The sequence below is a fragment of the Lissotriton vulgaris genome, chromosome 8 (assembly GCF_964263255.1).
Source record: "Lissotriton vulgaris chromosome 8, aLisVul1.2, whole genome shotgun sequence".
Taxonomy (NCBI): Eukaryota; Metazoa; Chordata; class Amphibia; order Caudata; family Salamandridae; genus Lissotriton; species Lissotriton vulgaris.
The window spans coordinates 100,401,613-100,978,328 of NC_141696.1; the positions used below are offsets into that span (position 1 = coordinate 100,401,613).

At 48.1% G+C, this 576,716-nt stretch overlaps 1 protein-coding gene and 1 non-coding gene across 2 annotated transcripts; one reads left to right on the forward strand and one right to left on the reverse strand.

Annotated features, from left to right (window-relative positions):
* The first annotated feature begins 45,697 nt into the window (after nt 1-45,697).
* On the forward strand, nt 45,698-481,290 carry LOC147693530 (extracellular calcium-sensing receptor-like). The gene is made up of 4 exons (XM_086936048.1): nt 45,698-45,833; nt 69,216-69,330; nt 105,148-105,436; nt 480,442-481,290. Exons 1-4 carry the CDS (start codon nt 45,698-45,700, stop codon nt 481,288-481,290), a joined length of 1,389 nt encoding a protein of 462 aa, XP_086792174.1.
* Nucleotides 481,291-493,301: 12,011 nt separating this feature from the next.
* TRNAT-AGU (transfer RNA threonine (anticodon AGU)) lies at nt 493,302-493,375 on the reverse strand. The gene has a single exon. It is a non-coding gene; the product is annotated as a tRNA-Thr (tRNA).
* Nucleotides 493,376-576,716: the final 83,341 nt, after the last annotated feature.

A 576,716-nucleotide genomic window follows, 5' to 3' on the forward strand; every position in this document is an offset into this window, starting at 1 on the left:
ACCAAGAGGTCTTACTGAATCTTCCAATCATGACTAGACATGTTTTGCAGGCAACAAAAGGCAATGAGCTTTATTTACGTTCAGCTTTTAAGAGGGATAGGTTAAAATTACATTTAAGGGATCGCCAAGGTTGCGTTTCTGCCAGGCATGGCTCACTATCATACAACGTGGGCTGTGGAGGGAAATGGGATAAAGTGGCAATGTCTCTTTTGGTATATTTTGCAGCTTTGAGAATGGGTCAACTTTTTTGAAATCAACAAAGTTAGTGAGATGTATAGAAACACCCAAAGTGAACTAACATTCACCTGAATCTACTTTTCCCTAAAACCACATCCTTTTGAATATGTTGTGGGCGTGTCCTCTTCATTGTATTTTATATAGCTTCAATCATAATGTTCATTATGCAATAAAACATGCGCGGACATAATCAAGACTTCATAAATCATAAAACAAACGTTCTAGAGATTCACATATAAATTCAAATGCAACTGCCCTTTGCATTATTTCCAGCATATAAACATTTTAGAAGCAGCTAATTAGTAGAGATATTAATAACTACAGCACGAATCATCAAAAATCCACTGAAGAGAAGTCGGAGAAGGAACTTGTTATCATTTACTGGAGCTGTGAACAGACAAAATTATGAATTATTTATGGTTAATATTCATGATACAGAAATAAGTTTTGTGAAAGTGCTTCAACAATAGGCTCTCAATGTACAAGTCTATAATGTGAGATAACAGAGTCTCCTCATTTTTTACCATGTAAGAGCATCATAACACTGTTCCAGCTATTAACTAGAGGTTGCTTCTGAGATCAGTCGTCCGCTGATTGGAAAACTGTACATGATTGTTTCTTCAGTAGCATCTTCAACTATCCATTCTGTACGAATGCAGAAATGGTGGTCCTCAGAGACTCAGCCCACTAACCTCTTTACAAAGGTCATTATGCTAATCATGGCATGTTTATTTCTAATGTTTTGGTATGTTGGAGTTCTTTTCTTTTTTTTTTTCCAAAGCATTGTTACAGAGATGAGACAATATCAATCCCCCCGACCCCCACCCCTTGTGCAACAATATGAATCAAGGACATAAAAGTAGATGACAAAACGAATTATACAATAGATAGTCAAAAGAAAAAAGAAGGAAAAGAAAAGAAGGGAATGAAAATAAAAGGACAAGAATGTTACATACAATCGAGGAAGAAAGGGAGAGAATATGAAACACTCCTAAGCTATCAAGCTACCAAGATTGTAGTGTACGTCAATTAGGGAGAGGGACCCTTAAGTGAGCAAATATACAAATTAGCCCTGTGGACCAGTCTGATCCAGCCAGAAAGTTAGGGGCTCCCAGATTTCTAATCCCTTCCTTTGCCCTTTACGGCCTTTTTATGGCGTAAATAGCCTTCTCAAGGAGGTAGGTCGCAACTAATTTAGCCAGCCTATAGGAGAAAGGAGGAGGGTCTGTATCTACCCAAACTGAGGCTATACAAATCCTCCACACCGTCATCACTACATATATGAGTGCCCCACCCTTCTTTCTACTGACCTCCTCTTGGGTTCCTGATAGGATAGTCGTAGGAGTCAGTTCTATGGCCTGGGAAATAACCCTCCCAAGGAAGTCCTGTATTTTGACAAGGAGCGGAGTAATTTATGGGCAGGTGGCAAACGTGTGTACTACATCTACACCAAAGTCTGAGCACCTAAGGCATTGTGTCCCCTTGCCTGTTCCCCATTTGGCGACTCTACCAGGAGTAATGTATAAGAAGAAGATGGTTTCAAAATATTGTGCCTGTAATTTGGCCGATAGCAAGTCGCTCTGAGCACATTTCAGCACATTATAAAATACGCTGTGTGGGATCTCCAACTTTGCTTGCCATTTGTCTGCTATTCTAGGTAGATCATCAGGAGTTTGACTGTTTAATGCAGAATATATAGAGCCAATCCTGGGGGTTACCAGGGCCCTTAAGTTTTCAATAAGTTCTATTTTCACAAACCCAGCAGGTCCTCCAGCATTTTGAGTCAGAAAATCACGTATGGCGATATACTTGAAAGTGTCTTGGTCTTTTAGTCCATGTTTGCTTTGAAGCTCTGCGAAGGATTTAATACCTTCAATAGAAATTAGGTCTCCCAATTTTAAGATACCGACTTTATACCAGTCTTGCAAATAAGACCCACTAGAAATAGCAGGCAAATTACAGTTCTTACAGATAGGGGAAAAGTAGTTTAATCTCCCTAGCCCGAAAATCCTACGGACGTTGCAAAGACCTCAAAGGGGTTCAGCAGTGTCTTGAATCTGACTCGCTTGTAATATCCAAAGGCCATTTGCCTGATGAGGCAACCACGGGCCTCTTCTCCTAATAGTAGTTGAAATGGCGAAGGAAGCCCAATAGGAGGAGAGAAGGACTGTTCCTTCACTAATTCCACGCTGTATTGCAAAACTGAATTCCAGGAGTATGAATGAATGAATGAATACACTCTTCTATAGCGCATGGCTACCCTGAGGCATCCCAGCGCTGTGTGACCTGAGAACGTAGAAAAAGACACTCAATGAAACAAGAATGTCTTCAATAGCTTACTGAAGGCCAGATGGTTGGTTTCCAGCCTGATGTTGTCGGGGAGGAGGTTCCAGAATGTGGCCGCAAGGAGGGATAGTTGGCGGCCGCCCATGCGTGCCCGCTTCACCCTCGGTACTACCAGCAGATTACGCTGGTTCGATCTCAAAGATCTGAGAGGTTTATGTCGACGAAACAGGGGGCAAAGAATGATAGGGCCGGAATTTGAAATGGACTTATGAGCCCTGCACATGGTTTTAAACAGGATCCTTTCCTGTATCGGTAGCCAGTGGATAGCCCGCATTGCGGGCTTCGCCGAGCTACGTCTGGGTACATTCATAAGTAACCAGGCTGCACAATTCTGTACAGGCTGCAGTGTTTGGATGGAACCTGCAGGGGCCCCAAGATAGACAGCATTTGCATAGTCCAGCCGCGAAAGAATCAAGGTTTGGCCTCGAATGGAAGAAGAGTCAAGACCTTCCTGAGGACCAGGAGCAGACCATAACAGGTTGCAACAACTTTTTTGGCCTGCACTTGAAATCCCAAAGTGGAGTCAAGCCAAACCCCCAGGCTCTTAATTTGGTTCTTGGGGATGGGGTGGGGCCCAGACAGGTTGGCCACCAGGGATCAAGATTGATGGGGGCTTTATATCCCACCATCATGATGTCAGTTTTGGACCCATTTAACTTGAGGGATGAGGCAGTCATCCAATCTAAGACCTTGGTAAGACAAGGTGTGAGGTTGTTGATCCCCTGGTCTGTGGTGCCCTCCCTTGACAGGGAAACGACCAACTGCGTGTCGTCGGCGTAGGTGACCAGCTGAATTCCCCAGGGAAGAACCACCTCAGCAAGTGGTCTCATGTAGATGTTAAACATGGTAGGACTAAGAGAGGACTAGTAGTGCACTATGTTAGGGAAAGCCCATCCACCCCTCTCCCTAGGAAGAGACAGTTGCTTTAGCCCCCGCCTGGGTTGTGAGTAAGCCTATATAAATTGAGTGAAGAGTTGCTGGAATTTTTGCAACATGGTTTCATTAAATTCTAATTGGATTTATCGAAAAACATAAAGTAATTTTGGGAAGTAGGTCATTTTAATTACATTACATCTACCCTCTAAGTTCAGGTGTAGGTTGGTAATTCGAATAAGCACTCTCTTTGGTTCAGTTCCCAAAGGGATTACATTTTCTGCCACAATTTCATCAACGTTTGCTATTACAGTCACCCCCAAGTATTTGGCCTTTTTGAAAACCCGGCTATATATCCAGTTGATTTCTTTATTAACTATTATTCGGGTTATATTTTTATTCAGTGCATACCCCGAGATTTTCCCAAAGTCTTGGGCCTCCAGTTCCAATGGTAAAATAGCGCTGTCTGGCTCTGGGGTAATTATGTCCAGATCGTCGGCATAAGCCATGATTTTAGTGTCCCATCCAAATCTGCTTACTGCCTGGACAGCTGGGTTATTCTACTTTTTCCTGATCAGGGGGTCTATATAAGGGGCAAAAAGCAAGGGGGAGCACGGACACCCTTGCCTGGTACCCCAAGAGATTTTAAATTGCTTAGTTAGTCTCCCATTTTTTGATACACTGGCTGTCGGGTTCAGATATAGAGCTTGTACAGCCTGAGTTCCCTTTGGGCCAAAGCCCATCCTTTGCATAACGCCCCAGAGTAACTGCCAGGAGACCCGGTCGAATGCTTTTTCAGCATCTAATAAAATTAATGACATTGGGTCTCCTGTTACTTGTGCCGCGTCAAACAAAGTAATTGCTCGGTGGTACCTTTCTTGAGGATGAATCCATGCTGCCATTCTGAGACCAAGGGTTCAATTACTGAAGATATTTTCATTGCGAGAATTTTAGAAAAAACTTTTGAGTCGCAGTTTATCAGGGTGATTGGCCTATACGATCCCATCTCTAACGGTGATTTATCTTTCTTAGGAAATATGGAGATTTTAGCATTGGACCAGGAAGCGGGCCCCGGAGGTTACTAAAGTGAAGAAAATGGACTTTATTTGAGGAGCAAAGATTTTATAAAATTCCACAGAGATACAGTCAACTACTGTGGCTTTCCCATCCGGCAAACTAGCTAGAGCTTCGGCAATATCTTCCCAAGTCGAAGTAGCATCAAGCTTTTCGCGATTTTCCTGACTAAGTTGGGTTAGGGTCACTTCTATATATTTAGCGATCTCATCCTCTCTTATATCTGCTGAGCTACTGTTCTTTTCTGCATATAATTGGAATAGAATTCTTGGAAGCCTTCTTGTATTTTACTGGGGTCATTAGTCTCTTCTCCAATTGCAAGTTTAATCAAATGTATTTCACTGCCTGTGACCTGCTGCCTGGTTTTAATAGCCAAATGATGACCAATAAGGTCGCTACATTCATAGTTGTTTCCCCGCGTTGTTGCCCACTTAGCTGCGGTCTTTTCTGCAAATACTGACCCAATTTCGTCTTTAATAAGTGTCACTTTATTTTGGATAGTTTCAGTTTGCCCTCGCTTGAACAATTTGGATTAGTTTCACCTCTGCCTTTTTTAGCTTTTCCTGAAGTTCGCAGATCAGTAATTTTTCTTTCTTATTTTTCCTGATTCAGAACCTACGTGTCTCCCCCTGAATACCTGCCTTTAATGTGTCCCACGCAATCATACTTGGGGACGTTCCCATGTTTATCTCAAGAAATTCTTGGACCAATGCTTGAATGTGTGACCGATATCCAGCATCTTGTAGAAGTGCTTTCTCAAAGCTCCATTTCGGAGTTTCCCTCCAGTTCCCCAGTCCCCCAATGTTTAAAAAAAAGGGCAATGCGGTCTGACATGAAATGCTGAGCAATATCTATGAAGCATTAGGGTAGTAAAGAGAATGAGATCAAAAAATAATCTCATCTAGCAAATGACCAATGTGGGGCAGAAAAGTAAGTATAGCCTGGCCGGGTAGAGTTTAGGTTAGCCCAGGCATCACCAAACCCATGAGTTTGAGCTAAGTTAATTATTGTTTGATATACTCTGGGCTTCCTTCCTGTATAAGTCCATTTATCATCCACTTTCCAATTACAGGGCAGGTTGATATTAAGGTCGCCATAGGCAAATATTGGAAAAGGCCAGTTGGCGAGCTTCCCAGTAATCCAGTTAATAATCCCTGGATCGTCTGCATTGCTTCCATAGATTGAGCATTAGGTAAAAGGAGGATTAGGTGGCAGGTGGCACTCTACGATTACCCATCTGCCCAATGAGTCAGGCTTCACGCGAGGGAATTTTAAAGGTAGACTACTTTCAGCCATGACCCCTACCCCTTTTATTTTCGCACCCTGTATGGTAGCCCCTATAATTTTAAACCCCATTGAATTCGATAGGGGCATTTTGTGAGCCCTCTATATAAGGTTCCTGAAGACTAACAATATCAGCCCCCAGCGAGCTACTTTTTGTCGCTTTGTAGCTTCATTCAGCCCACATATGTTCACTGAAACAAATCTAAGAGTATTTATCTTAGTCATTTAAACGTTTTAAGAGGATTAATCCAAAAATTCTTATTCTCTTATATATGCTTAACTTCGTGACTTTATTAACCTTAACCAGTGTTCTAACAGCGTCAGGAGACTCCGTTAGGAGTGGCAGTTGCACTATAGAAAAACTACACTTCATTTCATTTCATTGTATGTAGAAAAAAAGTGTCCTCAATTCAATCATTTTGTTGCAATTTCTTCCCCCCACCCTACCCCAGCCCTCCCCCCCACCCTACCCCAGCCCTCCCCCTTCTTGTTGAGCAATCAGGAATAACCTGAATGATGGTAGTCAGGAGTAAGTATCCGCCACTGGACCACGCCTTAGAGATTTTAAGTAAGCCTTTCGGCTATGTTCAATCAAACCTTAAAAAAAACATTTAGATAGGCAGGCCCTAGATTCTTAATAGAGCTTAATCAATGATAAGGGAGCACGTAATAATTAAGAGAAAGAAAGAAGAGATCATTTACCCTCCCCTACCAAAAAGTATTGAAATAGTCTCCTTAACTTGGAACACTCCTTAGGCTTGATCGCTCCCAAGTATTCTCCCACCTTAATCTCGGACAGAAAGATTTTAGAAGCCCCAATAAAGATTTCTTTAAGTCTGGCAGGGTTCATTAAGTACACTTGAGCTTCCATCTGTTGGAACGGGGAGATTAACTGACGCAGGCACCATCTTCGTTCTACCGTCTGGTGGCAGAAGTCGGGTTTCGCAAAGAAGTTAACACATTGGACCCCTTCTGGAAGTTTGGGCGGGCCTGGTCATATACAAGTTGCCTAAGAAGAAAGTTTCCAAAGTACACCCTTGGTTGTCCACCGGATAAGCTGCTGCCGTCACGCTGTCGTCTCAGGTTAAAAGGAAATCGATGTGCCCTCTGCACCTCATGGTCCCAGTCCCAACTTGATTGATCAGGACAGGATTCTTGTAAAAGTTTCACTATGTAACACCTAGGATCTTCTCCCTCCTTTCCTTCTGGTACTCCAAGCAGGCAAAGGTTGTGTCTGCGTTGCCAATTTTCCTGTTCCTACATTTTGGACTTTAGATCGAGTAGACAAGCGGTATTGGAGTCGCTCTGTTTTTTAATGGCAGAGACCTCTGTTTCCAGACACTCGGTGCGCCCTTCCACCATGGTGACACGGTCACTTATGTCAGTGCAGATTTTATTCAGTCTTCTCATGCCTCCTTCTAATTTGTTAGCATCCCCTTTTTCTGCGCGATTATCCACCCGAGCTTCCTCTTGGAATCCTTAGATAGAGGCCAGGATTGAAGCTAGTGAGGTTTCAGTAGTGTCTTCTGATGCGCTCTTTGTATTTTCCCACAGCGTCATGTGAGAGTCATCTTCTTCAAGAGGGTAGGACATTTGTGAGTCTGAATAGTCCCACTTGAGCTGGCTGCGTCTTTTAGCCTTGCTTCTTGTCTTTCTGGGATGTTGTACTGTTCCTGTGTCCTTGGGTGACTCTTCACTTTTGTCTTTGCTAGTGTTAAACCCTCCCTCGTCTGAGGAGGTCCCAGTGCCATCCGATACAGAGTAAAGATGTTCAGCACCCGTCTCCGGTGTACATGTAATGTTAATTACTTTTTATATAGTGCATAAATCACCCGATGGTCTCAGAGCGCTCACCATAACACAGACAACAGACAGAGGGTGCTGGGCAGAGATTCTAAGTTAAAATAAGAATGACTAAAACAGCCAGGTTTTGAGAGTTTTACGGAATCTAAGATAGTTAGATTGGGCCCTGATTGATAAGGGCAGAGAGTTCCAGGTATCAGGAGCTGCTTTGCTAAAGGACCTATCGCAGTTTCTCACCATACGCACTCTAGGGACAATTAGGAGCAGCTTGCTGGAGGATCTAAGGGCTTGCGTTAATAAGTAAGGTTTGAGCTTTCTTTCAAGGTAGGCTGGCCCTTGTCCATGAATGGTCTGGTGCACTAAGCAGCACACTTTAAATTGAATCCGTTTTCTAATAGGAAGCCAGTGCAAGGTCTTGAGAGAAAGAACAGATGGGGTACGGGGGGGAGGTCTAATACCAGTCTGGCTGCGGTATTCTGCAGCACCTGTAGCTTTGTAAGGAGGTTTTCGTTTATGGAGGTGAGAAGGGCGTTCCCGTAATCAATGCAACTTATAATGAGGCCTTGGACTAAGGGCATGCGGGACGAGTGGGGAAATCACTTACAAATTTTCCTCAGAGTCCGCATCAAGCCAAAGCTAGTCTGCACTATTTTGTTGACATGTTCAGTCATAGATAACATGTTGTCGACTATCACCCCCAGGTTCCTGACCGATGGGCTGGGGGGGGCATGGACCGAGAGTGGTTGGCCACCAGTCGTCCGTCCAGAGTTTATTAGCTGCTCCAAAAAGCACAATCTCCGTTTTACTGGCATTAAGTTTTAAAAAATTGTTGGTCATCCAGCTGTCTACATCGACCATACACTTTTGAAATCTTAATTTAGTTTCCGAGGGATCTGGACCAATGGTAATCAACAGCTGGGTGCCATCCGCGTAAGATACCGTATCAAAGCCATAAGCCGCGATAACTTTTGCCAGGGGGAGACATACAAGTTAAACAGCGTTGGGCTTAATATCGAGCCCTGAGGAACACCTTTATCGTTTTCCTGGTAGCTGGAAGAGTACTATCCGACTTGCACTTTACAACGCCTATTGGACAAATAACTTTTTATCCAAAGTAGAGCTGGGCCTTCGACACTAATCTCTACAAGCCTCTCCAGGAGAATACGATGCGAGATGGTGTCGAAGGCAGCGGATAAGTCAAGCAGGACCAGTGTGGCAGATTGTCCTATATCCAAAGTCGTTCTAACATTATCTATGATTTCAAGAAGCGCAGTCTCGGTACTATGGTGTGCCCTGAAACCGGATTGGGAAGGGTCTGAGAGTTTTTTACCCTCTAAGAAAACGACTTGTTGCTCATTAATCAGGGATTCAATAACTTTGCCAAACAGAGGGAGGAGAGAGATGGGCCGGTAATTAAGGAGTTTAGGATCGGCCGAGTGTTTTTTAAGAATAGGTCTAATGGTGGCCTCCTTCCAGTGCGTAGGGACCGAGGCGAGAGCTAGAGACAGATTGAGAGTTTTTGCAAGATCAGAAATCAGAGCGGGTGCAATTTTGGATATGATCTGCGCAGAAATCCGGGAAACCTGATTTAATGTTTCTAACGGTGGTTTCTACCTCTGCTTCCGAGAAAGGAATAAATTCATATAGGGCTACACTAGAAGGAATCCGATTAGAAATGACATCGATAGCCAAAGGAGCCGACTGATTCGAAGGCGTTGGTTGAGGAAAATGTTTGTGTATAGCCTCTATTTTGTCATGAATATACACAGAGACCGAGTTAATCCAGTCTTGAGATAGGGTGGGAGATGGCTGACAGGCGGCTGGATTAGAAAATTCTTTCACAATTCTGTATAGATCTTTCTGAGAATTCGCTGCCTGAGTTATTCTGGCTTCCAGATGAGCTTTTTTGGCCATAGCAATTTCTTTCATATATTCTCTATGCATCATTATATAGTGTTGTCTGCGGAAAGAGCTTTAGTTTGCCGCCATTTCCTTTCAACTACCCTAACATCTTGTTTCGTTTTTTGCAAATGAGGAGTAAACCACAGAGAGGTTTTGGGACGGGATTTTGAGGTCTTTAACGGGCGCGATAGTATCCAATGATGTCACAATAGCACGATTCAGATCAATAGCTGCAGTAGTTGGATCAGTAAAGTCAGTGATCTGGGGTGCGGAAAAATGGGACATAATCGAATCTAAGTTAATCTTATTCCATGCCCTACGTAATTTTTTTGGTTTACTAATCCGAGGTTTTACAACAAGATCGGAGATAGAAAATTTGAAAACATAATGATCTGACCATAACACAGGAAGAATTTCAACGATTTCTACCGACGGGGAATTAGAGCATAGCAGGTCTAGCGTGTGTCCCGCAATGTGGGTGGGATCTGTGCTTAACACTACATGGAACTTGAGGGCCGGGAGCAGCTTCTAGACCCTGGATATAGTTATCGGTACCGGCCTCAGGAGTTTTAGAAGTACTCTCCAGGCTACTAGTCATGGGGGCGGATTCAGCTCCTATATTTTCGGCTTCAGGGGCTGAAGATAGCAAACTCCTCTGGGCAGTCGGTCCCCATCTTCTCCTTCTATATGAAGACAGGGAGGGGCGGTCGAGCTGCCAGTCGAATCTTGCAGACCACTAGTTGTTCCTATGTCAGGTTTTCCCTTAGCTGAGGTCATTCCTTGCTGAGGGATTAGCATAGCTGGCTCATTATCTGGCGAGTCCAAGGGGGCACTCTCGGGGGGAGATGTGTGAGGAGGAGGGTTAGTCTTAGAGTCTGTGACAGGAAGTGGCCCCTTAGCCTCGAGAAATAGCTTAGCAATTGAAGGCTGGGTACCCACTAAATCCTTGTGTACACCACCTCCCCCGTGCCTCCCTACCAATTTTTTGTTACCACTGACCTCGCGCTTGGATTTGGTCATGTTCTCTCCTAGACCAGCGTCTCCGGTGTCAGCACCGACAGTGGCTGCTTTTGTCTTGCCGGTTCTCCCCGTCTTGGCTCCGCTGGTAGTCATGATCATATCCCAGCGCTGTTTCCGCTGATGCCACTGACCTCTCTCCTGACATCTCTCCTGCACACGGATTTCAAAGTTAGGGAGGGTTGGGGCGAGTATCAGTAGAGCAGCACACCGCACAATCCAGAGAAAAAGCAGTGTTCGAAGCCTCCAACACACTCGTGTAGGCGCAGTCACCACCCGGGAACCTTCGTAATCTTTAAGGTTAGCCGCATCCGCATCTGCGATAATTACTCTGATAACGGCAGGCTGAGGGCATGAACTGATTGTCTGCGGTCTCCTTGCTGTCAGCCTCTGCATCGCATCGCAGGGCGCCAAGCCGATAATCGATGTGGCTGGCGTGTGCGGCCGTCAATAGGCATGGGCGGAAAATCCGTTCCGCTCGCGGATTTTGCGGATTTTCGGGAAATCCGCAATCCGCGAGATTCGCGAATCTCCCGCAAAATCCGCAAATCCGCGAGCAGCGGATTTTGCTCGCACTGCTCGCACTGTTCGCGTGAGTTCGCGTGAGTTCGCGCCCCGCGAATAAGTGCAAAATTGCAGAAATACGATTTTAGCAAAACTGAAAGTAACTACTTACCAGGTTCAAAAGTTCAGGCTCATCATTAGTAGCCATTTCCTGTAGTGCTTCCTGAGGGGCCCCTCCAGAGTTCAGTTGCCAGTTGAAACTATTATGTGACCCTGCTCTGAACCTCAGAATAGTTACACATATGCCACAAAGGTCCTGAATTACAGCTAAGGGAGACAAGCAGGAGCCAGGCTGGAAGTTAAAATCCATTAATCAGCCCCTAATTCATTATTGTCAGTTGGGGCAGGGCAGGTGTTGTAACTAATTTTGCAACAATGAAAGCACTTAGCAAGTGCAAAAGATCACTAATCAGGGCGCACTAAGGAAGCAGGTGCCAGCTAAAAAAATATTCTGTGACACATTAATCAGCCCCAAATTAATTCAGGTCACTTGAGGCAGGGAAGGTGTGCTTTGCTTTGCCGAAAATAATGTACACTGGACAACCAGAGGGTGTGGTGATGAAACAGAGGGTGGCATGGGTGGGCCAGAGGGTGGCATGAGTAGTCAGAGAGTGGCAGTGGTGACAGAGAGTGGCAGTGATGAAGAAGAGTGTCCCAAACAGGCTGGACACGTAGAAACAACAAGTTCGCGAAACTTGCGACCCGACAGGTAAGTTCGCAATTTGCGAAAGTGTACAAAACCCTCGCGAACTGGCAGAAACACGGGCGAACACAAAAAAAAAAAAAAAACGCAAATTCGCGGGAATTCGCGGATTTTGCGGATTGCTAATCCGCAAATCCGCAAAATTCGCGAACGCGAGATCCGCAAAATTCGCTCATGCTTAGCGCCGGCCGAGCACCGTGAGTTCTCACTCTGACTCCATCTTGCTCCTCTCAGTTTCTTTAGCTTAGACAGGAAGGTATATTGGAGTTCTATTGGGTTAGCAGAGTCTTGGAATGCAATTTCTACCTTATTCTTTCTACCCTGGTCTCAGGAGTACTAGAGACTTTTATAAGTACAATGTGTCTCTGGAGAATGGTGATTTTACAAGAACATTTACAGAATGCAATGTTAAGCTGCTTTCCCAGAGATGTGCCCACCTGCGCCATATCAAATTACGCATCAAGGGGCACTCTGGAATACACTTACTTATGGAAAGTTTTTCTTCACTTTAGGAACAGGGACTAAATGAGAAAGTGACTAGATCTGCTATTCACGGAAACCAGGGATTGAAATCCCTTGCAAAGAATATATTATGTGTGCCTCAGCACCTCCGCTACTCGCTTGGCTAACAGAGATTCCAACAAATATAAAAAGTAAACTAAGACCAGAGAATACACTAACAATATATTGTTGCTCACACAAAGACTTAACACAGCAAAGACTTAACATATTTGAAAGAGACACAGTCCCGAAAACGCGAATTGGTTTATGGCTCTAATGGTCACAGAGAGGTGATTGTTTTGTCACCTTTACTTCTACATCCAAGGTCATACATTTCACTGCTGAGCTACTTTTATTGGTATGCCAATTCCCAGCCATCTGTTGCACATATATACCTTCAAATAAAGAATTTATACACACACACACAACCACTGCTGGCACACACAACAGCACTGTGAGTCTAGAGTCTGGTAAACTGCGCAGCCAGCATGATTTTGTTGAAAGAGGACTAAAGTGACCCTGAAACCTACTCCAGTGCACTAAACATGTCTTAATTAGGAAAACCCACCTCTCAACTGTAACTGTATGCAATATGTGACAAGGGTCGGCAGGCTCTCAGGATGCTGCATGGCACAGAAACAGTGTAAATCATCTAAGTGTGCCCATTGGCATTCCTGTTCCACATGCTCTACACAGGTGAGTCCCACTAAGACGGAGACATGACTGTGTGAGAATCTGGCTTTGAAAGTTTAGCAAGAGTTGTATGCTGAGTCGCTTCACCATCTTGGCTCAAGATGTCGCACTCACTGAGGCACGTGTGTGCAAAACAGCCTAGCCCAGAAGAAGCTTAACACAAACAGGCCTGACTTGCAGCATTTGCATCAGACTGTGGCTTTACTGAAAACGAACGCCAGGTGTTGGTCCTATTCTTCACATGAAGGAAACCTATCTTCTTTCCAACTACCATATCTAATATTAAAATGTGCACAGAATGACTAAACCTCACAAACAGCCTGAGTAAGATAAATGTTTTAATGGACACATGAGACAAACACAGTTTCTGGGTTAAGGGAAAAAAGCTAATTTAAGGTTGTGTGATCGCAATAATATGGACCAGTAACACATAAACAGACTCTCTGAGATAGTAAACCACATTAAGAGCTACAGGTGTACAAAGTACACGAGCTACACAAACCAGGCAAACTGCATGAAAGGAGTTCAAACTTAATAATCTACGATAACTATGGTGTTTAGGACAGGTCTATAGAGCGGATTTAGAGAAACTACCACCACCTATAACCAACTGGACTGGCACTAGTATCAACATCAAACTATCAAGCCCCCAAAATCAAAGCAGAATAGAAAGCAAAGGTGAGCTATGACAATAAGGAAATCGAAATTGGCCAAATAAGAACAAAGCCAGGCCCACTTGTAAAGGACTTTAATACCTAAAACAGAGATGAACACTAATATGACACTAACTCTACAAAAGCTTGCAGCATAACATGATCTGGTACGAGCTACAAAGTCTAACACAGACAAAATGTAAAGTGAACCCAAGGCATAAGGAAGGACTTCAAAGAACTCACAAACAGAATCTCAGAAATGCAGACTTTGATGGTGCACCTGGAGGATTAAAAGAATCAGAAACATGCAGAAACAAACAGCATTATCAATAAAAGTTATATCACTAAGACAAGATATCACAGAGTTGGTAAAGCCAGAACTGCAGGGCGAACTTCCGCATGTTTGGCATGTTTGGCATGCTTGAGGTCTCAGAATCCAAGACTAACTCCTGTATAGAGTTCTTGGGAACTTGGAACCAAAGCTGCTGGAAATACCATTTGAAAGAGCATTCAAAATCAAAAGAGCCCACAGAAACCCTTCTGGGAAGATCCCAGTAGAAAAACTCAATAAAGAAACACCCCAGACCACTGATTTTCAGTCACTTACTTTGTAGACACACACAGGAAATCTTAAACCATATGAAAAAGATTCAAAATACATTCTGGAATGGCGCTCTAAATTGGCATTACACATGATTACGCCAAATATAGAATTATACAATGGAAAGGATTCTTATTTTGAAGTAAATCCTGAAAGACCTTAATATCCCATTTAACTTTGTGGGGCCATCAAAACTGTTGCCAAAAGGAAATCCATGATTTTCAATTATCTGGGTGATCTCCAGTCATTCATCTCAGATACCATTCAAACAGATACAGACTCTAAAGTGGTGAATTATCACCGCAGTTATCGAAAGATTCTTCATATTTACCATGAAAACATAAAACAGAAAGGGAGCGCTCGAGTGTATGCCATTCTGGGATGTCTGTAAGATTTGTTGAGAGAGGTCATGATGGTAAATCAGAAGAGTAAAGTGGTTATAATGAAAGGGACATACTCAGCCCTGTGCATGTTGGGCTTTTAACATTGATGTTAAAAAATAATAGTAACTTGAATTTGAGATGATATCCCCAATCCAGATGACATTCTTAAGGTTATCTGTAATTTAATTTATACTTCTATATCAGAGGCATTCTATGCTCTTAACCAACTCACAGTAACCTGTCGAGTTGCGGCTTTGGTTATACTATCAGGGTAACACACGCAGACCACCAACTGCAAGTCTCCTTCCACAATCAACCTCATCTCACTCCTACACAGAGAGATTCCTGAAAATATTTGGGATTTGAATCCTTATCAAACTTAAACAATTGGCCTATTATTCAAAATGCAAGACTTTAGAACAGGGAGATACTTGCTCTCATACGCTAGTTGTGTAACACAGAAGCAAAGATATTACAGTTATCAATATTATCATGTTTAAAATGTTTGTTTTAAACACTAAAAAATGGTAATGTCAAATACAAAATGGTATCATTCAAGAAGTAATGTTTCAGGAGGCTGCTTGTGTCCTTCTATGCACTGGTCAAAATGAATGATTGAGACAAGAGAGAATATTTACTTCCAGTGAGGGAAACAGAATATTGTGCATGCTCATTGTTTAAACTTTCACTCTCCCTTCATATCTTACCCCTACTCAACTCTATTCCACCTCTCTACTCACTAGTGGGATGCTGACATCGGGACATTGGGTGAACAATGTAATATTTCCTACTTACCTCAACATACCTGCCAAGCTTGGGAAGGCTTTTAACACTATCTCGCCTTTACACTCTACCAATACGCATTACTCACACAAACATTTTACATCAGCACTATGCAACATAATAATAATACTCCCTAATATTGATAGTTTTGTTTTAGGAATTATATTAGTAATCCGGGTACATGAAAGATTCCAGAATCATGCAGCACAGCAGAGAAACAACACAATCCACTATAAATGATTAATCTGAATCTTTGTTATGGGGATTACATTTAGTTTTCCCATTCTAACTTAGCATGTTTTAAGATGGTGGTTGCAACATGTTTACCACTAACATGAGAAAATGTCATGCACGCATTTATTTTTGATAGACATTTTTGTTCTGAAGTCTGCACTGTTAGTTGTATGGACACACATAGTAGAACGCAATGTATTTGCTTTATTTTATGCTCGTAGGGGACAAATCTTTTTGCCCAGACTAAGTAAAAGATGTTTTCCTCCGTCTCTGGCAGAATAATATAAACCCATATTTTTTTTTACCTAAATAGCACCATCTTTGAATTCATTGAGAGCCACTTCACACCGAAGTTATCAGGAAAGCTGCTGAACTGTGACAGGGATGCAGCTTTGCAGGCTCCAACATTCATTCTAAGTAGGAGGAGAACTGGGCAGGCAAATGCTTGCAGGCTTGTGCGCTGAGACTAAGTGCATTTGTTAATGAACTAATGCCAGCTTCCTAAGAAATTACACCAAGGTATGTGTTTAAATCATTCCACCAGGAGTTGGCCGATGGGTACTCCCACCATGCTCTTGCTAGTGTAGGTGAATTCGTGATAGATAGGAGTAATGGTAACATGTTTAAATTGTTTGTTCTATTCGCCACTCTAATAATGCTTATAAGAATGATGCGTCACATGGATGTATGACGTTACAACGCATACTTTTACAGTGCATACCGTTACAACACATTTTTTTTACAACACAATACCCATTACAACGCATTCCATTACAATGCATGCCATTACAACGAATTTTTAAAAACTACCTTTACAACGCATTCCATTACAACGCATACTACCTTTACAACACATTCCATTACAACGCATACCATTACATTGCATGTATGATAAGTATTGGATAGCGTAGGGGTTGAAATTATTATTCTAACTCCAGGGGGGCGCAACAATAGGGTAAGTGTTGGATAGTGTAGGGGTAAAAATTACTATTCTAACTCCAGGGGGTGCAACAGTAGGGTAAGTGTTGAATAGTGTAGGGGAAAATATTACTATTCTAACTCCAGGAGGTGCAACAGTAGGGTAAGTTTTGGATAGTGTAAGGGTAATATGCGTTGTGATGGTATGCGTTGTAATGGTATGCGTTGTAATGACTGCGTTGTAATGATATGCGCTGTAATGGTATGTGTTGTAGTGTCATGCGTTGTAATGGTTGCATTGTAATGGCATGCGTTGTAATGGATCTTGCGTAGTAAAAGTTTCATTGTAATGGTAGTGCGTTGTACAAGTTGCGTTGTAAAGGTTGTTTCCTGTCTCTTCTCTCTAATAATCACATTTCATGTTACATTTACAATGGTTACATCTTTTCAAGAAACTTTTGAAAATGTATTAATGTCTCTTCTCTTTGTAAAACTTTGGGCATGCATAATTGACAAAAAACAGGGTTAGATCTGTTTCCGTTTAATTCCTTGGGAATAAGAAAAGTCATGTTTTAGATTATCGTCCAGAAAAGGGGGTGGTGATGAACAGAGTGTCTGAATTAAGCAGACCACTCTTACCCAGTCAGAAGATGAGGGCTTGATCCATCACCGTTATTTAGCTCACTGCACCATCCCAGCTCAGAACCTGGCTATATGCAAATTAGTCTGTCCCTGGCCCAGTGCATCATGGGAACAGGGCAGACCAAACTACCAAGCCAATTCTTCACCAGAAAGGAGACAAGCTACCGGGGACCGGTTTCTGGCATTTCAGCCGTCGTCGGCCTGGCTTGCTTGAATCCTGATGGTGCAGTGAGCAAGGGACTCATGTCTGAGTATACCCTGCCACACCTATAGTGGCCAAAAACGATTCAGAAAAGGGGGTGGTGATGAACAGAGTGTCTGAATTAAGCAGACCACTCTTACCCAGTCAGAAGATCAGGGCTTGATCCATCACCGTTATTTAGCTCACTGCACCATCCCAGCTCAGAACCTGGCTATATGCAAATTAGTCTGTCCCTGGCCCAGTGCATCATGGGAACAGGGCAGACCAAACTACCAAGCCAATTCTTCACCAGAAAGGAGACAAGCTACCGGGGACCAGTTTCTGGCATTTCAGCCGTCGTCGGCCCGGCTTGCTTGAATCCTGATGGTGCAGTGAGCAAGGGACTCATGTCTGAGTATACCCTGCCACACCTATAGTGGCCAAAAACGATTCAGAAAAGGGGGTGGTGATGAACAGAGTGTCTGAATTAAGCAGACCACTTTTACCCAGTCAGAAGATCAGGGCTTGATCCATCACCGTTATTTAGCTCACTGCACCATCCCAGCTCAGAACCTGGCTATATGCAAATTAGTCTGTCCCTGGCCCAGTGCATCATGGGAACAGGGCAGACCAAACTACCAAGCCAATTCTTTACCAGAAAGGAGACAAGCTACCGGGGACCGGTTTCTGGCATTTCAGCCGTCATCGGCCCGGCTTGCTTGAATCCTGATGGTGCAGTGAGCAAGGGACTCATGTCTGAGTATACCCTGAAACACCTATAGTGGCCAAAAACGATTCAGAAAAGGGGGTGGTGATGAACAGAGTGTCTGAATTAAGCAGACCACTCTTACCCAGTCAGAAGATCAGGGCTTGATCCATCACCGTTATTTAGCTCACTGCACCATCCTAGCTCAGAACCTGGCTATATGCAAATTAGTCTGTCCCTGGCCCAGTGCATCATGGGAACAGGGCAGACCAAACTACCAAGCCAATTCTTCACCAGAAAGGAGACAAGCTACCGGGGACCGGTTTCTGGCATTTCAGCCGTCGTCGGCCTGGCTTGCTTGAATCCTGATGGTGCAGTGAGCAAGGGAATCATGTCTGAGTATACCCTGCCACACCTATAGTGGCCAAAAACGATTCAGAAAAGGGGGTGGTGATGAACAGAGTGTCTGAATTAAGCAGACCACTCTTACCCAGTCAGAAGATCAGGGCTTGATCCATCACCGTTATTTAGCTCACTGCACCATCCCAGCTCAGAACCTGGCTATATGCAAATTAGTCTGTCCCTGGCCCAGTGCATCAAGGGAACAGGGCAGACCAAACTACCAAGCCAATTCTTCACCAGAAAGGAGACAAGCTACCGGGGACCGGTTTCTGGCATTTCAGCCGTCGTCGGCCCGGCTTGCTTGAATCCTGATGGTGCAGTGAGCAAAGGACTCATGTCTGAGTATACCCTGCCACCCCTATAGTGGCCAAAAACGATTCAGAAAAGGGGGTGGTGATGAACAGAGTGTCTGAATTAAGCAGACCACTCTTACCCAGTCAGAAGATCAGGGCTTGATCCATCACTGTTATTTAGCTCACTGCACCATCCCAGCTCAGAACCTGGCTATATGCAAATTAGTCTGTCCCTGGCCCAGTGCATCATGGGAACAGGGCAGACCAAACTACCAAGCCAATTCTTCACCAAAATGCCAGAAATCGGTCCCCGGAAGCTTGTTTCCTTCCCAGTGTAAGAATTGGCTTGGTAGTTTGGTTTGCCCTGTTCCCATGATGCACTGGGCCAGGGACAGACTAATTTGCATACAGCCAGGTTCTGAACTGGGATGGTGCAGTGATCTAAAAAACGGTGTTGGATCTAGCCCTGATCTCTTGACTGGGTGAGAGTATTCTGCTTTATTCAGAAACTCTGTCCATCACCACCCCTTGTTGTTAAATATTTTGTCCACCCTAAGCGTGGAAGGGTATACTCAGATGTGAGTCCCTTGCTCATTGCACCATCAGGATTCAAGCAAGCCGGGCCGACGACGGCTGAAATGCCAGAAACCGGTCCCCGGAAGCTTGTTTCCTTCCCAGTGTAAGAATTGGCTTGGTAGTTTGGTTTGCCCTGTTCCCATGATGCACTGGGCCAGGGACAGACTAATTTGCATATAGCCAGGTTCTGAACTGGGATGGTGCAGTGAGCTAAAAAACGGTGTTGGATCTAGCCCTGATCTCTTGACTGGGTGAGAGTATTCTGCTTTATTCAGAAACTCTGTCCATCACCACCCCTTGTTGTTAAATATTTTGTCCACCCTAAGCGTGGAAGGGTATACTCAGATGTGAGTCCCTTGCTCATTGCACCATCAGGATTCAAGCAAGCCGGGCCGACGACGGCTGAAATGCCAGAAACCGGTCCCCGGAAGCTTGTTTCCTTCCCAATGTAAGAATTGGCTTGGTAGTTTGGTTTGCCCTGTTCCCATGATGCACTGGGGCAGGGACAGACTAATTTGCATATAGCCAGGTTCTGAACTGGGATGGTGCAGTGAGCTAAAAAACTGTGTTGGATCTAGCCCTGATCTCTTGACTGGGTGAGAGTATTCTGCTTTATTCAGAAACTCTGTCCATCACCACCCCTTGTTGTTAAATATTTTGTCCACCGTAAGCGTGGAAGGGTATACTCAGATGTGAGTCCCTTGCTAATTGCACCATCATGATTCAAGCAAGCCGGGCCGACGATGACTGAAATGCCAGAAACCGGTCCCCGGAAGCTTGTTTCCTTCCCAGTGTAAGAATTGGCTTGGTAGTTTGGTTTGCCCTGTTCCCATGATGCACTGGGCCAGGGACAGACTAATTTGCATATAGCAAGGTTCTGAACTGGGATGGTGCAGTGAGCTAAAAAACGGTGTTGAATCTAGCCCTGATCTCTTGACGGGGTGAGAGTATTCTGCTTTATTCAGAAACTCTGTCCATCACCACCCCTTGTTGTTAAATATTTTGTCCACCCTAAGCGTGGGAGGGTATACTCAGATGTGAGTCCCTTGCTCATTGCACCATCAGGATTCAAGCAAGCCGGGCCGATGACGGCTGAAATGCCAGAAACCGGTCCCCGGGAGTTTGTTTCCTTCCCAGTGTAAGAATTGGCTTGGTAGTTTGGTTTGCCCTGTTCCCATGATGCACTGGGCCAGGGACAGACTAATTTGCATATAGCCAGGTTCTGAACTGGGATGGTGCAGTGAGCTAAAAAACGGTGTTGGATCTAGCCCTGATCTCTTGACTGGGTGAGAGTATTCTGCTTTATTCAGAAACCCTGTCCATCACCACCCCTTGTTGTTAAATATTTTGTCCACCCTAAGCGTGGAAGAGTATACTCAGATGTGAGTCCCTTGCTCATTGCACCATCAGGATTCAAGCAAGCAGGGCCGACGACGGCTGAAATGCCAGAAACCGGTCCCCAGAAGCTTGTTTCCTTCCCAGTGTAAGAATTGGCTTGGTAGTTTGGTTTGCCCTGTTCCCATGATGCACTGGGCCAGGGACAGACTAATTTGCATATAGCCAGGTTCTGAACTGGGATGGTGCAGTGAGCTAAAAAATGGTGTTGGATCTAGCCCTGATCTCTTGACTGGGTGAGAGTATTCTGCTTTATTCAGAAAATCTGTCCATCACCACTAAGTATGGGCGAATTTTGCGAATCTCGCGTTCGCGAATTTTGCGGATTTGCGAACTCGCAATCTGCAAAATCCACGAATTCTCGCGAATTTGCGGATTTTTTTTTTGTGTTCGCAAGGATTTCTGCCAGTTCGCAAGGATTTCTGACAGTTCGCGAGGGTTTTGTAACAGTTCGCAATCGCGAACTTACATGTCGGCTCGCAACGGTCACGATTATGTTGTTTCTACGTCTGGTTCATCATCATAGGTTCCCAGCACCCTCTGTTTCACCCCTGCCACCCTCTGTTTTACCCAAGCCACCCTCTGGTACATCAATGCCTTATGCCACCCTCTGGTTCATCATCACTGTAGATTATGGGGGGAAAAAGCAAGCACACCTGCCTGCTTCAACTGACATGAATTAATTTGGGGTTGATTTATTAATGTGTCACTGTTTTAAAATTCCAGTCTGGCACCTGCATCCTTATCTGTAATTTGCTTTCTGTTGCAGTGCAATTTTTTTTTCCAGGACCTTTGTGGCCTACTTGTAGCTTCTATGAGCCTGCTGTGAGGGTCAGAGCAGGGCCATAGAATAGTTGCAAGTAGGCAACTGAACTCTGGAGGGGCCCCTCAGGAAGCACTACAGGGAATGGTTACTAATGATGAGTTTGAACTTTTGAACCTGCTTTCACTTTTGCAAAACTCGTTTTTCTGCAGAGCAGCATTACAGCAACTTTAATGCCCCACCAAGCTTATATGAGAAAGTTGATTTCTAATCCAAAAGTTATCCAAAGAAAATCAAAAGGCCTCAAATCTAAAAAAGTGCAGGCAAATGTCAACCTGAGGACTTATTCTGATAAAAATAATCATTTTCAGAAGGTCTATGCTGCTTGCTAGTAGATTTCTTGTGCGGAATTGCAATTTTTGTAATTTCGCGAGTGCGAGATTGTTGCTACCCGCCGCACCTACATGTTCGCAATTGCGAACTTACACCGCAAAGAAAAAAATCTGCTGCGTGCGAATTTGCGGATTTTGCGGGAAATTCGCGAATCTCGCGGATTGCGAATTTACAAAAAATCTGCAAAATCCGCGAGCGTAACGGATTTTCCGCCCATGCTTAATCACCACCCCTTGTTGTTAAATATTTTGTCCACCCTAAGCGTGGAAGGGTATACTCAGATGTGAGTCCCTTGCTCATTGCACCATCAGGATTCAAGCAAGCCGGGCCGACGGCGGCTGAAATGCCAGAAACCGGTCCCCGGAAGCTTGTTTCCTTCCCAGTGTAAGAATTGGCTTGGTAGTTTGGTTTGCCCTGTTCCCATGATGCACTGGGCCAGGGACAGACTAATTTGCATATAGCCAGGTTCTGAACTGGGATGGTGCAGTGAGCTAAAAAACGGTGTTGGATCTAGCCCTGATCTCTTGACTGGGTGAAAGTATTCTGCTTTATTCAGAAACTCTGTCCATCACCACCCCTTGTTGTTAAATATTTTGTCCACCCTAAGCGTGGTAGGGTATACTCAGATGTGAGTCCCTTGCTCATTGCACCATCAGGATTCAAGCAAGCCGGGCCGACGACGGCTGAAATGCCAGAAACCGGTCCCCGGAAGCTTGTTTCCTTCCCAGTGTAAGAATTGGCTTGGTAGTTTGGTTTGCCCAGTTCCCATGATGCACTGGGCCAGGGACAGACTAATTTGCATATAGCCAGGTTCTGAACTGGGATGGTGCAGTGAGCTAAAAAACGGTGTTGAATCTAGCCCTGATCTCTTGACTGGGTGAGAGTATTCTGCTTTATTCAGAAACTCTGTCCATCACCACCCCTTGTTGTTAAATATTTTGTCCACCCTAAGCGTGGAAGGGTATACTCAGATGTGAGTCCCTTGCTCATTGCACCATCAGGATTCCAGCAAGCCGGGCCGATGACGGCTGAAATGCCAGAAACCGCTCCCCGGAAGTTTGTTTCCTTCCCAGTGTAAGAATTGGCTGGGTAGTTTGGTTTTCCCTGTTCCCATGATGCACTGGGCCAGGGACAGACTAATTTGCATATAGCCAGGTTCTGAACTGGGATGGTGCAGTGAGCTAAAAAACAGTGTTGGATCTAGCCCGATCTCTTGACTGGGTGAGAGTATTCTGCTTTATTCAGAAACCCTGTCCATCACCACCCCTTGTTGTTAAATATTTTGTCCACCCTAAGCGTGGAAGGGTATACTCAGATGTGAGTCCCTTGCTCATTGCACCATCAGAATTCAAGCAAGCCGGGCCGACGACGGCTGAAATGCCAGAAACCGGTCCCCGGAAGCTTGTTTCCTTCCCAGTGTAAGAATTGGCTCGGTAGTTTGGTTTGCCCTGATCCCATGATGCACTGGGCCAGGGACAGACTAATTTGCATATAGCCAGGTTCTGAACTGGGATGGTGCAGTGAGCTAAAAAACGGTGTTGGATCTAGCCCTGATCTCTTGACTGGGTGAGTGTATTCTGCTTTATTCAGAAACTCTGTCCATCACCACCCCTTGTTGTTAAACATTTTGTCCACCCTAAGCGTGGAAGGGTATACTCAGATGTGAGTCCCTTGCTCATTGCACCATCAGGATTCAAGCAAGCCGGGCCGACGATGGCTGAAATGCCAGAAACTGGTCCCCGGAAGCTTGTTTCCTTCCCAGTGTAAGAATTGGCTTGGTAGTTTGATTTGCCCTGTTCCCATGATGCACTGGGCCAGGGACAGACTAATTTGCAATAGCCAGGTTCTGAACTGGGATGGTGCAGTGAGCTAAAAAATGGTGTTGGATCTAGCCCTGATCTCTTGACTGGGTGAGAGTATTCTGCTTTATTCAGAAACTCTGTCCATCACCACCCCTTGTTGTTAAATATTTTGTCCACCCTAAGCGTGGAAGGGTATTCTCAGATGTGAGTCCCTTGCTCATTGCACTATCAGGATTCAAGCAAACCGGGCCGACGACGGCTGAAATGCCAGAAACCGGTCCCCGGAAGCTTGTTTCCTTCCCAGTGTAAGAATAGGCTTGGTAGTTTGGTTTGCCCTGTTCCCATGATGCACTGGGCCAGGGACAGACTAATTTGCATATAGCCAGGTTCTGAACTGGGATGGTGCAGTGAGCTAAAAAACTGTGTTGGATCTAGCCCTGATCTCTTGACTGGGTGAGAGTATTCTGCTTTATTCAGAAACTCTGTCCATCACCACCCCTTGTTGTTAGATTATCGTCAGCAACGTAAATTGTTCAATTCAGAGAAAACTAGACTGTGAATTGGATAACTCTGGGCCTGTGAAAAGGGTTGTGGTCTTTAGAGTGTCGCAATCACTCATGACACACTCTTCACATCACTCTGTATTTTCTCGCTCTGTTAGCCACTTATGCCATTTTTCACCTCACATCTATCCGGAATGCTCCATCTGCACATCTCACGTGTAATCTCCTTCCATTGTCTTTTTACTCTGTCTTTCTGCATATACTTGTGTCACCCTTTTCACTATGTTCACCCACGCACATATAAACTTTCTCCTCCCTCATTTATAAATGCAGCATTTTCTTTTCCTTGATTTGGTGCCAACAGTATTTTGACAGCTGTGTACCACCTTCACACTCCTTCACTTAAAAAGGTAATTACAATTGACACGTGTGTGACAATGTGGCATCCACAGAGAAGCTACAATTTAAGCTAGCTTGTAGTCCAAACAACTTCGGCACATCAACAGACATTATGAAATACACTCACTGACACTGGCCTAAACTTCAGAGCTATCAATCATCCCCTGCCATCCACACCCCACATAACTTGTACGTACCCAGACACCTAGAGGCAAACCTGTTCGCAGCTGGTGCGGTCCGTCATTAAGGGATTAGAAGCCCCACCTCCCCACATTTTCTAAAAGCATGAAGAGTGTCTGTCAGGTTGAGCAAAGGTCAACCTCATAGACACTCTTCATGTTTGGGTCGGCTAGCCAAGCAGTGTACATGCACTCAGGGGCGGCTCTAGGCTCATGGCGGCCCTGGGCAGGGAGCGTAGGTAGGTGGCCCTTGAAGAGGGGGTCCGGGCGGGGCAGAGCACGGAGCAAAGTGAAGAGGGAGGGGGGGTCAGGGTGTTTGGAAGTGGAACAGAGCCGGAGGCCGCCAAATCCCTGCCAGGGGCCGCCACGCAAATATGTATCCATCCTCAGAGGATTATTATATTAAGGATATATATTGGCGTGGTAGCCCCTGGGGTTTGGTGGCCCTGTGCAGGTGCACAGCTTGCACATGCCTAGGGCTGCTCCTGATGCACTACATGAACAGTCACCTGACTGCCTTAGTTGAGCTTTGCCGGGCTGAGGATTTCACATCCCTGAGGGTGTGACCGCCTCAGCCTGAGAAAGCACTGCAAAGTCCTCTTCTCATGAGAAGGGGGCACGTCACCAATAGAATTGGATCTGGGCACTTCAGTTTTAGGCTCTGAGGTGCCAGGGATGATTGAAAAAAATCAATGGAGAATGGATCACTTGTGAACTACAGCACTGGGGTATTTTTTTAGGACGCCCTTCTTAAAAAACCCTCATACGCGCACGTTCTTCGATAAGGTGGTATATCTGGGTTCTCCACCAAGTAATGTAGCACGGGTGCATCATCATAGGGTTCTTTTTTGTGTATATGCAACCTCCATCTGGAGGTACCCACTGGTATTGTAGCAGTGTTCCAGAAATAGTGCAGCCGGGGGCAGAGACAGCACCAGCGAGGAAATCCCGCAGAGCCGGTGATGAATAAAGCGTCTCTCTAATCTCCGATGCAAATCCGCTTCATGAAAATTAAGGTACTACTGACCTTGTACAGCGAACACGTGGGGAATCACTCCACAGTGATACTACACAAATCGTGCAAGTATTATTAATCTGTTAATATATTTCATCTCGGTCCTGACGAAGGCCCCATAGACCAGGCTGGGCATAGTGGGGCTGAAACATGTTGACCATTTTTTATGTACAGAGGGTCCAGTAACTCGATCTTTCGTTACAGTAAACATTTTTTTAGTATCCTTGAACTACATCTTTAATAAATTTATTTTTTAGATTAATGGATTTTTAAATTCTATCACTTTTTTGGAGCACTATTACTGGAACACTGCTACAATACCAGTGGGTACCTCCAGGTGGACGTTGCATATACACAAGAAAGAAACCTATGATGATGCACCCACGCTACCTTACTTGGTGAAGAATTAAGATATACCACCTTATCGAAGAACGTGCGTGTATGAGGGTTTTTTGAGAAGGGCGTCCTAAAAAAAACCCAGTGCTGTAGTTCACCAGTGATCCATTTTCCATTGATTTTTTTTTATATATAGAGTGGAAGTTGAATGGATCAACACTTCTACCTCCCTCACCCTTGATTAAAGAGCCAGGGATGATTGTCCATCAGTGATGCACCATAACAGAGTAGGGTTGGGTCTGCAAATCATGTGATGAGTACGGGAAGGCCCTCCCATTTGCGGACCGATGAGAAGGTTAGCAATGAGAGGAGGCAGTGGGATATTCTGCCAGTCACTTCCCTGGACCCTCCACGAACCACTGATACTTCCATCCCAACGACCCATGTCACCACTGCGGCCCAGTAAGTTACTTTTTTCTCTATATGGAGAATGAGTAAGGGTGAGTATGCATGTGCATTTGTGCATGCGTGCTGTGAATTTGTGTGTGCATGTGTATGTCCTTGTGAATGGTAGGTGCCTGATTGTGCATATGGATGGGAGAGTATGAATATGTGAATATGTGTTTGTGTGTGAATGACCCACCCCACTGATCAGGCACTTAACTGACAGCAGACGTGACAACTTTAAACATTTGTCACTGTGTGAGGAGGGGGGGGGGCGGAGCCTCGAGGGGCTGTGGCTTAGTGCCGATTATAGCCAGAGGCACTTTTTAGTTCACCGCCTCCCCCATCCAACACGAAAAAAAAAAATAGTGGCTGCACTGGATGTCCTGGGGAGGTTTCATACGCCATAATATAAATCGGCTGCTCAGAGCATCCACACAATTTGCTGGAAATCTCTCTGCAGGAGTTTCCAGCTAATTGTTTACACACCGTGTGATATTGGCTCCTCACCGGGTGACCATGTAATGTTAGCCATGATTGTGTGACACACGGTGGGACTGTGTGAGTTGGAAGGTCTGTGACATTCATGCATTTTACAAGAATCATATGGTGCATGAAAAAAGCACAGAAATGCACCATCCAAAAAATGCATAGACTGTTAGGCAATGCAAATAAAATAAAACATAAAATGAGAAAATGGACAGCATCACTAACATGGATGACCTAAAGGGAAGAGCTTGCCATCAGGCTGTGCACTCTGTAGAAAGGCCAATAGTTCGATAAACATGTTATCTGAACCACTTTATGAGCCACCAATCAGAACTGTGAGAAGCTCTCACTGCTTTCATTTCAACTCCACAGCTCTCAAAGGTGCTCTTTCCTGCACTCCTATCATTAACCTGAATTTACCCAAAAACATAGAGCAGATTCAGTTCACAGATAAGCACACACAAGTTGCGTATGAATAAGGTAAAGACACACATCCAGTAAATGCATATACACTTAGGGACTACAAGAAGTAAAACGTGGAACGTAAAGTGGACTAAATCATTAACATAAAATACCTGGCTTAAGGGTTGAGAAGGTGATCTGGCTAACAATCCCAGCTTCAGTCTGCATGCACCAGCCAGGCTGTCGCAATGCGCCTGCTCTGTCAGACCCAGAGCCTCAGACTGTGGGTCTGAGCAGAGCACTGGCAGGCACATGCATCAACGTAGGCTTTTACGATTTCTTAATTGCGATTTTTAAGGACTCGCAAAACCTATGCCTGTAGAAATCGCTTAAAAAATAGCAATTTCTAAACATTCTTTAATTGCGACTCACAAATTGCGAGTCACAATTAGGGAATACCTCCCTATTCATTGCTATAGGCCTAGAGGCCCATTGGAATGAATGGGAAGACATTCTCAATTTGCGATTCTCAATTAAAGAATCGCAAATTAAGAATGCAATTTCAAGGGTGCCAGGGTGTCAAAAGGACACCCTGTTGTTCCCCTAAATCTGCATATGAGTACATCTTGCACACACACATGACCCAAGGCCATGTGTAAAATGGAACTTTGAAAAATGCAATTTAGTGCATTTTTCAAAGTTTTTGCAAATTACCATGAAGTTTAACTTCATGGTAATTTGCGCCCCCAATAGCAAAATTGCTACTTCAAAGTGGTTCTTGCATTGCGTTTAAGGAATCGCAAAATGCGCTTCCTTTAATGTAATCACTATTTGAGAACTCGCAATTAATTGCGAATCCTCAAATTGCGAGGGCCTTGACCCTTAATGGATTTGCAAAAGCTAATTTTTACGATCGCAAACGGCCTATTTTTGCGAATATCACCGTTTGCGATTGCAAAAGGCTTTGATGCACGTGCCTGTGAGCGTCTTAAACTTTCATGGCCTTGTGGAGGAGAGGAATTAGATGGCTGCTGGTACCAGAGCACAACCTCAAATACTTTACAAACTTGCTCTTAAGAGCTGCTGCTCAGTCTGAGTACCGCAAGAGAAATGTTGCACCTGCTCAGAATCCGGGCCTGTCCATACATTGTAACTTGCTGGGCCCAGTGCAGGTTTCTAGGGAAACCAGTCGCTTCCTCTCTGGGCCCTTCGCTCACTGCCTAGGACACTGTGGAGACATTAAAGCCATTGAACCAGGTTGAAATAAAAGCACCTCAAGCAATGTTAGGAGGAGCAAAAAATGTGTGATTACGCATATTAGTGTGGAAATGAGGGAACCTCCTTTAAAATGCGTGATATTAACCCCCAATGGTTGAAACTTGGCCAGGCTGGTTGCACAGCGGCACGGGCTGCAGTACAACATGGCTTAAAGCAAATAAAACAATGGTGCTATAACTAGCACTGACTGTGTCATAGTGCTAATATTTTACTTTACTGTCCGCCATGTTGCACAGCAGCAAAGCCCCGGCTGTGCAACATGTCTAAAAACACAGAAAAAGCCAAAAGATCTTGCATAGGCGAAACATATTGGCGTCGCTAATATTTGTTACAATTGTGTTACCAGTATGCACAAAGGTTGTTTAGCAGATGGGTTTGTTACAATCTTACAGCACCAAAAACATGACAGCGTGGCTCTTGGCTGGAGTTTCCAAGCGACCAACATTCAGAATGTGCAGAATCGCCTGTCGACAAGAGGAAACTGTAACATCTCTGGGTGCCACTCCCAGTGCCTCCTTCTCTCCAAAACACAAGAGCACACTCAATTTTGAAGTCTTGCAGTTGAGTTTGTCCAATGCTATAAGCTTGGTGGGTGACTCTAGAAGCCTGCTCTGACTGATGCAATGCTCCCTCTGTCAGAATACCAGGCTGCTGAGGCCTCATTTACCAGTCTGAAATCATCTGCAGATTGGAAATCGAGTTACTGTGTATTATCACTGGGACAAAATAGAGAGTATACCATTTAGGTTGGGCACCAGGCTGGTATTTTACCAACAAGACCAGTAAGGTTTATGTAGTAGTTTCTCATAAGCATAAGCATGTTGTTTTCACATACTCATAGTCCTATGATGTCACTGCCATGGCAACAGAGTGTTACTGTTTGAATCCAGGAGGTTACTACTACTAAGAAGGGGGACCACTGAGAGGATAGAGGCAGGTAGGCAGTGAAAATGAAAAACAACAAAGGCACAAAACTACCTGCCCCGTATTTTCAAACCAGGCCCAGGCAACAGGTTCTAAAATATATCCACTATCTCTGGAGCCGATCAAGGGCACAGATAAATGATCGAATCAACTTTGACAAAACATATGATGATTTTATTTGTTTTTGAATAGAAAACATTTTTTTTTTACAGTTTATAAATACACAACATGATTATCCAACCAAGTCATAATATGATAAGACAATAAATCAAGTACCACACACCTACTTCAAACATAACATTCATACCATCATACATACCCAATATTCATCGTACTAACTCACACATCTTTCACACATCCCAAACTGCAAACAGTATTAAAAATTCTGCATAACAGCCACAAGATGGTTAGATGATGGAATGGAAACAAGTCATCAAGGGGGTAAGGATAGATACAATCCTGCTGCCCCCACACGAATAACTCCAACGCGTGTTTCAGTGTGTTGCCCCAGCCGGTGCTACACCTTCATCAGGGCGGAAGTGTACAATTTGCATATAGCCATGTCTGAACTGGGGTGGCAGAGTGGACTAAAGAACGGTGATGGATTAAACCCAGATCTTTTGACTGGGTGTGAGTGTTTGATTGATTCAGATGCTCCGTCCATCACCGCCCCCTTTTGTACCGCTTTTGGCCACCATAAGTGTGGCAGGGTATGCTCAGACGCGAGTCCCTTGCTCACTTTGCCACTGGATTCAAGCAAGCCGGGCTGAAGATGGCTGGAATGCCAGAAACCGGTCCTCGGAAGATAATTTCCGGTCCAGGGAAGACATGGCTTGGCAGTTCAGGCTGGACTGTTCCTATGAGGCACAGGGTCAGACTGATTTGCATATAGCCATGTCTGAACTGGGGTGGCAGAGTGGGCTAAAGAACGGTGATGGATTAAACCCAGATCTTTTGACTGGGTGTGAGTGTTTGATTGATTCAGATGCTCCGTCCATCACCACCCCCTTTTGTACCGCTTTTGGCTGCCATAAGTGTGGCAGGGTATGCTCAGACGTGAGTCCCTTGCTCACTTTGCCACTGGATTCAAGCAAGCCGGGCTGAAGATGGCTCGGATGCCAGAAACCGGTCCTCGGAAGCTTGTTTCCGGTCCAGGGAAGACATGGCTTGGCAGTTCGGACTGGACTGTTCCCATGAGGCACATGGTCAGACTGATTTGCATATACCCATGTCTGAACTGGGGTGGCAGAGTGGGCTAAAGAACGGTGATGGATTAAACCCAGATCTTTTGACTGGGTGTGAGTGTTTGATTGATTCAGATGCTCCGTCCATCACCACCCCCTTTTGTACCGCTTTTGGCCGCCATAAGTGTGGCAGGGTATGCTCAGAGGTGAGTCCCTTGCTCACTTTGCCACTGGATTCAAGCAAGCCGGGCTGAAGATGGCTGGAATGCCAGAAACCGGTCCTCGGAAGCTTGTTTCCGGTCCAGGGAAGACATGGCTTGGCAGTTCGGGCTGGACTGTTCCCATGAGACACAGGGTCAGACTGATTTGCATATAGCCATGTCTGAACTGGGGTGGCAGAGTGGGCTAAAGAACGGTGATGGATTAAACCCAGATCTTTTGACTGGGTGTGAGTGTTTGATTGATTCAGATGCTCCGTCCATCACCACCCCCTTTTGTACTACAATAGGAGGTGGGACATAACACCCATTATAAGGGGCGTGAATAACGCCATAAAATACTTTTTTAAGAGAAGGAGGCGTAAAGAGGCCCAGCTGTTAAAAACTTCTCCTTTAGGTTCAGGGGAAATCAACGGGGGTCCTAATCCGTGAAATCATCAGAGTTTCTCTTCTGACTGCCGAACAGATATAACAGATCTCAGGGACGGACCAGTTCCGGCAGATTCACATAATCTGGCAAAAATTAGACTGGAGATAGAGCAGAGAGTCGTTAAATTACATAGCTTCTGCGGAACCCGCGGCTCAACAGCAAGCTTCCTCAGTCGCCCGACGTTCCATCGGATGAAAATACGGGGCAGGTAGTTTTTTGCCTGTGTTGTTTTGAATGTAAATGTGTGTATACTTGTAAAGCGCACTATCACCTGAAAGGTATCTTGGCGCTGTATACTGCTATGGAACCCTTCCTGGCTTTCCCTGTGAGATGCCCCCTTACTGGGCACCTCTAAGGTGAGGCCAGGCATCCTAGCGCTTTCAGGGCTGTTGTGGGGGTTAAGCAAGCTATTGCCCAGAGTTGTAGAGTGAGACCCATGATTAGAGTAGGCACCTAGACGAGAATTATCAAGTCCGTGGACATTGAGCACAAGACCCTGCCGCGTCGGGAATTGAACCCTGGTCTCAGGCCAGACCTCTGTCTCAGGGTCTGCTGCTCTAATCGGTGAGCCACACTTCTCCACATCCAGGAGGTTGTCAGTTCCTGGAAACTGTGGAGATGAACAGACAATAAAAGTAGTTGTTTTCACACTTACCTGGCCCTGTGTGATCACTACAAAATTGGCAACGAGTTGGACTGTTCCTCTCTCCACCCACATGTGCAGCACAGTTTCCTGTACTTCCAGTCCTTTTTGCGGTGTTTCCAGCCTTCAAGGATTCACACTTGATTCATTGGTCTACTACAGATCGGTGGTGAACCACCATCCCTGAATGTTGGCAGTAAGACTTCTCATCATATCGTTCACAGGTATTTTCCTGGCTGATTTACATTTTTGGCACTTCTGGTGAGCCACGTCTGCGTTCTCCTCTAGACTGCTGTGTGCTAATATTGGAAAATATATTTTCTGTGACTGTCACAAGTGTGCAGGTATGCTCGTGCTGCAATTTTGAAACTCTGTTGTCAAGTCAGTGTGCTGCAAGAGAGAGAGGCGATTGTGTGTTTTCTCTTGTACTCTTGGCATTCAACCGTTGGAATTCACTTGAGGAGAGATCCTGTGACTACCATGGATTTCTCCAAGTGATGACATGTTGGAACCTGCTTCTGGAGATAGTGGCCACAATTGATGAATCAGAGTTGGCTTCCCTGTCTCATCAACGCTTCGAATTGTTTCCTTGGTAACTGGCTTCTGTCCGTCTTTCCAGCGCGTCATATGAGGTCTCCTTGGTGACGGCTGGTGACGCTTCTGCATTGTGTTCCTCTCTTTATGCACCAGGAAGCTGGAAAGCCGTGCGTGGTGTCAGCGCGTCACCAGAGGTTTCCATGGTGACAAAAGGAAGTGCGTCAGCAGAGGTATCCTGTTACATCAAATCTGCCCAGCCACGTAGTGTTTCAGCGGCATGCCTCTATTGTTGAGGAGGTTGCTGACATCAACGCGCCATCTGCGTGCAGCAGAGCAGCGTTTTAATGCCACATTGTTCTCCTGTTTACCATCCTGGTTGCCACTTTAAGGAGTCTACGTAGTGCGGTGAGGGTCTTTATTTATACTTCACGCTCAGCCAGCAATACTTCACGCTCAGCCAGCAGAGTAGCGTTTCGGGGATAGCGTTTCCAGTTCTTCTATTTTTTTTTGTTGCGATTACCAAAGCATTTCCTTGTGGAGTAGCACGTGATATGTGTATTTTGACTATGGATATTTGATATTTTGATATTTGATATTTATGGGTATTTATTGAGCGCAAACATTCGCTCCGGAAGGAGCATCTTGGCGCTGAGCTTACATGCAGTTGATAGGAGAAAGGTGATACGTAGTGAAAAGCTGGGTCTAGATGGCTGCCAGTACAGAGGTGTCTGGTTGTTGGTACACCCATGTCTTAAGGAGTTTCCTAAAAAGGCTCTCCTTTTCAATTAATCTGAGGTTGACGGGTAAATTGTTCCATGCCATAGCGGCCAGAACGGTAAAGGTTTTCCCACCCCTAGTTTTGTATTTGAATCTTGGAATCGTAATGAGATTTGTACCAGAGGATCTCAGACATCGCGAGGCGTTATAACGTGTGAAGCGATTAGCAAGGTAATGGGGCCCTGTATTTTTCATGGATTTGAAAACAGTAAGAAGAAGTTTAAAAAGAATTCTTTTGTGTAATGGTAACCAGTGCAGGGAATTTAGTGCTGCTGAAGCGGATGACCTTCTGGGAAGTTTTAGGACCAATCTAGCAGCTGCATGTTGTCTGCTCTGCAACTTTCTAAGGGTGGACTTTTTCACTCCAGCCATTAATCCATTGCAGTAATCAAGTCGGGAGAGTATTAAAGCTACCGCGACTGATTTTCTAGCTGCAATGGGGAGGAAATCGATTTTTTTTTTAAAGATTTAATAAGTCCAAAGCAGCGTCCAGCAGTGATCCTGACGTGGTCATCGAAAGAAAGGGATGAATCAAATTGCACGCCCAGATTCCGTGCGGAAGATACTGCACTGGGTGGGGCCTCTGATCCTGTGGGCCACCAGTCTTTCGGGCAGAAAGATAGATCTTTACCCAGCGGTATGATTTCAGTCTTGGCACTATTGCATCTCAAATGGTTTTTGTTCAACCACTGAAATACATCAGAGAGGCAGTTTCGGAAATGTAAGTTTGCATCCGTACACTTTTTGTCAATTGTGACGACAAGTTGTGTGTCGTCAGCGTATGACGTGATGAGGATCCCATGGGATTCTATCACAGCGAGAAGGGGAGCCATATAGATGTTAAAAAAAAGAGGACTTAATATGGACCCCTGGGGTACTCCTGATGTAATGGGTTTTTCGCTGGATAGATAGGGACCCAGAGACACGGTCTGGGACCTGTTAGACAGGAAAGATTTTACCCATGCCAAGACTGTGTCTGTCACGCCGATCTCTCGTATTCTATTAATCAGGATGGCATGAGAGCTAGTGTCGAACGCTGCTGTTAGATCAAGCAGGATGAGGACGGCTTGCCTGCCCTCATCCTGCATGAACTTGATGGAATCAGCTAGTTCGATCAAGGCTGTTTCGGTAGAATGACCGGAGCGAAATCCCGACTGTTGAGGGTGCAGGATGTTATGGGTCTCTACAAATGTTTTTAGCTCTCCATGCACTAACTGTTCCGTGATCTTACTAAGGACAGGTAGTAGTGAAATGGGGCGCATGTTGGTGAGATCAGTAGGAGATTTGTTCTGCTTTTTCATCAGGGGCTTCACGATAGCCTTCTTCACGTCGTTGGGCACTATCCCATGCTCGAGAGATTCATTGATGATGGTATTGATGCACGGATTTACGACCTCGATTAAATGATGGAGGATGCCGGGGGGGCAGGAATCAGTGGGGGCTCCTGATTTACAGGCCAGAATAGCCTTGGCTGTTTGCTGAAGGGAGACAGGTTTAAAACTGCAAAAAGGGGGATAATTATCCGTTACCTCATGTAAACTAACCGGGGGAGGGGGAAAGTCTTTCTGAATATTTCTGAGTCAAATTAACTGTTTATATTGTTTGGAATGTACTTAATACGTCAAAGATTGAGCTGCGAAAAGGTGGAAGTCAAAGCAGTGACAATTTTTCAACAAGAAACCGAGACTGATACTATATATTTATTTTTGTGTTTCAATCAAACTAGCTTAAACTTTTTGTTTAATTAGTTAAACCAAACAGCAACGTATCTATTGTCAATGCAATATTTATAGTCTGTTTCATAATTTATATCTTCTTTTCCTTGGCTATTAGTAAGCATTGTTCACAGGTAGACAACTTACTGTCTAATTGTACATTGTCAAAACTTACATACAAGCAGTACTTAAACAGTGTATATTTTATTGCCATGCAGAACGTACAACCTCCCCCCCTTTTTTACAGCTTCCAGGTGATCCACCTGTTAGGTGGAAAGTGTGGTATAGAGCCTTTGAGAAATATTTGGGCGCTATGGGGGGGTTGAAGGTTCAGTGCAGAAAGAAAGCGCTTCATTTTAGAACACAATTTGGGGTTTGAAGGTCAAGCTGTTTTAGAACATCTTCCGCCTTTAATTGTAGTTCCGGGCGAAGAGGAATTAAGTGTTTTATGATCAGGCTGTTGCTATGCTAGAGAAACAGTTTGACGTTGAGAGCAGCATAGTTGTAGCTAGGCACACATTTTTTACTAAAAAACAAGAATATGAGGAGAGCATTGTGTCATGTAGCTGCTTTGCGCATTCCCCCTTCTGAATGCAAATTTGAACATTTTACATCCCAGCTGATACGTGACCAAATTATTGTACACTGTTGGGGGAAAAAAATTCAAGAAAAGTTACTTACATTTCAAAAAATCAGTCTCTGGATGAGATAATTGCCATTGTCAAGAGTATTGAACTCTCTCAAAAAGCATCCAAAGAACTCAAAGCTGAGAAGAATACTGTAGCTGTAATCAAAGAACATAAGGAAGTAAGTGAAAAAAATCAGATAGACAAAACTAAGCAGCAATTCGAACAAAGAAATAACAAATTTCTGTCGAATAAGGTTGAGAAGAAATCTTACTCAACGAATGTATGTAACAAGTGTGGATTTCTTACGCATTTTCCCAAATCCAAGGTGTGTCCGGCCAAGAATGTTTCTAGTCGCAAATGTGGGAAGCAAGGTCATTTTGCAAAAATGTGTGGGTTTCCTGGGGAGTATAAATGTTGTATATTCTGGGGAACCTAAGAGTGATTCTATTTGCGAAGTTGTTAGTTTCCTTACTGATATTGTAGTGGTGGTTAAGGATGATTCAGAGAATTGTGTTGATCCCATTGTAGATGTATTGGTTGATGGGAAGTGTCTGCACCTTCTGGTGGATTCTGGGGCGCAGATGACTATGATTACGGATGCGTTATTTGAAAGTACGTGGGGGAACAGACCTCTGAAACCGCTTGACAGAAGTCCTGTCTCTTATGAAGGGAGGAAGATTGATTTGACTGGTTTCTTTGAGACTTCTTTGGTTTTTAAAGACAGACGCATCCAAGGGAAGGTTTATGTAGCCAAAAAGGGTCTCAACATTCTGGGTTGGTACAACCAGGGTTTGTTTGGTATGACTCTCAGACCCGGTACTTCTGAACAGGTTTCTGTGGTGGGTGAACAACCTGAAGGAGGGAGTCTCAGTTCTTGGTCCTTGAAGTTTCCCAAAGTCTTTGGGGATAAACTTGGCTGTATTCAAGGATTCAAACATTTCATTAAGGTCAAGGAGGGAGCACTTCCCATTAAACACAAACTGCGTAATGTACCCTTCAGTATCAGGGATCACCTCTCTTTGTAAATTCAAATTCAAATTCAAAAAGCTTTATTCGATATTCAAAAATGAATTCATAAAAGCATACAAGATAAAAAAAGAAACATACAATCGCAACATGTCACAGAAATACAAGAGGATAAAATCATTGTTGATTTAAAAAGCGGGCAAGTCCGATTAGATGAACACAAGTGCTTTAAAAAACTGTATGAGTGTGCGAGAATAAAACTTTTACATAGATTTTCTGAACCAAATCAATAATTTTAAAAGCTAGATATAGCCTGAGCCACAGAAACATTTTCCAACTGTTGCAGTCTAATATAGGCGGTTCTGCAAGAGCGGTGGCCCCATGCTTTAAGGATTGGTTTCAAAATAATCCTCCGTGGAACAACATAAAATTTACAAAATAAAATACAATGTAGGTTTGATTGAGGGGATAAATCATCACAGGGGCAGGGGGGGAAATCCCTCGACCAAGTGTTACAGGATGGGAAAGTAATAATACGAAAGAAAGTTCCAAGCATGAACCGTGTTAATAACATTCTTGAGTAGCAGGTTAGATCACTTAAGAGATGCAATTGGGGCCCTGGACTAATAGTCATTTCCTGAAAGGCCAAAACTGTGTTTTTAAGTTTCTCTGTGGACCATCTTTTGTTGGCTAGATGATTCATGGCCAGTTGTTTCAATGATTTTCTAGTCATCATTTCCATACTAGATGGTCTAGAGAAAAACTCGGGATGGCCAAGCTCGGACATCAGAGCTTGCACGTGGGACAGCCATTTAATATTTCTGGCACCATCCAGGGTAAGACAGTCAGAGATCAATTTACGATTAAAAGCTGTCTCCGGGGTAACCCGCACCTTATGCCATAAGAGGATGGGTGCAATTTTTATGGTGTCAGAAATGAAAGGCAGACCGAATTCAATATGGGTACGGTAATTTGCTGAGGATTTAGGGGCCCCCAGCAGATATCTGAGATATTGATTTTCAATAAGTTGAATGGATGTTATGTTTTCAATACCCCAGATTTATTTATTTATTTATTTATTTATTTAAGTGTATCTTGATATAGCGTACAGCTACCCCAACGGGGTGTCCCGACGCTTCTGAGTAACTTCATGCTGCATGAGATGGTTGAAAAAAGAAGAGAATCAGCAAAACAGGTAGGTTTTTAAGGCTCTCCGGAAGGGTTGTTCATCCTTGATCAGCCGAATGGCATTGGGTAATTTATTCCAGATGGCCGCTGTCAGTACTGGGAAGGATTTCCCACCAGAGCGGGTTTTCCTGAATCTGGGTACGGAAAGTAAGTTTTTACCAGAAGAACGAAGGGTCCTGGAGTTGTTATAGGGAATAAGGCACGTAGAGAGATAAGCAGAGCCCTTGCCTCGCAAGGCTCGATGAGCCAAGACCAGAGCTTTAAATTCTGTCCTCTTATGAACTGGAAGCCAGTGAAGGTCGCGACGATGAGGGGTTATGTGCTCACGCAGAGGGATGCTGCGGACCAGTCGCACCGCGGCATTCTGGACCGTCTGAAGGCGGTGGCAAAGTCCTACAGACAGACCAGTGTATAGGCCATTGGCGTAATCAAGGTGTGAAGTGATTAACGCCTGTACCACTGTCTTCCTGGTGTTACTGGGCAGAAAATGAATAAACTTCTTTATCATTCGAATTTTTGCTAAACAGGCCATGGAAACTGTGTGAACTTGATGGTTAAAAGAGAGGTTGGAATCCCATCTGACTCCTAGATTTTTCACTGAGTCCTTGGGGATGGGAGGTACGCTTAGATCCAGAGGCCACCAGATGTTAGAGTCCAATGGGGTTGGCTGATGGAAGAAAAGGACCTCCTTCTTTCCAGCATTCAACCTCAAGAAGTTATTATCCATCCACTGGGCGATGGTTCGTAAACAGTTTTTTAAGGGGTCAAAAGTGGTGGGAGTGATGCTGTTAAACGAAAACAAAAGCTGAATATCATCAGCATAAGAAGTGACTTTTATACCCATTTGAGCAATGATATCAAAAAGTGGGGAAAAATATATATTGAATAAAAGCGCTCTCAGGGAGGATCCCTGAGGGACTCCCCACCGGAGCGGACGGCTTTCAGAGGTAAAAGGGGGAGTGAACACCGCCTGGGTACGGTTGGACAGGAAGAAAGATATCCACCCTAACGCTGTACCCTGAATGCCCTTAGAGTGCAGGCGCTCAAGGAGAAGGGGGAGGGAAACGGTGTCGAATGCTGCTGACAAGTCAAGCAGCACCAACACCGCTCTAGACCCCCCATCCAAGCTCCATTTTACAGCATCAGACATCTCAATGAGGGCAGATTCAGTACTGTAACCAGACCTAAAACCATGCTGAGAGTCATGGAACGCGCCTGAAGTTTCAAGAAAGGTCGCTAGCTGTTGTTGAGCGAGTCTTTCTAGTACTTTAGCAGGGGCAGGTAATAGGGAAATCGGTCTGTAATTGGCGGGGTCACTGGGGTCAGCGGTAGACTTCTTTATTATGGGAACCAATCGAGCTTGTTTCCAGGTATCTGGAAAGAGTCCCAGCTTAAACGAGTCATTCCAAATCCCATTCAGAAGAGGGTTAAGAACGGGGGCTAATGATCTGTACTGTTTAGCGGGCCAAGGGTCTAGTGGGGAGCCAGATTTAGTCTTAGAGAGTTCCCCAAGAGATTGTTCCAATGAGATCTCTGCGAACTCAGAAAACAGGGACTCTGAAGCCGCAAAAGAGGAGGGGGAGGAACATTTTGTTACTTGAATGTTACTGGGGAAGGAATCATAAATTGTGGCTATTTTATTCTCGAAGAAAGTAGAGAGGTTGTCACAGAGAGTCTGTGAAACCACTGGAGGACGTTTAAGGGCTAGGGGATCCGTGAAGGACCTTACTGTCTCAAAGATTTCCCTAGATGACCCTTGAGAACGGTTTATTTTGTCTTCTAGAAATTTCCTTTTATGTTCAATGATCTTCCTTCTATAATTTTTCAAAGCGGCTTTATAGTGGCTTTTGCGGTCAGGGGAAAAGGTGGTTCTCCAGCGTCTCTCTAGACGTTTACATTCTGATTTGAGCACTCTGAGGTCATTCGAATACCATGGGGCGGAAGGAGCCGAGCGGTAGATTTTAATAGGTCTAACTGGGGCAATGAGGTCAATTACCGAAGTAATCTGGTCATTGAGATTAATCAAGCGAGTATCAAGATCTAAGTTTGTGTCTGGAACAACGACCAGTGAAAGCCCAGAAGTTAGACTTTCCGGGGAGATCTTGCTCCAATTCCTACCTAATTGTTTAGCCGGACGAATATGTCGATTAGTGGGGTGGCAGGGGACTGTGAAAGGAATAAGCAAGTGGTATGACCATACTATAGGGACTAGGTCAAGGACCTCCAAGCCCGTCAAGTTGGTACAGATCAGGTCAAGAGTGTGACCCGCTTTATGGGTGGAACTGCTGATAAGTTGTTTCAAACCCCCATCAGTCAGTGTGGATACAAAGTTGATAGAGGCGGTATCCTCAAAATTATCAACATGGAGATTAAAATCTCCAAGAAGAGTAAAATTGGCGTAACGTAGTGAAGCTTGTAAAATGAGGTCTAGAAAAGCTGGAAGAAAGGCTGGTTTGGAGTTAGGTGGTCGATAAGCCAAAAGACCAGAAAAGGTAGAATTGGGTGTGATGTTAATACAAAAAGGAAGAGCTTCAATGCGCTCTGTTTGAACAAATGGAAAGGATGAGACGGTCCAGTGGGATCTGTATATGATACCTGAACCATAGGTGGCTGTGGATATACCTTTAGCTTGATATATTGTAATTAGTTCCTTAACAGGTCTCCTCCCAAGTTTTGCCGCAAAATTATGGAGTGCCCTCAAAAAGGCTAATTTTCTCGCTTTAACTGCTGTATGCCAAATGCATTTCCTATCAAAGGATATTCCAAGGTAAGAAAAGTGATCAACAGTCTCTATCCTCCTGCCCTCAAGATTAAGCATGAGCGTAAAATCCGTTCTGCTCGCGGATTTTGCGGATTTTCAGTAAATTTGCAATCTGCGAACTCTCGCGAATTTACCGACAATCCGCAAATTCACACGCAGCAGATTTTTTTGCTTGGTGATACAATATTGCGGCGTGTGGCGTTCACTTACCGTCATTCAGCGTTTGCCGAGTTGAGTTGTTTTTCTCGATATTTTGCGAGTGCTGCGCCATTTTGGATCTTGCTGCGGGATCCCGCGGGAGTTTGGCGACACATCGCGAGAGTTCGCAATTGCGAACATGTAGATGCGGCGGGCAGCAACAATCTCGCACTCGCGAAATTACAAAATTTGCAGTTCTGCACAAGAAACCCACCAGCAAGCAGCATAAACCTTCTGAAAATGATGATTTTTATCAGAATAACTCCTCAGGTTGACATTTGCCTGCACTTTTTTGGATTTGAGGCCTTTTTGACTTTCTTTGGATCACTTTTGGATTAGAAATCAACTGTCACAATTAAGTTTGTTTGGGGCATTACAGTTGCTGTTCTGCAGAAAAACGAGTTTTGCAAAACGGAAAGCACTCAGCAGGTGCAAAAGTTCAAACTCATCATTAGTAACCATTCCCTGTAGTGCTTCCTGAGGGGCCCCTGCAGAGTTCAGTTGCCTACTTTCAACTATTCTATGACCCTGCTCTGACCCTCACAGCAGGCTCAGAGAATAGTTACAAGTATACAACAAAGGTCCTGGTAAAAAAAATTACACTGCAACAGAAAGCAATTACAGATAAGGAAGCAGGTGCCAGGGATCTTGACCTGGAAGGATTACTTTTTGTGGATGCTGCTGGATATTTGGATTTTTGCAAAATTGAAAGCACTCAGCAGGTGCAAAAGTTCAATCTTATCATTAGTAATCATTCCCTGTAGTGCTTCCTTAGGGGCCCCTACAGAGTTCAGTTGCCTACTTGCAACTATTCTATGACCCTGCTCTGACTCTCACAGCAGGCTCATAGAATAGCTACAAGTAGGCCACAAAGGTCCTGTGAAAAAAAATTGCACTGCAACAGAAAGCAAATTACAGATAAGGAAGCAGGTTCCAGCCAGACTGGAAGTTTAAATTCAGTGACACATTAATCAACCCCAAATGAATTCATGTCAGTTGAAGCAGGGCAGGTGTGCTTGCTTTTTTTCACCCGCATAATCTACAGTGATAAACCAACCAGAGGGTGGCAGTGATGTACCAGAGGGTGGCATGGGTGTACCAGAGGGTGGCAGTGGTGAAACAGAGGGTGCTGTGAACCTGTGATGATGAACCAGACGTAGAAACAACATAGTCGCGGCCGTTGCGAGCCGACAAGTAAGTTCGCAATTGCGAACTGGTACACAACCCTCGCGAACTGGCAGAAACCCTTGCGAACACACAAAAAAAAAATCCGCAAATTCACGAGAGTTCCCGGATTTTGCGGATTGCGAATCCGTAAATACGCAAGTTCGCGGATTGCCAATTCGCAAAATCCGCCCATGCTTACTCAAGATATATGGGACAGGGTACTTTCTTAGTACCATGCCCACAAGCCATGGTATATGTTTTAAAAGTGTTGACGTTTAGGCCCTTATCTTTCATATAGATGTTAAATTTTGTGACCGCCCTCTGAAGACCCAACCTGGTTTGCGACATAATAGCCGCATCGCCTGCGTACAGGAGTATGGGGACAGGGTGGCCCTGAGATGAAGGGTAGTCATAGGGGAGACCCTTCAGGTGGTCGCCAATAGAGTTTATGTATAACGTGAATAACAGGGGTGCAAGAATGCACCCCTGTCTCACTCCCCTCTTGATGGAAAATTTGGACGAAGCCAAAGCACACCCTGGCCCCAGCACCCCTGTACAGTTCCTTGATGAAATTTAAAATTGTTTCGTCAATCCCCAGGTCGGATAGTGTGGACCAGAGTTGGTTATGGTCCACACAATCAAAAGCAGAGCTTAGGTCGATAAAAGTAATAAGAAGATTCCCTTTTCTGGCCTGGGTGTACTTAGAAATAAAAAAATACAAGTTCAAGCTCTGCTCTACGGTTCCCATGCCGGTGCGAAAACCGTACTGGAAGTTAGATATGATGTTTCCTTCATCAGCCCACAATTGGATTCGCTTTAAAATAATGCGACCGGCGACCTTCATTAGGGCGTCTAGAAGAGAGATAGGCCGATAACAGGTTGGATCTTGTCTGTCGCCCTTTTTGAAAATAGGGACCACTATGGCCTCAGTCCAAGTTGATATTAGCCCAACCATATTTGCACTGTTCATGACGTTAGTAAGTAATGGGGCCCAGAGGTCGATTTCATATTTGAAGACATCAGTAGGTATACCATCCGGGCCACGCGCTTTACCCGAGGGGCTCTCCCTTATTGCCATTTTAACCTCGTCACTTTCAAGTTTGAAGACATCAGTAGGTATACCATCCGGGCCAGGCGCTTTTCCCGAGGGGCTCTCCCTTATTGCCATTTTAACCTCTTTGTAACTTAAGAAAAGGTGTGAGGGTGGGGTTATTGAACCCATAGAGTCTTCCATTTGATTAAGTCCATTGGTCATCGCAAGAAAGAAAAATGGTAATCTCAGGGTGTGTATTGATTTACGCAGTGTTAATAGAGAGATTTGGATAGACTCGCACCCTCTTCCCCGTATTGACGATAAACTGTCTAAATTTGCAGGTGCCAAGTGGTTTTCTAAAATTGATTTAGCATCAGCCTACCACCAGGTAGAGCTTGACCCTTCTTCCAAGCATCTAACCGCTTTTGTATCACCGGTTGGTACTTTCCAATTTAGGAGGATGCCTTTTGGGTTAGCTTCAGCAGCTTCAGTTTTCCAGCTTGTGATGGAAAAGGTGGAGGGTGTCTCAGATACGGTTGATTTCCAAGATGATATTTTGGTGGCTGGAAAGAACAAAGAGTTGCATGACAGAAATCTTGCTAATGTTTTGGGGAGATTGGAAGGTAATGGCATTTTTGCCAACAGGTTCAAGTGTGTATTTGGTGCTGATTCCATTGAATACCTGGGACATCGTATTTCTGGAGATGGTATTGTGCCAAGGGAAGGTCTCATTGATGCTATTTATGATGCCCCTTGCTCTACTTCAAAAGAACAGGTATCTTCTTTCCTAGGTTTGTGTGACTTTTACACAAAATACATTTCTAATTTCGCTGCAAAGACTGTCTATATGAGGGAGATGCTCAAGAAAAAAGTTGCATTCATTTGGGATGATATGTGTCAGGGAGAGTTTGTACAGATCAAAAAAGAGCTAGCTTCATGCACCATTCTCACCCCATTTGATTCTCAGTTTTTATGCACGATGTCTGTTAATGCGAGCCTTGATGGTCTTGGTGGTATGATATCTCAGGTTAAGCATGAAAAGGAGTTCACTTTGGGTTTCGCTTCACGAGCTTTACGCCAGAGCGAAAAAAAGTATTCCGTCACTGAACGAGAATTGCTTGCATGTTGCTGGGCTGTTGAACGCTTCAAGTGTTTTTTGTGGGGGAAAGCGTTTACTCTTCTCACTGACCACAAGCCTCTTATTCCTATTTTAGAAGGTAAGATTGTCAAGGACCATACGCCCAGAATTGCTAGGTTGAGCTTGAAATTATTGCAATACAATTTTGGGGTAGCACACATTCCTGGTGGTCGTAACACAAGAGCTGATTATCTATCTAGGTCTCCTTTACCAATAGGTACATTTGAACATGACAATGATGCTGATGAAGAATGTTTGATTGCTGATGTCGATATTTGTGGAGTGAGTTGCTTTACTGAAAGTGATTGGTTTCGTGCTATGGAGTTAGATCCTCTGCTTAAGAGGGTAAAAGAATTCATTGTTTCAGGATGGCCCAAAGAAAAGCATCTGGACAATAGTTTACATGCCTTTGCTAAAGTATCTGATGAACTTACATTGGAAGGTGGAAAAATAATCATGAGTGGAGATACATTTGTTCCTCCTGAATCTCTTAGAGGTTGCATCGTTGATTATGGTCATGAGGGACACCTGGGACAGACAAACACTAAGAAAAGAATTTGCAGTGCTTACTGGCGGCCTTCCATGGACCGTCAAATCAATGATGTTGTGGAGATGTACATTACATGTTCCACGAGTGATAAGGTTGTAAAAATTGTTTCACTTCCAGTACAACAAATTGAGGCACCTGAGGGTCCTTGGATGAAGTTGGCTATCGACTTTGTGGGACCTTTCAATATTCTGGGAAAAAAATATAAATTTGCTCTGGTTGTCGCAGATCCCAACTCACCAGAGGCTATCAGGTTTCTCCAAAGTTTGTTTGCCCGAGAGGATTTCCCCAAAGAGATCATATCTGATAATGACGTACAATTTACTTCTAAATATATGTCTCTTTTTCTGTCTCAGTCTGGCATCACCCATCGGCATGTGGCCTTATATCACCCACAGCCCAATGGTTTTATTGAGCGCAACAACGGTATTCTTGTGGAGTGTGTTCAGTGGGCTGTTTCCTCTTGCATTGACTTCAAAGAAGCTGTCTAGAGTATTTTATGGGCACACCGCACTACTCCCAGTTCCACCACAGGTTCTAGTCCTTTTTCTTTACTAAGAGCTAGAGAAGCTTCATTTCACATGTGTCCTGCTTGGATGAAAAAGTGGGGTTTGGTGTCAAAGTGCCAGGGGACACACAGAGGCGGAGACTTACAATTCTTTCCCACAGTCGCAACACAGCATGCTGTTCCTGAGGTGTCTAACTTAAAATCTTCGATCTCAGTGGGGGATTGGGTCAGGATCAAGTCTCCTCTAAATGTTCCCAAGGGGCTTTCCAAATTTAGTCCACCTGTCAGAGTGGATGCTATTTCCCGTTTTGCTGTTAGAGTCAATGGGAAGATTTGGTGGAATCTTTCTAGGATATATAAGATTCCAATGAAGGTGGTTCTTCAATTGGGTCTGGAGGCAAACACTACCGTCCAGTCGGACCCTGACATTGTGCATGAGAGAATGCCTCAGTCTTCTCAGGTTGGGAAGTCCTCTTTGAGATATGTTCCTCCTCGGAGGAATGGTAGGACTAGTGTTCCGCCAAAACGTTTAAACCTATAAATTCTGTATGTTTTTACCTTATTACTATTATTCGGTTTATGCATTGCAATAACATCTTGGGATCTCCTCTTTGAAATATGTTCTTCCTCGGAGGAGTTGTATATTGTTCTGAATGTACATTTAAATATTTTTATCTCTTATGTTTTTGCATTTGTATTATTATATGTATCTGTTTATTTAGTTTTTTTTTTGCTTTGTGCTTATATTGTTCTTATTCCTCTTTTTCTGCTCGTTTCCATGGCCTTGTTTTTGTTCATTTATGGAAAGAGAGGAGATGTTGTAGTAGTTTCTCATAAGCATAAGCATGTTGTTCTTACATACTCATAGTCCTATGATGTCACAGTCATGGCAACAGAGTGTTACTGTTTGAATCCAGGATGTTGTCAGTTCCTGGAAGCTGTGGAGATGACCAGACAATAAAAGTAGTTGCTTTCACACTTACCTGGCCCTGTGTGATCACTACAGTTTATTTAGTTATTTATTTAACAGAGTTTTATATAGCACAACATTGACCCGAATCGGGTATCAAAGCGCTTTACATCGCACCAGTTTCCTTACATGAGGACAGATTTTTTTTTTTGCTAGGCAGGGGGAGATTAAGCGATTTGCCCAGAATGACAGGATGCTCTTTGCCCAAGCCTACAAGGTCTGATTCCCTCCGCTCCTGCCATCCCCCTCGCAATCCTAAAGCGCCAAGAAACCGCTTGGTAGTAGTGCGCTATATAAATGTTTTTAAATTCAAATTCAAATGTTCAGCGTCATTGCAGAGACTCAAACCCAGTTCCCAAGATTCAAGGTCGACCGCTCTAGACGTTAGGCCAACTCCTCTCCCCAGGTTATGTAAAGGACACTAAAAAATTTGAGAAAAATTGAGTTAGTATATTTCCTCCTTAAAATAAATACTGAGGGGTAGCATAACTAACATTTTACACTGGTGCAAAATGTTTATTTGGATGTAACTTTCCAGTGCAAAACATGCTTGGCACTGAAAAGTTGTTTGAAAGAAAGAGAAACACAAAACAGCTATTTGCACTGATTTACATTGCTTAGCATCAAGGGGTCATTCAATGAGTGGTACATTGACATTCTCATGCACCCATCCTTGTTTTTTAACACAAATCCTATCTACTAAGAATATATTCTTTAAGGCATACATTTATTATCCAAAACTTTCCCGACTTTGCATGTGTGGTGCATTGCACAGCACACAAACAAAATGGGAAAACGTTCACAGTTGTCTAGGCATAGTATTTTTGTACTGGAAGAGTACCATTCCAGTAAAACAAAAGCTACACTAATCATAAATCAGACACCTCGCCTCTATGGTGCAACGACGTGTAGGTTGAGCTAGGCAGCCTGATTTGGCACCAAACCTAGGGAGAGAGCTGGACAGCTGCCCTACTCTATCAGGTAACACAGCTTAGCAACTTTGAGTGCCTCGCTGGCTACATGACAGCTTTGCAAATCTCAGCCTTAATTCTGCAATTTCAAGTAGGGCACACCTATGAGTAATTTAGAGATGTCTAAACTACTAACACATCATCCAGAAACAGGAATAAAGGCATATATAGTTTGACAAATTCTCATTAGCAACCTCCATGGAATGCTGAGATTGGCTCCGCCTAGATTCAGACTGTAGTTGTGGGGTAATTTTCTCATTATGCATGAATTGCAGCCACCTTTTCTCACACTGCAAGGCATAGCGAATAATGACAATTTTATTTTAGGCAGCCTTTATAGAACATTTTAGACTCTCCCACAATCATGGCAGGTCAAACGATGTTCATAAGGAAGAACATTATTGCCTGTAAATTGCAGCTGCTTCCTTTAATTTAATCAGAACACTAAAAAGGGACCAAGTAAATTGTGATGTCTTTAATGTATTAACATACAAAAACAGGGATTGTGCACTCAGGGCCCATATCAAGTAATGGGTGCACTGCGCCGGTTATGTGACACACCCCACCTTTAAGCAGGTGCGCCAGAAAGAAACAGGTACAGTGCAGCCGATTAGAATAAATGCGTTGACCCAGGACAGCTGCAGACTCAGCTGCCCGGGATGGCCGCGCATGCAGTGCAACACAGAGCAGCTGCTAACAAACCGCAGGTGGTTGCAGTTAGTGACAGCACCTACCTGCAAGTGGATGTCTAGGGAATCCATTGGACCTCTTTTACTCTCTCAAGAGGGCGGCAATCAAGGGGCGCTCTGACAGTGCACCACCTTTTTGTAGCTATCATTGCACCTCTTAAGGGCTTGTTTGGTTTTACACCCACGCCCGTAATATGGCGCTGTAGCAGAGGCAAAGCGATTCCCTCATTTGCACAGAGCCACACCACAATGAAAACGAGGGAACACCCTCTCAAGTGAGCGCTGATGCTACATGTTGCCCAGCACTATCAGTATCACCGCACAAGTTTCTGAAGTCCCTTCTGTAATACCATAGTGTCCCAGGGGTTCACAACGTGGGTGCACATGCCTTTTGACTTTGCCAATGCATGTTCATATTTGGATGAATGAATGAGTGTATAAATGGAAGGTTCTGACTGACAGATAATTTAGATATGTAAATATGTAATATTTGTATAGTGCAAACCTAGCTGAAAGGCAGAAGGACCCTATACAAAATCAAAGAGGGGCAGTCAACATGTAATTGAAAGGGTATGTGGTTACTAAGAGGGAATGTAGACGGTTTCTGCATCTTCTAGCATTATTTAAAGACTTGCGTCTTTAGCTCTTTTCTAAATTGGAGCAGGGTTGGGGCAGTCCTGATGGTTAGTGGGATGTTGCTTCGGAACCAATGGGAATAGATGGAGATGGCCTGTTGCTTTTCTCTAAAGTCTGATTGTGTCCTGGATGCATATGTGTCAAGAGCCACCAGAAATGGTATGCATTTCAGCCTCAGGTGCCAACCTTGATGGCTTCGTAGAGGATGTCGCTGGTTTTGAAGTTGAGAATGAAAAGCCAGTTGTGGTGACATGATCATATTTCTTGCGGCCCTGGTTGAGACATGGTGCATTGTGTAGGAAGCTCTAACAAGGTGTCACTATGGAGTCTGGCAGTCCATAGAGCAGGGTGTTACCACGATCCAGATTTCGCTTTCTTTAAGATCGAGAGTTGGTACCAGTACATCTTGACTTTCTTAATGATGTGTTCCATCAGGATGAGAATGGTGTTCGGGTGACTCCTGAGTGATGTATCATTGGGAGAGAGTAGGGTTTTGACTCCACCCAAGGTCCAAGTCATTTGGCCATGTTTGATCCAATTATTGCTTGTTGTTCTTTGTGATTAGCAGAAAGAAGTCTGGTTGTGGGGTGGGGGTTAATCTTCAGGTAGGTGCTGGACTTCCGGGATTGCACGAGATGCAAGCAACATACAGGTGTTGGATGTTTAGAATAGAGGAGACCTTCAAATATAGTTGTGTGTCTTCAGCATTCTGGTGAATTTGAATGCTATCAGTGAATAGAGTCTCAACAGGCTCAATCTAACAGCTAACTATCACAGAGAACAGAATGGACTTCTGGAGAACTCTGCAGGAGATCAGGGTCTTCTGGGGCCAGCAGGGGCCCATGGGGTGAACTTCTGTTGGTTGGATAGGTGAGGGAGAACCATTGAATTATGGTGCCAGTGAATCCTAATTGATGCTTCAAGAAACGATGAGGGTATAGTCGTCAACATGCAAATATGATTAAATTAGTGAGTAAGGGTTAGGAAGATAAATGGATGAGTGAGTGGTACAATACTTGGTGCATAGTTGAATTAATGCATAGGTTGAAGAGTGAATGCATGGATCGACAGATGATCAGGTCATTATCCATCCACTCATACAAGTACATTCATCTCCCAGTATAACCATCAGCTAACTCACACATTCTCCCTCCAACAACCCACACACTTATATTTCTATTATGACCCCACTATGTCTCTTTAAGGATGCATTTATCTATTCACATTTTTATACTTTGGCATTTATGTATTTTACTCATGTACCCTTTCATACTCCATTGATCATCCATCCAGACAGTCATGCATTACTTATCCACCTGTCTGCATGCAGCCTGTCACTGTGTCTTGTCTGTTTTCTAAGTGTCCTTGTAATAAAAGGGTGTATGCATGTGTGATAGTCTGTGTGAGCCTAAGCACAAGTATGTGCAATTTAGGTACTTAAGGGTGTCTGTGTGCACATATGTGTCTTTATGCCTGTTGGTCTGTGTGCATTAGTGCCTTTAGGTATGCCATTCTGTGTGTTGCATGCATGCCTGTAGGTGCTTTGCTCTACTTCTAAGTATGAAAGATATGTGCTCAATATGTATGTGAGGGGGGCGTGGCTTGCGTGTCGGACGGAGAAGATGCTCTTCCTGTGAGCTCCGTGAAGGACTTTCTTCAGTGATGCCGTGAGAGCGTTGTATCTTGCTCTTTTGACATCGGAAGCGGCTCCATTGACGGCGGAAGGCAACGCGACCTAGATGCAGCCGTCGGAGGTGATTTTCGTGCATGGAGGACTTTGAATGCACAGCGGTAATCTTTCCTTCAGACGCGACGCGGGCGGCCGCCATTTTGTGCGCTGAGCCCGTGTCACCGTTTTTGCTACCTGCTACATCTCCCTTCCTTATACTGGGCATTATTCTTCAGCTTTGCCCATATTCTGCACTACCATGACGTCTTTTTTGCTGTTCCTGGCCTTTTTGGTTGCCTCCTGTTTATGCTCTTGAATAACTCTGTGCTCTCTGTCAGGAAAAGGTGCCGCCATTTTTCACATGCCGTATTTGACGTGACTCTCTTTCTCCTTTCTACTATGTCACGTATACTGGCTTTTTGACCATATTGAATTACTCTTCTCATGTTCTGCACATTCTTAATGCTGCTTATGAGGCTGGGTATCTGTTTTTTCGTACTTTAGCGCTGTACTTGGCTCTCATATTTCCTTTTACCTCGGTGCCACCACGTTTTCAACGTCCTGCGATTTTCCTTTAACTGACTTCGTGTATTTGCTCCTCCTCTTTGGCAATACCTACAGTGCAGTGTCTTTCTTGCTATTCATTTTTGGCTGCATCTTTTGTCTCCTGCGCACATTGTTACCATGGCCAATGACTCTAAGTTGTCTCAGTCTGGTACCAAACCAAAAAGGCTTAAAAATGATCTGCCCTCTCCCATTAAGTCTTCTTCTAATCCTGTTCTGGACTCAATCCTCGAGGAGGTTTGAGGCCTACAACCTTTTATGAGTGCTACTAATGATAGGCTCAAGCAGATTGAAGATCGTTGGGTACTTATGGAGGGCAAAGTATTAAATTTGGAGCAAAGGGTTAGTGATATTCAAGATGTTTCCACTAAAATCCCTCTCCTAGAGCAAGAAATCCACAAACTTAAGCTGCACACGGAGGATTTGGAAAATCGCAATCGAAGAAACAAACTACGCGTTTATGGTGTTCCGGAAAATTTGGAAGGCTCTGATAGGGTGTCTTTTTTACAAAAATTTCTACAAGAACTTTTGGATCTCCAACCTGCGTCTCACCCTCTGAACATTCAAAGAGCTCATCGTCTTGGCCGTCTGAACTCTGCCTCAAACAAACCTCGTGGCATTATCATGCTTTTTCTAGAATTCACAGAGCTGATGACTGTTTTAAAAGCTGCCAGACTTGTAGTGTAGTTCCTAGTTTCCCACTAGGCCCTGCGCATTGGAATAACATAAACAGTAGTATGGACGTAGAACTGCTTATATTCCAGGCCTCCACTGACTATGCTAAACTTAATTGGGTTGTGTTACCAACTAGCTCAGAGGTCACTGGAAACTTTCTTCTCTGCATAGGAAGTGATCAGCTTCCTTGGCACAGACAAGAAGGGATTCAGTTTTCCAACAACCGTGCAACATGACAACTTTGCTCCTCAGATCAAGAGTCGATCTCTAGGGTCGTGTGAAACAATAGACATAGATTTCACTCAGTCAGTCTAGTGCAGTTTACTTTCACAGTATGTAGAGAATAGAGAGACGGGCGTTTGTCAATAAGGGGTTAACATTTATTGAACAGTCTTTCTTCTCGTACAAGAGAAATGTATTGCCACAATTGCAATAACTGTTATTATAAAAAGTACGTACAGTAAGATAAGTATTGCGAAATAGAACTGTAAAAGCATTGATATGGTTTCTTAGCCATACAATGGTTTAAAAGTAATAAAACATATATACAGTCATATAAACATTAGGCTAACATATTCAACTGGTGCTTCTAACTAAGCCTACCCCAGTGTGCCTGACCTAAGCCTAACACGTGAAAGGGGGAGCAAGTAAGTAGCTTTAAGTTAAGTTGGTTTTGCCAAGGTTTGTTTCAAGAATTCTCGTCTAAGGGTTTAGTCAACACCATACCTCTGAATAGAATGATGGAGGATTGGTATCTCCTTCAGGGGTCTCTCTCGATATCCCAGTCACCTGCGAGGGTAAACCGGAAGCGCCGGGACTGGATTTCTCTGCACGAGAAATGCAGCGGCTTCTCTCAGCGCGTCGAGGAAGGAGGGGTGACAGCGTCCGCGGGCAGCTGGAATCGGCTGGATGTCTTTGCAGAGGACGGCTGCTCGGCTCCTCAAGCGTACTGCACCATAGGTCGCGCTGTAGCGGCGATAATGGTAATCAGCAGCTTCACCACCACAGGATAGCAGGCTGCAGCGACAGAGTGCTAGTTTTTACCAACACAGGGTCATGCAGGCAGCTGGCATCAGCAACAGGCAACGAACTCACAGCTCGTATCTCTCACATTGCTTAAGGCAACGTTGGTAATATTTATACCTGACAGGTGCCGGGTTTGACGCAAGTTTGCTGGGCAAAAGACGTCAATTAAAGATGTCACTAGGAAGTGACAGTTATCAGTTGCTCATTAGAGTTCCATTACTAATCAAAACATAGCAAGCGGGGATTTCCAGGTTTGCTAAGTTTTTATCTTGTTGAAGAACTCGGAGTGTTATCTAGGAATATCAGATAGTTACTGCTGCTCTGTCATTGCACTAATTGGTCGCAAAGGAAGTAGCAGAGAGTCATGCTGGAATGTGGCTCTGTTCGTGTGAGGCCAGAGATGACTTTTCAGAAAATCGCACTTGAACGGTTATGCCAATATAGGGAATAAATGGATTTATAGCCGAATAGGGGCATAAGGTCACAGTATCGATCAGGAACCTAGATATGCACGCAACACCCACTCCACGTTTTCATGTCCATCAAAATTACTAAAACTAAGCAATAAGATGCATGTGTAACATTGCCCACCCCAAAATACATAAATGCATTCGAAATAGGCGTACTTGTAATACATGGAATTTAGGTACTGTTCGTTTTTTAAAGCATAGTAATCATTCAAAAAAAAAATTATTGCATATGAAATCAATGAACGATTATGCAAAAGGAATTACACATGAAGTATCTCTGACAGAAGAAATGCGAGATAAATCATCACATAAAAATGCATTGTAATAACATGTGTGCTAGAGGCTGGTGTAATGTTGTTATGTCTCTAGATGTGTTTAGAAATAGAAGTGCAAAGCTTCTGTTCTCTAAGAATAGTTTTTACGTTAAGCAAAGAATTGTTCGTGCCAAAAAGGGTCAATATTAAAAAAATTGTCCAATTCAAAGAAAAATAGATTTCCAAAGCACTTGGCAGTTTTTGTTGATCAAAACTGAAGGCCGAATTCAGAGTTCATGGGAACACTGTGTGTCGGAAAGCTTCTAAAAGTTATTGTTTCTCTGTGGGTGAGAACATCGTATCAGACAGGCTCTCAAAGAATTGGTCTACAAATTCAGGTGATAGTTCAACCAAATTAGATAGCGCTGTAACTTGGCAGGTGTGAGAATGATTGCTGTCATCGAAGGCAGGACCAGCAATGCTCACAGAACGTTGTACCTGGATGATGTTGCTTTTGTCACTCGCTCCACTGTTACCACTTGGCTGTAGTACAGGAGTCTCCACAAATGCCGTCATCAGGATTGGTAGCCGCTGGGGACAACACAATGCGTGAGCCGTTATTGGACTGAGCAAAGTATCGACGTCCATTGGTACTGCTGATGGAAGTGAAAGACAGATGTCCAACACGCATTCATCGCCGCAAAGCATACACCGTAGCACAGGTAAAATGCAATTTTGCCATATCGGTCTGAATGAAAGGAACCAGGTCATGTTTAGATCTCTCAGCCTGGCCAATCCGAGGACGTTAGTTATCCTGTCCCTGTAGCGCATTGCTAGGATTGTCTCTTCCATTCCCATGGGAGCTATGTCTGAGCCGAGGCTTGCCATAACGTAGCAGGAGGATCACAAATAGAATCCCTGCGATGAGTCCCAAAAATAGTGGTATGCCGCCAAAGATGGAGTGCACAAAATTAGGAAAGATTCCCAAAATTGCCTGGAAGGGTGTTAGCAGTCCCGTAAAGACTGTCTTAAATATGCCTGGGATGCTTGTTGCACTAGACATGTTAAGGAGTTGGCTGAACATTTCTACGAAATGCACGGGGCAATTTGTTGATAAAAGGTCATGGACTTCAGTATCCGTCCTTGCGACTAGAAGATCATACGTCTCTTTAGATGACGTTATAGGCACTGTTGTCTGTAAAAGCACAGATTTCATTTTGCTTAATGTATCAATTCGTATAGAATAGAGATTCAGACGAGGCCAGAGGGGAGTCACTATGTCTGGAGGCCCGCTCGGAAACAATGCTTGCATACAACATTTGACCATGGACGTAACTTGTACTAGATAACTTTTCCCTGGCGCGAGGCCACAACACCTGTGATCCGTTCTAAGAATGTAACTCCCGTTTGCGAGTTGCATAAAGAAGGGCTCTATCTGAGTTGCAGGTGTGACTAGCTGGTGGCATGAGAGGTTATTTGAATTTCCATCACATGCTCCGTGTAAATTAATACCCTGACACAAAAGTATACCGCTTAGTGAGTGTTTACAGTTGTCACCACTAAGAAATACATTTTTGTCGCTGTCACTATAGCAAGAATGAGTGTATGGTAATTTCCATTCGGATTTTACATATCCCTTACCCAATTGTTCATATTGGCCAGCAGGTATGTACTCAAGGCATTTATGAAATCGGAAAGTTGTTATCGGAATTGTGATAATTCCGTGTATTATCCATTCAATGACAGGACTCTCTGACATTGTCAATGATAATCTCTCGAGTTTTTCGATGCTCAGGATTGTATATTCTGCTCCTTTCTGTGCCAAACTGATCTGTTTATCAGTAAGGTTAAAACTGGAAAATAATGACGTTGTGTTGATTAAACGCCAAGGCACATAGCCTGAACGAAGATTTTGCAGCGTCCAGCCTAGTTCTATAATAGAGCGTAATTGAGACTGGCCATGTTGTAACATTAGCAAATCTCTGTCTATCACATCAAAGGCAGAGGATACAATATTGTCCAAAGAATATATTCTGGAAGACAGAGTCATTAACCCATTGTCTACCACAGAAAGTGATTTCTCCAAATTAATACGATCAATTTCTCGTATTTTTTCAGCAGTTTCAATTTGCTTTACTTTCCAAGCCTCGTTGTAAGCAGCATAGATGCTGGTCGCTATGAAACGCTTTTGACGCTGTTTGCGTGGTCCAAGAATGAAATCGCGCAAATCAGCACCATCTTTTAGCAAAGACAAGTGTTGCTTAATTTCAGCCAGTGTGGACGTAGTTAGCCATTCTAGGCAGAGTTTCCCTACACTGTATGTTGTTATAATCCCTGGATGTTGTCTCTGGGAGTATCTAGGGTCTAATCTGGTCATTTTTAACCCCTGTGTTTTATTCAGGAACCTATCTTGACAGCTATTTGTGTCTGTAGGCCAGATTAACCACTTTTTCCAATCAGGATGTGTTCTGTTGAAATGTAAAATTTGTGACACGTCTAATTCAATATCTGTGGTTGCATTTTCAGGTATTGGCTTTGGTATAGACGGTGTTTTAAGTTCTTTGATCTTAGCTAGGCCAAGACAAGATGTTTGGTGTATTGTGTCATTTAAAAACAACATTTGTTCAGGTATCATGCAGGTTCTAAATAGTGCTTCTATGCCTTGCACCTGCCAATCTTTTGTACCCCAAATTGTTTTCGTTTCAATATTATTTTTCCAATAATCAAAACCAAATGTCATCATTTTGTCATAAAATGCTTCTGAATATATCAATTTAGAATTTGTCAGCATTGTTTTCATTCCTGTTTTATCTAACAGTTTGTAATAAAACGTTTCTGCATCACTGGTGTTAAACCCTGAGAAGTATTTGAATTTCTCAAAAAATGCTTTAGAACTGCTTTTAGGTGGTGTAGCACAATGTTCCCATTGATTATACATAAAAACATTTCTAGGCTGTGCAGATTTATGCAAGTAATGATCCCCATAGTGGGTGTAACAGAATAACTGCTCATAACTAGATGAACCTTGTAAATAATCATGATCTGTGAATCTAGCTGACATTACTAAATCAGACATCATGTCATTAATACTGTTAAAGTCCCAATCATCAGAGAATGTACTAGGTGTCACAAAGTCACTTAAGGAAACCTTTAGTTGATGAGGATGCTTCAGGATTTCGACCGGACCATAGATCTCATAGTCTGTTTTCTCCCATACTACCCCACCAGGTATTGGAATTGCTGTGACATTTACTGTTGACAGTTCTCTTTTCTTCACGTGAGATGATCTGTGTGGTTTCAGGACTAGGTTGATGTTCTGACTTGCTGTGTCCATTGTAATATATTTTCCTTCAATGAATTTTCCCAAACACAGTACCATGATGAGCCAAAGCAGGAGGAAAAATACACCTAGACCGAACCAGAACTCTAGCCAAGGGGAAATTAGGTAGATTTCCTTCAGTTGATGAAAGAGTTCTGTTGCTTTTTCTTTAAAAGACTTTTTTGTTTCTGGCATCACTTCGGGGTCATTTAAATCTTCAGAGAAGTTGTCGAAGTTGATGAAATAACCAGAGGCAGTTCTGTCAATTGATGGGATTGTTCTTTCAATCTGTCTCTCGGTAGCACTTTCTGATGCCACATCATTGTAGACTGGTGTTGTTTCTTGACGAACTGTTTCAATCTGTGTTTCAAGAGGCACGAGTTCCATGGCTGTATTGCATAGTCCTTCATTGTGCACTGCAGGCTGATCGAATGTGATGAGTCTTTCAGTTTGAACCTCTTGGATTGTTGCAAGTTTGGGTATTCTGTTGTTTCTTGGGAGTCCACTGGGCCTACTGTTGATTATAGGCCACATGCTTGTGGTTTTACCAGATCGATGGACACGATTCTGTTCTCCTTTTTACCAGCAAGGGGCGGTAGCACAACTGATCTTGTTCCGGTGACTGCTAAGACAGGTACTGCTTTTCTGTAAGAAGGCCCAAATTCCTTCTTCACCGCGATCTTTTCTCTGACTAGATCCCCAATCTTTGGAATCCAGACAGGCCTTGCTGGGGCTGTTGCGGGTGGTGCCTCGTCAGTGGTACTTGGCTGTTGCTTTAACTTTATGTTGCTTAATGATTTTCTTGTTTCATTCAGTTCCTGTAAAACAGCCAAACGGTCTTTTACATCAAAGTGCGTTGGTTCTTCTTGTACCACTGACATCTGACTATCGAGGTCCTGAACGTTCATTCTAATTCCGAACAATAGTTCGTATGGGCTGAAACCTTTTAGAGAATTTCTTGGCATGTTGTTAAGACTAGTCTGGACACTTATTAAATGTTTGACCCACCCAGCGCCTGAACCTAATACCTTCGCTGTTATAGATTGCTTTATGTCACGGTTTTTTCTTTCTACCACACTATTCCCTTCGGGGTGCGACGGACAAGAATACTGCAACCCAATTCCCATGCTAGCCATGGCCTCCTTATAGGCTCGAGAGCTGAAAGCAGGACCCTGGTCAGAATGGAACGTGGTAATTGCGTATGTGCCGATATTGACTCGCAAATCTTTTATAACCGTTCTAGCGTCAGCCGAGCGCTGGAGGCCTCATTTTTTAAGTGCTTTTCGTCTTAATGGTGTACACTGGGACGCGCTTCTCTTCTTTGATTGCGCAGATAGACCGCCTTATGCTGTCTAGAAGGGATCCTGAAACTACACTGGCCTGTTCATTACTGCGATCTCTGTTGCAGTCTTCACAATTTTGAGCAAAACATTGAATATCTATACTCATTCCTGGCCACCAGTACTCTGATTGCAATTCTTTCAGAGAGGCTTTGATTGTTCGGTGTTTCAGACCCAACCCCATGTGTGCTTCCAGTAAGAGGAAGCCCCTCCTGCTCCTGTTTGGAATTACTCTGTCCCCCACACCAGGGATTCGAGCAAAAGGAACGGAGTTTGCATCGATTATGTATGCATAATTGAGTGGATAGTTTACGGGTAGTGCTGCACAGTCGCCTTTTACGGTCGTTTTTACTGCCAGCATGGTTTCCCCGTCTATATACTTATCTGTACGCTTTTTTGTGGCTACGGAAGCCGGTTTAGTTGCTTCCACTATGGCTGTATTAGCCAATGAATTCCCTGCAACGTGAACGCCATCACGTTGAAGACTCTGTGCGTGAATCACATGAGTCTTTTGTAGTTCTTTACTTAAAAGAGCTACCTCGTTCCAGAGCAATTTATGCTTTATTGTGGCACCTGTGTCATCTTTGTAGTCGTTTTCGATCCAACTCTGCAGTTTGTTATTGTAAGAGTTGACGCAAAAATGAGAATCGCACACTATAAGTGTGGGGAATTCGCGTTCTGCATTTTCGAGCGCCATCTTTAAAGATCTGATTTCAGTTCTTTGAACCGAACAGTACTTTACTGATTCAGTTTTTGTTATTTTCGGTCTGAATTTACCGCACAGCCAACGACCTTTAATGATCGCACATGCTGCATTGTAGGATTTGCTCTCTACGTTGAAATGCTGTACAAAGCTATCTGTATAGATTATACAGGCGTATTGTGGGAGAGGCAGGATTTCGATTGGCAGAGGATATTCTTCTTCATATTCTAAATCATTCAGTTCTTTAAATTGCGGAGCAAAATAGTATTTCACGTCTTCCGCTCCTAGAGAATCTATGCACTGTATCCATTTGGGATCCAGTGACACTGTAGGCAGGTTTACTGGGCTGAATAGCGCCTCGAAGGCGGATTCTGCTGTAAGGATATTAATCCGTTTGCCGTGTGCTAGTTCTCGTTCATTTGCTAATGCGATTTGCACTGCGTTCACAGTTCTTTCTGTGTGACTGAATGCTTTTTCTGCTTGTGTGTACAAGTGAGATTTAATTGAAATTGGTACCTTTTCTCCCTCATTAGAGGTTAGGTACGTGAATCGGCATCTTCCTGGGATGACTCGGATTACAAGATCGATCGTGTTGTCACGTGTATCTGTTTTTGTTTTTGCTAACATGTCTGTTTGCAGTGATCTCAAAATTTCTGTGTGTTTTTGAGTCCAATTGATTTGTTTTAAATCAGGTTTTATTAGTTCGTAGAGAGGTTTAACCCTCTCTGCGTAATTTAGTATGTAAGTTCTTCCGAAATTCAGAAAACCTAGTATGTATTGTAAATTCTTCAGCGTTTTTGGAGCTTGGAGTACAGCGCACTTCTCTAAGAAGTTGTCCGCTAGGCTTTTCCCTTCACTTGATAATTCGTACCCTAAAAACAGTACTGTCAGATGGGCAATTCGGGACTTTTTAAAGTTGAATTTGTAACCCTCTGCTGCGAACCCAAGTATAATGGTGTTCACTCTTTTCAAGTGAGTATCCAAGTCGTCGTCTGTGAGATAAATATCATCTACGTAAGATAATGCTTCATCATCATAGATTTGTAGTAACTCTGTTACCCTAGCTGAGAATAGTCCTGGGCTGTTCTTGAACCCCTGTGGGAGTCGACAGAATTTTTTCTGTGACCCAAATGCGGAGAAAGCGGTCAAATATCTGCTTTCTGGTGCAATGTTTTGACAAAAGAAACCATTAGAAATGTCTAATGTTGTTTTGTATTTTTTCCTAACTATGTTATTCATTAGGGCTGCACTATGCGAGTTCTGTACTGCAAAAGTTTTGCAACATGTATTAAGGTGTCTGTAGTCCAAAACTAGACGATATGAATTGTCTGGCTTGGAGACAGGAAACAAAGGATTGTTCATTTGAGAGGTGCATGTTTCAATCACCCCCTGGTACTCAAGTTGATCTAAGATCTCCCTGACTTGTTTTTTAGCTTCTTGCTTTATTGGATACTGCCGTTGGGCAGTTGGTTCACTTTTTAGTTGGATTTTGTGAGGCGGTGAATCCTCATCCCATCCTACATGATTTTTATACAATGCAGGTGCCTGGGCTACTGCCCATTTCCTTGCATATGTGTATTTTTTGTGAATCGGTATGTGATTCGAGAAGGCAGGCATAATCACTTCTTCGCCACGAGGGCACTCCCTGACAAACTCCGGGGGCCAATCTTTTTTAGCTAACAGAATATCATAGCCTTTTGAGAGCTTATCCCAAAATAGACCCTTAATTTTCCTAGTCTTATCACCCTCTATACGCAATGTTATTTCGTATATTTTATGGGGCTCGCTAAGTCTGGCGTCGGCAGTTTCAACCTGAATGTATTCATTCGTGTCCATTGTCTCCAGATGACTCATCAAGATCTTGCGCGCTATACTGATTTCTGCTGCACTGTCCAACATTGTCAATGCCCACTCCCCGTTTTTCAACTGTGTCCTCAGTATTCTCGGCATGGTTGATTACTCTAATACTGGCTACCTTCTTTTTCTGAAATTGAGATTTCTTATTTTGAGCAGGTTCCTTGTCTTTGGACTTGGTGTGCTCTCCTGGGTCTGACCGTCCTCTTCTTTCCGAATTCTGTGGAGAAGATCGAGAGGGACGTGTATCAATACTTTGATATCTATCAGGTTTTTTTATATTATCCCTATTTCTAAGGTTATATCTTTTCTCAGAGGGCTCCCTCTGCGGAGACTGGCGTTCTCGAGTCGGAGTTCTTTCCCTCCGTCGAGGAGACCTTCCTCTGGACTGGAAAACTTTTTCCTTGGGAGTGGATTGTTTATTTCCATCCCAGCTCTTTTTAGGAGTATTTAAATTATTTTTAATAAATAATTTTTCAGGATTTTCGAGCAGTTGGGGCTTAACTGGTTTTCCACCCAAGCTGTCTCTACCTAATTCTTCATAGCACTTTTCTATGATTTTTGCAAGCTCAACAGGATCTTTTATATCTGTTTCCCTCAACTTCTGGCGAATCGCCACAGATGCTGCTTCTCCCTTTATGTTGGCTAATAATATAGCCGTGACCTGCTTGAAATCTTTCAGTAATTTCATACCTAGATTTAAAGCGGGCTCTGGACCGAATTCATTTTGAATCTGTTTTAGCACTTCTGGTATTACCGCCATAGACGGAACACCGTGTGTTTTTGTGTAAATGGAAGCAAAGACTGTACCCCAAGTGTCACAGTCCTCCACGTGTGGTGCGATTCCCATAGGAAGGCAGATGGACAAGATTCTGTGTTTCTCAATAGGGGTAGTATCAGGAAATACTGCCTCTATTTGAGTGATTTTCTGTGCTAACCAGAAAGGAATTTGTTCCCGTTTTACGGGTGTTTTACCAAGACATGACTGTATGTTCTGTGGTGTAATTTTATTTGTGTTCCCCTGATGAGGGGTCAGCTGTGGTGTATTAACAGCTGGCTGGACTGTTGCAGTCCGTATTACATATTGGACTAATTGCCTATGTATTTTTATTAATGTGTTTAGCTGTGCTAACAGCTCTTCTCTAGACATTCTTGCAATGTCAGGATGTGGTGTGTAGCTGGCTAGAACCGGCCACGTGGCTCCTGGTCTACCTAGTGGACCGAGCCTAGTTATGTGATCATTATGTTTTAGGGCGCCATTAAACCAGAGCAGGTGCTCTTGAAATTTAAGTGGGATTTCAATCTCCTCGAAAGGAGCGTACTCTCCCGGAGGTTCCTCTATTTTGTAATAGTGAAACTCTTGTGTTATAGCGTTTACCGCTGGAAAGTTTATCCATGAATAGAATACCTCTGTCTGCCGATACTCGTGAGCCTCTATCACGAAAATTACTGTACCACCTTGAGGTGTCAGTCCGTTTTCTATAAGTTTTAAAGTTATAGATCTTCATAACTGGACCGGGATGATAATAGCACCCGGGTCTGTGTATTCGGGACCTTGCTGAGTCGCATCTGCTGCGGCCCCAGTGGTGCCGTTGTTTTCTACTGACATTGTATAAATGCAGTTTTTGCAGAGTAGGTCTCCAAGGAGACAAAGATTAGATGCACAATATTTTGGAACACTGTATCCTTCAACGTTGAATAAACCAGAGCTTTACATAGGAATCTCTTCCTACTAAGGTCGGGCGGATTTTAACCTTTCACCCACTCCAGACAGCTATTGGAGTATTTACGGGAGAAAGGGGTGTGAAATATGCACGACTGAGTTACTCTACAAGTCTTGCGTTAGTTTATCGCCTTACCAAACGTTAGGGCGCCATGTAGTGTAGTTCCTAGTTTCCCACTAGGCCCTGCGCATTGGAATAACATAAACAGTAGTATCGACGTGGAACTGCTTATATTCCAGGCCTCCACTGACTATGCTAAACTTAATTGGGTTGTGTTACCAACTAGCTCAGAGGTCACTGGAAACTTTCTTCTCTGCATAGGAAGTGATCAGCTTCCTTGGCACAGACAAGAAGGGATTCAGTTTTCCAACAACCGTGCAACATGACAACTTTGCTCCTCAGATCAAGAGTCGATCTCTAGGGTCGTGTGAAACAATAGACATAGATTTCACTCAGTCAGTCTAGTGCAGTTTACTTTCACAGTATGTAGAGAATAGAGAGACGGGCGTTTGTCAATAAGGGGTTAACATTTATTGAACAGTCTTTCTTCTCGTACAAGAGAAATGTATTGCCACAATTGCAATAACTGTTATTATAAAAAGTACGTACAGTAAGATAAGTATTGCGAAATAGAACTGTAAAAGCATTGATATGGTATCTTAGCCATACAATGGTTTAAAAGTAATAAAACATATATACAGTCATATATACATTAGGCTAACATATTCAACTGGTGCTTCTAACTAAGCCTACCCCAGTGTGCCTGACCTAAGCCTAACACGTGAAAGGGGGAGCAAGTAAGTAGCTTTAAGTTAAGTTGGTTTTGCCAAGGTTTGTTTCAAGAATTCTCGTCTAAGGGTTTAGTCAACACCATACCTCTGAATAGAATGATGGAGGATTGGTATCTCCTTCAGGGGTCTCTCTCGATATCCCAGTCACCTGCGAGGGTAAACCGGAAGCGCCGGGACTGGATTTCTCTGCACGAGAAATGCAGCGGCTTCTCTCAGCGCGTCGAGGAAGGAGGGGTGACAGCGTCCGCGGGCAGCTGGAATCGGCTGGATGTCTTCGCAGAGGACGGCTGCTCGGCTCCTCAAGCGTACTGCACCATAGGTCGCGCTGTAGCGGCGATAATGGTAATCAGCAGCTTCACCACCACAGGATAGCAGGCTGCAGCGACAGAGTGCTAGTTTTTACCAACACAGGGTCATGCAGGCAGCTGGCATCAGCAACAGGCAACGAACTCACAGCTCGTATCTCTCACATTGCTTAAGGCAACGTTGGTAATATTTATACCTGACAGGTGCCGGGTTTGACGCAAGTTTGCTGGACATAAGACGTCAATTAAAGATGTCACTAGGAAGTGACAGTTATCAGTTGCTCATTAGAGTTCCATTACTAATCAAAACATAGCAAGCGGGGATTTCCAGGTTTGCTAAGTTTTTATCTTGTTGAAGAACTCAGAGTGTTATCTAGGAATATCAGATAGTGACTGCTGCTCTGCCATTGCACTAATTGGTCGCAAAGGAAGTAGCAGAGAGTCATGCTGGAATGTGGCTCTGTTCGTGTGAGGCCAGAGATGACTTTTCAGAAAATCGCACTTGAACGGTTATGCCAATATAGGGAATAAATGGATTTATAGCCGAATAGGGGCATAAGGTCACAGTATCGATCAGGAACCTAGATAAGCACGCAACAGACTGAAACGTCGTCTCCAGTGGTCCAGCCATAATATTTTCATTTCCCAAGACCTCTCGACTGCGACTAATGCCAGACGTAAAGAATTCTTGAATCTACGGCCTCTGATGCGACAACTTCACATTCAATATGGCATTCTTCACCCGTGTTTCTGCAAGATCACACACAATGGCCGAACCCGTTCCTTTGATGATCCTCAAAAGCTCCATGCTTATCTCCAAAGTGCTTCTTCGTCGACAATGGATACTGTGGCTTAAACATCTTTGCTTGTTTCTTTTCTTGTTGCTCTAACTTGTCATTTCATGTTTCTCTCTTTCTATTAATGTATACTTCTCTCCTATGTTTTTGTATGTCTCCTTTTTTATTTCATTTTTTCTCTCGATCTTTAATTTCTATTATTCTACCTTTTGCTCTTACAATCTTCTCCTCACCATTTTCTTGTGTCCGTTTCCTCGGTTGCTCATGGGGTTGTCTCCTCTACCGGTGTATCCTCGCCCCTGATGCTTTTCTTCTTTGCTTTCTCTCCGATCAGGCATACGTGCCTTGATCTGTTTACTTTTTACTTTCTTTTACCTTTTCTCTGCTCTCTTTTCTACCTTTCCCCTTATTTCTTTTTTCTCTTCTCCACCTTCTTCCTTCCCTTTCCTCTTCTTTCCTGATACATATCTTTCGTCTCCCTTGCAATCTCTTTTTCGATTATTATACTTCGTGATGTATTTTATCCTTCTGACCAGATTTACGTCTATGTTCTAAGTTTATTGAGAGCCTCCCCTATACGATTTTTATGTCATTGTTATTTCCTTTTTTGTAGTGCCTCCCTTGCCATGTGTTCTCTCCACGTGTCGTCCATCACCCCCCTCCTCAATGGTGTGTAATTTTGTCTCATGGAATGTGCGAGGTCTTGGTCATCCTGTCAAGCGTCAAAAGGTATTGTCTCATTTATCCAAAATTGGTTCTCAAGTTGTTTTTCTTCAAGAGACGCACTGTTCTGATGTTGAATCTATCAAATTGAAAAGACAATGGGTGGGTCAGATTGTATTCTCTCCAGCTTGTCTCAAAAAAGGAGGGGTTGCTATTTTATTTCACAAGGCTTTGAATGTACAGATTCTATCCTCTCAAAATGATGACGAAGGACATTGGGCAATGGCTAAGGTTGTTATCCATAATAAGACAATGGTTTTGCTTAATATTTATGGCCCGGTACGTCCTGACCCTAAGTTTTGGACTGCTATTAAAACTCTGATTTTGTCTATAGATTGTCCTGATTTTATCATTGCAGGTGATTTGAACCAATGGTTAGATCCGTTTTCTGATAGATTATCCTCCAGTAAGTTTCAACCTGATAAAACCCATAAAAGTTTTCAATCTGCCATTGCCTCACGTCCTTTATATGACTCTTGGAAGTTATGTAATCCAGATGTGTTGGAATATACCTTTTTCTCCCCTGAGCATCACAGCCGCTCTAGAATTAATTACATTTTGATTAGTAAATCCTTACTCCCCTCTATTCAAAAATCTACTATAGGCTCCATTTTTATTTCTGATCATGCCCCTGTTTCTACCTCACTTGATCTGTCCATTATATCCCCTAAAATTAGTAGCTGGAAATTTAATGCCTTTCTTTTATCTGATGCAGTTTTTTTGAAGGAAAGTGCGGAATTTTTCACTTAATTTTTTACCTTTAACGATCCATCTGATACCTCCATTCCTAATAATTGGGATGCTTTTAAAGCTGCGTTCCGAGCATTTACCATATCCTTTGTTGCTAAGAAAAAGAAACTGAATAGGGAAAAGTACGATGCTCAACTTCGTAAGATTAAACACCTTGAGCATTTATATTTCTCCTCTAAATCCCCCTCCTCCCTTCATGATTTGATTTCTGCTAAAACAGACCTCAATAAGATTGTTACCAATGAGGCTTGTAACACCCTCCTTAAAATTAAATCCAAATTTCATGGTGGCCAAAATAAAGCGGGGAAAATGCTGGCAAACTATTTGAAAATTAAGTCTGAACGTAAGAACATTGGCCCCATATTCAATGACTCTCTAAACAAATTGGTTACAGCCGATGAGGACATCGCTGATGTATTTCATTCCTATTATCATTCCCTATATACTGATGACACTCGTCCCTCTGATGTAAACGTCTCTTCCTTTTTTGAGGGCCTTCCCCCTCCCCCTTCCCTCCCTGATGAGTTTGCGCTCCTGGAAGAGGACATTTCACTGCAGGAAGTAACTCGAGCCATTCACTCCCTCAAACGCTCAAAAGCTCCTGGTCCAGATGGCCTTCCTGTAGAATTTTATTCTTCCTTTCATACCTTTTTTGCCCCTAAACTCCTCCAACTCTTCAACTCATTTATTAGTAGTGCGAAGGCTTCTGGGTCATTTTTGGATGCACTAATTATCATCATTCCAAAACCTGATAAAGATCACACCCAGTGCAAAAACTATCGCCCTATCTCCCTAATAAATTATGATTGCAAAATCTTTGCTAAAATACTTGCCTCTCGCCTTGATTCTCTTATTCCCCGCCTTATCAAGACGGATCAGGTGGGTTTTGTGAAGGGGAGGCTTGCTGCGGACAATGCTCGCTTATTCTCTAATGTCATTGCGCACAGCAAACATCTTAAAGTTCCTTTAGCAGCACTGTCCTTAGATGCTGAGAAGGCTTTTGACTGTATCAACTGGCACTAACTCATACGTACACTACACTGGTTTGGTTTCGGTCCTTTTTTTATCTCTATGGTTAAACTCCTTTATTCCTCCCCTCGTGCCAGTATATTTGTCAACAACCACATTTTTCCAAGTCATTCTCCTTATCTAGAGGTACTCGTCGGGGATGTCCCCTTTCTCCCCTGTTATTTATTCTCTGTCTTGAGCCCTTCTTAGAGAGAATTTGTTCTAATCCTGACATCACTGGTTTTAAATTGGCATCTACAGAAACTAAATTGTCCGCTTATGCAGATGATGTGCTGGTGTACATGTCCAATCCTGAAACCTCCCTTCTGCCTTTCATGGATGAGGTCCGTTTATATTCCTCTATTTCGGGATATCAATTGAATCTCTCCAAAACTGAAGTCCTCCCACTTAATTCACTTTGCTACCAATACATGTTTAATAATACTGATTTTGCTTGGTGTCCCTCTAAAATTAAATACCTTGGTATTTGGTTTGCTCCCTCCTTGAAGGATACCCTTAAATTTACGTTTGATTCTCTTATAAAGAAACTCTCCTCCCTTCTTCAACTCTGGTCCCCATTATTTCTTTCCTGGTGGGGTAGACTGGACTCAATTAAAATGATGATTACTCCACATGTTCTCTATAAGGTGTCTATGCTTCCTTTCAAGATTCCCATGTCCTATTTTTCCTGCATAAACTCTATTTGTACTAAATTTTTGTGGAATGATAAGCATCCCCGAATAGCACTACAGAAACTCATTCGTCCTAAACCTGAAGGTGGATTTCGATTTCCCAACTTTAAAATGTACCATTCTGCATTCCTGATCAAACAATCCTTTTCTTTAGCCTATGATTTTGATGGAACTCCTGTACCTACCTGGGTTCTTCTAGAACGCTCCCTGTTGAAGGATCATTCCTTTCAACATGTTGTTTTTATGTCAAATTGTTCTTTTTTGAATAAATACCCTATCTTAAAATTTTCCCAAACTGTATTACACAATGTTTTATCCTCTAATCTTTCTCCATTACAATGTTTTTTATTATCTGTTGTATGGTATAACAAATTTCTTCGTTACAAAGGTAAATCATTTTATTTTAAGCATTGGAAAGAGAAGAATGTTGTATTTGTTCATCAGTTTTTTGATACTATTAACTCTCTCATTCCTTTTCCGAAATTACAAAGTTTGTTTAATTTGCCTTCATCATATCTCTCTGAGTATACTATTATTACGTCTGCCATTCAGTCACACTTAGCCTCTCTTACAATTCCTGATGTCTTCCCATCTTTTGTTCCTACCTCTTCCCTGTATCCATTATTTTCCTCTCAACAACCTAAGGCTGCCCTCGTTTATACTCTATTACTGTCACCTAGTTCAGAACATTCTAAATCAGCTGTTGAGATTGCATGGGAAACTGACCTTAATATGTCCCTGTCTATTTTGATGTGGGATCGTGTATGGTCCAAGTTGTTTAAAGTTTCTCCTGCTGCGCGTATTACCCAATCGTTATTGTTCATTTATCATAGAGTCCTTATCACTCCTGTAACTGTTCATAAATTCTCCCCAACATCCTCTTTACTGTGTTGGTCCTGTGCTAAAGAAACTGGGTCACTTAAACATTTACTGTTTGAATGTTTTCAAGTTTTATCATTTTGGAAGGAAGTTTGGAAGACATGTATGCTAGTATTTAATTGTCCTACCCAGTTATCCTTACAGGCTATTTTCCTAGGATCATTGTCATCTGATGTAGATATTATCTCTTCTTCTGCAAGATTGTTGGACTTGTTTATTTCTCTTGCTTTTAAAGTTATCTTGTTATGTTGGAAAGATAATTCTAAAATTTCTACTCACACCTGGTGGAACTTTGTTTGTGATGAACATAGGATTGCTATCGCCTCGTCCTATCCTGTTCCCTTGAAAATTAAATCTGATCTCCTTTGGCTCCCCTTTACCACTTATCTTTCCTTCAACTCTCTTTCTTGAATGGTTCCCAGTTTTCCCACTTATCTTTCTCTTCTCCTCTTTCTCCCTTCCCTTCTTTTTCCCTTTCTTTCCTTTTTGTTCTTTCTTCTTTCCTCTTTTATTTTCTCCTGGTTTCTACCTTTTCCACTTTCTGCCTTCCTTCTCTGATCATTTCATTCTTTGTTCTTATTATTCATTGCATATGTTTTAGTACTTATCTTTGATATTCTCTTGTTTCCAATTTTTTATGACATATGTATTGTATTTAATTCAAAATGCTAAAAAAAATATCTTAAACAAAAAAATATATATGTATGTGAATGCATACATTGTTTTTCATAGAGAACAGATGCTTGTGTGTGTGTGGGTGTCTGCATGTCTATTGATTTGTGTACATCTGTGCAGTATATGATGATCTGCGTGTATTTATTGACACCTGTTGTTGACCCATGATCATTGTAGTTTTCTAAGTTACCACTCCATTCTACTTTCTCTGAGAAGAAATGACTATGGGGATATGCATAAAGTGAAAGGAGAGAGGCCTGCAGTGGGCATGATTCTCCTGAATCTGGTTTCATTAGTAAGATACGTATACTCAGAAAAATGTACTTTGTTTTTTTTATTGAAAACATGTAAAAAGATTGAAGTGCACTAAGTTAATGTTATTGTTAATGATATTTATACAGCGCAGCTGTTACTCAGAGGTGTCCTGGTGCTAGTTACATCTCCAGTGGCAAAAAAAATGGAAGAAGTTTTTTGGGCAAAGAGCCAGATCTTGAGGATTTTCCTGAAAGCTAAAAGGTTAGTGATGTTTCTTAATTGGAACGGCAGGTTGTTCTAGGCTTCGGCCACACTGTAAGTAAAACTTCTGCCGCCCCATCGAACTTTTTTTATGCGTGGCAATGAGAGCAGCCTAGCCCCTAATGAACAAAGTGGTCTTTTTGGTGTGTACCAGTGAAAATGCTCTTTTAAATAGTAAGGTCCTGAACCCTGCAGCACCTTTAAAGCTAGACAAAGGGCTTTGAAGCAAACTCGGTTCCTGAACAGTAGTCAGTGCAATTTGTTTATTTCTTTGGCAATTGGCGCAAACCAAGGAGTGCCCGAGAGCAGTCTGGCTGCTGCATTCTGCAGTGTTTGAAGTTTATTCGGGAGCCTTTGTTGGGCATTGAGGTACAAACAATTACAGTAGTCCAATCTCGACATTGCGAGAGTCACGACCACTGTTTGCCGGCTGCTCAGGGGGAGGAACGGCAGTATGTTCCTGATTGTTTTGATCACATAAAAAGGTTTTAGATGCCACTGAATTAACCTGTTGACTAAAGGTAAGACCCTCATCCATTATCACACCCAGGTTCTTCACCTAATGGGTTTAAATATTCTCTGCCTAAGTCGGACGCAACTGTGAGAGGGTAGTTTTAGGATATTTTCTGTTTTCAATACTAAGGAAATAGAAATATTTGCATTACAGATTCAGTTGCATCTATGTTGGGTCACCCTTACTATGTGCGAAATACCTGGCTTTTCATCCTATGCCATTCTCTATTCTGGAACTCATAATTTTGCCTTAGTGTTACAAGTATGTGTTTAAAATCCTCTGTGTGCAGTGCGCTGTCGGCTAAAAAACGAAGTTGCCTGAAAGTGCACATAGCACACAATACATGCTTGGCAGATGTGCATGTATCTGCCCATCAAATGCCCTTCCAAGGGTCAAATGTTGGTACACTTCTTGCTCTCTGTTATAAAGCAGCGTTATCCAACATAGGTTCTAGAGGATCAAACACATACCACACTTTTAGAATAACCTCTGATCATAAAAGAAATAATTTCAGTTTGCTGCACAGCATGTAAATGTATCTTGTCTATAGATTCTAAAAATATAACATGAATACTTCTCTTCTGGACTTGTGTTACACATGCCCTGCCCTTAAAACCAAATAATGTCAATAAAATACTGTCTTTGTCTTTAGTTGCCGAACCTCAACCATAAGTAGCTCATCAAGTCTGGGTGTTCACTTTGCATTCTTGTACTAGTTGTCTTGCATTTATAATGTGAAAACATACCTAGAAGTACCAGACTGCACAATAAAAACTAGGACTACATGAGTGTTGGGACACTAGTGTTGTTTAATTGGTATGCAGGCGTTTTCCCCACGCACTTAGTGTCTGATTAAACGTGTCACTGGTATCCTGACTTTTCTCTTTGGCCTTGCAACCGCGCTAATCTAACCGTAGACTTTTGTGTGTGAATTCATAGTGGCACAAAGCATTGCACTGATACATCCATTAGCCAGTGGGGGTCATCCAGAATGAACCACACCTGTGCCTAATCAATGCCTATGTCCATTCTTTTTTTTTAAACATCTTTTTATTGAACATAAGCCTATGTCCGTTTTAATACAAAGGATCATAAACAGTGGAACACCTGGCGTGGGAAGAGGGCATCGGAAGGGGTGTAGCTCTTCACTGAGATTTGTAGTTGAGATTACAACCCTGTAGTGTAGTTCCTAGTTTCCCACTAGGCCCTGCGCATTGGAATAACATAAACAGTAGTATCGACGTGGAACTGCTTATATTCCAGGCCTCCACTGACTATGCTAAACTTAATTGGGTTGTGTTACCAACTAGCTCAGAGGTCACTGGAAACTTTCTTCTCTGCATAGGAAGTGATCAGCTTCCTTGGCAAGGACAAGAAGGGATTCAGCTTTCCAATAACCGTGCAACATGACAACTTTGCTCCTCAGATCAAGAGTCGATCTCTAGGGTCGTGTGAAACAATAGACATGTATTTCACTCAGTCAGTCTAGTGCAGTTTACTTTCACAAGATGTAGAGAATAGAGAGACGGGCGTTTGTCAATAAAGGGTTAACATTTATTGAACAGTCTTTCTTCTCGTACAAGAGAAATGTATTGCCACAATTGCAAGAATTGTTATTATAAAAAGTACGTACAGTAAGATAAGTATTGCGAAATAGAACTGTAAAAGCATTGATATGGTTTCTTAGCCATACAATGGTTTAAAAGTAATTAAACATATATAAAGTCATATATACATTAGGCTAACATACTCAACTGGTGCTTCTAACTAAGCCTACCCCAGTGTGCCTGACCTAAGCCTAACACGTGGAAGGGGAGTAAGTAAGTAGCTTTAAGTTAAGTTGGTTTTGCCAAGGTTTGTTTCAAGAATTCTCGTCTAAGGGTTTAGTCAACACCATACCTCTGAATAGAATGATGGAGGATTGGTATCTCCTTCAGGGGTCACTCTCGATATCCCAGTCACCCGCGAGGGTAGACCGGAAACGCCGGAGCTGGATTTCTCTGCAGGAGAAAGGCAGCGGCTCTTCTTCAGCGTGTCGAGGAAGGAGGGGGGACAGCGTCCACGGGCAGCTGGAATCTGCTGGATGTCTTTGCAGAGGGACGGCTGTTCAGCTCCTAAGCGTACTGCACCATCGTTCGCGCTTTAGCAGCGATAATGGTATCAGCAGCTTCACCACCACAGGGACAGCAGGCTGCAGCGATAGGGTGCTAGCTTCACCAACACGGGGTCTTGCAGGCAGCTGGCAACAGCAACAGTAGCTCGTACAACAGGCATTGCTTAAGGCAACGTTGGTAGTATTTATACCTGACAGGTGCCGGGTTTGACGCAAGTTTGCTGGACATAAGATGTCAATTAAAGATGTCACTAGGAAGTGATAGTTATCAGTTGCTCATTAGAGTTCCATTACTAATCAAAACACAGCAAGCGGGGATTTCCAGGTTTGCTGAGTTTTTATCTTGTTGAAGAACTCGGAGTGTTAATCTAGGAATATCAGATAGTGACTTCTGCTCTGTCATTGCACTAATTGGTCGCAAAGGAAGTGGCAGAGAGAACTATGCTGGAATGTGGCTCTGTTCGTGTGAGGCCAGAGATGACTTTTCTGAAAATCGCACTTGAACGGTTATGCCAATATAGGGAATAAATGGATTTATAGCCGAATAGGGGCATAAGATCACAGAATTGATCAGGAACCTAGATAAACACGCAACATCCACTCCACGGGTTCATGTCCATCAAAATTACTAAAACTAAAGCAATTAGATGCATGTGTAACATTGCCCACCCCAAAATACATAAATGCATTTGAAATAGGCGTACTTGTAATACATGGAATTTAGGTACTGTACGTTTTTTTAAGCATAGAAATCATTCAACAAATTATTGCATATGAAATCATTGAACGATTATGCAAAAGAATTACACATGAAGTATCTCTGACAGAAGAAGGGCGAGATAAATCATCACATATAAATGCATTGTAATAACTGTGCTAGAGGCTGATGTAATGCTGTTATGTCTCTAGATGTGTTTAGAAATAGAAGTGTGAAGCTTCTGTTCTCTAAGAATAGTTTTTACGTTAAGCAAACGATTGTTCGTGCCAAAAAATGGTCAATATTAAAAATGTCCAATTCAAAAGAATTAATGCTTGAACGGGGAAATAGAGTTCCAAAGCTTTTTTGCAGTTTTTGTTGATCAAAACTGAAGGCCGAATTCAGAGTTCATGGGAACGCTGTGTGTCGGAAAGCTTCTCAAAAGTTATTGTTTCTCTACGGGTGAGAACATCGTATCAGACAGGCTCTCAAAGAATTGGTCTACAAAATCAGGTGACAGTTCAACCAAATTAGATAGCGTTGTAACTTGGCAGGTATGAGAATGATTGCTGTCATCGTATTCAGGAGCAGCAATGCTCACAGATGGCCGTACCTGGGTGATGCTGCTTTTGTCGCTTGCTCCACTGTTACCACCTAGTCGTAGCACAGGAGTCTCCACAAATGCCGTCATCAGGATTGGTAGCCGCTGGGGACAACACAATGCGTGAGCCGTTATTGGACTGAGCAAAGTATCGACGTCCATTGGTACTGCTGAAGGAAGTGAAAGACAGATGTCCAACACGCATTCATCTCCGCAAAGCATACATCTTAGTACCGGTAAGATACAGTTCTGCCATATAGGTCTGAATGAAAGGAACCAGGTCATGTTTAGATCTCTCAGCCTGGCCAATCCAAGGACGTTAGTTATCCTGTCCCGGTAGCGCATTGCTAGGATTGTCTCTTCCATTCCCATGGGAGCTATGTCTGAGTTTCGGCTTGCCATAACGAAGTAGGAGGGTCAAAAATAAAATCCCTGCTACAAGTCCCAAAAATAATGGTATTCCGCCAAAAACAGAGTGTATAAAATTAGGAACGATTCCCAAAATTGCCTGGAAGGGTGTTAGCAGTCCCGTAAAGACTGTCTTAAATATGCCTGGGATGCTTGTTGCACTAGACATGTTAAGGAGTTGGCTCAACATTTCTACGAAATGCACGGGGCAATTTGTTGATAAAAGGTCATGAACTTCAGTAGCTGTCCTTGCAACTAGAAGATCATACGTCTCTTTTGATGACGTTATAGGCACTGTTGTCTGTAAAAGTACAGATTTCATTTTGCTTAATGTATCAATTTGTATAGAATAGAGATTCAGACGAGGCCAGATGGGAGTCACTGTGTCTGCAGGCCCACTCGGAAACAATGCTTGCATACAGCATTTGACCATGGATGTTACTCTTACTAGATAACTTTTCCCTGGCACAAGGCCACAACATCTGTGATCCATTCTAAGAATGTAACTCCCGTTTGAAAGTTGCATAAAGAAGGGCTCTATCTGAGTTGCAGGTGTGACTAGCTGGTGGCATGAAAGGTTGTTAGAATTTCCATCACATGCTCCGTGTAAATTAATACCCTGACACAAAAGTATACCGCTTAGTGAATGTTTACAGTTGTCACCACTAAGAAATACATTTTTGTCGCTGTCACTATAGCAAGAATGAGTGTATGGTAATTTCCATATAGATTTTACATATCCTTTACCCAATTGTTCATATTGGCCAGCAGGTATGTATTCAAGGCACTTTTTAAATCAGAAAGTTGTTATCGGAATTGTGATAATTCCATGTATTATCCATTCAATGACAGGACTCTCTCACATTGTCAATGGTAATCTCTCGAGTTTTTCGATGCTCAGGATTGTATAGTCTGCTCCTTTCTGTGCCAAACTGATCTGTTTATCAGTAAGGTTAAAACTGGAAAATAATGACGTTGTGTTGATTAAACGCCAAGGCACATAGCCTGAACGAAGATTTTGCAGCGTCCAGCCTAATTCTATAATAGAACGTAATTGAGATTGGCCATGTTGTAACATTAGCAAGTCTCTGTCTATCACATCAAAGGCAGATGATACAATATTGTCCAACGAATATATTCTGGAAGACAGAGTCATTAACCCATTGTCTACCACAGAAAGTGATTTCTCCAAATTAATACGATCAATTTCTCGTATTTTTTCAGCAGTTTCAATTTGTTTGACTTTCCAAGCCTCGTTGTAAGCAGCATAGATGCTGGTCGCTATGAAACGCTTTTGATGCTGTTTGCGTGGTCCAAGAATGAAATCGCGCAAATCAGCACCATCTTTTAGTAAAGACAAGTGTTGCTTAATTTCAGCCAGTGTGGATGTAGTTAGCCATTCAAGGCAGAGTTTCCCTACACTGTATGTTGTTATAATCCCTGGATGTTGTCTCTGGGAATATCTTGAGTCTAATCTGGTCATTTTTAACCCCTGTGTTTTATTCAGGAATCTATCTTGACAGCTGTTCGTGTCAGTAGGCCAGATTAACCACTTTTTCCAATCAGGATGTGTTCTGTTGAAATGTAAAATTTTTGAAACGTCTAACTCAATCTCTGCAGTTATATTTTCAGGTATTGGCTTTGGTATAGACGGTGTTTTAAGGTCTTTGATCTTAGCTAGGCCAAGACAAGATGTTTGGTGTATTCTGTCATTTAAAAACAACATTTGTTCTGGTATCATGCAGGTTCTAAATAGTGCTTCAATGCCTTGCACCTGCCAATCTTTTGTACCCCAAATTGTTTTCGTTTCAATATTATTTTTCCAATAATCAAAACCAAATGTCATCATTTTGTCATAAAATGCTTCTGAATATATCAATTTAGAATTTGTCAGCATTGTTTTCATTCCTGTTTTATCTAACAGTTTGTAATAAAACGTTTCTGCATTACTGGTATTAAACCCTGAGAAGTATTTGAATTTCTCAAAAAATGCTTTAGAACTGCTTTTAGGTGGTGTAGAACAATGTTCCCATTGATTATACATAAAAACATTTCTAGGCTGTGCAGATTTATGCAAGTAATGATCCCCATAGTGGGTGTAACAGAATAACTGCTCATAACTAGATGAACCTTGTAAATAATCATGATCTGTGAATCTAGCTGACATTACTAAATCAGACATCATGTCATTAATACTGTTAAAGTCCCAATCATCAGAGAATGTACTAGGTGTCACAAAGTCACTTAAGGAAACCTTTAGTTGATGAGGATACTTCAGGATTTCGACCGGACCATATATTTCATAGTCTGTTTTCTCCCATACTACCCCACCAGGTATTGGAATTGCTGTGACATTTACTGTTGACAGTTCTCTTTTCTTCACGTGGGATGATCTGTGTGGTTTCAGGACTAGGTTGATGTTCTGACTTGCTGTGTCCATTGTAATATATTTTCCCTCAATGAATTTTCCCAAACACAGTACCATGATGAGCCAAAGCAGGAGGAAAAATACACCTAGACCGAACCAGAACTCTAGCCAAGGGGAAATAAGGTAGATTTCCTTCAGTTGATGAAAGAGTTCCGTTGCTTTTTCTTTAAAAGTCTTTTTTGTTTCTGGCATCACTTCGGGGTCCTTTTGATCTTCAGAGAAGTGTTTGAAGTTGATGAAATAACCAGAGGCAGTTCTGTCAATTGATGGGATTGTTCTTTCAATCTGTCTCTCGGTAGCACTTTCTGATGCCACATCATTGTAGACTGGTGATGTTTCTTGACGAACTGTTTCAATCTGTGTTTCAAGAGGCACGAGTTCCATGGCATTATTGCATAGTCCTTCATTGTGCACTGCAGGCTGATCGAATGTGATTAGTCTTTCAGTTTGAACCTCTTGGATTGTTGCAAGTTTGGGTATTCTGCTGTTTCTTGGGAGTCCACTGGGCCTACTGTTGATTATAGGCCACATGCTTGTGGTTTTACCAGATCGATAGACACAACTCTGTTCTCCTTTTTACCAGCAAGGGGCGGTAGCACAACTGATCTTGTTCCGGTGACTGCCAAGACAGGTACTGCTTTTCTGTAAGAAGGCCCAAATTCCTTCTTAACCGCGATCTTTTCTCTGACTAGATCCCCAATCTTTGGAATCCAGACAGGCCTTGCTGGGGCTGTTGCTGGTGGTGCCTCGTCAGTGGTACTTGGCTGTTGCTTTAACTTTATGTTGCTTAAGGATTTTCTTGTTTCATTCAGTTCCTGTAAAACAGCCAAACGATCTTTGATGTCAAAGTTTGTTGCTTTTTCTTGTACCACTGACATCTGACTATCGAGGTCCTGAATACGCATTCTAATTCCGAACAATAGTTCGTATGGGCTGAAACCTTTTCGAGAATTTCTTGGCATGTTGTTAAGACTAGTCTGGACACTTATTAAATGTTTGACCCACCCAGCGCCTGAACCTAATTTCTTCGCTGTTATAGATTGCTTTATGTCCCGGTTTTTTCTTTCTACCACACTGTTCCCTTCCGGGGTATGACGGACAAGAATACCGCAACCCAATTCCCATGCTAGCCATGGCCTTCTTATAAGCTCGAGAGCTAAAAGCAAGACACTGGTCAGAATGGAACGTGGTAATTGCGTATATGCTGATATGGACTCGCAAATCTTTTATAACCGTTCTAGCGTCAGCCGAGCGCTGGAGGCCTCATTCTTTAAGTGTTATTAGCCTTAACTGTTAATAGGACGCAGGATGGGGTGTAGGCAGCGTTACGCTCTTTCTGATTGGTAGCCGGTAGCAATGTTCGCTACTGCGATCCCTATTGCAGTTTTCACAATTGTTTGCATATATTTGGTGTTCTACACTCATTCCCGGCCACCAGAATACTGATTGTAATTCAGTCAGTGATTCCTTGATCTCTCTGTGCCTAGGACCCAAACCCATATGTGCGTCTGCTATTAAAAATATTCTCCTGTTCGTGTTTGGAATTACTCTGTCCCCCACTCCAGGGATTCGAGCAAAAGGAACGGAGTTTGCATCGATTATGTATGCATAATTGAGTGGATAGTTCACGGGTAGTGCCGCACAGTCGCCTTTTACGGTCGTTTTTACTGCCAGCATGGTTTCCCCGTCTATGTATTTATCTGTACGCTTTTTTGTGGCTACGGAAGCCGGTTTAGTTGCTTCCGCTGTGGCTGTATTAGCCAATGAATTCCCTGCAACGTGAACGCCATCACGTTGAGGACTTTGTGCGTGAATCACGTGAGTCTTTTGTAGTTCTTTACTTAAAAGAGCTACCTCGTTCCAGAGCAATTTATGCTTTATTGTGGCACCTGTGTCATCTTTGTAGTCATTTTCAATCCAACTCTGCAGTTTATTGTTGTAAGAGTTGACGCAAAAATGAGAATCGCACACGATAAGTGTCGGGAATTCACGTTCTGCATTTTCGAGCGCCATCTTTAAAGATCTGATTTCAGTTCTCTGAACAGAACAGTTTCTTACAGATTCAGTTTTTGTTACTTTCGGTTTGAATTTACCGCACAGCCAACGACCTTTAATAATCGCACATGCTGCATTGTAGGATTTGCTCTCTACATTAAAATGCTGTATAAAACTATCTGTATAGATTATACAGGCGTATTGTGGGAGAGGCAGAATTTCGATTGGCAGAGGATATTCTTCTTCATATTCTAAATCATTCAGTTCTTCAAATTGCGGGGCGAAATAGTATTTCACGTCTTCCGCTCCTAGAGAATCTATACACTGTATCCATTTCGGATCCAGTGACACTGTAGGCAGGTTTACTGGGCTGAATAGCACTTCGAAGGCGGATTCCGCTGTAAGGATATTAATCCGTTTGCCGTGTGCTAGTTCTCGTTCATTTGCTAATGCGATTTGCACTGCGTTCACAGTTCTTTCTGTGTGACTGAATGTTTTTTCTGCTTGTGTGTATGTTAGAAACGGGACCCTGGCCGGCCAAGACTCGCGTCGAGGTCAGCCAGGGATCGCCATTTGTAAGTGTCAGGGCAAGGGAGTCACACACCAAGGCAACCCCCACTCGCCCTCTAGGTAACGTGGCGCGAGCAGTCAAGGCTAAACTTGGAGGCGATGTAAGTTAAGTATTTGCGCACGCACCCCAGCAACAACACCCAAGGCCCACCACAAAGGAAACTCCACACAAGGGTATATATAAAAATAGCCTTTGTATTCCAATAAACATACATTAGATAAAACACACACTTTACATTGTGCCAGAGGCACGGGCGGAATTTACAAGGGATATTTGTACAGGACAGGGCCACTTGGACCACTGTCAAGGGTATCAACACTTTTAGCAGCAATACTTTCAGTAATAAAGCAAGACCTTCAGTAATAAAGCAATACCTTCAGTAATAAAGCAATACCTTCAGTAATAAAGCAATACCTTCAGTAACAGCAATACCTTCAGTAATAGCACTTTAGCAATACCTTCAGTAATAAAGCAATACCTTCAGTAATAGCACTTTAGCAATACCTTCAGTAATAAAGCAATACCTTCAGTAATAAAGCAATACCTTCAGTAATAGCACTTTAGCAATACCTTCAGTAATAAAGCAATATAAAAGTAGAGCATACAACCAGTAATCACTGGTAACAGGGCCTCACTAGCACCACCTGTACTAGGGAGAAAACAACCACCTACACGTCACACTACCTGTAGGGGTGTAAAAGCAAAACACATGATGCCGTAACATTCAGAGGTGTAAAGGCACATGACGCATAAACAATACATTCAGAGGTGCAGAATCAATAACAATTGCGCCAAACTCACAAGTCACCACCTGTCAGGGCCTAAACGTGGCAGTTGCCCACAAAGTGCTGGGCAACTGGAGCAGGGAAAGTTAGGGCAACGTTGGAGCCTCTCTGGGCTCAAAGAACCACCACTGTGGCACTGGTGAGCCTCTCTCAGGCTCTCTTACACCAGTAAGGGGGGGGGGGGGCTGCTGAGCCTCTCAGGGCTCCAGCAACAAAAAGGTGCAGCCTCGCTGGGCTGTGGGGTCCCCCTCTCTGGGGACCCAAAGCAATGATGCTGGCCAAGAGCCTCACTGGGCTCTAACTCGACGGGTGCCCCCGGGGCACCTCATGGCTCCACAACGCAGAGATGCTCCCTGAGCCCTCAGGCTCAAAACACACGCACTGTAGCGCTATCTCGCGCTACCAGAAAGGGGGGGGGGGGGCGGACACCGACAAAGTGTCCCGGCGCCCCTCCCTCCAGCACCGCCACACTCACCGGCTTCGCGCTGGGCTCTCCAGCGAAGGCGGGTCTCTCCCGCTGGTCCCGGGGCTCTCCTCTCCTCGGCAGGCTGCTTCTCGGCTCTGCAGCGGGGGCGGGACTTCCGGGTTGACTCTCCCGGGCCGCGCGGTGATTGGACGGCCGCCTCTCCACTTCCGGGTCGCCGCGGGCAGCGCGGCGGCTCGCTTCTAGGCAGGCAGGCGGGCTCCTATGATCCGAGGAGTGGGCTCCCTCGGGGATCAACACAAAACGGACCTGGGCACAATAAACGCGGCAATGAGCGGGGTGGCACCCGCGCCGCCAACTCGCCACACGGGGCAGTCAGATGCCGGGTGGGCACCGGCTGTGCACACCCAGCGCTAGCAGCGCTAGTAACGAAGGGCAGGCGCTCCCAAGCGCCTCCAGGACCAAATACAGCGCTCACAGTGCTAGGGGCAAAATCCAGCGCTCTCCAAGCGCTAGGCAGGCGATTTCAGCGCTCCCAGCGCTGAAGGGCAGAGAGCAGCGCTCTCAGGCTGCAGGCAAGAAGTTCTCAGTGCTCCCCAGCACTGGAGGACAGGACAGGGCTCCAGCAGGGCTGGAGGCAGGCAGGGGGGCAAGGCTGGGCCAGAGCCAGCACACTGGGTCTCCAGGCAGGGAGACTCCCCAAGTGGCGGTCCTCCTGGCCCCAGCAGCAGCAAAAGCCCCCTCTGGCAGGATCCAAAAGTAGAACATTTTCAGTGGGGACACAGCCCCTTCTTATACTGACAAATCCTTTGTTTCAGGGTGCAGGGTGGGGGGAAAACCAGTCACAGCTGGTTCTGGAGCACTCTTGATGGCCCAACCACCCATTTCATTCACTGGGGAGGCTAGGGTCGTTAGACACACCACAGGGGAGCGGAGCCAGCATTGTGTGGGGAAAACCCAGCCCATCCAGGACACAGGTACACTCCTCCCACACATCACTCATGCTAATCTCCCACTCACCACCGGGCAGACCCATTCAGACTTCCTGGAGCCTGGCATGCCAGCCAGCTCCAGCCAATCACGCTCCAGCACCCTCACTGCACACATATCTCAATGTCCAGAAGTAGCACTTCCCAACTAGACACATACATGCCGCAGACACCATCTTGCAGCTTTCACTCTCACGAGTTTAAGCATACCAAACTCGAGCCTGCACTCCCCACGCAACAGGAACTACCAGGGACACACACATTCCCCATGCATTCCTATGGGAGGGCAGGCCAGCCATACTACACGCACGCACTTTCACTCTGGGACTCAGGGGAAAGTGCGCAGAGACCCAAAAATCACTGACACAGGGTCACAAATAAGGCAAAAAGTCTAGGAGTGAACCTGCCCTGCGGGCCAAGTCCAACAGTGTACAAGTGAGATTTAATTGAAATAGGTACCTTTTCTCCCTCATTAGAGGTTAGGTACGTGAATCCGCATCTTCCTGGGATGACTCGGATTACAAGATCGATCGTGTTGTCACGTGTATCTAATTTTGTTTTTGCTAACATGTCTGTTTGCAGTGATCTCAAAATTTCTGTGTGTTTTTGAGTCCAATTGATTTGTTTAAAATCAGGTTTAATTAGTTCGTAGAGAGGTTTAACCCTCTCTGTGTAATTTAGAATGTAAGTTCTTCCGAAATTCAGAAAACCTAGAATGGATTGTAAATTCTTCAGCGTTTTTGGAGCTTGGAGTACAGCGCACTTCTCTAAGAAGTTGTCCGCTAGGCTTTTCCCTTCACCTGATAATTCGTACCCTAAGAATAGTACTGTCAGATGGGCAATTCGAGACTTTTTAAAGTTGAATTTGTAACCCTCTGCTGCGAAGCCAAGTATGATGGTGTTCACTCTTTTCAAGTGAGTATCCAAGTCGTCGTCTGTGAGATAGATATCATATACGTAAGATAATGCCTCATCATCATAGATTTGTAGTAATTCTGTTACTCTAGCTGAGAATAGTCCTGGGCTGTTCTTGAACCCCTGTGGGAGTCGACAGAATTTTTTCTGCGACCCAAATGCAGAAAAAGCGGTCAAATATCTGCTTTCTGGTGCAATGTTTTGACAAAAGAAACCATTAGATATGTCTAATGTCGTTTTATATTTTTTCCTAACTATATTATTCATTAGGGCTACACTATGCGAGTTTTGTACTGCAAAAGTTTTGCAACATGTATTAAGGTGTCTGTAGTCCAAAACTAGACGATATGAATTGTCTGGCTTGGAGACAGGAAACAAAGGATTGTTCATTTGAGAGGTGCATGTTTCAATCACCCCCTGGTATTCAAGTTGATCTAAGATCTCCCTGACCTGTTTTTTAGCTTCTTGCTTTATGGGATACTGCCGTTGGGCAGTTGGTTCACTTTTTTATTGGATTTTGTGAGGAGGTGAATCCTCATCCCATCCAACATGATTTTTATATAATGCAGGTGCCTGGGCTACTGCCCATTTCCTTGCATAGGTATATTTTCTGTGAATCGGAATGTGATTCGAGAAGGCAGGCATAATCACTTCTTCGCCACGAGGGCACTCCCTGACAAACTCTGGGGGCCAATCTTTTTCAGCTAACAGAATATCATAGCCTTTTGAGAGTTTATCCCAAAATAGACCCTTAATTTTCCTAGTCTTATCACCCTCCATACGCAATGTTATTGCGTATATTTTATGGGGCTCGCCAAGTCTGGTGTCGGCAGTTTCAACCTGAATGAATTCATTCGTGTCCACTGTCTACAGATGACTCATCAAGATCTTGCACGCTATACTGATTTCTGCTGCACTGCCCAACATTGTCAATGCCCACTCCCCGTTTTTCAACTGTGTCCTCAGTATTCTCGGCATGGTTGATTACTCTAATACTGGCTACTTTCTTTTTCTGAAATTGAGATTTTTTACTCTGAGCAGGTTCCTTGTCTTTGGACTTGGTGTGCTCTCCTGGGTCTGACCGTCCTCTTCTTTCCGAATTCTGTGGAAGAGATCGAGAGGGACGTGTATCAATACTTTGATATCTATCAGGTTTTTTCAGATTATCCCTATTTCTAAGGTTATATCTTTTCTCAGAGGGCTCCCTCTGGGGAGACTGGCGTTCTCGAGTCGGAGTTCTTTCCCTCCGTCGAGGAGACCTTCCTCTGGACTGGAAAACTTTTTCCTTGGGAGTGGATTGTTTATTTCCATCCCAGCTCTTTTTAGGAGTGTTTAAATTATTTTTAATAAATAATTTTTCAGGATTTTCGAGCAGTTGGGGCTGTACTGGTTTTCCACCCAAACTGTCTCTACCTAATTCTTCATAGCATTTTTCTATGATTTTTGCAAGCTCAACAGGATTTTTTATATCTGTTTCCTTCAACTTCTGGCGGATCGCCACAGATGCTGCTTCTCCTTTAATGTTGGCTAATAATATAGCCGAGACCTGCTTGAAGTCTTTCAGTAATTTCATACCTAGAGTTAAAGCGGGCTCTGGACCGAATTCATTTTGAATCTGTTTTAGCACTTCTGGTATTACCGCCATAGACGGAACACTGTGTGTTTTTGTGTAAATGGAAGCAAAGACTGTACCCCAAGTGTCGCAGTCCTCCACGTGTGGTGCGATTCCCATAGGAAGGCAGATGGTCAAGATTCTGTGTTTCTCAATAGGGGTAGTATCAGGAAATACTGCCTCTATTTGAGTGATTTTCTGTGCTAGCCAGAAAGGAATTTGTTCCCGTTTTACGGGTGTTTTACCAAGACATGACTGTATGTTCTGTGGTGTAATTTTATTTGTGTTCCCCTGATGAGGGGTCAGCTGTGGTATATTAACAGCTGGCTGGACTGTTGCAGTCCGCATTACATATTGGACTAATTGCCTATGTATTTTAATTAGTGTTTTGAGCTGTGCTAACAGCTCTTCCTTAGACATTTTTACAATGTCAGGATGTGGTGTGTAGCTGGCTAGAACCGGGCACGTGGCTCCTGGTCTACCTAGTGGACCGAGCCTAATTATGTGATCATTGTGTTTTAGGGCGCCATTAAACCAGAGCAGGTGCTCTTGAAATTTAAGTGGAATTTCAATCTCCTCGAAAGGAACGTACTCTTCTGGAGGTTTCTCTATTTTGTAATAGTGAAACTCTTTTGTTATAGCGTTTACCGCTGGAAAGTTTATCCATGAATAGAATACTTCTGTCTGCCGATACTCGTGAGCCTCTATCACGAAAATTACTGTACCACCTTGAGGTGTCAGTCCGTTTTCTATAAGTTTTAAGGTTATATATCTTCTTAAGTGGACCGGGATGATTATAGCATCCGGGTCTGTTTCCAGGAGACTCGTGTCTTCCTCTATTAGTAGGGATGCCAGTCTAACTGCTTCCCTTTCTTCTTCACTGTCTGACATTTTTTATAAATGCAGGCTTTGCAGAGTAGGTCTCCAAGGAGACAAAGATTAGGTGCACAATATTTTGGAACACTGTATCCTTCAACGTTGAATAAACCAGAGCTTTACATAGGAATCTCTTCCTACTAAGGTCGGGCAGATTTTAACCTTTCACCCACTCCAGACGTCTATTGGAGTATTTACGGGAGAAAGGGGTGTGAAATATGCACGACTGAGTTACTCTAAAAGTCTTGCGTTAGTTTATCGCCTTACCAAACGTTAGGGCGCCATGTAGTGTAGTTCCTAGTTTCCCACTAGGCCCTGAGCATTGGAATAACATAAACAGTAGTATCGACGTGGAACTGCTTATATTCCAGGCCTCCACTGACTATGCTAAACTTAATTGGGTTGTGTTACCAACTAGCTCAGAGGTCACTGGAAACTTTCTTCTCTGCATAGGAAGTGATCAGCTTCCTTGGCACAGACAAGAAGGGATTCAGCTTTTCAACAACCGTGCAACATGACAACTTTGCTCCTCAGATCAAGAGTCGATCTCTAGGGTCGTGTGAAACAATAGACATGTATTTCACTCAGTCAGTCTAGTGCAGTTTACTTTCACAAGATGTAGAGAATAGAGAGACGGGCGTTTGTCAATAAAGGGTTAACATTTATTGAACAGTCTTTCTTCTCGTACAAGAGAAATGTATTGCCACAATTGCAAGAATTGTTATTATAAAAAGTACGTACAGTAAGATAAGTATTGCGAAATAGAACTGTAAAAGCATTGATATGGTTTCTTAGCCATACAATGGTTTAAAAGTAATAAAACATATATACAGTCATATATACATTAGGCTAACATACTCAACTGGTGCTTCTAACTAAGCCTACCCCAGTGTGCCTGACCTAAGCCTAACACGTGGAAGGGGAGTAAGTAAGTAGCTTTAAGTTAAGTTGGTTTTGCCAAGGTTTGTTTCAAGAATTCTCGTCTAAGGGTTTAGTCAACACCATACCTCTGAATAGAATGATGGAGGATTGGTATCTCCTTCAGGGATCACTCTCGATATCCCAGTCACCCGCGAGGGTAGACCGGAAATGCCGGAGCTGGATTTCTCTGCAGGAGAAAGGCAGCGGCTCTTCTTCAGCGCGTCAAGGAAGGAGGGGGGACAGCGTCCGCGGGCAGCTGGAATCTGCTGGATGTCTTTGCAGAGGGACGGCTGTTCAGCTCCTAAGCGTACTGCACCATCGTTCGCGCTTTAGCAGCGATAATGGTATCAGCAACTTCACCACCACAGGGACAGCAGGCTGCAGCGACAGGGTGCTAGCTTCACCAACACGGGGTCTTGCAGGCAGCTGGCAACAGCAACAGTAGCTCGTACAATAGGCATTTCTTAAGGCAACGTTGGTAGTATTTATACCTGACAGGTGCCGGGTTTGACTAAAGTTTGCTGGACATAAGACGTCAATTAAAGATGTCACTAGGAAGTGATAGTTATCAGTTGCTCATTAGAGTTCCATTACTAATCAAAACACAGCAAGCGGGGATTTCCAGGTTTGCTGAGTTTTTATCTTGTTGAAGAACTCGGAGTGCTAATCTAGGAATATCAGATAGTGACTTCTGCTCTGTCATTGCACTAATTGGTCGCAAAGGAAGTGACAGAGAGAACTATGCTGGAATGTGGCTCTGTTCGTGTGAGGCCAGAGATGACTTTTCTGAAAATCGCACTTGAACGGTTATGCCAATATAGGGAATAAATGGATTTATAGCCGAATAGGGGCATAAGGTCACAGTATTGATCAGGAACCTAGATAAACACGCAACAACCCTGTAACTATATTCCAGTCTATACTGTGCAGTAGCTCATCTCTCTGCGAGTTGAAAACTTTCTCTTTACTAAGATAAGCACTGGGATTGACAATACTCCATTGCGTCTGCTGGTTGATTGTTGAGTACCGAGCTCTGAGCACACTACCTCCATGAGAAGTCATTGACTGTTCACCCTTGCAACCCAGGGCGTCAAGTGCAGAAAGGGGTGTATTTAACCGAGTTTGCAAAGCAATACTAAGATGCACAACAGGGCACCAGTGGCAAACAATGGTAACCACCACTGCTATTACCAAGTAGCCCATGTCTGTCCTGTGGCCTCCCTGAACGGGGTCTGACATTGAGTTACTAATGCCTGACATGTGGCAACGTGAAAGCTCTATGGTAATAAAAACAATTAAATGATGTACATAACCACTAAAACATCTGCAACTGTTGTATCTAGCTTATCTTCCATGTCTGTGCGAAGTACCGTTGTCCTACGCTGCTTGGGGCTGCTATTGCACTTCCTGTGTGTCCACAGAAGCTGCCCCTGTTTGCTACTATCTCTATGTGTGTGACCAGCTGCACCATTGTTTGGTTTTGAAAATCTAATAATCCTCCATCTCTTTCTCCTAAAGGTGGATAGTGCCTTGGATAGTGGCCAATACCCAACTTGCTGAAGAAGTGCTGTAGCTTGCTGTGGTCTACATCTGCAGAGGTCTCAAGGCGTCATGCATTTGTGCGGCATTGCCAGCTATGGCTAATTAGCTTTGGGATCGGTAGGATATCTGTTGCTACACTGCCACCTCCTAGTCCTACCAGCTCGACTTCAACTCTGTTAGACCCTGGGATCAGGCAGTAACATATAGGACCACAGCACTTATGTAGCACCAGAGATTTCAAAGCTGCCATTTCACAGAACCATTTTTTCAATGAATTCATTGTTTGCCAGTGAAGATGAAAAACTCTTCTCATGATTGACAAGTACAATTAACCAATGGCTCACTGTAAGGCTGCAGAATGAGTATCCTGCACTTCGGGGATACTAGTGAAGTTTCTACTATTAAAACCAGGTCACCACACTTGGGAGCTAGAAAGCGGGAGTGTTAGAAATGAGGGTCTCTAATTGGCAGAGGTAGGTACCATTGTCCAAATAGAGACCCTTGCTTCTAGTGTTACTGGAACTTCTATGTTCATTGTTGGCCCTCTTGAGGTATTGCTAGACAAAGTAGGTAAGGACTTGGAGATCCGCAGCAGATTTGCTTCTTTTCTCCAGAAGCAAAGCTGCTGACATAGGCAGAGGTTAGTTTATTCATTTTTGGATGTTCGGTGGGTCAGAATTGTTTTATCAAATGAGGATTGTTTCTTTGATGAAGAGTGTTAGAAATGGGGGTCTATAGTTGGCAATGGTTTGCACCTATGTCCAAATAGGGACCCTTGCTTCTAGTCAGGGTAAGGGGCTACACTTCTAAAATAACCCCTGCTCACCCCCTTGGTAGCTTGGCAAGAGCAGACAGGCTTATCTGAGGCAGTGTGTAAAGCATTTGTGAACACATCTAGTAATAGTGAAAGCACTACAAATGGACACCAAACCAGTTTAGAAAAATAAGTATTCTTTACTAGACTTAACACAAGCCCAAACCACAAAAATCCACAATACTGTAATCAAAAATAAGTCTTTAAAATGGTAGAAAATAGCTTAATTCAATGTAGATGGTAAATCGCAGGGTAGTGAAGAGCAAAGCAAATCTCAAAAATATAAGTAAAAATCATATTACTTAATTGCCCAGAGTAAGAATAGATGTCAGCAGTGTGGGCTGTAGTACCATTAAACGATGCACCACATGTGCCTCTCCTTGGTTACCTTTCTCCACGAGGCTAGATTTGTGCTATTTTACAGAGATATAAACGTCAATTAACTCCCACCCAAGATGATGGTTGTTACTATCTGGGCGCTTCTTTTACCACATATTCATTAGATAAATCATCACCATCTCTTGTTATAATTTCAGGTTTTCAAGCACGAGAGCATGTGCTGTTCTTTTAATCATGGGGTACAGTATTATGGCGTGTTTCCCCGCAGGGACTCTCGCCACACCTCTGCGAGCCAGAGCGGTTATTCCTTTTCCCTACCAAGGAATCACTGGACTCAAATCCTTGTGACAGCGAAGAATCTTGCTATAAAACGTGGCAAGTGACAGAGTCGTCGCATTATCAGAGTGGAGCCTCAAACTGTTGTCTGAATTGAAAATTGCAAGATGGCGCCGGCGTTGTGCCGTTCCGCTGCAAGGGCGGTCTGCTTGATCCTTGCTCTTCTAGTGATGCTCACAGAGTTGGCCCAGCCTTTGAAGGGCAGCTGCAGACTTCCAAGGAAGGTAGTGAATGCCTACGTCCAGGAGGGGGATATTGTGCTGGGAGCTGTGCTACTTGTACACTGGACGCATTCATTCCCTGTCAATAGCTTCAATGAGGAGCCTGAAGCAATCTCATGTGAAGGGTGAGTTCCCTTTGTCAGTCCAGTGTGTTTGTACATGCAAGCTAACCTATGCAAGCACAGATGTAAGCACACATGCGAGCCACACACTGGACACACCACTGTTATGTGGGAACTGGCCCAGAATTATTGTTTGCTCCCATATAGAGTTTAATGAACTGAGAGTGGCCATAGTTCCATCTGAGACTCTGTGAATGCAGAATAAACATACAATCTGTGAGCAGCTCCCATAGGACTTATGGAGATACTTTCAGAAACGAATTATCTTTCCTTTATGAAGGGTGTTTAAACAAATAAGCTTTTGTCCAAATGTACACATTGTTCCTGTAGGATAATGTTTGCTTCTAATTCTCATTGAAATTTGGAATGATATGAGACTTTGGTTCAATAGCTAGGAAAAACCATCCATGATCTAGTGTTTACTGCTTACTTAAAGGTGTGGCAGCATCATTTCATTTAGCAGTAAGGAAAAAGCTAAGGTCTTTAGACCCTGGCGGGTGGTCACAAGACCACCAGGACGGCAGGGGCCCTAGCCTCAACTCACCTACCCGAGGAATACTGGCGACATTTAGAGATCTCTGTTTACCGGGCACGGTTCTGCCTCTTTGGCAAATCCACTTCCATCACAGCTAAATGCTGAGTGGGCCACAATTTCTTTGGCTGCCTGCTCACAGGTTTGTTTCAGAAAATCGAATTAATAATCGCCCTGATATGAAGGTATTTTTCTCCCTGCAGGTCCGGCCATTGTTTGGTTTTACCTGTCTGAGTCTGATGGACAGTGTTGGTGGTAGGCAGGGCTTCCTTCAATACGAACCTGCCATCATCTAGATCATGGACCACAAACGCAAGGATTCCCTTTAAAGGAGAGCTGGCATCAGAAACATGGCGGTTCTCAATCAATCAAACATATTTGTATAGCGCGCTACTCACCCGTTAGGGTCTCAAGGCGCTGGGAGGGGGGGGGGGGGCGCTACTGCTCGAACAGTCAGGTCTTGAGTTGTTTCCTGAAGGAGAGATGGTCCTGGGTAAGTCCTAGGTGGGTGGGGAGGGAGTTCCATGTCTTGGCCGCCAGGTAGGAGAAGGATCTTCCTCCGGCGGTGGCTCTGCGGATACGTGGGACAGTGGCTGGGCGAGGCTGGTGGGGCTGAGCTGGCGGGTGGGTGTGTAGAATGTGAGGCGGTTGTTGAGGTATTGGGGGCCCATGTTGTGGAGGGCCTTGTGTGCATGGGTGAGGAGTCTGAACGTGATCCTCTTGCTGACGGGAGCCAGTGCAGGTCTCTCAGATGGTTCTCCACCTAAGAATGAGGCGGGGAACTACCAATTTAATTGGGCGAGAGTTCATGCTCCCCCCAACTTTAATGACCCCCCTTAATCTTTTCTGCAGCATTTAGAATACAATTCTCACTACTGGTAAAAACATAGTAAAAGCTCAAAAATTACCATTAAACCCACAATAATTTAAAATTTTAAAACCTGATTAAATTGTGTCTTTGATATCCCTTATTACCAAATGGCATTATAGATTACAGATCTATTGTGTGTCCAGAGGATAACAGCATGTGTTCGGATGCAGAATGTTTTCTTTTACTGAAGAACACAAACTCATCACAAGATTGCACTTTAGAGGTTTATCTTAATAAAGTTATATTTACCTAACAATGCACACAACATTTCCTATTGTTATTCAGCTGTAGTGGTTCTTTCAAAAATGGTAATCCTTCCCTAAAGAGTTGAATAGCAAATTTACTTCAGTTTGAAACAAATATCTTCAGCTGTACTCTGGAATGCAACACTGATAAAAAATACTATACTGCCCTATGTACCTTTCACCATGTAACCCCGTTTGTCTCATAGCACATAAAGTTACGCACAATGCTGTTTATGAATTAAAATTGTTAAGCATTACTTTCACCAAGAGGTCTCATGGCACAAGAGCCCAAAACAAGAAGAGAAGAAAGAGGATTAAGACAAGAAAGGTTCAATTTTAGGTTTTTCTTGTAATGTGAAGTGGGAGGATATCAATTTAAGCTAATTAGGAAATTCATTCAGTTGCTGGAGGCCGAAAGTCTGAAATATTTTATACCAGAAATGTTTTTTCGAGAAGATTTGCTTGTGAGGATTGAAGATTGTGTATTTATTAAGTCTGGTTCTGAGAAAATTGGGAGAAGAATCAAACAGTCATTAATGTATTAAACAGGGAGTTTTGAAACAAATCATTTTTTGAACAGGCAGCAAAGGAACCTTGGACAAAATAGGTTTTCCTGACGTGTAGCGCTAGTTTAAGGCAGTTGTTCCAGCAGCCTGATTTTTAATCATTTGAAGTCTGAGGAAGTGCTGTTTGGAGAGGCCAAGATAAAGAGAATTACAGCACTTACGCTGAGAAGCTATAGTTGCTGCATCTACTGATTTTCCTGCATCAAGGTGTAACCACCTTCGAAGATACACCGACAGCAGGGAGATCTGAATGTCTTCATTTACAATCTAACTTCAATCCAAGACTCTTTGTACAAGGTTAAGGCACTGGCCGGTGGTCTTGAGTGGGAGGATAGGGGATGGAGAACCAGAAAAATGGATCTTTGCCTACCAGTAAGATCTTGGCTTTGTCCGTATTTATTTTGGACCATTTGTGTCCATCCAGTGTTTCATGTAGTTCAGACAATCTGGAAGATTTACAAGGACGAAATTAAACTGGGGGCCATCAGCATAAGAGTATAAGGAACATCCATAATTCCTCAAAATTCAGAAATGAGGTCCGACGTTGATGTTGAATGGGTAATGTGAAAGCGCCCTTGGGTACCCCAACATGTAGTGAGGAAGAACGGGACAGAAAGTTATTTAGCATTACTCTTTGGGCCCGGTTTGAACGAAAGGATTCAAACCATGCTAAGGCATGGACATTACGTAGTCATTCAGAGTAAGATTAGAGGCGTGTTGTTTAATGGTAGCAAATCTCACCCAGCTGACATCTAATCTTACTCTGTGTGAATAAGCAACGTGAATGCCTTCGAATGATAAAGGGTTTATCGTTATCGCGCATTGAGACAGTCCAGCACGTAGGAGGTTATGATGATGCGTGTTGAAGTCTGTTGATATCTAAAAGAATCAGAATACTGGTGGAATAGTGTTATAGCAACCATTAAAAGGTCATCCAGAACAGCAATGGTTTACATCCTTTACAACGCAACTTTTACCACGGTGCAGTGCTGTTACAACGCTGGTTTTACTACGCATACCATTACAACACATTACACTGGGGGGCGCTCTAGGATAGGGAATAAGTTTAATTTACTATCCAACACCTTCCCTAGTGTCCACGGGGACTGGAGTTGGAATAGTAAATTAAACTATTCACTATCCAGCACCCCAAGTGTAATGCGTTGTAATGGTATGCGTAGTAAAACCTGCGTTGTAACAGCATACGTGGTAAAAGCATGCGTTGTAACGTCATACATTCACAGCAATTAATGTTGGGGGCTGTACTTCTATGAACCCAGAAGTGAATTAATTTCTTGGTGCATGCACAGCTGTTTGGCCACAAAATTTTCTAGAATTTTACCAACATCAGAAAGCAAAATCATAGGATGATATATAATTTAGGATCAAGATTTGAGTTTTTTAAGGAAAGGCTCAAGAACACCTTGCTTCAGTCAGAGGGAACAACTGTAGATGTAATGAAAGGTCAATGACATTGTGGAACACTCCAGTGAGCTCAGGGATGTCAGTGTGGATTATGTTACTATGAATCAGACACCGAGGACAGCCAAATTTGCAGGCTTTCATGTACTGCAAAAGAGCGTCCAAAGAGGGACAAATAAGTTACTCAAGGTAAGAAGGGGAGGTGATGGGAGGATCAAAGATGGTGGCTCCTTGGAATTGAAGGAAGAGGATTCTACCCTTATGCCTTGTAGAAGGAGCTGGGGACCTATTGTGTAGATTACAACTATGATTTCAATTTATCTTTAGTACATAGATGCAAGATAATTGATTACAGAAGGACTATCAGATGATCTGGGCAATAGGATTGGGTATGACAGACAACTTATTACTAATTTTAAACATTCCCTTGTCTTTGCCTACTTCATTTAGGAGTCGAGTACAATAGTGTTGTGTGCAGACTTCACGAGTGTCCTTTTTATGAATTGAGAGTTTGGATTAATAAAGAGGGTTTTAGCACAGGGTAGTGAATATGTCACTTACATTTCGCCTGTCTGGTTTCCAGTTTTCCAGTACACAGTCGTCCAGTGAACCAAGAGGCACCAATTACTAGTTACAGAAAGTCATTGAGTAGCAATGGTTTCTGCAACTGTAGTGACCCAGTTATGATATTTGATGTAACTAAAAATGGAGATTATGATTTCCGGAGATAATGAGGATTTATTTATTAGCAATTCTGAGTTCATTTCGGTCCATGATCTGATTAACGTAGGAGGGTCATACGTAGGTTTCTCGCTCATATTGTGACATAACCTAAAAGTTGTCACAAAATGATCAGTTCAAACTTTGAGGGGAAATTTAAAGTGAAAGGGTAATATTATGGGATGCCCTGACAGCCCCTAAAAGGCGCCTGCCTACGCGAGTTGGGTGAGAATGAAGTCTGCAAGCTTTAATGTTCTCAAAGTGGAAGTTAAAAACGGCAGGGGTAAAACATATTTTTAAGAAGTAGTGAAGGTGGTAACTACCAGTTCTAAATATTCTGGATGAAAACTAACAGAGGGAGGATGATAAACTAGCATTACCGCAGTGGTTTGTTTACAATCTGTTGCCCTAACACATGCGGAGAGAATGTCAGAATCAACAGTACTGACATCATAAATGTGATGTCACTTAAAAGAGCCTCTATCTATCAGGGCAACTCTTCCACCTGTTTTTGGTGCCAAGGCAGTCATGTCTAATAAAGGTGCACTCAGAGGGGGGGAAGCCAATTAATATATGTTTTGAGTAAATCTGTAAACCAGGTTTCGGGGACACCAAGAAGGTTGAATTCATAAATTAAACTGAATTGAGTAGTTATTTTCTGAATAATTTTAAACTCATGAATGAGAGCATATATAACTATTTTTAAGTCAGTTGTGCTTAAGGAGACTGGCTTTGGTTCGCTGAAGGCGACATCCTGCAGTTGCTGCAATCTAGACAGTAGTAGGCCTCATTTATGAGCCCTTGCTTCACTTTTACGCCGCCGGTGCATCACTTTTTGTGACGCACCAGTGGCGTAAAAAATGTGCCTTGTTGCGCCATATTTACAAAGTGCTTTGTAAACCCCTGCGCCACATTATACCTACGCCAGGTATAATGTATGCAAGGGGGGCGTATTGACTCAAAAAAGGGTCGTAGAAGTGACGCAGTGAAATCTATGAGATTTCACTGCGTCACTTCTAGGAGGCCGTTGCATCAAAATCTTGCGCCTGCCTCACAGCAGGCGTAAGACTGACGTAGGCCCTTTCACATGGGGCTTTCCCCATGTGAAAGGACGCATTGCTGGAGTTGCGTCACTTTTGTGACACACTCCAGCAATGCGGCACTTTTGCGCTTACAGATATGTCAGAAATACTGACGTATCTGTAACTCCTTGCGCAATGATGCATCATAATGTAAATATGACGCATCATTGGTGTCGCAAGGAGGGCGCAATGAAAAGTGACGCATTGCTGTTTCACGCAGCGATGCGTCACTTTTCATAAATGAGGCCACTGGTTCTTGCAGCCTCTCTTGCTCAGGGATAAACAGTTTAAAAATCTGTGCATGTTCAATACAAGGAACCAGTACAAACATGTTTCATGTATATTGCAGCCACATCACCAAACAGGTTAGACTAGAGGGGTAAATAATTGAACTTCACACTTGACGTGGATGGCGGCTTACCTTTTTCATGGAGCTTTAAATCATCATTTACGATTTCTGCAATTTCTTTCTTTAAATTAAGCCACACCTTACTAGATTTTACAAAATAATTACATCGTGGTATTAGCTTATTTCATCTACTTTGAGTACTGTTTCGCGTTTCTTCATAGGTAGCTGGCATACTTGACACTTGAGGTACTGGTTCCAACATTTTCAAGACTGGAAGCCAGAAGTGAAGGATGTGGAACCCCAGAATTAAATATCTACATTCCATATTCCATTTTTGCACATCAGCAGTTCAGCAAATAACCCATATCTTATTTGTGGATCTAAAATTCTTCAAGGATCGACATTAAAGTTTGAACAACATTGACAAGACAAGTTGCTTTGTATGTCTGTCTGATTATCCTTCTGAATTCCAAAACGACCTTTTGTTTCTGGAACACATTAAAAATGTGTCTAAAGAGCTGAAAGAGCCTCAGCTCCACACTGTCTGGGGCTCTGGCTGCCTCACCTTATTAAGTGTATCAGTATTACTGTTTCACTTTCTTACACATGTGCGCACACACACATGTACATAGATGCACATCAAGACAATGCATATTACATTTCATAAACATATCGCACCCCGGTAGGACAGTTCCCCACACAAACTCTTATCACAAGCTTTGAATGTTCAATTCCTCTTTTTTTTGTAGATACATACATTTCTCACCCAGGCACTTTCGCAGACCTGCACACACTTTCCTTGCGACTACACACACATGCATCATTCATAACCAGGAAAGTGAAAACTGACACAGGTCATACTCGCACAAGCACAATATGAAAAATACACATCCCTCCCAAACGTACATGCCTCTCACACACGCTCTCTTCTATCACGCCTCCAGAGTAATGACACACCTTAACTCTTAAAAACCAATCACTGCGTCCAATCACAGGTTGATCGTACCTTTGACTTTGAGCCTGTACAGAGCTCTGTAGCCTTTCGGGTAGATTTGGGCTCTATAAATGCCTATTCGTACACCCCTTTACATTCCTCATACCACTGCACACACTCACCCATCACCCAAACCAATAAATATATTGCACGTGCAAACACTCGCATAAACACACACTATCATACAGAGCATATGCAAACCAACACTCTAACAATATTAATCTTTCTGGAAGATTTTAAAACTATAAACTCTGAAAGAGGTTTGCTTTAAACTGAGAAGAAAATAAGGTTTATTTCCCAATGAAACATAGCAACCCAAGTGATACACATACTTAGATCCTTTTGCACAACTCCAGCCACACTTCTCCATTCACAGGCCCACCCATGGAGCCTCCAGTCTAAATGCTTGTCCACGTCGCCTCCGCATTGACGATGGCATTTGGGGGCTCACTACCAGCGGATGCGGGACAGTGATATTTCTTTATGCATGAGGCAGGGGGCCCAGGGCATGCTCTCGTGCTTCTCTGCAAACAGCTGATGGCCCTCGAATGCAGCCCCCAAAACTCCGCCTGGGAACTCATACCAGACACTGTCTTAAACAAAGTTATGTTATGTCTTCTTTTATAGCGCTCGAATCACCGTGAGGCATCTCGGCGCTTGCTTTGGGAACCCGTCCTGGCTTTTTCCCTGTGAGATAACCCTTACTGGGCATCCCCAAGGTGAAAGCCAGGCATTGGGGCGTAGTGGAGATTAAGCAAGCTATTGCCCAGAGTTGCAGAGTGTGAACCCGTGATTCGAGTAGGCACCGGAGCGAGAATTATCAGGTCCGTGGACATTTGAGCTCAGGACCCTGCCACGTTGGGAATTGAACCCTGGTCCCGGGTCTGACCTCTGCTTCAGGGTCTGCCTCCTCTAACCAGTGAGCCATCCTTCTCCCCATCACAGGATGAAAGCAAGTGGTAGATTTGTTGATGTACACAAATAGTCAAATTGCTATTACTCTTTTGGGGGGTGTTACTGAAATATGGAGATATTAAAATTGCACTGTGCACTGCATCTTGTGAAAATGTTTTATATATATAGTTATTTCTGTTTCTAGAAATGTATCGAAACTTTGGCAGATCTCTTAGCATGCATGCCTCCAGGTGTTAGTGGATAATACATCCACTTTTATAAGGTGCTTTCAACGACCTGTGGTCAACAGCTTCGCATCCCAGTGGGGCAAACATTATCTTTCACCCTCCTGAGCTCGATACAGGAGCACCTCTGAGCAGGGAAAAGGTTTATTTACGTTTTTACAAAGCGCTTCAAAGTTTTCTAGTGCCAACCCCAGTGCACTTGCTCGCCAGGAAGATGATGAACAGGGTTGAGTTCTGGTGAGTGGCAGAAACCATCCCCTCTATGGGGAAGGGTCTGTTCCTGTCTGATCGCCTGGAGAGCGCGAGCTGTGCGTCAGTGACTCTCTGTAGCTAGCATCACAGCGCTTCGAGACCCTCACTGGTGCCCTGCAGCGCCAAAATAGAAGGATTTTTAATGAATACGCGACACTGACAGAGGAACTTAAACAGATGAGCTGGGAGTTAAAACAGTTTCAAAGTGCTCTGCCTGTTGTGCAAACTCTGTCATTCTTACTTTATGGGGGACGGGGTGTCCCTTTGAGCCCAATGGCCGTTGTACGCCGGCTCAGCATACATTGGTAAAAAAAAAAAATGGATACTTGTATAGCGCACTACTCACCCGCATGGCTCTTGTATGAATACCGCTGTGGAACCCATCCTGGCTTTCCCTAGGAGGCGTCCACTCCTGGGCACCCCCAAGGTGGAGGCCAGGCATCCTCAGCGTTGTGGGGGCCGTTGTGGAGACTAAGCAAGCTATTGCCCAGAGTTGCAGAGTGGGACTCCATGATTGGAATAGGCACCGAGGCGAGAATTATCAGGTCCGGGGAATTTTGAGCCCAAGACCCGCCGAGGCAGGGAATTGAACCCTGGTCCCGGGCTAGACCTCTGCATCAGGGTCTGCCGCTCTAACCATTGAGCCACACTTCTCCACTCACTCCAGACTCACGCTATGGATGGGCTGCTGTAGGCAGCTATATTACACGCGCCACCGCAAGTAGGAACATTAAAGGGGCCGTCTGCAACAATTGACTTAAGTAGGACTGTGTTGCCCTGCCATGGGGAAGGCATCGGCTTAAACCATCTCTTTGCCCTGGAGCTGGTATTTGTAGGTCAAAGACACCAGGCAGCGCAAGACCTATGGCTAGTAGCGTCAATCAACAGACTAGCTTATCAAGTACTGCCCACACGGAAAACGTTCCTTATGACTATGAGGGCTTGGTATCTCACATCAAATATTGTACCCTTCGGATAGATCAGTGCAAGCTTCTCTGATTTAGAGGATAGGTACAGCCAGCTCAGCAACAGCTAATACAGTCCCCATCATACAACATGTAAACATTGGGCAGCCCCATTGCACGTTTTTCTTCCTCACTGAACAGGTATAGCATGACAGTTGCAAAGCAAGATTCCTTCTTTGACAGAAGGCAGCCATTGCAGTCTTCCTTTTCCCACAGAACATATTCACAGTTCAGATTAATACAGGCTTTCATTAGTTACAGGACATGTACTGTTGAAGCACGAGTGACATGTAGATTACAGACAGATCTTTGGAGGTGAACTCTCACTAAGATGAATGAAGGCAGATGAATGAGGGACTATATCAGTTTTGACAAAGTTCTCAATTAGGTGATGTTCCATATCAGCTTTTGAAAGTCTTGCTACTGTACCTCAGAGGCCTGTCAGTGCAGTTCCTTGCCATGTCCTAGAGTCCCCTTCTATCCCAATGTAATCTATTACAGGCACCTTCTGTCACACTCTTTTAATTTTTCACTCACTCTCACCCCCTATATTTGTCACTTATCCACCCTCTTACTTCTCTAGAACTCCTGTCTCCCATTATACCACCTTCTGCTACCACAATGATTTAGACCGTTCTAGTTGAAGCTACATGTTTTTATATCCCCCACTCTATCAATGAAGACACATTTTCTGCTTTCCTGGAAATATAATATTATCTGCTGGTGGTAGCCAGGTAACCTCTCCGTATTCTCTTCTCCAAACTTTCCCTCTGCTCTCGCCTGTCTCTCGCACTGTCATCTCTTCTCACTGCGACTCTCTTAATCTCTTTTAATCTCCCTCCATTTTCTTACAAGCATAATCCTCACATGTTTCCCGTCTCACCCCTCCACCTCCCTTCCTTTATGTAACATAACATCCTTTCTCATACTTTTATTTAGACACCGCTTTTGTCCATCCTCCAATACTTTGCTATCTCTATCCTTTTCATGTTACTCAAGCTAACCACACACCCACACCACTCTTCCAGACAGCCCTCATTCTTGTACCTCATGCATTCCTTCATCACATCGTCCTTTCGCATGCCTCCTACTCTGACCTTCTTCTCACACTCCTCTCTCAAAAAAGCTTATTTTCTTTCCCACATATTCCTCCTGCCATCCCTTTTTCTATCACACACACACTCTTCTTACCCTCACATCCACAGGAAATGCTCCTCACACACACATGTACACAATACTTCTGCACTTTCAAATCCTCTTTCCCTGGCAAATTCCATTTATTTGCTCTTCGCACACATGTAATCTCCTATTCTTCTCTTGTTCTTATCCCTCTCTTTCTCTTCTTCTGTTTCTTACAAGCACTTTTACTTTTTCGATCTCTCCCTTCTACGGATACACACTCACATAATTTCACTACACAAATACACTACACAGCACACAATTCCAACCCACACAAATACACTACACAGCACACAATTCCAACCCACACAAATACACTACACAGCACACAATTCCAACGCACACAAATACACTACACAGCACACAATTCCAACCCACACAAATACACTACACAGCACACAATTCCAACCCACACAAATACACTACACAGCACACAATTCCAACCCACACAAATACACTACACACCACACAACTCCAACCCACACAATTCCACAACTAACAATTCCGGTTCAACCCACAAAAATCCCCTCCAAACTACATGCATCCACTCTACTCCAAAGCAAAACACATTGGTAAAAGGCACTATCATTTTAAACGCCAATAGCTCTAGCTCTAACATATGCGAGACTGATGCATTGCAAATGCTTGTTAATGACTGCAGCCTTCTTGTGCCAGTTCTTCGAATATGAACCATGAACTGCTGTTAGTGCGGTTTAAATTGCTGAAATATGCACCCCGATTATCCAGTGACTGCTGTCTGTGCTGAATTTAATCCATGCCCAGAAGCAGCACAGTTGTTGATGATTGCGAGAGCCCAAGTGCTTTTACCGTGACACATACAACTATTCTCCGAACTTGAGCAAAAGGAAGAAAATGCTTGCACGCAATACATGTAAATGATTATGGATGGAAATGTGAAAACCTCTCTTTTATAGCATCAGTTATAAAAAAATGTATTCGAAAGTATTTGTTGCCAAATCTTACTTGGTGCATATCATTTACAGAATTAATGTTTTTTCTTAAAATAATCCTATTATTCGTCTTTGCAAGTATCAATAATAGAAGAAAAATGGCCAATTTTTACATTTGACTAAACAAATGGAGGAGTACCCCCTGAAGCGTGACAGAGAAAGTCTCTGTGCCTAAGGCTTAAGGCTTAATCAAGCACTTGTGTCCAACCTTAATATAGGACATAGCATGTCCTTTTTGAAGACCCCTCACTCACCAACCTAGTTGGTGACATGCTTCATCATCGGGGTCCCACTCCGAAGGCCGAGTGCCAACAGGCTGTGCTACGACACCTGCTTACAGTGGAGCGGGGTTTTTTCTTTTTATATGTGCAGTGATAAAAAAGAAGGGTAAGTGATTTAAAAAGGGGCCAGATCTACTCACTTCAAGACTTTATTCCTGAGTGACTGGACACCCTGATAAAAGAACTGTAACACCTATGTCTAGTTAGGTAGACTTTGGTGTTAGAGACGTGTAGTGTTGATAAAATAGCGACGTGTGCTATGTGATTTAAAATATAGGTCATAGGTCTACATGTTTCAACCACTTGCGATTGTGGGTTTTCGTCAGGACCAGTGAAAAAGGGGGACCTGGGTGGTACGCACACGCTAAGGTGCGCCCTACCCTAGATCCGTGATAGATGGGACTACAAAATTGTGTCCCTTTTCAAAATGTAGTCTTCACCCCACTCTTGAGGAAATACTCATAGAGCGGTAAAATCCGCTTTATGGGCGTTCGTGTTCCAAAGGCGATGCTCGCATAATTTGCGGCTTTTTTTCCTCGAACTGGCAACCTACTTGGTTCCGTAAACGATACGCCCCATCTATCACGGATCTAGGGTAGGGCGCACCTTAGCGTGTGCGTACCACCCAGGTCCCCTTTTTTCACTGGTCCTGACGAAAACCCACAATCGCAAGTGGTTGAAACATGTAGACCTATGACCTATATTTTAAATCACATAGCACACGTCGCTATTTTATCAACACTACACGTCTCTAACACCGAAGTCTACCTAACTAGACATAGGTGTTACAGTTCTTTTATCAGGGTGTCCAGTCACTCAGGAATAAAGTCTTGAAGTGAGTAGATCTGGCCCCTTTTTAAATCACTTACCCTTCTTTTTTATCACTGCACATATAAAAAGAAAAAACCCCGCTCCACTGTAAGCAGGTGTCGTAGCACAACCTGTTGGCACTCGGCCTTTGGGGTGGGACCCCGATGATGAAGCATGTCACCAACTAGGTTAGTGAGTGAGGGGTCTTCAAAAATGACATGCTATGTCCTATATTAAGGTTGGACACAAGTGCTTGATTAAGCCTTAAGCCTTAGGCACAGAGACTTTCTCTGTCACGCCTTCAGGGGGTACTCCTCCATTTGTTTAGTCATTATCTCTAACAGGGGACCAGGAGTTCCTACCTCACATAGAAGTGTAATACCCTTACTCTCTCATTGTTTTTGCTACAATTTTTACATTTTACACAAATTATATTATCTGAAAATTAATCTTACCCCAGACATTTCTCAATAAATTAAGATAAGCTTGGACACTTCCTCATCTTTGACTTTTTTTAAAGGGAGAATGCTCAGTGCCTGTTTCTGATATTGCTGTTGTCTTAACACTTATATTGAAAAATAGACTCTCTGCTATCTGAATTTCAAAAGAAAGGTTTGTATGATACAATAACTTTTCAAAGAGTAAACAGTTTCTAATTATTTTACCATGTTTGTGAAAAAAAAACTGTACATGACCATCTTGGCATACGTGGCAATAATTTATGGAACTTATTTACCAGCATGCATGTGCCAACATTACTTTAAATCTATTTGCTGTTAGCGCTGTCTTTTGAAACACTGAAAAAGAGATAATATTGAGGTAGCACCAGACTAGGCAGATGAGCAGCCGCCCTTCTTTCTCAAGGAGATGGAACAAGAGGCTGGAATCTTGTCAATCAAATGAAGGGGGCACTAAATAACTGAACAACTGATATAAAAGTAAGCACCAGACCAGGCTTCTCCAACGAGTAGCTCATTGGCTACCAGCAGCTCTCCAGCTACCTGTAAGTAGCTCTCCTTTTGGCAGCCCAGCCTAATAAATTTGACGCTATTGCTTGGTTGGATTAAAATATGTACACCAAACTTGAAAATGTGTATGTGAGACAATATGTGTACTTTAGAACTCATAACCTAATGTTTGGAGAAAATGGTTGAATTTCTGAAATGTATTTAGAGCTGATATTTGAGGGATACATCAATTGGTGATGGAGAGAATTATTACTAACATTATTACTGTGATGCCCGGGGCATTGCAGCTATGGCTGATTTACATTACCAATGTAAAGGCATTCCAAATTGACAACGTATTTTTTACATTATTGCTGGCACGCCTCCTGATGCACGGAGGTGATCACTGCTGGTAATGTGGCATAGGGTAGCCATTGTCTGATGCTGTCACTACTACAACACCAATACTGGTTGCTCTGGATGATTTTCATTGAACAAAATTAGCTCTTATTACAGAAAAGGTTGGAGACTCTTGCACCAGACAGTCCCTTAACCCCTTTGGTGCTCAGGACGGCTCCCGGCTGTCATATTTCACGGTGGGCGTGTGCGGAGGACGGCCAGGGGCTGTCCAAATCTCTCCCACTATTCAAATCGCCAGCACAGCGCAAAAATGTGGGACACATGTAAGGGGTTAAAATGTTCACCAATTAGATGAAGGCACAAATCATAAAGTGTTTAGGTCTCACCTGAGCCAGCGCATGCGCTGCTCGGCGAGACATTTTGTAAGTGGAGTTCTCAAAGTGCTACCCCATGCTTTTGGTGGCCTAGTGCTTGCGTTCACACGCGCCGCCGCCAGCTTTCACTGATCTCTTTAACTTTTGCAGTCGCTTTCACTTTCGCGCGCGCACGCACACAACTCCCGTTAGTAGCAGAAGCGTTGGGAGCTCCTCGTTTTCAGCCTGACATCATGCCCCTGCTTGTTTTCTTAATAATTGTACACACTGGGTCGGCAGTGACATCCCTGCTGATTTTATCTTTATAGTTTCACAACTTTCCCTCTACATTTCCATCTTTTCTTCTGCCTCACCCTTAGACTCAACACTGCCTGTTTAGCCCGCCCTTTTGCCTTTTATATCAGCTTCCTTCCAAGGCCCGTGACTGCCTCGATCTACTATGTAGTTCACCCTCCCCAAGATGTCTTTCTTCCCTGTCTCTTCTCACCCACCAAACCCGCTGTCGGTCATCCTCCACCAGCAGGATCTGAGCTCTTTGCTCCGCTTTTTTTTCTGTACGACCCATTTTCACCAACAAGTATTTCAACACCAGCAGCAGTTCCAATTCCGGCTTTAAGTTAGAGCTATAAAGAGGCTAAAAAAAATGCACAAATTCTATACTACTCCGAGAAGACGATACATTTATCTTTACCCGTACCCAGGCGCGCAACGCCCATAGAGCTAGGGCTTTAGTCGCCCCCGTGTTTCGGACGGCTTAGGCAGCTTTATGACACACACAGAGCTTGAGCTGCTGTATGGGCAGTGGCTGCCACCTATTACGGCCTCATCTGTGCATTTCACAGGACATTAAACCATTTATATTCAACACGGATTTCTGTTTTTTCCAGTACCCCCTGCGTTTACACTCTGTCTATTCGTTGAGTGACCACACAACAAGGCTTCTGAAAGCCCTCCATTGACTCCAGATTGAATTTTAAATCGTGTGCATTTTGCCAATCAGAGTTCACGGAAAAAACTACCAGTCAAACCCAGTGGTGTGGGATTTTACCAAATATCTACTTGGCTTAGGCCAGGATGTTAAAAAATGTACTTACCCTCTAAAAAAAAAGTGCAATGCTGTGATGCATCCTCCTACATCACAGCTGAGTTGGGGGTTTTAGCTGAAGCCAACAGTGGGCTCTTTTTGGAGTCGGAATGTTTGTTTTATTTATGTTTCATGAACAAATTATCGAAAATTAAAACAGGAGTGACCACCAAAGGACAAATGCTATTCTCAAGCTGCGCAGTTTACTGCATATTTGTGGATTTGTGGACATCATTTACCACACAGTTTGCAGATTCCAAAAAAAAATGTGGTACCAGTTCAAATGGTAGGAAACAATGCTGTTGGAGAATGTGCCACATATTTCTTTCCACATAACTTGAATAATCTTACTGTGATATTGTTTGATACAAGCTGTGTAGACCATACCTTTCTGTGACATAATTGTCACGATTCGCTCCCTGTGCTCCTGTCCTTACCCAATTCCTGACTGTGTTCTCCACATAGTCCCGGACAATCCCTGACAATAATAGTGGATGGCTAATGTTAATGTAACTGTTGTTGCTACCTTTTGACAAAATCATTGAAAAAATCAATAAAAAAATCTATTTTTAAAAAAAAAACCTTGAATAATCTTGCCAAATAACACTAATATTTCTGAGAATAGTAAGACTCTGCCGAGTGGCTTGATGGCGAAGATGGTGAAATTCTTATTTCACAGGGAACCATGAAATATTTCACATATTTCACGATGCCTTGTGAAATATCGGTTTTGATACCACTCCATTTGTGCACTAAAAGCACTCAAACCGGTAAAAAATCCATAGGGTCAGTCTGCTCTGTAGCACTGTGAAATAACAGCAAAGCTGATGGTCCAATACTTTACATTGCAGATGCTTTTTTCTTTCAATGTTTTGCCCTTTGTTTACTTTTTTGATCATCCTTGTGTTTTTAGACGTCTTAAGGTTGCATTAATTCACAGGCAATAGTACTTTTGTTTGCACCAATAAAAAATCTATTTTATTGTGATGTGCTTAAAAACAAAATTTCTGCACCTATTCTGAGTGTACCTGATTAGGTAACACCCGTTATAAGATTAGAGGTGGTCTTTTCTTTAAATGTGCTTATTGGAAGAATGTGACTTACACTTTCAAACAGCGACGTATATTCATTTTATTCTTTTGGTAAATATGCTTGTAATAAAGGAAACAAGCATTGGCATAGTCAATAGATCTCGCCTTTGGGACCTTATAAGTGTTTAGCCATGCAACGGTTGGTGTTGTTGCACCAATGATATTGTGTTGCATAACTAAATACTTTCAAGGTCCCAAAAGCGAGATCCATTGGCTATGCCAAAGCTTGTTTATGTGGTTTGCCGTTTTGCCATTTTTGCGTGTGTAGGGGTGCATTAAACTGTAAATAAATGGTCAAAAGGTATGCGTTCCTTGGAAAAGTACTGATGCTATTTGTGTCCTCTTGTCTGTGTGCTTTAGATTTCAGTGGTCGTACAGGGCGGTGCTGATGGTGGTGTTTGCTGTGGAGGAGATCAACCACAATCCCGCATTATTACCCAACATTACCCTGGGTTTTCGAATACACGACTCTTGCCAATCAGAAGCCATGGCAGTCGCCAGCACTTTGTCTCTTTTATCTGGAATGAAAGAGCTGCTGCCAAACTTCCATTGCAACTCCACGCCCAGAATAACAGGGGCGGTGGGTGAAGTCTCTGAACTGACCATACGACTCATTGCCGACATATTGGGAGTGTACAGCGTCCCACAGGTAAATCCAGTGCTGCGGATTATGACGTCAGTGAAAGTGAGTTTTGCATTCATGCACTTTGATGTGTGAGCCTGGCCTCAAATGGGGAAAAATCATCCCAAGTCCCCTAAACTGTGGGTAATGTGGCAGGGGAAAGGGGGCGGAGACATATGGAACAACGTCAGGATGAGGCTCGAAGACTGAGAGTCAATTTATATTTTTTTTTAAGTGCCCTCAAAGAAATTGCAACAAGGACAAATGGGATAGTAAATCATTGTGGATTACTTAATAGGTCCCACAAAACTGCATTTTAACAGATCTTATGGGGGCTAATGCACCTGCTACAGTTTGGTGTAAAGAGCTAGTTCCTGGGTATAATAGCAGTAGGATAACTATGGTGGTTAATGCACTTGCTGAGGAGATCGGTGTGTGGTCTAGTCATAGGGCTGACTCATCACAAAGGTTTATTGAACCTGCTGCACAGCACAGTGCATAGCACACAGGTCACAGATGGGCATCATATGTAGATAGCTCAGTGGGTTTCTACTTGTGCCGCAGAGATCTTTGGGTTATCCTCAGGTTACAATTTATAATTATTTGTAATGTAGCTTAGTGAGCTTGGCGAGTTATGAACCGGTAACAAAGAGCTGCATGCAAACTGCAGAGCAGACATTTAGTTTACAGCCATACTCTTTCTTACCCAACTCTCTATTATTGAAAGGTTGCAAAAAAGCTTTCATTTGCGTAAAAAGAAGCACTTATAAGTAAGTGGTACTTAAGGTGTTATTAGTATTAATTACTCACCTGGACAGATACATCTGACACTCTCACAGTGCATGCATATCACTTTTATATCAAGTTGGTAATGTAAAAAACAATAAAAACCTGGTTAAAAATCCTAGTTTATCTTATGAGCACTTGTGACCTGATAAGGTGAGTGTCATTTTTCCGCTATGGCATTGGCATCAAGGTGTTAAGCTCCAGCTAGCTCCCAGCCAGGATGAGACTTGAATGAAGGTGTTGCTGATGGCCCTTTAATTGGGGCATTTATGCTGGACCCAGGTGGAATTGAAAATAAGATCTCTCCCTCAAAACCAGCAGGCTCCAAACACAGACCTTCAGGTGCCACTGAATCTCCTAGGTGTCTCCAAATTGCAGAAAGACACATTCAGAACATTTAAGTAGGGCCTGTCAGATCCACCACAAAGAATATTGTCTCTTATCCCACACTGCGTGTGCAAAACTGGAGAACAAGCATTGGTAAAGCCAATAGGTCTCACCTATGGGCGAGCTATTGGCTTTGGCAATCGGTACGATGGTGAACGGACAATTGGGTGGTAGTGGTGAACGGGAGTGTAGGTAGATAACAGGACTGGTAAAAAAAGAGTTATGAAGCAACCAGCACTGGCCGCTTCTCGGCACTTTTTCCCCCATTTTGACTGTTGGGGTGGGGGCTAGAGGAAACAGAGACAGAGGTACGAGGGGAAGAGAAGAAAGGAACAAGCATTTGCAATGCAATAGGTCTCGCATTTACGTGCGTTTGAGCTATTGACATTGCAAATTACAATGTCTTTTATTTTTGTTTCTGTTTTTAAAACATAAATAAAAGGCATTGTTATTTACAATGCCAATAACTTAAACTCGAGTAAATGCGTGACCTATTGCATTGCAAATGCTTGTTTAAGAAAGCAATTTAATGAATATTCAGGAGATTGGGTTCAAAAGTTTCACTTAATTTAGGCCCTCCCTACCTCGTTGTCTGTGCTTCCATGCCGCTAAGTGCTGACATTTAAGTTATTCTGTTACCCTCAGCTGATATAAAATAGTAGTCTTTCTTTTAAGTATGCTAAGTATCGCGGTTTTTAGTTTTCAAAATCTGGTCACTGTAGTGTGTCGCTCAAGAGCCCTCTGAGTAAGATGCCCAAGGTAGGAGGGGGGGATTTGAATTGGGTCTTTTCTTGGATCACTTTTGCGCCACCAGCTCCCTAGTCACCCCACATATGAAGAAATTATTATTGTTGCAAGATGTAACTGTTCTTTTATAATAAGGGAGGGGCCCGAAATCGGAACCGGAGACTGACTCAACTGTCAGTCTTCACTCGGACACGACTATGTAAACAAAGTTGTGCTGAACCTTTCTCTCTATTCCGGTCGGGACATGCGAATGAGGGGAGGGGATCTGCCTGGCTAATTGAGGGCATTCATGACAGCCGAAATTAACAGAAGGAAGTGGTAAGCTGCCAGGATGAAGCTCCTCTGGCGGGTGGGTGCTGCCACTCCGTGGCCTCTTGAAAAACGGCAGTTGCCGGTCTCCTCCATGGCAAACAAAAGTTTGATATAGAAATAGGACTTTACACATTCAATTTCACAGTTTCAGCTTCAAGTGGTTTTGGTTCATGTGGGAAAATCGCAGAAACATTGTGTAAATCAGCATCACAGTATTATGCTTTCAGTTGTGGGCAACGCGGCTGGACAGAGTGCAAAGTGTATTTTTTGGGAAGAAGGCACATAAAGTGCACTTTAGCAGCAAGACTCAACAAGCACAGAATCGAAACCTGTGGTGCGCGCGCACCCCAGAGGAGCTGAAGCGGGAATCGAAACCAGTGGTGTGCACGTGCCACAGAGGAGCGGTGGCGAGGGAGCCTATTGTCTGTGCCACGCTGATGCGTGTCCTAGACACTGATGGGAATGGGCGGAGCAAAGGCGGGACATGCGTCCGCCTTTGCCCAATTGCGTGTCTTTTTTTTTTTTTTTAACGCTAAAGCCAATGGAAGCCCGCAAAAGCAAAACCACACGCACAAGTGTGTGGTCAGCTTTCAGAACCCCTTACAAGAGGTCTCGTGCTGCGCAAGCACTGTTGCGCACTGCAACGCTAGGCACGAGACCTAAACAGATGCACTTTGTAGAGTGGCTCAGTCTCTGCGCTGGCCCAACATCCTCTTGATTCCAGGAAAATTATTTGATCTTCCCTTGCCTACATAAAATGAATGTGTAATTGTATTTGTTTGTATGTAGCGCTTACTACCCCTGATGAGGCGTTGAAGTACTTTACAACCAAATGAACAATATAAAGCCTTTAGCCAGCGTAAAATGTCAATGCACACTTGTTTAAATCTAAAAACAAAGTTAATTTCTTATTACGTAAATAGCATACTTATTGCCCCATCCCAATCATATTGTGTCCCGCCATTTGAAGAATTACAGCTCTAATAGGCACTCTTACTTCAAGACCCCACCTTCTGTGTTATTAGCTCTTCATAACACCCTGTAATATGAAAAAACATTTGGAATGTGAATTTCAAACTATTGTATATCTGGCCAAAAGTCCCAATATCATTATACTAACGCTACGGTTTCTTATAACACGTGATTACAGTGAGTCCAGTAACAAAGGTAATAAGTAAGTAAAAAACTTTATTTGATTTCATTCGAAAGTCAAAAAAGTATACAGATAAAATACATAGCATAGAAAATCATTAACCTGGTGCCACTACAGATTATAAACAAATATATTAAAAATACTTCTATAACAAACTGATAAAGTCACAGCATTAAAAATAGCTAAAAGGGACAAAGCCCACATTTTAAAATAGAAATCAAATACTAACATTCACCGTCCATTAGTAACACCGGGTAAAAAATGAGACAAATAAAAACAGATACGTGATTTTAGAATTTGGAGAAAAAGAAAGGCCTGTCGAACTTGATTATTGACAAAAGAAGTGGACATATGAATTTATGACAGAGATTATTAAATTTAGGGCATATCATAACAATATGAAGGGAGTCAGGGAGAGAAACATCATCACAAGAAAACAACGGATAGTCTGAAACTTTTCACCAAGACCCCTTGGGTAAAAGAAGTGCCGCTCGTAGCTGCAATACTGTTCGTGCCGCTTTCTGTGGATTTCCTGCCAATTTCAACGCCGCTTTGGAAAGGAATGAGGACAAGGCGATACAGACCCTTAACCTAACACTGGGTAGCCTGCTGCTACAGGGGACGGGACTGCGAGACCCAGGGTTCCGCGCAGGAGCATCAGAGCGCACCTGGAGTCTCTTCCCGCCCCCTGCTCCTCCCTGTTTGCCTGCTTGAGTTAAAACAGCTCGCGGCCCCCGCTTCGCGGGAGCCGCTCGTAGCTGCAATACTGTTCGTGCCGCTTTCTGTGGATTTCCTGCCAATTTCAACGCCGCTTTGGAAAGGAGTGAGGACAAGGCGATACAGACCCTTAACCTAACACCGGGTAGCCTGCTGCTACAGGGGACGGGACTGCGAGACCCAGGGTTCCGCGCAGGAGCATCAGAGCGCACCTGGAGTCTCTTCCCGCCCCCTGCTCCTCCCTGTTTGCCTGCTTGAGTTAAAACAGCTCGCGGCCCCCGCTTCGCGGGAGCCGCTCGTAGCTGCAATACTGTTTGTGCCGCTTTCTGTGGATTTCCTGCCAATTTCAACGCCGCTTTGGAAAGGAGTGAGGACAAGCCGATACAGACCCTTAACCTAACACCGGGTAGCCTGCTGCTGCAGGGGACGGGACTGCGAGACCCAGGGCTCCGCCCAGGAGCATCAGAACGCACCTGGAGTCTCTTCCCGCCCCCTACTCCTCCTATATAAACGTGCTACAGACGCACAGCGGGACGCGTGTGCGGGACGCCGGACGAAGCCCGGATAAAGGGCGGACAGTCTTAGACAGTCCGAGACAGGCTGAGACTGGACTGGACACGTTACTCTGCCCTTGTTGAACTTGACCAATTCTGAACAGTAAGACTAATAACCCTTGAAAATATCGTTTAATTTTCGATTTTCAGTACCTTATTATTGTGTGCCCTCTTGTCTTGGCAGCCTGCTAAAGCTTAGGATTTAATACCAACCTCAATCACAATGCCAAAAAAGAATGTAGTGGTGGGGGGTAACTCCATTGAAAACTATATGGTACAAGTAGTGTCAAAGATCAACAACGATAGGAGACAATCCTTAGGTCTTAGTCATTCCCCTAATTTATCTCCCCTAAGTCCATCACCAGAATCACCATGGATAGATATCCCATCTCAGGCTGAGGGAAGCGTAATCTTAGAGCCCGATACACTTGAAAATGGTCCCTCAAATATGAGTATAAGTATAGCTCAGGGTCAAGATACAGCTACGACTAACGTTTCGGACTCGCAGATAGTTGATCTTGAAGAAGACCACAATGCACAAGAGAGCGAACAGACAAACACAGAAGCTGATCCTCCACTTCAAGCCCCACCTCCCCGAGCGATTAGAAAGTGTAGAAAAACTCAATTTTTCCACGGTGGAGTTTGTTCAGGGAGAAAGAGGGCCGCGTCACCACTGAGAAGTAGGGAAAAAGGTAGGAGAAAAGTAGAAGATGATGAGAAGTCAAATGTGGATGAAGATCTTATATCTAGGATAGCAGACTTAATTGACACCAAACTAAAAGCTTTAATTAAACCAGTAGTGGCTAAACTGGATAAGTTATCTGCTGATGTAAAAAAGCTGGGTGTAGATCATAAGAAGATAATGGAAGAGGTGTCTAACATATCTGGAACAGTTAAAAACTTGGTCTTACCTGTAAAAGAGGTATCTGGTCTTCGATTAGACGAAGGTACAACTCCTAACATCACACAGGTAAATCATTTAGAACAGACCCCAATTATTGCGTCCAATCACTCCCCGTCAAGGGAGATCCACCCTCCACATCCTCCTGAAATAACCCTACCAAGTGTAGAAGATGATACACTACACTTCATTGAAGACGCAGCCCCATTAGTGCTGGTTTTAGCAAATGCTCCCCCACTAGCTCCGGATCAACCTGAATCTCCCATGGCGCTAACAAGTAAAGCCCTGCATTGGCTATCAGGTAATATGCGGTTAGCCCCATGGGGGAAGCAACAGCTAGCTAGAGATATTAAATCAGCTAGAAGGACCACATGGATAGGACAGATTCCTAAAAAATTTAAAGGCGACTGCATAATTATAAATTTTGCAAACTCTGCAGTCTTACCAAATATCCTTCCTAACATTCTACCGCCACAACGAAGGAGAGGTACCATCATCCCTCTTACTCTGGAATTCTTCGGTAAAAAACAACGGAGTATGACATATCCTAAACCTAATCATACCTACACTAGGCCAATATGGCCAGAAAAAACAAACGGCTGGGGCTTTGATGTACCAACTAATAACTGGGGCTATAGTAGGGACAGATATGATCAACCATCACGTCCATACCATACAGATCTCCAATACTTTAATATCCCCACATCTAATAGGTATGATGTTTTCTCTGCTGAGGGTGGGCTGGATGGGGTAGAATGACTACCAGAAGTTATAGGTTTAGAGAATGCTAACCAAGTTTTAAAACCAGAGGATGGTAATGTTGCGGTACTGGGTGTAGACATCGCTCATAAAGATATTCCTGGTCCACATATTGCTTCAAATTTAGCTCTGTTTCCAGATTACATCGTGGAGAATTCTGGGCCAGCTCAAGAATGGTACAGTATTGTTATCCCTACTACCCCACCTGTATGCAAAAAAATGAATATAACACAAGGTGGACATCAAAAATGTAAGGAGGGACTATCATTGTTATCATGGAATATAGCTGGACTCTCTGATAAACTGAAAGACAAAGATTGGTTGCACTTTGTTAAAAAATATCCCATAATATGTCTCCAAGAAACTTGGGTAGTAGGGAAAAACTTATACATTGAAGGATACCAGAGCTTTATAATTCCGGCAATTCCATCTGCTAGTGGAAGAGCTAAAGGGGGCTTAGCTATCTTTGTTAACTTGTCGCTCATATGTCACAAAACTGAACACCACTCTGGTAATAATAATATCCAGATCCTGGAATTTAAAAGGGGTAAAACTAATTTTGTACTGATTAATTTTTATAATTCTGTGAACCAGTTTGGAGACTGCAATATAGAATCCTTACGTGATTTGCTAGGGGCAAATGACAGCTCTCTGCCACGTCCTAAAATCCTAGTGGGTGACTTCAACACACATTTATGTGGGAACCCCAGCGTGAGACCTGCTGGACAATTGGGTTGTAATAGTATGGAAGGAATACACTTTGAACACTCACGGAGGGGCACAGGTCTAAACGATCTAATGAATGAAAACAATCTATTCACGGCAATGTCGACAGTACCTGATCAAACTGTATTCCTAACCCCTACCTTTAAAGGTCATGCTGCTGGATCATATATAGACCATATCCTTCTTTCAGTTGACTTTGTCAATATCATCGAGGATTTTTCGATCCTTATGAGTATTTTCAGCGACCACAACCCTTTATGCATTACAATGGGCATGAGTTTACTTGAAAAACGCAACTCTCGTGAGGACCGTGGCCTTTTAAAATGCATTAATGGTAAGCGTCGCCTAAAATGGTCAATGGTGGATTGCGATCAATTTTATACTTCTATTAATGTAGTATGTAACCAAGAATTGACGATATGCACATCCCCTGCATCAGCACCGTTGCAAATCTTAACATCCTTCAAGGAGATAGCCAAGAAGGTGGAGTCATTCTTAACGATACCTATCAAGGGGAAAATTAATTCAAACAGCAACCCGAAATGGTTTGACAGTGACTGTTCGAAGGCCAGTCGTGAGCTTAAGAAAGCCCTAAAAACAAAACCAAGAGATCCATTGACTATCAGGGGCTTGCGGGCTGAATATAAGAAGTCACTGGCCGCCCGCAAGCGAGCAGTTAAAAAAAGTGTTTGGGAGTCATTATTAGAACCCGAGACACTAAAAAACAGCTCGCAGTTCTGGGAGATAATAAATAAACCAATATTTGATTGTCCCAGCATCTCATCTGTGGGCACAAACATATCAGAGGAAGAATGGATAAACCACTTCAGCTCTATTTTCAAAAACAATGAGTCACAGGCAGAACATAACTTAATTAAAGGCAGAGAAATCTCACTATGTTTCTCAAATGAAGAAATAACGAAAGGAATTAAAGGTCTATCAAATAATAAGGCCCCAGGTCCCAATGGACTTCCGCCTGACCTTTTTAAATCATGTGAAGCACTATGGGCGCCGGTACTTACAGCAGTACTTAATGCTGCCGTGTTATGTGGATGCCCTAAATCATGGGGGGTATCTACAATTGTGCCTATATTTAAGAAAGGAGACCGTAGCAGCCCGGTCTGCTACAGACCAATATCACTAATAAACTCCGTGGCAAAAGTGGTAGGAGGAGTCATTTTAAATAGATTGATCAGTTGGTCAGAGGAAAATAATATAATATCTCCAATCCAGTATGGTTTCAGGCCTGGTCATTCTACCATCTCCCAATGTCTAAATTTGTATCTCATCATTGGGAAGTATACCAAGGCTCGAAGAGGAACGATTTACATGGCGTTCATGGACCTTTCCTCGGCTTTCGATTGCGTGAACCGTGAGAAGCTCTGGGGCGCCATGGAAAAAATGGGCGTGGATAAAAACCTAGTAAATTTTCTAGAAGATATGCACTCAGATACTAAAGCGAATGTCAGATACACCCAGGACCTAAAAGTGACCAAAGACTTTGGAGTGTTTCGGGGCGTCCGGCAAGGGTGCATTTTGGCCCCGTTCCTCTTTAATCTATACATTAATGACTTGGAAGAGCACCTTTTAAGCACCAACACAGATTATCCGTACATTGGTCGAAAAGGACTGCCGGTTCTATTATATGCGGACGATGCAGTCCTTTTATCTAGAACGGCCAATGGACTCCAAATTTTATTAGATTCTTTTTACACATTTATGAAGACAAGAGATTTAAGTATTAACAACACCAAATCCTACATAATGAAGGTTGGTCAAGGCTTTAAAAAACCAAATCGCCTAAATGTAGCTGGAGTAGAAATCCCTATAACTCACACATTCTCCTACCTCGGGGTCCTCTTTGACAGTCAACTAAATTGGGGACCCGTGATTCAAAAAAAGAAGGGAGATGTTACTAGGGTAAATGCGGCTATATTGGATTTCTCAAAAAAGATGGGAAATAGCCCAGTTGCCGCTCTACTCCAGCTTTATAAGGCCAAAAGTGTAACCACAGCTTGTTATGGCAGTGAAATATGGGGTTATGTTCCCCTGGATGCACTACAGATAGTCGAAAATAATTTTCTAAAACAGATTTTAAGGGTCCCCAGGGGTACAGCAAATTTTTCCGTGCATGAAGAACTGGGGGTTCCGTATGTATGCGACAAAATTGCAGTGAATCCTCTGTTATGATGGATGAACTGCTGGCTAAATGACAATATCCCACTGACCAAGCTTATTCTAAGGGAAGCACTCACGTGGGACAATAGGAAGGAGGTCCCTTGGCTTAAGTACTTATCTAAGTGCTTTACTGATCTAGGCCGCTCCGAACTCTTTCTATTTCCGGAATCCATCACCAAAATGGATCTTATTACGGTCAAAAATGCTTTTATTGACTCTAGACAACAGGAAAGGGAATCTTGTGAACTAAAAAAAGAAAGTGTACGTAACCATATACTAATTAAAAGCACTTTGTTTACGGAACCCTACCTGACATGGCAAATGTCGAGTTACGACCGTTTCCTGCTGACAAGGTTCAGGTTTAACCTGTTTCACTTTTTGCTGGCGGTTCCTAGGGGTTCTCATCGAGGTCAAGTGTTGCCGGCTTGCGGCTGCAACGATAAGTCTCCGCAAGACTTGGCACACTTTTTGTTTTTTTGTCCTTTTTATGCTATACCAAGGAAGCTATACTTGAAACCCTGTTTGAAAAAATTAAACTTTGTACAATTTCGCCCTGCACAACACTTTCTACAGCTGTTAAACTGTGAATACACTCTGTTTATATGTAGTTTTTTAAAGCTGGCAGTTAAATTTAGAAGTAGTATGGAAGGATAGTAATACTGATATTGTTATTTATATTTGTTGTTAAAGGATCTCTATTTTTTAAACGGTCTTCAATGTTTGATATAGTCCAGTAATCTTAACTCTGTGATTTTTAACTGTAATTGAATTCTCTTTCTTAGATGATCATGTGTTTTATTAATTGTAATGTAAATACTTTTATGGTTGTCAAAACGAACAACCGAATAAAGTTATTTGACTGACTGACTGGGTAAAAGAAGTTGCTAAAAAATGCTAAACCAAAAATATGTTAACAACCTGCGGTGATAGTTGGACAACTCCAAGAACAAATAGGGATCCTTCCCTGGAACAGTTTTCACCATGATGGAGTGACGCATAGAGCGTTTGTGAAGCATGGCCTCGCGTCCGGCTGCTACCCTTTCATAAAATGTCTGTTTTAGCCGTGTTGTATCCTGCCTAATTATACCTTCTGGATTAGAAAACACCACGGGACGGCCCAAAGAATTAAAGGTGAGCCTAATATAAGCAAGCAATAGTCAACATGCCGTCCAAGGTCACACAGTTGCGAATGATGAGCCTATTAAGAGACAAATCCTCTTTCAACCAGACAGACAACAAATATAACAGTGGTCGCAAGGCAATCAAGTCGGTTATGTACCCTAGTCTCACTTCCTTGTGAAGCATCTCAGAGGGTGTGCTCGCTGGTACTTTGAGAAGGCTTTTCAGGAATGCACTATCTGCCACCTCGAACTGTGGACACATTGCCCCAAATGTTATGTTTCACACTTAGCCTTAAAGACTTTAAGCATCGCCTCAATGTTGGTATGACCCATACGCCTTGCCAAAAGACCAACCACGTTAATGGTAAATTTAAACCTCAAAGTATTTTTCTTCGCCAAGGGTTTCCAAGAGAGTCTGGAATCCAGAAGGATTTCTAAATACGAAAAAAGGTCATCTCTGGAAATTGGATGGCCCTTGAGTGTCTAACTTTTAGATCTAGTGTTCCTAGGGCCCACCGCCATGACATGGGATTTGAGGTAATTAGTGGTGAGATAAAGTCCATCTATTTTTTTTTTCAAAACATAGTTTATTGGTTTTATATAAACATACACGAATCTTTACAATATACGCAAAGAGTCAGGCAAAGGAAACCCCCCCAGCGATAAAATAATACATCATATAGTACAACTTCAGAATAATTCCTCGCTGTCCACACCCCAGTTGTAACACCATCCTTCGCAGCAGAACTCTGCCCCTTATGTCATCAAAGCAAGATACAGCTTCCCTCCCCCCTCCCCGACTTCCCATCCCCGACGCGGTCCTTCGTACATCTTCCCTACTAACAAACGTGCATTGGAATTGCTAAGGGTTTAAATACGCTGTACGCCTGTCAAAGTGTGAGGCTCTCTCTCTATCAGTGATCAGCCCCCCTCAGTCAGTGTGCGGGTCATAGTCTCGTAGTGCCTGCACTAGTGCTTCCAATGCTGCTGCAGCCTCCAGTGCCCTGTCATCAGTACGCCTGTGGGCCAACTGATATTTCAGCATGCTCTCACCAGTAGCCCACTTTAGGAACTCCCCCTTCCATCTAGCGCTGGCGGGACCCACTGCCGCCTTCCAGTGCTGCATGATTTCTCGCTTTGCCAGTATGAGCCCCATATCAACAAATTTACTTGTGGTTTTATTCTTGGGCGTGTGGGGGAACCAATGTAGCATGCAAACAGCCCTGTCAAACTCCAATCTCCTCTCTGTGATCGCATTCAGAGTATCGCCCACCTCTGTCCAATAGAGCCCCATCGCTGGGCAAGACCATAGCATATGTTCTAATTCTACTCCCGCCCGAGCACATCTGGGGCACGCCGCCTCTTCCGCCCCGAAGTATCTCCGGATTTTTCCCGGTGTTAGGTATGCCCTGTGGAGAATATAGAAGTGCACGAGCTGGAACCTAGCATTCCTTGTGCTCTTCCAGGCTCGTCTCACTATCTGTTTCCAAGTCGTCTCTGGAATGTCCCTGCCTATGACTGTTTCCCATTTCTCTTTCAATGTATTTAGTGGCGGCAAGCCCTCAGTGAGCATTCTAGAGTACAAGCACGTGACCCTTTTAAAGGTCCCCGCTGCCATCTTGGTGTACTGGCAGGCCATTGACGTCTTAGGTTCTACTAGGCCTTCCTTCCAGTGCGCCTGCATCGCTCTAGTCACCGCTGCATGGAGCAAAAAATCTCCACTCGGCAAGTCAAATCTCTCCTGGAGAGTCTGGAAGGGCAGCATGGCTCCGTCCTCATAAAGGTCCCCCAACATTTGCACCCCAGCTTCCTCCCAATTCTGCAGTCGCGACCAGTCCCTGCCATGAGGTAATGCCGTAATCATCCCAAGCGGCATCTCAGGAGCATATGGATGAAGCTCTTCTCTGTGTTGAGAGCGATTCCAGCAGAGTCTGATCGTTTTCTCCTCATTGAGTAGGTCTCTGAGGACTAATTTCTGTTGCAAAGCTATGTAGGAAAGGATGTGACGTGGTGTCCCCCTGTCTCTCAGGTGTTCCGGACCCCTAAATTCACGCACTAATTCTTGAGTGAAGACCTGTAGCTGAGCCGCTATATAGTATAGCTCAAAGTCTGGGACCGCCAGTCCACCCTCAGCCTTGGGTCATATGAGTGTCGCCTGTGCCACTCTGCACCGTCCCGTGCCCCAGAGAAAGGACACTATTAAGGACTTTAGCAGCCTGAAAGTGGAATTAGGTATCCGCACCGGCAATGTACGAAAATAGTACAAGAAACGGGGGAGTGCCACCATTTTTAGGAGGGATATGCGGCCCGTGACCGATAACGGGAGCGTGGTCCAGAAGGCAATGCTACCCTTCAGTGCCCGCACGCCCCGGCCTACATTCCTCTCCAGCATATCCGCCGCCGTGTGATAGACGTGCACGCCCAAGTATTTTAGGCAGGTGGGCTCCCAGTGTACCACGCGGGCTAAGCGCGGTCTGGTCTCCCCATGTCTCACCGGGAACAGGCATGTTTTGGTCCAATTGACTCTCAGGCCCGAGATGTCTCCAAACCTCAAGAGTGGGCCCCCCGCCCCCCCCCCCCCATCGCACCATCCTCATCTTCCAGGAACAGCAGAAGTTCGTCAGCATAAAGGGATACGTATTGTTGTCCATCTCTGCTCCTCAGGCCTCCATAGTGGTTCCCAGTCCTAAGGTCAGCCGCCAGTGGTTCCACTGCTAGGGCGAACAGTAGTGGGGATAACAAGCATCCCTGCCTTGTTCCCCGCTCTACCGGGTACTGTGACGATATTAACGAACCTATCCTCACTCTGGCCACCGCAGAGGTGTACAGTACCTTAGTCCATTGCAGGTAGCCCTCACCTAGCCCGAATTGATCCAAGACTTTATATAGGTACTCCCACTCGAGACTATCGAAAGCTTTCTCTGCCTAGAGAAGTTTAGATTCCGCTTTATCCAGATCTTTCAGGAGCACCTTCCGGACTCCTGCATATTTCCCTATGCAGAGTCCCCTGATGACCACAGTGCCGACAGATACGCGTGATCACCTCTCACCAGCTAGGTCAGTGCACCGTTCACCCCCTATGGGGCCACGATCGTGCGAGGAGCCAGCGAGCCTTCCCGACTTATCTCGCCAGCATCACAGTTGCCGGAGTAGTGTTGGCAGTATTCGCCCCCTCTGCGTGGTCTGTTCTCAATCCCTGATTTCACTTCTCATGGAGCTCTCAGCCAATTCTTCACCAGAAAGGAGACAAGCTACCGGGGACCGGTTTCTGGCATTTCAGCCTTCTTCGGCCTGGCTTGCTTGAATCCTGATGGTGCGGTGAGAAAGGGACTCATGTCTTAGTATACCCTGCCACACCTATAGTGGCCAAAACCGATTCAGAAAATCTGAGTATACCCTGCCACACCTATGCACCATCAGGATTCAAGCAAGCCGGGCCGAAGACGGCTGAAATGCCAGAAACCGGTCCCCGGTAGCTTGTTTCCTTCCCAGTATAAGAATTGGCTTGGTAGTTTGGTCTGCCCTGTTCCCATGATGCACTGGGGCAGGGTCAGACTAATTTGCATATAGCCAAGTTCTGAGCTGGGATGGTGCAGTGAGCTAAAAAACGGTGATGGATCAAGCCCTGATCCTTGGACTGGGTAAGAGTGGTCTGCTTAATTCAGACACTCTGTTCATCACCACCCCCTTTTCTGAATCATGCTTGTTTCAATCGAGCGCCGCTGGACAGGCGCTCTCAGTCACTGCAGGCCTCATTCCCCTCCGTCCGACCGCCATCTTGCGTATCGGTCGCTGGCCGAATAATTGCCGAATCTTGGGTCGTCGGGCAGGAAACGACTCCAATAACACCAACGAGTGGTCCGGGCCCCCTCATACACCCCATGAGTGGGTCAGGGAGGACCGAGGAGATTTGTATCAGGATAACCCCGGGCTCGGCGGCGGAGCTTGCTCTCTAGGCAGCCTCCATCCGCGGCTCCCAGCCACGCCCCCTGAGATCCAGTCCATCTATGTAAATAACAAAAAAATTCTAGCGGTCACTGCAAACTCATAGCTGTTCGAGACATGAGGATGGTGTCATCTGCGTATAAAAGAACAGGCAGATGGCAACCGCCTGCCGACAGAAAATCCACTTCTGATTCCAGCAGGGCCACATCCAGGCCATTAATGCAAAGAGTGAACAGAAAGGGGGTCAGGATGCACCCCTGGCGCACTGCTGGCCCTGCTCTCTTCAACTCCAGGGGCATTGCCTATTTCCCATCCGGCCTGTATCTGACTCAAGAAGAGGGCCCTTCATGCAAAAATGTAAAAAGGACAGCAGGGCTGGATCTACCCCCATGGACCCAAGCACAGCCCAAAGCTTAGCTCTGTTGACACCGTCAACAGAGCTAAGCTTAGGTCCAAGAAGGCCAAGCAACTGCACCCTCCCTCGCACTAATACATTAGCAGTCACTGGTTGTGTGTGTGGTTGCGTGAGTGGTTGTATTTGTGGTTGTGTTTGTTGTTGTGGAAGTGTGTGCGGTTCTGGGTGTGGTTGTGTATGTGTGGTTGTTTGTGTGGTTTTGAGTATGGTGGTGTGTGTGTGTGCGTGGTTGTGTATGTGGGAGTGGTTGTGTGTGTGATTGTGTGTGTTGTTGTGGTTGTGTGTGGTTGTGTGTTTGTGTGGTTGTGTGTGGTTGCATGTGTGGTTGTGTGTGTGTGATTGTGTGTGGTTGTGCATTTGTGTGTGGTTGTGTGGTTGTGGTTGTGTGTGTGGTTGTGTTTGTGTTTGTGGTTGTGTGTGGTTGTGTGTGTGTGTGTGGTTGTGTGTGGGGTTGTGTGTGTGGTTGTGTGTGTTGGGTTGTGTGTGTGGCTGTGTGTGTGGTTATGGTTGTGTGTGTGGTTGTTGTTGTTTGAGTGGTTGTGTGTGTGGTTGTGGTTGTGTGTGTAGTTGTGTGTGGGTGGGTGGTTGTGTGTATGTGTGTCGTTGTGTGGGTGGTTGTGTGGGTGACTGTCTGTGTGGTTGTGTGTGGTTGTGTCTGTGTGTGTGTGGCTTTGTGTGGTTGTGTGTGTGGGTGGTTTTGTGAGTGGCTGTGTGTGTGTGTGGTTGTATGTGTGTTTATAGTTGTGTGTGTGGTTTGGGGCTGTGGTTGTTGTTGTGTGTGTGTAGTTGTGTGTATGTGGTTGTGTGTGTGTGATTGTGTGTGTGTGTGGTTGTGTGTGTGGGTGGTTGTGTGTGTGCGGTGGTGTATGTGTGTGGGTGTGTGTGGGTGTGGTTGTGTGTGTGTGGTTGTGTGTGTGTGGCGTGTGTGTGGTTGTGTGTGTGTGGTGGTGTATGTGTGTGGTTGTGTGTGTGGTTGTGGGTGTGGATGTGTGGTTGTGTGTAGTTGTGTGTATGTGTGGTTGTTTATATGTGGTTGTGTGTGTGGTTGTGCATGTGGTTGTGTGTGTGTGGTTGTGTGTGTGGTTGTTTGTGTGTGGTTGCATGTCTGTGTGTGGTTGTATGTGTGGTTGTGTGTGTGGTTATGTTTGTGGTTGTGTGTAGTTGTAAGTGTGGCTGTGTGTGTGGTTGTGTGTGGTTGTGGTTGTGTGTGTGTGGTTGTGTGTGCATGGTTGTGTGTGTGTGTGTGTGTGTGGTTGTGTGTGGTTTTTGTGTGGTTGTGCGTTTGGTTGTGGTTGTGTTTGTGGTTGTGTGTGGTTGTGTGGGGTTTGTGGTTGTGTGTGTGTTTGTAGTTGTGTGTGTGGTTGTGTGGTTGTGTATGTGGTTGTATGGTTGGGTGTTGTGTGTTTGTGTGGTTGTGTGGCTGTGTGGGTGTGGTTGTGTGTGTGGTTGTGGTTGTTTGTGTGTGTGGTTGTGTGTGTGTGGTTGTGTGTGTGGTTGTGTGTGTGGTTGTGTGTGTGTGGTTGTCTGTGTGCGTGGTTGCCTGTGTGTGTGTGGTTGTGTGTGTGTGTGATTGTGTGTGTGGTTAGGTTTGTGTTACTATCCTTGTGGGGACTTGGGTGTGATAACACACTCATGCTGTGGGGACTTATTGCACTGTGGGAACCCAGGTCCCCACAAGGCAATGTCTTTTAAATCATACAAAATGGCTTCAGGAACATTTGTGTACATTTTTACAACTTTTTAAAAAATTGATTTGTGTGGACCTGTGTTTCATCAAGTGTGTTTATATTTCTGCTCAGCTCTGCCCCCGGAGACAGGAGGTGGTACTGCAGGCTTAAACACACTTTTCATTTTAAACACATTTTGTTCACCAGAATCTCATCATAGCAGCAGGAAGGACAGACATTTCAAAGGGAAAGGTGCATAATCATGTATTCATACAAATATTTTCATGAAAATTTACATTTTTACTATTTATTAAAATAAAGTTACTTTGGAGAAGCGAGGGTGCTCCAGGACCGAATGGAATCCCGCCAATCCTTTACAAACAAGATGCGAAGGGTTGGGCAGCAGCTTTCGAAACCCTTTTTCGGGAAATAAGACATTTCAACATCTTACCAAGCTCCTGGAAGGGCTCCATCATCTCTGCAATTCACAAGGCAGGAGACAAGGCCTCCCCTCAAAACTATCGATTGGTGGCCTTAATTGATAATGAGGCAAAGTATTTCTCAGGCATTCTCCTAGATGAGCTGTTGGCATGGGCTACAGCGAGATCCCTAATCCCGGTTAACCAGACAGGCTTTGCCAAATAAGTAGGCACAATGACCAACATTTTGACCATGGACATGCTTATAGACAAGGCAGAATCGAACAAAATGCCCATCCATTTCTGCTTTATAGACTACAAGGCTGCCTTTGATCACATAAATCGGAACATTTTATAGTCTAAACTGAACGGTTGGGGAATATCAAGACCTCTGCAGGACCTGCTTATCAACCTTCACACAGAGACCTGGGTCCAGATAAAGGTGGGTGATGGATCAGTGCTGTCCAGGCATATACAGACCAACAAAGGCCTGAAACAAGGCTGTGTCCTGGCCCCCACCCTATTTAACCTGTTCCTAGGCGACCTAGTACCGACTTTAAACAGCTGTAACTCCCACGCTCCAAAGCCAGGACGGCTCCAACTACCCTGCCTACTATATGCAGATGATATAGTCTTAATAAGCCACACAAAGGTAGGGCTTCAACATCTTCTGAACGCAACATCTAGATATTCAAATGCGAATGAGTTGACAATAAATCTGGAGAAAACTCAGACGATGACCATCAGCAAGAACAAAAGAAAACCAATATCATGGTTTTGGAACAAGACAAGAATCGGAAACACGTCATCATACAAATATTTAGGAGTAAAGTTTGATAACAACGGGCAGTTCTCCACTCAGAGAATGAGCATACGAGGAATAGGGCTATCTTTGGCAATTTCACTGAAAGCACTTAACAGCAAACTTTCTGGTCCCTCTCTTTTGCCACTTGTACAAGTAATCTGTGCTAAACTCCTCCCAACAATCACCTATGGGAGCGAGGTACTTAGAGGTAGGGACGCCAAGACCCTCGATAATACAATTACAGCTCCCTACAGAATTATTTTCACCCTGCCTAAGCGCACATCACCAGCCCAAATCAGGTTAGAATTTGGCATCCAAGAACAGTCCCTGGCAAGACAGGGGGCCTATATCTCAGCCTGGGACAAAGTGAGGAAATCCAAAGAAGGAACATTAAACGAGCATCTATGGACAGAGTTGGAGCAACACCCATCCTCACCAGCAGCCAAGTTCCTCATGGGCAGTCTGGCAAATACGGGTTTAAAGCAGCTTTGGGATACCCCAGTAAGCCACACAACACTCAAAAATCTGGTCAAGAAATCGATCAAACAATTATCTTGGGTTCAGGATAAGGCTGCCCTCTCTAAGAGAATACACGGCTGGATGACCCTGAACTCTTACACAATGAAAGCGCCACAGAGTTACTTCGGAGTGGGTTGTGCCAAATCCGTTAAAATGTGCTTCTAGTATAGGCTGGGCTTGCTACCTTGTATTGAAAACTTTCCAAGCTGGCTCAAAACCAAAACTGGCTCCCTCTGTCGGCTATGCGGCTTAGCGCAAGAGGACATGCTGCACTTGTTATGCTCCTGTGAGAAACTGCTGGACAAACGGAAACATCTGCTGAAACACCACTTCAATCGACGAGAGATACTGTCATATGGTTACTACGTTTCTATATATTGTGTTAAGTTAGCATGAGCTTATTAAATGTTTAAACGCAATATTTTCTTTCAGCGTGAGTTTGCACACGACACCTAATTGTTATTGTAGCTTTCAACCTAGACGAAAGATGTGATTTATTGGAGAATGATATGTTATTGCTCTGGTATCAGTCGTGCTTGGTACACTTGGTACAACTGTCTGTACACCGAGAACTGCACACTCTAAGAATAACCTAACACAAGGTTGCTGAAGGCCTGATCCTCGCACCACGTTAGACATAACACAAATAATGTTGCTGCCAACATTGGGCTCTACGCGGGTTTAAGATACAGTTACAGGGAATGAATCAACACACTTGATGCTTTGCATGCAGAGAGCTGGTAGCTGTTGATGTGATCTCCTCCTACTGAGAATTAGAGGTATGGGTCCGCCCTGCTAGAACCCAGATGAGACCTTCTTAGATATAATATAATATGCTAATTAGGGTGCGCGAAATATAGGTGATACAGAATTCTATAGATTTTTGCATCATAACATGCTATCACCTTTTGCTTATTATGGATTAGTGACTATGCTGCTAACTCTGATTTTTATAATATGTATGTTGATATTGTACAAGATACTGCGTTTGAGAATGTTGCATTGAAAAATAAACACTTCAAACTTGCATGTGTGTTCTTTGCCTCCCAGTTTTGGTTTGGAATGATTATATAACGAAAGAGTGTTCATGTGTTCCACGATACCTGAGGTATTCTAAGTTCATGTTCTGGATTGTCTAAGCCATTGGTAAGTTATTACTACCGATGAGACACTGTAGCTAGCTTGGTAAGGGGATTTCTGAAACAAAGGTGAGTTTTGGGTCACCCTAACTCACCCAGGTTCTAGATCTCTGTGCACAGTTCTGTGGGAGAACGGAAACCCTGCTACATGGCGCCCATACGTTGGTTGGCCTTATATCATGACACTCGAGTAATATATCATTCAAACCTTAACGCCTTCATTCCCGTTTCCGGAAAACGGCAGTGTCGGAAAAATCTGCCTATTTTTGAAATAGGTCTTTTTCAAGCTTGAATCTATCTGTAAACGGTTTCTTTGAATTACTACCCAGTTGTGCTACAAAGTAATCTTTGTGTTTTCACTTTCCTGTGCTGACATGGCACAAGCCGTGGACATCCCGCAGCATAGTCGCATTGCGGTGCGTGACCATTTGCGGATGTATGATGTTCCTATGGAAGACTTGGCTGTTGTTCTGGTAGTGAGTGCGGAACATGCGTACCCGTACGAACTGTTTTATTCGTGGGTGACATTTCCGCCAGTGAACGCTAATTCTGGAGTGTTCCATTCATACACTGCTTCAGATGTTCCGGCTGCGTATGCTCCGTACAGAGCACTGGAGGTTCCTATTGATGCTTTGCAGCATGGAGTTTGGTTTGGTGGCGCCCTACCACACGCTTTATCCGCTTCGAGGTTAGGTCCTTTGTCCATTCCGGGCACACCTTGGCCCGCTTTGGCTGGATTCACTCCTCACCCTCAACGCGCCACTTGTAACGTGGCTGATCTGCGGCGGCTTCATGAAGTCGCGGTGGAAGTGATTAGAGCGCTTGTTCATTACACTAGCCGTAATGTTCAGAACGCGGCCCCTAGGGGCGCACAGCTTTGTGCAGAACATGCTGGTCTGAAAATCAATCCGGTCATGGTAAATTCCGTGATGGGTAAAACGCCCCAGGAAAAGGATGATTTTCTGTTCTGGCTTGCTGAGAAATTCGGCCAGCTGGAAGCTGTGTTTCCCAACACGAGTCCGGGTGATAAACACCGGATTCTTACACTAAGTTTGCCGAAAGATTTGGCTCCTGAACTTGTTGACTGTGAGACCTGGGGCAAGACTTTTGCAGCGGTCTATTCGAGGTGCTATGGCTCCCCGTCTGTGACCAATCTAGGTGGGGTCCTTAAACGTGTTCAAGATGAACACGGTCCGGAGTCGGCTGTTGAATTGGGTATATGCCAGTGTGGCTCCTTTGATGTGATTTGCGATCTGATCCTTGCAAATGTCAAGGGGGATGCAGTGAACTTTCAGGTTGCTAACGCATTGGCGTTGGTTCCCGAGGCCGAACGACCCCGACGGTTGACAAGGATAATTGTAGCTGCTTACAAAATGGTTGGCCGCAATGCAATGGGGGTTAAAGCTTTTCCTGATAAGGAGAAGAAGCAGCCCCAGGGTCAGACATCGGAAACTAGTGGTCAACAAAAGTCCAAGAAACAAAATTGGCCTAAAAAGCAGAATCAGGGTAAGCAACAACAACAACAAACACAGGTTTCTGCTCCTGCGTCTCCGTTGCCTGCGCAGTCGGATCGTGTTTATGATTTGCGCGACCGCGCGATGATTAAATCGCCTGAGAGGTTTCAGGCTTCTGACCAACGCTCTCCTCGTTCCTTTCAGGACTCATCGGCTCCATCAACCAGTGGTGGAGGGGGCGCAAGGACGTGGTCAGCCCCGCCCGCGAAACAGTGGAGAGCAGCAGGAAGGCTCTACGCCCAAGAGACCACAGTTTGCCACGAAGAAAGTCGCCGCCCTGACAGCGCATCGTTATGCCCCAGATAGTGAGAACGCGGCTTCGGAATCTGACGTGGGCTCTGACCTTGCTGGACAGCGCAGCAGAGATTACCATAGTGAGAGAGGCCCTCCGTCCACTGTTGAAGGTGACAGCGACTGATACTTATGTTGTGATTGAAACTGCTGATACGCATGTTGCTCCCCCTGAACGTCTTTTTGAAATTGTCCTGTTAATTGAAGGTGACATGCAGCGAACTGTAAAAGGGGTATTTTGGGAAAATCTCTCGTCTACGTATGACATTTTGCTTTCGGAGGCTGACTGGCCCCCACCTTTTGTTCTCGCAGCTCCGCGAGGGGAGGAGGTAATCCTACCCAGTTTCGCGCACACTGTGCCGAGAGTGGAAGCGCTACATTTTGCAGAAGAGTGGGCTCTGGCGCTTGCGCCGGCTGTGTACCGCAATCAGTGTAGCTGGGATAAATTGTCACCGAGCCACGAGATTCCTTTACGGTCTCAGCCACAGCCTCAACCTCAATATCCCATACGGCGTGAAGCCAAAGCTTCAGTCGCGGCTATCCTTGAACAATTGGAATATCAAGGTGTAATTGAAACGTGTGTGTCACCGATGAATAACCCCCTTTTTACTGTGAACAAGCCGGACGGCTCATATCATTTGGTTTTGGATTATAGGCATTTGAACTCGCATTGCCGTAACTGCGTAGTACAGAATACTCATGGCTCTGAGTTAGTGAATAGTCTTGAGCGTAAACGGTTCAAAACCACGCTTGACATTTCCAATGGTTTTTATGCCCATAGACTAGATGGTCTAAGTTCCCAGTGGACCAGTTTTACATGCGGCGGTGTGCAAAAAATGTTTCGGCGACTCCCAATGGGCTACAAGAACAGTCCTGGAGTATTCTCCGCACGCATTGTCTCTCTTCTGGAGAGCTTCGACCCAGTTGCTTGTTCGTATGTGGATGACATTTATCTCACAGACGACGATCTTTGGGAGCATCTGGGTCGAGTAAATAGCATAATTTGTAACTTTGCTGACATAGGTTACAAGTTTAACTTTGCAAAGTCGCACATTGCAGAGTACACAGTGTTGTTTCTAGGTTACGAGCTTAACAACGAAGGGAAGGGTTTAGCACCCCACTTCCTGGAGAAATGCGCACAGTTGCGTTCTCCGACTACACTGAAAAAATTACAATCTCTGCTGGGCTTTTTGAATTTCGGGAGGACTTACATTCCGGAATATGCCCAGCGTATCAAGCCTTTGTATGCTTTGATACAACCATCTTTTTCCAAATCATGCTGGCTGCCTGAGCATTCAGCCATTCTACAATCTTTGCAGGCTGATTTGCTCGCTTCTGAATACTTACAGACTCGTGATAACCAAACCAACCTAGTGATAAGAATTATCCCTGGGGCGGTGGGTTTCACATACCTGACTTTTAATGAGGGAGATACAGTACCTATTGCTTACAAGTCACACTTGTACACTTCGGCTGAATTGCATTTTTCCACTGTGGAGAAAGTTTTAACGGCTGTGCAGATGGCGATTCTTAAGGAACGTGCCCTGTCACAAGGGAAGCGCATGTTGGTTGTTGCCCCGTGTCCTGCCTTAGAGGCAGTTACGAAGGCCAGTGTACCTAATTCCAAAGCTTTGCACCCTCGGTGGATTCAATGGGCTGCATCCTTGACGTCACAAGATGTCACGTTTATTTTTGACGCCACTTTACGGTCGCAGGAGTATTTACAGTATGAATTTGTTCATCCTGCTCCTTTAGCAATGCGGCCGTTGGAGGATTTCCATTGCATCATTTACACTGATGGTTCGGCGCAGGTTGCGCATGGCTCTAAATATGCCTACGTTTCCGCTTGCGCCATTGTGGTCGTGCCATGGTGAACGATGAGTTCAAGTCCAGTGTCGTGCACACGCAGACACTTGGGGACTGCACCGCACAATTAGCAGAGCTCCATGCTCTGATGCTTGCATTGGAGTATGCAGATGCTACTGTGACGACTTTGATCGTAAGTGACTCTTACTACTGTGTCCAGTCTTACAATGAAAACTTGTTCTTTTGGATTCAAAATGAATTTCGTGATTCCAGAGGTAGCACAATAAAACATAAAATGATCTGGGTCCGAGTGGCGGAACTTAAAGAGAAGTTGCCACTCGTGTTTGTGATTCATACTCTCGGTCATCAGCTCGTGGGGGTCCACGCTGTTGGTAATTTGCTTGCTGATGAAGCAGCGAAGTCAGCGGTATCAAAATACTTAGTTGCAGCAGTCACGAGGTCCAAAAGCAAAATAGATGATTTAATTTAATTTAAATTTAATTTAAAATCTTATATAGCGCGCAGCTACCCTTGGGCATCCCGGCGCTTCCAGACAACATCAGATGGTAAAGGGGACAGCATAGAGGCGTTATGCCGGAAACAGAAAGGTTTTAAGACCTTTGCGGAAACGCAGTGTGCAGGGCTCAGCTCGAAGTTTTAGGGGGAGCGAGTTCCAGAGCTTAGCCGTGTTAAATGAGAATCTTCTCCCACCAGTGCGGGCCTTTTTGACTCTAGGCACCATCAAGAGATGTTTCGTGTCTGATCGCAGCGTTCTGCCAGCTTTGTAGGGAGTCACTAGATTTTTTAAAATAAGGGGACCTTTACCTGCGAGAATTTTATGAGCGGTACAAAGTGCCTTAAAGGTCACTCTCTCCCGCACGGGGAGCCAATGCAATGCCTTTAATGTCGGTTTTGCAGATTGCGTCCTCGGAATGTCCATGAGCAGCCTTGCCGCTGCATTTTGGACCTGTTGAAGAGTCTTAAAGGTTGATTCAGGGGCGCCCAAAAAGATGGCGTTACTATAATCGAGTCTAGATGTTATAAGACCCTGAATCAGCAGCTTCCTTGATGTTACCGGTAGTAGAGGGAAGATTTTCCGAGCCGACCTGAGCAGGGCATAACATACTCCTGCTGTTTTCTTGGCTTGGGTGCGGAAAGACAAGTCTGGTTCTAGCCAGACTCCAAGGCTTTTGATCGCATCTTTGGGGGCCGGGGGATCGCCCATACATCCCGGCCAACTGAGCGGCGGGAGAAGGGTAGTTTTACTCCCCAGCAGCAGTATTTCCGTCTTTGAGCCGTTTAACTTAAGGGAGGAATCTCCCATCCAAGTGTGAACATCTGCCAGGCAGGAGTTCAAGATGTCAGGATTGTCGGCCAGATGTGATAAGGAAACCACTAGCTGCGTATCGTCAGCATAGCTGACGATTTTGATGTCATATGGGGATACTACGTCCTCCAGGGGGGCCATGTATACATTAAATAATGTGGGGCTCAATGACGAGCCCTGTGGCACTCCACACTGGAGGGGAATGGATTTGGATCTCTCAGGGCCATCCCACACCTGGTAGGAACGATTCGAGAGAAAAGATCTCAGCCACTGCAGGGCCGCCCCGGAGACCCCTACCTCAGCCAGCCGTCGGATCAACACCTGATGGTTCACGGTGTCAAACGCCGCGCTGAGGTCCAGGAGGATCACCACCACTGACCCTCCTGAGTCCAGGATGCATCTTGCCTCCTCGACAACTGCCAAGAGGGCCGTGTCTGTGCCCTGACCTGGGCGGAATCCAGTTTGTGATGGTCGAAGGAGTCCATTCGACTCCAAAAAGGCTGACAACTGCCTGTTGACCAACCGTTCAGCAACTTTGCCAAGGCCTGGCAGGAGCGAGATAGGTCTAAAGTTCGCCAGATCATTAGGGTCCAAATTGGTCTTTTTTAAAAGAGCCCTAACAACAGCCATTTTCCAAGTGGGTGGCACCACACCCTGAACAAAAGAGGCGTTCATAAGGTCTGTTACGGGAGCTGCAATGGACGCTATTACCTGCTTGAGAAACTTCATGGGGACCGGGTCCATGGGAGAACCACTTTTAATCGACGATAGAGTTTTGGCGACGTCGCTCACTGATACTGGGCCAAAGGTGTCAATGTGGAAAACGTTCTCTCTGGCCCGAAGACCCACGACCTGCTTGCCAATGTCCTGAGATAGGTTTGGCTGGGGCAGAGAGATTAAGATCTTCTCAATTTTTGTGTGGAAGAACTCAGCCAGTTGTGTGCTTTTTTGTTTGTCATGCACCACATCCGGCTCTGGAACTTTGAGCAGTTCTTTGACCACTTTGAAACTCTCCCTAGAAGAGCTCGAAGCAGATTTGATGCGATCAGCAAAGAATAGGGCTTTCGCGCGTCGCAGAGTGGACTTATAGCCCCTAATTGCAGCCCGATATTCTTCTCTCCTAGAGACTTCCCAGTTCGTCCTCCATAACCTTTCCAACCTTTTACATCCCTTCCTGAGAGTGCGAAGTTCTACGGAGTACCACGGAGCCGAGCCAACTCGTTTGTCCCTCTTAGGAACTCTCTTTTTAGGGATCAGAGCGTCCAAAGAGGCGGAAAACCAGCTGTTGATGTTGGCATCGGCCTTAACGGGATCCGACTCAGGAGGGGGAGGCGAATTTTTCAGTATAGAGGTCCAGTTATCGACCGATAGGCTGGCCCAGGCTCTGTCCACTAGGAAGGCCTGTTTGGTCCTTGTAGGTGGTGGATCGATTTGCCACAAAGCTGATACCAGAAAATGGTCTGACCATGGAAGGGGAAGGGCCGGCCTAGCTGTGAAGCGGGGAATGTTCGAAAACATCGGGTCGAGTAGGTGTCCCTTTTCGTGGGTGGGGCCGGAGTTAATTAAGACCAACTCGCGCTCCTGTAAGTCGCTCTGGAGATCCAGCGCCGTTTGGTCAGTGGGCTCGTTGAAGTGAAGATTGAGATCACCTAACACCATGAAGTTGGCCGTCGCTGCGGCCAGGGCCGTCACTGATTCTGCCAGGGAGCTCACAAAATTACCCAGTGCGCCCGGAGGCCGGTAAATCAGCAGACCCGATATTGACGCTGTCGGGGATATCCTGAGGGCGAAGTGACAGCTCTCACAATCCGAGAGATGGCCACTATGCGTCCTGCACACAAACAGGCTCCTATATACAATAGCGAGGCCACCCCCTCGTCCCTCTGGTCTGTCCACCTGACAGATAAGGTAGCCCGGTGGAAGAGCTTCCACGATATCCGCATCGGAACTGGGAGTTAGCCATGTTTCCGTTAGAAACAAGATATCTAATGCCAGATCCTGGATGAGTAGGTTGACTTCTATAGCATGACGTGGGAGGGATCTACAATTCAGTAGCCCTACAACCAGGTCATTCTTCCCTTTGATAGCGGAGTGATTCCTCTCTGCTCCCTCAGCTGGGAGGGGGGAAGGGCATTGCATAGGCGAAACAGCTCTCTGAGGCAATGCATGCTTAGCAGCATCTTAGCAGCAGTTGCTGCGACAGAGAAGGGAATTAAATATCCTGCGGGGTTCCCTTCTAAATACACATACCACTTAAGTCCCGATAAGGTTCCTTATGTGAAAATCCCTGATGTTGGCGAACGTCTAGTTCCCAACTCGGATCGCAGGGCTGTTTTGATTGCAGCGGCTCATGAAGGTGTGGCGTCTGCGCATGCGGGCGTCTCAGCCACTGTAACTCAGCTACAACAAAGATTCTGGTGGCGGGGACTGTACAAACAGACGCGCGAATATGTTCTTCAATGTGACATTTGCCAGCAGATTAAGCCTTCAACTGCTGTGCGTCCGCCTCAGACACGGTTGTATATCTCGAATAAACCGCTTGGATGCGTTTATTTGGATCACTGCGGTCCATTTTTTTCTGATACTGCATACAAGTACATCTTAGTAGCAGTAGATTCATGCACACGCTTTGTGTGGGTATGACAACATCGGAGCGCTGATTCACGTACTGTCATTAAGGATTTGCGAGTCTTTGTGGGAATTTTTGCCTGTGGTACCTTCCATTCGGATCAGGGTCCGGCTTTTGCCTCTAAGGCGTATAAGGATGCTATGGTTTCGATGGGGGTCCAAGTCAAGTTTTCGAGTCCCTACAGACCTGAGGGTAACAGTGTAGTTGAACGAATGAACCGCGACTTAAAGCAATCTTTGACAGCTCGAGTTATAGGCACTGGCAGAAACTGGTTAGCCCACCTTAAAGGCGTGCAGCGTGCGCTTAATAATCTCCCTAGAAGGTCTCTGGGTGGGCGGACCCCATACGGAATGCTCTTTGGTATCAAGATGTATGTCCCTCGATGGGCTGGACTGCAAGGCCCAGGCCACGGCCTTTGACGTAGATGAACATTGCAATGTTTTACAGAATCTACAAAAGACCAGAGACAGTCTTGCAAAGGAACATTTGCCCTCCACATCGGATGATGCGCTGCAGATCCAGGTAGTTGGCTGGCTACCTCAAGTTGGAGAACTGGTTCGAGAGAAGATCGATAACAAGAAAGAGTTTGGTCCCTCATATCGAGCACCGGTTCGAGTTCTTGGAGTGAAGGGCACAAGAACCGTCATTTTACCACCACTTCCAGGTCGTAAGGAAAACAGATTTATTTCTATTGACAATGTCAAGACACACAGGGTGGCCGATTCTTCATAGCATGACACCGGCTGTATCCTGTCCTTCCATGGTGAGGCACTCTGTGCTAGCAATAAGATCTGGTGCAGAACAGGAGGTGTCCCTCGAGATGCCTGCCATATCCAGTCCTTTATTAAATACTATTCCTGTTACTAACATTGATGAGCTGAACTACACTTATCCTGCTGATTTATCGATGCCTGATTTACAGACCCGTTTGGCAGACCAATCCAGATTCTCTTTTGACTCTGTTTCGGAACTTTCAAAGAAACCCTCAAACATTTCAAAATATACCAAGTTATTTAAAAAACATTTTTTGATTCCTCCATGGACATACATTTGGTTGATCCTATTTTCATTTTACCTTTTTATGTCAATTGGTTTTGTGTTTTATTTTTTCCGCCTGATCGATGGTCACTACGTTAAAGAAAGAACAGGAATTCGGTACCTGAATGGAACATTGGCCCCTCTTTCCTCTTCACATTCAGCGCACAGACTGAAACGAAACTTAAATACAGTCAACATTACTGCTTGGCCTGTCCTTGATGGGATTGAGTGGGATGCGGTTAGATTTCAGATACATGGGCCCACTGAAGTGATTAATGTTCCAAATGTGCTTAGAGTAAACATGGGAGATGTGATTAAACAAAATATACGTTCTGATGATTGGGATATTCAGGCCGTAGAGGCATTATTTTCTGATTTGAAGTATTATGCTGCATTCGATGCTGAGGATCTGTATTCAGATTCTACTAATTATGGTGATTTGTTTTGTTTTCAACACTATGGTAATCATTTTTTACATAAGACAAATTCCAGGCGGGTTGCTGTAAATTATACACAATGGGAACATTGCCCTGCTCCATTAGGTGGCAGCTCCAATACGTTTCTGAAAAAATACACTTATTTTACAGACTTTAATCAATCTAATCCCGAGTCATTTTATTTTAAAATGACACAAACGTCCAAGTCCAAAGTTAGACTTACCGATACAAAATTGCTGTATTCGAAGTCCTTTCTGGACAGGTTGGCTGTAGATGGCTACGAGTTTTGGAAAGGAACAATTGACCTTAAATCGGTTTGGGGTACCAAAGATTGGCAGGTACAAGGCACTGAGGCTTTGCACTGTGCATGTCTCGTCCCGAATCACATGTTGTTTTTAAATTCTTCCATTTTCCAAACAACATGCTTTGGATTGGCTACTTCTAAAAAATTAAATACAGCGACCATCCCAGATTTAGAGGAATATTCAGGTTGGGGTAATTTTACTGATTTGTCCATTCATGAGTTGCAAGCTCTTTTGCACAATTCATCCTTTAACATTTCCATTTTGGATTCCAAGGGCTGGCTGATATGGCAGAAGAGTGCTGATTCTTGCCAACGCCGTTTTCTGGGTTTGGCTAAAGGGTTCACAGAAGTCAGACCCGATTCCCGTTTTGAAGAAGACTATACTGTCACAACATATTCTGTGGGGAAGCTGTGTCAAAATTGGTTACAACATTCCACATTAGCTGCAGTTAAACTACATCTGTCTCAATTGAATGATAATGTGGATTTGAATGATTTTATAAAAGGCCCAGCTAAAGGTAGATCTAAACGATGGCTGTATGCGATTTACAATGAAATTTGGAAAGTTTCCCAAATTGAGGCTGCTAAACGCCTGAGAGCTATTGATCAAGCAAATTTAGAAAAAGTGCTTGCAGTTGTCGATAACAGTATTAACACGCTTTCTTCCCGAATTTACACGTTGAACAATATTGTGTCTTCTGTTGTTGACATTGTACATGATGAAGTGTCCGTGTTATATCATGGTCAAAATCAATTGCGTTTTGTGATGCAGTTTTCTTTGACACTACAGACTTTGAAGTCTGATCGAGTGCCTTGGAATTTTTTGAACGTCTCATCACTATTTGCCCCATTTAATTTGACTGAAAAACAGCGTATGCTATCAATGAGAGATGCATCTTTTTCTATGTTACACATTGAAAAACTAGAATCCTTGCCCTTTTCTGTGGCTGAGGTGACTACTGCTACATGGCTTATCCATGGTGTTATTACCTTACCTTTTGCTCTTTATAAATTTACAAATTGTATGAAATATATGGCTATAGGGCGATATGAACCATTAGGCAGTGCTTTCCTGCATGAGACATGGTCTTTACCATACACTTACAGATGCCTAAAAGAGGGAAATGAAGTGAATCTGAATGGTGAAGAATGTACACAGTCGCCTGACCGCTCACTAATATGCAGACACATCCAGTTGCATGGTTCTTGTAATCAGGACAAACCTAATTTGGCCTGTGTTTTGAAAGGGGCACCGGTTCCTGCAATAGTTCCCACGTTCACTTTATTGTCCAACGGTAGTTATTTACTTTTGAATAACGAACTGTGTTGTGGGTTACAGGCCGGTATCGCTTATGTGGTAACCGTGTCAGAGAGGGTGGTTTGTTGCAAGAATGTGTTATATCCACCCACGCATGGGAATTCAGAAGTTTCAATTTGGCCACGAATAACAACCTTGAAAGCTGAGTTCAATGGTTTAAGCCGTATAAGAGCCCTATTGTCTCAAAAGCAGGTGGCCCTGAGCTCTGCCCGCGAAACCTATGTCCTTCACATAGCAAACACACGCACAGAGGTGCAGGCACTTTTAAGTACTGATTTGCCGTTTCATTTCTCCGAGCTGGTTCATCAAATCTTCAATGCCTCCTCCACGACCGGCCTGGCTCATTTTTTTAAGATGGTTAGCAGTGGTCTCGTGACTACATTTGAAAAAGTATTTGGTATTATCCCTGCGTTCTTTCATTCTATATTCGCTAGCCTGTTTGGCGGACTTCCTGTTTTGCTGGCTTTGGCTGCAGGCGTTCTGGTGATATTTTACTTTATAAAACATGGATGCCCATCCTGCGCAAGGAAACGCTCAGCCCCTACTGATGCAGTTTCGCAACCGGATGCTTGATTACTATGGCTCCTTGCCGCTTGCGACTTTAAGCACGGCTTTTGGATTATCGTTCAGATTTTCCTATTTCACATGTGTCCAGCCCGTGTTTCATTGCCTGAGCTGTGATTTCGACTGGGCCATTGATTTGTGTCTCTGTTTACCGACTTCTCCTGACGTCGATTTTGATCAGCTGATGAACCCCGTAGTGGCTCACGAGTTGGTCTGTTCTGGCGAAAGGGTTATGGCTGTGGCAGCGATGCATGGACTAATGGGTCAGTGGGACATATTCGCAGCGGCGCATGACTTTCTGGCACATAGTGTTCTCGAGAACCCACTGAGTTGTCCTCTGATGTTGCTAGAGGAATCGGTGTTGGAGGAGCACGTATGTTCTTTCCCATTGCTTAATTGGATGGCTGAACTGTTTTCGGATGATGACAGTGCTTTCATGTTGGAAGCTGTAGCTACCTATTTTGCATATTCATTCAACCCATGAGTGACTTTGAAGACTTTCATTATTATGGCACGTGACTTTTTAGTAATTCTGAATGGTGCCTTTTTCAATACGAACATTCGATTTTCATATGTTCTAGGCCTATGAACTGAGAGTAGGCCTTAAGTTCGACTTTTATATTTTGTGTGGCCACTATAGGCATTCATACATATTTTTGTTTTTAAATTTTACATACATTTGCATACATTTAGCTTGGCTCAATATCATTGAACTCTGCTTTCATGTTTTACCTTTCATATGGTATTAGCTTGTGTTTTCTCCTTTTTTTAAACCGTCCTCGGATCATTGGGGGGGGTGTCATATGGTTACTACGTTTCTATATATTGTGTTAAGTTAGCATGAGCTTATTAAATGTTTAAACGCAATATTTTCTTTCAGCGTGAGTTTGCACACGACACCTAATTGTTATTGTAGCTTTCAACCTAGACGAAAGATGTGATTTATTGGAGAATGATATGTTATTGCTCTGGTATCAGTCGTGCTTGGTACACTTGGTACAACTGTCTGTACACCGAGAACTGCACACTCTAAGAATAACCTAACACAAGGTTGCTGAAGGCCTGATCCTCGCACCACGTTAGACATAACACAAATAATGTTGCTGCCAACATTGGGCTCTACGCGGGTTTAAGATACAGTTACAGGGAATGAATCAACACACTTGATGCTTCGCATGTAGAGAGCTGGTAGCTGTTGATGTGATCTACTCCTACTGAGAATTAGAGGTATGGGTCCGCCCTGTTAGAACCCAGATGAGACCTTCTTAGATATAATATAATATGCTAATTAGGGTGCGCGAAATATAGGTGATACAGAATTCTATAGATTTTTGCATCATAACATGCTATCACCTTTTGCTTATTATGGATTAGTGACTATGCTGCTAACTCTGATTTTTATAATATGTATGTTGATATTGTACAAGATACTGCGTTTGAGAATGTTGCATTGAAAAATAAACATTTCAAACTTGCACGTGTGTTCTTTGCCTCCCAGTTTTGGTTTGGAATGATTATATAACGAAAGAGTGTTCATGTGTTCCACGATACCTGAGGTATTCTAAGTTCATGTTCTGGATTGTCTAAGTCATTGTAAGTTATTACTACCGATGAGACACTGTAGCTAGCTTGGTAAGGGGATTTCTGAAACAAAGGTGAGTTTTGGGTCACCCTAACTCACCCAGGTTCTAGATCTCTGTGCACAGTTCTGTGGTAGAAAGGAAACCCTGCTACAATACGTTCACGAAGGAATGCAGTCCTTGCCTGTTTTTCATCTCAGGATCCTCAGTTGAACTGCAGTTTTGTAAAATTCATGAAGGCAGTGGAATAGAAGATGCCAAAAAACGAATCTCCAAGGGTTTCGATACAGCTGACTAAGCATTGTACCTCCCACTGTCACTGCTGACTTGATGAAGACACCGGGAAATCAAAAACATTTTATAAACACAAAGTCTGAATCAAAATTTTTAAAAATTATCAGACATTCAGTGTCTTTTCAAATCGAGGAACTGTGACTGTGTCACACCAGTTTTTATGGTTCATGTAGTTTTAAAAACAAGAATACAACATTTTTCTCTTTTAATCTGTTTTATATTGAAATGGTTTTAAGTAACTATGCTAAATAAAATTACTACTATTACTACTACTACTTTGGGTTTGGACAAACCTTTTTCAGTGCCAATTACAATTGTCATGTTTTCCCAAATTAAACCTTAAATGTGCTATTCTCACTGGAATTCTAAGATAAGAGGTTGGTTCATTTAATAAAGATAAAGTTATCCAGTACCAAGGTGTGGTTGTGGGTGTGTGTGTGGTTGTGTGTGGTTGTGGTTGTATGTGTGTTGTTGTCTGTGTGTGTGTGGTTGTGTGGGTGGCTGTCTGTGTGGTTGTATGGGTGGTTGTGTGGTAGTGTGTGGGTGGGTGTGTTTTGTTGTGTGTGTTTGTAGTTGTGTGGGTGATTGTGTGTGTGGTTGTGTGTGTATGTGGTTGTGTGTGTGTGGTTGTATGTGTGGTTGAGTGTGTGGTTGTGGGTGTGGTTGTGTGTGGTTGTGTGTGTGTGATTGTTGTTGTGTGTATGGTTGAGTGAGTGTGTGTGTGGTTGTGTATGTGTATGGTTGTGTGTGTGGTTTTGGGGATGTGTGTGATTGTGTGTATGTGTGTGGTTGTTTGTGTGTGTAGTTGGGTGTGGTTGGGTGTGGTTGTGGGTGTGGTTGTGTGTGTGTGGTTGTGTGTGTGATTGTGTGTGTGGTTGTGTGTGTGGTTGTATGTTTGGTTGTGTGTGTGGTTGTGGTTGTGTGTGTGTAGTTGTACGTGTGTTTGTGTGTGTGGTTGTGTGTGGTTGTGTGTGTGTGGTTGTGTGTGTGTGTGGTTGTGTGTGTGTGTATGGTTGTGTGCATGTGGTTGTGTGTGTGTGTGTGGTTGTGTGTGTGGTTGCGGTTGTGTGTGTTTGTGTTTGGTTGTGTGTGTTTGTGGTTGTGTGAGTGTGTGGTTGTGTGTTTGTGTGATTGTATGTGTGGTTGTGTATGTGTGTATGGTTGTGCGTGTGTGGCTGCGGTTGTGTGTGTGGTTGTGTGTTCGTGGTTGTGTATGTGGATGTGTGTGTGGTTGTGTGTGTTGGGTTGTGTGTGTGGTTGTGGTTGTGTGGTTGTGTGTGTGGTTGTATGGTTGGGTTTGGCTGTGTGTGTGGTTGTGTGGTTGTGTGTGCGGTTGTGTGTGTGTGGTTGTGGTTGTGTGTATGGTTGTGGCTGTGTGTGTGGGTGTGTATGTGTGTGTGGTTGTGTGTGTGGTCATGTGTGTGTTTGTGATTGTGTGTGTGTGGTTGTGTGTGTGTGGTTGTGTGTGTGTGGTTGTGTGTGTGATTGTGTGTGTGTGTGGTTGTGTGTGTGTGATTGTGTTTGGTTGTGGTTGTGTGTGCAGTTGTTTGTGTGTGGTTGTGTGTGTGGTTGTGTGTGGTTGTGTGTGTGATTGTGTGTGGTGGTATGTGTGGCTGTGTGTGTGGTTGAGTGTGTGGTTGGGGGTGTGGTTGTGGATGTAGTTGTGTGGTTGTGTGTGTATGTGGTTGTTTGTGTGTGATTGTTTGTGTGCGTGGTTGTGTGTGTGGTTGTGTATGTGTGTGGTTGTGTGTGTGTGGGTGTGTGTGGTTGTGCGAATGGTTGTATTTGTGGTTGTGTGTGTGGTTGTGTGTGTGGTTGTGGTTGTGTGTGTGGTTGAGTGTGTTGGGTTGTGTGTGTGGTTGTGTGTGTGTGGTTGTGTGGTTGTGTGTGTGGTTGTATGGTTGGGTGTTGTGTGTTCATGTGGTTGTGTTGTTGTGGTTGTGTGTGATTGTGTGTGTGTGGTTGTGTGTGTATGTGTGGTTGTGTATGTGTGTTTGTATGTGTGGTTGTGTATGTGTGTGGTTGTGTGTGTGTGGTTGTGTGGTTGTGTGTGTGGTTGTGATTGTGTGTGTGATTGTGTTTGTGGTTGTGTGTGTTGTTGTGTGTGTGGTTGTGGTTGTGTGTGGGCTTGTGTGTGGTTGTGTGTGTTTGGTTGTGTGTGTGTGGTTGTGTGGTTGTGTGTGTGGTTGTATGGCTGGGATGGCTGTGTGTGTGTGTGTGTGTGTGTGTATGGTTGTGTGTGTGGTTGTGGTTGTGTGTGTGGTTGTGTGTGTGTGTGTGTGGTTGTGGTTGTATGTGTGGTTGTGTGTGTGGTTGTGTGTGGTTGCGTGTGTGTGGTTGTGTGTGTGTGATTGTGTGTGTGTGTGTGGTTGTGTGTGGTTGTGGCTGTGTCTGGTTGTATGTGTGGTTGTGGTTGTGTGTGGTTGTGTGTGTGGTTGTATGTGGTTGTGTTTGTGGTTGTGTGCGTGTGTGGTGGTATGCGTGGTTGTGTGTGTGGTTGTAGTTGTGTGTGTGGTTGAGTGTTTGGTTGTGTCTGTGGTTGTGTGGTTGGGTGAGGTTGTGTGTATTTGTGTGTGTGGTTGTTTGTGTGTGTGTGTGTGGTTGTTTGTGTGTGATTGTTTGTGTGCGTGGTTGTGTGTGGTTGTGTGTGTGAGGTTGTGTCTGTGGTTGTGTGCGTGGTTGTATGTGTGGTTGTGTGTGTGTGATTGTGTGTGTATGGTGTGTGTGTGGTTGTGTGACTGGTTGTGTGTGTATTTGTGTGTTGCTCTATGAACTGTTGTGTGTGTGTTTATGGTTGTGTGTGTGGTTGTGTGTATGTGGTTGTGTGTGTGCTTGTGTATGTGGTTGTGTGGTTTTGTGTATATGTGGTTGTGGTTGTGTGTGTGTGGTTGTATGTGTGGTTGTGTGTGTGGTTGTGGTTGTGGGTGAGGTTGTGTGTGTGGTTGTGGGTGTACGTGTGGTTGGATGTGGTTGTGTGTATGTGTGTGTGTGTGGTCATTTGTGTCTGATTGTGTGGTTGTGGGTGTGGTTGTGTGTGGTGTTGGGTGTGGTTGTGTGTGGTTGTGTGTGTGGTTGTATTTGTGTTTGTGTGTGTTGTTGTGGATGTGTGTGCGGGTGTTGGTGTGGTTGTGTATGTGTGGTTGTTTGTGTGGTTTTGTGTGTGGTTGTGTGTGTGCATGGTTGTGTGTGTGGCTGTGTATGTGTGTGTGGTTGTGTGATTGTGTTTGTGGTTGTGTGTGGTTGTCTGTGGTTGCGTGTGTGGCTGTGTGTGTGTGTGTGATTGTGTGTGGTTGTGTATGTGAGTGTGGTTGTGTGGTTGTGGTTGTGTGTGTGGTTGTGCGTGTGGTTGCGTTTGTGTGTGTGTGTGTGTGGTTGTATGTGTGGTTGTGTTTGTGGTTGTGTGTGTTGGGTTGGGTGTGTGGCTGTGTGTGTGGTTGTGGTTGTGTTTGTGTGGTTGTGGTTGTGTGAGTTGTTGTGTGTGTGGTTGTGTGTGTAGTTGTGTGTGGTTGTGTGTGTGTTTGGTTGTGTGTATGTGTGTCATTGTGTGGGTGACTGTCTGTGTGGTTGTGTGTGGTTGTGTGGTTGTGTCTGTGTGTGTGTGGTTGTGTGTGTGTGGTTGTATGTGTGTTTGTGTGTGTAGTTGTGGGTGTGGTTTTGGCTGTGGTTGTGGTTGTGTGTGTGTGTAGTTGTGTGTGTGGTTGTGTGTGTGGTTGTTGTGTGTGCGTGGTTGTGTCTGTGTGGTTGTGTGTGTGTGGTTGTATATGTGTGTGGGTGTGTGTGTGCATGGTCGTATGTGAGGTTGTGTGTGGTTGTGTGTGTGGTTTTGTGTGTGGTTGTGTGTGTGGGTGTGGATGTGTGGTTGTGTGTATGTGTGTATGTGTGTGTGGTTGTTTGTATGTGGTTGTGGGTGTGGTTGGATGTGGTTGTGGGTGTGGTTGTGTGTGTGGTTGTTTGTGTGTAGTTGCATGTCTGTGTGTGTGTTTGTATGTGTGTAGTTGTACGTGTGTTTGTGTGTGTGGTTATGTGTGTTTGTGTGTGTGGTTGTGGTTGTGTGTGTGTGGTTGTGTGTGTCATGGTTGTGTGTGTGTGTGGTTGTGTCTGGTTGTGTGCATGTGTTTGTGTGTGTGGTTGTGTGTGTGTGTGGTTGTGTGTGGGTGGGTGTGGTTGTGCCTGTGGTTGTGGTTGTGTTTGTGGTTTTGTGTGTGGTTGTGTGTGGTTGTGTGTGTGGTTGTGGTTGTGTGTATGGTTGTGTGTGTTGGGTTGTGTGTGTGTGGTTGTAGTTGTGTGGTTGTGTGTGTGGTTTTACGGTTGGATGTGTGGTTGTGGTTGTGTGTGTGGTTGTGTGTTTTGGTTGTGTGTGTGGTTGTGTGTGGTTGTCATTGTGTTTGGTTGTGTGTGTGGTTGTGTGTGTTGGGTTGTGTGTGTGGTTGTGGTTGTGTGGTTGTGTGTGTGGTTGTATGGTTGGGTGTGGCTGTGTGTGGTTCTGTGTGTGTGGTTGTGGTTGTGTGTGTGGTTGTGGTTGTGTGTGTGGGTGTGTATGTTTGTGTGCGTGTGGTTGTGTGTGTAGCTGTGTGTGTGGTTGTGATTGTGTATGTGTGGTTGTGTGTGTGTGGTTGTGTGTGTGGTTGTGTGTGTGTTGTCTGTATGTGGTTGTGTGTGTGTGTGGTTGTGTGTGTGATTGTGGTTGTGTGTGCAGTTGTGTGTGTGTGGTTGTGTGTGGTTGTGTGTGTTTGGTTGTGTGAGTGTGTGGTGGTATGTGTGGCTGTGTGTGTGGTTGTGGTTGTGTGTGTGGTTGAGTGTGTGGTTGGGGGTATGGTTGTCTGTGTGGTGTGTGGTTGTGTGTGGTTGTGTGTGTATGTGTGTGTGTGGTTGTTTGTGTGTGAATTTTTGTGTGCGTGGTTGTGTGTGTGCTTGTGTATGTGTGTGGTTGTGTGTGTGGGTGTGGTTGTGCTTGTGGTTGTGTGTGTGGTTGTGTGTGTGGTTGTGTGTTATTGTGTGTGTGGTTGTGGTTGTGTGTGTGGTTCTGGGTGTGGTTCTGGGTGTATGTGTGGCTGTGTGTGGTTGTGTGAATGTGTGTGTGTGGTCATTTGTGTCTGGTTGTGTGGTTGTGGGTGTGGTTGTGTGTGGTTGTGGTTGTGTGTGTTGTATTTGTGGTTGTGTGTGTTGTTGTGGATGTATGTGCAGTTGTGGGTGTGTTTGTGTATGTGTGGTTGTTTGTGTGGTTTTGTGTGTCGTTGTGTGTGTTTCTGGTTGTATGTGTGGTTGTGTATGTGTGTGTGGTTGTGTGTGTGTGATTGTGTTTGTGGTTGTGTGTGGTTGTGTGTGTGGTTGTGTGTGTGTGTGTGATTGTGTGTGGTTGTTTATGTGTGTGGTTGTGTGAGGGTGGGTGGTTGTAGTTGTGTGTGTGGTTGTGCGTGTGGTTGTGTTTGTGTTTGTGGTTGTGTGTGAGTGGTTGTGTGTGTGGTTGTGTTTGTGGTTCTGTGTGTTGGGTTGGGTGTGTGGATGTGTGTGTGGTTGTTGTTGTGTGTTTGGTTGTGGTGGTGTGAGTTGTTGTGTGTGTGGTTGTGGTTGTGTGTGTAGTTGTGTGTGGTTGTGTGTGTGTGGTTGTGTGTATGTGTGTCATTGTGTGGGTGGTTGTGTGGGTGACTGCCTGTGTGGTTGTGTGGGGTTGTGTCTGTGTGTGTGTGGTTGTGTGTATGTGGTTGTATGTGTGTTTGTGTGTGTAGTTGTGGGGGTGGGTGTGGCTGTGGTTGTGGTTGTGTGTGTGTGTGTGTGTGTGTAGTAGTGTGTATAGTTGTGTTTGTGGTTGTTGTGTGTGTGTGTGATTGTGTGTTTGTGGTTGTGTGTTTGTGTGGTTGTGTATGTGTGTGGTTCTGTGTGTGGTTGTTTGTGTGGGTGTGGATGTGTGGTTGTGTGTATGTGTGTGTATGGTTGTTTGTATGTGGTTGTGTGTATGGTTGTGTGTGGGTGTGGTTGTGGGTGTGGTTGTGGGTGTGGTTGTGTGTGTGGTTATGTGTGTTTGTGTGTGGTTGTGGTTGTGTGTGGTTGTGGTTGTGTGTGTGTGTGGTTGTGTGTGTGCATGGCTGTGTGTGGTTGTGTGTGGTTGTGTGCATGTGGTTGTGGTGGTGTGTGTGTGTGTGTGGTTGTGTTTGGTTGCGTGTGTATGTGGTTGTGTGTGTGTTTGTGATTGTATGTGTGGCTGTGTATGTGTGTGGTTGTGTGTGTGTGTTTGTGGTTGTGCATGTGGTTGTGGCTGTGTTTGTGGTTTTGTGTGTGGTCGTGTGTAGATGTGTGTGTGGCTGTGTGTGTTGGGTTGTGTGTGTGTGGTTGTAGTTGTGTGGTTGTGTGGTTTTGTGTTTGGTTGTATGGTTGGGTATGTGGTTGTGTGTGTGGTTGTGGTTGGGTGTTAGTGGTTGTGTATGTGGTTGTGTGTGGTTGTGTGTGTGGTTGTGTGTGTTGGGTTGTGTGTGTGGTTGTGTTTGTGTGGTTGTGTGTGTGGGTGTGTATGTGTGTGTGGTTGTGGTTGTGTGTGTGGCTGTGTGTGTGGTTGTGATTGTGTGTGTGTGTGGTTGTGTGTGTGTGGTTGTGTGTGTGGTTGTGTGTGTGGTTGTGTGTATGTGGTTGTGTGTGTGTGGTTGTGTGTGTGTGTGGTTGTGTGTGTTATTGTGTGTGGTTGTGTATGCAGTTATTTGTGTGTGGTTGTGGTTGTGTGTGGTTGTGTGTGTTGTTGTGTGTGTGGTTGTGTGTGTGTTTGGTTGTGTGAGTGTGTTGTGGTATGTGTGGCTGTGTGTGTGGTTGTGGTTGTGTGTGTGGTTGTGGTTGTGTGTGTTGTATTTGTGGTTGTGTGTGTTGTTGTGGATGTATGTGCAGTTGTGGGTGTGTTTGTGTATGTGTGGTTGTTTGTGTGGTTTTGTGTGTCGTTGTGTGTGTTTCTGGTTGTATGTGTGGTTGTGTATGTGTGTGTGGTTGTGTGTGTGTGATTGTGTTTGTGGTTGTGTGTGGTTGTGTGTGTGGTTGTGTGTGTGTGTGTGATTGTGTGTGGTTGTTTATGTGTGTGGTTGTGTGAGGGTGGGTGGTTGTAGTTGTGTGTGTGGTTGTGCGTGTGGTTGTGTTTGTGTTTGTGGTTGTGTGTGAGTGGTTGTGTGTGTGGTTGTGTTTGTGGTTCTGTGTGTTGGGTTGGGTGTGTGGATGTGTGTGTGGTTGTTGTTGTGTGTGTGGTTGTGGTGGTGTGAGTTGTTGTGTGTGTGGTTGTGGTTGTGTGTGTGGTTGTGTGTGTTGGGTTGTGTGTGTGGTTGTGGTTGTGTGGTTGTGTGTGTGGTTGTATGGTTGGGTGTGGCTGTGTGTGGTTCTGTGTGTGTGGTTGTGGTTGTGTGTGTGGTTGTGGTTGTGTGTGTGGGTGTGTATGTTTGTGTGCGTGTGGTTGTGTGTGTAGCTGTGTGTGTGGTTGTGATTGTGTATGTGTGGTTGTGTGTGTGTGGTTGTGTGTGTGGTTGTGTGTGTGTTGTCTGTATGTGGTTGTGTGTGTGTGTGGTTGTGTGTGTGATTGTGGTTGTGTGTGCAGTTGTGTGTGTGTGGTTGTGTGTGGTTGTGTGTGTTTGGTTGTGTGAGTGTGTGGTGGTATGTGTGGCTGTGTGTGTGGTTGTGGTTGTGTGTGTGGTTGAGTGTGTGGTTGGGGGTATGGTTGTCTGTGTGGTGTGTGGTTGTGTGTGGTTGTGTGTGTATGTGTGTGTGTGGTTGTTTGTGTGTGAATTTTTGTGTGCGTGGTTGTGTGTGTGCTTGTGTATGTGTGTGGTTGTGTGTGGTTGTGTGTGTGGGTGTGGTTGTGCTTGTGGTTGTGTGTGTGGTTGTGTGTTATTGTGTGTGTGGTTGTGGTTGTGTGTGTGGTTCTGGGTGTGGTTCTGGGTGTATGTGTGGTTGTGTGTGGTTGTGTGAATGTGTGTGTGTGGTCATTTGTGTCTGGTTGTGTGGTTGTGGGTGTGGTTGTGTGTGGTTGTGGTTGTGTGTGTTGTATTTGTGGTTGTGTGTGTTGTTGTGGATGTATGTGCAGTTGTGGGTGTGTTTGTGTATGTGTGGTTGTTTGTGTGGTTTTGTGTGTCGTTGTGTGTGTTTCTGGTTGTATGTGTGGTTGTGTATGTGTGTGTGGTTGTGTGTGTGTGATTGTGTTTGTGGTTGTGTGTGGTTGTGTGTGTGGTTGTGTGTGTGTGTGTGATTGTGTGTGGTTGTTTATGTGTGTGGTTGTGTGAGGGTGGGTGGTTGTAGTTGTGTGTGTGGTTGTGCGTGTGGTTGTGTTTGTGTTTGTGGTTGTGTGTGAGTGGTTGTGTGTGTGGTTGTGTTTGTGGTTCTGTGTGTTGGGTTGGGTGTGTGGATGTGTGTGTGGTTGTTGTTGTGTGTGTGGTTGTGGTGGTGTGAGTTGTTGTGTGTGTGGTTGTGGTTGTGTGTGTAGTTGTGTGTGGTTGTGTGTGTGTGGTTGTGTGTATGTGTGTCATTGTGTGGGTGGTTGTGTGGGTGACTGCCTGTGTGGTTGTGTGGGGTTGTGTCTGTGTGTGTGTGGTTGTGTGTATGTGGTTGTATGTGTGTTTGTGTGTGTAGTTGTGGGGGTGGGTGTGGCTGTGGTTGTGGTTGTGTGTGTGTGTGTGTGTGTGTAGTAGTGTGTATAGTTGTGTTTGTGGTTGTTGTGTGTGTGTGTGATTGTGTGTTTGTGGTTGTGTGTTTGTGTGGTTGTGTATGTGTGTGGTTCTGTGTGTGGTTGTTTGTGTGGGTGTGGATGTGTGGTTGTGTGTATGTGTGTGTATGGTTGTTTGTATGTGGTTGTGTGTATGGTTGTGTGTGGGTGTGGTTGTGGGTGTGGTTGTGGGTGTGGTTGTGTGTGTGGTTATGTGTGTTTGTGTGTGGTTGTGGTTGTGTGTGGTTGTGGTTGTGTGTGTGTGTGGTTGTGTGTGTGCATGGCTGTGTGTGGTTGTGTGTGGTTGTGTGCATGTGGTTGTGGTGGTGTGTGTGTGTGTGTGGTTGTGTTTGGTTGCGTGTGTATGTGGTTGTGTGTGTGTTTGTGATTGTATGTGTGGCTGTGTATGTGTGTGGTTGTGTGTGTGTGTTTGTGGTTGTGCATGTGGTTGTGGCTGTGTTTGTGGTTTTGTGTGTGGTCGTGTGTAGATGTGTGTGTGGCTGTGTGTGTTGGGTTGTGTGTGTGTGGTTGTAGTTGTGTGGTTGTGTGGTTTTGTGTTTGGTTGTATGGTTGGGTATGTGGTTGTGTGTGTGGTTGTGGTTGGGTGTTAGTGGTTGTGTATGTGGTTGTGTGTGGTTGTGTGTGTGGTTGTGTGTGTTGGGTTGTGTGTGTGGTTGTGTTTGTGTGGTTGTGTGTGTGGGTGTGTATGTGTGTGTGGTTGTGGTTGTGTGTGTGGCTGTGTGTGTGGTTGTGATTGTGTGTGTGTGTGGTTGTGTGTGTGTGGTTGTGTGTGTGGTTGTGTGTGTGGTTGTGTGTATGTGGTTGTGTGTGTGTGGTTGTGTGTGTGTGTGGTTGTGTGTGTTATTGTGTGTGGTTGTGGTTGTGTATGCAGTTATTTGTGTGTGGTTGTGGTTGTGTGTGGTTGTGTGTGTTGTTGTGTGTGTGGTTGTGTGTGTGTTTGGTTGTGTGAGTGTGTTGTGGTATGTGTGGCTGTGTGTGTGGTTGTGGTTGTGTGTGTGGTTGTGGTTGTGTGTGTTGTATTTGTGGTTGTGTGTGTTGTTGTGGATGTATGTGCAGTTGTGGGTGTGTTTGTGTATGTGTGGTTGTGTGTGTGGTTTTGTGTGTCGTTGTGTGTGTTTCTGGTTGTATGTGTGGTTGTGTATGTGTGTGTGGTTGTGTGTGTGTGATTGTGTTTGTGGTTGTGTGTGGTTGTGTGTGTGGTTGTGTGTGTGTGTGTGATTGTGTGTGGTTGTTTATGTGTGTGGTTGTGTGAGGGTGGGTGGTTGTAGTTGTGTGTGTGGTTGTGCGTGTGGTTGTGTTTGTGTTTGTGGTTGTGTGTGAGTGGTTGTGTGTGTGGTTGTGTTTGTGGTTCTGTGTGTTGGGTTGGGTGTGTGGATGTGTGTGTGGTTGTTGTTGTGTGTGTGGTTGTGGTGGTGTGAGTTGTTGTGTGTGTGGTTGTGGTTGTGTGTGTAGTTGTGTGTGGTTGTGTGTGTGTGGTTGTGTGTATGTGTGTCATTGTGTGGGTGGTTGTGTGGGTGACTGCCTGTGTGGTTGTGTGGGGTTGTGTCTGTGTGTGTGTGGTTGTGTGTATGTGGTTGTATGTGTGTTTGTGTGTGTAGTTGTGGGGGTGGGTGTGGCTGTGGTTGTGGTTGTGTGTGTGTGTGTGTGTGTGTAGTAGTGTGTATAGTTGTGTTTGTGGTTGTTGTGTGTGTGTGTGATTGTGTGTTTGTGGTTGTGTGTTTGTGTGGTTGTGTATGTGTGTGGTTCTGTGTGTGGTTGTTTGTGTGGGTGTGGATGTGTGGTTGTGTGTATGTGTGTGTATGGTTGTTTGTATGTGGTTGTGTGTATGGTTGTGTGTGGGTGTGGTTGTGGGTGTGGTTGTGGGTGTGGTTGTGTGTGTGGTTATGTGTGTTTGTGTGTGGTTGTGGTTGTGTGTGGTTGTGGTTGTGTGTGTGTGTGGTTGTGTGTGTGCATGGCTGTGTGTGTGTGTGTGTGGTTGTGTGCATGTGGTTGTGGTGGTGTGTGTGTGTGTGTGTGGTTGTGTTTGGTTGCGTGTGTATGTGGTTGTGTGTGTGTTTGTGATTGTATGTGTGGCTGTGGTTGTGTGTGGTTGTGTGTGTGTGTTTGTGGTTGTGCATGTGGTTGTGGCTGTGTTTGTGGTTTTGTGTGTGGTCGTGTGTAGATGTGTGTGTGGCTGTGTGTGTTGGGTTGTGTGTGTGTGGTTGTAGTTGTGTGGTTGTGTGGTTTTGTGTTTGGTTGTATGGTTGGGTATGTGGTTGTGTGTGTGGTTGTGGTTGGGTGTTAGTGGTTGTGTGTGTGGTTGTGTGTGGTTGTGTGTGTGGTTGTGTGTGTTGGGTTGTGTGTGTGGTTGTGTTTGTGTGGTTGTGTGTGTGGGTGTGTATGTGTGTGTGGTTGTGGTTGTGTGTGTGGCTGTGTGTGTGGTTGTGATTGTGTGTGTGTGTGGTTGTGTGTGTGTGGTTGTGTGTGTGGTTGTGTGTGTGGTTGTGTGTATGTGGTTGTGTGTGTGTGGTTGTGTGTGTGTGTGGTTGTGTGTGTTATTGTGTGTGGTTGTGGTTGTGTATGCAGTTATTTGTGTGTGGTTGTGGTTGTGTGTGGTTGTGTGTGTTGTTGTGTGTGTGGTTGTGTGTGTGTTTGGTTGTGTGAGTGTGTTGTGGTATGTGTGGGTGTGTGTGTGGTTGTGGTTGTGTGTGTGGTTGAGTGTGTGGTTGGGGGTATGGTTGTGGATGTGGTTGTGTGGTTGGGTGTGGTTGAGTGTGTATGTGTTTGTGTGTGTGTTGGACCTGGCTTTGTGGCGTGGTTCCCCCCGTTCCTCAGCTCCCCGTTAGCCCAGCTCCGTACTTAGAAACCCCTGGCTGCCCTGCCCATGTCCGACCAAACGCCCGCGGCCCGCATGGGCCTGTCCCCGGCCACCTTTCCAGCCCACGCGCCCCAAACCTGCAAGGCCCCATAGGCCTTGCAGGTGGCCCACGCAACCGGGCTTTCTGGAACTTTTTGGTTCAGTGGAGACAGTAACCGGGGTTTTTTTTTCCCCCCGGTCCAATGATTATGCCTTAGAACTCCAAGAACTAGGCCCCCCTCATTTGGTTCCAAGGCTAGTTCAACTGGTTAAACATCAAGTTTGGAGTCATTACCCGCTTTCTCTTCGGGCCATCTCCTGCCGATTCGCGTTTTCAGGAGCAGTGGAAAATTTGCACCTTAATTTAACACGCGCATGGCAGTTGGAGGCTGAATAAGAGGAGGGTCCAGGCAAATGAGGATATAAAAAAACAAAACAAACAAAAAAAAACAAAGACGACTTCCAGAAAGCCCTGACGGCCTGGGTAGAAGCCGGGGCCCCCCTCCCCACGACAGAAAGAAATGGTGGGGAGGAGGAGCCGCCGACCGAAACTGACGACCTGAGAGAAGAGGGATCCGACTCCCTACCACGGAATGCCAGCACGGAGAGAGGTCTGTCGATAGAAGAAATGACAGACCGAGAGCGCAACTGAAGCCACGAGCTAGAACTGCCACGGCTTAAAATCGAAGGAGAAATAAAGCTGGCGGAAAAGAAACTAGCCGTAGAGCAATTACGGCTGCAAGGAGAATTGGAAGAAAAGAAGCTCCAGCGGGAGCACGAAGGAAAGAAACTCCAACTCGAACACGAGCGCAGCTTGAAAGAACTCAAAATTAAAGCCAGAAACGAAGAAACCCGACCCCTGTGGAACAGAGACCCTGGTCCCCCGGTCGAACCAAAAGTACACATCCCCAAGGATGTGGTGAGGGAATATTATAAAAATGATGACATCCAGCAGTGGTTCAAAGCGTACGAGGTCACCATGACCGCCCACCGAGTACCTGAGAAGGATTGGGTGGCCGGATTATGGGGCCGCTTCCTCAGCGAGGGAAGAGATACCATGCTGGACCTGCCCTTTTCCATCATGTCCTCCTACCCCCATATGAAGGACGCCCTCATGGCTCGATATGGGCTCACCCCGGAAATGTACCGGCAACGATTTAGAGACTGCAAGAAGATCCCTGGCTCCACATGGGTAGAATATGTGAATTTCTACAGCCGGGCCTTGGAAGGGTGGATCAAGGGCAGCAAGGTGACCACCTTTGAAGGACTTGTGGACCTCAACGCATATGAGCACCTATCCAACAATTGCTTTGTAGAACTAAGACAGCACCTTCTGGATAGCAAGTTGGCCGACCCCCGGAAGCTGGCTGTCGAGGCTGATCGATGGGTGAACACAAGAGTCCCACGAGGTCCCGTGGGAGACTATGGCCGAAACGAGCAAGGATCTCCACGTCAGAGGGGCGCAGGGAGTCAGAGTAGACAGAGGGGTCCCCAGGCAGGGCCTCCCCGCAGCCCCCCTAGAACACAGCCAGGGACCCCCCGCCAGACGCAAGGTCCGGATTCCCTCCCGTTAGACAAGGACCCAGAATAAGCACAGCCTGCTACCGATGTCAACAGACAGGGCACTATGCCAATGACCCCAACTTCCCCCTGCTCAAGAAAACCCCTGCTGCAAGTCCCCCTGCGCGCCACCTCGCCAACGTAGCCCTAGAAGAGGAAGAGATAGAGGAAGCGGAGGGGTGGGAACCAGCAGCCATGACCTTAGTCTCCCTGGGGGATAGAGAAATGGTCCCCGGAACCTTCCTGCCAGATAACACCAAGAAATACCGACAGCAAGTGACTGTCAACGGGCACCGCGTAGGGGCTCTCCGGGATACAGGGGCCAGTATCACTGCTGTAAAGGAGCATCTAGTCACTCCGGACCAGATAGTACCCCACGCCTCCTGCAGAGTGATCTCCGCTGACAACTCCATCCGCACCTGCAGAATAGCTCAGGTCCCATTCGAGTGGGAGGGCGTCTCCGGAGAGTTACGAGTAGCAGTCCGCACCGACAAGCCCGTGGACTGTCTCCTTGGTAACGATCTAGAGAGCTCCACGTGGAAGCAAGTAGAGTGAAAGACCCAACTCGAGATGGTGGGCCTACCCGAGTGGGCCTGAGTGACCACCCGATCCATGACAGCCCGGGTGTCCGCCCCGAGGAGGTGGTACCCGAAAACCCTCGCCCCGTCTCCGCCGAGCCGGAGGGCAGCGGGCAGACAGAAGGCCTCAACCTCTTTCCCGGCAAAAGCAGCCACCCCGACCCAGGTCTCCTGGACCAAGCTGGTAAGCCAGCCCCGAGCACGGACGATCTCCCCGAGTTAGCCCAGTGGCGCCAAGATGGGGGGCCCTCCTGAGAGGAGTTCTGCCTGGAACAGACTTCCTGTCCCTCTCTAGTGGGGCCGCGGCAGCAGGCCGCCGCCCAGGCCGCTGGTGACCAGTCCGGCTCCCACCACGTCTATTGGGAAAATGGCCTGTTATATAGCGAGCAGAAGTCCGCCGAACTAGGGTCAGCCCGAGTGCTGGTGGTACCCCTACGTTTCTGCGGCTTTCTACTGAACCTGGCCCATGATGTGTCCTTGGCGGGACACTTGGGTCAACACAAAACGTACCACCGGTTGGTCACCCATTTCTACTCGCCCCACATGCGCGCTGATGTGGAGGCCCACTGCAGATCCTGCCCCAGGTGTCAGGCCAGCGGAAAGAGCGGAGGGAGGCGCAAGGCTCCCCTCCAACCCTTTCCCGTGGTCGGTACCCCCTTTGAATGGGTGGGAATCGATATCGTGGGGCCTCTTGACCCCCGAACGTCCTTAGGACACCAGTTCATCCTTGTCCTGGTCGACCACGCCACCCGATACCCCGAGGCCATTCCCCTCCGAACGGTGACGGCCCCCATATTGGGGCGGGCCCTCATGGGGATCTTCTCCCGGGTGGGATTCCCGCGAGAAGTAGTGAGCGACAGAGGACCGAACTTCATCTCAAGGTACAAGAATTCTCTCTGGCAACAGTGCGGGGTGACGTACAAGTTCACCACCCCATACCACCCTCAAGGTAACGGCCTGGTCGAGCGGTTCAACCGCACCCTCAAGGGGATGATCATGGGTCTCGAGGAGTCCCTGCGGCGCAAGTGGGACGTCCTCCTCCCCTGCCTCCTGTTCGCGTACCGCGAAGTTCCCCAGAAGTCCCTGGGGTTTAGCCCATTCGATCTGCTTTATGGGCACCCCGTCCGAGGACCTCTCAGCCTGCTTAAGGAAGGGTGGGAGACGGCATCCCTGGACCCCCCCACCAGATGTGTTTCGATACATTCTGGCTCTTCGAAACCAGACTTTGAAGTTCCGAGAGCTGGCCGAGGCAAACCTCGAGGCCAGTCAAGAAGAAATGAAAAGGTGGTATGACCAGAATGCTACTCTGTTCGAGTTTCAGCCCGGACAACAGGTCTGGGTGATGGCCCCTGTGGAACCTTGTGCCCTGCAGGACAAGTGGACAGGTCCCTTCAAAGTGGTGGAACGAAAGAGCCAGGTTACCTACCTCATCGATGTGCAGTCCCCGAGGAACCCCTTGCGGGTTCTTCATGTGAACCGCCTTAAACCCCACTTTGTGCGGTCCGAGTTCAGTTTATGGAGCAGAAGAGGAGACGGATCCTCTCCCCGATATCTTGTGTACGAAGGAAAAAGATGGCTCCGTAGAGGAAGTGAGTCTCGCCCCTCCCTTACCCCCGAGCAGCGCGAGGACTGTCGCCAGTTGTTGGGACAGTTCTCTGACCTTTTCTCCCTCGTCCCTGGAGTCACCAGTTGGTGCGTCCACGATGTGGACACCAGGGACAGCCCTCCGGTACGGCACAGAGCCTACCGCATCCCCGACCGAGTGCGAGCCTGCATCAAGGCCGAGGTCTCCAAGATGATAGCCCTGGGGGTGGTTGAAGCATCCGACAGCCCATGGGCCAGCCCCGTGGTGCTGGTTTCGAAGGCCGCTGCCCCTGGCGCTGTTCCTGAGCTGAGGTTCTGTGTGGACTACCGAGGGCTCAACGCAGTCACCAGAACGGACGCTCACCCCATTCCCTGAGCATACAAGCTCATTGACCGCCTAGGGTCTGCTCGATACCTCAGCACTTTCGACCTGACAAGTGGATACTGGCAGATCGCCCTGACAGAGGGGGCCAGAGAGAGATCCACCATTCCACCCCGGATGGTCACTACCATTTCCGGGTGATGCCTTTCGGAATGAAAAACGCCCCGCCACATTCCAGAGGCTGGTAAACCAGGTACTGGCCGGGTTGGAAGAATTCAGTGCCGCATAACTGGAAGATATTGCGGTATTTAGCTCCCACTGGACCGAACATCTCCTGCACCTCAGGGAGGTCTTGTTAGCCCTACAGAGGGCGGGTCTCACCATCAAAGCCAGCAAATGTCAAATCGGCCAGGGGTCTGTGGTCTACCTGGGGCACCAGGTCAGCAGCGGCCTCATGGCACCCCTCCAACCTAAGATCGATGCGATCGTGGCCTGGGAGGCCCCCACCATCCAAACAGAGGTGCGGGCGTTCCAAGGGCTCACAGGGTACTACCGAAGATTCATAAAGGGGTATGGCAGCATCCTAGTGCCCCTCACGGAATTGACCTCCAAACACCAGCCGAAGAAAGTTAGCTGGACCCCCGCCTGCCAAGAGGCGTTCGAAGCATTGAAACATGCTGTGTACTGCTCCTGTGTTACAGGCCCCCTGACTACTCCAAAGAGTTCGTGGTCCAAACGGACGCGTCGGAACATGGCATCGGAGCCGTCCTGTCCCAGATGAACGAGAAAGGCCTGGATCAGCCAGTGGCCTTCATTAGCCGGAGGTTACTCCCTCGAGAGCAAAGGTGTAGCACCATCGAGCGGGAGGCCTTCGCGGTGGTTTGGGCCCTGAAGAAGCTGAGGCCCTACCTGTTCGGTACTCACTTCCGGGTCCAAACCGACCACCGACCCCTCCGGTGGCTAATGCAAATGAGAGGGGAGAATCCCAAATTGTTGCGATGGTCCATCTCCCTCCAGGGGATGAATTTCCCTGTTGAACACCGGCCTGGTGTTGACCACGCCAACGCAGACGGCCTGTCCCGATTCTTCCGCCTCAGTGAAGAAAACCCCCAAGGGGATGGGTAGTTCTCTCCGCCTTTCAGCTGGGGGGGACGAGTGTTGGACCTGGCCTTGTGGTGTGGTTCCCCCCGTTCCTCAGCTCCCCGCTAGCCCAGCTCCGTACTTAGAAACCCCTGGCTGCCCTGCCCATGTCCGACCAAACGCCCGCGGCCCGCATCGGCTTGTCCCCGGCCACCTTCCCAGCCCGCGCGCCCCAAACCCGCAAGGCCCCATAGGCCCACCGGCAGCCATTTTCCCTTCCTGAGATCCCTGACTCCATGGGCTTAGTGTTGGAAGGCAGTGCTGGTTGACCAGTCTCTGGAAGGTGGCGGGGCGTTTTTCATGCCGAAGGGCATTACTCGGAAGTGGAAGTGGCCATCTGGAGAGGAGAAAGCCGACCTTTCTCGGACCCTCTCCGTGAGGCCGATCTGCCAGTAGCCACTGGTGAGATCGAAGGTACTGAGGTACTGAGCCGACCCTAGGCGGTCAATAGGTTTGTCGGCTCGGGGGATGGGGTGTGCGTCGGTTCGGGTGACTGCGTTGAGTCCGCGGTAGTCTACGCAGAACCTCAGCTCAGGAACGGTGCCGGGGGCGGCCGCCTTCGGAACCAGGACCACGGAGCTAGCCCACGGGCTGTCGGAGGCTTCTACTACTCCCAGGGCCAACATTTTGTCAACTTCGGCCTTGATGCAGGCTCGAACTCGGTTAGGGACTCGGTAGGCTCTATGCCGTACCGGAGGGCTGTCCCCGGTGTCCACGTCGTGGACGCACCAACTGTTGACGCCGGGGGTGAGGGAGAAGAGGTCTGAGAACTGTCCCAACAACCGGTGACATTCTTCACGCTGTACGGGGGTGAGGGAGGAGGAGAGACTCACTCCCTCTACGGAGCCATCTTGGTCCTTCGCACACAGGAGATCTGGTAAAGGGTCCGTTTCCTCTTCCTCTCCGTAGTCAGTGGCAAGGAGTAATCCTAACTCAGAACCCACAAAGTGGGGTTTGAGCCGGTTCACGTGGAAAACCTTCAGGGCATTCCTGGCCGATTCCGTATCGACGAGGTATGTGACCTGGCTCTTGCGCTCTATCACCTTAAAGGGTCCAGTCCACTTGTCCTGAAGGGCACAAGGTTCCACTGGGGACATGACCCAAACCTGTTGGCCGGGCTGAAACTCTACCAGAGTGGCATTCTGGTCGTACCAGCATTTCATCTCCTCTTGGCTGGCCTCCAGGTTGGCCTTGGCCAGTTCGCGAAATCTCCGCGTCTGGTTCCGGAGGGCCAGGACGTAGGAGAACACATCAGGGGGTGTGCTCGGGGGGGCTGTCTCCCAGCCTTCCTTGACCAGGCTGAGGGGACCCCAGACGGGGTGTCCATAGAGTAGCTCGAAAGGGCTAAACCCCAAGGATTTCTGGGGAACTTCTCGGTATGCGAACAGGAGGCACGGCAGGAGGACGTCCCACTTGCGTCGCAAGGGCTCCTCGAGACCCATGATCATTCCTTTCAGGGTGCGGTTGAACCGCTCAACCAGGCTGTTACCCTGGGGATGGTAGGGGGTGGTGAACCTGTACGACACCCCACACTGTTGCCAAAGGGACTTCATGTACCGGGAAATAATGTTCGTGCCTCGGTCGCTCACCACTTCCCGCGGGAATCCCACCCGGGAGAAAAGTCCCATGAGGGCCCGGCCCACGACCGGGGCCGTCACTGTCCAGAGGGGGATGGCTTCGGGGTATCGGGTGGCGTGATCGACCAAGACAAGAATGAACCTGTGACCCAGGGAGGTCCGGTGGTCCAGGGGTCCGACAATGTCGATTCCCACCCTCTCAAAGGGGGTACTGACAACTGGGAAGGGCTGGAGGGGAGCCTTGCGCTTACCTCCGCTTTTGTCGCTAGCCTGACACGTGGGGCAGGACTTACAGTGGTGTTCTACATCGGCCCGCATGCGGGGCCAGTAGAAATGGGTCACTAGACGTTGGTAGGTTTTATCATGGCCCAAGTGTCCCGCCAGGGGCACATCGTGGGCCAGGTTGAGGAGGATGCCGCGGAAACGTAGTGGTACCACCAGCACTCGGGCTAACCCTAGTTCGGCGGTCTTCTGTTCACTGTAAAGGTGGCCGTCTTACCAGTAAAGGTAGTGTGAGCCGGACTGGTCTCCGGCGGCCTGGGCCGCGGCCTGTTGCCGTTGCCCCTCAAGGGCAGGACAGGAGGTCTGCTCCTGGCAGAACTCTTCTCTGGATGGTCCTCCTTCTTGGTGCCACTGGGCCAATTCGGGGATATCTGCTTGGGGGGGGACCGGATCGACGGCGGGTCCGAGGGGACCTTCGTCGGATTTGCTTTCTTCGTTGGAGGGCTGGTCAAGGATCGTGGGGTGCTCGCCTCCCTCCGTAGCATCAGGGGCTGCACTGGGGAACTCGGACTCTACGTTCCCGGGGTTGGTCATTCTGGCGGTCATGGCTCGGGTGCTCACACAGGCCCAGTGGGGCAGACCCAACATCTCTAGTTGGGTCCTCCTTTCTACATCTTTCCACTTCGAGCTCTCTAGGTCATTTCCCAGGAGGCAGTCCACAGGCATGTCCGTGCGGACCGCTACCCGTAGATCGCCAGAGACTCCCTCCCACTCAAACGGAACCTGTGCTATCCTGCAGGTGCGGACGGAATTGTCAGCTGCTATCGCTCTGCAAGAGGCGTGGGGGATGATCAGGGACTCAGGGACTAGCGTGTATCTGACGGCCGTGATGCTGGCTCCTGTGTCTCTAAGGGCCCCTATGCTGCGCCTGTTAACCTTAACTGTCTGACGATACTTTTCTGTGTTGTCGGGCAGGTAATCTCCCTGGACCATCTCGCTATTCCCCAGGGAGGCTAAGACCATGGCTGTGGGCTCCCACTCCCCCTGCTCTTCTATCAATTCCTATTCTAGGGCTACTGAGGATATCTGTCTGGTGGAGGAGCCAGTGGGAGTGGATTTCTGGGACATGGGGCATCGGGGATCACCGGCATAGTGCCCGGGTTGCTGACACTTAAAGCACTCTGTGCGGGGGCGGAGCCCTGGGGGACCTACGCTCGGGGCTGCCCTCGTCGAGGGAGGAGAATGGGGGGTCTGGTTTCTGGGGCGGCTACGCTGGGGCCCTGACTGAGATCCTTGCTGTCTACCTCGACCTCCCCCACCCCTCTGGCGGGAAGATCCTTGGTCGTTCCGTGGTGGGTCTCCCCCGGGTCCCTTCTGGACTTGGGTGGCCACCCAGCGATCGGCTTCAACAGCCAGTTTTCGTGGGTTGGCGAGCTTGCTGTCCAAGAGATGCTGCCTCAGTTCTACAAAGTAATTCGTGGACAGGTGCTCGTAAGCGACTAGGTCGACCAGGCCTTCGAAGGTGGTCACATTGCTGCCCTTGATCCACCCTTCTAATGCCCGGGTGTAGTAGTTCACGTAGTCCACCCATGTGGTGCCAGGAATCTTCTTGCACTCCCTAAACCGCTGGCGATACATTTCTGGCGTTAGGCCGTAGCGGAATAGGAGAGCGTCTTTCATGTGGGGGTAGGCGTTCATGTGTGCGGCGGTAGGCCCAGCAGGGTGTCTCTTCCCTCGCTGAGGAAGCGGCTCCACAGGCCGGCCCCCCAGTCCTTCTCGGGGACCCGGTGGGCAGACATGGCGACCTCGTAGGCCTTGAACCACTGCTGTATGTCGTCTCCTTTGTAAAACTCCTTCACGACGTCTTTGGGGATGTGTACCTTCGTTTCTCGGGAGATCACTGGCTCTCCGAGTCCCGGTGGTCCGGGGGCCTCTGCTCTGGCTTTCAACTCTAGTTCTTTGAGGCTGCGCTCATGCTCGTGCTCGAGCTGGAGTTTCCGGCCTTCATGCTCCCTCTGGAGCTTCTTCTCTTCCAGCTCCCCCTGGAGCCGCAATTGCTCGACTGCCAGCTTTTTCTCTGCCAGTTTGAGTTCTCCCTCCAATTTGAGGCGCGCCAGTTCTAGTTCATGGCTTCGGTCACATTCTCGGTCGGCCCTCTCTTCCGACGACCGATCCCTCCCGGTTGCTGGGCTCCGGGCTGGTTGCTGGTTTCTTTCACCGGTCGATGTACCGGGCTCAGTCTGTGGTCTCCCTTCCCCATTGTCTTCAGGCGGGGGAAGGGATGCTCCAGACTCTACCCACGCCGTTAGCGCTTTTGGAAATCCTCCTTAGTACTTAGTCCGGTACTCGCGATACTTAGTTCCTTGCAGAACTGCTTTAGCTCTCTATGGGTGTAGTCTTCCAATAGGTCTTTATCGAATGTCGTTTTCTCACCGGATTCTGTGGACGACATGATTGCTCTTTCTTCTTAGTGCGCTTGCTGCGTGTGGGTTCAGGTAGTGTGTCAGTGGTACGATCTCTAGACGTAGGTTCGTATCGCATCGCTGCCACCAATGTTGGAAGGCGGTGACCCCAGGGGTCAAGACTGCACTCTTAACCACCGAGACCCTCCTCTCCCACAATTTCTGCCGAGTCTTATCGAGGGAAGGTCCTCGCCGGGGAGGACTGATAGTACACACTGTCTACACACCACACTTACGGACGGACACCACACCGTGAATCTTTATCAAGTATGAACTTTATCAAAAATAAAATAGGTAGCAATACACAGCGATCGAGGGATCGCGAAAGGTTCGTGAACAAGGTGACGGGGGAGCGGGACAGTTTTTGAGGGCCAGTCGGTCTGCCGCGTACCCTGCGCACAGTTCTCAATCCTCGAACAGGGGGGTACGGGGACTGGCGCTGGTACTTGCTGTCCTACTCACTTCGGTTCAAGATGGTCGTGAGGGTAGCGCTGATGGTCCAGCCGGACCAGAAGGTTCTTTAAGCTGCGACGAGGTCAGCAGGGCTTGGTCGGGAGTACTCCGCAGTACTCGTAGGCACGTGGAGCCGCGACAGCGTCCGCAGGGCTCAGGATTGTAGCAAGAGTCTCTCCTTCTCAAGAGTGGGCCGCGAGGAGGTCAGCAGGGCTCCGATGGTTCAGGTCTTACTCTTCGAGAGGGAGCCGCGATAGCGTCAGCAGGGCTCGGTCGTTCAGTTCCGTAGCTTCGAAGATGAGCCGCGACAACGTCAGCAGGGCTCGATGGGTCAGAGTCTGTTCTCTTCAAGGTCAGCCACGATCAGATCAGCAGGGCTTTCTTGTCCAGGATACAACTGCCGGCTAGATGGAAGGCAGGCTGTCTTATAATCCAGGAGACCTTTGACGTCCGGTGTTGGAAGGCGGTGACCCCAGGGGTCAAATAGACCCTCCTAACCCCCTGGAACCTCCTCTCCCACAATTACTGCCGAGTCTTATCGAAGGGGGAGTCCCCACCGAGGAGGACTGATCGTACACACTGTCGACAAACCACACTTAGGAGCGGACACCACACCGTAATTCTTTATCAAGAAAGACTTTATCAAGATTAGTTAAAGGGCATTACACAGCGATCAAAGGATCGTGAAAGTCTCGTAACGAGGGGTCGGGGAAGCGGGACAGTCTTAGGCGGCCAGTTGGCACGCCACGTACTCGGCGCACAGTTCTCAATCCTCGAACTGGGGGTACGGGTGCTGGCGATGGGACTTGCTGTCCTACTCACTTCTGGTTCAAGATGTTCGTGAGGGTAGCGTCGATGGTCCAGCCGGACCAGAGAGTTCGTCAAGCCGCGACGAGGTCAGCAGGGCTTGGGCAGGAGTACTCCGTTGTACTCGTAAGTAGGTGGGGCCGCGACAGTGTCAGCAGGGCTCCGAGGTTCAGGTCTTGTGCTTCAAGAGGGAGCCATGACAGTGTCAGCAGGGCCCCGATGGTTCAGTTCCGTAGGTTCTAGGATGAGCCGCGACGTCGTCAGCAGGGCTCGGCGGGTCAGAGTCTGTTCTCCTCGAAGTCAGCCGCGATCAGATCAGCAGGGCTTTCTTGTTCAGGATACAACTGCCGATTAGGTGGAAGGCAGGCTGTCTTATAGTCGTCAAGCTCTTTGATGTCCGGACCCTCATAGGCAGGAGGCCGGAGGTCCGAGGGCCAGGCGCCTGATCGTCTGGGCGGTTGGTTCTTTGATGCTTTGGACCATGCGCCCATGGAATCCCAGGCGCCCATCAGGACCTGGAGCCAGCTCCCTAGGAGGCCCAAGGTGCAATCGAAACCAGCCCCCAGGGATAGTTCAGAGGTGTGAGGGAAACCAGTTCCTCGGAAGGGGGCCAAAGGTGTGATGGAAGTCTTGGCTTCGGGTACTTGACGAGTCGTTCACCCCCCCGGGTGGATCTGGGCGCGCCGGACGTGCAGGCTTAGCGGCCGTCAGGAGCGCCCAGGGCTGCCGAAAGGAAAGAAGGCGGCCAGCCGGCCGGGGTGGCCAAACATGGAGTCTGATGGCCACGTGCACGGGTGCAGGCACGCGGTCTGGGGATCGTCTCAGTTCCAGTGTAGGAGGATCATGTACAGTTCTGGGTGGACGGGAATCAGTTCCACCCGTAGATCTGGGGCTGCGGAGATCAGCGAGGACCACGCCACGAGGCCGGGTCCAACATCCGTACTCTCCGAGGCAGGAGGCCGGTGGTCCGAGGGCCAGGCGGCCGATTGTCTGGGCGGCTGGTTCTTTGATGCTTTGGACCGTGCGTCCAGGGGATCCCAGACGCCCATCAAGGTCTGGAGCCAGCTCGCTAGGAGGCCACAAGGTGTGATCGAAACCAGCCCCCAGGGATAGTTCAGAGGTGTGAGGGGGACCAGTTCCTCAGAAGGGGGCCGGAGGTGTGATGGAAGTCTTGGTTTCGGGTACTTGGTGAGTCGTTCACACCCCGGGCGGGTCTGGGCGCGCCGGACGCGCACGCCTAGCTGTAGCCAGGAGTGGCCAGAGGCTGCCGAAAGGGAAGAAGGCGGCCGGCCGGTCGGGTGGCCAAACATGGAGTCTGATGGTCACGTGCATGGGTGCAGGCAGGTGGTCTGGAGATCGTCTCAGGTCCGGTGTAGGGGTGTCATGTACAGTCCTGGGTGGCCGGGAATCAGTTCCACCCGTAGGTCTCGGGCTGTGGGGATCAGAGAGGACCACGCCACGAGGCCGGGTCCAACACTTAGCATGACCCCAGCCCCAGCGAAGCTTAGGCTCCAGACGCGCCAGCCCCCGTTGGGAGGGTGAGGGCTACCATAGTGAGAGAAGACAGGGAGTTTCGATGGTACCTCCGGCTTCCCCTGAGAGACTGGTTTCTGTCACACCTCTGGCCTCCCTGAGTGCTGGCTCCAGACCTGCTGGGTGTCTGGAATTCCCGGACGCATCCTCAAAGGGATCAAAGGACCAACCGCCGGACCTCACCAATGGGCCGCCCCCAAAACCTCAGACCTCCGCCTGCAAGGGTCCGTACATCAAAGAGCCGCTGGACTATATCAAGGCTCGCCCCTGAACTAGCAGGCAGTTGTATCCTGGACAAGAAAGCCCTGCTGATCTGATTGCGGCTGAACTGAAGTTCGTAACTCTTCGAGCCCTGCTGACGCTGTCGCGGCTCATTCTCGGAACTGGAACATCAAAGCCCTGCTGACCTCGTCGCGGCTCAAGCTTGAACCCGGAAGATCTGCAACGAACTTTCTGAGCCCTGCTGACGTGGTCGCGGCTCCTCACGAACTATCCTCCGGATTGAGCCCTGCTGACTCCGTCGTGGCTCGAGGAGTACTCTAGTCCGGCTGGACTATCGACGCTACCAACACGAATTGAGTCATCCTTAAGTGAGTAGGACCACCAGTGTGACTACGACCTTCCGTAACCCCCCGGCTCGAGGATAAGAGCTGTGCGCAGGGTACGCTACGTACTGGCCTAAAAGACTGAGACTGTCCCGCTACCCCTTCCCCGAGCCTTGAGACTTTGGCGATCCCTCAATCGTGTGTACATAAGAGTGCTAATTCTTTTACCGGATTATATGTAAATGTAAATGTATAGGCATTTATATAGCGCACTACTTACCCGTAGGGTCCCAAGGCGCTTCGACCGCTGCGAAACCCTTCCTGGCTTCCCTGAGAGATGGTCCCTTAATAGGTATCTCCAGGGTGAGACCAGGCATCCCCGGCGGTCTGGTGGGGCCGTTAGTGAAGATGAGGCAAGCTAATGCCCAGAGTTGCCGAGTGTGATCGCTGATCAGAGTGGGCACCGAGGCGAGAGAATTATCGAGTCCGCTGACCCTGGTCCAGAAACCTGCCGCGCCGGGAATCGAACCCTGGTCCCGGGCCGTCCTCTGCTCTCGGGTCTGCCGCCTCTAACCAGTGAGCCACACTACTTCACACTATAAAGAAATTGATATCGGAAACCCATGGTGTGGTGTCTGTTCATAAGTGTGGTGTGGTCCTCGTGTGTACGATTCAATACTTGAGTTCTTCCCCGGTGGGGATCTCTCATTTAGACTCGGCATTATTGGTGGGAGAGGCGGGTCACGGAGGAGTCGGGTAGACATAACCTGGCCTCTGGGACAGCCCCTTCTAACAGTTTGTGGTTGTTTGTGTGTGATTGTTTGTTTGTGTGGTTGTGTGTGTGGTTGTGTTTGTGTGAGGCTGTGTGTGTGTGGTTGTGTGTGTTTGTGCGTATGGTTGTGGTTGTGGTTGTGTGTGTGGGTGGGTGTTGTTGTGTATGTGGTTGTGGTTGTGTGTGTGGTTGTGTGTGTGTGGGTGTGTGTGGTTATGGTTGTGCGTGTGGTTGTGGTTGTGTTTGTGGTTGTGTGTGGTTGTGTGTGTGGTTGTGGTTGTGTGTGTGGTTGTGTGTGTTGGGTTGTGTGTGTGTGGTTGTAGTTGTGTGTATGTGTGTGTGTGGTTGTATAGTTGGGTATGTGGTTGTGGTTGTGTGTGTGGTTGTGTGTTTGTGGTTGTGTGTGGTTGTGTGTGGTTGTGTGTGGTTGTCGTTGTGTGTGGTTGTGTGTGTGGTTGTGTGTGTGGTTTTGTGTGTTGGGTTGTGTGTGTGGTTGTGGTTGTGTGGTTGTGTGTGTGGTTGTATGGTTGGGTGTGGATGAGTGTTGTTGTGTGGTTGTGTGTGGTTGTGTGTGTGTGTGTGGTTGTGTGTGTGGTTGTGGTTGTATTTGTGGGTGTGTATGTGTGTGTGTGCTTGTGGTTGTGTGTGTGGCTGTGTGTGTGGTTGTGATTGTGTATGTGTGGTTGTGTGTGGTTGTGTATGTGGTTGTGTGTGTGGTTGTGTGTATGTGGTTGTGTGTGTGTGGTTGTGGTTGTGTGTGCAGTTGTGTGTGTGTGGTTGTGTGTGGTTGCGTGTGTGATTGTGTGTGGTTATGGTTGTGTGTGCAGTTATTTGTGTGTGGTTGTGCGTGGTTGTGTGTATGGTTGTGTGTGTGTTTGGTTGTGTGAGTGTGTTGTGGTATGTGTGGCTGTGTGTGTGGTTGTGGTTGTGTGTGTGGTTGAGTGTGTGGTTGGGGGTATGGTTGTGGGTGTGGTTGTGTGGTTAGGTGTGGTTGTGTGTGTATGTGTGCGTGGTTGTTTGTGTGTGATTGTGTGCATGGTTGTGTGCGTGTGTTGTATGTGTGGTTGTGTGTGGCTGTGTGTGTGTGGTTGTGTGTGTGGTTGTGTGTGTGTGGTTGTGTGTATGGTTGTTTGTCTGGTTGTGTGTGTGGTTGTGTGTGACTGTATGAATAGTTATGTGTGTGTTTATGATTGTGTATGTGGTTGTGTGTGTGTGTGGTTGTGTGTAGTTGTGTGGTTGTGGTTGTGTGTGTGTCGTTGTGCGTGTGGTTATGTGTGTGTGGTTGTGGTTGTGTGTGGTTGTGTGTGTGTGGTTGTGGTTGTGTGTCTTTGTGTGTGTGGTTGTGGTTCTGTGAGTGGTTGTGCGTGTGGTTGTGGTTGTGTGTGTGGTTTTGTGTGTGGCTGTGTGTGTGGTTGTGTGTGTGGTTGTGGTTGTGTGTGTGGTTGTGTGTGTGTGTGGTTGTGTGTATGTGGTTGTGCGTGTGTGGTTGGCTGTGTGGATAGTTGTCTGTGTGGTTGTGTGTGTAGTTGTGTGTGTGTGTGTGTGTTGTTGTGAATGTGTGGTTGTGTGTGGTTGTGTGGGTGGTTGTGTGTGTGTGGTTGTATGTGTGGTTGTGAGTGTGGTTGTGTGTGTGGTCGTGTGTGTGGTTTTATGTGTAGTGTGTGGTTGTGTGTGTGTGTGGTTGTATATGTGTGTGGTTGTGTATGTGTGGTTGTGTGTGTGGTTGTGTGTGTGGTTGTGTGTGTGGTTGTGGTTGTGTGGTTGTGTGTATGTGTGTGTGTGGTTGTTTGGATGTGGTTGTGGGTGTGGTTGTGTGTGTGTGGTTGTGTGTGTGGTTGTTTGTGTGTAGTTGCATGTCTGTGTTTGCGTTTGTATGTGTTGTTGTCTGTTTGGTTGTGTTTGTGTGTAGTTGTATGTGTGTTTGTGAGTGTGGTTATGTGTGTTTGTGTGTGGTTGTGGTTGTGTGTGGTTGTGGTTGTATGTGTGTGGTTGTGTGTGTGCATGGTTGTGTGTGTGCGTGGTTGTGTGCATGTGGTTGTGTGTGAGGTTGTGTGTGTGTGGTTGTGTGTGGTTGTGTGTGTGTGTGTGGTTGTGTGTAGTTGTGTGGTTGTGGTTGTGTGTGTGTGGTTGTGTGTGCTGTTGTGGTTGTGGTTGTGGTTGTGTGAGTGGTTGTGTGTGTGCGGTGGTGTGTGGTTGTGGTTGTTTGTCGTTGTGTGTGTGTTGGGTTGTGTGTGTGATTGTGTGTGGTTGTTTGTGTGGCTGTGTGTTTGGTTGTGTGTGTGGTTGTGGTTGTTTGTGTGGTTGTGTGTGTGGTTGTGTGTGTGTGGTTGTGCATGTGTGGTTGGCTGTGTGGGTAGTTGTCTCTGTGGTTGTGTGTGTAGTTGTGTGTGTGTGTGTGGTTGTGCATGTGTGGTTGTATGTGTGGTTGTGTGGGTGGTTGTGTGTGTGTGGTTGTATGTGTGGTTGTGAGTGTGGTTGTGTGTGTGGTTGTGTGTGTGTGGTTTTATGTGTAGTTGTGTGTGGTTGTGTGTGTGTGGTTGTGTATGTGTGTGGTTGTGTGTGTGTGGTTGTGTGTGTGTGGTTTTTTGTGTGGTTGTGTGTGTGGTTGTCTGGTTGTGTGTATGTGTGTATGTGTGGTTGTTTGGATGTGGTTGTGGGTGTGCTTGTGTGTGTGTGTGTGTGTGTGTGGTTGTTTGTGTGTAGTTGCATGTCTGTGTGTATTTGTATGTGTTGTTGTCTGTGTGGTTGTGTTTGTGTGTGTGGTTATGTGTGTTTGTGTGTGTGGTTGTGGTTGTATGTGTGTGGTTGTGCGTGTGCATGGTTGTGCATGTGGTTGCGGTTGTGTTTGTGGTTGTGTGTGGTTGTGTGGTTGTCTGTGGTTGAGTGTGTGGTTGTGTGTGTGTGATTGTGTGTGGTTCTGTATGTGTGTGTGGTTGTGTGTGGTTGTGTAGTTGTGTCTGTGTGTGTGTGGTTGTGTGCGTGGTTGTATGTGTGTTTGTGTGTGTAGTTATGTGTGTGGTTGTGTGGGTGTGGTTGTTGTGTGTGTGTGATTGTGTGTGCGTGGTTGTGTGTGTGTGGTTGTGTGTGTGTGGTTGTGTATGTGTGTGGGTGTGTGTGTGCATGTGCGTGGTTGTATGTGAGCTTGTGTGTGGTTGTGTGTGTGGGTGTGTGTGTGGGTGTGGATGTGTGGTTGTGTGTGGTTGTGTGTATGTGTGTGTGTGGTTGTTTTTATGTGGTTGTGTGTTTGGTTGTGTGTGTGGTTGGGTGTGGTTGTGTGTGTGTTTGTGGATGTGTGGTTGTTGGACCCGGCCTCGTGGCGTTGGCCTCGCTGATCTCCGTAGCTCCAGATCTACGGGTGGAACTGATTCCCGTCCACCCAGAACTGTACATGACACTCCTACCCCGGACCTGAGACGATCCAAAGACCGCGTGCCTGCACCCGTGCATGTGACCATCAGACTCCATGTTTGGCCGCCCCGGCCGGCCGGCCGGCCGCCTTCTTTCCTTTCGGCAGCCCCTGGCCACTCCTGGCTACAGTCAAGCATGCGCGTCCGACGCGCCCAGATCCGCCCGGGGGGTGAACGACTCCCCAAGTACCCGAAACCAAGACCTCCATCACACCTCCGGCCCCCTTCCGAGGAACTGGTTGCCCTCACACCTCTGAACTATCCCTGGGGGCTAGTTTCGATTGCACCTTGGACCTCCTAGCGAGCTAGCTCCAGGCCTTGATGGACGTCTGGGATTCCCTGGACGCATGGTCCAAAGCATTAACAAACCAACCGCCCAGACAGTCGGGCGCCTGGCCCTCGGACCTCCGGCCTCCTGCCTCTGAGGGTCCGGACATCAAAGAACTCCAGTACTATAAGACAGCCTGCCTTCCATCTAGTCGGCAGTTGTATCTTGGACAAGAAAGCCCTGCTGATCTGATCGCGGCTGACTTCGAGGAGAACAGACTCTGACCCACTGAGCCCTGCTGACGTCGTCGCGGCTCATCCTCGAACCTACGGAACGGAACAATCGGGGCCCTGCTGACGCTGTTGCGGCTCCTTCTCGAAGAGTAAGACTTGAACCATCGGAGCCCTGCTGACTCTGTTGAGGCCCCCTCTCGGAACACAAGACCTGAACCATCGGAGCCCTGCTGACGCTGTCGCAGCTCCATCTGCTTACGAGTACGACGGAGTACTCCTGACCAAGCCCTGCTGACCTCGTCACAGCTTGTCGAACACTCTGGTCCGGCTGGACCATCGACGCTACCCTCATTACCATCTGAAACCAGAAGTGAGTAGGACAGCAAGTCCCATCGCCAGCCCCCGTACCCCTCAGTTCGAGGATTGAGAACTGTGCGCAGGGTGCGTTGCGTGCCCGCTGGCCTCCTAAGACTGTCCCGCTTCCCAATCCCTCGTTACGAGACTTTCGCGATCCCTCGATCGCTGTGTATTGCTCCTTACTTTTAATCTTGATAAAGTCTTTCTTGATAAAGAATCACGGTGTAGTGTCGTTCATAAGTGTGGTGTGTCGACAGTGTGTACGATCAGTCCTCCCCAGCGGGGACTCCCCCCTCGATAAGACTCGGCAGTAATTGTGGGAGAGGAGGTTCCAGGTGGTTAGGAGAGTCCTCTTGACCCCTGGGGTTACCGCCTTCGAACAGTGGTTGTGTGTGTAGTTGTTTGTGTGTAGTTGCATGTCTGTGTGTGTGGTTGTATGTGTTGTTGACTGTGTGGTTGTGTTTGTGTGTAGTTGTATGTGTGGTTGTGTGTGATGTTGTGTGTGGTTGCGGTTGTGTGTGTGTGTGGTTGTATGTGTGCATGGTTGTGTGTGTGTGGTTGTGTGTATGTGGTTGTGTGTGTGGTTGTGGTGGTGTGTGTGTGTGGTTGTGTTTGGTTGCGTGTGTGTGTGGTTGTGTGTTAGAATTGAGGGTCTCTGGTTGGCGCAAGTATGCACTTGTGACAAGCAGGGACCCTCTCCTCTAAGTCAGGGCGAAGGATGACCCCTTAGAATTACCCTTGCTCACCCTCTAGGTGTGTGGCGTGAGCAGCCAATGCTATTCTTCAGGCGTTTAGTTAGTTAAGCATTTGTAATAACACTCACAGTAACATATGCCAATCCCCCCACAAATGGACACCAGGCATGTATTGTAAAAAAATACGTTCCTTTATGTAAAATATATATAGATTTGAGCAGTCAGACTTATCACAAGACTAATAACGTTTTCGGTTGGGCCACAGATTAAAAATAGGCAAGCGTTTCTTCTTAGTTTACAGTTCAAATGTGGATTTCTTTGTTAAATTACTTATTTCCAGTTCTCTTAGTTTCAGTCGCTTTCCAAAGGGTTCCCTTCACAAGTTCGGGGGATCTAGACCAGCCCTTGCCCTTCGGTGTGCTTCGCAGCGCTTCCCTCGCTCTCCTGGAGGAAATCTACCCGGACCCTACCGCGGCTCACACATCGGGCGTGAGCACACCTACGCCGCGTACAGCTCTTCCCAGCGGCTCGGGGACAGAGCTAGACGCGAGCTGGGCTTGGCAGTGCGGTACGGCTCCGAGGGCAGGGGCTAGGGGTCCCAGACGGGGAGTGCCGAGGTGTGTGCTGCTTGGCACTCACTCACCCGTGAGGAGTCCGGGGGCACGCAGACTTCCTCCTTTGGCTCCACGACACCCTCAGCTGGACGGGGAAATAACAAGTTGCGGGCCCCGAGCCTGATGGTGACTTTGGAAATGCTTTTGTTGGATCTTTGGCCGGGTCGTGCACGAGCAGCGCGACTCGGTCCGGTCAGTGCCTTGGGGTCTCGTTGAGGAGAGGAGGATCTCAGGGTGGCAAGGCGCAGCACGGGAGCCCTCGGTACAGACGGTACCGAGCGGGGGCTCCCTTCACAGTGCGGCGCAGCCTCTCAGGGGGGGACAGCTCAAGGCGGGGCGGCCGGGTGCAATCAGATGCACGGGCGGTCGTCCAGGCGGCAGGCTGCTCGCGTCCCCGGAATTCCGGCGGGAGGGGCTGAAGTCACGTTCAAGCGCTCTTTCAAGCAGGCGGGGGTGGAGGAGCGGCCGGCCTTAGCCCTGGGGCAGAGAGCGACTCCAAACGGAGCAAGGCTCTCAAGGGCAAGAGGGCAGGCTGGCTCCCGGGTACCACGGCCCTCGGAGGTGGTGTTGGACTTGGCCCTTCTGGCAGGTTCACCCCTAAACTTTTTTCTTTTAATGGTGACCTGGTGATGGTGATTTTTGGGTTCGGCGCACTTTCACTGTGTCCCAGTGGAAAGTGCGTGCACACTCTAAGTGTGTGGAGTGAGGTTGGCCTGACCTCCCATAGGAATGCATGGGGAATGTCTGTGTCACTGGTAGTTCCTGATGCGTGAGGCGTGCATGCTCAAGTTTGGTATGTGCGAACTCGTGAGAGTGAATGCTGCGCAATAGTATGTGCGGCGTGTATGTGTCTAGTGGGTAAGTGCCACTTCTAGACATGGCTGTACGTGTGCTGTGAGGGTGCTGGAGTGTGATTGGCTGGAGCTGGCTGGTGAGCCTGGCTCCAGGAAGGCTGGATGGGTCTGCCCGGCGGTGAGTGTGAGATTAGCATGTTGATGGCTGGGGAGGAGTGCACCTGGTTCCCGATGGGGCTGGGCTTTCCCCACACAATGCTGGCTCCGCCCCCTGTGGTGCGTCTTACGACCCTAGCCTCCCCAGTGAATGAAATGGGTGGTTGAGCCATCAAGGGTGCTCCAAAACCAGCTGCGACTGGTTTCTCCCCCACCCTGCACCTACAGACAAAGGTTTTCATAGTATAAAAAGGGGGCTGTGTCCCCACACAAACTGTTCTCTTCCAGGATCTTGCCTGAGGGGGCTGCTGCTGTTGCTGGGCCAGAGGACCGCCACTTGGACTGCCTCCCTGCCTGGAGGCCCAGTGAGCTGGCTCTGGGCCCAGCCTTGCCCCCTGCCTACCTGAAAGACTTCATTGCTGGACTTTTTGGTTCTCTGTAGCCCTGGGGAGCTCTCTCCCTTTTCCCCAGCGCTGGGAGCGCTTTATTTGTGCCTTTCAGCGCTGTGAGCGCTTTTTCCTGCCTGCCTAGCGCTGAGAGCGCTTTTCTTTAAGTATAGCGCTTGGGAGCGCTTTGCCTGCTGTTGGAAGGCGGTGACCCCAGGGGTCAAGACTACTCTCTTAACCACCCGAGACCCTCCTCTCCCACAATTCCTGCCGAGTCTTATCGAGGGAAGGTCCTCGCCGGGGAGGACTGATCGTACACACTGTCGACACACCACACTGACGGACGGACACCACACCGTGAATCTTTATCAAGTATGAACTTTATCAAAGTAAAATAGGTAGCAATACACAGCGATCGAGGGATCGCCAAAGTCTCGGGAACAAGGGGACGGGGGAGCGGGACAGTTTTAGAGGGCCAGTCGGTATGCCGCGGACCCTGCGCACAGTTCTCAATCCTCGAACTGGGGGGTACGGGGACTGGCGCTGGTACTTGCTGTCCTACTCACTTCGGTTCAAGATTGTCGTGAGGGTAGCGCCGATGGTCTAGCCGGACCAGAAGGTTCTTTAAGCCGCGACAAGGTCAGCAGGGCTTGGTCGGGAGTACTCCGCAGTACTCGTAGGCAGGTGGAGCCGCGACAGCGTCCGCAGGGCTCAGGATGGTAGCAAGAGTCTCTCGTTCTCAAGAGTGGGCCGTGACGAGATCAGCAGGGCTCCGAAGGTTCAGGTCTTACTCTTCGAGAGGGAGCCGCGACAGCGTCAGCAGGGCTCGGTGGTTCAGTTCCGTAGCTTCGAAGATGAGCCGCGACGACGTCAGCAGGGCTCGGTGGGTCAGGGTCTGTTCTCCTCAACTAACCTTCTTCGGGTTTGCCTTGGCTGTCAATTCTGTGAGGGGGCCAACAATACTCCCGTAGCCCTTGATGAATCTACGGTAGTACTCTGTGAGTCCTAGGAAGGCCCGCACCTCGGTCTGGGTCGTGGAGGTCTCCCAGGCATTGATAGCGTCTATCTTGGGTTGAAGGGGGGCTACGAGGCCGCTTCCGACCTGCTGCCCGAGGTATACCACGGAGCTTTGTCCTATCTGGCACTTGCTAGCTTCAATGGTGAGCCCTGCGCGGCGCAGGGCGTCCAACACCTCCCAGAGGTGTTGTAAGTGCTCGGACCAGTGGGCACTGAACACGGCAATATCGTCGAGATAGGCTGCGCGGAAACTCTCCAACCCTGCCAGGACCTGGTTGACCAGTTTTTGGAAGGTGGCGGGGGCGCTTTTCATGCCGAAGGGCATTACTCGGAAGTGAAAGTGGCCATCTGGAGTGGAGAAAGCAGACCTTTCTCGGGCCCTCTCCGTGAGGCGGATCTGCCAGTAGCCACTGGTGAGATCGAAGGTACTGAGGTACTGAGCCGGCTCGGGGGATGGGGTGTGCGTCGGTTCGGGTGACTGCGTTGAGTCCGCGGTAGTCTACGCAGAACCTCAGCTCAGGAACGGTGCCGGGGGCGGCCGCCTTCGGAACCAGGACCACGGGGCTAGCCCATGGGCTGTCGGAGGCTTCTACTACTCCCAGGGCCAACATCTTGTCAACTTCGGCCTTGATGCAGGCTCGAACTCGGTCAGGGACTCAGTAGGCTCTGTGCCGTACCGGAGGGCTGTCCCCGGTGTCCACGTCGTGGACGCACCACCTGGTGACGCCGGGGGTGAGGGAGAAGAGGTCTGAGAACTGTCCCAACAACCGGTGACATTCTTCACGCTGCACGGGGGTGAGGGAGGAGGAGAGACTCACTCCCTCTACGGAGCCATCTTGGTCCTTCGCACACAGGAGATCCGGTAGAGGGTCCGTTTTCTCTTCCTCTCCGTCGTCAGTGGCAAGGAGTAATCCTAACTCAGAACGCACAAAGTGGGGTTTGAGCCGGTTCACGTGGAGAACCTTCATGGCATTCCTGGCCGATTTCGTATCGACGAGGTATGTGACCTGGCTCTTGCGCTCTATCACCTTAAAGGGCCCAGTCCACTTGTCCTGAAGGGCACAAGGTTCCACTGGGGACATGACCGAAACCTGTTGGCCGGGCTGAAACTCGACCAGAGTGGCATTCTGGTCGTACCAGCGTTTCATCTCCTCTTGGCTGGCCTCCAGGTTGGCCTCGGCCAGTGCGCGAAATCTCCGCGTCTGGTTCCGGAGGGCCAGGACGTAGGAGAACACATCGGGGGGTATGCTCGGGGGGGCTGTCTTCCAGCCTTCCTTGACCAGGCTGAGGGGACCCCGGACGGGGTGCCCATAGAGCAGCTCGAAAGGGCTGAACCCCAAGGATTTCCGGGGAACTTCTCGGTATGCGAACAGGAGGCAGAGCAGGAGGACGTCCCACTTGCGTCGCAAGGGCTCCTCGAGACCCATGATCATTCCTTTCAGGGTGCGGTTGAACCGCTCAACCAGGCCGTTACCCTGGGGATGGTATTGGGTGGTGAACCTGTACGACACCCCACACTGTTGCCAAAGGGACTTCATGTACCGGGAAATAAAGTTTGTGCCTCGGTCGCTCACCACTTCCTGCGGGAATCCCACCCGGGCGAAAATCCCCATGAGGGCCCGGCCCACGACCGGGCCGTCACTGTCCGGAGGGGGATGGCTTCGGGGCATCGGGTGGCGTGATCGACCAAGACAAGAATGAACCTGTGACCCAGGGAGGTCCGGGGGTCCAGGGGTCCGACAATGTCGATTCCCACCCTCTCAAAGGGGTACTGATAACTGGGAAGGGCTGGAGGGGAGCCTTGCGCTTACCTCCGCTTTTGCCGCTAGCCTGACACGTGGGGCAGGACTTACAGTGGTGTTCCACATCGGCCCGCATGCAGGGCCAGTAGAAATGGGTCACTAGTCGTTGGTAGGTTTTATCTTGGCTCAAGTGTCCCGCCAGGGGCACATCGTGGGCCAGGATGAGGAGGATGCCGCGGAAACGTAGGGGTACCACCAGCACTCGGGCTGCCCCTAGTTCGGCGGTCTTCTGTTCGCTGTAGAGTAGGCCGTTTTCCCAATAAAGGTAGTGGGAGCCGGACTGGTCTCCGGCGGCCTGGGCCGCGGCCTGTTGCCGGAGCCCCTCAAGGGCAGGGCAGGAGGTCTGCTCCTGGCAGAACTCTTCTCTGGATGGTCCTCCTTCTTGGTGCCACTGGGCCAACTCAGGGATATCTGCTAGGGTGGGGACCGGATCGACGGCGGGTCCGAGGGGACCTTCGTCGGATTCGCATTCTTCGTTGGAGGGCTGGTCGAGGACTGTGGGGCGCTCGCCTCCCTCCGGGGCATCAGGGGCCGCACTGGGAAACTCGGACTCTTCGTGCCCGCGGTTGGTCATTCTGGCGGTCATGGCTCGGGTGCTCACACAGGCCCAGTGGGGCAGACCCAACATCTCTAGATGGGTCCTCCTTTCTACATCTTTCCACTTCGAGCTCTCTAGGTCATTTCCCAGGAGGCAGTCCACAGGCATGTCCGTGCGGACCGCTACCCGTAGATCGCCTGAGACTCCCTCCCACTCAAACGGAACCTGTGCTATCCTGCAGGTGCGGACGGAATTGTCAGCTGCTATCACTCTGCAAGTGGCGTGGGGGATGATCAGGGACTCAGGGACTAGCGTGTATCTGACGGCTGTGATGCTGGCTCCTGTGTCTCTAAGGGTTTCTATGCTGCGCCTGTTAACCTTAACTGTCTGACGATACTTTTCTGTGTTGTCGGGCAGGTAATCTCCCGGGACCATCTCGCTATTCCCCAGGGAGGCTAAGACCATGGCTGCGGGCTCCCACTCCTTGGTCGTTCCGTGGAGGGTCTCCCCCGGGCCCCTTCTGGACTCGGGTGGCCAGTGGCCACCCAGCGATTGGCTTCAACAGCCAGTTTTGGTGGATTGTCGAGCTTGCTGTCCAGGAGATGCTGCCTCAGTTCTACAAAGCAATTCGCAGACAGGTGCTCGTAAGCGACTAGGTGGACCAGGCCTTCGAAAGTGGTCACATTGCTGCCCTTGATCCACCCATCTAAGGCCCGGGTGTAGTAGTTCACATAGTCCACCCATGTGGTGCCAGGAATCTTCTTGCACTCCCTAAACCGCTGGCGATACATTTCTGGTGTTAGGCCGTAGCAGAATAGGAGAGCGTCTTTCATGTGGGGGTAGGCGTTCATGTGTGCGGTCGGTAGGCCCAGCAGGGTGTCTCTTCCCTCGCTGAGGAAGCGGCTCCACAGGCCGGCCCCCCAGTCCTTCTCGGGGACCCGGTGGGCAGACATGGCGACCTCGTAGGCCTTGAACCACTGCTGTATGTCGTCTCCTTTGTAAAACTCCTTCACGACGTCTTTGGGGATGTGTACCTTCGTTTCTCTCGGGATCACCGGCTCTCCGAGTCCCAGTGGTCCGTGGGCCTCTGCTCTGGCTTTCAACTCTCGTTCTTTGAGGCTGCGCTCGTGCTCTGCTCGAGCTGGAGTTTCAGGCCTTCATGCTCCCTCTGGAGCTTCTTCGCTTCCAGCTCCCCCTGGAGCCGCAATTGCTCGACTGCCAGCTTTTTCTCTGCCAGTTTGAGTTCTCCCTCCAATTTGAGGTGTGCCAGTTCTAGTTCATTGCTTCGGTCACGTTCTCGGTCGGCCATCTCTTCCGACGACCGATCCCTCCCGGTTGCTGGGCTCCGGGCTGGTTGCTGGTGTGAGAAGTTGGCCTGATATATTATGCTCACTGTTAGACGGACCGGGAGGGTCGGCCGAGGACAAGGGGAGAGGTCTCCGGGGAGAGCCGTCTCCAGCGATCGTACAGACAAGTAACTTCCCCCCCACAGACGGACACCACACCAGGATAAGGTTCAACGATACTTTATCAGCAATTCTTTAGGTACGGTAGAAGTATACAAGGAGGTCTGGACTCAGGGGTCCCCTCGATTCTGGTCTCTGGATTGGGAAAAGGGGTAGCGGGACAGTCTTGTTACCAATAGATGAAAATAGCTCTCAATCCTCGAGCTCGGCGTTCTAGATGATCGGGCCGCGGCGGAGCCAGCAGGTCCCGAGATGGATGAAGGAAGCGACGGTCCGCGGCGGAGCCAGCAGGTCCCGATGAAGATGGTGGTTACAAACGGTCCGCGGCCACGCCAGCAGGTCCCGACGACGATGAAGGTTACGAAGGTTACGGCAGCGCCAGCAGGCAGGACGAAGGTTCGCAAGGCAGGGCTACGGCAGCGCCAGTAGTCCGTCAAGGATGAGTTCTTCACTGCGTCTCTCGACTCCAGGATACAACTGCCTTCCTGCTCTGGAGCTGCCCCAGTTATAGGGCTGGTGCCCTTTGATGTCCGGACCCTCGCACTTGGAGGTTGGGGGGTCCGGGATGAAGGGGTCCAGACACCCAGCAGGGGGGTGGAGCCAGCGCCCGGGGAGGTTGTGGCGAGCGGCACCTGGCGAGGGAGAACCATCGACACCTCTTTCTCCCATTGACCTGCCAAGTAGTCCGCTCACCTCCTGGGTGGATGGTGGTGCCGGGATGTCTGAGGCCTAGCCAGGCCCAGGGTTGGGGTCGATCGGGGGCCACGCGGCCTCGTGGCGAAGTGTCCAAGATGGCGCCCGGGCTGGGCACGCGGGCCAGTAATGGATCGGGCCCACGAGGTCGATATGTTCAGAGGCAAGGGTCCCGGAGGGGACGGAAAACGTGAAGTGGTGGTGTGTGACACTTGAGGGACCGGGCTCGGGCCTGGTCGGGCAGAGGGGGAGCGGCCCTTCATGTGGCCTGTCCAACATGCGTCCCCCCCAGCTGAAGGCGGGGAGAGTCACCCATCCTCTTGGGGACTCTCCTCGTCGAGGCGGAAAAACCGGGACAGGCCATCTGCGTTGGCGTGATCTGGCCCAGGCCGGTTTTCAACAGTGAAGTCCATCCCTTGTAGGGAGATGGACCAACGTAGTAGTTTTGGGTTTTCCCCCCGCATTTGCATCAGCCACTGCAGGGGTCGATGGTCGGTCTGCACCCGGAAGTGTGTGCCAAAGAGGTAGGGCCGGAGCTTTTTGAGGGCCCATACCATGGCGAAGGCCTCCCTCTCGATGGTGCTCCAGCGTTGTTCTCGAGGTAGGAGTCGCCTGCTGATGAAGGCCACTGGCTGATCAAGGCCTTCGGTGTTCAATTGAGACAGGACCGCCCCAATGCCGTGGTCGGAGGCATCCGTCTGGACGACGAATTCCCGGCTGTAGTCGGGGGCCTGGAGCACAGGGGCGGAGCACATGGCGGCCTTCAGTTGTTCGAAGGCTGTTTGACAATCTGGGGTCCAGTTGACCTTCTTGGGTTGATTTTTGGACGTGAGCTCTGTGAGGGGCCCCACTATGGTACCATAGTCTTTCACGAACCGTCTGTAATAGCCCGTGAGTCCCAAAAAGGCGCGGACCTCGGTCTGGGTGATGGGGGGCTGCCAGGACTGGATGGCGGCAATCTTGAGCTGCAGAGGGGCCACCAGGCCGCTTCCCACCTGGTGTCCGAGGTAGGTTACGGACCCCTGACCAATTTGGCATTTGCTGGCCTTGATCGTGAGGCCAGCTTGCTGAAGGACCTGTAGCACCTCTCGGAGGTGGTGGAGGTGGTCGGACCAGTGGTGGCTGTACACAGCGATGTCGTCTAGGTAGGCCGCGCTGAATCCTTCGAGCCCGGCCAAGACCTGGTTGACTAGCCGCTGAAATGTTGCGGGGGCATTCTTCATGCCGAAGAGCATGACCTTGAAATGATAATGGCCATCAGGAGTGGAAAATGCAGATCGCTCTTGGGCCCGGGGTGTGAGGCCGATCTGCCAGTAGCCCGCCGTCAAGTCGAAAATGCTGAGGTAGCGGGCAGCTCCCATGCGGTCGATTAGTTCATCCGCCCGGGGGATGGGATGTGCGTCTGTTCTGGTGACCGCATTCAAGCCCCGGTAGTCGACGCAGAACCGGAGTTCCGGTGTGGTGCCGGGAGCGGCTGCTTTGGGGACCAGTACTACTGGGCTGGCCCAGGGGCTGTCTGAGGGCTCAATGAGCCCGAGGGTGAGCATTTTGGTTACTTCTTCCTGGATGCAAGCCCGTACCCGATCTGGTACGCGGTAGGCCCGGTGGCGGATAGGGGGGCTGTCCCCCGTGTCCACGTCGGGCACACACCAGGAAGTGACACCTGGGGTGAGGGAAAACAGGTCGGCGAACTGCAACAGAAGGTCTCGACATTCCTGGCGTTGGTCCAGGGTGAGGGCTCCCGAGAGCCGGACCCCATCCACGGAGCCATCTTTCTCCCGAGTCCGTAGGAGGTCAGGAAGGGGTTCGGAGTCTTCTTCGGCTCCATTGTCTGTGGCCATCAGGAGGCTGAGTTCTGAACGCACAAAGTGGGGTTTCAGCCTATTAGCGTGGAGGACTCGGAGGGGGTTCCGTGAAGATTCCATGTCGATGAGATAGGTGACAGGACCCTTACGCTCGACTACTTTGAAGGGCCCCGTCCACTTGTCTTGCAGAGCGCAGGGCTCGGTGGGGGACATCACCCATACCTGTTGTCCGGGTTCAAATTCGATGGAGGAGGCATTTTGGTCATACCACTTTTTCATGTCCTCTTGACTGGCCTCCAAGTTTGCTTTTGCCAGCTCTCTGAACCGTCGGGTCTGGTTGCGGAGGGTTAGGAGGTATTTGAAGACATCTGGGGGGTTCTTTAGAGGGGGCATTTCCCAGCCTTCCTTGACTAGACTGAGAGGCCCCCGTACGGGGTGTCCATACAATAACTCAAACGGGCTGAAGCCGAGGGACTTCTGGGGGACCTCTCGATATGCGAAGAGGAGGCACGGCAGCAGCACATCCCACTGGCGACGGAGGGGCTCTTCCAACCCCCCAATCATCCCTTTGAGCGTGCGGTTGAACCGCTCAACGAGTCCGTTTCCTTGAGGGTGATAGGGGGTCGTGAATTGGTAGGTGACCCCACACTGTTGCCAGAGGGACTTCATATATTTGGAAATAAAGTTTGTGCCCCTGTCGCTGACGACTTCTCTGGGGAAGCCCACACGGGAGAAGATCCCCATCAGGGCCCGGCCGACCACCGGGGCTGTCACAGTTCGCAGGGGAACAGCCTCGGGGTAGCGGGTGGCGTGGTCCACTAGTACCAGGATGAACCGATGTCCTTGTTTTGTACGGAGTCCAGGGGCCCCACAATGTCTATCCCGACCCTCTCGAACGGGGTGATGACCACGGGAAATGGTTGCAGGGGGGCCTTTAGTTTGCGGCCGCTCTTTCCACTGGCTTGGCACGTGGGGCAAGATCGGCAATGCTGGAGTACATCATTCCTCATTTTGGGCCAGAAGAAGTGGGTTACTAGGCGGCTGTAGGTTTTATCCTGACCCAGGTGTCCAGCCAGGGGGACATCGTGGGCCAGGTTTAGCAAGAAGTCTCTAAAACGGAGGGGCACCACTAGCACTCGGCTGGCCCCCAACTCCGTGATCCTTTGTTCACTGTATAGCAGATCATTGTCCCAGTAGATCCAATGTGTTCCGGAGGTATCTCCTGCGCTCTGGGCGAGGGCTTGTTGGCGGAGTCCCTCGAGGGAGGGACAGGTCTTTTGCTCTTGGCGAAACTGTTCTTGTGTGGGTCCCCCCTCTTGATGCCACTGGTCGAGGCCAGCGAGGTCCGGAGGTTGAGCTGGTTCTGGGGGGACGGCACGGTCGGTGTCTTCGACTGGGGCGACCGGGGGAGGAGGCGCCGGCCATTCGGGTTCCTCTTGTCGGGGATTGGCACGGGCGGCCATGGACCGGGTGGTGACGCACGCCCAGTCCGGGACGCCCAACATCCCCAGGTGTTCTCTTCGTTCTACGGCTGCCCAGGGAGAGCTTTCAAGGTCATTCCCCAGGAGACAGTCTACGGGAGCATCATCTCGGACCGTTACTTTCAACATGCCGGAGACCCCTCCCCATTCGAAAGGGACGCAGGCCATCCGACACAGACTTTCCGAGTTATCGGCTGAACGGACAGGGCAGAGAATGTTTGGTATGAACTGTTCTGGGGTCACCAGGTGACAGCGGACGGCTGTTACACTGGCCCCGGTGTCACGGAGGGCTTCGGCCTGGCGTCCATTGATGCTCACCCATTGGCTGTACTTCCGGGTGTTAGCGGGTAGGGGGACCCGCGGGACCATGTCTTTCCCCCCTAAGCATGCTAAAGTCATGGCGGCTGGCTCCCATTCTTGATGCTCTTGTTCGTATTCTTCCTGCTCCTCGGAGATCTGTTCTTCCCCTAGGGCAGCAGCGGCCACTTGGCGGGGTCTTGGGCTCTGGTACTGCGGGCAATTTCGGTCGTTTGCATAGTGGCCGACTCGTTGGCATCGGTGACACGTGACATTGGCTCTGTATCCCGGTCGCGCCGGGGTGCTGCCCCGGTTGGCCGGGGGGGTGGTGCTGGTAGCGGGGGCGACCGGAGCGTTGTCTCTTCCTCGCCCTTGGCCCCCCCCTCCTCCTCGGGGACGGTGTTGACCGTTGTTGTTCCGGTTCTGTTCATAGGACCCATTTCGGCCCACTCTGGTGATTTCCCACCGGTCAGCCTCGGCTGCGAGCTGCCGTGGATCAGTCAATTTGCTGTCGAGGAGGTGCTGCCGGAGCTCAATGAAGCAATTGTTTGATAGATGCTCCCACACCATGAGGTTGAAGAGTTGTTCGTACGTTGTGACATTGCTTCCTTTGATCCAGCCCTCGAAGGCTCGGCTAAAGTAGTTCACGTAGTCCACCCAAGTTGTACCCGGGATGCGGGTGCAGTCTCGGAACCTCTGACGGTACATCTCGGGTGTGAGCCCATAGCGGGTGAGGAGGGCAGCTTTCATGTGGTCATAGGAGGTCATCTGATGGTCCGGGAGCTGTAGCAGGGCATCGCGGCCCTCATTGAGGAATCTCCCCCATAGACCGGCTCCCCAATCGCTTCGGTCGATCCGGTGGGCGGTCATAGCGATTTCGTAGGCCTTGAACCATTGCTGGATGTCGTCCTCTCGGAAGTATTCTCGAACGACATCCTTGGGGATGTGTACCGTTTTCTCTGTTGCCCCTGGGTCGCGGGGTTGCTCGGGCACCCCTAATTCTCTGTTCTGCTTGCGTAAGTCTATCTCAGCTAGTTTGCGCTCGTGTTCATACGGCAGTCTCTTTTCCTCGAGCTCCCTTTGTCTCTGTTTTTCCTCTCTTTCTTCGCGGAGACGCAGGTGCTCTAAGCTTATTTTTTGTTCGGCCAGTTTAAGTTCAACATCCATTTTGAGCCGGGCCATTTCTAGTTCATGTAGTCGTGTTCTTTCTCGTTCCTGGATCTCGTCTTGCGAGAGACCCGTTCTTTGCTCCTCGGGGGCCGTGGTGTTTTTTCCTACTGCTGCGATGTTTTGGTCGGTGGTTCCCACGGCCCCGGTTTCTGCCCAGGACTCTAGGGCCTGCTTGAAATCGTCTTTGGTACTCAGACCGGTGGTAGCGATACCTAGTTCGATGCAGAATTGTTTTAGTTCACGATGGCTGTACTCGTTCAATTTCTCCATTTGAAATTTCTCGGTGGATCCGCTTTCTTTGGTCGTCATTGTGATTTCGTCGTGGGGTGAGCTACTCTCTGTACGATTATGCGGTGATTCGGATCGCGCCGCTGGCCACCAATGTTAGACGGACCGGGAGGGTCGGCCGAGGACAAGGGGAGAGGTCTCCGGGGAGAGCCGTCTCCAGCGATCGTACAGACAAGTAACTTCCCCCCCACAGACGGACACCACACCAGGATAAGGTTCAACGATACTTTATCAGCAATTCTTTAGGTACGGTAGAAGTATACAAGGAGGTCTGGACTCAGGGGTCCCCTCGATTCTGGTCTCTGGATTGGGAAAAGGGGTAGCGGGACAGTCTTGTTACCAATAGATGAAAATAGCTCTCAATCCTCGAGCTCGGCGTTCTAGATGATCGGGCCGCGGCGGAGCCAGCAGGTCCCGAGATGGATGAAGGAAGCGACGGTCCGCGGCGGAGCCAGCAGGTCCCGATGAAGATGGTGGTTACAAACGGTCCACGGCCACGCCAGCAGGTCCCGACGACGATGAAGGTTACGAAGGTTACGGCAGCGCCAGAAGGCAGGACGAAGGTTCGCAAGGCAGGGCTACGGCAGCGCCAGTAGTCCGTCAAGGATGAGTTCTTCACTGCGTCTCTCGACTCCAGGATACAACTGCCTTCCTGCTCTGGAGCTGCCCCAGTTATAGGGCTGGTGCCCTTTGATGTCCGGACCCTCGCACTTGGAGGTTGGGGGGTCCGGGATGAAGGGGTCCAGACACCCAGCAGGGGGGTGGAGCCAGCGCCCGGGGAGGTTGTGGCGAGCGGCACCTGGCGAGGGAGAACCATCGACACCTCTTTCTCCCATTGACCTGCCAAGTAGTCCGCTCACCTCCTGGGTGGATGGTGGTGCCGGGATGTCTGAGGCCTAGCCAGGCCCAGGGTTGGGGTCGATCGGGGGCCACGCGGCCTCGTGGCGAAGTGTCCAAGATGGCGCCCGGGCTGGGCGCGCGGGCCAGTAATGGATCGGGCCCACGAGGTCGATATGTTCAGAGGCAAGGGTCCCGGAGGGGACGGAAAACGTGAAGTGGTGGTGTGTGACACTTGAGGGACCGGGCTCGGGCCTGGTCGGGCAGAGGGGGAGCGGCCCTTCATGTGGCCTGTCCAACACTCACTATTCTAGTGATCACTGTGTATCATTCCAAACGACCCTTAATGATGATTGGTTGTAAGTCAACCTTATAGACCAGCTATCCTAGTAGCGTGGACAAGAGCAGTCTTTAGGCTAAACTCTAGAGGGCGTGTTAAGCCAGCTGTTTACCATCACATATACCCCTTGAACACCAAGTGAAAGGACACCACACAAGTTGTTATAAAAATAAAGGATATTTATTAATAACAAGACTACCCTGAACTCTTTATGAGCCAGGGAGCTAAGCACAATACAAAACTCTTAAGAAAATACTGTAAGTTGCACAAATAACACAAATGCCCGAGGGGCACGAAAAACCATATACTTCAAAAGTGGAATGTGAAATGCTAGCAGGTGAGTAACACGATCCAGAGGCTTCAGGACCGCTAGGACTACCTTACTGAACCCTAAGGTTAGGAGCAGGAGGCCCAGGGAACTCGGGTGCAGAGTGTGAACTCTTACGCGGGATGCGGGACAAAGTCTATGGATGCTAGCAATTCTAAAGTTACTGTTTCCGGACGAATCCGACTAGGTAGACTAAAAACGAAAAAGGATATGGACACTAGGATAGTGAACCTGTGCTGGAGCACCGAAATGCTCGGGTTACCTAGCCCAGGGGCTGCGGCTGCATAGGGTTCAAATGAGGTCGGGAATCCTCGTTGTAGTCTATGGAGCCTGAAAGAAGATGTTGCTGGCAGGCGACCAGTGAAGATGTTCGGTGTGATCCAAGCCTGGATAGGTGATGAAGACGACCTGAAAGCAGAGGGGACTCAGTTCTCAATCACTAGCCAGTAATTGTGTGGGCACCAGGATGGCATCGGATGAAGTCACCGCAATCAGGTGAGTGGGCGACGCTGGACTCTGCAGTCACACGGGCCAGGAGGCGTTGTCGGCGACCAGGCTGGAGGTGTGAGCTGTCCCACAATGGTGTCTGCTGTCGGCGATGCTGGATCCAAGATTGGAGCAACAAGCCTTGGCAAAGGCAAGCCCACGCGGTGGAGTCAAGATGGCGTCTGGAGTGGACCAGGAGGGTCCAGGTCACTTCTTGTTGAACAAGGAGCAAGGGCCAGTCTAGAGAACCTAGACCAGCGGTGAAAACGTCGTGGTACGTCGTCAGGAGGGCCACTAGCCAGCGGGCAAGTGACCGGACAACGTGGCAAGCAGCAGAGAAGCAGAAGGGCCCCACGCAGATCTTGTGGGTGCTGGGGGGCTGGACTTCGATGCTGGTGCTGCTCAGGGTCGGGGCTTCTCAAACCCCAGTACACTCACTCGAGGATCCCTCGGCAGTCGTGCTGGTTAAGCGTCGTGCAGGTCTTGAAGATAGCCGGTCCCTCAGGTCTCGTCGCACCCACGAATCTCAGCTGGGCTGATGAGGCAGGTAGAGGTCAGAGATGGCAGGTAATCCGGGTCTCGTCGAGCTGGGCAGTCTTGATCCGGAGGATGGACGTGCAGCAAACCGCAAGCGCTTAGATGGTGCCTGCTGGTGCAGGGTGGCTACTCCTTAGCCACAAGGGAGAGTCTTCAGAGAATGTCAGGAGTTCCTTTCATGGAAGGTAGTTCAACATTCAAGATTATCCAATTTGGGAAGGGGGCCCGCTCCTACCTTTATCCTAAGAAAAGGGGCTGGCACGAGACTAGGTCCTGCCCATGGCTGGGACCAGGAGGGGGGTGGTTACACCCCTCTCCTTTGTCCGGTCTCTCCCCAGCTCAGGGGCTGGGGTGCCCCTGGAACTGGTTTGAGCCGGCATATGCACAGTGAGCACCGGGGTGTCACTTGCAGTCACTTTCCTCTCAGCCCTGCCTAGCTGGGATACACAAAACCCTGTCTGGGATGGTGCTAGCACCGCCCCTGACAGGAAACCCTTTGTCCGAGCCCTCCTCGCTGGAAGGACTCCCAGCAGCAGGAGGTCAGACTTGTGTCTGTGGTGGCAGCATCCATATTGTGATGCTGAGGCTCGAGTTAACTTTAACCGGGGTTCACAGTTACATACATGTCGTGCCCCTCTAGAAGGGTGGAATGCTAACCTCGTCGCCAGAATTGGCGAGGGGTTAGTATTCCAATTCGTATGACACCTTACTCGACATGTTTTGATAATGCTATGCCAAAGTTAGCATTTGACCGTGAGGTTCATAATGCACTTAAGAGTATATGGTATAGCGTTATCATGGAACAGCTATTAGGACTTGGTTCCGCAAGCTGCAAACGGACTCAGCTCATGCCAGAGCACCATCTCACATAATTCCAAGAACTCTGCCTTCAGGATTGATAAGGCCTGCCATAGGAGTGACTGATAGGAATATATGTGTCCATTTTTAGGGTTAACTATAGGGATACTATATCTAAAGCAAAGGGTGATTACACCACCTTGCCCCAGCTGTCGTGCAGCCAGTTGTGTCAGATTTGGATGGCCAGCCAGGGGTGGCATAATACATGCTGCAGCCCCTGGTAGGTCCTAGGTACACCTAGGCCCTGGATACCTAAGGTATGCTGTACAGGGACTGATAAGGTGGCCCAGTACCAATTGGTAAATGCACCTAAGGTACACGCTTGTCAATTTAGAGAGTGTTGGAAGGCGGTGACCCCAGGGGTCAAGACTGCTCTCTTAACCACCCGAGACCCTTCTCTCCCACAATTCCTGCCGAGTCTTATCGAGGGAAGGTCCTCGCCGGGGAGGACTGATCGTACACACTGTCGACACACCACACTTACGGATAGACACCACACTGTTAATCTTTAACAAGTATAAACTTTATCAAGGTAAAATAGGTACCAATACACAGCGATCGAGGGATCGCGAAAGGTTCGTGAATAAGGGGGACGGGGAAGCGAGACAGTCTTTTGAGGGCCAGTCGGTGTGCTGTGTACCCTGCGCACAGTTCTCAATCCTCGAACAGCGGGGTACGGGGACTGGCGCTGGTACTTGCTGTCCTACTCACTTCGGTTCAAGATGGTTGTGAGGGTAGCTCTGATGGTCCAGCCGGACCGGAAGGTTCTTTAAGCCACGACGAGGTCAGCAGGGCTTGGTCGGGAGTACTCCGTAGTACTCTCAGGCAGATGAAGCCGCGACAGCGTCCGCAGGGCTCAGGATGGTAGCAAGAGTCTCTCGTTCTCAAGAGTGGGCCGCGACGAGGTCAGCAGGGCTCCGATGGTTCAGGTCTTACTCTTCGAGAGGGAGCCGCGACAGCGTCAGCAGGGCATGGTGGTTCCGTTCCGTAGCTTCGAAGATGAGCCGCGACAACGTCAGCAGGGCTCGGTGGGTCAGAGTCTGTTCTCCTCACGGTCAGCCGCGATCAGATCAGCAGGGCTTTTCTTGTCCAGGATACAACTGCCGGCTAGATGGGAGGCAGGCTGTCTTATAGTCCAGGAGCCCTTTGATGTCCAGACTCTCAGAGGCAGGAGGCCGGTGGTCCGAGGGCCAGGCGGCCGATTGTCTGGGCGACTGGTTCTTTGATGCTTTGGACCGTGCGTCCAGGGGATCCCAGATGCCCATCAAGGTTTGGAGCCAGCTCGCTAGGAGGCCACAAGGTGCGATCAAAACCAGCCCCCAGGGATAGTTCAGAGGTGTGAGGGGGACCAGTTCCTCGGAAGGGGGCCGGAGGTGTGATGGAAGTCTTGGTTTCGGGTACTTGGTGAGTCGTTCACCCCCCGGGCGGGTCTGGGCGCGCCGGACGCGCACGCCTAGCTGTAGCCAGGAGCGGCCAGGGGCTGCCGAAAGGAAAGAAGGCAGCCGGCCGGCCGTGGTGGCCAAATGGAGTCTGATGGTCACGTGCATGGGTGCAGGCACGCGGTCTGGAGGTCGTCTCAGGTCCGGTGTAGGGTTGTCATGTACAGTCCGGGGTGGCCAGGAATCAGTTCCACCCGTAGGTCTGGGGTTGTGGGGATCAGAGAGGACCACGCCACGAGGCCGGGTCCAACATGCGTCCCCTCCAGCTAAAAGACGAGGAGAACTACACATCCTCTTTGGGGTTCTCTTCTCTGAGGCGGAAGAAGCGGGACAGGCCGTCAGCGTTGGCGTGGTCAGCACCAGGCCTGTGTTCCACAGTAAAATCCATCCCTTGGAGGGAGATGGACCAGAGTAGCAGTTTAGGGTTCTCTTCTCTCATCTGCATGAGCCACCGGAGAGGACGGTGATCAGTCTGGACCAGGAAGTGGGTATCGAACAGGTAGGGCCTCAGCTTCTTCAAGGCCCAGACTACTGCGAAGGCCTCTCGCTCGATGGTGCTCCACCTCTGCTCCCGGGGTAGTAGCCTCTGGCCGATAAAGGCTACTGGGTGATCAATCCCCTGGTCGTCCACCTGGGAGAGCACGGCTACGGTGCCATGTTCGGAGGCGCGGGGCAGGGCCTCCAACACCTCCCAGAGGTGTTGTAAGTGTTCGGGACAGTGGGCACTGAACACAGCAATGTCGTTGAGATAGGCTGCACTGAAACTCTCCAACCCTGCCAGGACCTGGTTGACCAGTCTCTGGAAGGTGGCGGGGGCGTTTTTCATGCCGAAGGGCATTACTCGGAAGTGGAAGTGGCCATCCGGAGTGGAGAAAGCCGACGTTTCTCAGGCCCTCTCCGTGAGGCCGATCTGCCAGTAGCCACTGGTGAGATCGAAGGTACTGAGGTACTGAGCCGACCCTAGGCGGTCAATGAGTTTGTCGGCTCGGGGGATGGGGTGTGCGTCGGTTCGGGTGACTGCGTTGAGTCCGCGGTAGTCTACACAGAACCTCAGCTCAGGAACGGTGCCGGGGGCGGCCGCCTTCGGAACCAGGACCACGGGGCTAGCCCACGGGCTGTCGGAGGCTTCTACTACTCCCAGGGCCAACATTTTGTCAACTTCGGCCTTGATGCAGGCTCGAACTCGGTCAGGGACTCGGTAGGCTCTGTGCCATACCGGAGGGGTGTCCCCGGTGTCCACGTCGTGGACGCACCAACTGGTGACGCCGGGGGGAGGGAGAAGAGGTCTGAGAACTGTCTCAACAACCGGTGACATTCTTCACGCTGTACGGGGGTGAGGGAGGAGGAGAGACTCACTCCCTCTACGAAGCCATCTTAGTCCTTCGCACACAGGAGATCCGGTAGACGGTCCGTTTCCTATTCCTCTCCGTCGTCAGTGGCAAGGAGTAATCCGAACTCAGGCACAAAGTGGGGTTTGAGCCGGTACACGTGGAGAACCTTCAGGGCATTCCTGGCTGATTTCGTATCGACGAGGTATGTGACTTGGCTCTTGCGCTCTATCACCTTAAAGGGTCCAGTCCACTTGTCCTGAAGGGCACAAGGTTCCACTGGGGACATGACCCAAACCTGTTGGTCAGGCTGAAACTCGACCAGAGTGGCATTCTGGTCGTACCAGCATTTCATCTCCTCTTGGCTGGCCTCCAGGTTGGCCTCGGCCAGTTCGCGAAATCTCCGCGTCTGGTTCCGGAAGGCCAGGACGTAGGAGAACACATCGGGGGGTGTGCTCGGGGGGGCTGTCTCCCAGCCTTCCTTGACCAGGCTGAGGGGACCCCGGACGGGGTGTCCATAGAGCAGCTCGAAAGGGCTGAACCCCAAGGATTTCTGGAGAACTTCTCGGTATGCGAACAGGAGGCTCTGTGCCGTACCGGAGGGCTGTCCCCGGTGTCCACGTCGTGGACGCACCACCTGGTGACGCCGGGGGTGAGGGAGAAGAGGTCTGAGAACTGTCCCAACAACCGGTGACATTCTTCACGCCGCACGGGGGTGAGGGAGGAAGAGAGACTCACTCCCTCTACGGAGCCATCTTGGTCCTTCGCACACAGGAGATCCGGTAGAGGGTCCGTTTTCTCTTCCTCTCCGTCGTCAGTGGCAAGGAGTAATCCTAACTCAGAACGCACAAAGTGGGGTTTGAGCCGGTTCACGTGGAGAACCTTCATGGCATTCCTGGCCGATTTCGTATCGACGAGGTATGTGACCTGGCTCTTGCGCTCTATCACCTTAAAGGGCCCAGTCCACTTGTCCTGAAGGGCACAAGGTTCCACTGGGGACATGACCGAAACCTGTTGGCCGGGCTGAAACTCGACCAGAGTGGCATTCTGGTCGTACCAGCGTTTCATCTCCTCTTGGCTGGCCTCCAGGTTGGCCTCGGCCAGTGCGCGAAATCTCCGCGTCTGGTTCCGGAGGTAGGAGAACACATCGGGGGGTATGCTCGGGGGGGCTGTCTTCCAGCCTTCCTTGACCAGGCTGAGGGGACCCCGGACGGGGTGCCCATAGAGCAGCTCGAAAGGGCTGAACCCCAAGGATTTCCGGGGAACTTCTCGGTATGCGAACAGGAGGCAGAGCAGGAGGACGTCCCACTTGCGTCGCAAGGGCTCCTCGAGACCCATGATCATTCCTTTCAGGGTGCGGTTGAACCGCTCAACCAGGCCGTTACCCTGGGGATGGTATTGGGTGGTGAACCTGTACGACACCCCACACTGTTGCCAAAGGGACTTCATGTACCGGGAAATAAAGTTTGTGCCTCGGTCGCTCACCACTTCCTGCGGGAATCCCACCCGGGCGAAAATCCCCATGAGGGCCCGGCCCACGACCGGGCCGTCACTGTCCGGAGGGGGATGGCTTCGGGGCATCGGGTGGCGTGATCGACCAAGACAAGAATGAACCTGTGACCCAGGGAGGTCCGGGGGTCCAGGGGTCCGACAATGTCGATTCCCACCCTCTCAAAGGGGTACTGATAACTGGGAAGGGCTGGAGGGGAGCCTTGCGCTTACCTCCGCTTTTGCCGCTAGCCTGACACGTGGGGCAGGACTTACAGTGGTGTTCCACATCGGCCCGCATGCAGCGCCAGTAGAAATGGGTCACTAGTCGTTGGTAGGTTTTATCTTGGCTCAAGTGTCCCGCCAGGGGCACATCGTGGGCCAGGATGAGGAGGATGCCGCGGAAACGTAGGGGTACCACCAGCACTCGGGCTGCCCCTAGTTCGGCGGTCTTCTGTTCGCTGTAGAGTAGGCCGTTTTCCCAATAAAGGTAGTGGGAGCCGGACTGGTCTCCGGCGGCTTGGGCCGCGGCCTGTTGCCGGAGCCCCTCAAGGGCAGGGCAGGAGGTCTGCTCCTGGCAGAACTCTTCTCTGGATGGTCCTCCTTCTTGGTGCCACTGGGCCAACTCGGGGATATCTGCTAGGGTGGGGACCGGATCGACGGCGGGTCCGAGGGGACCTTCGTCGGATTCGCATTCTTCGTTGGAGGGCTGGTCGAGGACTGTGGGGCGCTCGCCTCCCTCCGGGGCATCAGGGGCTGCACTGGGAAACTCGGACTCTTCGTGCCCGCGGTTGGTCATTCTGGCGGTCATGGCTCGGGTGCTCACACAGGCCCAGTGGGGCAGACCCAACATCTCTAGATGGGTCCTCCTTTCTACATCTTTCCACTTCGAGCTCTCTAGGTCATTTCCCAGGAGGCAGTCCACAGGCATGTCCGTGCGGACCGCTACCCGTAGATCGCCTGAGACTCCCTCCCACTCAAACGGAACCTGTGCTATCCTGCAGGTGCGGACAGAATTGTCAGCTGCTATCACTCTGCAAGAGGCGTGGGGGATGATCAGGGACTCAGGGACTAGCGTGTATCTGACGGCTGTGATGCTGGCTCCTGTGTCTCTAAGGGCTCCTATGCTGCGCCTGTTAACCTTAACTGTCTGACGATACTTTTCTGTGTTGTCGGGCAGGTAATCTCCCGGGACCATCTCGCTATTCCCCAGGGAGGCTAAGACCATGGCTGCGGGCTCCCACTCCTTGGTCGTTCCGTGGAGGGTCTCCCCCGGGCCCCTTCTGGACTCGGGTGGCCAGTGGCCACCCAGCGATCGGCTTCAACAGCCAGTTTTGGTGGATTGTCGAGCTTGCTGTCCAGGAGATGCTGCCTCAGTTCTACAAAGCAATTCGCAGACAGGTGCTCGTAAGCGACTAGGTGGACCAGGCCTTCGAAAGTGGTCACATTGCTGCCCTTGATCCACCCATCTAAGGCCCGGGTGTAGTAGTTCACATAGTCCACCCATGTGGTGCCAGGAATCTTCTTGCACTCCCTAAACCGCTGGCGATACATTTCTGGTGTTAGGCCGTAGCAGAATAGGAGAGCGTCTTTCATGTGGGGGTAGGCGTTCATGTGTGCGGTCGGTAGGCCCAGCAGGGTGTCTCTTCCCTCGCTGAGGAAGCGGCTCCACAGGCCGGCCCCCCAGTCCTTCTCGGGGACCCGGTGGGCAGACATGGCGACCTCGTAGGCCTTGAACCACTGCTGTATGTCGTCTCCTTTGTAAAACTCCTTCACGACGTCTTTGGGGATGTGTACCTTCGTTTCTCGGGGGATCACCGGCTCTCCGTGTCCCAGTGGTCCGGGGGCCTCTGCTCTGGCTTTCAACTCTCGTTCTTTGAGGCTGTGCTCGTGCTCTGCTCGAGCTGGAGTTTCAGGCCTTCATGCTCCCTCTGGAGCTTCTTCGCTTCCAGCTCCCCCTGGAGCCGCAATTGCTCGACTGCCAGCTTTTTCTCTGCCAGTTTGAGTTCTCCCTCCAATTTGAGGTGCGCCAGTTCTAGTTCATGGCTTCGGTCGAGTTCTCGGTCGGCCATCTCTTCCGACGACCGATCCCTCCCGGTTGCTGGGCTCCGGGCTGGTTGCTGGTGTGAGAAGTTGGCCTGATATATTATGCTCACTATTCTAGTGATCACTGTGTATCATTCCAAATGACCCTTAATGATGATTGGTTGTAAGTCAACCTTATAGACCAGCTATCCTAGTAGCGTGGACAAGAGCAGTCTTTAGGCTAAACTCTAGAGGGCGTGTTAAGCCAGCTGTTTTACCATCACATATACCCCTTGAACACCAAGTGAAAGGACACCACACAAGTTGTTATAAAAATAAAGGATATTTATTAATAACAAGACTACCCTGAACTCTTTATGAGCCAGGGAGCTAAGCACAATACAAAACTCTTAAGAAAATACTGTAAGTTGCACAAATAACACAAATCCCCGAGGGGCACGAAAAACCATATACTTCAAAAGTGGAATGTGAAATGCTAGCAGGTGAGTAACACGATCCAGAGGCTTCAGGACCGCTAGGACTACCTTACTGAACCCTAAGGTTAGGAGCAGGAGGCCCAGGGAACTCGGGTGCAGAGTGTGAACTCTTACGCGGGATGCGGGACAAAGTCTATGGATGCTAGCAATTCTAAAGTTACTGTTTCCGGACGAATCCGACTAGGTAGACTAAAAACGAAAAAGGATATGGACACTAGGATAGTGAACCTGTGCTGGAGCACCGAAATGCTCGGGTTACCTAGCCCAGGGGCTGCGGCTGCATAGGGTTCAAATGAGGTCGGGAATCCTCGTTGTAGTCTATGGAGCCTGAAAGAAGATGTTGCTGGCAGGCGACCAGTGAAGATGTTCGGTGTGATCCAAGCCTGGATCGGTGATGAAGATGACCTGAAAGCAGAGGGGACTCAGTTCTCAATCACTAGCCAGTAATTGTGTGGGCACCAGGATGGCATCGGATGAAGTCACCGCAATCAGGTGAGTGGGCGACGCTGGACTCTGCAGTCACACGGGCCAGGAGGCGTTGTCGGCGACCAGGCTGGAGGTGTGAGCTGTCCCACAATGGTGTCTGCTGTCGGCGATGCTGGATCCAAGATTGGAGCAACAAGCCTTGGCAAAGGCAAGCCCACGCGGTGGAGTCAAGATGGCGTCTGGAGTGGACCAGGAGGGTCCAGGGCACTTCTTGTTGAACAAGGAGCAAGGGCCAGTCTAGAGAACCTAGACCAGCGGTGAAAACGTCGTGGTACGTCGTCAGGAGGGCCACTAGCCAGCGGGCAAGTGACCGGACAAGGTGGCAAGCAGCAGAGAAGCAGAAGGGCCCCACGCAGATCTTGTGGGTGCTGGGGGGCTGGACTTCGATGCTGGTGCTGCTCAGGGTCGGGGCTTCTCAAACCCCAGTACACTCACTCGAGGATCCCTCGGCAGTCGTGCTGGTTAAGCGTCGTGCAGGTCTTGAAGATAGCCGGTCCCTCAGGTCTCGTCGCACCCACGAATCTCAGCTGGGCTGATGAGGCAGGTAGAGGTCAGAGATGGCAGGTAATCCGGGTCTCGTCGAGCTGGGCAGTCTTGATCCGGAGGATGGACGTGCAGCAAACCGCAAGCGCTTAGATGGTGCCTGCTGGTGCAGGGTGGCTACTCCTTAGCCACAAGGGAGAGTCTTCAGAGAATGTCAGGAGTTCCTTTCATGGAAGGTAGTTTAACATTCAAGATTATCCAATTTGGGAAGGGGGCCCGCTCCTACCTTTATCCTAAGAAAAGGGGCTGGCACGAGACTAGGTCCTGCCCATGGCTGGGACCAGGAGGGGGGTGGTTACACCCCTCTCCTTTGTCCGGTCTCTCCCCAGCTCAGGGGCTGGGGTGCCCCTGGAACTGGTTTGAGCCGGCATATGCACAGTGAGCACCGGGGTGTCACTTGCAGTCACTTTCCTCTCAGCCCTGCCTAGCTAGGATACACAAAACCCTGTCTGGGATGGTGCTAGCACCGCCCCTGACAGGAAACCCTTTGTCCGAGCCCTCCTCGCTGGAAGGACTCCCAGCAGCAGGAGGTCAGACTTGTGTCTGTGGTGGCAGCATCCATATTGTGATGCTGAGGCTCGAGTTAACTTTAACCAGGGTTCACAGTTACATACATGTCGTGCCCCTCTAGAAGGGTGGAATGCTAACCTCGTCGCCAGAATTGGCGAGGGGTTAGTATTCCAATTCGTATGACATCTTACTCGACATGTTTTGATAATGCTATGCCAAAGTTAGCATTTGACCGTGAGGTTCATAATGCACTTAAGAGTATATGGTATAGCGTTATCATGGAACAGCTATTAGGACTTGGTTCCGCAAGCTGCAAACGGACTCAGCTCATGCCAGAGCACCATCTCACATAATTCCAAGAACTCTGCCTTCAGGATTGATAAGGCCTGCCATAGGAGTGACTGATAGGAATATATGTGTCCATTTTTAGGGTTAACTATAGGGATACTATATCTAAAGCAAAGGGTGATTACACCACCTTGCCCCAGCTGTCGTGCAGCCAGTTGTGTCAGATTTGGATGGCCAGCCAGGGGTGGCATAATACATGCTGCAGCCCCTGGTAGGTCCTAGGTACACCTAGGCCCTGGATACCTAAGGTATGCTGTACAGGGACTGATAAGGTGGCCCAGTACCAATTGGTAAATGCACCTAAGGTACATGCTTGTCAATTTAGAGAGTGTTGGAAGGCGGTGACCCCAGGGGTCAAGACTGCTCTCTTAACCACCCGAGACCCTTCTCTCCCACAATTCCTGCCGAGTCTTATCGAGGGAAGGTCCTCGCCGGGGAGGACTGATCGTACACACTGTCGACACACCACACTTACGGATAGACACCACACTGTTAATCTTTAACAAGTATAAACTTTATCAAGGTAAAATAGGTAGCAATACACAGCGATCGAGGGATCGCGAAAGGTTCGTGAATAAGGGGGACGGGGAAGCGAGACAGTCTTTTGAGGGCCAGTCGGTGTGCTGTGTACCCTGCGCACAGTTCTCAATCCTCGAACAGCGGGGTACGGGGACTGGCGCTGGTACTTGCTGTCCTACTCACTTCGGTTCAAGATGGTTGTGAGGGTAGCGCTGATGGTCCAGCCGGACCGGAAGGTTCTTTAAGCCACGACGAGGTCAGCAGGGCTTGGTCGGGAGTACTCCGTAGTACTCTCAGGCAGATGGAGCCGCGACAGCGTCCGCAGGGCTCAGGATGGTAGCAAGAGTCTCTCGTTCTCAAGAGTGGGCCGCGACGAGGTCAGCAGGGCTCCGATGGTTCAGGTCTTACTCTTCGAGAGGGAGCCGCGACAGCGTCAGCAGGGCTCGGTGGTTCCGTTCCGTAGCTTCGAAGATGAGCCGCGACAACGTCAGCAGGGCTCGGTGGGTCAGAGTCTGTTCTCCTCAAGGTGAGCCGTGATCAGATCAGCAGGGCTTTTCTTGTCCATGATACAACTGCCGGCTAGATGGGAGGCAGGCTGTCTTATAGTCCAGAAGCCCTTTGATGTCCAGACTCTCAGAGGCAGGAGGCCGGTGGTCCGAGGGCCAGGCGGCCGATTGTCTGGGCCGCTGGTTCTTTGATGCTTTGGACCGTGCGTCCAGGGGATCCCAGACGCCCATCAAGGTTTGGAGCCAGCTCGCTAGGAGGCCACAAGGTGTGATCGAAACCAGCCCCCAGGGATAGTTCAGAGGTGTGAGGGGGACCAGTTCCTCGGAAGGGGGCCGGAGGTGTGATGGAAGTCTTGGTTTCGGGTACTTGGTGAGTCGTTCACCCCCCGGGTGGGTCTGGGCGCGCCGGACACACACGCCTAGCTGTAGCCAGGAGCCGCCAGGGGCTGCCGAAAGGGAAGAAGGTGGCCGGCCGGCCGTGGTGGCCAAACATGGAGTCTGATGGTCACGTGCATGGGTGCAGGCACGCGGTCTGGATGTCGTCTCAGGTCCGGTGTAGGGTTGTCATGTACAGTCCGGGGTGGCCGGGAATCAGTTCCACCCATAGGTCTGGGGTTGTGTGCCATGAGGCCGGGTCCAACAGAGAGAGAACAGCTAGGCTGTGGGTCTGATTAGCAGGCCCACAGCCAGGGAAAGTCGTAAACCAGTGAAGCAAAAAGCAAAAATCGGGGGTGACCATAGGATTGCAGACCCCACTCTCCTACAGCTGGTTTCTTTCACCGGTCGGTGTACTGGGCTCAGTCTGTGGTCTCCCTCCCCCGTTGTCTTCAGGCAGGGGAAGGGATGCCCCGGACTCTACCCACGCCGTTAGCGCTTTTTGGAAATCCTCCTTAGTACTTAGTCCGGTACTCGCAATACTTAGTTCCTTGCAGAACTGCTTTAGCTCTCTATGGGTGTAGTCTTCCAATAGGTCTTTATCGAATGTCGTTTTCTCACCGGATTCTGTGGACGACATGATTGCTCTTTCTTTCTAGTGCGCTTGCTGCGTGTGGGTTCAGGTAGTGTGTCAGTGGTACGATCTCTAGACGTAGGTTCGGAATCCCACCGCTGCCACCAATGTTGGAAGGCGGTGACCCCAGGGGTCAAGACTGCTCTCTTCACCACCCGAGACCCTCCTCTCCCACAATTCCTGCCGAGTCTTATCGAGGGAAGGTCCTCGCCGGGGAGGACTGATTGTACACACTGTTGACACACCACACTGACGGACGGACACCACACTGTGAATCTTTATCAAGTATGAACTTTATCAAAGTAAAATAGGTAGCAATACACAGCGATCGAGGGAACGCGAAAGTCTTGTGAACAAGGGGACGGGGAAGCGGGACAGTTTTAGAGGGCCAGTCGGTATGCCGCGGACCCTGTGCACAGTTCTCAATCCTCGAACTGGGGGGTACAGGGACTGGCGCTGGTACTTGCTGTCCTACTCACTTTGGTTCAAGATTGTCGTGAGGGTAGCGCCGATGGTCCAGCAGGACCAGAAGGTTCTTTAAGCCGCGACGAGGTCAGCAGGGTTTGACCAGGAGTACTCCGCAGTACTCGTAGGCAGGTGGAGCCGCGACAGCGTCCGCAGGGCTCAGGATGGTAGCAAGAGTCTCTCGTTCTCAAGAGTGGGCCGGGTCTGGGCGCGCCAGACGCGCACGCCTAGCTGTAGCCAGGAGCGGCCAGGGGCTGCCGAAAGGGAAGAAGGTGGCCGGCCGGCCGGGGTGGCCAAACATGGAGGCTGATGGTCACGTGCATGGGTGCAGGCACGCGGTCTGGAGATTGTCTCAGGTCCGGTGTAGGGGTGTCATGTACAGTTCTGGGTGGGCGGCAATCAGTTCCACCCGTAGTTCTGGGGTTGCGGGGATCAGAGAGGACCACGCCACGAGGCTGGGTCCAACACCTGCCCTAGCGAGTGTCACCTAGCTTTATATTTAAATTCTGGAGGGAGCCTACCCCTCGTGTGTCCCCCCGCATCACCGCTGCAGCCCGGGACAAACCGAACATCGCCGCCGGCCTGCGACCAGGGAGTCAGGCAGGCCGGGCGGGACAACCGGAAACCGGAAGTAGGAGGGCAGGAGCCTACCCCGCCTCCCACGGAAGAGCCGCGGCTGTTTTGAGCACCGGAGCAGGCAGGAGCCTACCCTGCGTCCCGGTGCACTCCCCCTGAGAAGGAGGGAGGAAGAGTCCTGCTGCTGGCGCCTTCCACGAGGCTCCCAGGAGTGAGGGAGAGCCCCGTGGTAACCGGTATCAAGGAGCCCTGCAGCTGCCGATGAGAGGAGAGCCGCCGCACCAAGGAAGCAGGTGAGTGGGGCTTCGCCTTGGTGGCTCTCGGGGGCATTCTCTTGCTGTCTCGAGTCCGGGAGGGACTCCAAGGAAGGCGCCAGTTGCATTATTGAGTCTGAGCCACGAGGGCTCCGGGGCCATTGTTATTTGGAGCCTAATAGGTTCCACCGCTGTTTGGCCCCATATATTTGTTCAAGAGCCCGGAGAGGCTCCAGCGACGGCCGCATTTTGTGTTGAAAGGCTCAAGGGGTCATTTTGATTTACTGAGAGCCCACGAGGGGCTCAGGTGCCACAAAGTATCTTTGAGAGCCCAGAGAGGCTCTGGGCTATTTATTTACTCAGAGCCCAGCGAGGCTCCAAAATGGGGACAGTCATTTCTACAGAGCGTGTGAGGCTCCCACATCGTGTTTGCCCCATCACTTCCAGCTGCCCAGCACTTCGTGGGCAGCTGCCACGTTTAGGCCCCCTGACTGTGGACACAGGGCGACCTAGCCCTAGAGATGCCAGTTGGCCTAGGGACAGTCACAGGTGGTGACTTATGTGATTTTTACGCAATTGTGGTATCCCTTTGATGCACCTCTGAATGTGTTTGTATGCGTCATGTGCCTTGTTCTTACAACTCTGAATGTGTTGTTGATACATCATGTGTTTTCCTTCCTTACACCGCTGAATGTATGTTATGCATCGTGTTATGTGATTATACCCCTACAGGTATTGTGATACTTAGGTGGTTGTTCTTGCTAGTACAGGTGGTGCTTGTGAGGTCCTGGTTCCCTGAGTGACCTGTTCCTATGTTGGTTAGGATTGCGTAGGTGGTACTTAACCTTTACCAGTAGTTACTGGTTGTGTGCTTTATGTTCTATTTTGTGCTACAGTGATTTATATTCTATGTTCTAAGTGCTAATTCTACCTAGTGCTAAGTTCTAAAAGTGCTGATTCCTGACAGTGATCCATGTGGCCCTGTCTTGTACATATCCCCTGTAAATTCTGCCCGTGCCTGTTGGCACATTGTAAAGTGTGTGTTTTATCTAATGTGTTTTGGTATAATACAAAGGCTATTTTTATATATAACCTTGTGTGGACTTTCCTTGGTGGTGGGCCTTGGGTGTTGTTGCTGGGGTGCGTGTGCATACTTAACACACATCGCCTCCAAGTTTAGCCTTGCTGCTCGCGCCACGTTACCTAGAGGGTGAGCAGGGGTTATTTTGGCGTGTAACTCCCTTGCCCTGACTTAGGAGTGGTGGTCTCTGACTGACTTTGGCGCAAGCCCTGGCCAGCCAGGGATCCCATTTCTAGCATTGGACGCAGCTGTGAGGATAAGGATTTGTGTTTGCGTTGTACCACAGTGGCAACTGGCCGCACTACAAAACTCTGCATTTTAGATAACCACATTTTTGGGATTATTGTTTATGAAGTTCCATTATTTTCTTCTCCTGAAGGTATCATTGTGCAATTGTGTCCAGTACATTTGTTCCCCCGCCCGCGCCCATAGTTTGGTACCTGTGTCACATGTGGTCAGGTTGAGAAATCAGGGGCGGTAGAAACTGCCTTACCAGTCCGAGGGGGGGGTTGTGTGTGGATGAATTATGTGTGGCACTAGACAAGTGAGTGTGAGTTCTCTGGGTTAGGGAACTTGCTGAATACCTTTGTGAATTGTGTACTCCTGTGTAAGCTCAGACCCCTAGGTTCCCTGTGTGATCTTGTCTCTGGAACGTCCGCCAAAATGGAGTTTACTTTTAATTTCAGTGATCTAGGTACCTACAGTAAAGGGGAGCTGTTAAGATTCTGTGAAGAGAGAAACATAGGGTGGTGTGAGACAGACTATTACGGACTTGGGGACCGCCTGATAAGATGGCAAGAGGATCAATGGGATCTTGAGCGCAGTGAGGAAAGGGCCTGGGCCTCACACCATGAGGGTGGTGGGTCTGTAGGGAGACCTGAAGATTCAGAAGAGGAGGGAGAAGATGCCAGTACCTAGATGCCAGTAGAGCTTGAAGACCCCATAGGTAGGGAGTCCCTTGCTGGGTCCAGCGTAGGAGGCAGCGCCTCATCCCTTTCCCTGTCCCCAGAGGAGCTGGAAGATAGGAGGAGAGAAAGGGAGCACCAGCTGGCTTTAGAAAGGCTTATGTTAGAGCATGCCCAGGCTATGGCGCAGCTGGGCGTTAGAAAGCAACAGTTAGAGACTGAGAGGGTCTTAGCGCAGGAGAAGATAGAGGAGGCTGAGAGGGCCTCCACCAGAGGCAAAGTAGCTCTGGAGGGTAGACTATCCCCTGCGCGCAGTTTTAATTTTCTGGACTCCTCAGGGCGGGTTGAGTCCACTGGTGGCAGCCATATAGAGACCAGTGCGAGCAGTCCCACTCCAAGTTCCCAGAGTATGGTACCTGTTTCCCAGGAAGAGGAGTATAGGTTGAAATTCAGGGGCAGTAGGAAGCTGTCTCACCAGTCTTGGGAGGAGTTTGAGGATGAATGTTGTGGAGCACTCTGGGCTTGGGTAGAGGTTCACACTGACTCTGATTTTGACACACTGCTTAATATGGTTCTCAAAGAGCAGGTGCTCAGTTGTTGTTCACCAGGGTTGCGCCAACACCTGTTGGGGTGTGGATTGTCTGATGCATGTGAGCTTGCAGATGAAGCAGACCGCTGGGAAAGGGCTAGAGGTTCTCTTGAGTCATTGGTGAGTGACTCCAAAAGTAGTGGTTCAGGTATCCTCCAGCCCAGCGTGGTGGAGGAGGCTCAGTGTAGCCCAGCTAGGTCCCAGGATAGCAAGGAGGGTATAGGGGCTCACTGCCTGGCTCAGTGGAACAGGAGTGAGAGGGAGACCGAGGGTCCCCAGACGCCCGAAGCCCTGCCTCAGGACTTGGATGGTTCCTTGAGGGAACACCAGGTTGGGGACCTAGGCTGTCCTGTTAGTCCATTTGAGGAATATCTCCTAGTGTCTAGGGAACCTGGAGCATCTGTAACTAGAGCTCCAGGGGTTCCAGTGCCCAGCAGTGCTACTCCAGGAGGGAGTGCACTGAAGTCCGAAGTGAGGAGTGATTGGGGGACAAGTTTCCCAGTGGATGCACCAGTGGACCAGGGACTAGCCAGTTGGGCTAGATCTTCGTGGGGGGACCCAGGTGGCACCACTTCTAGTCTGGGGGATCTTCACGCACTGTCAGGTGGACAGGGGAGGAGAGATCTGTGCCAGACAGACAGTCACACAACATAAGTGTCATTTGTTAGCCTCAGGGGGATGGTGTGTGAATCCCCCGAAGTCCTGGAGTGCCAGGCACTTGTTCCACCAAAGGTTTTAGACCAGAGGGTGGGAGGCCAGGTTTAGGATCAGCCTGACCTGAAGGGTAGGATGACTAACCAGTGTCATGACCGGTTCTTCTTCCAGAGGAACCTCTCCAGTTGGGAGAGGGCAGACCTCTGGAAGGGGGTGCAGAGGGTGGGAGAGCCCACCTCCGACCCCGGTGCAATCTGAGGGGTTAAACCCTGGGTTGGAGTGGCGTTGTAAGGGTACCCCTCGCAGGAGGAGGAGGAACCCTAGAAGAAGAGGTAGGGGGAAGAGAGCCTTCCCTGAGACTCCTGGTCCGCCTGAGGGTGTAGACCCTAGGCTGGAAAACCAGTGGCAGTCTAGTCCTGTCTTGCAGACAGGAAGAGTGGAGAATGTCTACTATGTACCAGGGGTTACTACCCCCTGCTCTGTGAATAGGCAAGGACCGATGGCACCTGGGTGGCCCAGGGCCTGGTCCTGTCCGCAAGCAGCCCGGGAGTACCAGTGGGGTAGCCCAGTTGGTCCAGACAGTGTTTTGAGAAGGAATCCCATGGGTTCACCATGGCGTAGAACAGGAGAGTGTCCCTGCAGTTGCAGGCCCGCGTCCGTGTTCTATCGCCCCAAGCAGGGAAGTCCATCACGGTGGTGATTAGTCTGCCCTGCGCTTTGGCTGGAAGGGGGTTGTGTTGGACTTGGCCCTTCTGGCAGGTTTGCCCCTAAACTTTTGGTTTTAATGGTGACCTAGTGATGGTGATTTTTGGGTTCTGCGCACTTTCACTGTGTCCCAGTGGAAAGTGCGTGCGCACTCTAAGTGCGTGGAGTGAGGTTGGCCTGCCCTCCCATAGGAATGCATGGGGAATGTCTGTGTCCCTGGTAGTTCCTGATGCATGAGGCGTGCATGCTCAAGTTTGGTATGTGCGAACTAGTGAGAGTGAATGCTGCGCAATGGTATGTGCAGTGTGTATGTGTCTAGTGGGGAAGTGCCACTTCTAGACATGGCTGTACGTGTGCTGTGAGGGTGCTGGAGTGTGATTGGCTGGAGCTGGCTGGTGAGCCTGGCTCCAGGAAGGCTGGATGGGTCTGCCCGGTGGTGAGTGTGAGATTAGCATGTTGATGGCTGGGGAGGAGTGCACCTGGATCGTGATGGGGCTGGGCTTTCCCCACACAATGCTGGCTCCGCCCCCTGTGGTGCGTCTAACGACCCCAGCCTCCCCAGTGAATGAAATGGGTGGTTGAGCAATCAAGGGTGCTCCAAAACCAGCTGCGACTGGTTTCTCCCCCACCCTGCACCTACAGACAAATGTTTTCATAGTATAAAAGGGGGCTGTGTCGCCACACAAACTGTTCTCTTCCAGGATCTTGCCTGAGGGGGCTGCTGCTGTTGCTGGGCCAGAGGACCACCACTTGGACTGCCTCCCTGCCTGGAGGCCCAGTGAGCTGGCTCTGGGCCCAGCCTTGCCCCCTGCCTACCTGAAAGACTTCATTGCTGGACTTTTTGGTTCTCTGTAGCCCTGGGGAGCACTCTCCCTTGTCCCCAGCGCTGGGAGCTCTTTATTTGTGCCTTTTAGCGCTGTGAGCGCTTTTTCCTGCCTGCCTAGTGCTGAGAGCGCTTTTCTTTACCTATAGCGCTTGGGAGCGCTTTGCCTGCCCTAGCGAGTGTCACCTCGCTTTATATTTAAATTCTGGAGGGAGCCTACCCCTCGTGTGTCCCCCCGCATCACCGCCGCAGCCCGGGACAAACCGAACATCGCTGCCGGCCTGCGACCCGGAAGTCAGGCAGGCCGGGCGGGACAACCGGAAACGGGAAGTAGTAGGGCGGGAGCCTACCCCGCCTCCCACGGAAGAGCCGCAGCTGTTTGGAGCACCGGGGCAGGCAGGAGCCTACCCTGCGCCCCGGTGCACTCGCCCTGAGAAGGAGGGAGGAAGAGTCCTGCTGCCGGCGCCTTCCACGAGGTTCCCAGGAGTGAGGGAGAGCCCCGTGGTAACCGGCATCGAGGAGCCCTGCAGCTGCCGATGAGAGGAGAGCCGCCGCACCAAGGAAGCCGGTGAGTGGGCCTTCACCTTGGTGGCTCTCAGGGGCATTCTCTTGCTGTCTCGAGTCCGGGAGGGACTCCAAGGAAGGCGTAATTTAAACTAAGAGCCCCGACAGGCTCCCTTGCCGCATTATTGAGTCTGAGCCACGAGGGCTCCGGGGGCCATTGTTATTTGGAACCTAATAGGCTCTACTGCTGTTTGGCCCCGTATATTTGTTCGAGAGCCCGGAGAGGCTCCAGCGACGGCCGCATTTTGTGTTGAAAGGCTCAAGGGGGCATTTTGATTTACTTAGAGCCTATGAGGGGCTCAGGCGCCACAAGTATCTTTGAGAGCCCAGAGAGGCTCGGGGGCCATTTATTGACTCAGAGCCCAGCGAGACTCCAAAAAGTGGACAGTCATTTCTACAGAGCCTGTGAGGCTCCCACATCGTGTTTGCACCATCACTTCCAGCTGCCCAGCACTTCGTGGGCAGCTGCCACATTTAGGCCCCCTGACTGTGGACACAGGGCGACCTAGCCCTAGAGAGGACAGTTGGCCTAGGGACAGTCACAGGTGGTGACTTATGTGATTTTTGCACAATTGGTTCTCCCTTTGATGCACCTCTGAATGTGTTTTTATGCGTCATGTGCCTTGTTCTTACACCTCTGAATGTGTTGTTGATACATCATGTGTTTTCTTTCCTTACACCGCTGAATGTATGTTATGCATCATGTGTTATGTGCTTATACCCCTACAGGTATTGTGATACTTAGGTGGTTGTTCTTGCTAGTACAGGTGGTGCTAGTGAGGTCCTGGTTCCCTGCGTGACCTATTCCTATGTTGGTTAGGATTGCTTAGGTGGTACTTAACCTTTACCAGTAGTCAGTCTGGACCAGGAAGTGGGTATCGAACAGGTAGGGCCTCAGCTTCTTCAAGGCCCAGACTACTGCGAAGGCCTCTCGCTCGATGGTGCTCCACCTCTGCTCCCGGGGTAGTAGCCTCTGGCCGATAAAGGCTACTGGGTGATCAATCCCCTGGTCGTCCACCTGGGAGAGCACGGCTACGGTGCCATGTTCGGAGGCGCGGGGCAGGGCCTCCAACACCTCCCAGAGGTGTTGTAAGTGTTCGGGACAGTGGGCACTGAACACAGCAATGTCGTTGAGATAGGCTGCACTGAAACTCTCCAACCCTGCCAGGACCTGGTTGACCAGTCTCTGGAAGGTGGCGGGGGCGTTTTTCATGCCGAAGGGCATTACTCGGAAGTGGAAGTGGCCATCCGGAGTGGAGAAAGCCGACGTTTCTCAGGCCCTCTCCGTGAGGCCGATCTGCCAGTAGCCACTGGTGAGATCGAAGGTACTGAGGTACTGAGCCGACCCTAGGCGGTCAATGAGTTTGTCGGCTCGGGGGATGGGGTGTGCGTCGGTTCGGGTGACTGCGTTGAGTCCGCGGTAGTCTACGCAGAACCTCAGCTCAGGAACGGTGCCGGGGGCGGCCGCCTTCGGAACCAGGACCACGGGGCTAGCCCACGGGCTGTCGGAGGCTTCTACTACTCCCAGGGCCAACATTTTGTCAACTTCGGCCTTGATGCAGGCTCGAACTCGGTCAGGGACTCGGTAGGCTCTGTGCCATACCGGAGGGGTGTCCCCGGTGTCCACGTCGTGGATGCACCAACTGGTGACGCCGGGGGGAGGGAGAAGAGGTCTGAGAACTGTCTCAACAACCGGTGACATTCTTCACGCTGTACGGGGGTGAGGGAGGAGGAGAGACTCACTCCCTCTACGAAGCCATCTTAGTCCTTCGCACACAGGAGATCCGGTAGACGGTCCGTTTCCTATTCCTCTCCGTCGTCAGTGGCAAGGAGTAATCCGAACTCAGGCACAAAGTGGGGTTTGAGCCGGTACACGTGGAGAACCTTCAGGGCATTCCTGGCTGATTTCGTATCGACGAGGTATGTGACTTGGCTCTTGCGCTCTATCACCTTAAAGGGTCCAGTCCACTTGTCCTGAAGGGCACAAGGTTCCACTGGGGACATGACCCAAACCTGTTGGTCAGGCTGAAACTCGACCAGAGTGGCATTCTGGTCGTACCAGCATTTCATCTCCTCTTGGCTGGCCTCCAGGTTGGCCTCGGCCAGTTCGCGAAATCTCCGCGTCTGGTTCCGGAAGGCCAGGACGTAGGAGAACACATCGGGGGTGTGCTCGGGGGGGCTGTCTCCCAGCCTTCCTTGACCAGGCTGAGGGGACCCCGGACGGGGTGTCCATAGAGCAGCTCGAAAGGGCTGAACCCCAAGGATTTCTGGAGAACTTCTCGGTATGCGAACAGGAGGCTCTGTGCCGTACCGGAGGGCTGTCCCCGGTGTCCACGTCGTGGACGCACCACCTGGTGACGCCGGGGGTGAGGGAGAAGAGGTCTGAGAACTGTCCCAACAACCGGTGACATTCTTCACGCCGCACGGGGGTGAGGGAGGAGGAGAGACTCACTCCCTCTACGGAGCCATCTTGGTCCTTCGCACACAGGAGATCCGGTAGAGGGTCCGTTTTCTCTTCCTCTCCGTCGTCAGTGGCAAGGAGTAATCCTAACTCAGAACGCACAAAGTGGGGTTTGAGCCGGTTCACGTGGAGAACCTTCATGGCATTCCTGGCCGATTTCGTATCGACGAGGTATGTGACCTGGCTCTTGCGCTCTATCACCTTAAAGGGCCCAGTCCACTTGTCCTGAAGGGCACAAGGTTCCACTGGGGACATGACCGAAACCTGTTGGCCGGGCTGAAACTCGACCAGAGTGGCATTCTGGTCGTACCAGCGTTTCATCTCCTCTTGGCTGGCCTCCAGGTTGGCCTCGGCCAGTGCGCGAAATCTCCGCGTCTGGTTCCGGAGGTAGGAGAACACATCGGGGGGTATGCTCGGGGGGGCTGTCTTCCAGCCTTCCTTGACCAGGCTGAGGGGACCCCGGACGGGGTGCCCATAGAGCAGCTCGAAAGGGCTGAACCCCAAGGATTTCCGGGGAACTTCTCGGTATGCGAACAGGAGGCAGAGCAGGAGGACGTCCCACTTGCGTCGCAAGGGCTCCTCGAGACCCATGATCATTCCTTTCAGGGTGCGGTTGAACCGCTCAACCAGGCCGTTACCCTGGGGATGGTATTGGGTGGTGAACCTGTACGACACCCCACACTGTTGCCAAAGGGACTTCATGTACCGGGAAATAAAGTTTGTGCCTCGGTCGCTCACCACTTCCTGCGGGAATCCCACCCGGGCGAAAATCCCCATGAGGGCCCGGCCCACGACCGGGCCGTCACTGTCCGGAGGGGGATGGCTTCGGGGCATCGGGTGGCGTGATCGACCAAGACAAGAATGAACCTGTGACCCAGGGAGGTCCGGGGGTCCAGGGGTCCGACAATGTCGATTCCCACCCTCTCAAAGGGGTACTGATAACTGGGAAGGGCTGGAGGGGAGCCTTGCGCTTACCTCCGCTTTTGCCGCTAGCCTGACACGTGGGGCAGGACTTACAGTGGTGTTCCACATCGGCCCGCATGCAGCGCCAGTAGAAATGGGTCACTAGTCGTTGGTAGGTTTTATCTTGGCTCAAGTGTCCCGCCAGGGGCACATCGTGGGCCAGGATGAGGAGGATGCCGCGGAAACGTAGGGGTACCACCAGCACTCGGGCTGCCCCTAGTTCGGCGGTCTTCTGTTCGCTGTAGAGTAGGCCGTTTTCCCAATAAAGGTAGTGGGAGCCGGACTGGTCTCCGGCGGCTTGGGCCGCGGCCTGTTGCCGGAGCCCCTCAAGGGCAGGGCAGGAGGTCTGCTCCTGGCAGAACTCTTCTCTGGATGGTCCTCCTTCTTGGTGCCACTGGGCCAACTCGGGGATATCTGCTAGGGTGGGGACCGGATCGACGGCGGGTCCGAGGGGACCTTCGTCGGATTCGCATTCTTCGTTGGAGGGCTGGTCGAGGACTGTGGGGCGCTCGCCTCCCTCCGGGGCATCAGGGGCTGCACTGGGAAACTCGGACTCTTCGTGCCCGCGGTTGGTCATTCTGGCGGTCATGGCTCGGGTGCTCACACAGGCCCAGTGGGGCAGACCCAACATCTCTAGATGGGTCCTCCTTTCTACATCTTTCCACTTCGAGCTCTCTAGGTCATTTCCCACGAGGCAGTCCACAGGCATGTCCGTGCGGACCGCTACCCGTAGATCGCCTGAGACTCCCTCCCACTCAAACGGAACCTGTGCTATCCTACAGGTTGCGGACAGAATTGTCAGCTGCTATCACTCTGCAAGAGGCGTGGGGGATGATCAGGGACTCAGGGACTAGCGTGTATCTGACGGCTGTGATGCTGGCTCCTGTGTCTCTAAGGGCTCCTATGCTGCGCCTGTTAACCTTAACTGTCTGACGATACTTTTCTGTGTTGTCGGGCAGGTAATCTCCCGGGACCATCTCGCTATTCCCCAGGGAGGCTAAGACCATGGCTGCGGGCTCCCACTCCTTGGTCGTTCCGTGGAGGGTCTCCCCCGGGCCCCTTCTGGACTCGGGTGGCCAGTGGCCACCCAGCGATCGGCTTCAACAGCCAGTTTTGGTGGATTGTCGAGCTTGCTGTCCAGGAGATGCTGCCTCAGTTCTACAAAGCAATTCGCAGACAGGTGCTCGTAAGCGACTAGGTGGACCAGGCCTTCGAAAGTGGTCACATTGCTGCCCTTGATCCACCCATCTAAGGCCCGGGTGTAGTAGTTCACATGGTCCACCCATGTGGTGCCAGGAATCTTCTTGCACTCCCTAAACCGCTGGCGATACATTTCTGGTGTTAGGCCGTAGCAGAATAGGAGAGCGTCTTTCATGTGGGGGTAGGCGTTCATGTGTGCGGTCGGTAGGCCCAGCAGGGTGTCTCTTCCCTCGCTGAGGAAGCGGCTCCACAGGCCGGCCCCCCAGTCCTTCTCGGGGACCCGGTGGGCAGACATGGCGACCTCGTAGGCCTTGAACCACTGCTGTATGTCGTCTCCTTTGTAAAACTCCTTCACGACGTCTTTGGGGATGTGTACCTTCGTTTCTCGGGGGATCACCGGCTCTCCGTGTCCCAGTGGTCCGGGGGCCTCTGCTCTGGCTTTCAACTCTCGTTCTTTGAGGCTGCGCTCGTGCTCTGCTCGAGCTGGAGTTTCAGGCCTTCATGCTCCCTCTGGAGCTTCTTCGCTTCCAGCTCCCCCTGGAGCCGCAATTGCTCGACTGCCAGCTTTTTCTCTGCCAGTTTGAGTTCTCCCTCCAATTTGAGGTGCGCCAGTTCTAGTTCATGGCTTCGGTCGAGTTCTCGGTCGGCCATCTCTTCCGACGACCGATCCCTCCCGGTTGCTGGGCTCCGGGCTGGTTGCTGGTGTGAGAAGTTGGCCTGATATATTATGCTCACTATTCTAGTGATCACTGTGTATCATTCCAAATGACCCTTAATGATGATTGGTTGTAAGTCAACCTTATAGACCAGCTATCCTAGTAGCGTGGACAAGAGCAGTCTTTAGGCTAAACTCTAGAGGGCGTGTTAAGCCAGCTGTTTTACCATCACATATACCCCTTGAACACCAAGTGAAAGGACACCACACAAGTTGTTATAAAAATAAAGGATATTTATTAATAACAAGACTACCCTGAACTCTTTATGAGCCAGGGAGCTAAGCACAATACAAAACTCTTAAGAAAATACTGTAAGTTGCACAAATAACACAAATCCCCGAGGGGCACGAAAAACCATATACTTCAAAAGTGGAATGTGAAATGCTAGCAGGTGAGTAACACGATCCAGAGGCTTCAGGACCGCTAGGACTACCTTACTGAACCCTAAGGTTAGGAGCAGGAGGCCCAGGGAACTCGGGTGCAGAGTGTGAACTCTTACGCGGGATGCGGGACAAAGTCTATGGATGCTAGCAATTCTAAAGTTACTGTTTCCGGACGAATCCGACTAGGTAGACTAAAAACGAAAAAGGATATGGACACTAGGATAGTGAACCTGTGCTGGAGCACCAAAATGCTCGGGTTACCTAGCCCAGGGGCTGCGGCTGCATAGGGTTCAAATGAGGTCGGGAATCCTCGTTGTAGTCTATGGAGCCTGAAAGAAGATGTTGCTGGCAGGCGACCAGTGAAGATGTTCGGTGTGATCCAAGCCTGGATCGGTGATGAAGATGACCTGAAAGCAGAGGGGACTCAGTTCTCAATCACTAGCCAGTAATTGTGTGGGCACCAGGATGGCATCGGATGAAGTCACCGCAATCAGGTGAGTGGGCGACGCTGGACTCTGCAGTCACACGGGCCAGGAGGCGTTGTCGGCGACCAGGCTGGAGGTGTGAGCTGTCCCACAATGGTGTCTGCTGTCGGCGATGCTGGATCCAAGATTGGAGCAACAAGCCTTGGCAAAGGCAAGCCCACGCGGTGGAGTCAAGATGGCGTCTGGAGTGGACCAGGAGGGTCCAGGGCACTTCTTGTTGAACAAGGAGCAAGGGCCAGTCTAGAGAACCTAGACCAGCGGTGAAAACGTCGTGGTGCGTCGTCAGGAGGGCCACTAGCCAGCGGGCAAGTGACCGGACAAGGTGGCAAGCAGCAGAGAAGCAGAAGGGCCCCACGCAGATCTTGTGGGTGCTGGGGGGCTGGACTTCGATGCTGGTGCTGCTCAGGGTCGGGGCTTCTCAAACCCCAGTACACTCACTCGAGGATCCCTCGGCAGTCGTGCTGGTTAAGCGTCGTGCAGGTCTTGAAGATAGCCGGTCCCTCAGGTCTCGTCGCACCCACGAATCTCAGCTGGGCTGATGAGGCAGGTAGAGGTCAGAGATGGCAGGTAATCCGGGTCTCGTCGAGCTGGGCAGTCTTGATCCGGAGGATGGACGTGCAGCAAACCGCAAGCGCTTAGATGGTGCCTGCTGGTGCAGGGTGGCTACTCCTTAGCCACAAGGGAGAGTCTTCAGAGAATGTCAGGAGTTCCTTTCATGGAAGGTAGTTTAACATTCAAGATTATCCAATTTGGGAAGGGGGCCCGCTCCTACCTTTATCCTAAGAAAAGGGGCTGGCACGAGACTAGGTCCTGCCCATGGCTGGGACCAGGAGGGGGGTGGTTACACCCCTCTCCTTTGTCCGGTCTCTCCCCAGCTCAGGGGCTGGGGTGCCCCTGGAACTGGTTTGAGCCGGCATATGCACAGTGAGCACCGGGGTGTCACTTGCAGTCACTTTCCTCTCAGCCCTGCCTAGCTGGGATACACAAAACCCTGTCTGGGATGGTGCTAGCACCGCCCCTGACAGGAAACCCTTTGTCCGAGCCCTCCTCGCTGGAAGGACTCCCAGCAGCAGGAGGTCAGACTTGTGTCTGTGGTGGCAGCATCCATATTGTGATGCTGAGGCTCGAGTTAACTTTAACCAGGGTTCACAGTTACATACATGTCGTGCCCCTCTAGAAGGGTGGAATGCTAACCTCGTCGCCAGAATTGGCGAGGGGTTAGTATTCCAATTCGTATGACACCTTACTCGACATGTTTTGATAATGCTATGCCAAAGTTAGCATTTGACCGTGAGGTTCATAATGCACTTAAGAGTATATGGTATAGCGTTATCATGGAACAGCTATTAGGACTTGGTTCCGCAAGCTGCAAACGGACTCAGCTCATGCCAGAGCACCATCTCACATAATTCCAAGAACTCTGCCTTCAGGATTGATAAGGCCTGCCATAGGAGTGACTGATAGGAATATATGTGTCCATTTTTAGGGTTAACTATAGGGATACTATATCTAAAGCAAAGGGTGATTACACCACCTTGCCCCAGCTGTCGTGCAGCCAGTTGTGTCAGATTTGGATGGCCAGCCAGGGGTGGCATAATACATGCTGTAGCCCCTGGTAGGTCCTAGGTACACCTAGGCCCTGGATACCTAAGGTATGCTGTACAGGGACTGATAAGGTGGCCCAGTACCAATTGGTAAATGCACCTAAGGTACATGCTTGTCAATTTAGAGAGTGTTGGAAGGCGGTGACCCCAGGGGTCAAGACTGCTCTCTTAACCACCCGAGACCCTTCTCTCCCACAATTCCTGCCGAGTCTTATCGAGGGAAGGTCCTCGCCGGGGAGGACTGATCGTACACACTGTCGACACACCACACTTACGGATAGACACCACACTGTTAATCTTTAACAAGTATAAACTTTATCAAGGTAAAATAGGTAGCAATACACAGCGATCGAGGGATCGCGAAAGGTTCGTGAATAAGGGGGACGGGGAAGCGAGACAGTCTTTTGAGGGCCAGTCGGTGTGCTGTGTACCCTGCGCACAGTTCTCAATCCTCGAACAGCGGGGTACGGGGACTGGCGCTGGTACTTGCTGTCCTACTCACTTCGGTTCAAGATGGTTGTGAGGGTAGCGCTGATGGTCCAGCCGGACCGGAAGGTTCTTTAAGCCACGACGAGGTCAGCAGGGCTTGGTCGGGAGTACTCCGTAGTACTCTCAGGCAGATGGAGCCGCGACAGCGTCCGCAGGGCTCAGGATGGTAGCAAGAGTCTCTCGTTCTCAAGAGTGGGCCGCGACGAGGTCAGCAGGGCTCCGATGGTTCAGGTCTTACTCTTCGAGAGGGAGCCGCGACAGCGTCAGCAGGGCTCGGTGGTTCCGTTCCGTAGCTTCGAAGATGAGCCGCGACAACGTCAGCAGGGCTCGGTGGGTCAGAGTCTGTTCTCCTCAAGGTGAGCCGTGATCAGATCAGCAGGGCTTTTCTTGTCCATGATACAACTGCCGGCTAGATGGGAGGCAGGCTGTCTTATAGTCCAGAAGCCCTTTGATGTCCAGACTCTCAGAGGCAGGAGGCCGGTGGTCCGAGGGCCAGGCGGCCGATTGTCTGGGCCGCTGGTTCTTTGATGCTTTGGACCGTGCGTCCAGGGGATCCCAGACGCCCATCAAGGTTTGGAGCCAGCTCGCTAGGAGGCCACAAGGTGTGATCGAAACCAGCCCCCAGGGATAGTTCAGAGGTGTGAGGGGGACCAGTTCCTCGGAAGGGGGCCGGAGGTGTGATGGAAGTCTTGGTTTCGGGTACTTGGTGAGTCGTTCACCCCCCGGGTGGGTCTGGGCGCGCCGGACACACACGCCTAGCTGTAGCCAGGAGCCGCCAGGGGCTGCCGAAAGGGAAGAAGGTGGCCGGCCGGCCGTGGTGGCCAAACATGGAGTCTGATGGTCACGTGCATGGGTGCAGGCACGCGGTCTGGATGTCGTCTCAGGTCCGGTGTAGGGTTGTCATGTACAGTCCGGGGTGGCCGGGAATCAGTTCCACCCATAGGTCTGGGGTTGTGTGCCATGAGGCCGGGTCCAACAGAGAGAGAACAGCTAGGCTGTGGGTCTGATTAGCAGGCCCACAGCCAGGGAAAGTCGTAAACCAGTGAAGCAAAAAGCAAAAATCGGGGGTGACCATAGGATTGCAGACCCCACTCTCCTACAGCTGGTTTCTTTCACCGGTCGGTGTACTGGGCTCAGTCTGTGGTCTCCCTCCCCCGTTGTCTTCAGGCAGGGGAAGGGATGCCCCGGACTCTACCCACGCCGTTAGCGCTTTTTGGAAATCCTCCTTAGTACTTAGTCCGGTACTCGCAATACTTAGTTCCTTGCAGAACTGCTTTAGCTCTCTATGGGTGTAGTCTTCCAATAGGTCTTTATCGAATGTCGTTTTCTCACCGGATTCTGTGGACGACATGATTGCTTTTTCTTTCTAGTGCGCTTGCTGCGTGTGGGTTCAGGTAGTGTGTCAGTGGTACGATCTCTAGACGTAGGTTCGGAATCCCACCGCTGCCACCAATGTTGGAAGGCGGTGACCCCAGGGGTCAAGACTGCTCTCTTCACCACCCGAGACCCTCCTCTCCCACAATTCCTGCCGAGTCTTATCGAGGGAAGGTCCTCGCCGGGGAGGACTGATTGTACACACTGTTGACACACCACACTGACGGACGGACACCACACTGTGAATCTTTATCAAGTATGAACTTTATCAAAGTAAAATAGGTAGCAATACACAGCGATCGAGGGAACGCGAAAGTCTTGTGAACAAGGGGACGTGGAAGCGGGACAGTTTTAGAGGGCCAGTCGGTATGCCGCGGACCCTGTGCACAGTTCTCAATCCTCGAACTGGGGGGTACAGGGACTGGCGCTGGTACTTGCTGTCCTACTCACTTTGGTTCAAGATTGTCGTGAGGGTAGCGCCGATGGTCCAGCAGGACCAGAAGGTTCTTTAAGCCGCGACGAGGTCAGCAGGGTTTGACCGGGAGTACTCCGCAGTACTCGTAGGCAGGTGGAGCCGCGACAGCGTCCGCAGGGCTCAGGATGGTAGCAAGAGTCTCTCGTTCTCAAGAGTGGGCCGGGTCTGGGCGCGCCAGACGCGCACGCCTAGCTGTAGCCAGGAGCGGCCAGGGGCTGCCGAAAGGGAAGAAGGTGGCCGGCCGGCCGGGGTGGCCAAACATGGAGGCTGATGGTCACGTGCATGGGTGCAGGCACGCGGTCTGGAGATTGTCTCAGGTCCGGTGTAGGGGTGTCATGTACAGTTCTGGGTGGGCGGCAATCAGTTCCACCCGTAGTTCTGGGGTTGCGGGGATCAGAGAGGACCACGCCACGAGGCTGGGTCCAACACCTGCCCTAGCGAGTGTCACCTAGCTTTATATTTAAATTCTGGAGGGAGCCTACCCCTCGTGTGTCCCCCCGCATCACCGCTGCAGCCCGGGACAAACCGAACATCGCCGCCGGCCTGCGACCAGGGAGTCAGGCAGGCCGGGCGGGACAACCGGAAACCGGAAGTAGGAGGGCAGGAGCCTACCCCGCCTCCCACGGAAGAGCCGCGGCTGTTTTGAGCACCGGAGCAGGCAGGAGCCTACCCTGCGTCCCGGTGCACTCCCCCTGAGAAGGAGGGAGGAAGAGTCCTGCTGCTGGCGCCTTCCACGAGGCTCCCAGGAGTGAGGGAGAGCCCCGTGGTAACCGGTATCAAGGAGCCCTGCAGCTGCCGATGAGAGGAGAGCCGCCGCACCAGGAAGCAGGTGAGTGGGGCTTCGCCTTGGTGGCTCTCGGGGGCCAGTTGCATTATTGAGTCTGAGCCACGAGGGCTCCGGGGCCATTGTTATTTGGAGCCTAATAGGTTCCACCGCTGTTTGGCCCCATATATTTGTTCAAGAGCCCGGAGAGGCTCCAGCGACGGCCGCATTTTGTGTTGAAAGGCTCAAGGGGTCATTTTGATTTACTGAGAGCCCACGAGGGGCTCAGGTGCCACAAAGTATCTTTGAGAGCCCAGAGAGGCTCGGGGCTATTTATTTACTCAGAGCCCAGCGAGGCTCCAAAATGGGGACAGTCATTTCTACAGAGCGTGTGAGGCTCCCACATCGTGTTTGCCCCATCACTTCCAGCTGCCCAGCACTTCGTGGGCAGCTGCCACGTTTAGGCCCCCTGACTGTGGACACAGGGCGACCTAGCCCTAGAGATGCCAGTTGGCCTAGGGACAGTCACAGGTGGTGACTTATGTGATTTTTACGCAATTGTGGTATCCCTTTGATGCACCTCTGAATGTGTTTGTATGCGTCATGTGCCTTGTTCTTACAACTCTGAATGTGTTGTTGATACATCATGTGTTTTCCTTCCTTACACCGCTGAATGTATGTTATGCATCGTGTTATGTGATTATACCCCTACAGGTATTGTGATACTTAGGTGGTTGTTCTTGCTATTACAGGTGGTGCTTGTGAGGTCCTGGTTCCCTGAGTGACCTGTTCCTATGTTGGTTAGGATTGCGTAGGTGGTACTTAACCTTTACCAGTAGTTACTGGTTGTGTGCTTTATGTTCTATTTTGTGCTACAGTGATTTATATTCTATGTTCTAAGTGCAAATTCTACCTAGTGCTAAGTTCTAAAAGTGCTGATTCCTGACAGTGATCCATGTGGCCCTGTCTTGTACATATCCCCTGTAAATTCTGCCCGTGCCTGTTGGCACATTGTAAAGTGTGTGTTTTATCTAATGTGTTTTGGTATAATACAAAGGCTATTTTTATATATAACCTTGTGTGGACTTTCCTTGGTGGTGGGCCTTGGGTGTTGTTGCTGGGGTGCGTGTGCATACTTAACACACATCGCCTCCAAGTTTAGCCTTGCTGCTCGCGCCACGTTACCTAGAGGGTGAGCAGGGGTTATTTTGGCGTGTAACTCCCTTGCCCTGACTTAGGAGTGGTGGTCTCTGACTGACTTTGGCGCAAGCCCTGGCCAGCCAGGGATCCCATTTCTAGCATTGGACGCAGCTGTGAGGATAAGGATTTGTGTTTGCGTTGTACCACAGTGGCAACTGGCCGCACTACAAAACTCTGCATTTTAGATAACCACATTTTTGGGATTATTGTTTATGAAGTTCCATTATTTTCTTCTCCTGAAGGTATCATTGTGCAATTGTGTCCAGTACATTTGTTCCCCCGCCCGCGCCCATAGTTTGGTACCTGTGTCACATGTGGTCAGGTTGAGAAATCAGGGGCGGTAGAAACTGCCTTACCAGTCCGAGGGGGGGGTTGTGTGTGGATGAATTATGTGTGGCACTAGACAAGTGAGTGTGAGTTCTCTGGGTTAGGGAACTTGCTGAATACCTTTGTGAATTGTGTACTCCTGTGTAAGCTCAGACCCCTAGGTTCCCTGTGTGATCTTGTCTCTGGAACGTCCGCCAAAATGGAGTTTACTTTTAATTTCAGTGATCTAGGTACCTACAGTAAAGGGGAGCTGTTAAGATTCTGTGAAGAGAGAAACATAGGGTGGTGTGAGACAGACTATTACGGACTTGGGGACCGCCTGATAAGATGGCAAGAGGATCAATGGGATCTTGAGCGCAGTGAGGAAAGGGCCTGGGCCTCACACCATGAGGGTGGTGGGTCTGTAGGGAGACCTGAAGATTCAGAAGAGGAGGGAGAAGATGCCAGTACCTAGATGCCAGTAGAGCGTGAAGACCCCATAGGTAGGGAGTCCCTTGCTGGGTCCAGCGTAGGAGGCAGCGCCTCATCCCTTTCCCTGTCCCCAGAGGAGCTGGAAGATAGGAGGAGAGAAAGGGAGCACCAGCTGGCTTTAGAAAGGCTTATGTTAGAGCATGCCCAGGCTATGGCGCAGCTGGGCGTTAGAAAGCAACAGTTAGAGACTGAGAGGGTCTTAGCGCAGGAGAAGATAGAGGAGGCTGAGAGGGCCTCCACCAGAGGCAAAGTAGCTCTGGAGGGTAGACTATCCCCTGCGCGCAGTTTTAATTTTCTGGACTCCTCAGGGCGGGTTGAGTCCACTGGTGGCAGCCATATAGAGACCAGTGCGAGCAGTCCCACTCCAAGTTCCCAGAGTATGGTACCTGTTTCCCAGGAAGAGGAGTATAGGTTGAAATTCAGGGGCAGTAGGAAGCTGTCTCACCAGTCTTGGGAGGAGTTTGAGGATGAATGTTGTGGAGCACTCTGGGCTTGGGTAGAGGTTCACACTGACTCTGATTTTGACACACTGCTTAATATGGTTCTCAAAGAGCAGGTGCTCAGTTGTTGTTCACCAGGGTTGCGCCAACACCTAGTTGGGGTGTGGATTGTCTGATGCATGTGAGCTTGCAGATGAAGCAGACCGCTGGGAAAGGGCTAGAGGTTCTCTTGAGTCATTGGTGAGTGACTCCAAAAGTAGTGGTTCAGGTATCCTCCAGCCCAGCGTGGTGGAGGAGGCTCAGTGTAGCCCAGCTAGGTCCCAGGATAGCAAGGAGGGTATAGGGGCTCACTGCCTGGCTCAGTGGAACAGGAGTGAGAGGGAGACCGAGGGTCCCCAGACGCCCGAAGCCCTGCCTCAGGACTTGGATGGTTCCTTGAGGGAACACCAGGTTGGGGACCTAGGCTGTCCTGTTAGTCCATTTGAGGAATATCTCCTAGTGTCTAGGGAACCTGGAGCATCTGTAACTAGAGCTCCAGGGGTTCCAGTGCCCAGCAGTGCTACTCCAGGAGGGAGTGCACTGAAGTCCGAAGTGAGGAGTGATTGGGGGACAAGTTTCCCAGTGGATGCACCAGTGGACCAGGGACTAGCCAGTTGGGCTAGATCTTCGTGGGGGGACCCAGGTGGCACCACTTCTAGTCTGGGGGATCTTCACGCACTGTCAGGTGGACAGGGGAGGAGAGATCTGTGCCAGACAGACAGTCACACAACATATGTGTCATTTGTTAGCCTCAGGGGGATGGTGTGTGAATCCCCCGAAGTCCTGGAGTGCCAGGCACTTGTTCCACCAAAGGTTTTAGACCAGAGGGTGGGAGGCCAGGTTCAGGATCAGCCTGACCTGAAGGGTAGGATGACTAACCAGTGTCATGACCGGTTCTTCTTCCAGAGGAACCTCTCCAGTTGGGAGAGGGTAGACCTCTGGAAGGGGGTGCAGAGGGTGGGAGAGCCCACCTCCGACCCCGGTGCAATCTGAGGGGTTAAACCCTGGGTTGGAGTGGCGTTGTAAGGGTACCCCTCGCAGGAGGAGGAGGAACCCTAGAAGAAGAGGTAGGGGGAAGAGAGCCTTCCCTGAGACTCCTGGTCCGCCTGAGGGTGTAGACCCTAGGCTGGAAAACCAGTGGCAGTCTAGTCCTGTCTTGCAGACAGGAAGAGTGGAGAATGTCTACTATGTACCAGGGGTTACTACCCCCTGCTCTGTGAATAGGCAAGGACTGATGGCACCTGGGTGGCCCAGGGCCTGGTCCTGTCCGCGGACAGCCCGGGAGTACCAATGGGGTAGCCCAGTTGGTCCAGACAGTGTTTTGAGAAGGAATCCCATGGGTTCACCATGGCGTAGAACAGGAGAGTGTCCCTGCAGTTGCAGGCCCGCGTCCGTGTTCTATCGCCCCAAGCAGGGAAGTCCATCACGGTGGTGATTAGTCTGCCCTGCGCTTTGGCTGGAAGGGGGTTGTGTTGGACTTGGCCCTTCTGGCAGGTTTGCCCCTAAACTTTTGGTTTTAATGGTGACCTAGTGATGGTGATTTTTGGGTTCTGCGCACTTTCACTGTGTCCCAGTGGAAAGTGCGTGCGCACTCTAAGTGCGTGGAGTGAGGTTGGCCTGCCCTCCCATAGGAATGCATGGGGAATGTCTGTGTCCCTGGTAGTTCCTGATGCATGAGGCGTGCATGCTCAAGTTTGGTATGTGCGAACTAGTGAGAGTGAATGCTGCGCAATGGTATGTGCAGTGTGTATGTGTCTAGTGGGGAAGTGCCACTTCTAGACATGGCTGTACGTGTGCTGTGAGGGTGCTGGAGTGTGATTGGCTGGAGCTGGCTGGTGAGCCTGGCTCCAGGAAGGCTGGATGGGTCTGCCCGGTGGTGAGTGTGAGATTAGCATGTTGATGGCTGGGGAGGAGTGCACCTGGATCGTGATGGGGCTGGGCTTTCCCCACACAATGCTGGCTCCGCCCCCTGTGGTGCGTCTAACGACCCTAGCCTCCCCAGTGAATGAAATGGGTGGTTGAGCAATCAAGGGTGCTCCAAAACCAGCTGCGACTGGTTTCTCCCCCACCCTGCACCTACAGACAAATGTTTTCATAGTATAAAAGGGGGCTGTGTCCCCACACAAACTGTTCTCTTCCAGGATCTTGCCTGAGGGGGCTGCTGCTGTTGCTGGGCCAGAGGACCACCACTTGGACTGCCTCCCTGCCTGGAGGCCCAGTGAGCTGGCTCTGGGCCCAGCCTTGCCCCCTGCCTACCTGAAAGACTTCATTGCTGGACTTTTTGGTTCTCTGTAGCCCTGGGGAGCACTCTCCCTTGTCCCCAGCGCTGGGAGCTCTTTATTTGTGCCTTTTAGCGCTGTGAGCGCTTTTTCCTGCCTGCCTAGTGCTGAGAGCGCTTTTCTTTACCTATAGCGCTTGGGAGCGCTTTGCCTGCCCTAGCGAGTGTCACCTCGCTTTATATTTAAATTCTGGAGGGAGCCTACCCCTCGTGTGTCCCCCCGCATCACCGCCGCAGCCCGGGACAAACCGAACATCGCTGCCGGCCTGCGACCCGGAAGTCAGGCAGGCCGGGCGGGACAACCGGAAACGGGAAGTAGTAGGGCGGGAGCCTACCCCGCCTCCCACGGAAGAGCCGCAGCTGTTTGGAGCACCGGGGCAGGCAGGAGCCTACCCTGCGCCCCGGTGCACTCGCCCTGAGAAGGAGGGAGGAAGAGTCCTGCTGCCGGCGCCTTCCACGAGGTTCCCAGGAGTGAGGGAGAGCCCCGTGGTAACCGGCATCGAGGAGCCCTGCAGCTGCCGATGAGAGGAGAGCCGCCGCACCAAGGAAGCCGGTGAGTGGGCCTTCACCTTGGTGGCTCTCAGGGGCATTCTCTTGCTGTCTCGAGTCCGGGAGGGACTCCAAGGAAGGCGTAATTTAAACTAAGAGCCCCGACAGGCTCCCTTGCCGCATTATTGAGTCTGAGCCACGAGGGCTCCGGGGGCCATTGTTATTTGGAACCTAATAGGCTCTACTGCTGTTTGGCCCCGTATATTTGTTCGAGAGCCCGGAGAGGCTCCAGCGACGGCCGCATTTTGTGTTGAAAGGCTCAAGGGGGCATTTTGATTTACTTAGAGCCTATGAGGGGCTCAGGCGCCACAAGTATCTTTGAGAGCCCAGAGAGGCTCGGGGGCCATTTATTTACTCAGAGCCCAGCGAGACTCCAAAAAGTGGACAGTCATTTCTACAGAGCCTGTGAGGCTCCCACATCGTGTTTGCACCATCACTTCCAGCTGCCCAGCACTTCGTGGGCAGCTGCCACATTTAGGCCCCCTGTCTGTGGACACAGGGCGACCTAGCCCTAGAGAGGACAGTTGGCCTAGGGACAGTCACAGGTGGTGACTTATGTGATTTTTGCACAATTGGTTCTCCCTTTGATGCACCTCTGAATGTGTTTTTATGCGTCATGTGCCTTGTTCTTACACCTCTGAATGTGTTGTTGATACATCATGTGTTTTCTTTCCTTACACCGCTGAATGTATGTTATGCATCATGTGTTATGTGCTTATACCCCTACAGGTATTGTGATACTTAGGTGGTTGTTCTTGCTAGTACAGGTGGTGCTAGTGAGGTCCTGGTTCCCTGCGTGACCTATTCCTATGTTGGTTAGGATTGCTTAGGTGGTACTTAACCTTTACCAGTAGTTACTGGTTGTGTGCTTTATGTTCTATTTTGTGCTACAGTGATTTATATTCAATGCTCTAAGTGCTAATTCTACCTAGTGCTAAGTTCTAAAAGTGCTGATTCCTGACAGTGGTCCATGTGGCCCTGTAAGCGATGAGGTCTACCAGGCCTTCTTAGGTGGTCACATTGCGGCCCTTGATCCACCCATCCAAGGCCCGGGTCTAGTAGTTTACATAGTCCACCCATGTGGTGCCAGGAATCTTCTTGCACTCCCTAAACCTCTGGTGATACATTTCGGGCGTGAGCCCGTAACGGAATAGGAGAGCGGCTTTCATGTGAGGGTAGGCGTTCATGTGCGCGGTCGGCAGGTCCAGCAGGGTGTCTCTTCGCTCGCTGAGGAAGCGGCTCCACAGGCCGGCCCCCCAGTCCTTCTCGGGGACGCGGTGGGCGGACATGGCGACCTCGTATGCCTTGAACCACTGCTGGATGTCATCTCCTTTGTAGAACACCTTCACGACGTCTTTGGGGATGTGTACCTTCGTTTCCTGGGGGATCACCGGCTTTCCGAGTCCCGGTGGTCCGGGTGCCTCTGCTCTTGCTTTCAACTCTAGTTCTTTGAGGCTGCGCTTGTGCTCGTGCTCGAGCTGGAGTTTCCGGCCTTCATGCTCCCTCTGGAGCTTCTTCTCTTCCTGCTCCCCCTGGAGCCGCAACTGCTCGACTGCCAACTTCTTTTCTGCAAGTTTGAGTTCTCCCTCCAACTTGAGGCACGCCAGTTCTAGTTCAAGACTTCGGTCACGTTCTCGGTTGGCCATCTCTTCCGACGACCGATCCCTCCCGGTTGCTGGGTTCCGGGTTGGTTGCTGGTTGTTTTCAGCGGTCGGTGTACTGGGTTCGGTCTGTGGTCTCCCTTCCCCGTTGTCTTCAGGCGGGGAAAGGGGTGACCCAGACTCCACCCAAGCTGTTAGCGCTTTTTAGAAATCCTCCTTGGTACTTAGTACGGTACTCGCGATCCTTAGTTCTTTGCAGAACTGTTTTAGCTCTCTATGGGTGTAGTCTTCCAATAGGTCTTTGTCGAATGTCGTTTTCTCACCGGATTCTGTGGACGGCGTTGTCGCTCTTTCTTTCTAGTGCGCTGTTGCGTGTGGGTTCAGGTAGTGTGTCAGTGGTACGATCTCCAGACGTAGGTTCGTATCGCGTCGCTGCCACCAATGTTGGAAGGGGGTGACCCCAGGGGTCAAGACGGTTCTCCTAACCACCCGAGGACCTCCTCTCCCACAATTCCTGCCGAGTCTTATCGAGAGATGGTCCCCACCGGGGAGGACTGATCGTACACACTGTCGACACACCACACTTACGAACGGACACCACACCGTGAATCTTTATCAAGTATGATCTTTATCAAAGTAAAATAGGTAGCAATACACAGCGATCCAGGGATCGCGAAAGTCTCGTGCCACAAGGGAACGGGGAAGCGGTACAGTCTTAGAGGGCCAGCCAATACGTAGCGTCCCCTGTGCACAGTTCTCAATCCTCGAACTGGGGGGTACGGGGGCTGGCGATGGTACTTGCTGTCCGACTCACTTCAGTTCGAGGTAGTCGTGAGGGTAGCGTTGCTGGTCCAGCCGGACCAGAGGGATCTTTAAGCCGCGATGAGGTCAGCAGGACTTGATCAGGAGTACGCAGGGCTCGGGGTAGTAGCAAGAGTCTCTCGTTCTCAAGAGTAGGCCGCAACGAGGTCAGCAGGGCTCCGATGGTTCAAATCTTACTAATCGAGAGGGAGCCGCGTCAGCGTCAGCAGGGCTCGTGGTTCAGTTCCGTAGCTTCGAGGATGAGCCGCGACAGCGTCAGCAGGGCTCGGTGGTTCAGTTCCGTAGCTTCGAGGATGAGCCGCGACAGCGTCAGCAGGGCTCGGTGGTTCAGTTCCGTAGCATCGAGGATGAGCCGCGACAGCGTTAGCAGGGCTCGGTGGTTCAGTTCCGTAGCTTCGAGGATGAGCCGCGACAGCGTCAGCAGGGCTCGGTGGTTCAGAGTCTGTTCTCCTCAAAGTCAACCGCGATCAGATCAGCAGGGCTTTCTTGTCCAAGATACAACTGCCGGCTGGATGGGAGGCAGGCTGTCTTATAGTTCAGGGCCCCTTTGATGTCCGGACCCTCATAGGCAGGGGGCTGGTGGTCCGAGGGCCAGGCGGCCGATTGTCGGGGCGGCTGGTTCTTTGATACTTTGGATCGTGCGTCCAGGGATTCCCAGACGCCCATCAAGGTTTGGAGCCAGCTCGCTGGGAGGCCAAGGGTGTGATCGAAACCGGCCCCGAGGGATAGTTCAGAGGTGTGAGGGGAACCAGTTTCTCGGGAGGAGGCCGGAGGTGTGATTGAAATCTTGGTTTTGGATACTTGGTGGGTCCTTCACCCCCCGGCGGGCCCGGGCCTGTCGGGCGTGCACGCCTGTCTGCAGCCAGGGTCGGCCAAGGGCTGCCGAAAGGGAAGAAGGCGGCCGGCCGGCCGGTGTGGCCAAACATGGAGTCTGATGGTCACTGTTGGAACCGGCCTTGTGGCGTGGTCCTCTCTGATCCCCGCAACCCCCAGAACTACGGGTGGAACTGATTCCCACCCACCCAGAACTGTACATGACACCCCTACCGCGGACCTGAGACAATCTCCAGCCCGCGTGCCTGCACCCATGCACGTGACCATCAGACTCCATGTTTGGCCACCCCGGCCGGCCGGCCGCCTTCTTCCCTTTCGGCAGCCCCTGGCTACAGCTAGGCGTGCGCGTCTGGCGCGCCCAGACCCGCCCGGGGGGGTGAACGACTCACCAAGTACCCGAAAACCAAGACTTCCATCACACCTCCGGCCCCCTTCCGAGGAACCGGTCCCCCTCACACCTCTGAACTATCCCTGGGGGCTGGTTTCGATCGCACCTTTTGGCCTCCTAGCAAGCTGGCTCCAGACCTTGATGGGCGTCTGGGATCCCCTGGACGCACGGTCCAAAGCATCAAAGAACCATCCGCCCAGACAATCGGCCGCCTGGCCCTCGGACCTCCGGCCTCCTGCCTCTGAGAGTCCGGACATCAAAGGGCTCCTGGACTATAAGACAGCCTGCCTCCCATCCAGCCGGCAGTTGTATCCTGGACAAGAAAGCCCTGCTGATCTGATCGCGGCTGACCTTGAGGAGAACAGACTCTGACCCACCGAGCCCTGCTGACGTCGTCCCGGCTCATCTTCGAAGCTACGGAACAGAACCACCGAGCTCTGCTGACGCTGTCGTGGCTCCCTTTTGAAGAGTAAGACCTGAACCATCGGAGCCCTGCTGACCTCGTCGCGGCCCACTCTTGAGAACGAGAGACTCTTGCTACCATCCTGAGCCCTGCGGACGCTGTCGCGGCTCCACCTGCCTACGAGTACTGCGGAGTACTCCCGATCAAGCCCTGCTGACCTCTTCGTGGCTTAAAGAACCTTCTGGTCCAGCGGGACCATCGGCGCTACCCTCACGACAATCTTGAACCGAAGTGAGTAGGACAGCAAGTACCAGCGCCAGTCCCAGTACCCCCCAGTTCGAGGATTGAGAACTGTGCGCAGGGTACGCGGCATACCGACTGGCCCTCTAAGACTGTCCCACTTCCCCTTCCCCTTGTTCACGAGACTTTCGCGATCTCTCGATCGCCGTGTATTGCTACCTATTTTACTTTGATAAAGTTCATACTTGATAAAGATTCACGGTGTGGTGTCCGTCCGTAAGTGTGGTGTGTCGGCAGTGTGTACGATCAGTCCTCCCTGGCGAGGACCTTCCCTCGATAAGACTCGGCAGGAATTGTGGGAGAGGAGGGTCTCGGGTGGTTAAGAGAGCAGTCTTGACCCCTGGGATCACCGCCTTCCAACATTGGTGGCAGCGACGGGATACGAACCTACGTCTAGAGATCGTACCACTGACACTACCTGAGCCCACATGCAGCAAGCGCACTAGAAAGAAAGAGCAATCATGTCGTCCACAGAATCCGGTGAGAAAACGACATTCGATAAAGACCTATTGGAAGACTACACCCATAGAGAGCTAAAGCAGTTCTGCAAGGAACTAAGTATCGCGAGTCCCGGACTAAGTACTAAGGAGGATTTCCAAAAAGCGCTAACGGCGTGGGTAGAGTCCGGAGCATCCCTTCCCCCGCCTGAAGACAACGGGGGAGGGAGACCACAGATTGAGCCCAGTACACCGACCGGTGAAAGAAACCAGCAACCAGCCCGGAGCCCAGCAACCGGGCTGGATCGGTCGTCGGAAGAGATGGCCGACCGAGAACGTGACCGAAGTCATGAACTAGAACTGGCGCGCCTGAAGTTGGAGGGAGAACTCAAACTTGCAGAAAAGAAGTTGGCAGTCGAGCAGTTGCGGCTCCAGGGGGAGCAGGAAGAGAAGTAGCTCCAGAGGGAGCATGAAGGCCGGAAACTCCAGCTCGAGCACGAGCAGGAGCGCAGCCTCAAAGAACTAGAGTTGAAAGCCAGAGCAGAGGCCCCCAGACCACCGGGACTCGGAGAGCCAGTGATCCCCCGAGAAACGAAGGTACACATCCCCAAAGACGTCGTGAAGGAGTTTTACAAAGGAGACGACATACAGCAGTGGTTCAAGGCCTACGAGGTCGCCATGTCTGCCCACCGGGTCCCCGAGAAGGACTGGGGGGCCGGCCTGTGGAGCCGCTTCCTCAGCGAGGGAAGAGACACCCTGCTGGACCTACCGACCGCACACGTGAACGCCTACCCCCACATGAAAGACGCTCTCCTATTCCGCTACGGCCTAACGCCAGAAATGTATCGCCAGCAGTTTAGGGAGTGCAAGAAGATTCCTGGCACCGCATGGGTGGACTATGTGAACTATTACACCCGGGCCTTAGATGGGTGGATCAAGGGCAGCAATGTGACCACCTTCGAAGGCTTGGTCGACCTAGTCGCTTACGGGCACCTGTCCGCGAATTGCTTTGTAGAACTGAGGCAGCATCTCCTGGACAGCAAGCTCGCCAATCCACGAAAACTGGCTGTTGAAGCCAACCGCTGGGTGGCCACCCGAGTCCAGAAGGGGCCCGGGGGAGACCCCCCACGGAACGACCAAGGATCTTCCCGCCAGAGGGGTGGGGGAGGTCGAGGTAAACAGCAAGGATCTCAGTCAGGGCCCCAGCGTAGCCCCCCCAGAAACCAGACCCCCCGCTCTCATCCCTCGACGAGAGCAGCCTCGAGCGTAGATCCCCCAGGGCTCCGCCCCAGCACAGCTTGCTTTAAGTGTCAGCAACACGGGCACAATGCCGGTGATCCCCGATGCCCCATGTCCCAGAAATCCACTCCCAATGGCTCCTCCACCAGACAGATATCCTCGGTAGCCCTAGAAGAGGAAGAGATAGAAGAGGAGGGGGAGTGGGAGCCCGCAGCCATGGTCTTAGCCTCCCTGGGGAGTAACGAGATGGTCCCGGGAGATTACCTGCCCGACAACACAGAAAAGTATCGCCAGACAGTTAAGGTTAACGGGCGCAGCATAGGAGCCCTTAGAGACACAGGAGCCAGCATCACGTCCGTCAGATACACGCTAGTCCCTGAGACACAGGAGCCAGCATCACGTCCGTCAGATACACGCTAGTCCCTGAGTCCCTGATCATCCCTCACACCTCCTGCAGAGTGATAGCAGCCGACAACTCCGTCAGCATCTGCAAAATAGCACAGGTTCCGTTTGAATGGGAGGGAGTCTCGGGCAATCTACGGGTAGCGGTCCGCACGGACATGCCTGTGGACTGTCTCCTGGGGAATGACCTAGAGAGCTCGAAGTGGAAGGATGTAGAAAGGAGGACCCATTTAGAGATGTTGGGCCTGCCCCACTGGGCCTGTGTGAGCACCCGAGCCATGACCGCCAGAATGACCAACCCCGGGGACGAAGAGTCCCCCAGTACCACCCCTGATGCCTCGGAGGGGGCCGAGCACCCCACGGTCCCCGACCAGCCCTCCAACGAAGGGAGCGATTCCGACGTCAGTCCCCTCGGACCCTCTGTTGACCCGGTCCCCACCCTAACCGATCTCCCCGAGCTGGCCCAGTGGCGCCAGGAGGGAGGACCATCCTGAGAAGAGTTCTGCCAGGAGCAGGCCTCCTGCCCCGCCCTTGAAGGGCCCCGGCAACAGGCCGAGGCCCAGGCTGCCGGAGACCAGTCCGGCTCCCACTACCTTTACTGGGAAAACGGCCTACTCTACAGCGAACAGAAGACCGCCGAACTAGGGTCAGCCCGAGTGCTGGTGGTACCCCTACGTTTCCGTGGCCACCTCCTCAACCTGGCCCACGATGTGCCCCTGGCGGGACACTTGGGCCAGGATAAAACCTACCAACGACTAGTGACCCATTTCTACTGGCCCCGTATGCGTTCCGATGTGGAAACCCACTGTAAGTCCTGCCCCACGTGCCAGGCTAGCGGCAAAAGCGGAGGAAAGCGCAAGGCTCCCCTCCAGCCCTTCCCAGTTGTCAGTACCCCCTTTGAGTGGGTGGGAATCAACATTGTCGGACCCCTGGACCCCCGGACCTCCTTAGGTCACAGATTCATTCTTGTCTTGGTCGATCATGCCACCCTATACCCCAAACCCATCCCCCTCCGGACGGCGACGGTCCCGGTCGTGGGCCGGGCCCTCATGGGGATCTTCTCCCGAGTGGGGTTCCCACGGGAAGTGGTGAGCGGCCAAGGCACAAACTTTATTTCCCGGTACATGAAGTCCCTTTGGCAACAGTGTGGGGTGACGTACAAGTTCACCACCCCATACTACCCTCAAGGTAACGGCCTGGTTGAGCGGTTCAACCGCACCCTGAAGGGAATGATCATGGGTCTCGAGGAGCCCCTGCGACGCTAGTGGGACGTCCTCCTGCCCTGCCTCCTGTTCGCATACCGAGAAGTTCCCCAGAAGTCCTTGGGGTTCAGCCCTTTCGAGCTGCTCTATGGGCACCCCGTCCGGGGTCCCCTCAGCCTGGTCAAGGAAGGCTGGGAGACAGCTCCCCCGAGCACACCCCCAATGTGTTCTCCTACGTCCTGGCCCTACGGAACCAGACACGGAGATTTCGCGAACTGGCCGAAGCCAACCTGGAGGCCAGCCAAGAGGAGATGAAACGCTGGTACGACCAGAATGCCACTCTGGTCGAGTTTCAGCCCGACCAACAGGTTAGGGTCATGTCCCCAGTGGAACCGTGTGCCCTTCAGGACAAGTGGACTGGACCCTTTACGGTGATAGAGCGCAAGATCCAGGTCACCTACCTCGTCGATTCAAAATCGGCCAGGAATGCCCTGAAGGTTCTCCACGTGAACCGGCTCAAGCCCCATTTTGTGCGTACCGAGTTGGGGTTACTCCTTGCCACTGATGACGGAGAGGAAGAGGAAACTGACCCTCTACCGGATCTCCTGTGTGCAAATGACCAAGATGGCTCCGTAGAGGGAGTGAGTCTCTCCTCCTCCCTCACCCCCGTACAACGTGAAGACTGTCACCGGTTGTTGGGACAGTTCTCGGACCTCTTCTCCCTCACCCCCGGCGTCACCACTTGGTGCGTCCACGACGTGGACACCGGGGACAGCCCTCCGGTGCGGCACAGAGCCTACCGGGTTCCCGACCGAGATCGCGCCTGCATCAAGACCGAAGTTGATAAGATGTTGGCCCTGGGAGTAGTAGAAGCCTCTGACAGTCCATGGGCTAGCCCCATGGTCCTGGTTCCAAAGGCTGCCGCCCCCGGCACCGTTCCTGAGCTGAGGTTCTGTGTAGACTACCGCGGACTCAACGCAGTCATCCGAACCGACGCACACCATCCCCCGAGCCGACAAACTCATTGACCGCCTAGGGTCGGCTCAGTACCTCAGCACCTTCGATCTCACCAGTGGCCACTGGCAGATCGGCCTCACGGAGAGGGCCCAAGAAAGATCCGCTTTCTCCACTCCGGATGGCCACTTCCACTTCAGAGTGATGCCCTTCGGCATGAAAAACGCCCCAGCCACCTTCCAGAGACTGGTCAACCAGGTCCTGGCAGGGTTGGAAAGTTTCAGCGCGGCATACCTCGATGACATTGCTGTGTTTAGTGCCCACTGGCCCGAGCACCTGCAACACCTCTGGGAGGTATTGGAAGCCCTGCGCCGCGCAGGCCTCACCATTAAAGCTAGCAAATGCCAGATCGGACAGAGCTCAGTGGTATACCTCGGGCACCAGGTCGGAAGCGGCCTCGTAGCCCTCCTCCAACCCAAAATAGACGCTATCAATGCCTGGGAGACCCCCAGGACCCAAACAGAGGTGCAGGCTTTCCTAGGACTCACACAGTACTACCGTAGATTCATTAAGGGCTACGGGAGTATTGTAGGCCCCCTCACAGAGTTGACAGCCAAGGCAAACCCCAAGAAGGTTACTTGGACCCCCGCCTGTCAAAAGGCATTTGAGGAACTGAAAAGTGCCATGTGCACCGCCCCAGTACTGCAGGCCCCCGATTACTCCCGAGAGTTCGTGGTCCAGACAGACGCCTCCTAACATGGCATTGGGGCCGTGCTCTCCCAGGTGGACGACAAGGAGATTGATCACCCAGTAGCCTTTATCAGCCGGAGGCTACTACCCCGAGAGCAAAGATGGAGCACCATCGACCGAGAGGCCTTCGCAATGGTTTGGGCCTTGAAGAAGCTGAGGCCCTACCTGTTCGGTACACACTTCCTGGTCCAGACCGACCACCATCCTCTCCGGTGGCTCATGCAGATGAGAGGAGAGAACCCCAAATTGCTACGCTGGTCTATCTCCCTCCAGGGGATGGATTTTACTGTTGAACACAGGCCTGGTGCCGACCACGCCAACGCCGAAGGCCTGTCCCGGTTCTTCCGCCTCAGCGAAGAGAACCCCCAAGAGGATGGGTAGTTCTCCTCGTCTTTCAGCTGGAGAGGACGCATGTTGGACCCGGCCTCGTGGCGTGGTCCTCTCTGATCCCCACAACCCAAGAACTACTGGTCGACCTGACCCCAGCCCGCCCAGAACTGTACACGACCGCTCTACACTGGACCTGAGCCGATCTCCAGACCACGTTCCTGCACCCGTGCACGTGACCATCAGACTCCATGTTTGGCCACACCGGCCGGCCAGCCGCCTTCTTCCCTTTCGGCAGCCCTTGGCCGACCCTGGCTGCAGACAGGCGTGCGCGCCTGACGCGCCCGGGCCCGTCCGGGGGGTGAAGGACCCACCAAGTATCCGAAACCAAGATTTCAATCACACCTCCGGCCTCCTCCAGAGAAACTGGTTCCCCTCACACCTCTGAACTATCGCTGGGGGCCGGTTTCGATCACACCCTTGGCCTCCCAGCGAGCTGGCTCCAAACCTTGATGGGCATCTGGGAATCCTTGGACGCACGATCCAAAGCATCAAAGAACCAGCCGCCCGACAATCGGCCGCCTGGCCCTCGGACCACCCGCCCCCTGCCTATGAGGGTCCGGACATCAAAGGGGCCCTGAACTATAAGACAGCCTGCCTCCCATCCAGCCGGCAGTTGTATCTTGGACAAGAAAGCCCTGCTGATCTGATCGCGGCTGACTTTGAGGAGAACAGACTCTGAACCACCGAACCCTGCTGACGCTGACGCGGCTCATCCTCGAAGCTACGGAACTGAACCACCGAGCCCTGCTGACGCTGTCGCGGCTCATCCTCGAAGCTACGGAACTGAACCACCGAGCCCTGCTGACGCTGTCGCGGCTCCCTCTCAAAGAGTAAGACTTGAACCATCTGAGCCCTGCTGACCTCGTCGCGGCCTACTTTTGAGAACGAGAGACTCTTGCTACCACCCCGAGCCCTGCGGACGTTGCCGCGGCTCCACCTGGCTATGAGTACTACGGGGTACTCCCGATCATGTCCTGCTGACCTCGTCGCGGCTTAAAGATCCCTCTGGTCCGGCTGGACCAGCAACGCTACCCTCACGACTACCTCGAACCGAAGTGAGTCGGACAGCAAGTACCATCGCCAGCCCCTGTACCCCCAGTTCGAGGATTGAGAACTGTGCGCAGGGGACGCTACGTATTGGCTGGCCCTCTAAGACTGTCCCGCTTCCCCGTTCCCTTGTGGCACGAGACTTTCCCGATCCCTGGATCGCTGTGTATTGCTACCTATTTTACTTTGATAAAGATCATACTTGATAAAGATTCACGGTGTGGTGTCCGTTCGTAAGTGTGGTGTGTCGACAGTGTGTATGATCAGTCCTCCCCGGCGGGGACCATCTCTCGATAAGACTCGGCAGGAATTGTGGGAGAGGAGGGCCTCGGGTGGTTAGGAGAACCGTCTTGACCCCTGGGGTCCCCCCTTCCAACAGTGGTTGTATATGTTGTTGTCTGTGTGGTTGTGTTTGTAGTTGTGTGTAGTTGTATGTCTGGTTGTGTGAGTGGTTGTGTGTGGTTGTGGTTGTGTGTGTGTGTGGTTGTAGGTGTGCATGGTTGTGTGTGTGCGTGGTTGTGTGTGTGTGCATGTGGTTGTGTGTGTGGTTGTGGTGGTGTGTGAGTGTGGTTGTGTTTGGTTGCATGTGTGTGTGGTTGTGTGTGTGTGGGATTGTATGTGTGGTTGTGTATGTGTGTCGTTGTGTGGGTGTGGGTGTGTGTGGTTGTAGTTGTGCGTGTGGTTGTGTGTGTGGTTGTGTGTGTGGTTGTGGTTGTGTGTGTGGTTGTGTGTGTTAGGTTGTGTGTGTGTGTTTGTAGATGTGTGTTTGTGTGGTTGTGTGTGTGGTTGTATGGTTGGGTGTTGTGTGTTCATGTGGTTGTGTGGTTGTGTGTGTGTGTGGTTGTGTGTGTGGTTGTGGTTGTGTGTGTGGGTGTGGGTGTGTGTGTGTGTGTGGTTGTGTGTGTGTGGTTGTGTGTGTATGTGCGGTTGTGTGTGTGTGTGGTTGTGTGTGTGGTTGTGTGTGGTTGTGGTTGTGTGTGTGTGGTTGCCTGTGTGTGTGTGGTAGTGTGTGAGTGATTGTGTGTGTGGTTGGGTTGTTGTTACTATCCTTGTGGGGACTTGGGTGTGATAACACACTCATGCTGTGGGGACTTGATTGCACTGTGGGAACCCAGGTTCCCACAGTGCAATGTCTTCTAAATCATAAAAAAATAGCTTCAGGAACATTTGTGTAAATGTTTACAACTTATTAAAAAATTTGCCTAGTGGGGACCTGTGTTTCATCAAGTGTGTTTATATATCTGCTCACCTCTGCCCACTGAGACAGGAGGTGGTACTGCAGGCTTAAACACACTTTGCATTTTAAACACACTTTGTTCACCAGAATCTCATGCTAGCAGCAGGAAGGACGGACATTTCAAAGGGAAAGGTGCACAATCCCGTATTCATACTAATATTTTCATGAAAATTCACCTTTTTACTATTTATTAAAATCACATTATTTTGGGTTTGGACAAACCTTTCTTAGTCCCAATTAGGCGTGGGCGGAAAATCCGTTCCGCTCGCGGATTTTGCGGATTTTCGGGAAATCCGCAATCCGCGAGATTTGCGAATTTCCCGCAAAATCCGCAAATCCGCGAGCAGCGGATTTTGCTCGCACTGCTCGCACTGTTCGCGTGAGTTCGCGCCCCGCGAATGAGTGCAAAATTGCAGAAATACGATCTTAGCAAAACTGAAAGTAACTACTTACCAGGTTCAAAAGTTCAGGCTCATCATTAGTAGCCATTTCCTGGAGTGCTTCCTGAGGGGCCCCTCCAGAGTTCAGTTGCCAGTTGAAACTAGTATGTGACCCTGCTCTGAACCTCAGAATAGTTACACATATGCCACAAAGGTCCTGAATTACAGCTAAGGGAGACAAGCAGGAGCCAGGCTGGAAGTTAAAATCCATTAATCAGCCCCTAATTCATTATTGTCAGTTGGGGCAGGGCAGGTGTTGTAACTAATTTTGCAACAATGAAAGCACTTAGCAAGTGCAAAAGATCACTAATCAGGGCGCACTAAGGAAGCAGGTGCCAGCTAAAAAAATATTCTGTGACACATGAATCAGCCCCAAATTAATTCAGGTCACTTGAGGCAGGGAAGGTGTGCTTTGCTTTGCCGAAAATAATGTACACTGGACAACCAGAGGGTGTGGTGATGAAACAGAGGGTGGCATGGGTGGGCCAGAGGGTGGCATGAGTAGTCAGAGAGTGGCAGTGGTGACAGAGAGTGGCAGTGATGAAGAAGAGTGTCCCAAACAGGCTGGACACGTAGAAACAACAAGTTCGCGAAACTTGCGACCCGACAGGTAAGTTCGCAATTTGCGAAAGTGTACAAAACCCTCGCGAACTGGCAGAAACACGGGCGAACACAAAAAAAAAAAAATCCGCAAATTCGCGGGAATTCGCGGATTTTGCGGATTGCGAATCCGCAAATCCGCAAAATTCGCGAACGCGAGATCCGCAAAATTCGCTCATGCTTAGTCCCAATTACAATTGCCATGTTTGCCCAAATTAAGCCTTAAATATGCTATTTTCACTGGAATTCTAAGATAGGAGGCTGGTTCATTTACTAAATATAAAGTTATCCAGAACCAAGGTGTGGTTGTGGTTGTGTGTGTGGGTGTGGGTGTGGTTGTGTGTATGTGTGTTGTTGTCTGTGTGTGTGTGTGGTTGTGCGGGTAGCTGTCTGTGTGGTTGTGTGGGTGTTTGTGTGGTTGTGTGTTAGACGGACCGGGAGGGTCGGCCGAGTTTACGGGGAGAGGTCTCCAGGGAGAGCCGTCTCCAACGACTGTACAGATAAGTAACTTCCCCCCCACAGACGGACACCACACAAGATTGAAGGTTAACGAGACTTTATATGCAATTCTCAGGTTACGTTGATATAATACAAGGAGGTCTGGACTCAGGGGTCCCCTCGGTTCTGATCTCTGGTTGAGGAAAAGGGTAGCGGGACAGTCTTAGTTACCAATGAGTTCAATAGCTCTCAATCCTCGAGCTCGGCGTGTTTGCGGGTCGGGCCGTGGAGGAGCCAAGCAGGTCCCGAGATGGATGAAGGATGGTCGACGGGCCGTGGAGAAGCCAAGCAGGTCCCGATGCAGATGACGGTTTACAACGGTCCGCGGCCTCGCCAGCAGATCCGGACGACGGTGAAGGATGAAGGTTACGACGGCTGTGGCAGCGCCAACAGGCAGGATGATGGTGCACAGGACAGAGCTACGGCAGCGCCAGTAGTCCGTCCAGGATGAGTTCTTCTTTCGTCTCTCGACTCCAAGATACAACTGCCTTCCTGCTCTGGAGCTGCCCCAGTTATAGGGCTGGCGTGCTTTGATGTCCGGACCCTCGCACTTGGAGGTCGGGGGGTCCGGGATGAGGGAGTCCAGACACCCAGCAGGGGGGTGGAGCCAGCGCCCGGGGAGGCGATGGGCGAGCGGCACTGGGCGGGGGAGAGCCATCGGCACCTCTTTCTCCCATTGACTGACCAAGTAGCCCGCTCACCTCCTGGGTGGAGGATGGTGCCGGAATGTCTGAGGCCGGGCTAGGCCCGGGGTTGAGGTCGATCAGGGGCCAGGCGGCCTCGTGGCGAAGTGTCCAAGATGGCGGCCCAGGCTGGGCGCATGGGCCGGCAGTGGATCGGACCCACGAGGTTATCGTGCTCGAGGGCAGGTGTCCCTGAGGGGACGTAGGACATGCAATGGTGGTGTGTGGTGCTTGCGTGACTGGCTCGGGCCCGGTCGAGCCGGGGGGAGAGCGGCCCGTCATGTGGCCTGTCCAACATGCGTCCCCCCCAGCTGAAGGCGGGGAGAGTTACCCATCCTCTTGGGGACTCTCTTCGTCGAGGCGGAAAAACCGGGACAGGCCATCCGCGTTGGCGTGGTCGGACCCAGGCCGGTGTTCCACGGTAAAGTCCATACCTTGCAAGGAGATGGACCAGCGTAGCAGTTTTGGGTTTTCCCCCCGCATATGCATCAACCACTGCAGGGGTCGGTGGTCAGTCTGCACCCGGAAGTGGGTGCCAAAAAGGTAGGGTCGGAGCTTCTTGAGGGCCCATACCACAGCGAAGGCTTCCCTCTCTATGGTGCTCCAGCGTTGTTCCCGGGGCAGGAGTCTCCGGCTGATGAAGGCCACCGGTTGATCCAGGCCTTCGGTGTTCACCTGGGATAGGACCGCCCCAATGCCCTGGTCGGAGGCGTCCGTCTGGACGACGAACTCCCGGCTGTAGTCTGGGGCCTGGAGCACAGGAGCGGAACACATGGCGGCCTTTAGCTGTTCGAAGGCCGCTTGGCACTCTGGGGTCCAGTTCACCTTCTTGGGCTGATTTTTTGACGTGAGCTCGGTGAGAGGCCCCACGATGGTACCATAGTCCTTCACAAACCTTCGGTAGTAGCCCGTGAGGCCCAGGAAGGCTCGCACCTCAGTTTGTGTGATGGGGGGCTGCCAGTTCTGGATGGCGGCAATTTTCAGTTGTAGAGGGGCCACTAGACCGCTTCCCACCTGGTGTCCGAGGTAGGTCACTGACCCTTGTCCAACTTGACATTTGCTGGCCTTGATCGTGAGGCCAGCTCGCTGAAGGGCTTGGCACTCTTGGCGTTGTTCCTGGGTGAGGGTCTCCGAGAGTCGGACCCCATCCACGGAGCCGTCTTGCTCCTGGGTCCGCAAGAGGTCAGGGAGAGGCTCGGAGTCATCTTCAACCCCGTTGTCTGTGGCCATCAAGAGGCTGAGTTCTGTTCGTGCAAAGTGGGGTTTCAGCCTGTTGGTGTGGAGGACTCGGAGCGGATTCCGGGCGGACTCCATATCGATCAGATAGGTGGCAGGACCCTTGCGCTCGATTACCTTGAAGGGTCCCGTCCATTTGTCTTGGAGAGCGCATGGTTCGGTGGGGGACATTACCCAAACCTGTTGCCCCGGCTCGAATTCAATCGATGAGGCGTTCTGGTCATACCATTTCTTCATGTCCTCTTGACTGGCCTCTAGGTTGGCTTTTGCTAGGTCTCTGAACCGCTGGGATTGGTTGCGGAGGGTGAGGAGGTACCGGAAGACATCTGGAGGACTCTTGGCCGGAGGCATCTCCCAGCCTTCTTTGATCAGGCTGAGTGGCCCCCGTACGGGGTGCCCATAGAGCAGCTCGAATGGGCTGAAGCCTAGGGACTTCTGTGGGACCTCCCGGTAGGCGAAGAGGAGGCACGGCAGCAGCACGTCCCACTGGCGACGGAGGGGTTCTTCCAATCCCCCGATCATCCCTTTTAGTGTGCGATTGAACCGCTCAACAAGTCCGTTTCCTTGGGGGTGATAGGGGGTCGTGAAGCGGTAGGTGACCCCACACTGCTGCCAGAGGGACTTCATATATTTGGAAATAAAGTTCGTGCCTCTGTCACTGACGACTTCTCGGGGGAACCCCACACGGGAGAAGATCCCCATCAGGGCCCTGCCGACCACTGGGGCTGTGACGGTCCGGAGAGGAATAGCCTCAGGGTAGCGGGTGGCGTGGTCCACTAGTACTAGGATGAAGCGATGGCCTTGTCTTGTACGTGGGTCTAGGGGCCCCACAATGTCTATTCCGACCCTCTCAAATGGGGTCGTGACCACGGGAAAGGGTTGCAGGGGGGCCTTTAACTTGCGGCCGCTCTTCCCACTGGCTTGGCACGTGGGGCAAGATCGGCAATGCTGGTGCACATCGTTTCTCATTTTTGGCCAGAAGAAGTGGGTCACTAGGCGGCTGTAGGTTTTATCTTGTCCCAGGTGCCCTGCCAGGGGGACATCGTGGGCTAGATTTAGCAGGAAGTCTCTAAAGCGGAGTGGCACCACTAGTACTCGGTTGGCCCCCAGCTCGGCGATTCGTTGCTCGCTGTACAATAGGTCATTGTCCCAGTAGACCCAATGAGTTCCGGAGGTATCCCCTGCGCTTTGGGCGAGCGCTTGTTGTCGGAGTCCCTCAAGGGAGGGACAGGTCTTCTGCTCCTGACGAAATTGTTCTTGTGTGGGCCCCCCTTCTTGAGCCCACTGGTCAAGATTAGCAAGGTCGGAAGGTTGAGCAGGTTCGAGGGGGATGCCCTGGTCGGGGGTCTCGGCGGGGGCGACCGGAGGCGGAGGCGCCGGCCATTCTGGTTCTTCCGGGTGATGGTTGGCACGGGCGGCCATGGACCGGGTGGTGACGCACGCCCAGTCTGGGACGCCCAACATCCCCAAGTGTTCTTTTCGCTCCACGGCTGCCCACGGGGAGCTTTCCAGGTCATTTCCGAGGAGGCAGTCCACGGGGGCGTCGTCTCGGACCGTGACTTTCAGCATGCCGGAGACCCCTCCCCACTCAAAGGGGACGCAGGCCATCCGACACAGACTCTCCGAGTTGTCGGCTGATCGCACAGGGCAGAGAATGTTCGGTAGATACTGTTCTGGGGTCACCAGATGACAGCGGACGGCGGTCACACTGGCCCCGGTGTCTCGAAGGGCTTCGGCCCGTTGTCCATTGATGCTCACCCATTGGCTGTACTTCTGGGTGTTAGCGGGTAGGGGGACCCGCGGGACCATGTCTCTTCCCCCTAAGCACGCGAGAGTCATGGCGGCTGGCTCCCACTCTTGATACTCTTGCTCGTCTGTTTCTTGTTCCTCGGAGATCTGTTCTTCCCCTAGTGCCGCGGCGGCCACCTGGCGGGGTCTTGGACTCTGATACTGCGGGCAGCTTGGGTCGTTTGCATAGTGGCCGACTCGTTGGCATCGGTGACATGTAACATTGGCTCTGTATCCCGGTCGCGCCGGGGTGCTGCCCCGGTTGGCCGGGGGGGTGGTGCTGGTAGCGGGGGCGACCGGGGCGTTGTCTCTTCCTCGTCCTTGGCCCCCTCCTCCTCCTCTGGATCGGTGGTGACCATTGTTGTTCCTGTTCTGCTCGTAGGACCCATTCCGGCCCACTCGGGTGATCTCCCACCGGTCAGCTTCAGCTGCGAGCTGCCGGGGATCGGTTAACTTGCTGTCGAGGAGGTGTTGGCGTAGTTCAATGAAGCAATTGTTGGACAGATGCTCCCATACCATCAGATTGAACAACTGCTCGTAGGTCGTGACGTTGTTCCCTCTGATCCAGCCTTCGAAGGCTCGGCTAAAGTACGTTACATAGTCCACCCAAGTTGTACCTGGAATGCGTGTGCAGTCTCGGAACCTCTGACGGTACATCTCGGGCGTGAGGCCATAGCGAGTGAGGAGGGCCGCTTTCATATGGTCGTAGGAGGTCATCTGGTGGTCTGGGAGCTGTAACAGAGTATCGCGGCCCTCATTGAGGAATTTGCCCCATAGGCCGGCTCCCCAGTCGGCTCTATCGATCCGGTGCGCAGTCATCGCGATTTCATATGCCTTAAACCATTGCTGGATGTCGTCTTCTCGAAAATATTCTCGGACCACATCCTTGGGGATGTGCACTTTTTTGTCCGTGGTCCCTGGGGTGGACGGTCTGTCGGGCACCCCTAACTCTTTATTCTGTTTGCGCAGGTTGATCTCGGCTAGGTTCCGCTCGTGCTCGTACGTTAGTCTTTTTTCCTCGAGCTCTCTTTGCCTCTGTTTCTCCTCTCTTTCTTCTCGGAGGCGAAGGTGCTCTAAGTTTATTTTTTGCTCGGCCAATTTGAGTTCTATATCCATCTTGAGTCGGGCCATTTCGAGTTCGTGTAGTCGGGCTTTTTCTCTTTCTTGGATCTCGTCTTGCGAGAGACCCGTTCTTTGTTCTTCAGGGGCCGTGTTGGTCTTTTGCGCGGTGCTTTGCTCCGGGGCTTCGACATCCCCGGTCTCTGCCCAAGATTCTAGGGCATGCTTAAAATCGTCCTTGGTACTTAGTCCGGTGGTAGCGATACCTAGTTCGATGCAGAACTGCTTTAGTTCACGATGGCTGTATTCCTCTAGTTTTTCCATTTGGAACTTCTCAGTTGATCCGCTCTCTTTAGTCGACATTGTTGTTCGTTGTGGGGTGAGCTACTCTCTGTACGTTATGCGGTGATTCGGATCGCGCCGCTGGCCACCAATGTTAGACGGACCGGGAGGGTCGGCCGAGTTTACGGGGAGAGGTCTCCAGGGAGAGCCGTCTCCAACGACTGTACAGATAAGTAACTTCCCCCCCACAGACGGACACCACACAAGATTGAAGGTTAACGAGACTTTATATGCAATTCTCAGGTTACGTTGATATAATACAAGGAGGTCTGGACTCAGGGGTCCCCTCGGTTCTGATCTCTGGTTGAGGAAAAGGGTAGCGGGACAGTCTTAGTTACCAATGAGTTCAATAGCTCTCAATCCTCGAGCTCGGCGTGTTTGCGGGTCGGGCCGTGGAGGAGCCAAGCAGGTCCCGAGATGGATGAAGGATGGTCGACGGGCCGTGGAGAAGCCAAGCAGGTCCCGATGCAGATGACGGTTTACAACGGTCCGCGGCCTCGCCAGCAGATCCGGACGACGGTGAAGGATGAAGGTTACGACGGCTGTGGCAGCGCCAACAGGCAGGATGATGGTGCACAGGACAGAGCTACGGCAGCGCCAGTAGTCCGTCCAGGATGAGTTCTTCTTTCGTCTCTCGACTCCAAGATACAACTGCCTTCCTGCTCTGGAGCTGCCCCAGTTATAGGGCTGGCGTGCTTTGATGTCCGGACCCTCGCACTTGGAGGTCGGGGGGTCCGGGATGAGGGAGTCCAGACACCCAGCAGGGGGGTGGAGCCAGCGCCCGGGGAGGCGATGGGCGAGCGGCACTGGGCGGGGGAGAGCCATCGGCACCTCTTTCTCCCATTGACTGACCAAGTAGCCCGCTCACCTCCTGGGTGGAGGATGGTGCCGGAATGTCTGAGGCCGGGCTAGGCCCGGGGTTGAGGTCGATCAGGGGCCAGGCGGCCTCGTGGCGAAGTGTCCAAGATGGCGGCCCAGGCTGGGCGCATGGGCCGGCAGTGGATCGGACCCACGAGGTTATCGTGCTCGAGGGCAGGTGTCCCTGAGGGGACGTAGGACATGCAATGGTGGTGTGTGGTGCTTGCGTGACTGGCTCGGGCCCGGTCGAGCCGGGGGGAGAGCGGCCCGTCATGTGGCCTGTCCAACATTGTGTGTGTGTGTGGTTGTGTGTGTGTGTGTAATTGTGTGGGTGGTTGTATGTGTGGTTGTGTGTGTGGTTGTGTGTATATGTGGTTGTGTGTGTGTGTGTGGTTGTATGTGTGGTTGTGTGTGTGGTTGTGGTTGTGTGCGTGGTTTTGGGTGTGGTTGTGTGTGTGTGTGGTTGTGGGTGTGGTTGTGTGTGTATGTGGTTGTTGTTGTGTGTGTGTGGTTGAGGGTGTGGTTGTGGGTGTAAGTATGGTTGTGGGTATGGATGTGTGGTTGTGTGAATGTGGTGTGGTTGTTTGTACGTGTTTGTATGTGTAGTTGGGTGTGGTTGTGTGTGGTTGTGGGTGTGGTTGTGTGGTGTGGTTGTATGTTTGGTTGTGTGTGTGGTTGTGGTTGTGCGTATGTGGTTGTATGTATGGTTGTGGGTGTTGTTGGATTTGGCCCTTCTGGCAGGTTCACCCCTAAACTCTTCGCTTTTAAAGGTGACATGGTGATGGTGATTTTTGGGTTCTGCGCACTTTCACTGTGTCCCAGTGGAAAGTGCATGCACACTCTGAGTGCGTGGAGTAAGGTTGGCCTGCCCTCCCATAGGAATGCATGGGGAATGTATGTGTCCCTGGTAGTTCCTGATGCATGGGGTGTACAGGCTCGAGTCTGGTATGTGCGGACTCGTGTGATTGAATGCTGCGAAATGATGTATGCAGTGTTTGTGTGTCTAGTGTGGAAGTGCCTCTTCTGGACATGGGTGTGCGTGTGTATTGAGTGTGCTGACACATGATTGGCTGGAGCCGGGCTCCAGGATGTCTGGATGGGTCTGCCCAGTGGTGAGTGTTGAGATTAGCATGCTGATGTGAGGGGAAGAGTGCACCTCGGTCCTGCATGGGGCTGGGTTTTCCCCACACGATGCTGGCTCCGCCCCCTGTGGTGCGTCTAATGACCCTAGCCCTGCCAGTGAATAGAGTGAGGGGTTGAGCACATCAAGGGTGCTCCCAGCCTTGCCCCCCTGCCTGCCTAAAAGAACTTTGCTTGACTTCTTGTTCCCTTAAGCGCGGGGAGCGCTTGATTCCTGCTTTAAAAGCACCTGGGAGCGCTGTACCTGTCCGTAGCGCTTGGGAGCGCTTCGTGTGCTTTGGCCGGTGCCCACCCGGCATTTCTTTGGCCCGCATTTTGCGTGAGGAGCGGCGCGGGAGCCCACTCAGCTATTTTGCCGATTTTTGCGATCCACAGCTGGTGCCCACCCGGCATTGCCCAGAGATTGGGAGCTCATCCCGGTTATCATTTAACTCAAGGGAGCCCACCCCTCGGTTAATTCAGCCCCCGCCTACAGTGCCTGGACGGGCAGCCGCGCTACCCGCGACGACCCGGAAGTGGTTGGCCGGACGGCCAATCGGAGCGCGACCCGACCGGAAGTCCCGCCCCGCAGCCGGGCAGCGAGCAGAGAGGCGGCGGAGGGTGCAGGTGGGGCTCCGTTGTCAGGAGGAGAGCCCCGCCGCCCAAGAGTGAAGAGCCGCCCCAAGACCGGAGACTGCCTCCAGGCCCAACACAAGCCGGTGAGTGGGGCAGCCGATTCCCATGTGGTGAAGGGGGTGTCGGGACACACTGTTGGTGCCCGCCCCTCCAGAGCGCCGGCCCCGGAGCAGCACCAGAGGAGTGTCTCCGCCATCCTGGTGAGTGTGGGACAGTTTTCCGCTTTTGTTCACAGAGGGGCCCCGGTTGCCAGGGGGCAGCTCCAACCAGTGCGGCATTTCGTTGTTGAGAGCCCTGACAGGGCTGCGGGGGACATTGTCATTTTGAGTCCCCAGGAGGGGAACTCTGCCGATCGCCCCGCATCTTGTGCCAAGGGCCCACAGGCCCCACCGACCAGCCCGCATTACCTTGTTTGTTTAGAGCCCCAGAGAGGCTCTAAGTGCCCCACTTTTGCTTCGAGTCCCCAGGAGGGGGACTCCAACGGTGGGGGCCATTTTGTGTGTAGAGCCCCCGAGGGCTCAGGGGGCCATTTTGTATTCAGAGCCTGAGAGGCTCGTGGGGGCAAGATTTGTTTCCTTAGAGCCCTGAGAGGCTCCCACCTTGCCCCTGAGTGGTTCTTGAGCCCACTAGGCTCCAACGTGTGGCCCCATTGTTTGCACCAGTTGCCCAGCACTTTGTGGGCAACTGCTACGTTTAGGCCCCTGACTTTGGCACACAGGGCGTCCTAGCCCCCACAAGGCCAGTTGGCCTATGGACAGTCACAGGTGGTGACTTATGTGAGTTTGGCTCAATTGTTCTTTTGCTACACCTCTGAATTTGTTGTGATGCATCATGTGTAATGTGCTTATACCCCTACAGGTATTGTGATACTTAGGTGGTTGTTTTTCTCCTAGTACAGGTGGTGCTAGTGAGGTCCTGGTTCCCTGCGTGACCTGTTCCTAAGGTGGTTAGGGTTGTGTAGGTGGTACTTACCTGTTACCAGTGATTACTGGTTGTGTGCTTTATGTTCTATTTTATGCTACAGTGATTTATATTCTATGTTCTAAGTGCTAATTCTACCCAGTGCTAAGTTCTAAAAGTGCATATTCCTGACAGTGGTCCATGTGGCCCTGTCTTGTACATATCCCCTGTTAATTCTGCCCGTGCCTGTTGGCACATTGTAAAGTGTGTGTTTTTATCTAATGTGTTTTGGTATAATACAAAGGCTATTTTTGTATATATCCTTGTGTGGAGTTTCCTTTGTGGTGGGCCTTGGGTGTTGTTGTTGGGGTGCGTGCGCAAATACTTAACTCACATAGCCTCCAAGTTTAGCCTTGTTGCTCACGCCACGTTACCTAGAGGGTGAGCAGGGGCTATCTTGGCGTGTAACTCCCTTGCCCTGACTTAGGAGTGGTTGTCTCTGACTGACTTTGGCGCAAGCCGTGGCCAACCAGGGATCCCATTTCTAACATTGGCGGCAGCGGAAAGGATAAAGATTTGTGTTTGCGCTCTACCGCAGTGGCAGCTGGCCGCACCACAAAACTCTGCATTTTAGATGACCACATTTTGGGGATTATTGTCTTTTTGAAGTTCCATTATTTCTTCTCCTAAAGGAATCATTGTGTAACTGTGTCCAGTACATTTGTACCCCGCCCTGCGCCCAGAGTCGGTACCTGTGTCACGTGTGGTCAGGTTGAGGAATCAGGAGTGGTAGAAACTGCCTTACCAGTCCGAGGGGGGGGTTGTGTGTGGATGAATGGTGCGTGGCACTAGACAAGTGAGTGTGAATTCTCTGGGATAGAGAGCTTGCTGAATCCTTTCTGAATTGTGTACTCCTGTGTTTAGCTCAGACCCCTAGGTTCCCTGTGTAATGTTTTCTCAAGAACGTCCGCCGAAATGAAACCTGCTTTTGATCTTAGTAATCTAGGTTCATACGGTGTGTGGGAGCTGAGAAGGTTCAGTGAAGAGAGAGGCATAGGGGCGGATAAGGCAGGCTGGTACGAACTTAAGAACTGCATGGTCAGATGGCAAAAGGATCAATGGGATCTTGAGCGCAGTGAGGAAAGGGACTGGGCCTCACACCATGAGGGAGGTGGGTCTGTAGGGGGCCCTGAAGATTCAAAAGAGGAGGGAGAAGATGTCAGTACCTGGACGCCAGTAGAGAGTGAAGACCCCATAGGTAGGGAGTCCCTTGCTGGGTCCAGTGTAGGAGGCAGTGCCTCATCCCTTCCCCTGTCCCCAGAGGAGTGGGAGGTTAGAAGGAGAGAAAGGGAGCACCAGTTGGCTTTAGAAAAGCTCAGGTTAGAGCATGCCCAGGCTATGGCACAGCTGGGCATTAGAAAGCAACAGCTAGAGACTCAGAGGGTCTTAGCGGAGGAAAGGATAGAGGAGGCTGAGAGGGCCTCCACCAGAGGCAAAGTAGCTCTGGAGGATAGACTATCCCCTGTGCGCAGTTTTTATTTTCTGGACTCCCCAGGGCGGGTTGAGTTCAGTGGTGGCAGCTATATAGAGCCCAGTGCGAGCAGTCCCATTCCCAGTTCCCAGAGTCTGGTACCTATTTTCCAAGAGGAGGAGTTAAGGTTGAAATTCAGGGGCAGTAGGAAACTGTCTCACCAGTCTTGGGAAGAGTTTGAGGATGAATGTAATGCGACACTGATTGATTTGGTGCGAGTTCGCACAGAAGATGATTTTGATGTATTGCACGGAATGATTATCAAAGAGCAGTTGCTCAGTGTTTGTTGTGCAGAGTTGCGCCAACACCTGTTGGAATATGGGTTTTCTTGTTCAGAGCAGCTTGCAGCGGAAGCAGACCGCTGGGAGAGGGCCAGAGGTTCTTTAGAGTCCCTAGTGAGTGAGTCCAAAAGAAGTGGTTCAGGTATCTTCCAGACCAGTGTGTTGGAAGAGGCTCAGTGTAGCCCAGCTAGGTCCCAGGATAGCGAGGAGGGTGTAGGGGCTCACTGCCTGTCTCAGTGGATTAGGAGTGAGAGGGTGACCGAGGGTCCCCAGATGCCCGAAGCCCTGCCTCAGGACTTGGATGGTTTCTTGAGGGAACACCAGGTTGGGGACCTAGGCTGTCCTGTTAGTCCATTTGAGGAAGATCTCTTAGTGTCTAGGAAACCTGGGGCATCTGTAACTAGAGCTCCAGGGATTCCAGTGTACGGCAGTGCTACTCCAGGAGGGAGGGCACAGAAGTCCGAACTGAGGAGTGATTGGGAGATGAGTTTCCCAGTGGATGCACCAGTGGACCAGGGACTAGCCAGTTGGGCTAGATCTTCTTGGGGGAACCCGGGTGGTGCCACTTCTGGTCTGGGGGATCTTCACGCACTGTCAGGTGGACAGGGGACAGGAGATCTGTGCCAAACAGACAGTCACACAACATATGTGTCATTTGTTAGCCTCAGGGGAATGGTTTGTGAATCCCCAGAAGTCCTGGAGTGCCAGGCAATTATTCCACCAAAGGTTCTAGACCCGAGGTTGGAAGGCCAGGTTCAGGATATGCCTGACCTGAAGGGTAGGACGTCTGTAAGCAGCGTCCTTACCGGTTCACGTTCCAGGGGAACCCCTCCAGTTGGGAGGGTGCAGACCTCTGGAAGGGGATGCAGAGGGTGGGAGAGCCCACCTCTGACCCCGATGCAACCTGAGGGGTTAAACCCTGGGTTGGAGTGGCGTGGTAAGGGTACCCCTCGCCAGAGGAGGAGGAACCCTAGGAGGAGAGGTAGGGGGAGGAGAGCCTTCCCTGAGACTCCTGGTCCGCCTGAGGGTGTAGACCCTAGGCTGGAGAACCAGTGGCAATCTAGTCCTGTCTTGCAGACAGGAAGAGTGGAGAATGGCTACTATGTGTCAGGGGTTACTACCCCCGCTCTGCGAATAGGCAAGGAGCGGTGGCACCTGGGTGGCCCAGGGCCTGTCCTGGCCGCGGACAGCTCGGGAGTACCAGTGGGGTAGCCCAGTTGGTCCAGACAGTGTTTTGAGAAGGAATCCCATGGGTTCACTGTGGCGTAGAACAGGAGGGTGTCCCTGCAGTTGCGGGCCCGCGCCCGTGTTTTATCGCCCTGTTGGACCCGGCCTGGTGGCGTGGTCCTCGCTGATCTCCGCAGCCCCAGATCTACGGGTGGAACTGATTCCTGTCCACCCAGAACTGTACATGATCCTCCTACACTGGACCTGAGACGATCCCCAGACCGCGTGCCTGCACCCGTGCACGTGGCCATCAGACTCCATGTTTGGCCACCCCGGCCGGCCGGCCGCCTTCTTTCCTTTCGGCAGCCCTGGCCGCTCCTGACGGCCGCTAAGCCTGCGCGTCCGGCGCGCCCAGATCCACCCGGGGGGTGAACGACTCGTCAAGTACCCGAAGCCAAGACTTCCATCACACCTCCGGCCCCCTTCCGAGGAACTGGTTTCCCTCACACCTCTGAACTATCCCTGGGGGCTGGTTTCGATTGCACCTTGGGCCTCCTAGGGAGCTGGCTCCAGGTCCTGATGGGCGTCTGGGATTCCATGGGCGCATGGTCCAAAGCATCAAAGAACCAACCGCCCAGACGATCAGGCGCCTGGCCCTCGGACCTCCGGCCTCCTGCCTATGAGGGTCCGAACATCAAAGAGCTTGACGACTATAAGACAGCCTGCCTTCCACCTAATCGGCAGTTGTATCCTGGACAAGAAAGCCCTGCTGATCTGATCGCGGCTGACTTCGAGGAGAACAGACTCTGACCCGCCGAGCCCTGCTGACGACGTCGCGGCTCATCCTAGAACCTACGGAACTGAACCATCGGGGCCCTGCTGATGCTGTCGCGGCTCCCTCTTGAAGCACAAGACCTGAACCTCAGAGCACTGCTGACCCTGTCGCGGCCCCACCTACTTACGAGTACGACGGAGTACTCCTGCCCAAGCCCTGCTGAACTCGTTGCGGCTTGACGAACTCTCTGGTCCGGCTGGACCATCGACGCTACCCTCACGAACATCTTGAACCAGAAGTGAGTAGGACAGCAAGTCCCATCGCCAGCACCCGTACCCCCAGTTCGAGGATTGAGAACTGTGCGCCGAGTACGTGGCGTGCCAACTGGCCGCCTAAGACTGTCCCGCTTCCCCGACCCCTCCTTACGAGACTTTCACGATCCTTTGGTCGCTGTGTAATGCCCTTTAATTAATCTTGATAAAGTCTTTCTTGATAAAGAATTACGGTGTGGTGTCCGCTCATAAGTGTGGTGTGTCGACAGTGTGTACGATCAGTCCTCCTCGGTGGGGACTCCCACTTCGTTAAGACTCGGCAGTAATTGTGGGAGAGGAGGTGCCAGGGGGTTAGGAGGGTCTATTTGACCCCTGGGGTCACCGCCTTCCAACATTGGTGGCAGCGACGCGATACGAACCTACGTCTAAAGATCGTACCACTGACACACTACCTGAGCCTACATGCAGCAAGCGCACAAGGAAAGAGCGACGATGACGACTACAGAAGCTGGTGTAAAGACAACCTTCGACAAGGACCTCCTGGAAGATTACACACATAAAGAGCTGAAGCAGTTCTGCAAAGAACTGAGTATCCCGAGTACCGGACTAAGTACTAAGGAAGATTTCCAGAAAGCGCTGACTGCCTGGGTAGAGTCCGGAGCATCTCTTCCCCTGATCGAAGACGAGGGAGGGAGGCCACAGACCGAACCCGGTACACCGACCGGTGAGAGAATTCAGCAACCGACCCGGAGCCCAGCAACCGGGAGAAAGCGGTCATCGGAGGAGATGACCGAGCGAGAACGTGACCGAAGCCATGAAGTCGAACTAGCGCGCCTCAAATTAGAGGGTGAACTCAAGCTCGCAGAGAAAAAGTTGGCGGTGGAGCAATTGCGGCTCCAGGGGGAGCTAGAGGAGAAGAAGCTCCAGAGGGAGCATGAAGGACGGAAACTTCAGCTCGAGCACGAGCGCAGCCTCAAGGAAATCGAATTGAAGGCCAGGAAAGAAGCAGCCGGTTCACCGGGCCTTGGGGAGCAGGTGGTCCCCCAAGAAACGAAGGTGCATATCCCCAAGGATGTGGTAAAGGAGTTTTACAAAGGAGACGATATCCAACAATGGTTCAAGGCATACGAGGTGGCCATGTCCGCCCACCGGGTCCCGGAGAAAGACTGGGGGGCCGGCCTGTGGAGCCGCTTCCTCAGCGAGGGGAGAGATACCCTGCTGGACCTACCGACGGCACACATGAACGCCTACCAACACATGAAAGACGCTCTTTTATTCCGCTACGGCCTGATGCCGGAAATGTATCGCCAGCGGTTTAGGGAGTGCAAGAAGCTTCCTGGCACCACATGGGTGGACTATGTGAACTACTACACCGGGCCCTAGATGGGTGGATCAAGGGCAGCAATGTGTCCACCTTCGAGGGCCTAGTCGACCTAGTGGCTTACGAACACCTGTCCGCAAAATGCTTTGTGGAACTAAGACAGCATCTCCTGGACAGCAAGCTCGCCAACCCACGGAAACTGGCTGTGGAAGCCGATCGATGGGTGGCCACCCGAGTCCAGAAGGCGCCCGGGGCAGACCCCCCACGGAACGACCAAGGATCTTTCCGCCAGCGAGGTGGAGGAGGTCGAGGCAAGCAGCAAAATTCCCAGTCAGGGCCTCACGTAGTCCCCCCAGAAACCAGACCCCGCGCTCTCCTCCCGCGACGAGAGCCGCCCCGAGTGCAGGACCCCCGGGGTCCGCCCCAGCTCCACGTGCTTCAAGTGTCAGCAACCCGGGCACTATGCCGGTGACCCCCGATGTCCCCTGACCCCGAAACCCACTCCCACTGGGCCCTCCTCTAGACAGATATCCTCAGTAGCCTTAGAAGAGGAAGAGATAGAAGAACAAGGGGAGTTGGAACCCACAGCCATGGTCTTAGCCTCCCTGGGGAATAGCGAGATGATCCCAGGAGATTACCTGCCCGACAACACAGAAAAGTACCGCCAGACAGTGAAGGTTAACGGGCGCAGCCTAGGAGCCCTTCGAGATACAGGAGCCAGCATCACATCTGTTAGGTATACGCTAGTCCCTGAGTCCATGATCATCCCCCACACCTCCTGCCGGGTGATAGCAGCCGATAACTCTGTCCGCACCTGCAGGATAGCACAGGTCCCGTTTGAGTGGGAGGGGGTCTCGGGCGATCTGCGGGTCGCAGTTTGCACGGACATGCCTGTAGACTGCCTCCTGGGGAATGACCTAGAGAGTTCCCCGTGGAAAGAGGTAGAGAGAAGGACCCATTTAGCCATGTTAGGACTGCCCCATTGGGCCTGTGTGAGCACCCGGACCATGGCCGCCAGAATGCCCAACCCCGAGAACGAAGAACCTGAGTTCCCCAGTTCAGCCCCTGATGTACCCGAGGACGGCGAGCACCCTACGGTCCTCGACCAGCCCTCCCTCGAAGAGAACGCACCCAACGAAGGTCCTCTCGGACCAGCTGTCGAACCAGCCCCGACCCTAGCAGATCTCCCCGAGTTGGCCTAGTGGCGCCAAGAGGGAGGACCGTCCCGAGAGGAGTTCTGCCAAGAGCAGACCTCCTGCCCTGCCCTAGAGGGGCTCCGCCGACAGGCCGCAGCCCAGGCCGCCGGAGACCAGTTCGGTTCCCATTACCTTTACTGGGAAAACGGCCTACTGTACAGTGAACAGAAGACCACGGAACTAGGGTCAGCCCGCGTGCTGGTGGTACACCTACGTTTCCGTGGACTCCTCCTTAACCTGGCTCACGATGTGCCCCTGGCAGGGCATCTGGGCCAAGATAAGACCTTCCAGCGACTAGTGACCCATTTCTACTAGCCCCACATGCGGGCCAATGTGGAACGCCACTGCAAGTCCTGCCCCACGTGTCAGGCTAGCGGCAAAAGCGGAGGCAAGCGCAAGGCTCCCCTCCAGCCCTTTCCAGTTGTCAGTACCCCCTTTGAGAGGGTGGGGATCGACATCGTCGGACCTCTGGACCTCCTTAGGCCACCGGTTCATTCTGGTTCTGGTCGATCACGCCACCCGATACCCCAAAGCCATCCCTCTCCGGACCGTGATGGCCCCAGTCGTGGGCCGGGCTCTCATGGGGATCTTCTCCCGGGTGGGATTCCCCCGAGAAGTGGTAAGCGATCGAGGGACGAACTTCATATCCCGGTACATGAAGTCCTTCTGGCAACAGTGTGGGGTGTCCTACCGGTTCACCACCCCCTACCATCCCCAGGGCAACGGCCTGGTTGAGCGGTTCAACCACACCCTGAAAGGGATGATCATGGGTCTTGAGGAGCCCTTGCGACGCAAGTGGGACGTCCTACTACCCTGCCTCCTGTTCGCCTACCGAGAGGTACCCCAGAAATCCTTGGGGTTTAGCCCTTTCGAGCTGCTCTATGGGCCCCCCGTCCGGGGACCCCTCAGCCTGGTCAAGGAAGGCTGGGAGGCAGCCCCACCGAGCACACCCCCGACATATTCTCCTACGTCCTGGCCCTCCGGAACCAGACGTGGAAGTTTCGCGAGCTGGCCGAGGCCAACCTGGAGGCCAGCCAAGAGGAGATGAAACGCTGGTACGACCAGAATGCCACTCTGGTCGAGTTTCAACCAGGCCAACAGGTTTGGGTCATGTCCCCAGTGGAACCTGGTGCCTTGCAGGACAAATGGACTGGGCCCTTTGAGGTGAAAGAGCGCAAGAGCCAGGTCACCTACCTCGTTGATACGAAATCAGCCAGGAACGCACCGAAAGTGTTACACGTAAACCGGCTCAAACCCCATTTTGTGCGGTCTGAGTTGGGGTTACTCCTTGCCACCGACGACGGAGAGGAAGAGGAAACGAACCCTCTACCCTGTGGTAAATATTTGATTTACCGTCCTAATTTCTATGCAGGTAAGTACTTAAACAAAAATAACTCAATCGGAAAGAAAGACGCAGAGTCTGTGGTGTTAGAGTTCTTAGGGGTTTTATTCCTTAAAAAGGAATGGTTCTGGTACCGGATATCGGGTTCCTGACACCACTGGGGTGCAGGAAGGGATAGAGCAATGCTTTATTGACAATACATAGCTTATATACTTAAATCATATACTGGAAACCAATACAGTAGGCGTAACAGCTGAGAGAAACAAGATAAGAGCACACACGTGTTAGCAATACGTAATCAGAAGGCGTGAACTAGGCGTGAACATAGAAGCGTCTGCCAGAAACGTCACATGTAAGTGTCACAAGTGGGTGGATACATAGCAGAATCTTGCAATGTCAGCAGAAATCTGAGGTCTGGATGCGCGCGCAGCTGCATGACGTGTGATTGACGTGGAACTGGAGGGTGCAGGGGACTTGACATTTACACTAGCGGAAAGAGACAGAAGTCTGGCATGTCAGATCAACTCGTACCTATATCATATCTGATATCTGATGTTTGGGAACCATGCTATCTGGGAGGAAAGGTCTCTTGGGCAGAGGCTATTCTATACTGACTGTGAGTGCGTGTATAAGCGTCTAAGTGTCTGCATGAGATGCGAGGGGGCATGGGCCTACCATGGTAACAGGAGCTATGAATTACTTGACGGAGACAGTGAGGCCGGGCCCTTTGCTCTGCAGCTGGAAGGATATTTACTTAAACTAGTAGGCAGGAATGTATTTTTTGAGGAGCGGAACAGATAATTCGAAGGTTGAATACAGTCTTGGCAGACAACAGGCTGAGCTAAGCGCCGTGAGCCGCGCAGGGAGTAAGGCAGAGATCACGGGTACAGAGGTAGCCCCAGGCTGAGGCATTCAGATTCAGAAGGCAGGAAAGGCTTGATGGCAAAATTCAGGGCCTACTTCGCCTGGGCTGGGAAACGTGTAAAGTATATCACAAAAGACGTTGGCAAGGCATACTTAGGAACGGAATATTCAACCCGTTCAGGGTTGGTCTGAAAGAGGACATGTTAACGTTGGACGCAAATGTATTTGCGTCTTCATAGCTGGTACAGGAGGGAAGTTACATGCACTTTAAGCTGGTACATGGAGACGGTGGGGTACACGTTAGGGAACATTTCTTGACCATAAAATTTATATTTCCTCATTCCCTCCTTGTTCCCTACGGACCCTTCATGATATATCGATCCTCATGAATCGATCAGTCTGTTCACGTAACATCATTTGCTCTTCTTTCTTCTTTTCGCGTTTTGAATGAAAACTGGAATGCGGAATACATGACGTGGCGCACAGACCACAAATCGCTGGCCCACACTGTAGGCACAGGCAGCAACTGAATACTATGACAAGGGCAATGCCTAGGAAGGATAGGATCTTCCATCCCCAAGCAGTCAACGTTGTCCAGAACCAACCGGACCAAGTCCAGGTGCCTGGATTCTGATGTATCAAACTTGCAATTTTATGAAGACGTGTGATAGCTTTATATACTGTTGGCGCGTTTTCTGGAATGAAAACACAGCAACTTGACCCGATGACCTTACAAGCTCCGCCTCTATCTGCCAGGATGACGTCAATAACAAGACGATTCTGAAGAACAACAACCCGCATGGCGGACTGCTCCTCTGTTAGGTTGCCTAGAGCGGAAGTAGTTTCATTCACTACTGCTTCGAGGGTTCTAGTTAATTTGCGTATCAGTTTACTATTGAAAACAGCACCTAAGTAGGGGAAGAAACCTTTATTGAAATCTGTATATTGCTCCCATGCCGTTTCAGTATAGTCGACAATCGGGAGATCTCTTCTGAGTCTACTGTTTACTAGATTTGTATTTCTGTGATAATCAGGAGGGCTAGGTAAACAGGGGGCAGAAGGAAGGCAATGTAACAGGTACCATCCCAATCTGGAGGTAAGCGTATGTATGCAGTATGGCCACAAACAAAGTAGGAATGACGAGTAGCTCTAAATGTAGACCTGCCCTGATCACTGAATTCGACCACAGTAGTACATTTACTATGACCTAAGTGTACTGAACCCTTCTTTCTGACACATAAATCACCAGTGACTGGTAATACTGACATAGCAGGGAGGACTGGTGCAGCTTCGGATTCAACAGTAAGAATCATGAGGTTAATAGTGTAATTGCCTAATCCATATACTTCATTTTCTAGATCAGTTCCTGTCCTAGTGGGCAGTCCCTTCTTGTCAGGGTAACAGGCTTTAAGCAAAACTAAGTTCAGGTTTCCCCAAACCCAATTTCCTTCGAAAACAGCAATATCAGAATCTAAAGAATTAATTAATCTAAACCATGCACCACAGGAGCCATTGTGAGTGAACGGGTACGGGAAAAGGGGCAGAACTCCCTTGTATTTCTGGTAGGGAGGGAGTCGGCCACATATCCAACAGTTGGTAGCATTGTTAGTCTGATGGGAGTGATGTAACATACTAATGAATGTATTGTTGCGCAGCGCAAGTCTGTAAGATAGCTCGTGTAGGGGTAATTCACTAAAAGAATGTTCGGCAGAGACATTGTAAGCAGATTGTGTATGCTTGAAGATAGGGTAATATACATGCAGCAATATACTGGCAGCAATAGTCAGGAGGCTTAGAAAAAACAAAACCAATAATGTCACTATACAGTGACTACGGAGTGATTTACAATATGCACGTTTCTTGAGTTGTCTCTCTCTCTCTCTATCTCGATCTAGGGGATACATGTCAGAAACTAATTTAACCGATTCACCTAGGGGAGGATTTAAACAATTAAACTGTCTGACTTACTAGATCGTAATTTCGTTCTATACTCCTCTTGCGGAGTTTTCTCTCTCTTGGGAACTTTAAAGTCACTAGATTCGAGGCAGTCCTTTGAGGGGGTGGAAGAGTCAGTTTCTGGCAACAGTTCATTACATTTCTTAATATGACTCGTATGGATCCACCCTTTTCGGCCCTCAACTTTAATCGCCGTCCTCGTGGTCAGAAGGACGAGCTTCGGCTCCTGCCAACGGGGCTCCAGCGGGCTCTTTCTATCGAAGTTGTGGATCAGTACAGTGTCGCCTGGACGGACATCGTGTGGCTTTACATCAGTGTTGTCGGGAAAAGCTGCGGCAACCTGTGAACGACATGATTGGAGTGCAGACATCAAGGAGGCAAGGTAATCTGTCAGCATATTACAGTCAACATCGGTTATTTTCTTAGGCATGGGCGTCCCCCACATATTTGTCGGTCGGCCAAAGACCACCTCATACGGGGATAGTCCTGATCTCGAATGGGGGACCATTCTCATATAGAACAGTGCAACTGGCAGGGCGACTATCCAGTCGACCCCTTTTTCTTTACATATTTTGGCAAGACGTGTTTTTAGTGTCTGATTATGTCTTTCTACAAGGCCAGCTGCCTCGGGATGTCGGACGCAATGGAATTTCAACTGGTATCCTAGCAGAAGTGAAACCTGCTTCATGAGCTCGGACGAGAATGGCTGTCCGTTATCTGAGTACACGATACGAGGCAAGCCGTACCGTGGGAAGAATTCTCGAACCAGCTGCCTGGCAGTGGTCGGAGCAGTGTAATCTGGGACTGGATATGCTTTGGTCCAACGGGAAAGTGCACAAACAACTACGAGGACATACTTGAATCCTCGACATCTGTCCATCTGGATATAATCCATCTGGAGGACTTCAAAAGGGTGATCGGGAGGATGAAATCCACCTTGCTCTACAGGGACGCTTTTACCTGGATTGAACTGACAACAGATCATGCAAGTACGCACTTTCTGTTTTGCTGCTGCTCGTAAATGTTTGTTGTACCAGAGATTCTGTAAACTGTCTAACATGGCTTTTTCTTCTAGATGCGCTGGACTATGTGCGGTATTTATTATGACTTGAACCATGGAATCGGGGAGAAACCATGTAGATTTTCCCTTCGTCACCCATCCCTGATCTGTCTGGATCCCTCCTAGTTCAGTCCATTTCTTGATTTCATCTGGAGTGGCATGTGTCTGAATATCGATTACATCTAGTGTGGGATCTTTAACTGTCATACAATGTGTCGGCACTATGATCTTTGTTACATCAGTTGTCTGGGTGTGAGTTAATGCTGTATGTTTTGCTGTTTGGTCTGCCAGGTCGTTACCCTGGGAAACAGAGTCTGTAACTTTAGTATGTGCTTTACACTTCATGATGGATATGCCTGAAGGCAGATGTATTGCTTCTAACAGTGCTTGAATGAGGGGACCGTGTTGAATCTTGGCACCATGAGAGGTCAAGAAACCTCGTTCTTGTCATAACACCCCGAAGTCGTGTACGACTCCGAAAGCATAACGGGAATCAGTGTTTATGTTAACATTTCTGTTCTTGGCTAGTATACAGGCTCGGGTCAGAGCGATGAGCTCTGCTGCTTGAGCGGACAGTGTATCAATACGATGTGTTTCTTTGACTTCGGTTTCAGTGGTCACTGCATACGCGGCCACTAACTCTCCTGTACTTGTTCTCGTACATGAACCGTCCACGTAAAGTGTCAGGTCTGGGTTTGTCAGTGGAACATCTGTTAAGTCTCGTCGGGGCTTTGTTACTGCATTAATGATCTCTATACAATCATGCGGGGCTGAATCTGTCATAATCGAGGGTAACAATGTTGCAGGGTTTAGGATGTTACAGCGTCTGATTTCTATGTGTGGCTGGAATAGCGTCAATTCATAACCTGTCAGTCGTGCTATAGTCAAGTGTTGAGTCTGGGTTCGGTTTAGAAGGACCTCTACAGAATGTGGAACTTGTACTGTCAATGGATGTCCTAATACAATTGAGTCGCTCTGTGTAATTGCTAGGGCTGTCGCTGCAACTGACTTTAAGCACGCAGGGAGTGCCTGGGCTACTGAATCCAATGTACTTGAAAAATAAGCACAGGGCTTATTTGAACCTGCTTGATCTTGTGTGAGGACAGACAACGCTGTACCATCACGTTCTGTAACAAAAAGTGTAAAAGGTTTGCTGTAACATGGTGTCGCTAAAACTGGTGCTTGACATAAAGCTTTCTTTAATTCTCCAAAAGCCTGTGTATGTTCCTGAGTCCAAGGAAGGGCAGTCGAAGCCGCTGCCTCCTGTGTTGTCAACTGAATGAGTGGTTTTGCTAGAAATGCATACTGGGGAATCCATTGCCTGCAGTATGAGATGAGGCCTATAAAGGCCCGCACTTCCTTTTGTGTCTGGGGTTGTGGCATATTTACAATTAACTGGATGCGGTCAGGAGTGAGCTGTCTCCCCACTTTGGACAGCAAGTGACCCAAGTACACAACTTGCTGAACACAGAATTGTAGCTTCGAAGGAGACACCTTGTGTCCCTTGTCGGCCAGAAAATGTAAAACTGTCAGTGATGCTTGTTCACATTCGGGTTCACTTCGTGCGGTGATCAGCAGATCATCGACGTACTGTAGTAAGGCAGTGTTAACTGGCATTTGGATACAATCAAGTTGTCTTTTCAGTGCTTGGCTATAGATGCTGGGGCTTTCTGTGAATCCTTGAGGTGCGCGTGAAAATTTGAAACTTCGTCCATTTAAACTGAATCCGAAGAGATATTGGCTCTCTGGATCAATGGGTACACTGAAGAAGGCGTTCTTGAGGTCAATTACAGTAAAGAACGTCGCTTCTGAATCAATAGCAGTCAATAGGGATGAGATGTCGGGAACCACAGGATACTGTGGAACAATGCATTTATTCAGTTCTCGTAAATCAATCACCAGCCGATATACTGGCGGTGCATTGGGATCAGTACGTTTAAGAATCGGGATGATAGGGGAATTACAGATATTGGAGTCAGTTTCTACGACCACTCCTTGGACAATGAGCTCTTCAATGATTTCCAGTAAAGCCACGACAGCATCGGGTGGTAACTTGTATTGTCTGATTCGGGGTAAAACAACTCCTGGTTTGAGTGTAACACGGTATGGTGTAATGTGCATGCAACCTACATCGGTTGGGCCTTGTGCCCACAGGTGTTCCGGTACATTTTTCAATCTGACATCAAACTCTCGTAATACATAGTGACCCTTGAAGTCACGCAGAAAAAGTCTAACTCCTTCCGGAGAACAACATATCACAGCTCCTAGAGCCTTCAGCGTCTTGATTCCTAACAAGTTTTCTGGACATGATTTCGTTAGTAACAAGTCTGTAACACGTGATAATGGGCCTACTGCTAGAGGAACAGGTTTCGATACTTCATTTACAATAGGCTGTCCTGAAAAACCAAGGGAAACATTCTGTGAGCCTTTGAGGGGCGCCCCTGGGACTTCATCATGGCTGATCGTTGTGCGGCTTGCCCCTGTGTCAATTAAAAACTTTCTGTCTTTTCCCAGTACTTGACTATGTACATAAGGACCCTCTTGATCTACAGGAATCTCAATAAGAGGCAAGCCAACCTCCCTCTCTAGGCTGTTTCATGTGTATCGCTGATAATCGGGATAATCAGATTGGGCATACTGGTACATTTGCTGTGAAACTTGCTGAGTCGCGGCAATGGGCTGTGGCTGTGATACCGCTATGGTCTGTGCTGTATGTGGTGAAGTATGCATAGGCTGTGTGTTCTGTGAAGTCTGTGGCTGGACCTGGTCTTGTCTGGGCTGACGCGGTCTTTCTTTAGTTTTACCTGTTGCTATATTGTGTTTCAGGACTGGACATTCATGTACGTAGTGACCTGGCTGTTTGCAATAGTTGCATGTCCCTTTAACGGGAGCTGCTGAATTACCTGCCTGGGTCGTACCCTTTCTCTGGCCGTCGGCTGGAACCGACTGGGCCACTAACATTTTCATTTTCGTGTCTTTCATACGTCTCTGTTCGTGATCCTGTTCTTCTCTAATTCTGTTCTGGTGATACTGTAACATTTGTAACATCTGGGATGGCGTATTTGCTTGCCATGTACTTTCAACTTTATATACACGGTTCTTAACTGATGTCAGGGAATTCTCGACTAATTTAGTTACAAAAAGATGTGGGTATGACTCGCTACCTGGTTTCACGCCACTATTTATAATGAAACATTTTTCGAATCTTGAATAGAAGTCACTAGTATCTTCATCGTGTTTCTGTTTACAGGCTGAGATTTCGTCCCAGTCTTCCTTTTTAGTTGTCAATAATCTTGGCAAGACCTGTACTATCAAGCCTGGTAATGCTTTAGCTTTCTCCCCAAGGCCTAGCCCTGGAGTACGAATCTTTTCCTCGTCTTCTATTTCAGTCCATATAATCTTTTTATCTCCCACCTCCCATTCTTTTTCCTTGAGTTTCTCGTAGATGCCGGTGGGCAACAGTACTTTTAACAATTTCATAATATCCGTATATGTGTAATCTCCCATGAGTAACATATCCTTAAGTTCTCGGTGAAAACATGCAGGGTCTTTATCGTGACAGGGTACTAGTTTCTTCATCTCTAACAATTCTAACTTTGTCAAAGGTGTGTACACATACACACGTTTCAGGGCATTATCGGCACCCATAACTGGGTGTACGTCTCGTAAAGGATTCTGCCTGTCAAAATGCTCCAAATGAAACATTTTTCTTTCTGGGGGTGGAGCTGAAACATATTGTGGGCCTAAGAAAGCGTTATATCTGTGCCGTTGTTCTAGAATTATTTGAATCAACTTGGTACTTAGGCCTCTCCATCTATTCATAAGTAGTGCTTCCAATGTATCAGGTAAGGGACCTGGGTCTGAATGGTGATTTCTGTATAACGTGAGGAGATGCTGAATCATGTATACACCAGCTAATTTCTGCTCGTCAGGGGAAAGGTTCAGAAATGTCTGTGCTACTGTATCATCATTGTATGTGCTAGGATTGTCAGCCCATAGTACTGCTGACCGGGCTAGTTCTTGTTCATCCATAGAATTTAGTACGTGGTACCCCATTCGTTCTTGAAGCATTTTATCAGTATCTTGAAACAGATATTCAGGAGAATTCGGTTTTGATATGCCGGAAAGAAAAACTCTCTTGCTTTCTGGGCGAATACCTTTCCTAAGGTAATTTCCCTTACCCACATACGCTATCATTTCTTTAGTCGTTTCTGGTTCTTCAGGCCCGTCCTCCTCAAAGGAGTCATTCCTGTCGTTTTCTTTTTCTTTTTCGTGTATTTCTATTACTGCTTTTCTGATTTTCTTGTACATGCTCGCTATGCAATTTTGTTTATCATGGTTTCCTTCGGCTATATTTTGACCCCACCTGTTTAGTGCTTCCATCTCTTCTTTGTCTGCTCCAGGCCTGTCTCGGTCTCTTATTAAGCAATTTATGAAGAAACGTAATACATAACCTTGAGTGTCAACTTTCTGGTGAGCCAGGGCCTCTTTAATACTTTCAGGATCTTCCCCAGTCTGGACAAAATGATATATTCTATCTAGATGGTCATCCATCCCTGGGAATAACACTAGGTAATCTGTAGCTTGTCGTATGCGTAGTGATGCTAACAACATTCTATCGTCTTTACCGGGTACTGGATCGTATCTGCAAATTGGAAGGGGTTCTTTAAGCATGTTAAAACTTGGTGATTGGGGTGTACGTTGCTTCATTAAGTCCCTAACGTTTAATCTGCGTGTTGATGGCGGGGTCTGGAGACCTCCTGTCGCACCTCCTGAGGCAGAGGCTTGAGCATTATTTCTCTGTGGAGTCTGTATGTGTACCTGAACTTGTCTCTTATTGGGATCAGGTGCAAACGGATTTAGTACATTAATCTTAGATGCGGGAAGTGGTGGAGGTGGAGGAACAGGCTGTTTCAAAACAGGCTGTAGAACGGGTGAACTTTGTTGCAGTAATGGCGGTACATTGTCTTGGAGTGGGTTGCCACCTCCGTCCCCGTCAGCAGGCGGTACTTGGGCAGGTGGATTGGTGTAAGCGGGAGCTACATCGTCTAGATAGGAAGCAAGGAATATATCTTTTGTAGTCCTGTGACTTACTTTAGTTGGAACCAATGGTGGCGGCAGATCTTTCGGTATTTCTGAAGTGGCTTCAGGCGAACCCTCGGCCACTATGTACATGCCATTTACAACATTGTTTCGCATGCGGTCTACTTGTTCTGCTTTTACTCGGATCCTTTCATTAACTAATTCGTTTTCTCAGACTTTATCCGACTCTTCTCTATGTCTGTCTTCTTTTCGGAGTGCTTTTTCGGCACGTTTATGTGATTCTTTACGCCAAAATTCTATGGCGTCTTTCTGAGATTGTCTGGCTTTCCTTTTCCATAGCGCTTCTTCCACCTTCATGATGCACTCGGCATCCCATGTTCCTGTAACGGGCCATCTGTGTCTTTCTTCTAGGTGCTTAGTATAATCGGCCCATAAATCTAGATACAGTATGGCATCTAAGCCATGCTTATGGTACATAAAATTTCCAGGAGTGTCCCTAGGGGGGATAGGAATTTCTTCCTCTAGCATCCCTTTCCTAGTTCCTATCTGTCTTAACTTATTGAAAAACTGCATCTTATTACTTAGTGCTGGATACTCGATACTTGTTACTTACTTCTGAACACAGCTAGTTACACAAAAACACAGTAATGTACATCAAACAGTCACTCATACCACAACATTAATCACATGAAACGTTTTGAACACATATGACTACCCTTGATACTAGATGTACTGCTAAACAGCACAGATACACTGTTGAGAACAGTGCAAGAACTTGAATACTTGATGTACTGCTAAACAGCACAGATACACTGTCTAAAACAGTGCAGACCGTGCTTGTGTACCCAAACCCGTCTTTACCGGATACATAATAATGCACCCGTCTAGATGCGTCCCCAGCAATGGTACTCACCGGGAAGCACGGAACAGAAGGCCTCGGAAAACTCGACTGGACTGGACCGGACTGGACTCGACTCGACTCGATACGTGAATACTTCGGAACTGGTGGGCCTCTTGACACCTCGGACCTTGCTTCTTTCGGCTAGGCTCTGGTCGGGATCCTCCGCACTCCTCACCGCCTCGTCTGGGTGCTGATCGCAGTCTCCGTCTCCTCCGTGGGCCAGAGGGAGATACAGGAAATCCTGCGGGTACGCGTAATTGTCCGTCTTGACTTATGGCAGGGGGCAAAGGCTGCAACGCACCAACCGGCGCGTGGGGTGGGGGAGGGGTCCCTATTCGGGCGCCAAAATAATGTGGTAAATATTTGAGTTACCGTCCTAATTTCTATGCAGGTAAGTACTTAAACAAAAATAACTCAATCGGAAAGAAAGACGCAGAGTCCGTGGTGTTAGAGTTCTTAGGGGTTTTATTCCTTAAAAAGGAATGGTTCTGGTACCGGATATCGGGTTCCTGACACCACTGGGGTGCAGGAAGGGATAGAGCAATGCTTTATTGACAATACGTAGCTTATATACTTAAATCATATACTGGAAACCAATACAGTAGGCGTAACAGCTGAGAGAAACAAGATAAGAGCACACACGTGTTAGCAATACGTAATCAGAAGGCGTGAACTAGGCGTGAACATAGAAGCGTCTGCCAGAAACGTCACATGTAAGTGTCACAAGTGGGTGGATACATAGCAGAATCTTGCAATGTCAGCAGAAATCTGAGGTCTGGATGCGCGCGCAGCTGCATGACGTGTGATTGACGTGGAACTGGAGGGTGCAGGGGACTTGACATTTACACTAGCGGAAAGAGACAGAAGTCTGGCATGTCAGTTCAACTCGTACCTATATCATATCTGATATCTGATGTTTGGGAACCATGCTATCTGGGAGGAAAGGTCTCTTGGGCAGAGGCTATTCTATATTGACTGTGAGTGCGTGTATAAGCGTCTAAGTGTCTGCATGAGATGCGAGGGGGCATGGGCCTACCATGGTAACAGGAGCTATGAATTACTTGACGGAGACAGTGAGGCCGGGCCCTTTGCTCTGCAGCTGGAAGGATATTTACTTAAACTAGTAGGCAGGAATGTATTTTTTGAGGAGCGGAACAGATAATTCGAAGGTTGAATACAGTCTTGGCAGACAACAGGCTGAGCTAAGCGCCGTGAGCCGCGCAGGGAGTAAGGCAGAGATCACGGGTACAGAGGTAGCCCCAGGCTGAGGCATTCAGATTCAGAAGGCAGGAAAGGCTTGATGGCAAAATTCAGGGCCTACTTCGCCTGGGCTGGGAAACGTGTAAAGTATATCACAAAAGACGTTTGCAAGGCATACTTAGGAACGGAATATTCAACCCGTTCAGGGTTGGTCTGAAAGAGGACATGTTAACGTTGGACGCAAATGTATTTGCGTCTTCATAGCTGGTACAGGAGGGAAGTTACATGCACTTTAAGCTGGTACATGGAGACGGTGGGGTACACGTTAGGGAACATTTCTTGACCATAAAATTTATATTTCCTCAACCCGACCTCCTGTGTGCAAGGGATCAAGATGGCTCCGTAGAGGGAGTGAGTCTCTCCTCCTCCCTTACCCCCTTGCAGCGTGAGGAATGTCGCCACTTGCTGGGACAATTCGCAGACCACTTCTCCCTCACTCCCGGCGTCACTAGTTGGTGCGTCCACGACGTGGACACCGGGGACAGCCCTCCGGTACGGCATAGAGCCTACCGAGTCCCGGACCGAGTCCGAGCCTGCATCAAGGCTGAGGTCGACAAAATGTTGGACCTAGGAGTGGTGGAAGCCTCCGACAGCCCATGGGCTAGTCCTGTGGTCCTGGTTCCGAAGGCGGCCGCCCCCGGCACCGTTCCCGAGCTGAGGTTCTGCGTAGACTACCGCGGACTCAATGCAGTCACCCGAACCGATGCACACCCCATCCCACGAGCCGATGAACTGATTGACCGCCTAGGGTCGGCTCAGTACCTTAGTACCTTCGATCTCACCAGTGGCTACTGGCAGATCGGCCTCACGGAGAGGGCCCAAGAAAGGTCTGCTTTCTCCACTCCGGATGGCCATTTCCTCTTCTGAGACATGCCCTTCGGCATGAAAAACGCCCCCGCCACTTTCCAGCGACTGGTCAACCAGGTCCTGGCTGGGTTGGAAAATTTCAGTGCAGCCTACCTAGACGACATTGCCGTGTTCAGTGCTCACTGGGCCGAGCACCTACACCACCTCTGGGAGGTGTTGGACGCCCTGCATCGAGCCGGGCTCACCATTAAAGCTAGTAAATGCCAAATAGGACAAAGCTCAGTGGTATACCTAGGGCACCAGGTCGGCAGCGGCCTCGTGGCCCCCCTCCAACCCAAGATAGACGCAATCAATGCCTGGGAGACCCCCACGACCCAGACCGAGGTGCGGGCTTTCCTAGGTCTCACAGGGTACTACCGTAGATTCATCAAGGGGTACGGGAGTATTGTAGGCCCCCTCACCGAGTTGACAGCAAAGGCCAACCACAAGAAGGTTATCTGGACCCCCGCCTGTCAGAAGGCCTTCGAAGAATTGAAACAAGCCATGTGCACCGCTCCAGTCCTACAGGCCCCTGACTACTTCCGATAGTTCGTGGTTCAGACCGACGCCTCCGAGCATGGCATCGGGGCCGTGCTCTCCCAAGTGGACGACAAGGGGGTTGATCATCCGGTAGCCTTTATCAGCCGAAGGCTACTACCCCGGGAGCGGAGATGGAGCACCATCGAGCGAGAGGCCTTCGCAGTAGTCTGGGCCTTGAAGAAACTGAGGCCCTACCTGTTCGGGACCCACTTCCGGGTCCAGACCGACCACCGTCCTCTCCGGTGGCTCATGCAAATGAGAGGAGAGAACCCTAAACTGCTACGCTGGTCCATCTCCCTCCAAGGGATGGATTTTACTGTGGAACACAGGCCTGGTGCCGACCACGCCAACGCCGACGGCCTGTCCCGCTTCTTCCGCCTCAGCGAGGAGAACCCCCAAGAGGATGGGTAGTTCCCCTCGTCTTTCAGCTGGAGGGGACGCATGCTGGACCCGGCCTCGTGGCGTGGTCCTCGCTGATCTCCGCAGCCCCAGATCTATGGGTGGAACTGATTCCCGTCCACCCAGAACTGTACATGATCCTCCTACACTGGACCTGAGACGATCCCCAGACCGCGTGCCTGCACCCGTGGCCATCAGACTCCATGTTTGGCCGCCCCGGCCGGCCGGCCGCCTTCTTTCCTTTCGGCAGCCCTGGCCGCTCCTGACGGCCGCTAAGCCTGCACGTCCAGCGCGCCCAGATCCACCCGGGGGGTGAACGACTCGTCAAGTACCCGAAGCCAAGACTTCCATCACACCTCCGGCCCCCTTCCGAGGAACTGGTTTCCCTCACACCTCTGAACTATCCCTGGGGGCTGGTTTCGATTGCACCTTGGGCCTCCTAGGGAGCTGGCTCCAGGTCCTGATGGGCGTCTGGGATTCCATGGGCGCATGGTCCAAAGCATCAAAGAACCAACCGCCCAGACGATCAGGCGCCTGGCCCTCGGACCTCCGGCCTCCTGCCTATGAGGGTCCGGACATCAAAGAGCTTGACGACTATAAGACAGCCTGCCTTCCACCTAATCGGCAGTTGTATCCTGGACAAGAAAGCCCTGCTGATCTGATCGCGGCTGACTTCGAGGAGAACAGACTCTAAACCGCTGAGCCCTGCTGACGACGTCGCGGCTCATCCTAGAACCTATGGAACTGAACCATCGGGGCCCTGCTGAGCTGTTGCGGCTCCCTCTTGAAGCACAAGACCTGAACCTCGGAGCCCTGCTGACCCTGTCGCGGCCCCACCTACTTACGAGTACGACGGAGTACTCCTGCCCAAGCCCTGCTGACCTCGTCACGGCTTGACGAACTCTCTGGTCCGGCTGGACCATCGACGCTACCCTCACGAACATCTTGAACCAGAAGTGAGTAGGACAGCAAGTCCCATCGCCAGCACCCGTACCCCCAGTTCGAGGATTGAGAACTGTGCGCCGAGTATGTGGCGTGCCAACTGGCCGCCTAAGACTGTCCCGCTTCCCCGACCCCTCGTTACGAGACTTTCATGATCCTTTGGTCGCTGTGTAATGCCTTTTAATTATTCTTTATAAAGTCTTTCTTGATAAAGAATTACGGTGTGGTGTCCGCTCATAAGTGTGGTGTGTCGACAGTGTGTACGATCAGTCCTCCTCGGTGGGGACTCCCCCTTCGATAAGACTCGGCAGTAATTGTGGGAGAGGAGGTTCCAGGGGGTTAGGAGGGTCTATTTGACCCCTGGGGTCACCGCCTTCCAACACGCCCCAAGCAGGGAAGTCCATCACGGTGGTGATTGGTCTCCCCTGCGTTTTGGCTGGAAGGGGGCTGTGTTGGACTTGGCCCTTCTGGCAGGTTCACCCCTAAACTCTTTGCTTTTAATGGTGACCTGGTGATGGTGATTTTGGGTTCTGAGCACTTTCACTGTGTCCCAGTGAAAAGTGCGTGCACACTCTGAGTGCGTGGAGTAAGGTTGGCCTGCCTTCCCATAGGAATGCATGGGGAATGTATGTGTCCCTGGTAGTTCCTGATGCGTGGGGTGTACAGGCTCGAGTCTGGTATGTGCGGACTCGTGTGATTGAATGCTGCAAAATGATGTATGCGGCTTGTGTGTGTCTAGTGTGGAAGTGCCACTTCTAGACATGGGTGTGCGTGTGTAGTGAGTGTGCTGACACATGATTGGCTGGAGCCTGGCTCCAGGATGTCTGGATGGGTCTGCCCAGTGGTGAGTATTGAGATTAGCAAGCTGATGTGAGGGGAGGAGTGCACCTGGGTCCTGCATGGGGCTTGGTTTTCCCCACACAATGCTGGCTCCGCCCCCTGTGGTGCGTCTAACGACCCTAGCCCTGCCATTGAATAGAGTGAGGGGTTGAGCACATCAAGCTGCGACTGGTTCTTCCCCCACCCTGCTCACAGACAAAGGATTTTTTAGTATAAAAAGGGGCTCTGTCCCCTTGCAAGTTGGTCTGTTCCAGGATCCTGTCTGAGGGGGGCTGTTGCTGTGCTGGGCACCAGGAGGACCACCACTTGGACTGCCTCCCTGCCTGGAGGCCCAGTGAGCTGGCTCTGGGCCCAGCCTTGCCCCCCTGCCTGCCTAAATGACTTTACTGGACTTTTTGTTCCCTTAAGCCAGTGGTTCCCAAACTTTTTTGACCGGTGGCTCCCTTGACCTAATCGGCAGTTGGCCGTGGCTCCCCACCATTTTTTTACCCGCACACCGAGGTGCCGCGGCGCACCCTTTGGGAACCACTGGTCTACATGAAGAATCAAGCCTAGACGTGATGAAGGATTCAAAGAGTAGCCATCACTGTCATAAAACTTTATTTGCAATCACAAAGATAAAGTACATCACAATGCATACATAGAGTAGTATACAGCACTCCCACTAAAAATAACCAGACTAGAGAATGGCTCAAGGAGCTCTGTGGCGTTACAAGAAGTTTATCTCTGATCATGGGTATCCGCAGAAATGTTTTCGGGGGGGGGGACACATTTTTAACTTCATCACCATCCCCCTTGCACCCTTTCCCACTCTGCCTTACACCCTTCTCCCCCTCCACCTTGCACTCTTCTCCCCCTTCCCCTTCCCCTTCCCCGTGTACCCTACTTCACCTCCGCCTTGCACCCTTTTCTACCTTGCAGCCTTCTCCCCTCTGCCTTGCAGCCTTCTCCCCTCTGCCTTGCAGTCCTCTCCCCTCTGCCTTGCATCCTTCTCCCCTCTGCCTTGCAGCCTTCTCCCCTCTGCCTTGCAGCCTTCTCCCCTCTGCCTTGCAGCCTTCTCCCTTCTGCCTTGCAGCCTTCTCCCATCTGCCTTGCAGCCTTCTCCCCTCTGCCTTGCAGCCTTCTCCTCTCTGCCTAGCACCCTTCTCCCCTCTGCCTTGCACCCTTCTCCCCTCTGCCTTGCACCCTTCTCCCCTCTGCCTTGCACCCTTCTCCTCTCTGCCTTGCACCCTTCTCTACCTTGCACCCTTCTCCCCTGTCTTGCACCCTTCTCCCCCTCCCCGTTGCACCCTTCTCCCCTCTGCCGTGCACCCTTATCTACCTTCCACCCTTCTCCCCTGTGCCTTGCACCCTTCTCCCCTCTGCCTTGCACCCTTCTGCCCTCTGCCTTGCACCCTTCTCCCCTCTGCCTTGCACCCTTCTCCCCTCTGCCTTGCACCCTTCTCCCCTCTGCCTTGCACCCTTCTCCCCTCTGCCTTGCACCCTTCTGCCCTCTGCTTGCACCCTTCTGCCCTCTGCCTTGCACCCTTCTGCCCTCTGCCTTGCACCCTTCTGCCCTCTGCCTTGCACCCTTCTGCCCTCCGCCTTGCACCCTTCTGCCCTCTGCCTTGCACTATTCTACCCTCTGCCTTGCACCATTCTACCCTCTGCCTTGCACCCTTCTCTACCTTGCACCCTTCTCCCCTGTCTTGCACCCTTCTCCCCCTCCCCGTTGCACCCTTCTCCCCTCCTCCTTGCACCCTTCTCCCCTCTGCCTTGCACCCTTCTCCCCTCTGCCTTGCAAACCTTCTCCCCTCTGCCTTACACCCTTCTCCCCTCTGCCTTGTACCCTTCTCTTCTCTACCTTGCACCCTTCTCCCCTGTCTTGCACCCTTCTCCCCCTCCCCATTGCACCCTTCTCCCCTCTGCCGTGCACCCTTCTCCCCTCCTCCTTGCACCCTTCTGTACTTTCCACCCTTCTCCTCTCTGCCTTGCACCTTTCTCCCCTCTGCCTTGCACCCTTCTCCCCTCTGCCTTGCACCCTTCTCCCCTCTGCATTGCACCCTTCTCCCCTCTGCCTTGCACCCTTCTCCCCTCTGCATTGCACCCTTCTCCCCTCTGCCTTGCAACCTTCTGCCCTCTGCCTTGCACCCTTCTACCCTCTGCTTTGCACCATTCTCCTCTCTGCCTTGCACCCTTCTCTACCTTGCACCCTTCTCCCCTGTCTTGCACCCTTCTCCCCCTCCCCGTTGCACCCTTCTCCCCTCCTCCTTGCACCCTTCTCTACCTTGCACCCTTCTCCCCTCTGCCTTGCAGCCTTCTCCCCTCTGCCTTGCAGCCTTCTCCCCTCTGCCTTGCAGCCTTCTCCCCTCTGCCTAGGACCCTTCTCCCCTCTGCCTTGCACCCTTCTCCCCTCACACTCTCCAACATGCAGCAGTCACGAGTGACGACCCCTCAATGAGGAGTGAGGGAAAGACAGAAGCTGGCAGAGTGCGGCTGCATCAGGGCATAAGGCGCCCACCCAACGCTCTCCACCAGGCCTCTCACCCTGCACGCACCCAATGCTCTCCACCAGGCCTCTGAACCTGCACCCACCCAACGCTCTCCACCAGGTCCCCCACCCTGCACCCACCCACCCAACGCTCTCCACCAGGCCCCTCACCCTGCACCCACCCACCCAACGCTCTCAACCAGGCCACCCACCCTGCACCCACCCACCCAACGCTCTCCACCAGGCCTCTCACCCTGCACGCACCCAATGCTCTCCACCAGGCCCCTGAACCTGCACCCACCCAACGCTCTACACCAGGCCCCTGACCCTGCACCCACCCAACGCTCTCCACCAGGCCCCTGAGCCTGCACCCACCCAAAGCTCTCCACCAGGCCCCCTCACCCTGCACCCACCCACCCAACGTTCTCCACCAGGCCCCTGACCCCGCACCCACCCACCCAACGCTCTCCACCAGGCCTCTCACCCTGCACGCACCCAATGCTCTCCACCAGGCCCCTGAACCTGCACCCACCCAACGTTTTTCGCCAGGCCCCTGACCCTGCACCCACCCAACACTCTCCGCCTGGCCCCTGAACCTGCACCCACCCAACACTCTCCACTAGGCCCCTGACCCTGCACCCACCCAACGCTCTCCACCAGGCCCCTGAGTCTGCACCCACCCAACGCTCTCCACCAGGCCCCACCACCCTGCACCCACCCATCCAACGCTCTCCACCAGGCCCCTGACCCCGCACCCACCCACCCAATGCTCTCCACCAGACCCTTGACCCTGCACCCACCCTACGCTCTCCACCAGGCCCATATCTCTGCACCCACCCACCCAATGCTCTCCACCAGACCCTTGACCCTGCACCCACCCTACGCTCTCCACCAGGCCCCTAACCCTGCACCCACCCACCCAACACTCTCCACCAGGACCCTGACCCTGCACCCACCCACCCAACGCTCCCCACCAGGCCTCTCACCCTGCACCCAACCACCCAACACTCTCCACCAGGCCTCTCACCCTGCACCCACCCACCCAACACTCTCCACCAGGCCCCTGACCCCACACCCACCCACCCAATGGAGGTTAAAGACAGTCATTTTATGCATATCTGTGCTCCCAGTGAAAACACTGGGATACCGCCACAGGTTTATTAAGCAGCGCACGAACACCCTCTCTCTCTCCCAATCATTAAATTATTCCACTATTTAAAGAATCCAAAATATATGTCATCAATAATGTGATTTTTCTGCCTGATAATGGACTTGGTACAACGTTGCACATGAATTTGAAAAAGCCGTCATAATAGGAACGTTCGTGAATGTCATTTGACAGTTGAAAAGTTTTACCCTTTTTCTGTGTTTTGGTCGGCTGGATTACTTATTTTATTTTTTTGCTGCAGATTTATATAGAGCAAACTCGACCCGAGGAGCACCAGTCATGTTACACAAGGATACATTCATGTATTCTGTTTTTGTACGCGCTGGGAGATTAAGTGATTTGCCCAGAATGACACAGGATTCTGAGCTGACGTCGAGGGTCGAACCCGGTTCCCCAGCTCCAAAATTGGCAGCTCGCAGCTTCAATACATTTTGAGGATAATTATATATTTTTTTCCGACCCACATCCTGCACAGCGGCGCGGCGCCCCTGGCTTCCCTTCACGGCACACCAGGGTGCCGCGGCGCACACTTTGGGAACCACAGATGTATGACATAGATATTAAGTGTACTCCCTGGACAGGTCCTGAGCATGGGTAGAGGAGGGGAGAAGATGGAGCTTGAGGTCAGAGCTACCCACTTTGGAACTGAGGAATCGGGTTTGATTCTGGTTTTGGCTCAACATCCTGTGATCCTGGGCAAATCACTTAATCTCTCCGTATCTTAAAAAGAAACATGTCCTTATGAAATGTCATTGGTGTTCATGTAAAGCACTCCAATATGTTTGGGTTGGGTTTGCTCTATATAAAAATTGAGGGGAAAAAAATGAGTTCGTTTCATTTACTCTTTCAATGCTATTTGCATCTAGATAACCAAAGGTGCTCGTGACTCCATAAGGAGCATGACCCCCTCCTGTGCTGCAACACCTTCCTTTCTGCCACTGACCAGCATCTCTTTCACAGCTCATCAGCAGCTGAAAGAGTTGATTGCCTTTTTAATGGTTAGAACAGCCAGGCGCCAAAATGCCGGATTATGGGCATCATCTTTTGCCTTTGCGTAAGAAGTGCCTGGACCTTCATTGGCAGGCGGGCCTCACAGCTATATCTGTAGCCGAGTCCTGTGTGCGCTGTTTGTGCACCCCCTGCCGGCGTGATGCTCTGCTTCAGAAAGGCAGAGACTAGGGGCAGAGCAACCTATTCATCACGGAGGCGGGGGGGTCGAAAGTGACACATTCTTAGTGTGACTTTCACACTTCCTTTCCCAAATCGTGCGCGTTGCCCCTGGCTCCTGATAACGGCGCACCAGGGCGCCGCGGCGCACAGTTTGGGAACCACAGCCTTAAGCGCTGGGAGCGCTTGATTCCTGCTTTAAAAGCGCCTGGGAGTGCTGTACCTGTCCGTGCCCACCCGAGCCCACTCCGCTATTTTGCCGATTTTCGCGATCCACAGCCGGTGCCCACCCGGCATTGCCCAGAGATTGGAAGCTCATCCCGCTTATCATTTAACTCGAGGGAGCCCACCACTCGGTTAATTCAGCCCCTGCCTACAGTGCCTGGACGGGCCACCGCGCTGCCCGCGACGACCCGGAAGTGGTTGGCCGCCCGGCCAATCGGAGCGCAGCCCGACCGGAAGTCCCGCCCCGCAGCCGAGCAGCGAGCAGAGAGGCGACGGAGGGTGCAGGCGGGGCTCCATTGTCAGGAGGAGAGCCCCGCCGCCCAAGAGTGAAGAGCCGCCCCAAGACCGGTGACTGCCTCCAGGCCCAAGACAAGCCGCTGAGTGGGGCAGCTGATTCCTGTGTGGTGAAGGGGGCGTCGGGACACACTGTCGGTGCCCGCCCTTTCAGAGCGCCGGCCCCGGAGCAGCACCAGAAGAGTGTCTCCGCCGTCCCGGTAAGTTTGGGACAGTCTTCCGCTTTTGTTCACCGAGCGGCCCCGGTTGCCAGGGGGCCGCTCCAACCAGTGGGGCATTTCTTTGTTGAGAGCCCTGAGAGGGCTCCGGGGGACATTGTCATTTTGAGTCCCCAGGAGGGGGACTCTGCCGATTGCCCCGTATCTTGTGCCAAGGGCCCGAGGCCCCACCGACCAGCCCGCATTACCTTGTTTGTTTAGAGCCCAGAGAGGCTCTAGGTGCCCCAATTTTGCGTCGAGTCCCCAGGAGGGGGACTCCAACGGTGGGGGTCATTTTGTGTGTAGAGCCCCGAGGGCTCAGGGGGCCATTTTGTATTCAGAGCCTGAGAGGCTTGTGGGGGAAGATTTGTTTCCTTAGAGCCCTGAGAGGCTCCCACCTTGCCCCTGAGTGGTTCTTGAGCCCACTAGGCTCCAATGTGTGGCACCATTGTTTGCACCAGTTGCCCAGCACTTTCAAGTCAAGTCAAGTCAGAGAATTTATATAGCGCACTACATACCCAGAGGGTTTCAAGGCGCTTAAGGAGGGGTGGGGAATTACTTGTCAAATATCCACGTTTTAAGTTGCTTTCTGAATGTTAGGTGGTTCTGGGTAAGGCGAAGGTAAGTGGGAAGTGAGTTCCAGGTTTTAGCTGCCAGGTAGGAGAAGGATCTGCCTCCCATGGTGGTCTTGTTGATGCGAGGTGCAGTGGCAAGGGCTTGGTTGGAGGATCGAAGCTGGCGGGAGGGGGTGTAAAAGGACATTCGTGTGTTGAGGCATTCTGGTCCGATTTCGTAGAGTGCTTTGTGTGCGTGGGTTAGGAGCCGGAAAGTGATCCTCTTATTGACGGGAAGCCAGTGGAGGTTTTTAAGGTGACCAGAGATATGTACTTTACGCGGGATGTCTAATATGAGCCTGGCTGAGGCGTTTTGGATTCGTTGGAGGTTTTTCTGGATTTTAGCGGTAGTCCCGGCGTAGAGGGTGTTTCCGTAGTCCAGTCGGCTCGTGACCAGAGCGTGGGTGACCGTTTTTCTAGTTTCGGTGGGGATCCAACGAAATGTTTTTTTGAGCATGCAGAGAATGTTGAAGCAGGATGAAGAGACGGCGTTGACTTGTCTGTTCATTGAAAGTGAGGAATCCAGGATGACGCCCAGGTTCCGTGCGTGGTCTGTCGGGATGGGTGCTTTTCCAAGGGCTTCTGGCCACCAAGAGTCGTCCCATGCGGAGGGGGAGGTACCTAAGATGAGGACTTCTGTTTTATCTGAGTTCAGTTTCAGACGGCTGTGTTTCATCCATTCGGCTACTTCTTTCATTCCTTCGTGCAGGTTCAATTTGGCGGTGCTAGGGTCATTGGTGAGTGATAGGATCAGTTGAGTGTCATCCGGGTAGGAGATGATGTTGAGGTTGTGTTGGCGGGCAATGGCCGCGAGGGGGCTCATGTATACGTTGAAAAGGGTGGGGCTGAGTGAAGATCCTTGTGGTACGCCGCAGATGACTTCAGTGGCCTCTGACTTGAATGGTGGAAGGCGGACTCTCTGGGTTCTTCCGGTGAGGAACGAGGTGATCCATTCCAGTGCTTTTCCTTGGATTCCGATGTTTCTGAGGCGCTGTAGAAGGGTGCTATGGCAGACTGTGTCGAAGGCTGCGGAGAGGTCGAGGAGGATGAGGGCGACTGTGTCTCCATTGTCCAGTAGAGTTCGAATGTCGTCTGTTGCTGCGAGGAGGGCGGTCTCAGTGCTGTGTTTTGTTCGGAAGCCGGACTGTGAGGAGTCGAGGGATTTGTTGGCTTCGAGGAAGGCGGCGAGCTGGTTGTTGACAGCTTTCTCGATGACTTTGGCCAGGAATGGAAGGAGCGAGATGGGGCGGTAATTTTTGAGTTCGGTGGGGTCCGCTGTGGGTTTTTTCAGAAGGGCACTGAGTTCAGCGTGTTTCCAGCTTTCTGGGAAGGTGGCGGATTTGAAGGAGCAGTTGATGACGTCTCAGAGGTGCGGTGCTATGATGGAGTCTGCTTTGTTGAAGATGTGGTGAGGGCAAGGGTCTGTGGGGGATCCTGAGTGGATGGAGTTCATCAGGCGGATGGTGTCCTCAGTGGAGATAGGGTTCCAGTCATTAAGGGTGTTCGAGGGGGGTGAAGGTCCAGCAGATGGTTGGGAGGGTTGGTCTCCGGGTTGGTTGTCGAAGCTGTTGTGGATGTCTGCAATTTTGTTGTGGAAGAATGAGGCTAGTGAGTCGCAGAGTGCTTGAGAGGGGGTGATGTCGTTAGAGTTGGCCGAGGGATTGGTAAATTCCTTGACGATGTTGAAAAGTTCCTTGCTGTTGTGGGCGTTGTTATCTAGTCGTTCCTTGAAGGCGGTTTTCTTGGCCTTTCGGATCAGTTGGTGGTGTATGCGGGTGGCGTTTTTGAAGGCGTCCTTGGTGCTGGTGGTTGGGTCTTTTTCCAGGCCTTCTCAAGGGAGCGGCAGAGTTTCTTGGATTTCTTAAGATCATCGTTGAACCATGAGGCCTTCTTGCTGCCAAGTTTGCTTTGTCGTTTTTTCAGTGGTGCTAGGATGTCGGCGCTGTTGGATAGCCATAGGGAGGGGTTGGTGGCGGCTTGGTCGGGGTTTGAGGAGTGGGCTGGGGGGTTTAGAAGAAGCGATGAGGAGATCTGGTCGATGGTGATTTTGTTCCAGTTTCTTTGCAGAGTAGGTTGGGGGTGGTTGTTGGGTTTGGGCTTGTTGTAGGTAAAGTGAACGCAGCTGTGGTCAGTCCAGAGGAGAGCCGTAGTGTGGCTGAAGGAGACATGATTGCTGGAGGTGAAGATAGGGTCGAGAGTATGACCTGCGATGTGGGTGGGGGAAGTGACCAGTTGTTTAAGTCCGAGGTTGGCGAGGTTGTCCAGAAGGGTGGTGGAGTTGCGGTCGTTGTTCTTTTCAAGGTGAAAGTTGAGGTCTCCCAGGAGGATGTAATCTTTGGAGGGGAGTGCGTGTGGAGTGATGAAGTCCGTGATGTCCTCACTAAATTGTGCGCGGGGTCCTGGTGGTCTGTAAAGGAGGGTGCCTCTGAGTGTGGTCTTGGGGTCGATGTGGATCTGGAGGTGAAGGTGTTCAGAGTTGGCGAGATTGATGTCAGAGCTGGTTGAGATGTGGATGGATTTCTTATGGACCATAGCGATTCCTCCTCCTGTGTGGCCGGTACGGTCCTTGCGTATGATCTTATAATCTTCTGGGATGGCAATGGTGATGTCTGGGGCGGAGGAGGCATTCATCCATGTTTCTGTAAGGAAGGCGACGTCCGGAAAGATGGTGTCTAGTAGATTCCATAGGTCAATGGTGTGCCTGTGGACCGATCGGGTGTTGAGCAAGATGCATTGTAGGTGGTTGGGGTCGGGAATTTGAGGTGTGATCGTAGCGGAGTTGTTGACGGTGCCGATGAATTTGCAGGAGTAGCATGAGAAAGGTCCATGGGTGTGTCCAGGAGCGGCTTGGACGCAGTTGGGGGGACGGCCGGGGTTAAGGGCTAGGAGGGTGGTGGCAGCGTAGGTAATGTGGGAGGGCTGGGCAATGCGAGGGCCAGGGGGTCTGGCACTGGGCGCGGTCCAGGCGCGGACGGGCGTAGACGGGCTTACCTTTGGCGCACCTTCGGCGCGGATTGGGCGCGAACGCTGCGCGTAAACGCTGCGCGCGGGAACAACTGTCATATATGGATGGTGGAGGGGGAGGGGCGAGGGCGGCTCAGCTGGGAGGCGGGGCGGGCTACGGAGGAGGACAACAACAACAAAATGAAGGCGGAGGGGTCAGCACGGCAAGAGCGCTTGGGGGAAAACGCAAATTCAGCAAGAAAGTAACGCTGGCAATTCTAAAGTGCAAATAAACAAAGCGGCAGTCAAAAGCACACAGCAGGCAATAGATATCAAGCAGTTTCCAGTACAATGCGCTGCACAACGATACCAAAGCCACAGGGGAGCGACCACTCAGCTCAGAAGCGAAGAGCGAGTCACAGCGCTTCCAGGTAAGGGAGCGCTGTTTGTAGTCTGTGGGAGGGCGGCTCAGCTGGGAGGCGGGGCGGGCTACGGAGGAGGACAACAACAACAAAATGGAGGCGGAGGGGTCAGCACGGCAAGAGCGCTTGGGGGAAAACGCGAATTCAGCAAGAAAGTAACGCTGGCAATTCTAAAGTGCAAATAAACAAAGCGGCAGTCAAAAGCACACAGCAGGCAATAGATATCAAGCAGTTTCCAGTACAATGCGCTGCACAACGATACCAAAGCCACAGGGGAGCGACCACTCAGCTCAGAAGCAAAGAGCGAGTCACAGCGCTTCCAGGTAAGGGAGCGCTGTTTGTAGTCTGTGGGAGGGCGGCTCAGCTGGGAGGCGGGGCGGGCTACGGAGGAGGACAACAACAACAAAATGGAGGCGGAGGGGTCAGCATGTCAAGAGCGCTTGGGGGAAAACGCGAATTCAGCAAGAAAGTAACGCTGGCAATTCTAAAGTGCAAATAAACAAAGCGGCAGTCAAAAGCACACAGCAGGCAATAGATATCAAGCAGTTTCCAGTACAATGCGCTGCACAACGATACCAAAGCCACAGGGGAGCGACCACTCAGCTCAGAAGCGAAGAGCGAGTCACAGCGCTTCCAGGTAAGGGAGCGCTGTTTGTAGTCTGTGGGAGGGCGGCTCAGCTGGGAGGCGGGGCGGGCTACAGAGGAGGACAACAACAACAAAATGGAGGCGGAGGGGTCAGCACGGCAAGAGCGCTTGGGGGAAAACGCGAATTCAGCAAGAAAGTAACGCTGGCAATTCTAAAGTGCAAATAAACAAAGCGGCAGTCAAAAGCACACAGCAGGCAATAGATATCAAGCAGTTTCCAGTACAATGCGCTGCACAACGATACCAAAGCCACAGGGGAGCAACCACTCAGCTCAGAAGCGAAGAGCGAGTCACTTTGTCACTTTGTCGAAGAGCGAGTCACTTTGTGGGTAACTGCTACATTTAGGCCTCTGGCTTTGGGACACAGGGAGTCCTAGCCCCCACAAGGCCAGTTGGCCTATGGACAGTCACAGGTGGTGACTTATGTGAGTTTAGCGCAATTGTTCTTTTGCTACATCTCTGAATTTGTTGTGATGCATCATGTGTAATGTGCTTACACCCCTGCAGGTATTGTGGTACTTAGGTGGTTTTTTTCTCCTAGTACAGGAGGTGCTAGTGAGGTCCTGGTTCCCTGCGTGACCTGTTCCTAAGGTGGTTAGCATTGCGTAGGTGGTACTTACCTGTTATCAGTGATTACTGGTTGTGTGCTTTATGTTCTATTTTATGCTACAGTGATTTATATTCTATGTTCTAAGTGCTAATTCTACCCAGTGCTAAGTTCTAAAAGTGCATATTCCTGACAGTGGTCCATGTGGCCCTGTCTTGTACATATCCCCTGTAAATTCTGCCCGTGCCTGTTGGCACATTGTAAATTGTGTGTTTTATCTAATGTGTTTTGGTATAATACAAAGGCTATTTTTATATATAACCTTGTGTGGACTTTCCGTGGTGGTGGGCCTTGGGTGTTGTTGCTGGGGTGCGGGCGCAAATACGTAACTCACATAGCCTCCAAGTTTAGCCTTGCTGCTCGCGCCACGTTACCTAGAGGGTGAGCAGGGGTTATCTTGGCGTGTAACTCCCTTGCCCTGACTTAGGAGTGGTGGTCTATGACTGACTTTGGCGCAAGCCCTGGCCAGCCAGGGATCCCATTTCTAACAGGTGTGGTTGTGTGTGTGGTTGTGTGTGTGTGGGTGTGGTTGTGTGTGTGGTTGCGTGTGTTGTTGTGTTTGTGGTTGTGTGTGTGGTTGTGTGTGTGGTTGTGTGCGGCTGTGGTTGTGTGTGGTTTTGTGTGTGGTTGAGTGTGTTGGGGTGTGTGTGTGGTTGTGTCTTTGGTTGTAGTTGTGTGAAGCTGCTAGAGGGATTTGGAAATGTTATGAAACTACTGGATTTAAGGGCAAACATAACTAAATCACATGTGATGAGTATAGGTCACCAGAGTAAAAGAAATTGTAGGCCTTTTTATTGTGAAGGCTCCGAGGTTACCAGGGTAACCTCTTTTATGTACCTGGGGGTTCTTTTCGATGAGAATGGTACATGGGCTGCTCAACACAAAATTAAGGTTAATGGTATGGCTAGGGCAATTGTAGCCGTAAATGGGTTTTCAAAACGGCTGGGGGCCAAACCTGTAGAAGCATTGTTGAACATTTATAAATCAAAATGTATTGCAATCGCCATATATGGCTCCTCTATCTGGGGGTACAGACCCATGGAGGGACTACAGTTAGAGGAGAATACATTTCTACTGGGAATATTATCGGTACCCCAGTCAACACCCACTTATGCTGTTCACCAGGAATTGGGGATGGGCTATATAACAGACAAACTTAGGCTGGCTCCAGTTATTTTCTGGCTTAAATTATGGCTTAATCCTGAATTAGATCTTAATCATAGACTAATCAGGGATTGTCTCATTTTGGATCATGTACATAGAATTAGGTGGCTTGTTTACGTTAAGGACACTTTGGCAACAGTTGGCCTACAGGACCTTTTTGAAGACCCTGAGAAAATTACAAGAACAGATTTTAGCTGGGTGAAAAAACAGGTTTTAAATTTATGGGCGGTACAACGGGAAGAATTGGAGTTGATAAAAGTAACGGTAAAAGCACATTACTTTTTAAAGACTTCACCCACGTTGGAACCCTATTTAAAAATCATTACTAGGCCTTTTCACCGTATGCTTTTAACCCGTTTTCATTTTAACTTAATTTACCTCTCTCTAGGAAGCTCAAAGGGGTGGTGCAGACTGAAAGAGTTAGGGCCCTGTACCTCCGATAACTTTTCAGTTCAGGATACAATGCACCTCATAATGTTTTGTGATTTTTATAGTGAGATCAGAAAGAGGTTTCTATTCCCAATACTAAAAAGAAAGGGTTTTATTCAAGTAAAGCCAGCCTTATTGTACCTACAGTTATTAAATGATCCCAATGAGATTTTTTATATAGCCAGTTGTCTTGTGGCAGCTGTTAGACTGAGGAATAGCCGTGAGGAAAGCCCATAATTACCAGGGTTTTAGACTATTTGCTTTTTAATCTTTTTTAAACTATTTTAAATAAGGTCGAAATTTTTATGACGTGTATATTGAACTTTCTGGATGCACTGTCACTTTCGCCCTAAAATGCGCTGTATTTGGCCAGTACTGTATTTTACCTTTTGCACGTAGACTGTTGTGGCGGGATTACATTACATTGTTGGCACTGTATTTTGTATTTTTGCATTTATATGTTTGTATGTTTCTGCCTGTACTTTTATGGTTTTAATTTAAACGAATAAAGTGGTTTGATGATGATGGTGTGGTTGTGTGTGTGGTTGTATGGTTGGGTATGGCTCTGTGTGTGTGTCTGGTTGTGTGTGTGTAGTTGTGTGTGTGTGGTTGTGGTTGTGTGTGTGGTTGTGTGTGTGGGTGTGTGTATGTGTGTGTGGTTGTGGTTGTGTGTGTGGCTGTGTGTGATTGTGTGTGTGTGTGTGGTTGTGTGTGTGGTTGGGTGTGTGTGGTTGTCTGTGTGTGGTTGTGTGTGTGGTTGTGTGTGTGTGGTTGTGTGTGTGTGGTTGTGTGCTTGTGATTGTATGTGGTTGTGTGTGCAGGTGTGTGTGTGTGGTTGTGTGTGGTTGTGGTTGTGTGTGGCTGTGTGTGGTTGTGTGTGTGGTTGTGTGAGTGTGTGGTGGTATGTGTGGTTGTATGTGGTTTTGTGTGTGATTGAGTGTGTGGTTGGGGGTGTGGTTGTGTGTATGTGTGTGTGCTTGTTTGTGTGTGATTGTGTGCTTGGTTGTGTTTGTGTGTTGTATATGTGGTTGTGTGTGTGTGTGGTTGTGTGTGTGGTTGTGTGGGTGTGTGTGTGGTTGTGTGTGTGGTTGTGTGTCTGGTTGTGTGTGTGTGGTTGTGTGTGATTGTATGAATGGTTATGTGTGTGTTTATGGTTGTGTATGTGGTTGTGTGTGTGTGTGTGGTTGTGTGGTTGTGGTTGTGTGTGTGGTTGTGTGTGGTTGTGTGTGTGTTTGTGGTGTGTGTGGTTGTGGGTGTGTGTGGTTGTCTGTGTGTTGGGTTGTGTGTGTGGTTGTGTGTGGTTGTAGCTGTGCGTGTGGTTGTGGTTGTGTGTGGTTGTGGTTTTGTGTGGTTGTGTGTGTGGCTGTGTGTGTGGTTGTGTGTGTGGTTGTGTGTGTGTGGTTGTGTGTGTGGTTGTGTGTGTGTGGTTGGCTGTGTGGGTAGTTGTCTCAGTGGTTGTGTGTGCAGTTGTGTGTGTGTGTGTGGTTGTGCATGTGTGGTTGTGTGTGTGGTTGTGTGGGTGGTTGTGTGTGTGTGGTTGTATGTGTGGTTGTGAGTGTGGTTGTGTGTGGGGTTATGTATCTGTGTGTGTGTGGTTTTATGTGTAGTGTGTGGTTGTGTGATTGTGTGTGTGGTTGTGTATGTGTGTGGTTGTGTATGTGTGGTTGTGTGTGTGGTTGAGTGTGTGGTTGTGTGGTTGTGTGTATGTGTGTATATGTGTGTGTGATTGTTTGGATGTGGTTGTGGGTGTGGTTGTATGTGTGTGTGTGTGGTTGTGTGTGTGTGGTTGTGTGTGTATGTGTGGTTGTGTGTGTGGTTGTGTGTGGTTGTGGTTGTGTGTGTGTGGTTGCCTGTGTGTGTGTGTGTGGTAGTGTGTGAGTGATTGTGTGTGTGGTTGGGTTTTTGTTACTATCCTTGTGGGGACTTGGGTGTGATAACACACTCATGCTGTGGGAACTTGATTGCACTGTGGGAACTCAGGTTCCCACAAGGCAATGTCTTCTAAATCATAAAAAAATAGCTTCGGGAACATTTGTGTAAATGTTTACAACTTATTAAAAAATGTGCCTTGTGGGGACCTGTGTTTCATCAAGTGCGTTTATATTTCTGCTCAGCTCTGCCCCTGGAGACAGGAGGTGGTACTGCAGGCTTAAACACACTTTCCATTTTAAACACACTTTGTTCACCAGAATCCCATGCTAGCAGCAGGAAGGACAGACATGTCAAAGGGCAAGGTAAATAAACATGTATTCATACACATATTTTCATGAAAATGAACCTTTTTACTATTTATTAAAACAAACCTTTCTCAGGCCCAATTACAATTGTCATGTTTGCCCTAATTTAGCATTAAATGTGCTATTTTCACTGGAATTCTAAGATACAAGGCTGGTTTATTTACTAAAGATAAAGTTATCCAGTACCAAGGTGTGGTTGTGGGTGTGTGTGTGGTTGTGTGTGTGTGGTTGTGGTTGTGTGTCGTTGCCTGTGTGTGTGTGGTTGTGTGGGTGGCTGTCTGTGAGGTTGTGTGGGTTGTTGTGTGGTAGTGTAGGGGTGTGTGGGGGTGTGGTTGTGTGGGTGGTAGTGTGTGTGGTTGTGTGGTTGTGTGTGTATGTGGTTGTGTGTGTGTGGTTGTATGTGTGGCTGAGTGTGTGGTTGTGGTTGCGTGTCTGGTTGTGGGTGTGGTTGTTGTGTGTGTGTGGTTGTGTATGGTTGTGTGTGTGGTTGTGGGTGTGGGTGTGGTTATGGGTATGGATGTGTGGTTGGGTGGTTGTGGTGGTTGTATGTGTGTGTGGTTGTTTGTGTGTGTAGTTGGGTGTGGTTGGGTTTGGTTGTGGGTGTGGTTGTGTGTGTGTGGTTGTGTGGGTTTGCGGTTGTGTGTGTGAGTGTGGTTGTATGTTTGGTTGTGTGTGCGGTTTTGGTTGTGTGTGGTTGTATGTGTGGTTGTGTGTGTGTGTGTGTGTCTGGTTGTGTGCATGCGGTTGTGTATGTGAGTGTGGTTGTATGTTTGGTTGTGTGTGCAGTTTTGGTTGTGTGTGGTTGTATGTGTGGTTGTGTGTGTGTGTATGGTTGTGTGCATGTGGTTGTGTGTGTGGTTGTGGGTGTGGTTGCAGGTGTGTGTGTGTGTTTGGTTGCGTGTGTTTGTGGTTGTGTGTGTCATTGTATGTGTGGTTGTGGTTGTGTGTGTGGTTGTGTGTGTGTGGTTGTGTTTGTAGTTGTGTGTGTGGTTGTGTGTGGTTGTGTGTGTGGATGTGTGTGGTGGGTTGTGTGTGTGGTTGTGTGTGTGGTTGTATGGTTGTGTGTGGCTGTGTATGTGTGTGTGGGGTTGTGGTTGTGTGTGTGGTTGTGTGTGTGTGGTTGTGATTGTGTGTGTGATTGCGTGTGTGGTTTTGTGTGTGTGGTTGTGTGTGTGTGTGGTTGTGTGTGGTTGTGTGTATGTGGTTGTGTGTGTGTGGTTGTGTGTGTGTGATTGTGTGTGGTTGTGGTTGTTTGCGCAGTTGTTTGTGTGTGGTTTTGGTTGTGTGTGGTTGTGTGTGGGGTTGTGTATGGTTGTGTGTATGTGGTTGTGTGAGTGTGTGGTGGTATGTGTGGTTGTGTGTGTGGTTGTGTGTGTGGTTGAGTTTGTGGTTAGGGTGTGGTTGTGGGTGTGATTGTGTGGTTGGGTGTGGTTTTGTGAGTATGTGTGTGTGTGGCTGTTTGTGTGTGATTGTTTGTGTGCATGGTTGTGTGTGTGGTTGTGTATGTGTGTGGTTGTGTGTAGTTGTGTGTGGTTGTGGTTGTGCGTGTGGTTGTGGTTGTGTGTGTGGTTGTGTGTGGTTGTGGTTGTGTGTGTGGTTATGTGTGTTGGGTTGTGTGTGTGGTTGTGTGTGTGGTTATGTGTGTGTGGTTGTTTGTGTGGTTGTATGTGTGTATGTGTGGTTGTGTGTGTGTGTTAGACGGACCGGGAGGGTCGGCCGAGGACAAGGGGAGAGGTCTCCGGGGAGAGCCGTCTCCAGCGATCGCACAGACAAGTAACTTCCCCCCCACAGACGGACACCACACCAGGATAAGGTTCAACGATACTTTATCAGCAATTCTTTAGGTACGGTAGAAGTATACAAGGAGGTCTGGACTCAGGGGTCCCCTCGATTCTGGTCTCTGGATTGGGAAAAGGGTAGCGGGACAGTCTTGTTACCAATAGATGAAAATAGCTCTCAATCCTCGAGCTCGGCGTTCTAGATGATCGGGCCGCGGCGGAGCCAGCAGGTCCCGAGATGGATGAAGGAAGCGACGGTCCGCGGCGGAGCCAGCAGGTCCCGGTGAAGATGGTGGTTACAAACGGTCCGCGGCCACGCCAGCAGGTCCCGACGACGATGAAGGTTACGAAGGTTACGGCAGCGCCAGCAGGCAGGACGAAGGTTCGCAAGGCAGGGCTACGGCAGCGCCAGTAGTCCGACAAGAATGAGTTCTTCACTGCGTCTCTCGACTCCAGGATACAACTGCCTTCCTGCTCTGGAGCTGCCCCAGTTATAGGGCTAGTGCGCTTTGATGTCCGGACCCTCGCACTTGGAGGTTGGGGGGTCCGGGATGAAGGGGTCCAGACACCCAGCAGGGGGGTGGAGCCAGCGCCCGGGGAGGTTGTGGCGAGCGGCACCTGGCGAGGGAGAACCATCGACACCTCTTTCTCCCATTGACCTGCCAAGTAGTCCGCTCACCTCCTGGGTGGATGGTGGTGCCAGGATGTCTGAGGCCTAGCCAGGCCCAGGGTTGGGTCGATCGGGGGCCACGCGGCCTCGTGGCGGAGTGTCCAAGATGGCGCCCAGGCTGGGCGCGCGGGCCAGTAATGGATCGGGCCCACGAGGTCGATATGTTCAGAGGCAAGGGTCCCGGAGGGGACGGAAAACGTGAAGGGGTGGTGTGTGACACTTGAGGGACCGGGCTCGGGCCTGGTCGGGCAGAGGGGGAGCGGCCCTTCACGTGGCCTGTCCAACATGCGTCCCCCCCAGCTGAAGGCGGGGAGAGTCACCCATCCTCTTGGGGACTCTCCTCGTCGAGGCGGAAAAACCGGGACAGGCCATCTGCGTTGGCGTGATCTGGCCCAGGCCGGTGTTCAACAGTGAAGTCCATCCCTTGTAGGGAGATGGACCAACGTAGAAGTTTTGGGTTTTCCCCCCGCATCTGCATCAGCCACTGCAGGGGTCGATGGTCGGTCTGCACCCGGAAGTGGGTGCCAAAGAGGTAGGGCCGGAGCTTTTTGAGGGCCCATACCACGGCGAAGGCCTCCCTCTCGATGGTGCTCCAGCGTTGTTCTCGAGGTAGGAGTCGCCTGCTGATGAAGGCCACTGGCTGATCAAGGCCTTCGGTGTTCAATTGAGACAGGACCGCCCCAATGCCGTGGTCGGAGGCATCCGTCTGGACGACGAATTCCCGGCTGTAGTCGGGGGCCTGGAGCACAGGGGCGGAGCACATGGCGGCCTTCAGTTGTTCGAAGGCTGTTTGACAATCGGGGGTCCAGTTGACCTTCTTGGGCTGGTTTTTGGACGTGAGTTCTGTGAGGGGCCCCACTATGGTACCATAGTCTTTCACGAACCGCCTGTAATAGCCCGTGAGTCCCAAAAAGGCGCGGACCTCGGTCTAGGTGATGGGAGGCTGCCAGGACTGGATGGCGGCAATTTTGAGCTGCAGAGGGGCCACCAGGCCGCTTCCCACCTGGTGTCCGAGGTAGGTTACGGACCCCTGACCAATTTGGCATTTGCTGGCCTTGATCGTGAGGCCAGCTTGCTGAAGGGCCTGTAGCACCGCTCGGAGGTGGTGGAGGTGGTCGGACCAGTGGTGGCTGTACACAGCGATGTCGTCTAGGTAGGTGGCGCTGAATCCTTCGAGCCCGGCCAAGACCTGGTTGACTAGCCGCTGGAATGTTGCGGGGGCATTCTTCATGCCGAAGGGCATGACCTTGAAATGATAATGGCCATCAGGAGTGGAAAATGCAGATCGCTCTTGGGCCCGGGGTGTGAGGCCGATCTGCCAGTAGCCCGCCGTCAAGTCGAAAATGCTGAGGTAGCGGGCAGCTCCCATGCGGTCGATTAGTTCATCCGCCCGGGGGATGGGATGTGCGTCTGTTCTGGTGACCGCATTCAAGCCCCGGTAGTCGACGCAGAACCGGAGTTCCGGTGTGGTGCCGGGAGCGGCTGCTTTGGGGACCAGTACTACTGGGCTGGCCCAGGGGCTGTCTGAGGGCTCAATGACCCCGAGGGTGAGCATTTTGGTTACTTCTTCCTGGATGCAAGCCCGTACCCGATCTGGTACGCGGTAGGCCCGGTGGCGGATAGGGGGGCTGTCCCCCGTGTCCACGTCGTGCACACACCAGGAGGTGACACCTGGGGTGAGGGAAAACAGGTCGGCAAACTGCAACAGAAGGTCTCGACATTCTTGGCGCTGTTCCAGAGTGAGGGCCTCCGAGAGTCGGACCCCGTCCACGGAGCCGTCTTTCTCCCGAGTCCGTAGGAGGTCAGGGAGGGGTTCGGAGTCTTCTTCGGCTCCATTGTCTGTGGCCATCAGGAGGCTGAGTTCTGAGCGCACAAAGTGGGGTTTCAGCCTATTAGCGTGGAGGACTCGGAGGGGGTTCCGTGAAGACTCCATGTCGATGAGATAGGTGACAGGACCCTTACGCTCGACTACTTTGAAGGGCCCCGTCCACTTGTCTTGCAGAGCGCAGGGCTCGGTGGGGGACATCACCCATACCTGTTGTCCGGGTTCAAATTCGATGGAGGAGGCATTTCGGTCATACCACTTTTTCATGTCCTCTTGACTGGCCTCCAAGTTTGCTTTTGCCAGCTCTCTGAACCGTCGGGTCTGGTTGCGGAGGGTTAGTAGGTATTTGAAGACATCTGGGGGGTTCTTTAGAGGGGGCATTTCCCAGCCTTCCTTGACTAGACTGAGAGGCCCCCGTACGGGGTGTCCATACAATAACTCAAACGGGCTGAAGCCGAGGGACTTCTGGGGGACCTCTCGATAGGCGAAGAGGAGGCACGGCAGCAGCACATCCCACTGGCGACGGAGGGGCCCTTCCAACCCCCCAATCATCCCTTTGAGCGTGCGGTTGAACCGCTCAACGAGTCCGTTTCCTTGAGGGTGATAGGGGGTCGTGAATTGGTAGGTGACCCCACACTGTTGCCAGAGGGACTTCATATATTTGGAAATAAAGTTTGTGCCCCTGTCGCTGACGACTTCTCTGGGGAAGCCCACACGGGAGAAGATCCCCATCAGGGCCCGGCCGACCACCGGGGCTGTCACAGTTCGCAGGGGAATAGCCTCGGGGTAGCGGGTGGCGTGGTCCACTAGTACCAGGATGAACCGATGTCCTTGTTTTGTACGGGGGTCCAGGGGCCCCACAATGTCTATCCCGACCCTCTCGAACGGGGTGGTGACCACGGGAAATGGTTGCAGGGAGGCCTTTAGTTTGCGGCCGCTCTTTCCGCTGGCTTGGCACGTGGGGCAAGATCGGCAATGCTGGAGTACATCATTCCTCATTTTGGGCCAGAAGAAGTGGGTTACTAGGCGGCTGTAGGTTTTATCCTGACCCAGGTGTCCAGCCAGGGGGACATCGTGGGCCAGGTTTAGCAAGAAGTCTCTAAAACGGAGGGGCACCACTAGCACTCGGCTGGCCCCCAACTCCGCGATCCTTTGTTCACTGTATAGCAGATCATTGTCCCAGTAGACCCAATGTGTTCCGGAGGTATCCCCTGCGCTCTGGGCGAGGGCTTGTTGGCGGAGTCCCTCGAGGGAGGGACAGGTCTTTTGCTCTTGGCGAAACTGTTCCTGTGTGGGTCCCCCCTCTTGATGCCACTGGTCGAGGCCAGCGAGGTCCGGAGGTTGAGCTGGTTCTGGGGGGACGGCACGGTCGGTGTCTTCGACGGGGGCGACCGGGGGAGGAGGCGCCGGCCATTCGGGTTCCTCTTGTCGGGGATTGGCACGGGCGGCCATGGACCGGGTGGTGACGCACGCCCAGTCCGGGACGCCCAACATCCCCAGGTGTTCTCTTCGTTCTACGGCTGCCCAGGGAGAGCTTTCAAGGTCATTCCCCAGGAGACAGTCGACGGGAGCATCATCTCGGACCGTTACTTTCAACATGCCGGAGACCCCTCCCCATTCGAAAGGGACGCAGGCCATCCGACACAGACTTTCCGAGTTATCGGCTGAACGGACAGGGCAGAGAATGTTTGGTATGAACTGTTCTGGGGTCACCAGGTGACAGCGGACGGCTGTTACACTGGCCCCGGTGTCACGGAGGGCTTCGGCCTGGCGTCCATTGATGCTCACCCATTGGCTGTACTTCCGGGTGTTGGCGGGTAGGGGGACCCGCGGGACCATGTCTTTCCCCCCTAAGCATGCTAAAGTCATGGCGGCTGGCTCCCATTCTTGATGCTCTTGTTCGTATTCTTCCTGCTCCTCGGCGATCTGTTCTTCCCCTAGGGCAGAAGCGGCCACTTGGCGGGGTCTTGGGCTCTGGTACTGCGGGCAATTTGGGTCGTTTGCATAGTGGCCGACTCGTTGGCATCGGTGACACGTGACATTGGCTCTGTATCCCGGTCGCGCCGGGGTGCTGCCCCGGTTGGCCGGGGGGGTGGTGCTGGTAGCGGGGTCGACCGGAGCGTTGTCCTTTCCTCGCCCTTGGCCCCCCCCTCCTCCTCGGGGACGGTGTTGACCGTTGTTGTTCAGGTTTTGTTCATAGGACCCATTTCGGCCCACTCTGGTGATTTCCCACCGGTCAGCCTCGGCTGCGAGCTGCCGTGGATCAGTCAATTTGCTGTCGAGGAGGTGCTGCCGGAGCTCAATGAAGCAATTGTTTGATAGATGCTCCCACACCATGAGGTTGAAGAGTTGTTCGTACGTTGTGACATTGCTTCCTTTGATCCAGCCCTCGAAGGCTCGGCTAAAGTAGTTCACGTAGTCCACCCAAGTTGTACCCGGGATGCGGGTGCAGTCTCGGAACCTCTGACGGTACATCTCGGGTGTGAGCCCATAGCGGGTGAGGAGGGCAGCTTTCATGTGGTCATAGGAGGTCATCTGATGGTCCGGGAGCTGTAGCAGGGCATCGCGGCCCTCATTGAGGAATCTCCCCCATAGACCGGCTCCCCAATCGCTTCGGTCGATCCGGTGGGCGGTCATAGCGATTTCGTAGGCCTTGAACCATTGCTGGATGTCGTCCTCTCGGAAGTATTCTCGAACGACATCCTTGGGGATGTGTACCTTTTTCTCTGTTGCCCCTGGGTTGCGGGGTTGCTCGGGCACCCCTAATTCTCTGTTCTGCTTGCGTAAGTCTATCTCAGCTAGTTTGCGCTCGTGTTCATACGCCAGCCTCTTTTCCTCGAGCTCCCTTTGTCTCTGTTTTTCCTCTCTTTCTTCGCGGAGACGCAGGTGCTCTAAGCTTATTTTTTGTTCGGCCAGTTTAAGTTCAATATCCATTTTGAGCCGGGCCATTTCTAGTTCATGTAGTCGTGTTCTTTCTCGTTCCTGGATCTCGTCTTGCGAGAGACCCGTTCTTTGCTCCTCGGGGGCCGTGGTGTTTTTCCCTACTGCTGCGATGTTTTGGTCGGTGGTTCCCACGGCCCCGGTTTCTGCCCAGGACTCTAGGGCCTGCTTGAAATCGTCTTTGGTACTTAGACCGGTGGTAGCGATACCTAGTGCGATGCAGAATTGTTTTAGTTCACGATGGCTGTACTCGTTCAATTTCTCCATTTGAAATTTCTCGGTGGATCCGCTTTCTTTGGTTGTCATTGTGATTTCGTCGTGGGGTGAGCTACTCTCTGTACGATTATGCGGTGATTCGGATCGCGCCGCTGGCCACCAATGTTAGACGGACCGGGAGGGTCGGCCGAGGACAAGGGGAGAGGTCTCCGGGGAGAGCCGTCTCCAGCGATCGCACAGACAAGTAACTTCCCCCCCACAGACGGACACCACACCAGGATAAGGTTCAACGATACTTTATCAGCAATTCTTTAGGTACGGTAGAAGTATACAAGGAGGTCCCCTCGATTCTGGTCTCTGGATTGGGAAAAGGGTAGCGGGACAGTCTTGTTACCAATAGATGAAAATAGCTCTCAATCCTCGAGCTCGGCGTTCTAGATGATCGGGCCGCGGCGGAGCCAGCAGGTCCCGAGATGGATGAAGGAAGCGACGGTCCGCGGCGGAGCCAGCAGGTCCCGGTGAAGATGGTGGTTACAAACGGTCCGCGGCCACGCCAGCAGGTTCCGACGACGATGAAGGTTACGAAGGTTACGGCAGCGCCAGCAGGCAGGACGAAGGTTCGCAAGGCAGGGCTACGGCAGCGCCAGTAGTCCGACAAGGATGAGTTCTTCACTGCGTCTCTCGACTCCAGGATACAACTGCCTTCCTGCTCTGGAGCTGCCCCAGTTATAGGGCTAGTGCGCTTTGATGTCCGGACCCTCGCACTTGGAGGTTGGGGGGTCCGGGATGAAGGGGTCCAGACACCCAGCAGGGGGGTGGAGCCAGCGCCCGGGGAGGTTGTGGCGAGCGGCACCTGGCGAGGGAGAACCATCGACACCTCTTTCTCCCATTGACCTGCCAAGTAGTCCGCTCACCTCCTGGGTGGATGGTGGTGCCAGGATGTCTGAGGCCTAGCCAGGCCCAGGGTTGGGTCGATCGGGGGCCACGCGGCCTCGTGGCGGAGTGTCCAAGATGGCGCCCAGGCTGGGCGCGCGGGCCAGTAATGGATCGGGCCCACGAGGTCGATATGTTCAGGGGCAAGGGTCCCGGAGGGGACGGAAAACGTGAAGGGGTGGTGTGTGACACTTGAGGGACCGGGCTCAGGCCTGGTCGGGCAGAGGGGGAGCGGCCCTTCACGTGGCCTGTCCAACAGTGTGGTTGTGCGTGTGTGTGGTTGTGTTTGTATGTGTGGTTGTGTGTGTGATTGTTATTGTGTGTGCGGTTGGATTTGTGTTACTATCCTTGTAGGGACTTGGATGTGATAACACACTCATGCTGTGGGATTTGATTGCACTGTGGGAACCCAGGTTCCCACAAGGCAATGTCTTCTAAATCATATAGAATAGCTTCAGGAACATTTGTGTAAATGTTTACAACTTATAAAAAATTTGCCATGTGGGGACCTGTGTTTCATCAAGTGCGTTTATATTTCTGCTCAGCTCTGCCTCTGGAGACAGGAGGTGGTACTGCAGGCTTAAACACACTTACCATTTTAAACCCACTTTGTTCACTAGAATCCCATGCTAGCAGCAGGAAGGACAGACATGTCAAAGGGCAAGGTGCATAATCATGTATTCATACAAATATTTTCATGAAAATGAACCTTTTTACTATTTATTAAAACAAACCTTTCTCAGGCCCAATTACAATTGTCATGTTTGCTCTAATTTAGCATTAAATGTGCTATTTTCACTGGAATTCTAAGATACAAGGCTGGTTTATTTACTAAAGATAAAGGTATCCAGTACCAAGGTGTGGTTGTGGGTGTGTGTGTGGTTGTGTGTGTGTGGTTGTGGTTGTGTGTCGTTGCCTGTGTGTGTGTGTGTGTGGTTGTGTGGGTGGCTGTCTGTGAGGTTGTGTGGGTTGTTGTGTGGTAGTGTAGGGGTGTGTGGGGGTGTGGTTGTGTGGGTGGTAGTGTGTGGTTGTGTGTGTATGTGGTTGTGTGTGTGTGGTTGTATGTGTGGCTGAGTGTGTGGTTGTGGTTGCGTGTCTGGTTGTGGGTGTGGTTGTTGTGTGTGTGTGGTTGTGTATGGTTGTGTGTGTGTTTGTGGGTGTGGTTGTGGGTATGTATGTGTGGTTGGGTGGTTGTGGTGGTTGTATGTGTGTGTGGTTGTTTGTGTGTGTAGTTGGGTGTGGTTGGGTTTGGTTGTGGGTGTGGTTGTGTGTGTGTGGTTGTGTGGGTTTGCGGTTGTGTGTGTGAGTGTGGTTGTATGTTTGGTTGTGTGTGCGGTTTTGGTTGTGTGTGGTTGTATGTGTGGTTGTGTGTGTGTGTGTGTGTTTCTGGTTGTCTGCATGCGGTTGTGTATGTGAGTGTGGTTGTATGTTTGGTTGTGTGTGCAGTTTTGGTTGTGTGTGGTTGTATGTGTGGTTGTGTGTGTGTGTATGGTTGTGTGCATGTGGTTGTGTGTGTGGTTGTGGGTGTGGTTGCAGGTGTGTGTGTGTGTTTGTGTTTGGTTGCGTGTGTTTGTGGTTGTGTGTGTCATTGTATGTGTGGTTGTGGTTGTGTGTGTGGTTGTGTGTGTGTGGTTGTGTTTGTGGTTGTGTGTGTGGTTGTGTGTGGTTGTGTGTGTGGATGTGTGTGGTGGGTTGTGTGTGTGGTTGTGTGTGTGGTTGTATGGTTGTGTGTGGCTGTGTATGTGTGTGTGGGGTTGTGGTTGTGTGTGTGGTTGTGTGTGTGTGGTTGTGATTGTGTGTGTGATTGCGTGTGTGGTTTTGTGTTTGTGGTTGTGTGTGTGTGTGGTTGTGTGTATGTGGTTGTGTGTGTGTGGTTGTGTGTGTGTGATTGTGTGTGGTTGTGGTTGTTTGCGCTGTTGTTTGTGTGTGGTTTTGGTTGTGTGTGGTTGTGTGTGGGGTTGTGTATGGTTGTGTGTATGTGGTTGTGTGAGTGTGTGGTGGTATGTGTGGTTGTGTGTGTGGTTGAGTTTGTGGTTAGGGTGTGGTTGTGTGGTTGGGTGTGGTTTTGTGAGTATGTGTGTGTGTGGCTGTTTGTGTGTGATTGTTTGTGTGCATGGTTGTGTGTGTGGTTGTGTATGTGTGTGGTTGTGTGTAGTTGTGTGTGGTTGTGGTTGTGCGTGTGGTTGTGGTTGTGTGTGTGGTTGTGTGTGGTTGTGGTTGTGTGTGTGGTTATGTGTGTTGGGTTGTGTGTGTGGTTGTGTGTGTGGTTATGTGTGTGTGGTTGTTTGTGTGGTTGTATGTGTGTATGCGTGGTTGTGTGTGTGGTTGTGCGTGTGTGTGGTTGTGTTTGTATGTGTGGTTGTGTGTGTGATTGTTATTGTGTGTGCGGTTGGATTTGTGTTACTATCCTTGTGGGGACTTGGATGTGATAACACACTCATGCTGTGGGGATTTGATTGCACTGTGGGAACCCAGGTTCCCACAAGGCAATGTCTTCTAAATCATATAAAATAGCTTCAGGAACATTTGTGTAAATGTTTACAACTTATTAAAAAATTTGCCATGTGGGGACCTGTGTTTCATCAAGTGCGTTTATATTTCTGCTCAGCTCTGCCTCTGGAGACAGGAGGTGGTACTGCAGGCTTAAACACACTTACCATTTTAAACCCACTTTGTTCACTAGAATCCCATGCTAGCAGCAGGAAGGACAGACATGTCAAAGGGCAAGGTGCATAATCATGTATTCATACAAATATTTTCATGAAAATGAACCTTTTTACTATTTATTAAAACAAACCTTTCTCAGGCCCAATTACAATTGTCATGTTTGCCCTAATTTAGCATTAAATGTAGGCATGGGCGGATTTTGCGGATTCGCAATCCACAAATTTGCGGATTTGCGAATTTGCGGATTGCGAAAATCCGCGAATTCTCGCGGATTTTGCGGATTTTTTTTTGTGTTCACACGGGTTTCTGCCAGTTCGCAAGGGTTTTGTACAATTTCGCAAATTGCGAACTTACTTGTCGGGTCGCCAGTTTTGCGAACTTGTTGTTTCTACGTGCCCAGCCTGTTTGCAAGCCTTTCTTCATCACTGCCACCCTCTGTCACCACTGGCACTCTCTTTGTTCACCCATGCCACCCTCTGGCTCACCCATGTCACCCTGTGTCATCACAGCACCCTCTGGTTCACCAGTGTACATTATTGGGGGAAAGCAAAGCACCGCCATCCTCTGTCAACAGTGGCACTCTGGTTCACCCATGCCACCTTCTGGCTGGCACACCCATGCCACCCTTGGTGTCATCAGCACCCTCTGGTTGACCATTGAGTGTACATTATTGTGGCAAAGCAAAGCACACCTGCAAAATTAAATTACAACAACACCTGCCCTGCCCCAACTGACATTAATGAAGGCTGGCACCTGCTTGTCTGCTCCCTTTACTTTGTGTTGCAATGTAATTTTTTTTTAACAGGATCTTTGTTGGCAATGGCATACTTGTAACTATTCTGTGACTGTGGAGAAGTGTGGCTCACTGGTTAGAGCAGGCAGACCCTGAAGCAGAGGTCAGACCCGGGACCAGGGTTCAATTCCCGACGCGGCAGGGTCTTGAGCTCAAATGTCCACGGACTCGATAATTCTCGCTTCGGTGCCTGACCTAATCATGGGTTCACACTCTGCAACTCTGGGCATTAAGCTTTCTTAATCTCCACAACGGCCCCCCGCGGCGGGATGCCTGGCTTTCACCTTGGGGATGCCCTGGTGGGGCTATCTCACAGGGAAAAGCCAGGACGGGTTCCCAAGGCAAGCGCTTAGAGACCCCTGGGTGATAAGAGCTACATAAATCCAATATACAATACAATACAATACAATACAATACAATACAATACTGTCAGAGCAGGGTCACACAATAGTTGCAAGTAGGCAACCGAAAGCACACCTGCAAAATTAAATTACAGCAACACCTGCCCTGCCCCAACTGACATTAATGAAGGCTGGCACCTGCTTGTCTGCTCCCTTTACTTTATGTTGCAATGTAAATTTTTTTTAACAGGATCTTTGTTGGCAATGGCATACTTGTAACTTATTCTGTGACTGTCAGAGCAGGGTCACACAATAGTTGCAAGTAGGCAACCGAATACTGGAGGGCCCCCTCAGGAAGCACTACAGGGAATCGTTACAAATCATGAGGTTGACCTTTTGCACCTGCTCATTGCTTTTGCTTTTGCAAAAATCGGTTTTCGGTAATTTTGCGCTATTCGCGAGCAGTGCGAACACAAGCAAAAAATCCGCAGCGCGCGGATTTGCGGATTTTCGGTAAATCCGCGAGAGTTCGCGGATTGCGGATTTATCGTAAATCCGCAAAATACGTGAGCGTAACAGATTTTCCGCCCATGCCTAATTAAATGTGATATTTTCACTGGAATTCTAAGATACAAGGCTGGTTTATTTACTAAAGATAAAGTTATCCAGTACCAAGGTGTGGTTGTGGGTGTGTGTGTGGTTGTGTGTGTGTGGTTGTGGTTGTGTGTCGTTGCCTGTGTGTGTGTGGTTGTGTGGGTGGCTTTCTGTGTGGTTGTGTGGGTGGTTGTGTGGTAGTGTGTGGGTGTGTGGGGGTGTTGTTGTGTGGGTGGTTGTGTGTGTGGTTGTGTGGTTGTGTGTCTATGTGGTTGTGTGTGTGTGTGTGTGGTTGTATGTGTGGCTGAGTGTGTGGTTGTGGTTGCGTGTCTGGTTGTGGGTGTGGTTGTTGTGTGTGTGTGGTTGTGTATGGTTGTGTGTGTGGTTGTGGGTGTGGTTGTGGGTATGGATGTGTGGTTGGGTGTTTGTGTGTGGTTGTATGTGTGTGTGGTTGTTTGTGTGTGTAGTTCGGTGTGGTTGGGTGTGGTTGTGGGCGTGGTTGTGTGTGTGTGGTTGTGTGGGTGTGCGGTTGTGTGTGTGAGTTTGGTTGTATGTTTGGTTGTGTGTGCGGTTTTGGTTGTGTGTGGTTGTATGTGTGGTTGTGTGTGTGTGTATGGTTGTGTGCATGTGGTTGTGTGTGTGGTTGTGGGTGTGGTTGCAGTTGTGTGTGTGTGTGTGTTTGTGTTTGGTTGCGTATGTTTGTGGTTGTGTGAGTGTGTGGTTGTGTGTGTCATGGTATGTGTGGTTGTGGTTGTGTGTGTGGTTGTGTGTGTGGTTGTGTTTGTGGTTGTGTGTGTGGTTTTGTGTGGTTGTGTGTGTGGATGTGTGTGGTGGGTTGTGTGTGTGGTTGTGTGGTTGTCTGTGTGGTTGTATGGTTGCGTGTGGCTGTGTATGTGTGTGTGTGGTTGTGGTTGTGTGTGTGTGTGGTTGTGTATGTGTGTGGTTGTGTGTGTGGTTGAGTGTGTGGTTGTGTGGTTGTGTATGTGTTGTTGTGGGTGTGGTTGTGGGTGTGGTTGTGTGTGTGTGGTTGTGTATGTGGTCATTTGTGTATAGTTGCATGTCTGAGTGTGCATTTGTATGTGTTGTTGTCTGTGTGGTTGTGTTTGTGTGTAGTTGTATGTGTGCTTGTGTGTGTGGTTATGTTTGTTTGTGTGTGTGGTTGTGGTTGTGTGTGGTTGTGGTTGTATGTGTGTGGTTGTGTGTGTGCATGGTTGTGTGCGTGTGTGGTTGTGTGTAGTTGTGTGCATGTGGTTGTGTGTGAGGTTGTGTGTGTGTGTGGTTGTGTGTGTGTGTGGTTGTGTGTGTGTGTGTGGTTGTGTGTAGTTGTGTGGTTGTGGTTGTGTGTGTGTGGTTGTGCATGTGGTTGTGTGTGGTTGTGGTTGTGTTTATGGTTGTGTGTGTGGTTGTGTGTGTGTTGTGGTGTATGTGGTTGTGGTTGTGTGTCATTGTGTGTGTGTCGGGTTGTGTTGTGGTTGTGTGTGTGGTTGTGCGTTTGGTTGTGTGTGGTTGTGGTTGTGTGTATGGTTTTGTGTGTGGTTGTGTGTGTGGTTGTGTGTGTGGTTGTGGTTGTGTGTGTGGTTGAGTGTGTGTGGTTGTGTGTGTGTGTGGTTGTGCATGTGTGGTTGGCTATGTGGGTAGTTGTCTGTGTGGTTGTGTGTGTAGTTGTGTGTGTGTGTGTGGTTGTGCATGTGTGGTTGTGTGGGTGGTTGTGTGTGTTTGGTTGTATGTGTGGTTGTGAGTGTGGTTGTGTGTGTGGTTGTGTGTGTGGTTTTATGTGTAGTTGTGTGTGGTTGTGTGTGTGTGGTTGTGTATGGGTCTGGTTGTGTGTGTGTGGTTGTGTTTGTGGTTGTGTGTAGGGTTGTGGTTGTGTGTATGTGTGTATGTGTGTGTGTGGTTGTTTGGGTGTGGTTGTGGGTGTGGTTGTGTGTGTGTGTGGTTGTGTGTGTGTAGTTGCATGTCTGTGTATGCGTTTGTATGTGTTGTTGTCTGTGTGGTTGTGTTTGTGTGTAGTTGTATGTGTGTTTGTGTGTGTGGTTATGAGTGTTTGTGTGTGTGGTTGTGGTTGTGTGTGGTTGTGGTTGTATATGTGTGGTTGTGTGTGCATGGTTGTGCGTGTGGTTGTGGTTGTGTTTGTGGTTGTGTGTGTGGTTGTGTGTGGTTGTGTGTGTGGTTGTGTGTGTGGTTGTGTGTGTTGGGTTGTGTGTGTGGTTGTAGCTTTTTGGTTGTAGTTTTGTGGTTGTATGGTTGTGTGTGTGGTTGTGTGTGTGGTTGTGTGTTGTGGTTGTGTGTGGTTGTGTGTTGTTATCATTGTGTGTGGTTGTGTGTCTGGTTGTGTGTGTTGGGTTGTGTGTGTTTGCGGTTGTGTGTGTGATTGTGTGTGTGGGTGTGTATGTGTGCTTGTGTGTGTGGCTGTGTGTGTGCTTGTGATTGTGTATGTGTGGTTGTGTGTGTGGTTGTGTGTATGTTGTGTGTGTGTGGTTGTGTGTATGTGTGTGTGTGTGTGTGAATGTGTGTGTGTGATAGTGTGTTGTTGTGTGTGTAGTTGTTTGTGTGTGGTTGTGGTTGTGTGTGGTTGTGTGTGTGGTTGTGTGTGTGTTTTGTTGTGTGAGTGTGTGGTGGTATGTGTGGCTGTGTGTGTGGTTGTGGTTGTGTGTGTGTCGTTGAGTGTGTGGTTGGGGGTATTGTTGTCGGTGTGGTTGGGTGTGGTTGTGTGTGTATTTGTGTTTGATTGGTGGGTCCACGAACCCCTGGAGTTCCAACTTTTGGCCCTCGGCCCTTGGTCCCGCCCCTACCCCGTCAATACTGTGAAAAGCCTCGGTGTCATCATCTCCTGTGACCTTTCGATGATGCCCCAAATTAATGCGGTTACCTCGGCCTGCTTCTATCATCTCCGTAGAATTGGGAAAATCCGAAGGTATCTATCCCCGGAGGCTCTCATTCTGGTCATTATGGCCCTAATCACCTCACGTATCGATTACGCCAACTGTCTGTACGTAGGGATCCCTGCATACCATCTTCACCGGCTCCAGCTGGTACAAAACCAGGCTGCCAGACTGGTCTTCCGACAGCCGAAATACCAACACGTCACACCTTCGTTGGAAAGACTTCACTGGCTCCCGGTAGCGTACCGCTGTATTTTCAAAATGGGTTGCACCGTCTTTAAATCTCTATCCACTCCTGCTCCTGCTTTTATCTCTCTCAGCCTCCACCCCCATGTTCCATCACGACACCTTAGGTCCTCTGCCCAAAACCTCTTGATCACTCCCAGGTTTAAACGTAAGAAACACAGTGGCGCTTGTTTTTCTTTTCTTGCCCCTTCCACTTGGAACTCTCTCCCCCTCTCCATTCGCCTTGCTCCGGACTACATCACTTTCCATAAACTTCTGAAGACTCACCTGTTCCGTCTTGCTTACGACTAGCCTCTTTCACCCCCAGAGTCCCCCCACTTGTCTTTGAGCGCCATGAAACCAATTGGTGTACGTGCGCGGTAACAAGCATTTTTAACATAACATAACATAACATATGTGTGTGTGTGTGGTTAGTTGTGTGTGATTGTTTGTGTGTGTGGTTGTTTGTGTGGTTGTGTATGCGTGTGGTTGTGTGTGTGGGTGTGTGTGGTTGTGGGTGGTTGTGGGTATGGTTGTGGTTGTGCTTGTGGTTGTGTGTGTGGTTGTGTGTGGTTGTGTGTGTGGTTGTGGTTGTGTGTGTGGTTGTGTGTGGGGTTGTGGGTGTACGTGTGGTTGGGTGTGGTTGTGTGTATGTGTGGTCATTTGTGTTTGGTTGTGTGGTTGTGGGTGTGGTTGTGTGTGGTTGTGGGTGTGGTTGTGTGTGGTTGTGTGTGTGGTTGTATTTGTGGTTGTGTGTGTTGTTGTGGATGTGTGTGCAGTTGTGGGTGTGGTTGTGTATGTGTTGTTGTTTGTGTGGTTTTGTGTGTGGTTGTGTGTGTGCGTGGTTGTGTGTGTGGTTGTGTATGTGTGTGTGGTTGTGTGTGTGATTGTGTTTGTGGTTGTGTGGTTGTCTGTGGTTGTGTGTGTGGTTGTGTGTGTGTGTGTGTGTGTGTGATTGTGTATGTGTGTGTGGTTGGGTGTGGTTGTGTAGTTGTGTCTGTGTGTGTGTGGTTGTGTGTGTGGTTGTATGTGTGTTTGTGTGTGTAGTTGTGGGTGTGGTTGTGACTGTGGTTGTGTGTTTGTGTAGTTATGTGTGTGGTTGTGTGGGTGTGGTTGTTGTGTGTGTGTGTGTGATTGTGTGTGTGTGGTTGTGTGTGTGTGGTTGTGTGTGTGTGGTTGTGTGTGCGGTTGTGGGTGTATGTGTGGTTGGGTGTGGTTATGTGTATGTGTGTGTGTGGTCATTTGTGTTTGGTTGTGTGGTTGTGGGTGTGGTTGTGTGTGGTTGTGGGTGTGGTTGTGTGTGTGGTTGTATTTGTGGTTGTGTGTGTTGTTGTGGATGTGTGTGCGGTTGTGGGTGCGGTTGTGTATGTGTGTGTGGTTGTGTGTGTATGATTGTGTTTGTGGTTGTTTGTGGTTGTGTGGTTGTCTGTGGTTGCGTGTGTGGTTGTGTGTGTGTGTGTGTGATTGTGTATGTGTGTGTGGTTGTGTAGTTGTGTCTGTGTGTGTGTGGTTGTGTGTGTGGTTGTATGTGTGTGTGTGTGTGTAGTTGTGGGTGTGGTTGTGGCTGTGGTTGTGTGTGTGTGTAGTTATGTGTGTGGTTGTGTGGGTGTGGTTGTTGTGTGTGTGTGATTGTGTGTGTGGGGTTGTGTGTGTGTGGTTGTGTGTGTGTGGTTGTGTGTGTGTGTGTGTGTGCGTGGTTGTATGTGAGGTTGTGTGTGGTTCTGTGTGTGGTTGTGTGTGTGGGTGTGGTTGTGTGTGTGTGAGTATGTGTGTGTATGGTTGTTTGTACGTGGTTGTGTGTGTGGTTGGGTGTGGTTGTGTGTGTGGTTGTGTGTGTGGTTGTTTGTGTGGTTGTTTGTGTGTAGTTGCATGTCTGTGTGTGTGTTTGTATGTGTTGTTGTCTGTGTGGTTGTGTTTGTGGTTGTGTGTTGTTGTATGTGTGTTTTTGTGTGTGGTTATGTGTGTTTGTGTGTGTGGTTGTGGTTGTGTGTGGTTGTGGTTGTGTGTGTGTGGTTGTGTGTGTGCATGGTTGGGTGTGTGCGTGGTTGTGTGTGGTTGTGTGCATGTGGATGTGTGTGTGGTATTGTGTGTGGTTGTGGTGGTGTGTGTGTTGTTGTGTTTGGTTGCGTGTGTGTGGTTGTGTTTGTGTGTGATTGTATGTGTGGTTGTGTATGTGTGTGGTTGTGTGTGTGGTTGTGTGTGTTGGGTTGTGTGTGGTTGTAGTTGTGTGGTTGTGTGTTTGTGTGTGTGGTTGTATGGTTGGGTGTGTGGTTGTGGTTGTGTGTGTGGTTGTGGTTGTGTGTGTGGTTGTGTTTGGTTGTGTGTGTGGTTGTCTGTGTGGTTGTGTGTGTTGGGTTGTGTGTGTGGTTGTGTGTGTGGTTGTATGGTTGGGTATGTCTGCATGTGGTTGTGTGGGGTTGTGTGTGTGGTTGTGTGTGTTTTTGTGGTTGTGTGTGTGGGTGTGTATGTGTGTGTGTGTGGCTTTGTGTGTGGTTGTGATTGTGTGTGTGTGGTTGTGTGTGTGTGGTTGTGTGTGTGGGTGTGTGTGTAGTTGTGTGTATGTGGTTGTGTGTGGTTGTGTGTGTGTGTGGTTGTGTGTGTGATTGTGTGTGGTTGTGGTTGTGTGTGCAGTTATTTGTGTGTGGTTGTGGTTGTGTGTGTGGTTGTGTGTGTAGTTGTATGTATGTGGTTGTGTGTGGTTGTGTGTGTGATTGTGTGTGGTTGTGGTTGTGTGTGCAGTTATTTGTGTGTGGTTGTGATTGTGTGTGAATGTGTGTGTGGTTGTGTGTGTGGTTGTGTTTGTTTGGTTGTGTGAGTGTGTGGTGGTATGTGTGGCTGTGTGTGTGGTTGTGGTTGTGTGTGTGGTTGAGTGTGTGGTTGGGGGTATGGTTGTGGGTGTGGTTGTGTGGTTGTGTGTGGTGGTGTGTGTTGGACTTGGCCCTTCTGGCAGGTTCACCCCTAAACTTTTTGCTTTTTGAATGTGAATTGATGGTAGTGATTTTTGGTTTCTGCGCACTTTCACTGTGTCCCAGTGGAAAGTGTGTGCGCACTCTGAGTGCGTGGAGTAAGGTTGGCCTGCCCTCCCATAGGAATGCATGGGGGATGTCGGTGTCCCTGGTAGTTCCTGATGCATGAGGTGTGCAGGCTCGAGTTTGGTATGTGCGGACTCGTGTGATTGAATGCTGCGCAATGATATGTGCGGCATGAATGTGTCTAGCATGGAAGTGCCACTTCTAGAAGTGTGCCTGTCTGTGCAGTCAATGTGCTGGCTTGTGATTGGCTGGGGCTGGCTGGTGTGCCAGGCTCCATGGGTCTGCCCCGGTGGTGAGTGTTGAGATTAGCATGTGTGATGTAAGGGAGTGGTGCACCTGGGATCTGAATAGGGCTGGGCTTTTCCCACACAATGCTGGCTCCGCCCCCTGTGGTGAGACTGATGACCCTAGCCTGCCTGGTGAATGGAAAGGGTGGCTGACGAAAACAAGGTACTCCAAAACCAGCTGCGACTGGTTTTCCCTCACCCTGCACCCTGAGACAAAGGAATTCACTGTATAAAAAGGGGCTGTGTCCCCTTACAAAATGTTCTTGTTTCCAACTCGAATCTACCAGGGGCATGCTGCTGCTGGGGCCCTGGGGAAGGCTTGCCTCCCTGGGCCCTGCCCAGCCTCTGGACTACTGCTCTCCTGGACTCTAGAAGGACTTTGTACTGGTCCCTGGACTTTTGGAACCCTAGCGCCTGTAAGCACTTTATTCTTGCCTAGCACTTGAGAGCGCTTTTCTTCTGCCTAGCGCTTGGGAGCGCTGTTGATCTCAGCCGGTGCCCACCCGGCGCTTGCCCCGTTTATTTGAAGGTTTCTGGGCCCCCAGCGAGTGCCCACCTCGCTTAATTAGTTATTTACTTATTTCGAGGGAGCCTACCCCTTGTCGTATCCCCGAGTTCACCGCCGCTGGCCCGGGACCCCTTGTGACGTCTTCCCCGGGCCGCGCTGGGATTGGCTGCTGGCCCGAGGTTCCTCCGTGACGTCTTTCCCCGGGCCGCGCCGTGATTGGCGGCCGGCCCGAGGAGATTTCCAAGTCCCACCCCCACCGGGGAGCGAGACGAAGCAGGAAGCGGCGGAAGCCTACTCTGCGCTCCTGCATTGCCCCAAATGAAGACGCCGGTCCCCCCCGGGGCTCCCTAGAGCGAGGGAGAGCCCCGGAGAGCGAGAGGAGGCCGGCGGCGAAGCAGAGACCGGCGCGTCAGGAGTCCCGGTGAGTGGGGTTCTGTTGTTGTGGCCGAGGGGGGGCATCGGGCCACATTACCGGTGCCCGCCCCCCCCCAGTATGCTCTCGCCGTGTGAGGGCTCCGGGGGCATGCTTGCACAGAGCCACGAGAGGCTCAAGGTGCCACAATTGTTTTGAGAGCCCTGAGAGGCTCACAGCGCCACAACTGTTTTGAGAGCCCCGAGAGGCTCAGGGGGCAGTCCCTGATCTTGAGTCCCCAGAGGAGGGACTCCAACGAAGGCCCCACATTGTTCTCGAGGCCTGAGAGGCTCCAACGTTGGCAGGATTGCTTGAGAGCCCACAAGGCTCCCGGGGGCATAGTTCTTTAAGCCACCGAGCCTGCGAGGCTCACAGGTGGTTCTTGGCCCCTTAATTGTTTCTAGAGACCCAGAAGAGAGCCAGGAGGCACGCTGGTGCCCGGCTCAGTTCTTACAGCTGCTCAGCACTTAGTGGGCAGCTGCTACATTTAGGCCCCCCTGACTTTGGGACACAGAGCGCCCTAGCCCCAGAAAGGCCAGTTGGCCTGGGTATAGTTATGAGTTCATGCTAATGTGATTTCTGCGAATTATTCTGTGCTGCACCTCTGAACGTGTTTTAATGCGTCATGTGCCTTGTTCCTTACACCTCTGAATGTTTTAGGCTCTGAACGTGTTTTAATGCATCATGTGCCTTGTTCCTTACACCTCTGAATGTTTTAGGCATCATGTGTTTCTCCTGCACCTCTGATTGTGTTTTAATGTGTCATGTGCCTTGTTCCTTACACCTCTGAATGTGTTGTTTAGGCATCATGTGTTCTCCTGTGCTGCACCTCTGAATGTGTTTTGGTGCGTCATGTGCCTTGTTCTTACACCTCTGAATGTGTTGTTTATGCATCATGTGTTCTCCTGTGCTGCACCTCTGAATGTGTTTTGATGTGTCATGTGCCTTGTACTTACACCGCTGAATGTATAGTTACGCATCATGTGTTTTCCTTTCCTACACCTCTGAATGTTGTGATGCATCATGTGTAATATGTCGATGCTTATACCCCTAAATGTATGGTGATACTTAGGTGGTTCTTCTTCCTAGTGCAGGTGTTGCTAGTGAGGTCCTGGTTCCCTGCGTGACATTCTCCTAAGGTAGTTAGGGTTGCGTAGGTGGTACTTACCTCTTACCAGTGATTACTGGTTGTGTGCTACATGATTATTTGGTGCTTAACTATCTCCAAGGACTTGATACTGAGCTTGCCCCCTGACCAGAGTCCCAGGACCAGTGGCCTCTACTGTGCCTTCCCTGACAAATTGCTGGGACTTGTCTGATCTCCTTGGGCCACTGGGGCCTCGCCTGAAGTGTGCCTTGCTCACTCCCCTGCAGCTCGTGCCTAGCCGCTCCCACTAAGAGCCGCACCGCTCCTTGTGAAGCCGTGCTCTGCTCCGCCTGGGCTGCCCGCATCCTGCACCTCGGCAGCTTGTGCCTGGGCCGCCCTCATGCCTCGAGCCGCGCCGCTCTCCTCTGAGCCACGTCCGCTTCGCTGGGCCGCCCACACCCTGCCCCCCTCCTCCTCTGAGCACACACCTTGGTCGCCCCAACCAAACGCTTGTAGCCCGCGGGTCGCCACCGCTCACTCCAGGCCTACTGAGGAGATCACTCGCATTATCCCGCGCAACCAGAACAGAAGGTACGTTCCGTATCCGCCGCCAGTTATTATATGTTCTATGTTCTAAGAGTGTTACTTCTAAAAGTGTTTATTCCTGACAGTGGTCCAGGTGACCCTGTCCTGTACATATATCCCCTGTAAATTCTGCCCATGCCTCTGGCATATTGTAAAGTGTGTGTTTACTATCTAATGTGTTTTGTAATACAAAGGCTATTTTTACATATACCTTGTGTCTGACTGACTGACTGAATTATTTTTAGAGCGCTCTTATACCAAGGCGTCTTGGCGCTGTAGGACGGAAGGAAGTGCAGAAGAGGTTTAGGACATAGTGAAAAACCAGGATTTTAGAGCTTTTCTGAAGGTTACTCTGTTCTTTTCAGAGCGCAGTGCGATAGGCATGCTGTTCCACAGCTTGGCTGTCTGATAGGAAAAGGATTTGCCTCCCCACCTGGCTCTTTTTATACTGGGCAGTTGGACTAGCCCTTGACTGCAGGATCTAAGTGTGCGCGATGGCAGGTAGCGAGGGAAGAGTTTTGAGAGCTCCTCTGATGTGATACCATGACGAGATTTGTGGACCTTACAAAGGGCCTTAAATTGAATTCTGTGCCTCACTGGAAGTCAGTGAAGTTCCTGTATGACTTTGGAGGTGGGGTGTCTTTTTGGGAGATTGAGTAGGACTCTGGCTGCTGTGTTTTGTATAGACTGGAGCCTGGCAAGTTGTTTTTCCCCCGCTCCAATGTAGAGGGCATTGCAGTAGTCCACCCTCGACATGACTAAAGCTCCCACCACCGTTTTTCTAAGAGAGAACGGTATGTAGGGTAGGATCTTCCGAAGCACTTTTATTGTGTGGAAACAAGCCGAGGTGACCTGACTTATTTGAGCTGTGCTGGTAAGTTCCTTGTCGATCATAAAACCCAAATTTCTGACCTTATCGACTGGTGCCGGACAGGTACCGGCCTCTGGGGACCACCATAGGTGATTCCAGATGGATGGTTTTCGGCCAAACTCGATCACTTTGGTCTTGTCAGTATTGAGTTTTAAAAAGTGAACGTTCATCCAGCTTTTAACGTCTAGGAGACAACTCCTAAATCTCGCAGCTGTGGCTTCTACCGACTGAGAGAGTGACACTACAAGTTGAGTGTCGTCGGCATACGACACGAGATGTAAGCCATGGGATTTTATTAGTGTTGCGAGAAGGGTATAGGTTGAACAAAGTGGGTGAAAGGGCGGATCCCTGGGGGACTCTACATGGGAGATGGAACTCTTCTGACTTGAAACCTCCCCAATGGATTTGTTGTATGCGTGAATCCAGGAAGGTTTCAAGTAGGGCCAGGGCAGTGTCAGCAATGCCAAGTGCCCTCAATCTATTCCGCAGGACCACATGGTTGACGGTGTCGAACTCCGCCGTTAGATCCGGGAGGATCAAGGCGGCTCTTCCCCCCCGTCCATGGCCGGGCGGATGTCCTCAGTTGCTATGGCTAGGGCGGTTTCCGTGGAGTGGCAGGCCTTGAATCCATGTTGTGTGGGGTCTAGAAGATGATTAAGGTCTATGTGTTTTGTAAGCTCCTGATTTAAAGCCTTCTCCAGAATCTTAGCCGGTAGCGGGAGGCAGGATATCGGCCGGTAGTGCTTTGACTCATTAGGGTCTAGAGATTCTTTTTTGAAGATAGGCCTGATACAGGCTTTCTTCCAGCTATATGGGAAGATGCCAGAGCTAATGACTCTGTTAAGCAGCGGGGTTAGGACCGGGCTGATTGTTTCAGGGATTTGATGGAGTATGTGAGGGGGACAGGGGTCTTGGGGAGATCCTGATTTTGTCTGGGTAAGCAGAGTTGCCACCTGGGTGACGCTTAGCGGGGAAAATTGCGAGAAATTAACGGTGCTGGTAGCCAGACCAGTGATGTAAGTGTTAGGCGGAGTGAGGGGCGAGGTCTGGAGGTCGTCATAAGCTGTCTGGACTTTATGTAGAAAAAATTGTGCGATGTTTTCCACTAAGTTCTGATCTGGGATGAAGATCGTGTCCCTGGGGCTTTTGGCTAGGAGGGCTACCGTTTTAAACAGTTCCTTAGTGGAGTTTGAGGACTCTTGTATTTTTTGTGAATAAAAAGCCGACTTGGCTTGTTCTATCTTTGCCTTATATTCGTGTAAAGCTGCAGTGTACTCTTTTCTGGAGTGGGTGCCATAGTCAGCTCACCACAGCCTTTCATAGTGTGGAGTTCCTTTTGTGGGGGGCCTGGGATGTTGTTGCTGGTGGGTGCATGCGCAAATACTTAACTTACATTGCCTCTGAGTTAAGCCTTACTGCTCGTGTCACGCTACCAAGGGGGTGAGCAGGGGTTATCTTGGTGTGTAACTTCCTTGCCCTGACTTAGGAATGGTGGTCTCTGACTGACTTTGGCGCAAGCCCTGGCCAGCCAGGGATCCCATTTCTAACACTGTGTGTATGTGTGTGTGTGTGGTTATTTGTGTGTGGTTGTGTGTGTGGGTGTGTGTGGTTGTGTGTGTTTGTGAGTATGGTTGTGGTTGTGCTTCTGGTTGTGTGTGGTTGTGTGTGTGGTTGTGGTTGTATGTGTGTGGTTGTGTGTGTTGGGTTGTGTGTGTGGTTGTGTGTGTGTGGTTGTGTTTGTCATTGTATGGTTGGGTGTTGTATGTTCATATGGTTGTGTGGTTGTGTGTGTTTATGTTTGTGGATGTGTGTGTGGTTGTGTGTGTATGTGTGGTTGTGTGTGTATGTGTGTGTGGTTGTTTGGGTGTGGTTGTGGGTGTGTGTGGTTGTGTGTCTGTGTGGTTGTGTGTGTGTGTGGTTGTATGTGGAGTGGTGTGGCTCACTGGTAAGAGGTGGCAGACCCGGAAGCAGAGGACGGGCCGGGACCAGGGTTCAATTCCCGACGCGGCAGGGTTGTGGACCAGGACCCAGCGTAATTCTCACCTCGGTGCCTACTCTAACCAGGGATCACACTCTGCAACTCTGGGCATTAGCTTGCCTCATCTCCACAAAGGCCCCCCACATACGCCGGGGATGCCTGGCTTCACCTTGGAGATACCCAGTAGGGGCCATCTCACAGGTAAAGCCAGGACGGGTTCCCCAGCGGTCTACAGCGCTGAGATATCCCATGGGGTGATACATGAGCTTTACAAGACATCATTACATTATATTACATTACATATGTGTGGTTGTGTGTGTTTGTGGTTGTGTTTGTGTGTGGTTGTATGTGTGGTTGTGTGTGGCTGTATGAACGGTTATGTGTGTGTTTATGGTTGTGTATGTGGTTGTGTGTGTGTTGTGTGTGTGTGTGTGGTTGTGTGTAGTTGTGTGGTTGTGTGTGTGTGTGGTTGTGCCTGTGGTTGTGTGTGTGTGGTTGAGTGTGTGTGGTGGTGGTTGTGGTTGTGTGTGTGTGGTGTGTGTGGTTGTGTGTGTGGTTGTGTGTGTGTTGGGTTGTGTGTGTGGTTGTTGTGGTTGTGTGGGTTTGTGGTTGTGTGTGTGTGTGTTATTGTGTGTGTGTGTGGTTGCGTGCGTGTCGTTGTATGTGTGGTTGTATATGTGGTTGTGATTGTGTGTGTGGTTGTGTGTGTGTGTGGTTGTAAGTGTGGTTGTGTGTGTGGTTGTGGGTGGTTGTGTGTATGTGTGGTTGTGTGTATGTGTTATGTTATGTTATGTTATGTTAAATTTGATTTATATAGCGCCAAATCACCGACAGGTCTCTTAGCGCTTGCTTTGGGAACCCGTCCTGGCTTTCCCTGCGAGATAGCCCCTACTGGGCATCCCCAAGGTGAAGACCAGGCATCCCATCGCGGTGGGGCCGTAGTGGAGATTAAGCAAGCTATTGCCCAGAGTTGCAGAGTGTGAACCCATGATTCAAGTAGGCACTGAGGCGAGAATTATCAAGTCTGTGGACATTTTGAGCTCAAGACCCTGCCGCGTTGGGAATTGAACCCTGGTCCTGGGTCTGACCTCTGCATCAGGGTCTGCCTCCTCTAACCAGTGAGCCACACTTCTCCAACCACACCCAACTACACACACACGCACATAAAAACAACCACACACTCTTTCACACAAACAAACACAACCACACATCCATACCCACAACCACACTTACACCCACAACCACACACAACCACACACACACAACCACACACACAACAACAACCACACACACACACACACACAACCTCCACACAACCAGGCTGACACACAACCACACCCACAACCACACACTCTGTGTGGTTGTGTGCATGTGGTTGTGTGTGTGGTTGTGTGTGTGTGTGTGTGGTTGTGTTTGGTTGTGTGTGTTTGTGGTTGTGTGTGTGATTGTGTGTGTAGTTGTGTTTGGTTGTGTGTGTGTGTGGTTGTGTGTGTGGTTGTGCATTTGGTTGTGAGTGTGTGGTTGTATTTGTGGTTGTGTGTGTGGTTGTGTGTGTGGTTGTGTGTGTGGTTGTATGGTTGTGTGTGGTTGTGTGTGTGGTTGTGTGTGTGTGGTTGTTTGTGTGGTTGGGTGTGTGTGTGTGTGTGGTTTTCTGTGTGTGTGTGGTTGTGTGTGTGTGTGTGGTTGTGTGTATATGTGTGGTTGTGTGTGTGTGTGGTTGTGTGTGTATGTGTGGTTGTGGTTATGTGTGTGTGTGGTTGCCTGTGTGTGTTTGGAATTGTGTGTGTGGTGTGATTTGTGTTACTATCCTTGTGGGGACTTGGATGTGATAACACACTCATGCTGTGGGGACTTGATTGAACTGTGGGAACCCAGGTCCCTACAAGGCAATGTCTTCTAAATCATAGTGTAAATTTTTACAACTTTTTAAATAATTGCCTTGTGGGGACCTGTGTTTCATCAAGTGTGTTTATATTTCTGCTCAGCTCTGCCCCCTGAGACAGGAGGTGGTACTGCAGGCTTCAACACACTTTCCATTTTAAATAATAATAATAATAATAAAGGATTTTATAAAGCGCCTGGTGACGCCATCTCGGCGTATCCCCGCGCTGTGGAGAGAGAAACAGGGGAAGTGAGTGACCTAAAGGGCGAAAAGGTGAGTCTTCAAGAGTCTCCTAAATACGGCCTCTGTCTCAGCCAATCTAATGTGCAAAGGAAGAAGGTTCCAATTTTTGGCCGCCAGCGCCCTAAAGGAGCGCCCTCCCATTCTTGCTTTGTTTATACGGGGGGCACACAGAAGCCCGGTACCCTTGGAACGCAGTTCTCTGTTGGGCACATAGGGAATTGCAAGATCCTTCAGATATTCAGGTGCTACCTGAGAGGTAATCCTGTAGCACAAGAGGAGCGCTTTAAACAGGATTCTCTTTTTTATAGGGAGCCAGTGAAGAGCAGCTAGAGAAGGCTTGGAGGCTGCTCTACTGGGAAGCCTGAGGACCAGACGGGCCGCTGTGTTCTGGAGAACCTGAAGTTTTTTAATGTTCTTCTCAGTGGTACCTAAGAGAAGGACATTCCCGTAGTCAATGCGGGAAGTGACCAGGGCTTGAGTCATCGTGCGTCTGGCCTCTAGAGGAAGGAGGTCTAGGGTGCGATTTAAGGTCTTCAGTACACCAAAGCACTTTCCTGTTAGCCTCTGGACGTGGCTGTCATAAGAGAGTCTGGGATCAACCCAAACACCCAGGTTCTTAGCTTCCTTGCATGGGGAAGGCATGGTACCTAGACAGGAAGGCCACCAGTCCCGGGTCCAGCTGTCCGAGTTACCCCCAATCACCAGCACCTCAGTTTTAGAACCATTGAGCTTGAGGCAGTGTTGGTTCATCCAGCCTGCAAGCTCCTGCATACATGTTCTAAAATTAGCAGCAGCCAAGGTGGGTGTCTGGGATAGGGAGATGAGGAGTTGCGTATCGTCGGCATAAGATACAATATTTATGCCGTACGATTGAACCACCTCCGCCAGTGGAGCCATATACAGGTTGAACAAGGTGGGGCTCAGGGCAGAGCCCTGAGGCACCCCCTGTTCCAGGGCAATGCTGTCAGAAAGGGAATTGCCTCTCTGAACCTGGAAGCTTCGGTCTATAAGGAAAGATTTAAGCCATCCCAATGCCTCCTTTGTGACCCCAGCCTGGTTTAGACACTGTAGCAGGGTGGAATGGGCCACAGTGTCAAACGCAGCACTGAGGTCGAGCATTATGAGTGCCATCGTATGACCCTCATCAGCTCCTGCCCTGAGCGTTTCAGTAGCTCTCAAGAGGGCTGTCTCGGTGGAGTAATTAGTCCGAAAACCGGACTGGGAGCTGTGCAGGCATTTATTAGCTTCAAAGTGAGCCATAAGTTGTTTGTTAGCAATTTTTTCGGTCACTTTGGCCAGATAGGGTAGTAGAGAGATAGGTCTTAGATTTTCCAAGGTGTCCAGGCTTACATTAGGCTTCTTTTTGATAGGTAGAACAATAGCCTTCTTCCAGTCAGTAGGTAGGTGCGCAGAGGAGAAGGACAGCCGAATAATCTGCCTGAAGTAGGGTTCCAATACCTGTAGGCCCTCTCCGAGTACTTTCGGGGGAGCAGGGTCCCGAGGTGAGCCAGATTTGACGCTTTTACAAATGTTTATAAGCGTATCGGGAGTGGGAACCGAGAAGCATTGGAGGCAGGACTCAGTGGGCTTAGTGACAGTGCTCTCTGTAAAATCATGGCCAGACGGCAGCTTATCAGAGAAACTGGTGTAGATGTTAGTGATCTTATCTGAGAAGTAGCGAGCAATCTTATTGCAAGTTTCCACTGAGTTGTCACAAGGCGCATTGTCATTAGTGAAGACAGAAATTTCCTTAAAAATTTTAAAAAGCTCTTTGGAAGAGTTCTCTGCCTCCCCAATGCGTGTCTTGTAATGCATGGCTTTAGAGATACGGATTTTTTTGTAGTATTCCTTTTGCGCTTGTTTATATTGAAGTTTAATAACTGGGCAAAAATTAGTGCGCCAGTCACGTTCTAATTTCTTGCATGCAGATTTGCAGGCTTGCAGTTCTGCGGTATACCAGGGAGTGGTTTTTCTGGGGCTGGTGAAATTTTTTTGGTTGCGAATAGGGGCGGTTTTATCCAGGGCCCTTAAAATTCTGTCCTGCAACTGACTGTAAGCTATTTCACAGTCAGTGCTTTCAAGAGAGTCTCCTATTCCAATCAAATTATTGAACGTATCCTGAGAGAAATTTTTCCATTTCCGGCGCTGGTACCGAAGAACCGTGTCATTTTTATTCAGATCGGGCTCAGATCTATGCAGGTAAAAAGGAACAATAGAGTGATCTGACCAGGGTACAGGAATGGGAGAAAGGGCATGTACTCTGGAGACGTTCCCAAAAATGGGGTCGAGAAGGTGACCTTGTCTGTGAGTGGGCTCAAAATTTATAAGATCTAGCTGCAGAGACTGGAGAGCAGACCTAATGTCCTTGGCTCCAGAATCAAGGGGGTCCTCAAAGTGAGCGTTCAAGTCGCCTAGCACCAGGAGATTATTCTTCCTAATAGCAAGGTGAGCAGTGTTTTCGAGAAGGCTGGATGTAAAATCATACAGTCTCCCGGGAGGTCTGTACACAAGAATGCCAGAGAAGGAAAATTGTGAATTAACTAAAATAGTAAAAAGCCCAGCTTCGCAGTGATCAATGGTCAGAGGCGATAGGGAGCACTGCAGGGGGGTTTTTGTGGCAATAGCAATACCGCCTCCCCTGCCATCCTTCCTGTCAAGTCTGGTCAAGGAAAAACCAGAAGGCATGGCTTCAATGATGTCCGGGTCGGAAAGTTCCCCAAGCCAAGTCTCCGTGAAAAACATCACATCAAAGTCATCATCCTCCAGTAGTTGATGAATTTGTATAGCGTGTTTACCCAGAGAGCGGCAGTTAATCAAACCAGCCTTAGTACGTATTGAACACACTTTGTTCACCAGAATCTCATGCTAGCAGCAGGAAGGACAGACATTTCAAAGGGAAAGGTGCATAATCCCGTATTCATACAAATATTTTCATGAAAATTTACATTTGTACTATTTATTAAAATAACATTATTTTGGGTTTGGACAAACCTTTCTCAGTCCCAATTATAATTGTCATGTTTGCCCAAATTAAGCCTTAAATGTGCTATTTTCACTGGAATTGTAAGATAAGTGGCTGGTTCATTTACTAAAGATATAGTTATCTAGTACCAAGGTGTGGTTGTGTGTGTGGGTGTGTGTGGTTGTGTGTGTGGTTGTGGTTGAGTGTATGTGTGTTGTTGTCTGTGTGTGTGTATAGTTGTGTGGTTGGCTGTCTGTGTGGGTGTTTGTGTGGTTGTGTGTGGTTGTGTGTAATTGTGTGGGTGGTTGTGTGGTTGTGCGTACGGTTGTGTTTGTATGTGGTTGTGTGTGTGTGGTTGTATCTGTGGTTGTGGTTGTGTGTGTGGTTGTGGGTGTGGTTGTGTGTCAGTCTGGTTGTGTGTGGGGTTGTGTGTGTGTTTTTGTTGTTGTGTGTGTGGTTGTGTGTGTGATTGAGTGTGTGGTTGTGGGTGTAAGTGTGGTTGTGGGTATGGATGTGTGGTTGTGTGTGTTTGTGTGAAAGTGTGTGTGGTTGTTTTTATGTGCTTGTGTGTGTAGTTGGATGTGGTTGGGTGTGGTTGTGGGTATGGTTGTGTGTGTGTGGTTGTGTGTGTGTGGTTGTATGTTTGGTTGTGTGTGTGGTTGTGGTTGTGTGTGTGTGGTTGTATGTATGGTTGTGGGTGTGGTTGTGTGTGTGGTTGCAGTTGTGTGTGGTTATGTGTGTGTGTGGTTGTATGTGTGGTTGTGTGTGTGTGTGTGTTTGTGTGTCTGATTGTGTGTGTGGTTGTGTGTGGCTGTATGAATGGTTATGTGTGTGTTTATGGTTGTGTGTGTGGTTGTGTGTGTGTGTGGTTGTGTGTGTGTGGTTGTGTGTAGTTGTGTGGTTGTGGTTATGTGTGTGTGGTTGTGTGGTTGTAGTTGTGTTTGTGGTTGTGTGTGTGGTTGTGTGTGTGTGGTGGTGTGTGTGGTTGTGATTTTGTGTGTTAAATGTGTGTGTTGGGTTGTGTGTGTGGTTGTGTGTATGGTTGTGTGTGTGTGTGGTTGTGGTTGTGTTTGTGGTTGTGTGTGGTTGTGTTTGTGTGTGTGGTTGTGTGTGTCTTGGGTTGTTTGTGTGGTTGTGTGTGTGGTGAGTGCGGGGTTGTGTGTGTGGCTGTGTGTGTGGTTGTGTGTGTGGTTGTATGTGTGGTTGTGGTTGTGTGTGTGGTTGTGTGTGTGTGGTTGTGTGTGTGTGGTTGGATGTGTGGTTGTGTGGGTGGTTGTGTGTGTGGTGGTATGTGTGGTTGTGGTTGTGTGTGTGGGTGTGTGTGTGGTTGTGTATGTGTGTGGTTGGGTGTGTTGTTGTGTGTGGTTGTATGTGTGGTTGTGTGTGTGTGTGGTTGTGTATGTGTTTGGTTGTGTGTGTGTGTGGTTGTGTGTTGTTGTGTGTGTGGTTGTGTGTGTGGTTGTGGTTGTGTGTGTGGTTGTGTGTGTGGTTGAGTGTATGTGCGTGGTTGTGTATGTGTGTGGTTGTGTGTGTTTTTGTGGTTGTGTGTGGTTGTTGTGTGTGGTTGTTGTTGTTTGTGGTTGTTGTTGTGTGTGTTGTTGTTTTTTTTCTTTTTTTGTCCTCATATATGCCACCAGATGGAAGGACTCTAGATGGAAACTCTCAAATCTGCCAACACAAAACCTAACTGTGCGCCCTGGAGTTTTTTATGCTTAGCAGTTGAAAGGTCTCCCAGAGGTAGGCTTTCTACTAGTCCAACTCCCCTATTCAATGTCAATGTACCTTGTTCCGGGGAGGACCAGACCACAAACCCCTGGCATAATCATTGGACTTTTGTTGTCTAACTGTCCGACCATTTTATCAACGGAGCCCAGATCTTTGCCGCACCCTCTCCCCCACACAGCAGATCTATTTTACTTATAGCCTTGATGTTTTTTAGGCAGTCTGCAAACCTTGGGGGGGTTGGAGATTTCCATTCTCTGCAGACCTCCCTCCTAGCGATGACAATCACATAGAATATAAACTGATTGATACTATCTCTAATGTCATATTCCTCTGGTAAACCCATAAGAATCAGTCTAGGACTACAGGCGACTGGTCTAGATAGTACCTCCTCTAGAAAAGTGCAGACCAATATCCAGTAGTTTTTAATTTCTGGACAGTCTGAAAAAATGTGTAGGTCATCTGCCGCTAGAAGCTTACATCTAGGACAAAAGTGTAATCCTCCCGATATTTTTGTCAGTTTTGAGGGAGTGTGTGGTTGTGTATGTGTGGGGTTGTGTGTGTTTTTGTGGTTGTGTGTGTGGTTGTTGTGTGTGGTTGTTGTTGTGTGTGTTGTTGTGTGGTTGTGGTTGTGTGTATGGTTGTGTGTGGCAGTGAATGTGTGTGTGTGGTTGTGTGTGTGTGTGGTTATGTGCATGTGGTTGTGTGTTTGGTTTTGTGTGTGGGTGGTTGTGTGTGTGTGGTTGTGTTTGGTTGCGTGTGTGTGGTTGTGTGTGTCTGTGAATGTGTGTGTGGTTGTGTGTGTGTGTGGTTGTGTGTGGTTGTGTGGTTGGGTGTGTGGTTGTGCATGTGGTTGTGTGTGTGGTTGTATGTGTGGTTGTGAGTGGTTGAGTGTGTTGAGTTGTGTGTGTGGTTGTGTGTGTGTGGTTGTGGTTGTGTAGTTGTGTGGTTGTGTGTGTGGTTGTATGGTTGTGTGTGTGGTTGTGTGTGGTTGTGTGTATGGTTGTGTGTTTGAGGTTGTGTGTGTGGTTGTGATTTTGGTTGTGTGTGTTGTTGTGTGTGGTTGTGTGTGTGGGTTGTTTGTGTGTGTGTGTGTATGTGTGTGTGGTTGTTTGGGTGTTGTTGTGTGTGTGGTTGCATGTGTGTGTGTGGTTGTATGTGTGGTTGTGTGTGGTTGTTGTGTGTGTGGTTGTGGTTGTGTGTGTGGTTGTGGTCGTGTGTGTGCTTGTGGTTGTGGTTGTGTGTGTGTTGTTGTGTGTGTGTGGTTGTGTGTGCGGTTGCGTGTGTGTGGTTTTATGTGTGGGTGTGGTTGTGTTTGTGGTTGTGTGGGTGTGGTTGTATGTGTGGTTGTGTGTGTGTGGTTGCATGTGTGTGTGCGGTTGTATGTGTGGTTGTGTGTGTTTTGTGGTTGTGTTTGTGTGTGGTTGTATGTGTGGTTGGGTGTGGTTGTTGTTGTGTGTGTAGTTGTGCGTGTGTTTGTGGTTGTCTGTGTTGTTGTGTGTGTGCTGTAGTGTGTGTGGTTGCGTGTGTGTGGTTTTATGTGTGGTTGTGTGTGTGGTTGTGGTTGTGTTTGTGGTTGTGTGTGTGTGGTTGTATGTGTGGTTGTGTGTGTGGTTGTGTGTGTGTGGTTGGCAGTGTGGGTAGTTGTCTGTGTGGTTGTGTGTGTGGTTGTGTGTGTGTGGTTGTCTGTGTGGTTGTCAGTGTGGTTGTGTGGGTGGTTGTGTGTGTGATGGTATGTGTGGTTGTGGTTGTGTGTATGGTTGTTTGTGTGGTTGTGTGTGTGTGTGGTTGTGTGTGTTGTTGTGTGTGTGGTTGTATGTGTGGTTGTGTGTGGTTGTGTATGTGTGTGGTTGTGATTTTGGTTGTGTGTGTTTGTGGTTGTGTTTGTGTGTGGTTGTATGTGTGTTTGTGTGTGGTTGTTGTTGTGTGTGTGGTTGTGGGTGTGCTTGTGTTTGTGGTTGTGGTTGTGTGTGTGTGTTTGGAGTACTGGGTTTTTATGGACCCGGCGGTGCCAGGGAGAACACCTCAAAACTCCGAGTCCTTCCTGTTTCAGACTACAGAAACACAGAGTCTTCTGGGTGAAGTCAAAGATCGTATTTATTGGCTGCAGCCAGTAACAGGTATCCTAGAAGTACAACAGCGTGTAAGTTCTCAGGAGACTGCTTAAACTTACAAAGCCAGCCTTCGTCTTTTATACAAAATAATCAGCTTCGGGCATAAATTCCTTATTTTTACAGTTAGACCATATACATATTTTTACTACAAAGGAAAAGCAGAGTCATGATGACAAACGCATATTTCACTTCGTTCAACCCATAATTGATTACCTGGCAAGACCCAGTATTTCCATCAGATATCGGCAGACCCCTAATAAAATCGGGCACCTCCTCATCGTAAAGCAAGTCATAAACCAACATAAAGGGACAGGTGTATGTAAGATTAGGCATGGTTTGTGTGCGATGAAAGGTTTATGATATGCTGTGCCTTGATACTGATCTTGCTCGGCCACTGGGAAAGGACCTGGTCGAACAGGTTTAGCTGTAGGCAGTGGAGTTAGCTTGCCCAGGTCATGGCAGAGTCAGCAAAGGTGTATGTGTCCTTCGGACTCGTCTTGGCTTTTAGTCATTGCCTTATATGAGGGCAATCACAAAATGGATGCTGTTCACAAAATGGAACTCGAGGGCTCGTGACGGAAATGCCGATTTCAGGGTGATCCTAATACTCAATCGTGACAAGAATGCACATGTATACCGCATTTGCCATTTGCGGTTCGCTGATACCAAAATTGTCATGAATCGACGATGTTTGTGACACGGGTCCAGAATTTTCAGTACCACAGACCCTCCTTTTGCCCTTACATAGGCAAAACAACCGATACTCATGCTAATCTGAGTCTAGGTCGATGTTCACGAAGTCATTGAGATGTTGCTGCAGCATCATCCTATTACTTAGCTGGCTTCTTGATACATGCTTCCTTACACATGATGTAGCACAGAGGCCACATATTGTAGGAGCGCACTGTACACATAGGCAGAACAGGAAAAGAATGACTAAGGCCATCCCAATGACTATCAGAAGTTTCCATCCCCAGGCCGATATCTGTTCCCAGAACCACCCCATTAGTGACCAGTCTCCTTTGTCCACATGAATTGATTCAGAGATTTTATGCAGTTGGGAGATGGCCTGGTATACTGTCGGGGCGTTATCTGGGATGAAAATGCAGCAACTTGACTGGATCACTTTACATACCCCACCTCGGTCTGCAATTATGACGTCTAATGCGACCCTGTTCTCAAGGGTCATAAGGCGGTCCGACTGGAGCTCCACAGTTAAGGTACTAAGGGCCCCGGTGGTTTCAACTATGGTAGATTCGACTACCCTTGCCAATTGGCGGATGTTCCTGCTGTTCACCATAGGCCCCCAAAATGGCAGAAAACCCTTCACGAAATCACCAAACTCCTGACCCGTAGTGTCGTCTTTACTCACGACACCTCTAACTGTCCTTGTCCTATGGTAATCTGCCACGGCCATATAGGTGGGAGGCAACAGGAACAAGATAAAACATGTGCCCGAGAAGTCAGGGGGCAACCATCTATATGCTCTATCGTGGCAGATGAAGTAGGTACCCTTGGTCGCTAAGAACGGGGGAGAGGTCTGGGACGAAAAGACATAAGTTTCAGTACAGACACTCTTCCCTAGTTGAGCTCTTGGGTTTTTGCCATTTCCTTGCAAACATAGGTGGCCCTGATGGGGTACAGTCCAGATCGGGGAGGATTTCTCTGCAAGCATATTTTCACTCAGGGCAACTTCATACCCCGTTGTGTTCCATCTACTGTAAGCCTTCAACTCATCTCTCGGAATCGTTCGATATGTGTCGATTTCTCTGCTCATGTTTGTGATTCCCACAACTAATGCTTTGTTGCTTATGTTACTTCTTGTGGAACGTGGGGGATATGGTTCGATGGCAAACAGGAACATCGTTTGAAATGCCCATAAGGAACCATAGTAGCTAAACGGCAAGACAAAATATGGGATACCTTTATCTGTTGTGTGTGGCATAAGTCCACACACCCAACAATTAGTCGTGTTCATTACTAACTGGTGTTGGTGCAAAAGCTGAACGAATGAATTATTTACAAACTCCAGTCTTCTGGCAGACTTGTGTTTAGGCAGAGGGTGAAAAGAATGTGGGGAGACCAGAGGAGGAGGTGTTGGCTGTGTAGTGGGTGCAAATGTCACTCAAAAAGTGAATAAAGCATAGCCTATAATAAACGTCATTATACTCAACAACATAAAAATGCATGTTATCATAAATCGTGTTCTTGCCATCACTGTACACATTCTGGTTTCAAAGTTCGTTGATTTGGCAGGTCTCTCCGTCTTGAAAAACTCCATCCTCTCTAATTTGCTGCCCGCGGTGGTAGGGTGTTCTATGCTAAGGAATGCTTCTGTCAATCCAGGGTAACTCCCTTAGACCAACCAGAACCGCCAACCCAACGTCTTCGGCTGCACCCCAAAGACTTGGGCAACCGCGACCCTAGCAGCAGAACCCGGATGGCGGTTCGAAAAACAAAAAATGAGCAAGTTTCTCAGAGCAGAGAGAGAGCTGCACTTTCAAGAACAGAAAAAACAATCATTTATTTGTCCATAGTCATAGTTCTTGGCCTTAAATTGTAACGTGTTCTTCCAGGGGTTGTCCGATCCTGGAACAAGAGTTCAGGCTCTGTAGTGTCCAATCGCATTGATGGTGGCACAGATCCTTGCAGAATGTCATCACTTTCGCGTACACAGTTTGTTCCCTTCACCTGTGCATCACTAAAGAGTAAGAAGCGGGGCAAAGTTTCAGTCTCAGAGTCAGCAATCCCCTCCTGGACCCACCGGTCGTGAGGCAGAGGTAAACGGACCCTTTTGCAATGGGTCCCGTGGATCCAATGTTTCTTTCCTTCCACTCGGACGGCTGATCTCGTGGATAGAAGTACTAAGTGGGGACCGGTCCAGCAGGGCTCATCATTCTTTTTCCGCTGGAAATTCTTTACGAGGACATAGGAACCAGGATCGATAGGGTGTCCTGGAGCTTCAGTGGCTTGAGGTAAAGTGTCATGTACCTGTTGATGTAAAACACGCAATTTAGCCGTCAATTCGTAAAGATAATCAAGCAGTACAGGGTGCTCTAATTTGCTGAACTTTGTGGGCCTTGGCACTCCCCAGATGTTGGTCGGACGGCCGAACACTATCTCGTAGGGGCTAAGTCCCACTCTCGAGTGTACAGTCATTCTAGTTGATAGGAGTGCCAAGGGTAGAGCGTCAGGCCATTTAAGACCAGTGCTCGCTTGGATTTTGGCCAGTTTCAATCTAAGGGTGCCGTTATAGCATTCTACTAATCCAGCGGATTGGGGGTGATTTGCAGTGTGGAACTCCTGATCAATGCCTAGCCCTTCACACACTCTCTTCATCACTCGTCCCACAAACTCACTCCCATTATCACTCCAGACCATTCTCGGCATTCCAAATCTGGGGAAGAATTCTTTGTCTAGGGCTTTAGCTGTTGATAAGGCACTATTGTCTTTCAATGGGTATGCTTCTATCCATCTTGAGAAAGCGCAAACAACAACGAGTACGTATTTCAGATTGTTGCACCTTTCCATGTGGATGAAATCTAGCTGCAAAACCTCGAACGGATACGTAGGAAGAGCAAAATGACCAGCTGGAGTTGGGGTTCTACAGGGTTGTACTTCAGACACACCATACAGTTCTTGACTACGTTCTCTGCATACTTAGGGATCCTAGTGTTCTGCCATACTGGGGCCAACAACTTGCAAATCCCTTTCACACTGATGTGTGCCATACCATGTGCCATTGTAACCACTGCAGGCACGTACGCATCGGGTAACAACCATCGCTGATGTTCTGACAGTTCGACCCAACAACCATTCGCATCCAATTTACCCGTGCTTTCTCTCCACACTTTCAGTTCTTTCTCTGTCGCTTCAGCCTGAATGGATTTCACGCTTTCGATCGAATCTTCACACATCCCTCTATCCGGAACCCACCTCGCAGGTCCCGCTACATACATTCGGCTCATCACATTCCTTGCAGTTTCTTTCGCGACTTCATCCGCAAACGCGTTTCCGCGACCAACATCATCCGTGACCTTTTTATGTGCACTGCATTTCACAATCGCAACTTGTAACGGCAAGGTCAGGGACTCAAGAAGCTCATTCACCAACTGACCATGCTGGATGTTTAGCACCATGTGAAGTCAGAAAACCATGTTCACGCCACAAACGTCCAAAACTATGAGCAACACCAAAGGGGTACTGACTGTCAGTATACACATTCCCTCGTTTTCCTTTCGCCAACACACATGCTCTTGTAAGTGCAATCAGCTCTGCAGCTTGCGCTGAGTTATGTGGGATACGCGCAGTTTCAACAATCGTATGCAAAGTCGTAACGGTAATGCTGCTGTCGTGTCACCATTCGGAAGTTTGAAACATGAATCTTCAACCCACAAAGTACCATCGCACTCAGTAAGAGGAGTGTCCCTAAGGTCTACTCTCCCTTTCGTTTCTTCTTCTGTCCTAAAGAGACAGTCATGCTGCTTTTCAGCATTTTCTGTATCAACTGGAATTGGCAATAGTGTGGCTGGATTTAGTGCACTCTCTTTTAATGTGGACATGACTCGCTAACAAGGTTAACTCATAACCTGACAATCGAGCACTAGTTAAATGTTGTGTCCTGGTTCTGTTTAACAAAATGTCTACTGCATGCGGGACCATTACGACCAGTATGTTATTCATCACCAGCCCAGCAGACTGTCGGACAGAAACGGATGCTGCGGCTGTGGCTCTTAAACAACTTGGCAATGCCCTAGCTACCGGATCCAAAGTCGACGAAAAATACTCGCATGGACGTTGCTTGTCCCCAAATGATTGTGTCAGAACTGATAATGCACAACCTTCCTTCTCATGGACATACAGTGTAAATGGCTTACTGTAGTCGGGGGTACCCAACACAGGAGCCAAACACAATGCGTCACGCAACTCAGAAAAACTTCTCTGACACTCTTCTGACCATGGAATGGGATTCGGGGTATCTTTACATGTCAATGCCACCAAAGGTTTGGCCAACAACGAGAAATTCTGTATCCATTGCCTACAATATGATGTAATCCCCAAGAACGCACGCACTTCTCTCTGTGTCCTTGGCACGCTCAATTTCTCAATTGCCTGAATTCTTTCTGGGGTCAGTTTCCTTCCCTCCTTCGATAAGAGGTGACCTAAGTAGGTCACTTCTTGTCGACAATATTGTAACTTAGAGATAGACACTTTGTGATGAAAATCAGACAATTGACGCAACAACAACAATGTTGCTTCCTTACAAATCTCCTCAGTATCTGCAGCAACTAACAAATCGTCGACGTACTGGACAAGTGTAAGATAATCGTGTCAAGCTGTGTTTTCAAAGCCTGACTATATATTGATGGACTTTCACAGTAGCCTTGAGGAGCGCGTTTGAAGCGGAAACTTCGACCTCACAAACTGAAGCCGAAAATATCTCTGCTCTCTTTGGCAATCGGGATGCTGAAGAAAGCGTTCTTCAAGTCAATCACCGAAAACCAGGTTGCAGAAGCGGGGATCATAGTCAATAAGGCAGTTATATCAGGGACAACCAGAAACTGTGGCACAACAATTCTAATCACTTCTCTAAGGTCCATCAAGAAACTATAAACAGGTGGCTGAGAAGGATCAATACGCTTCAAAACAGGCAGAACCGGACTATTACAAACGTTGCCTCTTGTCTCTTCGATTACATCTTTCTCAATCAAATCATAAATGATCGCTAACAACGCCTTTTCACCTTCGCTAGAGATCTTGTATTGCGGAATGCGCTGCAATTTAACATTGGCTTTTAATGTCACAAACATATGGCGATATTTCCAAAAGACCTACATCATTAGGACCAGTGGCCCAAATAGTATCCGGAAGAGAAGGCAATTCTGTCGGGATGTTATCCTTTGACAGATACATTGGGGAAACAACTCCTTTACCTAATGTCAGTTGTACTCCCGAAGGAGAACAGTACAAAGTCGCATATAACCTCTTCAACAGATCCAATCCCAACAAGTTTTCACCACAACCTGTTGTAAGAATAAGGGGTGCTTCGAATTCGCAAGGTCCAACAGAAAGAGACATAGGACTAGAAATCGGGTTTCTAACCGGGGCGCCAGAAAAACCTACTGAAACATTCATTTTGCCAGCCAAAGGTGAGCCAGGGAGTTTCGAGTGCCTAATAGAACTCTTTGTAGCACCAGTATCCAACAGAAAAGGTTCTGACACACCTGAGGCAATCACCTCAACGTAAGGTCCATTCTGATCTACCGGAACTGAAACAATTCCCTCTCTTTGTCCATGGCTGTCCTAGCAATCATTGCTTACCATGTTTTCATCCTCTGTATAGTAGTCATCAGCATAGTACTGAGTCGTCCTACCAGACACGTTATTCTGTTGGTCAAAACTGTTCATTGAATTCTGTGGCGGAAAAGGTCGTGTGTTTTGCGGGAACGCACCGCGTCCCCTACCTCTGGGCACTTGTTGAATACCGCGACCTCGCACACCTGTAGCGCCATTCGTACGTTGTAACAAAACCGGACAACTACTCTTAAAATGGCCTTCCTCTTTACAATACGCACACTGATTCGGACCATACGGTAAACGCTGTTGAGAAGACTTGTTTCTTTGCGAGTTCCTCGAATATTGCTGAGGCTGCTGATAATCGCGCTGATTATTAGTGCGGGGTGGATATGCTTGCTGTAGCAGAACTTTCGTTTTTAATTCTTTAGTCTTTTTATCAGCTTTCTCTAGCTCGTCTTTGCGTCTATTTTCATAGTACTGGGCTGTAGCTAAAATCTGCGCTGACGTCGAGACAGCCCAAGCACTCTCGGAATCTTTCAGCTTATTACACAATTCAGGGAGTAAATTGTGCATGAATTTGTCGACATATAATCTCTGGCCACCTTCAGTAGCCATATCCTGACCACTATGATCTGCAAAGGTTTCTTCAAACCGCGTGAAAAAGTCAGATACAGTCTCATCTTTCTTCTGCTTACATGCAGACAACTTGTCCCAGTTAACGCGCAATTCGGGCATTAGAGTTTTCATATAAGTAATAATTCTACCAGGGACTTCAGAAATTAAAGGCTCGGGTTTAGCACCACCAACTTGTCTGTTATCTATAGCAGCGATATTAGCCCATGTATCACCTAACTCCTGATCGTGATCGGTGTGACGAATCTTTCCCCATAAAGGCTGTGGAACAACATTTCCAAACAACATGTCTATATCAGCTAAATTCATAATGCATGAGCTTACAGTCTGTGACAATTCCTTATAATACCCTGCAGGATTTTTACGAGGATCAGGCAATGTCTGTTTGAGAGCCAGAACTTCGGATCTCTTCCAAGGAACATGTACCCATACACGCTGAAAATGCGGCGGAATGATAGGATTAGCATTTGCGTCCCCTTCCCTCCGAACCGGTGGAACCTCTCTCATCGGGTACTGTTGCGCCTTTTTTCTACCGGGTGCGTCACTTTCAGATAGTGATCGAGAAGTGCCCCCTTTACTCCGATACGATAACAATGTCTTAACCGCTTTTTCAACATCGGCGCCTACAATCATACCCTCAGAGAACCTGAATCGCACATGGCACAACTCAGTCAGATCGTGTTCCGGATCGTTTCCCTCCAAATCTTCGCTGAGAAGTACACACATTTGTTCAAAAACATATCTCTGCTTCGATGCTTCCCATTGAAAACTTCTATGATAGACTCTTCATCACATCTTGCAGTATCAAAAACCCATTTACACGCTAACCTATTCAGCAATTCTCTCTCTTGATAGTCAGGCAGCTGACTTCGCAACTGTCTTCGTTCTGTGCTAGGGGTCGTATTAGGCGACCTAAAGAAAGGTGAGAAAAGACCAGTAACAGTGTTGGCCATTCTCTGTCGAATAGATGGAGAAACTGACGGAAGGACAGGAGGAAAGACAGGGTGCGGTGACGCAGAAGCGGGGGCAGAAACAGAAGGAGTATTAGGATAGATAGTCGGGACAGCAGGCAAAGTCGTAGGGAACACAGAAGGAGTAGGTAGCAAAAGCGGCGGCCCTTTAGGGGGCTGCGCCGGAAGAGTCAGAACCAGCTGAAGAGGAGCTGGGTGTTGTGGTAGAACCTGTGGTCCAACAATGAGGTGTTGCACAACCAAAGGTTGCTGAGGTGCTGTAGCACTCTGCGCATAAGGAGGTGGTGAATTCAGTAGATGAGACATTAAAGGATCTTTCTCCTTTGATTCTTGTCCTCTACGTGGCAAAACTGGGTAACACTTATCTATCACTGACTTCCTACTTCTAAGCCTTTGTTCACTCTCTCGCTCTTCCTCATTATCCCTGAACGCAACGGCAGCTTGTACCATTGACATTCCTCGTTTATTTTTATTTGCTAATTTTATTTCTTTCTGTTTGGCTTCTTTGCGCCATATGCGAAAAGAGTCAAACATTGCCGGCCGGGCTTTCTTCTTAAAAAGTTTAACCTCTAGATTATCTAAAATCTCTGTGTCAAAGCTACTATATTGAGGCCATTTTAAAACACCGTCTTTTCTGGTGTATCGGATCCATACTTCATTATATGTGATGGGGCCTACGCCATGCTTCACATACAGTTCATACGTTGGAGTCCCAATCGGAGGAACCGGACACGAGTCCTCCAATCGGAAATCCTTACTACAACCAAGACAAAACAAATTTCCAAGTCTGCTAAGACCAGGCATCTTTGCTCTCTTGTCTAGCTTCAAACTTCGAAGGATTATCGAATACGATAGTCTCGTGAATACACGAGTCCTTCGGTTTTGGCACTTGCAAGTTCCAATAAAAAATAATCCTGAAGGATACCAAGAACTAAGAATCAAACTAAGGACTGGGAGTCGCTCCACTTATACTTAACTGAGGTATCGATGACGTCACCAGAAGACTCGTCTATCGTTTCGCTCTACCAATCATCAAGGGTCCAAAACAGGGCGATAGTCAGGGCAGCAGTCCTTCGTAGCCGTCGGGACGCGGGGAACCTTGCAGCAAAGACCTTCGGAACCACGTCGACATACAGGGGTTGCTGAAGTGGCTGGCCGTCCTCCGGAAGCACCTCACGAACCTCTGGCTTGGACCGTACCGCTGATACCGCGCCACGTTGGGCGCCAACTGGAGTACCGGGTTTTTATGGACCCGGCGGTGCCAGGGAGAACACCTCAAAACTCCGAGTCCTTCCTGGTTCAGACTACAGAAACACAGAGTCTTCTGGGTGAAGTCAAAGATCGTATTTATTGGCTGCAGCCAGTAACAGGTATCCTAGAAGTACAACAGCGTGTAATTTCTCAGGAGACTGCTCAAACTTGCAAAGCCAGCCTTCGTCTTTTATACAAAATAATCAGCTTTGGGCATAAATTCCTTATTTTTACAGTTAGACCATATACATATTTTTACTACAAAGAAAAAGCAGAGTCATGATGACAAACGCATATTTCACTTCGTTCAAATCATAATTGATTACCCGGCAAGACCCAGTATTTCCATCAGATCAGATATCGGCAGACCCCTAATAAAATCAGGCACCTCCTCATCGTAAAGCAAGTCATAAACCAACAGAAAGGGACAGGTGTATGTATGATTAGGCATGGTTTGTGTGCGATGAAAGGTTTATGAAATGCTGTGCCTTGATACTGATCTTGCTCGGCCACTGGGAAAGGACCTGGCCGAACAGGTTTGGCTGTAGGCATTGGAGTTAGCTTACCCAGGTCATGGCGGAGTCAGCGAAGGTGTACGTGTCCTTCGGACTCGTCTTGGCTTTTAGTCATTGCCTTATGTGAGGGCAATCACAAAATGGATGCCGTTCACAAAATGGAACCCTAGGGTTCGTGACGGAAATGTCGATTTCAGGGTGATCCTAATACTCAATCATGACAAGAATGCACATGTATACCGCATTTGCCATTTGCGGTTCGCTGATACCAAAATCGTCATGAATCGACGATGTTTGTGACACAGGTCCAGAATTTTCAGTACCACATGTTGTTGTGTGTGTGTGGTTATGTGTGTTGTTGCGTGTGTGTGGTTTATGTGTGGTTGTGTGTGTGGTTGTGTCTGTGGTTGTGTGTGTGGTTGTATGTGTGGTTGTGTGTGTGGTTGTGGTTGTGTGTGGTTGTGGTAGTGTGTGTGTGGTTGTGTGCATGTAGTTGTTTGTGTGGTTTTGTGTGTGGGTGATTGTATGTGTGTGTGGTTGTGTTTTTGGTTGCATGTGTGTTGTTGTGTGTGTGGTTGTGTGTGTGTGTGTGTGATTGGGTGTGTGGTTGTGTTTGGTTGTGTGTGTGTGTGATTGTGTGTGGTTGTGTGATTGTGGTTGTGTGTGTGGTTGTGCATTTGGTTCTGTGTTTGTGGTTGTATTTTTGTGTGTGTGGTTGTGTGTGTGGTTGTGTGTGTGGTTGTGTGTGTTGAGTTGTGTGTGTGTGGTTGTGTGTGTGGTTTTATGGTTGTGTGTGGTTGTGTGTTTGTGGTTGTGTGTGTTGTTGTGTGTGTGGTTGTGTGTGTGGTTGTGGTTGTGTGTGTGGTTGTGTGTGTGGTTGAGTGTGTGTGTGTGGTTGTGTATGTGTGTGGTTGTGTGTGTTTTTGTGGTTGTGTGTGTGGTTGTGTGTGGTTGTTGTGTTTGGTTGTTGTTGTGTGTGTTTTTGTGTGTGTGGTTGTTGTTGTGTGTGTGTTGTTGTGTTTGTGGTTGTATGTGGTTGTGTGTGTGTGATTGTATGTGTGGTTGTGGTTGTGTTTGTGGTTGTGTGTGTGTGGTTGTATGTGTGGCTGTGGTTGTGTGTATGGTTGTGTGTGGTTGTGAATGTGTGTGTGTGGCTGTGTATGTGTGTGGTTATGTGCATGTGGTTGTGTGTTTGGGGTTGTATGTGGGTGGTTGTGTGTGTGCGGTTGTGTTTGGTTGTGCGTGTGTGTGGGTGTGTGTGTCTGTGATTGTGTGTGTGGTTGTGTGTGTGTGTGGTTGTGTGTGGTTGTGTGGTTGCTTATGTGGTTGTGCATGTGGTTGTGTGTGTGGTTGTATGTGTGGTTGTGTGTGTGAGTGGTTGTGTGTGTTGGGTTGTGTGTGTGGTTGTGTGTGTGTGGTTGTGGTTGTGTAGTTGTGTGGTTGTGTGTGTGGCTGTATGGTTGTGTGTGGGGTTGTGTGTGTGTGTGGTTGTGTGTATGGTTGTGTGTTTGAGGTTGTGTGTGTGGTTGTGATTTTGGTTGTGTGTGTTGTTGTGTGTGATTGTGTGGGTGGGTTGTTTGTGTGTGCGTGTGTATGTGTGTGTGGTTATTTGGGTGTGGTTGTGTGTGGTTGTGTGTGTGTGTGGTTGTATGTGTGGTTGTTGTGTGTGTGGTTGTGGTTGTGTGTGTGTTTGTGGTTGTGGTTGTGTGTGTTTTGTTGTGTGTGTGTGGTTGTGTGTGTGGTTGTGTGTGTGTGGTTTTATGTGTGGTTGTGGTTGTGTTTGTGGTTGTGTGGGTGTGGTTGTATGTGTGGTTGTGTGTGTGGTTGTGGTTGTGTGTGGTTGTGTGTATGTGTGGTTGTGTGTGTGTGGTTGTGTGTGTGATTTTGTGTGTGGGTGGTTGTATGTGTGTGTGGTTGTGTTTTTGGTTGCGTGTGTGTGGTTGTGTTGGAAAGGGGATTTTTAGGGCTGGCCGAGCGAAGTCCAGAGGCCTCCTGGTGAGGTTCCTCTCCAAGGATCGTACAGATGAGCGATCACCCCCCTACAGATGGACACCACACAAAGATCGGTTCTCAACGGTTTTATCAATACTTTAAGGCAGGTTATCTTAACGATACAGGTGTAACTGGATCCAGGGATCCTTTCAGGTTTAGTCTCGGAGGGAAGGGGGTAGCAGGACAGTCTTGGCACCAGCCTGGTACAGGGATACCCTGCGCTCAGCTCTCAATCCTCGAGCTGGGGGGTCCTTCGGTATGGGCCGCGGCAGCGCCAGCAGGGCTCCAATAAGGGTATCACGAAGATGGGCCGCGGCAGTGCCAGCAGGGCTCCAAAGATGGGTTCACGAAGATGGGCCGCGGCAGCGCCAGCAGGGCTCCAAAGATGGTTTCACGAAGATGGGCCGCGGCAGCACCAGCAGGGCTCCAAAGATGGTTTCACGAAGATGGGCTGCGGCAGCGCCAGCAGGGCTCCAAAGATGGTTTCACGAAGATGGGCCGCGGCAGCGCCAGCAGGGCTCCAAAGATGGTTTCACGAAGATGGGCCGCGGCAGCGCCAGCAGGGCTCCAAGGATAGTTCGGCGAAGATGAGCCGCGGCAGCGCCAGCAGGGCTCCAAGGTGGTTACGGGTTCCACGCGGATGAGTTCGTCTCTGTGTCTCTCGACTCCAGGATACAACTGCTGACCTGCTACGGAGCTGCCCCAGTTATAGGTCTGGCGTCCTTTGATGTCCGGACCCTCGCACCTGGAGGTCGGAGGGGCCGGGATGTGCGTGTCCAGACACCCAGCAGGGGGGTGGAGCCAGCGCCCAGGGAGGCTGGGGGCGATCGAAACCAGGCGTTGGGAGACGGTTGGGGGACCATCGAAACTCTTTCCCCCATTGATCCGTCAAGTGGCCTCTTTTCCCCCTGGTCGGATCGTGGTGCCTCGATGTCGGGCTTCGCTGGGTCTGCGGCTGGGGTTGGGCCGAGGCCACGAGGCCTGGTCGTGGAGGGCCCAAGATGGAGTTGGGGTTTGAGATGGTGGTCCGGGATAGGGTTCGGACCAGCCGAGGGTGTTGAGGAGGGTTTGCCGAGTTCCAACGGGGGAGAGCTGGTGGTTGCCCAGAGGGGCGGCTCTCGTGTAGGGTGGAAGGTGCTGCTTTGGCCGGGAACAGGGTTCGAGGTAGTCCGGGGGCCCGCCATGTGGGAGGAGTGGGACCATGCCACGAGGCCGGGTCCAACACACGTCCCCCCCAGCTGAAGGCAGGGAGAGTCACCCTTCTTCTTGGGTATTCTCCTCGCCGAGGCGGAAGAAGCGGGACAGGCCGTCTGCGTTGGCGTGGTTGTTGCCTGGGCGATGCTCCACAGTGAAGTCCATCCCTTGTAGGGAGATGGACCAACGCAGCAACTTCGGGTTCTCCCCTCGCATCTGCATCAGCCACTGCAGAGGTCGGTGATCAGTTTGTACCCAGAAGTGGGTGCCAAAGAGATAGGGTCGGAGCTTCTTGAGGGCCCACACCACGACGAAGGCCTCCCGCTCAATGGTGCTCCAGCGCTGTTCTCGGGCCAGCAGACGTCGGCTAATGAAGGCCACCGGCTGATCAATTCCCTCGGTGTTGACTTGTGAGAGAACCGCCCCGACGCCGTGATCGGAGGCGTCCGTTTGCACTATGAATTCTCTGCTGTAATCGGGGGCTTGGAGCACAGGGGCGGTGCACATTGCTGTCTTGAGGGTCTCAAAGGCGGTCTGACACTCGGGTGTCCAGTGCACCTTCTGTGGTTGTCTTTTGGATGTGAGTTCCGTGAGGGGGCCCACAATACTGCCATAGTCTTTTATGAAGCGCCGATAATACCCAGTGAGCCCCATGATGGCGTCAATCTTGGGTAGGAGGGGAGCCACCTGGCCGCTTCCCACTTGGTGCCCCAGGTAGGTCACGGACCCTTGACCGATCTGGCATTTGCTGGCTTTTATGGTTAATCCAGCCCGGCGGAGGGTGGCCAAGACCTCCCGGAGGTGTTGGAGGTGCTCAGTCCAGTGGAGGCTGTACACCACGATATCGTCCAGGTAGGCAGCGCTGAACTCCTCGAGCCCCGCCAGAACCTTATTCACCAGTCTCTGGAACGTGGCGGGGGCGTTTTTCATTCCGAAGGGCATTACCCTGAAGTGGTAGTGGCCATCGGGGGTGGAGAAAGCGGACCGCTCCTGGGCGCCTGGAGTGAGTCCGATCTGCCTGTAGCCCGTGGTCAGGTCGAAGGTGCTCAGGTAACGGGCTGCCCCCAGGCGGTCGATCAGTTCATCAGCCCGGGGGATGGGGTGAGCGTCTGTTCGGGTGACGGCGTTCAGGCCCCGGTAGTCCACACAAAACCTGAGTTCGGGGGCGACGCCTGGGGCGGCAGCCTTGGGGACCAGGACAACAGGACTGGCCCATGGACTGTCGGAAGGCTCGACCACCCCCAGAGCCAGCATTTTGGACACTTCTGACTGGATGCAGGCTCGCACCCGATCGGGAACTTTGTAGGCCCGGTGTCGCACGGGTGGGCTATCCCCGGTGTCGACATCGTGGACGCACCATGGGGTGACCTCGGGGGTAAGAGAGAATAGATCGGCAAATTGTCCAAATAGTTCTTGGCAATCTCGGCGTTGTTCTGGGGTCAGGGTGGAAGAGAGGTTGACTCCCTCTACGGAACCGTCTTTTTCGAGGGCATTCAGGAGGTCTGGTAGGGGCTCTGAGTCATCTTCAGCCCCGCCGTCGGTAGCCATTAGGAGGCTAAGTTCTGAGCGGACAAAGTGAGGCTTGAGTCTGTTGGCGTGGAGGACCCGGAGGGGGTTCCTGGGAGACTCCATGTCCACTAGGTAGGTGACGGGGCTCTTGCGTTCCACCAGCTTGAAGGGCCCGGTCCATTTGTCCTGGAGGGCACATGGTTCGACCGGGGACATGACCCAGACCTGTTGTCCCAGCTCGAACTTGATAGACGAGGCGTTTTGATCATACCAGCGTTTCATGTCTTCTTGACTGGCTTCGAGGTTGGCCTTGGCAAGTTCCCGGAACCGTCGAGTCTGGTTCCGGAGGGTCAGGAGGTACCGGTACACGTCGGGGGGAGCGTCTTGGGCGGTCACCTCCCATCCTTCTTTGACCAAGCTCAGGGGACCCCGGACCGGGTGCCCGTACAATAGTTCGAAGGGGCTGAATCCCAGGGACTTCTTCGGGACCTCCCGATAGGCGAAGAGGAGGCAGGGCAGCAACACGTCCCATTGGCGTCGTAAGGGCTCCTCTAGGCCCATGATCATCCCCTTGAGGGTGCGATTGAAGCGTTCCACCAGTCCGTTCCCTTGGGGGTGGTAGGGGGTCCTGAATTTTTAGGTGATAAGCATGGGCGAATTTTGCGAATTCGCGATCCGCGAATTTGCGGATTTGCGAATTTGCGATCTGCAAAATTCACGAATTTGTGCGAATTTTTGTTTTTTTGCGTGTTCGCTGGGTTTTTCGCGTGTTCGCGGGGTTTTTTGCGTGTTCGCGGGGCTTTTTGCGTCTTTGCGAGCAGCTTGCATAGCGAAGTCACACATGCAGTCGTTTATGGGAGAGGGAGAGAGAGATAGATAGATAGATAGATAGATAGATAGATAGATAGATAGATAGATAGATAGAGAAAGAGAGGGAAAGAGAGAGGGAGAGAGAGAACAAGAGAAAGAAAGAGAGGCCGGATCTCTGAAGGGCCAGATTCCTGAGTTGCCCCTACAGAACATACAGCTCTTTATTTTTAGCAAAATGCATATGAAAATTGTGCTGTAAAGGTCTCTTTTAGTTTAACCCCTCCTGACAACTCAAAATGGGTGTATTTGCCATCCTCTCCCTTCTTCCTGTTTTTTATATCTGTAAGTGCTTCCTGATGAGGTTTAATTCCTTGGACAGGTGCCTCGCTGCCTACTTGTAACTATTCTCTGACCCTGCTTCAAGGGTCAGAGCAGAGTCAGAGAATAGTTGCAAGTAGGCAACGAGGCGCCAGGAAGCAATTAGCAGCAGGTGTCCAAGTTGAAGTTAATTTGTTTGTAACCCTTTTGTAAAAGGTTACAAAGAAATTAGGTTCAACTTTTGCACCTGCTGCTGTAACCCTTGCTTGGCTGAAAATTCGTTCCCGCTGATTCGCGGATTTTACCGCGATTTCGCGAGATTCGCGGATCGCGAAATCGCGGAAAATCCGCAAATTCGCCCGCAAAACGGATTTTACCACATTGCTGCCATAGGGACTTCATGTAGCGGGAGATGAAGTTCGTGCCCCGATCACTAGCGACTTCTCGGGGGAAGCCTACCCGGGAGTAATCCCCATCAGGGCCCGGCCTACCACGGGAGCCATCACGATCCGGAGAGGGACAGCTTCGGGATAGCGGGTGGCATGGTCCACCAGGACGAGGATGAACCGGTGACCTTGGGATGTCCGGGGTTCCAGGGGCCCCACGATGTCGATTCCCACCCGCTCGAAGGGAGTGTTTACGACTGGAAAAGGTTGCATCGGGACTTTTAGTTTTCCGCCTCCCTTCCCTCTGGCTTGGCAGGTGGGGCAAGTCCGGCAGTGGTTGATCACATCATTCCTCATCTTGGGCTAGTAGAAGTGGGTCACCAGGTGCCTGTAAGTTTTGTCCTACCCCAGGTGCCCGGCTAGGGGCACATCGTGTGCCAGGTTCAGGAGGAAGTCTCTGAATCGGAGGGGGACTACCAGTACCCGGCTGGCCCCTAGTTCGGCAATCTTCTGTTCGCTGTAGAGGAGCTCATGGTCCCAATAGACCCAGTGGGCCCCCGAGGCATCCCCTGTGCTCTGGGCTGCGGCTTGCTGTCGGATCCCCTCGAGGGAGGGACACGTTTTTTGCTCTTGTCGGAACTGTTCTCGAGTGGGGCCACCTTCTTGGTGCCACTGGGCCAGTTCCGGGAGGTCGCTGAGCGGGGTAACTTCTTCACAGTTGGGCCCCGGTGGACGGGGTTCAGGGTCGGTGTCTTCGGCGACGACAGGCGGTGGAGGCTCGGGCCACTCTGGTTCTTCGGTGAAGGTGATGGCTCGGGCGGCCATGGATCGGGTTGTCGCACAGACCCATTCAGGGAGGCCAAGCATCCCCAGATGCTCCCTCCGCTCGACATCAGCCCAGGGGGAGATCTCAAGGTCGTTCCCGAGGAGGCAGTCTATGGGGGCATCGCCTCGGACAGTCACTTTCCGCATACCGGACACTCCTCCCCACTCAAAGGGGACGCGGGCCATCTGGCACAGGCTCTCGGAATTATCCGCGGACCGTACTGGGCACAGTACATTGGGCAAAATTTGATCTGGGGTCACCAGGTGGCAACGGACGGCCGTCACGCTGGCTCCTGTGTCGCGGAGGGCTTCGGCCTGGTGTCCATTAATGGTGACCCACTGGCTGTACTTCTGGGTGTTGGCCGGGATCGGGGCCCGGGGAACCATGTCTCTTTCACCCAGACATATCAGGGACATGGCTGCGGGCTCCCACTCGGTCTGAGATTGTTCATAGTCTTCTTCTTCTTCTTCGCCCTGCTCCTCCCCCAGGGAGGCGGCGGCTATCTGGCGGGTTGGCGGACCCGTGGGGTTGGATGGCTGGTTTCTGGGACAGTTGGGGTCATTGGCGTAATGACCGGGTCGCTGGCATTTGTGACAGGTAACGTTCAAGCGGGGCACCGGCCGTGCAGGGGGAGGTTCCTCTTCCGGCCAGGGGAGGGGAAGCGTTGGTGGGGGGCACCATGACAGTGTCCCTGCCCTGGCCCTGGCCTCCTCCTCGCTGATGGTGGGAGCGCTGGTGAACTCGGTCCTTGGTCTCCCATCCAGTTCCGGTGGACCCGGGTGCTCTCCCAACGATCTGCTTCGATGGCGAGTTTACGGGGCTCGGTCAGTTTGCTGTCGAGGAGATGCTGCCTGAACTCGACGAAACAGTTGTTGGAGAGGTGTTCCCATACAATGAGGTTGAATAATTGTTCGTAGGTGGTGACTTGGCTGCCCTTGATCCACCCCTCTAAGGCTCTACTATAGAAGTTCAAATATTCCACCCAGGTGGTACCGGGGATCCTCTTGCAGTCTCGGAATCGCTGCCGGTACATCTCGGGGGTGAGCCCATAGCGAGTGAGGAGGGTGGCTTTCATGTGTTCGTATGAGGTCATCTCGGCGTCGGGGAGCTGTAGCAGGGCGTCTCTCCCCTCGTTGACAAACCTCCCCCACAACCCAGCACCCCAGTCTTTTTGTGGTACTCGGTGTGAGGTCATGGCTACCTCGTAGGCCTAAACCATTGCTGGATGTCGTTGTTTTTATAGTACTCTCGGACGACATCTTTGGGGATGTTGAACTTGGTGTCTGTAGAGGGAGGGGGGCCCCGGCTCCCGGAGATGCCGGTGTCCTCATTTTTCACCTTAATCTCCAGCTCCTTTAAACCGCGCTCGTGCTCGTACGCGAGCTTCTTCTCTTACAAATCCCTCTGCCTTCTTTTTTTCTTCCAGGTCTCCCTGTAGCCGTAGTTGCTCAAGGGCTATCTTCTTTTCGGCCAGTTGCAGTTCCCCATCTAAGCGGAGTCCAGCCAGGTCTAATTCGTGGAGCCGGCTCCTTTCTCGTTCTTGGGCATCCTCGTGGGGGAGGCCCGTGTTTCTCTACTCCGCTGGGGTTGCGATGTTCTCTGGGACTGTGATGCCTTCGTTCTGGGGTGGCGTCGCTCCTGTCTCCACCCAGGTCTGCAGTGCCTGCTTGAGGTTGTCTTTGGTGCTTAGTCCTGTGTTAGCGATACCCAAGTCTTTGCAGAATTGCTTCAACTCTTTGTGGCTATAATCTTCTAGTCGTTCCATCTGGAACTCCGAGGTTGATCCAGTTTCTTTAGTCGTCATGGTTGTCGTGTGTTTCTGTTCGTAGTGAGGCGAGTTACTCTCTGTACGATCTGCGTTGGCTCGGATCCCACCGCCTGACACCAATGTTGGAAAGGGGATTTTTAGGGCTGGCCGAGCGAAGTCGAGAGGCCTCCTGGCGAGGTTCCTCTCCTAGGATCGTACAGACGAGAAATCACCCCCCTACAGATGGACACCACACAAAGATCGGTTCTCAACGGTTTTATCAATACTTTAAGGCAGGTTATCTTAACGATACAGGTGTAACTGGATCCAGGGATCCTTTCAGGTTTAGTCTCGGAGGGAAGCGGGTAGCGGGACAGTCTTGGTACCAGCCTGGTACAGGGATACCCTGCGCTCAGCTCTCAATCCTCGAGCTGGGGGGTCCTTCGGTATGGGCCGCGGCAGCGCCAGCAGGGCTCCAATGAGGGTTTCACGAAGATGGGCCACGGCAGCGCCAGCAGGGCTCCAAAGATGGTTTCACGAAGATGGGCCGCGGCAGCCCCTGTAGGGCTCCAAAGATGGTTTCACAAAGATGGGCAGCGGCAGCGCCAGCAGGGCTCCAAAGATGGTTTCACGAAGATGGGCCGCGGCAGCCCCAGCAGGGCTCCAAAGATGGTTTCACGAAGATGGGCCGCGGCAGCGCCAGCAGGGCTCCAAGGATAGTTTGGCGAAGATGAGCCGCGGCAGCGCCAGCAGGGCTCCAAGGTGGTTACGGGTTCCAAGTGGATGAGTTTGTCTCAGTGTCTCTCGACTCCAGGATACAACTGCCGACCTGCTCCGAAGCTGCCCCAGTTATAGGTCTGGCATCCTTTGATGTCCGGACCCTCGCACCTGGAGGTCGGAGGGGCCGGGATGTGCGTGTCCAGACACCCAGCAGGGGGGTGGAGCCAGCGCCCGGGGAGGCTGGGGGCGATCAAAACCAGGCGTTGGGAGATGGTTGGGGGACCATCGAAACTCTTTTCCCCATTGATCCGTCAAGTGGCCTCTTTACCCCCTGGTCGGATCGTGGTGCCTCGATGTCGGTCTTCGCTGGGTCTGCGGCTGGGGTCGGGCCGAGGCCACGAGGCCTGGTCGTGGAGGGCCCAAGATGGAGTCGGGGTTTGAGATGGTGGTCCGGGATAGGGTTCGGACCAGCCGAGGGTGTTGAGGAGGGTTTGCCGAGTTCCAACGGGGGAGAGCTGGTGGTTGCCCGGAGGGGCGGCTCTCGTGTAGGGTGGAAGGTGCTGCTTTCGGCCGGGGAACAGGGTTAGAGGTAGTCCGGGGCCCACCTTGCGGGAGGAGTGGGACCACGCCACGAGGCCAGGTCCAACAGGTTGTGTGTGTGGTTGTGTGTGTGTGTGATTGTGTGTGTGGTTGTGTTTGGTTGTGTGTGTGTGTGTGTGGTTGTGTGTGGTTGTGTGGTTGTGGTTGTGTGTGTGGCTGTGCATTTGGTTGTGTGTGTGTGGTTGTATTTGTGGTTGTGTGTGTGGTTGTGTGTGTGGTTGTGTGTGTGTGTGGTTGTGTGTGTGGTTGTTTGTGTTGAGTTGTGTGTGTGTGGTTGTGTGTGTGGTTGTATGGTTGTGTGTGGTTGTGTATGTGTGGTTGTGTGTAAGTGTGGTTGTGTGTGATTGTGTGTGTGGTTGTGTGTTTAAGGTTGTGTGTGGTTGTGAGTTTGGTTGTGCGTGTTGTGTGGTTGTGTGTGGTTGTGTGTGTGGGTTGTTTGTGTATTTGTGGTTGTGTGTAGTTGAGTGGTTGTTGTGTGTGTGGTTGTGGTTGTGTGTGTGTTTGTGGTTGTGGTTGTGTGTGTTGTTGTGTGTGTGTGGTTGTGTGTGTGGTTGCGTGTGTGTGGTTTTATGTGTGGTTGTGTTTGTGATTGTGTGGGTGTGGTTGTATGTGTGGTTGTGTGTGTGGTTGTGGTTGTGTGTGGTTGTGTGTATGTGTGGTGTGTGTGTGTGGTTGTGTGCATGTGGTTGTGTGTGTGATGTTGTGTGTGGGTGGTTGTATGTGTGTGTGGTTGTGTTTTTGGTTGCGTGTGTGTGGTTGTGTGTGTGGGTGTGTGTGTGTGTGATTGTGTGTGTGGTTGTATTTGGTTGTGTGTGTGGTTGTGTGTGGTTGTGTGGTTGTGGTTGTGTGTGTGGTTGTGCATTTGGTTGTGTGTGTGTGTGGTTGTATTTGTGGTTGTGTGTGTGGTTGTGTGTGTGGGTGTGTGTGTATGTGATTGTGTGTGTGGCTGTGTGGTTGTGTGTGGTTGTGGGTGCAGTTGTGCATGTGGTTGTGTGTGTGGTTGTATGTGTGGTTGTGTGTGTGAGTGGTTGTGTGTGTTGGGTTGTGTGTGTGGTTGTGTGTGTGTGGTTGTGGTTGTATAGTTGTGTGGTTGTGTGTGTGGCTGTATGGTTGTGTGTGGGGTTGTTGTGTGTGTGTGGTTGTGTGTATGGTTGTGTGTTTGAGGTTGTGTGTGTGGTTGTGATTTTGGTTGTGTGTGTTATTGTGTGGTTGTGTGTGATTGTGTGGGTGGGTTGTTTGTGTGTGTGTGTATGTGTGTGTGGTTGTTTGAGTGTGGTTGTGTGTGGTTGTGTGTGTGGTTGCATGTGTGTGTGTGGTTGTATGTGTGGTTGTGTGTGGTTGTTGTGTGTGTGGTTGTGTGTGTGTTTGTGGTTGTGGTTGTGTGTGTGTTGTTGTGTGTGTGTGGTTGCGTGTGTGTGGTTTTATGTGTGGTTGTGGTTGTGTTTGTGGTTGTGTGGGTGTGGTTGTATGTGTGGTTGTGTGTGTGTGGTTGTGTGCATGTGGTTGTGTGTGTGATTTTGTGTGTGGGTGGTTGTATGTGTGTGTGGTTGTGTTTTTGGTTGCGTGTGTGTGGGCGTGTGTGTGGTTGTGTGTGTGTGTGATTGTGTGTGTGGTTGTGTCTGGTTGTGTGTGTGTGTGTGTGGTTGTGTGTGGTTGTGTGGTTGTGGTTGTGTGTGTGGTTGTGCATTTGGTTGTGTGTGTGTGGTTGTATTTGTGGTTGTGTGTGTGGTTGTGTGTGTGGTTGTGTGTGTTGAGTTGTGTGTGTGTGGTTGTGTGGTTGTGTGTGTGGTTGTATGGTTGTGTGTGGTTGTGTGTAAGTGTGGTTGTGTGTGTGGTTGTGTGTTTAAGGTTGTGTGTGTGGTTGTGAGTTTGGTTGTTTGTGTTGTGTGGTTGTGTGTGTGGGTATTTTGTGTGTTTGTGGTTGTGTGTAGTTGTGTGGTTGTTGTGTGTGTGGTTGTGGTTGTGTGTGTGTGTTTGTGGTTATGGTTGTGTGTATGTTGTTGTGTGTGTGTGGTTGTGTGCGTGGTTGCGTGTGTGTGGTTTTATGTGTGGTTGTGGTTATGTTTGTGGTTGTGTGGGTGTGGTTGTATGTGTGGTTGTGTGTGTGGTTGTGTTTGTGTGTTTTTGTGTGTATGTGTGGTTGTGTGTGTGTTGTTGTGTGCATGTGGTTGTGTGTGTGATTTTGTGTGTGGGTGGTTGTATGTGTGTGTGGTTGTGTTTTTGGTTGCATGTGTGTCATTGTGTGTGTGGTTGTGTGCGTGTGTGATTGTGTGTGTGGCTGTGTTTGGTTGTGTGTGTGTGTGGTTGTGTTTGGTTGTGTGGTTGTGGTTGTGTGTGTGGTTGTGCATTTGGTTGTGTGTGTGTGGTTGTATTTGTGGTTGTGTGTGTGGTTGTGTGTGTGTGGTTGTGTGTGTGGTTGTGTGTGTTGAGTTGTGTGTTTGTGGTTGTGTGGTTGTGTGTGTGGTTGTATGATTGTGTGTGGTTGTGTGTGGTTGTGTGTAAGTGTGGTTGTGTGTGGTTGTGTGTTTAAGGTTGTGTGTGTAGTTGTGAGTTTGGTTCTGTGTGTTGTGTGTGGTTGTGTGTGTGGGTTGTTTGTGTGTTTGTGGTTGTGTGTAGTTGTGTGGTTGTGGTTGTGTGATTGTATGTGAGGTTGTGGTTGTTTGTGTGGTTGTGATTGCATGTGAACAGAAATATCGAGTTTGGGGAAAGAGAAAGCGCGTTGTAAGTCAAACGAGCGCAGCACAGCATTGACGCAACAACAAACAAGTTCACTTAGTGAAGACGGAAAGCTGATAATGGATACACACAGCCCATCATCTTAAGAGTACGATTGCAGCCAATGTGCACTCAAACCTGCCCCCTCCTTGTGAGGGGAACCCCACATTTTATGAGTTATAACTGCTGCACCAACCTTAGCGCTTTGAGATCTAAAGTGCTACGTATGTGTAATCGACTAACCAGTTGCCAACATGCTGTGCTTTTAAAGAAAATGTGCCAAAAGATTCCAGCTTCCTCATCATGTCCTCATGAAAGCGCCAATGAAAGGACTTCCATGAATGGTGCAACGAACATGAAGCAGCCGCTGCAATCAGAAATAAACACTTTGAACATTGTCCAGTTTCACTGTAACATTTCCTTAATGTTCCATTTCCTTAATGTTCCTTAAGTCACAAAACAATAACACTAAAAGCATCTCAAAACAAACTATGTTGAAATGTTTCATAAATCACAGCTTTAATGTTGCTGAAAACCCTGCATTAACACATTAGGTTCCTAATGGAACTTCTGCCCGTAATTAAAAGTCAGCCTTGGTTCAAGCTTAAACATAGTTTGCTAACAAATACAGGAAGCTGACAAAGACAAGGAGGGAGTGTAAATAATGAATGTGAAACGGCTACAAGTTAGCGCACGCAATACAAAGGCAGGAAGCTGACTAGGAGGGAGTGATAGAAGGGAGGGGGTAAGGGAGGGCCTTCACACACGCAATGAAAGAAGCCAAATGGCAGCTGTGCACAATGGCAGCTGTGCACATGATAGCAAGCTGGTAGCCGGCAAAGTAGCACTTTTCTATGCAGCTACTAAATGTCTCTCCATACAGGGCATGCGCTGGCTCAGGGGAGACCTAAAAACAACATGCAGGGATTCCAATGGAACACACCACCATCACGTCCCACATTGCTCATATTAAAACCTCAACATTAACATTAAGTTTTTACAAGTTACCATGCGCACACTGCCAGGATCCTGTGTAGGCTGGTTGTTGAAGAAAAGGATAAATGTAACTTAGCTCTTTCCCCTTTAGGATGGATTCACAGTGGGTGATCATGCCCTGCTGTTTTCATTTCATGTACAATATGGTGGCTGTTGTTTAGAGCATGTGGTTTGATTTTAGTGGGAATGTCTGCATGTATATCTTCTTCTCATTCTGTGATGGCAGGCAGCGTGAGCAGGAACTACCTGTTTGTTTGGCAGCTCATGCAATTAGTAATATTCCTGATCCTATGTGTCAGAATTATTGTTGATTGTCAGAATGGATATAGTCCCCAGTAATTACCTTTCGGACTGAGTCTCATGCCTGAAATTGGAATGGGTGAACTGTTGTTGGCCTTCTAGGGATACACTAAGTACCTTTCCTCTTTGTAAGTGTGGTGTGATGCCCATTTGTGTCCACTCATGACCTTCAGCAGTGAACATGATGGTGTTCAGCCGATCACTTGTTCTTATAATAGTAGCCAAAACTGATTTAAAGTGTATTTCCATGCTACAGACATATTGGTGATGGGGTATTTGTTGAATGAACTAAGTGCGTTGATACAAACACTCTTCAAGAGGCAATCAGAGCCTGGTTACTCTTTTTGGGACTGCTTTATTTTGCCATGACAAAGAAGTAACGTGTCTATTAGAATGGCGAATGGATGGCCGCCGCTGGACCGGGCTGGCGTGGCAACCGCCATGCCGGCAGCGGCCATCTGTCCGCGATCGAAACCCAGAAAACCGCCGGTCACATTTGCATGGCAGTGATGACCACGACGGTGAGAAATTCCGCCTGCCACTTTTACGCCAGCATCAGTCCGCACGCTTGCTTGCCAGGTGGAGCTGGACCGCTAAAATGGGGACGGTGCAGGGCGAGGCTCCGCCGACATTATTATGATGCCGGTGGTAGCCAGCCTTTCTGCTGCGGTGAAACCGCCAAGGAAAGGCATGCAGAGAATGTCTCTGGGGGCCCAATGTGTTGGGGGGTCTGTGGGTGCACTGGGGGGTACCCATGGTACCCTCCTACATATCCCTGTACCAGGTGTCTCGCGCTGTGCAGTGCCTGACATGCAGTGTAGGGATATGCAGGACATGCTCTTTTCGACATCGCAGCTGTGCTATTGGTAGCAGCAACCGCCGCAATGTTAAGGGCTGCGATCGTACCGCCGCGGTCCGATTTTGACTACAGAGCATACTAATTGGACCAGTGGTTATGCCGTGGTCCTGGTGAACGGTCTATACCCGCTACCATGGTGGTCGGAGTGATTTCCCGCCCACCATCCTAATAGACCTCTAGGTTTGGACTCCAAGCTTGCTACTGGAGGCTGCATCTTGTGGGTAAGATGGTTGACAATGTGCTTTGGAGTGTTGAAGGGACATACATCCTCACAAACATTTATCTGGTTTGTGGTGAATACTATTGATCCAGCGTAAGCGGTATAAATAATTCAAGTTTAACTTCCACTTCACTACTTACTCATCTATCCCTCTAACTGCACCGAGACCTCTAGAGTATGATGGATTACAGCTTTACTCTCACCACAAAGGTGAATGGCCCTTTGATCGATCTTTCTCCACCGATAGGAGCGGTGGGAATTAGGATGTCCAAAAAGCAACGTTAGCCACCCAATGAGGACCATTAATTGGTGACTAACTCACAAATTTGAAATACAGTTCAAATACACTACTCTCAGGACTATACTGTAAAAATAAAGTATTGCAATGGGGAGTCCCAATCTCCTAAAGAGATTAAGTCTAACCAGTATGATACAAACTAGAAGCTCTGCTACTGCGACACCAAATAAAAAAAGCAGAACTTGATACTCTGAAAAGATTTGCGGATTCTCTCTACAACACATTTAGATTAATAGAGTAATTTAATTCAGTTCAAATGAAGAACATCAGGACATAATAATAGACTCGGGCAATTTAGGTAGTTAGTCATTGTATTAATGTCAAAATATTTATACAAATAAGCAATTTCTTAAGCATGTCAGTTAAAATTATTAAAACGTGGTATTTGACCACACATTTACCACACATTTAGTCGGAAATTCAAATTAAAAAAAGGATAGTTTTAAACAAACATCAGATACCAGATTACAGTCTCCTTCCACCATTAAAGGCAAAATAATAGTACCGTTCTTTCTGAGATTTGCAGCAAATGGGTAAATGAATCAATTTTAAAGTCCTCTAAAGGCGAGTCGGTGAGCATTGGCAAAAGACGCAAAAATTAATTTGTTTGGCAAAGAAGGTTTCCAAGTCAACTGCATGAATGCAGCAGCATTAGGAAGACGGGCAGTTCAAGATAGGGAAAATTAGGTGTTACAATAATAGGATAAAATTCAAAACTAAATGAGTGGTGCTCCATTGAAAGATTTTGTGACTTTGGTGTCCTGCGTTGAGAGGAAAGGAAAATAATAACACTGCCCCTCCTTTGGGGTTTCTTTTTTATAGTCCTTATGTCACCTTATTGACACGTTGTCACTCCACTTGTCAGGCTATCGTATGATTAGTTTGCATATGTAGTCACAAAATAAATACATTTAGTTACTCCTGCATTCTTTCCCAAGGATTTCATGTGAACAACTTTGCTTTTCGGCCCTCAGAGGTTAGTCAACAGTAGGAAATATACAATGTAACAGACTACAACATTGGGTGAGAGTTGATTTTCCCACTGAGCCATTCCACCATGAACTTCAAAAGAATGTCCTTGGTATGTATACTGAAACATGCACTGAACAAATAAAGCAACATTTAAAAACATTTTAATTAATTACTATGCTTGCTAAGGGAACAATTTGCAAGTGAAGAAAGAGCACGTTTAAAGCTTAAAGCGCATACATCAGCTTCTAAATGAAATAAACTTAATTGAAATCAAATATAATGCATCAAATTGTTATTTCATATTAAAAGAATATTAATAAATGATTCACCAATGCATAATTACATTAAATTGATTTGTGTTAGCTGTGGCCTACTGCCACACCTTTTTCAACATCCATACATGTAAATTATTCTTAAAAAACATTTTATCAAAATTGTTTCTACAGTTTATAATCATTAGGGTCTCTACTATCACCTCAGTAAATGTCAACTTCCTATCTAATATTATAGTATAATTGCACCACAATCTATTTCTTTGAAGACATTTGTTATTGGGATAGTTCATGCAATCATCAAGCGATTTATATATTAAAACCAAACTACATGATATAAAACAATATTAACATTTTCTGCAAAGACATACATTAACTGCAATTTAAAAAATGCAAGAGAAAACATCCTAAAATTAATTACATCCCCACTCTCATATTATTACATTTGTCTTATAAATGTTGGTAATATAACATTTTAGAAAACTATCCCCACTCTATCCTCCCAGTCATCCCAAACCTCCCCATAATGTTTTTAATTTATAATATGATTCAGACCTTAACGCATATCGGTATTCTAACTCATTGATTTTACGCAATTTTGATTACCTTTGCTGGAATATCGGGATAACTTGTGAACTCCACTTCTGAAGAAGCATGGATCTTGCGAATAATACAATATTAAACAGTTGTTTTTCTGCTAGGATTGTATTTTAACGTAGGAGAATAACAGAAAATCGCAGTTTACGCATCTTTTAATTGGTCCATCTCCAGTGTCTGGAAGCACTACTTCTTAATCCCTTCCTTTCTGATTTAACTTAGAGCATCACCAGATAATATGGGTCCAGTTACCCCCACTCCATTGTACACCTAAAGCAATATTCTTGTATCTGGGAGTTGATTTATGCAAGAAAGCCTGGGGTCTGTTGAGTAGCCTCTTTGAATGAAATTGCAGTCAACTAAAATTTGCTCCTTTCATGTGTGAAATAAACTAATTTATCTCCTTGGTTCTAATCATTTCATTTCATCTTTATTTCAGCACAACTTGGCCAAAAAAGATTTGCAAAACAACAATACATTTTTTAAATACATGTCATAAACCATTTTTGATACAAAATGAACAATTATGGTTAAAAAATACAATACTAATAATGGATGGACATTTTGATTAAAATTACACAGCATTACAAACCATTGAGTAGACGATTGTACGGGGAGCTGAAGAATAAAATCATATATGTACAATAAGGTAGACCTGTCTATCAGTTTTTCGTTATCCATACAGAATAAAAACATTTAAAAGTAAATAACAACAAGCCGGGTTACAATTTGGATTGAGTCAATTAGAAAATGTCATCATAGTTTTAAGCCTTTCTTCCTGCGTACGAAATAGAGAGCAGACACTAAATACTATTGTTCTAGTCGTATCAGTTTTGATGATTCTCAGTGCCTCCTTACATGATCTTATGCCCAGGAGAATGCACAGGGGTTCAATCCACTTTCTTCTCGCCTTCTCATAGGCCAAACAGAAGAAAAGGATATGCTGGTCATTCTCCTTATGTTTTCCCTGGCACATAGTGCAGATTTCACTAATTCTTTGGTCATCTCCGGCACTCCTGGACCAACATGCCAAGGTTTAATTGGTCACAAGATTGCCATACCTCAGTTTCATAAATAGTGTTTTGGCTAGGGGAGGCTCGACTTCATCAAAGAAGCTCTCAAAGCTAGGCTCGTCCTTAAAGGTCAAAAAATTGTTTGTTAGCGTACCACCTCTACTTTCACTAGGCATCGTTCTTTGAACGAAACTCCAAAAAGCGAGCTTCACCAGATTTTTTGAGTTATGTGGTAAGGATTTCGGGTTATCCCAGAACTGCGGCAGGCCTATTTTAGCGAACCATAGTCGAACGTTGTTAGAAATGGGATCCCTGGCTGGCCAGGGCTTGCGCCAAAGTCAGTCAGAGACCACCACTCCTAAGTCAGGGCAAGGGAGTTACACGCCAAGATAACCCCTGCTCACCCTCTAGGTAACGTGGCGCGAGCAGCAAGGCTAAACTTGGAGGCGATGTGAGTTAAGTATTTGCGCACGCATCCCAGCAACAACACCCAAGGCCCACCACAAAGGAAACTCCACACAAGGTTATATATAAAAATAGCCTTTGTATTATACCAGAACATATTAGATAAAACACACACTTTACAATGTGCCAACAGGCACGGGCAGAATTTACAAGGGATATGTACAAGACAGGGCCACATGGACCACTGTCAGGAATCGTCACTTTTAGAACTTAGAATACAATCACTGTAGCAAGAAATAGAACATAAAGCACACAACCAGTAACTACTGGTAAAGGTAAGTACCACCTACGCAATTCTAACCACCTTAGGAACAGGTCACGCAGGGAACTAGGACCTCACTAGCACCACCTGTACTAGCAAGAACAACCACCTAAGTATCACAATACCTGTAGGGGTATAAGCACATAACACATGATGCATAACATACATTCAGAGGTGTAGGAGAAACACATGACGCCTAAACACATTCAGAGGTGCAGATAACACATGATGTATAAAAACACATTCAGAGGTGCAGAAAAAGAACAATTGCGCCAACTCACATAAGTCACCACCTGTGACTGTCCATAGGCCAACTGGCCTCGCAAGGGTTGCAATGCCCTTAGTCCCAATGTCAGGCAGGCTGCGCAGGCAGCCAAGAACACAAGCCTAAACATGGCAGTTGCCCAAAAAGTGCTGGGCAACTGGTGTAAATGGTGGGGACAACGATGGAGCCTTCCAGGCCCTAGAACTAATACAATGTCACCCAAGAGCCTCTCGGGGCTCGTAACCAAGGGGGGCTGTGAGCCTTTCTCAGGGCTCTCGACATGGGGGGCGCCTTGGAGGAGCCTCTCAGGGCTCAAAAATAAGGATGCGCCCCTCGCTGGAGTCCCTCCTCGGGGGACTCTGGAACCAAGAAATTCCCGGAGCCTCTCTCGGGAGGCTAGAAACAACAAATGCCCTAAACGTGGGAGTCCCCCTCGAGGGACTCAGAAGCAGGTGAGGCTCCCTGGGCCTTTCAGCGTCACCAGAGCTTCCCCCAGCCCGCGTTACTCACCGGGCGTGTAGGGGTATAAGCACATAACACATGATGCATAACATACATTCAGAGGTGTAGGAGAAACACATGACGCCTAAACACATTCAGAGGTGCAGATAACACATGATGTATAAAAACACATTCAGAGGTGCAGAAAAAGAACAATTGCGCCAACTCACATAAGTCACCACCTGTGACTGTCCATAGGCCAACTGACCTCGCAAGGGTTGCAATGCCCTTAGTCCCAATGTCAGGCAGGCTGCGCAGGCAGCCAAGAACACAAGCCTAAACATGGCAGTTGCCCAAAAAGTGCTGGGCAACTGGTGTAAATGGTGGGGACAACAATGGAGCCTTCCAGGCCCTAGAACCAATACAATGTCACCCAAGAGCCTCTCAGAGCTCGTAACCAAGGGGGGCTGTGAGCCTTTCTTAGGGCTCTCGACATGGGGGCGCCTTGGGGGAGCCTCTCAGGGCTCAAAAATAAGGATGCGCCCCTTGTTGGAGTCCCTCCTCGGGGGACTCTGGAACCAAGAAATGCCCGGAGCCTCTCTCTGGAGGCTAGAAACAACAAATGCCCTAAACGTGGGAGTCCCGCTCGAGGGACTCAGAAGCAGGTGAGGCCCCCCGGGCCTTTCAGCGTCACCAGAGCTTCCCCCAGCCCGCGTTACTCACCGGGCGTGTACTTCGGGGACTTCGCTCTGCTCTCCCGGCTCCTCTGCAAGGCCGAGGCGGGGCTGCCTCTTCTGCGGGGCTCGTTTCTCGGTGCGGGGCTCTCCCTCGTAGCACGGCGGGCCCGCGGTACTTGCAGCTGGATTACTCTTCTTCCGGTCTGGCGGGCGGGGCTGCAAGTCCTCGGCAGCCTTACGACGAGCCTCCTGCCTCAGGGGATCCCGCACCAATCACAACGCGGCCCGGGGTCGCGGCTGCAGCCAATAACAGTGCGGCCCTGGGTGAGGAGGCGGGACAGCGCCTCGCCAAGAATCCATGGGCCGGCGGCGGTGATTTCCTTGGGGTAAACAAGGAGTGGGCTCCTCGAATAAAACAAATACCAATGCCGGCAAGGCCCCTGGCGAGGTGGGCACCTGTCAGGGGTCACCAGAGGGCAGGCGCACGGCAACACGCGGCGTGGGCTGCCGCTACAGGGGAATAAAAGCGCTCCCTGCGCTAATGGGCAAAAAGGAAGTGCTCCTAGCGCTATAACTCCAATAAAAGCGCTTCCAGGCGCTAGAAGCACAGAAGTCCAGAACAAGTCCTTGTAGGCAGGCAGGAGGGGCAAGGCTGGGCCCAGAGCCAGCACACTGGGTCTCCAGGCAGGGAGACACTCCAAGTGGCTGTCCTCTGGCCCAGCGACAGCAGCAGCAGCCCCCTCAGGATCCTGGAAGAGAACAATTTCTGTGGGGACACAGCCCCATTTTTATACACCACATTCCTTTGTCTAAGGGTGCAGGGTGGGGGAGAAACCAATCGCAACTGGTTTTGGAGCCCTCATGATGGCTCAACCACCCATTTCATTCACTGGCAGGGCTAGGGTCATCAGTTGCACCACAGGGGGCGGAGCCAGCATTGTCAGGGGAAAACCCAGCCTCATTCAGGACACAGGTACACTCCTCCCCAGCCATCAGCATGCTAATCTCCCACTCACCACCGGGCAGACCCATCCAGCCTTCCTGGAGCCAGGCTCACCAGCCAGCTCCAGCCAATCACACACCAGGCATATTTTACACTAATATGCCAACTCCTAGAAGTGGCCTTTGTACACAAGACACACTCATGCCACATACATCATTGCGAAGCATTCACTCTCACGAGTTCGCACATACCAAATTCAAGCATGCACACCTCACGCATCAGGAACTACCAGGGACACAGACATTCCCCATGCATTCCTATGGGAGGGCAGGCCAACCTTACTCCACGCACTCAGAGTGCGCACGCACTTTCCACTGGGACACAGTGAAAGTGCGCACAAACCAAAAATCACCATCACCAGGTCACCATTAAAAGCAAAAAGTTTAGGGGTGAACCCCCCAGAAGGGCCAAGTTCAACAAACGTGTTTTAGCCATATGTTAGATTTTGATACATCAAGGTGCATTACTTCTTTTAGCCCGTTCCTGTAGTCCAATAAATCTGGTGTTAGCCAAAGTCTCACCCAAAACATTAGGGGTCGTAAGACGGTGTAGTGATCTGTTCTTTTAACATTTAGGTCCAGCAATAATGGTATTAAAGGAGTGCCTTTGGGAGCTCTTACGAGGCTTCTCAAGAATTTATTCTCCCTAATTGGGAAAGCATTCTTGGTCATGGGCCCCCAAATTTCCGCACCATACAATTCTGCGGATTGAACCTTGAACTTAAATATCTCTAACGCTGGTGAGACAGCTTTACAGGTACTTGCACCATGCTTTTTTAGGATCAGGACATTTTGTGTAAATATTAGCTTACTCTTCACTATTTGGGGCTTCCACGTGAATTTTGAATTGCAGCCAGCCAAATGGGTAGGAATATCGTTCACGAACAGTGCAAATAAGGTAGGGGCCAGCACGCAGCCCTGACGGACCCCGCGCTCTATTGGTATCTTCTGGGATAGTTCCCCATTTGGGCCCCATCTCACTTTCGCAAAATTTTTTGCATGTACCTCAATTATCTGATGCAACAAACAACTAGGTAACCCCATCTTATGAAGGGACTTCCAAAGAAGATCTCGTGGCACAAGGTCGAACGCCGCTCTAAGATCTACAAAGGTGACGTAAAGATGACCTTTTTTAATGTGGACATACTTCCAGTAAAGGCAGCAAAGTCTAAAGACTTGACCTACAGTGCTCCCTTTGTTCCTAAAGCCTGCTTGGAACTTAGTGAGGACAGAGTTATCTTCCATCCACAAATTTACCCGAGCTAAAATATGCCTATAATAGATTTTTTGGAGAATATCCATTAGGCTGATTTAAATTTATCTTATTTCAGGACTCTAATGCAATCTGGAAACCTTATTTATATTGACACTTATCACAAGCCTTCTTAAACACCTTGTGAGCCTTCTTTTGTTTGAGGATAGATATCCACCTACTAATAGATCTACGGGTTCTTGTTTCTATCAAATTTTAAGCCAGAACTAAACTTGCCAGAATTCTACTAAGCTCCAGATCCCTCAGAAAATATCTAAACCTAATGAAGAACTAATGCAGCATTGTTTTGAAATGCCTAACAGAAGGCTCAACTCTGGGCCACTCCTTCCAGGCATCTACATTCAGGAAGTCAGTAACCTTGCGATATCCATTCTTTTCCCATATAGAGACTATTTTCTTATCTTGTAAGTGTCGAACCCCACTACAAATGTAACTCCACTGATAATGGGAGCATTGTAATTTTTATACAGTTGGGTTTTATGTTTAAGGGACAACTGTAATGTCTCATATTTAACTTCTTTAGGTGATATTGAGATGTGTAAAAAATTAACAATCTCATATTCATTAAATATCAAATAAAAAATAACCATTGAAACAATGTATTCCTTGTGATTTAAAATACCTTTAAGACCCGTGTGCAAAGTTCACAAAATAATATTCTCTTAAATCAGGCAGACCGAGACCCCCTTCTTTCACTGACTTATATATTGTGTCTAATGCCAAGTGAGTCATTTTATTGGCCCATAGAAAGGCTGAATACACTCCGACCATTTCCTCATATGGAATGCACAGGGAACCGTAGAGAACAAAAAATTGATCGACATCTGAATCAGTGCAACCCTGTGCATTGTTAAAAGAGGTAAACTAGTCCATTCTGCAAAGATCGCCTTAGCTTTACTGATCAGAGTAATACTGCGTACAGATCATTAATATTTTCTGTGACATATATAACCAGATATCGCTTAGGCCTCAAATTCACTAAAGCATGGAATTCTGAAAGTAAATTGTCAAGTGCACATTTACATAATAAAATCTCTGTTTTCAAATTAGTGATTTTATACCCACCCAATGCTTGATACTCTTTAAAAATTTGAAAACCCTGTTTCTGGATCTCGATGCCAGGTTTTATTGGTAACCCCACTTATTGGGGGCTGTGTAGTCCCCTGTCTTGTTTCCCTCCTGAGCATACAAGCACCAATACAGGAATTGATCATTATTTGGGCTTCTGCACCTTCATATAGCTGAAGTATAATCCAAACTTCCTCAGTATAACGAAAAGGCTCTTCCGAAAAAACCAAATCAAATGGCTCTGCCACATCTAATATTAAGACCTGGGCAGGGACCTGTTTTTGTGCAAAACAATCTAAGGCTTCGATAAAAACAATTAGTATTGGAAAACAGCTGCCTACCCGAAACAAAGCCACACTGATCTGGATGTACAACTACACCAAGAATTCTATTCAACCGATTGGCCAACAATCTTGTGATAATTTTATAGATGGTATTTAGCAGGGTAATGGGCCTGTAAGAATAAACATTTTCTTTGTTCTTATCCTTTTTTTTTAAAGACTGACCACTATTGCAGTGCGGAATTATGCCGGTACTCTTTTCCCTCCCATGATATGATTGGAAAGTTTTGGTATTTTTGAATTTAAAACAGATGTACATTTCTTTAAAAACTCAGCAGGTAAGCCATCTTCACCACTGGCCCATTGGCTAATGATTTCACAACCTCCTTAATTTCCTGTTGGCAAATTTTAGCCACCAAAGCTTGTACATCTCTTGATTATAATGTTGGAATGAGAATCTGACAAAAAAACACCAGAGTCGAGGCACATCCACTGTCTCAACTGTGTTTCATATGGTTTCATAATGTTTGAGGCATTTCGTCTGAATTAAAGCTGAATCTACAATGTGTCTTTTCCTCATCATAAAGTTACCCAATTCTGAGCCTGACGCTCAATGGCCTGCCACGCTAACAGTTTCCCTGCGTACTCGCTTTCTTCTAATATCTTCTGAAGATATGCATTATTGGCGATATATCCTTACATCATCTGGCCTTCCTGAGGACCAACTTATTAGCTGTGGTTCTTATCCGCAAGTATTCAATATTTACACTGTAAAGATCTGCTTCTAACCCTTTTCTGCGCTCACATAGGCATTTCTTCTCAGCGATTCCTTTGGACCTTATGCAGCCTCGAATAGCTGTTTTAAATGCATCCCACACTAGCCACCCTGGCTGTCTTTGTATTCGCCTCAAAATATTGCACTATCTCACCTTTTGCACCATTCTTTATCTTCCAGTTTTATTTTACTAAAGGACCATCTCCCCCTGGCCTTTCCACCTCAACCGCAGATACTTCCATCTCTACCAAAGAGTAATCAGAAAAAACTATTAAGAACATGTGTAAAGCTACTTAACTTCAGTTAATGAGATGAAATAAAGTAATCTAGTTGTGCAGCAGATTTATGCCTTTTTGAAAAACATGAATATTTCTGCCTATCTGGGTGTTACTCTCACCACAAATCTACTAAGTTTAAGCTTTTGATACAATTAGCCATAACTCTGGCTGTTTCTGGCTTATTTTGTTTATGAGTAACGAAAGTAGAATATATTTCAGGATTTTGAAGAAAATTAAAATCCCCACTTAATATTACAGACTTCGGGATAGTCATCAGTGCTTGGCATAATTCTGTCAGAGGAGCTGGATCATTATACATAGAAGCATACAAAGTGGCAATGGTCACTTGAATTGTTAACTAAACCCCTAACGAAGGCCACCTTCCTCCTTTGTCAGTTTGGGGAAAAAGTACCTTGATATAAGAAATCTAGATTTATATAAATCACCACTCCCCCTATGAGCAGCACTTGCAATTCAAGTTTCAAGTTTAAGTTTTTTTGATTTAGTTGTCTGCTATGAAAAACCCATTTTAAAAATACATTTGTTCTTAAATATTGATAAAGTAATCATTTCAATGAATTTTTTTTTTTAAATAAAAGATTTGAACAAATTATAAAACACGTTCATTAGGCGGTGATTTAAGAAGCAAAATCAAGTTCAGTATTAATGTACTATTGCATCTAGTTTGAATTATTTTAGATACCGCTTTCTGGAATCAACCAATGTCGAATCAGGGCAAACAAACAAAACATGCTTCAGATCTTGCACTCCTCCATTGCAGAGATCACATGAACTACTGCCATTTTCATTGAGGTTCCACTTAGAAGAAAAAGATTTTAAGGGGTTAATCCCAAGCCGTAGTAATATATATATATATATATATTTTTTTTTTGTGTGCAGAGTTTTATATAGCGCAAACTTGACCCACATCGGGTATCAGAGTGCTTTACATAGCACCAGTCACGTTACATGAGGACACACATTCATTTTTGTTAGGCACGGGGAGATTAAGTGATTTGCCCAGAATCACAGCATGTTTGGCGTCGTTACCGAGACTCGAACCCAGATCCCCAGGTCCGAGGTCGAGCCCCTTAGCTATTAGGCCAACTCGTCTCCCCATATAATAATATAATGCATCGCCGGTCTCCATGCCTTAAAGTACAACAAATGTACTGTTGCAACTGTTTATATTCTATTGGCTCTGTGTAAAGTTCATAATGATGCAATTTAGAACAATGTTGAATGTCAGGATCATAAATTATTCTCGGTGTTAAATGTTTTAAAAAGAGCCTCAAATGCACAAAATGTCAATAGTTTGGTTGTACAATTCGATAATTTAAAAGCTGCAATTACATTTTGACTAAAAGTATACTTCGTTGATTCAAAGCCTCCATTTTTAATAAAAATATACGGTGCCTTGCTCTACATTTATCATTTATGATGTTGGTAATATCTCGGGCATATGAGCTGCTTGGTGAACTTTAATCAATTTACAAAGTATTTTCCCTTCGTTAGTTTGTATTTGTTGCCACTGTCTTATTGGAATGTATTCCAAAGCATACAATAAAATAGGTGGGATCGTGGAGCTAAAAATCTGTAAAAGCCTGTAAAAGAGGAAAAAAGTGCCTGTGCCCGGAGGAGGAATATAAAAGTTAGAGAACCACGACATGTACGTCTGCTTTATGGCCCAACTGCTGCAAATGAGGGGAATTGTGTAATGTTTGTGTAAATATACGCCCTAAATAGGTTCATTCCACAACCACTTCAATTTGATTTCCCCCCAAAGTCCAATTGAATTTTATATATTGTTTTCTTCCTCAGAACGGAACTATTTTCATTTTAGCTTTATTTGGAACTAAATGGGGTAAGACCTAAAATAACCACATCGTTGGCGTACATCATAATGTGGATTTTACACAATGATATTTTTGGGCAAAAATGTATGACCTGTGTAAAACAATCTGGAAGATCACTGAGGTATAGAGAGAAAAGGAGGGGAGCTAAAAGGCCGCCTTGCCTAAGACCATTTGGTGGGACTATTGGGCAAGTGAGTCCCTTCTTTTTCCTCATTTGTACTTGACACAATGAGTATAATGATGTAATTATATGAAGAAGATTGTTCGAAATTCCCAGTTTTCTAAGCTTGTTCCAGAGTGTAGGTCTGTCTACTCTAAGCTTTTGATACAATTAGCCATAACTCTGGCTGTTTCTGGCTTATTTTGTTTATGAGTAACGAAAGTAGAATATATTTCAGGATTTTGAAGAAAATTAAAATCCCCACTTAATATTACAGACTTCGGGATAGTCATCAGTGCTTGGCATAATTCTGTCAGAGGAGCTGGATCATTATACATAGAAGCATACAAAGTGGCAATGGTCACTCGAATTGTTAACTAAACCCCTAACGAAGGCCACCTTCCTCCTTTGTCAGTTTGGGGAAAAAGTACCTTGATATAAGAAATCTAGATTTATATAAATCACCACTCCCCCTATGAGCAGCACTTGCAATTCAAGTTTCAAGTTTCAGTTTTTTTGATTTAGTTGTCTCCTGAGAAAAACACATTTTAAAAGTCCATTTGTTCTTAAATATTGATAAAGTAATCATTTCAATTAATTTTTTTTTAAATAAAAGATTTGAACAAATTATAAAACACGTTCATTAGGCGGTGATTTAAGAAGCAAAATCAAGTTCAGTATTAATGTACTATTGCATCTAGTTTGAATTATTTTAGATACCGCTTTCTGGAATCAACCAATGTCGAATCAGGGCAAACAAACAGAACATGCTTCAGATCTTGCACTCCTCCATTGCAGAGATCACATGAACTACTGCCATTTTCATTGAGGTTCCACTTAGAAGAAAAAGATTTTAAGGGGTTAATCCCAAGCCGTTGTAATATATATATATATATATATATTTTTTTGTGTGTGCAGAGTTTTATATATGGAGAAGTGTGGCTCACTGGTTAGAGCAGGCAGACCCTGAAGCAGAGGTCAGACCCGGGACCAGGGTTCAATTCCCGACGCGGCAGGGTCTTGAGCTCAAATGTCCACGGACTCGATAATTCTCGCTTCGGTGCCTGACCTAATCATGGGTTCACACTCTGCAACTCTGGGCATTAAGCTTGCTTAATCTCCACAACGGCCCCCCGCGGCGGGATGCCTGGCTTTCACCTTGGGGATGCCCTGTAGGGGCTATCTCACAGGGAAAAACCAGGACGGGTTCCCAAGGCAAGCGCTTAGAGACCCCTGGGTTATAAGCGCTATATAAATCCAACATACAATACAATACAATAGCGCAAACTTGACCCACATCGGGTATCAGAGTGCTTTACATAGCACTAGTCACGTTACATGAGGACACACATTCATTTTTGTTAGGCACAGGGAGATTAAGTGATTTGCCCAGAATCACAGCATGTTTGGCGTCGTTACCGAGACTCGAACCCAGATCCCCAGGTCCGAGGTCGAGCGCCTAGCTATTAGGCCAACTCGTCTCCCCATATAATAATATAATGCATCGCCGGTCTCCATGCCTTAAAGTACAACAAATGTACTGTTGCAACTGTTTATATTCTATTGGCTCTGTGTAAAGTTCATAATGATGCAATTTAGAACAATGTTGAATGTCAGGATCATAACTTATCCTCGGTGTTAAATGTTTTAAAAAGAGCCTCAAATGCACAAAATGTCAATAGTTTGGTTGTACAATTCGATAATTTAAAAGCTGCAATTACATTTTGACTAAAAGTATACTTCGTTGATTCGAAGCCTCCATTTTTAATAAAAATATTACGGTGCCTTGCTCTACATTTATCAGGTTATAAGCCCATTTTATGATGTTGGTAATATCTCTGGCATATGAGCTGACTAAAGAAAGCTCAAGGCGCAGAGATTGTGCAGGAGCTGCTTGGTGAACTTTAATCAATTTACAAAGTATTTTCCCTTCGTTAGTTTGTATTTGTTGCCACTGTCTTATTGGAATGTATTCCAAAGCATACAATAAAATAGGTGGGATCGTGGAGCTAAAAATCTGTAAAAGCCTGTAAAAGAGGAAAAAAGTGCCTGTGCCCGGAGGAGGAATATAAACGTTAGAGAACCACGACATGTACGTCTGCTTTATGGCCCAACTGCTGCATATGAGGGGAATTTTGTAATGTTTGTGTAAATATACGCCCTAAATAGGTTCATTCCACAACCACTTCAATTTGATTTCCAATTGAATTTTATATATTGTTTTCTTCCTCAGAACGGAACTATTTTCATTTTAGCTTTATTTGGAACTAAATGGGGTAAGACCTAAAATAACCACATCGTTGGCGTACATCATAATGTGGATTTTACACAATGATATTTTTGGGCAAAAATGTATGACCTGTGTAAAACAATCTGGAAGATCACTGAGGTATAGAGAGAAAAGGAGGGGAGCTAAAAGGCCGCCTTGCCTAAGACCATTTGGTGAGACTATTGGGCAAGTGAGTCCCTTCTTTTTCCCCATTTGTACTTGACACAATGAGTATAATGATGTAATTATATGAAGAAGATTGTTCGAAATTCCCAGTTTTCTAAGCTTGTTCCAGAGTGTAGGTCTGTCTACTCTGTCGAATGCCATCGTAAAATCGACAAAGACAGAGAAGATGACCTGCGATTTTGACACTACGTATTTATCTATTACTGTTTGTAACACTGCTATATTTTCGGTTACGGAGTGTTTTTGTCGAAACCCAGCTTGATTTAGAGGGATCACTCTGGTTAAGTAAGCCCAGTCTTTAAGATGATCTAATACGCTTGCTGCAAAGATCTTCCCTGTGGAGTCCAGCAAGGCAATCTGACAGTAATTGCTGGGAAGCAACCCAGAGCCCTTCTTATAGATTGGGATCATGATGCTCCCCTTCCATGATTTTGGGATTCCATCAGTATCATAGCAGTGAGAGTAGAGAGGGACTAGAAACTTACTCCATTCACTTTGAAGTCCTTTTATCGGATTCTGATCCGGACCCATTGCAGCAGAAGATCCCGCGTTTTTTAAATAATGTTCAATTTGCCAAGCTACTGGAGCGAGGTTATCTTGAATATTTTCCCCTGGCTTACTTAATACTTGGTTCCAACTTTCTTGTCCCGAATGTAATTTGTATAAGCTGTGTAGATATGTTTCCCATTCAGTTGGGGGAACTGGTGAGGCTTGCAGGGATTTCTTTGTACCTGTTTCTTTAGCAATTAAGCTCCAGGATGCCCGATAATTTTTTTGTTTGGCTGCAGTCTGAATATCGACCCAGTTTTGATTCTGTTGGGCTTTTCGATTTTTCTTTTTTTTCCCCGGCACCGTTTTTTAAAGATTTTAATTTCTTGATGTCTATTCTGTGAGAAATGTAGAAATTGCAAACAAATTCGTTTATTTAGTGCTATTGTTCTTTTGTCTGGGTTCTTTCTTGTGTGATTTCCTGCTTGGGTACACCGATGTTTTAAGGGTTCCTGCAGGGATTTTATTGAGAACTCTATCGAAATGTATTGTTGGGTCTGAAGAATTAAAAGTCTGTAATACTTGTGCAGTAATGATTGCAGAATGTATATTGTTAAATGTTGTAGAGTTCCATGTCAATCACCCTTGAACCTGGATCATGAGTACAGTACTATGCCAATGTATGATAAACCCTGGCGCTATAGGTTGCACTATTAATCCGGGTATGAGATATAATATTGCCTGATCACTTCCCTGTGTAAATTTGGTGCTTAGTTATGATACTCCTCAAACAGGTCTTGGCTGCAAATCATGTAATCTAAAATTGATGACCTGAGTTTACCTTTTCTTGTGCAGACTGCAGGTATGTCTGCTTCTATGCTTCCATTTAGAATAACTCTATTTATAACTGGAAGAGAGGAAAGTAGCATTTTCCCTCGATTATCTGCTTTGATACCTGAGGCAAATAGTGGTGTTGGGAATGACAAGGCTTCCTCTTGTTCGCCATATTCCCATTTTTCTAAAAGATCGTTAGAGATTTTCCCGTTGAATTCTCATGTTAGAAAGACAGAGGCGAATCCTTTACCTTCCACCACCTTTTCTATTTCCTCAAATATTTCGATAGAAAGATCATCCATTTTGGAGCCTGGTGGGATGTAGACGTTAAAAATTATTAGGTTATACGAAATATCCATCGGTTTGTTCCAATGCTTGACCTTAATACATTGTATATTCGTTAGACGCATAGGGATGACCTCCTGGGATGACCTCCTGGTCCCAGAAGAAATCTTTGTATGAAGGATTGCAAGTCCATCTTTAGCGTGACCCCGGGTAACAGGTTCTGCTGGGATGTCGTATACAAAGTACTCATTTTGAACAAAGGTTTTTGTTATACAGGTTTCTTGTAAAGCCACCATTGCCAGATTGTCTTCCAGAATCAATGCAAGTTTCTCCATATTTTTCCCTGCTATAATCCAGGATGGGATGCTCAAGCCTCTGTTAAAAATTGAGTTTATTTTCCCTTTCCTGTTTTGTGGCCATTTAAATGATCTGCAATCCAGGACCAGTGATTTTCTTTCTGTATAATCTCCTTTTTGGCTGAGTTTTTCTTCAAGATCCTTCTGTCTCCATTCTTAATCAAGATGGTTATATTTTTGTTAGGAGTGCTGACAGGATTATTAAAGCCACAGAGTGTTTGTTCGAAGTGCTGATTTTTCATTTTGTTATTTTCCTTTGATTTATCCTGTGTTTGATTTTCATTGTTGTTTATGACTACAACATCATATCCATTTTTATGGAGGATCTCACTTTTAAAATTATTGCCAGTATCACATGAGACCAAAATTCGACAGTGGCCACAGTGGTTTTAGACCTGATCAGGAAAGCCACTAGTTTTATTTCCAAACTTGTAAGTGACTGTAGTGGATGAATATTCCGAATGAGGTTTGTTATTCTCCCTCGGCTCAATGGATCATTACTCGAGGGAAATAAGTTGGTAATTTCTAATGTAGTGTAGTTCCTATTTTCCCTATAGGCCCTGCGCATTGGAATACCATAAACAATAGTATGGACGTAGAAGTGCGGTCTTCCAGGTCTCTACTGACTATGCTAAACTTAATTGGGTTTGTTACCAACTAGCTCAGAGGTCACTGGAAACTTTCTTGACTGAATAGGAAGTGATCAGCTTCCCTGGTACAGACAAGAAGGGATTCAGTTTTCCAACAACCGCATAAACATGACAACTTTGCTCCTCAGATAAGAGTCAATCTCTAGAGTCGTGTGAAACAATAGACAGTTATTTTACTCAGTCAGTTGTGCAGATTACTTTCACTAAGATGCAGAAAATAGAGAGACGGGCGTTTTCAATAAAAGGTATTATTTATTGAACAGTCTTTCTTCTCATACAAGAGAAATGAATTGCCACAATTACAAGACTTGGTATTATATAAAGTGCGTACAGTAAAATGAGTATTGCGAAATAATACTGTAAAAGCATTGATATGGTTTCTTAGCCATATAATGGTTAAAATGAATAAAATATATACATACATATATACATTAGGCTAACGTACTCAACTGGTGCTTCTAACTACGCCTACCCCAGTGTACCTGACCTAAGCCTAACACGTAGCTTAAGTTAAGTTGGTTTTGCCAAGGTTTGCTTCAAGAATTCTCTCTAAGGGTTTAGTCAACACCATACCTCTGGAATAGAATGTTGGAGGTCTTGTATCTCCTCTCAGGACTCGATATCCCAGCCACCCGCAAAGGTAGGCTGGAAACGCCAGAGCTGGATTTTCTCGGCAGGAGAAAAGACAGCGTCTTTCTCAGCGCGTCAAAGAGGAGGAGGAGGGGCAGCGTCCGTGGGCTGGTTGCATCTGCTGGGCTCTGCAAGGGACCGCTGTTCTGCTCCTGTGTTCAGCACACCATCGTTTGCTCGTTAGCAGCAGCAGCATTTGCTTAAGGCAATGATGGTATTATTTATACCTGAAAGGTGCCTTGTTTGACGTAAGTTTTTGGACATAAGACGTCAATAAAGATGTCTCTAGGAAGTGATCGTCTCTCAGTGCTCATTAGAGTTTTATTACTAATCAAAACATAGCAAGCGGGGATTTCCCAGGTTGCTGAGTTTTATCTTGTTGAAGAACTCGGAGTGTAATCTAGGAATCTTAGATAGTGGCTTCTGCTGTGTCATGTACGTTAATGAGCTGCAGAGGCGAGTTTCTGAAATGTGTTTCTGAAATATGCTTCTGAAATATGCTTCTGAAATATGTTTCTGAAACATGGCTGAAATATGGCTCTGATCGTTTATGCCATTATAGGGGTATGAATGGATTATAGCCGTATAGGGGCATAAGGTCACAGTATTGATCGGGGTCCTAGATTAGAACGCAACACTAAGAAACAAGTTTGAGCCTGCTGTTCCTGTAGAATTGTGGCCCCAGAGATCTGATCAATCGGTTGTACAACTGATAGTACAGTCGGCTCAATGCCGTTCACGACGGTGGAAAAACTTGGAGGCAAGGGATTTAGTTGTTTGGAATTCACTCTTGCTTTAGATATTAAGTGTTGATGCCCGTGATCATGTGGATTTGTTACAGATTTTTATCATTGTTTGGTTCTTTGAATAAATTTCTAAAGGAAAAGCTGTTTTTATTCTTAAACTTTTGCTTTTTGCTTTTTGTATTATCCGACCCATTTGGGTCACGATTTGAATCTTTGATGGAAATAAATCATCAGTGATGTGTCTTTAGGTGTGTGAGATTTTTCAACATCATTTTCATCTCTTTTTGTTAGTAATAATTGATATTTGAGTTGTTGTTTCCGTTTCTTGTCAACTAAGTATTGCAGCATGCCTATTTGTGTATCCAACATCTGGTCGGAGTTTTCCATCATATACCCTAAAAGAGACAGTACTGATTCCAACCTCTTTGAAGAGTAAATAAAGAATTAGACAACGGAGTATGTCCATTGAGAGATTGCATATTATTTCGAAATGGAAATTCCAGGGCGTGAGAAAGGTTCCCTTGTAAGACCGGTGTTTTTTGTGGAGTAAAATTATATAATATCGGCGACTCCATTGTTACTTTGGGTACCTGGTAAAAGAGAGTGTTGTTTATATTTATGTCTGGTAAGGTGAAATCTGTTTCAGAGATTTATTGGATCTTATAATCAATTAGACAGGAGGATGGATTAGAACATCCTTGGTGATCATCTATTTTTACAATTGCTGGGTTTGTAATATCACTTATCAGATCTCCAGCATAGCCTTTATTATTTTGCGTAGGATTGCTGGCAACAACTACTTTGTCTTCTCCTATGTTCTGCACTTTTTCCTGATCGATTCGTGACTTTGTTTGTTCTATTTTAAGTGATTTTGTAAAACAATTGGTTATTTCAGTGTTCCCAGGAAAGAGTGATATGTGGGCCGCCTTACCAGAACTCTTTCGTATTGATTTTTGTGTATTTTATTTATTTGAAAAGTTTTATGTAGCGCGAACATGACCCTTGCGGGTATCAGAGCGCTGTACATAGAGGTCGAAGCATGCATGAACTCAGAACAGTTGAGGTCAACATTTTTAAAACAACAAGGAGTAAACAATAAACAGTAAACAAAGTCAGATACCTACTAGTTCAGTTTCTCATATAGTGCAAAAAACATTCCCGTAACATTCAGTGAAACAATCATATACTGGCTCGTCAAAGCATAGTAGAGTAAATGTCAAATCTGTAATCGGTCCATGAAGTAATCTTGAATTTTAGTTCCGAAAGGGCCCTAGAGTAAAATAACAATTTAACAACCAATCAAAACTACGTAGCAAAGAATAAGTTGGGAAAAAATTTCAAATCTGTCAAGAAGGGGACTAGAGAAATAGTATATTAAGATGCAGTTAATGGCCACTCAGGAAAAGCAATTTGGCCTGTTTCTTGAAATAGGCAGTGGAGGGATTGGTTCTCATCTCCGTAGGAAGAGTGTTCCCAATTCTAGGTGCAAGGCCAGAGAAAGCACATTTGTACGTACTTTGCATTTTGAATTTAGGAGGTTTCAAGAGTAGTGTGGACGTACTTCTAATGTTCCGACCGGATCCAGAAAGAACAAGCTTGTTCGTCAGGTAGGCCGGAGTGTTGAAATGCAGGGCTTTGTGTGTGAAGCAAGCTTTTTTGAAACGGATCCTGACTTCAATAGACAACCAGTTGAGCTGCAAAAGGTCAGGTGTGATGTGATCGTGTTTTGTGGAGCCTGTGATAATCCTGGCTGATGCACTGAGCGTGGCTCTGAGAGGGGCAAAGCTCATGTTAGGAAGTCCTGCAAGAGTCACCAGGCCATATTCCAGTCAAGGTATCACCAGGGATTGTACTGCAGGCTGTCAGTCTTCTGGCGGAAAGAAAAAGCTTGAGTTTCTTAATTGTATTAAGATGAAAGTTGGCACCCCTAATGGTGGTGCTGATGAGAGTTTGCATATTAAGGTATTTGTCCAAGGTAATGCCCAATGATTTAGTGGAATCCACCACGTGAGGGGTGCAGTTCAGGGCTCTGAGTTGTTTTAGCTATTCGCGGATCGGTGCAGAGTGGTTGTGTGGGGCAATTAGCAGGAATTCAGTTTTGAGGGTATTCAACAAAATATGGTTCTGGAATAACTATTGTTGAGTTTGTGAGAGAGCCTCATTTAAGGTTTTAATGCCATCCAGAGAAGAGATCCAAAGATACAGTTGCGTTTCGTCTGCGTACATGTAATAATGAATTTGAAAATTTTTCAGAATGACGGTGAGAGGCTCCATATAGAGGTTAAAGAGCGTGGGCGAGAGTGCAGACCCTTGCGGAACTCCAATCCTGACCGCAGTACTAGATGCGAGGGACTGGTTGAGTTGAATCCTTTGAGTGCGGTTATGTAAGAAAGCGGCTTACCACTTTAGGACCGGCCCAAGAGACCCATCCTAAGTTGAAGAAGATGAATCAAGTTTTCATGTTTGATGGTATCGAATGCAGAAGACAGGTCCAGAAGAATCAGAAGACAGGGGAAATTTTGATCTAGGGATTTTAAAGCGTCATCCACAATGTGAGTAAGAGCAGTTTCGGTACTATGCCCTGCTCTGAAACCAGATTGATAAAGGTCAAGTAGTTGAAACTTCTCTATATGGTTGCATAGCTGCTTGTGGATGCATTTCGAGGAGTTTGGCTACTGTCCTGATGTTGGTTATTGGTCGGAAATTGTTAGGATCAGATATATCCGAGTTGGGTTTCTTAGGGATAGGAGTTACTTGCCTAATTTTGATACAATCAGGGATGCTCCCTTGCAGGAGCGATTCATGAATGATCATCGACCAAAGCAGTAGAATGACTGAGTTGAGGTCTTTAAAAAATGTTGCCGCCAGAGGATCATTGAAGTGGTTGGCCGGTTTAAGAGTTGTCGTAGCGTGTAGTAGTTCAGTGCAATCTGGCAGGATAAAGGAAATCCAAGAGGCATCATTTTTGGGAGAACAATCGAAAGGTAGTGAGAGTGCAGAGGGAACCCTGAACTCCCCTGATGATGTGGTGTAAATTAGAGGTGGCACCATGGGAGTGGTTGGTTGCAACTCCAGTTCAATTTTTTCAGTTTTTTCAGAGAAGTGCACTGTGAAGTCCTCCCCGCTAGGAAGCGGAGTCAAGGATGCCAGGTTGGGGTTGGACGTGTGGTTTGATTGCTGTTTGATGATTTCAAATAGTATCTTGGGTCTATCTTTAGCAACGTCCAGCTGCTCCCTAAAATGGCCCCAGTTTTTTCATATGTATCATACGTAATCTTAATATTTTATAATCCTTTATGAGGAAAAGATGTCAAGGAGTACTGTTGGACGTCTTGCTGTCTTTTACTTAGACTTTATTGTTGATGTTACGCTGGTTTACGAATTTATGCCTCAATTATACCGTTCTGTTTGTTGGCTGTGTTAGGTTTAAAGAAGGAGTTGGCCTCTTTGGATAAGAGAGTGTCGAGCGAGAATCTGGCGAGGATGGATAAGGCTACTTGTCTTTAACAGTCGTTGCCGACTCCCCTTCCTTCTACTCGCATTCTCCCGCCCGCTCCCACCTCTTCACTCCCCTATCCCTCCCCTGCCTTGGCTCCCACCACTGGGGATACCGTGGGGAAAAGGATCAGGGAGGGAAAGGGGCTAAGGTACCGGGCCAGCTTACCTTTGTTGCTGACTGTGTGATACTGCCGATTTTAACTCTGCCACTCTCAAGTCTGCCACTGGTGGCTCTCTTCCAGTTACAACAGTAGGTATAATGCTTTCGGGGGCAAGTGGGGCTCAACAGGCAGACGTAAACTGCACCCGGAGCTAACCGGGGCACCTCCGCTACTGCCTGGGGCATGCTCTCTGCAGCACTCACACTCAAGTTGAAATCCAAGTGCCCAGGCGATCACCGGTATAGATCAGATATGGCCCAAGCTGTCTGTTCTCGCAGTAGATTTCCTGCTGTATATTGGGTTCTGAGTCACTCAGCTGGACAGTACTTGACGGAAGCCGCAGGGATAGAATACCAGTACTTTGCAGGGGCCGCAGGGGCAGCACAGGCGGGGTTTAGCAAAGCCTCAGGAGTCAGCTTGGGCGGTAAATTCCGTTCTGTTCGCGGAATTTGGGTATTTTCGTGTTCCGCGGAGAACGCAAAATTGCCCAAAATTGTGCGTTCCACGACTTTGCGAAATGTTTTGCTTGTTTGCGAGATATTTCTCCCCGAACACGCAAACAGCGAGTGCGAACAGTAAAAAAGCATCGCAAACAAGCAACTCTGCATGTTCGCGGCATTTCCGAATGTTTGCAGAGATTTTTTACCGTTCCGGGGAGATTTGTGTAACGCGATTACGCTAATTCCGCCCACCCCTATTCAGGAGGGTCTCAGCTTCCGCGGTTCCGCAAAAAACAATTAAACACATAATAGCTCTGTTGTTTATTTTCACAGTATAAAAGTTTTAAATGGGAGCTGAGTGAAGACCTCTTAATCTCACCGTAATTATAGGTAACGTCCAGCGCAGCGGTGAAGAGATAGACACTTATTCCAGCGTGAAGTGTTTTGGTAGAATCTCCTGTGAACGTTTGCGCTCATAAAACAAAGGAGAATTACCAGCAGGGAGGTAACGGTCTCACTCCATCACTGATAAATACAAACAAGGCTCCCTGAGGTCCGGGCGAGCGAACACGCTCATAGCTTCCAAGCAAATGAACTTGTGAGAGGAAACAACCTCTCTCTGGTGACAGATCTGCTTCCCGCAGGCCCGATGATTCCCCCACGGCTCGCTTCCTCACCTCCACACAGTGCCAGGTCCAAATCTGATGGAAGTAGGCTGTCTCTGATGTGCTCGGCTTTCCATGCCTTCTGGTCCTCTGTGCCACTATTCCTCAACGAAACTCTGTTAAGGTTCGGGGGCTCGGAAGCTAGCACTGAAGCAGGGAGCTGGGGCTTGTGGCTAGAACAGATGGCAAATCAGCGGAGGAGCAGAGGAGCGAAGAAACGGCAGGCCGGCGGGCTTACTGGTTGCTGAGAGCTGCTGAGAACCACATGGTCCTGTCATCACGTGTGTAGCATCCTGCTACAATAAACACAAACTCTTATTGTTGTCTAAACTGGAGCTTTATTTCATACCTCTTACTCATGCCCTGTCCCTACTCTAACTGACCCTTTCCTGTGTCCGCTCCTCCTCTTCCTCTGGCCCCCTAGCTCCGCCCACTCCCAACTACTAGTGTGCTGACTTCACAACATCTCCCCCCTTTGTAACAAAACAAACAAAACATACTGACTTCTCAGTCCATCTCCACGATCAGTCTCTTGGGTGGACGTATGTCGCGATGAGGTCGTGGCGACCTGACTCTCGGACTATTAGTACTCAGTGTCTCAATGATCGGAGCAGTGCTTTCACGATCATCAGGATGCAGTTCATCCGAACTGAGAGTGTCCATTTCACTCATCAGGGTTCTGGAGGTGCCCCGTGACAGTTCCTTCAAGTGTGAGATGTTTCTCGTGACTGGCCGCTGCTCGGACTCCGCAGTCAACATGGTACCTTTCCTCTTCGTGATCACCACTGGTTCGTCCTTGAATAGACCAGCTCTGCTGCTGAAGTCTAGACAGATGGAGCCTTCAGTGTCTGAGGTGCCTATGGAGAGCTCAGTTTGATATCGGCAGTCTGTCCTCCTTTGTGACTCGTGCTCATGTGACGCTCGGCCTCTTTTCCAATGAGATGTAATTCTAGTTCCCTTCCGAGTGTCTGCATGTATTTTTACTTCCTTTGGCCTTGTCAGGTCAAGAACAACACTGTCTTCCTGTTTCGAGTCTGGGAAGCCAGCCAGTGGGGTATGAACTGGGGAGGTCATCTTGGTATGGCTTGGAGATTGATCGGCTGCCTCGGGTTGTCTCTCCCACTCCTGCTCGCGCCTAGAACAGGCAAACCTTGGAACCGGCTGGGTATTTGTGTGTTTCGTTCTTATCCGATGATGACTTGGCTCTCCTGACGTGTCCGGCTTCCTTTGCAGATCGACTGGTTGGTCCTTCTTTATTTGGGTGCTAATGGCCACGATGTCTGTTTCCATTTTATAGGACCAGGACCAGGACCAGGACCTTCGAGTCAACCTTGCTGCCCCTACCCGGGGTGACGGTGTAGTATTTGTGTCGCAATGTACCTGTGATCGATGTGACAGGTTGTCTGGTGGAGTAATCGAGTGTGCATTGACATTGGTATGAGACATGTCGCTCTTGACGTGAAGAGTGTTCCTTGGTTCGCTGATGTGTTCAGGTGCTTGGCGCCATGGCCGTTGTCGGGACCACGACTCTGTCGACTCAAAGGAATGGACCGAAATACTATCTGAATCAGAGGGGTTCTCCGTCACTTCCCCCTGAGAATGTTCCTTTAAGAATGTTGTGCGTGGTCGTTGTCGGGACCACGACTCTGTTGACTCAAAGGATCGGACCGACGTGCTTTCTGAATCAGAGGGGTGCTCTGTCAGTTCCCTCTGTGAGTGTTCCTTTGAGAATGTCTTACTAGGTGTTCTTCGGAACCGGGTAGTCCGTGACGAGCTGCTTTCCACCTCGGAATTGTCTTTGATAAGCTTCTCCGTGTGTCTTTGTTGGAGCATCTTCAATGTTGTCTCATTTGGGAGATTATTTGAAGATTCCGTGCTGGTTCCTTGTGCTTGATCCCAAGCTTTTGCCTCTTCGTCCTTCTCGCTTGAGGTTACCCATCTCCGCTCTGTTGCTTCGTTGTCGCGGGGCCCATGGATGCATGGATCTTTTCTTGCTTGTTGTTGTGAGGGACCAGTCCGTCTTGCGCGATGTGGTTCTCCTTCCCGATTGTTTGGTGCTCTAGTATCTCTGATCTGTTGGCGATGTGTTCTCCTGCCAGCTGTTTCCTCGGACTCAATTTTCACTCCTTGGCGATTGATGTTCCGGCGTCGATTTTCGTTGTTGACCATTGCGGCCCCTTCTTCTATGGTTTGTCTTTCTCCCCCACTTGTTGTGCAGAATGCCATCCTGTCCAGGAGTGCAATCTGTCCCACTGGACGCTCCCTCCTCGTCAGAGTAGCGTGTGTCATATTTTGAATGACTCCTGGGAGTTGTTATTTGGATGATTGACTCTGAGTAATCTTTGGTTGATTCTGAGTGGTCGGACGCTGAGTAATCTAACTCTGAGTACTCCTTGTCACTTTCCTTGTCACAGTGTCTCCCCCGTTGTCTTTTCGCTGGTCTGCCTTCTCTTTCTCTCCTTTTGTGTTTGTTGGATTTCTGGGTTCTCTCTTCCCAGGTATCTCGAAGTTTTGTACTCAGATGCACGTCCCTCAATTTGTCTCTTGTTTGGACTTGCATCCAATTTCGGCTTTCTTGATAATTTCCTTTAGTGACCAATGCCCTTTCAGTATTTTGTGCCTTGTTTCGGGGTTTTCACAGCCTTCAATTATTCGGAGCCGAACAGCATCCTCATTTGTAAACGTGTTGAAATGGCAGCCTTGTACCAGGCTTTGCAATGAGTGATAAAATGCGGCAATGGTTCGCCTGGTTCCTGCCGTGCTGTGTTGAAGACCATGCGATTATGATCCACCTCTGCCTGTGCATTGAGATGGGCACAGAGCTCCTCTTGGAGTCTATCATAGATGTCTGCTTCTTCTTTGGAAAATGTTCTAATTGGGCATCGGCCCCCGGGACCCACCAGATGGAGGAGTAGCACCAGACATTTTCTTTCTCTTTGCTCACCGTTGGCTTTCAAGAAATTGTCCAATGCTTCCAGCCACCAGTGCCGTTTGAGGCCCTGGATCCAATCGTCAATCCGTGCCGCTGGGGTCGATAGTTCAAGGTGTGGATTGAAACGTTTAGCTACGTCTCCTCCTGCCATGAAAAAAGGAGGTTCTGATTTGTCGTAGACGCGGGGCATTGTGCTGTACACTTTTCTTCGGGTTTCAGTTTTTTCTGCTTGTGTTTTAGCTTGAGCTTGATTGTCAGTTCTTCCTTCAGTTCACTCGTGTTTGGTCAACATTGCACCCTTGAATTTATCCATGGTTAGTGACAATGTTGGATTTCACTTGCTTGTTGTGTGTGTTCATTGGCTACTCCACACGCGCATTGGCTCGTGCTCGTTGCTGATTCCGTTGCAATTATTTATGCAGTGTCTTTATTTATGTTTGCTTATCTGCTCCTATTAATGCTCGTTGGTTCTTCGCCAATGCTTGTTTGGCCTTCACCAACACTTGTTCGGCCTTCGCCACTGCATGTTTGGTTTTCGCCAATGCCTGTTTTCTTCCTTTGCCACGATTTATCCAATGCTTGGTGGTCTGCATGCATCAATGCTTGTGTCTCTTTGCATGTACCAATGCTTATTTATCCAATGCTTGTTGATCTGCATGTATCAATGCTTGTGTCTCTTTGCATGTACCAATGCTTGTTTACTCTTCGCCAATACTTGCTTCCGTTTGTCCAATGTTTGTTGATTTGCATGTGTCAATGCTTGTTGATTTGCATGTATCACTGCTTGTTTATTTGCAGGTATCAATGTTCGTTTATTTGCATCTACCTTACGGTTATCAGTGCTTGTTGACTTCCTTTTGCCAATGTTTGTTTCTTTGTTCTTGCCAATGCTTGTTTACTTTTGCCAATGCTTGATGATTTCTTGCTGTTGCCTGACTTCAAGATGGCCGCCCATGGATCACACAGGGTATGTCCTTAAGACCCGCCTGACTCAAAGATGGCCGCTCGCCTGAAATCTCACCCCTCACGAGACTTGCTTTCATTCAGTCTGCCACTCACAGGAATCTACCCGGCACTCACCGGCAGCCGGTCCCCTTCTAGGCAGCAACTCTTCTTGAGCCTTACACGCTCCTGGGCCTCCAGCACATCCAGGTAGGATCGGGGCAAACTCCCGATTATTCTTCGTTACCGGCATGCCATTTCTCACGCCTCGGGGGTGAGGTTTTCCATCGGGGCAACACAATTTCTTTTGGCGGGGCAGCGCTTCCTCTCACAGCACTCTCCCAGTCTCCGCTCTGCGTCCTCCCACTCAGGCAGCACGGCAGGGTCGGGGTTGGGCTCCCGATCCTTCGCTCAGTCCGTTTCAGCCCTCACCTCACACGGGCGCTTGCAGTTTCTTTTTTGGCGCGAACAGCGCTTTTGCTTCTGGGCACTCCACGGGGATTCCACAGTGCCCCAGTCGCCTTCTTGTGATCAGGGTATTAGGCAGGATCGGGGTGGGCTCCCGAATCCTCCTTACTTTAGAGTTCCTGCTTTTCTTCGCCGACAGCACGCCAAACCTCACGCATCGGGTGTGAGGTTTTCCGACAGCATGCCAAACCTCACGCATCGGGCGTGAGGTTTTTCGACGGCACCCAGGCTCCGGTTTCGGAGCGTTCAGCCGTGCTTGGCAGTAAGCTCTCGGGGACAGCGTCCTCTTCACCAGGGCATCTTTTCCTTACTTTGGGGTTGCTGGACAGGGTCGGAGTGGGCTCCCGACTCCTGTTTCTTCACCATTGCTGGGCACCACGCATCCGCCGGGACTCGCGCTTTCGGCAAAATGGTTCCTGTCACCGAGCGTTTCAGTGCTCACTGTGGTGACTCTCTTGGGGCTCCCCAGCGTCGCTGAGGATCGGGGTCACTCACTACTGCCCTCCTACGCCTGGCATTAGCTTCCCTCGGCAGCGGAGCTCTTCTATCCACGCTGCAGGGACAGGGTGCCTTCACACGATCTCGTGGGCTGCATTCACTCTGATCCCACCCTCGTCGCCAGTTGTAGCATCCTGCTACAATAAACACAAACTCTTAATGTTGTCTAAACTGGAGCTTTATTTCATACCTCTTACTCATGCCCTGTCCCTACTCTAACTGACCCTTTCCTGTGTCCGCTCCTCCTCTTCCTCTGGCCCCCTAGCTCCGCCCACTCCCAACTACTAGTGTGCTGACTTCACAACAACGTGATCAGCTCTTTGAATGTTACTCGCACTTGAAGTGCACTGATACCCAGCCAGTGCTTAAACATCTCAAATTTTGGTTCCTTTTTATCCTGAGAGTGTGTCTCCTGAATCAGCATAATATATGCCTAATGCCCTTTCACCCAATCTTCCATTGCCCAGGCTTTACCCTAATTTTTAAGGCCATAGGCATTAAATGTGGCTATACGCAAATGGTCTCTATGTATCTTCATCAGGATTAGACATAATCTTAATGGACTAACATTTTGGTCGAAAGTGCAGTGCATATCAAACATTACTTATATCCATCAAACACTCATTCCTTACTATATACATTACATGGCCACATATGCATAGCACAACAGGCGTTCTTCACATAGTCTACCTAAATTTAAGAACAAACCTAAGCCATAAGAGAAAGTGCAGTATAAAAGTATGCAAATGTACATTACACAAACTTTACATGCCTTTTTTCATCCTTTGAATCTACTCTACCTTCATATTGCACTGTTCCTTAAATTAAGTGAAAAAGTGCATATCAAAGCAGCACCCCAATGCCCATAGATAACAATCTACTAAAAGGTGTAGTATAACAAAATTGCAGCGTGCTTTAGTAAAACGACTTAGCGTAATGGAGTTCAAATTCTGCACTAGGCAATATCTCCTGTGGATTTTTACCTTGATAAGAGATTTAAAAAAATCTAATTTCGACTTCAAAAGTGGGTCGTGTTTTAAATAAAAACTTAGCAAATAGAATTTCCCCTTCCATGGAAGATGCATTTTCCAAAATACAGCAGATATTAAAATGCAAATGGCAGCCCAATTGTGCTGCTCTGTTGCTGGGATTCCTCTCTATCTTGGACGTTGCTGCCACATTCTCTAGAGCGTTTCCTTTTACTTCAACTCAACCCACATCTTGCGGTACCCGCTCCGCGGGTCCCGCTGCGAGGAAGGCGGACTGAAAGCTACAACGAGGGAAAGTGAGAGAAGCAGGGCTGCGAGCTGTTGCTGGCGCAGGACTACCTGTCCCAGGAGCGCCAGCAACCTCCCCAAATTGCAACCAGCTGGGGCGCTCTCCCTGCCGGCTCCTCCCTCGCTCCAGCAGTGCAGATAAGCCTCTTTCCTTCTGCTCACCAGTGGATTCCTCTCTATCTTGGACGTTGCTGCCACATTCTCTAGAGCGTTTCCTTTTACTTCAAATCAACCCACATCTTGCGGTACCCGCTCCGCGGGTCCCGCTGCGAGGAAGGCGGACTGAAAGCTACAACGAGGGAAAGTGAGAGAAGCAGGGCTGCGAGCTGTTGCTGGCGCAGGATACCTGTCCCAGGAGCGCCAGCAACCTCCCCAAATTGCAACCAGCTGGGGCGCTCTCCCTGCCGGCTCCTCCCTCGCTCCAGCAGTGCAGATAAGCCTCTTTCCTTCTGCTCACCAGTGGATTCCTCTCTATCTTGGACGTTGCTGCCACATTCTCTAGAGCGTTTCCTTTTACTTCAACTCAACCCACATCTTGCGGTACCCGCTCCGCGGGTCCCGCTGCGAGGAAGGCGGACTGAAAGCTACAACGAGGGAAAGTGAGAGAAGCAGGGCTGCGAGCTGTTGCTGGCGCAGGACTACCTGTCCCAGGAGCGCCAGCAACCTCCCCAAATTGCAAACAGCTGGGGCGCTCTCCCTGCCGGCTCCTCCCCCCATAGCTCTAATAGTTCATTAGCAGTCGAAGAGACCCGCTGCGCGGGAGCGCGCGGGAGGGCGCCGGGAGAAGCCCGGGACAAGGGCGGGACCGACTGCGACCGACAGAGACTGATAGAGGCTGGGCTGGGACACATCCCTTTTATCCTTCATTTAGGTTAATACTGGTAACTGTTTCAACCATTTATTTCCATCTTCACTGTCCAATTTTATATTATTGATATTTATAGGATTGTATTGTGTCCCACATTCGCCCTCGTCTTTTATATACAAGATGACTACCAAGAAACTAAGATCCGGGCGAGTACTAGTTGGTAGAGCTTGGTCTAAAACCAAATCTAATCCTTTGCGAAATAGAAACGGGCCAGCATTACAAGTAAAAAGCACATGCCAGTTATATTCATTATGGGATAAGGGTAAAGACAAAGCGGATCGAGAAGAAGTCAACTCTGATAATACTATCATTAGTGCTAAAGATCAGGTACAAGACTTCTGCATGAATAAGATAGTTAGTAATTCGCCAGATATTACAGCCCCATCCCACACTGAAGTGTTAACCTATAAGAATCAAGAACAAGATATAGTTCTCCCTCCAGAAACCCAAAACTTGGTAACTAAAGTGGTAAATCAAGGTTCCCCATTATTAATTATAGCTCATAATCCTTCTCCCTTTTTAAATAATGATCAAAATATATGCCCTGCTTCGTCATCCCCGCTGTATATTCCTCCAGAGGACTACACCCTTCCTGATATTAATCTTGAGTCCCAGAAAGTTCTAACTCAGAATCTTACCCCAAGACAGGATATTATGGCTACTCCTATGTTGCATCTATACAGCAGCACACCCTCTCATAAATCAGATTTTTCTACCCCAGAAATGAATCTATTTGTTAGTCCCTCTCATGACCAAAATCAAGATAATGATCGGCATAATTCATATGTACGAGAAAATAATGTAATCTCCGATTCCTTATCTACTCTAGAGCGACTAATTTCTTCTATCTTAATACTCTTGGAAAAATTAGTAAATGGATCAGAGAATGTCTTTGACACAGTAACCCTGATCCTAAAGGCACTATTGAGTAATCATACAGGACTGGAAGATATCATCTACCCAAAAATAACAAATTCCCCTCAAAATTTAGGTGAGGAACAACACTATGAAATAAAGGATAAAATAATAACTGACCTGCCTACTGCGTTTGATTCTCCGGGTAAGACTAATACAGACCTTATAGTTCCGATCCACTCTCCCATCCAAAGGAATGGGAATTTAATTAAAAATAATTGTGCCGCTCTTATTGGACAAGAGATTAAGACATCTCCGCTTTCGGAGAATAAAGAGAGTAATACCTTACCTCCTATCTTTCCTATTTTTGTCCCCCAAACAAATAAAGAAACCCTAAATTCATTGGCCATAGTGGATAAAGTGCCTCCCTCAGATGAGAATAAATTCGAAATAAAGGTATCTAAAAAACAAAAAGGGAAAAAAAGAAAACTAAACCGTAGATTCTATAAAAAGAGACAACGGAAAATTATTTTCGAAAATGTTAAAGATTCTCTAATAAACAACTCCAATCTGATCGATTCGGATCCTAATTTATCAAATGAACTAGTGTCAAGTCCAAAGGTAACTCTTTCAGTAGTACAGCAAGAACTAATAAGCCACACAAATCAGCAATACGCTGATGTTCAACGTACTATTGTAAATGATTTAAATCTAATTCCCGCTTCTGATTCAGTTTCAAGAGCAATTCTTAATCCTTTGGCTATTCCTTTCTCACAAGTTGTTGTACCTGAAATTACATGTAAGACAGCCCCTAAGACAAGAGAATACGTAGATACTCTCTTTCTTGATTTTATTCCCATCTTTGATCCAGACCTGATTTTAAATAGATCTGTATTAGTTAATTGTTTTCAGGAAATAGAGAGCCTAAAATTAATCCACTCGGCAGATATAGATGTTGTAAATCTAATAACTTCGAATAATGGAAAGATAGCTCGTGTGAAATTTTACTCCAAACTGGTATTAAACCACATTCTCCAGTGGGCAGAAGAATTTCAAATAAGAGGAATTGATGTTGATACTCACATACCGGCCAAATTAGTCGGCCAAAACTGTAAAGGATTGTTAACTTATCAGGGGTTGAAAGCCTGTTCTTCGGATAATTTTCCTGTAAAGAATGAAGACTTGAAAATACGGATACAAAAAAATAAGCGACAAGTGATAGTTAATAATCCACTCTCGTTAAAACAGACTAGGGTAAAAGATGCTGATTTTGAGTGGAGTTGGTTACCCTCTATCCTGTCGAATAAATCGGGTCCTTCATTCGGAGTCAATCCTAATCTTTAGCGATAACTCAAAAATAATCTCATGGAACGTTGCTGGTTTAACCCAGAGTTCCGATAAATTGTTATTTTTAAACTCTTTAGATGCAGATATAATCTGCTTGCAGGAAACCTGGCTAATAGGGCACTTTCCAGTCATGAAAGATTATTATGTACTAGAGAGCAGCGCTACTCCCTCTATTAGAGGCCGAGCCAAAGGTGGGCTAGCTTGTTTGCTATCTAACAAAATAACATGGAATTATACTCACTTTGTAGATTCGAATAAATTATTCCAGGCGATCACATTAATAAATTTCCTGAATGATGGCTCGAACAAATCGGTCATAATAATAAATGCTTACTTACCTCCTGATTTAAAATATAACTGTGGTATTAAGTCGATTTGCTCCTTCATTCTTAACCTACAGGAATCCTGTCCCCCTCCACACATTATTCTGGTGGGTGATTTAAATGCAAAAATATCTAATGGAGCTTTAGGGTTATTTAGAAACAAAACAAAGGAGGAAATGTTCCAGATACCAAAAGCCATATTCCCAAAGAATATTAAAACAAATAAAAGAGGGAAATTAATCTTAGAGAGCTTAACCGAAGCAGACTGTATTATAGCCAATGGGAGGTTTCCCTCTGACAGTCCGGCTCATTTAACACATAAATCAGGAAATGGTGGTTCAATTTTGGATTATGTTATTGTCGATAGCACATTTTTTAGTTTTTTGAAGGACCTGGCAGTGTTAGCCACCGATCTTAGTGATCATAATGTCTTGATGCTGAAGTTGAATGTATCATCTCCCAAAAATCACTGGAAAATCGGGGATGATTTATTGAACTTTAATACTAAAAGCAGGAAGTGCTATTGGAACCCCGGGACTATTAAAAATCTGTCCAACTTACTGGAATATACAGTAGATAACTTAGCTTTATGGGAAGGCAGAGAATTAGACTGCTTTACGTCATTTTTACAAATTTTAAAATTAAAAGCTCAAAAGCAACTAACAGCTAAGGTAATGCATAAAATTCCATCTGATCTCCTTAATTTAAATAAGGAAATAAATAAGCTGGTAAGGGCCCAATATCTTTCTCCCTCTCCAGACCGTAGACAAAGAATTTCACTTTTGAAGAGGAGAAGAAACAGGCTGAAGGTCAGATTAAAACGTCAGAAGGAAGACGCTCTTTGGTGTAAATTACGGGAAGCAGCCAAGAATGGTCGGACTAAGACCTTTTGGTCACTAATTGGGGAGGGTTGTGGGGTGAGAGCCAGACCCTCTCCGATATCAATAAATGAGCAGACTTGGGTAAATTTTGTTCAGGGTCTATATAGTAGTAATGGCGAGGAGTTTGATCGTAATAAATTGCAGGAAGATTTATGTCCTTATGATCCTCCTTCCGAATTAGAAATTGAAACCGCAATTAAAGCTCTCCGCTCGTCCGGTGCCCTCGGCCCAGATGAAATTCCAATTTCTGTATTGAAAACTCATAGTGCCTTATGGGGAAAAATTCTATACCCCGTCTTTAAAGCCTGTTATAATAATGGCATTGTTCCGCATTCTTGGAAAGGGAGCTTGCTAATTCCTATTTACAAAAAGGGCGCCAGGGATTCTCCTGAAAATTATAGACAAATAGCTCTCCTAGACGCTATAGGCAAGGTTTTCACCAAGTGTCTATTGAATTCTATAAATGACTGGGTGACCATGTCTGCAATTCTTCCACTAGAGCAGACCGGATTTAGAAAACACCACGGTACCTTAGATAACTCTACTGCTCTTCAAATTTTGATTGAAAAATATGTCACAGTCCGTAGAGGAGGTCTTTATGGAGCATTTATTGACTTCTCTACGGCCTTTGACAAGGTGGAAAGAGCTCTGCTTTGGAGTAAGCTAATAAAATTAGGAATGCCCCCGAGCCTATTGAAACTAGTTATTGAACTCCATACAGATACCTGGTGCAGAGTTTTAATGGGTGGTGATAGAGGACTTTCCAGGATAATATCTACCAATAATGGGCTTAAACAGGGCTGCCTCCTGGCCCCACTGTTATTTTCCTTATACATTGCGGATTTACCTAAAGCCATGTTAGCCACGAGTAATGGTATTGCCCCTGTATTAGGGGGATTATCCATCGCATGCCTAATGTATGCTGACGATATTATAATTCTAGACCTCACCCCAAAGGGTCTGAATAATCGTTTAAAAAGTTTGTACTCCTACTCCGTGGCCCACTTTTTAAAAATTAATACCTCAAAAAGTAAAATAATGTGCTTCTGTGGAAGGAGAAAACCTAAATACAGCGATTATTTCTGGTCTGTCGGGGGGGAAAGATTAGAAGTAGTTAAATCCTACCCCTTCCTTGGGAAGATCGTCACGAGTAATCTCTCAGAAAAAACCCATACAGAGAAGAATGGTAGGAAAGCTCTCGCTCAAGGGAGGAGTCTTATCTCCTTATACAAAGCGACAGGTCGGAGGCATTTTTCTATATTGCTCGAAGTCTATCGAGCAAAAATCCCCGCATCTCTAATCTTCGGACTAGAAATAGTGGACATGGCATGCTGGAAATTCCTGGATTCTATTGAGGGAAGAATTCTTCGTAATCTAGCCTCTGTAAATACTGCAAGCTCTACGTCATCGTTGCGACAAGAGTTTGGTCTGCGTAGTGCACGGTCCCAGGCAGTGGCGAGTGTTGTGAGATGGGTTTTTTATATTGCTGAAGGAAAACCTGGCACCCTGAGGTTTCAAATAAAAAAAGAACTGCTGGGTTCCTATAATGTTTACTCCTCTATAGTAAAAAACTTCAGACAGGCAATTTCTCTATTACAGATTGATGAACAAAGTCTTTTTACACTATCAACTCCCCAATTAAAATTATCTTTAAAAACCTCATCTTGGGAGTTGAGTTTTAGAGCTGACAGTACGATCCGAAAGTCTAAGAGAGGAATGTTCCCCCTCGGTAACTCTTGTGAAATTAAAAAATTTCAACCATATTTAGGTTGGAATCTTCCTCATGCAGTTAGGCGATTTATCTTACTGTTAAGATATGATTTACTCCCATTGAATTGTTTATTGTCCAAATGGCATGGTGGTACAGATATCTGTGACCTCTGTAAACTCTATCCCCAGGATTTATACCATGTAGTTTTTGTTTGCCCAGCCCTTATGGTACACAGACGAAAATGGGTAAAACCTCTGTGTTTTCAGCTGGGTATTTTTACTGCTTATGATTTCATTGTAGCTATGTTTAATCCTCCTAACGAAATGTTTTGCTTTAAATTGTTTTCCTTCTTTAAATGTTTTTTAACACTGTATTGACATTTCTATTTTAATATGTATTGAAAATTGTTTCTTTTTCCTTTTTTTACTTTATTGCTAAACTGTTATGTGGATCTCGACAGAGTTCCGTTATCATAAAAATAAAAACTTGAAACTTGAAACATTGCAACTCCCAGTTTTAAAGTGCTTGAATGCAATTTACTACATCATTCATAACTAGCCTTGCTAGGTCTGCCTCTTACTTTCCTTTTCTTGTTGCTTTTCTCTTACCATTTGATAATGCAAACCCTCAAATAATCGTTTGTGAACTCTTCCATTTTTTATCTGCATAGACCACGTGACCTCCCTCCACCCCTTGGCATCCCTGTGAGCCTATTAAGGAAAGAGTGACCAGCTTGGCCCCCCCCTTTCTGCCCCCTAACCACCTGTGTGACATGATACTGCACCCCACCACACTTAAACCTTAGACGACCCCCGCCCCACCTGCCTCAAACAAACATAACACAATTCTGGAAAAAGACCTTCAACACAGGCTCAAATGAGCCCAACCTATCCAGGTTTAATATATTGAAAACAAATCATACAGTACTAGCAGTGGCACTTATTAGAATAATGTGCAGTTAAACCATTTCATATGCAATTACCCCAGATTCCCTGAGGAAAAATAGCTTTCATATATATTAAAGTCTAACTCGAAAGCTACCAAGGAAAGTTCCTGGGCCTCATCAGTGTCCAAGAAAACATGAAATTGCCCAATCACTAGGACTTGAAAGAGTCAATCATCCTGACAAACTGCTGCTGTCTTCATGCCGTAGCTGCAGATATGTCTGCAAAAATGTGAAACTGGGGCACCTCTGGAGTCTAGAGTTTTTTTAAGAGCCTTAAACAGAATACATTCTTTCATTCCGTAGTCCGCAAAGTTGACCAGTATTGTACAGGACAATTTGGCATTGGGAGATCTTTGAACTGGCACCCTGTGCGCCCTAGAAGTAGACAAGTCGCCGGTGAGCTCAGGTATAGCCTTCTGCAGCTGGGTATTGACCCATTCCAGAGTCTGCTGGCCTTCACTTCCCTCAGGAACACCTATGATGCAAAGGTTTGACCGCCTGTTATAGTTCTGGAAATCTTGCAATTTGTTCTAAAAAAAAACTTTGGGCCAGATGTAGGTCGCCAATTACCGGTCGGTAACGGCCGATTTTGGCCGTTACCGACCGGTAATTGGTTTTTGAGATGTAGCGGGCCCAAATTTTACCGAATCTGTAAATTTACCAATTCGGTAAATTTACAGATTCGGTAAAATACAGACTCGGAATATTTACCGAATCGGTAAATTTACAGATTCAGTAAAATACCGACTCGGAATATTTACCGAATCGGTATTTCCAGATGTAGGTGGCACAGTTTGCAGTGCCACAGGCCCTTAGGAATTCCTATTTTACCACCCAATCCTACTGGGTGGAAAAAAATACCGAATTCCAGTGTACATGCACATCTGTGCATGTACACCTATGCCATGTGACACACAGACATGCCCCGTGGCACACAAGCCTGCCATTGGGGTGCTACAGGATGTCAAAGTGACACCCCGTTCCCCCTGCCAGCATTCGGTATTTACCGAATCGGTAAATACCGATTCGGTATTTCCCATTGATTCCTATGGCCTTCAAGGCCCATAGGAATCAATGGGAAATACCAATTCGGTATTTACCGATTCGGTAAATACCGAATCTTACAGAATCGGTAATTGAAAAATAAAAATTAACTACATCTGCCTACTTCCAATTTACCTACTCTTAAATACCGAATCGGTATGATTCGGTATTTAAGAGTAGGTAAATCGGAATTACCTACATCTGGCCCTTTATTCTTTTCAAGCTGTTCCATTTCCTGTTGCATAGATAGGATCCGATTTTCCAAATTGGAAATTCTTGTTGCAGCTTCTCTTAGCCTGTCAGTGACCAATGCCATGCCCTCCTCATTCTTTGACAGTCACTCATGGAGAGTGGCGATTTGTTTTGCCTGAGATGTTTTAAACTCTCTAATCTCTGTTAAGATGACTGAAAACATACTGTTAATTGGCTGCTCAGTTGCACTATGCTCCATTGGGTTTACCTCATGTACCCCTGGCATCAGAACTATTTGAGTATTAGGTTTTTGGGACTGGGAGACCGTAACCGAGGGAGAAATGCATTTGGGGGAGAGAACTTGTTGTCCACTGCTCTCCAGTGCTTGGGATAATGCTGGAGCATTCATCCGCTTACTAGCTTCTGAAAGATTTAATAAGGGATATTGTTTGGGCACAGATGTGCTTAAAACAGCTGCCTCTGTGTTTGCTTTGATAACAATCCAAGGTTCGATTTTGATGTCTGTGCACTCTGGGCTTGAACGGGAATCCAGCAACTGAGGATCTCCCCTCATCTTTTGGTTCTACTCTACCTTCCTATTGCAAAGATCCTTAAATAAAGTGCAAAAGTGCATATCAAAGCAGCACCCCAATGCCTATAGATAAAAAAGGCAATGTGCTAAAAGGTGTCCTTAATAACAAAAGTGCAGCATGCTTTAGTAAAACGTGCTTAGCAAGCTGGAGTTTCAATTCAGCACCAGCTCTTTGCATTCAGGTCCTCGTTGCAGAGACGTCTGCGGTGGGGCTGGGTGAGTGCGTTAGTGGCAGACCGTACAGGCTGCACCTGCCTCCATGCCATTTTATCAAAATCATTTCTGCATTTTATAATTATTAGGGCCTCTGCTATCACCTCTGTAAGTTTCAACTTCCTAGCTAATTTTATGGCATAACTGCACCACAATCTATTTTATAATGCTTTTGCAATGAAAGGCAATAGAACGGTTAGATCTCATCTTTAGATTCATTCGTTTTCAACCATACGTGAATAATTAAAAAATCATTTCATAAATAATTTAGCAATGAATTTTCTCCTTTTCTAACTCTTTCAAGCACACTTTTACGGTGCTGCTACTTCACTTGTCTCTATTGTATCACTTCATCTATATTGTGCAAATTCAGGTTTTTGTGTATAAATTGATGAAGTGTCATATAAAGTGGTTTAGAAATATTTGCACTATAAAGCCCCTATATGATGGCGAATCAAGCCATCACAGTATCTACTCATCAGATCTCAGCACAGATTATGGGTTTGTTGTCTTTATCCTCTTTCTGCTAATCTCTTCTAAGATTTTCATCTCGTCTTAGTATTTACATTGTTTTTTGTTGTAGTTTTTTTAGTTTTGAAGAGTTTTACTGCGTATATCACATTTGACACAGCTGTTTGCCCACAACCCTGAAGCCGGCAGCATGAAACACATGGAAACGTGGCAACCAGTACACAGCTCTCACGCCTACTACCCAACGGGCCGGCAGCAGTGTATAGTTCTTGTGTCGCACAGTCCATAATGTCAGCCATTGATACGATTAAAACTGATAACTAAACGTGTATACTCTGTGAATCCGAACTGAAAAACCGCACCCCCTCCCCACCTGCCTACCCAGATTACCATTGCACTACACTGTATGTTTTGTAGCTGTTTGTTGTTGTCGTGGTCCCGTCGACCCACAAGGTCCTCCGTTCACACTTGTCTGCGTTTTCCCTCAGCCTGAAGCATTGTATGTGAACCTTATATCATTAGGTGTCAGTGTAAGCAACTATTCCATAGCTAAACTAATTATGTCTTGTGGTTTGGTCACCTCGGAGGTCGGACCAGGGCCGGCTCTAGGCTCATGGTGGCCCTGTGCAGGGAGCGTAGGTGGAGGCCCCGGAAGAGGGGGTTCGGCCGGGGCAGCGCTCAGGAAGGTGTTTTAATAATACGTCCAGAAAAGTCATTGGATGACCGGTACCTGCAGCTGCTCCTACCCTTCCGAATTCATCTCAGAACGATACAATTTAAGCTACTCATACCAGTGTAGGGTGTCAGAGCACTTAACATCACACAGAGACAATGAGTTATATGTATGTAAAGCAGTGTATAGGAAATGTTACATACGACTGGTGTACAAAAGGAGTCATAGGTCATTTAAGCTGGGCATAGTATAAGAGTGCTTGATCTGGAGAAGCAGAATTTTAAAATGTGCCACCATAGTTGGTTATTCTTTTTACTATTAAGAATTGATTTCTACCCAAATGAACCCCTTTGCAACATTATGATAATGAAAGACAGGGGAGAAATCAACTCTTTAAACCTATACCTTGCAGTTTGCATGCAGCTGTTTGATAATTGTTTATAGCTCACTGTGCTACATTACGATTTTAATTTATAAATTTCAACTATTAAAAGTATCTTTCCAACAAAAGCAGTAAGGCTCTGAACTATTTTAATGATATGCATTTCTGTGAGGTGCACGGTGCTCGTGCTTTGCAGCAGGCATATTAACCTTTACTCTGTGTAAAATTTCTACTAGACAAAACTCTTAACAATATCCAGGCGGTCCATTAATCATGAGAGTTGCTGGAATCTTGGCATTTTTATTTTTGCTTGAAACTTGCTGGGGGTAAGGAACCTGTCTGTGCCATTGGAATGTGGCAGATATATCGGTGAGCGTGGGATATTGGCTGACATGAGGTCTGTGCCCCTCACCAAGGCCAGCAAATGTGCAAACTGATGTGGGTACATTACCACCGATCTGCAAGAAGACCCGGGTGGCCTGCGGGGATGAGTCTGCAAGGCATCGGCTAAAACTCCGGTCAAATCAAAAGGAGCAATCAGGTGAGCACAGAACAGTTGTGCACTGGTCATGTGTGATAACGTCCGTGTGCAAGCCTGCTGACATCTTTACCAAACGTTTTCTTTAAACTGCCATCAGATTTAATATGTTTCCCTAGTATAGAGGTTCACTTTGTAGCAAAAGCAGGCCCATCACGGAGTAATAAAAATAAAAACAACACACACGATTCTTATTCAGGGAACTACATACTTGACTGTCAACAGGGGGGGGGGGGGCGGAAATCAAGCGTTTTTATTAACCACTAAGAGCAATTAAGGCTAACCAATAGAACTACGTATTATGCCGAGCGTGGGACGGATTTAAAAAACGACTGACTACACAAGTGCGTGATCATAAAATGCCCTGCAAGCAGTCGGCGTTCGGCATGGTAGGATAGCTTGCTAACATACGATCAAGTGCGACATTGCAGTTTCTAAACTACATGTCAATATGAATTCGAGTCAACTGCATAATATGTAGGAAAAACAGCTAAACATGAAAAGGGTGTTTCAATTAAAGGCTCAAGTTGAACTACACAAACATAGATACAGTAAATTAACACTTAAAATAAATATAGGTTCTCCTTACTGACTGGCAGCGGTTGTACTGTGTTACACTCAAATGTCCAATTCTGTATTCACCAACAGCCAACCCTGGGATGCCGCCAGTCGCCCTCACCCGTCACGATTTGCGCGCACTTTTAATTGCGCATGACTGACAATAGTCACCAGCTCCACCCTGAACACCGCGCAGACGCAGAGACATCTCTGCGCCTCGCACCAATTAATCAACAATGACAGGAGAGCCTCAGTGGCTGAACCGAGCGTGCGCAAACCTTTTAATTTACGGAAGACAAAAGTCTTGCTGGCTCTTTTGACTGAGAGGGACCCTGTGGGGCCCCTGGAGCACAGGGGCCGCCCTGCAACGCAACTGTGGGCTGCAACTGTGGGCTTGTGTTACGCCCCAGTGGCTGGGCAAGTGAAAATGAAAACAAAACGCTGCCATTGCTAACCGGGGTCGGAGCCGGAGGCCGCCAAATCCTGCCAGGGGGGCGCCAGTGCCACGATGTATAATCATTGATCCTTATGCCGATCCTCGTCTGGCGGCCCCTGGGGTTTGGCGGCCCTGTGCAGGTGCACACTTTGCACATGCCTTGGGCCGGCCCTGGTCGGACCCACCCTATCCTAGCCTGCTCACAAAGGTTTCCCAAATATCAATAGGTCTGGATCTGCTAGGCATTAGTTCCCAATAGTGGGACAGCTGGTTCTTACAATAAACTGCAGTATTCACCCACCCATCGCCCCAATTTCGTGCGAATATGCGATTTGTTTTTTTGCGGCGTGTTAGTTCGCGTGGTTTTGTGCGTTTTAGTGAGCCGCTTGTAGCGCAACGGCATGAAGTTACCCTCGCGGTCGTACATGGGCGCGGCCATCTTGTTTGCGTGACGTATTTCCGTTTCCGGGTGCTATGTGTAATCTCGCAAAGTGTGCGGCTCGCTAGTATATATAACTTCTTTATTTAGATATATAAAAACATATCTTTAAAAGATTCTTCCAGCACATTAATACAATCTTACAACTTAAAAGAAATTAAAAAATGAAAAAAATAGAAATAAAAACAGAGTGCAATGTGGCTTTCTTATCAGTGCTTGCTGCTACGGCAATTTAGAAATTAGCACTCCCGGACAATGCATGTGGGGTTAGATGCACATTATTCTGCACAGTGCGGCTCGCTAGTACAAGTTCGCGTGTGATCCTGAGGGAAATCTCACGCGAACTTACCCACACAGTCGTGAACGGGCGCGGCCATCTTGTTTTTCATTCATTGCTATGGTTCTGGGAATGCTTTCTGTATCCTCTATCAATCTCTGTAAAATAAAAGGAGGACCCCACGCAGACTTATAGGGGACTGGGGGGAAGATAGTTTTCAAAGAAGAGCAAAGATGTCCCCACAAAATGGACAAAATGAAGGTGTGTCCAATTTCAATGAGTGTTCCTTGGAGTAAACCTATTATCTATACCACAGCACGCCATCAATTGGGCGGGAAAGGCAAAGGTATAAGTTGTTGTGTTCAACTTGTCACAATATGTTCAAACTGGACAACCACAAAATTGTTACTCGAATACTGCTGTGTTTGATGAAAACCAAAATTAAAAAGAGATGATCCCCACACTATATGTTTGGTAAAACTCTGTTTAGATTTATTCTGGTACAAATTTTTTTTTCATTATTCATTATCACAATATTTAAAAACATATGTTATACATTTTATAAAAAATTAAAATTAAAAACACAAAGAATCAAACAAGTCGACGCGGCGTTTCAGTATTCTGCTAGTACACCTTCTTCAGGACTGATTCTAAATAAATTTAAAAAACACCATTCTTTTTTGGTGCAGATTCAAAGTACATCTCACTGATACCAACATCATATCATCATCTCATGATTGGAATTAGACCCTTTATCTTTGATCTATTATCCCTGGGATATCTTCTTCAGACACTAGTTCCTCTTTTTACATTAAAGCAACAAACATTATGAAGATCCAGTTTTTCTAGCATTTTATGTACATTTCATCCCTCCAACAGACATATTGATCACTGTTCCTATACATTTCTACACTTATAACAAAACTAACGATGTTTACCTTTCCCTTGGAATTATTATCCAATGCTGTTAACCCCTCGCATAGGCATATTAAGAACGTTTTTATGGTGTTCTCATCATAACGCATACCTTGTTCCAGATGGAGTTCATATCTCTACTGGACAATGTTGTTTTTCATAAAAATCCTATGGGCTTCGGAATGATAGACCTGTCCCAGGATTCTGTGCGCAATTTTCAAGTTGTGATATCACTGGGTGGAATAAACAATTTTTAATTCTTTATTTATTCTAAGACCCTTTAAAGATATTTTTCTTTATCTAAAAGAGATTTTTTATCAGGAACTAGCTGTTTTGCATACCTTCCCAGGTGGAGAAATATTCTCAATGTTCCTTTAGGTTGTCATATGTATTTATTTCTCATTCCCATCAAGTGTCTCTATGATATATGAAACAAAATGAATGAAATACTTAGTATTGTAGCTAGCATCTCACTTATTGCCTTATTTATTTAGGACTTATTATTAATTCATGTACCTATTTTTATGGCATGGATTTGCAGAGTGTTTGACCGCTAGGAGGAGCCACCGTTTTATTGGTCGTTTTTGCCGTCAGTTTACCTATTCAATCTAGGTGACGAATATACCTTCTTAGACCCTTGAATCCAAAACGGTCCGTTCTCAATTAGGTCCGTTCTACATTTGGCGACAAAAAACAAAGATATGTGGTGTCTTCTTCTTATTATTAATATTTTGTTTCACATTTTATCTTGTTCACCCCCTTATGTCTTTTACTTGTAGGGTATTTTCAGGAATTTAAATTATTCCACCCCAATCGTTCCTTAATTATTATGGGCGGAGGACCGTTGGTCAACCCGCGTTGCATTGGGGCTTCGAAATTGCTTATTTAACTGGGGCGGGCCCTGGCTTTGAATTTCCCTTACCAGCGGTCTTTAATTCGGCCTCCCTGCTCCTAGCTTCCTGGCAGTCAGTCCGTGATTCCTGCGATCGGTGTGTTCCGAAACAAAAAGAACACTGGCTGTTTGTTTTTCCGGGTATTTAAGCGTGCCGTTTTCTAATTGGACGCCCGTAACCTGTGCTGTCATTGGTTGACATACGGCCAATCACCACCGTGTTGCTATGGTGAACGGACGCACCTCAACATATCTCTTGGTTATTTTCTTATTCGCTCATAAGATTTAGTCTGTTTCCCCTCATTGGTGCTTCAATACAAGCGCGTTGTCATGGCATTTTGATGCCGTTTCCGCAGCGCTCGGTATTGACGAGTCCATGACGGGACCACAAGACGGAACCACGCATTTATTTTTACTCTCAGTGGCCCGATCTCGAAGCTACATCAACCGACTTACTCTGGGCTGCAAAAATTATTAAGCGGCTGCAATTATTAAGCGGCTGAAATGTTAGTCACCGGTTCATTTATTTACCACTACCATTTTTTCTTTAAGCTACATAAACAGACTTAGTCTGGGCTGCAAAAATTATTAAGCGGCTGTAATGATTAAGCGGCTGAAATGTTAGTCACCGGTTCACTTATTTACCACTACCATTTTTTTCTATAAGAATAAGTGACATGTTCATAACTATATTAGTACAGGCGGTTATGCACTTACACCCAGTTCTATTCAGCTTTCGGGTGTATTATGATATCCGTATTATACTGGCAGGTATTGATGAATTAAAATCTATTGGGCTCTATTTAATGATTTTTTCCCAATCTTCTCTCCAGTTTAACCCACATCTCACACTATTAAGGGTGGACATATAAAATTGCTCCCTTCTTTTCCTTTTATTATCTTGATTGCCCCCTCTTGTGCTACCAATTTTTTTTTCTAACCCACACCATTTTAGATCATTGGTCGTATGGCCAGCTGACCTCCAATGTTCAGTGAGGGGTGCACCTGCTTTATTTGTTCTCAGTGCTGATCGGTGCTCATTTAGACGTAGCCTGATTTCCCTAGATGTTTCTCCTACATAAGATTTTTTACAGGGGCATTGGATGAGATAGATCGCATTCTTTGTCCTGCAGTTGATGAAACTTTTAATATATATTGTTTTATCATTTGCTGTAATTTTATCTCCTTTGATAATACTGGCGCAGTTTACACAACCCATACAGGGATGTGTCCCCGTTGGTAAAGGGTTGCCATCAATAGTTGTCTGGAGGTTCTTGGGCATCTCTCTATATGCATGTACTAGAGAGTTTTTTATTGTCCTATTCCTCCTATATGAGAACATATGTTTTGGGATTGGAACTTGTGTTTTATCCAAAATCAGATGCCAATTTCTATTTATAATATTCTTGACTTTGTAACTCACTTGTGAAAAATTTGTTACAAACATAATTGGCTGTGGACTGTTATGACTCTCACTTTTTGGATTAAAAAAACTTTCTCTATTAAAATATTTGGCCCGTTTATAGGCGTGTCTTATCATTCTTTTTGGGTACCCTCTCTCTACAAATTTGGTTTTTAGGTTAGTGGCATGAGTCTCATAATCCTGCATTGAGGTACAGTTCCTTCTAAGTCGAAGAAATTGCCCGAATGGGATGTTGTTTTTCTGTGATGCCGGATGGTTACTATCATAGTGTAACATGCTGTTTCTATCCAACGGTTTAGTAAACAGTTCCACTGTAAGATGGCCATCTGTGTGCTTGATGATAATGACCAGGAATTCCACATAGCATTTGCTAATGTGTGATGTGAATTTCAAATTTACATCTCCCAGATTTAGCCAAAGGAGGAAATATGTTCCCCTGTGGATCGATATGCCCTAGAGAGAGATTTGCAATTTTGTTTTAGAAAAGTTAGACTCTAAATTTTCTTTGATGGTAAAGAGAAACTCCCTAGACCAAACAAATCAGGTTTAAAAAATAACTCCACATGGATTCCCCCATTGAACATTGTACACAAAGATGTAGAAGCTTTTGAAAGATCTGTTGATAAAAGTGTAGATAACCTTTTAAAACAAAAAAAACTGGGCACCTTTCAACCTGACTAAGGAAGAGAAAAAAGCACTAGAACTCCTTGAGCATGATAATACCTTGTTAATAAAGCCAGCAGACAAGGGGGGTAGTGTAGTATTAATGGACAGCCAAGATTATGACAATAGAATGTTTAAACTTTTAAACAATAGTGAACACTATAAAAAATCTAATAGGGAAGAATGGCATACCTTAAAGGGCGATATAGAGAGAATGTTAAGATTGGCTAAAGATGACGATATTATATGTGAGGAAGAATTTGCATTTATGTTCAATACAGACCCTCTAATCCCGGCACTGTATGGTTTGCTAAAGGTGCATAAGGACATCATTGACCCCCCCCAATGAGGCCCATAGTATCGTGCATAGGGTCCCTCACTGAACCATTAAGTAAGTACGTGGAGGTATTCCTACAACCCCTAGTACAACAACAAAAAGCCTATGTAAAGGATACAACATCTATGATTAAAAAAGTAGAGGGTTTAAGTTTCAATCCAGAGACACAGGTGTTAGTGATTTTGGATATCGAAGCACTGTACACCAATATCCCCCAGGACAACACCATTGAGATTATGGAAGAGATCGTAAGAGACAATCAACAAGATCTAACAGACCATCAGACATTTATTATTGATTGTATCACTGTGATCCTCAAAAATAATATTTTCTTATATAGAGACAACTTCTTTAGACAGATCAAGGGGACCAGCATGGGGGCCACATGTGCCCCCAGTCTGGCATGTTTATATGTCTCCAGATTTGAGGATAAACACATCTATAATATAACTGCCCTATTCCATGAAAACATCTCGGAATGGGGTCGTTATATAGATGATATATTTTTCATATGGACAGGAGAGATAGATACCCTGAATGATTTCCTCCTTTGGCTAAATCTGGGAGATGTAAATTTGAAATTCACATCACACATTAGCAAATGCTATGTGGAATTCCTGGACATTATCATCAAGCACACAGATGGCCATCTTACAGTGGAACTGTATACTAAACCGTCGGATAGAAACAACATGTTACACTATGATAGTAACCATCCGGCATCACAGAAAAATAACATCCCATTCAGGCAATTTCTTCGACTTAGAAGGAACTGTACCTCAATGCAGGATTATGAGACTCATGCCACTAACCTAAAAACCAAATTTGTAGAGAGAGGGTACCCGAAAAGAATGATAAGACACGCCTATAAACAGGCCAAATATTTTAATAGAGAAAGTTTTTTTAATCCAAAAAGTGAGAGTCATAACAGTCCACAGCCAATTATGTTTGTAACACATTTTTCACAAGTGAGTTACAAAGTCAAGAATATTTTAAATAGAAATTGGCATCTGATTTCGGATAAAACACAAGTTCCAATCCCAAAACCTATGTTCTCATATAGCAGGAATAGGACAATAAAAAACTCTCCAGTACATACATATAGAGAGATGCCCAAGAACCTCCAGACAACTATTGATGGCAACCCTTTACCAACGGGGACACATCCCTGTATGGGTTGTGTAAACTGCGCCAGTATTATCAAAGGAGATAAAATTACAGCAAATGATAAAACAATATATATTAAAAGTTTCATCAACTGCAGGACAAAGAATGCGATCTATCTCATCCAATGCCCCTGTAAAAAATCTTATGTAGGAGAAACATCTAGGGAAATCAGGCTACGTCTAAATGAGCACCGATCAGCACTGAGAACAAATAAAGCAGGTGCACCCCTCACTGAACATTGGAGGTCAGCTGGCCATACGACCAATGATCTAAAATGGTGTGGGTTAGAAAAAATAATTGGTAGCACAAGAGGGGGCAATCAAGATAATAAAAGGAAAAGAAGGGAGCAATTTTATATGTCCACCCTTAATAGTGTGAGATGTGGGTTAAACTCTAGAGAAGATTGGGAAAAAATCTTTAAATAGAGCCCAATAGATTTTAATTCATCAATACCCGCCAGTATTATACGGATATCATAATACACCCAAAAGCTGAATAGAACTGGGTATAAGTGCATAACCGCCTGTACTAATATAGTTATGAACATGTCACTTATTCTTATAGAAAAAAATGGTAGTGGTAAATAAGTGAACCGGTGACTAACATTTCAGCCGCTTAATAATTGCAGCCGCTTAGTAATTTTTGCAGCCCAGACTAAGTCTGTTTATGTAGCTTACAGAAAAAATGGTAGTGGTAAATAAATGAACCGGTGACTAACATTTCAGCCGCTTAATAATTGCAGCCGCTTAATAATTTTTGCAGCCCAGACTAAGTCGGTTGATGTAGCTTCGAGATCGGACCACTGAGAGTAAAAATAAATGCGTGGTTCCATCTTGTGGTCCCGTCATGGACTCGTCAATACCGAGCGCTGCGGAAACGACATCAAAATGCCATGACAACGCGCTTGTATTGAAGCACCAATGAGGGGAAACAGACTAAATCTTATGAGCGAATAAGAAAATAACCAAGAGATATGTTGAGGTGCGTCCGTTCACCATAGCAACACGGTGGTGATTGGCCGTATGTCAACCAATGAAAGCACAGGTTACGGGCGTCCAATTAGAAAACGGCACGCTTAAATACCCGGAAAAACAAACAGCCAGTGTTCTTTTCGTTTCGGAACACACCGATCGCAGGAAGCACGGACTGACTGCCAGGAAGCTAGGAGCAGGGAGGCCGAATTAATGACCGCTGGTAAGGGAAATTCAAAGCCAGGGCCCGCCCCAGTTAAATAAGCAATTTCGAAGCCCCAATGCAACGCGGGTTGACCAACGGTCCTCCGCCCATAATAATTAAGGAACGATTGGGGTGGAATAATTTAAATTCCTGAAAATACCCTACAAGTAAAAGACATAAGGGGGTGAACAAGATAAAATGTGAAACAAAATATTAATATTAATAAGAAGACACCACATATCTTTGTTTTTTGTCGCCAAATGTAGAACGGACCTAATTGAGAACGGACCGTTTTGGATTCAAGGGTCTAAGAAGGTATATTCGTCACCTAGATTGAATATGTAAACTGACGGCAAAAACGACCAATAAAACGGTGGCTCCTCCTGGCGGTCAAACACTCTGCAAATCCATGCCATAAAAACAGGTACATGAATTAATAATAAGTCCTAAATAAATAAGGCAATAAGTGAGATGCTAGCTACAATACTAAGTATTTCATTCATTTTGTTTCATATATCATAGAGACACTTGATGGGAATGAGAAATAAATACATATGACAACCTAAAGGAACGTTGAGAATATTTTTCCACCTGGGAAGGTATGAAAAACAGCTAGTTCCTGATAAAAAATCTCTTTTAGATAAAGAAAAATATCTTTAAAGGGTCTTAGAATAAATAAAGAATTAAAAATTGTTTATTCCACCCAGTGATATCACAACTTGAAAATTGCGCACAGAATCCTGGGACAGGTCTATCATTCCGAAGCCCATAGGATTTTTATGAAAAACAACATTGTCCAGTAGAGATATGAACTCCATCTGGAACAAGGTATGCGTTATGATGAGAACACCATAAATACGTTCTTAATATGCCTATGCGAGGGGTTAACAGCATTGGATAATAATTCCAAGGGAAAGGTAAACATCGTTAGTTTTGTTATAAGTGTAGTAATGTATAGGAACAGTGATCAATATGTCTGTTGGAGGGATGAAATGTACATAAAATGCTAGAAAAACTGGATCTTCATAATGCTTGGTGCTTTAATGTAAAAAGAGGAACTAGTGTTTGAAGAAAATATCCCAGGGATAATAGATCAAAGATAAAGGGTCTAATTCCAATCATGAGATGATGATATGATGTTGGTATCAGTGAGATGTACTTTGAATCTGCACCAAAAAAGAATGGTAACTCTGTGTTTTTTAAATTTATTTAGAATCAATCCTGAAGAAGGTGTACTAGCAGAATACCGAAACGCTGCGTCGACTTGTTTGATTCTTTGTGTTTTTAATGTTAATTTTTAATAAAATGTATAACATGTGTTTTTAAATATTGTGATATTGAATAATGAAAACAAAATTTGTACCAGAATAAATCTAAACAGAGTTTTACCAAACATATAGTGTGGGGATCATCTCTTTTTAATTTTTGTTTTCATCAAACACAGCAGTATTCGAGTAACAATTTTGTGGTTGTCCAGTTTGAACATATTGTGACAAGTTGAACCCAACGCCTTGCACCTTTGCCTTTCCCGCCTAATTGATGGCGTGCTGTTTTTTAGATAATAGGTTTACTCCAGGGAACACTCATTGAAATTGGACACACCTTCATTTTGTCCATTTTGTGGGGACATCTTTGCTTTTCTTTGAACTCTATCAATCTCTGCCATCCTTTGCTTGTTTGAAGTTTTTTTTATCTATTTTACTTATTATCTATCCCTCTATTTTTCTAGCTCTATATTTTTGTGTTTTCTGCTACTTTTAGTTAATTTTAAACTACTTTTTTAAACTCTTTTATTTTCTTCTTCCCTATTCTATTTCTTTTTTATGATTTACCTTCCTTTCTGCCCAGACCATGGTAAAGGGAGCCGAGAAGCAGCCGGAGAAGGGGAAGGGTCCCGCACCCCGTGCTTGGCTCCCGTGCGGGCGTTTGAGGGGGGAGCAAGTCACAGCCCGGGAGATATTTAGCGCGGATGAGGTGGCTGCACTAGTGTTTTATGTCCAGCGCCGCCTCCCCAGGACCATTATGGCAGGCGGCAAGATCGCTAGCGGCTACGGGATCCGGGAGCGGCTGAAGCGGTGGGAGAAGGTGTGCCGGGCCATGTATCAACACTCTCGGGATCGGCGCACCTACAACCAGGCCACCCACCGCTGGACGGATCTCCTCGACCGGGAACGCGACTCGGTCGACCTGCTCGGCCTCAAGATCCCTGGGCTTGGTGAGTAGTAGTAGCTATTTTATCACTACCCTGTTTTCTCCAGCTCTGTGTGTTATTATATTGCAAATTTTTGTTTTTTACCAAGAGCAATAATGCTGCCGATTACAATGTAGGTAAATTATATTTCAAAATCTTCTGTGCATTTCAGGTGCACTGCTCTCCTTCTCAGTAGCGTTGCTACTATGCTTATTTGTTTTCGATTTTGTGTTCTTTTCATTGGCCTGAGAAATTATGTATGAGTGTAGTTTAAAGAACTGCATAATGCTAGACACTAAGGGTCAGATTTTCAATTACCAGCGCATCCCTGCAAAGTAGCAGGGATGCGCTAGTAATTGTGCACCACGCCACCACCACCCATGGTGCGCCGTATTTACAATGCGGCGAACCATGGGCCCAAAACGTCACCGAAGCGTTACGCATCTGTGCCGTAAAGGCGGCGCATTGCTGGAGCTGCGTCGCAACGATGGCGCAGCTCCAGCAATGCTCTGGGGTGCCCTATCTCCCCAATGCTGCATCAAGCCGTACGTCTGCTTCAAGCAGGCGCAGGGTTTGAGTCACGCATCATTGTCCTAAAAGTGACTGATTGAAATCTTGTAGATTTCCCTCAGCCACTTTTAGGATGCGTTCCTGCGCAGGAACGCCCTCCCTTGCGCCGGAACGCCCCTGATGGCGCAGGGCTTTACAACGTGATGCATCTCCCATATGCGTCACGTTGTTAATATACGCCGCACCATGGCGCCTCTTTTGTTCTGCCGCTGCGTCACAAAAGTCACGCAACAATGGAGCAAAAGAGCAGCAAGGGGCTTGTAAATCTGCCCCTACAGACTCAAGTCCAGTCCTTCCTTTGTACACCTGGCAATAAGAAGAAATAGTGGTGGTGGATTGATAGTTTGAGTATTTTAATGACTGGTTAATGTAGTAAGAAAATTTTTAGTGTTGTCGCTGATCTGCAATCACGATGGAGTTTGTCTGTCACTTTGAGTGCTGCGGACTACTGCCTGCCAGTCCTAGGCGAACCTTTTTAGTAGTTTGTTTAGTGAGTTACATAACTTTCCAAGTCGACGGTCCGCAAATCAAGCAATACTAATATTGTAGTAGACCACTTGAGATAGGTCAATATATCCCGTGGAATAGTTGTCTATTTGCTATTTCGCCAAAATATTTTGTTATTGTTCTTTTGAAATGTTTGATTTGGTTGACAACAATCATCCATGTTTTCGGGTCTTTCTTTCTTTCATGTTGTACATCAGCTCCCCCCCAGGGGCAAGAGGACAGAGGAGGAGGGGTTATCGGCTGCTGCTGCTGTTCAAGGCCAGGATCTGTCAAGCGAGGGCTCCTTTGCTGATCCCGGTAAGTTTTAATTTTAATATAGAGTACCTATTTTTTCCTAGCGTTCCTCATTCGATTTTTTCTAAATCGTCTTTGATCTTCTTGTAGACTGTATCTAAATTCTTATCCTGCCTCTACTATGACTCCCTGTGGTATTACTAGATTATTCTTATTAGTCTGTCTGTGTAGCTAACTAAGATTGCACATTTGGCAAAAGGTGTCTGTTAAACGAAACTCCCATTCTAGTCAGCAATAGCTCTATGCACTGAGTCAGTCCTCTGGGATTGTCTATAATGTCTTTTCAAGTCTTCTAAATGTTTATGCTTTGACAATTACCAACAATAAAAAGGTGAATGACCACCAAGAAAGAATAAGATACTACTTTACTTTTGGTTTGGATAGGACGACAATCCATACTACTACTGTTGCAGGGACAAATCTGCACAAACAGAACTATGGACACTAAATAGTGCATTGTTTATCAATTATAATAGGCGCAGGTAGACTTTCCACATACCTCAGTGATATCAGACTGTGAAGAACCCCCAATCTCCTTACTGACTAGATAGTGTGGCAGAGTCATTTAGCTCCCGAATTCATTGATGATTGATCCCCAATGATGATTATCCAACGCAAGACAAGAGTACGGAGTCAGAGTCCAGAAGTGTCAGAGGCACAAACTCATGCTTGCAAATTGCAAAACCTTTTGCTCATTCACTCTTGACCAAAAACCACAGAGTCTATTTAAGTTTTAAAACTTTATTAAAAGTAAAAATATTTACTAAAATCAAGGTTGTCATAAAACATAAACGGTTGATTAAAAATGGAAAAGTGCTTAGTGATTTATTTCACACATTTATTGTGGGCGAGCCGAGCCCTCACCTGGTTTGAACTTTAATTTTTCTTTTTGGTGCTGGATCATTGGTCACTCCGTCCTAGTCATGATGATTTGTTCTTAGAAGTGAAGCTTCTGTCTGTTATGAGAAAAATGGTGCGTGTTAAAAAGCAAGCATTCATCAGTTGTGCCAAAAAGCGCAGCAAGACAACACCCTTCCCTGGAAAAAGGGAAATTTTTACTTTAGAGTAGACAGTCACAAATTATTAGATTGGTTTCTGTATTCACATTTCTTCATTCCTAGACAAAATACTAGTGAGTGGTGTATGTCTATGACATCTAACATTCTTAAATGTACTTTGTAGGTGGAACATCTGGTGCTAGGCCCAGCGCGGAGGTGGAGGAGGACACTTCTGGGGAGGAGGCGGTGCAAGTGCCTGACAAAACTGATTTGCGGGTTGCCACGGTAGTGGCGGGCAGTGGTAAGCTCTTATATTCCTTACTTATTGAGATTGCAGACTGCATAGTGTGCTCTCTGCACGGGTGTAGTATATATGTTCTACAGTTAAGTTACTATACTGTTAAGCAGACTTTCAATTTTAGAACAAAGTTTTTATCAACCAGGTAGTAGCCTCCTCTAAATTTACTTCAACTCAGCGGTGAATTTTTTTTCGAGAATCCAAATCAGATCTGAGATGAACTTGATGATGGGATGAACGAAAGCGAAAGAAGGGTGTAAGTAAGTGTGGAAGGACGAGCAAGTTAAAAGTAATGATGACTGACAAAGAAGAATGATACATGTTTGATTGGTGCCCGAGGTGGCTGGGAAGGAATATGATGCATGGCTGGGTAAAGGATGAAGCAAGGATGGGTGGAAGGAGAACAGCCTGGGTGGGTGAAACAGAAACTGTATGTGTGCGCAATATATGCTTTGGTTGAAATTCAAATGCAAGTCAAGCACGGATGTATGGCTTGCGGTTTCCCAAATAAAATGAAAAGGTTGTTTTCCCATGAGAAAACATAAGGTTTGTCCAGATGAGAGACATGAAGAAGAATGATTGACATATAGTTTGAATGGATGGATGCCTGGATCATGGTACTATCTGACTCTTAGATAGCATATGTGTATCTAGAGAGAGTAGACGGTCACTGGATGAACTAAGTGTTACTTTGAAGAGCATGTAACACCGCACCCGCACGTCCGTCCCAGTGTAGGAAAGGCAAGGAAAAGAAGTTGTCATTTTGTCTCCGAATACTACCATGAATAGTAGCAGTGTTTTGTATTGCAAGCACAGCATATATCCGGCTATTACGATGGCCACTCACTACCTCTGTTAATAAGTTTATTAGAACTCGGTCATTCATTTGTGGAGGTATCACTGTTCACTCAATAAAAAGCAAAGCACCTAAAGTCATCCCATATGTAAGCAAATACATACCATGTGCAGTGATAGATAATCAGATTATTTATCTTCTTCATTTTCCTTTTCTAGTATTCATTGGCACTGTAGGGTGAAAGTTAAATTAATTAAGCAGTAGCCCTTGTAACAGAGTATTCTCAGTGCCACCCGTAATAGAAAAGTAAGAGCATTACCACCTGCATGTACTGGACTGGTACAGTAACGCAAGTCTGTCTCACTCATCATGGCGGGCGTCTGTTTTTCTCGGGTGCAAGTTGACTGCGCTGGCATTATGCTGGCTTGCAGAAGTTAACGTACCAATTTTGCTAAACAACAGAGAAGAAGAAGAATAAGACTGGTGTACTGTCATAGTCGACTCTAATGGAGTGAGTCCATAGTGCTCGTAGAATTGATTCCTTAAACTCCCACTAATGTTAGAGCAAGGATGAAGAAGTGGGATATTAGATAGATACTGGCCACAATAGTTATGTACTGCTCTTGCAAGTTGCTAGTTCTACTGTGACAAAACCTTCTGCTGAATCATTTTGTGTTAATCTTAAAGAGCATTTGTTACAGACTATGTCTTTCTTTCTTCATATAGATGCTCCTTCCAAACCAACACGGAAGGAGCTGGCTAAAAGGGCCCGGCAACGGAGGCTGGAGGCCACTGTCGCCGAATATCGGCGGCTGGTGGCCCAGGAGGAGGAGGACACGCAGAGTACGTCGACAACATCCACGGCGACACCTGCATCCTCCTCCGCGCTCCCTGGGTCAGCCAGTCAGCGCAGCAGGTCTCCAGCTGTACGGAGCCATGGTACCGCAGCCACCCGCCACCGCTGAGCAGCAAAGAAATCAGCTGCCCCCACAGCAGGTGCAAGGCACGCGTGCACCGCCTTTCACTTAGGGTGTCCTACCTCGAGCAGGAGCTCCTCAACACCAAAACCCTGCTCGAGACCCTCCGCAAGGTGCATGCCGACCTGGCCCGAAAAGTCAACAGCACCCAGCAGTAGGAGAAGACTGTCCCTTGCCCCTTTTTTAAAGACTTCTGGGGGGTGGGAATTGGGAGTTGCGTTTTCTACTTTTTTAGACTTCGTTTTCACGGACATTCGTTGGGGTTCGGGAGGGGGGGTGGGTTGGGTCTTGCTGGAGATTATTTATGTTAGGGATATATAAATATACTTTAAACTTTATCTTAGCATACGTGTTTTTTACTGCTTTTGAGGCTGGTGGGTGGGGGTTTAACAGTAAGTTTGTTTTCCTGAAACTTAAGTGGCATCTTGATTCAAGTTGTGTAAGTACTAGTAATTGCCCAAATGTTTTCAAAACGAAGTGCCTGTCAGAGAGTAAGTGAATTCAATAGTCCTAGGTCCGTCAGTCTCTCGTCTCTCCTAATACTCCATTATACTACCTCCCCCCAAACGCTTATTTTACCTGTAATTTATGTTTGGAAATAGGGCTAGGCACAGGGCTGGCTGCACGGGAAATGGCGATTAAGGTTGGCAATCCTGGGCGGATGAAATGTCATCATTGCGGTTGTACTTGTGGTGTTACACAGTGGCAGTTGCAGCATCTAAAAAAAAAGAAAATTAAACCTTGTGTGTCCTTACCGTAGCATTAGAACGGCACGATAGAGAATATAGCAGGTGACAGTACACTAGAACAGTGCCACAATGTAGCCTAACAAATGGTAAAGTATTGAAAGTATAACTAGTACTTGCGTTGAATTTCTTTGACATTGGCTACTACTACAAGAAATAGTACTGAAGGTGAAGGACACAGCAGAGTAATAATTTGCCAGGTCTAGGAGGAGGCTGTTCTTGATGACCAATCAAGTTGATGGCGCACATGAAAATCTGCTTTCATTTGCCAATAGTGACTCAGTGTCAAGCTGAGTAAGAATATATCCTCGGATTCCTTCACCAGCCTGTTGCTATGACCTTATCCTCCCCAGCAAGTGTGTGGAATTATTGCTGTCATTTAGTCACACATCAATCAAAACCACACAGCCCGGGGGAAGAGGGTTAGGGTTTGGAAAATGGATGGGAATGGGGGTTTTTGGAAAAGTTTTGTTGAGAGAAGAAAAAAAAAGCACAGCATGGACAAACAATAATTGAAGATAAACAAATCTTTGGGTACAAAGCTATCCATAAATCTTTTAAGTTACGTAAAGGAAGTGCATGCACTACTGCATGCATGGTTCCTGAAAAGTAAGTAGTACTTTCGACAACCGTGAATGAAAGAATGCGACAGTACAGGACTGCAGTAATAATTATGCGTTTTCACTTGCCTATCTCTGCACTCAGAGAAACACTTCTTACATTAAATTAGGTTTAAAAAATAGCAGAAGTAAAACATATAGAATGACTGTAGGGATGAATTTAGAAGCAGAGATCAAAGAAATGCAGAGTCACACCCATAGAAGTTCACAGCAATAACATTACTTAAAAGATAATTAGAAAAGAACGGATACTGCATCTGTATGTTGTTGTAGTTGTCCTGTTGAATTTGGTAAGTTGCATGTATCCAACCATTCCTCTTATTAGCGGGACTCCTCCATTCCATCTGACGCTCCGTCCATCAATGTTGGTGACTAGAAGACACCCTGTCCACTGCCTGCCTGGCGGATGCTGAATTGCGGCTCGCTAATTAATGTGAAGCCTGACTTCATCCTTTTTTTCCCATTGCACAGGCTGAAACCCGGCCTGTAATTATTGATGGAAAAACAGGAAGTGATATTAGAACACCACTGCCAAATAAATATAAGGTATGTACGCTGTGTAGTGCAAAAAGTCACACTTTGAGTTTCCTAATAGACAGTACAATATTTTTGAAAGTGCCTACTCTGTCTGAGTCTCCTTTTGAAGGATAAATAAGTATGGGCGAATTAATTTAGCGGATCTTTCCCCTCAAGCTAGGTGTACTGTAAACTGTGTTTTAGAACAAAATTAGACCTTCCCAGCAGTGCTCCCAGAACCTTACGAAACCCAATTGCAAAAATGTAGAAGACCCCCAATCAGATCTCCAAAAACGAGGCCTAGTAGAAAATGGTGACAAAACGAACTTTGAAAGTAAAGTAGGCCCAAATCCCCCCTTACCCACCATGGATTGTATTCAAACCACTTGCAAGCAAGCAAAAGTATCCATATGCATCATTGCTTCAAGACTCGCAAACCCCCCCACAAACACCAGGAACCCCCACAAACAGCCCCCCGAAAACGGTAGTGAGCGAAATCTCAGAAAATGCAAAAACTTTTTCCCCAGGGATTGTCTCCAAAACACTTTCTTTCGGGTATTAGACCTTCCCAGCAATGGCCCCAGAACTGTCAACCCGGGCGAAAACAAGTTTAACCCCCCCAACAAGCCAAAAGGCAAAACCCGGGAAAAGCCACACTTAAAAATCTTTCGGCCTACCTGGAATTCAGTCCAAATGCGCTCTGCAGCTAGGCCCCAACTCCCCTTTTCCACCATGGATTTCGTGAAAAACAAATGCAGTCAACATTAGACTGTGCCAGCAGTGCTCCCAGACCCCAGAACCTACCCACAAACACCCGGAACCCCCCCAAACAGTACCTCAAAGACAAGCTAGTCAGCTAAAACGCGAACAAATATTTCACCTCCGATTTTGTCCAAACCACTTTTATCCGGTATTAGACCTTCCCAGCAATGGCCCCAGACCCGTCAACCCAGGCGGAAACAAGTAGAAGACCCCCAAACAGCCAAAAAGCAAAACTACAAAAATGGGGACTTTGACATTTTCAGGCAAATTTCCAAAATCACTCCTCGCACGCTCTGCAGCTAGGCCCTAACTCCCCTTTGCCACCATGGATTTGCTTCAAACCTCTTGCAATCAAAAGTATCCATACCCAGCATTGCTCCAAGACCCCAAAGCCCACCCCCAAACACCACGAACCCCCCCAAACAGGCCCCCAAAAACACGAAAGAGAGTGAAAACTATAAAAAGTGAAAATCTTTTTCACCATGTACTTTATCCAAAACACTTTTAGCCGGTATTAGACCTACCCAGCAATGGCCCCAGACCCGTCAACCCAGGCGGAAACAAGTAGAAGACCCTCAAACAGCCAAAAAGCAAAACTACAAAAATGGGGACTTTGACATTTTCAGGCAAGTTTCCAAAATCACTCCGCTGGCGCTCTGCAGCTACGCCCTAACTTCCCTTTGCCACCATGGATTTGCTTCAAACCTCTTGCAATCAAAAGTATCCATACCCAGCAGTGCTCCCAGACCCCAAAACCCACCCACAAACACCCGAAACCCCCCCAAACAGTACCTCAAATACATGCAAGTCAGCAAAAACACAAAAAAATATTTCACCTCCGAATCTGTCCAAACCACTTTTATCCGGTATTAGACCTTCCCAGCAATGGCCCCAGACCCGTCAACCCAGGCGGAAACAAGTAGAAGACCCCTAAACAGCCAAAAAGCAAAACTACAAAAATGGGGACTTTGACATTTTCAGGCAAATTTCCAAAATCACTCCGCGCGCGCTCTGCAGCTAGGCCCTAACTCCCCTTTGCCACCATGGATTTGCTTCAAACCTCTTGCAATCAAAAGTATCCATACCCAGCATTGCTCCAAGACCCCAAAACCCACCCCCAAACACCAGGAACCCCCCCAAACAGGCCCCCAAAAACACGAAAGAGAGCGAAAACTATAGAAAGTGAAACACTTTTTCACCATGTATTTTATCCAAACCACTTTTATCCAGTATTAGACCTTCCCAGCAATGGCCCCAGACCCGTCAACCCAGGCAGGAACAAGCAGAACACCCCCAAACAGGCAAAAAGCAAAATTGGGCCTACTACCTTCAATTCTGTCCAAATACGCTGTGCATCTAGGCCCTAACTCCCCTTTTCCACCATGGATTTCCTGAAAAACAAATGCAATCAACATTAGACTGTGCCAGCAGTGTTCCCAGACCTCAAAACCCACCCACAAACACCCGGAACCCCCCCAAACTGCACCTCAAAGACAAGCAAGTCAGCAAAAACGTAAACAAAATGTCAACTTCGATTTTGTCTAAACCACTTTTATCCGGTATTAGACATTCCCAGCAATGGTCCCAGACCCCTGCAGCCACCCTCAAAAAAGCAGAACACCCTCAAACAGGCAAAAAGCAAAAATGGGCCTACTACCTTCAATTCTGTCCAAATACGGTGTGCAGCTAGGCCCTAACTCCCCTTTTCCACAATGGATTTCCTGAAAAACAAATGTAATCAACATTAGACTGTGCCAGCAGTGCTCCCAGACCCCAAAACCCACCCACAACAACCTAAAAGCCCGCCAAACAGCACCCCAAAGACAGGCAAGTGATCAAAAGCGCAAAATCTTTTTCTGCTCCGATTTTCTCCAAACCACTTTTATCCGGTATTAGACCTTCACAGCAATGCCCCAGACCCGTCAACTCACCCGCAAAGAAGTAGAACACCCACACAAGTGCAGAGTCTTTCTTCATTGGGTGTAATCCAGCCCTCTGCTTTGAGGGAAATAGGAGTCTGGAGGAGGAGGATAGAGGAGCATGTTCTTGTGAACTTGTGAACCTGAGGAATGCAGACTGCGGCACCTTCAAATCAATAAGCAAATAAGTGAAGACAGTTCTGCTGATGGGCTTGTTTTTGTGATTAGGTGATTAAAGTTTTTTATATAGATTGTGGAAAACAAAGAAAGACAGACACACAGGAATAAAAGTGAATAAGGACGAAAAAGAAAGTTAGTGATTCATTGACTCATTTTCAGGGCTCGGTGTCAGGGAAGAAGAGCTCGTCCTCAAACTCTGCGAATTCAGGCGGGAGTAGGTCACCTAACAGAGAAGAAATTCCCTCATCTAATTTGGTGTCCTCCTCGTCTTCTTCCTGCGTGCATTCTCGTATTTTGTAATCTGGTGGTATGAGGTGCTGATTCATCTTGATCATTGTTAACCTCTCCACATTTTTGGGCGAGAGGCGGGTCCTTTTGCAAGTTACAATGCCGCCAGCAGCACTGAAAACACATTCAGAAGACACGCTTGCGAGTGGGCAAGACAAGTAATTTATAGCCAGGTTTGTGATCTCTGGCCACAATTCTCTTTTCCCATGCCAAAAGGCCAACGGGTCATCATGAACATAGACCTCTGTTGAGTCATTCAGATAGTCCTGCACCATCGACTCAAGGTTCTCCAGGGTTCCTCCACTTTGCTTACTTTTTGCTGGGACCTTTTGAGAAGCAAACCCAAGCTGAGTTAGCCAATCCTCTTCTTCACACAATGTTACTGTTGTGTCTGGTGCAGATGATACGGTTGCTGGTGTCTTTAACGGCTGAGAGGGAAAATCACTCACTTCTGCCACAGCCACAGATGCAGAAGTGGATTTTTTTTACTCCGGATGGCCTGATGATGCTGATGTACTGCCTTTTCAATCAATTTCCTGCTGTTCTCTTTCAAACCGGCTGGCTGCCACAGCTAACCAATGTTTGTACTTTGTAACATCTGCGTCATCAAAAGGAAAGAATACTCAGCCTGCCAGTGACTTTTTGTATCGTGGATCCAGAATAGTAGCACAAATGTAATGCTGTTCTGTGTGGATCTATTGAAGACGTTCATCGGAAAGTAGGCGCTGTAATAACTTCTCCACCAACTCAAATGCTTGTTCCTTTTCTACCTCTTTTTGAAACGTAGAAGACACCGCCTTCAGTTGGTGCTCTAGCATGCGCAACAATGGGATAGCTTTTCCCAAATTACAGTCCTCCCTGCTGACTGCACGCGGGAAGACCTCAAAAGGACGAAGCATGTCTGTCAGGCTTTTAACTAGCTTCCATTGCTCCACCTGTATCCTCAGGTCCTTCATAGGTGCACCCTGTGTAAAGAAATACTGATCGACTACCGCACACTGCTCAAACAGACGCTCAAGCATGTAGAAGGTTGAGTTCCAACGTGTTACCACCTCCTGGATGAGTGCTTTCACTGGCAGTTTACGTTCATGTTGCAGGCACCTCAGCTGCTTCCGGGCCTTAAAATAATGGTTGAAATGTGTGCACATTCTTCGGCAGGTGGTCAGTAACTCGCACACTGGACTTTCTTCACTCAAAATTTTTTTAACTACCTGGTTTATACAGTGCGCCAAACATGGGACTCTGAAATAGTTACCCATATCCATGGCTTTAACTACATTGGTGCCATTATCTTTGGAAACATAACCAATCATGCGTTTTCTTGGGAACAGCCATTAAAAGACCTTTGTGCTAAACTCATGCAAAATGTTTTCTCCTGTATGACTTTTCCCCATGCCAAACATGGCTAGTGTTACATGTTTCTGAGCAGCTTTAAAAACGTTGTCGGGTCAACACCTGCGGTTAGCTTTGCTTTAACCCCTGAAAAAGAGACCCAGTGTGCAGTGATGCACATGTAATCAACGGCTTGGCAACTGGTCCACATGTCTGTTGTCAGATGTATAGTGTGAACAGCACTCTTCTGCAAAGCTGCCCTCCAGTACATCTTCATGTAGTGCTGGAACCACAACTCTGGCAAAATAGAACCGGCTAGGAACCTTCCATTTAGGGCAGAGCGTTGCCACTAATTCAAGAAAACCAACCCCTTCCACAAAAGAAAAAGGGAGAAGGTCCAGCGCTAGCATTTTAGCCAGCTTAGTGTTATACAGACGCGTCATTGGGTGGTTGCGTTCAAATGGCGCATCTGAAAACAACATGCTTCTAATGGTGGGCTGGACCATTTTACGGGATGATGATGACTTCTTTGACCAAGTTACCCTCGGTGATGATGAACTTTTTCGCATTGGTGTCTCACTCTCTCCCACACTCTTAGTGTGGCTCATATATCTTGCAGGGGGTGTGCTGCTGACAGGGGTACTGGGTGTAAGTGAAGAAATGTTTGACGCTTCTTCCTCCTCGTCATCATCAGATGAAACATCAACCGATACAGTCTGTTGACTTGCAATTCGGGCTTCCTTGATCTCCTTTAGGTGCGCATGCCATTTGACAGTGTACTGTCTCTCAAGATGACCTCTCTGGCCTCCGGTACCATAGTTGGTACCAAGCTTACCACGACTAACTCGAAGCTTACAAATGGTACAAATGGCTATGTTTTCCCTTGTTGGGCTAACACTAAAGAAGTCCCAAACTGCGGATTTCTAATGTCTGTGGGGGGAGGAGGAGGCGATACTGGGAATGCTAATGCCAGATGAAGTGGAGGATGTGCGTTGCCGAACTTTACTACGTTGTGCACTTGCAGCACCACTAATTCAGGAAATGGAGGTCGAGGTGGATGGAGGTCCCTTCTGGCGAGAAAATATGGAAGCGGTAGGTGGTGGTGGTGTACTAGTTAACTGCATTGGTGGTGGTCCCATTGCCATGTCGAGAACATCACGCTCAGCAGCATTTCGGGCTAGGGTCAAAATGTCTGTTTGCTGCATGCCCGCTGGGGCTGCAGTGACATCTATGATGACTGCGTCGTCGTCATGAGAGTCTTCATCAGCAGGAGTATACATCACTTCTTGTTCAGCGTCATCATCACACTCCATAAGTACGAGACTTTTGGGGACCTTCCTTTTACGCTTAGCTACCTTTGTCAGATCATGGTGTGCCTCACTCTCAGACGGCCGTGGTGGTTCCCAATTTTCATCCATATCATCAGAAGGAAGGGGGCTTGAAGAAGGTGTAGACACCATCCTTGATCTTTTCCTTGCTAGGGCTCTGGAAGACAATGAATGATCAGGAGGAGTGGCTTCCTCTAATGATACCTCGGCTTGAATGTCGATTTCCTGATGTGCCCCTACTTCGGGAGGAACAACTATTGTGGGCACTTGTGTCGCTCCATGCACCTCTGCTTGCGCATCTCCTTGCGCCACCTCTCCTTCCACATGTACTTGGGCTTGTACTTGCAGCACTTGTGGTTGTTGTTGCAGCTGTGGTTGTTGAACACTCGTCAGATGAGTTACAAAGACCTGTGTTGAATGAGGGATGCTGCTACTTTCTTGCGATGAGCCAACATCACTGGTCGATGGTGATTGAACAACTATACTGGCTGCCTCTGCAGCAGTCAAGGGCTTGGACTTAGGTTGGTGTGGTGGTGGTGGCACTGAGCCCAATGGAGTGGGGGTGCTGCTCCCAGCTTGGTCCCCAGCAAACCCCGCTGCTGCTGCAGGCGTACTTTTTTTTCTCCCAAAAAATGCGGCGGTCGGCACACCAGTCTCCTTGGTAAGTGGTGCCACTTGCTTCTTCTGCTCCTTACTGGCAACTTTCTTGCTAGAGGAGCTACAGGCAACTTTTTTTAGGGCCATCTTCTTCAGATGTCAGAACAGCAGGCCGCAGTTGCACAAGTTGCAGAGTTGTCTGTGGCCACATGTGACGTTGTGCTGCACACACCGCAGCAGGACTTGTTCCTGGCACTGATGAGGAACGATGAGGCTGATGATTCGTCTTTCTGCACCTAAAAGCAAACGAAGCCAGAGGAACATCAGTTAAATAAATGTTACATATGTAGCGCTTCAATTAATAGTTTGCAAGTAAGCATTTTTATTATACCCACCCCCCAAAATGGAAAGACCAATAAAATGCACCACTGACAGAGTACCCCTGGGCATAATGGATGAAAGCATGGCAGGCGGGGTGCAGGCCTATGGCACAACAAAGCACACTGCCTGGCTTCAAAATGGCCCCTAGACCCCCACCACATGGCCAGGCCCTGCCTGTACCAGTCCTCAAAATGGCCCCCACCCACATGGACAGTCCCCATCATCACCCCAAAAAATCGAAAGACACACATAAATCACCACAATCCAATGCCATCCATGCCCTCCATGATGTTTACATTAAAGAGACCCCACAGAAAGACTCAGTCCATGCACCACTGAGTTTGCCTGGGCAAAAGGCCCAAACACCACCCCAAAAAATCAAAAAACACACAAAAATCACCACAATCCAATGCCATCCATGCCCTCAATCATGTTCAAATTCAAGACACCCCACAGAAAGACTAGGCCCATGTACCAATGAGTACCCCTAGGCATAATGGATGAAAGCATGGCAGACTGGGTGCAGGCCTATGGCACAACAAAGCACACTGCCCGGCTTCAAAATGGCCCCTAGATCCCAACCACATGGCCAGGCCCTGCCTGTTCCAGTCCTCAAAATGGCCCCCACCCACATGGACCGCCCCATCAACACCCCAAAAAATCAAAAAACACACAAAAATCACAACAATCCAATTCCATCCATGCCCTCCATGATGTTTACATTAAAGAGACCCCACAGAAAGACTCAGTCCATGCACCACTGAGTACCCCTGGGCAAAAGGCCCCAACACCACCCCCAAAAATCGAAAAACACAATAAAATCACCACAATCCAATGCCACCCATGCCCTCCATGATGTTTACATTAAAGAGACCCCACAGAAAGACTCAGTCCATGCACCACTGAGTACCCCTGGGCGAAAAGCCCCAACACCACCCCCAAAAATCGAAAAACACTCAAATATCACCATAATCCAATGCCATCCATTCCCTCCATGATGTTTACATTAAAGAGACCCCACAGAAAGACTCAGTCCATGCACCACTGAGTACCCCTGGGCAAAAGGCCCCAACACCTCCCCCAAAAATCGAAAAACACACAAAAATCACCACAATCCAATGCCATCCATGCCCTCAATCATGTTAAAATTCAAGACACCCCACAGAAAGAATAGGCCCATGCACCACTGAGTACCCCTGGGCATAATGGATGAAAGCATGGCAGACTGGGTGCAGGCCTATGGCACAACAAAGCACACTGCCTGGCTTCAAAATGGCCCATAGACCCCCACCACATGGCCAGGCCCTGCCTGTACCAGTTCTCAAAATGGCCCCCACCCACATGGACAGGGCCCATCAACACCCCAAAAAATCGAAAAACATACAAAAATCACAACAATCCAATGCCATCCATGCCCTCCATGATGTTTACATTAAAGAGACCCCACAGAAAGACTCAGTCCATGCACCACTGAGTACCCCTGGGCAAAAGGCCCCAACACCACCCCCAAAAATCGAAAAACACACAAAACACCACAATCCAATGCCATCCATGCCCTCAATCATGTTCAAATTCAAGACACCCCACAGAAAGACTAGGACCATGCACCACTGAGTACCCCTGGGCATAATTAATGAAAGCATGGCAGACTGGGTGCAGGCCTATGGCACAACAAAGCACACTGCCTGGCTTCAAAATGGCCCCTAGACCCCCACCACATGGCCATGCCCTGCCTGTACCAGTCCTCAAAATGGCCCCCACCCACATGGACAGACCCCATCAACACCCCAAAAAATCGAACAACACAAACAAATCACAACAATCCAATGCCATCCATGCCCTCCATTATGTTTACATTAAAGAGACCCCACAGAAAGACTCAGTCCATGCACCACTGAGTACCCCTGGGCAAAAGGCCCCAACACCACCCCCAAAAATCGAAAAACACAAAAAAATCACCACAATCCAATGCCATCCATGCCCTCAATCATGTTCAAATTCAAGACACCCCACAGAAAGACTAGGCTCATGCACCACTGAGTACCCCTGGGAATAATGGATGAAAGCCTGGCAGACTGGGTGCAGGCCTATGGCACAATAAAGCACACTGCCTGGCTTCAAAATGGCACCTAGACCCCCACCACATGGCCAGGCCCTGCCTGTACCAGTCCTCAAAATGGCCCCCACCCACATGGACAGGCCCCATCAACACCCTAAAAAATCGAAAAACACACAAAAATCACAACAATCCAATGCCATCCATGCCCTCCATGATGTTTACATCAAAGAGACCCCACAGAAAGACTCAGTCCATACACCACTGAGTACCCCTGGGCAAAAGGTCCCAACACCACCCCCAAAAATCGAAAAACACACAGAAATCACCACAATCCAATGTCATCTATGCCCTCAATCATGTTCAAATTCAAGACACCCCACAGAAAGACTAGGCCCATGCACCACTGAGTACCCCTGGGCATAATGGATGAAAGCCTGGCAGACTGGGTGCAGGCCTATAGCACAACAAAGCACACTGCCTGGCTTCAAAATGGCCCCTAGACCCCCACCACATGGCCAGGCCCTGCCTGTACCAGTTCTCAAAATGGCCCCCACCCACATGGACAGGCCCCATCAACACCCCAAAAAATCGAAAAACATACAAAAACTCACAACAATCCAATGCCATCCATGCCCTCCATGATGTTTACATTAAAGAGACCCCACAGAAAGACTCAGTCCATGCACCACTGAGTACCCCTGGGCAAAAGGCCCCAACACCACCCCCAAAAATCTAAAAACACACAAAAATCACCACAATCCAATGCCATCCATGCCCTCAATCATGTTCAAATTCAAGACACCCCACATAAAGACTAGGCCCATGCACCACTGAGTACCCCTAGGCATAATGGATGAAAGCATGGCAGACTGGGTGCAGGCCTATGGCACAACAAAGCACACTGCCCGGCTTCAAAATGGCCCCTAGATCCCAACCACATGGCCAGGCCCTGCCTGTTCCAGTCCTCAAAATGGCCCCCACCCACATGGACCGCCCCATCAACACCCCAAAAAATCAAAAAACACACAAAAATCACAACAATCCAATTCCATCCATGCCCTCCATGATGTTTACATTAAAGAGACCCCACAGAAAGACTCAGTCCATGCACCACTGAGTACCCCTGGGCAAAAGGCCCCAACACCACCCCCAAAAATCGAAAAACACAAAAAAATCACCACAATCCAATGCCACCCATGCCCTCCATGATGTTTACATTAAAGAGACCCCACAGAAAGACTCAGTCCATGCACCACTGAGTACCCCTGGGCGAAAAGCCCCAACACCACCCCCAAAAATCGAAAAACACTCAAATATCACCATAATCCAATGCCATCCATTCTCTCCATGATGTTTACATTAAAGAGACCCCACAGAAAGACTCAGTCCATGCACCACTGAGTACCCCTGGGCAAAAGGCCCCAACACCTCCCCCAAAAATCGAAAAACACACAAAAATCACCACAATCCAATGCCATCCATGCCCTTAATCATGTTCAAATTCAAGACACCCCACAGAAAGACTAGGACCATGCACCACTGAGTACCCCTGGGCATAATTAATGAAAGCATGGCAGACTGGGTGCAGGCCTATGGCACAACAAAGCACACTGCCTGGCTTCAAAATGGCCCCTAGACCCCCACCACATGGCCATGCCCTGCCTGTACCAGTCCTCAAAATGGCCCCCACCCACATGGACAGGCCCCATCAACACCCCAAAAAATCGAACAACACAAACAAATCACAACAATCCAATGCCATCCATGCCCTCCATTATGTTTACATTAAAGAGACCCCACAGAAAGACTCAGTCCATGCACCACTGAGTACCCCTGGGCAAAAGGCCCCAACACCACCCCCAAAAATCGAAAAACACAAAAAAATCACCACAATCCAATGCCATCCATGCCCTCAATCATGTTCAAATTCAAGACACCCCACAGAAAGACTAGGCTCATGCACCACTGAGTACCCCTGGGAATAATGGATGAAAGCCTGGCAGACTGGGTGCAGGCCTATGGCACAATAAAGCACACTGCCTGGCTTCAAAATGGCACCTAGACCCCCACCACATGGCCAGGCCCTGCCTGTACCAGTCCTCAAAATGGCCCCCACCCACATGGACAGGCCCCATCAACACCCTAAAAAATCGAAAAACACACAAAAATCACAACAATCCAATGCCATCCATGCCCTCCATGATGTTTACATTAAAGAGACCCCACAGAAAGACTCAGTCCATGCACCACTGAGTACCCCTGGGCAAAAGGTCCCAACACCACCCCCAAAAATCGAAAAACACACAGAAATCACCACAATCCAATGTCATCTATGCCCTCAATCATGTTCAAATTCAAGACACCCCACAGAAAGACTAGGCCCATGCACCACTGAGTACCCCTGGGCATAATGGATGAAAGCCTGGCAGACTGGGTGCAGGCCTATAGCACAACAAAGCACACTGCCTGGCTTCAAAATGGCCCCTAGACCCCCACCACATGGCCAGGCCCTGCCTGTACCAGTTCTCAAAATGGCCCCCACCCACATGGACAGGCCCCATCAACACCCCAAAAAATCGAAAAACATACAAAAATCACAACAATCCAATGCCATCCATGCCCTCCATGATGTTTACATTAAAGAGACCCCACAGAAAGACTCAGTCCATGCACCACTGAGTACCCCTGGGCAAAAGGCCCCAACACCACCCCCAAAAATCTAAAAACACACAAAAATCACCACAATCCAATGCCATCCATGCCCTCAATCATGTTCAAATTCAAGACACCCCACATAAAGACTAGGCCCATGCACCACTGAGTACCCCTAGGCATAATGGATGAAAGCATGGCAGACTGGGTGCAGGCCTATGGCACAACAAAGCACACTGCCCGGCTTCAAAATGTCCCCTAGATCCCAACCACATGGCCAGGCCCTGCCTGTTCCAGTCCTCAAAATGGCCCCCACCCACATGGACCGCCCCATCAACACCCCAAAAAATCAAAAAAACACAAAAATCACAACAATCCAATTCCATCCATGCCCTCCATGATGTTTACATTAAAGAGACCCCACAGAAAGACTCAGTCCATGCACCACTGAGTACCCCTGGGCAAAAGGCCCCAACACCACCCCCAAAAATCGAAAAACACAAAAAAATCACCACAATCCAATGCCACCCATGCCCTCCATGATGTTTACATTAAAGAGACCCCACAGAAAGACTCAGTCCATGCACCACTGAGTACCCCTGGGCGAAAAGCCCCAACACCACCCCCAAAAATCGAAAAACACTCAAAAATCACAACAATCCAATGCCATCCATTCTCTCCATGATGTTTACATTAAAGAGACCCCACAGAAAGACTCAGTCCATGCACCACTGAGTACCCCTGGGCAAAAGGCCCCAACACCTCCCCCAAAAATCGAAAAACACACAAAAATCACCACAATCCAATGCCATCCATGCCCTCAATCATGTTAAAATTCAAGACACCCCACAGAAAGACTAGGCCCATGCACCACTGAGTACCCCTGGGCATAATGGATGAAAGCCTGGCAGACTGGGTGCAGGCCCATGGCACAACAAAGCACACTGCCTGGCTTCAAAATGGCCCATAGAACCCCACCACATAGCCAGGCCCTGCCTGTACCAGTCCTCAAAATGGCCCCCACCCACATGGACAGGCCCCATCACCACCCCCAAAAATCGAAAAACACAAAAAAATCACCACAATCCAATGCCACCCATGCCCTCCATGATGTTTACATTAAAGAGACCCCACAGAAAGACTCAGTCCATGCACCACTGAGTACCCCTGGGCGAAAAGCCCCAACACCACCCCCAAAAATCGAAAAACACTCAAATATCACCATAATCCAATGCCATCCATTCTCTCCATGATGTTTACATTAAAGAGACCCCACAGAAAGACTCAGTCCATGCACCACTGAGTACCCCTGGGCAAAAGGCCCCAACACCTCCCCCAAAAATCGAAAAACACACAAAAATCACCACAATCCAATGCCATCCATGCCCTCAATCATGTTAAAATTCAAGACACCCCACAGAAAGAATAGGCCCATGCACCACTGAGTACCCCTGGGCATAATGGATGAAAGCATGGCAGACTGGGTGCAGGCCTATGGCACAACAAAGCACACTGCCTGGCTTCAAAATGGCCCATAGACCCCCAACACATGGCCAGGCCCTGCCTGTACCAGTTCTCAAAATGGCCCCCACCCACATGGACAGGCCCCATCAACACCCCAAAAAATCGAAAAACATACAAAAATCACAACAATCCAATGCCATCCATGCCCTCCATGATGTTTACATTAAAGAGACCCCACAGAAAGACTCAGTCCATGCACCACTGAGTACCCCTGGGCAAAAGGCCCCAACACCACCCCCAAAAATCGAAAAACACACAAAACACCACAATCCACTGCCATCCATGCCCTCAATCATGTTCAAATTCAAGACACCCCACAGAAAGACTAGGACCATGCACCACTGAGTACCCCTGGGCATAATTAATGAAAGCATGGCAGACTGGGTGCAGGCCTATGGCACAACAAAGCACACTGCCTGGCTTCAAAATGGCCCCTAGACCCCCACCACATGGCCATGCCCTGCCTGTACCAGTCCTCAAAATGGCCCCCACCCACATGGACAGGCCCCATCAACACCCCAAAAAATCGAACAACACAAACAAATCACAACAATCCAATGCCATCCATGCCCTCCATTATGTTTACATTAAAGAGACCCCACAGAAAGACTCAGTCCATGCACCACTGAGTACCCCTGGGCAAAAGGCCCCAACACCACCCCCAAAAATCGAAAAACACAAAAAAATCACCACAATCCAATGCCATCCATGCCCTCAATCATGTTCAAATTCAAGACACCCCACAGAAAGACTAGGCTCATGCACCACTGAGTACCCCTGGGCATAATGGATGAAAGCCTGGCAGACTGGGTGCAGGCCTATGGCACAATAAAGCACACTGCCTGGCTTCAAAATGGCACCTAGACCCCCACCACATGGCCAGGCCCTGCCTGTACCAGTCCTCAAAATGGCCCCCACCCACATGGACAGGCCCCATCAACACCCTAAAAAATCGAAAAACACACAAAAATCACAACAATCCAATGCCATCCATGCCCTCCATGATGTTTACATTAAAGAGACCCCACAGAAAGACTCAGTCCGTGCACCACTGAGTACCCCCGGGCAAAAGGTCCCAACACCACCCTCAAAAATCGAAAAACACACAGAAATCACCACAATCCAATGTCATCTATGCCCTCAATCATGTTCAAATTCAAGACACCCCACAGAAAGACTAGGCCCATGCACCACTGAGTACCCCTGGGCATAATGGATGAAAGCCTGGCAGACTGGGTGCAGGCCTATAGCACAACAAAGCACACTGCCTGGCTTCAAAATGGCCCCTAGACCCCCACCACATGGCCAGGCCCTGCCTGTACCAGTTCTCAAAATGGCCCCCACCCACATGGACAGGCCCCATCAACACCCCAAAAAATCGAAAAACATACAAAAATCACAACAATCCAATGCCATCCATGCCCTCCATGATGTTTACATTAAAGAGACCCCACAGAAAGACTCAGTCCATGCACCACTGAGTACCCCTGTGCAAAAGGCCCCAACACCACCCCCAAAAATCTAAAAACACACAAAAATCACCACAATCCAATGCCATCCATGCCCTCAATCATGTTCAAATTCAAGACACCCCACATAAAGACTAGGCCCATGCACCACTGAGTACCCCTGGGCATAATGGAGAAAGCATGGCAGACTGGGTGCAGGCCCATGGCACAACAAAGCACACTGCCTGGCTTCAAAATGGCCCATAGAACCCCACCACATAGCCAGGCCCTGCCTGTACCAGTCCTCAAAATGGCCCCCACCCACATGGACAGGCCCCATCATCACCCCAAAAAATCGAAAAACACACAAAAATCAGCACAATCCAATGCCATCCATGCCCTCCATGATGTTTACATTAAAGAGACCCCACAGAAATACTCAGTCCATGTACCACTGAGTAACCCTGGGCATAATGGATGAAAGCCTGGCAGACTGGGTGCAGGCCTATAGCACAACAAAGCACACTGCCTGGCTTCAAAATGGCCCCTAGACCCCCACCACATGGCCAGGCCCTGACTGTACCAGTTCTCAAAATGGCCCCCACCCACATGGACAGGCCCCATCAACACCCCAAAAAATCGAAAAACATACAAAAATCACAACAATCCAATGCCATCCATGCCCTCCATGATGTTTACATTAAAGAGACCCCACAGAAAGACTCAGTCCATGCACCACTGAGTACCCCTGGGCAAAAGGCCCCAACACCACCCCCAAAAATCTAAAAACACACAAAAATCACCACAATCCAATGCCATCCATGCCCTCAATCATGTTCAAATTCAAGACACCCCACATAAAGACTAGGCCCATGCACCACTGAGTACCCCTGGGGATAATGGAGAAAGCATGGCAGACTGGGTGCAGGCCCATGGCACAACAAAGCACACTGCCTGGCTTCAAAATGGCCCATAGAACCCCACCACATAGCCAGGCCCTGCCTGTACCAGTCCTCAAAATGGCCCCCACCCACATGGACAGGCCCCATCATCACCCCAAAAAATCAAAAAACACACAAAAATCACCACAATCCAATGCCATCCATGCCCTCCATGATGTTTACATTAAAGAGACCCCACAGAAATACTCAGTCCATGTACCACTGAGTAACCCTGGGCAAAACGCCCCAACACCACCCCAAAAAATCAAAAAACACACACAAAACACCACAATCCAATGCCATCCACGCCCTCAATCATGTTCAAATTCAAGACACCCCACAGAAAGACTAGGACCATGCACCACTGAGTACCCCTGGGCATAATTAATGAAAGCATGGCAGACTGGGTGCAGGCCTATGGCACAACAAAGCACACTGCCTGGCTTCAAAATGGCCCCTAGACCCCCACCACATGGCCATGCCCTGCCTGTACCAGTCCTCAAAATGGCCCCCACCCACATGGACAGGCCCCATCAACACCCCAAAAAATCGAAAAACATAAACAAATCAGAACAATCCAATGCCATCCATGCCCTCCATTATGTTTACATTAAAGAGACCCCACAGAAAGACTCAGTCCATGCACCACTGAGTACCCCTGGGCAAAAGGCCCCAACACCACCCCCAAAAATTGAAAAACACAAAAAAATCCCCACAATCCAATGCCATCCATGCCCTCAATCATGTTCAAATTCAAGACACCCTACAGAAAGACTAGGCTCATGCACCACTGAGTACCCCTGGGCATAATGGATGAAAGCCTGCCAGACTGGGTGCAGGCCTATGGCACAATAAAGCACACTGCCTGGCTTCAAAATGGCCCCTAGACCCCCACCACATGGCCAGGCCCTGCCTGTACCAGTCCTCAAAATGGCCCCCACCCACATGGACAGGCCCCATCAACACCCTAAAAAATCGAAAAACACACAAAAATCACAACAATCCAATGCCATCCATGCCCCCCATGATGTTTCCATTAAAGAGACCCCATAGAAAGACTCAGTCCATGCACCACTGAGTACCCCTGGGGAAAAGGTCCCAACACCACCCCCAAAAATCGAAAAACACACAAAAATCACCACAATCCAATGTCATCTATGCCCTCAATCATGTTCAAATTCAAGACACCCCACAGAAAGACTAGGCCCATGCACCACTGAGTACCCCTGGGCATAATGGATGAAAGCCTGGCAGACTGGGTGCAGGCCTATAGCACAACAAAGCACACTGCCTGGCTTCAAAATGGCCCCTAGACCCCCATCACATGGCCAGGCCCTGCCTGTACCAGTCCTCAAAATGGCCCCCACCCACAGGGACAGGCCCCATCATCACCCCAAAAAATAGAAAAACACACAAAAATCACCACAATCCAATGCCCTCCATGCCCTCCATGCCCTCCATGATGTTTACATTAAAGAGACCCCACAGAAAGACTCAGTCCATGCACCACTGAGTACCCCTGGGCAAAAGGCCCCAACACCACCCCCAAAAATCTAAAAACACACAAAAATCACCACAATCCAATGCCATCCATGCCCTCAATCATGTTCAAATTCAAGACACCCCACATAAAGACTAGGCCCATGCACCACTGAGTACCCCTGGGGATAATGGAGAAAGCATGGCAGACTGGGTGCAGGCCCATGGCACAACAAAGCACACTGCCTGGCTTCAAAATGGCCCCTAGACCCCCACCACATGGCCATGCCCTGCCTGTACCAGTCCTCAAAATGGCCCCCACCCACATGGACAGGCCCCATCATCACCCCAAAAAATCAAAAAACACACAAAAATCACCACAATCCAATGCCATCCATGCCCTCCATGATGTTTACATTAAAGAGACCCCACAGAAATACTCAGTCCATGTACCACTGAGTAACCCTGGGCAAAACGCCCCAACACCACCCCAAAAAATCAAAAAACACACACAAAACACCACAATCCAATGCCATCCATGCCCTCAATCATGTTCAAATTCAAGACACCCCACAGAAAGACTAGGACCATGCACCACTGAGTACCCCTGGGCATAATTAATGAAAGCATGGCAGACTGGGTGCAGGCCTATGGCACAACAAAGCACACTGCCTGGCTTCAAAATGGCCCCTAGACCCCCACCACATGGCCATGCCCTGCCTGTACCAGTCCTCAAAATGGCCCCCACCCACATGGACAGGCCCCATCAACACCCAAAAAATCGAAAAACACAAACAAATCACAACAATCCAATGCCATCCATGCCCTCCATTATGTTTACATTAAAGAGACCCCACAGAAAGACTCAGTCCATGCACCACTGAGTACCCCTGGGCAAAAGGCCCCAACACCACCCCCAAAAATTAAAAAACACAAAAAAATCCCCACAATCCAATGCCATCCATGCCCTCAATCATGTTCAAATTCAAGACACCCTACAGAAAGACTAGGCTCATGCACCACTGAGTACCCCTGGGCATAATGGATGAAAGCCTGGCAGACTGGGTGCAGGCCTATGGCACAATAAAGCACACTGCCTGGCTTCAAAATGGCCCCTAGACCCCCACCACATGGCCAGGCCCTGCCTGTACCAGTCCTCAAAATGGCCCCCACCCACATGGACAGGCCCCATCAACACCCTAAAAAATCGAAAAACACACAAAAATCACAACAATCCAATGCCATCCATGCCCCCCATGATGTTTCCATTAAAGAGACCCCATAGAAAGACTCAGTCCATGCACCACTGAGTACCCCTGGGGAAAAGGTCCCAACACCACCCCCAAAAATCGAAAAACACACAAGAATCACCACAATCCAATGTCATCTATGCCCTCAATCATGTTCAAATTCAAGACACCCCACAGAAAGACTAGGCCCATGCACCACTGAGTACCCCTGGGCATAATGGATGAAAGCCTGGCAGACTGGGTGCAGGCCTATAGCACAACAAAGCACACTGCCTGGCTTCAAAATGGCCCCTAGACCCCCATCACATGGCCAGGCCCTGCCTGTACCAGTCCTCAAAATGGCCCCCACCCACATGGACAGGCCCCATCATCACCCCAAAAAATCGAAAAACACACAAAAATCACCACAATCCAATGCCCTCCATGCCCTCCATGATGTTTACATTAAAGAGACCCCACAGAAAGACTCAGTCCATGCACCACTGAGTACCCCTGGGCAAAAGGCCCCAACACCACCCCAAAAAATCGAAAAACACAAAAATCACCACAATCCAATGCCATCCATGCCCTCAATCATGTTCAAATTCAAGACACCCCACAGAAAGACTAGGCCCATGCACCACTGAGTACCCCTGGGCAAAAGGCCCCAACAGCAGCCAAAAAAATCGAAAAAAACACAAAAATCACCACAATCCAATGCCATCCATGCCCTAAATCATGTTTAAATTCAACAAAACAGTTGTATCATGCACCCATAACTAACCCTGGTCCTACTGGATACTGTGGCTACCCACAATATATTTTATTTAATGTTCTGAAAAAGTTACTTTTGAAATTTCAAATCCAAAAGTGATCCAAAGAAAGTCAAAAAGGCCTCAAATCCAAATATCCAGCAGCATCCACAAAAAGTAATCCTTCCAGGTCAAGATCCAAAGCAAAGTGACCAGCACATGAAGAAAGCACTGGGAGGAGCCTGCTGGACAGGAACAGGAAGTTGGAGACTGTGGGGGACTTCCTTCCTCCCACCCCCCCCCCCCCCAAAATGGACTCCTTGCAAAAAAAAGTGCAGGCAAATGTCACCCTGAGGAGTTATTTTGATAAAAATCATCATTTTCAGATGGTTTATGCTGCCTGCTGGTGGATTTCTTGTGCGAAATTGCAAATTTTGCAATTTCCCAATTGCGAGATTGTCGCTGCCCGCCGCATCTACGTGTTCGCAAGTGTTTACTCCCGCGATGCCTAATCACGGGCCTTTATGACGTACTCGCGTTGAGAAACTCTCGCTGTGCAAGGTGGTAAGCCGCGATGACGTAATCGCGGTCGACAAACTCCCGCGGGATCCCGCAGCAAGATCCAAAATGGCGCAGCACACGCAAACATGGAGAAAAACAACTCTTCAAACGCTAAATGACGGTAAGTGAACGCCGCGCGCCGCAAAATTGTATAATATTGTATTTGTCAAGCGCGACCAAGCAAAAAAATCCGCTTTGTGCAAATTTGCGGATTTTTGGCAAATTCGCGAGAGTTCGCGGATTGCGAATTTGCCGAAACTCTGCAAATTCCGCGAGCGGAACAGATTTTACGCCCATGCTTAATTGACACTTGCCGCTTAGCCAATAGTAGCAACGTGGCCATGAGCTTGCGAGAGCTCTTTGGGACATCTAAGACAAAACCTAAAAGCGCTGTCAAGGGAGTAGCCTGTATCTGATTATTAGTGATTTGTACAATATGTCTAAAAACGTTTGTTCAGAACCTTTCTATCTGTCTGCATTACCATGATAAATGTGAGAATGAGGCGCTCTGAGCCCCGCATCTCCAACATCTTGTGTCTGGATGTATGCCCATGGGGTGCAGCTGAGAAGGTGTGCAATATAGTCTGTGTGGTAAAAGTTGAAGTGGATTAGTCGCAGTCTATTATTTGGTGAGAGATTTTCTAGTTGAGAGCAGCAATACTGCCACTATTTATCTGTGATAACGAAGTTAGTGTCTCTCTCCCATTCCGCTTTAGCCGTAGGGTCGACAATAGGCGACTCTCCCTGTGTTATACTGTAAATGTGCGTAATTAATTTACAAGGAGAATGGTTGGACAGTATATTTTCTAATGCTGGCAGTACAGGAGGCGCCTGAGGAAAAGTCTAATATTTAGCTTGGCATGCAGCCCTAATCTGGTAGTACAATAGCATGTCTGATGCCGTCGGCGGTTGTTAGCTGCACATCCGTTGCAGTGACAGGAATGTTCCTTCTGGGTATAAATCGCTACCTTTCTCCAATGCATGTGCCTCAGCCCGCATTGTGGCCCCTTTGTCCGTTAATGGAGATAATAGCGGATTACCCCCTAGTGGCATGGAAGGAGCATACAGTTCCTCATGGTAAGCCCTCTTCGGAATCCCTCTCCAAGCCCATTGTGTTGTTTCCACTGTGTTGATTTCCAAGTGTTCACTAGAAAGCGAGCCACTCTATCAATTTCTATCAGCACATGAGGTTGACAGGGTGTCGGGTGCTGCCAAAAGTGTAGGTATTGCGCCTGTGCGCTGTATGCGTATATCTCAAAATCCGGAGCTCCCAGGCCACCTTGGGTAAAGGGCAGTGTCAACAATCTCCATGAGACTCTAGGTTGCGTACCAGCCCACCCCAAGTCAAGAATGTGAGATGAGAGTTTTCTGAAAAAGTGGGTGTTCAGTGGCATCGGGAAATTGACAAATAAGTACAACGGTTTGGGAAGGATCACCATTTTAGTGATGGCTATATGGCCTATCAATGATAGCGGCAGCAATTTCCACCTCTGTACTTTATACTCCATCTAATCCACCACTCTCCCGTAATTTGCTAGCCATATTTCTTGTATAGACCTGCTTAGCCATATTCCCAAGTACTTTACTTCTCCACTAGCATACTGTATAGGGAACTCCGTGTCAAACGGAGTTGTGGTATCGCTGAGCGGCACTATTATGGATTTCGACCACTTTATTTGAATTCCAGTTAGCCAACCATAACGGATTAGTTCTCTCATAAATACTGCAAAGTTATCCTTGGGATTCGTTAATTACACTATTATGTCGTCGGCATACATCGAGGTCAACAGTCCTCTGGATGTGAACCCTATGCTCCTTTGTGTGTGGTGTTATCTAAGCCTAGCTGCCAATGGTTCCATGGCGATTGCGAACAACAGTGGATTGAATCCAGTGGCAAAGTGAACAAGGGACTCACGTCTGAGCATACCCTGCCACACTTATGGCGGCCAAAAGCATATAGCCATGTCTGAACTGGGGTGGCAGAGTGGGCTGAAGAACGGTGATGGATTAAACCCAGATCTTTTGACTGGGTGTGAGTGTTTGATTGGTTCAGATGCTCCGTCCATTACCACCCCCTTTTGTACCGCTTTTGGCCGTCATAAGTGTGGCAGGGTATGCTCAGACGTGAGTCCCTTGCTCGCTTTGCCACTGGATTCAAGCAAGCCGGGCTGAAGACGGCTGGAATGCCAGAAACCGGTCCTCGGAAGCTTGTTTCCGGTCCAGGGAAGGCATGGCTTGGCAGTTCAGGCTGGACTGTTCCCATGAGGCACAGGGTCAGACTGATTTGCATATAGCCATGTCTGAACTGGGGTGGCAGAGTGGGCTAAAGAACGGTGATGTATTAAACCCAGATCTTTTGACTGGGTGTGAGTGTTTGATTGGTTCAGATGCTCCGTCCATTACCACCCCCTTTTGTACCGCTTTTGGCCGCCATAAGTGTGGCAGGGTATGCTCTGACGTGAGTCCCTTGCTCACTTTGCCACTGGATTCGAGCAAGCCGGGCTGAAGACGGCTGAAATGCAGAAACCGGTCCTCGGAAGCTTGTTTCCGGTCCAGGGAAGGCATGGCTTGGCAGTTCGGGCTGGACTGTTCCCATGAGGCATAGGGTCAGACTGATTTGCATATAGCCATGTCTGAACTGGGGTGGCAGAGTGGGCTAAAGAACGGTGATGGATTAAACCCAGATCTTTTGACTGGGTGTGAGTGTTTGATTGTTTCAGATGCTCCGTCCATTACCACCCCCTTTTGTACCGCTTCTGGCCGCCATAAGTGTGGCAGGGTATGCTCAGATGTGAGCCCCTTGCTCACTTTGCCACTGGATTCAAGCAAGCTGGGCTGAAGACGGCTGGCATGCCAGAAACCGGTCCTCGGAAGCTTGTTTCCGGTCCAGGGAAGGCATGGCTTGGCAGTTCGGGCTGGACTGTTCCCATGAGGCACAGGGTCAGACTGATTTGCATATAGCCATGTCTGAACTGGGGTGGCAGAGTGGGCTAAAGAACGGTGATGGATTAAACCCAGATCTTTTGACTGGGTGTGAGTGTTTGATTGGTTCAGATGCTCCGTCCATTACCACCCCCTTTTGTACCGTTCAATTAAATGTCAGCAAGTCTGAGATCCTATTGTTCGGCAAGGACCAGGAGCTCTGGTCCGAACAATGGTGGCCTGACCATCTTAGACCCGCCCCATCACCCAAGGAGGCTGTAAAGAACTTGGGTGTTTGGTTGGATACTGGACTGAGTTTCGAGAAACAGACACGAGTTGTCGCCGCTACCTGCTTTGGGCTCTTGAGAGGATTGAGGCCCTTGCTTGTTTTTTTCCTCCCAGTGTGCGCCAAAACATCGTGCAGGCCTCCATTCTTGCTAGGCTTGATTATGGCAATTCCTTATATCCGGCCACCAACAAAGCCTGTATTAAACGCCTGCAGAGGGTCCAGAATGCGGCTGCACGTATGTTAGTGGCTCTACCAAGATCTCAGTTGGTGGTACATGTGCTTCCCAGGCTACACTGGCTTCCCATTGAAGAACGCATTCAGTTTAAGGTGCTATGCATCTCTCATAAAATCTTGATGCTCCAAGCACCTACAGGGCTTTCTGGTCTATTGACGCACTATATGCCCAGGTGTGCTTTGAGATCTGCCAATCGTGGGCTTGTTTGTGTCCCCCGAGTCTGGAGAGCGAGGGCGGGGGGCCGTTCGTTCGGCCTCTTGGAGGCCAAATTGTGGAACTCCCTCCCAGCACACATTCGTGACATCCCTCATCTTTTGCCATTTCGCAAGTCTGTAAAAACCTGACTGTTCCCTATTGTTTGAGGTTTAGCCGCTTCAGGGTTTCTCTATCTTATTCCTTGGGATTCTGGTTGCGCAGGGACGCCTCATCGCGGAGGCAGTCATGCGCAGTATAAATCCTCTAAAAATAAATAAATAAATTATGTAAGGCTTTAGTGTTCAAAGTAATAAAATCTGTGTTATTAACCTTTGAAATGTCATTATAGATTGTAAGTTTTGAATCTTATGCAGGAACATAATGTAGTAAATTTAAAACAATAAGCAAAACTAGTAAAATCAGAAAAATAATACAAAAGATTCCAGTATATACAGATCTGCATCTAGGAGAGATTCCAGTGTTGGAACACAAAGGCTTCTCAAAATTCAGATTGTTTAACTAGGAACATATAAAAAACAGCAGCAGTTGTTTGAGCAATTTTAGCAAAGTTCGGGACAACAACGTTAAGGTACAGTTCAGCAGTTTCTATAAAAGCAGAAAGATTCTCATATCAGGTTCATTGATGAGTATATTCAAGACAAAAGTGTGTCAGTACTTCAATTGGTACACCAAGGTTATCATTCAGATCTACAACAAAGTTTGTTTCAAGGAGCTTCAGGTGGATTTGTATTGTTAATACACTGGGTAATAAACTCCCATTCCCATTCATTTACTGCCAGTTAAGTCCATTCAGGAGATAAGTACTTTTGACTGGGTACTCTTGCTCCTTTCGATCTCCTCACAGTTGTTTGCTCATGATCAGAATCACTTTGTTCAGACTGCTCACAACTTTCGGGAACAGTTGGTTGTACTCATCCTGTTGTAAGGCAACTTCTCAGAATCTCACCTCTTCTGGGCCAACAACAGTACTACTTGCTTTTTTGTTGCACTAGGCCCCTTCACTAGGGTCTGTATCTCTTGCAGTCAACTTTGTTTTCTTAGGCCCTTCAGGACCTACATTTGACTCACTTGGATCCCCCTCAGGCCAAATGAGTGCTGTCCCAGCAGCCCGCTGGTCTCCAACAGCTTGCCTAACCTGATCCCTCAGTCTCACTATACCCACTGGTACATCAGGAACAGGGGCTGTTGGTGCTGTGGCTTACATGTACCCAGTTTGGGAGACCTCCACACTTCACAGCGGTGACGGTGACTAGGATCACCTGAAAGAGCCCTCTCCAGCAAGGTTCCAGACACGTTTTTGCATGTGTTTCTTAAACATTACCCTATCACCAGGATTGAGGTCATGGCACTGCTCCGGTTGAACTGCAAAAGCAGCTTTGCCAACCTGGTGAGACACAGAACGTACCACATCAGTCAGCCCCTTGCAGTAGTCCGAAATAAGATTGTGTGCTATGTTTATTAATGCATTAGCAGGAGCAGCTGCCAGTCACATCACTCGGCCTACAATTATTTTCCTGTCCTGCTGTCTGGTGTACTTCTCAAACTCATCAATACAAGACGCAACGTATCAGGCCACTTTAAAGACGTTGAAGAACACACTTTTGCCAATAATGGTTTCAATGGGCCATTAACTTGCTCCACCAAGCCAGAAGCTTCTGAATGGTAACAGCAATGGAACTTCTCTCAACCTGTAGTGCTGCACATAACATTTTCAGGACCTCATTATTAAAATTAGTTCCTCGATCTGACTCAAGAGAGGTTGGAAATCCATAATGTGGCATCAACTTTCTTAACAATAATTTTGCCACAGTCAAACTGTAATTTCTGCGTGTAGGATAGGATTCAACCTATTTTGAAAAAATGAATACAATGAGCAAAACATACCTCAAAGCATTGCAAAGGGATATTTCAATGAAGTCCATTTGCATTCAGTTGAAGGGACCGGAGGATTTATCAATGTGAGTAATGTCAGCCTGTTTTTTTCTTCCTGGGTTCTGTTGTTGGCAAACAACAAACCTGTGACACAATGCCACTGCAGTCACTCTAAATCTAAGATTTAACCACACCTGTTGAAAAAGGCACATCATTGCATCTCCTCCAACATGTGCAGGTCCATGGTAATGTCTTGACATATGTTATAATCGACTGACAGGCAAAACAGGTCTGCCATCAGTGTAAAACCACACATCATCCTCTCTTTTGTTACACCCTGCTCACACCCAACCCTGCTAATCAGTTTCTGTCACTTCCTCTTGTAGCTTCCTCACCTCGTCCCAAGTATCTACTTCTTACAACAATAAATTGCAATCTAGGATGTCTGATATTTCTTTCAAGATTTCCTCATTAAAAATATGTGCATTTAAGTCACAATACTTTTGCCATCTAATTGGCCTGTCGATTCCCAACAGTGACATAGTCAGTTCCCTGCCTATGAGCAGCACACTTCACAGCTACAATTTGGGCAGGCAATTGTAAGGACCGCAAAAAGTTTTTCATGCACTCTCCATTTTGTATTGGTCAACCAGAAATGGTGGTTGTGAACCCACGCTGTGACCACAATTGCCTGAAGTCCTGTATTACTGCAATGCCATACTGACTATCAATGTAAATTGTAACTCTGAGTTGCTCTGAAATGCTGCAAGCCCATGTCAAGGCTGAGTTCTGCAACTTGGGTAAAATATAATCTTTGCAACCATGATGATTCCACAACACCTCCAACTATACATACAGCTTAAGCAGCTTTCAGATTTCCTTCATTGCCAATCAAACAAGATCCATCAACAAACAACACACTATCAGATTCCGGCAAATGTTCGTCCAAAATGTCATGATGCGGTATAGTACATAATTTAGTCACAACAATCATTTTCAACTTCAGTCACATTTTCATTTCCAGGTAATGGCATCAAAGTAGAGGGGTTTAAAATCATGTATTTTTTGAGAGTCACATTCTCTGCACCAAGCAATATCTGTTCATACAACTGTTAGTCAGATACTGTGTATAAGTACGTGATAATAGTATTTCCACTGAATGAGGTACAAATACAGTCAGTGGGTGTCCCACAACTATGCTTTCACACAGTGAGAGAAAAGAGTATGCAGTTACTTGTGAAAACTAGTATAGAACCAAATTACAGGTCGCTGCTGTCCTGGGGAGTCAGCAGGGAGCGCAACTCCTCAGGAGCAAGTGCCCTCACACACCCAGTTGGATGTCATGCTTTATCATTGGGTGTAAGTAAGGGTAGGTCATCCTGTATACCTTAGCACAGAAAGTCTTATTCAGCGTACAGCTCCGCTTTTACTTGTGGAAGCACTACTGTTATCCCGAATGGTCGGTTTTTAGAATTGCTCTTGAAGGTATCTATACAGACCTACATAGATACCCTGTAATTGGTTTTCTGTTAGTAATTTCTAAATAAGAATCCAACTACTGTGTAGATGAGCAAATATAGGTTCTGACAAATTACTACCAGATCTTTTGTCTGATTAGGGCATGAAACATGTTGACCCACCAGCTATCATAGACCATCATTTCTTATAATAGCGACCACATTTTTAAATTAGGCAAGTGAACTTGCTCATTAAAACTAATTTAGAGGACCAAGCTACCTATTCTTAACCTGCATTTCCTTCATACACACACACTACCCTCACCAATCTACACTGATAGCTCCACACCTAGGCATCAGAAATGGAACAACAAAAAGTTATCTTGCAAAGTGACCCCTTGTGGGTGACTGTTGGGCATTGCAGTGCCGGTCCGACATGGAGCACGCCCAATGATGAAGCATGACATCCATCTGTGTGTGTGAGGGAACTTGCTTCTGAGGAGTTGTGCTCCCTGCTGATTCCCCAGGACAACATCAACCTGTAATTTAGTTCTATACTAGTTTTCTTTCAATACTTGGGTTTGTTGTGTTTATGTCTGATCTGGAAATCTTTTTAAGGTTCTTTGCCTTGGGAATAGTAGTTCTGCATCAAATACTTCTTTGTTGGTCGCCATCTTAAGGTCAGGCAGTCCAGTAATGGTGATTAAGACATTAGGCGCCTTTTGATTGGCCATTTTGAAGTCAGGAAATTCACAAGAAATACCCATTGCATCATGAAAAGCAAGAAATAAGCCTCCCACTTCGGGACAAATTCTCCTCTCATTTGTGACCTGCCTTGGGCTCTCTCCGGTGTCCGTCCCACAGATTGTGGCACATTCCTCCAAGCACTACGTGGTCTCCGAAGCGATCTCTACTCTGCCCAGTCAATTCGCCAAACACAGTGAGAGCCTCACTCACCTTGCCAGCTGCTCTGCCAGAGAACCACCCATGAAAAGCCAATCTCCGCATTTCACTCTGCAAACACTCCGCGCAGCCTGCATCAGTTGCGCTCGACTCAACAATGGCTCTGTGGGTTCTCCTAGGGCTCTGCGGCCCAGGTAGCAACCCCGGAAGAGGAGAGGCAGCCACGGGGTCCGATGTTGACCCGTCGGTGGGACAACACAGCAGCTGTCACGGAAGGCGCCGCAGGAAGTCCCGCAAGGGGCTGCGGGACGCCAGGCTCAAAGAATGAGTCCAGGAGGTAGGCGGCGATCGGCAGGGAGATCATCTTCTCTCAGCTGCGCAACCGAAGCAGCGGCCAAGATGGTAAATGGCTCCGCAAGCGCCCCATCAGGAAACTCGGACGGTGAGCAGCCGGCCACGAAATTCGCACAGGGAGGAAAACGTTGGAACATAATCAGCAAACCCCCGTAGGTTTAGGCAAACCTACAAGCTTTCTTTGTATTTGATGCCACCAGTAGCTCATCAATATACTGCAATAACACTGAATGGTTTGCCATTACCAGAGACTCAGGATTCTTTTTAAGTATCTGGTTAAAGTTCGAGGGGCTTTCCGTATACCCTTGTAGAACTCAGCATCATGCCAAAACGGCTGAAATGGAAAGCAAAAAGGTACAGACTATCTACATGCTGTGGAATTGAGAAAAAGGCCTTATAATAACAGAAAAACATTCGGCTTCACATGGAATTAGGAACAATATTACAGCTGGGTTCGGTACCACAGGACAACATGGAACAACGATTGAATTAACCCTACGTAAATCCTGCACAATACGATACTTGCCATTGAGTTTTGTAAGCCCATAATAGGAGCGTTACATAGGCGGAGCTTGCTCGGAAACGAAATGGCCGCCTGAGCGTTGATCTCTCCCAGGACATCGGCTAATTCTTCAAAAATCCTGCAGCTAACGCAGCTGCTGTTCCCCGTAACGATTTACAAAAGGGGGTGGTGATGAACAGAGTGTCTGAGTTAAACAGACCACTCTTACCCAGTCCAAAGATCAGGGCTTGATCCATCACCGTTGTTTATCTCTCTGCCCCATCCCAGCTCAGAACCTGGCTATATGCAAATCAGTCTGTCCCTGGCCCAGTGCATCATGGGAACAGGGCAGACTAAACTACCAAGCCAATTCTTCACCGGAAGGGAGACAAGCTACCGGGGACCGGTTTCTGGCATTTCAGCCTTCTTCGGCCCGGCTTGCTTGAATCCTGATGGAGCAGTGAGAAAGGGACTCATGTCTGAGTATACCCTGCCACACCTATAGTGGCCAAAAACGATTTACAAAAGGGGGTGGTGATGAACAGAGTGTCTGAGTTAAACAGACCACTCTTACCCAGTCCAAAGATCAGGGCTTGATCCATCACCATTATTTATCTCACTGCCCCATCCCAGCTCAGAACCTGGCTATATGCAAATCAGTCTGTCCCTGGCCCAGTGCATCATGGGAACAGGGCAGACTAAACTACCAAGCCAATTCTTCACCGGAAAGGAGACAAGCTACCGGGGACCGGTTTCTGGCATTTCAGCCTTCTTCGGCCCGGCTTGCTTGAATCCTGATGGAGCAGTGAGAAAGGGACTCATGTCTGAGTATACCCTGCCACACCTATAGTGGCCAAAAACGATTTACAAAAGGGGGTGGTGATGAACAGAGTGTCTGAGTTAAACAGACCACTCTTACCCAGTCCAAAGATCAGGGCTTGATCCATCACCGTTATTTATCTCACTGCCCCATCCCAGCTCAGAACCTGGCTATATGCAAATCAGTCTGTCCCTGGCCCAGTGCATCATGGGAACAGGGCAGACTAAACTACCAAGCCAATTCTTCACCGGAAAGGAGACAAGCTACCGGGGACCGGTTTCTGGCATTTCAGCCTTCTTCGGCCCGGCTTGCTTGAATCCTGATGGAGCAGTGAGAAAGGGACTCATGTCTGAGTATACCCTGCCACACCTGTAGTGGCCAAAAACGATTTACAAAAGGGGGTGGTGATGAACAGAGTGTCTGAGTTAAACAGACCACTCTTACCCAGTCCAAAGATCAGGGCTTGATCCATCACCGTTATTTATCTCACTGCCCCATCCCAGCTCAGAACCTGGCTATATGCAAATCAGTCTGTCCCTGGCCCAGTGCATCATGGGAACAGGGCAGACTAAACTACCAAGCCAATTCTTCACCGGAAAGGAGACAAGCTACCGGGGACCGGTTTCTGGCATTTCAGCCTTCTTCGGCCCGGCTTGCTTGAATCCTGATGGAGCAGTGAGAAAGGGACTCATGTCTGAGTATACCCTGCCACACCTATAGTGGCCAAAAACGATTTACAAAAGGGGGTGGTGATGAACAGAGTGTCTGAGTTAAACAGACCACTCTTACCCAGTCCAAAGATCAGGGCTTGATCCATCACCGTTATTTATCTCACTGCCCCATCCCAGCTCAGAACCTGGCTATATGCAAATCAGTCTGTCCCTGGCCCAGTGCATCATGGGAACAGGGCAGACTAAACTACCAAGCCAATTCTTCACCGGAAAGGAGACAAGCTACCGGGGACCGGTTTCTGGCATTTCAGCCTTCTTCGGCCCGGCTTGCTTGAATCCTGATGGAGCAGTGAGAAAGGGACTCATGTCTGAGTATACCCTGCCACACCTATAGTGGCCAAAAACGATTTACAAAAGGGGGTGGTGATGAACAGAGTGTCTGAGTTAAACAGACCACTCTTACCCAGTCCAAAGATCAGGGCTTGATCCATCACCGTTATTTATCTCACTGCCCCATCCCAGCTCAGAACCTGGCTATATGCAAATCAGTCTGTCCCTGGCCCAGTGCATCATGGGAACAGGGCAGACTAAACTACCAAGCCAATTCTTCACCGGAAAGGAGACAAGCTACCGGGGACCGGTTTCTGGCATTTCAGCCTTCTTCGGCCCGGCTTGCTTGAATCCTGATGGAGCAGTGAGAAAGGGACTCATGTCTGAGTATACCCTGCCACACCTATAGTGGCCAAAAACGATTTACAAAAGGGGGTGGTGATGAACAGAGTGTCTGAGTTAAACAGACCACTCTTACCCAGTCCAAAGATCAGGGCTTGATCCATCACCGTTATTTATCTCACTGCCCCATCCCAGCTCAGAACCTGGCTATATTCAAATCAGTCTGTCCCTGGCCCAGTGCATCATGGGAACAGGGCAGACTAAACTACCAAGCCAATTCTTCACCGGAAAGGAGACAAGCTACCGGGGACCGGTTTCTGGCCAGTGTAAGAATTGGCTTCTGTAGTTTGGTTTGTCCTGTTCCCATCATGCACTGGGACAGGAACAGACTAATTTGCATACAGCCAGGTTCTGAAACTGGGATGGTGTAGTGAGCTAAAAAACGGTGTTGGATCTAGCCCTGATCTTTTGACTGGGTGAGAGCTTTCTGCTTAATTCAGAGACTCTGTCCCTCACCACCCCTTTTTGTAAATAATGCTGTTCCCCGTAAGGCAGCGCTAAACCGGAGGTGCGGTGAGCGGTGTGGGCTGACTCGTGACCTGACGATGTTCTGGAGCAAGAGAAGAGCCGATCAGACGCTAACTTGTAACACGGTGACAAGGCCGCGGATCTCCAGCCTGGAGTATCGGGAGCGACGTCCCTCGACGTGAGGCAGCGGTACCGGCGGAGGTGGCGGCCCGAGAACGAAGTGGCGCTGATTGCGCTTGCCCAGAGGAGTGACGACGTGGGGTCAGTGACTGTTGTGAGAGTCAGCCACCCTGTCTTGTGAGGTGGTGAGGGTCACACTGCAGAGCTGGAGAGGGGAGCACTGCGAAGAGCCTATGCAAAAGGGCGAGCACGTGGAGGCACCGGAGACGGCTTGCTGGGAGGCGGTCAGTGGGGAACTGCTTGGTGTGCCTAGTTGCTGCAGACGCCCACACAGTCGCCCTGCCTCGACCCTGTGGCGCAAACTGAGGGTTGGGGTCTGCCGGCTTACAGAGTTCGGACAACCATGAGCAGACCTGTGGAGCCCAGATAGGCATTGCCTGGCGCGGTGCAGAAAGAGTCACTCTAACCTCGGAGGCGCAAGAGAGTTCCGCGGCCTGAGTTATCCGGACAGTCCCTGCTGGCCCTCACCTCCCGGATGGCGGTCCACGTGGTGGTGGAGTCGGGCCCGAGTTGCCACAGGTAGTGCACGCCATATGTCTATTTGGCTGCTCATGCCCTGACTGCCTAGTGGGGATGGGGAAGCTGCGCTACTGGTGATCTGTAACTGGAGCATTGTGCCTGAAGCAATATTGAGGTACGTGAAGGGGATATGTCGGAGCGGAGAGTGCTGTCTCTAAGAGGGCCCGGTTGGTCAGCATGGGTAAGGGGGACAAGACCCAGACGAGATTGACCTTTGAACAAAAGCAGGCAAAGTCGCAGGACCCCGCAGCGGACAGGGGAACCAGAGGCGCATCGCATTCCCAGGATGAGGAGGAGCCCAATATCCGCAGAATGCCGAGAGCCATGGAAAAGTCCTTGCAGGCTGGAATCACGTCCCTAGGCGCGAAAATGGATGCCCTAACCTATCGTATGGACAGGATGGGGGAGCAATTGGACAAACATGTGGAGCATCTCGACATGTCGGAGCGGCGCATTACGGAGGTGGAAGAGGCGCATACTACTATGGATGCCGACAACAAGCAGCTGGGGAAAGTCCTGCGAGTCTTGCAGGATAATACCGAAGACCTTGAAGCGTGCTCTCGGCGCTGTAATTTGCACCTGGTAGGCCTACCAGCTACAGGAAATATGGAACAGTTCATGGAAAAGTTACTTTTGACATTGCTGGGCGACCAAGTTTTCTCTGCTGTGTTTGTGGTGGAGAGAGCGCACAGGGCACAAGGCCCTCGACCGCCGCCAGGTGCGGCGCAGCGCCCGATCATCGCAAAATTACTCAACTATTGCCTTGAGGGTCGCCCGGGAGAAGAAGGTGATACGCTACGAGGGCTCCGAGTTGGCCCTATATCTGGACTTTACTGCCAGAGTTCAGCAGGCATGCAGGCACCGCTCAAATGACAGTTGAGAGACATGGGAGTGGATTATGCGATGTTGTACCCGGCGAAACTCCGTGTCAATCGACAGGGTCGATAACATATTTTTACAGACCCTGCTGCTTTGCAAAAAGCCATACAGACCTGGACGAAAGAGCGAGATCCCTGCATGGAGCAGGCCAGTTTGGAGGATCCTGAGGGGTCGACGCTGGATAAACAGGACTGAACAACAAGGGCTGGTAGCTATGAGAGTGTTGGGTGATATAGGGGGTGGTAGGGTGGTGTACCAATTTTTGCGGAGGGTACGTACATATGTACAGATGCACTACTGCCTTGGTCCATGTTGCTGTGAAGGTGATTTTTGACAGGGGCAGTTGGGATTCAGGGGGACTTTAGGGTCTGGACTTAACACCATTGCTTCTGTAGACAAGGAAGTTGGGTACTTTGGCAGTGCAGAGACTGAGTGGGCATGATATTCTCTGAAACATGTTTAACTAAGTCACTGGTATAATGTTTACGTAATCGCAAAAGTGTTCAGTGCATTATTGCATAAGAAATGGGGAACAGTTAAGTTGTGGATTAGGAATGATGTTTGCAGAGCGCTATGCTGCATATGTGATTAAGGTGTCCGGGGGGGGGCGCTGGCGCTGGGTGACTCAATAGCTTACAACTTGATATCGTTACCACTTGAAGAGCCACCTCCGCTCACGTGTGCCTGGCACTGATTTCAATACCTTCTCCATGTTGGTTGAGGGTGCAGGAGAGGGGCTTTTGTGGGGAGTGGGAGTTGGATTGGGGATACATGCAGCCATGTTGGGGGAGGTCTGCTGTGGGCGGGGGGGATAGGGAGTGTTGCTGGGGAGGTACTGCAAGGGGGGTATGGGTTGGAGCGAGCTGTTTGGTACGCAGTTGTTGCAAGCTTGGCTAGCACTGTTATATCGTTGATACGCGAAGGATTACATGGCACAATTGATGTCACGTGAAACATCTGATTCTATTGATTGTGAGGGCGGGTTGTGGGTCATTACTTGGAATGTCAGGGGGTTGTGTGATCATCGAAAAATGCGTAAGGTTCTGAACTATATATATAGGCATAAGGTGGACCTGGCTATTCTGCAGGAGACTCACCTCAAAAACACCAGCCCTATGCTTAAGTTGAGGGCGCTTGAGGGCAACATAAATGCGGCAGGGTTTACCACACATGCAAGGGGAGTGTTAAGCTGGGCTAACCCTAGGTCGTCTATTGCCCTTACTTTGCTCCGAGAGGACCTGGACGGTAGATATGTTATATCTAAGTGTAGTGGGTGAGGTGTGGATTTCTTACTTGTAAATGTCTATGGGCCTAATTATGATTGTCCTGAGTTTTTTGGTGACCTAGCTAGAACTATATCTCAGTATGGTGATGCTCAGATATTGTGGGAAGGAGACCTCAATGTGATCAGAAATCCAGAGTTGGACCGCTCAGCGGGACTGCCCAGACAACCTGCCACGGCTGCAAGAAGAATAGAAGAAATGTTGGTGAGCCTAAATATGTGTGATGTGTGGCGAATACGCAATGTGGGGATATGCGGCTACACGCATTATTCAGCGTTTCATGATATACACACGCGAATTGACTATTGGTTTGCATCTACCCCATTGATTAGTCAGGTGCAGCAATGCATAGTGTTGCCGGGCACCCTCTCAGACCACTCACCTCTGCTCTTAGTTCTGAAGCCACCCATGAGGAGTATTCCACCATTTACGTGGAGATTCCCCCCATACTCTTTACTAGACCCGTTAATCTGAGAAGAGATGACTGAGGCAATTGACACCTTCTTCTACACCAATGTGGGCTCAGTGGATAGTTACCAGACACTTTGGGAAACTTTTAAAGTCTACATCAGGGGCATAGCTATGTCCAAACATTCAGGGGTGCTGCAGGCGCTCAGGGGGAGTCTGACTGAACTAGAGAGGAAACTACGGAACCTGGAAAGGGACAGGGAGGTGGGGGGGTGAGAGAGTGGAAGGCGAAATAAAGACGCTTCTGCTGGAGTACCAAGAAACGGCAGATCGGGAAGGGAAACACCTTGGCAAGTACACCACGGCACGCACGTACGGGGAGGGAGAGATGCTTGGATCAGTCCTTGCTCGGCTGATGAAGGCTAGGCGAGGTAAGACGCAAGTGACAGAGATCAAGGCGGAAAATGGCGATCTCCTGACAGAGGAGGGAGAGGTAGCTGAACGCTTCTGGCAGAACTATGCAGATCTTTATAAAACCAGATCTACGGGGATGGATGACCAGATAAGGGAGCATTTGGAGTATATAAAGCTGCCTTTTCTCCCGGATGCATATAGGGAGTTACTGAGGCATCCGATAGAGAAGGATGAAATGATAGAGGCGCTGAGCGGCATGAGAGCAGGGAGCGCACCGGGATCGGACGGCCTAATGGTCACCTTTTATAAGGCATTCTCTGAACAGTTGCTGCCACACATCGCGGCTCTGTTTGATGAAATGTTAGACACATGCACAATGCCCCCGTCGATGAGGGAAGCGATCTTAGTCGCTATTCCGAAGCCGGGCAAAACACCAAATGAGTGCAGTTCATATCGTCCACTGTCCCTTCTCAACGTTGATGCAAAATTGTTTACGAAAATCCTGGCCACTAGATTGGCACTGATGTCACATATCCTGGTGGCACCTGAGCAGGCTGGCTTTGTACCGTCTAGAAATTTAACATATAATATACGGACTGTATTTGGAACCATGCAACATGTTCGCCAGGAGAATAAATCGGTAGCTGTATTCCTGGATATGGAAAAGGCTTTTGACTCGGTGGAGTGGGGGTTCTTACATCAAGTGTTGGCGAGGATGGGTCTTGGGGAGGTGTTGCTGCACATGCTGGGCATTCTGTATCACGAACCAACGGCTCAAGTGCGTATAGGTGATTTGGTCACTGCCCCGTTTAATATCACTAGAGGCACCAGACAGGGCTGTCCCCTCTCCCCACTGCTATATGCCCTAGTGGTGGAACCGCTAGCCTATGCATTACGGGAATACCATGGGAACGAAGGTATCGTGTTCCCCACTTATAGAATTGTAGTGTCTACATATGCAGATGACACGCTTCTCTATATTCGGGAACCGGAAGAGAACTTGACGTCCGTTATTAGGGAAGTTGTTCGAATTGGTGCTCTGTCCGGTCTAAAAGTCAATTGGGAGAAGTCTTTGGTCTTTCCGCTCACGCCTGCTACAGTAGAGTTTGCAATGGACTACCCCCTTCGCTGGACGGTCGACTTGGTGAGGTATCTGGGTATTCGACTGCACACGGAGACGGATATCGTCTTCCGGGAAAATTATGGTACTGCCATCTCTAAATTCGAGGACGATGTGGAACTATGGATTCGGCTCCCGCTGTCTCTGGTGGGGCGTATATCGCTTATGAAGATGGTTGTATTGTCCCGACTCCTCTTTCTTTTCACTAATATTCCACTGGTGTTGCCGTGCACCTTCTTCCATAGATTGAGGCAATTCATGCTCAAGTTAGCATGGGCAGGTAAACAAGCTCGGGTGAAGTGGGGGGTACTTCCGCTTCCATATCATCTGGGTGGTATGGGCGCACCAGACTTTGAATTATATTACAGGGTGTCGCAGGGAGCACAATTACATGCTTGGATCCATGGGGAAGAGGGGGTCCCTTACCTTTGGATGGAGCGCCTGTTTGCTGCACCGCTGTCCCTGCCGGCGGTTATCATGGAACAGGTGGACCGCAGGACTGGTATAATGGATTCCTTAAATGCAACGAGACATGCTTGGCATTGGCTGCTGCATAATTAAGCAGGCGCTATACTCTGTTCACCGGATATGCCGATAGAATGGATGAGATGGTTGGGTCCGTGCACGGAGAAAGGAGTTGTGCTAGCGATGCATACTATGAACATAGAGGTGGCGGGAGACTTGTTTTGTGAGGGTACAGTGCACACAGTGAAGCAGCTACAGGGAGCGCCGGAGAGCGACAAACCACTGAACAGGTTTCACTTCCACAGAGTAAGAGCGGCGTTGCGAGCTTTGCTGGGGGAGGACCTGGCAGAGCCTCCTGAGGTGCGAGAATTAACACATGTTATTAAGGCTGACTCTCAATGCAAGATGGTAACCGCACTTTATAAGATTGCTATGTCGCACAGAGCTCATAAGTACACGGCGGCCAGGCTGGCATGGCAGCGCAACCTGGATATCCAACTGGATGACACTGTGTGGTCCTATTGTCTTAATACCAGAAAAATATCCCTCCATGGTAGACACAGGCCGGTGCATTTTAAGTACCTCAATAGGATATACTACACTCCGTAAAGGCTATGTAGATACGGTTTACACGAAAGCGCAGAATGTGAGAGATGCAGGGTGGAGGTGGCGGACTTCATGCATTTGGCATGGTTGTGCCCGGGGGTGCTTGCTTTTTGGGAAACAGTGTTTGGGGAGCTTGGTAGAATAGTAGAGGTGACATTGGACCCAGACCCACTCATGGCCCTTTTGGGATATACTAAAAAGCTACCGAAAGCGATTTGAAGATTAGTGGACATGGGGCTCCTTATGGCCAAGAGGAGAGTCGCCATGTGCTGGTTGAGGGGGCCGGTCCCGACATTACGCCAGTGGTCAATAGATATGCTATACTGCTCTACGTAATCGGAACTTTATAGCGAATTGCTGCCCCCTAAAAGCAGACCTAATAATTTCTGGGGACTTTATGCTACATATACACAAAGTGCGCGAAGTGATGGGGTGGCAAGGACTGCTGAAGACTTGAGTGATGTGAATGGCACTGATCCGGAGGGGATAAGCTGAAAAGTGGTGTGACAGAGTATTGTTTTTGTAGATGAAGGGGCGCGGAAGTGTGTGGGGAGTGACGGAAGGGAGGCAGAGGGGGAGTGTCTGTGAGTGGGTTGACTGACAGGATGAGAGTGTCTGTGGTGAGCGTGGGTTGCTGTGACGAGGGTGATGCGACAGGGGGGTGTATACCCCTTGGAATGGGGATCTGAGCGATATAGGCCGAGACAGTTACATAAGGCTGGGAGATTTGTAGGTTCACGCCGCCTGCCCGTTCGGGATGTTGGCTAAAAGGCTGTGTTAGTGACTCTGCAATGGGTATTTGTAATCTTTTTGGAAATGGGGCTATGTTGCTTTGCCTTGCTATGCCTAGACCTGTACCTGCACTATGGTTTAATATCTAATAAAACCCTTAAAAAAAATAGGAGCGCTACATGGATTTTCCATTATCGTTTAAAATCTCTTGCTCAATCATTGAGTTGGTCACAGAAGTAATTCTGGTCAATAGTATCTAGAGTCAAATTGTATTGTGGGATTCTTGGAGATTTTGTATTTGATTTAACCATGATTTGGACTGGTTCAACACCCTTAATTAGTCTGACATCTTTACCTGCAAGGTCCCAAACTTCAGTTAGCAAGGTGTCTCTCAATTCAATGGGCAAATCCTCACTTGTTGGTATGCACTAAATAAAACAATTTAACTTAAACAGCAAGTCACATCCAAGTAAAATCACTGGACTTGTACCACACACCAAAAATCGATGTTAATCCGCAGAGGATCCTATTCTAACAGAAACAGATTCTGAAATTGGGCTTGACAACTTTTTGTTTGTAACTCATACAACTGGGATACTTTCTCCTTAGATGAGTAGGTTAGGAACCTCTGCTGTTCTCACAGTAGTGCGGGTAGCACCGGTGTCGACAAGGAATGAGACATTATTCCCATTCACTTCCCCATCCACATAGGGACCACTCTGGTCTACCTCTAAGGCTGCATCAAGTACGCAGTCTTCCTCCCTCACCCTCAGGCACTGTGAAGTTGACGGGTCCTGATCAAAATGATCTAACTGAATCAAATACTCTTGTGATAAATTCTGATTCTGTAAAGAATTTCTGTTCCACTGTTGATTCAGATTTACATTACACCTTTGCACATGTACATTGTGTTTAGGCATCGGAACTTGGGACATTTGCATTGACTGAGATACATTACAATTTTGCATTCTCTGACTTTGTGCCTGCTGAGTCTGTGTCATGTTATTCCCTTAAGACTGTGCATATTCTACATTCTGCATCTGATTCCCTACATTATTCACAATTGACTGACACTCGCGTCATCAATGTCCAAATATTCAGCAAGCATGACATGTATTCAATTTTTTCTAAAGTGACACAGCAACACCAGTTACTAGATCAACTGCATTACCACAGCCTCCACGTGTGGCTGAAAATTCTGTTGCTGTGAACCATGAACACCTTGCATCATCAGAATTTAATTTTATCCTCCCTGTACAGAAGAGAAGTTATCAAAACCCATCTGGTTATGACTTTTCTGCATTGCTCTTAGCTGAGCAGCCATCAATATTTCCTTAAGCTTCATGTGTTTCTTCTCAACCTCATCCTGCATAACGCAAAATCTCATCTAATGGTTTAGTTTGCCAAAAAAGCAATTGCAGTTGAATCATGTTAGCAATTTCAGGCCTTAAACAATGCATACATCTGTAAACAAATATACTTTTCTGCGACATTGTCCAAACCACTATATTATTTCAAAGCCTGTAGCATTTTCTCATAATAAGCATGTACTGTCTCTTTTAGTTCCTGTTTTGTTCTGTCTATCTGTTGCAAATCAATCTTGTTAGGGGAAATTTTAGTCTTCAAGTAATTTATCACATGCTGGTGTTTCTTCAATACCACTAGAGATTGTGCTCCTGTTCTGGGATCCCTCTCTGGTTCTGTCTCAGGCCAATCCACGTAACTTAATATTCGGCCCACAAATCACCTGGTACCACAATGTCAAATAGAGAATTTAAATCAAAACGTTTGAAATTTTAACAAATCTTTCAGTCTGTCCACCAGGTACTTCTCTCATTGGGAACACGCAGATTTCTTCTTCATTTCCATCTAGGGTATCAGGTAATGACTGCTCCCTAACTCTTTTGGAAAGGGGCGACCACTCGGTCCCCCCGAACGTATGGCGGAGTGCCTCGATCCCCCCGGGAAGCCATTTTGGGGCGGGAAGCGCGTCTCGGCTGGTATGCCCGAAGCGGCGTAGCCGGGGCGCGCTTTTTCCCGCCCTAGGGTGGGCTGGCCTAGACACCGACGTAGCCAGCCCCGCCCCTAGGGGCAGGCAGGGGCGGGTTTTCGCCCGCCCTGAAGACGGATAAAAAGAGACGCAAGACCAGAAGACGTCCTCTTGTTCTTGTGCTCCGAAGCTGCACCTCCTCGCTACACGTGAGCTCGGGACGGAACGAAGAGCCAATTTTGAGCGTTTTGATCTTTTTTCTTTGTCTTCTAGATACTTCGTCGGAGAGATGCCAAAGAAAGTCGCAAAGAAAATGACGACCGACCAGATGGTGCGGGCCCTTTGCAAAGATATGGCAGACATAAAGAAGCGGTTGGCAGAGCGAGACGAGGAGGAGGGTTCGGGCCCTGCGCCGGCTGGAGGGAGACCTAAGAGGCCGAGGAGGGTTCCAGCCGGTGGAGACATCCCGGTTCCCTCTGCACCGCTCGAGGCGCCGACCCCAGTTCCAATGGAGGGGAATCCAATCCCCGTTGTCGTCACCCCGACATCCAAGGAAGACATGCCCCCCGAGCTGGCGGCACAGCTAGCAGCTTGGTTGGGGGATAGTAGTGATGGCGCCACGGCTGCCGAGGCACAGGCGCTGATACAAGGGCTTCGAGAGAAGAGAGAGGCAGCTAAAGTGTCTGCGCCGTTGGCGGGGATAGACAAGCCGCAAGCGGCCGAAGCTGCGTCCGGTTCAGGTAAGCGGCCACTGCCGATTGCAAGGGACGAGTCAGCACCCTCTCGTAGAGAGAGATTGGGACAACATGTGCCTTTAGCTATAAAGGAAAAGATCTGGGCTGGGGAGTACGTGAATATTTTCTCCTTGCTTGTTGATAATTATGAGGTGGAGCATGTTAAGAGTCAGAAGGACCTAATGCACCCGAGTGTTTGGCGCGCAAAAATGGCCGCCTTCAAGGTAAATGAGAATATCGGCAATTGGGGCAATGCATGGGGTATTTTTACATCCATTTTGGGGGAACGTAGGCCCGAGTTGCTTCTGGAATTTCCCATTTATCAATCACGAATTATGGGTTACTCGACAGCATATCAGGGGAACCATTGGTTTTGTTACGACAATCTGTTCAGGAAAGAGAAGGAACATAACAAGGGTTTGACTTGGGACTGTTATGATTCTGTAACCTGGGATAAAATGAAAGAATCGGGGATGTTGAAAATGCCATTGGTCGGGAGCAGTGTTGTAGAGTTCTCCCGCCAAAATGTGGGGACGCCCTTTCGATCAAGTACGAGCACCGACGATCAGTCAAGGCCCACGGCCAGTACAGGGAGGAAGGGTTTTTGTTTTAACTTCAACAAAGGGAAATGTACCAGACCTCCGGGAACGTGTAAATTTAAACATGAGTGTAGTACGTGTGGTTCGTCCCATCCTGAGTCATCGTGCAGAGCCAGAACGGGTGAGAATGGGGGTAAGGGAGGCGCCAAACAGGTCTGAAATAGTCCGAGGGGCGCCTTTACCAACCCCGATTGATACCTTGGCGATGATTCCCTGGCTCAGTGAATACCCGGATCGTACTTCTGCTGGGGTGCTGCGGAACGGTTTTACACATGGTTTCCGCATCCCGGTGGGGGACTTTCAGGGTGTAGGGAGTTGCAAAAATCAACTGTCCGTGTTACAACACACATCTGTGGTCCAAGAAAAAATCCAGAAAGAGGTTAGACGGGGACGGGTCGCCGGCCCGTTTAGTGTACCCCCGGTACCGGATTTTGTTTGTTCTCCGTTAGGGGTGGTCCCCAAGAAGGACCCAGGTGAGTTTCGTTTGATCCATAATCTGTCTGCTCCACACGGCCTTTCGGTGAACGACGCAATAGATCCAGAAGTTTGTTCGGTGCGATACGCATCGTTTGATGAGGCAGTAGCCATCTTGAATCGCCTGGGGCCCGGGACGTTGATGGCGAAATCAGATATCGAGTCAGCGTTCCGGTTGCTCCCGGTACACCCAGACGATCAGCGTCTTTTGGGATTCGGGTTCCAGGGGTCATTTTACATGGATAAGTGTATGCCAATGGGATGCTCTATATCATGTGCTTATTTTGAGCAATTCAGTACTTTCCTGCAATGGGTGTTCACTAAGAAAACGGGTTTCCGAAATGTAATGCACTACCTTGACGATTTTTTGTTCCTTGGTCCCGCCGGAAATCCCGAATGTGCCCAGGCCTTAGCTGAATTTTGTGTATTGATGGGTCATTTTGGCGTGCCACTGGCACCGGGTAAGACTATGGGTCCCACGACTTGCCTCGAGTTTTTGGGGATCGAGTTGGACTCAAGGGAGGGGTGTTTCCGTTTACCAGCTAGCAAAGTGTTGAAATTCAGGGCAGCCCTCCAAGTATGTTTGAATGCATCTAAGGTTACACTGCATCAGTTGCAACAATTAGTGGGAAAGTTGAACTTTGCCTTGAGGGTGATCCCAATGGCTCGCCCTTTTTCCCGCTCGATTGCCCAAGCGATGGTTGGCCTAAAGGAGGGTCATCATCGCACGAGGTTATCGGCTGAGGTCCGCCAGGACATGCGGATTTGGTTAGCATTTTTGGCGGACTTCAATGGCCGAGTCGTCTGGAACAAGCCAGCCGTGTCCTCGGAAGAGCTGGGGTTATGGACAGATTCAGCAGGAAGCATAGGCTTTGGCGCCATCTTCGGCACAAAATGGTCTGCTCAAAGGTGGCCCCTGTGGTGGCACGAGAAGGGGCTGACGAGTAATATTGCTTTCCTTGAACTATTTCCCATTCTGGTGGCCCTGAGAACCTGGCCTGAAGGGTTCACAGATCATTCTGTCGTGTTCTGGTCCGATAATATGACCGTAGTAGAATGCATCAACAGTCAGGCAGCCCATTGTAAATTGATATTGAGGCTGCTCAAAGAAATTGTCCTACTGTGTATGCAACTGAACGTGATATTCAGAGCAAAACATGTCCCTGGGGTAATGAATCAGGCTGCTGATGCACTGTCTCGTTTTCACATGCAGGCTTTCTCGGGTTTCCTTCCTTCAGCGGACCCAGAGCCGGCACCCTTCCCCGAAGCTCTCTGGTCTCTCGGTGCCCCGAACTTCGTCACCTCGTGGGAGAGAGTCTAGCACCCAGGACAAGGAAGGCATATGAAGGGGCGTTTCAGGCCTATTTAGCCTTTTTGGGGGCAGAGAGAGGGGGACTTTGGGGTCAGGAAGAGTGGGTAGTACTTTTTCTGATGTCCTTACGTAGGGCTGGGAAATCGGTGGCTACGGCCCAAAGGCATCGTGCCGCCATTTCCTTTGTTGCCAGGGCCCATGGCATCCTGGACCCGACAGCGTCTTTTACAGTACAAAAAGCGCTGCGTGGGTGGCAACGCCTGGAGGGTCGCAGAGTAGACGTAAGACGACCGATAGGTTTAGATAGGTTGTCCCAGTTACTGGCCACACTCCCTAGCACATGCTCGTCCCCGTTCGAGACCTGTTTGTTCCGTACTGCATTTACGCTGGCGTTTCACGGGGCTATGAGAGTTAGTGAGCTAGTTGCAAGGAACAAACGGGATGTGACGGGGGGCTTGTGCAGGGAACATGTTCAGATCAGGGGTGATGCGATGGTTGTCTCCTTTCTCAGGTCCAAGACTGACCAAGATGGGAAGGGGGACTGCACGATCATTCGCAGGATCCCCGAGTCATCCATGTGTCCGGTACAGTGCTTAGAAGATTACCTAGCACGAAGGGTGGCATCATGGGGGGGGACATTGTTGAGGCATGTAGACGCCACCCCGCTGACGAGGTTTCAGTTTCAGCGGGTGCTTGCAATGGCCGTTGCCGCAGCGGGCTTGGACCCGGGCGAATTTGGGACCCATTCCTTTCGAATAGGGGCTGCCACTGAAGCTACAGCCAGGGGTCTTAATGTAGAACAAGTGAAACGTGTGGGGCGCTGGTCCTCCAATTGTTATAAGAGGTACGTGCGATTGCACATGTTGTGAAGCTGTAATCATGTACTCACGCTTCTTGTCTTTTGTTTGTTTTCAGTTGCGCAAGCCTACGCGGCAGGGCGGACTGTACAGTCGACCCAACTCCAGGCCAGCGGTTGCACATCACCGGCTGTGAGGAAGGAGGTGTGGGTCGTGGGCCACTCATACGTGAGACGGGCCGCAGACGTATTCAAAGCAGGTGACAGTATTCACGTACCTGGGGAATACGGGTACAGAGTGTCCTTCTACGGAAGAGGCGGTCTCTGTATTGACCAGTTTCAAGCATTCTTTGAGGGTTTGTTAGAGCGGATGAGGTCACCGCCGTCCATAGTCATAGTACATTTGGGGGGCAATGATTTGGTCACCACCGGTAGACGACTTCTCCTGGAGTCTATGCTTTCCACGGTAAGTTGGTTAGCAAGGAGAGTTCCGGGGTGCATAATTGCGTGGTCTCATATGATCCCACGAAAAGTGTGGCGGGGGGCTATCTCGATCCCTGCTTTGAATCATTCCGTTAAAAAATTGAATAATAAAGTGAGTAGGTTGTTCCGTTCCAAGACATTGCATTCGATCTCGCATGGTTGTATTAATGATGACAGTATGTATCTCGGGGATGGTGTGCATTTGTCAAGGGTGGGCAATGAGTTACTCATAGGAGACTTCTTAGCCTGGTTAAAATCGTTAAAACATGACCTTTAGGTAGGAGTTTTGTGGGGGGTCCGGATAGCCGGTCAACTATCCGGACCTGTGGCGGTAAGGTCATGATCGGTGAGCACTAATTGGTAGATCCCTATGAGTGGGCGTCACCCAACACGGATGGGAGCGCTCGGGGGAGGTGGCCATTGGCCCCTCAGTGGGGAGGCGGTCCCGTCTAAGGGCGGGTCGCCGGAAGTAAAGGAAAGGCGGTCAAGGCCCCTTCCTTTGTAGGAGGGGTTACAGCCCCCTCCTGGGGAATTTCCCGGGGCCAGGGTCATCTGCGACGGCAGATGCGGTAAGTTGTGTGGGGTAGGGAGAGGTCAACGATACCTTCTAGATACCACACACAAGTGTTCGAACGACCTTTAAACGGCGTCGAGTCTTAAGTGCCCCCGTCAAGTCAAGGGAAATTGTTAGTAGTTGCACTTGAGGTAAGCCTCTGTGCTGTCGCCCCTCCCAAGTGGGAGGGGTAAGTCTGGTTAGGGATCTTGACACCGGTTATGACCTTGCCGTTGGCCCTTAAACGTTAGGATGTACAATTTCAGTGTTTCTAGAGAATGTCTTTTGTAGGATGCTAGTTCGGCTAGGAGAACCTCTGTATTAGAGATTATGTTAAGGTTAGCCAAACATCGTAATGTGATAATGAAATTGTACATAATATGAAAACGTTTAATGTTTCAATTTTTTGTTTTAATAAATACGGCCGGGATGGTCACTCCATCCCACATCCAAAAACTTTAAGAACTGTTTCCGGTTTCCCTCCTTTTGGGGATTGTGTTGAGAGGGGGTGGCGGGTATCTCAGCCATATGGAAAGGGGCGACCACTCGGTCCCCCCGAACGTATGGCGGAGTGCCTCGATCCCCCCGGGAAGCCATTTTGGGGCGGGAAGCGCGTCTCGGCTGGTATGCCCGAAGCGGCGTAGCCGGGGCGCGCTTTTTCCCGCCCTAGGGTGGGCTGGCCTAGACACCGACGTAGCCAGCCCCGCCCCTAGGGGCAGGCAGGGGCGGGTTTTCGCCCGCCCTGAAGACGGATAAAAAGAGACGCAAGACCAGAAGACGTCCTCTTGTTCTTGTGCTCCGAAGCTGCACCTCCTCGCTACACGTGAGCTCGGGACGGAACGAAGAGCCAATTTTGACCCACCCACCAGCCCCTGAGGACAGCAAGTTGTTGTGCAATAAAGTGAATTTATAAGTTCGTTTTTTACCATTTTCGTTTACAGGCTGTGAAAGTATCAGTTTGTTGTCAATCCTAATAAAGTATGGTGAATATCGTCTAGGTTGTTACGATTAAAATGATTTGATGTAGTGTTGCATTTTAAGCATGTTCTTTCGGTCGTAGCGACCAATGTTTTCATAGGTTTGAGTAAGAACTGTCGTATTTATTTTTGGTAGGCGGTAAGGTCATGATCGGTGAGCACTAATTGGTAGATCCCTATGAGTGGGCGTCACCCAACACGGATGGGAGCGCTCGGGGGAGGTGGCCATTGGCCCCTCAGTGGGGAGGCGGTCCCGTCTAAGGGCGGGTCGCCGGAAGTAAAGGAAAGGCGGTCAAGGCCCCTTCCTTTGTAGGAGGGGTTACAGCCCCCTCCTGGGGAATTTCCCGGGGCCAGGGTCATCTGCGACGGCAGATGCGGTAAGTTGTGTGGGGTGGGGAGAGGTCAACGATACCTTCTAGATACCACACACAAGTGTTCGAACGACCTTTAAACGGCGTCGAGTCTTAAGTGCCCCCGTCAAGTCAAGGGAAATTGTTAGTAGTTGCACTTGAGGTAAGCCTCTGTGCTGTCGCCCCTCCCAAGTGGGAGGGGTAAGTCTGGTTAGGGATCTTGACACCGGTTATGACCTTGCCGTTGGCCCTTAAACGTTAGGATGTACAATTTCAGTGTTTCTAGAGAATGTCTTTTGTAGGATGCTAGTTCGGCTAGGAGAACCTCTGTATTAGAGATTATGTTAAGGTTAGCCAAACATCGTAATGTGATAATGAAATTGTACATAATATGAAAACGTTTAATGTTTCAATTTTTTGTTTTAATAAATACGGCCGGGATGGTCACTCCATCCCACATCCAAAAACTTTAAGAACTGTTTCCGGTTTCCCTCCTTTTGGGGATTGTGTTGAGAGGGGGTGGCGGGTATCTCAGCCATATTATTTCTTTATTTTTCAACCATCTGGCTTCTCATTTCTCTCTGTCAGTCTATTTCTTGATCAATATCATCAGTTCTTTAATCTGCAACTTCATTTCAGGAGCTCTCAAATTCATAATGTATTTATCACTAAAATGTAACCTATATTATTTCTGTAAAACCTTTGATTTTTAATATCCACATCATATTTTTGAGCCAATATGGTCAACTTCTCATGTCTTAATCCCGCTCGTCAAGTAATATCTTTACAGAGAAACAATAGTTCCTCCTCCTGGCATGTTTGTAATCGTTAAGGACTAATTGTTCCCAAAATAATTTCTTCCAATTCTACTTTTATCCTACTTATCTCAATTGGCTTTCTTTATTCCTGAACAGAATTCTGAATCAAACTTTAACTTGGAACTGAAATTGAAGCTGGAGCTTAAAAATAAACTGGAGCTTGTACTGGAACTGGATTTAAACTCGAGACCGGAGCTGAAACTGAAGCATTTTCAACATTTTGATTTTTAATCATAGTACTATAGCCATTAGGCTATAACCTCAATTTCTTGAGGCATGAACCCTGACTGCTCCCTTGAAGTATTTAAATTAAATCCTCCATTACTCAAATTTGCACTTGTTCCAGGTTGCATGTTTAATACATATGTATCTGGAACTGTACTTCCCATAGTCATGTCAGAAGCAGGATAAGTTATTGTAGGAGGTCCACTCGATCTAGGGCAATAAAAAGGCAGACACCTCTGAAACATTCTGCTCATCTGGTCACCCTGAATCTGATTTGGAATGATTTGGAATGCAACCTACACAGACTTCTGTTCCAGTATCGCTTCAAATTGGTACCAAAGGTGTCTGAAGCAATTGTTGTGTCGTTGATTCTACTTGATTAGCTTGTGTCTGGACCGGAGGCTCAGATTATGCCTTCTTTTGCCTTCGCTTTATTTATTACAGCAGCAAAATTTTAAAAACCAATTAACAAACTACTACTCCCATGAACACTCTGGGCTAAACAAACAAAGTCATCATAGTCCATCAACGCTGTCCATTATCCAGCTTCCACTTGGTCCCTCCTCCGTGCTTCCTCTTACTTCGCTGCTCAGCAGCAAGATAAGTCATATTTATTTGTTTCTTAATATTTGCTTGAGTTTTCTGCACAGTGGGGATTTCTAGAGCATTGTCTACCGTTCTGGTTGTTTCCTTTTCAGATCCAGGGTTGTGGGACGCTATTGCGTACCTTACGCAACTTTTGCCTATTGAGGTGGAACTCTCCTACTGTGCAGGGGCACAGTGGTCTCTCACCCGGGCAGCGCGCACCAGCACTGACCATAGAGGGCTGACGAGAGCTGCCCGGTGAGGAGCCTTGCTATCACTGGTCTCCCGAGTGACTCCTGTCTTTGGGTCTTGTACACCACACTATTCTGTTATGCCCCGCTCGGGGTCTGTATTTTTCTCCTGGTGATGCCCTGCAGGGCTGTATTGGCAGCGCCTGCGCCGCAGGGACACTTTTCTCAGGGGACAACGGCCCGTTAAAATTCAAAGGGCGGCAGTGTCTCCAAGGCTCTGCCCGCTTAACTGTCAGCCTCCGGTTTACCCACAATAGTCTGGGCTACCTCCCAGTTTAGATTTTGCTCACACCTACCGCGTGACCCATAACACCACTGTTCCTGGCATTTTTGAAGCACTGCCTGCTGGTTTCAGAGGGTTATTACGTATAAGGTTGTACGGCATTACGACGAGTGCTTTTACAACGCGTGCCGTTACAACGCGTTTTTTTCAACGCAAGTCGTTACCAAGACTTGCGTTGGAGGGGGTGCGGACTTAGGAATTTTTTTATTTACTATTCCAACACCAGCCTACGTACAGTAGGGAAGGTGTTGGATAGTAAATTTAAAAAAATCCTTGTCCTGCAGCGCCCTCCAGCGCAAGTCGTGGTAACGACTTGCGTTGAAAAAAACGCGTTGTAACGGCACGCGGTGTAACAGCTGCGTCGTAAAGGCTGTTCCCCACGTATAATGCAGGCCCAGGACAAGGATAAATACATGGGGGGAAGATTTATCCTACCTGCCCTGGGATGATGACTTCTACCAGGCGGTGGACGATTCCATTTACAGGGCATGAATTAGGCCATGGAACCTCTGGAGCAGCGCCTCTCGTCGCAAATTGCACGGGAGTGTGCCAAATGGATGACGCCCACCGTGAATCCTCCTGAAGCCCCTAAGGCTGCGCAAGGAGAGGGTCCCCCATCCCCCAAAAAGCACTGAGGTGAAAGGGGTGGACCCAGACGCCTTTGCATGCCTGAAGCAGGCCTTTTTAGCACAGGTTCCGGCCTCGGAAATGGCGGCTCCCCAGGTTGATCCCCAGTCTCCCCCCCCACACGGCCACTTCCGATCCCCAAGACACTGGGGACTCCCCTGGAGACACCAATGATGATGCAGGTCCTTCTAGACTCTGACCCGGGTGGTAGTACTGATATGCTGGACCCTGATGACATTGTCCATCTTAGGTCTACTGACTGGGTCCCAGTGGATAAGGTTGCGAAGTATGTGGCGGGCCGTTTGCGCAAGCCAATGGAGAAGGAGGCTTGCAACCGTCTCCTGGTGGAGTGTCCTCGCCCTTGTCTGGAGAATAAGGTCGCTCTCACCCCGGACATTGACACCAAAAATGGCGACCTTTCTAGTCACATTTGTTAAGGACCCTAAAAAGGGTATTGACAGGTCCTGGCATTCGTGCCTGGAAAAGCTCCTCGATGCCATTGGGCTGGTCACCAAAATTCTCGATAAGGCTGAGGAGGCCAAAGAATCTGGGTCCTTGATTGACCCCAAGGTGCTTTCCGGCTGGACGCAGCAGGCTATTGTGTTCCTGGGGAACAACAACTGTGGGCTCTCCATGGAGAGACGCCGGTGGCTCTTGATCAAGGTGCACCCTAAGTTAGGTGGCCTTGCTTCTTCGGAGGTGAGCTCGGTTGCCCAGGGAGGCCTTTTCGGCGATCCCTTCGTGCAAGAGTTGGGCAAATTCGTGGCCACTTTCACGTCACTGGACAAGGCCCAGTCCAACATGTTTTCCACCCTCGGGTTTTCCAAGGGGCCGGTCACAGCAGGGGCTGTGCGACTGACTGCTCAAACTATCACAACCCTGACAGGGGGCATTGCTTTGGATGCGTGCAGTACCAGGATGGTTCCCAATACAACACCTTCCACCCCACCAGAAGAGAGAAGTTCCAGGGTCGTGGAGGTTTCGAGGGACAAGGCAATAATTCTAGAAAAGGTGAGTGTGCTGCCTTCAGCATGCCTGCAAGTGGTTGGTCGTTTGGCACAGTTCCTCCCGGCGCTGGTCTCTCTCACGAGCGACACTTGGGTGCTGCAGGCGGTTCAGGGCTTCCAGGTGGAGTTCCATGGCCGCCCTCAGCAGATAACCCAACCCAGTCCCATCTCTTTCTCACAACGCGATGCAGAGCTGGTGGACGAAGCGGTCTCTGCTCTCCTCCAAAAAGGAGCTATTTGTTGTACAAGGGAGCATCCCCAAGAGTTTCTCAGCAATCTTTTCCTGGTCAACAAGCCTAATGGGGGTCGCAGACCAGTAATCAACTTGGAGGAATTCAACAAGTGGGTTTGTATCGCCATTTCAAAATGTAGGGCATTCACCTTCTCAGGGACTTGTTGAGGCCTCACGACTGGATGGTCAATGGATCTGAAGGACGTGTACCTCTCTATCCCGATTGTTCCCCCTCACCACCATTTTCTTCAGTTTGCATGGGGTGGTCAGGTGTTTGAGTTTACAGCTCTGCCTTTTGGTTTTTCTTCAGCTGCTTGGTGTTTTACCAAGGTCCTTCAGCCGGCAGTGGAATTCCTCAGATTGCAGGGCGTTTATATGATCGTCTATCTCGACGACATGCCCATGATGGCCCAGTGCCCCGAAACCCTCACCAGTCAACTTCAAGTGGAGGTCAACCTGCTTCAGGAGCTGGGTTTCGTAATCAACGAGGAGAAGTCTCTCCTGACCCCGTTACAGAGCGCGTTGTTCCTGGGGTTCACAGTAGATTCCGTCTCGTCGACACTGAGCCTTCCACCCAGGAAAATGACAAAGATCAGGCACAAGCTGCGTCAGATATTGGCCAAATCGCATACCTCACTGCATCAGCTGGTCCGCTTGGTGGGGCTCCTCTCGTCCCCGATCCAGCCCATCTTTCCGGGTCCGTTGCACTACTGTGCGTTGCAGCGGCTCAAAGCGCACCATCTCCGGAAGGGCCTAACTTACTCACAGCCAGTCCCTCTCTCGGCAGAGGTGAGGGAAGAGGTGACTTGGTGGCTCACCCACATCGAGGCGTGGAATGGGCGTGCAATTTTTGGGTCCCCCCCAGATATGGTAATAGGGTCCGATGCCCGTCGAACAGGTTAGGGGGATGGGTGCAGAGATTTTTTGATGGGTGGAGCCTGGTCAGTACCCGAGCAATCATTACACATCAATTGCCTCGTGCTGCTGGTGGGTTCGTTCATGGTGCAGTTCTGGACAAGGACAGAGTGCAGTCCTGTGTTCTGCTCAAAATGGACAACGTCTCAGCGGTCCAGTATATCAACCATGTAGGTGGTATTCTGTCCCACGCTCTGTCGAACCTCACCAAGGACTTTTGGAATTTTGCCTGGGTAATCAGGTGTCCGTCACGGCGGAATATCTTCTGGGCCAGGCGAACGGGATGGCAGATTGGCACTCCCGCCACCTGTCGGATGCCAGCATTTGGAAGCTTTACCCCATGGTGTTCTCTCAACTGGCGGAGAGATGGGGGCCTTTCTCAGTGGACCTCTTTTCGTCGTGGATGGATCATCAGTTACCACGGTTCTTCAGCTGGAGGCCAGACCCGCTGGAGGAGGCGACGGACGCGTTCCTGCAGAACTGTCATCAGGTGTTTCCTTCCTTTTCTATGATCACGAGTGTCCGCTCTGGTATGCCATCAGCAGGCGGTGTTGGTGCTCTTCACCCCTCTTCGGAGGTCTCAAGTGTCGGTTCCAGTTGTTATGGAACTTTCTTAGGATTCTCCAATCCAACTCCCCCACTTTCATCACATTCTTCTGGATCCGGACCTCAATCCCCACCGCCTGGTGGTGGAGGGGTCACAACAGCTGATGGCCTGGTGGATCTCAGGTGTCGCTAGTGGCTCCCAGGCCTTTTGGGACACGCTGAATCCATGCTCGCCAAAGCCTGGGCAGACAGTACAACAAAGAGATACCGCTCTGCCTGGAGTCGATGGCGCCATTGGTCTTTGCAACAGAGTGTCAATCCTGTGGGCGCAGATGTAGTTCATATCCTTAATTTCCTGGCAGAGCTCGCGGACAATGGTTTGGCCTACAGCTCTATTAACACCTTCTGTTCGGCAATATCGGCGGGGCACACTCCCATTCAGGGATCCCCGGTTGGGAAACATCCATTTGTGTGCAGACTTCTGAGGGGTATCCGCCTCACCCTCCCACCGGAACAGCGGTATTCTGTTTTGTGGAATGTGAATTTGGTGTTAAACCTTTTTCTGTCCTGGCAACCAATTAGGTTCTTGTCCAGCAAAGAGCTCTCGGCGCTCTAGTGACTCTCTTATGTTTAGTCTCTTGCAGATGGGTGTCTTACGTACGAGCACTTGACGTTTTCCCTGGATGGGTTTTCTTTCATGGTCAGCAGACAAACTAAATGTCATAACAGGGTGATATCTTACCCGTCGTTTTGAGAATCCCCAAAATTGTGTGTGGTGCCTCCGGGCCTATGAAGAGTTGACAAAGGAGGTTCGCCCTCCAGGTGAAAGGCAGTTGCTTATTGCACTCCGCAAGCCATACAAGGCGGTTTCTTCCTCAACTATAGCCAGATGGGTGCGTTGAGTGATGCAAGAGGCGGGGATTGATATGAAACAGTTTGGAGCTCATTCAGTGTGAGGTGCTATGGCTTCTAAAGCATGTGCACTTGGAGCGCGGTTGGAAGATCTGATGCCAGCGGCCGACTGATCCTCGGATTCAACCTTTAAGAGGTTCTATTTTAACTTTTTAAGCCAGTACTAGAGGGGGCTCTGCTGGTGGTGGATACGCTTTGAACTGGTATAATCTGCGCCTCCAGTCCTGACATAGAATGGAATTTGCCTAGCTTTAGTACTAGTAAGTTCTGATTCTATTAAGGACACAGAGGCGCAGATTATTCCTCTCGGTGTCTGTGAAGAAGAGCGGACCCTCCCTGTTCTGGAGTAAGTACTGCTCTTTGAGATTTACAGAAATGTTCATTATTGTACCGTTATAGTTATAGTCAAGTATTGTGTAAATACTTATGTGACTCAGTGTTCCTCTGTTGCCTGATGTTCTGGACTTGGTTCTGAAGCGACCTGTTTTTTGCTGGGAACGATGGGTCCAAGCAGGAGCCGTGATGTTCCAAAAGAGGCTGTTCACGTGAAGAAAGAGGAAGTACGTAGGAGGGGCCAAGTGGAGGCTGGATAATGGACAGCTTTGATGGACTATGATGACTTTGTCTCACTCTGAATCTCATTTTAAGGTGGTGGGTGATTTATCAATAAATCATTTAAAAGTTCATAATCTATGTCACCTCTTCTCCTTGTCTCCATGTGTCATTCTTCTCTATCTCTGTATGCTTCTTTTTCTCTGTTCTCTTTCCCTTTTCATCCCCTTTAACTTCTAACACAGGATATAATCTGTTGTACATCCCTTCTAGCTTCTGCATAATGATCCATAGTTCTCCTACAGCCCTCTTGATACTTCTCCTTCTCTTTCTGATGTACCATGTGTTCCCACGTATTTAAAGTTTCAAATACGGCACGCCCTTGCTACCCCTAAGACTAGATCTGGGGCTCCCTTCAATTGGGGACGAATTGGACCTAAAACCGCTGAGGTTCTGGCACAGGCTCTGGACCACTGGCGAACTTGCACATTACAGGGAAGATCTCAAGCATCTAATGAATCTCAACCAGCATGACAGAATCCCGTGGTTGGCCTTTATCAAGAGAGAACTACATCGTCTAGGACTCCCCGAGCTATGGGAGGTTCCTGAAAGAGGCTGTCAAAGGGTCCCTCGCAAAAGGCTGGTGGAAATATTCAAGGAGAAAAGTCTAGTCTCTCTTGTGTGTGCACCCAATATCGGCACCCTGACTGAACAGTTCCTGGATTCCAAAAATTCTTACCATTTTGAAGGTTTTATGGACATCATATTTCCTATCTTAGCAAGGAAATTGTTCATTCAATAGAGGCTAGGCACCCTGCCCCTGAAAACTTTCACCTGCAAATGGACAATGCGGGATGATAAAATCTGTCCGGGGTGCAATAACTACGATGAGGAAGAAATTCACGTTCAGTTTTTTTGCCCGGCCTACACTAGACCAAGGAAATACTGGCTAGTGCCATTGTGTAGGAACTTGGGCATAAGAAACTATTCACATTCATACAGAATACTGAAGACAAGTACCCTGCCCCACATAGTCTTTGCAGTTGCCAAGTTTATAATGGCCATGTGGCAGATAAGGGGAAAAATACTAAAAGACTGAAAAGTGATATGAACTGTAATGAAATCGTTCCTCATGCCGAGACTCCCCAGGGAAATGAACTACCTATGAAATGTATCATGTCATGTTTTTATTGTATGTGGATGAGTTTTAAATGTTTTAATGTTTTTAATGAATCTTTTATGGTCTTAAATGGCCGAAATAAAGAATTTTTGGATTGGATTGGAATACGGTAAAATGTACATCCCTTCTGGATTCTGCATAATGATTCAGAGTTCTCCAACAGCTCTCTTGATTTTTTTGTTTTAATCTGTTTTTATTGTTTTTCATTGTTTGAACACTGAACAAACAGGTGTACATTGTATAGTACAGTGCATTACTTCTCTTGATGACCATCATTACATACGAGTGGCACAAGATATACTGTTATAGCCTAAGTGGCACAAAGACCATGAGTAATGAAGTGACTTGTGTCTCACCATTCAGTGAAATCTGTCATTTGTGTGTTATCAGAATTCATTGATCTTCACTGGGGTAAGATATGTTCTTTGAGTGATAAAGTAATGTATTACGCGAAAACGCATATTTCATGGAACATTGTTGGGCCCCTCAAGTACCCTGCTCAACTCAAGGAACAGTGAAGAGACGCTGCAAATCTCCCTCCCAACGTACCCGTAGGGGAAAGCAGCGTAGTAGCTGTGTGGTGTCTGAGAGAGGTGGTGAACCATTTCCTCAGGTGTCGTCCCCGTCCCATGAAAAGTGTGGCTCAATGGTTAGAGTGGCAGACCCTGATGCAGAGGTCTAGCCCGGGACCAGGGTTCAATTCCCCGCCTCGGCGGGTCTTGGGCTAAAAAATTCCACGGACCTGATAATTATCGCCTCGGTGCCTATTCCAATCATGGAGTCCCACTCTGCAACTCTGGGCAATAGCTTGCTTAATCTCCACAACGGCCCCCACAACGCTAAGGAGGCCTGGCCTCCACCTTGGGGGTACCCAGGAGTGGACGCCTCACAGGGAACCCCAGGATGGGTTCCACAGCGGTATTCGTACAAGATCCTTGAGACCCTTGCGGGTGAGTAGTGTGCTATACAAGTATCAATTTACATTTTATGATGTGTAAATATTGGACAGTTAAATGCTTTGGGGCTCTCCGAACATGTCACCCCAGTCTTTATGCAATGCGGTTATGATCCTTCGGTGCATGAGGAATTGCCCAGGTTGAATCCTGTTACTTTCTGCCATGAAGGCAAATTACATCAGGCTGCCTTTGTGGTATAAATCTCCAACTTCCTTAATTCCACCCTCTGCTAGGTGTTGTAATTTGCTTGCTGTGATTGGTGTGTGGCCCCTAGGTGTGCTTTGTATCGGGAGCGAACGTTTTTTTTGTTTCGAGTAATGAACAGGCTTCTGTGGTAACATCTGTATGCTACATTTAATAGTAGCTGTGGCGGGTTTTTCTGTTTATTACATGGATGAAATAATGAGACGGGGGCTGATCAGGCAGGGGCGGCAGGTGTATTGTTGTGTCTGATAGTTGATGTTCAGAGAGCCAACCGGGCTATCCATTGCAGTTGATTGCAAGGTAGTATTGCTCTAGATTAGGAAGTGCGAGCCCACCCTTGTTTGTTGGCAGGTAGAGTTTCTGGAGAGCGACTGTATTAAGGGAGGCCCCCCAGATGAGTCCTCCCACCTTTCCCTCCAGGGTTCTGAAGAAAGCCGGTGGGATATACAGAGGGAGATTGGCGCAGAAATATAGGACCATCATTTTAACTAAGGCTACCATAGTTGGTAGAAGAATTGCACTCCAGAAAGTGATTTGTGAGCGGATTGAGACCACTGCCCTGTCCAGGTTACCTTAGAGCAGATCGTCCCGTCGGTGGTACATACGTATCCCCAAATATCAGAAGGTATGTGTGTGCCACTCAATGCTAGTGTTATTGAGCACGTAACATGGATTTGGGCATGTGTCTACAAATGGGTAAAGACAGGACTATGCTGCATTTATTGCCAGTCCGGAGAGGGCAGCAAATTCCCCCAGAATGCGTTCTACCTTATCCGGAATTGAATGGACATCTCTAAGGTATGGAAGGAGATCGTCCACATACAGAGGGATAATGTGCATGCCATCTCCCAAACGGATTCGCGTTCTGTGCCTTTCACTTAAAACATTGCCGCCAGCGGCTCCACATCAAGCAAGAACAGCAATGGGTACCCCATCACACTTTAACTGGAGCATAGATATATGGACTTGTCTGTACCCTCATCACTCGGTCTTTATATAGAATCGGAACCATTTTGATGAACGCGTTGCTGAGCCAGTGGCTACACCGCAAAGAAAAAATCCCATTCCAGGGTGTCAAACGCCTTTTCTAAGTCTAGAATTAGGCAGCCTGCGCGAGGCCATCGGTCTGTGCATACTTAGCGACTCTAAAAAATGGACGGAGGTTCAGAGAGGTTTTTCTCCTTGGGACAAAGCCATTCTGATCCTCGTGCACCAGCGATTGGACTAATGGAGCTAGGCGATCTGCTAGGAGTTTTTCTAGGATTTTATAATAGGGCCTGGATGAGCCCAAATCCATGGGGCCTCTATCGGAATTGGGGAGCGTGACCAATCGTGCTTTATTCATTGATTTCGGATTGGTGGCGCCTTCCACAGCAGCAGCATAGAGTGCTTAGAGAGGTGGCGCCAATGTAGCCGCATAGGTTTTATAGAATTTGGTCAGGAGTCCATCTAAACCGGGAGTTTTCCCTGTTGCCAGTGCCACTATGACCCCTTGTTGGACAGGCCACATGAAGGGCCGCTCTCCCCCGGCCCAACCAGGCCCGAGCCCGGTCACGCAAGTACCACACACCACCATTGCACGTCCTCCGTCCCCTCAGGGACCCCTGCCCTCGAGCATGTCGACCTCGTGGGTCCGATCCACTGCCGGCCCACGCGCCCATCCTGGGGCGCCATCTTGGACACTCCACCACGAGGCCGCCTGGCCCCCGATCGACCTCAACCCTGGGCCTGGCCAGGCCTCAGACATCCCGGCACCACCATCCACCCAGGAGGTGAGCGGGCTACTTGGCAAGTCAATGGGAGAAAGAGGTGTCGATGGCTCTCCCCCGCCAAGTGCCGCTCGCCCATCGCCTCCCCGGGCGCTGGCTCCACCCCCCTGCTGGGTGTCTGGACTCCCTCATCCCGGACCTCCCGACCTCCAAGTGCGAGGGTCCGGACATCAAAGCACACCAGCCCTATAACTGGGGCAGCTCCAGAGCAGGAAGGCAGTTGTATCTTGGAGTCGAGAGACGCAAAGAGGAACTCATCCTAGACGGACTACTGGCGCTGCCGTAGCTCTGTCTTGTGCACCATCGTCCTGCCTGCTGGCGCTGCCGCAACCTTCGCAACCTTCATATCCTTCATCGTCGTCGGGACCTGCTGGCGTGGCCGCGGACCGTTTGTAACCGTCATCTTCACCGGGACCTGCTGGCTCCGCCGCGGACCGTCGTTTCCTTCGTCCATCTCGGGACCTGCTGGCTCCGCCGCGGCCCGATCATCTAGAACGCCGAGCTCGAGGATTGAGAGCTATATCCATCTTTTGGTAACAAGACTGTTCCGCTACCCCTTTTCCCAAACCAGAGACCAGAATCGAGGGGACCCCTGAGTCCAGACCTCCTTGTATCATTTCATCGTAACTTAAAGAATTGCCTATAAAGTCTCGTTGAACTTTAACCTTGTGTGGTGTCCGTCTGTGGGGGGGAAGTTACTTGTCTGTACGATCGCTGGAGACGGCTCTCCCCGGAGATCTCTCCCCTTATTCTCGGCCGACCCTCCCGGTCCGTCTAACATTGGTGGCCAGCGGCGCGATCCGAATCACCGCATAAACGTACAGAGAGTAGCTCACCCCACGACGAAATCACAATGACAACTAAAGAAAGCGGATCAACCGAGAAGTTCCAGATGGAGAAATTGGATGAGTACAGCCATCGTGAACTAAAACAATTCTGCATCGAACTAGGTATCGCTACCACCGGACTAAGTACCAAAGACGATTTTAAGCATGCCCTAGAATCTTGGGCAGAAACCGGGGCTGCCGGAACCCCCGATCAAAGCACCGCAGCAAAAACCACCACGGCCCCTGAAGAGCGAAGAACGGGTCTCTCGCAAGACGAGATCCAGGAAAGAGAAAAAACCCGACTACACGAGCTGGAAATGGCCCGACTCAAAATGGACGTTGAACTTAAGTTGGCCGAACAAAAAATCAACTTAGAGCACCTGCGTCTCCGAGAAGAAAGAGAGGAGAAACAGAGACAAAGGGAGCTCGAGGAAAAGAAACTGGCGTACGAACACGAGCGGAACCTAGCTGAGATCAACCTACGCAAGCAGAATAAAGGAGTAGGGGTGCCCGAGCAAACCCACACCCCAGGGACAACAGAGAAAAAGGAACACATCCCCAAAGATGTCGTTCGAGAATACTTCCGAGAGGACGACATCCAACAATGGTTTAAGGCTTATGAAATCGCTATGACTGCACACCGGATCGATAGAAGCGATTGGGGAGCCGGTCTATGGGGGAGATTCCTCAATGAGGGCCGCGATGCCCTACTACAGCTCCCGGACCACCAGATGACCTCCTATGACCATATGAAAGCTGCACTCCTCACCCGCTATGGCCTCACACCCGAGATGTACCGTCAGAGGTTCCGAGACTGCACCCGCATCCCGGGTACAACTTGGGTGGACTATGTAAACTACTTTAGCCGAGCCTTCGAGGGCTGGATCAAAGGAAGCAACGTCACAACCTACGAACAACTGTTCAATCTTATGGTATGGGAGCATCTGTCGAACAATTGCTTCATTGAACTCCGCCAGCACCTCCTCGACAGCAAGTTAACGGATCCCCGGCAGCTCGCAGCCGAAGCTGACCGGTGGGAGATCACCAGAGTGGGCCGGAATGGGTCCTACGAACAGAACCGGAACAACAATGGTCAGCACCGACCCAGAGGAGGAGGAGGGGGCCAAGGACGCGGAAGAGACAACGGCCCGGTCGCCCCCGCTACCAGCACCACCCCCCCGGCCAACCGGGGCAGCACCCCGGCGCGACCGGGATACCGAGCCAATGTTACGTGCCATCGATGCCAACGAGTCGGCCACTACGCAAACGACCCAAGCTGCCCCCAGTACCAGAGCCCAAGACCCCGCCAAGTAGCCGCTGCTGCTCTAGGGGAGGAACAGATCACAGAGGAACAAGAGGAATATGAACAAGAGCATCAAGAATGGGAGCCAGCCGCCATGGCTCTAGCATGCTTAGGGGGGAAAGACATGGTCCCGCGGGTCCCCCTACCCGCTAACACCCAGAAGTACAGCCAATGGGTGAGCATCAATGGACGCCGGGCCGAAGCCCTTCGTGACACCGGGGCCAGTGTAACAGCCGTCCGCTGTCACCTGGTGACCCCAGAACAGTATCTACCGAACATTCTCTGCCCTGTACGTTCAGCCGATAACTCAGAAAGTCTGTGTCGGATGGCCTGCGTCCCCTTCGAATGGGGAGGGGTCTCCGGCATGTTGAAAGTAACGGTCCGAGACGATGCCCCCGTAGACTGCCTCCTGGGGAATGACCTTGAAAGCTCCCCGTGGGCAGCCGTAGAACGAAGAGAACACCTGGGGATGTTAGGCGTCCCGGACTGGGCGTGCGTCACCACCCGGTCCATGGCCGCCCGAGCCAACCACCGCCCAGAAGAGCCCGAATGGCCGGCGCCACCGCCTCCGGTCGCCCCAGCCGAAACCACCGACCGTGACGTCCCCCCCGAACCAGCTCAACCTTCCGACCTCGCTAACCTCGACCAGTGGCCTCAAGAGGGGGGGCCCACGCAAGAACAATTTCGCCAAGAACAGAAGACCTGTCCCTCCCTCGAGGGACTCCGCCAGCAAGCGCTCGCCCAAAGCGCAGGGGATACCTCCGGAACTCACTGGGTCTACTGGGACAATGATCTGCTGTACAGTGAGCAAAGAATCGCAGAGCTGGGGGCCAGCCGAGTACTAGTGGTGCCACTCCGTTTTAGAGACTTTCTGCTAAACCTGGCCCTCGATGTCCCCCTGGCAGGACACCTGGGACAAGATAAAACCTACAGTCGCCTAGTGACCCACTTCTTCTGGCCCAAAATGAGGAACGATGTACACCAGCATTGCCGATCTTGCCCCACGTGCCAAGCCAGTGGAAAGAGCGGCCGCAAACTAAAGGCCCCCCTGCAACCTTTTCCCGTGGTCACCACCCCGTTCGAGAGGGTCGGGATAGACATCGTGGGGCCCCTGGACCCGCGCACAAAACAAGGCCATCGATTCATCTTGGTGCTAGTGGACCACGCCACCCGCTACCCTGAGGCTGTTCCCCTGCGGACCGTGACAGCCCCGGTAGTCGGCCGGGCTCTGATGGGGATCTTCTCCCGTGTGGGCTTCCCCCTAGAAGTCGTCAGCGACAGAGGCACGAACTTTATTTCTAAATATATGAAATCCCTCTGGCAACAGTGCGGGGTTACCTACCGATTCACGACCCCCTATCACCCTCAAGGGAACGGACTCGTTGAGCGGTTCAACCGCACGCTAAAAGGGATGATCGGGGGGTTGGAAGAGCCCCTCCGTCGCCAGTGGGATGTGCTGCTGCCGTGCCTCCTCTTCGCCTATCGGGAGGTCCCCCAGAAATCACTGGGCTTCAGCCCGTTTGAACTGCTATATGGAAACCCAGTGCGGGGACCGCTCAGCCTAGTCAAAGAAGGCTGGGAGATGCCCCCGCTAAAGAACCCTCCAGATGTCTTCCGGTACCTCCTAACCCTCCGCAACCAGACCCGGCGGTTCAGGGAGCTGGCGAAAGCTAACCTAGAGGCCAGTCAAGAGGACATGAAAAAGTGGTATGACCGGAATGCCTCATCCATTGAATTTGAACCTGGCCAACAGGTATGGGTGATGTCCCCCACCGAGCCATGTGCCCTGCAAGACAAATGGACGGGGCCCTTCAAAGTAGTCGAGCGCAAGGGCCCTGCCACCTATCTCATCGACATGGAATCTTCCCGGAACCCCCTCCGGGTCCTCCACGCTAACAGACTGAAGCCCCACTTTGTGCGTACAGAACTCAGCCTCCTGATGGCCACAGACAATGGGGCTGAAGAAGACTCCGAGCCCCTCCCTGACCTCCTACGGACTCGGGAGCAAGACGGCTCCGTGGATGGGGTCCGACTCTCGGAGGCCCTCACCAGAGAGCAACGCCAGGAGTGTCGAGTCCTCCTGTCACAGTTCGCCAGCCTGTTCTCCCTCACCCCAGGTGTCACTTCCTGGTGTGTGCACGATGTGGACACGGGGGACAGCCCCCCTATCCGCCACCGGGCCTACCGCGTGCCAGATCGGGTATGGGCCTGCATCCAGGAAGAAGTAGCCAAGATGCTCACGCTCGGGGTCATCGAGCCCTCAGACAGCCCCTGGGCCAGACCTGTAGTACTGGACCCCAAAGCAGCTGCCCCCGGCACCACACCAGAACTCCGGTTCTGCGTCGACTACCGGGGCTTGAATGCGGTCACCAGAACAGACGCACATCCCATCCCCCGGGCAGATGAACTAATCGACCGCATGGGAGCTGCCCGCTACCTCAGTATCTTCGACCTGACGGCGGACTACTGGCAAATCGGCCTCACACCCCGGGCGCAAGAACGTTCTGCCTTTTCCACCCCCGATGGCCATTACCATTTCACAGTCATGCCCTTCGGCATGAAGAATGCCCCAGCAACATTCCAACGGCTCGTCAATCAGGTCCTGGCGGGGCTCGAAGGATTCAGCGCCGCCTACCTAGACGACATCGCTGTATACAGCCACCATTGGTCCGAGCACCTCCACCACCTCCGAGCAGTGCTGCAAGCCCTTCAGCGAGCTGGCCTCACGATCAAGGCCAGCAAGTGTCAAATTGGGCAAGGGTCTGTAACCTACCTCGGGCACCAGGTGGGAAGCGGCCTGGTGGCCCCTCTGCAGCTAAAGATTGCCGCCATCCAGTCCTGGCAGCCCCCCATCACCCAGACCGAGGTACGAGCCTTCCTGGGCCTCACGGGCTATTACTGAAGGTTCGTGAAAGACTATGGTACGATAGTGGGGCCCCTCACAGAACTCACGTCAAAAAATCAGCCCAAGAAAGTCAACTGGACCCCAGAGTGTCAAGCTGCATTTGAACAATTGAAAGCCGCCATGTGTTCCGCCCCTGTGCTCCAGGCCCCCGACTACAGCCGGGAGTTCGTCGTCCAGACGGATGCCTCCGACCATGGCATTGGGGCAGTCCTGTCTCAAGTGAACACCGAAGGCCTTGATCAACCGGTGGCCTTCATCAGCCGGCGACTCCTACCACGGGAACAACGCTGGAGCACCATAGAGAGGGAGGCCTTCGCTGTGGTATGGGTCCTCAAGAAGCTCCGGCCCTACCTTTTTGGCACACACTTTCGGGTGCAGACCGACCACCGACCCCTGCAGTGGCTGATGCAGATGCGGGGGGAGAACCCAAAGTTACTACGCTGGTCCATCTCCCTACAGGGTATGGACTTCACAGTTGAACACCGGCCTGGGCCAGATCACGCCAACGCGGATGGCCTGTCCCGGTTCTTCCGCCTCGACGAGGAGAGTCCCCAAGAGGATGGGTAACTCTCCCCGCCTTCAGCTGGGGGGGACGCATGTTGGACAGGCCACATGAAGGGCCGCTCTCCCCCGGCCCAACCAGGCCCGAGCCCGGTCACGCAAGTACCACACACCACCATTGCACGTCCTCCGTCCCCTCAGGGACCCCTGCCCTCGAGCATGTCGACCTCGTGGGTCCGATCCACTGCCGGCCCACGCGCCCATCCTGGGGCGCCATCTTGGACACTCCACCACGAGGCCGCCTGGCCCCCGATCGACCTCAACCCTGGGCCTGGCCAGGCCTCAGACATCCCGGCACCACCATCCACCCAGGAGGTGAGCGGGCTACTTGGCAAGTCAATGGGAGAAAGAGGTGTCGATGGCTCTCCCCCGCCAAGTGCCGCTCGCCCATCGCCTCCCCGGGCGCTGGCTCCACCCCCCTGCTGGGTGTCTGGACTCCCTCATCCCGGACCTCCCGACCTCCAAGTGCGAGGGTCCGGACATCAAAGCACACCAGCCCTATAACTGGGTCAGCTCCAGAGCAGGAAGGCAGTTGTATCTTGGAGTCGAGAGACGCAAAGAGGAACTCATCCTAGACGGACTACTGGCGCTGCCGTAGCTCTGTCTTGTGCACCATCGTCCTGCCTGCTGGCGCTGCCGCAACCTTCGCAACCTTCATATCCTTCATCGTCGTCGGGACCTGCTGGCGTGGCCGCGGACCGTTTGTAACCGTCATCTTCACTGGGACCTGCTGGCTCCGCCGCGGACCGTCGTTTCCTTCGTCCATCTCGGGACCTGCTGGCTCCGCCGCGGCCCGATCATCTAGAACGCCGAGCTCGAGGATTGAGAGCTATATCCATCTTTTGGTAACAAGACTGTCCCGCTACCCCTTTTCCCAAACCAGAGACCAGAATCGAGGGGACCCCTGAGTCCAGACCTCCTTGTATCATTTCATCGTAACTTAAAGAATTGCCTATAAAGTCTCGTTGAACTTTAACCTTGTGTGGTGTCCGTCTGTGGGGGGGAAGTTACTTGTCTGTACGATCGCTGGAGACGGCTCTCCCCGGAGACCTCTCCCCTTATTCTCGGCCGACCCTCCCGGTCCGTCTAACACCCCTTTAATCTCATCCTGCTCAATTGGACCACTTAGTGCTTCACTTTGTTCTGGTTTTATAGTGGGTAGGTGTATTGTGGATAGAAATGCACTCATTCTTACCCGATCTTGTGGGGTGGTGGATTTTTAGAGGTACAAGTAGTGTTTAGTCATCTCCGCATGTATTTCATGTGGGGTGTATACTGAATGGCCAACTGTTGGGCATATAGCATGTATGGGGTGTTGAGGCTGTTCCTGTCACAGCAGCCATGCCAGCAATCTCCCAGGCCTGTCTGATATTGTATGTGTATGTGCCGAGTGCGCTGTGCTGTTTAAGCAGTGCAGTCGTTCCAGCAGTTCTGTGTTCATTGTTCTTATTATGTAACTGCTGTGGGTCCCCCGTGCCTGATGAAACTTGAGTTTCACAGGGTAAGATCTCCTGTTCTATCTTCCCAATCTCTTGGGTTAGTTGTCTAAGTATGTTCCAGATCAGTCCCATGCTATGCCCTCTAATAACCACTTTGAGTGCCTCCCATTCAGTTGATTTACTATGTGAAGTACCAGTGTTAATTTCAAAATATTTAGCCGTAGCTGCTCCCAGTGAGGTCTGAAATGATGGGTCTGCTCCATAGCCTCTGGCAGGAGATGCAAAGTGGGGACTGGAGGTGGGCCACCCTCCCAGCTCAGCTGCAGTAATTGTGGATTGTGTTGAGATAATCTATATGTATAATCATTGGTAGAAGTGAAGGAGAGATCACGATCCGTTCCAATCTCACATGTAGATTGTGTACATGGGAGTAAAAAGAATATGTGCAAGCTGCTGGATTGTGGGCACGCCACATATCAGTCAAGGACCAGTGTGCTAGTCAAGTGTTCAGGGCCAATGCATTTGATGAGGCTGTTATACGTGTTATGGGGGGGAAGGATCGGCCCAACTCATTGTCCAGCACTGAGTTGAAGTCTCCTCCCAGCAGCCACAGAACTCGCTCCAGGGAGCTAGTGTTGTGTGAGGCGACACAGGTAGGGGGACTGGTCCACATTTGGGGCATATATGGACCCTAATATTACCATTTAACCGGCCTTTCACAAGAACATACCTGCCATTTGGGCTGCCCTCACTTCTGTTGCAAAAGGGGTCCCCGCCCTGATCCATATTAGTGACACCCTGGCTTCAGTGGAGGAATTAGTGCTGAACACCTGTCCTCGCCAGGCTGATAGAGTCGGGAGGCCTTTAACTGTGTTATGTGAGTCTCTTGAACGAATGGTATGTTGGTAACCCAGCACTGTAAGTATGAGTATATAGAGTATCGCCTGGCTGAGGTATGGATGCCTCTCACATTCCAGGTAATGACGTTAATGTGTGTCATACAGTTCAATTATGTTTTTATGCGTTGTGCCCCAGCTGGAGATAGCCTGTTAATTTGGTGGGGATGCAAGTTCCGGGTAATGTTTGGTGTGATGTAAGGTGCCAAAACCAAAATATAAATATGAGGAATTGAACAATAAAACCTGTGTAACATTATCAGAGCAGGTCCCAAAAGAGGACCTTCCCAAACCATGACTCAGTCGAATACTGCTTTCAACAATGTCAATTTGATGTAGGGCTGGAACGTGCAGTGGCGGCAGTCCCTGTGTGCCCTTGTGATGTGACATTCATGGAGTCTCACACATGGGACAGCGGGCCCTCTGTACTTGCTTAGAGTTTCGTGATGCAGCACCATGGCGTCCTTGCATAATTTACTCTAGGTGTATCGTATGACATCTTGATCAGATTGTGACCTTTAGTGAGGGAGTTCTGGCCTCAATAGCACCTTCTTCTTGCGCTGTATGATGGAGAGATGTAGGAAAGATTGGCGATCTGCCGGAATTAGATGATGGTTCGGAGGCCTGTGCAGTCACTTCTGGGGGGTTTGGCGAATCTAGCCCCTCGGGCCACGAATGAGCGAGATCTTCTTCGTTCGTGGACTTAATGGATTCCGTGTCTGGTTCCGAACCGCGTGGTTGGTTGGCACACAGCGCTTTCATCTGTAAAGCCTTTCAGCATTCTGTGATTATTTGTTTCAGATTAGGAAGCGTGATTCGAGTGGCCAGCGGAGTCATTTCCTTGTGTTTGTTGCTTACCTGGTTGTTCCTGTTGTGGTGCGTTCTCGTCTGAGCATCAGATGCTGAGTTATCAGGTGCCAGTCCTAGGCCCTCTAGCCAGTCCCAGGCTTCTCCAGGAGAGTCAAAGAAGTTCGTGGTGCCTTTTGCTACTACTTGGAGTCTGTCTAGAAACAGATGGGGAGCTACACTTTCAACAGTGACGTCTGGCCCTGCCACGGCTGCTCTGGTCTCTGCAGTCACTCCACAGGGACTTGGTTATGTGGGAATTGTCCACGGGTCTGCAGGCTGAGTGTGGGCAGCAATCACCAGTGCAGCAGCAAAGGAAAGCGGGGAGGGGGGCAGGGCAAGTCCTACACACCAACTTGTGCCTCCTGTCTGGACCCGACACTGCCCCGGGCAGTGATCTACGCGGCTTTCCTCTCCACTCCACTCCTTACCTCTGGCTGCATCAGTTGTGAAGACTTCTCCGCCGAATCGCAGGAGGTCATGCTGCCTCAGGCGTCGATCAACGTCCTCGAGGTGTCATGGCAGATGAAAATCATGTTGCTATACCCACCTCGGGAGAGGCCCGCCGCTGCTCAGGGCCACAGGCTGCTTCGATCTCCGCATCGCATTGCCACAGCTTAGCGGGTCTTCCAATGCTGACTCGCCTGCCCACTCACCGCAGCAGGTGACGCCGGGCCACAACCCAGCTCTTGTGTTCTCCGCGCCACCTGTTTAGCGTGCGGGAGAGGAAGGCAGGGGAGCCCGTCTCAGCAGTGCACCACCAGCCGTCCGGGGCGTCCACTTTCTTGCGGCCCGCAACCCTCGCTCCACATTTAATGGGACACGGCTTCCTCGTTCCACTTTCTCAGCAACAAACGGTCTCGCTGCAAGCAAGGGGTGATTCGCTCGCTGGCCAAGTATGGATGATTCCCCCTTTTAAGGGTGTAAGCACCTGTGCACCTGTGCTTACACTGATTAACAAACCTAAGCTTACACTTTTGTGTGCGTTTATGATTGTGTGCTATTCACAACGAGTAGTGTCTTTATGAGCACAGAGTATTCCCACCTAAAAAGTTAGGACAGTCAAAATATGCCAAACACAAACTCCTATGTTTGAGGAAAGAGCTCAAGGCCCTGCTGGTTAAGCGACAGGCCCGGTTCCAGGAATTTTTATTTGGGTGGGCCAAGGGTGCATTTGGGTGGGCCACTGCGAGCTCGATTTTTCGCATATCTAGGCAGGCCTGCTTCAGGGTGCTCCTTTATCTCTTCTTAGTCTTACAAGGCCCAGTAAAACACACTCTTTCCCAAATCTCTTTCTAAATGTGATCACTCTCAAAAAGTGTTTTTTCCATGTAATGTCCCTTTGATGGGAAGAGGAGGTTTCTGAGGTGGGAGTATCAGGCAAGTGACACTTTTCGGGCTACCTCTGTGCGAGCCTTCAGGGAGAATCCCTCTTCATTACTACCTCCACCTGACCCCGGACTCTGCAACGCACTCCCTTTCAGGCTTGATTATCCACTTCTCCTCTCCAGTGCACCTTATCTCACAAATGACGTTGAGTCCCAGCCCCATATCAAGCACCATCGGGCTACACTTTCATTTTTCCCGGTAAAAACATTAGGAAAATCACCTTCAAACTTAAAACATTGAATATAGCAGTGAATATAATTAGCACACACTTTAAAGTATTTTCCACAGTAGCCCTTATGAGCCGACTGCTAATTAAATAAACAAAAACAGAAAGGCTGGCTTCAGCGCTGATGTGAGTCTTTTTTGGCGCTGCACCAATAACCTCTTTCTCCGTAAATACCTTTACTCCCACCTTCCAACAGTGCCCCTCATCTCCCAATGCCCCCCTCTATTGACCTCAGGCTCCTACTTGGATTCCCTCAAAGCCATGCCACATGCCACAAGTGCCCCTCATCTCCCCATAGCCCCTCCCCCTATTGACCTCCTCCTCGGATTGCCTCAATGCCAAGCTCCACCAGTGCCCCTCATCTCTCCCTAACTCCCCCCTCCACCCCATGACATCTTCCTCGGATTCCTTCACTACCACCCTACACCCTTGTCCCCTCATTGCTCCATAGCCCCTCACACTACCCCCTCCTCGGATTCCCTCACTGCCACCCTCCAACTGTGCCCCCTATCTTTACGTAGACCATCTCTGATATGCATTTCATTTGTCGCATAGCGCTACTCATATCAGTGTACTGTTTGTCAGTACTTTACACAATGCACACATTATACAGATACAATGAATCATACAAGTATGTAAATCAGTCTATTGGTAATGTCACATAAGCCAATGAGGATTACAAGGTGTATGAATCACATGTCATTCATACTGGTGGGCAGGATATTTTAAGGGGGTTTGGTCTGGGGAAACACAACCTTAGGATTTAAAGAGTATTCCATGGGGGTCAGCATTACTGATAAAAATGTATATCTGCCCAAACATACTCATTTTAACAACATTAGAATAATTAAAGACTGGGGGAGTTCTAACTATATCATTCATGTTTGTACGCAGCTCTTTGATGACAGTGCATTGGTCACTGGCCTATATTAGGATTGTAACTTCTGAACTGCAAGTAACACAAGGATCTCTGTGACAAAGGCAGTAACCCACTGAGCTATCCAGGGCTTTAAGTGGGCCGAGTCTCACGAGGTCTGAGCAATGGCAGTTTTTTTAAAGGGGCCTCGAAACGGGTCTCTTTCTGGCTCTGTTTTATGTGCTGGTCACAGGTAGTCCGTTTTTTTTCCGAACTGCAGTGACAACAGTCAGCAGTCTGCTGTTACTGCAGTCCGGAAAAAAAGTGCCAGGGCACAAAACAGAGCCTGATAGAGACCAGTTTCGAGACAGCAGGCACATCGGTGTACCCTGCTCACACTACTCACAAGTGGAATGTTACGGCATGACGTCATGCCAGGTGAGCATTGTAGATCCCAAAGACGCCTGCCTTCAGGCCCTCAGTGCGAGGGCCAAGGATCCTGTTTGGGTAGGCCAGGCTCATGTTTGGGTGGGCCTGGCCCGCCCGGCCCACCTGCTAAAACCGGGCCTGTTAAGCAAAACCTTGTCACAGTCTAATCTCCTGCAAATCAAACCACTCTGAAAGATGATCCTGGCAACCCTTCCACCGCATTCCTATTTCATGCCAAATGTTCATTGCATCTGCCCCTCAGACCTCCCATGACTGGCTCCCTCTTTCTACTTTCTACTTCCACAATCCACCCCACCAAATTACCCTTCATATACCACCCCTTACAGTACAGTTTATCTTTTAGAGGTTTTATATAGCGCTGGCGGGACCCAGGGGTATCAGAGCGCTTTACATTTTTGAGACAAGAGGGTCAATAAGGCAGGGAATAAACAAAGCATCAATGTATATATATAACATATAAGTCTCCGCCTAGCAGATTCCAAAAACGATAAATATGGGAAGTAAGCATATCAGAATGTGGAAGAAGTGATAATCAAAAATATGATGAGGCACAAATTGAAAAAAGAGCCGGAAATTGCAGAGTCAGGATAGGGAGGTTAGTGATCAGTTAGGTTGGAAAGGAAGAGAGAGGGAGGGGGAGAAGTAGGGGTGGCGGGGGGATTTGAGGGGAAGTGACGAGAAGGAAGGGCGAGTAAGGATGATAGAGAGAGGGCGGATGCAAATAGGGTAGGACAGGAGTGGCCATCGGAAGAGAACAGATAGGGAATTAGGGTCCCCAGTATTTAATGAGTAGATGTAGTTTGAGTTCTTTTTTGAAGCTAGAGTAGGAAGGGTTGCAGCGAAGGTCAGTTGGAAGGGCATTCCAAATGCAAGGAGCGTTGCCGGAAAAGGATCGTGATTGGGTGGTTTTCTTTTTTAGAAGGGGGGGATAAGAAGGAGGGTGTTAGTACTTCTCAGGGAACGGGAGCAACCGGCTTTAGTGAGTTTGTTAGCGAGGTAGGTCGGTGTGTTTTGATGAAGAATTTTATGTGTAATGCAGGCTGTTTTGTAAGTGGACCTACCTTCAATGGGGGTCCATTTAAGGGTTTCAAGGGCAGGGTAGATGTGGTCGAATCGCTTGGTAAGTCTAGCTGCAAGGTGAAGCACAGATTTGAGAGGTGCTAAGTGGATCTTGGGAGTTCCGGTGAGAATGGCATTTCCATAGTCGATGCGAGAAAGGACAAGGGATTGGACTGCTAGTTTGAAATCATCGATAGGGATGAAGGGCTTGATTTTCTTAAGGTGGCGGAGAGTGAAGAGAGCTCCTTTGGCAGAGTTGTTGATGTGTGTCTTGAGTGTAAGGAGATTGTCAATGGAGAACCCTAGTGATTTGACTGAGGAGGACAAAGATAAGGTGCAGCTGAGGGCATTAAGGTCAGAGATCCAGTTCTGAAGGGGGAGCTTGTTATTTTTTGGGGAAAAAAGAATAATTTCAGTTTTTTTAGGGTTGAGTTTGAGGTGGTTAATGTGGAACCAGGCTTGAATCTTGATGAGAGTGTTGTTGAGGTGAAGGATGTCAGCATGAGTTTTAATCTTATAATAGATTTGGGTGTCGTCGGCGTATAGATGGTAGTTGATCCTGGCTTGTTTAAGAATGAGTTTGAGGGGTTCCATGAAAAGGTTAAAGAGAGAGGGAGAGAGGATGGATCCTTGAGGAACTCCTAAGGAGATGGGCGTAGGATTAGATAGGCAATTTTGAATTTTGATTTGTTGAGAACGGTGTTGTAGGTATGAGACGAACCATTTGTGTGTCGTACCGTTCAGTCCGAATCGATCTCTAAGAGCATTGAGTAGAGCAGAGTGGTTAACAGTATCAAACGCAGCAGAGAGATCAAGGAGGATCAGAAGGCTAGATTCGCCATTGTCAAGTGAGTGGTGGATGTCGTCAACAATGCTTAGCATGGCGGTTTCAGTGCTACATCCTTTCCTAAAGCCAGATTGGAGGGGGTCAAGTAAATTAAAATGTTCAATGTGTTTTCAAATTCAAATTCAAATTGACTTTATTTCGGATATATTGCAATCCATAAAAGTACACAACATTACACATTTCATATTAAAAACATCACAATAATTACAAAGTCAATCTTGGTTACATACAACAGATATGTTTCTTAAAAGAGTGAGTAGACAAAATCAATACAAGAAAAAGTGCAAGTAGTGCCCACGTTCAATGTGTTTATCTAGTTGGAGAAGGACACATTTTTCCAGGGCTTTAGAAAGAAGAGGAAGGTTGGAGATGGGATGAAGGTTATTGAGGTCGTTAGTGTCTGCCAAGGGATTTTTTATAATGGGGGTAATTTGGCCTAGTTGCAATGAAGTGGGGACACAGCCGGTGGCAAGGGAGCTGTTGATGATAGAGGTCCAGGAAGGGGTGATGATGTGTTTGAGGTTTTGGACAAGTTTGGAGGGGAGAGGGTCTTTGATGTGGGAGGAAGGCTTGAGTTTGGTAATGATTTTAAAGACGTCTCTTTCAGTGACAGGTTGGAAGTTAAGCCATGCGGCATTGTTTTTAGGAAGAGAATTTAGATGATTTGAGTCCAGGAAATTGGAGGGCAAGGGGGGTGAGGGAGATCAGAGTTATGGTGGGTAGTAATGGGTGTAGAGGGAGTTATGTTGGAGGGGGGGATATTAAGAGAGATGTTCGGATTGGCGGTAGGGATTGCAGTAGAGAGGAAGGTTTGCTCAATTAGTTTAATTTTGTCAGAGAAAAACAGAGCTATTTCTTCACATCTAGTCGTTGAGGCCAGCGGGACAGGGGGAGCAGAAGCGGTTTGATTGCGCACAATGTTGAATAGTTCTCTAGGCCTGTTCTGAGCTCGATCTAGTTGAGTCCTGAAGAAGGAAGTTTTTTGTCTAAAGATATGTTTTTTGTAGGACGATCTAGCAAGTCTGAGGCCAGCCAGGTTAGAAGGGGAGGGGTGCTGTCTCCATATTCTTTCCGTCAGTCTGAGACTGCATCTTTCATTATTAAGCTCTGTGTTAAACCATGATTTAGAGGGGATATTTCTTTGTTTTTTGAGCTTGAGAGGGGCCAGAAGGTCAAGGGTGTCGATGACTGCTTTGTTATATTGTTTGGTAAGTTCATTCGTGTTAAGGGAGGGAGGGATAGCAGAAATCCCCTTACCGGGCTAGCTACAGTGTCTCATTGGTCATAACAAACTCCCAATGACTTAGACAAACCAGAACATGAACTTAGGTTACCTCAGGTATCGTGGAACACATGAACACTCTTTCGCTCTATAATCATTTCAAACCAGAACTTGGAGTAAAGAGGACACATGCATATTTGAATTATTTATTATTCAATGCAATGTTCACAAATGCAGTATCTTATACAATACTAACAAACAGATAATAAGAATCAAAGTTATCAGCATAGTTACTAGTCCATAGTACGCAAACGGTGATAGCATATTATAATGCTGAAATGAATTGGAATTAACAACACCTATTTCTCACCTCCCTATTTAGCATATTATATTATATTATAAAGGTCTCTTTTGGGTTTTAGCAGGGCGGGCCCATACCTCTAAATGTCAGTAGGAGAGGATCACATCATCAGCTACCAGCTCTCTGCATGCGAAGCATCTTCAAGTGTGTTCATGCATTTCCTGTAACTCTATCTTAAACCTGCGTAGAGCCCAATGTTGGCAGCAACTGTATTTATGTTATGTCTAGTGTGGTGCGAAGATCAGACCTCCCAGCAACCTTGTATCGAGTTATTCTTAGAGGTTTTAGCACTCACTGTTCAGACAGTGTACCAAGCAAAACTGATATCAGAGTAATAACATATTATTCTCAAATAAATCACATCCCGCTTCTAGGTTGAAAGCTACAACAACAAGTATGTGTTGTGTGCAAAACTGAAGCCGAATGAAAAAATGGTGTTTAAACATGTAATAAGCTCATGCTAACTTAACACAGTATATATAATGAAGTATCTATATGACACCCCCCCAATGATCCGAGCATGGTCAAAAAAGGATAGCCAATATTAGAATAGAGGCATAACATGAAAGCAGAGTTCAACAAAATTGAGCTACGCTAAATATAAAAATTATGTATGAATGCATATGTATGAACGCCTATAGTGGCCAAACAAAATTTAACAAAAGACTGCAATGCAAGGCCTCCAAAATTCAAGGATATAGGACAAGGCCGTAAATGTTTGTAAGAAAAAAGGCACTTTAAAAAAATAAAAAAATAAAGTCACGTGCCATAATAATGAAAGTCTCCAAGACATCTCATGATTGGGCAGTATATGCAAAATAAGCAGCAACAGCCTCCAACATGAAATCACTGTCATCATCCGAAAACAGTTCAGCAATCCAATTGAGTAATGGGAAAGAACATACGTGCTCCTCCAGCACCGGATCCTCTTGTAACATCAGAGGACAACTCGGTGGGTTCTCCAGAACGCTATGTGCTAGAAAGTCATGCGCCGCTGCGGGTATGTCCCACTGACCCATTAGTCCAAGCATCGCTGCCAAGGCCTTAACCCTTTCGCCAGAACAAACCAACTCGTGAGCAACTATGGGGCTCATCAGGTGATTAAAATCGACGTCAGGAGAGGTCTTCAAGCATAGACACAAATCAATGGCCCAGTCGAAATCGCAGCTCAGGCAATGAAACACAGGCTGGACACATGTGAAATGGGAAAAGCGAAATGATAATCCAAAAGCCGTGCTTAAAGTCGCAAGCGGCAGGGTGCCATAGTAATCAAGCATCCGGTTACGAAACAGTGTCAGGAGGCGTTGAACGGCTTCTTGCGCAGGATGGGCATTCATGTTTTTTAAAGCAAAACAAAATCAAAATGCCGGCAGTCAAAGCCAGCAAAACAGGGAATCCGCCAAACAAACTCGAAAATATAGAATGGAAAAAAGCGGGGATGACACCAAAAATCTTTTCAAAGGTAGTCACGAGGCCACTGCTAACTAATTTTAAAAAATGTGCGAGCCCAGACGTGGAGGAGGCATTAAAGATTTGATGTACCAGCTCGCAGAAATGAAACGGCAAGTCAGTATTTAAAAATGCCTGCACCTCTGTGCGTGTGTTAGCTATGTGAAGGACATAAGTTTCAGGGGCCGAGCTCAGGGCCACTTCTTTTTGAGACAAAAGGGCTCTTATTCTACTCAATCCATTGAACTCCGCTTTCAAGGTTGGGGTGCGCGGCCAGATGGAAACATCTGAATTCCCATGTGTGGGAGGATATATCACGTTCTTGCAACACACCACACGTTCAGATACAGTTACCACATAAGCGATACCGATTATTAAACCACAACACTCTTCATTATTTAAAAGCAAATACCTACCATTTGTCAATAATGTAAATGTGGGAACTATTGCTGGAACTGGTTTGCCTTTTAAAATACAAGCCAAATTAGGCCGGTCCTGATTACAAGAACCGTGTAACTGGATGTGCCTGCATATTAATGAACGGTCAGGCGACTGCGTGCATTCTTCACCATTAAGATTCACTTCCTTTCCATCTTTAGACATCGGAATGTGTATGGTAAAGACCATGCCTCATGGAGGAAGGCGCTGCCTAGTGGTTCATATCGCCCTATTGCAATTAGGGCTCCCGGTTTTATGGTATTTATTTTTTTAACATTTCCGTCTGTATTTATCCATATTTATTTTTTTGTCATTTTATCTGTATATATCCGCATTTATTTTTGGCTCAAGCAAGATAAGACTCTGGAGCTAGTATGTTTCCACATTTATTTAAATAGACAGTGCACACGGTTGTTATAGGTTTAGCTATATTTATATATACGCTAAATTAGGTGAATGCAATACATTTGTGAGCTGCTGCAGTTACAATGTTGGAAACACTATGTCACCAGCCATGATTATTAGATGCAAACACATTTAGAATTTAGACAAGTGCATCAGTGCACTGTCAGTGACCTGGCCAAAGAGGACATGAAAGAGCTGACAGCTTTCATGGTAATTTAGATATATTGGGTGCCTCCTTGCTCTTATTGCCAGTTCCATGCTCCTCTCTGCAGCATACTCTGTGGTGCAAGTTGCTGTCCACAGCTGAGCGAGCAAAAAACCTCCTTTGAGGCAGCGGGCTCTTATTTCTGACCACCAAGGATCTTTAAAGTGTCATGCCTACACCTTCGTCCCATCTCCGCCTTTCGCCATAGTCTGCCATGTGGCTAGGGCAGTCTTGAGAATAAATCATCCACCTGGTGTGGGAATAAAGTTGCACTAAAAAATTAAGGTCCTGCATTAGTTCTGCTGGGCTCTATTTTCCTGACACTTCTGAAGCCTGAAATAATGAACAACACCCACATGAGCTGGCATCTTTTGAATCACTTTTATTTCAACTAATACCTTCACTAATGCAAAATACATTTTCCAGAAGGGAGAGTCAGTCTCTGCATTGAAGAGTCTGGGCCTTAGACGTGTTTCATTTGCCTTATTTTACTTTTTACTGCCTAATAGCATTGAACTGAATTTAGAAGACAAAGTTATGTCTGTTGAAGACGTTTTTGGTGCATTAGTGTGCTATATCACACAGTGTAACTGTGGCCACGGTGGAAAAAAACACTATTTAACTTTGAAAAGAGTTTACAGATATGCCCTGGCTGTCTCTGGCAAGAAGCACCTCGGAGGAATGTTTACATTCTACTTTTGTTTTCTTGCTGTGTTTCTTCATGCCAAACAAAGTAAGGGTAGAAAGTTTTGTTTTATTACCTGCAAGGATCTGAATGTTAATCAGACCGAATTTCCCTACCTGTGTTTATGCTGCCGGTCTTTTAGCCCTTTTCAGGTCATATTCAAAAGATTAATTATTGCCACACGCTTCCAATAAGCAGTTTAAAAAAAAAGAAAATAACTGAAGCCACAGGTAAGAGAAATGATTGAAAGAGTTTTTTAATGCTTTGTCACCCTGCCGATCCTCACAATCTATCCTGCCATCAACTCATTTCTACTGGCCTTTCAACAGCTACTTAGCACGTCCCCAGACGCGCTAACAGTGAAACAAAAGGGCTATCTAGGGCAGGCCAGAGGTCAATACAAGAACTTCATAAGAAGGAATTTCCCGCGCATATCCAACGATTAATGGCCCAGCAGGTATTAATGGGGCAGGCACACAATTAAATCAGGAAGAGCAGCGTGGCGAGGCAACCACTTGGCTGGAGCACCGATTTGGTCGTATTTTTCCATTTCTATTTATAAATACAGACGAAAAAAAGTATTTTTCCGTCTGTATTTATGTGTAAAAATACGTTTAAACGGAAAACCGGGAGCCTTAATTGCAATGTACCGCATACAATTAGTGAATTTGTACAAAGCAAAAGGTAATGTAATTAATCCATGGATAAGCCACGTTGCTGCAGTGGCTTCAGCTACAGAAAACGGTAAAGATTCTAACCTTTCAATATGTAACATAGAAAATGAAGCATCACGCATTGAAAGCATGCGTTGTTTCTCAGTCAAATTAAATGGGGCAAAGAGGGAAGACACGTTCATGTAACTCCAGGGCACGCGACCCTCCTTAAGTGTCTGTAGTGTCCATGCAAATTGCATTACAGAATGCAATTGATTTTGACCATGGTATAAAACAGAAACCTCATCATGCACAATGTCAACAACAGAAGAAACAATATTATTCAACGTGTAAATTCGGGAAGAAAGCATGTTAATACTGTTATCTACTACTGCAAGCACTTTTTCCAAATTAACTTGGTCAATAGCCCTTAGTCTTTTAGCAGCCTCAATTTGTGAAAATTTCCAAATCTCATTGTAAACCGCATAAATCCAGCGTTTAGTTCTACCTTTAGCTGGGCCTTCTATAAAATCATTTAAATCCACATTATCACTAAACTGAGACAGATGTAGTTTAACTGGAGCTAATGTGGAATGTTGTAGCCAATTTTGACACAATTTGCCCACTGAGTAAGTAGTAACAGTGTGATCAGTCTCGAAACGGGGATCAGGTCTGACTTGTGTAAAACCTTCAGACAAACCCAGAAAACGACGTTGGCAAGAATCAGAGCTTCTATGCCACATCAGCCAACCCTTTGGATCCAAACTGGATACATTAAAGGATGAATTGTGTAATAGTGTTTGCAAATCACGAATGGACAATTTAGTGTAATTACTCCAACCTGAATATTCTTCCAATTCGGGGATAGTTGGTGTATTTAATTTTTTAGAAGTAGCCAATCCAAAGCATGTTGTTTGAGAAATGGTAGAATTTAGAAACAACATGTGATTTGGGATGAGACATGCATGATGCAAAGCCTCAGTGCCTTGTACCTGCCAATTTTTGGTACCCCAAACCGATTTAAGGTCAACAATCTCCTTCCATAGCTCGTAGCCATCCACAGCTAACTTGTCTAGAAAGGACTTCGAATACAGCATTTTAGTATCGGTAAGTCTAACTTTGGACATGGCCTTTTGTGTCATTTTAAAATGAAACGACTCAGGATTTGATTGATTAAAGTCTGTAAAATAAGTGTATTTTTCCAGAAACGTACTGGAGTTCCCTTGTAATGGGGCTGGGCAATGTTCCCACTGTGTGTCATTTACAGTAACCCTCCTGGAACTTGTTTTATGCAGAAAATGATTTCCATAATGTTGAAAGCAAAACAAATCACCATAATTAATAGAATCTAAGTACAAATCCTCAGCATCAAAGGCAGCATAATATTTTAAATCAGAGAATAATGCTTCTACGGCCTGAATATCCCAATCATCAGAACGTATGTTTTGTTTCACTACATCCCCCATATTCACTCTAAGCACATTAGGAACATTAATCACTTCAGTGGGGCCATGTATTTGAAATCTAACCGCATCCCACACAATCCCATCAAGGACAGGCCAAGCAGTAATGTTAACTGTATTCAGTTCTCTTCTCAGTCTGTGTGCTGCATGTGAAGAGGAAAGGGGGGCCAATGTTCCATTAAGGTGTCGAATTCCTGTTCTTTCTTTGACATAGTGTCCATCGATCAGACGGAAAAAATAAAACACAAAACCAATTGACATAAAAATATAAATTGAAAAAAGTACCAGCCAAATATATGTCCACAGGGGAACCAAAAAATGTTTTTTAAATAACGTGACATATGCAGCTAAACATGAAGGTTTTTTCGAATTTGTCGAGAGTCAAAAGAAAATCTGGATTCTGTGGCCAAACGAGTCTGTAAATCGGGCATTGATAAATCAGCTGGATAGGTATAATTCAGGTCATCATTGTCATTACCAGGAAAAGTGTTCAATAAAGGATGGAAAACTACAGGCATCTCGAGGTTCACCGCTGGCTCAGCACTGGAAGTAATGGCCAACACAGAATGTCTCACCATGGAAGGACAGGATACTGCTGGTGTCATGCTATGAAGAGTCGGCCACCCTGTGTGTCTTGACATTGTCAATTGAGATAAATCTGTTTTCCTTACGACCTGGAAGTGGTGGTAATATGACTGTTCTCGTGCCCTTCACTCCAAGAACTCCAACCGGTGCACGATATGAAGGACCAAATTCTTTCTTGTTATCGATCTTCTCTCGAACCAGTTCTCCAACTTGGGGTAGCCAGTCAACTACCGGGATCTGCAACGCATCATCCGAGGTGGAGGGCAAATGTTCCTTAGCTAGGCTGTCTCTGGTCTTTTGTAGATTCTGTAAACATTGCAATGTTCATCTACGTCAAAGGCCGCGGCCTGGGCCTTGCAGTCTAGACCGTCGAGGTCAGGAACATACATCTTGATACCAAAGAGCATTTTGTATGGGGTCCGCCCACCCAGAGACCTTCTACGGAGATTATTAAAAGCACGCTGCATGCCATTAAGGTGGGCCAGCCAGTTTCTGCCAGTGCCTATAATTCGAGCTGTCAAAGATTGCTTTAAGTCACGGTTCATTCGTTCCACTACACTGTTACCCTCAGGTCTGTACGGAGACGAAAACTTGACTTGGACCCCCAACGAAACCATAGCATCCTTATACGCCTTAGAGGCGAAAGCCGGACCCTGATCCGAATGGAAGGTACCACAGGCAAAAATCCCTACAGACACGCAAATCTCTTATGACAGTCCGTGAATCAGCGATGCGATGGGGCCATACCCAGACAAAGCGTGTGCATGAATCAACTGCTACTAAGATGTACTTATACGCAGTATCAGAAGAAAAAGGACCGCAGTGATCTAAATAAACGCATCCTAGTGGTTTATTAGAAATGTACAACGGTGTCTGTGGCGGACGCGCAGCAGTCGAAGGCTTGATCTGCTGGCAAATGTCACATTGAAGGACATAATCACGCGTCTGTTTGTACAGTCCCCGCCACCAGAACCTCTGTTGTAACTGAGTAACAGTGGCTGAGACGCCCGCATGCGCAGACGCCACACCTTCATGAGCCGCTGTAATCAGAGTAGCTCTGCGATCTGAGTTGGGAACCAAACGTTCACCAACATCAGGAATTTTCACATAAGGAACCTTATCGGGACTTAAGTGGTATGTGTACTTCGAAGGGAACCCCGCAGGATATTTACCTCCCTTCTCAGTGGCAGCTACAGCCGCCAAGATGTCATCATCTATTTTACTTTTAGACCGTGTAACAGCTGCAACTAAGTATTTTGATACTGCTGACTTTGCCGCTTCATCAGCAAGCGAATTACCGACAGCGTGGACTCCCACACGCTGGTGGCCAAGAGTATGAATCACAAATACGAGTGGTAACTTTTCTTTAAGTTCCGCCACTCGGACCCAGATCATTTTATGTTTTATTGTGCTACCTTTGGAATCATGAAAATCATTCTGAATCCAAAAGAACAAGTTTTCATTGTAAGACTGGACACAGTAGTAAGAGACACTTACGATCAAAGTCGTCACGCAAGGATCAGCGTACTCTAATGCAAGCATCAGAGCACGAAGCTCTGCCAACTGTGCGGTGCAGTGCCCAAATGTCTGCGTATGCATGACACTGGACTTGAACTCATCGTTCACCATGGCACCGACCACAATGGCACATGCGGAAACATAGGCATATTTAGAGCCTTGCGCAACCTGCGCCGAACCATCAGTGTAAATGATGCAATGGAAATCCTCCAACGGCCGCATTGCTAACGGAGCTGGATGAACGAATTCATACTGTAAATACTCCTGCGACCGTAAAGTGGCGTCAAAAATAAACGTGACATCCTGGGATGACAAGGAAGCAGCCCATTGAATCCACCGAGGGTGCAAAGCTTTGGAATTTGGTACACTGGCTTTCGTAACTGCCTCCAAGGCAGGACACGGGGTAACAACCAACATGCGTTTTCCCTGTGACAGGGCACGTTCCTTAAGAATTGCCATCTGCACAACCGTCAAAACTTTCTCCACAGTGGAAAATCGCATTTCAGCCGAAGTGTACAAGTGTGACTTGTAAGCAATAGGTACCGTATCTCCTTCATTAAAAGTTAGGTACGTGAAACCCACCGTTCCAGGGATAATTCTTATCACCAGGTTGGTTTGGTTATCACGAGTCTGTAAATATTCAGAAGCGAGCAGATCAGTTTGCAAGGACTGCAGAACAGCCGAATGCTCAGGCAGCCAGCATGATTTGGAAAAAGATGGTTGTATCAAAGCATACAAAGGCTTGATACGCTGAGCGTATTCCGGAATGTATGTCCTCCCGAAATTTAAGAAGCCCAGTAAAGATTGTAATTTCTTCAGTGTTGTCGGAGAGCGCAACTGGGCGCATTTCTCCAGGAAATGAGGAGCCAATCCCTTTCCATCATTGTTAAGCTCGTAACCCAGAAACAACACTGTGTACTCTGCAATGTGCGATTTTGCAAAGTTAAACTTGTAACCCATGTCTGCAAAGTTACAAATTATGCTATTAACTCGACCCAGATGCTCCCAAAGTTCGTTGTCTGTGAGATAAATGTCATCCACATATGAACAAGCCACTGGGTCGATTCTCTCCAAAAGAGACTATTCTTATAGCCCATCGGAAGACGCCGAAACATTTTTTGCACACCGCCGCATGTAAAGGAGGTCCACTGGGAACTTAGACCATCCAGTCTATGGGCATAAAAACCATTGGAAATGTCAAGCGTGGTTTTGAACCGTTTACGCTCAAGACTATTCACTAGAGCAGAGCCGTGAGTATTCTGTACTGCACAATTACGGCAATGCGAGTTCAAATGCCGGTAATCCAAAACCAAACGATACGAGCCGTCTGGCTTGTTTACAGTAAAAAGGGGGTTATTCATCGGTGACACACACGTTTCAATTACACCTTGATATTCCAATTGTTCAAGGATAGCCGCGACTGAAGCTTTGGCTTCACGTCGTATGGAATATTGAGGTTGAGGCTGCGGCTGAGACCGTAAAGAAATCTCGTGTCTTGGAGACAATTTATCCCAGCCACATTGATTGCGGTACACAGCTGGCGCAAGCGCCAGAGCCCACTCTTCTGCAAAATGCAGCGCTTCCACTCTCGAAACAGTGTGCGCGAAACTGGGGAGGATCACCTCCTCCCCTCGCGGAGCAGCGAGAACAAAAGGCGGGGGCCAGTCAGCCTCCGAAAGCAAAATGTCATACGTAGACGAAAGATACCCCTTTTACAGTTCGCTGCATGTTACCTTCTATCAACAGGACAATTTCAAAAAGTCTTTCAGGGGGAGCAACTCGTGTATCAGCTGTTTCAATCACAACATAAGTGTCAGTCGCTGTCACCTTCAACAGTGGACGGAGGGCCTCTCTCACTATGGTAATCTCCGCCACGCTGTCCAGCAAGGTCAGAGCCCACGTCAGATTCCGAAGCCGCGTTCTCACTATCTGGGGCATATCGATGCGCTGTTAAGGCGGCGACGTTCTTCTTTGTAAACTGTGGTCTCTGGGGCGTAGTGCCTTTCTGCTGCTCTCCACCGTTTTGCGGGCGGGGCTGACCACGACCTTGTTGTCCACCCCGGCCCCTGCCGCCCCCTCCTCCACCGGTTGTCGGTGCCGATGAGTCCTGAAAGGAACGAGGAGAGAGTTGGTCAGAAGCCTGAAATTGTTCAGGTGATTTAATCATCGCGCAATCGCGCAAATCATAAACACGATCCGACTGCGCAGGCAACGGAGACGCAGGAACAGAGACCTGTATTTGTTGTTGTTGCTGACCCTGTTTCTGTTTTTTAGGCTAATTTTGTTTTTTGGACTTGGGCTGAACGTTTGCTTCCGAAGATTGTCCCTGGGGCTGCTTCTTCTCTTTATCAGAAAAAGGCTTAAGACCCTTGGCATTGCGGCCAACTGTTTTATAAGCCGCCACAATAATCCTCGCTAACTGACGGGGTTTCTCGGCATCGGGAATTACCGCCAAAGCGTTAGCTACCTGAAAGTTCACAGCATCCCCCTTGACATTCGCAAGGATCAGATCGCAAACTACATTAAAGGTGCCACACAGGCGCATACCCAATTCAACCGCAGACTCCGGTCCGTGATCATCTTGAACACGTTTAAGGACCGTACACAGATTGGACATAGACGGGGTGCCAAAGCATCTCGAATAGACCGCTGCAAAAGTCTTACCCCAGGTCTCACAGTCAACAAGCTCAGGGGCCAAATCTTTCGGCAAACTAAGCGTAAAAATCCGGTTCTTTTCACCAGGAGTCGTATTAGGAAACACAGCCTCCAGCTGGTCAAATTTCTCGGCAAGCCAGAAAGGAAAATCATCCTTATCCTGGGGCTTCTTGCCCATTACGGAATGCACCATGACAGGACTGATTTTTAAACCAGCCTGCCCTGCCGGAAGATGCGCACCTCTAGGGGCTGCACCTTGAACATTACGACTTGTGTAATGTACAAGCGCTCTAATCACGGCAATAGCGACAACATGAAGCCGCCGAAGTTCACCTAAGTTACAAGTGCCGTGATTAGGGTGAGGAGCAAATCCAGCTAAAGCGGGCCAATTCGTGCCCGGAATGGACAAAGGACCTAACCTCGGAGCGGTTAAAGAATGGGGTAGGGCGCCACCAAACCAAACTCCATGCTGCCAAACATCAATAGGAACTTCCTGTGCTCTGTACGGAGCATACTCAGCAGGTACTTGTGAGGCAGTGTATGAGTGGAACAAACCAGAATTTGCGTCCACCGGCGGAAATGTCACCCACGAATAAAGAGTTCGTATGGGTAAGCATGTTCCGCACTCACCACCAGAACCACAGCCAAGCCTTCCAAGGGAACATCATAAGCCCGCAAATGGTCACGCGCCGCAATGCGACTATGTAGCGTAATGTCCATGGCTTGTGCCATGACAGCACAGGAAATTGAATAAACTAAGTAAACTTTGTAGCACAACTGGGTAGTAATTCAAGGAAACCGTTTTAGACAGATTCAAGCTTGAAAAATAAGTAGGTTTTACCGACACCACCGTTTCAGGAAACGGCAACGAAGGGGTTAAGGTTTGAATGATATACTACTCGAGTGTCATGATATAAGTCCACCAACGTATGGGCGCCATGTAGCAGGGTTTCCGTTCTCCCACAGAACTGTGCATAGAGATCTAGAACCTTAGTGAATTAGGGTGACCCAAAACTCACCTTAGTATCAGAAATCCCCATACCGAGCTAGCTACAGTGTCTCATTGGTCATAACAAACTCCCAATGACTTAGACAAACCAGAACATGAACTTAGGTTACCTCAGGTATCGTGGAACACATGAACACTCTTTCGCTCTATAATCATTTCAAACCAGAACTTGGAGTAAAGAGGACACGTGCATATTTGTAATATTTATTATTCAATGCAATGTTCTCAAACGCAGTATCTTATACAATACTAACAAACAGATAATAAGAATCAAAGTTATCAGCATAGTTACTAGTCCATAGTACGCAAACGGTGATAGCATATTATAATGCTGAAATGAATAGGAATTAACAACACCTATTTCTCACCTCCCTATTTAGCATATTATATTATATTATGAAGGTCTCTTTTGGGTTTTAGCAGGGCGGGCCCATACCTCTAAATGTCAGTAGGAGAGGATCACATCATCAGCTACCAGCTCTCTGCATGCGAAGCATCTTCAAGTGTGTTCATGCATTTCCTGTAACTCTATCTTAAACCCGCGTAGAGCCCAATGTTGGCAGCTACTGAATTTATGTTATGTCTAGTGTGGTGCGAAGATCAGACCTACCAGCAACCTTGTATCGAGTTATTCCTAGAGGTTTTTGCACTCACTGTTCAGACAGTGTACCAAGCAAAACTGATATCAGAGTAATAACATATTATTCTCAAATAAATCACATCACGCTTCTAGGTTGAAAGCTACAACAACAAGTATGTGTCGTGTGCAAAACTGAAGCCGAAGGAAAAAATGGCGTTTAAACATGTAATTAGCTCATGCTAACTTAACACAGTATATATAATGAAGTATCTATATGACAATACAAAGCAATTTGTTTCCCCCTTTTTTCCTTTTTTGTTGGCAATGGAACTTCAATTGATTGCTTTGTGAAAGTTTTCATACTTACACATGTTGTCCCATCAATTACATGATCACTGTAGACAACAAATAAACTAAGAGTTCACAGTGCTTTGACTTTGAACTTTGGTTTCGCTATTTGCTATAACCTGGCCAGGGGGAGTGTGTCAACTGGTTGCAGGGGCCTTGTTGGCATCTTTACCTCAGCATAAGCCCGGGAGACATGATACTACTTTTGCACACGCTACTACATACTTTCTCTTATGCAAGACTATTTGCACTGTTCACATGAGAACTGTTTGCCGCGTTTGGTCCCTGCTTATTCCTGGAGATTAGTCTGAACATCGTAAGCAAGGTCGATCAACAATGCCCCTTGTTATTCTGTTCTGGTTAGGCCTTAGCTCATAGACAAAACATACCCTGCAGCTGCTGTTTCTGGAACATGCAAATTTTTGATAATATGAGAATGCATGTTACATGCAAAGGCACTTGGAGAGCGACCTTTCCAGGGAGAGGAGCAACACGAACCCGTGATGTAGAAATACGATCTACGGCCTAGAGGTACGGGGTCTGCTTACAAAGCCCAGAGATCTTCCATAATATAATCATAATATTTCAGTCCACAGGGAGGGAGGATAGGTGTTATAATCCTGTCTCCATTGTCTTTATAAAATGACTTCTCCTTTTATAATGTATGGACTTACTGCAATGCTGACAATATTTGTATTATGCATTATTACTTTAGTAGTGGCACATATACTGCATTTTAGATCACGTTAGTTGGAATAAATATTTTAAATTAACTCAGTGACTCTGTAAAATCTTGTTGGGGGCAGGTACGAGACAGTGAGCAGAAAGGAAAGCCTTGTTACCACGATTCCTGAGAGATCAGGGGAGTGTTGTATTCTGGATTGCCTAATCACTTGTTTCTCAATTTGTGTGTAGGAGAACGAGTGAGACACTATAGCTAGCTGGTCTGGGGCTAGTGGGTACTAAGGCTGCAGGTAGGCATAGCCCCTATATACCGAGAGCCCACAATCCTGTGCATAGTTCTGTGTATGTGCAGAATCCCTATAACAGAATCCTGTGTGTTCAGAAATACAAATCCCTCTCATATATGATTTAAAGGCTTCCCACAGGATGCCCCAGGATTCAACAGATACTTTATTTATTTCAAAATGTTCCATGTCACTAGAGTGATGTCCGCAAAAGGCTGGACCTTGTTGTGTGATGTCATTGGATATTAAGGACGATAGTGAATGTAGCTGAAATAGATGTTGAGGGACTGTGATTCTGAAAGTATCACATATACCTAATACTCATCGCATTTCCCCTCCCCCTCCCACCCTCGGTCTCGTTCCGCAGGGGAAATCCCAACCCCAACAGAATTACTAAAGACATTATCCCTCTCAACATAGTGATAACAAGTCAACTTGTGTGTGAACGACACTCAGGGTGTGGCAACACCATGTGGGGTCCCCACATACTCTAAGAAAAAAGCATTATGAATTGCCATATACTTAAAAAAAAACATTGTGTGAGGCACTTCAAAGACAGCCAGAAAAAAAAATACAATGAGCATGAGTCCTCTGCTCCTGCCAATGCATAGTTATTTTCACTTTAGAGCCGGGAGTTTCATCTGGTTGAAAAGAGATCTGCGCTGGTGCTGGTGTGGACATCTGGTACGGATATTCCAGTAGAGTCACGCTGCAGAGCAGCATGCTCCATGGAGTATTGGCGACAGAGGTCCTGCACATCTATTGGATTGTCGAACAAGTGTGGTTTGCCATTCCACTTCACTCGAAGTTGGGCTGGATAAACCATCCCATATCAGCCTTAACACCCGTGTATTTTTGGCGTGCATCCTGGATCATCGTGTTAAAGTTGGCGGACCCATGCCAGCTGAGCGAACCTCTTTCCCTTGCCAGTTGAAGGGCTGTGTCATGGTCCCTAAAATTCAACAGGCGAGCAATGTGCGGTCTTGGTGCGCATACCGCATTCGGGTGCGGACCAGGAGACCAGTGGGCCCTCTCGACCGCAAATGTTGACATGAAAGATTCTTTGCCAAACATGTCAGACAAAAGTTGTTCTATGAACTGGTCAGGTCGTCCAGCGTTTCTCGATTCAGGTATCCCTGAAATACGGACGTTGTTTTGCCTGCTTCTGGCCTCTAAATCCTCATTTTTCATTGGAATGCTACAGACCATATCCCACAGTGAGTGTAAAGTTCGATGAAAATCGGGTCTGGGCCAGTTACACTGCGGCAACCAGCACTAAAAACCAAGGTGGAGATGGGTTTACAACAATGCCGGGAAAGTGTCACTGCCAGGGAAGCCACCCGCTGGTCCTCTCAGAGAGTGCATGCAGTTCCAGGCCGCTGAGGGAGATAAGGGCGCAACCCCAACTGTGTTAATGATATGCAGCACAGCTAGATTAAGTGCTCAGCAGCGCAACAGTGCAGGGGTCCTCTTCTCTGTAGGGTACAGGTGGCCTAGTTGTCCATGCCGGGTATAATCTAACAGGAGGGTGCAAATTAAATGTTCGGGCATGCCATGGGTCTCTGCAACTGTGCCAGCGAGGGCCGACGGCCGTGTCACGGTTGAGGGGTCCAGCAATCCGGGAGTTAGGACTAGGAAGCATGCTGTTTCTCCTGCCTCTCCGTGACCCAATGTCACAGGATCAATATATCTGCAGGGGTTCCAGTGGATGTGGGTGGGCTATCGTTGGAGGAAGCAAGGATCAGCCACTCCACTAGAGTGGTCCCTGCGCCAGACTCCTAACATTTTGGTCCAGTCACCCCCATGCCACATCAGCCTTTAGGCCAGGCCTAAGAGTGTGCAGGCAGAGGTAGTGGTATATGCTGGGGAAGGGGGGGCAAGAGGCATATATTCAGCAAAGGGCCAGCCTGACTCGGCCCGATAGCTGGCCCCCGGGCTCACCCACAATCCTTGTCACTACAGGCCTCTGGGGGGAACACAGGGTGGCCTTACCTAGTTCCGTATGCACCTCCCTTTGGTAAGGTCTCCTGCCGTGCCCCCACGCTGCTTCCCTCCAAAGCGTGACTTCCGTCTGTGGGCCCCGCCTCTTCTCCGCAGCAGCCAAGGCCTGACGGCACCTCCCCGCAGTTTAGTCTCGCTCAAATGCAGCTCCTCCAGTCACGATGGTCCCAGGACAGGCATCAGAAGTATCCCTCGGGGTTATGCTGCAAATTTACCCCGGCCCCTTGTGATCTCTGATCAGCCTGGTGGCCCAGCACACTTCAGGAGTGGCCACACCTCCAGAGCCCTCCTGTTCGGCCGCAGAGGATGTCAGGCTAGGCAGTGGTCGGTTCCCAACAGCAAGAGATGATTTCAGCGCTGTGAACGCTGCTCACCCCCACAGCGAGGTGGTCCACAGTGCGGCAGCAGCTAGGCCAGGTGGCTATCTAGCAAGGATGGCAGATCGGTGGTCAGTATATGTGCAGGATTGTGGGGATCCCAGAGGAGTTTCCGTGCTACGAGGCCATTGCGGTTGGCATCTTGGACACACCCCATGAGTCCCTTAATCTTCATTTATCTTAGTTCCTCATTTGGAAATGGGGAGTGGATCTGAAAGGCATAAATAAATAATACACCTTTATGGTGTGAAAATTGTACAAGTGTTTTTAGTACCAGAAATATTACTGTTAATATATTTACTGGCACTGATATGTTTTTAGTCAGAGTGAATTTTTCATTTTCTTTGAGGATAGGATTATGAGTGTGTGGACTAACAGTTTTTATTCATCAAAATAATATAGTAAATGGGATAGTTGTATTTTATAACACTTTTCTGTCTTCCATGGGTGTTTATATATTGTATTCAATATGATGATCAATTAATTCTGAGTGTTATAGTTTGTGTTTTTAAGCAGTGTCTGTATCGGTCTTCGAAAGTTAGGGGGATTATTAGAAGATGAATGTGAATTGATTTGGGGTTCTCTTTACCCATGATCCTGGGTAACCCTCCGTAATTCCTGGGGTGGAGAAAAAACAGCATTACAAGTTGATCCCTGAGGATACCCTGGGAAATGAGGAACTACTGGAGGAATCTGGAATGGCTTCAGTAATTCCCCATTTTCCGCTGAAGGGGCAACTCTGACGTCTCATTTGAATTCAGCAGATGAAGTGTCCAAGTGAAATCAAACAGATCTCTTGTGTTCACACAGAGCTCATAATACAGATGGGGCTGGTAACTCCGGTTACTGCCCACAATGGAATTACAGGGCACTTGGAAAGAGGCCCTAAGAGACTGATTAGCAAAGACAATGTGAAGTCACATTTTGTAAATATGTACAGCCTAAGGGACAAATGCACATTTTATACCATACAGTAAGCTTTTGTATTGGAGATTGGAGCTTGTATGCATTGGCAGACAAACTGAGCAACATAAGATCCAACCTAACTATCACATTATTTCAAAGTTATTCTTATTCTTTACAGATCAGTTATGGGGCATTATATCCATCTGAGACCAAAAGTCATCTAATTTCGTCTTTGTTCCAGATGGTACCAAGTCGTCTAATGGGAATTTATTCGGTGACTAGAATTCTAAATTTCTTTAAATGGACTTGGGTTGGTGTTTTAGTACAGGATAATGATGGTTTTACCCAATCCAGCGTCAGTTTGAAAAAGGAGATACAGAAGACTGGTGGATGCATTGACTTCTTTGAAAAAGTGTCTGTCCAGCTGTCTAAAGAAAGGATTGAGAGCCTTGCTGATTTAATAGGAAAATCAAAGGCCAAAGTTGTTGTGATCTACAGTCATGTGAGTGCAATGGTACGTTTACTAGAGACATGTGCAAAAAGGAAAATTCAAGGAAAAGTGTGGTTGGCGTTGCCTGGCTTCTCTATCACACCAAATCTTTTCACTGTGGACACCTGGCTTTGGCTGAATGGTACTATAGCTTCTGCTTTATATGTTGTTGACATGCCTAAATTCAAGGACTTTGTGTACAATATACACCCAGACAGGTTTCAAAGCGACATCTTCATTAAACCATTCTGGCAGAAGGTGTTTGCCTGTCTGTGGCAAGACAACACCACCACCTTGGCTCAAGGGATTGTAAAAGATGATGAGGTAAAAGTCTGCACAGGAAAAGAACAGGTGGTTCATTTGGACCCAATCCTGTTTGATCTGGATAATCTTAGGTATGCTTATAATGTATACCTGGCTGTCTATGCATTTGCACATGCCTTGCATGATTTTCTTAACTATTGGAACAAGACAATTCCTGATGGAGATCATTACCGCCGCGTCAAAGATATTCAACCACATCAGGTATGCAGCTGAGCAGTTTGTTCACTTAACTATCTGTCTGCAAAGTTATTGAACATTTAATATTTTCCATGCTGACCTTCAAGATGTGTATAACACTTGGACATTAGAGCTTTTGATAATGTATGAAGAAGTCTATTTCCACTCCCACTCTACTTCATCTCTCTATTTTCTGAACCCTATATCTGCTTCCATACTTGCGATTTCTCTGCTTCTCACGCATCGGAAAAACATTTTTTTTTTGTAGTGTAGTTTCTGACTCCTCTCCTTTTCCACATATTGTTACCACATGTTTGTTGTTTTCTCTTCAGATTATTCACTGCATAGTGTGTGATTTGTCATTTTCCCATGTACTCCATTTTAAGGGACTCAGCTGGAGCACCCCTTCAGGTGATGAAATCGGCTGCAGAGCAATCAGTTGGTGTACAGATAAAGAGGAATAAACAATGACATACACTAAGGAAAAGCTAACACAAAAAGGGTACGAAACAGGTGCAGGACAGAGAAGGCAAGGCAGCCCCAATACGTACAAACAGGGAAAGCAACCAATAACTGGATGAAATCATGGGTTATCATTAAGGTTGAGAAAAGAGGTAATCCCCTTGACCCCTTGTTCTAAATAAACAATAATACCTTATGCCTTTTGCATATTAAAACACCCCCGAAATACATCAACTTGTTGATTATAAAAAACTGTATTTAATTCGTACAGTCCAATCGTATTTCATTAAAAAAGAATTTTGAATTAAAACTTGAAAAACACATATGAACTCACAATTATGACCAAAAAGATTTTAAAATACAATTCATATAATACAGAGGAAAATTTATCAGCTCAAATTACAATTACTGTTATGACTAGCATAACAGAGACAAAAACATATGCAAGACAAAACCCCATGTCAATTACTATTGCACATCATGTGGAACTATAACTTTGAAACACTAGTGATACATAGATCTAATCTGCATCTACAGGTCTATGTTGATCCTTAGATTGTGCCTGCAGAAGCGTCGACGCGTTTTGATGGTTAAACTTATATTCCCATCTTTATCAAGACAGATTGATTCTGTTCTCTCAATTGCCAATTCTGGTTTCACTCCCCTGTATAAAGCAAGCATATACAATCAATATTTCAAACTACATAGTTTGGGCATTTATGTCATTAGTTGAACAATTTCAAGGAGTATCAACATATTTTCTCTACAGCATCTGATTACACTGTTGACTCTAATTCTCTCTACACATACATGTCTACACCCTTCTATTATTGCCTTAATAAGCGTGGGTGCCCCCGCCCCTTTGGTTAGCATCTTAAGGGTCAATATTATAATGTCCTCCTGTATTCCTGCATATTCTAAACAGTGTCCATTATACTAGGGAAAATACAAGCTGGTTTTTGTGTTAAGAGGATAAAAACTATATTATACGATATACTGTGGTGACTGTTCATCCAGCCCTTGATTTTATCTACTTCAATTTCAGTTTACAGAACACACATTTGGATGTAAGTACCTCAATTGTTTGGTTTATGCGTTTGATTTTTATTCACTTTCAGTCATTTTTCTTTATTGTATACGTGCAGTCCCTATATTGGGAGATAAAATAATACTTAATAAAGTTGTTTGAACTACAGCGGATTGTCGAGGTTTTCAATTCTATTACAGGACCGGAGGCTTCAGATTATGCTTCTCTATTCTTTACTGCAAAATCACAGCAGCCAATAAAAACATACAATTAGTTTAGATTAACTACATTGCCCATGATGCTTTCTCATAAGCCACGCCTCCACAGCCCATAAGAGCCGTCTGCACAGTCCCATAACCCTCTTTCATTGCTGCTCACACCAGGAGTTAAGTGCACCTTACCTTCTGTCTTGATTTGATGTTGATTGGCAATTGTTGCTCTAGGTTCTTATAGTATATGCTTAGCCATTTGTTGTATTGTTTTGTCTAAACAATCCACAGACTGAGAGTACTGTGCCCTTTTGAACGGGGGGTTTCCCCCGCGGGTGTTGCCTCAGGGCTCCATGCCTATCAGCGCGCGCGACTCGCGCTTCACTCTTGAATCGCTGCGGTCACTGACTGGGGGGTTTACTTACGCACGACTCCCGGTTCGGTCTCTGACCGGTGTGTGTCCTGAGCCGCATTTGAGCCAGCATTACCTTGGCATTTATTTCCATTTGGGTGATCTGAGTGCCAGAGTCTGTGTTTCCTTCATCGCCCTTCTCACGCCGTCTCCGCCGAGTGGCTCCCGGCCGACGTGCGCGGTTCTGGCGTGTGCAATTGGGCTGCCTTTGGGCAGTTTTTGGGCGCGAATTGGGCTGCGCAACTTGGCGCGAAAAACCAAGGCATTTCCTGCAGGCATTTCGCTCGGATCGATCCATTTTTCATTGACATCGCCTTTGGCTGCATATCTGTGCCTGTAGGAGTGCGCACACGCTCCTGGTATATTATTTTCATTGTTATTGGCACTAGGTCACTGACCTGTTGACTACAGCATTGCTGAGGGGGCTCCACTCTATTGAGTGTTACTATTTGTACTTGTGTGCTGGTGGGCTGCCCCCCGTACTCCTCCTAGTAACTAGTGTTCTATATTCCTCAACATTTACAGTACTTACCTTGTTCCCTCTATTTGGGCCATGGAAGATTGGGTGAGATACCCTAATGAGGATGAGGAGGCTGCTTATGATGGACAGACCGAGACGGTCATGGAAGATCACCTGGTGGAGGCTTTGGACGCTTCGGTCCAGTCATCTGTTAATAAAGCCATTGAGAATACGGTCCCTCAGACCATTCACCAGGCATTGGCAGCTGCATTAAGACCCATCAAGAGGCAGCTTGAGAGCTTTGTGAAGTGCCACAGGTATAGCAAGGAGTCACAGAAAGGGAAATCTGAAGCTTCGGCTTCTACTGGAGGCATAGAGGCAGGACGCCAATGGCCACATTCACAAGCCCTGTCGACACTGCCCAACAGTGCTTTAGGCAAGCATTCTTATGCTGGTGGCAAGACAAAAAGCAAACAAAAGGTGTATGTGGACACGGATACCACCTCTACCGGCATGGTCACTCACAACGATACTTCTGAGGAGCAGCCTCCCCCATTAAAAAGGGCGAAAACATCCACCCCAGCGGTTTCAGAGCCTCCAAACACTCCATTCACATTTGATCCAACCGACATCATGCACCCACGGTCCGCAGACTGGACTCCACCTCCAGAAGTCTCGGACTATTTGCACGAGAATCTCCGAAAGAGTTTATCTAGGGAGGTATGCAACCGACTTCGGTCGGAATGCCCACGACTGGAGATTCCCGATAAAGTTGAGGACACACCAGAAATTGACGTGAGTCTCCTCACTTTCTTGAAACAATTCTCCAAGGATCCGAAGAGAGGCATAGACCGCGCTTGGCGTGGATGCCAAGACAAGTTACTGGACGTGGTTGGCCCCTTGGCGAAAATATTGGAGATGGCCCTTGTGGCCAAGGAAGGTTCTGCTCCTGTTGATCTTGACATCCTCGCGGGCTGGACCCAATGGGCAATATGCTTACTGGGAAACGCCAATTGTGCGATTTCAGCTGAAAGGCGCAAATCACTTTTGATGAGAATGGATAATAATCTTACTGAACTGGTGGACGCTGAACCCGGGCCCTTAGCTGACGGTCATCTCTTTGGAGAGCGCCAAGCTCCAGAAGAGACTCCAGCGGATCCAGAACGCATCAGCCAGACTCATCCTCGACATCCCCCGACACAGCCACATCTCCGGACATCTGAGAGACCTGCATTGGCTCCCCGTCAACAAGAGAATCACCTTCCGTCTCCTCACCCACGCACACAAAGCCCTACACGATCAAGGCCCGAGCTACCTCAACAACCGCCTCAACTTCTACGCTCCCAAACGCCATCTCCAATCAACCAGTCACGCCCTCGCCGCCGTCCCCCGCATCCAAACAGCGACAACAGGAGGAAGGTCCTTCTCCTACCTGGCAGCCAAGACCTGGAACTCCCTCCCTCCCGACCTGCGCCTGACCCAAGACCACCTCTCCTTCAGGAAGAAGCTTAAGACCTGGCTGTTCGAGCAGTAGCAGCACCCCCCCCCCCTGCCCCCCCCAAGCGCCTTGAGACCCTCCGGGTAAGTAGTGCGCTTTATAAATGTCTTTGATTGATTGATTGATTGATAAAGGATGTGTCTAAATACGTTGGAACCTTTGCATCCCTAGACAAGGCGCAATCGGGAATCAAGAAAGTGTTTCAGCAGGGTGTTTTTAACAGGGCCGGACGAGGCAGGGGTTGCTCGTTTTGCCGCAATTTCAATCAAGGTTCCCAGAGAGGCGACTTTGGACGCGGCAGGCGAGAGTGGGATTCCACGGGTGGAGGCACGTTCTACCCCATACGTCGAAGATTCTATTGAGGGCGATTCCAGAGCAGTGGCAATCAAGCAGGCTTTAAAGCCCAACAGTCTTCAGGTAAGTGTAGCAGACCTATCTCAACTACCTTTAGGGGGTCGCACACAGCACTTTCTTCACAATTGGCAGAAACTGACTCAGGGTGAGTGGGTGTTGCAGTCAATCAGGGGTTTTCACTTGGAGTTCTATTCTCCTCCGTTTCAACTACGGCTCCCCACGCAACTCCATTTTTCCCTACAAGAATGCAGTTTTATAGACAAAGAAATCGCAGACTTGCTGCAAAAGCACGCAATAGCCCCATGCAACCAGGGACCTCACGGGTTTTGCAGCAACATTTTTCTAGTGCAGAAAAAGGGAGGTGGAAACAGACTTATCTTGAACCTGAGGGACTTCAATCAGTTTCTCACGTACAACCACTTCAAGATGGAAGGGATCCATCTTCTAGCAGACTTGTTGCAGAAAGGAGATTGGCTAGTCAGGCTAGACCTCAAAGACGCCTATTTTTCCATTCCTATTTTTCCTCCGAATCGGCGCTTCCTTCAGTTCCGGTGGCAAGGTCAGTGGTATGAATATTTGGCCCTTTCTTTCGGGCTCTCATCGGCTCCATGGTGTTTCTCCTAGGTGATGAAACCGGTTGTAGCACACCTGCGGGAACGGGGTGTGCGTCTAATCATTTATCTGGCCGACATTTTACTTAAGGCTCAGAGTCCGGACAGCCTCCTTCAGCACCTATAAGCTCACAACTGCGCTGCTGCAGAGCTTGGGGTTTGTAATCAACCTTCTCAAGTCAGTCCTGTCTCCGACGCAGACAATAGACTTCCTAGGCTTCATGATAAATTCGCTGTCAGCACAGTTATGCCTTCCCTAGACGAAGTTGAAGGATCTCAAGAAGGAAATTCTATCATTACTGAGAAAGCAGATGGTCTAGCTCAGAGCAATAGCCAGGTTGGTGGGAATATTGGCATCCTCTGTTCAGGCCATATTACCGGGCCCTCTTCATTACAGGGCCTTACAACGCCTAAAAATCCAACATCTCCAAAAGGGCTTGTCCTATGCGGACTCCATTCCGATAACTCAAGAGGTAAGGATCGAGCTTCAATGGTGGATGGGACACGTGGATACGTGGAACGGCAGGGCAATCTTTGGTTCACAACCAGAGATAGTCATCGAGTCCGATGCCAGCCGCTGCAGGTGGGGAGCGCGCTGCAGAGACATCTCCACAGGCGGAAGATGGTCCCCGCAGGAGTTGTCCTTGCACATCAATTTCCTGGAACTTCTTGCGGGTTCCTTTGCAATTCGGACACTATCCCCGAAGCAGACCTCTTGCTGCATCCTCCGCCGCATGGATAATGTGTCGGCGGTGAGGTATATCAACAAATTGGGAGGCACAAGATCGTCTCTTCTGGTCGAGATAGCCAAAGATTTTTGGCACTATTGTCTCAAACACCAGATTTTGGTGATTGTGGAATACATCCCGTGCCAGTCCAATCAAGTAGCAGACTGGAACTCCAGACATCTCAGTGACTACAGCGACTGGAAGTTGCTCCCCACAGTGTTTCAGTGGTTACTGAGCATCTGGGGTCCTTTTCAGATAGACCTGTTCGCCTCCAGGCTCACATGTCAGATTCCTCAGTTTTTCAGCTGGAGGCCGGACCCAATGGCAATGGCGACAGATGCATTCCTTCAGGATTGGTCAGGAGCAATTCAGTACGCCTTTCCACCATTCCTTTTGATTCCCAGGGTGATGACACAGGTAATCAAACAACAGGCAGAGATAGTCCTAGTGACACCGTGGTGGACGTCTCAACCTTGGTTTTCAATGTTGCTCCAATGGAGTTGCGACCTTCCCTGGTTGCTTCCAGAGTCAACATCGCTATTCCTGGGCCCTCTCAAGGAATATCATCCTAAGATCCTAGAGGGACGCCTCACGCTGATGGCATGGAGGCTTTCAGGCAACAGTGGCACATGCCAGGAGTTTTGGACAAAGCTTCTGAATTCATCAAGCAGGCTTGGGCCCCTTCCACCCGGAAGCGTTACTCCTCGGCCTGGAAAAACTATGTGGATTGGTGTTGGAACGACATTTGGATCCCGTGGGGGCCAAGTTACCCCAGGTGTTACATTTTCTCTCAGATAAGGCTCCAGAGGGTCTTGCTTATCGCTCTGTCAATAACTTCAGATCGGCCATTTCAGCATGCCACGAGCTGGTTGACGGGAAACCGGTTGGCATGCATCCGGTGGTATGCAAGCTTCTTAAAGGCATACGTGTCTCCAACCCACCTAAACCCAAGTATATGGGTCTGTGGGATTTTTCCTTGGTCATTTCCTTGTTCAATCGTTGGCCGGCTAACAATCTCCTCTCTAGAAAACTACTGTCTGCGTGCAGACATTCCTCTGATGTAAGAGCTCTAGACATTACAGGTAGAGTATTGACTCCCGAGAAAGTTTCCTTTACTAATACTGAACGTACTAAGACACTTTCACTGCATATTGATTACAATGCTTTTCCTGATAATGAGAAATTATGTGTGGTGCAATGTTTAAAAGTGTATGAGGATTGTATGAGTTCACTGAGACCTCAGGGTTGTTCTCAGCTGTTAATTGCATTACAGAAACCGTTTAACCGGTGGCGGCGCTACTATTGCCAGATGACTTAGATATATCACGCAAGAAGCTGGTGTTGACCTCCAAAGATTTGGAGCACACTCTGTCATGGGCGCTATGGCCTCCAAGTCCTATATGTTGGGTTCTAACATCCAAGATATCATGTGTTGTGCTGATTGGTCTTCAGAATCAACAGTTAAAACATTTTATTATAAGCCGGTGGGAGATATTACATCAGTAGTCTTTGCAAAGCATTACACTAGCATAATCGGAAGCCTCCGTTCCTGTAATAGAATAAAAAATGTGCTAGCATTCGCGCCAAGAATTTCCAATTCTATTAAGGACACGGAGGCGAGGATTATCTCACCCAGCTTTATTATACTGTACTAAAGCTTACCTTCCCATGAATGATGTTATGACATGTTTTGTTATACAGTGATTACAGGTTTTTCATTTCCCTTTGTTTCAGGATCAGATAAGAAATCTGATTAAGAGATGGATGCTCGCGAGAGTTTATGTATGAAGGATTCCTGGTTTATTCTTCCACGTTGGAGGACGTTATAGAACTGTTCATGTTTATTCCTGGACTTTTTGTTCCCTGCTAAGAAAGAGGATTATGGGACTGTGCAGACGGCTCTTATGGGCTGTGGAGGCGTGGCTTATGAGAAAGCATCATGGGCAATGTAGTTAATCTAAACTAATTGTATGTTTTTATTGGCTGCTGTGATTTTGCAGTAAAGAATAGAGAAGCATAATCCTCGGCTCCGTGTCCTTAATAGAATTGAAAATTCTTGGCGCGAATGCTAGCACATTTTTTATCCTCCTCTCTAATACGCCACCTAATACCGGACAAAAAGCATGAGGTAATTGGAGAAAGCAGTACACCTCAGCCTGCTCAGTTCCTCTATGCGTAGTTACTCCCTGCACCCACCATTCTGGCTGCCCCTCATAGCCTTACCTTTAATTATGCAGCGTTCTACCGGGGATTTGAGTGTCGTCTTTTTCAGTGCTTAGAGATCACTCGTCCCAGCTGCCTCTATTTAACTGATGTCAGCTGTTATCGGATAGGTTGCTGGGCTCACGTGGCACCGGCATTACTAACGTCTATCTATGTCCTTCTCTAATTGGTTGTTGGGTTCACATGGTTTGATCTCTCTTGTGTTTCTATCTCTCCCCGTACTGGTTCACATATGACGATATTTTAATGAATTGTATTATTCCAGGATGTGGATAGGCCTAATCGTCCCCATAGTTGCCAGTTCTTAGTACTTGTCGCAACTCACACACTACACACATCAAAGTGATCGGAAGCACAGCTCACGCAGCTGCTGCTGCCAAAGGCAAGCTTGTGCTGACTATGCCCCTCTACTGAACGGGGAAAACACTGGCTTGACTAAACTATTCTATTATAGAAAAATGTTATAGGTCTGATGAAATTAACTCATTTTATTAAATATGAATGTTCTCATATATAATGTATTTCATACTATTGATAACTTTATATTTAAAACAATCGGCAGAAATTGTCCGCTCTATAATATCTGTAGCATGTGGCTGGATGCATAGTGCCCACACCGTCACCCGCTCCTCCCGACACTTACAACATTTCACCCCATAAATGATACACCAGACACTCTGTTATTGGGAAAGAACTGCTGCAGGTTTATTCTCATACAACATAGTATGGCATTAGTGGGTCATCTTACGGGCGATCCAGGGTGGCAGCCCCTCGCTGTCCCGCCCGCCTGTCGAGCCAGTCAGCACCTTGGGGACGACGCCCAGACAGTGCCGCACCTTGTAGATCCTTTCCTTGGACTCCCACCCCTTTCAGGGCGGAGCGGCATGGCTCACCCCCGGTTGGTTCAGGCCCCCCAACCGCCCGAAGGACTAACGGGGCGCCGTCGTGATTTCCGGAACCTCCTGCGGTTCACGGTCTTAGGCTCGGGCACCCTTACTGTGCCGGGCAGAGGCACCCTTACTGTACCCGTCTGCCACAGAGGTACCCTTACTGTACCGGTCCGCCTCCAGATCACCCTGTAACTCCGCCTGCAACACAGAAGAAACATTAAAACGTTCTGGATATCGCGCCGCCTGTTCTGCTGCTGGGAGAGTGGCAGGGAGGGAAACGCAGCACACTGGGAGGCGGACAGCGCGGGTCGCGAGCGAGGACCGGGCGCAGGGCCGGGACAGGAAGCAGAGAACGACCAGGAGGCGGGCCAGGCCCTAAATACCCGGCCCGGCCCGCCCACCCCCCCAGGAACCTCCCACGGGAAGCATGACTGGATGCCGGGGAGGAGGGGGCCTGTGGCTACCAGGGGGTCCCACCCACCCCGGTGCACTAAACCAACACGGGAGGGGGCTGGACTAGTGTCCACTAGAGAGGCTGCCCGCTGATGTCCCCCTGCGTGGGACGCGGGCAGCAGCATAGTGCCCACACCGCCACCCGCTCCTCCCGACACTTACAACATTTCACCCCATAAATGATACACCAGACACTCTGTTATGGGGAAAGAACTGCTGCAGGTTTATTCTCATACAACATAGTATGGCATTAGTGGGTCATCTTACGGGCGATCCAGGGTGGCAGCCCCATGCTGTCCCGCCCGCCTGTCGAGCCAGTCAGCACCTTGGGGACGACGCCCAGACAGTGCCGCACCTTGTAGATCCTATCCTTGGACTCCCACCCCTTTCAGGGCGGAGCGGCATGCCTCACCCCCGGTTGGTTCAGGCCCCCCAACCGCCTGAAGGACTAACGGGGTGCCGTCGTGATTTCCGGAACCTCCTGCGGTTCACGGTCTTAGGCTCGGGCACCATTACTGTGCCGGGCAGAGGCACCCTTACTGTACCCGTCTGCCGCAGAGGTACCCTTACTGTACCGGTCCGCCTCCAGATCGCCCTGTAACTCCACCACAGCTCTGGAGGAGGCTACCGTCGATAACAGAGCCCCCCACCTCTGTGCTCCCTACTTGCTTCCCACAGCTTCAAGGGCATATGCATGCACGGGAGAAACATATCCATCCCGACTTTGCCACCTTGACCAGACAACTTCATAGTTACGTTCCTTTTATCCCTGGCGCCCGCAACGGGGGCCCATCAGGTAAGCAGGAATGGTGCAAGGTGTCCCCTAAGACATTGCATATGTCATGAAGTGCCAACTTGCCGAGGGTTAGGATCTGTTAACCACTTATGACCCTAGTACTTATACCAGTAATGGTGCCGGGCTGCAAACTTAGGGGGGCACTTGTCCAACCCTAGCCCATTCATGGTGGTTTCACTGGGGACCCCCTTTACAGGCTCCAGCTAGTGTGAGCGGCTGTCCCTGACCTGTGGAGCGCCACAATGACCATCTCCTGCCTGGGGACTATCCCACCATTCCTGCTCTGGTGCAGGTATCATTATTTGACTAGGTTTATTTTACGGGCCAAGGGCATGGGCCTCCCTTTCTTATCGTATGCTTGCCCCTAATGTATTCGCCTTAGTCGTGCAACCCGTCTCGTGCCCAGCCAACTCTCGATCATTCGTTGGATCCCAGGCGGCCTTCTGTCACGCACCCTGTCCTGAGTAATCCCAGTTGGGCAACTGGTAACACTGTCACTAACTTGCTGAGCCCTTCAAAGCAGTGAGTAGTCAAGTATGTTGACCCCACACCTTCATCAGTGGTTGCACCCCCCTCAGTTGGCTGTGGCAGCTACCCCCACTGCCTAGATCCTTGCTCTGGCGCAGGCGCTATTGACAGTCTTCGATGGGCTTGAGCCTCCATCTCTTGATGCATGCTTCCCACCTGCAGTAGTCACCTTAGCTGTGCTAAGCCCCTGCTGAAGTCGCCCGCCTGTGTATGCTGCCCAAGATATCCACTGTGGTGTCCTGTCCTGAACCTAGGCTGACCTCTCTATGCCACGGCACTGGTTTCCCCCAGCCTGCGCTTAGCTGCTTGAGCCTCCTGCGCCTTCACCATACCAGTAAATCGTGCAGGGTACTTACTACCTCTGTCTCCCGACCATGCCCTTATAATGCTTCAGCTCTCCCATCTTGTGACCTGACTCACCCCTACTTCACTCTGACTCAGGGCGCACACTTACTGGTGCACCTTGCCCAGGGCCCTCCCCTGCCTGCGAACCCTGCAAGGTTACTATAGGGCTGGGGATGAAACTTCATTGTTGATTACTAAAACCGTGAGGCTGAAGGAGACCCATTACTGTAATTACTCCCATCCTACCCGCAAGGGACTCTAAAAGACCATGGGTTGGGGCCGTCTTTGTGGGATCATTCAGATCTTGCATTGTCTATGTGTGAGCCCACCATATGTGCAACATTCCGGGTGGACGTCTACCCTTGTGGTTACTCCTCCTGTTACCTATGGGCAGATGCCAGCAGCTGGCACTCAGGCGCACTGGGGGGTGGGGGGGGCAATGCCATAGTAGCTGGTGCCACCGCCAAGCTGTGCCTGGTTCCTCTCCCCTGCAGGCAGTCAGGACCTGTTTGCCACCTTTAAGCCCCTGCCAAACACCGCGTTTGGGCTCCCAGCACGGGGCCCGCCCTGGTCCTCCTGCTTGCGTTACCATCTGACCTACTCAGATTCTTCCAAGTTGGAACGTCACATTACTGCCCAATGGGTACCTAATATGTCCCCACCCGGTGACTGCCAGCGTATCACTATCGTGGGAGTAACCTGTGCGCATGCGTGCTACGACCCTTATCCTGTTGATAGCATGTGGTGTGGGTAGGGCGGTTATCCAACGCCGTTCCTGCATTTGGAGACAGAAAACATTCATTAGAAGCCCTGTCCCCCCCTCCACTGCCAATGGTGATATTCTGTATTGAGACATGGGCCAACACTGTCCCATATGCTACCCGGGCCAAGCCTGTTTGATGCCTTGATGCAGCGTCTTAGAACTACGTCCATTATTCACTTGCCGAATCTGCTAACGACCACTGCACTTTGGGTTGAGTGATCCAGGGTCCCCCCTTAACTCGTCCCCCACTATTCTCTTGTCTGCTGTAAGACCTCTTAATAAACACTAAGGCACTGCTGAGATCCGAACTCAGGATCTCCTGTTTACTAGACAGGTGCTTTAACCAACTAAGCCACAGCGCCTCCTGAACCAGGGCTGATACAGTGGTGTTTTGATGTACCTGGACTGCTCCTGAGTCCGTGCCTTGGCGTTAGGCTGCTCAATCGAGAGGTGGTATCCCTCCTCCATGCAGAAATAAATTTACAAATAATTTTATGATATTTTATGGTGAAATTGATTTGTAGTTGTCATTGCTTGTGCATTTTATTTACATTTTCTTGTCAATTGTAACTATTTTATGGTCCTTTGGGGACATAGGTGTAATGTGCCACCTTAGTAACACTCTGACTTGTCCGCATTTGGTGCGCATCTTAGACCCACTTTGAGGATACTATATTCATTAAGCTAAATCTAGACACCCCGCTATTCACCTTAACTAGACACCCCGCTATCTCCTTACTATGCAGGTGTCCTCCCAGTGTGTTCCTGTGGCTTGAGAGTTTGTCCGCTCTATAATATCTGTAGCATGTGGCTGGATGCAGTCTAGTGCTCCTATGATGTACTACACTTTATACCCACCCACCACAGGCGTCACCAGTCAGGTGACCCTGTTAATAAAAAGGGCTAGGCGCACATGCCTTGGGCCAGTGGTAGTACTATACCAGCCATGTCTGTGTTCATGATTTCCACATCATGTGGGCCTAGGGCCCGCAGTGCCACAATGGCAACGAGGCGGGTCTGACCCTCGGGCGCAGACTGCCCTGCCCTGTCTTCGCTCCACGCAAAGAAAAGAAAAGGAATGGGGGAGGAAACAAAGGGGCGACATCCCTCTACAGGCCGCCTCCGGACACCCGCTAGTGCGGAGAACAGCGGAATATATGGAGCCTGGCCATCCTCTTACCCGATCGATCCTGGTGAGAGTATAAATCCCCCTGCTAGCCCAGCGAGGTGCCTGCCGTTGCGCTCAAGCTAATACTACCGCAGCCATGGCGCTATGAGACCCTCACCATGTGAGAGACCCGTCCTGACACCACAGAGCAAGACGTCACACAGCCCACATCGCCGCAACTCCACTGGGCTCCAGAGAGCAAAGCGCATTGCACACCGCGGTACACAAGCACAGTGCGTGCACGCGGCCTCTACCCGCAAGCAAGCCATTTCACTACGCCAGTGGGGTGGGCAGCCCGACTTAACCACTCCTGACCTCCGGTAGCCTGTCACACACAGCACAACTACCACAGTACTACGAGTAACGAGACACCAGGCGGCGCAGTGACGAGGACACTACCGCCGGTAGAGAGGCGCCCCGGTCTGTGACTCGCCTGCTCGAGGCTGCGCTGGAGTGTGAGCCCGTAGGGTTCAGAACTTACCACTTGAGGACTCCACCTGTTCGCTGCCTCGCCATACTGCACAGGACAGCAGTTCAAGTGAAAGCATCCATGACTCAAGTTCAGGTGAAGCTGTCCCTACATCTCCGACACTGCCAGCGCCCTTCTCGTATTTGCACAGCTATTTGCGGCCAGGCAGAGGCACAAGACAGATGAAGGAGCGCGTGCAGCGAATGCGCCCTGACACAGCACATCGTGGGACCCTGCTACACACACCGAGACACACAGACCTAACTGCCGCCTGCTACCAGTAATAAGCACTGCTTCGTGTAGTAATCCATGTTACTGCAGCATTCTCTGTTAGAATTGTTATCTTACATTTCCATTGTAACATTCTATGTACTGACCATCCATTCTCTACTGAGCTTCTGCTGGAGGTGGTTGTTCAAGCTGTCTGTCCTAATAAACCTACAGACTTCTACTTGGTTTCCTTGAATCCAATTACTACATAAATTTGTCGACGACCGGAATCTTCAACTAATCATCAAAATCTTCAAGAATCTACTTTTATTTTTTTTTAAGAAAAGAACCCGCATTTTCAAGGACCTTTCTAGTGAAGTCAAGGGATACTGACAGCGTTCACCTGCACAGCTTAAAGAAAATTAAGGTATTCTTCTGTTTTATGTGTATAAAGATTGCACCAGCGGCTGTATACATCCTTCTGTGCCTTGATTGCACCAGCGGGAGTTTGTGTTTATTACCTTTACATTTCCCTCGCTTAAACCGGCGAGTTGTTTACGTTTAAAAACTGTTCAGCGCTTAGTTGCTACCTTAACGCGACCTCCGTCTGCCTAGGTGCTACATTTTTATGATTTTTCTACTTTATTGACTGTTCATACTGCCTGCATCATTTAAACTTACCTTACGAGCGTATTTGTCTACACGAGCGTTCACACGAGCGCTCCCACCTATGCGAGCGTTTACACGAGCGCTTCCACCTACGCGAGCCTTTCTGCTTCCATTGCTCCAGCATCTTCAAACCAACGCTCCGGTCTGTGACTCATCACCGCGTCATTTCCTCTTCGTCATCACGCACGCATCACGCCTTCGAGTATGCCTTCCAGCAGCCATTTTGTGTCCTACGTTTCCATGGAAACTGCCACAATCGTTTGCAAAATATAATCACGATCGTTTCTTCAGTACTTTGCCTTTTAAAACCATTTTTTTCTACAAAAGATTATACTATTTTCCACAGCGTTTTTTTTTCTTCTTCCTTTCTGTTTCAAGAAAAAAAAGAGCGAGAATTTGAAGCAACAAGACTTAGAATTCTTGTGGGACTGCTATCTCATGGACAACGGTGACTACTTTTATTATTTTGTATAATTAGTCATTTTATCTCTCTGGACTTCTCTCATTTGTGTGAAATCATAATTGTAATTATTTACAATGTCTAACAATATTCCTTCCCCTGCACACTTTTTACCCACAGCAGGTGATCCTAAAGTAGAATGGGATCTTTGGTACCCTACATTTTTAGCTTATGTTGTTGAAGAAGACGGTTGTTCTCCTAAAAGGAAGTTAGCATTGTTAAAGAATTGTCTGGGTGGTGCTGGACTCAAAAAGTTACAAAGTTTACCTCCCATAGATAGTACTGGTGCTGGGGATTTAAATGTTTTTGATATTGTCATTAAACAACTAAGTTCTAGGTTTGGAAGAAAAATTAACATTGTAATGGAAAGATTCAAATTTTATTCCAGAGTACAAAAAGACGACGAGTCCATTGAAAATTACGTAGCCGCTTTGCGCACCCTGGCTGGGTCTTGTGCTTTTGAAACCATCAATTTTGAACAGGTCTTGAGGGACCAAATTATGATGCGCACTAAAAGTAAAAAAATCCAAGAACGTCTCTGGATGGGTACCGATTCCTCCCTTAGTGCTGTATTGAATATTGCCAAAGGCATTGAACAGTCCGAACTTTTTGTGAACGAGATTAGAGGTCAAGATACCAAATCTAAGGTAGTCATTCTTGAAGTCTCTTTAGTCAAAAATGTCAATAACTTTAAGAAGAGTTCTTTCCCTCCCAGAAAAGATTTCCCTGGTAGAGAAAGTAAGTTTCCTGTAAAAAAATCCCAGATTATTTGCTATAGGTGCGGTGCTAATGACCACGTAGGTAACTACAGAGGTTGACCAGCTTGGAATAAGATTTGCATGAAGTGTAAAAAATCTGGTCACTTTAGCAAAATGTGTAAGTCTCCTCAAAGAGTAAATCTTCTGTCCTATGAAGAATATGTTGACACCGAACAACCTTCCGAAGTCAACACTCTGTTATGTGTAGGTGATTCAGAATGCAAAGGTTTTCCCACTGATATCATCACTATTAATGGTAAGGAAATCTCAATGTTGATTGACTCCTGTGCCTGGTACACCATTATCGGGAAAAATGTTTTCAGTCAACATTGGCATTCGACCAAGTTGTTACCACCAGACATAAATCCTGGTGGATACACGGGTAAGAAAATTGACATTGAGGGTTACATGTGGGCAGAGATCAAATTCAAAGGCAGATCCATTAAAGGGAAGGTTTATGTATCTTCCAAAGGAGCATCCATTTTATGTTGGCCTCATCAGTATGATCTAGGCATTAAACTTGACCCCAATGCTTCTCCTCCTGTATACGTAGTTCCTCCTGAAAATGATTTCATTTTACAATTAAAAAACAAATTCTCATCTATTTTTTCAGACAATTTGGGGACCTTTGTGAACTTTAAACACCGTATCATTCTTAAGGACTCAGCCATTCCCATTCGACATAGGGTGTGGAATGTTCCTCTGGCATATCGTGAAAAATTAAAGGGTATTCTTTCGGATTTGGTTGATAAGAAAATAATTGAGCCAGTTGAGTCCTCTCCATGGGTTTCGTCAGTGGTTTTGTCACTCAAGAGCAATGGCGAACTCCGTCTATGTGTTGACCTACGGAGTTTAAACAAGGAAATTTGGATTGATAGACACCCCCTACCCCACATCCATGAGCTCATTTCCACCTTGTCTGGGGCATCGGTATTTTCCACACTAGATTTGACTAGTGCATACCATCAGGCATTGTTGCACGAAGAGTCAAAATTTCTAACAACCTTCATCACGCCGGAAGGCATATTTCAATATTGCCGCATGCCTTTCGGCTTAGCCAGTGCAGCCTCTGTGTTCCAAAGGCTGATGAAAACTGTGTTAGAGGGTTGTTTGGGTGCAATTGCATTTCAGGATGATATCCTCATTTATGGCAAGAATCATGAGGAGCACGATGCTAACCTAGAGAAAGTTCTCAAGTCTGTCCAGGAAAAAGGTTTAACGCTAAAATTGTCAAAATGTAAGTTCAGACAGAGCACAGTAGAGTATCTCGGTCATGAGATTTCTTCAGAGGGCATTACACCTAAGTTTAACCATATACAGAGTATTTTAAAAGCTCTGGCACCGTCAAATAAGGAACAGTTGGTCTCCTTCTTAGGTTTAACTGAATTCTATAGTAAGTTCGACCAGAATTATGCCTCCAAAGTACACTCTTTAAGGTCTTTACTAAAGAAAGATGTAAAATTCAGCTGGTGCAAAGACCAGCAATTTGCTTTTGACACTATGAAACAAGAGGTAGCTAATGCTTTGTTTCTCAGACCTTTTAATCTGGGTAAAGAATGCATAGTATGTGTGGATGCAAGCAATACTGGTTTGGGGGCTGTTTTAATCCAGAAAAATGATGGTGTAGAACATGTGGTTTCTTACGCTTCCAGGACATTGCGTGGTGCTGAATACAATTATTCCACCATAGAGAAGGAACTCCTAGCATGTACTTGGGCTTGTGAGCATTTCAGGCAGTTCATTTGGGGTACCTGTTTTTGTTTAAGAACCGACCACAAGCCTTTGATACACATGTTAGCAGCTGGTGGTGGAAGAACTTTAACTGCGCGTTTGGCCCGTCTGGCTGCCAAACTACAAGAGTTCCAATGCATTGTAGAATATATTCCTGGTCGCTTAAACGTACATGCCGACTGCATGTCCAAGTTACCTCTAGTCAATTCTATTTGTACCCATTTTTCTGACTCTGATGTGGTTTTTAACATTGATGACGTCAATGAATGCAACAGTACAGGTTCATCTACTGGCATTTCTGAGATTGCTTGGAGAGAAGCAATGTGTAACGATACTTGTTTATCTGGTGTTGTAGATTATTTACAGCATGGTTGGCCTCAAGAAAGGTATTTGTCTGGTGATGTTCTCTCTTTCTTTAAAGTTAAGGATGAACTTATGTTTAACCAGGGTTTTGTGACTCGTAGTGACAAGATTGTACCTCCTGCCTCCTTAAGAGAAAAGATTGTTTCTATGGCACATGAGGGTCATATGGGTATGTCCAGTACCAAAAGGCGTATTCGCGAATTTTACTGGTGGCCTGGCATTGACAGGATGGCTGATAGGTGGGTAAGTTCTTGCCTTCTGTGTGCCAATAGTGACAAAACTGTAAAACCCTTGTCCACAGATATTTCTCCCATCGAGTTTGTCAACTGTCCCTGGAAAAAACTAGGTATTGATATTGTTGGACCTCTATCTTTGTCCCCGAACAAAGAGGTTTTTGCTTTAGTTTTAATCGATTACTTTTCCAAATGGCCTGAGCTCAAGATTGTAGATAAGATTGGCTCTACACAGGTTGTTCAGTTCCTGGACGAAGTCTTTTGTAGAGAAGGAATCCCAGCCGAAATTGTGTCTGATAACGGTCCGCAGTTTGTCAGTAAGGAGTTTGGATCTTTTCTTGAGAGATGTGGCATTGTCCACAAAAGAGTGTCCAATTATAATCCCCAGGCCAATGGTCAGACAGAACGCTTCAACAGGGTTATCAAGGAGTCCATCCAGTTGGCAGTTAAGAGCAACCTTGATTGGAGGAAAGCCTTATGTGCTACACTTTTATCCTATCGTACCTCCCCTAACTCTGTTACAGGTCTTTCTCCCTTTGAGATGCTTAGAGGTAGGAAACCTGGTTCAAAACTTCTTCCTTGGTGGATGAAAATTAAATTCCCAGTTGGATCTTCCTTTGACTGTGATGAAGTTAGGGATAGAGTGTTGAGATACCAAGAAAAAATGAAAGGCAGTGCTTTGTCTTCTAGCAATTGCAGTAGGAAAATCAGTGTGGGTGATTTTGTTCGTGTCAAGTTTGGAAGGTCTGTTGGGAACAGGTGGAACAAATGGTCTGACCCTTGCAAAGTTATCGAAATTTTCTCCAAAGCTGTTCGTGTTGAAGGGGGGAAAGTATGGAATTTCAGGAGAGTTTCACTGTGCAAAAACCCGAATCTCTTGTCTTCTCCTCCACCTAAGAACCCCATTGTTGAGGACCTAGTACCTTATTCTCCCATGGTTGACACTTTCATGCCGGAGAGTCAAGATTCAAATGTTCCTGTTCCTGTGGGTAGTATTCCTTCTCAGAGTGTTTCCCCTACACCTGTTTCTGCTACTCCTGTCAATGAAACTTATGTTCCTACTCCTTTCAATGTAAGTAATGTTGACAATTCCAGCTTTCAAGTGGATGTGTCTATGTCTCAAAATCCTGTTTCTCATGAAAATGTTCTTCCTGACTTTGTTCCTAGGAAAAGTTCTCGAGTCAAGCAAATTCCTGTAAAGTTACTTGATTATTGTTGTTGAACTTTCTTTTCCATGTTTTTTTTTCTTTCAAAGGGGGAAGGTGTGTAGTAATCCATGTTACTGCAGCATTCTCTGTTAGAATTGTTATCTTACATTTCCATTGTAACATTCTATGTACTGACCATCCATTCTCTACTGAGCTTCTGCTGGAGGTGGTTGTTCAAGCTGTCTGTCCTAATAAACCTACAGACTTCTACTTGGTTTCCTTGAATCCAATTACTACACTTCGCACCCCCACCGTGCATTCTGAGCACCGCCTCCTACACAGGATGTCCCTGCAGCCACGGCCTGCTGTCCGCAGTTGCACCCTGCCACGTAGGAGAGGAGTCTCCCAGCGCGCCGTGCACCCGTCTGGGTGAGTGGGCCTTCCTCCACACAGCGCAGGTCCCGGAAGAATCCCATCTGTCTCCATGCTGTCTTTTTCTGAGATGACTATGCCATCTGCTAGCCAATAAGTGATGCTGCACTCGAAATAAACGTCTCCTTCCCAACTTGCCAGCAGTCTTCAAGCAAGCTGCCCCACCTACCGGAATAACAGAAGGGAACCCCCTCCTCTACCTCGCCACCAGCAGGTCAACACATGAACTGCAGCCTACAGTACCACACCTCAACCCAGAGAGAAACAGAGCTAATGCACCGGCAATGCCAAATAAAGACCTGGGACAGCTGCACACATACGACAGTAAACGATAGGGCACAGGCAAGCCCACCAAATCAGAGTCAGTGACCCCAAAGGACGTCGTCTAAGGAACCTGCATTCCCCAACATCACGCGTCACATCGGTGACCATCTCTCCTCACATGTAAGTGGCACCACGTGCCAGCATCACACAGCCCGCATCAGCCCCGGTGGCTGTCCCCAGCACCAGGAAGCGCAACCAAGCAGCGATCTCCCTGGCTCTCCTGTTCTGCGCCGCGCAATTCAGCAAGATGAAGGAAAGCAGCCTCATTCTCTCAACACCTCAAAACTGCCGCAGGCTCGGACACAAACCCTGCGCCGACCTCAGCAGCACAAGGAACAACACACCCTCTCGTCCAGGTTGCATAAATCGCAGAACTCAGGGTAAGCCATCACAAGGACCGCAGCACTGTCTGCCAGTTCCGAAGGCACGACGCACCGGAAGAGACACAACACGCCCTGCAGGGCATGATAGGCTCAGTGAGGACACTTGCGAAGTCTTCCAAGCAGGAGGATACACGCTGGCACATCCTAAGAGCATCCAGCACACCAACTGCCCGTAGCAACCAGTAGCTGCACGGCACCATGTCTAGCCAACCACCCGGCTGAGACAGGTAACAAATCCCAGAGGGTGCGCCATTACCCCTAAGAAGACGGCCTGCTCACCCCCGTTGCGAAGACAGCCTGCCTCAAGCACAGCAAGACGTGCCCTCAAGGAGGAATGCTCAAAAGCGGCAAGGACCCCGCCAAAAGACAGCAACACCTCCCGGCAGATGCCGCACCGCAAGCCAAAAAGGAAAACTGGTGCCAGGCGAGCGCCACCTGGAGCTGTCTGGCACAATCCCCACCGACAAGCCAAAGTGGATACTGGTGGAAAGCGCACGCCTCAAGCGGCTGCCCAACACTGTAGCCAGACGACAGGCGCCACCACAAGCTGCATCATAGGCACCCCGAGTGCCAGAAGAGAGCACCCAAGAAGAAATCGAAGCACCCCATGTCTGGCGCATGCGGGAAGCTGCGTCAGTGACCTGACGGCATGTCAGGCACCTCGGAAGATGACAGGCATCTCCACAAAGAAGCACTGCTGAAAGGAGATCCCCTACATCTCCACTGCCTCAGCGAAGCCCCGCTGTGGGCCAAAAGGAACCACCGTGTCCTCCCTCGCACTGCCTCCAGACGGAGTTGGCAGAGACCCAAGACAGCCACAGAGGAGTCGCACATTTCATGTGGCAGGCCGCCACAGCGACAGGCACTCCAACAGCACAGCAACATGTGACTGAACGTCACAGCGCACAGCAAGCAAGGAGTCCTTCACGCAGAGTGACCAGTCCGGACAAGCACACCGGAAGAAAGCAAGGACACGCTCGAGTCAAGTGGCTGGTCGCCCCCCAGGTGGAAGAAGGTGCATGCGACTGCACCAGGAGGGAGAATCGAAGAAGCCGCCGCCTCAGCGGGACAGCCTCGAGACGCATCTATGACGCTCGCAAAGAGAGGAGGGACCCTGCGACATCCCTGAGGAGGGGATGGTGACATGGAATGTCCCCAAGACATACACGCAAGTCCTACCAATAGGACCGGCCTACAGTAGGCCCCGAAGACCGTCCCAAAAACCGGACACAACCAGTGCGATGTCCATGTGGCGCAAACATGAGACAAGTGGCAGGACGCCACATCCAAGTGAAGACCTGTTGAGAAAGAGAAAAATGTGGCACAACGCCACACCGCAAAGGAGGGAAGAACAGTGGCACGTCGTCACAGGGCAGACAACCACAACAGGCGCACAAGATGGAATGGAGATGGAGAAGAGTGACAGGACCCAGGACTTGCACCAGCACTGAGGACGGTACTCATACAAACAAGTCAGCCACCAGGGTGCAGAGACGTCACTGGAGACAGCTCCACGGGAGGAACTACCCTAAGCCGCTAGCTGAGCAATCTGCATCCAGGCCAGACCTACCGTAAGCCGCTGGCAGCGCAATCTGCGTCCAGGCCCCACGCTTTGCAGTTTGATCGTCATCTTATCTGTCACTGGCTGCTTGGTATCAATATCCCCACACCTCGCAGTGAACCTGCCTGGAGACAACGAAGTGGTGCCATGAAGTCCCTCAGGTCCTCCTCACTCCCGAAGATCACCGCCAGTCTGCCCACTGAAATAAACAGACATTTTCACTACCACCTTCCAGGTGCATCATCACCAAGGAGCATCACACCACCCAAGTGAATCCATGCACGCCCCAAACAACCGGAGCTCAAGGAGGCGAATCTCCTGGGAACAGCCTGTGTACCCCAGTCAACATTCAGCCTGCCGACGTCAAGCACACCTGGCCATTGGAAGATCCGCCCTTGGGGACCTCATGAGACTGGGCCGTGGTCCTGTTTGGTGTCCTGAAGTGACCCCTACGCACAGCCTACGCAATGTCCCGCACAGCCCACGGGGATACGTAGCAGTCCAGGGGACAAGGGCCTCGACGGAGTTCCCATGCGAAGGGAGTCCGAACAGGAGAGATGTGTCGGCCGAAGCTGTACGTCAGGCACGGAAAGCATGAAGGTTACAGCGGAAGACAGGTCTCCCACACGGTCGCCAGAGGCAGATGCAGACTCCGAGTCCAGACAGTGAGGAAACCCAGACAACAACACCAACGTTGAAGGCTACATGAGCGACTGGGCCGTGAATCCGTTGGCAGTTCCTCAGCGACGCTTTTGCGCGGCTCACGCGAAACCCGCACGGTACACACGGTCCCATGACAGCCAGCAAGAAAACCTAGCCAAGAGGCTCCAGTGGCAGTGGAGTCCAAGCGAGAGGAGCAAGTCGAACGTCACTCAGCCGTCAGAGACAGGAGAGTCACCCAGCACGTCACCTCACTGGAAGGCCTCACTCACAGATCATCTCCGAAGTCAAAATGGATCTCACCTCAGCTCCAGATGCATCTGCGCCGAACTTTTTATACATAGACTCTCCACACCAGGAAGTCAGGCCAATCGAAGGAACATCGCCAACGTAACTGGAGGCATCCCAGCCCTGCGGTCCGAGGCTCCAGCGCCGTTTGGTTGACATTCGGTATAGACTAATGTGATGCCATGTGTCATCTCTATGTTTTATTACAGATTGGACTTTCGTTTGTTTTTGTTAAACTTTGGGAGGTATGTAGCATCCGGCTGGATGCAGTCTAGTGCTCCTATGATGTACTACACTTTACACCCACCCACCACAGGCGTCACCAGTCAGGTGACCCTGTTAATAAAAGGGGCTAGGCGCACGTGCCTTGGGCCAGTGGTAGTACTATACCAGCCGTGTCTGTATCCATGATTTCCACATCATGTGGGCCTAGGGCTCCCAATGCCACAATATCCTCAAATTATGTTGCAATGATTCTCATCCAGTCCTCTCTCGAATTTAGACCTACTTCTATTGTGTTTAGATGGCAAATGTACCATTGTTCTCTTCTCTTTCTTTTCGCATCAAGATCGCCTCCTCTTCTGTCTATGGTCATTTTCTCGAGGATGAACCATTTGAACTCATTACATTCATGGTTCAGACCGAGAAAATATTCTGTTAATGGGGAATTTTCTTTTTTCGTCCTAATTGCTGATTTGTGCTCTAGGAGACATATGCAGAGTTCTCTGCTCGTTTCCCCCACATACCCTAGTCCGCATATGCAGACCAGGAGGTAAATGACATTTTTACTGCGACAGTTTTTTAAAGTTGTTGCAGTAAGTGTTTTACCAGCAAATATAATGCTTTTCTATTCTAGACACTGTGGGCACAGAGAACAAGTCCCACATTTGTGGTTACCTTTGGCTTTTTCGCCACTTTAGGTGGTTTGATTTTCAGAGGTTGGTTTATAAGTTCTCACAAGGGAGTTTCTGATCGTCTTGTTACGTCTAAAAGAGAACAATGGCTATTTGTAACTGATTACTTGTACCATAATTTAAATTTTTCCAATTTCTATTAACTATGTTTTTCATTTGGTTGCTCATATTGGAAAATTGTGTGACAAAAACCACTCTCCCTGTGGCTGTTTTTCTTTTTTCTTTGTTCGTTTCTAACAGATAATCTCGGTCGTATAATCTTGCTCTTTTTAGAGAGTTTTTAATTAATTTACTGGGATACCTCTAGCTTTTAGTTTTTTCTTTAAAAACTCTGTGGGATGATAAAAATCTGAAATGGTCGTACAATTCCGTCATAGTCTTAAAAATTCCCCAAAGGGTATCATTAAGGTTGTACACAAGTGTTAACACGTGGCTTGTGCATGTTCTTCCAGCCATAAAATCAAGTTAAAAAATGGTTGCACACAAGTGTCAGAACCTCTGAGAGAAAAAGGGAAACTCAATGTCTCTGTGCATATTATTCTTACAGATAGTCACTCTGCGTACCAGTGGCGTCACTAGGGTTGGTGTCACCCCCTCACGAATTACCGCATTGACCTCCTCCGCTCCGAGTCCGCCAGTGGACACAGACGGCAAATAACGGGACCATACAGAATCCTTAGTAACGTTTGTAAATGTAGTTCCTATATTTACAAAGGCCACAGAAATACACCAGTTATAGTTTAGTAAAAAAACTATAACTTCCACCTCATTATGCACTGGCCTTCAGCCAGGCAGTGCACCCACCCACAGGAAAACACCCAATCAATATTCTTGTCCTCTTAAAAACGAAAAATTCACATGTCATGAGTGTTGTACTATTTAAGGTCATACGTGATCATGTTTGGGCAGACGTTATATAGCTTTTTGACTAAACTATAACTGGTAAATTTCCAAAGTTTTAGATTTTTTTAAACATTAGCTAATGCCTCATTCCAGCAACTAACTACAACATCAGTTTAACTTTAATCTTTCAGTGATTTTTTGTTTTTATTTTTTTATGTAAATTAAGGTATTAGAAACTTAAAATGTCACTTTAACATTTGCTTTTGTCACTGAATTTCTGGGGTTCTTTGATCATATTCTAAAGTGGACCAAGTCTGAAACCTTCACATTCTGCATACCCCAGCTGTGTATGATCATTGTCCATGTGCTGCAGGGGTTGGCTGCAGGGTGTGGTCTTTGGCCAGGCACAGCACCCACTCCTTTTGCATGCACACAGACCCAACAGTGCACCTCCTTTGGCCTTGTGCGGCCATCATGCAATGTCTTCCTCCTTTTATAAACACACCCAAAACATTTTAGGTACTGCTGTACTCTTATGGCATCCCTATCGCAAGCTTCCACCTCATGGTACCACAGAACAATGTAAGCTTCCTCGTGAAGCTTGAGTGGTGACATAGTACCATGAGGTGGAAGCTTGCGAGATTCCCAGAGCACTGACATGACCACCACAGCATTTTCATGAAATGTTACCGCTGGCCAATCAGAACGTCAATTACGGCAGGACCATACCAGGTTTTGCAGTACCCATTGGCTGACTGGAAAAAATGCTCCCTCAGCAAGTATTTTTTTATTTTTAGTGCATAACAGTCTAGATATCACTAACTTTTCTGAAAAATGTACCCCTTCATAAGCACACCAAGGACTTATTTCAACAATTTTTTCTTTAAACTACTCAACAGATTTACCATAGGTAATAGCATTCTTTCTGAGTAAAATCCTAACTTCTGCCAAGTTGTTTTTTTTCAGTATCAGAGAACAGTTTCAAATGGGAATTAAAAAGGAAAATCGTTGTTTTAGACTTCCCTTTTTTTTGTACCAGTACCACGTTTAACAGATCAGTGGGAAACTTTCTAAGAAAGAGCCAAAGCAAGAGAGCTTGTTTTTTTGGAACATTTCGTGCAATGCTGAACTCACGATTCAAGATCGCTCCTTGACGTCTCTTTAAAGCTGACTGCTGAAGCTCTCCGTTTTTATAGCACTGTGTGTGTGACTGTCTGTCTTCTTGGGCCGGTCTTGGGGACTGTCTGGGAGTAATGCGATTGCGATCTGAATCTGATTGTGTGCCTGCACCGCCACATTTCTAACTTCATTGAGTTCATTCATAAATCTCACATATGTGTCTGAGCGGTGTCCTGGTACTGCTTCTGAACTGCTACGTTTTCAATCTCCAGCTAGTGCCCACGCAGAGCCTCTCGCTGTCCTGACACTTGACTGATGGACGAAGGTGCAGTCACATCCAGGACCTGCCCGAATCGGACGTCCCTGACACTCTATGCAGCGTTGCCAGGAAGCACACATTGCATCAATTCCACAACAAGTGCACGCACCCTGCATGGTTGTACAAGCACCGCAGCTCTCATGTGGTCTGGGCATACACAACAGAATCCCTATCGGAGCTTCCCTGCCTCTCTGCAACACTCCTTCTCAACCCACCTCCACAAACATGTGCTGAGGGCATTGGGATTTCTAACCATGAAGTAGAAGCCAGCCATCATGGCCCAGGGGCAGGGTCGGATTGGGATCACAATTCAGCCCGGGTACTGACGAAAAAATTATTATTATTATTATTATTATTCTGAGTTTTGTATAGCGCCTGGTTACCAATAGGCATCCCCGCGCTTATCAGAACATAACACTACTAAAAGAATGCAGGGATTAAACAGAGAACAAAAAAGTTTTTAAAAGTTTACGGAACCTGAGAAGACTGGCTTCGGAGCGCAGTTGTAGGGGCAGTGAGTTCCACAAGGAGGCCACATTTATTGAAAACCTTCTGCCACCAGTTCTTGCCTTTTTCACCCTGCCAACCTGAAGGAGATGTTGGTGGTCAGAGCGAAGGGAGCGAGAGGCCTTGTAGGGCTGGACCATCTCCTCCAGAATAGGTGGACCTACCCCGTGCAGAACTTTGTGGGCGATGCAGAGTGACTTGAATATCACCCTGTCCCTCACAGGGAGCCAGTGCAGTGCCCTCAACGCCGGGCGGGCAGATTGACGCCTAGGGAGACCCGTCAAAAGCCTGGCAGCCGCGTTCTGCACTTGCTGCAGTCTGTTCAGGGTAGATTCGGGTGTGCCCAGGAAAAGCGCATTGCTGAAATCCAGCCGCGAGATGATAAGTCCCTGGATGAGAAGCCTTTGAGTGGCCACTGGGAGCAAGGGCAGAATCTTCTGGGCTGAACGGAGCAGGCCAAAGCACACGCCAGCAGTCTTTTTGGCGTGGGTTTTAAATGATAGGTCCTGCTCCAGCCATACCCCCAAGCTCTTGATCTCCTGCTTGGGGGGGGGGCACCGGTCCCAAACAGTCTGGCCAGCTGCTGGGGGACAAAGATGGAGAGGAGTTCCCCAGCAGCATCAGTTCCGTTTTGGAGCCGTTTAGGGCTGAGCTGCACATCCACGTGTAGATCTTTTCAAGACACGTGTGCAGCCGGTCGGGATGGTACGCCGACTGGGAAAGGCCTACCACCAGCTGAGTATCATCAGCGTAACTGATGATTTTGATACCCAGCGGCCGTACCACATTCTCCAGGGGGGCCATTTAAACGTTGAATAAGGTAGGGCTCAATGAAGAGCCCTGTGGCACACCGCACTGGAGAGGGGTAGAAGATGATTTTTCCTGGCCTTCCCACACCTCAAATGTACGGCCTTCCAGGAAGGAGGCGAACCATTTGAGGGCCAAACCCGTGACCCCCACCGCCGACAGCCGTTGGAGAAGCACCTGATGGTCCACGGTGTCAAAAGCAGCGCTGAGGTCCAGGAGGATCACTGCCACTGATCCCCCCGAATCCAGCATGCTCCTCGCATTCTCCACGACCGCCAGCAGGGCGGTGTCGGTCCCCTGACCGGGGCGAAAACCCGTTTGGGAGTCGCCCAGGAGGGAATTGGCTTCCAAGAAGTTGGAAAGGCGGCTATTCACCAGCTTCTCAGCCACCTTACTGATACCCGGCAGCAGAGAGATAGGCCGAAAGTTGGCGAGATCGGCGGGATCGAGGTTAGGCTTTTTCAAAAGAGCCTTAACCACCGCCCCTTTCCAGCTGGGGGGGACCACCCCATGGGCGAGAGACAGGTTTATCAAGTCCATCACAGGGCCAACGATAGTAGATGACACCTGTTTAAGATATTTAATAGGTGCTGGGTCTTTCGGGGAGCCGCTCTTCATAGATCTCAGCACCGACAAGACTTCCTCCTTAGTGACTGGACCGAGGGAGGCCAGCTCCACCAATTGTAACTCAAGTTGAGAGCTGGGATTGTCCTCCAAAGAGGAGATCTCGCCTAGCCGGGGAAGGGAAGCCATGTTGTCAATTTTGCTTTTAAAATACGAGGCCAGTTTTGTGCATTTTTTGCGAGGGTCCTCGTGGAAAACCTGAGGATCGGGGGCATTGAGTAGCTCCTTAATGACCCTGAATGACTCTTTGGAAGAGTTGGCCGCAGAGCCAATGCGCTCTTCAAAGAATCCTGATTTTGCCACTCGAATAGCGGATTTATACCTGCTCAGGGCCGCACGATATTCTATACGACTCGCCTCACTCCAGTCTCTCCTCCAGGACCGCTCTAGCCTCTTACATCCTTTCCTCAGGGTTCTTAATTCTGATGAATACCAAGGTGCCGAGCCCACTCTCTTCCCCCTCGTAAGTTGTTTCTTCTTGGGTAGGAGAGTGTCCAGAGAATCCACGAGCCTGGTATGGAAGTTCGCGTCAGCGACTATCGGGTTGGCTCCCTGAGAGGGCTGCGTGGCCTCCAAGTGTGCCGCCCAGGTGTCAACTGGGAGCCTCGACCAGGCTCTCTCCAGGGTGTGAACCCGTGGGACCACCGCAGCTCGGCTGTCGAATTGCCATGACACGGACACCAAATAATGGTCTGTCCAAGGTAGGGCAAGAGCCGGAGATGGCGTAAGATGGTCCAGATTAGAAAGTAAGGGATCAAGCAGGTGGCCCTTCTCATGGGTCGCGCCCGAGTTGGCCAAATTGATTCCAAAAGATCTGAGATCATCGAGCAAATCGACTCCTGTGGCATTAGCGGAGTCCTCAAGATGGATATTAAAATCTCCGAGAACAACAAAGTTGGCAGTTGAAGAGGCAAGAAGTGCAGTAATTTCCAAGAGAGAGTTAGGGAAACTACCCAAGGGTCCGGGAGGGCGATAGATCAACAAGCCTACCAGAGACACTGTAGGTGACAACCGAAGGGAGAACTGTAAGCTCTCACAATCAGCCACCCCTCCATTCTGGATCTTACAGGCGAGCGTGTCTCTATAGAGAACTGCAGTTCCTCCTCCCCTCCCTTTAGGTCTATCAAGGTTGAGTATATGAAAGCCTGGGGGGAGTGCTCTGACCATGTCAGGGCCAGAGCTGGGGGAGAGCCAGGTCTCAGTGAGAAACAACACATTGAGCTCGTGGTCTAGGATAAGTGAATTGATTTCAATGGCATGGCTCGGCAAGGACCGGCAGTTTAGTAAAGCCATGGAGAGAACGGATTTCACAGCCACTGAATTGTGGCCGGAGGAACAAGCTCTGCACGGTAAAAATGGAATGATCCCCATCTGTGCAAAGCTACAACTAGTAGGGTGGGGCGGACGCAAGGCGATAAGGGCGTCTCTCCCGTATTGGAACCTGGTGGTGAAAGGCGTCAATGTGTGGGGCATGGTGTCAGGCCCTAGGCCCGCCTGGCGCGGACGGGCGCAGACGGGCAGGACTCTGGCACGACTCCGGCGCAGGTCCGGCGCGTCCGCTGGTCGCGTCCGCTGCGCGGAGCCGTAAGTGCCTGTTTTTATAGCACTTGTCTATGGCCTCCCCAACCCAGCCCGACCCAAGATGGCTGCCAAAACCGGCGCCCAGCCCTCGGCGTCAACACTCAGCCGAGGGTGGGACCGGAGCTGCAGGGAGGGGGGAAAGATGATTTTTAAAGCGCTGCTGAGCGCTGGGGGTCTCTACACACTGCTGCAGGCTAGAAAATGCAATTAGCAAGCACAAGTGTCGAACGAGTAAAATCACGAAAATGCAATTAAAATTAAAAGAAAAGCAAGAGACCTCCTAGCTTCCGCCTCAGGAGGGGAAAGGTGTGTGCAAAAGTCTGATGTTACCGCTTTCCAAGTCTCTGGCGCCTTTTATAGCGCTTGTCTATGGCCTCCCCAACCCAGCCCGACCCAAGATGGCCGCCAAAACCGACGCCCAGCCCTCGGCGTCAACACTCAGCCGAGGGTGGGACCGGAGCTGCAGGGAGGGGGGAAAGAGGATTTTTAAAGCGCTGCTGAGCGCTGGGGGGGTCTCTACACACTGCTGCAGGCTAGAAAATGCAATTAGCAAGCACAAGTGTCGAACGAGTAAAATCACGAAAATGCAAATAAATTAAAAGAAAAGCAAGAGACCTCCCGGCTTCCGCCTCAGGAGGGGAAAGGTGTGTGCAAAAGTCTGATGTTACCGCTTTCCAAGTCTCTGGCGCCTTTTATAGCGCTTGTCTATGGCCTCCCCAACCCAGCCCGACCCAAGATGGCCGCCAAAACCGGCGCCCAGCCCTTGGCGTCAACACTCAGCCGAGGGAGGCCCACATTCAAGAGGCGTGGCCCATATTTAAGGGGCGTGGCCCACATTCAAGGGGCGTGCCCTTTCATGAAACACCATTTTCACAGACAAGGAATGAAAGTGGGAGGATACAACACAGGGCCAAGGTGACAATGGCCTACATGCTGAGCAACTAAAAAAAATATCAAGGCCCCTTTTTGTCACAAAATTATTCCAGCTCTTCAGCACAGGAGCACCTGAAAAGCAGCAAAGCCCCTGCTATTACTAACCTACTCAGCCCTCCCCAGACGTTCAGCTCAGGAGCACATGAACAGAGGTAAGGCCCCTGCAAGTAGTAAATTAATCAACCCTCCAGGCCTTGGAAAAATGTCCTGGCAGGGGGGCACAAAACACAGCTTTCTGGGTCATCCAAGGTAGCCAGGTAGCCAGGGGGTAGGCTGAGGTGAAGCTGGTGCATGGGAAGTGCCTTCCCAGTGTGTTCTGGCAGTTTGAGTATTTACCATTTACTGTAGTATTACCCTTGTACCTGTGTATGGTACCCTTTTGTAACTTGCACTTGTCACTTTTCTCTTGTAACACACTGTTTGCAACCTCTCACTTTTGTTTGCTTTAGATACTTGCACAAGTGCCACCATTGCCTACATAATGTTTGTTCTTATGCTGGAGTGTCTGCCATTAATTGCAGTATTATACCTCTACTTGTATTTTGTACGCTTTTGTAACCTGCACACATATCTCTTTTTCCTCCTGTAATGTATCGTTTGCTCCTCTTGTATTTTGGTTGCTCACTATTGTCACTTTTGATTCATGTAACTTAACGTTTGCTTTAGATTTGTGCACTTATAATTTTCTCCTCATGTATTATTGCTGTTCCTAGTGTGAAGCGCTCTGACACCTTCGGGTAAAGTCCGCGCTATTTAAAAGCGCATAAATAAATAAATAAAAAAAAAAAATCCAAACATCACCAGGCCCCCACAGCAAGACCCATTCTTCCTCGCCCACTATGCCCTGAATGTGAAGGGCTGTGGGCGAGGTGTTAAGACTAACACCGTTTCTGGGCTGCATGGGCGCCAGGGGGCCGAGGTGCAAATGGCTCAAAGGCCTGAGAAACACCTGGCCCCCAGGGAGGCAGATTATTGCAAACAATCACCCCTCCCCAGCCCAGCCCCAGCTTGATTGCTTGGCAGGGTAGGGGTGAAGGAGAGCCCACAGCTGACGATCGCTGTCTGGACGCACAGCGAGGCTGCTTTCATTTTCTCAGTCTCTGTCTCGTGCACTCTGTGGGCCGGTTTATTTCTCCCCTTTCCTAGTCCACTCTCTGTAGACTGGGACAGGGGAGAAAAAAAACGGCCCACAGAGGGCACTGAGGCACCGGCCCTTTGGCCCATTCCCAAATGCCCGCCTTGCCAATCCGCCCCTGCCCAGGGGTGCTCTCAGGTGGCGTGAGCTGCTATCCCATGGGCACTTTAATAACAGCTTCCTCTCTTGTCTCGACTGCCTCTTCTAACCCTCACAGTCCTTGCAGGAAATGTGTATGTTTTCTGTATCACTCAGTGTCAAGTGTTTCAATGCCAATTTCGAGAACTTCCCCCCCTTTCCCACTGCGCCACTGCCAATTCATTGCTCTTTGCGAAAATGCCTCGTGAGTTTATTATTTGAGTTTTATATATAGCACTTTCAAGACCGGACGGTATAAGAGCGCTTTACAATGGTACATGATGCCATCAAAAAAATTACATGTAAATAAATAAATCTAAAATCAGAACAGCTAATTTGAGTCCAACCAACTTGATATTTCTTTCTCACCGTGACCGACTGCCTCCGGACCCAAGGCAAGAAGTCAGTCCCACTGTCCCAAATTGAAGGGGAGAGACGACGGCGATATCAAAGAAGATGGCACCGGTGGCAGTTGACTTCACATTAATTCTTCATTTTAGTAGCGCACCGCACGCACTCCCCTGCGCTGCTGTCTCGTCTCCTCCATGGCGCGTGGGCTGTCCCAGGGCCGTCATTTTGTAGCACTAAAGATTGACGGCCCTGGGACCCACAAACTGGGTACGCCGCGGCGCGCATCCTCCACATCGCACCAGCATCACCGGTGCATGCGAGCGTGCGTGGCGACGTGCTGCAGTGCACACTCACTGCACTGACTGCAGAGCATTTTAATTTTGTAAGCAGCGCACCGTGGCGTGCGATTGCGGCGGCTTGCACTCTAAATAAAAAGCACTGGCAGCAGAGGGGAGGGCGAGGCTGAGGCTCAGGCTGCACTCCACTGTGCAGTGCAGAGCGAGAGCGAGCCAGCCAGCGTAACTAATAAGATTGGTGTCACCCCATGATGGGGTGACACCCGGTGCGGTCCGCACCCCCCTAGTGACGCCACTGCTGCGTACCCAATAGAAAAAGAGCTCCAGACGTAATTCTGGATCTGGACCCTGGTGAACAAATAATGATTGTACTTACGTACAATGTCATTATTAAGGCACTTAAGAATAAATAGAACACAAGACAATCAATGAGACAGTGATTGCCTCCTGGAATCTAGGAGCCTACCACTTACAAAGGGGGTACACTAATACACGGGGGAGGATAAAATAGTACACTTACCAAACACTACTGTGCCGATTTTGTTCAAAGAGAAGTGCAATTAATTATCTCCATTTCCATTTCGGTAGTTTAGCACCCAAAGTGTAATGTTATTTATTAACCTAATTTAAAGGTTCCAATTAAGTACTAAGTGAGTTGGTGTTCTGTTTATATTTTAGAAGGGGTTGCCTGCCTAGCAACCATTAGAAATAGTGGGAATAGTGTTAGTCGGATTTGTGGAGTGAAAAGCAAAGTGTAAGTGTGTCACGTGTGTTTACATTTTTGTATGCTGACAGATAATCTTTGCTGCCAATATACCATTCTTAATATAGCTGCTGCTACAAAAGCCAGGTTCAGGAAGGTATCAAAATGTTTTCTGTTTAGAGGATTCTTTGGCAGATCAGTTATCCGAATAAAGGCTACTCGTGGTATGACCTGCGCAAGAAAGTGCGTGAAGATTATAGCAAGGCAAAACAGCACGCTAAAGGGACAGGTCGTGAGGTCCTTTGGAGCCTAACCTTAGTAATGTTGAATTGAAAGTGTTGGAAATGAAGGATCCTGCTAGTTTAAAAGAACTAGATGGAATTGATACCACCCTGGAATGTACAGAAAATGAGCAGCCGGGTAAGCCTTTTCCCTTCTCCTTTTGTTAAAAGAACTTTAAGCCATAATGACATGCCCATTACGTGAACGTAACCTTGAATAGTTTCAGTAATTTTCACATTTCGCTTTTTAGGCAACATTTCCAAAATAAAAATATTATCCATGTTGCATAATTACGCATCCTAAGCAGCAAATATGTTACAGAAAATAATGCGAATGACCAGAACTCTAGTGGCTGCTGTCTGCAGTGCTTCTGTTTTTTGTGCTATTTAGCGAGCAATGCACCCTCTCATAAAAAATGGAGGCAAGCACAGAATTTGTGCTATAATAAGGGCCCCTGGAATTATGCGATTGTGCAACCAAGGAGATTTTTGCATAGTTGTAGATTTGCCGCATTTGCCATATAAACAATCAATCACTTTCTGCATACTCTGCAGATTTGAACAACCAAAAAATAGATTTTAGCTCAAATGGTTCAAAATTTACTGAAAATGCAACAACAAATGTTGCTGCTCAATGCCCTTTGCACAGCTGGACTGGCCACCTTTCTGCTGGCTATGGGTGTTAAACTGTTGTTAATGAGGTGCAACTAATGTCTATAGTGTTACCAAGTTTAAAATGACCAAATAATGGAGCAATACTATCACAAAACGTGCAGCATCATGGGAGCTTAATTGGCCTATTCTTGCCGCATAATTTACTTAACCTGCCACATAATTTGCCCCTCACTTGCTGCTTAATTCCTTATAATAAAATGCCAAATGTTGGTCATGCATTTCATGTAACTATGCATAATTTTATATCATTTTCAGACATTTCTAATAATTATGCAAAAACATATTACACACATTTCACACACAACTATAAACATTTAAATACTCTTAAAAAGCTTTCACTTTATGAACTTTCTTGTTAACTGACTTCTACATATTTCTTGCAGCCTGTGCACCATCCAGAGACCGCATAGGGATCTGGCAGGAAGTCAGGCCAGCACAAGCATTTTTGGAATCTGGTCCTGAACAGAGCAGTGAATCTGAAATTTTGTTAAATGAAAATTAAGTTATGAGTCAGAGAGGGAAATCTTTTGTCAAGTACCACAGTTCTGAGGAATGTACAGGATGTTGTAGACTTTGAGAATATAATAATCTAGCCAGTTAGTGGTGATAATGGAGAACTGAAGATAGTGAAAGACGCATACCCTGTAAGGAATGTTGACAATCATGAAACTAAAGACCTTGCTCAAACTGGACACAATCTACAAGGGGTAGAGGGTGAAATTAGTGAAGTAAGTCAGAAAGATGAGAGAGATGTGAGACGGCGCAGGGATCCAAGTAGTGCAAAGGGTAGAAAGGGTCAGGGAAATCTGACTGGTGTACTGGTTGACACTGGCAAAATGGGTAGAAAGAGTCAACTGTTTGGAATGAATGAGAGGATTGAAAAGGGTATGGAGGGTCAAATGAACAATGAATTTAGGGGCTCATTACGATCGCCGTTTTCCCGCATCCTCCGGGCCGGCGGAAGCCACCGCCGGCCCGGAGGATGCGGGAAAACCGCTGCTGAGCCTCAAAAGACCCACCGCCATATTAGGATGGCGGTTGGTCTTGAAATCTGTCCGCAGCTTTTCCGCCGCGGTCGCCTTCCGACCGCGGCGGAAAAGCTTTAACATGGCTGGCGGTGTCTATCAGACACCGCCAGCCATATTATGATGGTGTAAAATGTATGCTTTTCCGCTGCGGCTTTTCCGCCGTGGAAAAGCATACGGACCTTCACTTCGGGGGCCCGTTGCGGGCCCCCTTGGTGAAGGGGGAGTGGGGGATGCACATGGGGGTACCTATGGTACCCCCCTGCATTTGCGTGAACAAAGCAGCAGGCACCGCGCGGTGCCTGCCGCTTTGTGCATGCAAATGCACAACTTCCATTTTTAACATTGCGGCGGGTGCTGCTTCAAGCAGCACCCGCCACAATCTTAAAGATACAGGATGTGACCGCCAGGGTGGCGGTCACATCCTAATTTGGATGGAGGGACCGCCGCTGCCCCTGTGGATGGTCCCTCCTACTCTATGGTGGCGGACGGACTCAGGTCCGTCCGCCATCATAATCGGCCCCTATATGTGGTCAATGTTCTAGAGAGTCAAGACAAATTAGTGCAAAATACTGACAAGGTGTCGATTGATGGAGTAAATGAATTGTTTATTACATAGACATACAGTTGCAATGAAAAAAGACCATATAACCTCTCATGTGGACAGCCTATCCACATTGCATGAGTTGATGCAAATATGTAAAAGTATTGATAATTTGACAAAGTCAGTCACAAAATATGTAGACAGTAACGTGAACATCCAGAAACAGTTAATTACAATACAGGCCAATTTGAAAGACTGCGTTGACAGTAACACCAAATGTATGGAAGCCATAAAATACATACTTACACAAACAGTGAAAGTGTCTAAAGAAGAACAGACCTTATAAGTCGACAAAAGTACTAACCCTTCATTTGCTTTAGTCTCCGATGATCCCCTGCCAACTTCACGTGTGCTGCGTAATCAGGTTAGATACGTTACACCTGCTCCAAAGAAATCAAAGTTTTAAATGTAACATAATGACCGTTTTGTTTTGTGTTATTGCAAAGCATGCCTCCTGCTAAAAGTTAATGTGGCCTCATAAAGGTTGCATGAATGTTGCTGAGCTTAAGTTGTCTCTCACGTACAATTCAATGTATGTGCTTATAGTTGTTTACTTTGCAAGGTGCAGGTTTTTTGCTACGTACAGTAGTTGAAGGTTTCAAACTCTACGTTGTTAAGGCACAGTGCAACTGCCTAGTGATTGCATATTGTTTAACAGGCCACTTGCCGCTGACTTTGTTTTGATTGAATATGTTTGATTATCACTTTTGATAAATGATAAAAGAGATACCTTATAACTTCTTGTAAGATCTTAATTTTGCTCTTATATGAACTTCATGTTTAAGAAACCTACTGGAACAGGCACTTGTCTTTGCACAACATGTAAAATGTTGTTCCACTAAGCTGCTCCTATTGCTGCCATTTTGATAAAAGTGTATTCTGTGATTAAGTACACAAATGAAAAAGATATAATTAGTTTCCAAAAAGAATTGGCTAGAAATCTTGTCAGTGAAGTAATATGAAGTTACTAACTACAGCTTCTCCCTGGAGGAAAATACCTCCAAAAATAATACTAGAAAACTGTAGGTTAGTAGGATCAGAATTAGATGAATAATAACTAAATTGGGGTAAAATCCAACAGTAGTGGTAACAATGGAAGGATCTCCCGATTTTTTTAGATAAACTGTTGGTGGAGGAAATGTAAATACAGCCAATATTTCTGGAGTAATGGGCTGGGTAAAGACACTTTTCTAAGGCACAAAAAAGCATTCAAATACCAATTATGGAGGAAATACTTGAGCCTTGAAAAAATTGATTTTACCCCACATTAACACCAACCTCAAAATCAGCACCTCCGAATGGATGCTATTAATTTCATAATCTCATCCTCGGGGAATCGGATTTTATCAGGCGTAGTGAATAGCACCTAATCCTCTGACACATTCATAATCAGGGCCTTGCTAAACAAGCACATATAAGGAAGGGGAAACTGGAATGAAATCATGGGACTTGCAAAACTAAAAGGCAAAATGAAGATCAAATATAACAGAGTAAGCACTAGGAGCCTAACAACTGTGTCCAGCATAGAAGAGCTTGGTATCAAAGTAAATTGAGAACAAGGGTACTGAAAACTACATCAGAATAAGATAGGACAGAACTGGAGACTAAGGTGAAGCTTTTTATTTGTCAAAAAGTAAACAATGAATTAAAGCAAAGGACAATGGCCAGTCCATTTTCACAATGGGTGGTCAGCACACTGCTATGCCACCAAACACGTCCTTCATGACACTGCCAGGGAACCTCCTTACAAAGGGGCCTCCATTGGGCATGGCAGGCACCTTGAAGACCTTACTTGGGAGGGATGGGGTTGGTCTTGGGAGGGGTGGTTTTGACTTTGGGTTTTGGGAGGGGTTTTTGGTTTTCTTAGGGGTACTGCTGGTTTTAGCGGTGGGGGATAAGGTTTCTCCGGGGTAGAATGGGATGTGGAATGACTGGGTTGGGGTGAGGATGAGGTCCTTTTGGCTTTGGGAGGGGGTCGGATTTGACAGGGGCAAGGGCAAAGAAGTCACTGTCACTGGGAATATGGGCAAGATATTCAGCAGGGAGTAGGGGTTGAGAGGTAGAGGAGTGGATATTTCAGGTGTGGGTGGGTGTGATGTTGGTGCATGTGTCTGTGTTTATGTTTCTTGTTTGTGTTTTGTTGGTGTATGCTGTGTGGGTGAGCGTGTGCATTTGCGTTTTTTTGGTGGTGTATGATATGAACGTGCTGAGTATGCTGGGTGTTGTAATGTGTCTATGGGTGTGGTGTCTGTTGGAATGCTGGGGGTGGTGGATGGGTCTGTGGGTTCAGGTGTGGTGTCTGTTATTTCAGCGCCAAGAGGCCCGTAGTGGTGAACGTGCGCTTTACAAATACTCATGTTGTGTTATGTTATGTGTTATTGTAATGCTGGGTGTTGCGGATGAGTCTGTGGGTGCAGGTATGGTGTCTGTTGTAATGCTGGGTGTTATGGATGAGTCTGTTGATGTGGGTGTGGTGCCTGGGGTTATGCTTATGAGGGGTGTGGAGAAGTGTGTCATGTGAGTGGAAACCTGCTTCATTATTTTCTTGGGTTTATGTTTGTGTGTGCTGCTTGGGGATGTTGGAGTGTGTGTCTGTGTATGTGTGAGTATGCTAGGCACAGGCATGGGAATAGGGAATTTGGATGAGGAATAGGCAGGAGTTGGGGTGAAAGTTTAGGATGGGTGGAAGGCTGTTGTGAGGGAGGAGGCCAGAGCCTTAAAAGATCTCTGTAGGGCAGACATAGCACTGTGGATTCGTTCAAGGTAGGCCAACATCTGTTGCAGTTGGCTGCCTTGTACCTGGATGGCATTCAGTATTGCCATCTGAACCACAGAGATGTTTCTCAGGAAGTCAATAGCCTCTTCACTCAGGTTAGTGGGAGTAATAGGGGCAGGGGCAGAGGTGCCTAGAGCAAAGGAGACGGCTTCTTTCTTAGGGGAGCGGGCCTGGCCAACTGGGTGGGGAGCAACAGAGAGGGTGGAGATGGAACTGGGGTTGTCAGACAAGATGGTGTGGATAGATGTCTTGTGGGGTCCACAACCACTTGGGTGTTTCGACTGGAGGATGACTCTGATGATGAAGAAGTCGAGCTTCTGTCCTCTATGGCACTCCCCATCCTCTGGGCCACAGGCTCTCTGTGCCTGTCATGTCACGTCCAAAGCCACTGCGGCCAGCTGCTTCCCCAATGATGTGGGCACGTGTCTCCTTTGCTTGCCTGGGATTATGATGAAATGAAATTGAAAATATTTTTATTGCCTGTGCCAGAACACACTTGACCAACAGCTTTGTTCACAGACCATTAATAAAGTGTACAGAAGACTAGTTACAAGGTCCACTATGTTGGCTTCAACAGTAGAATGAGCACATGCATGTATGCTACAGGACCTGTAAACAGTTGTTCACTGTAAAGTCATAACCACAGACACCTCCAATTTTGTGAGTGATGTTGTCTCAAATCATTCTCATTTATCTAGTGGGATACTTGATCAACTGGCTCTTGTAGTATACCTTAGTAACCTGATGACATCAAATGAGCTCGCAATGACAAATTAATTCCTACACATTCCAAACAAGGCCGTGCATTCACCAATAGGTCATATACCTCATACCACATCATGATGAAATGATGGTCAACTAATACTGCTGTGTTGAACCAATACGTAAAGTAGCAGGAAGGAGGTGACATGGAAATGCTAATTTCACACAGTTGACACTTCCCAATAGAAACGTCCTCATATATCCACTGTCAGAATAGTCTCATGTAAACTGTACTTAAGTAGATATGGTATGTATCACTCGTAGCACACAAAAGTAGACTGGAGGCAATCTGGCTCAAATATCTGGGAGATTTGTCTACAAATAACCACAGCATAATGAATCAGCTAGGCCTAGTGACATCCACAGTCCAGATTTGTACCAGTGAGAACACCATTCTTACATTGCTTACCTAAAAGCCATTGGAGCATTGAAGGTTGTTGAGGCTCAGGGAATCTCCATTGCATGAAGAGGTGGTTTAACCTGTCTCCTAATGAAACGGCACATTACAGTATCTTTTTGTCTCACAAACACTAATTCCATTGTATTACTGAGTGTAGATACTCACATATGGGCCCTATATTTTTGCATGACACTCCCTGATGCTGTAACCAATCAGTGAATAAACTTTAAAACATAATCATGTGCAATTGACATAACTGAATACTCCACATCAATGGCATGGAAATTCACATTGTGAGAAATCACTATAAGTCTAGCTGTCATGTCCTTTATTGTTTCATCTTTTGGACCTGACTAATGACAATGAGTAATGGATGAAGGTATGTGTGACCCACCAATGTCAACACACTCCTGTCTGTGGTGGCACATGAACTGTATACCCATCGCATATAACTATTGTCAAAAACAAAGTGGCCTACACCCACATTTGTGATGGAATCAGACATCAACCTATGAAGACACACAGATCAGGTATGAAACAGTAGTGCTGATGATATTACGACAGGGAAAGGTACACATTATACACTTGATACATTAATTTCAAATGACCCCAAAATTGCAGCATCCTCACCAGTACCTATGCTGTGGTCAGATCACTTCTTCATTCCTTTAGCACTTAGCATGGGGGGAGTTGGGAAAAAAAATCCTCAACCCTCAGTGACTAACCAGATGAGGAATTGGTTGAAGCTTCACCCAAAGACATGGGGGAATGCTTAATCTCCTCTGTTCCCAGGATACAGGGAAAGGTCGAAGAAGTGTACTCCTGCTGGGAAAGCTAGGTTACTCGCTCATTGGCTAGGATGGCCTCACAAACAACTCCAAACCAAAAACCTTAACCAAAAAGACACCATGGTTTACCGCACATCTGGCATCACTAAAGAAAAACTGTAAAAAAAGAAATGAGAAGGGAATGTAGGAAGAACTACGATGCCAAACTCAAAGCTTCCTATAAGAAACCCATTAAGCTTTAAACACCAACTAGTGAGATGGAAAGGACAAGTTCTTCCTACTGTTGCCCTCACACACCCCGGAGGGTGTCATGCTTCATCATAGGGCGTATGCTCCTCGCCGGGCCCCCGAAGAGTCACTTTAGCGGAGATCTTTTCAAGGATTGCCGGATGATGCATGAGGGTGTGTGGGGTATGTGGGTACTCTATAGAGGGAAATGAATTGCGTGCAAAGTGATTAAATCTGACTAAGGGTCATCACAAAGAAAATTTTGTAAAATTTGAGGGAACCCTTGCCAGAATAAAAACTAGGGGTATTGCCACAGAAAAGCGCATTGTGCCCAGGTGTAATGAGTCAACATGTTTTGCGCCTCTGTTGCCACAAGGGCCATTGGCGCTTCTTCAGGACCAGAACAATCAAGATATAGTGAAGAGCAAGTGAGTAGAGATTAAAAATAAGTACCCCTCTGCATGTCAGGGCAGGCCAGCAGAGCTGTGTAGTAGCTACAACTCATTGGTTGATGTTACATCTTGGGTTTGTTTACATTTGAGATCACATCTCAAGGTGTGTCGTAGTTACATTCGGAAAGAGTTTAGAGTGTCGTGACACCCTGAATGGAGTCCTGAGACAGCAGCAGTTGTGTCTGTATCTCGCAGGTTGTACTTCCAAAAACTTAAGAAAAAGTACTTCATTGTGTGACTTCCACTTTGTAAAAGTGGCGACGAGGGAGAAACTGACCCGCTTTATTTTGTGATTGTGAGACGTTCTAGTTACCACGTTATTGGCATGATTTTACTGGAGAAAGCACTTTGTCGGATTTTGTTGGATCGCTGTTCATACAAATTCAAGCAAGCTTTCAAGATCATCCCTTCTCTTTTTTTAAACGTGAGTAACAGTTTTGGGCTGCTTTGCAGTGTTTGCCAGCGACTCCTGCGATTTTGATCTTGTTTGGCAGTTGATTGACAGAGTTAGTGTGGCAACGCGTTAGAAAATAACCATCCGCTGCGACATGCTACACGCTATTTTTCCGTTTTGTTTTTTCAAATCGCTGTGCAGGCAACATAAAAAAAAATAATACATAAACAATGTTCCTGCATCTTTTGGATCTAAGATTCCATCGCGCACGCCATACTTCAGAGCACTCGGCGTCCTCTGTTCATGTTCTGCTGCGCAGTGCATGCTGGGACCGGATTGCAGGCTGGGATGACGCAGTGCATTGTGGGGCGCGTTGAAGGAACCAAAATATTACACTAATGGACTATGCTCACCAACAGCCCATATACCCTATTCAGGAATAATAAGTCAGTCGGCAATGGAGAAGGTTTATTTGTTTATTCTGCAAATACAAGCCCTGACAGGGGAGCCTCAGTCTACACAACCCTCGGAGGTGCGCAGAGGAGACTGACTACATACAAGTGGTAGAAAGCATATATACGTTTCACACACAGCACAATGTCACCTTACTAGGAAAGATACAACTTGTCAGTGAGCCAGCAGGAAGACCCATATAAGGCACAATTGATTGCTGCTAGGCCTAAGCTATTCCGGGGGCAGGTCAGTAAGGTGTCTCCCTTTCTATCTGTAGCTCGGGGAGTGCAGGAATGGGATCTGCTAGAATGTGCACATCCCACAAGTGGGGCAGGTGTGACCTTTGGTTTCCCTGAGCTACAGACTAACGAGTGGAGTAGACAGCTAAGTCTGCCATCGTGGTTTCGTGCAGAAAGCTTGATCACGTGATTTCAGGGAAACAGTACGTGAACAAAGGGAAACGAAACAAGATGTCTCCGGTCATACCAATAGGTTTAAGCAGTATTAAAGTGAATCGTTCCTAGCTATAATAATACAATGAAAATAATGTAATGCTAACGTGCGGTTATAAGGTTATATTGTATATATTAGGCCAAAAACAAGTATTTATCGAATTTATATCCCGTCAGCGTATCTTGGCAACCAGTGATTGGGAAGTCGTCGGAGACTTATTTTGTGGTGAACTCGATTACAACCTTTAAATTTCATTATCTTCAAGTATTTTGAGGTTTTTGTTTTCATTATTGTGTACTGCAAAGCTGTAATTAAACAGAAGGGAAGAAAAAAAAAAAAGAAAGAAAAATCCAAGGAACATTTTTGGACAGTTATTGAAAAAACATTTTCTTACATTTGGATATTATTTTTTGGGGAGCTTTTGTGACAACAGTGACTACATTATTTTCTTATCATCGTGACATTGGTGACTACTTTGTTTGTTTTAGTTTATTTTTTTTAATTTTCTCTTTTAGGGAGAACTATTTTGAACTTACATCAGAAAACTTGTATTTTGTGTATCTTACCTGTGTATTGCATGCAAGTTCCAATATGGAGACCAATTCAGTATTAGCCCCACCTAAATTTTTACAGGACCCAGGTGTTCCCCCAATGGTGTGGGAAGATTGGCAAGAGTCGTTTGAGACGTATTTAGAGGCTATTGGTGGGGATACCTTTTTACCATCACGCAAGCTAGCATTATTAAAATATAATCTTGGGGTAGAAGGCAGGAAAGTTTTAAAGACTTTGCCCAAATCTGCAAGTACAAATTATACAACATTGAAGGTTACTGATGGTGGGAATAATGGTTCTAGCGATGAGGATATCGTTTTTGATAGTACCAAAACTGAGCAGTTCATATCTGACCAATATCTTGATGCTTTGAAGGCGTTAGAGGAAAATTATGGTTAAGAAAACTAGCGTTGTCGTTAAAAGACACAACTTTTTCTCTACAACACAGTTAGCTGGTGAAACTGTAAAACAATATATCGCAGTTTTGAGAAGATTGGCAGCTACATGCAAATTCAAGGATCTGCATGAAGAAATTATTAGGGATCAGTTCATCAATAGAACTAATAATACAAACATTCAAGAAAAACTGTTAGATCTAAAAGACCCGTCTCTTCAAAAAACCATCAGTATAGCTAGAAGAGTTGAAAACAATTCTCGTTATGTAAAATAAATTGGTGGAGAACACAGTAAAGATCGGAGTGATGTGTGTAGCAAGGATTGGAGTGATGTGTGTGCTTTAGTTAATCATAAACCAAGGCCTTATAGCAATAAATATACCACACGTCGTGATGTCATCAAACCCAAATCTAAAATCTTTCCAGAAACTAGCAAAAACACCATGTCACAAACAAAACCCTCCACCAGTAAAATTCCACCAAGCTCTAACAAGCGTTTTTGTTTCAAGTGTGGAAATATTAGACATTCCGCTGAAAATCCATGGTGTCCTGCCTTAAATGTGACGTGTTTCAAGTGCAATAAAAATGGGCACTTTGCTAAGATGTGTAGATCTGACAATCCAAATGCATGGAAGAGTTCTGTAAATGCTGTTGGCGAAGTCACTGGTCATAGCAGTGACAGTGAAATTGAAGTCATGGCTATTTGGACCAGTGAAGTTGGTGAGATATCCGGAAGCAGTCAACCACCCAATTGTGAAATCTAAATCAATGGTTGTAATATGGTTTTATGGGCGGATTCATGTTCCCCATTTACCATAATTGACAAGACAACGTTGGAATCTTTTGATAAATATGACCTTTCTCAATCTGACGTGACACCTGTGGGTTATTGTGGCAACAAATTGCCTGTGATTGGATGTTTTGTAGGCAATATCACTTACAAAGGCAGGTGTGCACAGGGTATGGTGTATGTGGTTGCAAAAGGTAGAGCCTTATTAGGTTGGAAGGAACAGAAAAGTTTAGGAATAATTTTAGACCCAAACCATCCTAACACTCCTTTTAACTCAAACTGATGTTGTGTCAAAATGGCGTAAAAAATATCCAGACTTATTTAGTTCTAAGTTAGGATGTTTGAAGAAATTTGAACACCATTTAATTCTCAAACCAGATTGTGCTCCCATTGTTCACAAGGTTCGCAATGTACCAATTGTGCTAAGATCACAATTAAGGACCCGATTCACAAAATGAACTTAAGACAAAATCCTAAACTTACTACAATTTGGTATTCACAGAATGCACTTACTACTATCTGGTATTCACAGAAAGCACTTACTACTTTCGGGATTCACACAATGAACTTACTACTTTTGGGATTCACAGAATGAACTTACTACTGTTCGGGATTCACAGAATAGACTTACGACTACTAACTTTACATCCGCCGCCGGGCCGTAATTTCCGCCACCAGGCCGGATTTTACGGCACTTTGGCGGACTTTACGGCAAATTATCGTAGACTCCGATTACGGGCTGTAAATTACGATTACGGGCCGTAAATTACGATTACGGGCTGTAAATTACGAATACAGGCTGTTGGTCATGTTAGCAAGGGGAAACACCTGGCCAGTCCACCCATCCCCCAGCATGGATCAGCTGACACACAGCAGCCAATCCCAGCCAACAGCACCATTTTGCCATGGTATATGCTGCCACTGCCTACCATCCCCCACCACGCTCCAGCTGAAGCTAATTAACACTAATTGACCAGTACCACAAAACACATAAAAGCAGCACACAGTGAAGGATCAGGTTTGGCCACAGAGAGACTGTTATTACAATGCTTCCAGTGCCAGAGAACATGGAGATGAGAAGGAAAAAAAAATTCCTCGCAGAGGAGACCACCATGCTAGTGGAATACATAGTAAGGCACCACAATCACCTATATGGGCTACCACCATATTGCACCAGTGGGGTACAGAAGCTATAACTATGGCAGCAGATAGCCACTGCTGTCTCAGCCCTGGGGGTGGAGAGGCGAACTATACAGGACATTAAAAAAAAGTGGCAGGACGAAAAGCAGAGGGTCAAGGAAAAATACTCCAGGATAGAAATGCGCAGAATCCTCCCTGCTGCAAGCCCTGGACCCCGCATCCAGCTCGCCCCACTGGAGGAGGATATCCTGACAACAATACACCCCCACTTGGTCCATGGGCTGCCTGTCAGTGACGTCCGCCACTTGGTACCAGGTAAGTGGAATGAAAAGAAAATGTGCATGAAGAGATTGTCTGTGTTACACTTTTATAGTGATCCTGGAAATTGTCCTAAGTGCATATAAATATATGGTTAGTCAGAGACTCATGTGTCACCCACTACGTAGCACCACAAGTCCCAGAATCCTTTGCATCAGAAAAGGCTAATACCCCACCCACCCAATTAAAAACATGTGCACAGTACTGATGCCATACATACAAAACCCAGCTAATTCAATAACTGTACATATTGACAGAAAATGTGCAATGACAAATGGAAATTTTAAATTAAGTTAAATAAATAAATTAGCTAAAGACAAACATTAGCAGGGAAGCTCCAGTACCAATGTGACATGTGACCAATTCAACTCTTGCGCAAACACTTATGTGTCGTGTACATATGGTGGTGCACTGTGGTGCAGGGATAGACAGATGTGTGTTGAATCTGATGGTGTCTAGGGGGGGCTTTGCTGAAGTTGTGTCGCAAGAGCGTTGCAACTCCAACAATATCCATGCACTGCCCATACCTAACGTGCTGTGCCACTCCTGACGTCTGCCTCAAGCAGGCGTATGGTTGCGTTGCAGCAGCCTCTGATAAGTGATACTGTGAAATCATGCAGATCAGTGTTTCCCAAACTGTGCTACGCGGACCCCCAGGGGTCCGTAACACATTTTCAGGGGGTCCGTAGGCAACAGTTTTAAAAGCACAGAAACTTTCTTGTATAAATAGCAGCTTTCCAGCAACAATAAAAGTGTCAAGAGAATGCCAGTGATTAATGTACCTGCTGGAGCATGAGGAGAATGTTGTTCAGTGGCAGCTGTAATTTAACTAATGTAGCACAGAGAGTAAATGTGCCTACTGCAAAGAACGTATAAAATGCATCTTAAAAAGCAGTATTGTATGTACCTAGGTTTGTGGTTACTGCTTTTGTCACAGAGATTCTTTTGTTACTGTGCATTGCATGAGTGACAATCGTAATCAGAGCAGAGGGACCTATAAACTGTCATCAAAGAGCTGCTTGCAAACTGCATGGTACCAGTTAGTAACTTAAATTTTCTCCCAGTTATTAATTATCCTGATGCTGCTTAAAAGAAATATTTGGGTGGAAAAACATTTTGTATGCTAAAGTCAATGCTAGCCACTGTGTCATGTTCTGAATCCTGAGTTTGTGCTTTTCCAGACCAAGCACTCTTTAAACATTTTATATACACACTGATTTACATGTACAATTCAATGTCTCAATATGTGTGGGATGTAAAGTGCTCTGACATTCTACATTTGTATGAAAGATGCTATAAAACAAATGAAAAACATTTCACAGAGGGCCTATTACTTCAATATAAAACACTAAGGGCCAGTTGTACGATCAGTTTTAATATACGCGAACGGGTTCGCTAACCCGTTTGCGCATGCAAAAACCTATTAGGCCATGTACATAGCCGATTTCGTGAGTTGCAATTTGTTTGCAACTCTCTAAATAGGTTTTGCAACTTGCTATTTGGAAGCGGCATTCCCTTCCAAATAGCGAGTCTCAAAACCATGTACAAATGTTTGTGGTCGCAAAACAGTCACAATTACCACCTACTTCAAGTAGATGGTAATGCATTCGCAAATGAGAAGGGGTCTCCAGGGGACCCCTTCCCCTTTGCAAATGCATGCAAAATTATTTTTTAAGGGCAGGCAGTGGTCCCAGGGAGCTCTGCCTGCCCTTAGAAAATGTAAAGACAACTTTTCATTTTTTTGATTCATTTTATTGAATGCATTGTAAACAGGCAGCATTTTCTTTTCAAAACTGCTTTATTTAAAAGCTTTCCCGACATGGTGGCCTGCAGAGCCCAGCAGGCCACCATACCTGGGAGGGCTGGCATTCCCAATGGGCTTGCAAATTGCAAGAGGCTCAATAATATTAATGAACCTCACAATTTGCAACCCCATTGGGAATCCCAGACAGTGTTAAACACACTGTTGAACATTTCATTTAGCGACTCGCAATTTGCCACTCCTTAGTAATTTGAGTATTTGTTTTGTGTGCACACGTGTGTATTTTTTTCCAAATTACTGTTAAAATGATTGAAATTTAACTCGTACAAATTGCATGGGGGTCCCCGGCTTCCAGTGGTAACTCAATGGGGGTCCTCAGGAGTCAAAAGTTTGGGAACCACTGATGTAGATTACACTGACTCACTTAGACGCGGCATATTCCAAATGAGTGCACACCCTGTCTACCTCCAAGCTGACGTTGCGCAGGGCCTCACAACATGATGATTCACCATAGTAGCGTCACATTGCGAATAATCCTAAATGTGTTGTCTGTTGTACACCGCTGTTGTGTCACAGAAGTGATGCAACAACAGTGTAAATATTTTTTTCAAGGGGCTTGTAAACCTGCCACAAAAGTCTCCAAAAAGTACATCACCCTGTGCCGGCCTAAATCACAAAGCAGATGGTGAGAGTATCTTCTGATGCGAATATGTCCAACAACTATCCTGTTGTCCAATTTCCAATCTGCCACGCCATTACATCCCCAACACACCACTGCTCCTACCTGCCCCGTCTGCGGCATTTCCTAGCAATACTGTTATCACACAGAAGATATGGGCAAATCCCCGAAACGTTACACAAAAACATTTCCCATTTGTCTACTTTTCTCTCTTCTCACCCATTGACACATCCAGCCAGAGCACCGACAACTTCAGTAGCAGAGGTCACCGCATCGCATAGGAGGAATCGGCAACGTACCGATGAAGGCATGTCAAACACACTAACTGGTAAGTCAAAGTGGACAGGAGATGGTCAAAATGCATACATCGTCAGAAGACAACAGAGGGGCAAATAGTGCCCAGCTATGTAAGACAACAATTTATGCTACATTTGCTGCATTACAATTGGAGATGTCAATGGACATTCACCTTTAACATATGACATTTGTGAACAGCGAAAGACAAATTATAAAATGTCTTGCCTCATCATACCTTTGTAAATCTGGTACACAAAATGTATTACACCAACAGACCCAGAACGGGGAAAGCAATCCTGTAATCGAGGGCCACAACAAGTCAAAAGGGTGTACACACCATATTGTAATACTGTTTGTAGACCTAATCAAGAAGTAGCATTTGCACCGATACGGAAATGAAGACCAAACGGGGAGATACCAGTCTCTGTAGTATTGACAATGCATACGCTGTCCAACTTCTAATCTTTCATACATACTTTGTTCAGCACAGTCCACACAGCTGATCATGTACTGCGTGCATTGGATGGATAATTTCCGGACATCAACAAAACACGATAGTGGACTTTACCTCTGGATTCGTAGGCATATCATTGTGATATAGGTAGCATCAAGGTAGTGGGCCCAATCTAAGTTATATGTGGGATCACTCATTACATAATGTATGACACACTTCTGCAACGGTGGTGACCATGACTGCTTGTGCCCGTCCTGTGCCAGGAATCCAATGCATCACATGTGGCAGAAGGAATATAAAGTTGCCAAACAAACTTATCATTGTAGGTCCAATGCGGTCCTCCCATACCCCAGACGCCCACTGACTTCTGCTACTAGGTTGGACTTCACATCTATCCAGGGACCACAGACTGCTCCGGTGCTGGGCCACGGTAAGTCAAGCTTGCTGAATGCTTATTAATTGTGCCTTTCACCTCCACCGTATGTGTTGTACAACACTGTTATCCTGCATCACAATATGCTCACATAGGGCATTTGAACACATGGCCGATCAGACCCTGGTGGCAAATGAGATGCTGACACAAAATGTATGCCAAGTGTGTGCACAATGGACATACAATAGAACAATGTGTCATAAGAAACGTCCACAACACAACAGGCTTGCAAGTCAATGATATGCTAAATCCCTAGCAAAATTAACATGGTCAAATCAATATGAAATTGGCATGGCTGAGGCACACACTGGTGCCAGTTGTGTACCTGTGAGATGGGTGTAGGGGCTGCTAAGGTGATTCTTCATGCAGTTACACCTGCAAAATTATTTTGCTGAAGAGCAACAGGATAATCCAGTGGAGGTGCGAAGATTCAAAGCTTCTCACCTCATCTGCAATGTGTGATCTAAACCAAATGTTGTCTTCTGCTTGCCTCCCTTCTACCATATTCACATGTATAGGTGAGTGTATGAAATATGAGGTTTGGATGTCTGCTGCACACACAAGACACTATCTGTTGTCATGTAAGTAGTACCATGATGTTGGAAATGGAGCATGGGAACAGAGAACACTCAAAGGATGGACATTAGTAGTCTGTGTTCTCTCATTCAATAATGAGCTGTGTGACCTCATGGGTAGGGAAGCACATATGGGCAACATCAGGCCCCTGACAATTGCACATCTCACACATGAACTCCTTTCTGACTTGTCAACAGACAACATTACACCGATGAAAATAGTCAGTCACAATGGTAAGGGTGAAATCAGTAACCTTCTCATACAAGTCCGTCAGTTGATGTGTCATCTTATTGATGATGTCAGTGCCGCATGCCTGTAACCTTGCAAATGCTGCTTGTGAGCAGGTGCCCACATGTTAAGTCAATGAGCTACACATGCTGCACAGCGTCCTTGATTATCCACAAATGGCTAATGAGAATATAATTTGTCATAGCTACAATCTGTTGTACGAAAATATGGACATGTATTTCTCATCACAGGTGCTGACAGGATGAGACCACTGCAGCGGACACCATCCCGGGGATGCATGACATCCTGGCTGCAGCTGTGAAACTGTCACGCACCTGTCCCTCAGGTAAATCGGGCATGAGGAAGGTCAACAGCTTAGATTACAAAGCCATGACAGAGATCGAGATCCCCTTCTACATGGAATCAACAGTTGTTGATTACAAAGTGAAATACAGACCAGGAGTGACACATATGCATGTCTGTCATTTGGTGAGGCAGATTGTTGAGAATGTTGTTTCTACCCTCTACAGCTATGTCTACAACAACTATGGTGAGACAGGTGCAGCAGGATACACCAGGAAAACGCAAAGGGACAGAGAGTTGTGGCTGGAACTGGTGAGTTTGCTAGTATCATGTAGATCTCCGTGTAACACCTCAGGGCTATGGTGTGAGCAGCCATTTGTGGTGGTACCCAAACCAGATCACATGATCCTCATCTGCTGATGCAAGGTGCAGTAAATACAACCCTGGTGTTGCTGCACATGTAATACCTGGTCAATCACCAATACAGTTGCAACCTCTGTGTTTCAGATGATGCTGAGGGAGAGGCTGACTGACCGACAACCAGTGCTGGCCAACGGGAAATCAGAGGGGAGAATCCCCTGATCCTCCAGGCAGCAATGTCGGCTGCAACTCATGCCCGAGAGGAGGAGAATCAAGATCAAGAGGACGTTGCCTTTGAGGAGGATGATGAGTACATTTTCTTTGACTCCGGGGATGACAATACTGACGTCCCTGCCTCACATCTTCTGACAAGCAACGCCCGTCTGCCTCCTCTCAAACCATCAATACCACGGCAAATATCAAAACAGCCACGGCTCCCACACATCCACTCACAGACATCACTCACTCACAGCCCTCACGTCCGGGACTGACATGGTGGTTACCCTACCCACTCTTCCCTACGCAGTGAATCCCTGCCATTCTCTCCACCATCTGTGGGAAGTACCAGCCCTGTTGTGGACCAGGTATCCCCTGGGAACCCTTCTGCTGCCCACAGACTTCTACCTGCCAGCCCCTCTGTTTTTGGACCTGCTCATCTCATCCCTGGCAAACACCATCAGAGGGGGCCTGCACATGACGATGGTGGCCAGTGGGAGCAGGACTTCTTCCGACAGCAGGCAGATGTGAGGCAGGACATTCGGGCCATAGGGGCTACCCTGTCTGACATTTCTGGGTCCCTGCAGGACATGGCCCAATTCCCTCAGGTGGTGGACAGGGTGGGCCAAGCTTTGAATAGGATGGAAAGCACTTGGCAGGAAATGTCTAGAAATATGAGAGACCTGATATCCATCCAAAGGGAGGAGAGTGCAAGACACCATGCCTTGGCCATGAAGATGATGGAGGGCATGGTGAGAGTGATCCAAAGTCTACCTTCACGGCCAAAGCAGGGAGGGGAACAATCACATCGGCCTGTAGGACAGCACATCCCCACACCTTTAACACAAACTGCACAGCACCACAGCCAAGGTACACAATCACACCCGCACCCTGAACAGTCACTCCCACCACCCCCACTACCTGCCCGAAGACCACCAACCTCTGCACATTCACTCCCACCACCCCCACTACCTGCCCAAACACCACCAACCTCTGCACAGTCACTCCCACCACCCCCACTACCTGCCCAAACACCACCAACCTCTGCACAGTCACTCCCACCACCCCCACTACCTGCCCGAAGACCACCAACCTCTGCACAGTCACTCCCACCACCCCCACTACCTGCCCAAACACCACCAACCTCTGCACAGTCACTCCCACCACCCCCACTACCTGCCCAAACACCACCAACCTCTGCACAGTCACTCCCACCACCCCCACTACCTGCCCGAAGACCACCAACCTCTGCACAGTCACACCCACCAACCAGACTACCTGCCCGAAAACCACCAACCATTGCACAGTCAATCCCACCACCCCCACTACCTGCCCAAACACCACCAACCTCTGCACAGTCACTCCCACCACCCCCACTACCTGCCCAAAGACCACCAACCTCTGCACAGTCACTCCCACCACCCCCACTACCTGCCCGAACACCAACAACCTCTGCACAGTCACTACAACCACCTGATCAACCAGCCCTTGTCCAGCCACAGACACCTAATGTGCAGACACCATTGGCACCTGCACCTCTTGATCAGCCTGGACAACACCCACAGACACGAAGGCGACAACCTCAACCTCACCCCTCACCGCGTTTCTCCCCCCCCACAATTGCGGAAAAGCAAACATGATCGCCATTGAAATGGCTTATTTGTTTTGGGCTCCTTAGGAGTATTTTGACAATAAATATCTACTACAGTAATATCCTGTTGTGTACTATGTCTCTTCTGACGATGTAGGCATGTGTGTGTGTGTGAGACAGGTACAAGTGTAACACATCATAGCAACACGTTGTAGTGTGCATAGCATATGACTTACTAAATATGTGTCTATATTTGGGAATAGACATTCAAAATGAAGTCAAACTAGTCAGACAAAATATAATTCTGCAAAGTTATTTATGTAGGAACACAAACAAACCGTCCGTTTGGAAGGGAGAAAGGAAAACAAATAATGATCTTAATGCAGAAGGAGAAGAGAACTTGGATTTGGGTGGGGCAAAACAAATATAATACTTCAGGTAGCGTCATGGGAACCAGTCTATTCATAAGGGGAGAAACAAATCTTCGTCCAAAACAATGTCTCAGTCCAACAATCAAGTGTCTTTCTGGTCATCATCCAGGAGCACAATGTCTCTATCCTCAGGGTCGGACACATCCACACATCTGGCTGATGCAGGAACAGGCACCACACGGGAACGTGACACACGAGGAGTATGGGGGGAACCAGTGTGGGCCAACGGACAGGGGGACACATTGACGGTGGTATGGGAAGGTACTTGGGAGATGAAAGACGTAATGGCTGTGTTCAGGGACTGGACTTGGGTGCCGATGTTGTCCATAGATCGGACTAGGTGCGCTTGCATCGAGCGTATCTCCAGACACACCTGTAGCAAGATGCGAGCGGACATGTCAGGTTGACCCTCGACCATCCAACTCAAGTCCCCTGGCACAGCCACAGGAGGAACAGCACCGGCACTGGGGGGGGACACAGAAGGGACGTGGTGCCTCAGGTCCGGAGCGGATGGGTTTGGCTTGGCGGCTAAGAGGAGGGGGACAGGTATCAGGGGATGGAGCAGGAGGCCCCGATGGCATGGGGGACTCTAGAGGTACGGTGGGGCAGATGGCAGGCCCAGATTGAACGTTGGCCTGCCCCGGGGACACCTCTTTGTGACCCACTGGTGATGTACGTGTGGGTGAGGGGCTATCCCCCACATCATGGTCCGAGGTGTCCGGTCCTTCACCCCCCCTTCAATGTCCACAGCCTCCACCCGGGACATAGTACCAGTGTTGTGTTCGTCTTCATCCCGGGTGGGTGAAACACTCTGGCCTGCAGATGTTGATGCCCCCCCTCCCCCTCCTCCTCCTCCTCCTCCTCCTTCTCCTCCTCCTCCTCTCCTTCATCGCTGGTGGAAAGAGGGTTTAGCCGTCGCCGAACTGATGGTCTACTTCTCCGGACTTGTTCCTGCGGATCTCCTGTCTCATCAACCGTGCCTGCAGAAGTGTAAGCAAAATCTTGATGTGGTGGTTGTTCCATGCATCACGCTACACATACATAGAATAGCCTAGGTCCAAATTTTTTTATCTCTGATCACACTGTACAGTTATCAGGGGGCGATTTACAACTTCTGTCGCATCTCCGCTAATCAGCAGAGTTGTGTCTGATGAGTTGCAAAGCATCAGCCCACCCGTGCATCACCCCTGATGGACCACATGTACAAAGCGGCACACCGTGGCGCTTGGGTGGGCAGATGTGTGATGCATCCCCGGTGGAAGAGCCGGGCTTTGCTGGAGTGGCGTGGCAAGTGCGAACCCGCCTCCAGCAAGGCTCGGGGTGCACGATCGCTAACATGCTGCTGCAATCCTTAAACCTGCTTCAAGCAGGTGCGTAGATTTGACTTCGCTTGGCCCTAATAGTGACTAAGTGAAATCTTGTAGTTTCACTCAGCCACTTTTAGGAAGCGATCCTGCACCGTATGCGTCACGTTGTAATAATCCAGCAGCATGGCGCTTTGTGTGCTCCGCTGCTGTGTCACTAAAGTGACCCAATGGCGGTGCAAAGAGGCGCAAGTGCCTTGTTGATCTGCCCATCAGTCCTTATGGACTAAATGGTGGTTGGGAGCACACTGCCTCACAGTCCCAGCACAGTTTGCCCCTTTGCATCCGGGTATATGCTGTGTACAGTACTAACTAACTCCTGAATCATCTGTGTTTGCTGGGAATGCTGCCAAGTTCCTCTCAGGTCACAGTAACACTCACAGGCACACAGCAAACCCAGATGATTTACTTTGCTCTCTCTGAAACTGCTGCTCTCTACTGATGTAGCGCTCATTCCAGGAACACATGTCTAGGGATATACAGCAAAGTCAGCAGCAAATTTGGTGTATGACTCCAGATTATTCCAAAGTACGTTTGGAATGTGTACTGCATTTACCAGGATGCAAAGGGACAAACCGTGCTGGGACTGTGAGGCAGTGTGCTCCCAACCCCCATTCTGTCCATGCACTTACATTACATGTATGCACACTGTCATATACTGATTTGAGTTTGACATGGACATCTCATGTGTATTATTGTGGCTTGCGCAACTGCATTATCCAAACCTCAATCTTGGCATTGTTGTGATCTGTGTGTCGTGTCACTGCTGCATGTGCCAGTTCAACTACAAGTCCACCAGAGGAGAACATGAAGAGTCCAGATATAATAGATATTGGCCATTGATATTGATTTGCAGCTATGTAACGTCTGGACAAGTGTCATCTGCTTTGTAGCATTGTATGGGACAAGACAAATGTGGGTCACACATCCACGTGGGGTCTGGAGTACTCCTCTAGCTACATTGTGTGTCTAGCCTTTTGATGTCCCCACACATCTTCGGACAATCCAGTGCCACATAGTGGCTTACTTGACTAACAAGGTAGTGCAGTACACCGCTGAACAGTGGTGGGCGGTTGTGACAGCTACCTGTACATGTAAAATGTCATACAGGCCACTGAGGGTGAGACGTCTGTCAGTGGACACACCTTGCAGACCTATGAAAACTTGTGAGTGATGCAAGGATCTCAATACCTGTCTTGACTCCAAGGCACATGATGATCCGTCTCAATTGGAACACAACGCTACAGGTGCAATGCTAATCACAACATCCAATCCCCTATGGCCTGCCATGTGCAGACTGGACAGTCTCTATACCATCGCTCATCCAATGCACACATCTGTTATGATAGACCTGGTACAATTGTAGTGGTGCTGGCAGAGCAGAATTCAATATGGATGCATGAGTGTGGCTCATTTACCCAGTTGTCATGAGAAAATTACGACTCCCAAACTGCACTCTGGCCTGTATAGTCCATATGCCACAGTGTGCCTCTAGAAACTTGGTGACTGCTGCTTGGACATGGAATTGGCTAATGGAGGCATGGGACACACACACAATGGTACAGCACTGTTTCACTCACATCATACTCCCAGACTCATATTGAATATGATGCACTTACTTGGTCTATGCTGCTCGTGCTCCTCCAGCTGAGCATGGAGGGTTGGCCACGCTGCTCGCAGGACCCTCCTGTACAGTGGTGAGAGGCGAGGACGATGTACATGGTGCTGGGAGGACAGGTCAGCCAGCTCCGTAGCCTTGTGACGGGCCCACCGCTTCAGGTCCTCCCAGCGCTTGCGGCACGCCCTAGCCCTCCTGGTGGACACTCCCATTGCCCTGCAGCACTCGGCGATGTTGGCCCATAGCCTGCCCCGGGCTGCAGTGCTCACCTGGTGCTCAGGGTCCCCATATAGCTGAGGGAATTTCTCCAGCACCCCCTCCACCAAGATGTCCAATTCCTTGTCTGAGAAAGAGGGGGCTCTCTCCTCATATTCCTCAGCCATTATGGGGAAATTGGTCAGATGAGAGCAGCAGGATGCCTGAGGATCTGATCAGTGATAAAGGATGACTCATAATGACCACAAAATGGCTGCCAAGTACTTCCTGTAATGTATTTCCTGTCTCCCACTTCATGTATTACCTTGCCTGTATGCAATGATGTGTTCTAGTTTATTTTCGTAATTTACGGCCCAAATTCGTAGTTTCCGGTTCCGGAGCGTCGTTTATGCACACGCGCATTACGATACGCCGCCGGAAACTACGATTTAGCGCCGTAACTTGCGAAAATGACTCGGAACACATTATTTCATACAGGAAATGGTATACAGGTAGTGGGAGACAGGAACTACATCACAGGAAGTATTTTGCAGCCATTTTTTATTCATCCTGGGCCATCCACAATCAGTAAAGAAATCCACTGCCAGTCTGTTGTTCTGATGTAGGGGAAAGTGAAAGGACAATGCAGGTGTGATTCATGATTATGTATCAAAAGGGGGAACAGTTCATTTCATGTCATTTATGCACTGACAGGGGGTAGGGGGCTGACAACATCCATCCCACTTTCCTATTCTCATACTTTGCATTATGGGATATGTAGTTCATATTGAGTACTCAGTATCAGAGTTGAATGAAGTGTTATGTAACATTGGTGTGGAGAAGTGTGGATATGTCAGATACATATGTGGGCAGCTATACGACCCCTGTGTGCCCTAATTGCGCCACAGTAAGTAAGTTTAGTGGCGCAGCAGCGCTACGCCCACTCCATGCTGTGGGGTATCTTCAACGTGACGCATCTGTGAAATGTGTCATATTGTAAGGCCCTGCACCGCAGTTGTGCGTTCCTGCAAAGGGGGGGGGGCGTTCCAGCACACATACGCCTCCGAACAGTGGCAGCGTGAAATGTACAAAATTACACTCAGTCATTTTCATGGCCATGCTGCGTCCCAACCCTGTACCTGCTTGTAGGAGGCCTGAGAATTGATGCAGCATGTTGGGCATCGGCTCGCCGCTTGCCTTGCTGGAGCTGCGTTGCGCTTGCGACCCAACTCCAGTGGTGCTTCACCTTTATGACAGCATATGTTTCACGCTTCTGTCTATACTTGGCCCACAGCGCACAGCTTTGTAAATGCGGCACAGCCATGATGGCGCAAGGGATGTCTGCTGTGAGGCACAATTACTGGGGCATCCCTGCTGATATGCAGAGATGCAACTCTTATTGTAAATCTGACCCATGGTGCATGATTCTACCATGACATCATCACTCACATTCTGGGCCCATCATTTGTGGGGGAGTCAATTCTCTAGTGGTCATAGGCCTGAGTATGCAACCTTTTGTGATTTGGTGACCCATCCTTATGAGGTCCAGGTATGTCTCTCAGGACATGTATTGTTTTTCATCAGCGTGAATAGTTTGTTTAAGGGATGTCCACTACGCTGATCGCTGACATGGGCACGTGACCTGAGGCACAATCCACCTTTTGACTTCTAGCAGCTGTGATTTGCATGCAGTTAGTGTGGTTTGCAAAGTCGTCTCAGGGTGGGATTTATGGACACTGTTGTGTCTGTCCACATTTCATCATTGACAACAGACAGCAAACCACATGTTGTCCGTGGCACTACAGTTTGCTCATGCGAAATACGTGGCAACGAGCTGATCATGGACTTGCATGCCCTGACGTCGGTCATGTGCCATAGCCCGGTCTCCCACATTCAGAGCTAGTCGAGGGTCGAGAGGCATGTGTAAGCCATGCATTAGAGCAATGTTGTGCAAAACACAACAGGCTAGTATGATCTTGCACACGACTATTGGGGAGTACAGAAGCACACCCCCTGTACGGTCGAGACATCTGAATCGCGACTTCAACAGATCAAAAGTGCGCTCGATGATGGCTCGAGTACGTATGTGTGCCCTATTGTACCTACGCTGAGGTACAGTGTTAGCACGCCTGTAAGGGGTGAGGAGATGTGGAGAGAGTGCATACCCAGCGTCGCCTGAGGGGGGAAGAATGGGCAGTTGTTAACATTTCACTCTTTGACTTTCACAGAACATGATCTATACGTTCATACATGCAGTGTCAGTTGGGCCATGTTTCTTATTGTACAATCGTTACTATTGGGGGGCATTCAGACATTTCAATGACGCATATCACTCATTTTCAGTGCTTGGTACTTACCCAGTAGCCACATGTTACCAAATTCTCCAGCAGCCATACGCCGAGCAAGAGGTGAAATGCGGAATATGAAGCTGTCATGTGTACTGCCTGGGAACGCTGCATGCACATTGATGAACCTTCCACTGGCATCACAGACTGCTTGAAAATTGATGGAATACCATCTGTGTCTGTTGCAGAAGATGTGTGCAATGTGGCGGGGTGGCTGAAGGGCCACATGGGTGCAATCTATTGCACCCAGCACACGTGGGAATTGTGCAAGGAGATAAAAATCTCTTGCTGCCCTTTGTCTCATGGCCAGTGTATATGGCATTTTGATGTAGTTGGGGGCTCTATCAGTGATGCATCTCAGTACCTGATGCAGGCACCGCGACTGGCTTGCCTGGGAAATGCCCACATGGTCACTGGTGACCCTTTGGAAGGTCCCAGTAGCAAAGAAGTGGAGGGCAGAAAGGATCTTGAGGTATGCTGGTATTGCATGTGAGCAGCAGGTCACAGAGTCAAGGTCCTGCTCCCACTCACATACCATTTCCAGGATTACTTCAGGTGGGAAACGGTACCTGGCCCTTACATCCTGGCTGGACATTCCAAATAGGTTGATCCTCTGCCTGTAGATCCTCTCTGCTCTCCTCCTCCTCCTCCTCAAGTAGTTTTGCCGCATGGCAAGGGGTAGTGCTACAAACACGTTCAGTGACATCCTGAAAAGGGATTGTTTGTGTCTGCTCTGCATTCATACATGCTGCAGGGCTGGGATTGGCTGCTGTGTGTCAGCTGATCCATGGTGGGGATGGGTGGACCTTAGCCAGGTGTTTCCTCTTGGCTAACATGACAAACGGCCCGTAATCGTAATTTATGGCCCGTAATCGTAATTTACGTCTCGTAATCGTAATTTACGGCCCGTAATAGGATTTTGCGCTGATATGCCGTAAAGTCCGCCAAAGTGCCGTAAAATCCGGCCCGGTGGCGGAAATTACGGCCCGGCGGCGGACGTAAAGTTAGTAGTCATAAGTCTATTCTGTGAATCCCGAAAAGTAGTAAGTTCATTCTGTGAATCCCGAAAGTAGTAAGTTCATTCTGTAAATCCTGAAAGTAGTAAGTGCTTTCTGTGAATACCAGATAGTAGTAAGTGCATTCTGTGAATACCAAATTGTAGTAAGTTTAGGATTTAGTCTTAAATTCATTCTGTGAATCCGGCCCATAAAGTGGAGCTGGATAGGTTATGTGAACAAAACATTATTGAGCCCAACGAAGCATCCGATTGGCTTAGTCCAGTGGTTTTGGCAAGAAAACCCAATGGAAAATTGCGCATATGTGTAGATTTAAGTGATTTGAATAAAAACATTTGGTTTGATCGCCATCCCCTACCCCGTATTAATGAGATGGTAGCGTCAGTCAAAGATGTCAAGTATTTTTCATCTATAGATCTGTCAAATGCATATCACCAGATAAAGTTACACCGAGTCTCGCCATTTAACATCTTTCATAACACCAGAGGGTGCGTTTTAATTTCTGAGGATGCCTTTTGGGTTGGCCTCAGCGTCAGCTGTGTTTCAAAGACTAATGTGCAAAATTCTCGAAGGTATATCTAACATGTTGGTGTTTCAAGATGACGTATTGGTGTGGGGTAAAAGTGTAGCAGATCATGATGATGTATTGAATGAGGTATTATCTAAGTTACAATTGGCTGATTTAACTGTTGCTGCAGAAAAATGCAAGTTCGCCACTACTGAAATTGAATATCTTGGCCACACTTTGTCAGCAGATGGTGTCAAACCCAAGAAAAACTTGTTAGATGCCATCAGGAATGCCCCTCCACCCTCTGACAAGGAGCATCTATGCTCTGTTTAAGATTGTTAATGAAAAAAGATGCGAATTTTGTTTGGAATTCTGAGTGCCAGTTGGTTTTTGACAATATAAAAAAGGATATCATCAATGCTGTGACTCTTAAACCGTTTGACCCTAACAAGAAATTGATTATTGTGATAGATGTCAGTGCTTATGGGTTAGGTGCCGTGTTGTTGCAGAAAAAAGACAATTTTGAATGGGCGATAGCGTTTGCTTCTCGAACTTTGAAAGGAGCGGAGCCACCGTATTCAGTCATAGAGAAAGAAGCGTTGGCTTGCTTTTGGGGAGTTTATTATTTCAGGACCTATGTGTGGCGCACTAATTTTGAGCTAACGTTCTTAGCTCAAAATTAGTGCCCCACACATAGGTCCCACAGGCATGGACAAGGACATTGAAAGGTGTGTTAGAAATTGTTTGGCATGCACTTGTAGTGACAAGTCTCATTTATCACAAGAATCTGCTATCATTCCTGTTCCATTTCCGGAGAAACCTTGGCAGAAGTTAGCTATGGATATATGTGGTCCATTTAGTGTTGGTAGTATTACCGGAAAATTTAGATTTTTCACAGCCTGCTGGGCAGAAAATTTGGATTTTATTAAGGACACGGAGGCTAATATTATGCACATCTCCTTTATTACCACAGCTCAGTAGCAACAATTAAAGAATACAGAACTTCAATGAACATTCTGAATAAGTATAAAGTTCCTTAGAAACCATCTCTCATCCTTCTTTGTTCAACTGCGAAGAAAGATCAACGTGAAGAGATAAACAGGAGGATCAAAGGTTGAAGATCCAAATTCCCAAACAAAGGTCCGGAAGTAAGGAGTCGATTTTATTCTGAAAGAAAAAAGTTAAAGTAAACAACATAGAATCATACAATTGGGTGGGTTTAAAAAACAAGAGGAGAGATAATATTAGCCTCCGTGTCCTTAATAAAATCCAGATTTACTGCCCAGCAGGCTGTGAAAGATGTAAATTTTATGGCACGACACGGAGGCCATATTATGCAAGTTTAAAGTGCACATAGAACATTATCAAACATGAATCATATTTAAAGTGCACTAAGAACATCATCAATTACATTAGGTATTGGTCTGGAGTAACAAGCTCTAAACATACTATCATTAGACCAATCTGCAGCCCTAGGGATATCTTTTAATCCCCCACCTAAACAAAAGGCCTTTGAGGCCGAAGCACCTCTGATGGAATGAGCACCAAAAATAGATACATCAACGCCACTTTCATGCATAACGTTCTTAACCCATCTAGCTAAGGTTGGGGAAGAGACTCCTTTATGAGGAGATCTATAAGAGATTAACAATTGGGATTCGTTCATCCTTAAATGTTTTGTTCTTCTTTCATATTCTTTCAAACACTTGACCACACAAAGTCTATCATTTCCAGGGAAAAAGGGATAAAAAATAGAAGCGGATAGAGCTTTTGTTCTTTTCTTGAGGTAAAAGCAAACTCCTTCGGGCTGGAAAGCCCTGCTTGAGATATCTAAGACTCTAACGTCTGAAGTTCTTCGAAAAGATACCAGACATAATAAAATGGTAATTTTAAAAGAAATACGTTTAAGAGAAAGAGAAGAATTGTCTCCCCACGAAGATAACGTTTGAAGTACGAGAGTGACATCCCATAAGATGGTATATTTGGGACCAGGAGGGTTCAAGACACTCATTATTCTCATAATTTTCTTAGTTAGTAGGTTCTGTCCAACTGATATTTCGTTAACTAAGGAATTACCGTCTGAGATCGCGGATCTATAAACATTAACAGTTCTGTAAGACAGACCTGAAGTGAAGAGATCCAAAAGATAATAATAACATTGACTAGATCAGTTGAAATGGGATTGTAACATCGTTGAATGCACCAGCGAACCCATTTGTTCCATGCCAATGTATATGCTTTCCTTGTGCCAGTTGCCCACGATTCAGAAATGAGTCTGAAAGCATTTGACGAAAGTCCAGGGAGTCTCCATTGTCTCCTGAAATCTTCCATGCCGTCAGAGTTAGAAGGCCCTGCTCTACAAGGGGATGGGAGTGGCCCTCTGGATATAGAAGAATTTCGTTGAAGGGAGGAATCAAAATGGGAAAATCTATGCTCATTTCCTAAATGATCGGAAACCAAGCTTGAGACCTCCAAAGAGGGGTTATCACGACCATGCTCTGTTTGTAACGTCGAGCATGAAGGAGAAGGCGAGGGAGCATTGAGAATGGGGGGAAGGCATAAGGTGCTAGGTTTGTCCAATCTTGCAAAAAGGCATCTACCTTCAGAGCTTGAGGATCTGGTCTCCAACTGAAGAATTCCTTCAGTTGGGTGTTTATCTGGTTCGTAAACAGGTCTGTTTTGAATGGACCGCATTTCGATTGTATGGTTAGAAATACATCTCTGTTCAGTCTCCAGTTGCTGGAGTTCTTGAAATTCCTCGAGTACAGTTCTTTTTCTTGTTGGGTCCAAAGACCCCCTGTTGACGAGTTCCCACATCTCGCTCCCCAGCCTTCTAAACTCCCATCTGATTCTATTATCAAGTCTGGTAACTCCCCGAAAATGGCCCTGCCATTCCATGCCTCTAAATTCTTCAGCCACCAAAGGAGTTCGGTTCTGGACTCCTGGTTTAATGAGATTAGTTGTGAATAAGATCTGTTGGACCTCAAGTGTCTCGTTTTCAGTCTCTGAAGTGCCCGATAATGTAGCGGTCCTGGAAAGATCGCTTGAATCGTGGAGGAAAGAAGGCCCAGGATTTTGGTCAAATATCTCAGGGGGAAAACCTTCATAAGAAGTGTTTTCCTGAGTTCCTTTCTCACTTTCCTCACTTTGTCGCTTGGAAGACGAAGTTCTGTCTTGACAGTGTCTACTAAGAAACCCAGAAATTGAGTCTGTTGAGATGGAATTACACATGACTTCTTTAGATTTATAACGAAACCCAAGTGTTGTAAAAGGCGTATCGCGAGATCCATGTGAAGTAAGACAGTCTTTTTTGACTGACCCATAATGATGATATCGTCGAGGTAAATGATCATTCTTACTCCCCTTTGTCTCAGCCAAGTTGCGACGGGTCGGAGTACTTTGGTGAAACACCAGGGGGCGGAAGAGAGGCCGAAAGGGAGGCTACAAAACTGGTACAAGCGGCCTTCCCATGTAAATTGAAGAAACTTTTGATAGGGTTTCCAAATTGGTATTGTCAGGTATGCGTCCTTCAGGTCGAGTCTTGTCAACCAGTCCCCTTTTCTCAGGACGTCTCTTAGGAGGTGTATTCCCTTCATTTTGAAATGTTGGTAGATCACCCATTGGGTGAGTTCTTTCAGATTTATCACGGGTCTCTGTTCTTTGTTTTTCTTTTCTACAAGGAATATATTGCTGAGGAAACCCACATGAGAGCACTCGATGACGCCCTTCTTTAAAAGTTCTTGAACCTCCTGAGAAACTAACGTCTTGTCCTTGCCAGAGAATGAGATTTCCCTGGGTATTCTCGTCTGAAGAGGAGTTTCTATAAAATCTATTTGGCAACCCCTCACAGTATTGAGGACCCAAGGATCTTTGGTTACCAAGTTCCAGTTCCCAGCAAACTGGGGTAATCTCCCTCCCACCTTTGGAGGGGTATCTGAAGGGTCTGACAAGGTTCTTACCTGAGGAGAAAGAGCGTTGTCTTCTCTCGTCTCGGAAGGGTCTTTTGACGAGTTCTCTGCCTCTGGGGATAGAATTGTCCAAAGTTGCCGGAGTTGTTGTTGTTGAACCTGCTGCCACCACGAGACATGAAGGGTCTTGAATTTGAGTTTCCATGCATTCTCCCGGCCCGTGTAAAAACACGATCTTGGAACATTCTCTTTATATCTTTTTGAGATTTTTGTATGGAGCTAAATGCTCCGACAAACCTGGCCATATCTTTAATGAATTCCTCACCAAAGAGGAAGCCTTAAGTATTTTGGCCCCCATCGTTTTTTGCCAATTCGATTAGTTTAGGGTCAATCTTAAATAAAATCCCTTTTCTTCTTTCTATTGATAAGGCCGCATTTGCGTTCCCAATGAGGCGTATGGCCCTTTGAACCCACTCTCTTAGTACTTTTGGGTCGACTTGGCGGTCCTCCAGGTATGCTGATTCCACCATCTCAAATATTTTTGTTATGGGCCCAATCGTATCCAGTAGGTGGTTTTGGCAAGACCTAAGGCCTTTATCTAATCCTTTTCTAGGGTCTTGTGAAGTCTTAGATATAAACGCTACCACTTTCGGATCAAGTTCAGGTGTTGCGGCTATTTTATTAGGAAGGGAGGGTCTTGGGCATTCTGAGCGAAGCCTAGTCCTGACCTCTTGTGGGATTTCCCTTCGTAGCCAGAAGTAAAGATAGTCTCCTACATGTTGGGAAGGAGGCCACTCGGGGGACAAAGGGTGTTTAATCAAGAGTGGGTCGAACATAAGATCTCCAAAAGGGTCCAGTAGGCCCATATTTTTGTCTAGGACCTTTGGTGTCCCATCTGAGCTCCCTGTTCCCCTTGTCTGCGCCTCTTCTTTGTCAGTGTTAAAGTCAGACGAATAGCATAGGTCTATCTCTGGGTCTGAACTGTCTTCAGTATCAATATTTATAGGGGGCTCTGGGCCTTCATCTTGCCCAAATGGGGTGCCCGAGGCACCATTCTTGTCACCGCCCCGAGGGCGAGAAGGGGCGGAGGTGGTCTTAGGTTTCTTAGAATCTTTGCGTTCTTTTCCTCCAATTGCCCGTTTTTTGGGAGCCTTAACTGCTCCTAACTGAGTACCGTGGGGATGTCAAGGCCTCAAGCCTCTTGTTAATGTTATCATCAAGGGAATCAAGGACCTTCTCAAAGGCCTTATTAACTAGTTTTTCCAATTATCCCTCAATGTTAGATATAGGTTCTGACATTTTTAGGTCCTACCTTGAGTCGTGGACTTAAGATAGTATCAATAGTATTATCTTCACTTATTAGTTTATGATTTATGGTTAAATCCGCTGATAATCCCCTTCACCAAAAAACGCTGTTATTTGTTCAAGTTATCCAGGGTTTGTGAAACTGTTAAACTGTCATTGGGCTCGAGATCATAATTCGCTCAATGTCCTAAAATGGCCGCTCAGTTAAAAGCCAATTCGGAGTGCCCAATCTCCCAAAATGGCCGCCACGCATGCTAAATGCGTGCGTCGGTCGTTGCTCAGGTCAATTCCTTTAATCCGGCCCCTTCCGAGTGAAGTTATCGAGGGGCCGGAAAGTTAGGATTAAATGCGGGACGCCTTACATTATTGACCGCAACGCGACTGAGTGGAAAGAGCATCGAGCGATTGTGTCTCGGAGGGGAAAAGGTTTAGAAGGTAGGCGTGCTCAACCGCGATGTGTGCGCGAGCGTTCAAAAGTAATGAAACCGGTCCGAAATAGAACCAGAGAGGGGCATTTTTCTGTGAAGGGTATAAACAACCGATCAGCAGAAAAAAGGGAAGCGCTATGAAGTATACAGACATACAGTGATACAGGATACAGGCAAAACAGGAAAAATACGATAAAACGATAGTTACAAACCTCTGGGATCATCTAGGGAGGGGTTCCCACACTAGTAATTTCCCATATAAGGTAAATATACCATTAAATAAACATATAAGGAGTAAATATCATACTAAGTCTGAGTATATAAAAGAGCTACTTATCTTTCTTAGCAGCAGCAACAAAGAAGGATGAGAGATGGTTTCTAAGGAACTTTATACTTATTCAGAATGTTCATTGAAGTTCTGTATTCTTCAATTGTTGCTACTGAGCTGTGGTAATAAAGGAGATTTGCATAATATGGCCTCCGTGTTGTGCCATAAAATTTGCCATTGTTTTAATGGATTATCATAGCAAATGGCCTGAGGTTGTGTTTGTTAGGGAAATCAAGGCTATTAATATGATTTGTTTTTGAGAGGAAATATTTCACAGAGAGGGTTATCCGGAATCTATTACTACAGATAATGGTCCACAATTTGTGGCTGGAGAATTTCAGGATTATTTAAAGACACATGGTTTATTGTCCAAGGGAGAATGGAATGGTGGAAAGATTTAACCGTGTGTTGAAGGAGTGTATTAAATTGGCTGTTGTGGAAAATATGGACTGCAAAGTGGCTGTCAAGAAAATGATTTGGAGTTATCGCAATACCGCACATTCAGCTACTTTGGAGACACCTTTTACTCTTCTCAAGGGACGTTCTGCGTGTAGTAAAGTAACTCCTGCTTGGATGCACAAAACATCTTCTAACTCTGTTTCCAAACAAATTCTTAGAGATAGGATGAATGTATATCAAGAAAGGTACATACGCAGGCATAATAGTAAGATAGAGAAGCATGTGCGAGAATTTAATGTAGGTGATTGGGTGAGAACTTCGCATGTTGGAATGTCAAAGGATAGTTTCTCCAAGTGGTCTAAACCAAAAAAAATCTTAGAGGTGATGGGTAATTGTGTATTATTGGATGATGGGCGTAGATGGAATTTTAACAAATTGACATTGTGCAATGATTTAGAACGTAATTACTGGTTGGACAGTGATGGTAATTCTTGTGTTTCTAAGAATGACGCTTCTAAAAATGTTCAACCAAATTCTAACATTGTTTCACCAAAAGCATCAGGTTTGTCTGTTCCAAACAACTCTGGTTCAAGAAGGTTATCTGGCCAGATTATGGTTAAACCTGTCAAATTAAATGATTACATTCTGTTTTCTTAAATTGTCACCATTAAGTATTTATGGTGGTATTATTGACAGTTGACAGTATTCACTTTACTATTGTTTTTTGTTTTTTTTTAGGAAAGAGGATGTGTTACATCTTGGGTTTGTTTACATTTGAGATCACATCCCGAGATGTGTCGTAGTTACATTCTGAAAGAGTTTGGAGTGCTTTGACACTCTGAACGAAGTCCTGAGACAGCAGCAGTTTTGTCTGTATCTCGGGGGTTGTACTTCCAATAAACTTAAGAAAAAGTACTTCATTGTGTGATTTCCATTTTGTAAAAGTTGAAACCACTCCTGATGTAAATCTAGGAGAGAAAAAGCAGAGAAGAACACAAAGAATGTGCATCAGACTAGCTTGATGCATCATGATGTGTCACAGCCATGAACATATAATCACACCTTACTGGGCTTAAAAATAAATTGATTAGGAAACTAATATAGGCAAGCAGACATCCAAAACACTTGTAATCCCATAAACATCACTGCTTACTGAACTTGTCCCTTCAAACACACACTCTGTACTCACAGTGATGCCCTGGTACCCGCTCCTGTGCATCTAACTCATCCATCCGCCTACCAATGATGAACTGTTTCTAGCCTATCAAGAGAGGCGTACTGGTGACATTTTGCACCCCGCCACAGGAACAGTGTTCCTTTGTTTACACGTTAGGCATGAGGAGCATGAACACTGGACCGTAACCAGCTCCTGCCCCCCCCCCCTTTTTTGTTTATATAGTTGTAGCACGGCAGCACAGCTGAGGGACCCCAGTTCTTTCCTTTATACTTTTTTTCACATATGAGGCATCACTATTCCGATATTGTGAGTCCTTGTACATACTATACACACCGTTACACTACCAGTTATTTAGTGAACTCCGGAGCAGCCATCACTTTTCCAACTGTCGCTTTTTGTAGCATTTTGTCGGCACCAGATATTGTGGCTGGATCATGTTAACAGAGGGGTTTTGAAGTCACATGGCAGAGAGATTATCTCTGCTACCCCAACACTTTCTTCTGTGGCATATACCAGTACACACACGCTCCATGTACCTACTTAGCTGGCTTTATGAGCCATCATGATAACAATCCTTTATTAGTATGGTCATACGCTGACATTGGGAGTAGTTCTTTCATGAGACGCATACGAACCATGGTTCTGCCCTTACGCATGTGAACCACTTGCCAGTCATCTTAGATGTCCTGGAAGGGGAATCCACCAAGGCTCGCATTTTTCTCACTTTATGGAACCCGTGTCCCGCTAGACACAGTTCATCATTGGTAGGGGGATGGATGGGTTAGATGCACAGTAGCCGGTACTGGAGCATCACTGTGAGTACAGAGTGTGTGTTTGAAGGGACGAGTTCAGTAAGCAGTGAAGTTTATGGGATGATGACTGCTTCGTAAGTCTGCTTGCCTATATTAGTTTCCTAATCAATTTTTCTTTGGGCCCAGTAAGGTGTGACTGCTCAGAGCTTACCAACCATTGAAGTGGTGGCTGAGTTCACAATTAGAATAGTCAAACTTTATAAAGTGTGTGTAATCCCCGTTTTGCCTCAAGTGTCTTTATATGTGTGACTATGTGTACACGGCTGTGACACCTCATGATGCATCAAGCTTGTCTAATGCACATTCTTTCTGTCTGCTCTTCTGCTTTTTCTCTCCTAGGTTTACATCAGGAGTGGTTTCAACCATTGAGTTGTAGCCACTAGACAGCTTAGCTGGCCTGCCCTGACATGCAGAGGGGGTACTTATTTTGAATCTCTACTCATGTGCACTTCACTATATCTCGATTGTTCTGGTCCTGGTGAAGCGTCAATGACCCTTGTGGCAACAGAGGTGCGAAATATGTTGACCCATTACATCTGGGCATAATGTGTTTTTCTGGGGCAATACCTCTAAGGGATCCGTTACATTTTTCTACATTTTCTTTGTGAGGACCCTTAGTCACTTTGCACGTAATTTTTTCTCCTCTATAGAGTACCCACAAACCCCACACACGAATGCATCATCCAGCAGTCCTTGAAAAGATCACTGCTAAAGTGACCCTTCAGGGGACCCGTAGGGCATTGCAGCGCCGGCCCGAAGAGGAGCATACGCCAGATGATGAAGCATGACTGCTGCGTAAAGACCCCATACAGGAAGCCGTGGGAAAGTACATAAAAGCACTACACTGGCTGCCTATTGCTGCGAAAGTCAAATTCAAGATACTCTACCAAACACACAAGGCCATACACTGCAAGGGCCCCAGCTAAATCAGAGATCTGGTAAGCCTATATGTCCCGAACAGAAGCCTTCGCTCTGGAACTGAATGTTATGGCAATGGGAAGTTATGCTATAGGGGAGTGTAACATGTCTCCCGCAGCTATCAATGAGTGTGTAGTTTTTAAGGAAATTGAGGCAGAGAACGCTCTAAAACAGGTCCAAAATGGTAAAGCTCCTGGTATGGACTGCGTCCCAGCGGACCTTTTTAAGTTTGATATGGAAAATTGGGTTCCCTACATAACGACTCTAGCTAATGCTATCGCTAAAGGTGCCAGAATACCAGACTCCTGGAAAGGGGCGGAGATTCTCCCTGTTTATAAAAAGGGTGATAAGACCAACGCGGGGAATTTCCGCCCTATCAGCCTAATTGACGCCTTGCAGAAGGTAATTGCTAGAATGTTGTTGGGCAGAATTCAGCATTGGATGAGTGAAGAAAATATTCTGTCCCCACTCCAAGCTGGCTTCAGGGCTAACATAAGCACTGTCGCCCAAGTGCTCAGATTTCTTATGATTTATTGGAAGACAGTTCAATTAGGCGGAGGTACATTATACGCAGCGTTCGTGGATCTTAAATCTGCGTTCGATTTGGTCCCTAGAGAAAAAATGTGGGTAGCCCTAAGGAGAATGGGAATGCCCCTTGAATTACTTGAGTTAACCATCAGGCTTCATGATCAAAATTTTGCCAGAGTAAGATGGGGTAGCCAGGGCCAGGTGACAGAACCCTTCCCAGTGACCTGGGGAGTGAGACAAGGGTGTGTCCTGGCACCATCCTTGTTTCTACTCTTCATTATTCAAGTAGTTCAGTTCCTCTCAGTCATACCGACAGATGCGCCAGTTTTGGGTGGGACCAGGTTTCCCCTTTTAATCTTTGCCGACGATACTTTGATTTTGGCAAAAACACAGGTGGGCCTCCAGACCGCAATCAATAGGTTTGTGGAGTTTTGCAGTATAAATGACCTCGAAATTAATGTTTCACAAACAAAATGTATGGTCTTGACAAAGAACAAACCATTAAGGGGTCATGTAACCATGAATGGCTCCACCTTGGAACAAGTTGGGGTAATGACCTACCTAGGAGTGGTCATAGACTATAGGTTACGTTGGAAGGAGCAGATCGAGGCACTTAATTTAAAATGTGCCCGTTTGTCGGGCTGTCTTGTAAAAGAGCAACGCTTCTCCCAAACCAAAAGAGTATTGCCAGCGCTTAAAATACATAACGCAAAAATAAGCTCAGCCATTCTTTATGGCTCGGACCTATGGGGAAATGTAGATGTCACCTTACTGGATAAAATCCTTCAAGTTCTTTCGTAATTTGGTAGGTCTACCACCTTCAACACCATCACTTCCTCTTATGCTGGACATGGGTTGCCATTCCATTAAACATCAGGCCCAATATAGGATGGTAGCCCTGTGGAGACGTACCTGGTCTACACCTGAACTATATATGTATGCAAAAGAGATTCAGGATGTGAGATCGATATCAGGGTCAGGGAACATATCCTGGTTTAAAACTGTGAAGGCTACACTTTTTAGAATGGGTCTGCATTCGCAGTGGTCAGACCCGGGTCATCAGGCCTTCCCGTCAAAAAAAGAATATAAATTATTGTTCTGGGCCACAGTAAAGGAAGATCTGGTCTCACTTTCACAGAATTCTAACCTGACAGGTAGTTTCCTGGTCCACAAAGTGGTCCCGCATATTGAGACCTATTGGGATACCATTACGAAAAGTGCAGATAGGAAACTGTATCATCAATTTCGAGTTGGGACGTTGCCAATAAGAGAATTTACTAATAAGTGGCACAACCAACCTCCTCTGCACTGTCCCTGGTGTAGTGAGCAAAGGGAATCTTTAGGCCATTTTTTCTTTGCTTGCCCAGCTTATGGCGCACCACGCCGGAAATGGCTTAAACCGATATGCAAAAGGTTAAACACACGGGCGTGCGAAGAAGCACTGCAAATCTTAAGATATAATACAGCAGAGTGGATGTCTATAGGTATAGCAAAATATCTTGGATGGGCTTGGATCATCAGAGCCAGACATCTACTAGGGGACAAATGAGAGAACTGCAAAGGTAGTTATATACAAACATCATACTGCATATTGAATGAATTTTAACATTTCTATTAACTTTCCAAAAACGTCTTTTGATGTAATTTAATTACTCTTTTATAGAATTATGATTGTTTAAATTGTATCTTGGTTTATGATATTACTTGTCGTATTGCACTATTGTATATATCTGTTGTCTTTTATGAAGAAATCTTCGAAATAAAGACGTTAAAATCTGATCTGGAACTGAATGGTTACTGAAAGCAACCAGAATCAAAAGAGCCAGATGGGGCGAAAGATCTTTTACACCTTTGGCACTCAAGCTATGAAACTCTCTGCCTCATGAGTGCAAATTCATGGAAGCAGGATCAATTTTCAATTTTCAGAAAAAAGGTTAAGACCTGGCTCTTCACTCAATACCATTGATCTCCCTTAGCTTCAGCATCGGATTTGTCCGCCAGCTCTGGGAAGCCCATGGGCAGCCATGCACTCTAAACATAAACAACATAAACAAATGCCAACATGTAGGCACTAATTCTGATGGCAATAGCAATGTCTGCTATCTCATGTTACTGTACACACCCCACGTACCAAGGGGAAGTATTGCTCAGTCACTGCATCCAAAGTGCACTGTATGCTATGTCCCGTGCAAGAGGGCCACCGTCACATGAGGCACAGTAGTGAGGGATCATGACTCCTGATACGCTGAAGACAAGTGGCCTGTCTGGTACAATTGTCACCCACAAGATCAAACAACATGGGATGATTATTCGCTTTACTCAGCCATGTGTCTTCTTAAGACAGTAAATTAATAGTGGACTTGACTCTGCTGTGTTCCTGGTCACAAAGACAATTGGCACAGCACATTAGCATGCACCTACTGCCCGACCTACACAAACAATAACTCTTTTTTTGTGTCGCACATGGCCCACCCCCAATAATAAATGGGAAATGCCTGTGTGTAACACGCAAAGTCGGCAAAGTAACTTGTATGAGTCTAACCAGGACTCACCCCCTTGTCGCTGCTGTTGAGCCCCCAACTGCCCATCAAGCTTCGGGTAGGCCACCACCAGTATGCCGGCCATTACGAGGGTCAGGATCCGGCACATGCCCCGTCTACATTGGGAGGACAGCCACGGTTGGACCTCTGTGATCTTCGGGTCCAGCGCCTCATGTCCACCCTTCTCTTATGGCAACGGATGCTTCACTGGCGATAGATCTCCAGGGTCTACACCTTCCGGGCGATGGCTTTTCAAATTGATTGCTTCTGATGGGCCTTGACCTATATGGATACAAGAGATGAAGAAACAGATTTTAACTGCAGGTTCTAGGATATCTGTTTGGTTAATATGCAATTTGTATACACCTAGTACACACATTAATTAATAGTTAACACACTACATATGTCATTCTTACATGCTAAGCACTACAAAGAGATGAATACATACTTTTGAAGTCCTTTGCTGACTATCCTCAACCCAGGTCATGACTTATACTGACTAAGCCAGGCCACTAACATCACGTAGCCAAGAGCTATCCTATGTGTAATGTGATGTGAGCTACTATGAAACACAACACACCATTTGACCTTCTGAAGGGTAAAGGGCTTGTGCATGACTGTACAGACACCTTTAAAACCAGGCCCACTGACTTGATGCATACGGTCCAGTCAGGCTGGTACCATAGTATTGACTACCTCCTAAGACTTGGGTCACAATGAAAGGTCTGGCATGTGTGTCACTGAGATCTTCCTCTCTGGGGATGTGTGGACATGTGGACTACTTAATGGTATATCATACTACATCTGAGTGAGTTTGTGTGGGATTGTATGCCATCACAGGACACATTTTACCATATGTGGCACTGTTACAGGGATAACATTCAACCCACCATTGTATGTCTTGTTTGATTGATTGTAACAATGCTGGTGGTTCTCTTCTGAAGTAACCAACAATCTGCACTGTTAATGTGTCACATGTGCAATAGGCCTGTACAATGCAAGCATGACTTTTGGTCAAGTGATAACAGACCTGTGGGAGTAAGGGGCATGTCATTAGTAAATGTCACACATTGACAATTGGGTCAATGGAAAGAAGTATCAGGTCGGGGGGCTACATCAGTCACCATTCCAAATGTAGACCATGTAATAGCAACCAGGGCTAATATTGGTTCAAAAAACTAATTTTGGGAACATCCTATGATCTGCAGATCTACAGGGAGATTACTCTGTGCATCATTTGTATTGCCGCAGTAACTCTGCTTCTGCTTGGACCACAGCCCTGACTGTTATAACATTGACAGTTTTGACGGGAGGAGTCCGTTTGAAATATAAGAACTATTTTTGTATCTGTTGAAGGCACACTAGAGAAATGTAGGTTGAGGTGTTGTACCCTCGCGTGCAGAGAGGACGTGTGTGTGAACACTGAAGATCAGACGAAATTATTGGGTAACGGTAAAATCTAAGTTACAGTAATGCAGGTTAGATAAGGAAATGGTCTGGCTGGCATGTTTAGGGGCCCCTAAACATGCCCGCCAGACCATTTCCTTATCTAACCTGCAGATTCTACATAGAGAAGCAACTATGAGGCAATGCCCAAGTAGGGCAACATATGATAAATGTCTGAATATAGTTTCATACAGATGAATATGTGTTTTGCATTACTGTAACTTAGATTTTATGCGCATATATACCTATGTCACATGGGAATACCGCCCTTTCAACCACAGCCACAATCTTTTCACGACACCACTACACTCTCTCTACGGCAAATGTTTAGACCTACTATGCTTCACCTACTCAGTGTCTGCAATCCAGTGTTCAGTCAGACAATTGCACCAAAAAGTAATAAAAGATATCAAGACATGTCACTATAGATTCACTTAACCACACGCACACTCTATAACTCACAAACTCACTCTGATATTGAACATGTCACAATTACACTAAGTCACCATAAGCATGTCCACTTTTACACTTTGGTAAGTCACCAACCTACGGCATCTACAATAAGAACCTCTTGCAAATGCACTTTCTTATGTTTTTCGTCCAGCCCTGAAGATTCGCAGTATGTTCCCTGCGATGAAACACGTGTTGGCATTAACAAAGGAACAATAAACCGATTATTTAACACCAAGGACAGAACATTTCTCTTTCTTTTTCGGAACTCTTGTACCTGAACCTGGATTAATTGATTCTCAAAAAGTGACTCCAAAAGTGTGGATGTATACTAACTGATCCTTTTTTGCTACAAATATCATTTCTGTAAATGTTTCATATGCTTGTATAGTGCAGGGGCTTTGTTGTATTATTGTGTCTGTGTGTGTATTTGTCTGTCTGTGTGTCTGTCTGTGTGTGTGTCTGTCTGTCTCTGTCTGTGTGTGTCTCTGTCTGTGTGTGTCTTTGTCTGTGCGTGTCTCTGCTTGTGTGTGTCTGTGTGTGTCTGTCTGTGTGTGTCTGTTTGAGTGTGTCTGTCTGTGTGTGTGTGTGTAACCATGCAGCACAACTCACAGTTTAGACGTTACTCATTGTGCTCACTCTCCCCCCCCCTTCATTTTGGGCATTGCTGCACCACAAAGACCTCCACCTCACTGCTGATTTCTGTGTTAGTTGAACTTCCAGGCAAGTTACAGATTAAGCAATAGGCAGTGGATGGCAGGTTTGAATTTGGGAAGTAATGTTTTAATTTCAAAAGATTTCTAGATGGGTTTCACCTTCCACTGTGAACAAGTTTATAAACAGCACAGCCAAAAAATCAACCGTCTTTTAATCCCACTTAAAATGCCAGTTTGGATCAGCCAAGTTGCAGCATTTTGCACCTCCTGTAATCTTGCTGTCATACGGTGAGGAATGCCCTGGTACAGAGAGAGTCTGTAGTCCAATGGGAGATTATGACGACCTCCTGCAATGTTTTCGGACAATGTGAAGTAATTGGATGATCGAACGATGTACACTGCTGTGTTCCCAGCGTAAAGCATGACTTCATTCATTTAGGGAGTTACAAAGAGAAAGATTGGTTGTAAGGATATGAAATGGCTATGGCCTGGTAGCCACCATGTGAAAAAACATAAGGAACAGAAGTCTGGAAGTGACATGACTTGTCATCAATCCTTGTTCTTTTGAAGTTTTATATAGAGCGAACTTGACCCGAAATCGGGTATCAGAGCGCTTTACATGAGCACCAGTTGCGTTTCATGAGGACACATTAATTTTTGTGAGGCACAGGGAGATTAAGTGATTTGCCCAGAATCACAGGATGTTGAGCGTCATTGCAGAGACTCGAACCTTGTTCCCCAGATTTGAAATCACCCGCCCTAGCCATTAGGCTACATCCTCTCCCCAACTATACATCCTCTCCCTTAAATATCTTTTGTTACCCTGCTGCTTAACAATTGTACGGTGTAATTTTTTTTGCAATAAATGTTATATCAGAAGACACAAAACTAGCAAGCCCTGCTCTGAGCTTGGCTGCAAGCTATCCTCTGCTCCTGCTAGTGTGCCACGAGCCACACCAGCTGTAATCCTGCAGGAGGACTCCTTCTCTGCTATAAACTAAAAGCACAAAAGACTCAAAGTGTGTACTAATTTAGTTGTTGTAAGGGCTGATCCTAAATATCAACCACCCTCCTAATATGTACTGAAATGAGATCTATGAGACCTACAAAGCACTCTATATTCAGACACAAAAACCTTACTCATCATATTAGTTTGAAAATGTACGCTGTGGTGCTGGGACTAAGGAATGTCACTTCGATTAAAAATTAGGGGGAGATGCTGCTGTGATTGTTTCTGCTCCTGCTTTACATTGTGAGGGAAGAGTGCCTAACAGAGGGTCGAGTGCAATGAATTGCTTACAAGGTCTGAATGTTGCGGGGTCGGGTCACGTAATGGTGAGGGCTCAGAGGACCTCCTGCTGGAGGTCGTCATGTCAAACACTCAGCTACCATGACGAGGGACGCATGTAAATATAAGCTCATTACGTGGAATGTCAGGGGACTTAATAATACGATCAAGAGGATCAGGGTGGCCACCTATCTTCGTCGTTATAATGTCAAAATTGCCTTCCTTCAGGAAACACACCTCTGGAGGACTGCCTTGAACATGTCCAGCGAAGATGGAGGGATCAGTTCTTTGCCACCTCCTACTCTGGGTACGCCAGAGGGGCCCTTATTTGGGTAGCTCCGGGGGTCCCTTTTAAGGCTGTGAACTCCAAGATGGACCCAGAGGGCAGATTTGTTAAAGTGGTGGGCACTTTGGATGGTCGTGATGTATGCCTGGTGAATGTGTACGCCCCGAATGTGGATGATGGTGAGTTTTTGGGTCAAGTGCTGGGACAGGTGGATATTTACCCTGACATGGAGCTCCTTATAGCTGGGGATTTTAATTGTGCATTGGACGGTGATCTGGATAGATGCCCCCCCAAATTAGATGCGAAGCCTAAAATGAGGGAAGCACTGACTCAGATGCTCCGTAGTTATGGCATGGTAGATGTTTGGAGGCATCGTAACCCGGTTGGGTGGGTGTACTCGTGCTATACACCAGCTGCCGACACCCACAGTAGGTTGGACTACTTCTTCCTCCAGGGTGGGGTCACAGATCGGGTGGAGGAGGTACATTATTTGGCGCGTTACTTGTCAGACAACTCTCCGCTCTTGCTTACATACCTGGTGGGTGGTCCCCGGCCCAGGGTCCCGCTCTGGAGGCTTAATGTTGAGGCGTTGGCTGATCCCGTATATAGGGAGACTATCTCGCAAGGCCTCGAGGCGTATTTGGATGTGAACTGGGGGTCGGCCAGTACCAGGGCAATTGAGTGGGATGCCATGAAGGTGGTTATGCGGGGTGTCTGCCTCTCCACATTAGTAGGGGTCAAGCGGGTATTAGAAGAGGAGCTTAGACGGCATGAGGGCACGCTGGCAGAACTAGAAAGGAACTTCCCCATTGACAAGGAGCAATGGACGGCCACGCGACAACACCTGGGAGACACTTGGGCCTCCCTCGGGAAGTTTAACAGAACGACCAGTAGGAAAAAGTGGTGCGCGGAGGGTGACAAGGCGGGGAGGTTACTGGCACGTCTGATTCGAGCCGAAACTCGACCCCACCCGATTTTGGCGCTGAGGGATGACTTGGGCCGGTTAGTATATACCCAGCAGGTGATCACAGAGGTGTTCCGCTCCCATCTGTCTAAAACGTATTCGGACTCACAGTCCGTAGCGGGCACCGAGACCGCCCTTCTTTAAGTGATGGAGGAAGCCAGATGCATCTTGGATTCAGGGGGAACGGTGCTACTGATCCTCCTGGATCTAAGCGCTGCATTTGATACGGTGGACCACGAGATCCTGATACAGCGACTGTCCAACTTAGGAATAAGAAACACCGCACTTCGCTGGCTCACTTCCTTCCTTAAAAACAGAACCTTTCAGGTCTGTGAAGGTACTGAGCGATCCGATTTTTTCCCCCTCCAGTGTGGGGTCCCCCAGGGTTCTTCATTGAGCCCTACACTATTTAACACCTACATGGCCCCCCTGGATGAAGTGGTCTCCCCATTTGGGATAAAAACCATCACATACGCTGATGACACCCAAATGGTGGTCTCTTTTTCGCTAGAGAGTGCTCAAATCAAAAACCTTCATGACTGCCTTGAAGGGATCTATCAGTGGATGTGTGATTCAAGACTGAAACTGAACGGCTCTAAAACCGAGCTCATGCTACTGGGACCACAAACATCACTCCTCCCCAGCGCAATGTGGCCCTCTTGCCTAGGGACCCTTCCCCAACCCAAGCCGGAGCTCAAAAGTCTGGGTTTCTGGTTAGAAAAGGACCTTTCTCTTAAAACCCAGGCAAAAAAAACCGCAGGTACCTGCGTAGGCCTACTTCGCTCAGCCAGGAAAATTCTCCCCCTGCTCCCTGCCCCCTCTCAAAAGCTCCTAATACAAGGGCTGATATCATCGAGGCTAGACTATGGCAATGCCCTTTTCCTGGCAGCCCCTGAAGCAACCCTGAACATCTTGCAGAGAACTCAAAATGCCGCTGCTAGGCTCCTGACAGGCACCTCCCGCAGAACATCAGCTAAACCTGCATTGAAGACCCTTCACTGGCTCCCAATCCGTGAAAGGGTCAAATTCAAGGCACTATGTATAACGCACAAAGCTCTACAAGATCAGGGTCCCCCGTTGCATAAAACTAGGCTCTTCCCATATAAACCCAACAGATCTCTGCGTTCCTCCCATGGCAACTTGGCCACAGTACATAAAATTAGGAAAGCCCGTACTGGAGGACGTCGTTTCTCAGTTGCAGCAGCAATACTGTGGAACGCCCTACCCATCCATCTTCGAGCAGAAACGAATCACAACAAATTTCGCAAGCTTCTCAAAACCCACCTGTTCCCACAATAATTTGCCTATTCCCTTCCCGTTTTTTGCTTCCCCCCTCAATGGCTAGTACAATCCCAGCGCTGGGACGCCCCCGGGCAGCCATGCGCTCTAGAAATCCCGTTTTCATTTCATTTCATTTCATTTCATGGAGGACATGGAACAATATCTGGAGGTGGTACAACTGCCAAGTATCGAGACTGAGAGTCAGGCGGACTTGGGTGGGCCACTCCGAGAGGAGGAAATAAGAGCGGCGATAGCCCATCTACAGACAGCTAAATCCCCGGGGTTGGATGGCCTTGCAGCCAAACTTTACAAAGATTTCAAAGATGTTTTGGTCCCGAAACTCCTGGAGGTGGCTTTGGAGGCATATGATCGGGGCTTGCTCCCGGACTCCATGCGAATGGCGGCAGTAGTCATGCTCCCCAAACCGGGGAAGTATCCTCTTCTCCCAGGATCCTACAGACCCATATCCATGTTAAATGTAGATTTAATAATAATCAGTCAGGTACTCGCCTCCAGACTCCTTCCATATCTCCGACGCCTGGTCCATGATGACCAATCTGGATTTATCCCGGGCCGAAACACCTTGCGGAATATACGCCGCCTGGCCCATGTTATGCAGACCCTAGAGGGTCGAGCTGGGCAGAACACGCTGGTTTTTCTAGACATCGAACAAGCATTCGATTCGGTCCGTCGGCCCTATTTATGGAAGGTACTTTTAGGACTAGGACTGGGGGAGGGATTTGTACGATGGGTTCGACTGCTCTATACCAGACCGGTAGCCAGAGTTCGCACGGGCAGATGTGTCTCGGAGGAGATACCTATTTTGAAGGGTACTCCCCAGGGGTGCCCTCTCTCCCCCCTGCTTTTTGCCCTGGCCATGGAGCCGTGGCATGTTACCTCCGTTCGGTGCTTAGAGACCAGGGCATTCGAATAGGGGCGATGGAACACGTGGTGTCCTTATATGCGGACTACGCCTTGATCTACCTGCGTCGGCCAACGCACTCCCTGCCGATCCTGATGGCCGCATTAACGCAGTTCGCAGCCGCTTCCGGTCTGGCAGTCAATAAAACAAAATCCCAGTTGTATGCGATTGGGACGCAAGAGGAGTGGGAGGGGGTTCCACGCCCTGAGTTGGGACTCCCCTAAGTGGATGACACACTGCGCTACCTGGTAGTGTGGATCGTCCGGCACCCCAACACCTTTTTCCAGCATAATATGGGACGAATAATCCGAGGTCTAAAGGGAAGCATCGCCTTTTGGAATACCCTCCCGCTTTCCCTGATGGGAAAGATAGCCATAATTAAGATGGTGATCCTCCCGTGGTGTTTATACACTATGCAGGGGTCCTTTTACAAGATACCACATCGGGTTTTTCGAGAGCTGGACTCGCTCCTCATCCTCCTGTTATGGAATGGGAAGCGATGTAGGGTGAGTTTGGAGGTCCTAAAGAGCAGTTGGGGCGCAGGTGGTTTGGAAGTTCCCGACCTGGAGATGTACTACTTTGCCTCACAACTACAACATGCGGTCGCATGGGAAAGATCCTTAATGGAGGGGACGTTCGGAAACAGGCAACTGGGGGCATTGCTTTCGCGTTCGGGGGGTCGGCCGGATCATACCCCCCCCACTGGCGCGGTTGATGGCGTCGATCTGGGATCGGGTGACATGACGCCTCCTCCTCAGCAAACCCTTCGCCCTGGACTTGGATCTGTGGCTCTTACCGCCATTTGCCAGGATTGCGCGGGTCATGACTATAGATAAATGGACGGAGGGTGGGTGCCTGATGTTAGCGGACTTGTATCCAAATGACCACTTCGTAACTTATCAGGAGGTGGTTGCCTCCTTTGAGCTTGGTCCGGGACAATTCCTCCAATACGTGAACATAGCGGGAACAGCGCGGCAGTTGTGGCCAACATTCCCAGAGGCCCCGAGGCACACCCGTACACTGGTCACAATGTTGGCGATGGCTGAGGGTCGGAGGTTTGTGACTCACCTTTATAGGGCCTTGAGGGACGACATGAAGTTGGGGCCCCTGACGATTGATGACAGATGGCAGCGGGCGTGTCCGCAGGAGATCACCTCCCATGACTGGGCAAAAAATTCATGAAAGTGTGAGGAAAGTGTCAGTTAGCAACAGATTCAAATTAATTCAGTACAACATTGTACATATGACTTACCTTTCTCCCAGGCGTCTCCAGACGATTGATAGCACTAGGGACGCGCACTGCCCACGATGTCGCAACCCAATGGCAGACTTTGTGCATATGGTATGGGTGTGTCCAGTCCTCCAAACATACTGGGAGTCAGTCCTGGAGGTTTTGGAAAAGGTGTCGGGATGGGTGGTAGAGTTGGACCCCCGCCCATGCCTCTTGGGCCTGATCCCCCGAGACCCCAAACGAAAGGTGAGCAGGCGGTTTTTGGTGTTGGGCCTGGTGACGGCTCGACGCCGCATTGCAATACACTGGTTATCCCCACAGGGTCCGGTGCTGCAGAAATAGAAGTCTGACCTGAGAGAATGGGCGCTGGCAGAGGAGGACCATATAAGGCGTACTAGAAGGGCTGGGAAGTTGCCCGAGGTTCTCCAGGCCTGGGGGGTTATGGTCCAAGAGTTGGTGGGATTGGATGCCCCTCTGACGCAAAATAGCCCAGAACTGGTAGAAACGGGACAAGAAGGCATTAGTCCTCCAGAAATCACGACACCTGGTGACCCGATATGAGGAGCTGATTGCACAGACCGGATATCACTGTTTTTGCTTGTTTCTGGTAAATCAAATTGTAAGGCACACAGACCACACTGGGATGGGTTTTAAGCTCGGCAGGGGGGGTAGGAAAAGGGGAAGTTGTGGATTGGGGAGGGGGAAGGGTGGGGTGTTATGGGAGTTTACTTGCGTTCAAGAAAGTTTGTGCGACAAGCGATAAGCAACGTCACAGTGTCCACACAAGGGGTGGTTGGGGTCCTTATGATCCTCATGACCGTTATGCAACTGACTGTTGATAATATTGTGGAGAAAAGTTTTTTTTTTCTCTTTTCACGACTAGAGCAATTGCAATGTCTGATTGTACCTTGTTGGACAGGAGATGAAAATCTGGTGAAACTTGAGAATTAAAGTTATAAAACATAAAGAAGTAAATGTGTGAGTAACGGGGAGGGGGTTTCTTGTTTATAAAAATGGACTGGTTTCGAAAGTCCTAGAAGTCGCTAGCCTACAGTTATGTTGTCTCCCCAGGGCGAGACGGAGGGTATTGGGGATTGTATGTAGGTTTACCACTTAATAATAATAATAATAATAATAATAATAGGGGCATTTATGAAGCGCTGAGTTACGCGCACCGGCGTGTCCCCGCGCTGACGATGAGATAGGTGGAAAACAGGGAAATGAGGCTACCAGGCAGGCCACTATCTAACATAGAGGTAGGTTTTTAGTTTTGCTCGAAACCTCGTTTCTGCTGGTTCCAAGCGAAGGTCTACTGGGAGTTTGTTCCAGTGGTTTGGTGCTAAATACCTAAAGGATCTGTCTCCCATGCGAGCTTTCTTCACCTTTGGGATCCTCAGCAGTCCCCCACCCGTAGATCTAAGCGCTCGGGCTGGTTCATATGCTTCAATCAGTCTCTGCAGTGGTCGAGGTGCCCTGCCAAACATGAGCAATGGGACCCCCTCAAACATGTAAATTATGGCCCAGGAACCGAGGGGAAAAAGAATACACGAAGCTAGAAGGGTGTTCCTACAGTGGCCGTATCATTCAGTAATGTGTGTACATCTCTAATTAATCAACAAAAATAGTGACAGAAGGAGATAAAGTACAAACGAAATTCATTCAAAAAATATATATTTTTATTTACTTATTCTATTTTATTTTTATATGAATATAAATACATATGAATTTAATTCTTGATCAGCGAATCTTCTTTTTTAAAGTTCATAGGTAATACATGAAATGTTTGAAAAAATTCATAAAGGACACAAAAACGATTCTAAAATCCATAACAAATTAGTAGAAGTTCCCCTGAAAAACAATCATACACAGCAACTCACTCACGTGCTGACAGTCATTCTGCATTCATACCACATACAAAGATGAAAAAAGGAACTGGATTCCAATTAGCAAGATGACTACGCTAATGTGGTTCAAGGGCACCGAGGTGTAGTTGTTGGCCCTTGTGGCGGGTCTACGCGCGTTTCGGTGGGCAAGCCACCTTCATCAGGACCTTGTACATCGAATTGTGCAGATAGCAGGGGATCAGACAAGAAAGAAATTGGCCTAAAAGGAAAAGACAAATCTGTCACTATCACATACACAAAAAATCTATAAACAAGTGAGCATTAATACATTCACTTTTGGGTAAAACCCATGGTTCATTACTCTAGTAAGAGAGAAAGTCTACCTCTTAGAGAAGAGAGCAGAGGAATCTAATAGTATGAAAGCAAAATATTGACACAAAGTGACGGGTCACACTATCATTTAATGAGGGACCAATTGTGCAATAAGATATCTTATTCTGCACAAGCCGATTGAAGGGGTACTCCATACAAAGACATGTGCAATCATTTAGTAATACTTACAAGGTGATAAATCAGCTATCATTAAAACGAGGTCTCTATAAGAGTAGAATGGTAGGGTCACTCAAGTGGCACTGCATCTATAAAGGGGCCAGGGGAGACTGTTAGAGTAGGTTCTGGTATACATACATGGTCCCTAATAATTAGGCTTACCCAAAATGCCAAGTCAGATGTGCTAGGTGACCCTCAAAGCTTCATCTTGGTGTCTTAGATATCAGATTCTGTGTAGGAGGCTAAAAGAGAAATGTGTGAAACCCCATGTCAAGGTTATTTCTGGGGGGACCTTAATCCTCTGAATTAACTGGGCTGCCTGTAAATAGTGCTATAAAAAAGACATACCGAAATGAACAAGTTGTTTCCGTTACAGTGTGGATTCTGAAGAAATACTCCTATTATATAGAGGGTCTCAGGATACTGTAGTCCGCGTAGAGAATTAACTCCTATGTTATTTCGATCTCTAATGTAATAAGAAGAGATACCAACACGTCTGCCAGGGACAACATGGATGTCATTGAATTGTTATACACATGAGAGGCTAGAGAGGCTAGAGATACTATATGAAAAACTTACAATTATTAATGGTGATCATTTGTCATAAAGAAAAGGCATTCTGCGAGGTAATTTAGTACTGTAAAGCCACCGCGACCCTGCAAGACAAAGGTGCAGGTGCCCTGCCATTCAGAATCCGATGACAGGTGCAGAGAGCCTTGTACTCGACTCTGCTCTTCACAGGGAGCCAATGTAGCTTCTGCAAGGCCACCTTCGAGGGCGCCCTTTTGGGCAGCCTAAGGATCAAACGTGCTGCCGCATTCTGCAGCACTTGAAGGCAATCCACACTTTTACTTGGTACCCCCAGATACAGCAGGTTCGCATAGTCCAGCCTTGCGGTCACCAGTGCATGTACCAGGGTTTGACGAGCTTCCATCAGCAGTAGGTCAAGGACTTTCCTCAACCTTTTCAAGACCCCGAAACACACACCGACCACAAGGTTGATCTGGGGCCCAAAAGTAAGACCTGCGTCGAACCATACTCCTAAGTTTTTTGCCTCCTGACAAGGGGTGGGGGTCGGTCCTAGGCAGGATGGCCACCAGGCTGATGACCAAGCAGACTGGGCCCTCCCTACCACCAGCACCTCTGTCTTGCTGCCATTGAGCTTCAGACAGTTCATGGCCATCCAATCAGCAAGATCTTTCATGCATGATCGGAAGCCATCTGCAGCAAGACAGGGCGCGTGCGACAGGTAGATGACCAGCTGCGTGTCATCAGCGTAAGATACCATTTGGAGGCCATGGCTCTCCACAATAGAGGCAACAGACGCCACATACAAGTTAAAAAGGGTCGGGCTCAGGGACGAGCCCTGCGGCACGCCCTGGCCCAAAAGCACCCCTTTGGAGTAGCAGCCGCCCAGCCTCACTTGGAAGCTTCTTCCCGTTAGGAAGGCCTGCATCCACCTCAGCGCGGTATTAGCGATGCCACCTTTGCTCAGACACTGTAGCAAGGTGGAATGTGCTACAGTGTCGAACGCCGCGCTGAGGTCTAGCAGGATCAAGGCCATAGTTTGCCCCTCATCTACACCCTGTCTCAGATGTTCAGTTGCCATAAGAAGGGCGGACTCTGTGGAGTGACGCGGTCTAAAACCGAACTGCGTGGCGTGGAGAAAACCCGCCTCCTCCACATGTTCCATGATTTGGGTGTTTACCACCTTCTCTGCCACTTTGGACAGAAAAGACAGGAGTGAGATGGGCCTCAGATTTTCCAACACCTCAAAACCAATGTGTGATTTCTTCCGGAGAGGGAGCACCACCGCCTGTTTCCACCCCTTGGGTAACATGCCAGACTTAAAGGAGGTATCCAGGACATGCCTAATGTAGGGCTCCAAGGCCTCCAAGCTGTCCCTCAACCGTTTAGGGAACACCGGGTCCAGAGGGGAGCCAGATTTTACTGAGAGACATACCCTCACTAGCTCTTCAGGAGAGGGAGTGATGAAATTTGTAAGGAGCCCTGAAATCTCCGTGCCCTCCGATGTTACCTCAAACTCAACCCCCATGGGGGGAGGATTAGGGAAGGTCGAGTAGATTTTCTCGACTTTCGTGGAGAAGTAGTCGGCGATGCAATCGCATGTTTCCGTCGAACAACTCTCCGGATCTGCAGACGAGTCTATCGTAGTCAGAGACTTGTAAATGCAGAAGAGCTCCTTAGCAGAGTTTTTTGCCCCTAGAATTTGCCCTGCATAAAAGGCCGCCTTCGACTTTTTAATCAGCCTATGATGAAGCCGCCTTTTCTCTAAGAACAGTTCCCTAGCCTGAGTATCATAAAATACCCTCCAGGCTCTTTCAGCTCGCTTGCATTCTGCCTTTGTCCGCCGCAGCTCTCCATTAAACCATGGAGCAGATCTTTCCTTGCGGCCGCCCACGGATGTTCGGCAGAGTGGTGCGGTCTGATCTAGCGCCTCTATAATGCGCCTATTCAAATTAGAAACAGCAGATTCTATGTCCTCACCTCCAGGCTGGCCTTCCCTTGTCAGTGCTTCATTAAAGTCCCCCAAGGAGAATTTAGCCCACTTCCTCCTTAAATAATTCAGGAGTGCCTGACTATGTTTTAAGGGTTTAGTACTATTTATGGAGAATACCACCAAAAAGTGGTCCGCCCAGGAGATCGGCTCAGCTGTGGAGACCTCAACCCCTCCCCAGTTAGCAAAGATCGGGTCCAAGAGATGACCCTGACGGTGCGTTGGACCTGAGAGCTTGAGTTCAAGCTGGAGAGCTTGAATATCCCTGCAAAACTCCTCCGCTCCTTTGTCCTCTGGGCTGTTCAGATGCAAATTCAGATCTCCCAATAGGAGGAATTTGTCCCTGCATAACGCTGCCTCTGTTACACTTTCTAACAGACTCTCCCTGAACTTGGTACTAGACCCAGGGGGTCTATATATAAGATAGCCTTTAATCGCCATCCCCCCATTCATTTGTATGGTAAAAGCTCCTGCCTCACTCTCAGCGACCGGGGTAGACTCCAGTAAACATCTCCAGAGTCTTCTTAAAAATAATCGCTATACCCCCTCCCTTCCCCACTGGCCTATACTGCCTGACCATGTGTTTGTTCTCATGCATAGCCTCGATGACATCCGAGTCGGAAAACTGGTCTAGCCACGTTTCCGTGAGGAACAGAAGATCAAATTTTCTCTCAGTGAGCAGCTCTAATATATTGAGTCTATGCTTGCGCAAAGATCTCACGTTGAGAAGACCGCATAGTAACGCGGTTTGTTCCCCAGTAGCTTGCAGCAAGGGGATGAAGCGAAACCGACAGTGCCCACATTCCGTATCCTCACTTGACATGCCGTGCTTACAAGGACTGGTGGTCACCGGACGTAGGCTGAGGAGCTGCTCCCTGTCCCAGTAGATGTTGCCCTCAGGAACAGGGGTTGTCGCCCTAGCCCGCAGTCGGCCGCGGACGGGCGCAGACGGGCTCGACTTTGGCGACACTTCGGCGCGCCTTCGTCACGCCCGCTGCGCTCGTCCGCTGCGCTTCCGGGGGTACATCCGCCTTTTGTATCCCTCAGCCCGTCTGCCTCCCAGCCACTAGACCGCTAACCGGCCCCTCGCGCAGCGGAAGTGACTGCCTCTCACCTCCACGCCCTCCGCTCAACGGTGCTAGCCACCCTGTCGGAACGAGGCGTGGAGGAAGGATGGCCAAGACAGCCGCCCCAAAGCGTCAGGTAAGTCTGGGGAGTACGAGGGGGGGTAGAAGCCTCAACCGCTAAGGGTTTGGCCCCACCAGGGTGTCCTAAACAAATGCCCTGCAGAAAAATGAAATAAAATGGATGCTATGATTTCCGTTTTTTTTAAAATGCAAATTGCACACAAACAGCAATTAAAATTATCAGTGCGCTGGCGCCACGCAAGCAGCTATGAGCCCTGCCACTGCCCACTCACCCCCACGCGGGCGAATCCTCCAGTGCCTTTTGTATCCCTCAGCCCGTCTGCCTCCCAGCCACTAGACCGCTAACCGGCCACTCGCGCAGCGGAAGTGACTGCCTCTCACCTCCACGCCCTCCGCTCAACGGTGCTAGCCACCCTGTCGGAACGAGTTAATTGCTACAATATGATAACTGCTTATCCTATACATGTGATGACCGACCTGCGGACACCCCCATTTGCCACGCCGTCGGACCCCCGGGTTGTCAGCTGAAGAGCTGTGTTATTCCTGAAGTGATAAGCTGACTCTATGTTCAACGCAGCCGGCCCCAGGATTGTAGGCTCATTGCTGTGTTATTACTAGTGTGCAAAATAAAGATCTTTGAAATTAAAAAAACAAAAAAAAAAGAAATTGTAAGCCTCAGGCCTGGCGGAAGTGACCTCATCATTCCATGGAGGAGGCAAAGCCTCAGTGCAAAGCGGCACTCCCTACAACTGATGTGCCTGACATATTTTTCTGTGGTTGTCGTTGTGAATGTGAAAGTGCTATCAAGGAAGGACCCCAATGCTCTGCCCTTTACACGAACAGATGAAACAGAATAACAGTAACACAGAAATACCTTCACCTGTTCGTATCAGTGGGCTCATTTGTGTCAGGTAGGAGCAGCCGAACAGATGTATAAGCAGGATTAGAGGAGCTACACAAACATTGAACTAAGTTGGAGTCATCCGTACCCTCTGGGCTAGTATTTTAGTGGCTGATTTAAAAGATGGCATCTGACCCACTCAAATCCGCTCTTAGAGATAAGACTCAAGCCAGCTGAGGGTATTTGCATACATTCCACATTCATAACGTTAAGACAGCAGAATTGTGTAGAAGACTGTGTCGAGCACCAACAAGAGATCAGAATGGATCAGGGCAGTCAAGCCTACTTGGTTTGGGATCGGTCTGCGCTCATCAAGCATTGCTACCTGCACAGGTCCTGCACTGTGTAAAGGACAAAATCCCGAATGCACATGGATGGTCACACTTAGAGTTGTTCTAAAAGAGGGATGGCCTCTAAATTACGTTTAAGGTCGTGAACCCGCTCGACCCGAGCGTGGATGCAACTGAAAGTCCTTGACCTGTTTCCTGCTCCACAAAACCCCCCTGGCACCACCCGCCGCTGTACCGTGTCCTCCTGCATGTCTGCCAGTAATGAGTGCTAAGAGCCCTGAGCCTGCTCGGAGCTGTTTACATACAATAGGGCGTCACTCTTCACCAATCAGGGCTGCTGGGTTTCGATTTAAATAAATTACATGTAAATGGTCTCGGCGGCGGTGGCGTCACCTCTTGTGTGCGCTTCAGCTGAATCCCAAAGCGCCTGCGGCAGGTTCTCGCTACTGGGGTTAGCAACAAAAGCAAGTGCCCACATTGTAAAACTTACCTTTCACGTCAAGGTGATCCCTTTCGTCGTCTTCCATCGCGGGATAGCCTGTGTGTGCACGCTCCACACATGGCAATGCGCGCTCGGGGCTACAGAAGTGCGCAGGCGCGCGGCCGCGCGGCTTATTGGGAACTGTGGTGACAATAACTAACAAAAACACTAAGGGATATCAGTAAAAAATGCAAAACAGTGTGTGGAGAGTGTTAAATGGAATGGGGAAAAAAGAGTTGCCTTATCTGAACCAAAAGTTGTGGTGTCTGTCTTGCTGTGATGCAGCGGAGAGGAAAAGGATCATGGTCTGGAATGGGGTTTGTTTTGAAGCATGATTTGGGAGTTTGTCAACTTTGCCAATGGATGCCAACTGTGTTGTTTTTGTTTCTATCCAATGGGCACTATTCTGATATTTTGCAGAGAGAATACTGTGGTGGCGTACTGCAATCGGGAAACTGCTGCTAGGGGACCGCCTGTACAACTGTGTTTTCATGTTCGTCGGGAAACCGCAGCCCTTATGGCATCAGTGTACGCATTGCCAACATTGTAGTCCGCCACAGACCAGGCAGTAACCTCTTCGATGACAGCAGTCGGCGGTTCAGACTGCATGCATAGTAATACGGCAGCTGTAAGACTGCTGGCTCAGCAATCTTCTTGGTACCGCCAATGCGGTGGTACTGTAGTAAAACTGGCAAACTCGTATTCAGGCCCTAAATGCATAAGAATAATGTCAATGCAGTCTATAACAAGCAAGAGACAGGTATTGCAATGTCTTCAGCTGCTCTCTCCACTCCTGGATTAATTACTTGATCGCTCTGGCAGCATTTATGTTAATTTATATGTTTAAACTAAACTTAATTTCTCTGCTTGCCCTAGGATGCCAGTAGCAGCTGTGCTCCAGCTTGTTTGCGCCTCTCTCTTTCTCCTCTGCATGGATTTTAATGTTTTACTGCATACCAAATAGAACTGCTTTATTAATTTTCTTGTATGTGGGGAGATGCTTTGATCCCAGCTGTGTTCAACATTCATGGACAGAGGCATAGCTTGCATAGTAACATGGGGGGGGGGGTGACCTTCAGATTTTCTGACAATCACGCTGGCATATAATGTTTCAATACATTATAGGTCAAGCAGGGTGCATGAGGGAGGCCTACAAGGCAAGGGAAAGAGAGAGGAATGTGGATTGGTAGGTTCACTAAGAGAGTAAATACAATATTTTGTAAAATACCCAATATTTTGAGGAATTTCAAGGCAGAGAGGGGGATAATGTGTGTGCGGCTCTGTGTGTGTGCATCCCTGTTGAAATCTGACTACACCTCTGTCGGAGGGATGGGCGGTAATGGAAACTAGGAGGCCTGAGTCTGCGTTGAATGGTGAGATTTATTAAAAGATTTGAAAAAATGGTTTTAGAAATTATTGAAGACCGCAACCCAGATGATCCAATGGATATGATGGATGGTCCGGTGATTGTGATGGATAGTCAGATGAGTGTAGGACAACCTGCCCAATCGTTTCTCTCTTCCTTCTTCTCCCAGGTCTGGAGACAGCCGTCCCGGAAGGCTCAAAAAGAAGGAAAGAGCGGTCAGTCGACTGTTTGATGTCTGAATATTGTTCACCGTCACCACACCCAAAGTGCATCAAAAACCGTAAAAGAAAGTAAAACAAAAATGAGGAAAAGCCTAAAAACACACTTAGGCTAGGTTCTTCCTTTCTTGTGGAAATATTGCTTATCTTGGCCTCTTTTCAGGGGGAGCAAGGGTAGCTGAGTTGTGGGAGGACTTCCCCTTTTGTCACTACAGCCGTACTAGGTCTCCACACCTATGCCTTCTCAGCTACAGCAAACTCAAGCAGTCGGAAACGCATGATAAACATTTGTGGTGTCAAGGAATATGGTATTAGTGTCAGGGGGAGCTACGGGCGTGTGAGGGTCAGTGTGCAGGGAAAGAAAAACAATGTGCCCCGCGTTCAGGCCCTTTACCCGTGGTTCCCTCCCTCCCCTCCCGTCCCTTCAGTGACACTCACCACGTTGCGGCGGCCTTCCAGCAACCTCCGGGGGCATCCACCAGTCTTCGGACCAGCTCTCCATGTCTTCCCCAACAGCGTCTTCTTCGTCGTCTCCTGGAGCTTCTTCTCCGCCCGTTGATCCGTCGCCTCCAACTCCGCGGGGTCTTCTGAGTTCTTGCTCGTCTTCCCGCCTGGCGTCCACTCTCATAAAGTGGGTGTCCCGCCTCTTCCGGGGAACTCCTTTCTTCCTATTGGTTGCCGTTCCCTTCCCTCTTCTCAGCTTCCTGTAGGGAGGAGGGAGGGTTTACCGTTAACTCTTTGAGTCCTGTGTCGGTGTGTGGACAAAACACGGCTGAAAGAGGTGAGTCCTCGTCCTCCGTCTGCACTGTTTCACAACCTCCGATTACCCAACTGAAAGCACCCGTACCAAACTATTTATCAACACCACGTAGGTTGCTCCCCTTCCACACAGCACCTCCTGTGCCTCCCTGCCCCAGCTGCTGCTGCGGCGGACGTTCGAGGCTCTCCACCACCCGCAGGCTACCACCTGCTCCTCATCCCTGGTAGCCAGTGGTAGGCCATAGGTAGGTTTGTTCATCCTCTGCTTTATTGCTTTTATTGTATTGCCTGTATTTTCATTGTTGTGTCTGTGACTGCTGTTGTCTGTCTTCCCCCGCTGCCTGTACGTGGTCCCTGCCCCTTTTTCCCCCTCGCTGTCCCCAGGCTCTCTCTGACCTGTCTTTCCTTCTGTACCCCTTGCTGCCCCTGTGTCTCTGCCCAGTTTTCCCTTCTGTTCCCCTCGCTGCCCCCGTGCCTCTCTGCCTGTTCTGCCCTCTGTTCTACTTGTTTTTCCTCGTTTTTTGTGCCTTTCTGCCATCTGTTCCACTAGTTTTTCCCTCGTTTTTTGTGCTTTCTGCTCCCTGTTCCACTCATTTTCCCTGGTTTTTTGTGCCTTTCTGCCCTCTGTTCCACTCGTTTTTCCCTCATTTTTGTGCCTCTCTGCCCTCTGTGCCACTCATTTTTCCCTCGTTTTTTCTGCCTTTCTGCCCTCTGTGCCACCCGTTTTTCACTCGTTTTTTGTGCCTTTCTGCCTTCTGTTCCACTCATTTTTCCCTCATTTTTTGTGCCCTTCTACCCACTGTTCCGCTCGTTTTTTTTGCCCTTCTGCCCTCTGTGCCACTCGTTTTTCCCTTGTTTTTTGTACCTTTCTGCCCTCTGTTCCACTCGTTTTTTGTACCCTTCTGTCCTCTGTGCCACTCATTTTACCCTCGTTTTTTGTGCCTTTCTGCCCTCTGTTCCACTCGTTTTCCCTCGTTTTTTGTGCCCTTCTGCCCTCTGTTCCACTTGCTTTTTGTGCCCTTCTGCCCTCTGTGCCACTCGTTTTTCCATTGTTTTTTGTGCCTTTCTGCCCTCTGTTCCACTTGTTTTTCCCTCATTTTTTGTGCCTTTCTGCCCTCTGTGCCACTCATTTTTCCATCGTTTTTTGTGCCCTTCTGCCTTCTGTTCCACTCGTTTTTGTGCCCTTCTGCCTTCTGTGCCACACATTTTTTCCTTGTTTTTGTTCCCCTTTTGCCTTATGTTCCAATCGTTTCTCCCGCCGCTGTGCCCCCTGCAGCCCTGCCCCTCAGACTGTCCACTGCCCATTCGCTGCCCCTGCCTCCCGCCTCCCAGCTGCTCCTCCCTCCCACCTCCCCATATAGGCCGGCGGCTTCGCGGTGAGAAGAGCGACCCTTGACCCCACCAGGTAGGTCACTCCCCCTCCACACAACACAGCCTGTGCCTCCCTGCCCCAGCTGCCGCTGCTGAGGAAGTCCGAGGCCCTCCATCACCCGCAGGCTACCACCTGCACCTCATCCCTGGTGGCCAGTGGTAGGCCGTAGGTAGGTTTGTTCATCCTCCGCTTTATTGCTTTTATTGTATTGCCAGTATTTTCATTGTTGTGTCTGTGACTGCTGTTGTCTGTCTTCCCCCGCTGCCTGTATGTGGTCCGTGCCCCTTTTTCTTCCCTCTGTTCCCCTCGCTGTCCCCGTGCTCTCTCTGCCCGGTCTTTCCTTCTGTACCCCTCGCTGCCCCCGTGTCTCTGCCCAGTTTTCCCTTTTGTTCCCCTCGCTGCCCCCGTGCCTCTCTGCCCGTTCTGCCTACTGTTCTTAGCTGCCCCTTTATTTCTGTATTCTATATTTTGGCCTCTGTGCCACTCGTTTTTCTGGTATTTCTGTGCCCTTTTTGCCTTCTGTGCCACTCGTTCTTCCCTCGTTTTTGTGCCCCTTTTGCCTTCTGCTCCACTCGTTTTTTGTGCCCTTTTGCCTTCTGTGCCACTTGTTCTTTCCTCGTTTTTGTGCCCATTTTGCCTTCTGTTCCACTCGTTTTTTGTGCCCTTCTGCCTTCTGTTCCTCTTGTTTTATTAGCTTTTTTGGTGCATTTCTGCCCTCTGTGCCACTTGTTTTTCCCTCTTTTTTGTACCCCTTTTGCCTTCTGTTCCGCTCGTTTTTTGTGCCCTTCTGCCTTCTGTGCCACTCATGTTTCCTTCGTTTTGTGCCCCTTTTGCCTTCTGTTCCACTCGTTTTTTGGTGCCCTCCTGCCCTCTGTGCCACACGTTTTTCCCTCATTTTTGTGACCCTTTTGCCTTCTGTTCCACTCGTTTTTTGTGCCCTTCTGCCCTCCGTTCTACTCATTTTTTGTGCCCTTCTGCCCTCTGTGCAACTCGTTTTCCCTCGTTTCTGTGCGCCTTTTGCCTTCTGTTCCACTCGTTTTTTTGTGCCCTTTTGCCTTCTGTGCCACTCCTTTTACCCTCCATTTTTGTGCCCCTTTCCTTCTGTTACCTTTGTTGTCCCTCACCGCCCTCACCGCTGCGTCACCTGCAACCCCTGCAGCCCCTCCTTCTGACTGCCCACTGCCCATTCGCTGCCTCCGCCTCCCAACTCCCAGCTGCTCCTCCCTCCCACCTCCCCATATATGCCAGCCGCTGCGCGGCCGCACCGCTCGTGCGCAGAAGGTGCGCCTAAGGTGAGCTCGTCTGTGCCCGTCCGCACCTGGACCGCGCCCAGCACCAGAACCCCTGGCCTCCGCACCCGCCACGACGACTGCGACCACTACGACGCCAGCACTCTGCTCGCTCTCAACTCCGGACAGAGCCATACCTGCTTCAAGGCCGCCACAAAACACACACACGGCCCCTTCACCTGCTGGAACTGCAGCTACACCAGCCTCAGAGCCAAAGAACCACCCACCAAGAAAGACCCCAACCACCTCCGATGCATTCTACTGAATATCCGCTCCGCACACAAGCATGCTGTCGAGCTCTGGGACCTGCTCGACACAACATCCCCGGACGTCGCCTTCCTGACAGAGACCAGGTTTAACGACTCCTCCGCACCCGACATCGCCATAGCCATCCCAGATGGATACAAGATCACCTGCAGAGACCGCACCAACGGAGTCGGGGGAGGAATCGCCATCGTCCACAAGAACAGCATCAGGGTCTCGACTAACACCGACGACGTTCTCAGCACCGCCGAACACATACATTTCCAGATCCACACAGACCCTAATTTCACCTTCAGAGGCACCCTCGTCTAGGGAACCCCCGGACCCCAACCCGAGCTCAGAGACTCCATCGCCAACTTGATCAGCACGCACGCCCTGACCTCCACCGACTACATCCTCCTCGGAGACCTGAACTTTCACCTTGAGAACAACAACGACAACAACTCCACAACCCTGATCGATAGCCTCACCAACCTTCGACTGAAGCAACTCGTCACAAGGCCCACCCTCTCCGCCGGCCACACGCTCGACCTAGTCTTCTCCTCAAGCCCGTACGTCTCCATCAGCCACACCACCGAACTCCTCTGGACCAACCACCGCTGCATCCACTTCACCTTGCATGCACCCACCACACACCACCGCACCCAACAGATCCCCCGCCGCTGCTGGAACAAAATCACCGAAGACCAACTACAAGCAAACCTTGCTTTTAGCCCACCCACCGAAACCTCCAACACCGCCGACGCTGCCCACAGCCTCAGACGCTGGATCGAGGACTGCGCCAACACCCTCGCCCCGCTGAAGAAACCCCCCCCACAGGGACACCAGTAAGAGGGCCAGCTGGTTCACCCCAGAACTCCTAGCCTCCAAGCAAGCCCGCCGGAAACTAGAGAAGAAAATGGCACAGTGAACAAACTCCGGACAGCCACGCAGCACACAAGGACGCCATCTGGAACCACCACCACCTCATCAGGGCGGCCAAGAGGACCTCCTTCAAAGGCCGGCTCGACAACAATGCACACAATAGCAAGGAGCTCTTCAACATCGTGAAGGAACTCTCCAATCACAGCTCCAACATCAACGACTTCCCGCCGTTGCAAGCCCTGTGTGACTCCCTCACCACCTTCTCCCACCACAAGATAGTAGACATCCACAACAGCTTCAACACCCAGACAGCCCCAACAGACAGCAACACAACAGACCCTCCGTTCACCATCGACCACGCCCCCCTGCTAGCCTAGGCAAGCGTGATCATCGATGACACCATCAAGACCATGCGCTTAATCCACTCCGGCTCTCCGTCGGTCCCATTCCTGCACCACATCTTCAACAGAGCAAGCAGCTCCATCACACCCCACCTGTGCAACGTCATCAATCTCCCCCTCGAGACCGCGACCTTCCCAGAGATCTGGAAAAACGCTGAGATCAACGTCCTACACAAAAAACCTATGGCAGACTCAAGAGACCTCAAGGACGTCTGGCCCATCTCTGTTCCCCTTCCCGGCCAAGGTCATCGAGAAAACAGTCAACAGATAGCTAACCTGTTACCTCGAAGAAAACAGAATCCTGGACCCTTCCCGGTCAGGGTTCCGCAACAACCGCAGCACCAAGACTGCCCTCATCGCCGCCACCGACGACATCGGGACACTGCTGGACAACGGCGAGACTGCAGCACTCATCCTCCTAGACCTCTCTGCCGCCTACGACACCATCTGCCACCGCACTCACGCCTCCATGCCACAAGGATCCGAGACAAGGCTCTGGATTGGACCACCTCCTTCCTCTCTGGCAGAACCCAGAGCGTTCGTCTCCCCATTCCGTTCTAAAGCCTCCAAGATCATCTGCGGC

What these genes read in the sequence shown, in the direction of transcription:
- LOC147693530 (XM_086936048.1), top strand. Translation starts at nt 45,698, where the DNA reads ATGAAGGTGGTTCTTCAATTGGGTCTGGAGGCAAACACTACCGTCCAG. An exon ending in TGTTCCTCCTCGGAGGAATG is followed by an intron (nt 45,834 to 69,215) that starts GTAGGACTAGTG and finishes ATATTTATACAG; the next exon opens with CGCAGCTGTTACTCAGAGGT. An exon ending in ATTTTCCTGAAAGCTAAAAG is followed by an intron (nt 69,331 to 105,147) that starts GTTAGTGATGTT and finishes TGTGTGCTTTAG; the next exon opens with ATTTCAGTGGTCGTACAGGG.